Source organism: Pimephales promelas, chromosome 21, assembly GCF_988280905.1.
Source record: "Pimephales promelas chromosome 21, fPimPro1.hap1.1, whole genome shotgun sequence".
In the NCBI taxonomy this organism is placed as follows: Eukaryota; Metazoa; Chordata; class Actinopteri; order Cypriniformes; family Leuciscidae; genus Pimephales; species Pimephales promelas.
The window spans coordinates 9,452,080-10,008,064 of NC_142789.1; the positions used below are offsets into that span (position 1 = coordinate 9,452,080).

At 41.2% G+C, this 555,985-nt stretch overlaps 4 protein-coding genes, 6 long non-coding RNA genes and 3 pseudogenes across 12 annotated transcripts; 4 read left to right on the forward strand and 9 right to left on the reverse strand.

Annotated features, from left to right (window-relative positions):
- Window positions 1-8,120: 8,120 nt before the first annotated feature.
- On the reverse strand, window positions 8,121-190,924 carry LOC148970126 (uncharacterized). Its single transcript, XR_016148475.1, has 2 exons — window positions 190,870-190,924; window positions 8,121-8,676 (listed from the first exon to the last, which is right to left on the reverse strand). It is a non-coding gene; the product is annotated as an uncharacterized LOC148970126 (long non-coding RNA).
- Window positions 20,588-80,298, forward strand: rpn2 (ribophorin II). The gene is made up of 18 exons (XM_039653613.2): window positions 20,588-20,699; window positions 21,853-22,040; window positions 22,392-22,487; window positions 25,722-25,897; window positions 28,328-28,403; window positions 28,904-29,038; window positions 32,032-32,208; window positions 38,677-38,795; window positions 39,515-39,620; window positions 40,092-40,183; window positions 40,273-40,387; window positions 48,631-48,825; window positions 48,947-49,033; window positions 54,830-54,925; window positions 55,094-55,169; window positions 75,572-75,701; window positions 77,744-77,838; window positions 80,079-80,298. The coding sequence occupies exons 1-17, from the start codon at window positions 20,687-20,689 to the stop codon at window positions 77,793-77,795; spliced, it is 1,929 nt and encodes a 642-aa protein (XP_039509547.1). The 5' UTR covers window positions 20,588-20,686; the 3' UTR covers window positions 77,796-77,838; window positions 80,079-80,298.
- Window positions 90,884-169,882, reverse strand: ghrh (growth hormone releasing hormone). Its single transcript, XM_089125063.1, has 4 exons — window positions 169,800-169,882; window positions 136,835-136,939; window positions 94,984-95,088; window positions 90,884-92,388 (listed from the first exon to the last, which is right to left on the reverse strand). The coding sequence occupies exons 1-4, from the start codon at window positions 169,874-169,876 to the stop codon at window positions 92,247-92,249; spliced, it is 429 nt and encodes a 142-aa protein (XP_088981189.1). The 5' UTR covers window positions 169,877-169,882; the 3' UTR covers window positions 90,884-92,246.
- LOC120492366 (uncharacterized) lies at window positions 98,952-102,848 on the reverse strand. Its single transcript, XR_016148592.1, has 4 exons — window positions 102,501-102,848; window positions 102,134-102,176; window positions 100,772-100,911; window positions 98,952-99,190 (listed from the first exon to the last, which is right to left on the reverse strand). It is a non-coding gene; the product is annotated as an uncharacterized LOC120492366 (long non-coding RNA).
- LOC148970128 (uncharacterized) lies at window positions 124,914-128,039 on the reverse strand. Its single transcript, XR_016148552.1, has 4 exons — window positions 127,851-128,039; window positions 127,295-127,379; window positions 125,330-125,404; window positions 124,914-125,245 (listed from the first exon to the last, which is right to left on the reverse strand). It is a non-coding gene; the product is annotated as an uncharacterized LOC148970128 (long non-coding RNA).
- LOC148970129 (uncharacterized) lies at window positions 128,982-134,442 on the forward strand (annotated as a pseudogene).
- A 38,276-nt stretch (window positions 190,925-229,200) lies between the features above and the next one.
- On the reverse strand, window positions 229,201-230,353 carry LOC120464150 (uncharacterized). Of its 2 annotated transcripts, none has more exons than XR_016148655.1 (4): window positions 230,222-230,353; window positions 229,791-229,930; window positions 229,582-229,654; window positions 229,201-229,506 (listed from the first exon to the last, which is right to left on the reverse strand). It is a non-coding gene; the product is annotated as an uncharacterized LOC120464150 (long non-coding RNA). The 2 variants fall into 2 exon arrangements; XR_016148654.1 differs by having other exon boundaries at window positions 229,201-229,491; window positions 230,222-230,350.
- A 10,493-nt stretch (window positions 230,354-240,846) lies between these two features.
- Window positions 240,847-475,714, forward strand: gdf11 (growth differentiation factor 11). 2 transcript variants are annotated; one of them, XM_089125283.1, is made up of 3 exons: window positions 240,847-241,569; window positions 442,140-442,513; window positions 467,737-475,714. In XM_089125283.1, exons 1-3 carry the CDS (start codon window positions 241,152-241,154, stop codon window positions 468,115-468,117), a joined length of 1,173 nt encoding a protein of 390 aa, XP_088981409.1. In that variant the 5' UTR covers window positions 240,847-241,151; the 3' UTR covers window positions 468,118-475,714. The 2 variants fall into 2 exon arrangements, with proteins under 2 accessions (XP_088981409.1, XP_088981410.1); XM_089125284.1 differs by having other exon boundaries at window positions 467,740-475,714.
- Window positions 254,948-258,493, reverse strand: LOC148970130 (uncharacterized; annotated as a pseudogene).
- LOC148970131 (uncharacterized) lies at window positions 296,966-302,046 on the reverse strand. The gene is made up of 2 exons (XR_016148657.1): window positions 300,421-302,046; window positions 296,966-297,274 (listed from the first exon to the last, which is right to left on the reverse strand). It is a non-coding gene; the product is annotated as an uncharacterized LOC148970131 (long non-coding RNA).
- On the reverse strand, window positions 323,141-326,049 carry LOC120489683 (uncharacterized). Its single transcript, XR_016148658.1, has 2 exons — window positions 324,769-326,049; window positions 323,141-323,931 (listed from the first exon to the last, which is right to left on the reverse strand). It is a non-coding gene; the product is annotated as an uncharacterized LOC120489683 (long non-coding RNA).
- On the reverse strand, window positions 343,000-394,175 carry LOC120479219 (uncharacterized). Its single transcript, XM_089125285.1, has 3 exons — window positions 393,650-394,175; window positions 344,225-344,507; window positions 343,000-344,088 (listed from the first exon to the last, which is right to left on the reverse strand). Exons 2-3 carry the CDS (start codon window positions 344,495-344,497, stop codon window positions 343,420-343,422), a joined length of 942 nt encoding a protein of 313 aa, XP_088981411.1. The 5' UTR covers window positions 344,498-344,507; window positions 393,650-394,175; the 3' UTR covers window positions 343,000-343,419.
- Window positions 344,993-348,286, forward strand: LOC148970132 (uncharacterized; annotated as a pseudogene).
- Window positions 475,715-555,985: the final 80,271 nt, after the last annotated feature.

Below are 555,985 nucleotides of genomic sequence, written 5' to 3' on the forward strand. Positions count from 1 at the left end.
AGACGAAAACGCTGCAGTAGTAGATATAGATAAAGCAAACATGTTAGGTAAGGTTTTAGAAAGAGCACATAGAATAGAATTGGGGGAAGAATATGAGATAAGGAAAAAGGAAATTTTAGATAAAAACCCAGATATTATGAAGAAAAGAATGAGCAATAAGAGCTGTATGGATTTAGAGTTTTCACTTACTGAACTGAAAGTAGCGTTACAAAAATGTGCAAATACCACTCCTGGGATTGATAAAGTAAGTTATACAATGATAAAGCATTTGTCAGATTGTATGTTATTAAAGATACTTGAGTTGTATAACAAAATATGGACGGAAGGAATTATGCCAAAAATATGGAAGAAAGCTGTAGTAATCCCTATTGTTAAGCCAGGAAAAAATTCAACAAACCCAGGAAGTTATCGTCCAATTGCACTGACTTCAAATTTATGTAAATTAATGGAAAAGATTATTGTTCATAGATTAACATATGATCTAGAGAAAAGGGGTACATTTAGTAAGTTCCAAAGTGGATTTAGAGGCAAGAGATCAACAATGGATGCATTAATCAAGATCAGTAACGAAGTAGAGAAGACGATAACTATGAAAGAAATTATGGCAGTAGTGTATTTTGATATAGAAAAAGCGTATGATACTGTCACAGTCTGTCGTCTTCACCTGTTTGTCCCGTCATCTGCACTACACTTCCCCGGATCCTTTTGTTCCTCTCCCGGACTCACTCCCCAATCAGCCACCTGTTCCTCGTCCTGTCATTATCATTTTCACCTGTGTTCACCCCACTTAGCCTGATTCCTCTGTGTATTTAGTTCTGTTCAGTTTCATTCAGTCTTGTCGGTTGATGTCTATTGTGTTTATTGTGAACCCGTGTGGTTGCCTTATTCCTGTCTTCCTGCCTGTTTATATTTATTAAAAACCTGTTCTCTACCGATACTCCGGTCTCCTCGTCCTTCAGCCAGAGCCACACCGTGACAGATCGACCGACCAAACTGAAACATGAACGCAGTGAGTTTTCCGGTGAGTCACTACCCGATTCGGCGGCCCCGCTTGATTCTGGTTCCCCGAAAGCCTGCGTTCACCGTCAACCCTCCAAAGCTCGAGCTCTCCTCTCCGCTGGCTCCGTCCAGCCTCTCCGAGCCCGAGCTCTCTTCTTCGCTGGTCCTGTCCAGCCCCGTCCAGCCCGCGCCAGAGACCGTCCAGCCCGCGCCAGAGACCGTCCAGCCCGCGCCAGAGACCGTCCAGCCCGCGCCAGAGACCGTCCAGCCCGCGCCAGAGACCGTCCAGCCAGCGCCAGAGACCGTCCAGCCAGAGCCCGAGACCGTCCAGCCAGAGCCCGAGACCGTCCAGCCAGAGCCCGAGACCGTCCAGCCCGAGCCCGAGACCGTCCAGCCCGAGCCCGAGACCGTCCAGCCCGAGCCCGAGACCGTCCAGCCAGAGCCCGAGACCGTCCAGCCAGAGCCCGAGACCGTCCAGCCAGAGCCCGAGACCGTCCAGCCAGAGCCCGAGACCAGGATCCCACCCAGCCTCCCTCTCCCGCCTCCTCCCACCATTCACCCATCAGCCCTCCTGTCCCATAGCCATCCAGACCCAGCAGGGTCGTTGGATCCCCGGCCTTCGCCTCACACCTCCTCTATCTGGACACTTCCTCGGCCCCCGGTCCCATTGGCTCCCCCATGGCTCTTACCTCCCTCAGCTCCTCCATGGCCCCTCAGTTCACCACCTCGGCCAGGCTCCTTCGACCCTCCGGATTCCCTACGCTCCCTCGTCATCCTCCCTTCACCGTTGGACTTCCTTCCCTTGGCTCCGCCCTGTCATGTCACCCCTCCGGTTCTGTCGGACTCCTCACTCCCTCCAGTCACCCGTCAGCCCTCACTCGCTCTGGCCTCACCGTGTCCCTCTGTGCCCCTGTCGTCACTTCTGTCACCTGAGCCTACGGTGTCCCCATGGTCCCTCGGTCCCTCCTCAGCACCCGATGTCGTCTGTCCCTCTGCTTCACCCTGGTCTCCTCTCCCATCTGCTCCGCCCCTGTCAGTCGGCCCCCTGGTGTTGTCAGCCCCGCTTCCATCGGCTCCACCAGGGGTCCTCCCTCCATCTGCTCCGCCCTGGTCTCGCCCTCAGCCTGCTCCGCCCTGGTCTCGCCCTCAGCCTGCTCCGCCCTGGTCTCGCCCTCAGCCTGCCTTGCCCTGGGGACGCCCTCAGCCTGCTCCGCCCTGGGGACGCCCTCAGCCTGCTCCGCCCTGGCCACGCCCTCAACCTGCTCCGCCCTGGCCACGTCCTCAGCCTGCTCCGCCCTGGGGGGCTTCCTACTCCTGACCACGCCCTCCACAGCCTCCAGGGCGCCCACCCCCCCTCCCCATTGATGTTACGGCGTGAGGCCACGCCTACCGGGAGGGGGGAGTGATGTCACAGTCTGTCGTCTTCACCTGTTTGTCCCGTCATCTGCACTACACTTCCCCGGATCCTTTTGTTCCTCTCCCGGACTCACTCCCCAATCAGCCACCTGTTCCTCGTCCTGTCATTATCATTTTCACCTGTGTTCACCCCACTTAGCCTGATTCCTCTGTGTATTTAGTTCTGTTCAGTTTCATTCAGTCTTGTCGGTCGATGTCTATTGTGTTTATTGTGAACCCGTGTGGTTGCCTTATTCCTGTCTTCCTGCCTGTTTATATTTATTAAAAACCTGTTCTCTACCGATACTCCGGTCTCCTCGTCCTTCAGCCAGAGCCACACCGTGACAGATACGGTATGGAGAGAAGGGTTGTTAATTAAAGCATCAAGGATAGGAATAGATGGAAATATGTATAATTGGTTATGTCAATTTTTGTATGAAAGAACATTTGTAGTTCAAGTGGGAGCCTGTCAATCATTAAGTTATACGGCAGAAAATGGCATTCCTCAAGGGAGTGTTAAGTCCAATTCTTTTTAACATTATGATTAATGATATTTTTGATAATTTGGGATATGGTGTGGGATGTGCATTGTATGCTGATGATGGGGCTATTTGGAAGAGAGGAAGAAATACAAAACAAGTGATTTCAGGGATTCAAATGGCTATTAAAAAGGTGGAAGATTGGAGTATAGAATGGAGTTTTAAAATGTAGTAAATCATGTTTCATGATATTTAGCAGGAAAAAAGAATTTAAGGAAATTGAATTAGTTTTATATGGGAAACCTTTAGAACAAGTTAAAACATTTAAATATTTGGGAATGTGGTTAGATGGGAGATATACATGGAAAAAACATATTGAGGAAATTGATAAAAAATGCAGGAGGATCTTAAATGTGATGAGGGCAATAGCTGGGAAAGCATGGGGAGCAGAAAGAGACTCAATGCTAACAATATATCAAGCCTTGATCAGATCAACAATTGATTATGGTAGCATAATTTATGGATCAGCTTCATAAACATTTTAAAAAGTATAGAATTCAATATAGAGCTCTTAGAATATGTTTAGGAGCAATTAAAACAACACCGGTTAATGCATTATTAGTAGAAGCGAATGAAATGCCATTGAAATTAAGGAGAGAGAAATTGTCTTTGGTATTTTGGACATCTTTAAAGAGTTACACTGGAGAAAATATAGCTAAAGATATTTTAAATAATTGTTGGGAATACTGTAATACCGAGAGAGAAGGATTTGGATGGAAGATAAATAAGTTAACAGAGAAATATAAGATTGCAAATATTGAATATTGAATGGGGAGAGGTTCCGAAATGGATTATACCTGAGGTTAGAATTGATTTAGGAATATTAGATAAGAAACGGGAATGGGAGGAAATTGGTATGTTGGAATATAAAGTTAAAAAGTACATACAGGAAAGATTCTATGCAAGTATGCACATTTACACTGATGGATCTAAAGATCTAAGAACAGGAATTACGGGAATAGGAGTGTATATTTCAGAGTTTAAAATATCAATATCGAAACGACTAACATCTAAACTGTCAATATATACGGTGGAAATGGTTGCTATTATAATAGGATTAACATGGGTAGAGGAGGTAAGACCAGACAGAATAGTGATATGCCAACGCATTCTCATCCTTTGCTCTGATTCTGCTTCTGTATTAACATCACTAGTTACTCATTGTACGGCCAGAGAAGATTTGATGAGTGAAATATTATCATTATTATGGCGAATACAAAGAAAAGGGGTAGAAATTGGGTTCTGTTGGGTACCAGCACATGTAGGAGTAGCTGGTAATGAATTTGCTGATGAATTAGCAAAAAAATGCTTTAAAAAGGGAAGAAATAGATTTTAATATTCCATTAAGTAAAAGTGAAGTTAAAACTATTATTAAGGAAAATATTATCAAAGAGTGGCAGGAAAACTGGAATACAGATAATAAAGGGCGGTATTTATATAATATTAAAAATAATGGTAGAATCTAAGAAAAGTATAAATGGTAGAAATAGAAAAGAAGAAGTCATATTGACTAGGATGAGACTTGGTCACTCAAGATTGAACGCAACACTCTTTATAATTGGAGCTCATGAGACTGGTTTATGTGAGAATTGTGGGGAGAAAGAAACAGTGGAGCATGTGTTATATGATTGTAAAAGGTATGAAGAGGAAAGAAAGGATTTGATAACCTACTTAAATGGAAGAGGGAAAGTTAATAAGGATTTGGCATTTTTGTTGGGTTATGAGTTTAATAAAGATAGAGTAGGATATAGAATACTAATAGAATATATATAGTACTGGATTAAGTGAAAGGATTTAAATATAGAATAAGGATGCTTTGATCTATTCCAGATTTTATAGTCCTGTCTGTGGGAGCTGAACACGCAGCGACAGGTGGGCTATAGGAAATGGAATGAGATGAAGCATCAAATGATTAAATAAGGATGGATATTTGAGGAAGAAGTAAAGAAATAATAAAATAAGGAAAATCTAATCATAAGAAATCGTGACTGCATAACAGCAAAGGTAGGTGGCGATATGCACTAAGATTGCAACGCGCCAAAAAACGAAAGAAGAAGAAGAAGAAGAAGACGACAGCCGGTGTGGGTCCCCCTGAAGAGATGAGTCCCACCTTAGGACCCCATAGTATGCCAGTAGTATGCCTGATCAAAATATGTTCTCGCGATAACTTGATAAAAGCAGTTTGTTGCCCTCAAGTAATACGTTTATTTGTTTAGCGCTTTTCAAGTAAAACCTTTATTTGTTTAGCGCTTTTCATAGTAGGTTGCGTCAACAGCAGAGAAAGTCCGCGAAATTGTATAAATATTAATAAATATTACTGTTATTTTGTCATGAAATGTAATTTTAAGAGTTTAAAAGTCGATAAAATAGTTGTTTAAAGCTCAAATCTGTGGTTTATTTATAAAGATAGCGCCTTTTGAAAACATTGTTCTGATTTAGATTTGTTCTGTAGCCTGCTGACTTATTGACTGAATCTTTTAACTTGTTTTATTTCTTGACTTGTATGAGCTTATTTTACCTTTTAGGCTACTTATTAATAATGTCTATTATTGATCAATAAAACTGAAATTTAACAAAAAGTGACAGGATTGTGTCATATTATTTCATGTACCTTATATAAGAATTTTTAATAACACTTTAGAATACGGTTGGTTAATGAATAACTACACAAGAACTAATGAGTAACACAATATTAACAATCTAGTAACTATTATTAACTAACAAGAAACTCTGATTAACGAACTAATAAGTAATAGCGCACAGACGAAAGTGGTAGTTCACTATTAAGTAATCAATAACTACAATTTTTTTAATACTTCCCAGAGAACTACTGAAAAAGTTTATTAACAATCTAGTAACTACTATTAACTAAAAGAAACTCTTATTAACGAATTAGTAAGTAATAGCTCACAGATGAAAGTGTTACTAGATACTTCTGTGGGAATTACTAATTATTTGGATTCGTATTATAAAGTGAAGATCATTGGTACTAACTAGTAATTACTCAAGTGTTACTACATGATCTAGTCATGATTTGTGCAACCGTTTGAGATTTTTGGTGAACTTTAGTAACTTTTAGAAAATGTCTTTAGTAACACTTGAGTCATTACTAGTAGAATACTGAAGGATGGGATGTCACCACTTCTTTTTCTGTCTGTTGAGAAAAAGCAACACCAGTGACTGATCACATCTTCTTTTCATCAGTTAGGGTACATCAGTAACTGAACAGAAACTGTTTAGAAAAATAAGAACATGATACATGATAGAGACATGTACAGGAAAGAGCAAGACAATTATAATAATCATTAATAATATAAATATCAAATCTGTTTTCTGTATCATAGTTAGGATGGGATTCTGTGGCACTCATTTGTGTGGTTTCAGCAGTGGTGAATAGATGTAAATGTATTTTGATGATCCATTGTTTTTAATCTTTTTGTACATAGTTTATGCTATTTTATCAACTTAACGCTGTATCCTCCAATAAAGTGTTGTGTATTAAAGTATTGTAAACATGGTGTGAACGTGGTGTTCAGTTCTACAATGAATAAAATATTTTACTAGGCTCATACGAGTTTATTTCCTATAATAGACGAAAAAATCCTAGCCTATCTACTGCATTAAAAATGGAAGCATGCACATTACTGATGTCAGAAATGTAAGACACAAGAAGAGGGGGCGAAGATTAAATTTTGGCAAAAAAAAAAATCATCAAAGTTTGTTTTTCATGATGGACAGATATGCTGCACTTCCACAGAGGGACAGTAACACCCCTGGTTAGGATGCAACTGACAGGATACTTTCTCTTGCTGTGTTTACTAAATAATGTTGGACACAATTTTCAGACACTTATGTAAAAGTGGGAAAAACTTTTTTTTTTTCTTTTTAATTTTAAACCATACAAGTCCGACAAAACTGAAGAGATTTCGCTGTCTGTCCTAACACACCACACAGAGACAGATGCGCACAACCGTGGATATTCCACTGTCCATGAACCCACTATTTAGTACAATGGAATATGTGCTACGTGGGATGTCCATAGCTCAGGTCAGGAGAGGTGTAGAGAGCCAGGACTTGTCTCATTGCCCTCATCAGAATCAGACATTTTTCTGTCGCCATCCACAATGAATAGGCTCATCACGAATGGGGGTTAGGAAACGCTTAGAAAGCGGCTAGGGCCCTCAAACTCTGGGGCCTGACTCAAGGTCCCTAGACGACGGAACTCGCCAAGTTTCGGGGTCCTGTGACCTTCCGTGTCCTTATGGCAGCTCGTTTCGTTAGTTTGACCTTTTTGACCCCTGTCAGTTTTAAAATGTGCTTTTTTTCAGCCTGTTTCAACCTTTCGACCATTGAACGAGGTCCCAGGGCCACCAAACTTTCCCACCCGCACCAGGGGTCCGTGGCAAGATGAAAAATGTTGCCCCCCTAGTCGCAAGGCCATTGCGAAGCGGTGTCCACGAAACCACTATGGCAAATACAGTCATTTAATGGGCGAGTGGGATTTTGACAGAAAGGTCCCAGGGGCCCCAAATTCAGCAAGCTGACCCTTGGGCCCTACCCAAGCGACATACCGAAAGTGCTGGGCTCTAGGGCTAAGACAACACATTTTCACACTTTAACCCTAATCTCAGCCCTACAGTCTCTTTGACTCATGTACCTTAAGAGCCTTTTGAGGGAAAGTTGGTTAAAAGTGGCACACTTGCTACAGGAAGGTTCTAGGTTTTCACCCTTTGCCGTGCATCGGGGACCCATGGAGGGTACAAATCTCAAATCTCAATGTACCATGACCCTGCATCTGTGTACGGGGGCCGTCCCACGGGCCACTTATCGGCATAGCGATTTCGCAGACAAGTTTCCCTTTTTCGATCTTTCGACCACCACCAAACGTTTCCGCCCGCACCAGGGGGGCGGGGCGAGATGGAAAACGGCGCCCCCTAGTTGATCGGCCATTTCGAAGAGGTGCCCGTGAAACCACTATGGAAAAATACATTAATTTAATGGGCGAGTAGGATTTTTACAGAAATGTCCCAGGGGCTCCAAATTCAGCAAGCTGACCATTGGGCCCTCCCCGAGCGACATACTGAAAGCGCCAGGCTCTTGAGCGAAGTCAAAACATTGTCAGCCTCTAACCCTTACGCTAACCCTAACTCACGGCCGCTTCTTTAGGCGCTTTTCCACTGCATAGTACGGTACGGTTCGGCCCAGTACGCTTCGACTCGGCGCGGAACAGTTCGGCTCGCTTTGCGTTTCCACTGCAGTAGTACCCCTTCAAAGTGTGTGGGACTGATCGTTATTTGCGCGCGCCTCTACTGCCATGACATCATCTTAAAAGCGCCACATTTTCAAACCCACAACACAGGAACAATGGAGACTATCGAGGGGATGGTGTTCCTGATTCTCGGTATGTGGTTGTTTTTAACTGCTAGACGGAAAAATGTGTTTAAAATGAGGCTGATGGCAGCAAAACAAAAATACTGCTAAAAAAGTGTCTCGTGTCTCATGTCGCAAATCCAATGACGCTAGTAGTGACGCTGGTAGTGACGATTCTGTCTGACCAATCAGTGATCTGCAGTGTTTCACGTCACATTTTAGTACCGGTACGGTACGCTTGGAACCTCAACAGACCAGGTACCATTTAAAGCGACCTGAAGCGAACCGTACTGTACCGTACCATGCAGTGGAAAAGCACCACAAGTGAGCCGTACCGAACCGAACCGTACCGTACTATGCAGTGGAAAAGCGCCTTTTGACCTTGTGACCCCTGAACGAGGTCCTAGGGCCACCAAACTTTTCGTCCCGAGCGACATACCGAAAGCACCGGGCTCTAGAGCCAAGGCAAATGTTTTTTAGCCTCTGTGCAAAATTTCTCGCTCAAGGATGTTTCAATCCCACCCTGAAAGAGCCTTTCAGGCTCTTAAATGATTTGATGAAGGGGGAGGGGCGATTTTTAGCAAAGGTTCTAGAGTTCCATGCTTCGGGGCCCTGCGTCAGGGGCCCCTAGAGAGTTGGAATCTGATATCCCAAGTTACCACGACCCTGCGTCTGCATACAGGGGCTGTTCCACGGGCCATTAAAAAGGCATAGCGGTTTCGCAGATGGGCCTTTTTCGGCCTTTCGGCCCCTGAACGAGGTCCCAGGACCACCAAACTTTTCAAACCAAAAAAATCCTTGTAGCCTATATCTACTGCATTAAAAATGGACGCATACACAATAAAAAAAAATTTTTGTCCATAATGAAGTATGCCAGTGTTTCCCAACCCTGTTCCTGGCGGCACACCAACACTGCGCGTATTCTTTGTCTCCCTTATCAAACACACCTGATTCAACTCATCAGCTCATAATCAGATGGGTTAATGAGCTGATGAGTTGAATCAGGTGTGTTCGATTGAGGAGACAAAGAATACGCGCAGTGTTGGTGTGCCGCCAGGAACAGGGTTGGGAAACACTGAAGTATGCACTTCAAAATGGACAATATACTGCTCTTCCACAGGGGTCCAGGAACACCCCTGGTTAGGATACAATTGACAGGATACTTTCTCTTGCTGTGTTACAGCATGTTTGTGTGTTTTTCAGAGTTCCTCAGCCTCCACGTCTCATGACCTGACTGCATCATCGAGGCCTCAAGAAAAAAAATGTACTGCACATACAATATGAATCAATTACAGATTTAACTTTATATACAGCAAAAGACACGGCATCTATTTGAGTATAATTGGTTAATCCAGGATGGACCTAAAAAAAAAAACACTGTCTCTCAAAATATTTAACCTTACAGTTGTCACGGTGCGGTGCAGGCAGAAGGACAGGCTGAATCCAGATTCAATTAATATAACTTTTACTCACAAAAGGAACAGGCAAGGATAAAGATGAACAGGAGCAAACACAGGGTAACATCAACATTGACCGACAAAACTGAATCAAACTGGACTGAACTAAATACACAGAGGAATAAGGCTAATTGGGGTGAACACAGGTGAAAAAGATAATGACAGGACGAGGAACAGGTGGCTGATTGGGGAGTGAGTCCGGGAGAGGAACAAAAGGATCCGGGGAAGTGTGGTGCAGATGACGGGACAAAACAGGTGAAGACGACCGACTGTGACATTACTCCCCCCTCCCGGAAGGCGTGGCCTCACGCCATAACATCAATGGGGAGGGGGGGGTGGGCACCCTGGAGGCTGTGGAGGGCGTGGTCAGGAGGAGGAAGCCCCCCAGGGCGGAGCAGGATGAGGGCGAGGCCAGGGCGGAGCAGGCTGAGGGCGTGGCCAGGGCGGAGCAGACTGAGGGCGTGGCCAGGGCGGAGCAGGCTGAGGGCGTGGCCAGGGCGGAGCAGGCTGAGGGCGAGACCAGGGCGGCGCAGGATGAGGGCAAGACCAGGGCGGAGCAGATGGAGGGAGGACCCCTGGTGGAGCCGATGGAAGCGGGGCTGACAACACCAGGGGGCCGACTGACAGGGGCGGAGCAGATGGGAGAGGAGACCAGGGTGAAGCCGGGGGACTGATGACATGAGGTGCTGATGAGGAACCGTGGGAACCCCGCAGGCTCCGGTGACTGAAGTGACGACAGGGGTACAGAGGGACACGGTGAGGACAGCGGGAGTGAGGGCTGACGGGTGACTGGAGGGAGTGAGGAATCCAACTGAACCGGGGGGGTGACATGACGGTGCGGAGCAAAGGGAAGGAAGTCCAGAGGTGAAGGGAGGATGACGAGGGAGCGAAGGGAGTCCGGAGGGTCGAGGGAGCCTGGCCGAGCTGGTGGACTGAGGGGCCATGGAGGAGCTGAGGGAGGTAGGAGCCACGGGGGAGCTGATGGGACAGAGGGCCGAGGAAGTGTCCAAGTGGAGGCGGTGTGAGGCGAAAACCGGGGATCCACAGACCAAGCTGGTTTCGGGGAGCTGAAGGGCAGGAGAGAAGATGGAGGACAGATGAGAGGAGGCGGGAGAGGGAGGCTGGGTGGGATCCTGGTCTCTGGCGCCGGCTGGACGGTCTCTGGCGCCGGCTGGACGGTCTCTGGCGCCGGCTGGACGGTCTCTGGCGCCGGCTGGACGGTCTCTGGCGCCGGCTGGACGGTCTCTGGCGCCGGCTGGACGGTCTCTGGCGCTGGCTGGACGGTTTGGACGGGGCTGGTTGGAACCAGCAGTGTAGGGGATACAGTCTCTGGAGGGCTGGACGGAACCAGCAGTGAAGAGCATACAGTCTCTGGAGGGCTGGACGGAACCAGCAGCGAAGAGAATACAGTCTCTGGAGAGCTGGACGGAACCAGCAGCGAAGAGCATACAGTCTCTGGAGGGCTGGACGGAACCAGCAGCGAAGAGCATACAGTCTCTGGAGGGCTGGACGGAACCAGCAGTGAAGAGCATACAGTCTCTGGAGGGCTGGACGGAACCAGCAGTGAAGAGCATACAGTCTCTGGAGAGCTGGACGGAACCAGCAGTGAAGAGCATACAGTCTCTGGAGGGCTGGACGGAACCAGCAGTGAAGAGCATACAGTCTCTGGAGGGCTGGACGGAACCAGCAGTGAAGAGCATACAGACTCTGGAGGGCTGGACGGAACCAGCAGTGAAGAGCATTCAGTCTCTGGAGGGCTGGACGGAACCAGCAGTGAAGAGCATTCAGTCTCTGGAGGGCTGGACGGAACCAGCAGTGAAGAGCGTTCAGTCTCTGGAGGGCTGGACGGAACCAGCAGTGAAGAGCATACAGTCTCTGGAGGGCTGGACGGAACCAGCAGTGAAGAGCATACAGTCTCTGGAGGGCTGGACGGAACCAGCAGTGAAGAGCGTTCTGGCTCAAAAGGACTGACGGTGAGCGCGGGCTCGGCAGGGCTGACGGTGAGCGCGGGCTCGGCAGAGCTGACGGTGAGCGCGGACTCGGCAGGGCTGACGGTGAGCGCGGACTCGGCAGGGCTGACGGTGAGCGCAGACTCGGCAGGGCTGACGGTGAGCGCGGGCTCGGCAGGGCTGACGGTGAGCGCGGGCTCGGCAGGGCTGACGGTGAGCGCGGGCTCGGCAGGGCTGACGGTGAGCGCGGGCTCGGCAGGGCTGACGGTGAGCGCGGGCTCGGCAGGGCTGACGGTGAGCACGGGCTCGGCAGGGCTGACGGTGAGCGCGGGCTCGGCAGGGCTGACGGTGAGCGCGGGCTCGGCAGGGCTGACGGTGAGCGCGGGCTCGACAGGGCTGACGGTGAGCGCGGGCTCGGCAGGGCTGACGGTGAGCGCAGACTTCCGGGGAACGAGACGTAACCGGGGTCGCAGGACCGGGTAGAGGATCCCTCGGAAGATCACGGCGTCCATGTTGCTTTTGGGTCGGTCAATCTGTCACGGTGCGGTGCAGGCAGAAGGACAGGCTGAGTCCAGATTCAATTAATATAACTTTTACTCACAAAAGGAACAGGCAAGGATAAAGATGAACAGGAGCAAACACAGGGTAACATCAACATTGACCGACAAAACTGAATCAAACTGGACTGAACTAAATACACAGAGGAATAAGGCTAATTGGGGTGAACACAGGTGAAAAAGATAATGACAGGACGAGGAACAGGTGGCTGATTGGGGAGTGAGTCCGGGAGAGGAACAAAAGGATCCGGGGAAGTGTGGTGCAGATGACGGGACAAAACAGGTGAAGACGACCGACTGTGACAACAGTTCATTCAACATTGTTAACACACAGTATGAAGATATTTTCATTCGATCTTCACACTGTATAGCCAGAAGGATTATCACAAAAGTATTTGGGAAATGAAAGTTTCCTACAGTCTGTTTAAAGCTGTTCTGTATTGTTGTTTATTTTAAAAAGCTCCATAAATGTCCATGTAAATGTTCATTTTGCTTGTAGTTCTGTGTTAATAAAATATAATCCATTACATCTCATAATTCAATTGAAATCATTTAGTATTGTTTTGTGTAATTTAATCAGATGTCATTTTTATAGCCTGTAAGTTTTGGTTCACTAATTTTATTGCATTGAATGCTATTGTATTGTATGATGTTCTGTTTTAAGAAATAATTATGACAAATCATATGAATTAGAACAAAAAATGACATGAATGTAATTTTTAAAAATGTTGTTAAATAACAAATAACTTAACGTTGCAAAACATACCTGAAAATGCTATTTATTGCATTAATCAGGATAAAAAATAAAATTATGATATGAATAAAGTTTGATAATGATTACATTATACGATTTGTGATTCAGTAATTTTTATTACACTGTCCTATAATCAAGGCTAGACAAACAATTCATATTATATGAATTAGAACACAAAATGACATGAATGTAATTTAAAAAAAAATTATTATGCCTTATTGTTTAATAACAAATAACTTAACGTTGCAAAACATACCTGAAAATGCTATTTATTTCATTAATCAGGATAAAAAAGAAAATTATGATATGAATAAAGTTTGATAATGATTACATTACGATTTGTGATTCACAAATTTTTATTACACTGTCCTGTAATCAAGGCTAGACAAACAATTCAAATGATCAACATCGCACTGATTTTAAAGACAAAAACAGTGACAACTAGAAAAATTGCATTTCCTGTGGAATATGCGTGTGAATGCTTCAAAAGCTTAACTTAAATGCTTAAACAAATGCAAAATATTGCAGTTCAAACAACAGCAAAACAGAGCAAAAAAGAAAAAAAGCTTAATTCAAATGCATTTACAGTTTTTCTCAATTGCTTTGGCACATTTTTCGAAACGGTCTTAACATTCTCTAAACTGTGAGTGCAAATGTCACAACTGTTTGCAGGAACTTCAAAACTTTATAGCATGTCTGCAAAATGTAGTTACTCACCCAAAACATTTAATTCATGCTTCAAAACCTAGTTATTTTGTCAATAATTTGGCCAAGGCCACCAAAATCTAAAGTATTTTTGTCATTGTGTGAGCCACACTGGTCAAAATGTTTAGTTGTTTTTTCACCACAACAGTCAACCATGAAAAATTAAGGGTTTATTGTAAACAAATCTCATATTTGTTGAGAAAAGTCAATAGTAGGTAGGAAAAAAAAGGAAAAAACAGTGTTTACAGTGTTTATTTTTGTACTTCATGTGTATATACACAATACAAGTGCATTTACTGTACATGTAAAGTAATGTCACAGATTCAGAGGAGTCCAGAGGTTGCAGAAATCACTCAAAAACTTTAATAAGAAAATGAATCACCGCCTCACAGGCTGAATAACAGAAAATGTCTCTCCACAGAAGGGAACAGAAAGTAGTTCTGCAGATGGAGATAAGGGGCCTCAGCTGGCCACCCAGAGTGGTCGGGAGCTATGGAACTGGTACAGCGCTCTTGCAGTCAGACCCTCAGCTACTCTCCTCGGCGACTGCTGAGAGTAACACAGAAGCAGTATAGCACAGCGGTAGGCAATGATCCTCTCAGACACACAGGACCAGACAGGACAGGACAAAACAGGACTGGTGGAAAAATTACTCAAAGAAGTCAAACAACAGCGATCCAACATACGTTAGGGTCAAACAATAATCCGACAATTCAGACAAGAAAGAGAGGGCTAGAAGTAGCGTGGAGATGAGGAGAAGATAGAGAACAGGTGTGTAGTTGATGAGAATATGAGAATCAGCTGACGGTAATGAAAGGAGGAGAAAATAGAAGTGTAAGCGTGTGGAAAGAGAAGAAATTATGATGTCTAACCGGCAGAGGAAGACAAAGGAAAGAAAACAGAAAGAAAGAACCAGACTCATGACAAGTAACTGACAAGAGTAACAAAATTTCACTTTACATTTCATATTTGTGTATTACCACAAATACACAAACAACAAATAACATTCATGGAAAAAAAAAAAAGAAACAAATTATTCTTGGTGGACATCTTGTCGCTCACGTTGGTCAGGCCAAAGATTTTCATCAACATCACATCTGATGTTACCATTGCCACACACCATGGAAAAAATCTCCTTGAATGCTGCACCCATCCCCTGCAATGGTCAGATTTATGACATGATCCACAAGTGTGGCTCTGATTTCATCAGAGACTCTGACTCTTCTATTTCCACCTCTTCCTCGATTATTTCTTCCTCTACCGTATTCTAACACGCCTTCCAATTGCTCTTCCATGAGCATGTTGCTGCAGTTCAGGGTTGTGAATGTCCTCCATTCTATATATATATATATAATCTATATATATATATATATATATACACTCTCCCAAAGTTGATTGGTTAAATGGTTAAATGGTTGATTCATATTAGAGGTAATTTGCAATTCGATTGCGAATGCAATTAGAGGTCATGTGCCAATTTAGCAAACACTACAAACAATGTCAGATATATTTTAGAATAAACAGTACATTCATGTGTACTAATAATGATAATTGAATAGATCGTTTTGAATGTGATGGCTTACACAATAAAAAATGTCTGAGAAGTTCTGAAGTGTTTGATAGTATAAGTGAGAATCGGGTCATCAGTTTTGAACAACAAGCCATATGCAATTATTTGTTGTCCAAACTGCAGACAGTTGTATGTACTCTTTGCACACATGTGCCAAAGCATTTGCAATTTGCTCAAATCAATAAGAAATTCCAATCTGATGTGAAAAAGAAGCGAATTGTTCAGAGATCTGAACTTAATGTTTTGGGAAATAAAAAAAACATTTGAGAACTGAGCCAAAGCAATTGAGAAAAACTGTAATAAGCTGAAATGCAAAACAAGATCCAAAAAATTGTAGAAAACTAGAAGTTTACTTAGAGAGGTAAAGAGAGGTAGAGATGTAGACACAGAGGTAAAGGAATATAGGGGTAGAGAAAGAGACAGAGGTAGAGAAGTAAAGGAGTACAAAAAAGAAAGGTAGAGAAAGACAGGGGGTAGATAGATAGATAGATAGATAGATAGATAGATAGATAGATAGATAGATAGATAGATAGATAGATAGACCTCAATAGAGACAAAACTATAGGTTGTATTGGCGAAATGACCTGACCGTGAGCGAGACAAGGCCTTTGTGAATGATGTGATGTATTTTTTTTGTGGATAGAGTTAAAAAAAAGGGACCACTTTGGCAAGTTAAAAAACTGGTTCGTAATGCTCTGATCACAAAAGTTTGACCTGAATTTATAATTGCTGCCAATGGAGGACTGTCTGTCACTCTTGTCCTTTGGAAGGACACAGAGAAAAAACTATAAGTCCCAGGGATTTACTAAACACATGAGAGGAACCACAACAAAAATACCTACGTTTCAAGTATAATTTTATGCCCGAAGAGTGAAAATTGTGGCCAGGCCAGCAATTTAAAAATAATTTTTTAGCATTAGTTTTCAAGCTGGCTCACTCTAGCTTATGACATCACGTGCTCTAGCTCTGAACAGTCTCTCTCATTCACTCCCATTATAATTTCAGAAACGGGTTGAAAAACATCATGAGACTAAAGTAGAGATTGTGAAAAAAGTATAATAGATATTAAAAAGTTGAATACAACTTTAATAGCTGACAAATTTCTCAACATTTTAAAGTTTAAATGATAGAAATAGCTGAAAGTATGCAGAAGTAGTAGGGAATGAAAGCAGAAGGAGCATGAAGCAGAATTTGAAGAATTCTCCATTGACTTCCATGTTAAAAAAATGCACAAAAAGCTTAATAATTTAAAAAGTATAAAGGTTATAAACAAGAAAAGTAATAGCACACATGTCCTTGAAAAGCTGCACATTTTGATACTTGAATGGTTTTTGTAGCACAAAGTAGAGAGGAGAAGAAAGCGACCGAAAAACGTACGGAAGAATACGGAATAATAAGAAAGATTTGGATTTCAAGAGTGTGAATGCTTGAAGCATCCAAATGTTTCTTATTATTCTTATTATGAATTCATATTCATCAATTGGAATTAAATCAGTTAGATTGAAACAAAAGGTGTGCATGTAAACAATGAATGTCGACTGCAGAAAGCAAAAGCCGAATCCGATTCGGCTTTTGCTTTCTGCAGTCGCGAATCCTGGACATTTTGAACGATCTCGACGGCCGGTGTGGTGAAGAGATGAGTCCCCCTGAGTCCCACCTTAGGACCCAAGCGATCTGATTGGTTCAAAGCTAGTTTTATGGGTAAACGCTTTAGTGCCTGGTTACAAATTAGAGAAAATCAGTTTATTATAAGAGACGTTTGAAGTACGTTATAAGGAGTCATTAATGTATTTTAACTTATATGTTTCATATACTAGTATATAACCGAAGCTGTAGATTGTAAATTTTAACATTTCTTGTTCTTATTGTTTTTTAGTTAGCTTACATAGTAGCATAGCATTTATCCGCGGCAAACGTCAGAATGACTAGCCGAGTTAAGGGTGTTCCAGGCGGGCTAGTTAGATGTGCTGCTGATCCCTGGTTCTGAACTTCTGACAACTCCGAAAACGCCAGAACAATGTTTTAAAAAGGCACAATCTTTATAAATCAACCACAGATTTGAGCTTTAAACAACTATATTCTCGACTTAAAAACTTAAAATGACATTTCATGACACAATAATAGTAATATTTTTAAATTTCGCTGACTTTCTCCTCTGCTGTTGACACAACCTACTATGAAAAGCGCTAAACAAATAAACGTATTACTTGAAAAGCGCTAAACAAATAAACATATAACTTGATGGCAACAAACTGCTTTTATCAAGTTATCGTGAGAACATTAGATCAGGCATACTACTGGCATACTATGGGGTCCTAAGGTGGGACCCATCTCTTCAGGGGGACTCAACTCTTCACCACACCAGACATGTCCGGGAAAAACAGGATGAATGGTAGAGCTGGAAGGTAGAGCCTTCTAGAGTTTTTTTTGCATGTTTTCAACCCGCCCATAGAGGGTGGGATCTAACTCACAGAATGTACACATAGTGTCAGCCATCTTTTTTTGGAAGCTAAGCTAGCAGTCTCTTGTTCTGTGGAGAAAGCATAGTAACTTTAGGAGAAAGCTGAGTAGTAGGGGTTACCATTCATCCTCTTTTTCCCGGACATGTCCGGCAGTCGAGATCGTTCAAAATGTCCGGGATTCAGCTTTTGCTTTCTGCAGTTGACATTTATTGTTTACATGCACACCTTTTGTTTCAATCTAACTGAATTAATTCTGATTGGTGAATCTAGTGCAGCGAAGCAAGTGCATTCTGGGAGTTGTTGTCTTTCATCCACATTAACCAAAAGTACATTTTCTGGCTTTTCTGTCTAGAAAGCTCCAAATTCAAAAATAATTTCACATTTTTTCTACATAAATGACCCATTTTAAATACACATTCATCTTTCCAGAGGTCTCCCTTTAAGGAAATACTCTTTAATTTTGTTTTGCATTTTCAAAATGTATTTTTTGGATATTCAAAGTATGATAACAGTGTGATTAAGGACAGAGGCATTTGTAATTAATCTGTTAATTTTTTAGTCAAATTTCACATCCATAAGTCAAGTGTAAGTTTTCTAACAAAAGCCCCATCTCGCCTACTACATTTCAGGCAAGGCAAAGCGCATTTTAAACAAGCCACAATGTATCTGGTTGGCTCGGGTTGGCTGGAATCAGAGCCATGTATTGAGAGAGTTGCGACACGCTTTGATGTCGCTGCAAGGCTGTCACGTGGTTCATGGAAGCCCCAATAGTTCCAAAACAGACGCGGGCTGTCATGTTCTTCAATGGACAGACAGCAGCGATTGCATTATTAAATGGTAAATATAAAATAAAACACACACCAAAGTACTTTTTAAGCTTTTATTGCATTAGGTTAATGTCAGTGTTGCATTTTGAGAGGCAGGGTGTCAACTTAGTTACGTTTTTTAGGCTATATTTTTGGAGGGAAAAGCCTGTGTTCATGTTCGCATTGGTAGTTGCAGTGGCTTTAGCGGCTCTAACTTAACTTTTCCATGTCATTCATCTGATGATGGACATCTCATGATATTTATTTTAGTATTTTATTTATTTTATTAGGTTATTGATTCCCGTGATCTTGCTTATAAATTCCGATTCAGCCATTAGCCTACCGTGATTATGCAAGGCTGGTCTGCTGTGGTGGCCCATTCAGGATTACAAACATGACAACCAACATAAAATATAAATAATTACGCTGTGCATGTACAAATTAATGATTATGGGGGAAATAGACTGCTCCCATAATGTAGCAATGACCATATTTACAGTAATGTTCGGTAAATTTTAACTTCATAAAATGAAACCGGAGAGATAACTTTTTCTTATTATAGAGATGTAATTTTGACTGTGTAGTCATTTTTTTTATACATTTTTTTGTTGTTGTTTTTTTCTTCTTCTATTTTGAATGTACTTTATTTTGTATAGTGCTGTGGACCATTTTATATGTATGTCCTGAATAAAGATGATGATGAGTTAATGAGTGAATTATTTGTTCCTAAATACGATCCATAACTGTTGGGATTCAATTCAGTATGGCTAATGTACCCCTTCATCCTAATCATAGACAACCATTCATCAGAAAACACACACACACACACACACATTTATACGATGTACTGTGTATTGGTCTACACGTTTCAATCACACATAATAACTAACCCCCCCCCCCCCCCCATATATATATATATATATTGAAGAGTTCAGATGCAAAAGTCTCTAAGTGCCATTTGAAATTTTCTTCTAGAATGATCATTTTTATCAAGCCTGTATATTTAAGTTCAGTAATTTCACTTAAATTGCAATGAAGATTATTAATTGTCATTTAAGTGAAATTACTGAACTTAAATATACAAGCTTGATAAAAATGAACATTCTAGGAGAAGATTTCAAATGGCACTTAGAGGCTTTTGCATCTGAACTCTTTATATATATATATATATATATATATATATATATATACTATTATATATATATTTTTTAAATAATATGTTATATATTTATATGATGTTATAAAAAATATTATACACATCAGGTTACCATAAGTTAGCTAACAACGTTAGTGAAGTGTTGGTCACGTAAGCTATCACTGCAATTAACCTATTATCGTCCAATAAACATTTACTAGACCTGGCTACATAACATATAACTACAGACTAGATTCACGAGAGGTCGGCTAATGTGTGTAAAAGTAAAAAATACAGTAATTTCATTAATTTACCAGCAAGAGGACATCGGAAGCACCGAAAATGCATGGGGTTCAATGCTGGAACTATCAGTGGTTGGAACTAATGGGCGGGTCCACGACACGCGTTACTTCCGCATTCCTGAGTTACAATGGCGGTCTACGGGAGTGTCAGAACTCTCTCAATACATGGCTCTGGCTGGAATGAGAACTAGTACTGGAGTGGCCAATCACAAACAGACACAAAGCACAGCACACTTTCGGTCCTTCAGTGCGCGAGAGTCTCTTTTGATTTTCACAGAAACTAAACATCATCGTGATCATTTCTAAAAGATGTTGATTTTGACGTACACTATTATAAAAAGCTCTTTAAATGTACATGTATTAACCTCTCTCACGTTTCATTCATTATTTTGCATAAATTGGCTTACACCATATCTAGTCTGTAGGGGTGTTTACGCCTTACTGTAATGCCCGTTTCATATATTTTAAATATGTGCGAAGATTATTTTTTTATAAAACACATGTTTTACATCGTGTGTATATATATATATATAGTATATAATAATATATAGTAGATACTTTTAATGTTTGATTTTTTTTTTTATTAGATCACATGAATGCATACCCCACACCGGTAATATAGATTTCATCCGCGTGTCCCGGAAGTTCTTTGAGATTTTGGTGACGCTGACGCTGCATTAGGCGACATGGCTCATCTATGTAAGTGTCATTTTTGCACGTTTTTATGCTATATTTAATGTTTATTAAAACATATTATGAGTAAACAGTTATTTGTTACTGATATGATTAGGCAGTTTTATTAATGCATTTTATCAAAATGTATTCGAATAACGTTAGTTCTTCTTGCAGGCAGCTTTCGCCACGCAGTCAATCAGCATTGTCATTTATTCTGATATTAATACATATTACATATGATATTAGATCATTTTTAAAATAAGGTTGTGCGTATTATTTATCCAGAGTCTGTATACGTTTTATTAGAAGTGTATCGTTAACAGTAGCAACAACATAGTAATATAGCTTCTGAAAATAGTAACATTTATAGTAGACAGTGACACATGTCATTTCTGGTGTTTAATATTTAGGGACGGCTTCCCGGACAGAGAGTAAGTCTGGTCCAGGAATAAGATGGCTTTTTAAACCAGATTAACAGAAACAGTTTGTCTGTCATGGTTTTAAATAGTTCTCCTAGACTTGGTCTAGTCCTGAGTTCAATAAGCTTATTTCCTGGAGGAAGTACTAAAGCTACTCCAGGACTAAATTGAGGCTTAAATTAAACCTACCAGGAGGCAGGTTAATGTCAAAGAAGACACATCACCGCACTTGTACTATGTCAGTGAAAATCAGAGAGAATCATAGATGCATAGGCCTATGAATGTATGTATTTATGTGTGTGTAACAAAGGCAAGAAAGTGAGAGCTGTGCTGGTAAACTTCACATCCCTGGCCTCAATAGCAATTGATGCTAGAGAGTAGTGTCCTTGTTAGCATGTCTGCCTTCCATGCTGTAGACCCTGGTTAGAATCCTGGTTGGAGTGGGTAGAGATCGAAGCTGTTTGCTCAAATTATTTTTATAACACTTTTCAAGTTAGGCTCAGCTGTAAAATATTTAATCGTCTAGAAATTACTCTTTTTGAGGGCAGTCTCTATAAAAGTATAAAAACAAGTTGTGCTTTCAGACCTTCAATTTACATAATTTCCACTTTAAACAACCCAGGTCTTTCCACACCCTCAACATGCACCTTATGCTTTCCTAGCATCCAAACACTTTCCTTGCTTGTTGTCTCCCTAAAATGCTGATGTGTCATCATCAAATGAACTGCATTCCATTTTTTACTTGTACGCATTTGAAGGTTTCTTCAGCTTGCTGGTCCTGTCCCTGGTTTTTGAGACCCAGACCCTGACGCCGTCCCATCAACTGACCCCCACTGACGTGGCCAGACTCCAGGCTGTATTGAGCCAACCCCTCACTGACATCAAGTCTGCTTACTACTCTGTTGTTGGACTTCACAAATTGGGAATCTTTGTTGCTGATGCAGATGTAAGAAAAAACATCTTTCATATTGGTGAAATGTCAATTTTTCTTATACATATGTCCGGTTCCTCAGACAGGGCTTAGACTAAGCTAGATCTAGGCCTTAGTTTAATTAGAACATCTTAGTAGATTTTATAAACGTGCCTTAGAAAAAAAAAAAACATTACTGGTGTGCATCTTGAGACAAAACAATGGCACTGACATATTTTAAGATCTCAGTGCAAGTTGTTTTGAGTTAAAACTGCTCAGACATGCATTTTATTCCGGGACTAGCTTAAGCCCTGTCTGTGAATCCAGGGGTTAATGTTAGTTAGTGTTTATCACTGTCTCTAAATTTGTCTTTCCTCTCTACCTCAGGAGACATGCCGGTTTATCAAGTCAAACTTAGACCCCTCTAGTGTCGAGTCGCTGTTTTATGCTGCAGAAGCCAGCCAAGCTCTCTCTGGATGTGAGGTAAAATACATAGTGTCTCTCCTTTTTGTCTTAATCACAGTTTAGCTCCAGCTCCCAGTTAATTTTGACTGCCATTTTTTGTTTTACTCTTCAGACAAAACTACTTATTGTTTTTAGTCACATTTGAGTCATTGTCTTCATTAGTTTTAGTTGACGAAAAGTAATAGCATTTTTGTAAATTTTTAGTCATTACTTTGTCAAACTAATGTTACCAACATTAATTTTGGTAGCTATTTTTTATGTAGTCTTTAAACAAAAAATAGTCTTTATAGTTTGTCTTGCTTTAGACCAATTCAATTAAGTTTATGAGAAATTTGAATCAAGGTAAATAGGCTGTATTGACATTGCGCTCTTAGCAGTAGCACATGTGCATTTTTACATATCCCTTTTCCTAAGTTGGATATCAGCCTGCACTTTGATCGCAGATTTAGTTGCAGCAAACGTGACGGAACACAGATCGACTGAATAACACTTTTGCTAAGTAAAATATCTTGAAGATCGCTGAACTCCAGCTTACTACTTTGTCTGTGTTTTCACTGCGCTTCTTCTATGGAGTCTTTTTTTATTCAATCAAACATACTCTATTTGAGAGTACAGCTAATTATTTTGTAATTAAAAAAATTAAAAGATTGCAAAGTCTTAAGGCTCAAAAACAAAGAAGTTGATGACAAAATGATTTGCAGAGCGTGTAAATCTTTCAAAACCTTTATTTTTCTTTGTACATTTTATCACTTTCATCACAAACACAAATTTTGCTGTCTTTTTTGCGGGTCTAAATCTTTTGCTTGCAAGTTGAACAGTTTTGCTTGCGAATGAAGCTGTGTCTCAGTGGGCAGCCTCTATCAACCAGGATGAAAGGCCCTTTTCTATTGGTCACCCTGGATCGGCAGGTTGACCACGCCCACTACGTTTTCCCGCTGCTGCCGCGCTTTGTTTCGTAGTCATGGTAAAAATAGGTCGTCAACAATCATTTTTCGCCATAGATTTCGTTAAAGAAATTAACACGACTTAAATTTGTTTGGGCACTCACCAGGGAGTCAGCCAATGGTTGTCTCAATTGTATAGTCAACAAGACCTCACTACAAAATTATTCAGTTTATGCAGATACTTGGCACATAAGTAAATAATTGAACACTAAATATTAATTTGACATGTTTAGGGCTGTCATTAAAGGATTAGTTCACCCCAAAATGAAAATTCTGTCAGTATTTACTCGGCCTCAAGTTGTTCCAAACCTCTATGAGTTTATTTGTTCTGCTGAACACAAAGGAAGATATTTGGAAGAATGTTGTAATCAAACAGATCTCAATCCCCATTGACTACCATAGTAGGAAAAAATACATACTATGGTAGTCAATGGGGATTGAGATCTGTTTGATTAAAACATTCTTCCAAATATCTTCCTTTGTGTTCAGCATAAACACATAGAAGTTTGGAACAACATGACAATTTTCATTTTGGGTGAACTAACCCTTTAAATGTAAGTTGACTAGAAGAGGCTTAGTTGACCAAAATTTTATTAGTCAGATTATATGGCTACAATGGATGACTAACACATTATGCCCCCTATGAACTGCCTATGTAAATATTATGTAGATCTATTGTTTACATCGAATTCATGCTTTAATACTATACTAGGGTAATCGAAGTCTGTCCAGTCTGTCCATTTAATGGTTTGCAACCATAGATTTTGTTTTCAATTGTGGCATCTAAAGGCACAATAAAAATCTCGCCCGGTTTCCACCATTTGTTAGCACTGTACCATTTGCAACTAATAGAAATAAAGCCCAACCGTGCTAGTTTGCTTAAAGGGCATATTGCAGGTTAGAGGACCCAACGAGTCAATGCATAGAAAAACAATGTAGGAACTAGATTTTCTTTAAAAAAATACTTATAAATACACTACAGAAGCTTCTGGAGTCACTTTTGTGAGAATTTTTTACTTCCGCGTCTGAAAATGGGCGTGGCGGGCGTGACGCAATGAGCTGGAGACTGGGGAGAGCGGTCGATTCACACAACAGGAAAACAATGGATCGCAATGACATTTCAGACGCTGAGGAAATACTCGTATGGCTGATCAAGCCATAAAGTTATGAGCCTGCTATGCTAAAGAGAGCAGGGACAGGCCAGGATAATGTCAGACAGAACGGTCAGAGACAAATTGAGTTGTGGTGTGAGGAGAACAGGACAAGTGTCTTCTGGTGAGAGACGTGCTTATAGATATACACGCAACGATATACACTGTGCTCACAATACTGTACAGATTATTATGATCCTATAACAGGCCAGCAGACATTAGTATGTTTAGGTTAGATTTATACTATTAAATGTATAAAAACTTTACTAGAGTATATTTCTATTGTACTAAAAGCACTCAGGTAAAATTTTAATACATATTTTTCACCTTACATAAACGGTGAGTATTTAAGTTTGAGTATTTAAACAACCAATTTTGTTTTTCAATTACAAGTTGCCTCTATTTAGGGCAAGACAAGACTAAGTTACCTATATATCACACTATTTGATGCCATTGGTATAGTATATGACGATCAATATTCTTGCTTCGGCATCTCATGTTCATCGCCGGGATGATAATCATTTGATCTGAAGTGAACGCTACACACAACCGCGTTTTCCGAAGCCGATGCGGAAGAGAAATCTCGTCTCTTCACCTGGACAAACCGCACCAGGAACGAAAGATATAGGCTATAGCACCGTCCCTTTTCTTGTAATGTAAAAACTTGTGGACTCGACCTTGACGTATTGACAGGCCTGAGTTTATGCAACCTCCACAAACACAATAATTTACCATGACGATGATAAATTAAAATACAAAAAGTACCGAAAACACTGACAGACGACCGCGCTCACTGAATACCAGCCTATACTCTTCACTGAGCCGAGGCTGCGGCTCCCTGATATTACGTCAAATGACGCGATGTTGAAAAAAAAGCCGTTTTTACTGGCAGTCCAAGAAACGCTCACTTTATCTACTAAATTAGTGCCCTTATGTTGTTTTAAAACATTTTAAATCCTGCATTAACTTTTCATATGGTATTTTCATACAAAATTATCTATTCATTTCGATTTTTTTTTTAACCTGCAATATGCTCTTTAATGCACAAGAATCAATGAGGTTTGTTTTTGTGTCATGCTTGCACGCTTGTGAATACAAGTGACATGCTCTTACTGCACGGTCATGTAATAATTATTGCTGTATTTTGATCCTGACAGATTTCTTTGTCCAATGAAACGCGTGATTTGCTGTTGGCTACAGTTAGTGAGGACTCCACTGCATCTCAGATCCATCAGTCTGTGAGTGCTCTCAGCTCCCTTGGGTTACCTCTGGCCTCACAGGAAGTGGTCAGTGCCCTGAAAGCTCGCATCTCCAAAGAGGATAATGTCTTAGCGTAAGTACATTTCTTAACATTTTTTTGGCAACACTTTACAATAAGGTTCATTAGTTAACTACATTATGGCGATTTTCCACTAGGGATGTCCCGATCCGATACTCAGGATCGGTATCGGCTCCGATCCAGCCATTTTTGCGGGATCGGGTATCGATCAGATGAGGCCGATCCAAATCCGATATTTTGCGTATACTATTATGTTATTGTTAAGCCCCACAGAAGGCACAAAAACATTCTAAAGTACCATGACGTTTTCGTGCACTCTATTATAAGTGTTCTGAAGCCATTATGTCAGAGAGAAATTAATATATAAGTCATTAAATTCAGGATCACGTAAACGTTTTCCTCTCGCGGCTGTCAGTCATTCTCCATTCAGCACTCAAACAGCGCGTCGCGTTCGGTTACAGTAAATGATGAAACTATCTTCAAGATGATTCAATGTTTATACTATTATACTTTATCTGTAGATTAGGATCTATATTTTCGCATAAAACAACATTATCTTGCTGGACTTTATTGCTGTAACTTAATCGTGTTACTTTCTACCATTGTGTCGGATGCTGTCGGTTAGATCACAACACTAGAGTCAGAGCACTATTGTTCTTCACGCGCACAGTAACTGAAATTTAAAACTGTTTAAAGAAAAGGCTCAATAAACTATTGCATAGATAGATACTGTTTAATACACTGTCCATCAATATGTATTTCCTTTATGCTTTGAACTTTCGGACTCGACGCGCAGCATGCATACCATAGGGTGCATACTCGGCTGCGTGCTGTTACTCCACGTGGTTTCAAGCGCATCATTCTGCGCTCGGAATGCGCATAAGCGCTTTGTGCCGCACTGTGTTGGAGTCATTCATATCATAATGCAGTGACGCAATTAAAGTTTATTAACATTAATAATTATTAATGTTGCTGCCTCATTAAATAGCTGTGCTATACACTTAAAACATGTCTCAAATTTTTAGTAGTCTTTGGCTATATCTAAAATAGTTCTCTTTTTAATTTTTGTTACATTGTTTTTCATGAATGTATTTTACAATAATACAAAGAGCAATATTTATTATTCACTAATCTAGTTTATAAAAGCATTTTTTGTCATTGATCATGATCATATATTTTGGGGATTTATTGTTTATCTTTATTATGAAGCTGTCTGTAGATTGTGTTTAACACACACCAGAGTGATAATGAGTTTAACACACAATTATAGAAATTCTACTTGCTTTAAAAAAAACTGTACTGGTATTTACAATGTAGAATGCTGCTGATTAAATTATTTTAACTTTAAACCTGTTGGTAGCTATAGCTAGCTTTAAGTACTGAAGTATCTGCATATATATATATATATATATATATATATATACACATACACACACTGGAGGTATATTTTAAGGGGCTAATTGAGAATATTGCTATATTATTTATTAGTTTAAAAATAAAATAAAAATATCGGATTAATATCGGTATCGGCAAAAGCCAAAGCTGCTGCATCGGTATCGGAAGTGAAAAAGTGGTATCGGGACATCCCTATTTTCCACTGCTGGTACGGCTCAGTACGGTTCGGCGTGGCACGGTTCGGCTCACTTCGCTTTTCCACTGCGCGGTACGACTCGGCACGGCACGGCACTGCTCGGTTCGCTTTAGCTCAGTTTTCTTTTCCACTTTAGTTAGTACCGCTTCAAAGTGGGTGGGATTATAGTCTGACCGTTATAGTTTATCCGGCAACCAACAAGAGGACCGTCTGCACTTCTTCCACTGACCACGATTCAGCCATTTCTTTTTTGGAAGTTTTCTTTCTTTCTTTTTTCTTCAAGCAAGTCAAGCAAGTAGTTTTAAAACAGGTGCTACAGTGGTGGCTGTTACTGGCTATTTAAATCTAACGGGTTTGATAACGCGCAAATACAATGACGCTGGTAGTGACGATTCTTTCTGTCTGACTCTGACCAATCAGTGGTCTGCAGTGTGTTCATGGTATGGTACGGAGCCGAGCCGTTCCGTACCATGCAGTGGAAAAGCGCCAAAGCGTGCCGTACCGAACTGTGCCGTACCGTACCATGCAGTGGAAAAGCGCCATTAGTTAACGTTAACTAAGAATGAACAATACTTCTTCAGCATTTGTTAATCTTTGTTAATGTTAATTTCAACGTTTACTAATATTTTATTAAAATCTTGTTAACATTAGTTAAGACACTGTGAACATGAACAAACAATGAACAGCTGGATTTGTATTAATTAACGTTAACAAAGATTAACAAAAACAGTAACAAATGTATTGCTCAGGGTTAGTTTGTGGAAGTTAATACATTAACTAATGTTTAGTAAATGAACCTTATTGTAAAGCATTACCTTTTCTTTTCTTAAGTCTTTCTTTGGAATCTTTATTCGTTAATTTGAGACAACTCTGATTTTCTCTTTTCCTGACAGAATCGTTTTGGCACTGCAGACTGCGTCTCGTCTCTCTCAGCAAGCTGAACTTGGAGATATCCTCGAGGAGATTGAGGTGTGAGAGTTTAGCACATCTTTTCTGATTTATTAACTATAGAACAATCAGCTGTAAGCTGCAGAATAAACAATAGAAATACTAAAATTACACGAGTAACACTGGAACTGCCTTTATTTATAATGTAATTCAGTTAGTATAAAAAGCTGACTTGCATAAGTTAATTTAGAGAACTTAAGTAATTACATTAATAACAATTATTAATGTTGTGATTGTTGCTGTGGGTGAATCTGACAAAACATGTCACTTTTCATACTCTAAATTAAATTAATTAGAAATTAAATATGCTTCATTATTACAATTATAAGTGCACAATATAATAAATCTTAGTGGTCCTTGAATACTAGGCTTATTTTTTTCAAGAATTTGTACATTTTGGGATTAAATATGACCTGAAATGTTTTTAACAATCAGCCAAACACCAATCTAATTTGTTGCACTGTTTTTCAAATTTAAATTTGTCGCATGCTTTGTTCTACAAACTCCTTTCTTTATTGTAGGATCTGGCTGCCCGTTTAGATGATCTAGGAGGAGAGTATCTTCAGTTTGAGGAGGGGTTGGAGGCCACAGCACTGTTTGTTTCTGCTGCGTACGCCCTGTCTGATCATGTGGACATGGAGCCCCCCCTGAAAGAGGTTTGGAGTTCAAAATAAATATAGAATAAAAATTAAAAATAAAATAAATATTCTTACTCACCCCAAGCTTTTGAACGGTTGTGTTTAATTTTACAAAAGACGCTTTGATGTTATGATGACACGCGAAATTCAGATGGAGAGCAGGGAGTGAAGAGCGCAATGGATGAGATGGAGGAAAGTCCGTACTGTACCACGTTACACGCTATTAAAAGGGAAAGATATAAACAAAAAATCAAACATATGTTGGATGTGATCCTTATTTTATGAAGAGGAGCGATTTTTCAACTGAATTGAGATTTTCCTGCCATCGAGGCAGTAGATATCAGCACCTACCTCGTCTTGCAGACATACTTTGACTTTACATAGTTCGGAAACTGGTACGTTACACAAACATAGCCACTTAAATTTGTATTAACTCACCTTTGACGAAGTGATCACTGCAGTGCACACATGGGCATTTTCCATACGGCTCCCCCCGACCGCAGACGTAGGTTTACAGCCGTTTTTCCGGAGTTTTTCAGACAGTTTCTTGCCCTTTTCCCCCTTATGAACAACAACTTTTGGTACACGATTAAAAACTTGTGGTTTGATCGACCGAAGTAACCATAAACAATGCAAAACATAGGCATTTTTAGTTTGTTATAGTGCTTTCTAAGTACAGCAAATCACTTCCGGACCTCCATTTGCATTTTTTGTATTTATTTTTGACAAATAAATCTAATTACAAAATTCGGCATATAACAGGAATGCTTCACATGACAAATATCACATGTACTGAAACAAGTTCAAACAAATAAACAGGAACAACAACAATAGAAGAGAAGAAGGAAAAAAAAATACAAATAAAAAATGAAAATTAAAATAAAAAAACTCAATATTTCTTTGTTTTCCTATAGACACACTCAATGTTCATAGAATTTGGTAAACTAAGTGAGGGCATTAATTACAATATCAAGAATTCCTCCATAAAGTTTAACAACATTGCATTCTTTTGATTCAATCTCTATTAAGAATAGACTACCTTTTGGAATGCATTTTGCTGAAATAAAAATGTCCTGAAATAAATCTGTAAGAATCCTGAAATAAAAATGTAAAAAACTGTTTTCAACATTGATAATAATGAGAAATGTTTCTTAAGCAACAAATCATCATGTTAGAATGAATTCTGAAGAATCATGTATCTTTTTAAATTAGTTAAATTACACTTTACACTCACACAGTAAACAGCTGTTTTAAATTGTATTAATATTTTACAATATTACACAGTTTTTTTATCAAATAAATGCAGCATTGGTGAGCTGAAGAGACTTCTTTTAAAAACATAAAAACTACTGATCCAAAACTTTTGACTGGTAGTATATGTTACTGTTAGTATATGGTACTGAATTAATCAATTTGGCCAATAATGGCAGACAGGAAACAAGAAGCTGGCTGAAGTTCAGGAAGTTAGTGCAGCTGGGCATAAAGCCCATTTGGCTATTCTAATGGTGTGTGTTGACTGTCTATTTCATGCACACAACGAATATAAACTACAACAGGTAAAATGCCAGTGTGACACTAGTGCTGGATTAACTATTAATTTCTCGATTTTAATTGATATTGATATGCATTCTAAAATCTCAAGATCAATCTTGTAGCTGTTTTCAGTTAATTTGTTTACAAAACAAGTGCTCCTGGCATCAAATAATTGCAATAAGCTTTGTGCTTTACTTTTAATATGAAACAAATTCTTTCAAATCCTGTCAGTTTTATCTTGAAATTCAAATATTAAATGTTGTTTTGGCACAATATGTCATGACAGATCGCTGTAGCCCCTCAGTTCAAGTGGCAACATGAATCAAGCACATATGAACTGATCATCACCTCCTCCTTACTACTAATTACAGCATGAAATAAACATTAAATAACATCAGAAGGTATGTTAAAATAAACAGTACTACTTGTACTGAAATGAATCATGGGAAAAACATCAACAATTTTAACAGCTTGTATGTACAGTATATTGAAAGCTAGTCAAATACCCTTAACCCTTATGCTGCATTAGGGATATTTTTGGTCTTTTGCAGTTTAATTTATTTCACCATTTTGGCTGTTTTAATGCAAATGGTATGAAATTTGGCAAAATTGTGACTTTTTGGATACATGTAAAAAATGTGATCCCATTTTGCAAAATATGTATAACACACACTGTGTAGATCAAATAGTAACACTCAGCACCATAAAGACCAAAAATGGCCCATTGAAACCCATTAAAACGTTGTTTAAATCTGAGGCTGTCAGTAATACATGAAACATGATTTTTGCACAAACATCCTTTCATTTTGAAGCAAAAGCATTATATTTGCATTATATAGTGTATTCCACGAGATGACGTCACTACATATTTATTCCCTATGGGTGGAAATGCACTTTATTTTAGGCAATAGGCAATGTTTAATAGGTGGCCATTTTTGGTCTCTAACGCGCTAAGTGGGATTTTTTGCAAAGTGGGACTGTGATAATCCAAATCTAAAGTTTTCTCTTTGCATTTAGTTTATTGAAAATAATTGAATTTTTGTGTTTTTTCCTCTTATACAAATCGATGGTTTCGCAAACAAAACTGGTAATTAAAGGGTTAAAATCCTGAAATTGAATACATTTTTGGTAGTTATGATGAGGACTGATGCTGGTTAAAAGATTTAACTTGGTAAAAGTGGAAAATAATAATAATATATAATATTTTAGGCAATGTTTAATATGTGGCCATTTTTGGTCCTTAATTCACTCAACGGTGTTAAATCTAATGCAGCACAAGGGTTAAAACCATTAGTAAGCTAGACTAACTCTAGAGAGGAGCATTTTGATAAATATGCACGATATTACATATTCGTTATATTTTTACTTACCCTTTTAGTGATGTCTTAATTTTTTGAACAGGTTATTACAGTTTACTATTGTTTAAATGTTTATATTTTAAAAACAAATTTGAGTAAAAACACACTTGTCCATCACAGGATCAGGTAATCCAGCTGGTGAATTCCATCTTCAGTAAGAAGTCCTGGGACTCTCTCTCAGAGGCGTTCAGTGTGGCCAGTGCGGCTGCAGCTCTTTCCAACAATCACTTCCATGTGCCGGTTATTGTCAGTGCCCAGGGCCCTGCTGCCGTATCCCACAGCCAGCCCTTCCTCCAGGTAGGCCTCAATTTTAAGTGTGTACTCTGTACATATCTATGAAAGGAGTTTTGAAATGACTAATCAAAATGTACTTGATATTTATAAATAAGATGTTGCTCTAAAACTAACTTCCCAGTTTAAAGTTCTTTTCTACCTTTCTCAAATGTCCGGATTTGAAATCGTGACAAGTGTGATGTTACAATTCTCTACCACATGCACTTGTCAAACAAATGTCATTGCCATAAATATATCAAGAAGGTGTGTTTTGAACAGCTCATGTCTGTCCTTCAATCACAAGAGTGACACTGTAGTTAGATAAGATTGTCAAATAGCCTTTCTAAAGATCCAAGCTTCACAAATGCCAGGCTGAAGTTAAAATTAAAGACGTGCATCATTTGTTCTGCACATTTTACAACAGACTGTTTTGTGAATTATCTGGGTTTTTTAAAAATATACTTTATTTAAAGTTATGGCATTGGCAACGTTGGTAATTTAAACAATGTTTTAATCTCACAGAAAGACGTTCCAAATCCATTTGTCCTTTGTGTTAGAAGCCATGTGAATGCTTGGAGTACATGAGAAATAGAATGAGGCATCAGTTAACTGTCTGGGATTTTTCGTGTCGTGTTGCGCCACATTGAAGATAAAAGATATTAAAAATACTGAGAAAGTAATTCAAGTGTAGAGGAGATGGAGACATACTGGAGATGTCTGTTCAGCTCTTAAAGTGGCAGTTCTTCCAGAGGTCAAAAGCTTTAGTTAGTTTCAGTATGTGTCACTGAAGTTGGTTTGCTTTCCTTTGACTATGAGCTACAAAGTCAGGTTGATAATGACTTCAATGACAGTCATCTAAGCCTGTTTCTCTTGACCACAATGGTGCCAGCCACAATGTCACAGTCCAGCTGTGCTGAAAGAAGTGTGATGAATGCCGGTAAAAAGAAAGCGATGGAGAAGCTCTTGTTTAAGAACTTAGACAGTGTAGACGGCATCACTGATTGATGTAATGGGTTCCTTTTGTTTTTTATGACATCCTGTGTAGACAGTGTTTCTATGTGTTTTTAATAAACGTGAAACCAGTATTTAATACTATTAAAGTGTTAGTTCAGCCAAAAGTTAAAATGTCGTTCAAAACCCGTAAGACCTTCGTTTATCTTCAGAACACAAGTTAAGATATTTTTTATCAAATGTGAGAGCTTTCTGATCCCTCTATAGACAGCAACTTCATTGATACTTTTCAAGGCCCAGAAAGGTAGTATATCATCGTTAAAATAGTCCATGTGACCACAATGGTTCAAATGTAATGTTATGAAGCGATGAGAATACTTTTTGTGTGCAAAAAATTTAAATAATGACTTAATAATAATGAGTTAATTTATCTTCTGTGTCAGATCTCCTACGCTATTCGCTTAGTAAATGCAGTACAGCGCTACATCAGAAATTGATCATTTGATCATCACACTTCACAGAGTGAAAATGAGGAAGGAAAATTATAATTCTTACAAATATTGGATGTTTAAGATGGAGTGTGAAAACAACTCACTAGCATGCTGTGCACATACTCTGCTGCCAGTAGAAAGACTTGGGGTGTTCACACATGGCAGGTTTTGTTCGATTAAAACAAACACTGGTGCAAAACACTGGAAAGGTGGGTCTCGGTCCGCTTCTAGATGAACACTTCTAGGTGCGGTTCGACTGAAATATGAATGCAGCGTAGACATCTAAACAAACAAAAAAAAAAGGTTAAACATACATTTAAGCTCTTCATGAATGGTAAAAAAATGCCATCATATGTACTCAAATTCTATGAGCGCTTTTAGCCCAGCACACAGCATTGTTCTGGATGTTCTGTAAGTTCCGTCGCAACATATACATCATACATCATTGTTTTTTGTTGTTGTTTGTTCATTTGTTTTTCTATTTTTCAGTGTTCACTGTTAACGCTAACCACGCGAACCACGATTAAAAGCCCCGATATACTCTCTGTGAAGTTTTTCGCTTATACTCTTAAAATGAAGTTCGAAATATGTGACCAGCGGTATACCGTAAATAAAGCGTAATATAAATGAAAATGACTACTGTTAGCGAACATCTGATGCCACCCACATTGCTGAGTGTCTTTAAGGTAAATATGTGCTGTGCTTTCCTCTCAATAACAAAATCAACAACAAAATTGTGAAAACGGCAAGCATTCTTTTTATGAAGCAAAAGAAAAGCATCTGACGTGGATATGTTTGCTCTAGCTCTGCAATTCGGCATTGTCACATCATGTTTATTTATATTGTACGTAGGGTTGGGTATCGAGAATCAAGTATCGATTGGAACCGGGACTAATTTTTAGTTTTTCCCGGAATCGTTCAAAAGTTAAAATTTCGATTCCTAGTTTCGATATTCACAGTCCGCCGAACGGAAGAAGAAACCGCTGAACACCAACGAACGAAGAAGCGTCTACCGGAAGTGTTGCAGGGTCCCCGCGGGTCCTTAAAGTCTTAAAACGTCTTAAATAAAATTTTCGCTTTTTAAGGCCTGAAAATGTCTTAAAATCTGAAATTTCCGATAAGGAGGTCTAAAATATCACGTACGGACCTTACATTTCTTGTCCGACTCGTCATCCGTTTTTTTGTTTTGTTAACAGACTGTGTTTACGGGCATTCATGCTTGGTTGCCAGATTTAAATAATTAAATCCCCAGTCAGAGCTTTTCTGTTAAGTTTTTTACCCGGTCTTGTCAATAGTATCTGGCAACCATGCTCTACACTGCTGAAGAAGCGCCGATGATCTGAAAACAGACAAGTATCTGGAGTTCAGTGATATTCATTTGAGATTATCTACTTGAATTAATTAAAGTGTCATTCAGTTGGTCTTTATTCTGTCACGAGCTGTTTGTGCGACTAAATCTGTGATCAATACAGGCTAATATCCAGCAGTGTTTTTAATGTTGATCATATTATTGCATATTATTGCTGTTTTGCAACGAAAGCCACTGCAGAACTGCAGCAAACAGTGGTGATTCTAATTTGTAAGATTCAATGACCCGTTCATAAATACAGACACTTGCTTTGTTACCATGTTTGTTACTGATGAATGAATGACTCGATGATGGATGACTCGCTCATAAAGACAGTGACTTACCGCCACCTACTGGCGATTTTAATTTAATGTTTAAAAGTATCACCTCGTTTTTACCATCATTGGATATTTATTGAACATTGTTTTATTTAAAGCATTATTTATTTTACGAAAGTATTTATACAGGTAAAAAAATGAACTAGAAAAAATCGATTAAAGTGGGCAGATATTGTCCCTAAATGGAAAAGTTGTGACTGCAGTCTGAGTGCAAGAGGGCTATGGCATTCTAAAACATTGGAGAACCACTGAACTGAGGAACAGGGATATGTAGAATTGCACAAGTGCTACTGCTAAAGAGTGCATTCTCAATACAGCCTGTTTCCTTGATTCAAATGTCTCATAAGCTTAATTGAATTGGCCTAAAGTGAAAAATTATAATGTAATTTTTTTCTCTAAAGACTACATATAAAATAGCTACCAAAATTAATGTCGGTAACTGAAGTTTGACTAAAAGTAATTACTAAAAGTTGACAAAAAAAATGCAAAGGCTTTGTCAACTAAAACTAGATTAAATTACTGACTAAAATGTGACTAAGACCAATAAGAATTTTCATTTGAAGACTAAGACTAAAACAAAAAATGGCTGCCAAAATTATTAAATTGTTGTGTCGTGCTGATTATTTTCCTTTTTTTTGTTGTGGTAAAGTCTTAAATTTGCCTTTTAGAGGACTTAAAAAGGTCTTAAAAGTCATTAAATTTGCTGTTAAAAATGTGCAGATACCCTGTGTTGGCATAACTGCGCGAGTTGAACATGAGTTGCTTACGTTGGCGGTCCAAAGTGTGGCTTCACTTTTCTAAAAATAACGAAATCTCGGCAAAATGCAACATTTGTGACAAAAAGGAGTATTTGTGACAGAAGGAGTATTTCCTTCAGAAAGACCGTTGGTTAGCAAGGTTAGCTAAACTTTTTTGACCCTGCCTCTTAAAAGAATCGGAATCGAGAATCGTTAGGAACCGGAATTGAAACAAGGAATCGGAATCGGAATCAGAATCGTTCAAATTCAAACGATACCCAACCCTAATTGTACGTAATACAAGAGAGTGCTTAATTAAGCAGCTTTACTATATTAAACATGAAAAACAGTGTTAGTGTCATTTCATCAGAAGTCAAACTTAATTTTCTACTATAAAGTGACTCTCCATGTTTTTACTTGAGGTCGTCTGACCTCAACAGACTCATGAGGAGAAATAAACTGGAAAAGATTTCGGGATGAAAGAAGGTGGAGTATTAGCACACACCAATGTATCGTGGAGGACCAATGCTAGTACAAAGGTGTTTACCAGCCGTAGTGAACTTTTCTGGAAAGTTCGCTTTGGCAAGCTGTTCTGAATTCCCAAAACCAACATTTAAACAAAGTTTGTTTTGGTCGAAATGACTTCATCAGTTCATTCTTCAATTTCGCTTTAAAGGAACACTCCGACTTTTTGGGACTTTAGCCTATTCACCTTACCCCCCAGAGTTAGATAAGTCCATACATACCTTTTTCATCTCCGTGCGTGCTATAAGTCTGTTTGACGCACCTACCGCTAGCCTAGCTTAGCACAAAGACTGGATGTGAATGGTTGCAGCTTTCATACTAATCCAAATGAGTGACTAAATAACGCAAACGTTTTCCTATTTACATGTTGTGATTTGTATAGTCACAGAGTGTGCAAATATCAAGGCCATATGAGACACAGACATCTTTTAACCGTATAAATACTATATTTTCTGAAGGCGAAGCGCTGCTACTTGGGCAGAGTGATAACCATCACCTGAGACGCACCGTGACGAGGAGCAAAGAGTTCGCTCAGTGTTGGAGTAAAGAGTAAAGAGTCAGCAATTACTAACGTTAGATAGAAAAGCATAGTTTATCATGGGTGTTTGCTTTATTGTATGAGCTGTGACAATAAACAGGGGAGACCAGGTAATACAGTACCATGTTTCATTGATATCCAAAAATGCACCCAGATTTATAAATATCACAGAACATGAATAAATAATTATTATTACAGGAATCAATATATTTTAAATGCAATTTATTAGCTGAACCAAATGTATTCAACAGTATATAATATACAGTATAATTGCATTACTATAGGATAGAATAAGGGGAAAGTAATAGCACAAATTGTTTTTGCACAATGAACTCACAGCCTATCGTACCCTTTTGCACGCTCAAGTTCGTTATTTCCATGGTTATTTCAAATTTAGGCTACTAGGCGCACCGCGCGCAGGGTGCAAGTTCAACGCGGTGAACGCGCTCGTTTTTTTCCAAGCGCGTCCGCACCGCATCAAGATAAAAACATATTCATACCCTAATCATATAATAGTGTCACTAACGTTACATTAGATCTGGCTAATGGCACTGTTACAGTAGGTCATCTAAAAACATAACGGAACACTTACCTCAGCCGCAGGTGATCCACTTGTCCTGTCTGTGCTATCGATGGGATGGCCGTATCCTTCAGCACATTATGGTCCGTGTGGCAAATTGCATTTTTTCAAAATAGTCGTCCTCATTGAAATGTACCGAGCAAACAATGTCCCTTGATAATCTATTTAGTTGTGTTTGGATCAATATCCAGAGTAAGTAAGTTAGCCATTTCTTCATCCAGTCAGCGTTTTTAGTTGGAATTCTGTGAAACATGGTATTACCTCCCGTTTACAGTCGCAGCTATTTACAATAGAGCAAAAACCCATGACTGTAAACCACGCTTTTACTATTTATAAATTGCTGACTCTGTTACCCAAACTCTGAGCGAACTCTCCTCACCATGGCGTGTCTCAGGTGATGCGGTTATCACTCCGTCAAAGTAGCAGTGCTTCGCCTTCAGAGAATAGCTCCCAGGTTTCATACGGTTAAAAGATGTCTGTGTCTCATTTGACTTTGTTATTTGTACATTCTGTGACTATACAAATCACAACATGTAAATAGGAAAACGTTTGCGTTATTTTGCCACTCATTTGGATTAGTATGAAAGCTGCAACCATTCACATCCAGTCTTTGTGCTAAGCTAGGCTAGCGGTGGGTGCGTCAAACAGACTTATAGCACGGAGATGAAAAAGGTATGTATGGACTTATCTAACTCTGGGGGGTAAGGTGAATAGACTAAAGTCCCAAAAAGTCGGAGTGTTCCTTTAAGTAAATCAGGGCCATAAATGTATAGTTTTATTTTTTGGTCTGGGCCAAAAGAATCGAACTACAAGTGTGATCATCACACTCTTACTCTTTAAAGGGTATTTACCAAACTCGGACATCTTTCAGTTGTCTGGTCTTGTGATGAGTCTTGATTAGACTGAGATTTGTTTTTCACAGTTCCAAGGTAACTTTTTTTTTTGCCCTGAGATAATCTGTACTGTCTGTGTTTGTCAATGCAGCTTCAGGTGACGGATGTCTTGTGTCAGCCACTCAGTTCAGCCAGGGTGCTAGTGGAGTCCGCCAGTGCTGTGTCCTCAAAATCTGCCATCCTGAGTCAGGCACAATTCACCCTCAGAGAGTATGTGCATTGTAGATCATGGATATTGCTTGTTCTTGAGTTATAAAATACCAAAATGTTAGTAGTTGATACCAGTGAAATTTCTGGTATTTATACCAATACCAGTGATTGGCCATACATTTTTGAAACCACAGAAAAAAAATGCATTGAAAGAATTGGTGTACTTTGCCATAATTTACTCACCATCATGCCGTTCCAAATCAGTAAGACTTTCGTTCATCTTCAGAACTTAATCAAGATATTTTTAATATTCTCTCATCATTTTTGCCAATTTATTGAAAGTCTGTGGAGGTAAGCTTTGAAAAGTACATAAATGCTTTGTAAGTAATCAATTTGAATCAAGAGGTTTAATCAAATTCTTCTGAAGAGACACAATCCTTTATATGATAAACAGATTTAATTTTGATTATGGGATTTTTTTCCCCCATATAAACAGTGATCAACGCACATACATAGAGCTCATAAAACATTGTCAGCTCAGACGTGCGTGCTTGACGTACAAGAACCAATGAGGTTTGTTCTTGAGCGTATAGCAAGCACGGTTGGTCTTTATGTTTAGACTATATTTTAAACCATCTATTTAATTATACCATCTATTTATTATACCAGTATAATGTTTTGTATAATATTTCACAATTATGGATAATGGAATAATTAGCCTGACGCCTATAATTTTTTTACATTTTGAATGTTTTAAAAGTCTTTTCTCTGTTTCACAGTGGGGTTTTTGAGTTGAATTTCATGGCCAGCCAGCCAGCGAGTGGCTACTATCAGTTCTCTGTTGTCGTTGATGGTGACAGCCGATTTATTGCCAACCATGTTGAGGTACTTAACTGAATCTTTGGCACGTACTAGGGGGGAAAAAGTTGAGTTTTTTGTATGTGTTTAGCTTATGTGTCGTGTCTTCTCATGAGTACTCATAATTAACACATTCGGTCACAGAGTTGACCTCAGCGTTTATGTCTTAATTGTTGCAATGAACTGTGATTCATTTACATTCACTCAACATTCACGTTTAATTGGTCTAGTGAGCATTCATTCACATTGTACCTATGAAAAGAATAATTGCTCTGACTTTTCAGTGTACAATTATAAGGTCAAAAACATGTCACATTTGCTGTGGAGATTTTCAGAATTCAAGTAAAAAAAAAAAAAGACAATTACTGTAACTGCTGTATTTTTCATTTTTCCCAGCACATTTGCATTTACAAATGTCGATTTTAATGTATTACAATAATTTCTTAGTCATTTTAAAGCCTATGATTGAAACTTGTTTACTTTGATTTACTTTCTCAGCTAAAAGTAAAGGTCTCTACCCGGGTTGCAATCAACAACATGGATTTGTCTGTGGTGGACAAGGACCAGAGCATTGGCCCCAAAACCACAAGGCAAGATTTGCATTTATCAAGCTCCATTTATTTAATTTGAATTTTATAGTAAAACTGTGCCAACGTATATGCCAAATTCTGTGCTTCAGAGTGGAATATTCAACTAAAGCCAAAGCATCTTTTATGGCGGACAGCCATCAAAACTTTGTCATGATGTTCCAGTTGGTTGATGAGGCCACAGGAGTGGAACTCACCCCTCACCAGGTGATTATTACAACCAAAATTATTATTATTTTTTGAGCTTGTATTTACATCATAAAGCATAAATTGTGGCCTATTGTGTAGTCTTTCTATTTTTTTTGCCTTCATTATTATGATAATTGCGATAAGCATTTTCGTCCATTGCATGTCAATTTTGGAGTGCACAAATAAATACCAAGGTCAGTCTTAAAAATAATATGTATGGTTTATATTTAAAAGAATTTTATGCCAATTTGTTTTTTTTGTTTTTTTTAGTTCCTATTTGAATATTTTTCTGATTAATTAGGCACATTCTCCCAACTAATTTTGAGAAATTAATGGTTTAAATTGTATAATATTTATCAAGGTATTTATTTTAACTTAATCTATTTACAATTACTATAAAGTAGGGCTGGGCGATATATCGCACGATATTGTTATGCGCATCTAATCAGTAAAGCCAGTTCCTTGATTAGCAGTAAATCACCTTTACATGCTTTCAAATGGACGATATGAGTGTTAAATTAACACTCAAGAGTGTTAAATTAACACTCAAGAGTGTTAAAGTTAATGAGATAATTAAGTGATTAATTTAGTGATGATTGAGCATTATTGAAGACACCTGATGATCACAAGCTGAATCACTGAAGGAGAAATTCTCAAATTGTAAGCCACCGTTATGGCGATCAGTGTTTGCTTTAGTTGGGCTCTTGACACTTATACTTTCCCTAGTGGTGGAAATTTTGATTCTTTTCAGAGACTCGTTCATTTTTAGTTCGTTCACCAAAATGATTCGTTCAGACTCGTTCACTGATTCGTTCAGTTTTTTTTCCCCATATACATCAGCAGCAGGTGCGGCAAAATGTGTTAACAACGTATTTACTTGTTACAAAATAAAAACTGATTTGACTTTATTAAAAATTGTGCCCTAGGCTACTCATTAAATTGATAAAATAAGTCTAAATAAGCGATCAAAGTCTCAACACTCTTTTTATCTTTTAAATTACACTCTTTTCGGATGACCAAATCACAAGTGTTTTTTAATTTGTTTGCATACTAGGCAGGCTAGTTAACATTTTATTTGTTTGGTCAGAACGAGTTAAACGAGGAGTTATTTTCTGTATGTAAGTTATGAATTGCGCGTTCACAGTACGGATACCTGCACTTTGCATTCACTTTCTGCTGATTGATGAACTAGATTGACAGAATGGCCGACCTGGTACACGAACTGGGTATAGCAACCAGTTCGTTCAATTCGTTCAATTCGTTCACGAACGGGAGATCTCTCTCTCGTTCAGACTCATTCAGCAGAGTATCCAACCAATTACATGCCCCTTCTAAGCCCAAGCTGAAATGCTATTAGCTGACGTGAGTCACGTGACACAAATGAGCTGGAATGACGTGACGCAAATAATCAATACTCTATTTTTTTAATGTTTTACAGTTTTTAAACAAACAAAAGTGCATGACATGACATATATATTTATTTTTTAAAGTATAAAACTGTTGAAACATAAAACAACAATAATAAAAATAAATAATACAAAATGCACACAAAACAACACCAGTGCTAGTGGTGCCACTCATTTTGAAGTTAGCAGATTACCTGATGTAGTTTGTAGATTTTAGTAAAAACGAAAATTTTAAGCTGTCTTTTATTAAATTAAACCATCAGCTTGCACTGTTAACTTCGTCTTCATTATTATCTTGACGTTCAAACAACTGGTTCTTTCATTCACGAACGAGATGTATGTAACAGTTCATTGGACTCGTTCAAACTCAAAGCAACTCAATAAAGGACGTATTCGTTCACTAGATTCAACAAATCACATGCTCCGTCCTCGTATCATACTCGAAGGCTATTGGCTCGAGGTTTAGTCACTCTTTGTCTTGACAGATGAAACGGGCCACAGAGCTACACGGTTCATTGAGCTGCGCATGCGCGCAATAGCGGCGCGCAGTGGTAGAAGGGGGAATTTCAGTGAACGAGAAATATGAGTCAATGGATAACGTGAACGAGAATGATTCGTTCACCTAAAAGATTCGTTCAAAAAGAACGATTCGTTCACGAACGTAACATCACTAACTTTCCCTTTAAACTTTGTCTGCTGTTATTGATTTATAACAGTCAAATGAACAAAGAGAACTGTGATCTGATAGTGTTGGTTATGTTTTGACATAAGCCGCTTTCCGACCAAGTAGTTACAGGAACTTGGTTATAGGAACTGTCCACTTCTAAACAGTTCTAAAGTTCAAAGTTCAAAGTACCTTTATTGTCCCACAAGGGGAAATTGAATTCGCAGCAAATGCTCACATAAAAACACATAACATACAACGACACACAACAGCAGAACCAACCAGCAAGAAGCACAGAAGGCAGGAATTCACATTAGCGCCCAATACATAATATATAATAAATAAATAAATAAATAAATAATTTACAAAACCATCAAAGTGCAAAAATGCAACTTTTGCTAATTAATATAAAGTGCTAAGTGCCATTAAGATGCCTCACAGCTGCCGGAATGAAGGATATATGCAACCTCTTTGTTCTGCATCTAGGGACTCGGTAACGCCGCTCAGAGGGCAAAAGTTCAAACTCAGTTCTGAGGGGATGATCCTGTGCATGAGATATAACACTAACTTTCCTGTGGACCTGTTTTTTGTATAACTCCCCTGGTTGAGCCTGACCTAAGAACTAAGAACTACTCTCCCCCAAACTTGGTTTTGCTGCTTGCATGGTAGGAGGGGTAACGCAAGCACGGCGACGGTCTTGCGGCCACATACAACAACAATAAACCAGCATGGAGGAGGCTATTGCAATGATCCTGTTCTGCCTTGCCGGGACCTTAATAACGGAGAACGAGCGGCGGCGTTTAAAGATTATGCTTGAGTTCTGTACAGAGAAACACACAAGACGAAGGCTCCAGCATAATATGATATTAAATAATATGATGGAAGAAGATAAAAGAGCGGAGCGCAGGAGGCAAACAAAACGACGGGTAAGTTTAGCTAGCATTAGCAATTAGCTGTTTGAATGCGTTATATTTGCCTTAATCCTCATTGTAATGTTTTGCAAAAACACACAGCGTATGGCAGACAGCGTGCTACAAGTTCCGTGTTGACAGTGGGCAATGACTTAAGTTGAACCAATCAACGTAGACCTAGCGAAAGGGAACTAAAAAAGTCCTCGCTCTAGACTAGGTACTGAAAGAGTTATAGGAACTACGGTCTGAGGAACTAAAAAATCCCCAATTTAGTCCGGTCGGAACACGAGAAAAAAGGGTTATAGGAACGTTAGGTTCTGCAAAAGTCCCTCCGGTCGGAAAGCGGCTAAAATCATGCTGTGATCTGAAAAATGAAACTTATTCAGATGAATTATTTAACTTGTTGGCAACAGTTTTGTGGCTCTACTGCATATGTATTTTTTTATTTTTTATTTTTCTTATAACATAAAATATTTAATAAAAAATATTCTGATCTAATCACTATCATCTTTATTTAGAAACACAGACATCAATAATCAGCCTGTATCTCAACCGTGGTGACATTAATAATCCTTGTTGCCACCAATCACAACTCATTAATGGCTCCCATCATGCATTACGGTATGAATAAATTATGATCTGAATTGTCTATGTAATTTACTTTTCCTACTGGAATACTCGTCACCATTGTTGAGAAGCATTGACTGAATCTTGAGGTCTATGTGTGCCTAAAAGAAAGATCTTTTTTTTTTTTAAAAAAAGAAAGATTCTTTTTTAAACAACTTTTGAGAAATCCGTCATATCTAACATTTTGGATATTTATGCAGAATCTCAGTTATACACTAACCAACAAAATAAATTACAACACATAAATCTCAAATGATGAATGTCATTATATGACCAACACCATTATATAATTGTTTATCTTTGTTCATCTGACTGGTATATCTCAGATGAAACAGCAAATTAAAATATAAAATTTATAATATAAGGGTCAAGAGCCCAACTGTTTGCCCAGCAAACACTCATCTCCATAACGGTGCCTTACAATTTTAGATACGGTATTCTCCTTGTGATTCTGCTTCAGGTGTCTTCAATAATGCTCAATCATCACTCAATTAATCACTTGATTATCTCATTATCTTTAACACTCTTGAGAGTGGACTCATATACACTCCCAGGTGTGTTAGTTTAACACGAGAGATTTTGTCGTGACGAAGAGCCGTAGTTAACTGACAAGCTGAGCCATATCGCATTAATTATCGCTGGCGATACTTCCTCGATATTAACGCGATTTGGCTCAGCTTTTCAGTTAACTACGGCTCTTAGTAGTAAATGCCGCTCCATCTGAAAGCAGGTGAAGGTGATTTTCTACTAATCAAGGAACCGGCTTTACTGATTAGATGCGCATAACAATATCGTGCGTGATATCGCCCAGCCCTACTATAAAGTAAAATGATGTGTTATAGTAATGGAGGAAAATATGCTTAATTGTCATGAAAACAGTCACAGTGCAAAATATCTTAACATTCCTTAAAGCTGCAGCCCGTAGCTTTTTTGGGTTAAAAATTATCCAAAATACTTTTTGAAAAAAATACATAATGAGCCAGTGCTCAAAACTATCTGCTTGCCTTAGCTCGAATGGTAAGCTTGTAATAATGTTTTTAATTCCAGTGGTACTGGTGGATTACTGCGGGAGATTCGAGCATGTTTTTGCGTCATTACATCACATGTACACATAAAGGAGGAGTCTTGGCTAGTAGGCTATATTGCGTGTGAGGATGTTGGAGGTGGAGATTTACAGCCTTTTCTCACTGCACTTGATATAATTAAACTTATTAATTTGATAGCGGATCCAGAAAGGTTCAAATGACAATCACCAGTGACAACTGCAGATTCACCCGCTGTAAAATGCAAAAGACTTTGTTTGGACTTCGGAAGGAGAAAAAGAAACTGCAACCGGCCCATGCGAAAACAAGGATACATATCAGAAGGACATTACATGTAGTCACGCAATGCTGATGTTGTTAATATTAACAATTTGAGAACTAAGTAAAATTTGCACGGTTTTCCGTGATGCAAGCGATTGTTTATTCAGCGTGTTGGAACCAGAACAAAAGTGGATGTTACTTGTTCAGATGACATTTTCCGGTGAAAATTATGGTTGTCATACTTCCAAAAAAGAATAATCTGTGATTCTGAATGACAGTATCCACACCAGCGCGGTGACTGACAGCTGCACACTCTCCTCAAACATTGTGTTCATCCCCACTGTGCCGTGTCGAAGTACAACTTGCGTAAAGTTGATAATTCCTACAATAACTGCATTTGCAGATTTCGAACAGATGGTGACAAAGAGGAATAACTGTGGACTGCAGCTTTAAAAACACTTTTTTTTTAATTCAAAGTATAATTGCTTTAAATGTAAGAAATAACATAAAAATTCAGAGAAAACCAGTAATGTTAAATCAGGGTTACCAGCTTTTCAAGCTCTGTCTCAAGACATTTATTCATTTAGCTGATGCTTTTTTCCAAAGCGAATTACAATTGCTATTTATGTCAGAGGTCACATGCCTCTGGAGCAACTAGGGGTTAAATGTCTTGCTCAGGGACACATTGGTGTCTCAAGGCCTTGCCAGGATTTGCTAGCATACAGAATTCAGCACTGAACAAAAAGTCTGTTTTGAGTGGTGAGGGAAGTCCATCATAAATGCTTCTGATTGGCCATTGCGTTCAAGAAAACAACACAAATGTCTGTGATTGGCTACATCGCTCAACGATGCATTACCGCTCGCGCTCCCTCTTATGGCGTATACAAAAAAATCACAATAATTGAGAGAGAATTTTTTCCACAAGTCATTTCAAGTAAATAGGCACAAGTCCGAGTCTAGTCTGAAGTCACAAGGAGCAAGTCTAAAGTCAAGTCGAGTCTTTTTAGAGATCTAGTCAAGTAAGTCTTAAGTCCAGAAAACTGCGACTCGAGTCAAGTCATATGACTCAATTCTCCCACCTCTGCTGTACACTGATAACAACAGTTGAAGTTAGCTGAGATTAAATAGATTAAATAATTTTAACTTTATACACGTTTGTCTTGCACAAAATAGCATCGATCTAACTGGCTATATACACAAACAGCATTGGCATTGCTTTACGTTCTTGATCAAATCGAAAAATTACGTCATAAAGTGTATATATACATGAAAAATACATTTACAAAATTAGTACATATACAATTTCAGGTCCAAAATGTTTGTACGCATTTGTCGTAGACACGAAATAGCATAACTAAGTGGCTATATAGCTATATATAGCCAGCGCTGGCATTTGGTAAAACTAAAATATTACGTCTGAAATTATACATGCAAATACATTTAAAATTATTAAAGGGATACTCCACTTTTTTGACTTCCAAGTCAATGAGACCAGAGACTGTCTGGTTACTGATATTCTATCAGTAAATCGGCTGAATGGGTTTAAAAACGGTAAAACTCAACTGTTTAACTCTGGGGGAGTGGTAAAATGAGCCTATTTCCAAAAAAAGTGGAGTATCCACTTGTGAAGTCTTACTTGCAGGTTGTGGCCCAACAACTGCTGCCTCTGTTTTTAAAGTTGGAACTGCTTCATGTTTTAATACGTTTCTTGTCGAATCCAGCACTGAATTTGTAGAGATTCTGGAAGCTGTTTTTCGTAAAATGCACAGCACAGAGAGCTAAATTACGATTGTAATTTTCAGGAACATAATCAAACAAACAATGGGTCGCAGAAATATGGCCATGCCCTTTTTTGCTTATTCCGGAGAGAGGGTTGATGCAAATGGGTTAGTTACGTATAAAACCCGTTGTATTCCCATTCGAGTCGTTTTTGTAGGCATTAAACTTCCTGATTTTTAAAAGGCGATATATCTGCTTACATTGAACTTTCAGCGCTGCAACTTTGCAGATACTACTCATGCACCAACAGCAACATTACACAGGCACACCTTTAAAAAGTATTTGATAACGGAATGAGGTCAATAATTTGACAGAAAAATTAGGTATGTACAGTATTTTCATACATCATAAAATGTAAGCAAGAAATTATATTTTATAATAGTAATTGTAGTGAGAGTCCTTTACATTTAGTCCCTATAAAAACAATAAGTAACATGTTACTTTCTTCAGAGAACTGAATGTGTTCTTAAAGAATATTCACTTATATATATATATATATATATATATACTGTATATATACCACCAGCCTGAACCGTTGATACAAGGCAGGATGGATCCATGCTTTCATGTTGTAGACGCCAAATTCTGACCCTACCATCCGAATGTCGCAGCAAAAATCGAGACTCATCAGACCAGGCAACATTTTCCCAATCTTCTATTGTCCAATTTCGATGAGCTTGTGCAAATTGTAGCCTCAGTTTCCTGTTCTTAGCTGAAAGGAGTGGCACCCGGTGTGGTCTTCTGCTGCTGTAGCCCATCTGCCTCAAAGTTCGACGTACTGTGCGTTCAGAGATGCTCTTCTGCCCACCTTGGTTGCAACGGGTGGTTATTTGAGTCACTGTTGCCCTTCTATCAGCTCGAACCAGTCTGGCCATTCTCCTCTGACCTCTGGCATCAACAAGGGATTTCCGCCCACAGAACTGCCGCTCACTGGATGTTTTTTCTTTTTCGGACCATTCTCTGTAAACCCTAGAGATGGTTGTGCGTGAAAATCCCAGTAGATTAGCAGTTTCTGAAATACTCAGACCAGCCCTTCTGGCACCAACAATCATGCCACGTTCAAAGTCACTCAAATCACCTTTCTTCCCCATACTGATGCTCGGTTTGAACTGCAGGAGATTGTCTTGACCATGTCTACATGCCTAAATGCACTGAGTTGCCGCCATGTGATTGGCTGCTTAGAAATTAAGTGTTAACGAGCAGTTGGACAGGTGTACCTAATAAAGTGGCCGGTGAGTGTGTATATATATATATATATATATATATATATATATATATATATTATAATAAAGTGATCAGTAAGAGTTCTAACTGGCTGGTAAAATTAACAAGCTAGTTAATGACTGTATATGGCAGTTAATAAGGTCAGTTTTTTAAAGTGCATCTAGTACAACATTAGGCTGAAGTATTTGTAAAATGAATTGTTGGATCTGTAACCTCAAAATAGGAGTCATTTATTCCGTCCATGTTCTCCAAAATCTCACTCAGCCAGGCAAGCAAAGTTGGCAACCCTGATTAAATTTACTGTTCAAACATATTTGATTAAACTGATTCAAGTCATTTTTCTCAGACCTTTGTGAGGTTACACAACCAGAAAACAGGCCAGGAGGTTGTTTTTGTGGCTGAACCTGACAGTAAGAACTTGTATAAGTTTGAGCTGGACACAGCTGAGAGAAAGACAGAGTTTGACTCCATCTCTGGCACCTACGCTCTTTACCTGATGGTGGGAGATGCTACGCTGGACAACCCCATTTTGTGGAATGTGGTAAGGCAGTTGTTTTTACTGGAGAATGCTGGGATCTTGAAGTTAACTTTTGTAGGTTTCTTATGTTTGTCTTTTTTCTGACATGTTTGGAAATTGAAATTACTTTAAATTCTTTTCAAAGGCTGATGTCGTGCTGAAGTTTTTGGATGAAGAGGCACCTTCAGCAATTCAGGCTAAAACTTTGTACACACCCAAACCGGAAATCCAGGTAAGCACTCCGGTGACCATTACGATAAATGTTGTGCCTGTAGGGCTTGGTGATATATTGGATGTCTATGATTTAGAATAGTTTTTTTCTGATTATGTAATAGATCCATGATGTAGCTTTTATATAATTATTACAATGCATTATATTTCTGTGTGTCATGAGTTTTGCAATGTTTGTCTATGGGTTGTCTAGTTTTAATATTAATGTTGTAAAAAGTGCTTCGGTACTGAAAAAAATGCTAAGATACCAGTCTTTCTTCTGTACCAATTCATTTTGATACCTGCTTGATAGGTGGCTGTTTCAAACGCACATGTGCGCACTTTGAAAATAGAATCATTTGATGCTCCCAAGTACAACAAGAGTACGGAAAGTACAGAATGTCTTAGTGCATTGTCTCAGAGATTTAGCAGGTTAAATGAGGTCAAATGTTAAAACATGGTTAGCTTTATATATTCAGTTAAAAAATTTTCACCACACTCTTCACAATGCATTTTTTAAGCTTTTAGATTTGTAGCCAATCACAGACATGTCTGTTGAGTGGATGAGTGCAATGGCCAGTCAGACGTGTCAGCACTAGCTCACTGTTCCACACGCTTGAAAACTCTCATTATAACGAACACTTATTAACAAGAGATTTATTATGCAGCATAGACAGCTTTTGTTTTTATTAAAACAGGACTCACAAGAGTGCTCGGTTGGTGAGTTCACTCTGAACTGAAATGATTTATTAACTGAGCAATCACCTTCTGTATATATAATCCATTTACATTTTGAGTTGAGTACACACTGTAAAGATGTGGGATTAAATCCAAAATTGCGATGATCATACCAACTGGGACAAGAATTGGCTTTATGCCCAGCTGCACTACTTCCTGAACTTCAGCCAGCTCCTTGTTTCCTGTCTGCCATTATTGGCCAAATTGATTAATTCAGGTAGTGCAGCTGGGCATAAAGCCCATTAAATATGTCAAAATAGGTCTGTGCATTAAGTCTTGGAGTGTAACTGCAAATCTTGCACTTGTTCTGTTGTGTAATGTATCTTTGTTATTAATTTTATTAATGATTACTTGCCCTTTTTTAATGCAGTTTTCAACTCTGCAGTTTTCAACCCTCTTTGTTGAAAATAGTGTCGCTATTTTTAATGAGTTGTAATGCTTAAAGGTGCCATCTGGAACTAAAAATCAAAAAATATTCCATAACAGATGGGGGCAGTATACCTCCAGAAAATGTGTTGTGCCGCTGCCGCACGCACTCACGTCTTCAAACAACACAAACGAGCGCTGTTTTGCTCTCTTTCTCCGCATATTATTCAAATCATTTGACACGATAGTAAAAGGTCGGAAGACCGCAGTTTCACGTGGAGCATTTGGAGATTTTTAGAGATCAGAGACTAAATGAACAACATCTCAACACTAAATGATGAAGACCGACTCATAGACGCCTGTCTCAAAAACAAGCTGTTGCATTTCGACGATATGGGAAAATAAAAGCCTGCAGGCTATTATTTTAAGTTTACGGTATTCGTTTTGTTCATATTACACTTTTATTGTTAGTTTGAATTAATTTGACAGACAGCATTCGCTGCTGCCAGCTCTCACGAATTCACCGTGAGACACATGCAATTAACACTTAGCAAGCAGGTTAGTTAAGCTCTCAGATTCAGTCAATTTTATTATGCAATTCAAACAATAAATACCGTTTTGCCGCTTGTACATGTTACACCACAGATCCCTAGCGCACGTGAACCGATCATCTCTACTAGCTAATGGAAAAAGAACCCGAACACTGTTGAAAGATACAGTATGCTACAACTTACCAAAATGTATTCCTCATGCATAATATCGACCAATCATTTTTTGAACTCTTCCCTGAACTGAAATGTAGTAATGGGCTGTATTTCCACACGACTGACATCAGGTTTAAGTACACACACAAGTCGGCGCGAGCGCGACTCACTGGTGTTGTGCAGTTTGGCTGGTGGTAACGTTGCCCGGCCGCATACCGCCTCCCATGGCCGGAACTGGTATTACGACACCTGCCGGGCCGGGGCTAGTAATTTAGCATGCTAATTTAGGTTTATATCTCGGCAGCACTATAACTTGTCAGTTTTTTAATTACATCATTGCACTTATTTCTTCTCATTCTTTTGATGCGTGTAGCTCATTTTTTGGATATTTTTACCTCAATTATTACATATGGCACCTTTAATGCATTATTGTTGCATAGATATCCCTATTTTCAACAGAATACTTTTTTTCACACACAAAAAGTTGCAGTCTGACGTGTTTTTCCGCAACCTTTTGATTTGACAGGATATAATCGGCCCTGATCATCAGCTGATTCATCGATGCATCCCTATTATTTATTGGTGTGTTTATACAGTTTTACCCATTAGTAAAAAGGGTATGCAGTTGCAGTTCATAAAGGGTTTCCTCTCAATATGCTCTACATTTCCCTCTTCATGGACATTGAACATGTGAACTCAATTGGACAAAAGGCACAAAATGCTATTAGGAACATTATTGGTGGAGTTATGGTGGATAACGGTTTTGTTTTAAGCCCCGTTCACACTACAAGTGACTTTGTTGCTGCAGGTCGTCAGTGGCTGCGCTGGAGGGTGTTCCCACTACTGGTTGCCTAGTAATGTTTGTGAGTGACATTCACGGATGTTATTCTATGTGAGACAACAAAAACATTTTCTTGGCGCTACAAATAAACATTTTGGAAGGAAAAGTCTAAATATAAATGGAATCAGTACATAAAATGCATAATATTAAAGATGAACGAGAAACGGTGAGTGCTCTTTGCCATCACGGCTATTTAACTGCAGGAAACGGGCAAATATCGGTCTATCTGGGTTCCCAAAACCATTCAGTCATGGAGTCAGTAAGGTGAATACCACTGTAAGTACATGGAAATATATTGTAAATTATAGGACAGTTTCTGACCTCTAAAATGAGCTTCTCGTTCAACTTGCCTCGGTCAGACACAGCACTGAAGAGTGACGCGCTCTACTGACTTCACTCCAATTGGTTGTCGTTCCCGAAAGTCACTCTTTATTTGCATAAACTTAAACAGAGTTTAAGTTGACTTAATCTCCACTTTGTTGCGTCGCCAGACACGCCCCACCGGTCACCAACGTTCACTGTCAGGCGTGTCACCGGAAATCGCCCGCTCCCCATTGAAATGAATGGTATCGTGATGCTTGTAGTGTGAAAAGGGCTTAAGTCACCTTAAATGCTGCTGTTATTAAAGAAAAGAGGAACATACCAAATAATAAAAAAAAATTCTGGGATCTATGTACATTTTTATTAGTAATTTGAGTAATTAAGAAAGCATGGACACATTTTGTTGAACAAGAACAATGGAAAAAAGAAGCATTCACATTCGTAAGAAAATAATTGCTTTTTTTTTTTCTTGCATTACACTTTCCTTAGATTGAAATATTTTGAATTTAATTGATCATAATGATGGTTCCTCAAAGAATATCAGAGCACATATACATAAATATTGAGATATATGTGACCCTGCCTGTGAAAACCCAGCTAAAGTCATTTTTTTGTGATTCACTGTTTTCTACATACAATCATCCTACATAATGTAAAGAACATTCTGTGAAAATATAACCTTGATATCTTTAATATTGACTGAGTAAGGCTGTGTCAAAGATTTGCTAAATTCCGGGCTCAGAAAATCATGATTTGGAGAAATTCCATTTTTAAAAAAAGCTTATTTTTAAAACTGCAACACATTTGATCCATAATTATCCTCCATATGTGCCATATACCACATTAAAGCTGAGATTCTCCCTTTTTTAGTGATATATGACACATTTTGGGGAAAATTCTTAAAGTTTTATAAAACAGGCCTATTTATTATGATGTGCATGTCCAAAAAGCTAAAAACATTGAAACGAATGAGGCCATCACAAGAGCTTGATTGTAGCAACAATTATCATGTCAATTCAGTGGAATGATTTGTATAACTTTATTAGTAAAATGAAATATCAGTGCAAATATAATATCAATAATATATCAATATCAAATAATTAACATGTAACATTTCGGCAGAAAATATCATTCTCTTACTGGGCCACGGTGTAACATTGAGTAAATCTGTAGTAAAAAAAATGTTTTTAAAAAAAATTAAAAAAATAAGTGAAGGGATAGTTCACCCAAAAATTTTAATTCTGCCATTATTTACTCAGCCTCATGTTGTTCCAAACCAGTTTGAGTTTCTTTCTTCTGTTTAACACAAAATAAGATATTTTAAAGGATGCTGGTAACCAGACAGTTGGCACACTTTTCAGCATTGAAATACTTGCAGTTGCAAGAGAAACTTATTTTCAGTTTCACATCTGGAATTACAGCATTAGAAGCAAATTCTTCTTGTTGGTGTTCCCTCTTCAGATTCGCCAGTCTATATTAGGTTGAGGTTCAATCACCAAAACTGACTCGTCCTCATCATCATGTTGGTCACTGCCTGAAAAAACAAGGATATTTTTTTCAATTCAAAGCAAGAGACCTAAATGGAGAACTAAACATGGGGGGGGGGGGGATTTATCCATTTTAAATACACATTTAAAATGAATAATGAAGCATTTTATATGAAAATATTAGACTGGATCTGATTAATTGAGGGGAGGGCATAGGGACAAGAAACAGGTATGGCTACATGGCCCTGGCTTCAATTCAGAGTGTAGCCTAATCAAACAAATAAACATCATGTCATAAAAGTAATTAATTTAAACGGACTCAATTCCAACCAACAAATGTAATAAACATTTGTTAGCATTACATTGGCACTGACAGTATATTACATATTCAGCATTAAAAAAAATATAATGACAAAAACTTACCGTCAAATTCCTCTTCAGTTTCGTCAAAGAATGTGTCCTGTTCATCATCACCATTATCCTCCAGAAAATAATCCGCTATAAAACCGCTTAAATCATAATTTGGGCAATTCCACCGAGATTAATATCTAACAAGCTGTTTAAGCAATCAGACATTTTACGTTCTTGCACATGCTTCGGTGCTGCCATGTCAGATGTCAAAACGACGCAGTTAACAGTTAATCCAGCAAACGAATTATATTATTGACACTTATAAGACACAAATATAATATAATATAATAATATTATTGGCAGAATACAGAGCTACAAAACACATAAGCTGTTCTTAAGTTAAATGTTTGGCGATGACACGGAAACACCTCCTGAGATCTGAACCGGCCGGCTGAAGTGAAGTCGCTTTTTTTCCATTGTGTTGACCTGATTGCCACTCGTGCGGATTGATTTTAAGGTCTGTTTACTCTTTCTAATAGAAAATAAGTCAAAAAGAAGTTCCTGAACTGAATGATAGGAATCAGCAAGTGTTGTTGCGCTGAAAAATAAACCCGGATACGATTGAAATCAATGTTAAAGCCCGCGTCCGGTTTTTTTTTTTGCTGCGCAAAAGTATAACGTAGTGTCAATAAAATCATTAATTTTAGTATTTATCATGTTATAAATTAAAATTTGAGTATTGAATCTCAAAACCCTTGTAATAATCTATCATTTACAGCAATAAACACACATTACCTATTTTTGTCATTTTTATGGCTATGACTACTTTGACGCTCTTTTATTCATAATTAGATTCTGCGACTTTAGCCGGGGTTCCACAGGCGGGGTCACATATATCGAAAAGGCTAAAAAAATCACTGTATTGAACATAATCTGAGTCCTGTCTGTCACCTCATTATTGTTTTTTTTTGTTTGTTTTTTTTTTTTCATTAATTTTATTGTTTCTACAGCATCTGTTTAGAGAGCCGGAGAAGAAGCCACCTACAGTTGTATCCAATGCATTTACTGCCTTGGTCCTCTCTCCATTTCTGCTCCTGATTATACTGGTAAGGACCTTCTGACCCATTATTATGAGTACATCTAAAATGGACTTGCCATTCAAATTAAATCTATGTAAATTAATGTTGTAATGTCACACCATGTATTCAGTATATCATTCTCCTACTCTGTATGTGTCATGTTATTATTATTATTTTTTTTATTCTCCTATTCAGTGGTTTAAACTTGGAGCCAATATCTCAAACTTCACTCTGTCACCCAGCACTATTCTCTTCCACATAGGCCATGCAGGTAAGTTGGCTTTTTTTTTCTCCTTTTTTTTTTTTCACCCACCTCCACCCCCCCCTCTTCGAAGGACAACTTTATTTCTATATTTATTATTGGTGCTTGCAAAGAAACACTATTGTTCTCTTGCATACTTATTAAGTTGGCTTGAGAAAGCCAACTTACTGAAATCCTATTTAAACTTATTAGCGGTGCTTGCAAAGCAACACTATTGTTATTGTCCATACTTATTCTTTTTTTTTTATTATTCTGGACACTTTTTGACGCGCTGCTCCTGCCGCAGTTTTTGTCACTGACCCATGAATGAGGTGTCAAAACGTGCGGCTTGTTCGGGAATGGTGTGCTATGACTTTTCTAAGAGATCGGGGGTACGGTGGTCGCTCCAGGGGCGAAAAACGGCCAAAAAATCCCATAGACTTAACTTTGTGAAAAACTTTGACGAGTCATAGCTCAGAGCTCGGATTTTGCAGAAACCTGTAATTTACCACATTTGAAGAGGCTGACAGGCTCTGTAAGAACATACCTCACAATGGTTGCACCCCTGGGGGGCAAGAGGCCCCCAAAGTTTCCCCATTGACTTACTATGGTGAAGGCCGTCCCATCAAATGCATGTGTTTTTCCTACTATGGTAAATTGCATAGGGATTTTGTATTGAACATAGCTCTGGATCACAGTGTCATAGAGACAATGGGGTGGGCTCATTTTACTCAGATGACCAATCAGTCTCTCAAGATCATTGTGAAGCTATTAAGCCACACCCTAGCAACCATATAGAGCACCTTAGCAACAAGTCCCATAGACTTCCATTGAAAGAGTTCAAAGGAATATCTCCGGATAGAAGTGTCATAGAAACACGAGGGTGGTCTCGTTTAAATCATTAATCACATCAATACTTCTTAGCCATGCCCTAGCAACCATTGTTTAGCACCTTAGCAACCAAAATCCAAAGAGGAATGTCGTCCAATCTAAATGTCACAGAGGCATGGGAGTTGGTTTATATCATTCATACTGACAAGCAGCCTTTGGAGTTTCATGATTGGCAGCTACCAAGCCACTCCCTAGCAACCAAACAGAGTACCCTAGCAACCATTTAGAAAGACCTACATCTCTGCATCAGAACAAGGTATAGAGATGAGGGTTGGTTTATATCATTCATACTGACAAGCAGCCTTTGGAGTTTCATGATTGGCAGCATTCAAGACACTCTCTAATGACCAAACAGAGTACCCTAGCAACCATTTTGCAACAGCTATATCTCAGCATCAGAACATTGTATCGCGATGGGGGTTGGTTTTTTTTGGACTCATGTTAGCACACAGAACTTTCAACATGTTAAACATGCTAGCTGTGAATAGCTACATGCTAATATTGATTAGCTAAGTGTTAAATCATGCCATGAACATTATAAAAACTCTATAGTAACCATATGTAAACACTACCAACCACCCAGAATACCATAGCAACCACCTGAAACACCCAAGCAACCACCCAGAATATCCTAGAAACCACATAGCAACCACCCAAAACACCCTAGCAACCACCTAGCAACACCCTAGCAACCATCCAGAACATCTTAGCAACACCCTAGCAACCACTTAGCAATACCATATCAACCACCCAGAACACCGTAGCAACTGCCTAGCAAGACCCTAGCAACCACCCAGAACCACCTAGCAACACCCTAGCAACCACCCAGAACACCCTAGCAACCACCCAGAACACCTTAGCAACCACCCATAATACCCTAGCAACCGCATACCAACACCATAGGAACCACCCAGAATCCCCTAACAACCACTTAGCAACCACCCAGAACACCCTAGCAACCGGGTGGTGAGATTTGCCACTGCAAGCACCACTTCACATTTTTTTCTAGAAATGTACATTCTAGTTATTATTATTATTATTATTATCTTTTATTATTATCTATTTTCTTTTTATCTTTTTTTTAATAGTAAATACAGAAACTTATATTTTTTTTAAGTACATACACAATATGTTGTCTGGTTGTTGAATGCCAGACTGGTCCACAGCACTGATGGGCAGTAACGCGTTAGAAGTAACGCGTTACTGTAATCCAATTACTTTTTTCTAGTAACGAGTAAAGTAAGGGATTACAATTGAAAAAACAGTAGTTAGATCACCGTTACTTCCCCGTAAACAGCCTGCGTTACTGCGTTAGTTAACCGTGATTTTGTTTAGTCAGACCGTCTCATGACATGAGTCGTGCGGGAATAAAAAAAATGATCTATGAGCGCCGCGACATCAGTGAGAGACGACTAGAGCGCGGGAGAGAGCAGCCGAGCTGCCAACTCTCACACACGCTCACACGACACACCCCCGATTTCTCGCGCTGAAGTGTCAATCCCGTCGGTCAAATGCCTGAAAGTTGACTATATCTATAAATCTAACCGTTGAGCCACATTTGTAGCCTGGCATGCCAGACCTACATCAAGATGTTAGGTCTGGAAACTCTTCATTGACAGGGCTCAATCCGAGGGGCGGGATAAACGGTTGTCTTTCAAATTCTCTCTGCACGCAATTGGATAGCGCTACAGCCAATCAGAGCAACGAAGAAGGTGACCTACTCAGCAGAGCAAGTTGATATATTAAACTTTTACCGCATCCAGTCCAGCTGTCAACATTGAACATTGAAAATAAGGGAGATTTCCCAGAATCCATCCCCAAAATAAGGGATTTTTTTTGTTTTTTACACGACCCACAAACTTTAAAAATAAAACACTAATCATTAAAAGTCAAAAGAGTTTATAACTAGTCTACATATGTGTGAGAGAGAAAGAGACAGTATGTGTGTGTTTTTGTGTGTATGAGAGAGAAAGAGACAGTGTGTCATTAAAAAAAATAATATCATAGAGAATGTTTGAATACTAATATTAGCTTACGAGGGAAACAGAGCCGGAGTAGTGGTGCTTCGGGGTGCTGGGGATGATTCGGAAGAGGTCCGTGCACCTTACCGATCATAGCGCGCATTGACACAGAGTAAAGCCTTTATACTCGACGACACAGCACGAGTGGGCAAAAATGACAAGTTGATCGTTTCGCCACAGCTTTCTTGTAACAGCGCGCGCGGCGCCGGCCGCATCCGAGGATGAACGACTTCAAACCGAATATGTCCGAGCTTGCTCTGACCGGCTCAACTCTGTCGTCATTATGTTAAGCCCGCCCGACGACTCTATACACGATGTGATTGGCCCTACCAGAGTTGAGTTTTTACAGCTAAAATGTGTATGGAGAGTTGCTAGACCACACTTTGCTGCAAAATAATTTTTGCTGCAGCTAGGGTGCGTCTAGATTTCTAGGCTACCACATTTGTGATTGACTAGTTATACCACAAATTAGTTAAAATCTCCCGGAATCTAGAGCGAGCGCACATGCGAGACTGTGTTCCAAAGTCCAAACTTCGTATCGCGCACACGACGAGGAGAGCGAGAGAGAGACTTGCGTACTATGCAGAGAGCCTCCTGATCTGGAAACAGGACCCCCGTTGAAGAATGTCTAAATTCTACCTCAAATCTGAGCAAGCATGTCACGAGACAGCCTCACACGGTTAACTAAAGCAGCAAGCCGGTACAGGAATGTGAAACTTACTGAAAAAAACCCTGAACCCCCATCTGACATGACCGCTGCGGCTACATGCTGATGGGACATAACCACTGTTTAACTCCGAAAGAAAAAAAAAACAGAAAAAAACTTGAAGCCAAAATACGGCATGCAACAGCATTTTCTGTTTTGATTAAGCTAATTTTTGCTCCTCTCTGCACTTTACTGTTAAAAGACGTAAGTGTTAATAATTTGTAATATAGTCAGGAGCGACTTTCATGATTTTGTTGCTGTATTTTTACATCTATTCAAATGAAGGATTTTACAAAACATATTTATTTTATATGCTGGAATATGTAGAAATGTATATTAACAGAAGAAGGGCTGTCCTTATTTCATTAAAATATGGTGGAATGTGCAGAAAATAGGTTTAAATGTTCAACAATTTTCTTCTAGTCTGAGACTGTTGCATTTAATTTAATTTTTGCTTGATGCAATGTGCATAAAGTTAAAATATTGAAAGAAGTGAAACAAGTTTAAAAAAAAGAAAATGTTTAATTTGATTACATTTTATATGATGGAATATGCAGAAAGAATAGAATTAGGCTGAAAGGTCTATGATTTACAGTAGGTGGACAACCAGAATGTCGTTTACCGGCGCGGCAAGTGCCGCGGTAAATCTACCGCGGCAAAAATAAACCAGCCGTATTTCAAAGTCTGTGGCGAAATGACCACCAGGTGGCGCAAAGGGAAATTTAGCGAAAGCAAAACGTAATTATGTAAAAGTAGCCTACATTTTAAATAGAATATAGCTTTAACTAGAATAGAAACTTTTAGGCTGTAGGAGAACATTTTATTAATCAAAAGTTAAAATAGGCCTATCTCGCAGTCAGCGAAAATAAAGTGGTGCTTTCAATGACGCTATTGAGGAATGCGAAGACTGAAGAGCGCTTCTCTCGCGTGCGCACACTGACTGCTGAACAAACGAACTTCTAGGCTTTTGTCAGTGAGAAAAGTCGTGGTCGAGTGGTAGAACATTGGTACAATTATTTTGATGACACTGTTTCGAATCCCGCATAAACATGTATTAAAATTACCTTGCATTTCTATTTTACATTAAGGAACAAATCTCTTCCAACAGATTGACTTAATTTACATCTTCAAAAGCAGTTATGATAAAAAAAATTCCATGTAGATAAAAAACAAAACAAAAAACATAACCAAGCTAAGCAAGTTGCGATTTGCCGGTGGGGTATTTCCCCCTCCACAGTAATCAATGCTATAATTCGCCTAAATAGACAATATCAAATATGTGTATATATATTTTTAAATATGCAACACGCACGTTTAAACAACAAATAGCCTAATAAAATCTGAACCAGCGCTTCTGCGCCTGTATTGACAGATAACATGCAGCGTGCGTTTCAGTTTCAGTTGCCTTAATAACCTATTGTTCGACAAACGCGGCGGTGGTGACTTGAATTTATTTATAACTCATTAGACCGAACACATGGCTGAGTGATAGAGCATAGGCCTACGGTTTTACCATTACAAACACATGGGTCCGAAGCTTGCTCAAACATGGATTACTATAGTTATATTTTATATTTAGGCTATTGATGCAAGATTTGTTCTGAAACTCTGTTACACCATTTAGTTTTTTTTCTTATATTTATAAAATAAAATGACCATGCATTTCTATTTTAAACTAAGGAACAAATCTCTTCCAACAGATTGACTGAATTTACATCTTCAAAAGCAGTTATGCAAAAAATATAGAAAATAAAACTTAATGGGGTTCCATGTAGAATTAAAAAAAACACCCCCCCCCCCCTCCACAGTAATCAATGTTATAATTAGCCTAGACCATATCAAATATATTTATTTATTTATTTTTAAATATACAACACGCATGTTACAAATAATAAAATCTGAACCAGCGCTTCTGCTCCTGTATTTGAGAGATGTCAGTTTCAGTTTCAGTGGCCTTAATACATTGATTCAGGGCTTTTTAAAATGTCACGAATTGTTTTGAGGTGGTTTTGAACGAAATATTGAAGTATTTTTTTGACACACCGCGCCCAGTGTAGGCCTATTCTAAAATCAGGTTTTATTCTGGCATTAATTGTGTTCTGACAAACGCAGCGGTGTTCACTTGAATTTATTTTTCTCATAACAGCTAAAATAAAATCATCTTTTAAACTGTAAAAGGTGTACGTTTTCGTGTAAAGTAGGCTTACATTCACAATAGGTTAACGACAAAACGTTTTCCTGCTCATGAGCGAATACTCACTGGGGAAACATATGTTTGGGCATTTTCCCCTAAGTCAACACATAGCCGAGTGGTAGAACTTACGGTTAGAACATGATAATGACATGGGTTCGAAGCCCGATTCGACGTGGATAACTGTAGTTATATTTTTTTTATTTAGGTATTTATGCAGAAAGATTTGTCTAGTTCTAAAACTGTTACACCATTTCGTTTTTTTTTTTTTTTTGCTTGTATTTATAAAAAAATATATATGTTTCCATTTTACACTAAGGAAGGAACAAAATAGTATCCAACAGAATGACCTCTTTACGTCTATAATAATACCAATCGTAATTTCAAAAGCAGTTCCGTAAAAAAAAAAAAAAATACGAGGAGTTCTTTTCCAAAACGCTATAAATCCATTTCAATAGTTTTCAGGAAAACTAAATTTTTTACCTAGACCCACACATTTTGTGAATATTCAAATTAAATGTTTTATTGTTTCAGTCTGAACATGTTGAACAATGATTATTAAATCAAACAACAATATTGTTAATGATAAATTAAAAGTTTTTTTTTTTCAAAACGCTATATAAATCCATCAATTTTTGTAAAAATAAGGTTTGTCTTTAAAAGAAAAGAAGAAAAAAACAAGAGAACATGCAACATAATCAGGGGCTTATGCTATAAATTAATATAAATTAAATTTAGTAAAACAACCTGAAAAAAGTAATGATAGTAATGTTATGTAAAGTTATTTAGTAATAGCCTACATTGAGAGTCATTTTTAGTAAAGTGTCAAACCTGAAAAAAATAGTATAATTTCTGCATGAAAAAAAATAATTATTAAAAATGATCAATAATGATAACGATATTCAAAAGTAGGGATGGGCCCCCCTCCAGCACATGCACACACACACGTATAGGCTACATAGAATGTGAGCAAAGCGGAGCGGCGTGACGCTTAAATATAAGTAAAAAAAAAAAAAAAAAAAAAAAAAAACATAGGCTACGTTTCACATTTATGTTTAATAATATTATGTTACTTATTTTTATTATTTCGTCTATGTTGAGGCTATATAAAAAGTGAACCGCATGAGATGAGTAAGATAGGATCAAAAGCTACCCAATATATCGGAAAATATTTGAGTGGGTCATGATTTTGACCACCAATTAAGTTTTGTTTTGTAGAAAGCTTGTAAATTTCGTTTCGGATAAATTCTATCTTCATTGTAATACATGTTTCATCAACAAATTGACTGGATTAACACATTAGAAGTAAATATCAGACAATATAATCAGGACACAGAGGCGCGATATGAACTAGAAAGCTTTAAATGTCTACTTTTAAACAAAACGTTTAAAAACGAAAATAAATTGGCAACTCTCTGCGTAAGTAGGCTAATTCGAAGTAGCCTATGCGTTTAGGCCTATGCGCGTTCACTGTGAAGGCGATTCAGCATCATCAACTTTATCTTTGCTGCAGACACAGACAGATAACACTAGTTTACTAGAGTTTAGAGCAGCATGTTTGCAACAATAACACAATCAAACAGAATGTTAGCCCTGTGTGTGTGTGCATGTGCAGTTGTGTGTGTGTGCGTCACACGTTAAATGTTTTAGAATGTAACACAACATTCAAATGCAAATATGCGCCCCCCCCCCCCCCCCACACTTGAAAGCCTGTGTGTCCACCAAAGCGTTTTTCCACACGCCTGGCGTGTTTTCAATTGTTTTCAATGGGAGCGCCGCTTTTTTTAAACACCATGAGCATAATCAAAGCAGCTCCTGAGATTAAGCTGGCGTTTTTAGTATGTCCTTTTTTTCTTCGAACAATTCAAGAACAATATAGGCCAGGGGTTCTCAAACATTTTGGTGCCAGGGACCCCTTTCAGGGGAAAAAAAATTCCAAGGACCCCCCTCATATTTATAACAGTTATTGAGCACAAAGTTAATGTGTGAGCGGCAAATGAAATATTTTTGCACAAAATGAATGGTCTCCACCCAGGGTATTATGCAGGAATTTCTAAATAGCCTACTGAGGTAACGAAAGTGATCTTGCTAGGAATCACTTAGGATCCCTCACTTAGGAATTTTTGATGTTCTTGATCTACACATGTGCATTTTAAGGTGTTTTAAGGCCCCACAATTGGATAACTATAGATTTAGTAGAAGCATGTCAGTCAGTGGCATACTTTTTTTTTTTTTTTTTTTCAAGATGTCACGAAACACAATCACATATTCCAATCAGGAATGGCCTTAAAAGAGAAATGTTTCAATAATTAGGCCTATTCTGCACACAAATAAAGCCCATAAGCCTATAAATACAATGATAATGGCATTATGTTTAATAGGTGCGTGCGTTGTTAATTTGAGCTACTGTAATTAGCTAAAAAAACATACAGTATATGTTAAATATATGAATCCATAATGTTAATCTCATGGGCACATGCAGTATGTTTCTATTGACCTGCTTTTTCCTTTGTTAAAGTTGAGCATGATTAATACTTTGCAAACTGATTGTTTCAGTCGTTTTTTAAAACTTTTATCTAAAACAGCTGTTTAGTTTATGTTAATTAAGGCCTACATCTTATCTCGCACTTTATGACCGTTGACTAAAACGTCGTGCGGGGAACTTTGAGTTCACTCCGACTCAAACATTTTGACATTGACGAGCTATCGTTGTTAGTCTGCTGAAGCACCTCAGAGAGAAGGTCAGTATCATCGCGATGTGCATCCTTGCAACCTCAGTTGTGGGTACGGCCCTGTCACTATGCACTTTTATTTTGATAATGATCAGACTTCTAATGTCAAATCTACAGTAGCAGTGCTAGAACTGACTATTGTGCGCGCACGCGAGATGCCGGGGCGCAATTACATGGGAATTTTTCCTCAGCAGTGGAAACAGGAATACTCTTATTTATGGTCATAGATAAGACAAGAGTGCATCATCCGAAACGGTAAAGTGTCCATTTTTTTATTTGTGTATAGGCTACATTATAAATGACTACAAAATGTCATGCCTTTTAAAAATACAGAAAAGAACCGGATGCGGGTTCATGCCGTCTCTCTGTCTCCTTTCTGGCGCATGCACGTCCCGCAAAATCAACAGCAGCGAATAGTCTACTTGACGCAAAGACATAGATTATCTATCTATAGAAAACTTTAAGTGTCTACTTTGTATTGTTTTATGTTAAATGCTTTATATAAGTTACTTAGGAATAAACAGCATGTTTTCAGATGATAAAGAAAACATGACTCATAGCATGGAAAAAAACATTAGGTTGTAAATTATTTCGCGGACCCCCTGGCTTTAGCTCGCGGACCACCAGGGGTCCGCGGACCCCACTTTGAGAACCACTGATATAGGCTATAGGCTACAAATTGAACATGGTTTATTTTTTATTTTTTACTTTTCTTGACGATTCCTCGGCAGCTTTTGTTTGAAGGCATTCAGTTGCTCCAAAAAAACTAACGTTAGAAACATAACTGCACTTTATCACAACGGATTAATAAACCGTACCCACGAGTTCCTAATCCGTGCTCTTAGATTTGTAAACCGTGCCCTCAGTTGTTGCAATCTGTACCCACAAATTCATAAACCGTGCCCACGCTTTCGCAATCCGTATGGGTTTGTAATCCTTACTCACGGGTTTGTGGCTCGTCCCCCAGAGTGTGCCGCATGATTCAACTAGATGCGGGATGCATTGCATTGTTTTTAAAATACTTTTTTAAAATGGATAATTTCTTGCATTTAAAAAAATAAATACATTTAGGATACTTTTATCTTTAAAGTAAATTTTTAGAGGAAAAAGCTCAGTACTATAATAAGCGAAAATAATAATAATAATAATAACAGTTCAAAAACTGTAAAAGGTTTGGTTATAAGTTATAAATTATTTTATGTTAAATATATTACTGTCGTGAGGATGATGCGTTAACCACACAGCTATCGCTGGACTTCTAATGCGCTGTCGTCTTATACGATTGTAGAGCCTCATTGATGTAGCCTAATATGTTTTGACTGCAATGTTTTAAGGTTTCATTATTTTTTCAATTTAATTTCAGTATTGTGATTAATTGTGATTAATTAATTTAACTACGTTTCACTTGAATTAATCTGCTACCATCTTTCAATCGCTCTGAAAGAGCTGCGGCGCAGTTGAAGATTACACAAAAAACGGACACTTTTCAAAGTCTGTGATTTTTGCGCCTCTTAGCGGCCAAAGGCAGCAAATACACCTCAACTTTTACCGCCGCGGCAAACCTGCGGCGGTTAAAACCACATTCTGGTTGTCTACCTACTGTAGCGTATTCAGGTCGTGCATCATGTTTTTGAAAAGTAACTTAGTAAAGTAACTAGTAAAGTAACTAATTACTTTTGAAAATAAGTAATCAGTAAAGTAATTGGGTTACTTTATTGGAGAAGTAATCAGTAATCAGTAACTAATTACTATTTCCAAGTAACTTGACCAACACTGGTCCACAGATTGTGAGCTAGCTTGGGCTGATTGTCGGATATTGGACTGGTCTGTCGATTGTGACCTGACGTGCTGGTTGTTAAATGCCAGATTGGTCTACAGACCGTAAGCTGAATTGACTTGGGCTGGTTGTTGAATGCCAGACTCGACCACAGATCTTAAAGGCGCATTTCACCCATTGCAAAATAAATCTTTATTGAAAGTGGATCATATATGTAGTCAATGTAAAAGAATTTTTTAATTTGGTGCCCTCTTGACCGAGAAAAGACAGAAAATAACCAAGGGGTGCATATGTATGAATAGACTACAGGTCCAAGAATGCCTCACTTTTTACAGCTCCGCAAGCAACACCCTCTAATCCGGAACCGCGCAAACAGAGAATTCACTCTTTCGTCTACAAGGCTAACATTAGCTATCACCAAAGTTTGAAATTTATTTCACACAAAATGACGATTTTTACGTCACGATAAGCAGGAAGTAAAACACTTAAATCCTTGGCCGTTTCTCAATATGCCTTCTTGTCTGTACTTGTGTTCTTGTTAGGGATGTTCTTGTCAGCCATTTTTGCGGGATCGGGTATCGATCAGACGAGGCCGATCGAAATCCGATATTGTGCGTATAATTTTATTTTATTGTTAAGCCCCACAGAAGGAACAAAAACATTCTAAAGTACCATAACGTTTTGCACTCTATTATAAGTGTTCTGAAGCCATTATGTGTGAGAGAAATTTAATATTTAAGTCATTAAATTCAAAATCACGTAAACTTTTTCCTCTAGCGGCTGTCAGTCATTCTCCATTCAGCACTCAAACAGCGTGTCACGTTCGGTTACAGTAAATGATGAAACTATCTTCAAGATGATTCAATGTTAATACTATTATACTTTATCTGTAGATAAAGGTCTATGTTTCCGCATAAAACAACATTATCTTGCTGGACTTTATTGCTGTAACTTAATGGTGTTACTTTCTACCAGGTGTCGGACGCTGTCGGTTAGATCACAACACTAGAGTCAGCACTATTGTTCTTCACGCGCCCAGTTACTGAAATTTAAAACTGTTTAAAGAAAAGGCTCAATAAACTATTTTATAGATCGATAGGCTACTGTTTAATACACTGTCCATCATGCATACCATAGGGTGCATACCATAGGGCGCATACTCGGCTGCGTGCTGTAACTCCACGTGGTTTCAAGCTCATCATTCTACGCTCGGATTGCGCATAAGCGCTTTGTGCCGTACTGTGTTGGAGTCATTCATATCATAATGCAGTGACTCAATTAAAGCTTGTTAACATTAATAATTATTAATGTTGCTTGCTGCCTCATTAAATAGCTGTGCTATACACTTAAAACATGTCTCAATTTTTTAGAAGCCTTGGCTATATACCTAAAATAATTATCTTTTTCATTTTTGTTATATTGTTTTTTCATGAATGTATTTTACAACAATACAAAGAGCAATATGTATTATTCACTAATCTAGTTTATAAAAGCATTTTTTGTCATAGATTATGATCATATATTTTGGGGATTTGTTTATCTTTATAATGAAGCTGTCTGTATTAAGTAGATTGTGTTTAACACGCACAAGAATGATAATCAGTTTAACACACAGTTATAGAAATTCTACTTGCTTTAAAAAAACTGCACTGGTATTTAAAATGTAGAATACTGCTGTTTAAATTGTTTTAACTTTTTAAACCTGTTGGTAGCTAGCTAGCTTTAAGTGCATATATATATATATATATATATATATTGTAGTGTTTGAATAAAGGGTGGGTTGTGAACTATATATTGGAGGTATATTTAAAGGGGCTAATTGATTGCTATTATTTTTTATTAGTTTAAAAATAAAATATCGGATTAATATCGGTATCGGCAAAAGCCAAAGCAGTGGCATCGGTATCGGTATCGGAAGTGAAAAAGTGGTATCGGGACATCCCTAGTTCTTGTGGACTTGTAAAACGTCATCAGTCGCGGCCCAAGTACTGTCCCAATACACAAGTTTGCACTCCCATTTTACCGAGGATGCATCGGTTGGTAACTTGCGTGAACTTGACGGCAGAAATATCCCATAATTCATTTCGGCATTCGCGGAAGGAGCGGGAAGCAGAGAGAGGCAGGTCAAAAGTTACCTGAATATTACCGAATATTACCGGCGTTTTTTCCCGCCGTTGGCTATAGCGATGTACACAAACAAACAACAGAAGCAGAATTAATATGAGACTGGTGTTGCTTTATTGTTATGAATATACATAACATTACATTACATTGTAGTGTATGCAGAGTAATCCCTTAGGCTCGGGTGATAAAGCCTGGCTGTATAATAATTCTCATTATGTTTGGGCACTGCTGACGGCGTCTGTGCGGGGGTACTATTGCGCAATACCAGCAAGAACACATCGTCTCAAATTCTCAGCAGCGTTCTGTTTGCTCGTCACCTCGTGAGTTCGTTCTTCCGAGAACAACTAGCAAGAGCTTTCTTCCCAAGAACACAAGTCCGTTCTTTGCATTCTTGGTTTTGAGAAACGGCCCTTATTTCTCCCATCTCAGGTGAAAATAAGGGAATAAACCATGACCATTCAAAAATATGACTGGGTTTCTAAAGATGCAAAGCTTAATGCAAATGGGTGAAGTGACTCTTTAAGCTGACTTGGGCTGGTTGTTCGATGCCAGACTGGTCCACAGATTGTGAGCTCGCTTGGGCTGATTGTTTGATACTAGACTGGTCTGCCGATTGTAACCTGGCTTGTGCTGGTTGTTAAATGCCAGACCAGTCTACAGACCGTGAGCTGACTTGGGCTGAATGCTGGATGCCAGACTAAACCACAGATTGTGAACTGACTTGGGCTGGTTGTTGAATGCCAGACTGGGTCACAGATCGTAAGCTGACTTAGGCTGGTTGTTCGATGCCAGACTGATCCACAGATTGTGAGCTCCCTTGGGATGGTTGTTGGATACCAGACTGGACTGACAATTGTAACCTGGCATGTGCTAGTTGTTAAATGCCAGACTGGTCTACAGACCGTAAGCTGACTTGGGCTGGTTGCTGGATTTCAGACTAGTCCACAGATTGTGAACTGACTTGGGCTGGTTGTTGAATGCCAGACTGGGCCACAGATCGTAAGCTGACTTGGGCTGGCTGTTAGAAGCCAGGCTGGTCCACAGATTGTGAGCTCGCTTGAGCTGGTTGTTGGATGCCAGATTGGTTCACAGGTTGTGAGCTGACTTGGGCTATTTATTGGATGTCAAACTAGTCCATAGATTGTGAGCTGGCTGATTGTTGAGTGCCAGACAGATCCACCTACTGTGAGCTGGCTTAAGCTAGTCATTGAATGCCTGACTAGTCCCCAGTTTGCAAGCTCGCTTGGGCTGGTTGTTAGGTGCCAGACTGGTCCGCAAGCTGTAAGCTGACTTTGGTTGGCTGTTGGATGCCAGGCTGGTCCACAAATTGTGAGCTGATTTAGGCTGGTTGTTAAATGCCGGACTGGTCCACAAACTGTGAGCTGATTTAGTCTAGTTATTGGATACCAGATTGGACTACAGATTATGAGCTGACTTGTGCTGGTTGTTGGATGCCAGACTAGTCCACAGACTGTAAGCTGGCTTGAGATGGTTATTAGATGTTAGACTGGTCCATAGGCTGTGAGCTGACTTGGACTGGTTATTAGATACCAGACTACCAGTTGTGAGTCCACAGAGTGTGATCTGGTTGTTGGATGTCGGATTGGTCCACAGATTATGAAATAACCTGGGCTAGTTGTTGGATGCCATACTGTGAGCTGGTTTAGGCTGGTTGTTGAATGCCAGACTGGTCCACAGATTGTGTGTTGACTTAGGCTGGTTGTTGGATGCCACGTCGGTCCACAGATTGAGAGCTGGTTTAGGTTGATTGTTGAATACCAGACTGGTCCACGGAGTGTGATTTGACTTAGGCTGGTTGGATGCCAGACTGGTCTAAAGATTATGGATTGACTTAGGCTGGTTGTTGGATGCCAGACTGGTCCACAAACTGTGCTCTAACTTGAGCTGACAGCAGGCTATCTGACAGTTCAACAGACTGTGGGCTGACTTGTGCTGGTTTTAAGATGCCAGACTGGCCCACAGATTGTGAGCTGGCTTAGGCTGAATGTTGGATGTCGGACTGGTCCACAGACCAGTCCGACTGGTCCACAGACCAGTCCGACTGGTCCACAGCTAGCTTAGGCTAGTTGTTGGATGACAGATTGGTCCATAGACTAAGATGGCTTGGGCTTGTCGTTGTAAGCCACTGGACCAGTCCACGGCCTGGTAACGAACTTGTGCTAACTGCAGACTGCTGGGCATAGACTGGTCAGGGGCTTATGCTAACTGCATACTGCTGGGCAAGAGCACAAACTAGTTACGGGCTTGCGCTGATCGTACCGCAGATCCCCATATCCCCCAGTGGGGCGGAACACACAACCCTTCCCTCCCACATTCCCAAGCTGTCAAACAAGTGCTGATGTTAATGCTCTTAAAGCACTTATGAGATTTAATATTCGAGCTGAAATACGGTAGATTAGAAATTTCCAGATTGTCGCATAGTGCTTGCTCTATCTATATCCATTCATGTTTCATCTAATGCACTAGGTTTGAGCCATTTAGAAATATACTGTAACTTATTTGCTAAGAAATAATGATGGAAATTAGGTAAATCTAGTCCACCCCTGTCTTTAGTTTTCTGTAGAGTTTTCAGGCTGATTCGAGAGGGTTTATTCTTCCAGAGAAAGTGAGAAATGTGTGATTCTAGTGATCTAAACCACGTATAGGGAGGTTTCGTAGGAACCATGGAAAACAAAATTTTTATTGTGGCAATTCTACCCATGAGTGAGATGGGTAGAGATTTCCACCGGGCAAGATCGTCTTCTATGGTCTTCAGTAGTTGAGTATGATTTAACTTTATTAAATCTGACAGTCTGGAAGAGATGTTTATGCCAAGATATCTTATATTTCCTGATTGTAATGCTATACTAGATGGCCCTTGAAACCTACAGTTGATCGGTAGAACTGCGCTCTTTGACCAGTTAATAGAATTATCGGACAAAGATGAAAACTTATTAATTAATGTAATTGTTTCAGAGAAAGATGTACGTGAGTTCTGAAGGAATAATACAACATCGTAGGCATAAAGGCTTATCTTATGTTCATTCTTTAAGGACCAAATACCTTTAATATGCTGATTTTGCTGGATTGCCATTGCTTAAAGGTTCTATAAAGATGGCAAAAAGTGATGGGGAAAGAGGGCATCCCTGTCTAGTGCCTCTCTGCAGATTGAAACTAGGAGAGGTTTGATCATTTGTCCTAACTCTTGCATTAGGGGATTTATATAAGATCTTAATCCAGTTAATAAAGGTTGATCTAAAGCCGAATTTACTTAAAGTAGCGAAAAGAAATTTCCAATTAACTCTGTTAAAGGCTTTTTCCGCGTCCAGAGATACTATAATTGTTTCTAAATTATTAATGTTGGAATAATCTATTAAATTAATAAATCTGCGCATATTTGTAGAGGAGTGTTGAATCTCCAATTCCTAGAAGGTAAGGTAATTGATTTATTCCTCAGGTTGAAAGAAACTGGGGCATGGTCACTCATGGTGATCGGGTGAATTTGAATATCAGATAACTCACTCACTAAAGAGTTGCTAACTAGGAAGTAATCTAATCTAGATTATGAATTATGAACTGAGGAGGAAAAAGTATATTCTTTAAGATTAGGGTGGTAAGAACGCCAGACGTCACAATCCCAGGTCTTCCATATATTGTTTAACTGTATTAACAGATTGCCAGTTACGATGATTACCTGCATTACTAAGCCTATCAGCCGTGGGGTCCATTACCATGTTGAAGTCCCCTCCAATAATCAATACACTGTCTGTATACTCAGACAGTGAGGTGAAGAAGGAATTAAAAAAGGAAGGGTTATCAACATTTGGACCATATAAGTTGGCTAAGCACAGTTTCATATTCTGAACTGATAAATTAACTACTATAAATCTAATAATACTATAAATTTACTATAAATTAACTACTATAAATCTACTATAAATCCTTCAGGATCTGTAACTATGTTAAACTGTGAATTTGACCTTTCTAATAATCAAAATGGCAACCCCTCTCTGTTTAGAGTTATAACTGGAAGAAAAAATGTGCAGAAACTGTATTGTAGATAGGATATCAGCTGACTGATTTAACATGTGAGTCTCCTGTAAGAACAAAACATCAGCATTTAAGTCATTTAATCGATTATTAATTTTTAGCCTCTTCTCTATGGTCCCAGCCCTGTGTACATTCCATGTGATAAATCTGAATGTGTTCATGCTCATAGTGATGTTGTGTGTTGAATGTTATCTATAAATGTGTGTGTGTGTGCGTGTGTATGTATGCATATACGTGTAAACGAGTACATGTGTGTGTAATTGTGTATGTTTCTTTACATTCATGTGACTATCTGTATAATATGTCTGTATGTATGAATCGTATACAGATACCAGTATGTTTCTATATGTATATTCTTTGTATAAATGAAGTGTCCTGGGGAGTGTGCAAGAATAAAAAGAAAATAATACAAGAAAAGAAAAGGAAAAAAACTGAAAAAAAGAAGAAATCAAATACAAAAACCATTACAAAAATGGTTACTAACAAACTAGAGACTGGCAGTGTTATAATAAATAGATATCACCATCAATGGGCTCTATGCACGGTGGTATTTCCAGTGAAGGTGTAAGGATGCTTGATAACTTCTGCCGATCGTAGAGTGCAATGCAATATCTAGAATTTATATAGAATTTTATACTCCATGGTTGTACTAAAGAAACCCCTTGTTGTGTTTATGCTTCTTTTTAAAATTATATTAAATAAACATAACTATATATAAAATTACATCTAAACGTATGTACGTTTCATTTCAAAAACGGGAGGACAGTAAATTTTGAAGACTCTGCCATAATCCCATTTCCTCGGTTTTCCTCCGCTTTAATCTCCACAACCGGAAATGGACGAGCATCCTTGTGTCAAATACGGAATTTATGCGTGCATATAGCCCATTAGCAGATCTAATGTATTAAACCCAGTGAGTCTGACTAGCATATCTCTCTCATGTAAACTATATGAAGAAAAAGAATACACATATGATCCAGGATTGCAGAGTTTAATGTTTTAAATTACTTGCTTGACTTGATGTATTATTATTTTTATATTTTCGTTAACTATTAAGCATTTGTTGTTTGCTTGCTTCAGAAGCACGCCATGTAGATGCCAAGTCTCGCCGTGTCTTTACAGCATAACAGCGCCCCCTACAGCCCTATAAATTTTTTTTCCAAAGTTGGCTGACTTTGAGTAGTATGAAGCTGCAGACTCGGAGACCTGCATCTACAGTCCCTCTGCACCCAGAGTCCCGCATTCTCAGACCCCTCGTTTTTCGAACACCGTGCCTCCTATCAAATTGTATCGGAACTTAAGGCAAAACGTGAGTAGGCTATCTTCAATTTTATTTAGCGAATCGTAGTAGCCTACTCATTTGATTTATTTTTTAATAAAACTAATTTAGCTCATCGATACAACATATGAATAGTCCATTTAATATTTGTAAAGATAGTTTGTAACAAGATTTGAGCCGTTAATGTGTTTTTCGCCCTCTTCCCCCAAAAAATATTTAGATAGCTAACGTTAGCCTTTAAAGAGCCCCTATCATAGCATTTGAAATGTTCCTATTTTTGTTTTAGGAGTTCCCAAAAACAGTTTAACGTGCATGCAAGGATAAACACTTTATTTGTCTTATAACATGCATTTATTTTTACTCATGCATTTATTTTTAACTCATTTGCTCACCGACTCCCAAATGATTCGTACAACGACTCATTTTTCCAAACCACTCCATTGCGTGACGCTAATCGGCGGTTATTGGTCAGATGACCCAGTCAGTTATTGTTTGTTAGCATAACGCATAAACATATTGATAAAGCACTGCAGTACTACAAGACGCTCTATTCTTTATGACAACTCCAATAACAGCGACAAACATTTCACATATTTAAAAAAAATTGACATTAGAGACCTAGAAGCTGCGCTGAGCGTAACTTACACACACACGCGCACACACATACTTATTGTGCCTTCCCTCCTCACGCCCCGACGCTACAAAACCATTCAAAACCCATAAAATCAACAATTATTAATAATACTTACAGGTTGTGATTCATAGGAGGAAGCTGGTCTATATATGCTGGGTAAGTAAGTTACTGAGCCCTCCTTCAGGAACAACCGCTTGTGAATCCACATTTGAATTCATTTATGTTTTTGAATGATTCGTCATTAAAATGAGAACACAATCGGGGTATACTGTTGTGGTATCGTTGCAAATATGAACTCTAACCACCGATTCTTCACATGCTCGTCCCTGGTAAATGAAAACAAAGTGACTGAACTATCTTTGCATTGTAGAACACGGCATCTTCTCAACATGATGCTATGATGAAGTATTTGAATGTGTAGACTTCAAGTTTACACTTCCGTCTGCGCGCGCTGTAACTGGGTTTGGCCAATGACCTCTCTACGTCACGATGTAACAGCTAATGACTCGTTTCAAAAACAATTAATTTCATATGCTCAGAGTCGACTCACACTTTTGAAAGACAATAACTTTATATATGGTGCACTTTCAGATATAAATCTTTGCAGGATGTTTTCATTCCCTTAGAGCTATATTCCACACCATATGAACAGTCATTTTCAAAAATCCATGATAGGGGCTCCTTTAACCTTAGACTTTTTGTAGAAATGTCATAAATGCTGCTGTTATTTTCACTGCCCATTCTGTGCCCCCATATATTTCAAAGTTCAAAAACATCTCAAGGGACACTTCAACAGAGCAGTGCAACATGGTAGCTAACATTTGCAAACATCTTTTCTTTTTTTTTCTTTTTTTCTTCCTTTTTGAAACATCAAGACATGTGCTATCGGTCCTATGTTGTAGGCTATTCCAGGGTACACCATCGATGGAGTTGCCGCTGCCGAATGCAGCAACATATCATTTTATGATCATGCAAAGCGACTTATAAATTAGTTTTTTTTTAATGCAGTTGAAGATGAAAAGTAAAGTCACAAACACAGTTTTTTCTTCCATTTTTCTTTACAGCAAGAAGATGTTTAGGTGATCATTAAATAAAGTACAGAATTGTTTATTATTGGTGTTTTGTCTATTCTGATTTGTTTTGCTTCACATTCAAAATATCAAAAAACAGATATTGTAATGTTAGCATGGTAATGTTAGACCATTATAGGTTGAACTGAAAGAAAAATTGGAATTTGAATGAAAAATATAATAAAAAAAAACATTGTAGCAATATAATATCACATAGCCTACTATTTTTCTGAAGATAGTTCAATCTGTAATTGTATCCCTTCCATCAATAACAATTAGTTTTTTGGCACATGCATTAAGCAGGGAACGCAAATATTTATTGGATCATTTATTTGGAGACTGTAGTATTGCAAATATAGCATTTGGATAATCGTGCGCTGTACTCTGTGTGCGGGTGTTATTCGATCTTTTGAACAGCAGGAGGTGCTGTGTTCGAAAAACGAGAGGTCTGAGAATGCGGGACTCTGGGTGGGGGACTGTAGATGCAGGCTCCGAGTCTGCAGCTTCATAATATTGCTGACTTTTACAACATAGCACTCGGAAGTACTTAATAGGATCAATAGAGTCAACAGAGTGCAGCAGTAGGGTTCAGAAAGTACAAATCTCATTTTCTTCATAGAGAAATATAATTTTCTTTTTACATTGACATAGGTCAGTGTTTGTTTTTTCCTTCAGGACCCATATTTTACATTGGACATGAAGTCAAGATCTAACACAGTGCAAAAGCAGTTTAGTGTACAAATATAAATGAAAATTTCCTCAGAATCAAATATTGTAATTGTGGCAAATAATTGATTTTATACATAACTAATTCAACATATTTCATGTATTAATCATGCTGAAACTTATAACCATATTTACACATTAAATCTCTAAGTGAATTTATAACACATGTAATGTGACATGCTTCTGAGAGAATGTAATATTCTGGTAATTTCTTTTTCTATTCACTTGCAGCTATGTTGGGTTTGATGTATGTGTACTGGACCCACTTGGACATGTTCCAGACTCTGAAGTATCTGGCTATTATAGGTAGCCTCACATTCCTGGCTGGGAACCGCATGCTGGCACAGAAAGCTGTGAAAAGGTACAGTATCCATCCATATTTTAAACCTTTTCAAAAACACATTTGTCCATTATGAGAAACGTGAAGTTTTTCTTTCAAACTGATTTTGTCTCTACTGTCCTTTTTGTCAGCACCATTATAGTAAAGTTTTGTAGACTCTTAAAGTCCCAGTGCCTTGAAATGTACAGCGCTATTTAATGTGTAGACATTTTTTTGCGCTCTCAAACAAGATGTCGGGGTGGGACAAATTGAGTGGCTTATCCCCATTTATTTAAATAAATTGGACTCTGTCAGCCAGAAACTTCTTTCTCTCAAGATTGCATTTACACTTTCATAGTGACAAGGGTATGTAAATGCAGCATAAAATGAAGAAATATTTACCTACGTTCATGTTTCACAAAAATATTTAATTACATAAAAAAATGCCAAAAGTGACTTTGCAATAAGGTTTCGTTTGTTAACATTAATTGATTACTTTAGTTGTTCATGTAGTTTACATTAATTAAGAATGAACAATATTTCTATAGCATTTATTAATCTTTGTTAATTTCAACATGTACTAATACATTTTTAAAACCAAAAGTTGTGTTTTTTTACATTAGTTCATGCACTGTGAACTAACATGAACGACTGGATTTTTATTAACATTAACAAAGTTTATAAATACCGTAGAAAAATTTTTGCTCATTGTTAGCTCATGTTAGTTACATTAACTAATTAACGCCTTATTGTAAAGTGTTAGAGACGTCTGTGAACAAATGAGCCGGTTAGGAACTTGAAGCTAGTCCTTTTAGGAACCTTAAAGGCCAAATTGAATTTACATTAAAGTCATTGTGATATTAACAGTGTTCATTAATTATATATTGCAATTCGTGATCAATATCATTATGAATATATCAAAAATATTTGATATAGGGCCCAGCCCTATTTCTGATGCAGTAAAAGGCAGCTTCTAATTGCACTACTTGACAATTGAGAGGCTTTGATTCAGTTCAGCAAAATGTTCAGAGTGAAGACACCCAAGTGCAGCGAGACTGCCCCTGGGTGTCTTCACTCTGAACATTTTGCTGAACCTGTGGATGTGTCGCTGTCTCTGTAGTGTGTGCTTGGTTCACTCAGAAGTTTCCTCTCCTCATGTTCTGTCTTTTGGGACTAGATTAGATTCACAAATTTAGAATCCACCTCCATGAGTACGACCTGCTAATTAACAGTCGGTCACTTTCAATTAATCTGTAGTGCCTTCAGAGAGACCATGGGGAGAACGTAAGTGCCCATTCAGTGATTAGTTTTAAGCGTTTAGTGTATATTTTTTTTTCTAGGCACAATTCTGTACAGCGGGAATGCCTTTTAAGAAGGGTTTGACTTCTGCTTGTCTAGAGTTTCATCTCTTTCCTAAGGGACATTCATACAAGCAGCAATTGAAAAAGAGAGTCTGTGATTTCTGCTGGCATCAGGAGACAGTTGATGCAACAGAGTTGAGAAAAGTCAGAGAAGCTCTTCCATCTGTAGTCAAGTTTAGGTGTCTTATGTTTATTTACAATGCCATTCGTTGGCAGGTTTTCAAAAGTTATGGCCAGTCACACAGCCCCCCAATAATATTGAGGCATGTAGACTAGCAGTACAGTGACCTGGTAATTCAGCATTAAAGGCACTGTATGTGTAATGGGGCATTAAGAGCCTTTCACACCAAGCACAATTACCATAAAGTTTTAATAATCGTTCCAATTCTTTGAGACCAGGGAAATCCACACCACAGCTATAACAATAAAGAAACAAAGGAACAATGTCGTTGGAATCACTTTCAAAATACTTCTTCTTTTTAGCTGTTAAACCATAAAAACTTTGACAGTTAATCAGAATCCACCCAGCTTTAAATGGCTCGAGCATTTAAAGCAGCAGGTGATCTAACAACAGTGTACATTTATGATAACGTCTTCATCTGTTGGTATGGATTCTAATATAGTTATCATTCTTGGTGTTTGAACAGACCTTAATTCTCTGTGTTTGTTTCTTTAACCCTTCTGCGTTTTTCCATTCCTTCTCTTTCTTTACCATTCCTTTAGGATCGCTGCCGAACAAAGTAGTAGGTTGGCAAAGTATAGGAGTCTGCGGTAAATGCCTGTATGTTGCAAAACGAAATGCCAGTCTTCAGGCTGAAGTAAGGCTTGCTGTTGCCACCTGTGCATCCCATAATATTGCATCAACATAATTTCCATGCCAACACCTACTGCATGGCTATGTCAGTGTGTTTGTGAAGTGACGCTCACAACCTCCGCTGAAACATAATCGCCATTTGTGACTGTCAAGCCATATTTTTCATGTCATGCTATTTATTGATCAGATTGTTGATCGCTTGTTTTTGTGTATACGCTTGTTTCACTCCATTAGCGTGTGCAGTGACGGACTGCTAAACTACGGTTCAGGCCCTGTATGATAAATTGCTTGATTCCTTTTAAAAGTCTTTTTGTCACCTGTGAAAGTTACACGATTTCAATTGCCTAACTTTAATTGCCTAAAGTTCTGCTTGAGCAACTACTTTGTGAACTCCAAGGAGCGAATTCACTAAACTATTGTTTTCAGTGCAAACATGAATCGTTCTACAAAAATACCAAACAAAATGGGTTGATTTGCTTAAAATATTACTTAAATTTCATTATAAAGGAGAGTAAATGTTCAAATTAATTGTTATTTTTACCTGTTGGTATTTAATATTCTGTAATGTTGAAATTTTAAAGGGTTTCTGTTTTAGGGGTTTTCCATTCCACTGAAGAGTAAAGATTTCAGCAAGTTCAGCTAGACATTTCAGATGCACACTGTTCTCCAGGATGGTTTTAAATTGCTTGAAAGATGATTGAAATCACACATGGAAAATACAGTTAAATGCAATGTGCAGCAAAAGTCAAATAGGCTTAATTTTAGAGGTTTCTTTTTCAAAAACATTGCATTATTAATAATAACACTTTTATATTTTTCATTTATTTTCATTAACAACATGATATAATAATTTTTTTTTTATTGTTATCCGTGCGGAGGCTGTTCCAATTTATTTATCCATGGCACATGCATTGTGAGTCTTTATATGCAAGTAGATTTCAGGGAAATTAGATCAATGATTGGCTAAATTCCATTAAGACCATATTTTGCATTTTTTACAAAGCAATGGCTGTGCACACTTTAGCACAGTGACAGTCTTGTTGCTAATTACTGTAGTACATGCAAGTGTGTTTGTGCTATTGCTAACTAACTTTTAACCGTAAACAATTTAATTTAAATATCCAGATTTTAATGGTTTGATGCAATTTAATTAAGTTTTTGCTATTCATGAAGTATAGTTTAATTTAATTTTATGTGGACTCAAATGTAGCAAGTTTACAGTTCTCGTAAACATTCGTTTTTAAATTTAAATCGTTGAAGGCAATGGTCTTCCTCAAATGGTTTGTGTTCCTACTGGTTGAGTTTTACAGTGTATGGAAATAAGGGGCATCAGAATATTCTGGATTCACAAATGGCAGCAACATCAGTGCGAAGGTTCTCAACTGTTGTTACTTTGAACATGACAGCACACATTTCTTTGTTGTACAGAAGTAACAATCTGTTTGAAATTCAATTTAAAATAATGAATTTGCACAAAGTATCAGCCTTTAACATCAACAACAAAATGTATATGGAGTGTTTTCTCCATCTTTTTAAAAGTTCATAAGTCTATTTATTTAGCACAATTATATGCTTGGATTTGTGTATTATTAGCATTTAGCATGTGATGCTGTACACTTTCAGTAAAGTATGCTAGATCGGAGTAGCCTGCTTCATCATTCTCAATCTTACACAGAACTGGTCTGTAAAATGAGCTGCATTGCAAAAATGATAATTTGGCATAGGTTTTTGTATCTGGTGCTGCGTTATAGACGAGATGCATGCTAATAAATCATTTTCAATGCATGAAATGTATTTTCCCCCTCCTAAAGTTGTTTTGAATACTGATTAGATTGGTCATGATTTCATGGCCATGATAAAAATTGTACAATATTGCTCCATTTAAAATAATTTTCTTTTACAGTGCTTGCAATGCAGCACTATACTGACATTTTTCAAACGTTGTTTATAGTTTGAACATTTGAATTTAGCATTTGAAATACAAACCAACAGATGGTGTCATCTTGATATTTGCATACAGCGTAGTGGTCTTTTCCTGCATCTGTTTAACTTTATTTAAGGCAGTGTGATTGAGAGCAGGAAGATTTAATGGCATTGCAGAATATGAAGAACCAAAGTTTAAAACCTCAGCTCACCTTAAACTTCAACGTTTTTTTTGTGTTTTTTTTTTGCCTTGCAAGCACTACTATTCCTTCAAGAAGTACAAATCTAGTTTTAATCAGAACTTAATATTCTCTCTTTCAGACTCGAAAGAAAATGATGCTGGCAAAATCAAGAGAAGACGACTGTGGACGCTTCATATTCATTTTTTTTTTTTACTTTAAGAAATTTGGAAACAGAAATATTGGTGGTGGTTTAAAAGAGAAAAAAAGGTGTAAGCCAAAATGTTCTGAAATTGACAAAAATGAGAAACATGTTTGTTTTCGTTTGATCCTGAAAATAAAGCACTGCAAGATGAATGATACTTTGAGGATGTATATGATGATGGTTGTTGCTTGTACATTGAGTCTTTGGTGTTAATGCAAATGAAAACTTGTGATGTGGTGTTTTTGTTTTTTTTTTTGTTTTTTTTTTTTTGGGGGGGGGGGGGTCATTTGTTTGTTTCTTTAATACAAATCAGAGTTTTGTAATGAATAGTGAAGCATGTTCCTGTTGGGAGCAAGAAGTTTACTTTGTCATCAAGCGAACTGAATTGTCGAATCATTCTCCCAATAATCACCACACAGAAGGCTAACATGTGTTAGTTACGTGGGTTTTTTTTTATAAATAAAACCATTAAAACACACATGTTTATTCAGTGCTATTTTTTCTGGAGTCAATTTTTAGAGAGCAATGTGATGGATATAATGCTGATATATCTGCTACCAAGAAACCACAATTAGATCCAAATAACCTAGCAAATTACAGACCCATCTCAAATCTTCCATTTGTCAAAAATATTAGAAAAAGTTGTCCACTCAACTCGGCTCTTTCTTGCAAGAAAACGACATCTATGAAAAGTTTCAGTCTGGATTTAGGCCACATCATAGCACTGAAACTGCGCTTGTTAGAATCACAAATGATCTACTTCTAGCTTCAGACCAAGGCTGTATCTCAATACTAGTTTTACTTGATCTTACCTCTGCGTTCGATACTATAGAATAGATCACACAATACTCTTAGTTCGACTACAGAACTACACTGGTGTTCAAGGACAAGCATTAAGCTGGTTCAGGTCATACTTATCTGACCGCTAACATTTCGTCTACTTAAATGGAGAAAAATCGATCATAACTTCGGCAAACTATGGAGTGCCGCAGGGATCGGTGTTAGGCCCTCTATTATTCTCAATATATATGCTGCCACTTGGTAATATTATAAGGAAACATGGAATTAGTTTCTATTGTTATGCTGATGACACTCAAATATATATTTCATCACGGCCAGATGAATACGCTAAATTATCCAAATTGACAGATTGTGTTAAAGATATAAAAGATTGGATGACGCGTAATTTTCTTTTATTAAATCCAGACAAGACCGAGGTAATACTTATCGGTCCTAAAAACCACCCACAAAACCTTTCGCAGCACGACTTTAACATATTAGGATGCCCTGTTACTTTATCCGCTACAGTAAAAGACCTGGGTGTTACATTAGACTGCAACCTGTCTTTTGAAAAGCATATTTCATATGTTACAAAAACAGCCTTTTTCCACCTTAGAAACATTGCTAAGCTACGTAACATGCTATCTGTTTCTGATGCAGAAAAGTAAGTTAATGCATTCATGACGTTGAGACTAGATTACTGTAATGCTTTATTTGCCAGTTGTCCTGCATCCTCAATAAACAAGCTACAGTTAGTCCAAAATGCAGCTGCTAGAGTTCTTACTAGGTCAGGAAAATATGATCATATAACACCGATTCTATCATCACTTCATTGGTTACCTAAAAAAGTTCCGTATTAATTACAAGGTATTGCTTTTGACTTATAAAGCTCTAAATGATTTAGCTCCAGTCTATTTAACAGATCTTCTATCACCCTACAATCCATCGCGCTCTTTAAGATCATTAAATTCGAGGCTTCTGGTCATTCCTAGCATATCCAGATCCACCAAAGGAGGGAGAGCATTTTCACATTTAGCTACGAAGCTCTGGAATAGCCTTCCTGATATTGTTTGTTGCTCAGACTCGCTCTCCCAGTTTAAAACTAGACTAAAGACGCATTTATTTAGCCTGGCATTCATATAATTTTTTTATCTTACAGTTACTGTAAATTTGGCCTCTAGTTCATAAACGCCAGAGGAGAACTGGCCCACGACTGAGCCTGGGTTCTCCCAAGGTTTTTTTTTTCTCCATTGGGTGATCTGATGGAGTTTTAGGACACCATCAGGTCACTTGATGGAGTTTTTTGGTTCCTTGCCACTGTTGCCTTTGGCTTGCTCAGTTGGGGATATTCAAATTAAATGACCCATCATACCATTGATCAGCTCTACCAAACTTGATTGTCTTTTTTCATGAATAAACAAACACTGTTATGTTGTCTTGATGGATACTGTGAAGCAGCTTTGATACAATCTGTATTGTGAAAAGCGCTATATAAATATATTTGACTTGACTACCACAAAAGTCATTCTTTACTATTCTAAAATGTAGAACATAATAATTTAGGCAATCAAAAGTATGAAATGGAAGTAAGGGATTATTTGGTGAATAAAAGAATTCAGATTGTGACGGAAGTGCTATGGATGGCAAGTGCTGGTGAGATATGGGAATTCGTTTGGTGCAACTCTCACAGTGCATGGGCATTTAGCGGCTAGCTGTTTTGTACTGTACATTGAGGTGCATTATTTGATTGAATGAGTGCTGAAATGTGCACTATGATTTCAAACACCACTACAAATGACTGCCCTGCACATAACATTGGGGTTATTTCGGACCACAGCCCTGTATGGTGCTCACTCCATGGCCCCTGTTGCTCTAATTGGTGGTATTGTTGTTGCGTTCAATTGCACCTGGGAAACAATTTTTTTCAAGTCACCTTTATTTATAAAGTGCTTTATACAATGCAGATTTTTTCAAAGCAGCTTTACAATGATAACAGGAAAATGATTCAATGATGCAAACAGTTCAATTCGACTGCAAAGCAGCTCTAAAAAGAAAAGTGTCATTGTTCAGCTGAAGTAAGTTCAGTGTTGATTCAATCCTGTTATAAAGATCAATTAATAACTTTTTGTTTGTTTCATCTACACGGCAGTTCTGGAGAAAACCGTGATGTTATCATCCAGCTCAGTTTAGATCTCACCCTATATCGGCCTGATAAGAAATATGGCCGATATGTTAAAGCTGATAAATAATGGATTATTTCCTTCAGCTATGACAATTTAGAAGCACACTGTTCTCCATGATGGTTTTAAATTGCTTGAAATATGATTGAAATCACACAAGGAAAATACAGTTAAATGCAACGTGCAGCAAAAGTCTGTCAAATAGGCTTAATTTTAGATATTTCTTTTTCAAAAACATTGATGCATTATTAATAATAACAAGAACTTTTATATTTTTCAATTATTTTCATTAACAACATGATATAATTATTTTTTTTTTTCATTATTGTCCGTGCGGAGGCTATTCCAATTTATTTATCCATGGCACATGCATTGTGAGTCTTTATATGCAAGTAATGTTGTCATGTGACTTGTTTGCATATCCTGGGCATTCTTTTATTCATTTGTAAGGCTATAGATTTTATTTGATAAAGTTGACCTTAGGAGACTAAAATTTATTTTAAAACTTATACTGGTTCAAACTACTGTACTGTATATGTTTGTTGAAATGCTTGGGACATTTTGGGGCTTTTAATGGTGAGACTTTTGTTTTTGTAATCTGGCTCTCAAAAAAATTAGAGTCAGAGAGAGCACTTCGAGCCTTGGGAGCACTTCGACTCGGCGAGTCAAAGTGCTCCCAAGCACTTTCTGTGGTATTCCGCCATACAATATAGTTATCCACTTTACACGCTTAGAAAAGCGCACCATTTTATTTTGTGTCACCGTCCTAGGTTGAGTTACACTACTTGTGTAACTGTATTTAAATAGCGAAAATGTGGAGGTGTTTGGTTGCTTCTCTGCTTGGCCCATATTGAATGAACTGGGCTAGTTAATGCTATCAAAGTGTCTCGCGCGCCAGAGCGATTGAGTGCACGCACTGAGGCGAGAGAGGTATGCAGAGATGTATAAAGTACTAAAAACCTGGACTTGAGTAAAAGTACAAGTGCTCTATCAAAAAAGTGACTTGAGTAGAAGTTGAAGTGCTCTTTAAGCACCACACTTAAGTAGAAGTACTAAAGTATTCAACATTTTTTGTACTTAAGTATTGCAAGTAGTTTATTTAAAAATTCACTACTTAAGTACTAAAAGTAAAAGTACAAGTATTGTAATTATTAAAGAAAGCAGTCAAAAGTTTGAACAAGCAATCAAATAAGGTGCTTTGGCGGGATAAAAATTTGCTTTGGCGGCCGCCAAAAAATGTCATTGCAGGACAACCCCTGCATTAGTTGTCAATGTGTGTGTCAATCAATACCATCACCCTATAAAACTGGCGTGTGATTTAGGCAGCATGAAAGCCAACTTGCAACAAATGCTTCGTAAAATTTTTATAATTGTAACGAGTAACTAGCAGAACATAAAAAAATAGAAGTAAAAGTATTAAATTCATCGAAAATATCTACTGAAGTAAAAGTAGAAGTATGAGAAAAAAACAATACTCTAGTAGAGTACAGATACAGCATTTTAGTACTTAACCCTTATGTGCTGTTGTGGCTTTTTTCAGCCACTAAGGGGTATTTTTTAGTCTTAATTTGGCCGTAACTTTTTCTTTGTTTCAGCAAATGGAATGATTTTTGGTGACAAATCTTATTTTGACACATATTTTGGGAAAATGCTTTGAAATTTTTCAAAAACTCAACAGTACACTCTGGGCAAATTCACTACCCTTTCGTTATGTTCGTGGCTGAAAAAAGCCACTACTTTAAACTGCTGTAAAAATGTATCAGATAAATATTTTTTTCAAATTTTTTTGCATAAATCTATTAACCGACCTCAGTCCTGATCAAAACTACTAAATGTTTAAAAAAAAATCAGGATTTTAACTCTTTAATTGCCAAATTCATAAATGATGTCACTGATTTGGGAAAAAAAAACACAGAAAATGACTTATTTCAATATAAAATATGATTGTGGACTGTATTTTTTTTTCACCTTTTATCACAGTCTTGGACATGTCAAAGATTAGAAACAACATTGGTTTTGATGCATTGTTAGTTTTTGTGTAGCATCAGATTTTAACTTTTTCTCCCTCATTTACTGTTCGTGGCTGTTTTTGCCCCATTGACTTCCATTATAACCACATTTTTTGATTGCAAAGCCATGACACCATAAAATCATGCATTTTTGATTGTTGATGGTTTTCCCTGTTGGGAAGAGGTAAAATTTGTAATTTTTACTGTTGATAACCAGGTGGAACCATTTAACCCTTTAGACAGGCCTGTGCAAAAAAAAGCTTAGTTTCTGGCTTTTACATGCAGTTATATGGAGTATAATAGCATATTACAGTGTGTATATGTGTGTGTGGGTGTGCGTGAGTGTGTGAGAGAGTGTGAGAACTCACCTTGATGCGTCTGAGAAAATAAAAATATACACTTCAGCTCTCAAAACTACATGGAGTAAACAAAAACAAAGTAAGTGTATTTATGCATCTGCTGCCTTTTGATGGTGAGAAATGCAGACTAAACAAAAACAAAGCAAGTGGATATAAACGCTTGTCATTTGATGGTGAGAAGAGCAGCAAGCAACATGAGAGAGGGCTTGACTTGTAGTGAAGTTTTAGAGATGATTATGCAGTCTGACCCCTCCAGCGAGCTGCAGGAGGTATTGTCTTCTCACTCTGACCGCAGACTCAGGACAGTCAGATCCTGGTTTGGATGTGGCACCCTCATCATCATCTCAAGCTTCCACTGAAGGCGAGGAGGATTCGGAGGATCCTGGATCTGGGTGGACTGGGAGAATCTTGAGAGGGACATGGTGGCTCTGAAAATCGCATGACCACTGCGATCATCCCACAGGCAACGTGTGGACTCCCCTCTGGATCTGTAGACGCTGGCCAAAATCAGCAGCCCCATGTAGGCACAGAGATCTGTGGAGTCCACCCCAGTCCAGTTTCTCATTGTGCGGTGCCCATGGAGGTTGGTCATGCTGACAATGAGGTCAGTCGTCTCCTCCGTAAAAAACAGATTGAACACAGAATCCATGTTCTGAACCATTGCGATAGCATTGCGTGTCGGCCCTCGACTCACGCCTCTTGCAGGCTGAAGAAAGGGAATTGTCTCCGCATTGGTGGAAAACCATACTTCACCATTTCTCCCAATCCACCCAGATCCAGGATCCACAGAATCCTCCTGCTTTCAGTGGAAGCTAGAGCTCCACTGAAGGCGAGGAGGATTCAGAGGATCCTGGATCTGTGGACTCCACAGATCTCTGTGCATGGGGCTACTGATTTTGGCCAGCGTCTACAGATCCAGAGGGGAGTCCACACGTTGCCTGTGGGATGATCGCAGTGGTCGTGCGATTTTCAGAACCACCATGTCCCTCTGAAGATTCTCCCAGTCCATCCAGATCCAGGATCATCTGAATCCTCCTCGCCTTCAGTGGAAGCTTGAGATGATGATGAGGGTGCCACATCCAAACCAGGATCTGACTGTCCTGAGTCTGCGGTCAGAGTGAGAAGACAATACCTCCTGCAGCTCGCTGGAGGGGTCAGACTGCATAATCATCTCTAAAACTTCACTACAAGTCAAGCCCTCTCTCATGTTGCTTGCTGCTCTTCTCACCATCAAATGACAAGCGTTTATATCCACTTGCTTTGTTTTTGTTTAGTCTGCATTTCTCACCATCAAAAGGCAGCAGATGCATAAATACACTTACTTTGTTTTTGTTTACTCCATGTAGTTTTGAGAGCTGAAGTGTATATTTTTATTTTCTCAGACGCATCAAGGTGAGTTCTCACACTCTCTCACACACTCACGCACACCCACACACACATATACACACTGTAATATGCTATTATACTCCATATAACTGCATGTAAAAGCCAGAAACTAAGCTTTTTTTTGCACAGGCCTGTCTAAAGGGTTAAATGGTTCCACCTGGTTATCAACAGTAAAAATTACAAATTTTACCTCTTCCCAACAGGGAAAACCATCAACAATCAAAAATGCATGATTTTATGGTGTCATGGCTTTGCAATCAAAAAATGTGGTTATAATGGAAGTCAATGGGGCAAAAACAGCCACGAACAGTAAATGAGGGAGAAAAAGTTAAAATCTGATGCTACACAAAAACTAACAATGCATCAAAACCAATGTTGTTTCTAATCTTTGACATGTCCAAGACTGTGATAAAAGGTAAAAAAAAATCCAGTCCACAATCATATTTTATATTGAAAATAAGTCATTTTGTGTTTTTTTTCCCCCCAAATCAGTGACATCATTTATGAATTTGGCAATTAAAGAGTTAAAATCCTGAATTTTTTAAAAAAAATTAGTAGTTTTGATCAGGACTGAGGTCGGTTAATAGATTTATGCAAAAAAATGTGAAAAAAATATTTATCTGATACATTTTTACAGCAGTTTAAAGTAGTGGCTTTTTTCAGCCACGAACATAACGAAAGGGTAGTGAATTTGAACAATGCACAAGGGTTAAGTACAGTACTTAAGTAGTTCTACTTCGTTACTATACATCTCTGGATGTATGTACTATCAACTTGTCTTAGTCAAGGGAATAAGTTAGGAATAATTGACGACAGGCCGTTGAATTATTAGAAAAATGATGCACACCCGAGGTGGTAATGCGGTCACGCGTTATTAACCCGTTCAATCCCAAATTTTTTCTTGCAACTTGAGTACATGCATTTTACTCCTTAGACCTCCCTAACACTCAAACAATATGCCTTTTTTGATTTTATGTTGGTTAAGTTAGTGAAATATTAGATTTTATACTCAGTCACATAGTGACCGGTGGGAAACAACATAGTCAGATTTCATTCAAATTCTTCGAATTGACATATTGACACAATTCATTCCAAGACATCCAATAACTCGTTTTTCCATTTCGTGAAGAAGGCTTAGTGAGGTGAAAAGGTTGTCATGTGCAAAGTTACACCCTGGAGGAACTTCTGCTTGTTTTGCTAGACCCCTATGGGCTAGACATGGTCTACACTTGGGCCCTGTCCTAGACTTATAGGCCAGTTTCAGGAAGATGTGTGTTCACTCTTTCAGTGCACTGAAGATGGGCCGTATGCAGGGGCGGCTCGCCCATAGAGGGCGCTGGGGCGCCGCCCTCCCTCCGACCTGTTTGTCTGTTTTTTTAATATATATTATAATTTATCATTTTGAAAAATAATCTGTGTTAATTATATGCTAATAATGGTTTTACTTTTAAAAGTGTTTTGAACTCACCAGAATGATATTTGCATTCACTTTCGTTACTTTTATCATGTTGGTGTAGTAGTATAGCCAATAGGCTGTCTTCTCAGGGCGCCAGTTCGCTCAGCCCCACAGTGCTGGAATTTAAGCCAATGGTTCCCCGGTTGCTATGCAAAAAAGTTTATATTTCGCCAATCAGCGCCGTCAAATTTTATGGTTTGGGGGCGCTGAAAATATCGCCCACAGTATCAGATTAGGGGAGTGCACCGTGCACGCGCACCACGGGACATTTTTTTACCTCAGATGAGAGCAGAATGGCAGCGCCAGTGACGTCGAGTGGAAATAATGTAAAGTTAGTCGTGGGAATTGATCTGTCTGTCTCTGTCACTCACTCACTCACTCACTCACACACACATAAACACTGTTTCACACACATTTGATATTAAAATAGTTATAGGAATATTAATACCTGTGTGTTTGCTTTGTTTTTGATGTTTTTAAGTTCTGAGCTAGATTACTGTGTTTAATACTAGTTAAAATCAACTTTCTTCTCATACTTGGGTGTTACAATCAAGAACGTTGTCCCACCCTCTTTTCAGAGCCTTTTCTCTCTCTCTTTCTCTAGTATCAACACATTGTTATCCATTATCCAATTGTCAAAAATATATAGTCTACAGCTGGGGATTGATTAAACTAGATTGTTGTATTACCTATTATTTTTTGTATTACCTATATTATAATTTATCAATATTATGCGTTTGCACTTTTTCTGTCAGCACACAGAGCATAATAAACATTCAACTTGTTCATTATCATTAACTGTCAAACTGTTATTATTATGTATTATTTGACCATTGGTATTGACTGGTTTAAGTTATTTTATTGGTATAGGTAAGGGCATGGCCTAAGGCCTAAAATGCACCAGAATGCAGGAAATCACATCTACTAAATTCAAAATTTTGTGGGGGGGAACCCCCAGACCCCCCTCTTATTCAGCCCCCCCCCTACTATCATTTTCACCAGCCGCCACTGGCCGTACGTTGTAGAAAGGGTTATTTGTGGTCATGTGTGGGGCACACCAGTTGGTTCTCATGAACATTTGCCCAATCCTCCATATAGTTCACCTCTGCATCGCCATTCAATAGTCTACTTGGCAAATGGGCCCTTTCACCCTGGGACTCCCTATTTGAGCCATCACTATCACAGTCACTTTCAATTGGGGGTGGGGGTGGGGGGAAGGGAGTCATGCACATCAAGAAGGTCCAACACATTGAACGTTTCTGGGATACTGATAACTACACAGAACAAAATTATAAATGCAATACTTTCGTTTTTGCCCCCATTTTTCATGAGCTGAACTCAAAGATCTAAGTCTTTAGACTTTTTCTATGTACAAAAAAAGGCCTATTTCTCTAAAATATTGTTCACAAATCGGTCTAAAGCTGTGTTAGTGAACACTTCTCCTTTGCCAAGAACATCCATCCTCCTCACAGATGTGGCAAATTCAGTGTAGGATTGCCAATACCTGCCAATGCCAGCCAATACCTGTGTTTTCAATTGAAGCACTGTGTTATACTACCGGTCACAATTGTGACCGTAAACAAAATTACAAGTCTTACGAGCAAAATATATATGCAGGAGTATAATATATCAGTAGTAGACCCTTTGAAGAATATATGTACAAAATATGATAGTTCTATCTGTAAATTAAGATGTTTTATATACTACTTTTTTGTAGTCAGAGGAAGACATCTTCTTCTAGATGTGCAAGCAGGAAGTGAACTGATCTGGTCATGTGACCTTTCACACTAGTCGCATGACATTAATTGATTTTAATCAAGACAATCTATTTTGTCATTTAAAAGTTTAATTTCTTGCCCAAAGTCTATAACAACATTTTCAGAGCTTCCAAAAATAAGAAAAAAGCTGCGGTCACAATTGACCGGTGGGATTAAATGAGAGAGAGAGATAGAGAGAGAGAGAGAGAGAGAGAGAGAGAGAGAGAGAGAGAGAGAGAGAGAGAGAGAAGGACTATTATTTATATATATAGCCTATTCAGTTTAATTTTAATTTTCTATTTAGCCTATTAGTATATAAAGTATAGTCCCTAGATAGGACTATACTTTATGTGTTAAAATTAAACTATGTGTAAATTGATTGTGAAGTTAGACATCGAAAATTGCAGATCAAGTGCATGGGGCTGCTGTCTTAACTACACGCAGTGATATGGAACTGTAATGCGGTTCAAACTTGCCTGACTCTACTTTAGCCGTGCATTTCCCTGAAAATAATTGCACAGCTTTGGAACGTTCTCAACCAATCAGAATCAAGCATTCAACAGCCCTGTAGTATAACATAGTTTAATATGAAAAAGCGGTGAAGTATCCCTTTAAGTCCAATACAAAGGATCCTGGGAACTACATAATATCAGCAAAATGAATATTTGAATGGTTTATTAAATTAAATTATGTGGTTTTCACCCAACATAATTGAATCTAGTAGTGCACAAGGACCACATTAATCAAAGGTAAAGAAATCAAGTTTGGAGAGAAACACAATTTTGTTGTGTAGATAAATAATATTGAGTAAACTGGACAATCTGTTCTCATTTTTTAATTTATCTGGCAGTTATTTCCCATTTAAAAACATGATGCAGACATGCATACTCCAAATTTAGAAAGTTCTGGGGCCTCAGATATAAAATCTTGCTTAGAAATTTCTCAAATGTGCGTAGCGTGTGATTCAGAGAATGAAAGTTTACAAACGTGCATATGTCTCTCTTTCAGAAGTGACATTTATAAATTGCAAATGATCTTGAAATTGTGCACAGCTGAATGGTTTCAGATCTCTGCCTTGTAAACGGCCTCGTATTAATGTCATGAACATACAAAGATACCCAATCAATATCCAAATGCTTTACTTGAGATTTGCTTATGTTTTCCAAATACCTGCAGTAGGCCTACAGCCTTATGCACTTGCGTCAATGATCATTCACATTTGTTACTTTGAGTGTTTTACTTGTATTTTCAATAGGATGCGTCTGAAATTGCATACTCTCTGAGGAGGTTCTTATTTTGAGTAAGTAAATTCATGACCGCTCATGTGACCCATAGACATCATATAGATTGACGCCCTATCGACCGCTACTGCCTATTGGCACGGACGAGCTGTGGGGCCGCCATCTTAGACCGGTCATCTGCTCCACTCAGTGTAATCTGTTTGGCAGGTGATATGAGCTGTCAGCGCATTTAATTAATCATATCTCACTGAATACCGAACTGAATCTCCCGGGGAGGGGGGGTTGGGGGATGGTTCTGCAAAGGTCATACTTGTAGCTATGATACAGGACACATGGGATATTTTATTCACAAAATACAACCAATAGTAAAGTAATGTTATATCTTCCTTGTGAAAAGTAATTCCCGAGCGATAATCCGCCAGTTTGAGCATGAATATGGTGCACAGTGCTCTGGCATTTACTGCTGCTATGCAACACAATAGGAAAACGACCTGTTCAAGATGGCGGACAGATTTCTCAGTGCCCAGCGGCCAATAGGGCATCTAGTCTCTATATGATATCTATGATGTGACCTACCAGAGTCAGTTGCATCACTTCACTGCCATTCACAAATCCTCTCATCCTCATGGGATGGCAAAGTGTCCATCGCATGCTCACTTTAGAATCTCATGATACTGTTTATTTGGCAGAGATCCTAATGTAGGATTTTTTTCATCAGTGTTAGGAGGGGCTTAGGGAATGTTCAATTATACGACTATACAACCATATGTGCTTTTACTGTTTGGATGTAAAATACAGTGATTTAAACATTTGTGTATTTTAGTCAGGGACTCCTTATTTCCGAGGGGTGAACTGAGTTTTAGTAATCCATAGTGAAATGTGGCAAATGCAATTATTAAAGACAGTTCAGTTGTTGTTGTGGTTTTTAATGTTTTCATCAGTGTGTAGCTACTGAGAACTTAAGTCTTCGTGGTTCTCTGTAACTTTGGTCCCTCTCAATGACATCCATATCCACATCTTGCTTGTAGGTGTCTCCATATATGCTGGATTGGCGTTTTACATAGTTTTGAGTTTCTTGTCTGTTGACAAATGTAAAATTAATTATTAATTTGGTACATCATCACATGTATCCACATGTATGACATTTTTCTTTCATCTTTGAAAGAGACAGTTCGAGTCTTGAGGGGAGCAAGAGAGTCCAGGCTGAGAGACAGCGTTGTCTCTCAGCCTGGACTCTCTTGCTCCCCTCAAGACTCGAACTGTCTCTTTCTCCTGTAATGCCCCCTGGTTCACTACCCAACTTCGCTCCATGAAGGCCACTGGTCGCCAGCTGGAAAGGCTCTATAAAAAATCAGGCCTCACTGTCCACCTTGAGGCCTTTAAAGACCATGTGAGGTCTTACAAAGAAGCTCTCTACAAGGCCAAAACACACTAATACTCAACTCTCATTGGTAACCAGCAAAAGCAACCCAGAAAGCTCTTCTCCACCATAAACCAGCTGCTCCGTCCTCACGATGCCCCCTGCCCCTTTGACAATCCTAATATTGGTTCTAATTTTCTGGATTTCTTTCAGGCAAAAGTGGACTCTATCCACCAACACCTGCCGCCTCCTCATGATCCCCTACCCATAACCCACACTCATGATGACGCCAACTCCTCTGCTACATGTTTGCCACAGCACTGCCTCTCATCCTTTTCCCCTCTGGATGCAGCTCAAGTCATTAAGTTGGTCACCAGAGCCAATATCTCCACCTGTTCACTGGACCCCATGCCAACTACGTTGGTCAAGGCATGCCTCCCCACTCTCTGTCCCATCATGGTGGATATTATAAACAAGTCTGGTATCTGGCCTGGTACCCTATGGCTTCAAAACAGCTGTAGTTACCCCTATTCTCAAAAAGCCCAGTATGGACCCGGCTGACCTCAATAACTACCGTCCGATCTCCAACCTTCCCTTTATGAGTAAAATTCTGGAAAGAGCAGTTGCTGCCCAACTTCATCATCACATGTCTCATTATGATCTCTATGAACCCTTTCAATCTGGCTTCAGAGCCCATCACAGCACTGAGACTGCTCTTGTTAAAATCATCAATGACCTCCTCATCGCCGCTGACTCTGGACATATCAGCATCCTCATCCTTTTGGATCTCTCAGCAGCCTTTGACACAGTCTCCCATGCTATACTTCTTAAACGTTTATCTGAATGTGTTGGCCTCACCGGCTCAGCACTCTCCTGGCTCCGGTCATATCTCTCAAATAGGGAACAGTTTGTTACTTTTAGAGACTCCAGTTCACCCCCGGCCCCAGTCAAGCAGGGTGTGCCTCAGGGCTCTGTGCTTGGGCCCCTGCTTTTCACCATCTACATGATCCCTCTTGGCCAGATAATACGTCATCATGGTCTTAGTTTCCACTGTTATGCTGATGACACGCAGCTGTATATCAGCACCAAACCATCCACTCAGCTCCCTCCACCATTGCTTATTGACTGTCTGAATGAAATAAAAACATGGATGTCATCTAATTTACTCAAGCTAAACAGCAGCAAAACAGAGCTATTGGTGGTGGCTCCCAAGCCACTACTCTCGAGGGTAGGTGGTTTACTCCTCAAAGTGGATGGTTGCTCCATCTCTCCTTCCACGGAAGTCCGCAACCTTGGTGTCATCTTGGACTCCACCCTCTCCTTTCAGTCACACATCAAACTCGTTACTAAATCTGCCTTCTACCAGCTCAAAAACATTTCCAGACTTCGACCATCACTCTCAGACTCTGTGGCTGAGTCACTCATTCACGCCTTCATCACCTCTCGCTTGGACTACTGTAATGGTGTCCTGTATGGGGTGTCCAGTAAGATCCTGGAAAGCCTACAATATGTCCAGAACTCGGCTGCCAGGGTTCTAACTCACACTCGGTCCTGGCAGCACATTACACCAATTCTCATCCAGCTACACTGGCTCCCGGTCAATTTCCGAATCATCTACAAAATACTGCTCCTCACATATAAATCTCTTCATGCCACTGCTCCCTGGTATCTAATGGACCTTCTCCATCCCTATATCCCCTCACGGAAGCTGCGGTCCATTGACAAGGGCCTGCTCTCTGTCCCCCACACCAGACTGTGGACCTTTGGGGACAGAGCCTTCAGCGTTGCAGCCCCCACCCTCTGGAATTCCATTCCCGCGGACATCCGAAATGCTCCCTCTCTAGACATTTTCAAAAACCTTCTAAAAACCCACCTCGTTACAAAGGCATTTAGCCAGGACTGATTAATTATTATTCTTTTTTTTCCCTCTCTCCTTATTCTTTATTGTCTATGTACCTATATGTAAAGTGTCCTTGGGTCTCGTGAAAGGCGCTATATAAGTATAAGTTATTATTATTATTATTATTATCTTTGAAAATAAAATAATTAATTTAATTAATTATAATGTAATTATAATGTTGCATTCTTAAATCCTTGGAACCCAAGATTTTAATACATGATCGGTCATATTTAAACATCAATGATGCATGCCAATATATTGGGTGTTCACAAATCTTAAAAGCACAGAGGCATAATATCAAAGACATGTGTCAGTGAGGAAAATGGTATGCCTAAAACTAAATTATTTAAATAATAAAAAGATGAATTACCCTGTTTTAATAATATTTGTTCAAATAAACTAAAAAAAACATACCCAAGTCTTTTTCCAATAACAGTTTGAAGGAATTTTCTGGCAGATATTTGACCCAGAACTTTTCTGTAGCTGTTGGTAAAGATGGCGTCAGCATGTCTTCCAAACCTAAAAATAGTGTTTAAACATCATACAGTTATGACAGTAAGATGACTATATTTCAAGTCAGATTAAACAATTTCTGAATGGTGTTATGGTTCAGCAATTGGGATTGCCCAAAAGCCCAGAGCAGTGTGAGAGAGTTTCAGGTTAAAAGGCACCTATTTTGCAAAATTCACTTTTACATGGTGCTTGAACATAAATGTGAGTTGGCAGTGTGTGAGCAAAACCACCCTAGAATGATACTGTAAAAATCCACCCAGTGTTTTTTTTTTTTTTACAATCTTAATAAATAATATGCACTGTCTCAGAACGAGCTGTTCTAAGACTCAGCGCAATATGACATAGAATTGAGAAAGGGGTTTGATTGACAGTGTGGTTGTGGCATAGACCCCACCCTCGGTGATCTTGTCACGAACACACACAGGGAACAGGAAATCCAGTTGCAGTAGTTTTAATTAAGGGCAATCCATCTCGTAGTCATCCAGGCAAGGTTCAAAGTCCATGTTATCAATCCAAATACAAATAAACAAACAAAACAAGAAACCGGCAATGAACACAGAACTCCAAAGTGTGGTGACATAAAACAACAACTCCGTACACATACTAACACAGACAGGGAATATATACACATATTTAACAAGACTAACAAAGAACAGCTGGGAACAATGATTACGGGGAACAGCTGAGTGCAATGAACTGATGAGTGACAGTGACAGACAGAATGCTGGGAAATGAAGTGAAATATGAAGCCCCCCCCCCCACGGAGCGGCTACCAGACGGTCCACGACAACACACAAAAACATGACACAAGAGTTCAGGAGGGAGGTGGAACGGTGGAGGATCAGGGGGAGGGATGGTGGGCCAGGTCCGTGAAGGGAGACAGGAACAAGAGGTGAGGGCTTAACCGGGGACCAGAGCAAAACAGAGAGTCCATCGGGCGTCCAAGGTGAAACAAAGAGTCCATCGGGCGTCCAGGGCGAAACACAGAGTCCATCGGGCGTCCAGGGCGAAACACAGAGTCCATCGGGCGTCCAGGGCGAAACACAGAGTCCATCGGGTGGCCAGGGTGAAACACAGAGTCCATCGGGCGGCCAAGGAGAAACACAGAGTCCATCGGGGGGCCAGGGTGAAACACAGAGTCCATTGGGCGGCCAGGGCGGTGAAGACCCCTCGGGTGGCCAGGGCGGTGAAGACCCCTTTGGGCGGCCAGGGCGGTGAAGACCCCTCGGGGGGCCAGGGTGGTGAAGACCCCTGGGGCAGCCATGGCGGAGAAGACCCCTGGGGCAGCCAGGGCGGAGAAGACCCCTTGGGCGGCCAGGGCGGAGAAGACCCCTCGGCCGGCCAGGGCCGTGATGCCCTCTCAGGACCAGACAGCGGCTCAGGAACAGACACAATAACTGTAACAGCCACAAGAACAGACACAAACACAGGAACAAACACTGGCTCTGGTGCTGGAATAGGCACTGGCTCTGGAAAAGACATTGGCTCCAGCTCTGGAACAGGCTCTGGCTCTGCCTCTGGCTCTGGAACAGGCACTGGCACTGGCTCTGGAACAGGCACTGGCTCTGCCTCTGGCTCTGGAACAGGCACTGCCTCTGGCTCTGGAACAGGCACCGGCTCTGCCTCTGGCTCTGGAACAGGCACCGGCTCTGCCTCTGGCTCCGGCTGTGGAACAGGCACCGGCTCTGCCTCTGGCTCTGGAACAGGCACTGACTCTGCCTCTGGCTCCGGCTCTGGAACAGGCACCGGCTCTGCCTCTGGCTCCGGCTCTGGAACAGGCACCGGCTCTGTCTCTGGGTCTGGAAAGTCAGTGGCTCTGCCTCTGGCTCCGGCTCTGGAACAGGCACCGGCTCATGAACTGCAGACACCGGCTCAGGAACTGCAGAGACCGGCTAAGGAACTGCAGACACCGGCTCAGGAACAACCACTATAACAGAAATGCTCACAAGAACAGACACAAATACAGAAACAAACACTGGGTCTGGAACAGACATTGGCCCCAGCTCTGGAACAGGCACTGGCTCTGCCTCCGGCTCTGGAACAGGCACCGCCTCTGCCTCTGGCTCCAGCTCTGGAACAGGCACCGGCTCTGTCTCTGGGTCTGGAAAGTCAGTGGCTCTGCCTCTGGCTCCGGCTCTGGAACAGGCACTGGCTCTGCCTCTGGCTCCGGCTCTGGAACAAGCACCGGCTCAGGAACTGCAGACACCGGCACACCGGAACAACCACTATAACAGAAATGCTCACAAGGACAGACACAAATACAGAAACAAACACTGGGTCTGGAACAGACATTGGCCCCAGCTCTGGAACAGGCACTGGCTCTGCCTCCGGCTCTGGATCAGGCATTGGCTCTGCCTCTGGCTCTGGAACGGGCACTGGCTCTACCTCCTGCTCCGGCTCTGGAACGGGCACTGGCTCTGCCTCCGGCTCTGGAACAGGCACTGGAACGGGCACTGGCTCTGCCTCCGGCTCTGGAACAGCAGACAGTGGCTCTGGCTCTGGAACAGCAGACACTGGCTCTGGAATAGCAGACATGGGCATGTCCAGGATCCTAGCCAGATAGTCCAGGTCCATGAGGCTCAGGAACAGACACAATAACTGTAACAGCCACAAGAACAGACACAAACACTGGCTCTGGCGCTGGCATAGGCACTGGCTCTGGAACAGACATTGGCTCCAGCTCTGGAACAGGCACCGGATCACACAGCGGAAGACACGAGACAGGACCAGAGCTACCTCTCCGCCCCTCCTGGTCTTCGAGATCTCCCCTCGGAACCGCTTCTCCCCTCTTCGCGAGCCGGAACGCGACGACACCGTGATCATCGGCACATCCATGGTCCGTCATGTCCGCGCTACCTCGGGTAAAGGTAAGGTGCGCACTCACTGCTTTCCTGGTGCTCGTGTTCTTGATAACGCTGCACAGGTTCCCGAGATCCTGAACGGGGACGAGCGCGTCGGAGCTGTTGTGCTGCACGCGGGAGGAAACAACATTAGGCTGCGGCTGACGGAGGTTCTGAAGAAGGACTACAGGAGCCTGATCAAGACACAGCGCCTAAAGCAACGATCATCGTATCTGGACCGCTTCCCAGACAGCAAAAATCATGCGGGCCAGATCTGGCCCAGAACCTTCATAAGTTCTGGGCCAGATCTGTAAAACGGACCCGGGCCGGTGTCCTTTAGCACAACGGGCCAATGCCGGTGTGGATCCGGTTTTCACATCTGGGCCGGCACTGGGCCGGCACTGGCCCAGCTCCAGAACAGATGAGAATTATTTTAGTTATTTGGCCCAAAGGTGGGCCAGATCTGGACCAGTTCCATACTGGATCCGGGCCAGATCTGGACAGGCACTGGGCCAGCTCCATTTATTAGTTCTGGCCCGGAATCACACCACCTCTGGCATCTGTCATAACCTTGATCTATACCACAAAACAAACCATATACAAAAATACAGATTTTTTTCAGTTAAAGGGGTAGTTTAGTTTGTTTTAGATGTTGTGCATGATTCAGCTTGTACTATGGGTCCTAGTAATAGATATCAGTGAAGGTATACCATTTCTGTCTGCGAAGTGTAACAAATAATGACTTGTATATTTTCAAAGTACACTAAAGCTGATGATTCACAGAGCAACTTTTAGAGCAATTGTACTGGGCAATGTTGTCGTCAATTGTAATGAGTAAATATTACTACCGTAATCCCCTTCCCCCACCATCTTACGATTTCTTGTTTTACTTGCGTTTTCTTTTTCCTAGCATTTTAAACCCGATTACTTTTCTTTCTTGGAGCACAAAGCATGGATAGTCAAAGCTGTTACACAGACTGTTTCTATTTGTCCTGCATAGAATTTCAACAAAGAAAGTGATAGAACAGATGAGTGACACATTTAAAATTTTATTTAAAATACACATTTTAAAATTTTATTTTAAAATGTCTAAAATAAAAAAGACAGGACAGAAACTTAAAACAAAGTAGATAATTGCCAAACTAAAAATCAGTCTAATAAACACATTTCTACAGATAATTTCTGTCTTGAACAACTGTTGGAACAACCGTCACATAACGTCCAACAAACCATCATGTAAGAGTGTGGGATGGCTGATGCGTTCATTCCTGCAAAGTATAAAAAGAGTGTAAGAACTCAATTGATAATGGCAATCACAAATTACATGAAAATCCACTGAGATTGGTAATATTAAAGGGGACTAGGCTGGAAGATTTGACCTAAAATCAAAATCCAGATTAAGAGAACATTTTACCACAATTACAACTAATGAATGATTATCTTGTACCAACATGCTTAACTGTTGTAGTTGGGGTGTTTTTTGTAGTTAAAGGACAACTCCGGCGCAAAATGAACCTTTGGTCTAATTACACATTGCTACCTAGTCAACCGTTATCTGAGATTTGTTTTCATGATTGCCGAATGTAAATAGTTTTATCTCTAAAAACAGTTTAGCCTATAGTGCTAGTATAATGCTAGTATATAGGGCATAGAATAATGACAAGTAAAAATCGCTTGTTATTACCACTAACAAGGCTCAAAATAGCCCCACACTAACACGGTAGCATAACAAAGGTGCCTACATTCAAACCGAAGCATTGAGAACTTTGTCAGTGTCCATACAGTTTAATAAGAAGATATTTTATACACACAGTCAACTTCGTGAATACAGGAAGAAGCCATCTTTGAAAATTAGTCTCTACCAGTCGATCTAAGAACGCCGATCCATGTCCACCGGTGAGATGTGAATAAGGTGATAATGTGAGCGCGAACAGTTGGCTACGTGTACATATTGAAGAGAAGATTGTTTGTGTTTCTTCCGAAAACAACGGACCATATAAGATTCTGCACAGTTCAGCGCACTTGGATCGGCGTTCTTAGATTGACTGGTAGAGACTAATTTTCAAAGATGGCTTCTTCCTGTATTCGCGAAGTTGACTGTGTGTATAAAATATCTTCTTATTAAACTCTATGGACACTGACTAAGTTCTCAATGCTTCGGTTTGAATGTAGGGACCTTTGTTATGCTGTCGTGTTAGTGTGGGGCTATTTTGAGCCTTGTTAGTGGTAATAACAAGCGATTTTTATTTGTCATTACTCTATGCCCTATATACTAGCATTATACTAGCACTATAGGCTAAACTGTTTTCAGAGATAAAACTATTTACATTCGGCAATCATGAAAACAAATCTCAGATAACAGTTGACTAGGTAGCAATGTGTAATTAGACCAAAGGTTCATTTTGCGCCGGAGTTGTCCTTTAAATCTGTATCTGTATTGCATTTTCAAACTTCAAACAAAAATCATTAAAATTAACAAGTTAATAGATGTTTTCTCTGGAAGTATATTTGGTTTGAGGTGAAAAAAGTTAGTCTGGAGCCCTGGTGGTCACACACCCGTGTAACAGCGTGAGAAGATGGCCTCCATTGTAGTCAGCGCTCAGTTGGTTTAGTTTGTCATTTGCTAAGTAATCGTAATAAATAAACACATAGGCTTACACAATCCCTTTCGTCCTATAGATGCATCCTACAGAATATTTCTATCGTTCCCAGGACAGCCCTGAAAAAATATGTCACTGTTCCTACATACGTACTACGTAGCTGCAATGCTATTAACAACAATTTGCAAAGTTAAACACAAAACAAATGTTTCTACAAAAGACTAGCACAATGATTTATCTACAATTTACCATGGTTAATGCATCTCTGGCCATGGCACGTTCTTTGCGGCCACCTCCGCGGTCAGAGGCCGGGTTGAACCAGCGGATGGCGTGCTGGTTAATCTCGTTGTCCGATGCGCTGCTAGCAACTTGGTTCTTCCGTACAGCCTCTGTTAAGAGAGAAAGTCAATTGGTTGATGGGTACAAATTCTGAAAATTACCTCTAAGTCAAGCCAATAACCCACTGTTTTGAGAAAAGCTTTAGATGTTGCCCATGTTTACTATTGTTGGTGTGGCAGAATACCTAATTTTGTGTAGACTTTCATTTAGTAACTCAAAACAAATGAATAACTAATCACAACTAGATTGTATTGGATCATCCTTAAATCAACCTTTTCAAGAGGAAGTGATTATGTGAGTAACCAGTTCTGTCATGACTGCAATCTATTTCAGCACTGCTATCAAAGTATTTTTTTTTTGGCTTTAAAGTTGCATCCCTTATTATGCATTATTAGTAGTGTAAAACTAGTAAAATAAAAATTCTTACTAGTAACATTTGGAATAAATACTAGTATCTAGAATCTATTTAATAGGTACTAGTATCTAAAAAATAAGTACTAGTACCTAATGAAGAACTACTAGTATCTAATGTATATGTACTAGTCACAATTGGAATACATACTAGTCAGAACTGAATAGTTGATATCTGAATGACAGATCCCCATGGAAGTCAAGGGCAACAAAAGTCACAATATTTAGTCACAAAAGAATAGTCAGTCACTATCGCAATAAGTACTAGTACCTAATGAATAAGTACTAGTATCTAATAAAAAAGAACTAGTATCTAAGTACTAGTATCTTTAAAAAGGTTCTAGTACCTAAAGAATCAACACTAGTATCTAAAGAATGAACACTAGTATCTAAAGAATTACACTAGTAGCTATTGAATAAGTACTAGTACTTAATGAAATAGATACTAATATCTAAAAAATAAGTACTAGTAGCATGAAAATAGAGACTAGTAGGTTAAAATGATTAAATGTTAAGTGGCTTGCCATAACCCAAATAAATATCCAAATGAATCAGGCACTGCTCAACCATAATACCACGGCGGGATTTCATACAAAGTCAACGAAAAGAAACGGAGAGATGCGTTTTCCCGCCCATAGACCTTATATTTGTCATAATTTGACAGTGAACTTAGTAAACAATTAATTTACACCTATGAATTAACGTTAACTTATAATTAATGTCAGATGAAAATTCTAATTTCTTCTAGCTTTGATTTTTAATACTTTACCTATCATAACTTCATAATGTTGTGCTTTATCATAGCAGGATAAGGATTTAAAAAAAAAAAAAGTCGGAAAAAAAATACTTTAGTTAACTTACCCTATTAATCCGGGGCTCTCGCAGCCAGGGGTGAAGAAAATATCTAAAAAGGAAGACAGGTGCTGTTAATTAACGTTAGTGCTGTTCAAAACTACGTATACAACATCATTGTAAGTTAACTAACGTTAAACAGCATTAATGTTTAAGCTAGCTACACACAAAGTTGTTTATTAATGTTAGCTTAGCTATCAGTTCATTCAGCTAACCCAGCTAAAAAGAGTACGTTACGTTAGCCAATCTTCTTCAATAGCCATCGTAAGAAGTTAAAACCCGGTCAAAACTTTCCGAAATGTTGATAACAAACATTACACCGCTATTAAAAACAAGCACACTAAACTGTTTGACTGTTTGATATCGTTCAACTTACCGTTATAAACTCTTTCCACGGAGCTTGCAGTCCGAAGATCCAAATGACCAACAGTTCACGCGCTCGTTCCAACGGCCCCGGGCCAGAACAACAACGATTCCGCCGACTGACTTCTGATCTGGAATGAACCGGTTAAAAAAAAAAAAAAGGAAACAATTCGCGCGCTCGTTCCGACGAGTCCGGGCCAGAACTATTATGATTCCGCCGACTGATGGATGTTCACGCCTACTCCCGATGTACACAGACTACATGCGGGCCGTATCTGGAATGGGGCAGTAAAACGGGGGTGACTGTTACACGGATCTGCCGGTTTGGAGGCGGATCCGGCCCAGAGTCAGCTGCTATCTGGGTTCCCTCGTACTGACAAGGACAGGAAAGGTTCAGTAGACTATTTGGATTAAATAAATGGTTAATGTTGTGTAATGAACAGAAACTGCTCTTTGTAAATAATTGGAATCTGTTTTGGGAGAGACCCAGGCTGTATCGTGCTCATGGACTCCACCCCAGCAGAATCAGAGCGGCTGTTCTGTCGGACAACATCTCCAAGACGTGACGCACCAGATGACTAGTAAGTCAAAGTCCAAATCACAGCCTTTGTTGTCCAAACGTAACTAATATGCATAGTGTGGAACATTATATAAAAACTGTGTCTATTCCTCATTTAGTGAAGCCAAACAATACATCTAGTGTAGGATCTAGCAAAAATCTTATTGTAATTAAACCAGAAAATTTAAATATCAGTGAACAAAAACAATTTCTAAAGCTAGGTCTTCTAAACATTAGATCGCTCACACCTAAGGCGATTATTGTAAATGAAATGGTCACAGATAATAATTTCGATGTTCTGTGCCTTACTGTACCTGGCTTAAACCAAATGAGTATTTCAGTCTAATTGAATCTACTCCGCCAGGATACTATTATAAACATGAGCCTCGTCTGATTGGTCGTGGTGGCGGTGTTGCAACAATCTATAAAGATATTTTTAATGTTACTCAGAAAACAGGTCACAGGTTTAATTCATTTGAAGTACTTGTGCTAAATGTTACGCTCTTAGATGTAAGAAGGAAATCCATATTATTTCTAACCTTGGCTACTGTATATAGACCTCCAGGGCCATATGCTGAATTCCTAAAAGAGTTTGCAGACTTTCTCTCGGATCTATTGGTGAATGTCAAAGCAATAATTGTTGGAGATTTTAACATACACGTAGATAATACAAATGATGCTTTAGGGGCTGCGTTTACAGACTTATTAAACTCCTTTGGGGTCAAACAAAACGTCAGTGGTCCCACTCATCGTCTAAATCATACAATAGATTTAATTATATCATATGGAACCAATCCAACTGATATAGATATTATACCACAAAGCGATGATGTCACTGATCATTACATGGGGACTTACTGCTGAAATGTCATGTTGCGCCACGTTATAGACCAGGCAGAACAATCCTTCCTACCACTATAGATAGATTCTCAAATAGCTTACCTGATCTATCTAAGCTGCAAAGTGAACCCAAACAAATAGATGAATTAGAGGAAATGATTAGTAGTTTGAGCACCATTTTGACTAGTACATTAGATATTGTTGCACCAATTAGATTAAAAAAGGTTAGAGAGAAAACTAAAGCACCCTGGTACAACAGTGCTACGCATGCTATCAAGAGAGAAACTCGCAACGTAGAGCGTAAATGGAAACAAACTAATTTAGAGGTCTTTAGAATTGCGTGGAAAGACAGTAAGTCAAGTTATAAAAAGGCCCTAAAAACAGCCAGGGCTGAGCATCTCCGCAAACTAATCGAAAATAACCAAAATAATCCAAGACAATAAACATGAAGTTTATGAAAAATAAGACTTTAAAAACGAAAAACCACGAATAGATGTTATATTGCACCCCATAAACACAATCATGCAAAGAAAAAAAGCAGTCAACCCCCCCTTTAATATAGACGGATGTCCTGTTACTTTATCCACTACAGTAAAAGACCTGGGTGTTATACTAGACCGCAACTTGGCTTTCGAAAATCATATTTCATATGTTACAAGAACAGCCTTTTTCCACCTTAGAAACATTGCTAAGCTACGTAACATGCTATCTATCTCTGATGCAGAAAAATTAGTTCATGCATTCATGACCTCGAGACTAGATTACTGTAATGCTTTATTAGCTGGTTGCCCTGCATCCTCAATAAACAAGCTACAGTTAGTACAAAATGCAGCTGCTAGAGTTCTTACTAGGTCAAGAAAATATGATCATATAACACCGATTTTATCATCTCGACACTGGTTACAAGGGCATATTGCAGGTTAGAGGACCCAACGAGTCAATGCATAGAAAAACAATGTAGGAACTAGATTTTCTTTAAAATATACGTATAAACACGCTACAGAAGCTTCTGCAGTCGTTTTTGTGAGAGAATTTTACTTCCGCGTCTGAAAATGGGCGTGGCGGGCGTGACGCAATGAGCGGGAGAGCCGTCGATTCACACAACAGGAAAACAATGAATCGCATGACATTTCGGACGCTGAGGAAATACTCGTATGACGGATCAAGCCATAAAGTTATGAGCCTGCTATGCTAAAGAGATCAGGGACAGGCCAGGATAATGTCAGACAGAATGGTCAGAGAAAAATTGAGCTGTGATGTGAGGAGAACCAGTGGAGAACAGGACAGGTGCCTTTTAGGTGAGAGACGTGCTTATAGGCTATACACGTTCGCTAACGATATACACTGTGCTCACAATATTGTACAGATTATTATGATCCTATAACAGGCCAGCAGACATTATATGTGTAGGGTATATTTATATACTATTAAATGTATACAAACTTTACTTGAGTATATTTCTATACTAAAAGCATTGGCTATACTCAGGTAAATTTTTAATACATATTTTTCACCTAGGTTATAACATAAACAGAACATTAAAGATTTGAGTATTTAAACAACCAATTTTGTTTTTCAATTATAAGTTCTATTTAGGGCATGACATGACTAAGTTACCTATATACCACTATTTGATGCCATTGGTAGTATACGACGATCAATATTCTTGCTTCGGCATACCATGATGTTGAACTCCATCATATCGCCGGGATGCTATAGTCATTTGATCTGAAGTGAACGCGACACACGACCGCGTTTTCCGAGCCGATGCAGAAGAGAAATCACGTCTCTTCACCTGCTCAAACCGCACCAGGAACGAAAGATAGGCTATATAGCACCGTCACTTTTATTGTAATGGAAACTTGTGGACTCGATCTTGAAGTCCTGACAGGCTGGAGTTTTTGCAATCTCCACAAACATAATAATAGAGAGAGGATGTGCGGCATAACCCATCAAACTGACAGGTTTATTGCCCCCCATAAAATAAGCCCCGCCCCCTTTACCCCTCCCATTTATGAACTGTACGTACACTGTGGGAAATTCCCACGGTCTCCCCTCACCACTCCTCACTACCACCCCTCACCACTACCCTAATTCTGGACTGATCACGTGATCGTGGGAAAATTTTCCCACGAACCGGACCCCCATCCCATCCGACCCGGTACCGAACTGGACACCTGTTACGGGGGGCCCGTGTCACCACCCCTCACCACCTCTTCACTTTAGGGTGATCACGCGATCGTGGGGAATTTTCCCCACGATGGTGGAAAAACAATACATTTTCAAACTTTAAGGACGACATAAAACAAAGATAGGTTTAGTGATTTTTATTAAAAGAAAAATCTTTTACACAGACTTGAAGTTGTACAAACTATAACAAATATTACAAGTTTCAAATACAATAACGTTGTAATATATTTTAGTGTTCTATTAAAAAAGTTTTCTAAAATACATTTTTAGTGTTTCATTAAAAATACAAGGCTTCATATATATTTTATGTTAAAAACCTTTAAAACAGTTTAAAAATGCATTAAAAAGTCAAAGATCGACCATTTTACAGAAAAAAGTCAAACAAGTGGGTTTTTCATTACAGAAAACTGTTTTTCTAAACCCTTATTTTTTAAAAGACTTACGTTTACAAAACAGTTTTAAAACCCATTTTTAGTCAATTTATATCATTAAGACGCGGTAGGAGTCTTTTCCTTTACACGCTATTTAGTAAATTGCTCCATTTTATATAAAACGTCTATTTCGCAAAAATAACATATCTGAACAAAATCGCTCTTTTCACAATTACACGTTTAAAAAGTATTAAAATATTGTATAAAGTTAAAATACACGTATCTTTAGCGTGAGCATTAAATTGTGTTTTTTAAAACATCTAAAAGCGTATGTATTAAACTTATATCAAGTAAATAGTTATGTTTTCTTAATAAAGCATATAAAACCGGTTGTTCTATATCAAACAAAGACCTATTTCTATCATACATTTAAAAAAGTATTACTTTTCACATAACATGTATAATGTTTAAATCTATTAACCCATTTATAGATACAGTGCAAGTCTTTAACGTTACATCCATGCATTTTAAAAATAAGACAGTTGTTTTAGAGTCTTCAATAAGAATAATAATATATTTGAGCAAAAGTTATACAATTACATATCGTTTAAAAATATTAAAACACACATGTCTTTACTGTTTTATACATCTGTAAATGTTAAAACCTTTAAAGCAGTTTAAAAATGCAAAAAGTCAAAGACCGGTCATTTTACAGAAAAAGTCAAACAAGACTTTACATGAAAAGTTTTTCATTGCAGACTTACGTTTATCCTGTTTTAAAGATCCAACAGCAACGCTTTATCCAAAAGATATATGTCCAAAACTTTAGAGATATTACAAAAGTCCTCCGATTCAAACTTGTGTAAACGTAATTCCGGGGAGCCCAACGAAACACGTCCATTCACCTCGACGGGAGAAAACGATAGTGACTGTTTGAATGTGTGCACGGAACCACACGCAGACTCCTCCCACGACACTCCCACATCACGTGACCCCTTGTGCATGCGGTATCCTCATGTACAACACGCTCACCCCCAACGTCATATGGCGGACTGTTTTAAAAAACGTCCGTTTAGGACAGAGTATGAACTTAAATGAGAGAATTAATGCCTTGCAATGAGGCGCGCTAACCACGCCTCCTCACACGCCCCGTAGAAGACGCATGCACGACGCATTGGTCCTCGCTTCATAGAGACACACGTAAACTCCTCCCATACTCTGACAGAGGCTGTTTTAAAAGCCAGAAGCTCAATACTCACTTTTTGTGGTATATAAAACCGATTGTTTTATATCAAACAAATATTCCTATTTCTTATGAGCAGTTTGTCTGTGCTATATTTTATGTTATAAGTTATATTTTAAAATGTTTAGATCAGTGTTTTAAACATGCCATTACAGTCAGACCTGAGGTCTCACATAGTTTTTATATACTTTATTTGATTCTACATTACAAGTCGATTTCATTCGGAATCAAAACTTTGAATAATCCAACTGGTTAAAACAAAAGCAGAGTGTATTGTTATGGATCAATTAGAGTTCTAAGGGTACAGGGAAGATTGTCTTTTCCAGATAAACACACTGCCTACAGTTGGTGAGATTGAACAGTATACTTTGTCAATTGTTTGGACCAGTGTTTTCACACACACACACACACACACACACACACACACACACGCATCGATGTCTGACCCCTTGGTCCCCGACCCCATGCCATGTCCACATGGAGCCCAGTACCTGTTTTTTCCGTTTGTAGTGTGCGAATTATTTTATTAGAGGTGTTATCTGATGAGGCCTGCAGGGTTCCCCCATGTCTTTCGTAAGTCGTAAAATAAAATATCACAAGCCCCCCTACCACATGAGGAGTTGAAAGATATCCTTTGAAAAAAGGATGAGATGGCGGGAAAAGTCGGAATGTTTAAAAACATGACAAGTTCTTTCATTCGGGGCTTTCACTCTAATCACATTGCACCACGACTCGAGTCTCTACGAAAAAATGGCTGAAAACCAGTACGGTATGTTGATGATTTAATATTTAGCAACAAAACTATTATAAACTAATTGTATATATATATATATATATATATATATATATATATATATATATATACTTATATAAATATTTTTATCATCATGTACAGAGGATGCACTCCCGGATCTATATTTTGATGCTGATTTGGCAGAAGTTCTGGATTCTCTTTGTGAGTATTTCTTTGTCTTTTTAATGATTTTCCATTTTATATCTGTAATGAAATTATTAAAAGGGTATGTGATATATTTGTTTGCATGTGTTTTAGATGATGAAACGATATCAGACGGTTGTCCGCTTGATGAAATTTTACAAAACAGTGCAGAAAACACATCCGAATTCCCCGCGTTACGGACCTCTGTAACACAGCAACCTATGCGATCGTCAGAAGAAACAGTATGTGCAGTATGTGGACAACCCGATAGACGGTTACGAGGACGTCACACCCTGGAGTACTCTAGGAGCGGACAGTGAACAGTCAGACACTTCTCCGGACACCAGAACGAACGCATCTACTGCAACTGAGCCAAGTCGCAAACACCTCCGGAGGCCTTCTTCAGGGAAAGCTGTTAAGAGGCTTCGTGAAACTTATGGGGAATACGACCCTGACAATGGCCTGTGTTTAGCATACCCTGATAGTGGTGAGTAAAACAATACCCCTATTCATATATGTTTTAATATAATAATTTTAATATAACATATTTTAGTTTAATATAATATATTTTAATCTATTGTTATTTAAATTAATAAAAATAAATGTCATTATCCCCAGAGGAAAACTCAGTCGGGGGGGTTAAAAGGCTTCGCGAAACTTATGGACAATACGTTCCAGACCAGACCAAATTCCAAATACCAGACCATGGATGTCAAAATCAGTTAAAACAAGTTTGCTAAATAAGAAGCTAGCCTATAAACAGGGGGGTAACCTAGAAAAGATAACAGCTAGGAAAGAAGTCAGAATGGAGATCTTCAAAGCCAAACAAGCATATAAAGTTAGGTTAGAAAAAAACTTGGCAGAGAATAACTTAGGCTCTGCTTGGTCTGGTATGAAGAAAATTGCAGGAATACAGGACAATGTAAATAAGAACACTGTGTGTATTGGTGGTTTTAGATCAAATGATGACCTTTCAAATGCTCTTAATATGTTTTATGCAAGATTTGAAAGTTTTGGTTTTAAAAATGAAGTAGAAGAAATACGATGGCTGTGTAAGGATGATTCCCACATAGTCTTAGAACAGGCTGTAGTAGAGAAAATGTTTCTCTCCACTAGGGTGAATAAGAGTCCTGGTCCAGACTATATATGTGGGAGCATATTAAAGCACTGTGCAAGGCAACTAACTTCTATATTTTGTGATATTTTTAATCGGTCATTGCGTGAACAAAAGGTACCTAGTCTGTGGAAAAAGTCTTTTATTATTCCAGTTCCTAAATGCAATAAGCCTAAGGTGTTAAATGATCTGAGACCAGTAGCCCTAACCTCATTGGTAATTAAATCATTTGAGAAACTGGTGAAGTCTGAGTTATTAAGTAAGACTCGATCCCATGCAATTTGCATATAGAGCGAACAGAAGTGTTGAGGATGCTTCACTTATGCTGTTAAATTTATTGACTAAGCATCTAGAGGGGAAAAATACCCATGCAAGACTGTTGTTCATAGACTTCTCTTCCGCTTTTAACACTATACAACCCCACATCCTAGCCAGAAGATTGTTAGAGTATTATAAGTTGAACCACAATTTAGTGGGATGGCTTCTGGATTTTTTAACAAATAGAATGCAGAGGGTCAAAGTGAATGGCAGTTTTTCTGATGTATTATTTTTATCTACAGGAGCACCACAAGGTTGTGTTCTTTCGCCCTTACTATACATTTTGTATACTAATATGTGTCAAAGTGGATATGAAAATAGGATATTAATCAAGTTTGCCGATGATACAGTGATAGTTAGTCTGCTACAAGGGGACGAGTCGGGCCATGGTCCAGTTGTGGAGGATTTTGTGACCTGGTGCGATGATTCCTATCTAAAGTTAAACACTACCAAAACGAAAGACATGATAATTGATTTTAGAACGCGCACCGTTGATCACGTTACTACGATTATTAAAGGACAGACTGTGGAACAGGTGGAGAGTTTTAAATATCTGGGTACAATTATAGATTAAAAACTTTTATTTGAATCTAACTGTGACATGGTCTGTAAAAAGGGTCATCAACGTTTGAGATGCCTTAGGAAACTTGCAAAATTTTCCATAGTCTTTTTCCATAGTGGTGTGGTATGGAAGTCTGTCAGTGAAGAACAGAAACTCCCTAAACCAAATTGTAAGATGGGCGAGTAGAATAATTGGAGTAAATCAAAGGAACCTAGGAAATGTATACACAGATCAGCTGTATCGGAAAGCAAGTGCTGTCTTGAGTGATCAGTCGCATCCCCTAAGGAATGATTTTAAGTTACTTCCGTCTGGTCGCCGTTTTGCGGCTTTGAGATGGAAAACAAGACGATATAAGAATACTTTTGTTCCAGCTGCAATTGAATTGCTAAATGATAAGAGAGTAGTTTTTAGCACTTGACAGTTAATACGGATAACGTATGTGTCAAGGCGCAGTTTGTCATGAAGTCTAGTTGTCCATTTGTTCATTTGTACGTGAAATATTTGTATTGTATGTTTTATGTGGATGACCGAATACTTTTTTATCTGTAATACAATTTTACCTGCGGGTACGAAATAAAAACTACCTGTTATGTTTCCACTCTTATAACATATATATTAAACACTTAGGGTAAAGCACGTGTAATGATCACAGCCAACATTCAGGGATACGTTTCTTCTTCTGAGTTTTTATTATAGAGGAACACAACTAATAATTATAAGTGGCAGTGCCACCAACAGGCACAATGGGGAATATCAGTATTACATACATAACATTTCCTCCCCTCTTAAACAAGAACAAATAAAACATTACATTCTAAGTTAAACAAAAAATATACATTTATTTTATTTTTCTACTTTCCTAGAGGTAGAGGGTAGACTGCCTCTTGCCTCGAGCCAGTTCGGGGATTATTCTGCCCCATGTCAGAACGGGCTCACTAACATAACTAAATTGCAATTCAATCTAGCAGAGGTATCACGTGGCTCTATAAGGTCAGACGGTTGGGCGGTTTAATAACTCTGGCTGGGTAACGTCTGACCTGTTCTAATGGAATGCTGAGTTTGCCATAGTCCGCCCGAGACTCCACAGATGCGTCCTTGCTAAGATCCTGTTCCCCTGTGGGTGATGCCGAAGAAGCATCATCTGCAGAGGTCCGTACAGGAACACACACATCACTGATCTCAGGTGGTTGTGTCACCTGAGTTCCAGCTGTTGGCTTCGCAATGGACAAGAGCTGATCAGTATGGCGTCGCCAATCCTCAGAAGCTCCAACATCAACAGTATACGATACTGGACCACTTTGAGCCGTCACCACACCTGATGTCCATCTTTCTCTCCCTCTGTAATCACGAGCCAGCACAGCCTCACCAACTCCGAACTGTCTTGACTTTGAACGGCCAGCTCTACGGAGGACCTGGGAGGTCTGCGAGAGTCGCACGGCAGCTGTCATACTGGGTTTCAAGGCATCCAAACGTGTGCGCAGTTGTCGTCCCAAAAACAACAAGGCAGGAGACTCTCTTGTCGTTGGATGTGGTGTGTTGCGGTACGTCAGCAAGAATGTTTCCAGCCGTCTCTGAAGAGTAAAAGAGCCCTTAGACGTCTTCAGTGCTTGTTTTAGTGACTGGACAAACCTTTCAGCCTGCCCATTGGTTGCTGGATGATATGGGGCGGAACGGATATGTTTCACGTGGTTGGCCTTCAGGAAGGTTGCGAACTCTTGAGAAACAAATTGTGGTCCATTATCACTCACCAGGACTTCAGGCAGTCCATAATGGCTGAAGAGATTTCGTAAAACTTCAATTGTTCTTTCTGCAGTTGTTGATGTCATCAATTGTACCTCAGGCCACTTCGAATGAGCGTCAACCACAACTAGGTACATGTGACCTTCACATGGCCCAGCAAAATCTACATGTATGCGCTCCCATGGTTTGCTTGGCCACTCCCATGGGTGGAGGGGTGCCTGGGATGGCATTTTCTGTATTTGTTGACATGACTGACACATCTTTACACACAGTTCAATGTCAGCATCAATTCCAGGCCACCACACATAACTGCGAGCAATGGCTTTCATTCGGACAATTCCTGGATGACCAGTGTGCAATTCCTCCAAAACTCTTTTCCGCAGCTTGAGGGGAACAACAACTCTCATGCCTCGCATTAAGCACCCGTGTTGGACGGGCAGCTCGCTGCGTCTGGAGATGAAAGGAGAGATTTCGTTATTACCAGTCAGGTTGACAGCTGGAGTCCCTTTTATGACCATTTCGACGACTGTAGACAAGGCTGGATCACTCATAATCTCACGTCGGATATCAGTGGCACTGACAGGGAGTTTCTCCATCTGTCCGAGGTAAAACAGCTCCACGGCATCCTTTTTCTCACTGTGCTCTACTTGTAACGGCAGACGGGAAAGGCCATCAGCATTTGCATGAAGCTCAGCTCTCTTGTACTCAATTGAATAGTTTTAGGCAGACAAAAGTAATGCCCACCTTTGCATCCGCGCTGCCGCCATAGACGGAATCCCTTTTTGCGGCCCAAAAATTGTAGTAAGGGGGCGGTGGTCTGTGAAAAGTGTGAATTTCCGTCCATAGAGATACTGGTGGAATTTTCTGACCCCAAACACTATGGCCAGAGCCTCACGCTCAATCTGTGCGTAATTCTGTTCTGCCTTGCTTAGTGTGCGCGATGCAAAGGCTATTGGCTTTTCTTCACCGCCGGGTAACATGTGGGAAATGACGGCACCAATGCCATAGGGTGATGCATCGCATGCAAGCCGAATGGCATTTTGAGGATCATAGTGTGTCAAGACATTTTGTGACACCAGTTGTTCTTTTGCCTTTTTGAATGCAGCATCGCACTCTGCAGACCACTGCCAACGCTTCCCTTTACACAGCAAGGCGTTCAGAGGATTCGCTATGTATGCCAGATTGGGTATGAATCTCCCGTAATAGTTTAACAGGCCGAGAAATGATCTCAGCTGTGTGGTGTTAGATGGAATTGGCGCATTGACAATTGCACTTACTTTCTGAGGTGACTTGTGCAAACCTTCCGCATCAATTATGTGACCAAGGTATTCCAGTGAGTCCTTGAAGAAGTCACATTTCTCTTTTTCAGCATGCAAGCCGAACTGCTCCAGTCGTCCAAGGACTGCATCCAGGTTTTCCAGGTGTTCAGCTTCAGTCCGCCCGGTAACCAGAATGTCATCCAGGTAACAATGGACATTAGGCAGACCTTGTAATATTTGATCCATAGCTCTCTGGAATATGGCTGGAGCTGAAGCGATCCCGAACGGAAGGCGATTGTACTGGAATAGCCCTTTCTGTGTGGAAATTGTGAGGAACTTCCTGGACTCCTCCTCGACCCTCATTTGAAGGTAAGCATGTGACAAGTCCAATTTGCTGAAACATTGTCCTCCCGCTAAGGAAGCGAACAGGTCCTCAATGCGCGGTAATGGATAGTGTTCAATGTGCAAGACAGGGTTTACCGTCACCTTAAAGTCACCACAGATGCGCACATCTCCGTTTTTCTTAACGACAGGAACTATTGGAGTTGCCCATTCTCTGTACTGTACCGGTGTCAATACTCCAATTTCAGTGAGACGGTTCAGCTCCGCTTCGACTTTTGGACGAAGAGCATACGGAACGACTCTGGGCTGGCAAAACGTGGGTTTGTATTCCGGTTTCAAAGTTATTTTAGCTTTGATGTTCTTCATTTCTCCCAACTGTTTAGAGAAAATAGCTACATGTTTCTGCAGCACAGCTTCTAGTGTCTTCAATTTGACTGTTTTTATTTCTTTCCAGTTCAGTTTGATCTGACGCAACCACTCTCTGCCATAGAGTGGTGGATAGTCCCCCTGCACGACATATAAAGGAAGAACAGCTGTCTGCTTGCCCATTTTCACATGCACATCAATTACACCTTCAGGACGCAAAGCTTGCCCAGTGTATGTCCGAAGAACAATGTCTGTTGAGCATAGGGGCAGGTGTTTCAATATCTGATCATAAGTCTCTGATGAAATCAATGACACTGCTGCGCCCGTGTCCAGTTCCATTTCCAGTGGCATTCCTTCAATTTCTGGTTTCACAGTGATACTGGACTTTTCTCCTGGCTGTGACAGTTTATACAGAGCTAAATCAGAGTCTGTGTCATCATCATTGGACACTGCATCAGCATCAAGGCGGTGTACATTTCTTTTTTTTATTTGTCCTTTTTGTTTAAAAGATGCTTTCATTTGCCGTGCAGATTTTGCGATATTTCCACTCTTTGTTTTCCTGTCATCATTAACGTTACTTTTCCTGCAAACGCGACTGATATGGCCCTTTTTTCCACAAGCATTACAGTTTTTGTCTTTAAACCAACAGTCATCTTCACTGTGGTTATTCTTTCCACATCGTTTGCATTTGTTTGCAGTCTCACTCTGTGATAGAGACAGCGCATTTACCGTCAGTGATCCGCTGAGTTGGTGTGCTTCACGTGACGCCGTTTCCATGGAGACCGCTAACTCTACCGCTCTCTGAAACGTCAGCGCAGACTCCGTTAACAAGCGTTTTTGAGTAGCCTCGCTCTTCAGGCCACACACAAATCTATCGCGAAGTGCATCATCCAAATGTCCCCCAAATTCAGTGTTCAGACAATCCTCTTAGCACTGCAACATACTGTGTCACCGACTCGTTCTCCTGATTCCGCCGGTGGAAACGAAAACGCTCCGCGATGACCAGGGGCTTCGGAGAGAAGTGCTGCTGTAGCGTGTCAGTGATGCTTTTGAAGCTTTTCTCTCCCGGTTTGTCCGGCGCGATGAGACTTCGGAGTAGACCATAAGTTTTTCCTCCGATCACGCTGAGTAACACGGACACTTTCTTGTCGGCCTCAATACTGTTAGCTTCTATGAAGTGTTCAAATCGTTCAATGTAAGTGGTCCACGGTTCGACACTTTCATCAAAACTTTCCATGTGGCCAATGGTAGCAGCCATCCTCTTAGCTAACCTAGATCACTTTAGCTACGCAGAGAAAACAATATAAAAGTTGTACTAACCATACGCCTAACTACTCACGATTCACTGTAGTAGCTTCGTAGTACTTTTAATCCACCTCGTCGCCAATTATGTTATGTTTCCACTCTTATAACATATATATTAAACACTTAGGGTAAAGCACGTGTAATGATCACAGCCAACATTCTGGGATACGTTTCTTCTTCTGAGTTTTTATTATAGAGGAACACAACTAATAATTATAAGTGGCAGTGCCACTAACAGGCACAATGGGGAATATCAGTTTTACATACATAACATACCTACCTACTACCTACCTAGACAACGGTCTGCGTTTAGCATACCCGGATAGTGGTGAGTAAAGCAATACCCTATATATATATGATAATTTTAATATAACATAATTTAGTTTGATATAATATATTTTAATCTGTTGTTATTCAAATTAATAAAAAATGTCATTTATCCCCAGAGGAAAACTCAGTCGGGGGGATTAAAAGGCTTCGTGAAACTTATGGAGAATACGCTCCAGACAACGGTCTGCGTTTAGCATACCCTGATAGTGGTGAGTAAAAGCAATACCCTATACATATATGATCATTTTAATATAACATATTTTAGTTTAATATAATATATTTTAATCTATTGTTATTTAAATTAATAAAAAATGTCATTTATCCCCAGAGGAAAATCCGACCGATGAGTGCACCTCCAAAACGAAGTACGAAGAAACGAGGTGTACAACAGGTTCTTACAAGAAACGACTTTCTGCCTCGAAAGACTGTGAGGTCACCCCTAACGCATCCTCTTCGGAAGATAACGGTGAGATACTATACAGTCTATATCATATAAATAATACATAAATTGCTATTATAATAAACATTATTATTATTATTTTAGAACCAGATTATGCCGAAAGAGACTTGGAGATATTTTTAGAATCCCAGGCAGATGTGCTGGATGCCGTCGGATCTCAAGACTCATCACCCAGTACACACTCCAATGAAGATACCCACGATCCGTTCAGACCTTTATTCACGCCGCAAGATTTTCACAGACTGAGTTATGACACATTTCGCAGTGCCAACCGGAATTTTCTAATGGTTTTAGATGTCGCTTCACGACCCTTAACCTACCAAGAAACCGAGGACCTGCTCGTCGAATCACAAGCGCCGGTAGTTGATCTTCTACGCAGGATTATCGAACGGCAAAATCAACACGCCGGACAATTATCCAACACTGTAGAGTTTTTTGGAAACTGTCACGAACAAACACAGACTGAGAACAGGCGCCTGTGGGGAGTTGTTGATCAGGTAAGAGGAGATCAGCAGATACTCACCCTAGCAGTATCGCTATTTTCTGAACGCTTGAATATCATTCAACGTATTTTGAGAGATTTACACGAGACCCTAAGGAGGAGATGATGACCGCTCATTTTTTCAATGCTTGTTTTTAGTTTTTACTTTTTTTTTTAAGTTTTAAGCTTTTGTTTTTAACTTTTTATTTTATTTTACATGAAGTCTGTAATTGTATTAACATGATGTTTGAGTTTGTATGTATGTTACGTTTTTCATATCTGTAGACATTAGTTTTATGTATATTGTATGTTTTTGTCATACACTATTTTTAAATAAACCACTTTTACAAAAATGCTTTCTAAAAGAGCACTCTCGGATAATGACTCTGATGAAGACGACCGTGTCAACTCGAGGCGTCAAAGTATTAACGAGCAATTACAGCGTTTAATACGTGAGAAGGTAAGAGCTATTGATACTACGGGGTTATCAGCTAGGGAGAGATTGCGGAATGTTATAGCCGAACAGCGATCCTGGCTAGACATGGGTGATGATGAAACCATCCACTCCGATATGGGGTTTTCGAATCATCATCACCACATTCCTAATATCGACTCTGACGAACGTACCATGTCGAGAGATGATGGAAATAATGAACAATTGTGACGTTTAATACGTGAACAACTAAACGCACTGGACACTACAGGACTTTCAGTTAGGGAAAGATTGCAAAATCTTATCGTCGAACAACAAACATGGTTAGACGGAGATAATGATTATGATAATAATGATGATGATGATCATGATGATGATGATGAAATCATGCAGAATGGGGGAGGGGGTGGGGAGTTTAGTCGGGAAGAAAAAAATACACTAATATCTGAGGGTGGTAGTGTGGGTGACTTTGTAATAATACCAAGACCGTGTTTCAATGGGATAGAAATTAACAGAACATTGAATCTCCGCGAAATAGATACAAATGATTTGGCAGATTTGGCAGGGGGAGGACGGAGGAAAAAAATTACAGATCTTGCAATTAGCGACTCGGTAGAGAAAAACAAAATGCATTTATTCAGTCCTACTAACTTCACCAACAACATGTGTCTTAGTTATTGCCTTGCTCATTTTATTAATCCGTCTTACACTGATGCAGACCTACAAATCCCCGCGAAGGAAATCCACACAGCATGTGGTTTTACGCCTAATGAAAAAATAGGGTTTCAAAATCTGTCCATTTTTGAAAAATATTTAGAGTTAAAAATCATTGTTTTTTACAGAGACTGCTCCGGCAAATTACAGGTGTACAAAAACACTGATGAAATTCATCCAAAAACAGTACATCTCTTTAACCACGACCAGCATTATCATCTAATAAAAAATTTAAAGGGATTCATCGGAGGAAGTTACGTTTGTCCGTTCTGCTTCAAGGCGCTTAAAAACAAGAGAACACACAAATGCAAATACGTATGTAATATTTGCTGTACAAGCGAATGTCGCACGCATGCCACAAGCTATAAACATTGCCCAGACTGTCTCAGGTATTGTAGAAACACCTTCTGCTACAGAACGCATAAAGAATCGCTCGTAACCGGTGAACAATCTCAATGTCAGTCCTTTAATTATTGCTCAAAATGTCATACCCTTTATAATGTACCAAAAGGAGGTGATAAGTTAAAGTGTCACAAATGCACCCCGAAGCGATGCGTACATTGTCACGAAATTTTGACCAGTGAGGGAAGTCATGATTGTTACATCCAACCTCTAAAGTCTGAAACGTGTGATGAAAAATACATTTATTATGATTTTGAGACAATGTATCAGGATGATAAACATGTGGCTAATTTTGTATGCGCAATGACGCAGACAGACGAGACGTTTGAAGCTGGAGGAACAGATTGCGCGGCACGTCTGATTAAACATTTTAGAAGACCAAAATACAGTGATTACACATTCATAGCGCACAATAGCTCGGGGTTTGATTCTTATATTCTCGCAGACCATCTAACCAACGAGGGGATAACTCCAAAGGTTATCATGCAGGGTTGCCGCATTTTGTACATGTACGATGCGGCGTTTAGACAAAGATACGTGGACAGTTTCCAGTTTTTCCCATTTTCGCTCAAAGCGGCACCCGAGGCGTTAAACCTGAAGGTAAATGATAAGGGGCATTTTCCGCATCATTTCAACAGATTGGAGAATACCAATTATGTTGGCCCCTACCCCACAAAAGAGTTTTACGGTTACGAGACGATGAGTCAAGCCGAATGCACTAAATTTAATCACTGGTATGCGAGTGTATCGAACCGTGTCTTTGACTTCAAAAAAGAGCTTGCTTTTTACTGTCGGAATGACGTTGTGATCCTTCGAGAGGCATGTAAGAGATATTGAGAGGAGTTCCTTGAAATCACAAACATTGATCCGTTTAAATCCATTACACTAGTGGGAACATGCATGAAAACATTTAAAACTAATTTTCTCACCCGTGACACCTTGGCCTTGACACATAGTCACGCATACATTAATCAATACAAAACATACACAGGCGCATCAATTCAATGGTTACATTTTCATGCACGTAAGAACGGTGTACCTGTGCAGCATGCGTTAAACCACGGAGAACAAGCCTTTGGGCCTTATCATGTTGACGGTTATTATGAGTCTGTTGAAGGGGTAAAAACAGCTTTGGAATTCCTGGGGTGTTTTTACCACGGACATGATTGTCGATATAATTCGGAGGAAATTCAACCCCTGTCAAAAGTATCTTTTGGTACCCTCAGAAGGCAATCGGATGAAAAGATAGAAACACTACGTAAAGTGTATTCCTTACGAGTGATTACTATGTGGGAGTGCCGCTGGGAGCACATGAAACAAACAGATCCCACTGTGATTGAGTTTATGGCTTCTTACGAAGCACCTGAGAGACTTAGGCCACGAGATGCGTTATACGGAGGCCGCACAAACGCGTATAAACTATATCATGAAACAGCTGATGATGAGCGAGTGGATTATTATGATTTCACATCGCTCTATCCGTACGTACAGTCGAGTAAGACTTATCCTATCGGACATCCGAAGGTCGTTTTTGAGGGTTTTGAAGAAATAGATCGTTATTTCGGATTAATTAAAGCGACAGTTTTACCTCCACGAAAACTCTATCACCCGGTTCTGCCTTACAGATGTCACGGTAAACTAATGTTTCCTCTGTGTAGATCTTGCGTTGAAAATCGCAGCCAGACGCCGCAATGCATCCATACAGACAACAAGAGGTCTATTAACGGGACATGGGTCTCCGCGGAATTATAACGAGCTATCCATCATGGGTACCAGATATTGAAAATTGATGAGGTCTGGCATTTTGATAATACATCGGACACTTTGTTCAGTGGATATGTCAACACTTTTCTCAAATTCAAACAAGAAGCGTCGGGGTTCCCCTCTCATGTAGTGACAGATGCGGACAAACAGTCTTATGTCGATGATTATCTGGATAAACAAGGCGTTCAGTTAGACATAGCTAAAATAAAGCATAACCCCGCAAAACGAGCTATAACGAAGCTTATTATGAACAGTTTGTGGGGTCAGTTCTGTCTCAGGACTCATTTGCCGACCACAGAGTTTTTGTCAGATGGAGAGGAGTTCACACAGCGTCTATTTAGCAGAGCGCATGTGATAAAACATTTCTCATTTGTATCTGATTCAGTGGCATTGATTCAGTGGTCCACACCAGAGCAAGATCCGTGCCCAACACGTGACGTTAATGTGTTTATTGGTGCTTTCACCACAGCTTACGCGCGACTCGAGCTGTATAATCTTTTGGATAAATTAGGCGAACGTGTGTTGTACGCGGATACAGATTCTGTGATCTTTGTATCAAAAAACGGCTCGTGGATTCCCGAGACCGGACCTTATCTTGGTCAGCTCACGAGCGAATTAGAACCCAACGATACGATTTCCCTCTTTGTGTCTTCGGGTCCGAAGTCATACGGGATAAAAACGACAAATGGGCATACGTGTCTCAAAGCGAAAGGTATTACACTCAACTCAAATAATGCACAGATAGTCACACTACAAAGTCTGATAGGACTCGTGTGCGCGTATGTAGAGAATGGTGACACGCAGGAGCTGGCGCCACAATCGTCAACCATCACGCGTGATAAGATCCATTTTACGTTGCGTAATAGAATGATCGTGAAGAGGTTAAAGATTGTGTATGACAAAAGAATAATATTACCAGATTATAGGACACTACCCTACGGGTATTAGTGATATTTTGTGAAATATGCCTGAATCAAGTGTTTTGACTGCAGACTGCAGCATCCATTTTCAGGAATTGTTAGTGGTCCACAATGACATAAGACTTATTTGTAAAGAGTCTAATGTATAATTCAGACAAAAATGTGCTCTGTGAAGTTTGATAATTATGTGTACATTTATACATGTTTATACACTTTTTTATGTGATGTTCTGTTACATGCTTTTGATAATAAAATTCATTGAAAACACTTCAAAGAAATTGAACGATTCATTACCCACCAGGTAAAAGATCCTCTATTCATTTTTTCCACACTAAATCTATCAGAACAATAAGTCTTAAAGCATATTATTTAATAATATTAAAAACCCAAGATAAGCAACAGATAGGTGTTTTGGGTCGCCACATGTCCCCGTTTATTGAGACTTACCAGGATGCAAATAGTCTCCCTTTCAGCTTTCCTGTTAATAAAAACACAGACTCCTGAAAGATTTTGACTCAGAACAGATTTACTGTCTGACTATCCTATGGTCTACGTTCAGAAAGGAGTTTAAAATGAGACTTTCCAGAAATCTTTACCTTTTAAAGTTATTGTACAGGAGCACCCCCAAACAACGAAAGGCTATTTTGCATTCGTCAAAATAGATAAAAAGAAAAAAGATCAATATTGCGAGAAAAGACGTATGATTAACCAATGAATATCAGAAGTTTACAACTGTTAAATATCTCCACATATGCCTACGTCCTTTTAAAGTTGTATTAAATATTTCGACCATATTCACTTTTAAATCAGTGACTGTTGCAAGGTGATGTTTTTATTTTATTTTATTTTTTACCATCTGTTGAAAATCTTTATTGAAGAACCACCCTTATCTGTTTGTAACTTTGCAGGGATATGACACCTCTCTCAAAATAGACGTAAAAGTTTTAACCACAACAGACCTCGTTTTTTCCAAAGGTCTGGTCCATATGTAATTGCTGAACACATCAATAACCATAATAATAATATATTTTTAATACCATAGTTATATTTCCAAAACCCGTATCAACTAAGTCTGTTTGAAACTATTGATCTTCCCCCATAAACGACAGCGCTTATATTTTATTGACTGACCAGCCTTTCACTTTATCAGCTAATCTTACCACACGCTGCTGCAGCGTGGTGTTTTTAACCCCAGAGTTCGTGGGGTCATAGTAAATCTTTTTTTTTTTTTTCATGTCGATACAGTGATTTTTCAGAGAAGAATGAATCATGTTAAAAAAGTTGTTGAGATTTTTTATTTATTTATTTTACAAACATACATGATAAATATATTTTTTATTTCAAGAATATCAGTCTTAGATTGTATACTTTTTATTTCAGTTAATTAAAAACACAAGGAATAAAACCACAGAGGTTTTTACAAAACACAGACTTTTTATTTATTTTTTCGTATTCATACATACTTTTTATTTCAGTTAATTAAAAACACAAGGAATAAAACCACAGAGGTTTTTTACAAAACACACACTTTTTTATTTATTTTTTCGTATTCATACATACTTTTTATTTCAGTTAATTAAAAACACAAGGAACAAAATAAAAGCATAGAGGTTTTTACAAAACACACACTTTTTACTTATTTTTTCGTATTCATACATACTTTTTATTTCGGTTAATTAAAAACACAAGGAATAAAACCACAGAGGTTTTTTACAAAACACACACTTTTTATTTATTTTTTCGTATTCATACATACTTTTTATTTCAGTTAATTAAAAACACAAGGAATACAATAAAAGCATAGAGGTTTTTACAAAAACACACTTTTTAGTTTGACATATGATTTAAAGAAATGTTTGGCAATCCAGGAGCTGCAGCAGTTTCCCATCTTCAAACCGATGTTTCAGCATCAACGAGTTTCCACTTCTCGACAGCCGCGTAGATATTTTCCTCACAGCTTTCATCGACGAGTTTCTGTCTGATAGATGCCAGATGTTCCACAATGTACATCTCATCTTTGAGCTCAAACAAAATGGTCTCCACAGCTCCCTGGATTCTTTGCAGGTGTGGTGTAGCCCCGTACAGATTCAAAGCCTGAGCTAAGATAGTTTTCAGCTCAGGTTTTAGGAGTTTCAGACGGATCTCGTCAAAACAACCGTAAAAATAATACGGTGTAGGCTCAATCAGGCACGAATGTCTTGTTTGGGACGGATGGTCTACGGTACATCCAACGCAATCCTTCTTCATTTGCTTATCAATCAGATATTCCAGTATGATGACAACAGTTGCTTTAATAATCCTGTGTCCTACATCCCCTATACACACATCCGGTTTGTCCGCTGACGCGTCACCGCTCACGCAGGTTAAAGGGGGTGGATCCGGTCCGAATGCACCTGCTCCGTAACTTGTGAGGAATGCTAGATTGTGAAATCCAAAATCTGTACAGAATTTATTCAGCCAGTCGATGTTTCTTTGTGTACATCCGCTCGCTACATCCGATAATCCCAAACCCTGTGATAATCCATTTGACGGGTAACCATCAACAGGTCCGGGAGGGGAGAATGGTGAGATGATATCCTCTTGAAACATAGTGCGAGTATGAGCTGGACTGACGGAATGCGAGGTATTATTATTTGTAGAGCATGGGTGGTGCTATATGCATGCCCCTCCTAGTGGGTGTACACCATTCCGGGTGAAACAACTTCACTTTAATTCTCGTATCTGTCAAAAGCGTCGCACCATTGGAAAAGTTTATGTATTTCAGAAAAAATACCATCCAAATTTGCAATATCCTTCCATTGAAAAATGAATTTTAAATCATAAAATCTCAGATGTTCGCTCTCTTTGATAGGCCACGAGCATCCATCCCCATCCTTTCCGAAATCACTGCATAGAATGTAAATGTAGTCCTCGTCATACTTATTGATGTGGTCCGCAAGCAACCTGTATCTTGTCCCAAAACTCAGCCCCGACCATTCCGCTATAAATAGCGGATCACTTCCACCATCTTGCAAGTCCCTCCAGACTTTTGTATAAAAAAAATCCAATCTCGTTCGGTAAACAACAAATCGGGATCTTCTGTCATATTCGTTGTAAACCGTTCGTCCCCGTCCACATTACTCAGTCGGACTTCACGGTTATGGTTGTCGAAATTGTAAATGCATGCACGTCCATCTGACAGCTGAAAAAAATATTCCACACGGACCAATGGTTCGTGAAGAAACTTCGTTAATGACGGTCCTCGTTTTTTCCTAGGTGCTAGAGTCAGATCCGCCATAGCCTCATCAATGTTTCTTTCAGGAGTCTTGGGTTCGGGTGCAGTACACTGTAAAAAGAAAAGGTGCCTGGAGGAACCTTTTGGGGTTCTTCACTTTGCCACGCCGGCGGAACCGTCTGTAGATCCTCTAGGAACCCTTTAAAAAAGGGCCAGTTCTCTGAGGAACCACCCAGGTTTCCTGAGGAACTCTTATATTAGGCACTGCATGGAACCGCTTTGGGTGCTTCCAGGAACCATTTTTTATTTATTTATTATTATTTCATGTTGTTACTATGATTAGCGTTAACTTCTATTATTATAAACAAACTGAACCAAATACAAGGTAAGAATTGTTTATTAAATTTTAGATCCATTTTAATACATACACTTCCATGCACTCGGGAAAAAGAAGCTAGTAATAGATTAATATCAATGAATAGAATACACAAACAAATAGTATAATACATACTGTAAGCAACATGAATAATGAACAATGTACAGTATATACAATAGGGTATACAAGAAAAGGGTATACATCTCAACAAAATGCATGGAAACACATCACATTAATAATAATAATAAAAAAAAAACAATTAAGTTAAGTTGTGTCAATGGACTTTTTTTGCCTGTGTAATTTCACAAATTTGACCGCACCTTTACTTGCTGAAACATAAAATGCAATCACTAATAAAATCTCAACAAGGGACATGTGAGGTTAACGAATTAGAACAGTACAATTTTCCGTTTGTTTTTCCTCTTTACTGGTGGATGGTCCAGGCACTTCAATGATTTTCAGGTCTACAGGAGGATTATTTTTCTTGTTCAAACTTGTATTTCAGCTTACCGAGGTGCCTGCAAAGAACCAAAATTACTGTCAGCAGTGTTATTAAAGTGATAGTTGTGAACTGAAAATAATTTCCTTGTGACATTCCGAACCTGTTTGACTTTCTGTCTGTGGAACCCAAAAGCAGATCTCAGGCGTAATGCAACCACAGTCATCATTCAGTTACACTGCAGGAGACAAGCAGAACAAAACTGTGTAAATCATTCATGAAACCATTCTTATGTACACTTGTTTAGTTCAATTCAATGCAACAATTTATGTAAAAATTGTTAAATATTGTGTTAATCTCCAAAAATGTCACAGAAAAGATCATAAAAATATGAAAAATTAAATTGAAAAATTGGTCCACAACTCATGTGTTATGAGTTGTGTTGCAAGTCTTCTGAAGCCATATAATAGCCTTTGTTTTTTTGTCTAAAAAGACTACAGTTAAATTTTTTTTATATTTAAATGCAAATGATTAAAGGGGAAATGAAGCAGTGAATCAAGTTTACATCACCGATTTGGCACCAATAATTCTATATACATTTTTTCTTATACAGTTCCTTAAAGGGGAAATGAAGCAGTGAATCAAGTTTACATGATTTACTAGATGGATTTCCAATATAATCAACAATTATATAAGAAACATTACAAATGTAAACATTTAGAAGAAAAAAAGAAAACAACTTTGTATCTTTCGCCGCCAGGGCGCCGCCATTGTGCAGTTGACGTCACGGGGTTGGTTGGCTCAAGTTTAACTGGCTCTGGGCACTGAAAATCGCGACATCAAACTGTGTTTACACCAGTGTTTTGACCGCGAACGACTAATGTTAGGTACAGTCATTAGACAAAAAGACGACTTCTCATGTTATATGTTGACAAACTGCACATAGAAACATTGTTCGCGATGTTTGCCGTCAGATATTCCCGTCTCGTCAACATGTAAGTTAGCATGTAACGTCCATATTTTCGCAGTGGTAGTGCTAGTAGCTACAGCCTACATACTAGGAAAAAGTGTCTCCGCTCTGACATCCTTCAGGGAAAGCATCGCCGCTTCCACACGTCTACCTCCCGGCACAGCATGGTAAACGTGCGCGCCGGTGATGCAGAATTGACCACGCAATACATGCTCAAGATCAACCTCTTGACAACAGATGGACTCTGACACGGAGGGCATCGAAGTAACGCTACAACAGCCACACTGACACCTGGTAAGTTAGCGTTGCAAACCCGCTCTTCGCCCCAAACCACCACCGGCTGTTCTACATAGCAACGTAACTTAACATTACATGGTGATGACGAGACGGGAATAAGACATCGCAAACAATGTTTCTATGTGCAGTTTGTCAACATATAACATTAGAAGTCGTCTTTTTGTCTAATGACTGTACCTAACATTAGTTGTTTGCGGTCAAAACACTGGTGTAAACAAGTCAAGTCAAGTCAAGTCACATTTATTTATATAGCGCTTTTCACAATACAGATTGTATCAAAGCAGCTTCACAGTGATAACATGTAAGTAGCACAACACAGATCAACAACATTGCTAAACACTAAATAAATAAATAACCCCAACTGAGCAAGCTCAAAGCAAGCCAAAAGCAAGGCGACAGTGGCAAGGAACCAAGGAACCTGTTTATGACAGTGGCAACAACATAAACACAGTTTGATGTTGCGATTTTCAATGCCCAGAGCCTGTTAAACTTGAGCCAACCAACTCTGTGACGTCAACTGCACAATGGTGGCGCCCTGGCGGCGAAAGATGCAAGGTTTTTTCTTTTTTTCTTCTAAATGTTTACATTTGTAATGTTTCTTATATAATTGTTGATTATATTGGAAATCCATCTTGTAAATCATGTAAACTTGATTCACTGCTTCATTTCCCTTTAAGGAACTGTATAAGAAAAAATGTATATAGAATTATTGGTGCCAAATCGGTGATGTAATTTTTCTGAGTGACATGAATGAGATTTAAGAGCCTGAAGGAATATTTTTATAGAATAACTGATTTAAAAACACAAGTACACAGTCAAACAAAACAAATTCACACAGAAAAGTTCATAGTAATAAAGTACTTGTAGTGTGGTGCCGGTAACTTCCTCCTGTAATTCAATGTAGCCTCTGAAATGTTCAGATGATTTTAGAAATGCAGTGGTTCTTCTGAGGAAACAAAAGAACAAAGTTGATTATATCCATTCACAACATAATAATTATTGGCCAGTAAAAGGCTTTAAAATGGTTTTTGAAAGAATCAGGGCACCTGTAGTAGGCTAGCAGCTAAATAAACAAAAACAGACCAAACTAACGCCTATCCACTTGTTATTCATAACGCAAATGACGACAGTCGACAGCAGGAATTAGCTATTAATACGTTATATCAGCAATTTGAAGACACAGTTGTACAGAATACATTTAAGTGAATGACTAAAACAATCTAAGACAATAAGTCAATGATTTTCATTAATTCTTAGATTAGTTAGCGTCGCGGCTCAAACCTTCATACCACATAGGTAGGTAGCCTATGTGCAATAAACGAGTGGTAAACTCTGTAAGAACGCGTGTTTTAGTTTATGTGTTTGAATATATAGTGAATAGACTCAGTATTTATATTTCTTTGGCGAGTTTACTAACCTTGTAACGGAGAGCCGAACAAACAGCTGAAGCTTTGATGAGAGGAGCCGTTACTTTCAAATCCGACGACGATCAGCTGATCTGTGTTGCGCGCGACGCGCGAGCAGCGCGAGGTTCACTGAAGCGATAACAGCAGATGAATAGCAGCAGTTTCGTTACAGAATAAAACTGTTCTCTTCCTTCTTCTTCTTCTTCTTCTTCTTCTTCTTCTTCTCATATGATCATATTATCATTATAATTATTATTAGACATAGCTTACTATTTTTTTGTCGTTGTTTAAGTTTTAAATGAATCAATAAAATAGGCCAATACTAATTAAATGTAAGTATACTAGCTGCATCAGAAATATAATTTTCGATATATATATATATATATATATATATATTAGGTATAACAATACTTAAGTATAACAATAATATGATAATAATAGTATTATTTAATAGTATTATAATAGGATAATAATTGTATTCTGGACTCACAGAACCATTAGGTTCCTCCAGATGCTGACTTTAACATAAGAGATCTTCCAGGAACCATTTAAATGTTAAAAGATCTTACAATAACCCTATTATAGCATTCAAGTTCCTCTAATTTCCCCCAAAGCACTTCGAGGTCTCATGGTAGTGAAAAGGTACCTCCAGAACCTCTGAAATTAATACAAAGTGCTTCAAGGATCCCATAAGTTCCAGCAAGAACCGCTAAGATTGTCAATGCTCCTCCAGTAACCCCAACTCTATGAGAAAGAGCTTTGAGGCACTTAAATTGTGTTTTTAGGTTCCTTGAGTATCCGACAGGATATTTGAGGCACCTTTAGTTTTTACAGTGTAGCCATTATAGACGAATACGTTTTCTAGTTAAACCACAAAAAGTGAGTATTGAGCTTCTGGCTTTTAAAAACAGCCTCTGTCAGAGTATGGGAGGAGTTTACGTGTGTCTCTATGAAGCGAGTACCAATGCGTCGTGCATGCGTCTTCTACGGGGCATGCGTCTTCTTCTAGGCGTTGAATAGCGCGCCTCATTGCAAGGCATTAATTCTCTCATTTAAGTTCATACTCTGTCCTAAACGGACGTTTTTTAAAACAGTCCGCCGTATGACGTTGGGGGTGGGCGTGTTGTACATGTGGATACCGCATGCACAAGGGGTCACGTGATGTGGGAGTGTCGTGGGAGGAGTCTGTGTGTGGTTCCGTGCACACATTCAAACAGTCACTATCGTTTTCTCCCGTCGAGGTGAATGGACGTGTTTCGTTGGGCTCCCCGGAATTACGTTTACACAAGTTTGAATCGGAGGACTTTTGGAATATCTCTAAAGTTTTGGACACATATCTTTTGGATAAAGCGTTGCTGTTGGATCTTTAAAACAGGATAAACGTAAGTCTGCAATGAAAAACTTTTCATGTAAAGTCTTGTTTGACTTTTTCTGTAAAATGACCGGTCTTTGACTTTTTGCATTTTTAAACTGCTTTAAAGGTTGTAACATTTACAGATGTATAAAACAGTAAAGACACGTGTGTTTTAATATTTTTAAACGATATGTAATTGTATGACTTTTGTCCGTATATATTATTATTGTGATTGAAGACTCTAAAACAACTTATTTTAAAAATGCATGGATGTAACGTTAAAGACTTGCACTGTATCTATAAATGGGTTAATAGATTTAAACATTATACATGTTATGTGAAAAGTAATACTTTTTTAAATGTATGATAGAAATAGGTCTATTTGTTTGATATAGAACTTATAAGAATTTATATGCTTTATTAAGAAAACATAACTATTTACTTGATATAAGTTTAATACATACGCTTTTAGATGTTTTAAAAAACACAATTTAATGCTCACGCTAAAGATACGTGTATTTTAACTTTATACAATATTTTAATACTTTTTAAACGTGTAATTGTGAAAGGAGCGATTTTGTTCAGATATGTTATTTTTGCGAAATAGATGTTTTATATAAAATGGAGCAATTTACTAAATAGCGTGTAAAGGAAAAGACTCCTACCGCGTCTTAATGATATAAATTGACTAAAAACGGGTTTTAAACACTGTTTTGTAAACGTAAGTCTTTTAAAAAATAAGGGTTTAGAAAAACAGTTTTCGGTAACACTTTATAATAACTACACGCTAATAATCATTAGTTAAGCATGAGTAAACCATTAATTCATCATTCATAAAGCATTAATAGACATTAATAAGCAGTTCATTAATACAGCTATAAATGCTTTCTTCTTGATTTAAAAGCATATCTATAATTTGTTTAATAATTGTATTTTCATCCTTTATTAATGATCAATTTATCATTTATAAATGAAGAATTGCATTTTTTATGAACCAGTTATTTAAGAGTTTTCAGTGGTTCATACGATTACTTAGAGCGAGTAAGTAAATGATTAATAAACTATTTAAATGTACATTCATACATCTTATTATTCAGACATATAGTGATGGTTACTTAATGTGTTAATAAATGCTTTATTAACATTTATTAATGCTGTAATTAAGGGTTAATTTGGGTAGTTATAAAGCATTTAGTAGTGGTCAGTTAACTATGTTCGTGAGCTCATCTAAAGTGAGGACTATTCATGCCTTGTAAAGCATTTTTAAAGGCTGTGAAATATTTCTGTGTTCTTTATCACTGTGTTGTGTTTGTTACATTTTACTGTTTAGAAGATTGGCGAGTCTTTAAATCACCTTTATAAATGCTTTACAAGGCATGAATAGTCCTCACTTTAGATTAGGTCACAAAAATAGTTAACTGACCACTACTAAATGCTTTATAACTACCTGTATTTACTACATTTACTTACACTTTCTAAGTGATCTTATGAATGACTGACAACTCTTAAACAACTGGTTTGTAAATAATGTTATACTTCATTTAGAAATTATTAATTGATCATTAACAAAGTATGAAAATACAATCATTAAACGCATTATAGATATGCTTATAAATCAAGAAAAAAGCATGTATAGCTATATTTATAAACTGCATATTAATGTCTATTAATGTTTTATAAATGATGAATTAACTGTTTACTCATGCTTAACTAATGATTAATAGTGTGCAGTTATTATAAAGTGTTACCCAGTTTTTTGTAATGAAAAACCCACTTGTTTGACTTTTTTCTGTAAAATGGTCGATCTTTGACTTTTTAATGCATTTTTAAACTGTTTTAAAGGTTTTTAACATAAAATGTATATGAAGCCTTGTATTTTTAATGAAACACTAAAAATGTATTTTAGAAAACTTTTTTAATAGAACACTAAAATATATTACAACGTTATTGTATTTGAAACTTGTAATATTTGTTATAGTTTGTACAACTTCAAGTCTGTGTAAAAGATTTTTCTTTTAATAAAAATCACTAAAGCTATCTTTGTTTTATGTCGTCCTTAAAGTTTGAAAATGTATTGTTTTTCCACCATCGTGGGGAAAATTCCCCACGATGGCGTGATCACCCTAAAGTGAAGTGGTGACAAAATTTTCCCACGATCACGTGATCAGTCCAGAAGTAGGGTAGTGGTGAGGGGTGGTGGTGAGGAGTGGTGAGGGGAGACCGTGGGAATTTCCCACGGTGTACATACAGTTCATAAATGGGAGGGGTGGGCCATTATTTTATGGGGGGCAATAAACCTGTCAGTTTGATGGGTTATGCCGCACATCCTCTCTCTAATAATTTACCATGACGATGATAAATTAAAATCCAAAAACTAACGAAAGCACACTGACTGACGAGCGCTCTCACTGAACACCAGCCTGCTCTCCACTGAGCCGAGGCTGAGGCTCCCTGATATGACGTCAAATGACGCGATGTTGAAAAAAAAAAACGTTTTTACTAGCAGTCCAAGAAACGCTCACTTTATCTTCTAAATTAGTGCCCTTATGTTGTTTTAAAACATTTTAAATCCTGCATTAACTTTTCATATGGTATTTTCATACAAGGTTATCTATAAATTTCAATTTTTTTTTTTTTACCTGCAATATGCTCTTTAAGTTCCGTATCAACTACAAAGTACTACTACTGACCTATAAAGCCCTAAATGGTTTAGCTTCTTTATACTTAACGGACCTTCTTTCACCCTACAATCCTTACGATCACTAAATTCAAGGCTTCTGGTCATTCCAAGGATATCTAAGTCCACCAAAGGAGGGAGGGCGTTCTCGCATTTAGCTCCAAAACTCTGGAATAGCCTTCCCGATACGGTCCGAGGCTCTGACTCGCTGACACAGTTTAAAACTAGATTAAAGACGCATCTCTTTAGTCAAGCAATCACATAATGCTTACCTTTTAGTCCTCTGTTATGCCATACGGAACCGTTTGCCACTGAAACTGCTTAACGCACCAGTGGGGCTCGACAGCCTTTTAGACAAACGGGTCGGCGAGTATGGTTGGGTTGCGGAGAGTTTGGGTTGTGGAGAGTTTGTGAGATAGTGGTTTTCTAACACCAACTCCCGTATAATGGAAATCATTATGAACATCAGCTATGGTAATTATTTCCCATCTGCCTTTCTGCTGTTATCTCGGAACGCTTGTCCCGAGAAAAATGGCGTTTGTCAGGTCCAGTTTTGTATCCAGCCTCTCATGGGGATTTCGGATGCCCCAACGCCTGTGAGGAGACGACTCAACGCCGGTGATATGTTATGGCGCCGTTTTATATATAAACAATATTTATATTCAGTATTTATAAAACTTGTCCATGCTTTTGTATCATCAAGGCTGGACTACTGCAACTCTCTCCTCTTTGGGATTCCTGGCAAAAGCCTTCAAAAATTACAATACATTCAGAACAGTGCTGCAAGGATCTTAATGAGGAAAAGAAAAATTGAACATATCACTCCGATCCTTCACTCTCTTCACTGGCTTCCTGTCTCATACAGGATTAACTATAAAATCATCCTACTTACCCATCAATGCATCCATGGCAACGCTCCCCCCTACTTAAAGGAACTACTCACAAAGCAAAACTCTTCACGTAATCTCCGAAACAAGGTCCTTCTTCAACCACCGAGAACTAAGCTCCGTACTATGGGGGATCGAGCCTTCTGCTCAGCCGCACCGCGTCTTTGGAATTCCCTTCTAGAAAACCTAAGGGCTCCTCAAGCCATAGACTCTTTTAAGAAAGGACTAAAAACCCTGCTTTTTAAGCAAGCATTTTTTACCTCTCGCTAACTTTTTAATTTTTCTTCCTGGTTTTTATCTTTGTTTATACTCTGTAGCACTTTGGGATTGTTTTAACTATGAAAAGTGCTTTACAAATAAAATATATTATTATTATTATTATTATTATTATATAAACAATATGAATGTTAGCCAGAAGAGAACTGACTGAGCCTGGGTTCTCCCAAGGTTTTTTTCTCCATCCAATCTGATGGAGTTTTGGTTCCTTGCCACTGTTGCCTTGCTTTTCGCTTGCTTAGTTGGGGATATTTAATATTTAAAATTTAACAATATTATTGATCTGTGTTGTACGACTTTCATGTTATCACTGTGAAGCTGCTTTGATACAATCTGTATTGTGAAAAGCGCTATATAAATAAATGTGACTTGACTTGACTTGACCGGCTCTGCCTCTTGAACAGGCACCGGCTCTGGCTCCGCCTCTTGAACAGGCACCGGCTCTGCCTCTGGCTCCGCCTCTGGAACAGGCACCGGCTCTGCCTCTTGCTCCGGCTCTGGAACAGGCACCGGCTCTGCCTCTGGCTCCGGCTCTGGAACAGGCACCGGCTCCGGCTCTGGAACAGGCACCGGCTCTGTCTCTGGCTCTGGAACAGGCACTGGCTCTGCCTCTTGCTCCGGCTCTGGAACAGGCACCGGCTCAGGAACTGCAGACACCGGCTCAGAAACAGCCACTATAACAGAAATGCTCACAAAGACAGACACAAACACAGAAACAAACACTGGGTCTGGAACAGACATTGGCCCCAGCTCTGGAACAGGCACTGGCTCTGCCTCCAGCTCTGGATCAGGCATTGGCTCTGCCTCTGGCTCTGGAACAGGCACTGGCTCTGCCTCCAGCTCTGGATCAGGCATTGGCTCTGCCTCTGGCTCTGGAATGGGCACTGGCTCTGCCTCCAGCTCCGGCTCTGGAACGGGCACTGGAACGGGCACTGGCTCTGCCTCCGGCCCTGGAACAGCAGACGCTGGCTCCGGCTCTGGAACAGCAGACACTGGCTCTGGATCTGGAATAGCAGACATGGGCATGTCCAGGATCTGAGCCAGACGCTCTAGATAGTCTAGGTCCATGAAGGCAGATGGAACGTGAACAATCCCTGACTGGGCAGATGGGACGTGAACAGTCTCTGACTGGGCAGACGGGACGTGAACACTCTCTGACTGGGCAGACGGGACGTGAACACTCTCTGACTGGGCAGACGGGACGTGAACAGTCTCTGACTGGGCAGACCGAATGTGAACAGTCTCTGACTGGGCAGACGTGACGTGAACAATCTCTGACTGGGCAGACACGGGTCTCCTTCTCTTTCTCCTTCCTTTCAGACGGATTTCTGCCACCTCTGAACTGGACAAAACCATTGACGAAGTCCCAGCGCTTGATGAGACCAGTGGTGAAGCCTCAGCTGCCCTGATCTCCTCATGCCTTCGTGCACATCTCGAAAAATATTCCAGTAACGAGATGCCACTCTCTCTCTCTCAGTGGGAGAAAGCTCGCTGTACGGAATCCACATGGTGACTGGGGACGAGATCTTCCAAAAAAATAAAAAATACCGCTGGATTTAGGTGTGATGGAGTCGTTCTGTCATGAACACACACAGGGAACAGGAAATCCAGTTGCAGTAGTTTTAATTAAGGGCAATCCATCTCGTAGTCCAGGCAAGGTTCAAAGTCCATGTTATCAATCCAAATAAAAATAAAAAAACAAAACAAGAAACCGGCAATGAACACAGACCTCCAAAGTGTGGTAACATAAAACAACGACTCCGTACACATACTAACACAGACAGGGAATATATACACATATCTAACAAGACTAACACAGAACAGCTGGGAACAATGATTACGGGGAACAGCTGAGTGCAATGAACTGATGAGTGACAGTGACAGACAGAATGCTGGGAAATGATGTTAAATGTGAAGGACACCGTGAGAACGAGGACCTCTAGTGATAAACAAGGGAAACACAACCAGACACTGTGACAGATCTGTACACCATCCTCCATTGTTTCAACAACAGTCGGTAATGTCTAGAAACATAAGTGTTCTGTTGTGGGATGGGATGTAATAATGACATACATAGTAGTTTTCACTTACTTCCGACATCAGAGCCACTGAAAATACAGTGGATGTATTGTATTTTGGAAGTTTAAGGCCCTGTTTACACGAGAACGCTCGCGGATGAAAACGTAAATATATTTTATCGGATGTGCCTTTCGTTTACATGGCGATGGTGTTTTTGAGGCTTAAAAACGCAAAAAAGTGAAACCACCCTCCAGAGTGGAAATTGAAGACGCTCCACTGCCGCATTCCCGTGTAAACAGTAAAAACGCAAAAGTCTTCTTTGAGTTGAGTCTGCAGTGAAGGTTGTACGCAGGCGCGTGGACTTGGTGTTGTTGTAGTATCCACTCCTATAGCCGCCTGAAGTGCATAATACATTGAATTTCACACACTTTTGCGTCACCATTTGCACGCGGATTTCCCACACAAAACACTCATCTAAATGCAGAATAAGTGATGACGCAACACCACTTTTGCGTTTTCTCTTCAGAATCGTTTCCGTGTAAACATAGCCTCAGTGGCGCCTTTCCTTCGTAAATAAGTTTGTTTGAGCGAATCATTTTCTGACTGACTGTTTTGTGAACGAGGGTCAATTCAAAGCAGGTCTTGCTTCAAAGTTAATCCTCAAGTGTGAATTTTCCTTTGTGACGTTTGTGATCCAACGTCACCTCCAGTAAGTGTATTTTATGATTTGTGAGCAAATAGTCATTTCAGTCGATGTCAGCCAATTCAACAAATGCGTCTAAAGTTGTCGTCATCGTCGTAGGATGTCTGTGTATACAATTTAAACCTTGTTTGTATAGTGTGTAACCACACGTTTATATATTTTTAAAGATATTGTATTAAAAACTGCATATATTTTCTTGCCATCTTCTCACATTTGCCACAGAAGCACCTGTATGACAAGTAATGTAAACATGACACAACAGGTCCCTTGCATAAATGTAATTTCGCTTGTACGTAGCAAACTTTATCAGAGTATGTGTTTGTAGTTTCAAAAAATTGCGCCAACATTAGTGTTTGTGTGTCTGTGTGTGTTTTTTGCACATCCATAATTGCAAAGGGGACACGATTACAACTCTATAAATGTATCAAATAACCATACCGAGACGTACTGGTCCATTCTCATTTGTGTTTATTCTGCTGGAGTCTCTTCGTCTTCTGGGTCTGATCAGAGACTATTTATATGTTCCGATTCAAACATGTACGGCTGAATGACATACAAAACAGTGGGTCTCTCACTCTTTAGCCATTCTGCTTAGACCGAATGCCATAGTTATGCAAGTTACGCCCTCATCCAAAGGCAGGGCGGGAATATGTATTCGGTGCACACCAAAACAGCTCTTTTTAAAACCTGCCCCAAAAATGACATTTTAAAATGGTTATAATAAATTAACTGTGGGGTATTTTGTGCTGAAACTTCACAAATACATTCTGGGGACACCTGAGACCAATATTACATCTTGTAAAAAGGGGCATAATAGGTGGCCTTTAACAAAAATTGTACTTACTGTTGGGCCAATCCTGCTTCTAAATAGATAAATGGTTCTTTATTTATTTATTTATTTATTTATTTCATTGTTTTTAGTAGCTATGGCTAGTGAAAGTGTTAAACCAATGGTAAGCAAAAATTCAAACTATTAGAAAATAAAAACGTTTTTTATTGTTGAGCCATGGGTGAATGAATGAATGAATGAATGAATGAATGATTGAACGAATGAACAAACGAACAAACGAGCGACCAACCTAAGCTCAGCATCTGGTGTGTGCAGCAGTGAAGTGTCTGATGTCAGCTGCATTGGATCCTCAATAGAGGAGGTCATCAAGATCGCAGCCGCTCGCTGACCAAACCTAACAAACACACAAAGCACTGTGTTTATCACTGTTACATTCATAAGATGTGAAAATACTCTATAAGATTAGGTAGAACAAGTGTTCTTTAACATACAACCAAAATGCTGGATGCTTTGGAGACTTTTTTAGACAGGAGCTGTTTTAGGCATTCATGTGTCTGTGACAAAAAATGCAGGAGGAGTAGCGTGCCAAAGTTTTGTCTCGGTGAATAGTAATCACAACACTAGAATGTACATTTCCAGAAGAAAATGTGAAGTGGTGCTTGCAGTGGCAAAACTCACCACCCGGTTGCTAGGGTGTTCTGGGTGGTTGCTAGGGTGTTGCTAAGGTATTCTGGATGGTTGCCAGGCGGTTGCTAGGATGTTGCTCGGTGGTTGCCAGGGTGTTCTAGGTGGTTGTTAGGGTGTTGCTAGGTGGTTGCTAGGGTGTTCTGGGTGGTTGCTAGGGTGTTGCTAGGTGGTTGCTAGGGTATTCTGGGTGGTTGCTAGGGTGATGCTAAGGTGTTCTGGAGGGTTGCTAGGCAGTTGCTATGGTGTTGCTAGGTGGTTGCTAGGGTGTTCTGGGTGGTTGCTATGGTGTTGCTAGGTGGTTGCTAGGGTATTATGGGTGGTTTTTAGGGTGATTTAGGTGGTTGCTTTGGTTTTTTTGGTGGTTGCTATGGTGTTACTAGGTGGTTGGTAGTGTTCATATATGGGTACTATAGAGTTTTTATAATGTTCATGGCATGATTTAGCACTTAGCGAATCAATATTAGCATGTAGCTATTCACAGCTAGCATGTTTAGCATTTTGAAAGGTCTGTGTGCTAGCATGAGTGAAAAGAGCCAACCCCCATCTCTATATTATGTTTTGATGCAGAGATATAGGTCTTACAAAATGGTTGCTAGGGTACTCTTTTTGGCTGCTAGGGAGTGGCTTGGCAGCTGCCAATCATGAAGCTCCAAAGTCAATGTGAATGTATAAACCTACCCCCATTTCTATACGATGTTTTAATGCAGAGATATAGTTCTTACAAAATGGTTGCTAGGGTACTCTGTTTGGTTGCTAGGGAGTGGCTTGGCAGCTGCCAATCATGAATCTCCAAAGGCTGCTTGTCAGTTTGATTGATATAATACAACTCCCATGCCTCTCTGACATTCAGAATTGAAGATATCCCTATTTAGATTTTGGTTGCTAAGGTCCTCGATAATGGTTGCTAGGGCGTGGCCAGAATTTGTTGAGGTGATTCATGATTGGCTGTTTGCTACCCTGAGTCAAACGAGACCACCCTTGTGTTTCTATGACACTTCTATCCGGAGATATCCCTTTGATCTCTTTTAATGGAAGTCTATGGGAGTTGTTGCTAAGTGGCTAAATGGTTGCTAAGGCGTGGCTTAATAGCTTCACAATGATCCTGAGAGACTGATTGGTCGTCTGAGTAAAATGAGCCCGCCCCCTTGTCTCTATGACACTGTGATCCAGAGCTATGTTCAATACAAAATCCCTATGCAATTGACCCTTCGCTAAGCCCCGCCCTCCCTAGTTACTGTTGCTACGCCTGTCAAGCTTTCGCGGCTGGCCCATCTATTATAGAGTGGATGCACCCGGTATCAGACATTTAAATGAGATAATTAGTAATTTTCAGCGAACAAGTGAAATATCTGAGAGAGCAAGACAAAAGGGACAGTATGCATTCAAGGGATATATTCACGACATCCTATGCAACCGATTAGAGAATAATTTCTTAAAAATTGAAGTTAAAGCCTAACGTTATAGTCCCAGCGCAAGCAGCAGCGCCTCATATGCTGACCGTTCAAATAAAAAACACAAATTGAGGAACAGCTATGTTCATACACAGCAGGGTATGTGAAAATAATCTTAATAATTATAAATCAAACAGCTTATCAATAAATCTTGTGAAATAACACTAATACCGGGAGAGCCGCGATCGGATTGGATTAAGTAGTAAGGGGTAACGTTAGTAGAACGTTGATTAACAAAATGCTGAAATATATTTAAAGTATGTCAGTGAGCCTTTGTCTTGTCTCTTTAATCGTCTCATTTTACGTTATATCATTATGACCAAAGAACCGTCAATATTTCCAAGCAATAGTTTTTGTTAAGCATGTCGACATTTACCAGAATGGGTCTCGCACATAGATGCTAGATCACACCAATCATTTTTCAACTTGGCTTTTAGATTTTCTGGAAGGAAAACAATTCCTCTCCCCCGTCCAAACTTTAAGTATACCGGTGTCAGATTTGCACAATCCATACGCACAATGCTTCAGCATGTTCCCTCGTTCGAAAGCTTGCCAGACCTCCCGCGCATAGTTACGGTTGCTACGACATGATTGGCCAGTGGCGGTTTTCGGGCGTGGCTTAGCGAAGGGTCAATTTACCATAGTAGGAAAAACACATGCATTTGATGGGACGTCCCTCACCATAGTAAGTCAATGGGGAAAACTTTGGGCAGCTCCTGACCCCCAGGGGTGCAACTTTTACCCCATTGTGAGGTATTTTCTTAAAGAGCCTGCCAGCCTCTTCAAATGTGGCAAATCACACGTTTTTCCGAAATCGTTGTTCGGAGCTATGAGTCAAGTCAAGTCAAGTCAAGTCACATTTATTTATATAGCGCTTTTCACAATACAGATTGTATCAAAGCAGCTTCACACTGATAACATGAAAGTAGCACAACACAGATCAACAACATTGCTAAACACTAAATAATCCCAACTGAGAAGCTCAAAGAAAGCCAAAAGCAAGGCGACAGTGGCAAGGAACCAAACTCCATCAGATTGGATGGAGAAAAAACCTTGGGAGAACCCAGGCTCAGTCGGGGGCCAGTTCTCCTCTGGCTTACATTCATATTGTTTAAATATAAATATTAAATATAAATATTGTTTATGAATCAAACGGCGCCATAACATATCGCAGGCGTTGAGTCGTCTCTTCACAGGCGTTGAGTCGTCTCATCACAGGCGTTGGGGCATCCGAAATCCCCGTGAGAGGCTGGACACAAAACTGGACCTGACGAACGCCATTTTTCTCGGGACAAGCGTCCCGAGATAACAGCAGAAAGGCAGATGGGAAATAATTAGCATAGCTGATGTTCATAATGATTTTCGTTATAACTCACAAACGCTCCGTAACCTCAACTCTCCGCAACCCAACCATACGCGCCGACCCGTTTGTCTAAAAGGCTGTCGAGCCCCACTGGTGCGTTAAGCAGTTTCAGTGGCAAACGGTTCCGTATGGCATAACAGAGGACTAGAAGGTAAGCATTATGTGAATGCTTGACTAAAGAGAAGCGTCTTTAATCTAGTTTTAAACTGTGTCAGCGAGTCAGAGGCTCGGACCGTATCGGGAAGGCCATTCCAGAGTTTTGGAGCTAAATGCGAGAACGCCCTCCCTCCTTTACTGGACTTCGATATCCTAGGAATGACCAGAAGCCTTGAATTTAGTGATCTTAAGGAACGCGGTGGATTGTAGGGCGAAAGAAGGTCCGTTAAGTACATAGGTGCTAAACCATTTAGGGCTTTATAGGTCAGTAGTAGTATTTTGTAGTTGATGCGGAACTTAATAGGTAACCAGTGTAGAGATGATAAAATCGGTGTTATACGATCATATTTTCTTGACCTAGTAAGAACTCTAGCAGCTGCATTTTGTACTAACTGTAGCTTGTTTATTGAGGATGCAGGACAACCAGCTAATAAAGCATTACAGTAATCTAGTCTCAAGGTCATGAATGCATGAACTGAGTCGTCAAAGTTTGTCTCAATGTTAAGTCTATGGGATTTTTTTGAAATTTGTTCGCCCCCGATCTCTTATAAAAGTCATAGGACACTTCTCCTCAATAGGCCGCACGATTTGATGCCTCATTTATGTGTCTGTGAAAAAAACTGTGGATGTAGGAGTGCGCCAAACTTTTTCCTGGAATAGTATAATACTATACTAGTTATACTAGTAATACTTTTTAATTTTTGGGGAGCTCCTGCCCCCCAGGGGTGCAACTTTTACCCCATTGTGAGGTATTTTCTTAAAGAGCCTGTCAGCCTCTTCAAATGTGGTAAATCACAGGTTTCTGCGAAATCCTCGCTCAGAGCTATGAGTCGCCAGAATTTGTCGTAATGTTAAATCTATGGGATTTTTTGGGCCGTTTTTCGCCCCTGGGGCGACCATCGTACCCCCGATCTCTTAGAAAAGTCATAGCACACCATTCCCGAATAGGCCGCACGTTTTGACACCTCATTCATGGGTCTGTGACAAAAACTGTGGGAGGAGTAGCGCGTCAAACTTTTTGGCCGACTTAAAAAACACAATAGTAATAGTGTTGCCTTGCTTTCAGCAAGCACCACTAATAAATAACATTGGGGTCAATGGGGAAAATTTGGGCAGCTCCTGCTCCCCAGGGGTGCAACTTTTACCCCATTGTGAGGTATGTTCTTACAGAGCCTGTCAGCCTCTTCAAATGTGGTAAATCGCAGGCTTCTGTGAAATCCTCGCTTGGAGCTATGAATCGTCAAAGTTTGTCGCAATGTTAAGTCTATGGGATTATTGGGAAATTTGTTCGCCCTTCGGGCGAACATCGTACCCCCGATCACTTAGAAAAGTCATAGCACACCATTCCCGAATATTCCGCACGATTTGAGACGTCATTCATGGGTCTGTGACAAAAACTGCGGGAGGAGTAGCGCGTCAAACTTTTGGGCCGACTTAAAAAACACAATAGTAATAGTGTTGCCTTGCTTTCAGCAAGCACCACTAATAAATAACATTGGGGTCAATGGGGAAAATTTGGGCAGCTCCTGCCCCCCAGGGGTGCAACTTTTACCTCATTGTGAGGTATGTTCTTACTGTCACGGTGCGGGTTCAGGCAGAAGAACAGGCGGAGATCAGAATCTCGATAAGAGACATTTAATTCCAGAAACAGGCAGGAAGACGGGATATACAACGCAACATTCAACATTGACCGACAAGGACAGAATGAAACAGAGGAAACTAAATACACAGAGGAATCAGGGTTGATTGGGGTGAACACAGGTGAAAATGATCATGACAGGACGAGGAACAGGTGGCTGATTGGGGAAGTGAGTCCGGGAGAGGAACAAAAGGATCCGGGGAAGTGTGGTGCAGATGACGGGACCAAACAGGTGAGGACGACAGACTGTGACATTACTCCCCCCTCCCGGAAGGCGTGGCCTCACGCCATAACATCAATGGGGAGGGGGGGGGCACCCTGGAGGCTGTGGAGGGCGTCGTCAGGAGGAGACAGCCCCCCAGGGCGGAGCAGGATGAGGGCGAGGCCAGGGCGGAGCAGACTGAGGGCGTGGCCAGGGCGGAGCAGGCTGAGGGCTTCCCCAGGGCAAAGCAGGCTGAGGGCGTGGCCAGGGCGGAGCAGGCTGAGGGCGAGACCAGGGCGGAGCAGGCTGAGGGTGAGACCAGGGCGGAGCAGGCTGAGGGCTTCCCCAGGGCAAAGCAGGCTGAGGGCGTGGCCAGGGCGGAGCAGGCTGAGGGCGAGACCAGGGCGGAGCAGGCTGAGGGCTTCCCCAGGGCAAAGCAGGCTGAGGGCGTGGCCAGGGCGGAGCAGGCTGAGGGCGAGACCAGGGCGGAGCAGGCTGAGGGCGAGACCAGGGCGGAGCATGATGAGGGCGAGACCAGGGCGGAGCAGCTGGAGGGAGGACCCCTGGTGGAGCCGATGGTAGTGGGGCTGACAACACCAGGGGGCCGACTGACAGGGGTGGAGCGGATGGGAGAGGAGACCAGGGTGTAGCTGAGGGACAGACGACGATGGGTGCTGAGGAGGGACCGAGGGAGCAAGGGGACACCGCAGGCTCAGGTGACAGAAGTGACGACAGGGGCACAGAGGGCTGACGGGTGACTGGAGGGAGTGAGAAGTCCGACAGAACCGGGGGGGTGACCTGACGGTGCAGAGCAAAGGGAAGGAAGTCCAAAGGTGAAGGGAGGATGACGAGGGAACGAAGGGAGTCCGGAGGGTCGAGGGAGCCTGGTCGAGCTGGTGGACTGAGGGGCCATGGAGGAGCTGAGGGAGGTAGGAGCCACGGGGGAGCTGATGGGACAGAGGGCCGAGGAAGTGTCTCAGAGGAGGAGGTGTGAAGCGAAGACCGGGGATCCAAGGACCAGGCTGGGTCAGGGGAGCTGGAGGGCAGGAGAGCAGAGGGAGGACAGATGAGAGGAGGCGGGAGAGGGAGGCTGGGTGGGATCCTGGTCTCGGGCTCTGGCTGGACGGTCTCGGGCTCTGGCTCTGGCTGGACGGTCTCGGGCTCTGGCTCTGGCTGGACGGTCTCGGGCTCTGGCTGGACGGTCTCGGGCTCTGGCTCTGGCTGGACGGTCTCGGGCTCTGGCTCTGGCTGGACGGTCTCGGGCTCTGGCTCTGGCTGGACGGTCTCGGGCTCTGGCTCTGGCTGGACGGTCTCGGGCTCTGGCTCTGGCTGGACGGTCTCGGGCTCTGGCTCTGGCTGGACGGTCTCGGGCTCTGGCTGAACGGTCTCGGGCTCTGGCTCTGGCTGGACGGTCTCGGGCTCTGGCTGGACGGTCTCGGGCTCTGGCTCTGGCTGGACGGTCTCGGGCTCTGGCTCTGGCTGGAGGGTCTCGGGCTCTGGCTCTGGCTGGACGGTCTCGGGCTCTGGCTGGACGGGGCTGGACGGAACCAGCGAAGAGATCTCGGGCTCGGCGAGGCTGGGCGGAACCAGCGGAGAGGAGAGCTCGAGCTTTGGAGGGGTGCTGGTGACTTCCTCCACCGTGAATGGAGACTCACAGCACACCAGCACCCACTCCACACAGGCGGCGAAATCATCTGGACCGTTCCCTGGGAGGCGTGCCCGGGACCGCTCGCTGAGGCTGGCGATGTAGAACTCACTCAGCGAGTGGTCAGAATAGTGAGTGAGGCACGCCAACTCCAGAAAATCCCTAGTATGGGATTCCAGGGAACGGTCTTCCTGATCAAGGCAGAGCAGAGCCACTGCGGGAATGTCCATTTTTCTTCTTCTTTTTTTTCTTTTTGGGTCGGTCAATCTGTCACGGTGCGGGTTCAGGCAGAAGAACAGGCGGAGATCAGAATCTCGATAAGAGACATTTAATTCCAGAAACAGGCAGGAAGACGGGATATACAACGCAACATTCAACATTGACCGACAAGGACAGAATGAAACAGAGGAAACTAAATACACAGAGGAATCAGGGTTGATTGGGGTGAACACAGGTGAAAATGATCATGACAGGACGAGGAACAGGTGGCTGATTGGGGAAGTGAGTCCGGGAGAGGAACAAAAGGATCCGGGGAAGTGTGGTGCAGATGACGGGACCAAACAGGTGAGGACGACAGACTGTGACACTTACAGAGCCTGTCAGCCTCTTCAAATGTGGTAAATCGCAGGCTTCTATGAAATCCTCGCTCGGAGCTATGAATCGTCAAAGTTTGTCGCAATGTTAAGTCTATGGGATTTTTGGGAAATTTGTTCATCGTACATCATATAGAAAAGTCATAGCACACCATTCCCGAATAATCCGCACGTTTTGAGACATCATTCATGGGTCTGTGACAAAAACTGCGGGAGGAGTAGCGCGTCAAACTTTTTGGCCGACTTAAAAAACACAATAGTAATAGTGTTGCCTTGCTTTCAGCAAGCACCACTAATAAGTATCTAGGATTACAATAGTGTTGCTTTGCAAGCACCACTAATAAGTATGGAGGATAACAATAGTGTTGCTTTGCAAGCACCACTAATAAAGATTTGAATTTCAAGAGTGTGAATGCTTGAAGCATTCACACTAATAATAAGTATGGAGGATAACAATAGTGTTGCTTTGCAAGCACCACTAAAAAGTATGGACAATAACAATAGTGTTGCTTTGCAAGCACCACTAATAAATAACATTGTGGTCAATGGGGAAAATTTGGGCAGCTCCTGCCCCCCAGGGGAGCAACTTTTACCCCATTTGGGAGGTATGGTCTTACAGAGCCTGTCAGCCTCTTCAAATGTGGTAAATCGCAGACTTCTGTGAAATCCTCGCTCGGAGCTATGAATCGTCAAAGTTTGTCGCAATGTTAAGTCTTTGGGATTTTTTGGAAATTTGTTCGCCCCTGTAACTTTCGTTACAGTACTTGAGTAGATTTTTCATTTTTTCTACTTTCTTGAGTATAATTAAATTGTGGTACTTTTACTCTTACTTGAGTAAAATAAAAATAAAGTATTCAACTTCTCTACATTTATATTTCATAAAAAGTACAAAGTACTTTGACAAAGGTGCCGACCTATTTTTTACAGTCTATGGTGCCGACGGAGCAACAGCGCAAGCTGACATTTGACAGACACATTTCAAAACCACTGCGGTGGAGCTGCGCTTCAGCCAATAACAGACATATCTGAAGCAGTTCAGCCAATAACAGACAGGTCTGACTCAGGTGCAAAACCAATCAAAACCTCCAGTTCGGCTGGGGGGCGGGGCGTTCAAACCGCGCTTTGATATTCAATCACTGGCGCTCGTGTTTGAATCAGCAGCGGTAACATTTCAATTTTTCAGTGAATGTAAGTGAGTATTCTGCTCATATTTAATTATGGCAACTACTGAAATGGGTCACATCATTGATAATACCAGAGCACTGAGCAGCTGAAGTAAATAAAAAAGCTCGGCTCATAACATGGACGCGGTTTGCAATGGACGGAGCAAGAATGTAAGTGTCTAAAATACATGCACATAGTTCAATTGGTAAAGCTCTCCCTGTTTAACAATACATTTAAACTAAATATACGAAGCAAACTTTGTAGCTGAAAAAAACAGTGAAATATGATCGCATGATTAATCTGTCAATCAGATGCATGTAAAAGTGTAGTTCGTTCCTATAGCAACAGTGGGCTGCAACATCGAGATACAGAGTTAATTTTTAAAACCTTTAATAACTGGTTGGACCCCATTTGAAACGAATTAATTTATAGAAATAAAACGCAGTGATAAGTACAGAGCAGTTAAAGTAGGCACATTTCCATCACCCTTCAAACTGAAATTGCCAATTGAAAATAGCCTACGCAAACAAGTCCATTTCGCAAAAACTCCGTGTCCGCAAATAAATATTTATGATCATCATCATTATTGTAACATTTTATTAGGCTGCATATGTAGCCTAGAATACACTATCTATACACTGTCTATACATAGTGTAGAATACACTCGATACAGATACACTGTAGCGGCTGTAGACCAGGCAAAATTATATTTGCACCCGCGAGAGACTAAACACTGGGAGAATGAATGCACTGCGACGCGCAGAAACAGTTTCACACAGCGATCCACTCATTTATTGCTTCTTGCACATAAAATACAACTGGTAGCCAGTTATCAATTCATAAGTGCAGTGTGAGTGCATAAAGTGCGGTCAACAGAAAGTGTTCGCTCCCAGGCTCACTCCCTCTCTGTCCAAGCCCCCATGCTCAGGTGCACAGGTGTAGCAAACAAATACATGCAAGAACCACATCACTTCCGCCCCAGCCCGGTAGACACGCCCACCACCTACAATCTGAGTGCAGTACTGAATGAATGAGACCATAAAACCATAGGAGACTTACAGTTGGCTCTTACAATATCATTTAAACTTTTAATGATTATACTATGAAGTAAGATTAACACTAATCAAACATATGGAATGTCTCCGCTGAACCGACAAACACAATGCATGCCTTTAAAGCGAGGGGGATCACTTGTGGGAGATCTTAGTAAGACATTTACTTTTGAAATGAACGATAAAATAATTTAATTTATATACTTTTAAATGAACAATGTTGTTCAACTTCAACTCAGTTAGTGTGAAATGTTATATTTGTAAATTAATAATTGCACATTTATTACCATTTCATTTATATACTTTTGAAGATCAAAGTTTTTCAACTCTAGTCAGTGTTAAATAATAATAATTTTGTAAAATACTAGATGTAAATTTATAACTATTTTCATTTCAGAGAGGTCTAAAGTAATTTATTGCCATTTCTTACACATAGACAAACACACGCACACACACACACACACACCACTCCGGCCATGCATGGGGGAGAGAGAATCACAGGGAGATCTTCACAACTTTAAACTCATCTTTTGTAAACCACATAAAGTATTGTATGGACATCTTAGGAACTACTTTGTCGACCAGTTGGAATAGTAAGATGGCTTTATTTTTGATAGACTGTTAGTCAACTTATAATCTATAAAACATGTTGTATTATTTTACAATGAATGATAAAGCATTTTATTGATATTCTTTTTAAATGAACCGTGGTTTTAACTTTAGTTAGTGAGAAAAAGTTTTAACTTTTTTCTGTTTCAGCAGAGGATGCAGGAATGTAATGCAGTCACAGACGCACACACACAGACAGAAAAACACAGGCTCACAGATGCTGCTGTTGATGAGAGGGAGAGAGGTTTTTCACATCTTGATGGAAATGACTGATAAAGTAAGATGCTTTTTTCACATTTAAATCTAAATGTTTTTTCCTTATAATCTATAAAACACGGTTTCATTTTTTAGCTCATGTAAGATTTTTCTCTGGGTGAAGGAATGTTCAGCCATCTCATAGCCTCACACCCCGACTGTCACAGAGGCCGAAGGCCGGTGAGAGAATCAGAGGGGGATCATCAGCACTCAAGTAACATACGGGGATACGGGGATTATTAGAAAATTATTCCATCAATGCAACGGCAGGATGGGATGGGGAATTCTGTAGAACAGAGACCACCCATTTTATAGACGGGTTTCTGGTATGGGAGGGGGTATCACAGCTACATAAATGATAAAACCAGACAACTGTCAACCGGGGTCAACCTGTCCATTTTGATCGATCGCTTCCTGGGGTCACTAAGGGGGTAAAACCACAGATGTTCACACACATGTTTTTTTGGATTAGAAAAGGTCAAAGGTTAATCGATATCCCAGACATGGAATGTCAAAGGTCAAAGGTTTATGACTACTTCAAAGATGGAATCTGGAAGGTCAAAGGTCAGCTCCGCCCCCTGTCCATCAAAAAAGCAATAAATCATTTTGACACAAGCTGTAGGGTTAACTACTTATGTTCCCCGCGATGCTGCCAGGGCTAGACTCTGGCTCTGGACGGTTGGTTTGCCATCAAACACGGACACGTCTAAACCTGATCCAAACTAGTGTGTGCCGCGAACATTTTCGCGAGAGAGAGCAAGTAGAGAATGATGGACTTCGCCTTGTTGACAACTAATCCAAGTTGCGTCTTGCGAGTGATGCAGTATCCCAAGGACTTTCTATCCCTTCAGAGGTGTGTGTGTGTGTGTGTGTGTGTGTGTGTGTGTGTGTGTGTGTAAAATGAGAAGTCATTTATTATGAGGGTTCAGAGGGCGCGTAGACTATGCACTTTCTTTTACTGTCTATGACTATGCACGGAACGATTTTTTTAAGCGGAAAATTAATATTTTTTTTCTGAAATGTATTTATAGTGTCTATATAAACCACTATATATTTTATAATGACATTATAAATATACATGTAGCCTACATTAATATGTTTTAATTATAATTACGATAATAAAGTGTCATAAGTACTTCATAAGACTTTAACTTTGCCAGCTATATAAAAATCTAGCATTTCCTCACGTTTTACCATTGCTTTTTAGTGACAGTCGAAATGCATGGGACAGTGACAGTGATGGTCATACAACACCCACTCCCTCCCTTCTTCTCACAGCTAGCCACGCCCATTTCAGTTGCATTTTTCAAAAAGATTTTGAGCTAGACTTGAGCTGAAAGAGGGGGGTTTCATGACCCTTTAACAAAGCCGTTTTCATCATTTTAGGCACATGAGTAATAATGAATGTACACATATTGAGAATATAATACAAATTGTAGCCTTTAGTACAAAGCTAAGCCTTCGGAGGAGAAGAGAAAGTGATGAAGAGACTGAGGAAAAAAGAAAGAGTGATGGAGATGAAGAGAGATTTTGACAAATAATCTACTGCCCACTGACATGGTTTTAAAGCAATTTCCTATCCTTTTTTTTTGGTCTTCAAACATCTTGAAAATGCAAATATCAGATAACTAAAAAATGTGAAGCCCCTACCAACCTCAAATTTAGGACATCTTTGATTATAAAGCCCTGTCTACGGCCCTGTATTAGGCATACAAACAATAATAAATGTGTAGCCTATACATATTGTAATGCATTTAATAAGCTTTAGCTTTCAGTAAATAAACGCATCTGAGAAAAATTATTCATAGGCAAAATCAACCTCTATCAGTTGACCCTATGTTTACTTTCTTAACTGACAGAAAAATGAAAAGCCTATATCAGTCAAAGCTCAGTTAGGAGTTAAATTTAAACTTAAATTTAGCTTATCCTTATAATTTTTTTGTTTTTGGGGGCGTGTTAGAGTGGGATTTTGTTAGGTGGTCCTCAGAAAAAAAATGGAAGATAAAGTGGTCCTTGGGCTGAAAAAGTTTGAGAAACACTGCACTAAACTGTCTTAAACTGTCACTAAGGGAATCTGTGGTTTGTTGACAAACACACAAGAAGAATAACATTTTTAAAAATATATAAAATAGGCAGCATATTACTTTGTATTTAAAGTGGTGAGAAATAATCCACCACATGTATTTAAGTTGACAAATCACAAAACTCATTATGAGATTCAATAACATTTCTTGACAGCAATATTTAAATAAATTACTGAAATGCTATTTACTGTAAAATTAATATTATTATTATGAGACAAAAAATTCTGACTTCTCCTAGAGCTTTAAAGCTAGAACCACCAAACTCAGACTAGACATATCTATCTATCTATCTATCTATCTATCTATCTATCTATCTATCTATCTATCTATCTATCTATCTATCTATCTATCTATCTATCTATCTATCTATCTGAGTACCTTTGCAACTGCATAGCAATACCATAGTAACCACATATCAACCAGCCTGAGTACCTTAGCAACCGCATAGCAACACCATAGCAACCACCCAAGTACCTTAACACCCCCCCCCCCCCACACACACACACACACACACATAATTTATTTAATTATGTCCCTTATGTAGCAAGGGACATAATTAAATAAGATGAAGCCCTGACCCTTTCACTTCAGGCTTTGTCAATTCATGTGACCTGTGACAGTTTCTAAACATAGCCTATGTTCAAACGTAGCACACAGGCTTTCCAGTTCACTCACTGTTCTCATTCTTTGTTAGTATTATTCACACCCTACTCCCTGTCCATGGGTTTGCATAGAGGTGTGTGTCTACATTTGTGTAAAAATGAGTCACACACTGTTAAAGGTGCTGTATGCGATTTTTAGCGACCTCTAGCGGTGATGTTTCAGAATGCAACAAGAGCGCTCGTGCTTGTGCTCAATCTCAAGAGCAAGCAATCATTCACTACCAGCCACACGGAGACTTTCAACGCAACGGCGAAATTATCACACATGCTGGAAACTAATGTAAACTCCCACTGCAGGTACAATAATAGCCTACTTTTATCAGCTTGACGTTGAACTAATGCTCTGTGCTCGTACCATGATCAAAATGTTACAATAAACTGCATTTAGCCGACATGTGATGTTATATAGCATAAGCCATTTCTCTAACTATTCGTGTATCTTTCACAATCAGCAATGTCAACATAGGTGAATGTATAATATAACGAAAACGGTTAGTGAACTAAACTGAACAGTTTCAGTGTATCAGTAAGATCGTAGGAAGTAACAATACTGCAATGAACTTGTCTGGAAATGTGTATAAACAATATGGTAGTGGGGTGACGACGTTAGTCAGTAGATCTAGTAAATTAAATAAGTTACATACTAAATGCTATATGTCTCGGTTACGGATGTAACCCTCGTTCCCTGAGTAGGGAACGGAGACGTTACGTCAGAAGTGACGGAGATTGGGGGTTTCGCATAGAAAGCCAATCCTCTTCGAGTATTTAAAAACGAGCCAATGGCATGCAATGCCTTGGGGCTGCGGAAATTTGCATAGCGTACTCCGCCCTACTCCGTGAGTATAAAAGGAGAAAGTGAACGCAACCGCAGTATGTCTTCGTTGAGGAGCCAAGACTGAACTCGGCGTCTACCCAGTGGTACAGCAGAAGTGGCAGGGAGACGTAACGTCTCCGTTCCCTACTCAGGGAACGAGGGTTACATCCGTAACCGAGACGTTCCCTTTCGTAGTCACTTCGAGTTATGTCAGAAGTGACGGAGATTGGGGGTCTGTGCCATCACGCCATCTTCAAGCTGTCTTCCAGTGCCCTGCGAAAGTCTGGACCCCTGAGCCTTACCTTCTCTTTTTTTTTTTTTTTTTTTTACAGGGATCCCACTTTGACACAGGATTACCAAGGTACACTGGGAAACATATCCCGGGAGGGACATGCTATAGATGCCTACCGAAGGAGGACTTACAATACACATATATGTATGTATGTATATGTATGGCCCCGTATCACTCAACAATACAACACAATACCTAACCTAGCAAAATTAGATTTAGTCACTAATATTCACATGAGTGCAAATGTACGGTTCATGTACCTGAAAGGGAGCAGGTTTATCAGTAAACAGTCAGACGAGATGCTTCATTAACTGCAATGTTCTTCCGGGTTTCTCTCTCTTTTTTTAAGGATGTAATGTTTGGCATTTTTTTTAATATACAGAAAGCTCAAACGAATGAATACTTTATTATTATTCTATTATTGCAATTAAATTCTCTTTTCAAATTCACCGTTTTTAGGAGAGAGGTCCAACAGTACATCCAAATATTTCATCATCTGAGAATCTTAAAGCTCAGTAACCTTGTTTCAACTTTTTAACTCATTTCATCACCACTACGGCTCACTAGGCGTGCGCGAGCGATCGGTTGTTTGTGTTTGTAGCTCCGGAGAATTTCTTCACAAATCCTTGATTTTCTTCTTTACCACTTATTTATAAACAAGCACTTTCTATTTTTATATTATGTGAACTTATCCTCGATAGTATTCCTTATAAAAAACAATTGGATTGCTTTGATATCGCTACTTTTATCCAACCTCCCTAAATCCTGGCTACTAGCCTTTAGCCCGCTAGCATTCCACGCGTGCCCTCTCGCCTATTGATCGTCTCATTTTACACCCGTTTCACTGAATCCTGGTTATTTCCGACATTTCAATCCTAAATTAGTAGTGATAGTTGTAGTATCACTACTAATTTACTGATCATCCGTTATAATGGCGAACATATCAGATGCGTGTCTAACATTACCTTTGAGTGCAGATGAAGACACATTCGAGCTCTTCACGGTGAAGCAGGAGCTGGAACACGTCGAGAAACAGATCCGCGGTCTGCTGGTGAAGCAAGCCGAGCTGCTGGATCGGCGCTCAACGCTTGAAGCATCACGCACCGACGCTAACAAATCAAATCACTCTTTGACTCCGAGTTCATCTACGCCGTACGTTACTCTGCCGAGGAAGATGCGATCATCTAAGGCTTCATTCACTCCGGCACCGAAACAACATGGACCATGGATCACACAGCGGAAGACTCGAGCCAGAGCTGCCTCTCCGCCCCTCCCGGTCTTCGAGATCTCCACCCGGAACCGCTTCTCCCCTCTTCGCGAGCCGGAACGCGATGACGCCGTGATCATCGGCACATCCATAGTCCGCCATGTCCGCGCTAATTCGGATAAAGGTAAAGTGCGCACTCACTGCTTTCCTGGTGCTCGTGTTCTTGATGTTGCTGCACAGGTTCCCGAGATCCTGAACGGGGACGAGCGCGTCGGAGCTGTTGTGCTGCACGCGGGAGCGAACGACATCAGGCTGCGGCAGACGGAGGTTCTGAAGAAGGACTACAGGAGCCTGATCGAGACGGTACGCAGCACAGCGCCTAAAGCAGCGATCATCGTGTCTGGACCGCTTCCCACGTACAGACAAGGACAGGAAAGGTTCAGTAGACTTTTTGCATTAAATGAATGGTTAATGTCATTGTGTAATGAACAGGGGCTGCACTTTGTAAATAACTGGCATCTGTTTTGGGAAAGACCGAGGCTGTACAGCACAGATGGTCTCCATCCCAGCCGAATCGGAGCGGCTGTGCTGTCCGACAACATTTCCAAGACATTACGCACCAGATGACTAATGAGTCAAAGTCCAAATTACAGCCTTTGCTGTCCAAACTTAACTAATAAGCATAGTGCGGAACATTATATAGAAACTGTGTCTATTCCTCGTTTAGTGAAGCCAAACAATAAATCTAGTGTAGGATCTAGCAAAAATCTTATTGTAATTAAACCAGAAAATCTAAATATCAGTCAACAAAAACAATTTCTAAAGCTAGGTCTCCTAAACATTAGATCGCTCACACCTAAGGCGGTTATCGTAAATGAAATGGTCACAGACAATAACTTCGATGTTCTGTGCCTTACTGAAACCTGGCTTAAACCAAATGAGTATTTCGGTCTAAACGAATCTACTCCGCCAGGATACTGTTATAAACATGAGCCTCGTCTGATCGGTCGTGGCGGCGGTGTTGCAACAATCTATAAAGATATTTTTAATATTACTCAGAAAACAGGTCACAGGTTTAATTCATTTGAAGTACTTGTGCTAAATGTTACGCTCTTAGATGTAAGAAGGAAATCTATATTATCTCTAGCCCTGGCTACTGTATATAGACCTCCAGGGCCATATGCTGAATTCCTAAAAGAGTTCGCAGACTTTCTCTCGGATCTATTGGTAAATGTCGATAAAGCAATAATTGCTGGAGATTTTAACATACACGTAGATAATACAAATGATGCTTTAGGGGCTGCGTTTACAGATTTATTAAACTCCTTTGGGGTCAAACAAAACGTCAGTGGTCCCACTCATCGTCTAAATCATACACTAGATTTAATTATATCATATGGAACCGATCCAACTGATATAGATATTATACCGCAAAGCGATGATGTCACTGATCATTACATGGTGACTTGCATAATACGTACTGCTGAAATATGTCATGTTGCGCCACGTTATAGACCAGGCAGAACAATCCTTCCAACCACTATAGATGGATTTTCAAATAGCTTACCTGATCTATCTAAGCTGCTAAGTGAACCCAAACAAACAGATGAATTAGAGGAAATGACTAGCAGTTTAAGCACCATTCTTACTAGTACATTAGATATTGTTGCGCCAATTAGATTAAAAAAGGTTCGAGAGAAAATTAAAGCACCGTGGTACAACAGTGCTACACATGCTATCAAGAGAGAAACTCGCAACTTAGAGCGTAAATGGAAACAAACTAATTTAGAGGTCTTTAGAATCGCGTGGAAAGACAGTATGTCACGTTATAAAAAGACACTAAAAACAGCCAGGGCTGAGCATCTCCGCAAACTAATCGAAAATAACCAAAATAATCCAAGGTTTTTATTTAACACCGTGGCTAGACTAACAAATAAACAGACATCACCAGAGCAAAATATACCTTTACAGTTTAGTAGTAATGATTTTATGAATTACTTCAATGCGAAAATAGAAAGCATCCGAAACAAAATTATAAATGTACAATCCGCTATGGTGTCTTATGATTCAGCTTCAATTATGGACCCTCTAGAACAACTAAACCGCTTTACAACGATAGGACAGGAGGAGCTAAATAAACTCATCATTGCATCTAAACCAACAACTTGTTTATTAGATCCAATACCCACTAAACTACTGAAAGAACTATTACCTGTAGTGGAAGAGCCTCTCCTCAATATTATTAACTCGTCTTTATCTTTAGGTCATGTCCCAAAAATATACAAGCTGGCTGTAATAAAACCGCTCATTAAGAAACCGCAATTAGATCCAAATAACTTGGCAAATTACAGACCCATTTCAAATCTTCCATTTATGTCCAAAATACTTGAAAAAGTAGTGTCCGCTCAATTGTGCTCTTTTTTGCAAGAAAATGATATCTATGAAAAATTCCAGTCAGGATTCAGACCGCATCATAGTACAGAAACTGCGCTAGTTAAAATTACAAATGATTTACTTTTAGCTTCTGACCAAGGCTGTATCTCAATACTAGTCCTACTTGATCTTAGCGCTGCGTTCGACACTATAGATCATATAATACTCTTGGATCGACTACAAAACTTCACCGGTGTCCAGGGACAGGCATTAAGCTGGTTTAGATCGTACTTATCGGACCGTTCTCATTTTGTCTGTTTAAATGGGAAAAAATCAAAGATAACGTCAGTAGACTATGGAGTACCGCAAGGATCAGTTTTAGGCCCTCTGCTATTCTCAATATATATGCTGCCACTTGGTAATATTATAAGAAAACATGGAATTAATTTCCACTGTTACGCTGACGACACTCAATTATATATTTCATCACGACCAGATGAAAACACTAACTCATCTAAAATGACAGAGTGTCTCAAAGATATAAAATGCTGGATGACGCGTAATTTCCTGCTATTAAATTCAGATAAAACGGAGGTATTACTTATTGGTCCAAAAAACTACTCACAAAACCTCTCACAATACAACTTTAATATAGACGGATGTCCTGTTACTTTATCCACAACAGTAAAAGACCTGGGTGTTATACTAGACCGCAACTTGTCGTTCGAAAATCATATTTCATATGTTACAAGAACAGCCTTTTTCCACCTTAGAAACATTGCTAAGCTACGTAACATGCTATCTATTTCTGATGCAGAAAAATTAGTTCACGCATTCATGACCTCGAGACTAGATTACTGTAATGCTTTATTAGCTGGTTGTCCTGCATCCTCAATAAACAAGCTACAGTTAGTACAAAATGCAGCTGCTAGAGTTCTTACTAGGTCAAGAAAATATGATCATATAACACCGATTTTATCATCTCTACACTGGTTACCTATTAAGTTCCGCATCAACTACAAAATACTACTACTGACCTATAAAGCCCTAAATGGTTTAGCTCCTATGTACTTAACGGACCTTCTTTCGCCCTACAATCCACCGCGTTCCTTAAGATCACTAAATTCAAGGCTTCTGGTCATTCCTAGGATATCGAAGTCCAGTAAAGGAGGGAGGGCGTTCTCGCATTTAGCTCCAAAACTCTGGAATGGCCTTCCCGATACGGTCCGAGCCTCTGACTCGCTGACACAGTTCAAAACTAGATTAAAGACGCATCTCTTTAGTCAAGCATTCACATAATGCTTACCTTCTACTCCTCTGTTATGCCATACGGAACCGTTTGCCACTGAAACTGCTTAACGCACCAGTGGGGCTCGACAGCCTTTTAGACAAACGGGTCGGCGCGTATGGTTGGGTTGCGGAGAGTTCGGGTTACGGAGAGTTTGTGAGTTATAACGGAAATTATTATGAACATCAGCTATGCTAATTATTTCCCATCTGCCTTTCTGCTGTTATCTCGGGACGCTTGTCCCGAGAAAAATGGCGTTCGTCAGGTCCAGTTTTGTGTCCAGCCTCTCACGGGGATTTCGGATGCCCCAACGCCTGTGATGAGACGACTCAACGCCTGTGATGAGACGACTCAACGCCTGCGATATGTTATGGCGCCGTTTGATTCATAAACAATATTTATATTTAATATTTATATTTAAACAATATGAATGTAAGCCAGAGGAGAACTGGCCCCCGACTGAGCCTGGGTTCTCCCAAGGTTTTTTCTCCATCCAATCTGATGGAGTTTTGGTTCCTTGCCACTGTCGCCTTGCTTTTGGCTTGCTTTGAGCTTGCTCAGTTGGGGTTATTTATTTAGTGTTTAGCAATGTTGTTGATCTGTGTTGTGCTACTTACATGTTATCACTGTGAAGCTGCTTTGATACAATCTGTATTGTGAAAAGCGCTATATAAATAAATGTGACTTGACTTGACTTGACATATGGCCCTATAGGAACGCATATGGAGATCACTGGAGCACCAACCGTAGGTGGCTACTAGAATTTAACTCCAGGGGTGGCAGATGGCTTGCCAAGGGAAGACACATGCTCAGAGAGGCTTACAGTGGATAATACACATGAGACGGTTACCGTGGGGAACCGTGCACATGGAGGCACCTAGCCAGCATCCAGAGCAACAGCAGTGGTGCCCGCATCGTCGGTGCTGGAGGACTCAAGGCTTCAATGGAAGAACTGAGGAGATATCGCACTTATCCAGTCCGGGGAGTGGAATGGCGAGCAAGCGAAGACACCTAAGCGGGTCCAGTACTGGCGGAAGCGAGTACGTGAGAGGACACCGGCTCAATTCGCAGATTATAGAATCTGGCGAAGGTGTTGTGTGTCGCCCAGCCTGCAGCTCTGCAGGTGTCTGTTAGCGAGGCGCCGCGCGCTAGAGCCCAAGAGGAGGCCACACTCCGAGTGGAATGGGCCGTCACACCAAGGGGGCACGGACGGCCTTGCTGCTGGTAAGACAAAGCAATGGCGTCCACTATCCAGTGGGACAGCCGTTGCTTTGAGAGAGCCCTTCCCTTCTGGCTCCCCCCATGACAGACAAAGAGCTGGTCTGAGGTCCTGAAACACCGCGTTCTGTCGACGTAGGTGCGGAGAGCACGTACCGGACAGAGCAGTGCCAAGACTGGGTCTGCCTCCTCCAGGGACAGCGCTTGCAGGTTCACCACCAGGTCCCAGAAGGGAGTGGTAGGAACCTTGGGCATATATCCAGGCCGGGGTCTCAGGAATACGTGAGAGTAAGCCGGCCCGAACTCCAGGCACACTTCGTCAACGGAGAGTGCGTGCAGGTCCCTTACTCTCCTGATGGAGACCAATGCAATCAGGAGTGCTGTCACATAGGACAGGGCAAAAACTCTACCGACTGCAAAGGCTCCAGGGGAGGCCTCTGCAGAGCACTTAGATCTACTGAGAGGTCCCCAGAGGGCACGAGGGGAGGGAGGCGGATTTAGCCCCCTCGCTCCCCTCAGGAACCTGATGACCAGGTCATGCTTCCCATAGACTTACCTTTCACTGCATCATGAGACGCGGCAATGGCCGCGACATAAACCCAAGGGTGGAGGGCGACAGCCTACGCTCCAACTCTTCTTGCAGGAAGGAAAGCACGACTCCGATCGAGCATCTCCGGGGGTCTTCTCCGCGAGAAGAGCACCAGTTGACGAAGAGGTTCCACTTCAACGCATAAGGTGTCTCGTGGACGACGCTCTAGCGGAAGTGATGGTCGCCGCCACCGCAGGTGGCAGCGAACTCAAACCTGCCTCGTCCCGTCCAGGAGCCACACGTGCAGCCTCCAGAGATCGGGACGAGGGTGCCACAGAGTGCCCCGTCTCTGAGTGAGTAGATCTTGTCTCAGAGGAATAGGCCTCTGGAATAGGCGTCCTCCTTGATCTTGCAGGTGCTGTCGCGAGGAGCATGAATTCGGAGAACCACGTCTTGGTGGGCCAATAGGGGGCTACCAGCAAGACCTGCTCCTCGTCCTCCTTGATCTTGCACAACACCCGTGCAAGAAGGCTCACTGGGGGAAACGCATACTTGCGTGGGCCCCGCGGCCAGCTGTGCGCCAGTACATCTGAGCCGAGCGTACCCTCGGTCAGGGAATAAAACTGGGCGCAGTGGGATGAGTCCCGGGAGGCGAACAGATCTATCTGTGCCTCCCCGAACTGGTCCCAATCAGCTGGACCGTCTGGGTATGGAGTCGCCATTCGCCGGAGATAGGGCGGACCCGTGACACCTCGTCGGCTGCCAGGTTCCGGACTCCTGGAATGTAAACTGCACGAAGGGACCTCAGGTGCTTCTGACTCCATAACAAGAGGTGGCGGGCGAGCTGCGACAACCGGCGTTAGCGTAGACCCCCCTGGTGGTTGATATATGCTACTGCCGTGGTGTTGTCTGAGCGGACAAGCACATGTTGACCCCTGAGCAACGCTCGAAAGCGGTGCAGGGCCAGGCGTACTACCAGCAGCTCGAGGCAATTGATGTGCATGAGGCGCTGGGGTCCTGTCCAGGAACCCGCGGCTGCATGCCCATTGCACATGGCACCCCAACCCGTGGTAGATGCATCCGTGGAGACAACGAGATGCCTGGAAACCTGCTGAATAGGGACACCGGTCCGTAAAAAACTGAGGTTCGACCACGGGAAGAAGGTTCGGCGGCACGCTGGAGTCACTGGAACTCGGAGCGAGCCGCGATGCCATGCCCACCTCGGGACTCGATCGCGAAGCCACAGCTGAAGCGGTCTCATATGAAGCAAACCGAGCGGCGTTGCGGCCGCGGATGCCATATGACCCAGGAGCCTCTGAAATAGTTTCAGTGGAGCCGCACTCTTGCCCTCGAACTGTCGAAGACAAGTCAGCAGTGAGTGTGCACGCTCGTTCGTGAGCTGCACGGACATGGCGACCGAGTCTATCTCCATGCCGAGAAAAGAGATCCTCTGCACGGGGCAAAGTCTGCTCTTTTCCCGGTTGACCCGAAGGCCCAGACGGGCTAGGTGCCGGAGCACCAGGTCTCTGTGTTCGCAAACCTGTTCTCGAGAGTGTGCCAGTAACAGCCAGTCGTCGAGATAAATCAGGATGCGAACCCCGTGTTCGCGAAGGGGAACCAGGGCTGCCTCGACGATCTTCGTGAAGACGAGAGGTGACAGAGCTAACCCGAAAGGGAGAACCGTGTACTGATATGCCTGGCCTCGAGGCAACCGAGAACGGTCTGTGTCGAGGCAATATGGAGACATGAAGTACGCGTCCTTCAGGTCGATCGCTGCAAACCAATCCTGAGGCCGAACGCATTCGAAAATGCGTTTGGCTGTGAGCATTTTGAACGGTAGTCGATGGAGAGTACGGTTCAAAATGCGCAGATCCAGGATCGGCCGTAACCCACCGGTCTTCTGGGGACAGTGAAGTATGGGCTGTAGACCCGGACCTCACCTCGGCTGGAGGGACCGTCTCGATTGCACCCTTCGCCAGCAGGGTCGCAATCTCCGCTCTCATGACCGGGGCATAGCCACCGACCACCGTGGAGCGAACTCCCCTAAAGCGGGGAGGAGACCTCGCGAACTGAGTCGCGTAGCCGAATCTGATCGTTCTGATGACGCAGCGGGACAGGTCGGGGAGCCCTAGCCGGGCTCCCAGGAACTGAATCAGCGGAGTCATGCGAACCACAGACGTCCCCCCGGAGGGCCAGCGGTACAGGGAGACCGGCATGCGCACAGGAGTTACCCTGTGCGGATGCACAGTCGAGCCCCGTTCCCCGACAGAAGAGACCAGGGAAGGACCAGCGTTCCACGGGGGTCTGTTCTGCCAGGGGTCTGGCGATAGAGGGGGAGGGGAGTAGTGTAGTCGGGGGACGACACATGCTCCCATCCGCACCCTCAGAGACAGAGGGGAATGAACGGGGCGACGCACTGGACGTCATGCGCGCTCATTCCAGTCTGTGTGCTCAATGATAGTGTCAGCTTTTCCTCAACCAGCTCAAGGAGCTAGCTTGAACAAAAAAGATTCTCCACCGGGGTAAGGAGGGGCCCTGCTACCGCCTCCTGAGAAAAGCCATGACACTATCACTGAGCAGCCCACCTCAGGAACATCGCTTCGCCTGGCGTTAGCGGGGCACACGGCCTGAGGGGGCTGCGACGCTTACCTGTGGCCTCCTCCGCGACGCGAACCGGCTGAAGGCTGCTGCTGGGGCTGCGTGGGAGGGAAGGGAGCCGCAGGGGGGCGTCCTCGGCGGCAAGCGGGCGAAGGCGTCAGAGACAACGGCTGGGTGAAGGCAGCAGCTGGCCGTCGGGGAAGAGAGTAAACCCGCCTTCGTCTGCTCCTAGGCGGTCGAGAAGTGCTGGGCAAAGTCCTGGACCGCACCGCCGAAACATTTAGATGATACTCCTGGACCACATCGGTGGGCATCACCTGACCAAGGGAGCGAGCGACCGCTTCCGTGACCCGTTTTATAATAATAAGAATAATAAATTTTATTTGTAATGCACCTTACATTTAGAGCAAATCTCAAAGTGCTACAGTTTAAGAATAAAAAAGCATAAAAATCATAAAAGCCAAAAGTTAAAAGTCAAAAGTTCTGCTAAAAAGAAAAGTTTTTAGTCCTTTTTTAAAAGTCTCAATAGTTTGAGGTGCCCTCAGATGATCAGGGAGGGCATTCCAGTTAAGAAGGGAGACTTTATATTCAATCCTAGCGGAGACAGGAAGCCAGTGAAGTGAATGGAGGATGGGTGTGATGTGGTCGTATTTTCGCACTCTCAGCAGGATCCTTGCAGCACTATTTTGAACATACTGTAGTCTCTGCAGGCTTTTGTTTGGGATCCCGATGAAAAGTGCATTACAATAGTCCAGTCTGGAGGAGACAAATGCGTGGACCAGTTTTTCGGCATCAGCTAGGGTGAGTGTGGAACGTAGTTTTGCGATATTTCTGAGATGGTAGAAAGAAATCTTGCAGACGTTTTTGATATGTGATTCGAATGTGAGTTGTGGGTCCAATTTTACACCAAGATTGGTGACAGTTGTGGAGAGGGGAATGTCATGACCAGAGATAGTAATGCCAGTTATGGGGGAGGACTGGATTTGATGTGGAGTGCCAACAAGAATTGCCTCTGTTTTGGAGCTGTTTAACTAGAGGAAGTTGTGTTTCATCCACACCTTTATCTCCTCCAAACAGGCGGTAAGTGTTGCAGATGGAAGGGATGTCGATGAGTTGGCAGTGGTGTTTGTTTCCGTTTTCAAATACAGTTGTGTATCATCCGCATAGCAGTGAAATAAGACTCAATAACGGCTGATGACGTGACCAAGAGGAATGATGTAAGTGATGAAGAGGATAGGGCCAAGAACTGACCCCTGGGGGACCCCGCAGGTGACTGTGTTGCCGGGACCTAGCACTTCCAAGTGAAATGTACTCTGTTCTGTTAGTGAGGTATGATTTAAACCAGTTAAGAGCAGTGTCAGTAATTCCAGTGGTTTGGTGTAGACGATTTAGGAGTATGCCATGGTCAACTGTATCAAAAGCTGCCGACAGATCGAGTAGTATGAGGAGTGATGGTGAACCCGCATCAGCTGTCATTCGTAGGTCGTTTGTGACTCTTACCAGGGCTGTTTCCGTGCTATGGGCATGGCGGAAACCAGACTGGAATTTTTCGAAAAGATTGTTGTGTTTAAGATGTTCATTTAGATGGGCGGCAACAGCCTTTTCCAGTACTTTGGAGAGGAATGGGAGATTGGAAATGGGCCTGTAATTTGAAAAAACATCTGGATCGAGGGTGGGTTTTTTGAGAAGTGGTCTGATCATGGCGGTTTTTAGGGCAGGTGGAACTCTGCCGGACCGGAGGGAGTCATTTATCACAGTGGTGATAAGAGGGCTTAGGACAGATATGTTTATTTTCAGTAGAGATGTAGGAAAAGGATCGAGGGCACAGGTAGTAGATTTCATCCTTTTGATTATCTTCTCAACCTCTTGCTGTGTGATTTCTGGGAAGCAGTGCAGGGGCTCGGGGATTGCAGACTGTGAGGGAAAATTCAGGGTGGATAGTGTTGAGGATCCAGGAAAGGTAGAATGAATTGAGTCTATTTTTGTTTTGAAAAAGTCCAGAAAATCATTACAGTGCTCTTCTGTAGTTTCTATAAGTGAGGGGGTTTGTGGTTTAAGCAGATGATTTATGGTAGAGAAAAGTTGTTTGGAATTTCCGGGACTATTCTTGATGACGCTTGAGTAGAAATGAGACCGTGCCTTTGTAAGTGACTTTGAGTAGACCTTTTGGTGTTCCCTAAAAGCAAGCTTGTGCACAGAGAGACCTGTGGCTTTGTATCTCCTCTCAATGACACGGCCAGCCGCCTTCATTTTCCGTAACTCATCAGTGTACCAGGGGGCTGAACGGGCAAAAGTGACCGTTCTGGTTTTGACCGGGGCATGGAGATCCATAATGCTTCTGAGGGTGTTATTGTAATAGTCCACTAGATCTGTGGGTTGTGAGCAGTTTGCAGAGAGGAGATGCTGAAGGTCGGATGTCATAGTCTCATGGTTGATATTTTTCAAGTTTCTGTATCCCGTTTAAGAGCAAGGTAGGCAGCAGGCTCGCAGCTCGCTTGGTCCGTCCTCTCCTCGTGCACATTCCTGAGCAGCTAGCAGGTGCTCATCATATTCAGGGCGGAGGCTGCCTGTCCCGCCGCTCTACAGAATCGCGCCGCCATAGACGACGAGAAACCATAGGCTTTGGAGGGGCATCTGAGAGCACCGCAGGTGGACGCGCCCTGCGGACGCAGCTGCATCACAACAGAGCGTTCCACCGGGGGAGCCCCAGCGTACCCACAGACAGCCGCATCGCCGAGGGGAGGAAGGGCGGGGAACTGAAGCACGCTCTTTTTTTTTTTTTATTTATTTTTTTAGTGCTTGTCAGTTCCGCATGCAACTCGGGGAAAAAAGGAAATTGGGGTTGGCCGTGGCCGTAAGGCGGCAGCCTTACCCAAAAACCAATTATCCAGCCGCGAGAGATCGGGATAGGGCGGAGTTCCACCCCCACCCGATGCTCACGGAGGCCCGAGATAGCACGGCCATCATCGCGGGATCAGACACGGCGACGCTGATGCTCCCGAGGGAGGCAACGCGGTCGCATCCTCACTTCCCGAGGAGTCAAGCCCGCCTTGTGATGCTGCGATCGTCATCGCATCATTCTCTGGAGCGCCGAACGAAACAGACGGTACCTCAGAGAGGCAGACGTCTGAAGCGATACAGCGCTCACTGGCTCTAACACTGAGCGGTGGATGTGACCCGAGGAACTAACGTCGGGGGGAGTGTCACACATTCACCGTCATATCACCCTATCCGCGAGTCGAAGAGCTTCTATTTTAAGAAGCAGAACGAGTAACGGACACGGGGACTCTCACTATCAGATCATTGAGTCTCGATCACAGTGTAGAGATGCTCATGTTCCCATTCAGAAGGAACATGAGACATCCGCGAATGCTGCTCTGCATGCTGAAGCCCAGGCACACACAGAGCAGCGATCGCGACCATCAGAAAATGACATGAAACGAACGCACCCAGAAGAACACGGGCGAGTCGTCTTTAAAAAGACGTGCCGCGTGCAGCTCTTTCACTTAGAGAGGAGGAAATTCACTCTTTCAGCGCTGAGGCGACCAGGGAGAAGCGCAAAGTCTGGCAGACCACTGCTCAGATCGCAGGCAATGCAGAGTCTCGCTGGGTACCGCCGTCACACCAACACTGAAGAGGACGCTCGTCTCGAAAAGTCTTGAAACAGTGAGAATGGCTTTCAGGAGTGAAGAGTTCTCTTGGCTCCGAAGCGAAAACATACTGCGGTTGCGTTCACTTCCTCCTTTTATACTCACGGAGTAGGGCGGAGTACGCTATGCAAATTTCCGCAGCCCCAAGGCATTGCATGCCATTGGCTCGTTTTTAAATACTCGAAGAGGATTGGCTTTCTATGCGAAACCCCCAATCTCTGTCACTTCTGACGTAACTCGAAGTGACTACGAAAGGGAACTAATGTTATCCTGGAACATTATTTTGTATTCATGTCATGTTTCATGTAGTTTACCTTGCTATTTCACTTGAGTTTACTATGTTGATCCGCGTTTTCGTCCGAAGTCGATCAGATTCTCGTTTTGCCTGACGAGCTTGAGCAGATAAAACTTTTTTTGTTTTTTATATTTATGTGGAGTTTGTGTTGGAGTCTGTGTTGTGCTGGAGGCAGGACGTTTTGGGGGGTTATCAGACTCCACGTCGTCAGCTGAAGTGCCGTTGTCCGCATGATAGACTGTAGGATAGAGAGGCTCGGGACTCGGGAGCGCGCATGCATGTCACTTCTGATGGATTTCGCAGGAAATATAAATAAGCATATAAATAAGATTATTGGCTTTCAGAGGTAATGGAAAAACCCGAAAAGTGGATCGTTGCAATGTGTGATTATAACCCCTTCAAACACAGGCAATAAAAAAGGATTCATTTTATAAAAATAGTTACATATACAACCTTTAATTAGTTGTATCCCAACAAGGGCTGCAAATGCCATGTTCTGAGAAAATCTGAACGCAATGAGAATGGTTGGCTGTTATATAATATTGTTGACAATTTAAGTAGCCTTAAATTTAAAAGGATTTGTAATTATAATTTATGGGTACTTTTCTTGTCCCTGAATGAAATAATAAAATATAAAAAACATTTCTTCTTTTTTGTTTTTTTCAGACTTACTTCACCCTAAGGGGAACTTATAAAAAATGTATCGTGGCTCAATCATTCTTTTTATTAATATGAGGCCTTTTATGCATGATTTTTACTGTTTTCCCCCTGTCCCTAAGCCAGACTTTGTACCTTCAAACTCGATTAATTCTAAATTAAATATTTAAATAATGTAGGTTTTAATGTAGATTATACATATTATATATTGCAATATTTATTCACATTTTCTTATATTTTTCATAAGTAGAACGCTTGTCCCTTGGATTCACTGTCATTTCCACCACACTGTACAAAATAGAATCCTGGGAACATTGTTTTAGGTTTGAATACTTAGTAACCATAGCAATAGAAACTCCACAGTGAGCACATGGCTGGGTGAAAGGGTGACCTCTTTAGGGGGTAATGAAAAGAAGAAAAATCAAGGTAAATATGATTAAAACTGAGAATATGTTTATTGGCCGTCATTTCCAAACGGCTCATATTTCACATGGGCGTAAAAATAACTGGATAAAATTAATTTAATAATGTGTAATTTGTGTATATTTAATGCTAACTGTAAAACTAATATTAACAGGCTAACATAGCATGATATTTTAAAGGAAAAGGGGGAAATGTCATTTCCAACACAGTCATTTCCACCACGGTGTTCATTGTGGTGGTAAAGACAGGTTGTGGTGGAAATGACATTGTTCGTGCTAAACAGCAAATTACTTTGGGCTATAATACTAAAATGTTAATGTAAACACAAAAAACATACAATTAATTAAGTTAAGATAGTAAGAAATATTTTATTATTTATTATTGTCATGATGTGGTTTTGTATTTTTGTCTTTGTGTTATCAGCGGTTCCCTGTCTATTGATTTTTCCAGGTGTTTCCTATTTTCCACGCCCCCTTGTTACCTTGTTAAGTTTGCTTGTCTGATTATTTAAGCCCTGTGTTTCTGTCTTAGTTTGTGAGTTGTTGAACGTGTGATGTCGACGTTAATCGCTCCTGCTTCTGAGTCTTGGTCTAAGTATGTAGTTTGTCTAAATAAAGCCTGTACACTGCGTTTGGATCCAGCCTCCTTCCCATGTTTCTGCCACATCACAGTACCGGCGTCACAGAACAACTCACCACGAAATGGATCCAGCAGTCATCAGCAACCGGGCTCTGATAGAATACCTGTCATTCTTGCAAGAGGGCCAGTCTGTCCAAAGGTACGCAAAGGATTTCCTGTTCATTTGCCATCTGGGAGCGCTAGATGATATCCAGCTCATGGGCCTGTTTCGGAATGGGCTGGATTATGAGATCGCTCGATGGATGCCGCGGGACCTTACCAACTGGACTCTTGACAGGTATATCGCTCAGGCTTGTTCCTTGGAAGACCTCTTCTCTACTACGCGCTTATTCTACTCGACACCTGCCGAGTGTACTTTACCCGCGAAGCCCTCGTCACCTTCTTCGCCGCTGGTCCAATTCAGCCAGGACGAACCAGATCTGCTTCCTGACGAGTCCGTGCTTCACGTGTACATTAATGTGCCTGGGACTCACGTCGGCCCAGCCGAGCCCACGCTGCACATGAGCCCCAACGAGCATGCACTTCACTCAAGTCCCGCGAGTGAATCTCCAGTTCAAGTGAGCGAATTTATTTTCCAGTTCAAATGAACGAATCTTCTCCAGTTCAAGTGAGCGAGTCTTCTCCAGTTGTGAGCTCTTCTCCAAGTGAGCGAGTCTTCTCCAGTTCAAGTGAGCGAATTTTCTCCAGTTCAAATGAGCGAGTCTTCTCCAGTTCAAGTGAGCGAGTCTACTTCAGGCCCAGCGAGCGAGTCTACTTCAGGCCCAGCGAGTGAATCTTCAGGTCCAGCGAGTGAATCAATCAAGTCAATTGAGACGCCGCCGCAGAATGGGAAGGAGGACTCAGCGAGTGAATCTTCAGGCCCAGCGAGTGAACCAATCAAGTCAATTGAGACGCCGCCGCAGAAGGGGAAGGAGGACTCCTTTAGTTCGCCAGGCTCCGGTGAGCATACCTCTGCGCCTCACTCTGCCGGCCCCGCCTCTGCGCCTCGCTCTGCCGGCCCCGCCTCTGCGCCTCGCCCTGCCGGCCCCGTCTCTTAGAGCCCTGCACGGGCCTCAAATCTAGGCCCTAGCCCGGCCCTGGCCCGAGACGTCCAGGCCCTAGCCCGGCCCGTGTCCGACAGCTCATTAGAATGATCAGCCCGAGTCCGACCCGAGCCCGTTATTTAAAAAAATAAAAATAAAAAAATAAAAAAACACCTTACACAGCCTGCCCTGTTGCAGCAGTCATTTAAACAAATATGTTTTGTCCTCAATGGCAAAGTAGTTACCGTTTAGATTATTTTCATTTCTTTATAAAGTTAATTAAGACAAATGTTTCTTTTTATTTTTTTATGACGACCAAGCACCTGACAGTTAAACATGTTTGATACATTTATAGCCTCTCAAATCAACACTTTACTTGGCTACAATAAAATCCATAGATATAAAACAACTTAAACTTCACACAGACCGTTAACTTTAGTTTAAACGTTTGTTAATTTTTCATTTTTTCATTTTTGTTTATTGTCATTTTTGAAAAGCTGAGGCAAACTGCTCTGCTGCTCGCAACAGCGCTCGTAAATGCATTTACAATAGGCCTACAATACAATAGCCTACAATAGAGAGAATGCAATCTAAACAAATCAAATAAATTACATTAAAAACAAACATGCAGGTTATCTTACCTCAAAAATCAAGCCTTCACTACAGAACATGGCCATTTGTATTTCCAAAAGTTTCCAACAGACTCATGAAACTAAAGTCCAATCAAACAAAAAACAACAAGACAACCTCCTAAACAGTCTCTTACAGAGCATCGTGCAGAAAAAGCACCATCCACCGTGGAAAGTTTTAATCCAGTCGTACTTTTTCCAGCTGCGCTGAAGTCACGCTCACTAAACACAGAACGAGCCGGTCGCGCGGATCGCGTTGCCGGGAAACCTGTGTGCGCGCGTGTGTGCCGTGAGCAGACTGTCAGTCATATATGTCAGTATATATGTTTGCTTTTCAATAGTCATCTTCTCATATTTTAAGTAATATCTAAAATAGGCTATAAAAAAGATAAGCCTAAAACAGGCCCGAGGCCCGGCCCGCGTGTGAACTACAGTATGACGTTAAAATTGGCCCGAAGCCCGGCCTGAGGAGTGTAAATAAGTCGGGGCCCGTCGGGCTCGGGCTGAAATGCAGGCCTCTACCGTCTCTGCGCCTCGCCCTGCCGGCCCCGCCTCTGCGCCTCGCTCTGCCGGCCCCGCCTCTGCGCCTCGCTCTGCCGGCCCCGCCTCTGCGCCTCGCCCTGCCGGCCCCGCCTCTGTGCCTCGCCTTTCCTGCAGCCTTCAAGCTCCGGTGGATTCCCGTGGATTTCCCCAAGTATTTTTTTTTGGGGGGGGGGGGGGGGGGCAGTGGATACCCTGTGAGGCCCATAGAGGCGATGCAGACATGGACTTCGCCTCGTCCTGCTCCGACCTGGCCTTCACCTCGTCCTGCTCCGCCTTGGACTTCAGCTCATCCTGCTCCGCCTTGGCCTTCACCTTGTCCTGCTCCGCCTTGGCCTTCGCCTCGTCCTGATCCGCCTTGGCCTTCGCCTCGTCCTGCTCCGCCCTGGCCTTCGCCTCGTCCTGCTCCGCCCTGGCCTTCGCCTCGTCCTGCTCCGCCCAGGCCTTCGCCTCGTCCTGCTCCGCCCTGGCCGTCACCTCGTCCTGCTCCGGCCACGCTCTGCGGCCCAGGCTCGCCTTGGCTACCTCCTGGTCCCGTTCCCCTGCACGGGCCTGGCCCTCCGTCCCTCCCCCAGACCGCCTCCGCTTCACCGCCCACCTGAACTTTTTGTTGTTTTTATGGGCGTCAGGAGCCGCCCATAGGGGAGGGGCTATGTCATAATGTGGTTTTGTATTTTTGTCTTTGTGTTATCAGCGGTTCCCTGTCTATTGATTTTTCCAGGTGTTTCCTATTTTCCACGCCCCCTTGTTACCTTGTTAAGTTTGCTTGTCTGATTATTTAAGCCCTGTGTTTCTGTCTTAGTTTGTGAGTTGTTGAACGTGTGATGTCGACGTTAATCGCTCCTGCTTTTGAGTCCTGTATCTGAGTCTTGGTCTAAGTATGTAGTTTGTCTAAATAAAGCCTGTACACTGCGTTTGGATCCAGCCTCCTTCCCGTGTTTCTGCCACATCACAGTACCGGCGTCACAATTATTGCTACAATATTGTTGGTAAATAAGAGAACTTGGGCGTTTTCTTGGGCTGTCAGATAAAAATGCCAATATATATATATATATATATATATATATATATATATATATATATATATATTATTCAATACATATCATTGCACCCAACTTAAGGGAATGTTTCTAGACAGATTGAGAAACCAACTGATGCTAAAAAAATTGTTTGTAGAAATGTTTTAATTTTCTGAAACTGTCTAGTGGCTATATATATATATATATATATATATATATATTAAACTATTATTTTATAAATTACAACTATACAACACTTGTATAATATTAATTTATGTATTTATTTAAAAATAGCTAAGCCATGTAATCCATAGCATTGCATTCTAAACCAACTTGCACATTAACGAATGAATGAAGAAATAAGTGAATTCACACTATTGACCAGAGCTATAGTGTAAGAGTAAGAATATGTAACAAACAGTTAATTACATCAATTAAGACTTTAAAAATATTTTTGAATGAAATACACGCATGGTGGAACAGTTGGTGTGTATCTCACCTCAGTGCTGGATAGACTGGGGAAGATGTAGCTGACAGTAACAGGCAGCAGAGTGCTAGAGCAGTTTTCGGCACCATTCTCACTAGAATCACAGTTCACATTACAATTCATATCCACTAAAATACATTTCATTAATACATTTCATTTCACTGCATTGGAGTCTGCAATTGATTTCTTATGTTACTCTGTTTTGTTACATTCAAATGATTCATTATTTTGTTAATTATCAATATTTTTTTGTAAATTAATTGTATTATTATTATTATTAATAAAACATTCTTATTTATGTATAACCAAAAAGTGTTTTACTGCCTCATATTTAGAGAACTACAATCTAAAGAATTCAAAAAAACTGATGAACAGATAGACCTTGAAAACCTGTAATCTGACATCAAGAAACTTTTAGTTTCCCATGGAGCCAAAAAAGGTTCTTGATGCTGTATCCATGCTGCAAACAACCATGCAAGTACCGTTGTTATTTTATTTTTATTTATTTTTTTCAAAATTCTTAAAATAATTCTTAATTACTAAGTTGAATAGCCTTTCAAAATAATTTACCTTGCAGGGTCGTGATGTGCTCCTTGAAGGTCTTTAATGAATGTGACAGAATTGAAATGTTGGTTATTCTCTCTCAGGGTTTGGTTTCATTCTCAGCTTCTTTTATCAAGTGAAAAATAGAGTTTAAAGAGAGCAGTTAGGAATCACCTCACCTCCCTCTGCCCCCCTCCCTCTTGTCCACAACCCCCCCCCCCCCCTCCCTCTCTCTCTCTCTCTCTCTCTCTCTCTCTCTCTCTCTCTCTCTAATGCATGCTCATTTTTTATTTTTACAATGTATGCTATGGAACATACGCATGTGCAACAATGATGTGCTTAAGGAATAGTCCACTACAATTTGAAGTGTTTTCTGTAGATTATACTGAAGATTTTTGTAAAGAACAGATACAAATTCAGAATTTTTAAATGTATACTAAATTTTGTTCAATGGTTCCATCTCTGCAGCTACATTTTTCTTTATCATTGTAATTCTCTTTTCTTTCTTTGTTATTGTAATTTCCACTTTCCCATGAATGTCATGAAAGGTCTTTTGTGGCTTCTTTTTAATATCTTTGGTAAGCTGTGTCTCATCATCCTGTGGTGCTAGAACAGTTTCATTATAAAGATTTCTCTTGCTGGAGCTGGTATAGTTTCTGAAGAGTTAAAAAGAGTTAACCTGTAATAATTTGTTTAGGTTCCAGCTGAAATAATTCATAAATATAGCTGCAAGCATCAATACGGGGCCAAGCCCTGGAAGGGACCACAAGCAGAACAAGTACAGCAAGCACATGTCCTTTCTCAGATAGACTCTCTCTCTAGAACTGAAACAACTTTTCCACCACTTAAGGCCAACAGTACCTTTTGATAGGAAAAGATAAAAAAAAAGATAAAGATAGCCTTCCTCCTGGTGATTTTTTAGGCACCAGACCCAAAAAGGACAACAGAGTACCGAGGCGAAGAGGCGTAAGACCAGACGAGGACGAAGACGAGGCAATCCATCCAAAAGGCAGGAGCATGAGGAAGATAAACAAGAAGTAATCAATATCTCCGGTATATCACTTTCAAACAGCCAGATTTCAGTTCTATCAAAAGGCCTTACCTGTCTGAGGTACGGGACAATTCTTTATTGCCTGGATTCTTTGAACTTGAGGTTTAATCACTCCATGTCCGATCACATACCCCAAGTACTCCGTTTCTGCTTTTGCCATGGAACACTTGGAAGGATTAATGGTGAGCCCAGCCAATCTAATGTGGTTAATAACATCTCCCAGATGTTGCAGGTGCTCTTCCCAAGTCGAACTGTAAATGACAATGTCATCCAAGTAAGCAGATGTGAATCCAGTCAAATTTGAAAGTACCTGATCGATGAGCCGTTGGAAGGTCGCAGCAGCTCCATGAAGGCCAAAGGGCATCTTGCAGAAATGATAAAGGCCCCAAGGGGTCCGGAATGCTGTCAGTTCCCGGGACCTCGCACTCAACGGGACCTGCCAATAACCTTTAGCCAAATCAATTGTGGTCAAATAATTGGCTTTACCCAAACGGTCAATGAGATCTTCGATTCTGGGAGCCGGATAAGAATCAAACTTTGACACGGAGTTGAGATATCTGAAGTCGATGCAAAACCGTAGGCTGCCATCTTTGTTGGGCACCAAAACAACTGGGCTGCACCATTTACTTTTTGATGGTTCCACAATCTTCATTGCTAACATTTCATCCAACTCCACCCGCAAAGCTTCCAGGAGCCGCTCAGGTATTCTCTAGCTCATACGTTTTGGGCAAGCTCCTTCCCTGAGCACTATGTCATGCTCAACTAAGTTGGTATGTCCTGGTCCTTTCTGAAAAACCAGGGGATCACACAACCTCTGAATTTCAAGTTGTTGACTTTGAGACAGGTGACTCAGTGATAGGTTGGAAGGAGCTGAAACTGGAAGATATTGGGACTCTACCTCTTCCTCATCCTCCACCTTCCGAATCATGAATGCCCCTGTATCCCTTGATCTGGGAAACCACTCTTTTAGCAAGTTAACATGCAAAGTCCATTTCGACCGTTTCTGACCCAGAGTGGCAACTTCATATGTAACCGGCTCCAACTTCCTCAGAACTTCAAAGGGACCCTGCCATTTGGCAGTCAGCTTACTCGCATCTGTGGGAAACATCACCAATACCCGAGTACCTGGTTCAAAGTTTCTCATCCTGACTTTCTGGTCATACCAGGTCTTCTGCAGTTTTTGTGCTTCAGCCATATGCTTTTGAGCCAATATACCCATGGCTTCCAGCTTCTCACGCATCTGAACCACATAGTCAACAATCGGAGTGGCACTTACACTGTCTTGTTCTCCTTTCCACATGTCCTTCAGCAGTACCAGCGGTCCCCGCACTTCCCGTCCGTATAGTAACTCAAACGGGGAAAATCCAGTCGAGGCCTGGGGAACTTCTCTATAGGCAAAAAGCAGATATGGGAGCCACTGATCCCAATCGTCACTTTTGTCCACAACAAACTTGCGTAGCATTTGTTTCAGAGTTTGATTGAAGCGTTCTGTTAACCCATCAGTTTGTGGGTGATAAGGGGTGGTTCTTACTCCTGTTATCCCCAACAATTTATACACTTGTTTTAATAGCTCAGACATAAAGTTAGATCCTTGATCTGTGACTATACTGTTAGGGAAACCTACTCTAGAGAACAGTTGTATAAGGGAGGCAGCTACCGCTCTAGCCTTAATGGACTTTAGGGGGAAAACCTCGGGATACCTTGTGGCATAGTCTGTAATGACCAACATATAGCGGTTCCCTGCCTTGGTCTTCTCTAATGGCCCAACAATGTCCATACCTAACTGATCAAAAGGTACACCAACAATGGGCATAGACTTGAGAGGTGCCCTAGGAGGAACCCGTAGAGAAGTCTGTTGACACTGTGGATGGAAGTTCTACAGTACGTGGCTATGTCCTTCCTCATACCTGGCCAATAAAAGTAGCGCATGATTCGTGCTGTTGACTTATGTCTACCTAAATGACCCGCCCAGGGTATCGAATGACCCAAGGAAAGGACTAATTCTCAACCTTCCCTGGGGACTACCAACTGTGGCTCAGGACTCCTTTTACGCAACAAGACCCCATTACGGATGCAAAAGACTCCCTGTCTTCCTTCCACTTCTGGCTGACCTGCTAGTGACCTCTCCTCCACCCACTTATACAATGGACCAACAACTTTGTCATTTTTCTGCAGTTCTACTATGTCTCTAGGTATTTTATAACCCAATGTGTTCTCAGGGACAGGTTCCCCTTCACTCACCACTGCATGGCGGAACTTTTCACGCTTCCTCTGACTCCTGGACTTCCGCGTCTTTCCTGGCTCTGCCTCAAAAAAAGGTAAAGCTCCCAGTAATCCTACCTCCTCTTCACTACTCTTGGCCATGGCCCGGGTTATAGCTGCATTGCAACTCTGCAAAGGAAGAAGATCAAACAAAACAGGCAGATCTTGACCCAACACCATAGGGTATGGCAACTCCGGTGAAAGGCCTACTTCCAACAGAAAAGATTGTCCCTGCACCTCTACGTAAACACTAGCTGTAGGATAATACCTTTCGTCACCATGGACACATTTAATTGCCACTGGAGATCTTAGGTTCCACAGATGGACTGGAACTAACTCGGCTTTAACCAATGTTTGCATACTTCCTGTGTCCACCATTGCACTTATTTCCTGTCCATTCAACCCCACCGTCACATGATGCAAGGAACTCTTAACTCTACAAGTAGGCCCATCAGGTCTAGATAGTCCACACACATTTGCCAGTGTGGAAGATCTATTAGGACATCTAGGCTTAGTATGCCCCTCTTGTCCACACTGATAGCACACAATCGTTCTAATGTTAGCACTCAGTTTCCCGCTAAGACCACCATTATCACCCACAAACTTACCACCCGTCATACTTGTCTTTGGGGGTGTGACTGATCTCTTACTGGGTCTTTTTGGGTCTTTGAATGTCTTCCATTGATTGTAAGACCAGGGTTGATCTCGTCTTCGTGCTGCGACAAACACATCTGCAAGCTCTGCAGCTTGTGCTGCTGTCTCTGGGTTATGTTCTTTTACCCATGTTTGAAGCTCTGGAGAAAGCACCCGAAGATATTGTTCCAAGATAATCACCTCCGCAACCTCCTCCTTACTCCGATTCTGTGGCTGAATCCACTTATTAAAAGTGTCCTTTAGACGCCCATAAAGCTCCTTAGGGGTCTCATCCGCTCTTACATCTGTGGACCGAAACCTCAAACGATAGGACTCAGGATTATTTCCTTATTCCTTATTATTTATTACGTATTTCCTTAAAACTGCCACTTTCACTTCATCATAGACAAGAGATTCATTAATATCCATGTTCACATAAGCACTACGAGCTTTGCCTGTAAGTAATGGCACTAACCTCACTGCCCAGTCAGTTCTTGGCCATCGGCATGCAGTGGCTATCCGCTCAAAAGTTGTAAGAAAATGCTCCACATCCTCGTCTTCATTAAGTGGCTGTAGACGCGGTCATAGCCCTTGGCTGTTCTACGACTTGACCAACAACAGATGGTGAGCCCCGAGCATCTACCTGTTCAGTACCTTGATTCGAAGGGTTATATTGAAGCCCAGACGGATGAACATTAGTCGGTGTAATTCTCGTATGTACCTCATCCTGAAGGAGCGTGAACTGATGTTGAAGAGCCTTCCATCTATTCTCCTGCCGCACTGACTCCTGGTCAAGTCGTCTATCTCTCTCTTGCTGCATTTTCATATTGTTACGATCTCTTCTGAGTCGCAACAAAGTAAGGGAGTCACCACACGCAAGTTGTCGTAATTCATGAGTTTATTTATCCATGAAAGACAAAAAAACGTTAATGATCAGTGTAAATGACAATCAGGGTTTTAGCAGATGCGTAGGTGTACTTATGCACAACAGCAGTCCAGCCCATCTCAGTCCATGAAACGTTCAGCGACAACAGATATCCCACATGAAGTGGCGCAAGCGACGGTGGTGATCTCCCATACTCCAAAACCTCTCAACGAGTCCTCCTCATCCTCGTGACAGGAACCCCAAAGTACCCCCAAGCGAACAAATGAGCACAAGTTCAATCGACTCTCCCTTGCTCTCATCTCAGTCCCAGTCTTTTATTGAGCAGCATGATGACCTTCAGGTGTATGACCACGCCCTTCAGCCAAATCACCTGTAACTCAGAAATGACGAGTTACTCACTGAAACCGTCACAATATGTGCCCCGAACATGTCCCGTAACTCTTCGACTGTCAAATAAGAGTAAAAAAAAATGTCAAAAAAGAGTCACCGGTAACTGGTGGATCCTCAGCCGCAGCTCCTCCTGTAGCTGACGTCACCATCTCATCACCCTTTATCGCTCTCTTCGGTCCCATTTTGACCAATGAAGTAAAAAAAAAAAAACGTTCACTGCTGCCCCCTACTGGCACTATCCCACCGCGGCCACCAATTGTGATAGATGTGACCAGTAGAAGATAAATGAACACGGAGGCAGCAGGCTACTGCAAACGTTTAGGGGTTTATTACCATAGGATGGGGTTAAAAAAATAAAGCCAATGCTAACCCAATGGTGGTAAACCAAACATAACAAAAATCAAATAAAAAAAACCAAAAGAAAAGAAAAGATACAATAACGATGGGTTACTGCATTGCCTCTCAAATATTTACTGAGATCCAGGCCAGGGCCCACAGAACCTGTTCTCTCATGGAACACTCCCACATACTTCTTCTTCTTCTTCTTTTTGTTTCATGGCCGTTCACTCCTTTGGAGTATTACCGCCACCTACTGTATACCTTACGCACATGATTAATGGATCTGATTAAGAAGGAGGAGAAAAAAAAAAAAAAAAAAAAAAAAAAAACATCCCATAGTATCAGAGCTCGTGTATCAGCTGACGCTGCGTGTTCAGCTCCTCCAGCTTCTACACTGAGCTCCTCAAACCTCAGGATGATCAGAAACTTGTTCTCCTCCTCAGGCTAGATCCTGTGATCTAGTCCTGTAAGCTCTAAAAAGGTTATCACTTCCTTAAACCTTTCTCTATCACTCAAACCCTTTCCCAATAGGTCCATAATGCTCACTGGCCTGTTCTTTATATTTCTAAAAAGAGTCCTACGCTGATCTTCATATTTACTACACTTAAAAAACACATGTTCTACTGTTTCAAGTATGCCACATTCATCACACATACCATTTCCATGCTTTCCCATTAATGCCAGTGTTGATTTTAAACCTGTATGACCCATCCTTAATCTAGAAATCATGACTTCTTCCTTTCTATGTCTTCCATAGCACGAATATTTTATCCCTACTGATTTTACAATATTATAATGCCACCTACCTGTACTGCTACTTTCCCATCTTTGTTGCCATATTCTTATTATTTCTCTATTAATTATTGATCGGACTTCATTTCTTCCTAAAGGTATCTTAATATCTATCAAGTCTTTCCTTAATGCTTCTTTTGCTAATTTATCCGCTATTTCGTTTCCTACTATCCCAATGTGTGCCGGTACCCAACAAAAGTATACAAGTATCCCCTCTATGTTCAGCCTATATAATAATGTATAAATTTCTACCATCAAGTCTTCTCTGTCTGTTTTTGTTGATAGTATACTTTTAAGTGCTGCTGCAGAATCTGAACAAATTACAGTCGCCATCCTATTTGGCTTAGTCTGCTCTAACCACTGCAATCCTACAATTATAGCAGTTAATTCTGATGAATATACAGATATTTTGTCACTCAACCTTAAACTTATTTTAGTCTCAAATTTTGGAATATATACTCCTGCTCCCACTTTTTGTTCTACTGGGTCTTTAGATCCATCTGTATAGATCTGTATACAAGAATAAAAAACTTCTCTCATAAAAGCATTAATTTCATGCCTATTAGTATATCTTCCTTCCGCTTTCTCCCTATCCTCCAGCAATCTCATTTCAACATTAGGCTCAGGTATATTCCACACTGATACCCCTTTTAATGGAATATTGGGACAAATATCTACATTTTCCAGCCCACATTCCTCAACCCACTGTTTATACTTCCATCCAAAACTATTCCCATTATTCTTTTTATATTCCCAACAGTCATTTAAAATTGCTTGTGTACAATGGCTCTTACTACAACCCTGCAAGTTAACCCAGTACATCATTGTAAGCTTTTCCCTTCTTAAATCTAGTGGCATCTCCCCCATTTCAACCCTGATGGCATCTAGAGGAGTTGATCTTATTGCTCCACAGCAGATCCTAAGTGCCCTAGCTTGTATGTTGTCCAACTTCTTTAGCTCTGACTTTGATGCACCACCATACACTGCACACCCATAATCTAAACTAGACCGTATCAATGCTTGATATACATGTAGTAGTGCACTTTTCCTTGCTCCCCACTCATATCTGGCTACAGAAGTCATACAATTTATTACTCTTTTGCACTTGTTCTCAATTTTCTTAATATGTCTATTCCATGTTAATTTTTCATCAAATATAAGCCCAAGGTATTTAAACTCTGTCACTCTTTGTAATAATTCACCATATAATTTCAAAGTAATTTGTTCCATTTTCCTTTTCTTGGTAAAAACCATATATTGGGTCTTCAATACTGAAAACTTCAATCCCCATTCTACCGACCATCTCTCTACTTCATTTATTGATTCTTGTATTCCTTTAACTACATTCCCTAAGTTCCTACCTCTTCTCCACACAGCACCATCATCTGCATATAGTGCCTTCCCTATACTTGGTTTCACTCTTTCATAAATATCATTAATCATTATGTTAAATAAAATTGGACTGATTACACTTCCTTGAGGAGTCCCATTCAGAATATCATGCATTGTTGAAATTTCTTCCCCTATTCTAACTTGAAATGTACGTTTAAACAAGAAATCCAATATCCAGTTGTACATTCTCCCCCCTACTCCAATTTTATCGAGCTTAATTAAAAGTCCCTCTCTCCATAAAGTGTCATATGCCTTTTCAATATCGAAGAAGACAGCAACAAGAAATTCTTTCATTGTTAAAGCTTTTTTAACCTCATTTTCAAATAATAACAAAGCATCCATTGTAGATCTTTTCTTCCTAAACCCACTTTGAGCTGAAGACAAAATCTCATTTTTCTCCAAGAAATAATTTAATCTTCTTACTATCATTTTTTCCATCACCTTACATAATGTAGATGTAAGAGCAATTGGCCTATAACTACTTGATTTTGTTGCATCTTTACCTGGTTTTGCTACTGGTATCACTACTGCGTTTTTCCACTCTTTGGGTAAGGTACCTTCATTCCATATTTGGTTGTACACATCCAGTATTGCTTTAATGGCTACGTCTGGTAAGTTTTTTAACATACTATAACTTATCATGTCTCTCCCTGGTGTTGTATCCTTTGAATTGCTGATAGCAATCTTTAGTTCAAAGAGATTAAAATCATCATCCATATTACAATCAACTTCTTGTTTTTTCCTACAAACATTCATACACATTTTATTTAACTCTTGTCTCCTTTTTAAAAACCTATCACTCAAGTTTTCAATGCTATGGACCTTAGCAAATGTTTTAGCCAATATTTCGACCTTTTCTTTATCTGTTCTGGCCACCTTTCCATCTTCCTCAATTGCAGGAACTTGTTTATGAATATTAATACCGTTCATTTTCCTTATCATTCTCCATACCACATGCATTCCAGTCTCTCTCCCAATTGTGTTACAGAACTCCTGCCAGGCTTTCCTCTTTGCATTTTTAATTACCCTTCTTGCAGCTGCCCTTTTTTTCTGATAATCTATTACTGTATCTTGAGTAATAAACTTTTTTAAAACCCGGAATGCCTTGTTCCTTTCTTTAATTGCCACTGTGCATTCTTCAGACCACCATGGGACATTTTTCTTTCTTTTTCCATTGCCTTTTATTAATGGTATAGACAGATTCGCTGCTAAAATAATTTCACTTACTACTCTTTTATATCTCTCCTCAATATTCCCTTCCATCTTCATATTTTTGAAATTTTTTTCACACAACACAAAAAACTCGTCCCATCTTGCCTGTCTAAATCCCCACCTTGCACACTGGTTAAAACTTTGCTTTTGTACTGCACTCTGAATTTCACATACTATTGGCCAGTGATCACTGCCCAAATTATTCTCTTGTACGTTCCAAGTGCACTTACCTGCTAATGCAGCTGATATTATTGTGAGATCCAAACAGGACAAGCCGCCTTTAACTGTATCCATTCTTGTTGATTTCCCATCATTTAAACATACTAATGAGTGTTCTTCTATAAACTCTTCTACAACTAATCCGTTACTGTCTGTACTCTTACTACCCCATAAACCATTATGTGCATTAAAATCCCCACATATAATAACTCTACCCTGTGCCTCGCCCATCACATTTTCCAGAATACTATTATTTATTTCTTTGCATGGATTATAAAAGTTTGAAATTCTAATTTCTTCATACCTTCCCATTATTCCTATACTTACACATTCTACATTATTACTTGTGTTTATTCTCTTATATATTATATCATCTTTGATAAATGTTGCACACCCTCCCCCTCTTCCTGTTACTCTGTCTTTCCTCTCTACTACATATCCATTTATCTTAAAGTCCAAAGAATAGTTTAACCATGTCTCTTGAATGCATATTATGTCTGGTGCCTTATCCATTTCGGATATATGTTTTTTAAATTCTTGCCCATTTGCTATTAAACTCCTAGCATTCCAATGTAGTAGTAGGAAAGACATTTTACAGCTAAGAGTTATTACTCTGAGTCATATCCGTGGCAGTTCCCTCCTCCGCTTTCAAAATCCCATGCACCTCCTCTGCTGAAACTCCTGTTAACTTGAGAAATTTATTAGCACATCCTACAATAATCCTTAATTTGTCAGATCTCTTTTCCACTTGTGAGGTACCATTCACGACCGCACAGATGAATGCCACAAAGTCGATTTTGTTTACTGTGATATGAAGTTCTGCCTCATTCCTCTCATGATTTACTTCTCTCTGAGAATAGGATTCTATCCTATTTCCTGGTGCATTAGTTACCTTCGGTTCACCTTTACTTTTTCCTTTTACCTTACGCACAGCTTCTGCATATGTTAGATTTTGCCCAGATTTCACTTTCTGAACTTCACGGGCTTCTTGTTGTACAGGACATCCTGCGTATGCTGCGCTATGTCCACCGCCACAGTTACAGCATTTAATCACTACGCCCTCCTCACACTTGTCATATTCATGTTCCCCCCCACACTTTGCACACCGCATTCTCCCTTTACAAAAATTTGCAGTATGTCCCATCCGTTGGCAGTTAAAGCATCTCAAAGGTGGGGGTATGAACTCTCGCACCAAGAAGCTAACAAACCCTATCTTCACTCTTGTGGGCAGATTACTACCTTCAAACAGAATCATCACACTCATGCTTTCACACTTTTTGTTGTCTTTCCACATCTGCAGTCTTCGAGTGGAGATTACTGTGCCTCCACTTAGATTTGCTTTGATATCATCCATACTTACATTAAGAGGTACTCCTGAGATAACCCCCCTGATTCCATTACCTATTTCTGTACATGATATCTTTCCTCCTGCCAGCGTTTTCATTTTCAGAATTTTTTGTTTTTGTTTTTCATCCTTACATTTAATCATTATTCTTCCATTGTTTAGACAAGCTACAGCTTTCACTACTCCTATCTCTTTCTCGATTGCTTTCGATAGTTTAACAGGATGAGTTTGTTGTTCTGACTGCTTAGCAAAAGTAATTAGAACCTTGATTTCTCTTTCCTCTTCTTTATCAGCTTCACTTCTCGTTTGTTTTACTTTATTAATTGTTCGTTCACAATCAGATCCATCATCCATGCTGCTCTTTTTCTTCCTTTTATTATACCTTACTTCCTGATAATCCATTTCTTGTTCATTATCATCATCCGATGATTCTCCCCATGCTTTCCTCCCTTCCGCCGCCATTTCCCGCGCTCTCCCGCCAAAACGCCTCTGACGTGGAACCTCGGCGCACGTTCTCACCTCTGGCGCCCCCTAGTGATTCAAATGTTAATCCACTCACTCCCACATACAGAAACAATTCACAAATTTATACCTTGGTGGCTAGCACCAATCAACACACAAAGGGGGATACACAGACACATAATGGCCATTACACACAATAACGCATATGAAAAACACCCAATATACATAAACAAACACCTCAAATAATACTGTCAAATTAATTAACTTAATAAATGTACTTCTTATAAACAAACAAGAGAAAAGCAAGCAAAGTAGTCTTTGGAGTTCCCCCGCAGCGGAAACCGGAATGGTTGTGGCCCGATCGTCGGCCGGAACCATATATATGTCCGCTGTTTCCACTCGAACCCCTTTTGACGGTGCACGGTTTTTGGATTTACACTTTAAAAGCTAATCAATACCCAGGTCTAAACTTGGAATTGGATTTTTCTCCTTTCTTGTAACTGGCTATATGCATAAGTTTATGTTTTGCTTTATGTATCAGTCTATATAGATATTTAGAATTGCATCTTGATGTGAAAAGAGGTAAAATATAGAAATTGTAAAGGTATTTAACATCTGAGACTGTACATATTCCTATTAGAGTATGAAAATAAATATTTTTATTTATTTATTTTTACTATGTACTCTTTTTTTCTGTAATTTGTCATATAAAGTAACCTCTTGTTATATGTATCCATTTATATTGATATTTTAAACTATCCTGATATGTAAATGTGACCTGTCTTATCTAGAGTAAGTTGTCCCTATTGCTCTTGGTCAGGTGATATGTGCAGATGAGCACCTGTGACTTTAGGTCATGTGACTACATGCAGATATATAGCTTGCAGTCTACTGACTGCCATTTTGAATTTGCCCTAAAGAAGGCCAATGAGGCCGACACATGTTGGCATATGTTTTTAATGGATAGCCAAGTTTAAATAAAGGCTTTTATTTATTTTTATTTATTTTCCTTTTGAGTGCCTCAGAATTACTGTTTATCTGGGAAACACTTTGGATCTCCAAACTGAAGAGCACCAAAGGAACACACCTCGTAACACCCAAGTAGCACTCCTAGTAATTCATTTGTAAAAAAATAACTTTTTTGCCTAACTCATGATTTTTCAACTCCTGAAATTTTCTGTGTAGGCTTCTAAAGGACTGTGTTCGCCATGACGTTGTTCAAGTTCAACTGTCTGTAGCCACAACTCGCGAGATGTCCCAACAGTCTCTCTCGCTCTCGCTTTTTTTTAAAAATCAATTTGATAAAGATAATAAAGTAGTGTTCCATTTTTTATTGTTGTTGTTTAAATTCAAAATTGTTTTAAAATATTATTTTTCACTTAATCTTATGTTTGTTCCCACAAATCGCTGCACAAGTTAAGGACACGTATGATGATGTAAGCACGTTAGTACGTTAGTGCGAGCCCTCCCGGAACCCTAGAGAATGCATTGCAGTGCCTGCAGTTCGAAAAAAAAACATCTTTGAATGTAAGTCTATGGCAGTAATTCTCAAAGTGTGGTCCGCCATCGCCCCCTAGTGGTCCGCGAAAAGATGACCTAAACTAGGCAAGTGTTTACAAAATTGTCACTTTTTCGCACGTACCAGTGTGATCAGTCTTCCTGGCTGATCCCTGGAGCGTACGATTACACCAGTGTGATTAGAACGGTCAGTGCATCACATGATCAACTGCTAAATTCAAATGTGCTTCCCCGCATTGGCTGGCGCTGAGCCAGAGACGGGCGCACTCAGTGCTGCTGTCATATTCACAGATGCAATATTTCCTATGGCGGGGGTCGGCCGGCCCCCTAAACTTCTGCCTAGCCTTAATGTAGGCTAGGAATTCACGTTCGCTTCAGTCTTGTTATAATCAGATTCGGCGCATTCTTCATCCTCAATCCGCAGCGGTGCAGAGCAGAGAGCATGTCAGAAACAGAGGACAGTGTGTGTGTGTGTGTGTGTGTGTGTGTGTGTGTGTGTTCATCTCGACGCGCACAGTCAAATGCGATGTAAGATGTAGCTAAACTTAACATTTCATATTTGACATTTTTTAGGTCATAAATGTTAAACGAATGACAAAAAATAATCAGGCAAACTAATATAGTTTTGTCTAATTTCGCCATTTTGAACTGAAAATTAGTAAATAAAAAATAGTAACGTGACATGTAATGTAATAATTAGTTTACTGTCATTGTTGTGAGGGGACAAGAAACATTAACAAAGCCGTTTTCATCATTTTAGGCACATGAGTAATGTATACATATTGGAATACAAATTGTAGACTTTAGTACAAAGCTAAGCCTTCAGAGGGGAAGAGAAAGTGATGAAGAGACTGAGGAAAAAAGAAAGAGTGATAGAGATGAGGAGAGATTTTGACAAATAATCTACTGCCCACTGACATGGTTTTAAAGCAATTTCCTATCCTTTTTTTTGGTCTTCAAACGTCTTGAAAATGCAAATATCACATAACTAAAAAATGTGAAGCCCCTACCAACCTCAAATTATAATAAATGTGTAGCCTATACATATTGTGAATGCATTTAATAAGCTTAATTACCAAGTTTTAGCTTTCAGTAAAAAAAAAGCGTCTGAGAAAAATTATTCATAGGCAAAATCAACCTATATCAGTTGACCCTATGTTTACTTTCTTCACTGACAGAAAAATGAAAAGCCTATATCAGTCAAAGCTTTTTGTTTTTTCGGGGCGCGTTAGAGTGGGATTTTGTTAGGTGGTCCTCAGAAAAAAAATGGAAGATAAAGTGGTCCTTGGGCTGAAAAAGTTTGAGATACACTGGTCTATGCACTCAAAAAATGATTCATTGGATGAACTCAATTAAGTTGTGGGCAGGATTTCCATCCAATAAATATATGTAGTCCCAACTCAAACTGACTACATCCATTCAACAGAATGTAAATGAGTTAGCCTAACTTAATTTTATCAAATACTTACAACAGTATGTAATTGAGTTCACCTAACTAACTTTTACCAAATACAGCTGAAATAAAATAATTACATTAACTAAATGAAATTGATTTTCATTTGACCAACTCAAACTTACTTAATTATTGGAAATTATCATCAATTAAACATATAAATCATTTTTCAGTTGATCCATTAACATACACGTGAGACAAAACTGTTTTTTTATTTTTATTTTATTTTTTATTGAAATACATTGCTTTCCCGTGCATTTCGAATCTACAACTGATTCATTTGTGCACTGACGAGAAAACATGATCGGTCAGTTTACAATGCCTAAAATTACTAGCCCATTCCATTGTTCAAATAACATTTGTGCATTCGCATACAACTACAACTAACTACTACCACTAACTTATTCAGAAATAACTGAAGGGAAATCATTGCATTTAAATGTTGCATTCGTGTGATAAAGAGAAATCGTTGCAATAGCTGTTGCACAATGCACGCAATAACTAACTCATTCCGATGTGCATAGAAAAGCTATTACATTGCAAGAAATAAATAAATTATATGCAATGAAAACAGATAACGTGCTTTTTGAATTGCAATGGCACACTAAACTAGTCGTTTTTATATTAGCCTATTTTATAATTTAATAATTATAATTACACGTTTAATAATTGCAATAGCGATTCTACTATAATGCACGCAATAAATAACATTTTCCTTTGAGCAATGAAAAGAAAACACCTAATTTGTGTTTCATTGCATTGCATTAACTATCTAACTTGTTCCTCTTTTCAATGAAAAGAACATTACATGTGTTTTCTCATGCATTTCTATTCTACAACTAATTTATTTGTACACAGACGAGAAAAAATCCTATGAGCTGTCTTTACAATGCATACAATACCAATCTCGTTCCTTTGTGCAACGAGGAGAAGCATGTGCTATTTGGATTTATTGCACATACGATAAAATGTTGTGCAATACTATAATAGAATAACAATACTGCACGTGCTCTTTCATGCTTTTCCACACAGCAACTAACTTATTCAGTTGTGTAACTGGAGACATCATTGCATTTAGATTTTGCATTTGTGTGATGAAGATAAATCGTTGCATTAGCTGTTGCTTTACAATGCAATAACTCATTCCAATGTGCATAGACAGATAGTTGCATAGCAAGAAAGAAATAACTTCTATGCAATGAAAACAGATAACGTGCATTTCCCATACATTTCCAATCTACAGCTAATTTTTGTTCAGACGAGAAAACACCATATGAGCTGTCGTTTTACAATGCAATAACTCATTCCGACGTGCATAGAGCACATGTGCATAGTTGCATTGCAAGAAAGAACTAACTTCTGTGCAATGAAAACAGATAACGTGCTTTTCCCATTGCATTATATATTGTGCTTTCGCATTACAATTGCACATTAAAATAATCCTTTTTATATTGAAGGGAAATTATTGCAATAGCCATTCCTACTATTAATGCACGTAGGAACTAACTTTTTCCTCTGTGCAATGAAAAGACAATGTGCTTTCCCGTGCATTTCCAATCTACAACTATTTCATTTGTTCACTGACGAGAAAACATCAAATGAGCAGTTTATAATGCCTAAAATTAATAACTCATTCCATTGTTCAAATAACACTTGTGCCTTCGCATACAATTACAACTAACTGCATACTACAGCTAACTTAGAAATAACTGAAGGGAAATCATTGCATTTAGATATTGCATTCGTGTGATGAAGAAAAATTGTTGCATTAGCTGTTGCTTTACAATGCATGCAATAACCATCTCATTCCGATGTGCATAGAAAAGATAGTTACATTGCAAGAAAGAACTAAATTATATGCTATGAAAACAGATAACATTGAAATTGCACACTAAATGTCCTTTTTATATTGAAGGGAAATTATTGCAATTGCAATCTTCTATAATGCACTCAATAACGTTTGTTGTTTCATTGCAATGCATAAACTATATAACTTGCTCCTCTTTGCAATGAAAATAAATGACATAACACATGTGCTTTCCCATGCATATCCATTCTACAACTAATTCGTTTGAAGAGAAAATATTATATGGTCGCTTTACAATGCACACAATGACTAACTCGTTCCTTTGTGCAACGAAGAGATGTGCAGTGCATGTGCTTTTGGATTGCATTCCACATACGATCACCTAATAAGTGTTCCATTGCATTGCATAAATTGCATAAACTTGTTCCTCTTTGCAATGAAAAGATATTACATGTGCTTTCGCATGCATTTCTAAACTAAAACTAATTCATGTGTGCACAGACGACAAAACCTCATATGTGCCATGCATTTGCTGTTGCATCTTGAATAACAGATACTAACATATTACTTAATATGCACTTTCTTGCAGTTCAGTGCATTCAAGAACTAGCCCAGTCCATAGTGCTAGATAACGTGTGTTGTTTCATTGCAATGCATACAACATCTAACTTCCTCTCTGCAATAAAAAGAAAAGACATAACATATCTGCTTTCCCATGCATTTCCCTTCTACAACTAATTCATTTGTGCACTGACGAGAAAACATCACATGAGCTTTAGAGCTGTCGCTTTACAGCATAGGCTACAATAACTAACTCATTCCTCATTTGTGCGACGAAGAGATGTGCAATGCATGTGATTTTGGATTCATTGCACATACGATCAAACGTTGTTTTGACGAGAAAACGTCAAATGAGCATGCCTAAAATGACTGTACTAAATCGGTCCTGGAGTACTAAAATGGCCGTCGAGTACTAAATCTTGAACTTTCTAAACATACTCATGTATGGTGACTCATGTTGATGTTACTTCAAGCATTCAAAAGTCTTTATTTACATATCTTTTAGGTCAGGTTAAAAGTCAGGTTAAAAGTTTGGGTGTCATCATGGATGGCACATTATCCTTTCAAGCACAAATTAATAATATCACACGAATTGCATATTTCCATTTACGCAATATTAACCGTCTCCGTCCCTTTCTCTCAAATCGTAATATTGCAGTCCTTATCCATGCACTAGTCACTTCACGTATAGACTACTGCAATGCTCTTCTTACAGGTATTCCTTCCAAATTGCTGCATAAGCTTCAGTTGGTGCAGAACTCTGCAGCTCGTGTTCTATCTAAAACACCCTATACTGAACACATTTCTCCAGTTCTTCAGCAGTTGCACTGGCTACCAGTAAAATATAGAGTTGAATTTAAAATATTGCTACTGACTTATAAGGCACTTCATAATCTTGCACCACAATACCTTACTCAACTTCTCCATGTTTACACCCCTTCACGTGCACTCAGATCTTCTTCTTCAATATCTCTTTTGGTACCTCGGATTCGACTTACCACCATGGGTGCAAGATCTTTTAGTTATGCTGCCCCCCGCCTATGGAACTCTCTTCCTCTTGATATTCGCAATAGTGAGTGTCTGCTGACTTTTAAAAAGCGCCTTAAGACATATCTTTTTATACAGGCTTTTTTATAACATGTTTTAGAGTTATTTAACTGTACTTTAAATGTATGCTGTTTGATTATTGTGTGTTTTGATTTGTGTAGTGACCTGTATATTTCTTGTGAGGTGACCTTGGGTGTTCTGAAAGGCGCCACGAAATAAAATGCATTATTATTATTATTATTATCTTTCTGACCAAAGAATTCTTGAAAATTGTTACTATACAGGATGACCTCTTATCATATTTTAGCCAGACAGACATTTGACCTACTTCTGGCCCAAGAGTACTTGATCTTGAACATACTCATAGATTCCTTTTGATCTTCTTATTTGATTATTCTTATTCTATATAGCTATATAGAATGTCCATATCTGACCTATTGAACTCATTTCTGGTCAAAGGGTCATCAAAAGGTTTTAAACAATAGAAACATTCAGACTCCTTCTGATGTTTTATAAGCTATAGATTGGTTCCTTTTTGACCAACTGAACATTGCTCTGGCCCACGAATACTAGATCTTGAACTTTCTAAACATACTCATTGGCTGCTTTTGATATAAGTCAGCCATACAAGAATCCTTATTTTACCTACTTATATTTATGGCAAAAGAGTTCTTGAACATCATTAAGTTACTGTAAAGAAATACCTCTTAATATGTTCTATTGGCAAGACAGATATTTGACCTACTGAACATATTTCTATCCCAAGAGTAGTTGATCTTGAACATTCTATATATGAAGAGTTCAGATGCAAAAGCCTCTAAGTGCCATTTGAAATTTTCTTCAAATGAAAATTTCAAAAAGCTTGTATATTTAAGTTCAGTAATTTCACTTAAATGGCAATTCATGGGTAATCTTCATTGTCATTTAAGTGAAATTACTGAACTTAAATAAATAGCTTGATAAAAATCATAATTTTAGAAGAAAATTTCAAATGGCACTTAGAGGCTTTTGCATCTGATCTCTTCATATACTTATCATTAGACTCCTTCTAATGCTTCCAACAGTAAGCTATGTCTATATCTGACCTTTTGAACTCTGGTCAAAGTTTCCTCAAAAGCATTTAAAAAATAGAAACATTTAGACTCCTGATGTCATATAAGCTATATGTTCCTTTTTGACCTACTGAACACAGTTCTGGCCCATGAATCTTGAATCTTTAAGAGACTGACTGTTTTTGATATTACTTCTGCCATACAGGAGTCCTTATTTTCCCTACTAAAAATTCTGACCAAAGAGTTCTTGAAAGTTAAGTTACTATACAGAAAGACCTCTTAATATGTGCTATTGGTAGGACAGATATTTGACCTACTGAACATATTTCAGCCATACATCGGTACCTTTGTATCTACTGTGCATATTTCTAGCCAAAGAGTTTTGATTGTTAGGTTACTAATACAAAGAGATTTACTTATGATGTTTTATTGGCCAGGCAGATATTTGACCTCCTGAACATATTTTTGGCCTAAGAAAACTTGATCTTGAACTTTCTATACATACTCATAAGGCGCTTTTCCACTGCATAGTACGGTACGGTTCGGTTCGGTACGTCTCACTTGTGGTGCTTTTCCACTGCATGGTACGGTACAGTACGGTTCGCTTCGGGACGCTTTAAATGGTACCTGGTCTGTTGAGGTTCCAAGCGTACCGTACCGGTACTAAAATGTGACGTGAAACACTGCAGATCACTGATTGGTCAGACAGAATCGTAACTACCAGCGTCACTACTAGCGTCATTGGATTTGCGACACGAGACACGAGACACTTTTTTATCAGTATTTTTGTTTTGCTGCCATCAGCCTCATTTTAAACATATTTTTCCGTCTAGCAGTTAAAAACAACCACATACCGAGAATCAGGAACACCATCCCCTCGATAGTCTCCATTGTTCCTGTGTTGTGGGTTTGAAAACGTGGCGCTTTTTTTTTTTTTTTTTTTTTTTTTTTTATTTTATTTAACAGTCAGACATACATACAAACAAACCAACATAGTGCAGTAGTGAGCAATCTTGTAAATCCATAATTCCAGCAGTGGCAAGAGTGATTAAGTGTTTGATCTAAGTGTGTAAGTGAGCGTGTATGAGCGTGGGTATGTGTATGCGTGTGTACACAAAGTAACCATTTATTATTTATTACCATTGTCATTACCATCACTCCCCACTACCACCATACTGCCCATATTGTTTTTGTAGATTTTTATTTCCATCCTTCCTCCTATGTAACGATTGCCATTGTCAATCCTGTACAAAATATGATAATATAATAATATAATATAATAATATAATATAATATAATATAATATAAGACAACCTTCCCCCACATCTCATCAGTCCCTATCTTTTCTATATTTTTCTTTTTTTTTGTGTGTGTGTGTGTTATGTGCAATGTCTAAAGTGCATTAAAAGAGGGAGTACAGTGCGAGAATGTCTCAAATTGGGCCAGAGATGCTGTCCCGTTGACGTGGCGCTTTTAAGATGAGGTCATGGCAGTAGAGGCGCGCGCAAATAACGATCAGCTCCACACACTTTGAAGGGGTACTACTGCAGTGGAAACGTAAAGCGATCCGAACTGTTCCGCGCCGAGTCGAATGGCGCTTTTCCACTGCATAGTACGGTACGGTTCGGCGCAGTACGCTTCGACTCGGAGCGGAACAGTTCGGTTCGCTTTGCGTTTCCACTGCAGTAATACCCCTTCAAAGTGTGTGGGACTGATCGTTATTTGCGTGCGCCTCTACTGCCATGACATCATCTTAAAAGCGCCACATTTTCAAACCCACAACACAGGAACAATGGAGACTATCGAGGGGATGGTGTTCCTGATTCTCAGTATGTGGTTGTTTTTAACTGCTAGACGGAAAAAATGTGTTTAAAATGAGGCTGATGGCAGCAAAACAAAAATACTGCTAAAAAAGTGTCTCGTGTCTCGTGTCGCAAATCCAATGACGCTAGTAGTGACGCTAGTAGTGACGATTCTGTCTGACCAATCAGTGATCTGCAGTGTTTCACGTCACATTTTAGTACCGGTACGGTACGCTTGGAACCTCAACAGACCAGGTACCATTTAAAGCGTCCTGAAGCGAACCGTACTGTACCGTACCATGCAGTGGAAAAGCACCACAAGTGAGCCGTACCGAACCGAACCGTACGTTACTATGCAGTGGAAAAGCGCCTGAAGTGTACTGAGCCGAACCGTACCGTACTATGCAGTGGAAAAGCGCCAATAGACTCCTTCTGATGCTTCCTAAGCCATATAGAATGTCCATATCAGACCTTTTGAAGTAATTTCTGGTCAAAGGGTAAGCCATAGAGAAGTCTCTGGTCGAAGGGACTCAAAACGTTCTAAACAATATAAACTTGTAGACTCCTTCTAATGGAGTATATATTGTTGTGTGAAATATGCAACTTGTTCAGTTATTCCCAATGTAAATTGCTTTTATAAGACTTTATAGGTAGTCTTTTATTTTACAGTTTTTTATATATATAACTGTTAATAAGACTTTATAGGTAGTCTTTTTTATGTATTACAGTTTTTTATAGTATGTAAAACTCTTTATAAGGCTTTATAGGTAGTCTTTTATTACAAAGCATGAAAGCAGAAGAGTTATAATGAATGACACAGAAACATGTTGTAATAAAAATGTTTATTGAGTTTATAAAGAATACACAGAAACATGATGTGATAAAAATGTTTGTTGGGTTTATAAAAAATACACAGAAACAAGTTGTGATAAAATGTTTTATTGATGTAATGTACAAGTAAATGTAAATGTAATCAGTATTTAAAAACAAATTAATGCATGCTTATAAGTAAGGGAAAATCAAGTATTACCTTAGTGTTGTGTTCCAGACCAAAAGGAGGAGGTTGCTGAGAGGCCGTGCACTGAAAAGGAAGACCAGGAGGAATAAAGCCTCTTATAGGAAAATTGTGAAAGGGACTGAACGAGTTAAACATGTTTCAAGATCTAGGATTGGACAAATTGTGCATATCAAATGATGTATGTAAGAAAGAGGTGTGACATGTAATATGCATTATAAAAAGTACAGTAATTTGAATGGAAGTTATACGCTGGAAGCTGGACCAGTGTCTCCATTGTTTGATGATCCAAGCCTGACACCTGCTGGTGTCACTTGTGTACTGCTTTTATTGAACTACAACTTATTAACTTGTTTGGAAACTTTGAAAAACGTATAATAAAATTAAATTTAATAATCATAAAAAGATTGCCTGCCACGAGTCTCTGCTTGCTATAAAGAACTTAGGCATAAAGGGGTCTTTACTAGACTGTAAGTATGAATCTGAATGCTTATTAGCTAGCCTAATTGTAGAATTTGACCAACTTTACCTTACCTGAGAGAATAAATAAAATAAGGTAGAAGGTGAATGATATAAGGTAGATCTGAAACCATGGTGATAGGGTAGATCTGAAACCATAAAACACGACGCCCAACCTTGGGGCACGTTGATTATTGATTTCTAGCCAAAATCAATAATCAAGTGTTCAAGAATGAAGATAATTATTGTGTAGGTTACATAATAAGAGAAGTAGCGAAATAGTAAAAACCTTATGAAAAGGTTAAACAAATAGGAGTGTTAAAATCTCAAAAGTGAGAGGAAGTCTAAAAAAGAAGTAATCTTATAAACGAACAATATTCACAGTAGAATAATTAAGATAACCTGGGGTTATAGCAGAGTGCATGCACGACACTACTAAAATCTCTATTATGAAATAGGAAAACGGAAGAATGTTAGGCCTGTTAAAATAAGAGAGCTATTCTAACAAGAGATTAGAAAAAATTCATTAAATAGACATAATAGAGATTGAGCTAAATCTGATACGAAAAGATTTAGTGTATGTAGACTGCAGAAACTATCCAGCGAAGTGCACATGTTGGATGGAGACTGCAGTACAAAATCAAACCCATATTAGGATATACCATGGATACGTATACAAACATCAGAAGTCAGACGTTGTTCATGAGGGATAATGCATTGGTACGTTGTGCGTGATGTCAGCCTTATTTCGTGATTTTATGAAATGCCAAAGCTGACTTAATTAAAAATAAATAAATGCATAAATAAATATACGAAGAAATGTAAAAAAGCAAAAATACATAAATAAATACAGAAATAAATATACAAAGAAATGTAAAAAAGTACAAATAAATGAGTATTTATACTTCTATTTCCTTATTGATGTATAATTGTATTTTTTCACACATTTATTTATTTATTTCTACATTTATTTATTTATTTCCACATTTATTTATTTACATTCATTTATGTATTTATGTTTTTATGTCTACATTTATTTATTTTCACATTTATTTATTTCCACATTAATTTATTTCCACATTTATTTATTTCCACATTTAATTATTCCAACATTTCTTTGTCCATATACTAATGAGGGGGGCGTGTTTTAACTCAGACATGAGAAATCGAGTGGCAGTGCTGAAGCTTTGAGGCCACAGTGACACCTTGTGGAATGTGACCAAACGAAACCAATATTATGTAGCTGCAGACTCGGAGCCTGCATCTACAGTCCCCCACCCAGAGTCCCGCATTCTCAGACCCCTCATTTTTCGAACACAGCACCTCCTGCTGTTCAAAAGATCGAATAACACCCGCACACAGAGTACAGCGCACGATTATCCAAATGCAATATTTGCAATATTACAGTCTCCAAATAAATGATCCAATAAATATTTGCGTTCCCTGCTTAATGCATGTGCCAAAAAACTAATTGTTACTGATGGAAGGGATACAATTACAGATTGAACTATCTTCAGAAAAATAGTAGGCTATGTGATATTATATTGCTACAATGTTTTTTTTTTATTATATTTTTTATTCAAATTCCAATTTTTCTTTCAGTTCAACCTATAATGGTCTAACATTACCATGCTAACATTACAATATCTGAAGAGTTCAGATGCAAAAGCCTCTAAATGCCATTTAAAATTTTCTTCTTTAATGATGATTTTTATCAAACTTGTATATTTAAGTTCAGTAATTTCACTTAAATAACAATTAATAGGTAATTATAATTGCCATTTAAGTGAAATTACTGAACTTAAATATACAAGTTTGATAAAAATCATTATTAAAGAAGAAATTTTCAAATGGCATTTAGAGGCTTTTGCATCTGAACTCTTCATCTGTTTTTTGATATTTTGAATGTGAAGCAAAACAAATCAGAATAGACAAAACACCAATAATAAACAATTCTGTACTTTATTTAATGATCACCTAAACATCTTCTTGCTGTAAAGAAAAATGGAAGAAAAAACTGTGTTTGTGACTTTACTTTTCATCTTCAACTGCATTAAAAAAAAACTAATTTATAAGTCGCTTTGCATGATCATAAAATGATATGTTGCTGCATTCGGCAGCGGCAACTCCATCGATGGTGTATCCTGGAATAGCCTACAACATAGGACCGATAGCACATGTCTTGATGTTTCAAAAAGGAAGAAAAAAAAAGAAAAAAGATGTTTGCAAATGTTAGCTACCATGTTGCTGTCACGGGTGTGGGTGCAGGCAGAAGAACAGGCTGAGTCCAAGAAGCTCCAATATACAGATTTACTAATAATTAGATACAAATACAGGCAGGAAGACGGGATACACCGGGTAACAATCAACATTGACCGACAAAGACAGACTGAAGGAGGGAGAACTAAATACACAGAAGAATCAAACATAATGAGGTGCAAACAGGTGAGAATGATGATGACAGGACGAGGAACAGGTGGCTGATTGGGGAGTGAGTCCGGGAGTAGAAAGAAAAGGATCCGGGGAAGTGTGGTGCAGATGACGGGACACACTGGTGAGGACGACAGACTGTGACATCACTCCCCCCTCCCGGAAGGCGTGGCCTCACGCCGTAACATCAATGGGGAGGCTGTGGAGGGCGTGGTCAGGAGGGAGAAGCCCCCCAGGGCGGAGCAGGCTGAGGGCGAGACCAGGGCGGAGAAGGCTGAGGGCGTGGCCAGGGCGAAACAGGCTGAGGGCGTGACCAGGGCGGAGCAGGCTGAGGGCGTGGCCAGGGCGGAGCAGGCTGAGGGCGTGGCCAGGGCGGAGCAGGCTGAGGGCGAGACCAGGGCGGAGCAGATGGAGGGAGGACCCCTGGTGGAGCCGATGGAACTGGGGCTGACGACACCAGGGGGCCGACTGACAGGGGCGGAGCAGATGGGAGAGGAGACCAGGGTGAAGCTGAGGGACAGATGACATATGGTGCTGAGGAGGGACCGAGGGACCATGGTGACACCGCAGGCTCAGGTGACGGAAGTGACGACAGGGGCACAGAGGGACACGGTGAGGTCAGAGGGAGTGAGGGCTGACGGGTGACTGGAGGGAGTGAGGAGTCCGACAGAACTGGGGGGGTGACATGACGGGGCGGAGCCAGAGGAAGGAAGTCCCAAGGTGAAGGGAGGATGACGAGGGAGCGAAGGGAGTCCGGAGGGTCGAGGGAGCCTGGCCGAGCTGGTGGACTGAGGGGCCATGGAGGAGCTGAGGGAGGTAGGAGCCACGGGGGAGCCGATGGGACAGAGGGCCGAGGGAGTGTCCATGTGGAGGAGGTGTGAGGCGAAGACCGGGGATACACGGACCAGGCTGGTTTCGGGGAGCTGAAGGGCAGGAGAGCAGAGGGAGGACAGATGAGAGGAGGCGGGAGAGGGAGGCTGGGCGGGATCCTGGTCTCTGGCTGGACGGTCTGGACGGTCTCCGGCTGGACGGTCTGGACGGTCTCCGGCTGGACGGTCTGGACGGTCTCTGGCTGGACGGTCTGGACGGTCTCTGGCTGGACGGTCTGGACGGTCTCTGGCGCAGGCTGGACGGTCTCTGGCGCAGGCTGGACGCTCTCTGGCGCAGGCTGGACGGTCTCTGGCGCTGGCTGGACGGGGCTGGTCGGAACCAGCGAAGAGGAGAGCTTGGGCTCGGCGGGGCTGGACGGAACCAGCGGAGAGTAGAGCGCGGGCTCGGCGAGGCTGGATGGAGCCAGCGGAGAGGAGAGCTCGGCCTCCACGAGGCTGGACGGAGCCAGCGGAGAGGACAGCTCGAGCTCGGCGAGGCTGGACGGAACCAGCGGAGAGGAGAGCTCGAGCTCGGCGAGGCTGGGCGGGACCAGCGGAGAGGAGAGCTCGAGCTTTGCAGGGTTGACGGTGAACGCAGGTTTCCTGGTGACGAGAATTAACCGGGGTCGCAGAACCGGGTAGATTCTCCCCTGGAAACATATGGCGTTCATTTTTGCAGTTTTGGGTCGGTCAATCTGTCACGGGTGTGGGTGCAGGCAGAAGAACAGGCTGAGTCCAAGAAGCTCCAATATACAGATTTACTAATAATTAGATACAAATACAGGCAGGAAGACGGGATACACCGGGTAACAATCAACATTGACCGACAAAGACAGACTGAAGGAGGGAGAACTAAATACACAGAAGAATCAAACATAATGAGGTGCAAACAGGTAAGAATGATGATGACAGGACGAGGAACAGGTGGCTGATTGGGGAGTGAGTCCGGAAGTAGAAACAAAAGGATCCGGGGAAGTGTGGTGCAGATGACGGGACACACTGGTGAGGACGACAGACTGTGACAGTTGCACTGCTCTGTTGAAGTGTCCCTTGAGATGTTTTTGAACTTTGAAATATATGGGGGCACAGAATGGGCAGTGAAAATAACAGCAGCATTTATGACATTTCTACAAAAAGTCCAAGGTTAAAGAGCCCCTATCATGGATTTTTGAAAATGACTGTTCATATGGTGTGGAATATAGCTCTAAGGGAATGAAAACATCCTGCAAAGATTTATATCTGAAAGTGCACCATATATAAAGTTATTGTCTTTCAAAAGTGTGAGTCGACTCTGAGCGTATGAAATGAATTGTTTTTGAAACGAGTCATTAGCTGTTACATCGTGACGTAAAGAGGTCATTGGCCGAGCCCAGTTACAGCGCGCACAGACGGAAGTGTAAACTTGAAGTCTACACATTCAAATACTTCATCATAGCATCATGTCGAGAAGACGCCGTGTTCTACAATGCAAAGATAGTTCAGCCACTTTGTTTTCATTTACCAGGGACGAGCATGTGAAGAATCGGTGGTTAGAGTTCATATTTGCAACGATACCACAACAGTATACCCCGATTGTGTTCTCATTTTAATGACGAATCATTCGAAAACATAAATGAATTCAAATGTGGATTCACAAGCGGTTGTTCCTGAAGGAGGGCTCAGTAACTTACTTACCCAGCATATATAGACCAGCTTCCTCCTATGAATCACAACCTGTAAGTATTATTAATAATTGTTAATTTTATGGGTTTTGAATGGTTTTGTAGCGTCGGGGCGTGAGGAGGGAAGGCACAATAAGTATGTGTGTGCGCGTGTGTGTGTAAGTTACGCTCAGCGCAGCTTCTAGGTCTCTAATGTCAATTTTTTTTTAATATGTGAAATGTTTGTCGCTGTTATTGGAGTTGTCATAAAGAATAGAGCGTCTTGTAGTACTGCAGTGCTTTATCAATATGTTTATGCGTTATGCTAACAAACAATAACTGACTGGGTCATCTGACCAATCACCGCCGATTAGCGTCACGCAAAGGAGTGGTTTGGAAAAATGAGTCGTTGTACGAATCATTTGGGAGTCGGTGAGCTAATGAGTTAAAAATAAATGCATATTATAAGACAAATAAAGTGTTTATCCTTGCATGCACGTTAAACTGTTTTTGGGAACTTTTAAAACAAAAATAGGAACATTTCAAATGCTATTTTTTCTAAACACTAGATTTAATTATATCATATGGAACCGATCCAACTGATATAGATATTATACCGCAAAGCGATGATGTCACTGATCATTACATGGTGACTTGCATAATACGTACTGATGAAATATGTCATGTTGCACCACGTTATAGACCAGGCAGAACAATCCTTCCAACCACTATAGATGGATTCTCAAATAGCTTACCTGGGGGGTATTGCACAAAAGTAGAATTAAGAAAGCCAGGATAACGGAACAGTCGCGGTTTGACCTAGCTTAATCAGTGCATCCTAGCTTAATCTGTTGCACGTTTGCTGAGCCAGGATGAGAACGCGCGGATATGTCAAGCCAGCTGTATATAGTTTGGATAAATGCGCGTTCACGGCATTCTTTAAAAGAGCGCGAAATCGATCACAGAATCACCGATTCAAAAATGGACAAAACCCGTGCGGCATTCTTTTCACATAATGAACAACAGCTTCTTATAGAAACCTATGAAGAAGTGAAACACATCATATGTAAAAAAGGCAATACAGCTGCTGTTATAAAACAAAGGGAGAATGCCTGGCAAACAATAGCAGACCGATTGAACGCGTAAGTAGTTCATAAATAAATAACCAGTGCTCCACTGTAACCCCCATAATTACAATTCAAGGAGTTATTTAAAAAAATTTATATTTTGCCTTAAATGTGACCAGTGGACATACATTTAACATGAAGAATAATTGCAAACACTTACCCACAATGTGTATATTTGATATCTATTTAGTTTCTTTTATGTCTATTATCTCTTTAATCTTTATACTCTTATCTATTTATAAGTAGGTTTTGTTTCTAATTGATTTGATGTAATCTATAATCAGATAGTTTGCTCTATTTTTATCCATCTAATTTATTTTATCATTTGTATCTATTCCTTTTAAAGAACAAACATGTCTGGCCAAAAAAGGACTTGGCAGCAAGTCAAGATTAAATATAAAAATATTTTGCAGTCTGGTAAGTGACTTTTCTACGGAGGACATGTTTGCTAGGTGACATAATTGCTGATATTTTATTGTCTGTGCTGATTTTAGCAATAAAAAAAAACCTCATATATCTGGTACGGGGGGTGGCCCTTCAGCCCAAGACTTCACCCCAGCAGAGGAGCTGGCGCTGGACTTAAATAAAGGGAAGCCAGTGATTGAAGGGATCCAGGGAGGGACATCCACTGACTCTGGCCCAGCAAGCGATACTGGCCTCTTCATACAAAGTACATTATTGCCATACTACTGCACATGGAAAATATTGAAATCCATATATATTTTGTTATGTGGACTGTATGACTTTGCCTTGCCTTCCAGCGGCTGGTAGCACCCTTACACTTTTGGAGCCACCAGACTATGATTTGCCGGTGAGTACTCTTTATTAACTGATAGGCTTTACATGCCCTGTCAAAAATATCAATACAAGTATTGAATATGGCAGAGGGAAGCCGCAGTGGATTGCACTTCTGCCGATGAGGAGACCGTGTCGCTGGACTCCAGAAGGCTTGAGGTATTTTGTGAAAAGAGACAAATTATTTTTATAAGCTCATTATAGATAAGAAGTCAGGGAAGTGTTACTAATAGAAAATATCATTTGTTACAGGATCCTGACATTGGGCAGCCTGATAAGCAGCCTGGTAACATAGTGAGTATTTCCTAAAGTACATTTACATTATGCAAAAATTCTGTTATGCTAACTAAAAGGTGTTCACAGAATTCACAAACTGTCAGATATCTCTACACAACGCATCTAAAGACACAGATTGAGCTGTCAGAAGTCAAGATTGATGTGAACAAAAGAAAGCTGCAGGACATGGACCTTGAGATGCAAATTAAACGCAAGACAATGAGGAAACTAGAACTGGAAATCCAGAAACTAGAAAGAGAAGTAAGTGACTTCAGTTCATACTGTAACCATGACTAACACAATGTATTAATCATCATATTTTTTTTTCTCTCCAAAGCTCCAAGCTGACAAGTGATAAAACCAAAATAATAAAATATTTAAAAACCATTCTGGTCTTGTAACGTTTATGAATGGCAAGTCCACTTTATAGTCAGTGAAGTGGAACTAGAATTTGGGAAGATAACCACAGTGTGTGTTACTGATGCCAAATAAAATGCATGTACACATGAAAGTTATATAGGCCATACATTATCCTTTATTAAGGGATGGGGTAAATCAAAACTAAATTAACTGAAATAATTTGCAATGTATTGTTCTCTAACAAGTCTACCATTTCTGTTATCTGGGAATATGGCAGCATTGTCCCAATCAACATCCAAAGCAACTCTGGGAGCCCTTTCTTTTCTTAGGCAGGCAATATTGTGCAGCACTGTGCAGGCACATGCTCTGACATGCTCTCACATGATCACGTCACATGCTCTGTCTGGGGAGACCCTCAGCTGGTGCAAGCACTGAAATCGTGATTTCAGGAGGCCGAAGGTCATTTCAATTCGAGCCCTGGTTTTGGCATGGGCATGGTTGTAAGCTTGCTGTGCTGGGGTTTGGGGGTCTGTAAGGGGAGTCATCAGAAATGTCTCACAGGCATAGCCTTTGTCCCCCAGGAGCACACCAGAGAACTCGCCTATGAAATACAAAACGTAAACTTACAAGCACTGTAATGTTCAAGGTTCTTAAAAAAATAAAATGGGGTGGCTTACCTCGAGAGAGTCTCTGGTAAATTCTACTGGCCCGAAAGATTCTGGAGTCATGGACTGAGCCAGGCCACTTTGCCTCTAAATTTGTGATAAGGCAGTCAGCATCACAGATCATCTGTAAATATATATAGCCTATTAAGGTCATTTGATGCACAAAATAATTATGTAGCTAACAGTAAGCATAACTCATTCTTACCTGAACATTGACACTGTGGAAGGATTTCCTGTTAACATAATCTCCCTCATGTGCCCCTGAGGGGCGTTGGATACGAATATGGGTGCAATCCACAGTACCAATTACATTAGGAAAAGCTGTAACACAAAATAATGAGTGTCATACTGTGACTGTGTTAATGTAAGATTTTGTAGTAATCTGTTATTCGTGTTACCTGCAATCTTGTAGAACTCCTCTTTGATGTGGATGAATCTTCTGTGACCAGGGAAGGTGATAAATATGTGCACAAGAGATTTCAATGCCAGACTTACATTTCTTATTGTGCGGCAAATAGTGGCTTTATTGAGGTTTTCTGCATCACCGACAGAATACAGAAACAATGGCGCCACCAGGGGGTGGCCAGGGGTGGCCATGGCCACCCCTGGCCGACTCCTGGCCACCCCATTGGCCACCCCAATGGCCAGTATTAATTTTTGTAGCATCAGTTATGCATTTTATAAATAAGTCAAAAATATTCTTAAGTAAAAGAAGACGGGGAATTTATGTGTCGTGACGTGCTTTTTAAGTGCCAAATGGTACAGCAGCTTTTAGGTGTGTTTTTGCCACGTTTGGACAGGCAGGGATGCAAACAGCGCGCTTTTCGGCGCCTCCCGCTTTTTTCACGTCAGTTTGGGTGACAAAGTCATCTGAAGTCATTCCATAGCTTAATGTGAGGGACAGAAGTATATTTACATCGTTAAAGTATAAACTCGTTTTCCCTCCTCTGCGACTGTCATCATTCTCCATTCATATTCAAACAGCACGCGCGCCTCTTGGATGCACGGTAAAACTCTCTCCAATACGATATATTCACGTTATAAATGCATGATCTGTAGATAAAAGTCTGTATATTCGCATAAAATTACTTTATTTTCTTGGAGTTTGTTGCTGTTTTTAAGCGACTCACTACCGATCACACATACATATCACAAGGATTATGAATCGGCATCAAACGCACAATAACTGTGAAGGAACAAATCGCACTTGGATTTGTGCGCTCAACATTTCTTCGATTTGTGACATGAGCTTTTAAATGCACATTTATGAAGCGCAGTGCTGCTGCACACTGTGACTCCATGTTGCTTTGAGCACATCATTCTGCACCCGCGATGTTTTTCATCATGCAAGAACGGGCTCAATCATGGGTTTGCGCACTGAAATATTAAAAGCCAATATATTTTGTTATACCTAGCCTGCTCAATACATTTTAAATAAGCATAATTTAATTGTATATAATTTATTTGTAGTTTAGGCTATGCACTTCTGAATTCTTGACATTAATATATAAATATAAAATTGTGACATGATTGCCTGATTGAATTTTAAAAGAGAACTAATAGTAATTTGTTTTTATTAACATATTTAGATTTTATAAAATTACTGTGCAGATTTTTTCAAGAATTACTTTTTGCTGCTGATGTATACATTAAGTGTATTAAAAATTCATAATACATTTATGTAATATTTAAAGGTGTTAACTGTAATCTTACACTGCAAACTAATAACTTAAAAATGATTAAATTCATCACAATTATGTAAGTATCTGGAAATTTGCTGTGGGGCAAGGACCCTTATATATCATATAATATATATCATTATATACAATGTAATATATATTAGTTGGGCCCTACTAATATCATAACATTAAATATTACACAATAAACCAAAGTATATCAGTAGGAGTTTCCTTAAGTCTTTCTGATAGTTTTCTACAGGCTGGTTTATTACAATTACATTATGGTTTATACTGTAGTTTTGGTGTGCCACCCCAAGATTTTAACTGGCCCCATCTGGCCACCCCTACGAAAAATTTCTGGAGGCGCCACTGTACAGAAACATGCCACTTGCAAAGAATCGCAGTGCTACACAGACCATCTGTGGGACAGTGAGAGCATGACTCCGTGCCGTCCTGTGCTGTATGTTTGGACCCAGCAGCCTACACAAATATCTGATGCCATCACCTGAGAATCTGTACCTCTCAGTCAGATATTCATCTGAAAATGCCAATGGGTCTGCCCTATCTCGGAAGACTCTTTTTATGCCTGAATGCTCGTCTGAGTTTTTAAACTTCCTCATCAACTACATCATCCAACAAAGGGCAAGCCATTGTGAATAGGAAAAACACATTTTTTAGTCTATATATACTACATATTGACCTCATTACAGACTTAATTGAAACCACATTTACAACTTAATGAGCCATTTCTTATTATCTCATCAACTGCAATAAAATAGCCTATAATATATTGATATTTTTTCTCATTCAACTGTACATTTCTACTCTATTGCATAGATAGACAGTCTGAATTCGATTTATCATATTGTATAGTTCTTTTGCATTGTGTTGGCATTTAATGTGGACAGCAAAGTTATAATTGCTCAGGAAAATCTGCATTCCTCACTGCAGGTGTATGCCAATAAACACTTTAAATATCAATATATATATATATATATATATATATATATTAATCAAACCTCAGACAGTGAAATGAACAGCAGTTTTTAAGAATAACTTAAATAGCAGTACGCATACTTAGATGAATGACAGCATATCTACTATTTTAATGCAGGACCATGAAGTAACTAAAACATTTATATCTAGTAGGATTTAGGGAGGAACTAGCCGATAAATTACCAGGATTAATCTTAGCCTGGTTGTTAGCCTGCTCTAGAGCAGGCTAGCTGCAAAGTGTAAATCTCCATAGTAACTTAATGAAGATTAATTTAGCCTCCATTTGTGCAACCGAGTCAGGGCTAAATTCAGCCAGGATAACTGGAAAATCCCAGCTTAATCCCTTATCTTGCTTTTGTGCAATACCCCCCTGATCTATCTAAGCTGCAAAGTGAACCCAAACAAACAGATTAATTAGAGGAAATGACTAGCAGTTTAAGCACCATTCTTACTAGTACATTAGATATTGTTGCTCCAATTAGATTAAAAAAGGTTCGAGAGAAAATTAAAGCACCATGGTACAACAGTGCTACGCATGCTATCAAGAGAGAAACTCGCAACTTAGAGCGTAAATGGAAACAAACTAATTTAGAGGTCTTTAGAATCGCGTGGAAAGTAAACTAACTCCGCAAACTAATCGAAAATAACCAAAATAATCCAAGGTTTTTATTTAACACCGTGGCGAGACTAACAAATAAACAGACATCACCAGAGCAAAATATACCGTTACAGTTTAGTAGTAATGATTTTATGAATTACTTCAATGCGAAAATAGAAAGCATCCGAAACAAAATTATAAATGTACAATCCGCTATGGTGTCTTATGATTCAGCTTCAATTATGGCCCCTCTAGAACAACTACACCGCTTTACAACGATAGGACAGGAGGAGCTAAATAAACTTATCATTGCATCTAAACCAACAACATGTTTATTAGATCCAATACCCACTAAACTACTGAAAGAACTATTACCTGCAGTGGAAGAGCCTCTCCTCAATATTATTAACTCGTCTTTATCTTTAGGTCATGTCCCAAAAATATACAAGCTGGCTGTAATAAAACCGCTCATTAAGAAACCACAATTAGATCCAAATAACTTGGCAAATTACAGACCCATTTCAAATCTTCCATTTATGTCCAAAATACTTAAAAAAGTAGTGTCCGCTCAATTGTGCTCTTTTTTGCAAGAAAATGATATCTATGAAAAATTCCAGTCAGGATTTAGACCGCATCATAGTACAGAAACTGCGCTAGTTAAAATTACAAATGATTTACTTTTAGCTTCTGACCAAGGCTGTATCTCAATACTAGTCCTACTTGATCTTAGCGCTGCGTTCGACACTATAGACAAGTTTCCCGGGCACTTCCGGTTTACTTCCTGTTTCTGCCAAGAACATCCGGCGCAGGCTGAGTAGTGGTGTAAACACGGCTTTGGAATGGCAATATTCGACCGAAAATCTTGTTTAAAAATGGTGTTTTGACCATTCCGAATCCGAGTAAGGTAACATTGTGGGCGGACAACATGTCGATATGGCCCAGCATCACAACATCTAAGATCTTTTCTTATTTTATTGATTCCATGGCGGTGGACGGGAATGCATTTAATAACCTGAACGGCTCAGAGGCGTTTCAGTACCTCCATTCCGTCAAAGTGGGCTGTGTACTTTTACACTTGGACAGTTTAATTTACCTAAAGGCCGATGTTCAATCAAGCCAGTCCGTTAACAATTCAGCGCCTAACGCCTGGGTTTGGTTACCAAGACGGAAGATGTGTACCTGTATCGCCGATTCGCCGGATCTGGACGTTCCTGTACCCATGCAGCCGTTGTGCTTTGGAAGGTACGTTAGCCCATTTTATGCTTGTATTAAGATGTTTGTATGTATCAGTGTGTTTATCTATAACAGAACACGAAGAGTAAAAAGTTATCCTCTAGCCTGCCTGCACGAAAAGCATGCTTTAACCCTTAAGTCGACTGACGCTCTAGAGCGCGCACCCCTGACATATCTATTAATAGCGTCGGAACTTACTTTTTTTTAACTTACTTTTTTTCTATGAAAAAGCTGACATTCGTCTGCGTAATAACGAGTAGACTGTGTTGACTTCCGCGAATAATAAGCCGCGAATGATATTTGATTGCAAATTTATAGCATTTTACCGCAAAACAGAGAAATGTTACTTCAGCCTATGTAATGATATATAATGCGGTTGGTGTGTGAACCAAAATAAAACAAACACTAGGAACGATTCTTTTAAACAGACCAACAAAATAAAAGAAAACTGTGTAATCCGCCTATGAAATAGGCAAATTTGCAACAAACCCTTTCTGGCTTTTGTTTATTTTATTTATTTTTATCAAACTGATTTATTTTATTTATCTATATTATCTATTTGCTTTTACTCATTTTTATATTACTCACTTATCACTTTATTAAATGTTATCTATTTATTTAATATTTAATTGTATTAAACATACAATTGATGTTAAACTTTTGTAAAACATTGATGTTGATGGCTGCAGGCCCAGATCATTAATTGATTTGAAAAGTAACAAAAACACTCTACCTTCATCATACCCTTGTTATTTTGATTTACAAAATGTTGTTTCTAAAAGAAGTCAATTGTGCTGTGATGCTCAAACCATTTTTTAAAAACCATTAACCATTATTTGAAAACCATTTTATTTTATCTGTCTGCAGGTAGAAAATGCTGTCAAGGGAAGACTGATGTGCAGAATTGCTGAATGCCGGGACAAAAAGCAATACTGGGCAGCAAAAAAATCAGAGATGTGTCTTTCCGAAGACACAGCAGAAATAATCTACTCAAATTGTCCATTTGTTATGAAAAAAGGATTAATAAAAATTAATCCATTTCTTCTCAAAAAACAAATTGTTTATTGTCATGTGTCAATATTTACAATGTAAGAAAAAGAATAACACTCACAAGTTTTTCTTAGTTAAAACTCTGTTTTGGCTTATCAATAATCATAACACCAGAAAGGGTACAATAACAATACATTTAAAGTGAGCAATCACCTTACTTGCTACACCTTTAGACACTTTAAAGTGCTTTGCCACATCCCCTACAAGGTTCAGTTTCAGTATGGGAACAGGAATACTTGTTGCGAAAACGAATGGCAACATCGTTTTCACTAAAGTAAAAAAAATATTAGCCTATAGACGCAGTCTACAGCCGTGAGGCATCATCATCCAGGAGCATATCAGCCACAGTCTGACCCAGAGCCTGCGTCGATTTGTCCATATGGTCCAACTTTGCCGCATAGCTGTGGTCAGTTTTTGTTAGGTCCTCCCATTGTGTTGCAGCATCTTTAAACTTCGGCTCGATGCACACTTCTAAAAGACAAACAGCATAAACTATAAATGTAACGTATATACCCCCAGGACAGAGACACATATCAACAGTCGAACTTATGCTGCAAACTTTTGCTAACCATAAAATATCAAGATACACTTACCATCCGATTGCGTGTCACTTGTGTTTCTGTTCTGTTTTGCTGGGGAGGTTTGCTCATCCCAACTAAAGAACCAATGAAGTGATTAGAACAAACAAACAGTCTTTTGAGCGGATTCTTCAACGTCAAAGCCGCTAGCCACTTCCGAGATAATGATTAAACATTTGTTTTTGGTTTCTCATACAACGTATACGGGGGAGCACATCCACATTGGCGTCTTGTGTGGTTGATTCATTCTCCTTCCGACCAAACATTCAGCAATCGCCACGAGTTGTTACAACCACGAACAGCACAATATGTCCCAAAGCCGTGTCGACGTGTAACACCATCCATAGTTTACTTTTTCTGCACGCTAACCAAAAAAAAGACGCTAACTCGCTAAGCGGAAGTGCTTGGCAGATACAACCGGAAGTCGTTGGCAGAGTGAAAGGCTAATGGCGGCCCGCCTATTTCACTCAGGAAACTTGTCTATAGATCATATAATACTCTTGGATCGACTACAAAACTTCACCGGTGTCCAGGGACAGGCATTAAGCTGGTTTAGATCGTACTTATCGGACCGTTCTCATTTTGTCTGTTTAAATGGGAAAAAAATCAAAGATAACGTCAGTAGACTATGGAGTACCGCAAGGATCGGTTTTAGGCCCTCTGCTATTCTCAATATACAGTATATGCTGCCACTTGGTAATATTATAAGAAAACATGGAATTAATTTCCACTGTTACGCTGACGACACTCAATTATATATTTCATCACGACCAGATGAAAACACTAACTCATCTAAAATGATGAGTCGCCGATGAGTCGGCTACGTCGCCCGTGACCTTTTGAACGTAATTACGTAATATGTGACGTTGCAAACGCGCCTCACAGAATATAGCAAGGCTAGCATTTGTCCTTATAAAAGTTACATTTTTGGAATAAGTTTTGAAATAACCGATCGTTTCGCATGATAAGACCCTTATTCATCGTCTGATATCATTTAAAGACATTTGAAGCTGCATCTGAAACTGTTATTAACACTATCTTTTGGACCTATACCATCTGGTTCCCATTGAAGTCCATTATATGGAGAAAAAGTCTGGAATGTTTTCATCAAAAACCTAAATTTCTTTTCGACTGAGGAAAGAAAGACATGGACATCTTGGATGACATGGGGGTGAGTAAATTATCAGCAAAAGTTTTTTCAAAAGTGAACTAATCCTTTAAGTTCCGATACAATTTGATAGGAGGCGCTGTGTTCGAAAAACGAGGGGTCTGAGAATGCGGGACTCTGGGTGCAGGGGGACTGTAGATGCAGGTCTCCGAGTCTGCAGCTTCATACTACTCCTCAGATGTGTGCGCACACAGACGCGTGCAGACAAGGATTTCTGTCACGCGCAGGTCAGCTTCTGTTTTCGGTTAAACTGTGTTGCTTTTACAAGCATTGATTCAATTGTTTTATTAATGCGTTGCAAATAGATCATTAATATAATTACCCTATAATAAAATTTAATTAAATACACTGAAATATAAAATAAATTGTTAAACTCAAACTTTTACACAGATTTACTGGGGCACAGCAGATTAGTGTACAGACACATTCACTGTGTTGCACATTCTCATTTCTTAATTTTCTGCCATTCTAAAACATTTTTATGTTAATATTTAAACTTTCATTGAAATATAAAGACAGTGCTGCAAGTCTGATCAGTAAGGACATTAAAGTATGGACATGACTGTTCAAAAGTTACTGGAAACATTTTGTTGCAGTTATTGCTGATGTAATCAGCGTTGACAGCCTGTTTTTTTTTGTAATGTAATGTTTTTGTTATTTCTTTTGAGGTAAAAAAAACCTTGTAAAATCTTCTTACCTTAGGGCTTAACAAATATTCTGCAGCCATCGATTGTACATCCAATGGCTTTGAAAGCATAATATGCAGCACTAACGTTATACCAGAGTCACGTTAGAAGAAGAAAAATCAATGAATAAATAGAAACCTGGACCGGAATAAATATGTTAGCAACAGTAGTTTATTACAGCTATTTAATATCATGCCTATCCAGACATCACCAGTCACGTTTAATGAACGCATTGTTTGGCTCAATACAGTTGGTAATATAGGTTAACCTAAGAACTTATTGTGTGTGCAGAGTTGTTACTGTTAGCGCTATATTATATAAGTATATGAAATGTGGTTCCCTTTCGTAGTCACTTCGAGTTACGTCAGAAGTGACGGAGATTGGGGGATTTCGCATAGAAAGCCAATCCTCTTCGAGTATTTAGACACGGGGCTGCGGAAATTTGCATAGCGTACTCCGCCCTACTCCGTGAGTATAAAAGGAGGAAGTGAACGCAACCGCAGTATGTTTGCACTTCTCCCTGGTAGCTTCAGCGCTGAAAGAGTGAATTTCTCCTTTCTCTCAAAAGTGAAAGTGAAAGAGCTGCACGCGGCACGTCTTTTTAAAGATGGTTCGCCCGTGCCCTTCTGGATGTGGTAGATTTCTGTCATCATCTGATGGTCACGAACGCTGCTTTGTATGCCTGGGCATTCAGCATGCAGCAGCAGCGTTCGTGGATGACTCATGTTCCTTCTGTGGGAGCATGACCATCTCCACACTGAGGTCGAGGCTCAATGATCTCACTAGAGTGAGAGCCCCGGTCCCCCCTACTCGATCGGCTTCCTTCACGAAAGGGGGCCCGTCGACCCGGGGACCCGGCGATCTAACGGTGACGGTGTGGGATAAAGCCCCGACGATTCCTCGGGCCACACCTCCCGCCTCAGTGCGTGAGCCAGCGAGCGCTAGCTCGACTCGGTCGGTTGTCTCTTCGGCGGCACCGGCTGCTTCGAGCAGTGCTCCAGATGATGATGCGATGTCTATCACAGCATCACTAGGCGGGCTTGAGTCCTCGGGAGAGGAAGATACGGCTGCGTTGCCCCCTTCGGGAGTGCCAGCGTTGCCCGTGTCAGATCCCGAGCTGACGGCCATGCTGTCTCGAGCCGCTGGGAGTATCGGGCTAGAATGGAAACCTCCATCCTGCCCCGATCCCTCGCGGATGGATAACTGGTATCTGGACAAAGCTGCCGCCGCAAGGCCACGGCCAACTCCAATACCTTTTTTCCCCGAGCTGCATGTGGAGTTATCGCGCTCTTGGGGGGCTCCTTTGTCCACTCGAGAGCGCGATCTCTCCCCCGCCTTTCCCCCCCTCGACGGTGGGGCCGCCCGTGGGTACACTGGGATGCCCCCGGTGGAGCGCTCTGTTGCGATGCAGCTGTGTCCACAGAGCGCCTCCACCCGTGGTCCTCCTAAGCACCCATCCAAAGCCTGTGGGTTCTCGTCTGCTATGGCGGCGCGATCCTATAGAGCGGCGGGACAGGCGGCTTCCGCTTTGCATGCCATGAGCACTTTGCAGGTCTTCCAAGCGAAGATGCTCAGAGACATGCACGAGGGCGGGACTGACTCGACGGCATTTAAAGATTTGCGGTCCGCCACTGACCTTGCTCTCCGGGCAACGAAAGTGGCCGCTCGCGCCGTCGGTCAGGTGATGGCCACCTCGGTGGTTCAGGAGCGCCATCTCTGGCTCAACCTGGCAGACACGCGGAGCGCTGAGCGGACTCGTCTGCTCGACGCTCCGCTCTCTCAGGTTGGCCTTTTCGGCGGTGCGGTCGAGGACTTCGCCCAGCAGTTCTCCACCGCCCAGAAGCAGACGGAGGCCATTAAACACATCCTGCCCCGGCGACCAGCTGCTGCCTCCACCCAGTCACCGGCGCAGGTGCCTTCCTCTGCTCGCCGCCGAGGACGCCCCCCTGCGGCTCCCCTCCCTCCCGCCCGGCCCCAGCAGCAGCCTTCACCCGGGCCCCGGCGTCGAGGAGGCCGCAGGCCGGCGTCACAGCCCCCTCAGGCCGCTCGCCCCGCTAAACGCCAGGCCAAGCGAAGATCCTGACACGGGCCGCTCAGTGACGATCTCGAGTCTTTCCCAGGAGGCGGTAGCAGGCCCCCTCCTTCCCCCGGTGGAGGGCCGGGGGAGAATCTTTTGTTCTCAGCTCCCCGCTGCTCACCCACGGGTGGGCAGCACCCTGAACTGGTTAAAGAAAGACTTGACATCCTCACTGAGCTCACAGACTGGAGTGGGTGCGCTCGATGCCCCCGTGCGTCAGCCCACACACTCCTCTCTGTCTCTGAGGGCGCGGAAGGGTGCGTGTGTCGTCCCTGGGCTACACCAATCCCTTCCCCCTCTGTCGCCAGACCCCCGGCAGAACAGACCCCCGTGGAACGCTCCGCTTTCCCTGGTCCCTTCTGTCGGGGAGCGGGCTTCGACGCATCCGAGCGGGGTAACTCCTGCACGCGTGCCAGTCGACCCGCACCGCTGCCCCTCCGGGGGGACGTCTGTGGTTCGCATGACCCCATTGGCTCATTTCCTGGAAGCCTGGCTAGCGCTTCCCGGGATATCCCGCTGGGTCATCAGAACGATCAGATTCGGCTACGCGATTCAGTTCGCACGGTCTCCTCCCCGCTTCAGGGGAGTTCGCTCCACGATAGTCGGTGGCAATGCCCCAGTCCTGAGAGCGGAGATTGCGACCCTGCTGGCGAAGGGTGCAATCGAGACGGTCCCTCCAGCCGAGGTGAAGTCCGGGTTTTACAGCCCCTACTTCATTGTCCCCAAGAAGACCGGTGGGTTACGACCGATCCTGGACCTGCGCATTTTGAACCGTTCTCTCCATCGACTACCGTTCAAGATGCTCACGGCCAAACGCATTTTCGAATGTGTTCGGTATCAGGATTGGTTTGCAGCGATCGACCTGAAGGACGCGTACTTCCATGTGTCCATCTTACCTCGACACAGACCGTTTCTTCGGTTTGCCTTCGAGGGCCAGGCATATCAGTACGCCGTTCTCCCATTCGGGTTAGCTCTGTCCCCTCGCGTCTTCACGAAGATCGTCGAGGCAGCCCTTGTTCCCCTTCGCGAACACGGGGTTCGCATCCTGAATTATCTCGACGACTGGCTGATACTAGCACACTCTCGAGCTCAGCTTTGCGAACACAGAGACTTGGTGCTCCGGCACCTAGCCCGTTTGGGCCTTCGGGTCAACCGGGAAAAGAGCAAACTTTGCCCCGTGCAGAGGATCTCTTTTCTCGGCATGGAGATAGACTCGGTCGCCATGTCCGCGCAGCTCACGAACGAGCGCGCGCACTCACTGCTGGCTTGCCTTCGTCAGTTCGAGGGCAAGAGTGCGGTTCCACTGAAACTTTTTCAGAGGCTCCTGGGGCATATGGCATCCGCGGCCGCGGCAACGCCGCTCGGTTTGCTTCATATGAGACCGCTTCAGCTGTGGCTTCGCGATCGAGTCCCGAGGTGGGCATGGCATAGGGCTCGCTCCGAGTCCCAGTGACTCCGGCATGCCGGCGAACCTTCTTCCCGTGGTCGAACCTCAGCTTTTTACGGACAGGTGTCCCTATTCAGCGAGTTTCCAGACATCTCGTCGTCTCCACGGATGCATCTACCACGGGTTGGGGTGCCATGTGCAATGGGCATGCAGCCGCCGGTTCCTGGACAGGAGCCCAGCGCCTCATGCACATCAATTGCCTCGAGCTGTTGGCAGTACGGCTCGCCCTACACCGCTTCCGAGCGTTGCTCAAGGGCCAGCATGTGCTTGTCCGCTCAGACAACACTACGGCAGTAGCGTACATCAACCACCAGGGGGGTCTACGCTCACGCCAGTTGTCGCAGCTCGCCCGCCACCTCTTGATATGGAGTCAGAAGCACCTGAGGTCCCTTCGTGCAGTTTACATTCCTGGAGACTGGAACTTGGGCAGCCGACGAGCTGTCCCGGGTCCGTCCTCTCTCCGGCGAATGGCGACTCCATCCCCAGTCGGTCCAGCTGATTTGGGACGAGTTCGGGGAGGCACAGATAGACCTGTTCGCCTCTCGGGACTCGTCCCACTGCGCCCAGTTTTATTCTCTGACCCGCGGCACTCTCGGCTCGGATGCGCTGGCGCACAGCTGGCCACGGGGCCCACGCAAGTATGCGTTTCCCCCAGTGAGCCTCCTTGCACGGGTGTTGTGCAAGATCAAGGAGGACGAGGAGCAGGTCTTGCTGGTAGCCCCCTACTGGCCCACCAAGACGTGGTTCTCCGATCTCATGCTCCTCGCGACAGCACCTCCTTGGCCTATTCCTCTGAGACAAGACCTACTCTCTCAGAGACGGGGCACTCTGTGGCACCCTCGTCCCGATCTTTGGAGGCTGCACGTGTGGCTCCTGGACGGGACGAGGTAGGTTTGAGTTCGCTGCCACTTGCGGTGGCGGCAACCATCACTTCCGCAAGAGCGTCGTCCACGAGACACCTTTATGCGTTGAAGTGGAACCTCTTCGTCAATTGGTGCTCTTCTCGCGGAGAAGACCCCCGGAGATGTTCGATCAGTGTCGTGCTTTCCTTCCTGCAAGAAGGGTTGGAGTGCAGGCTGTCGCCCTCCACCCTTAAGGTTACGTCGCGGCCATTGCCGCTTCTCATGAAGCAGTGGAAGGTAAGTCCTTAGGGAAGCACGACCTGGTCATCAGGTTCCTGAGGGGAGCGAGGAGGCTGCATCCGCCTCGTCCTCCCCTCGTACCCTCTTGGGACCTCTCGGTAGTTTTAAGTGCTCTGCAGAGGCATCCCTTTGAGCCTTTGCAATCGGTAGAGTTAAAGTTTCTGTCCATGAAGACAGCACTCCTGGTTGCATTGGCCTCCATCAAGAGGGTGGGGGACCTGCACGCATTCTCCGTTGACGAAGCGTGCCTGGAGTTCGGGCCGGCTTACTCTCACGTGATCCTGAGACCCCGGCCTGGATATGTGCCCAAGGTTCCCACCACTCCCTTCCGGGACCAGGTGGTGAACCTTCAAGCGCTGCCCCCGGAGGAGGCAGACCCAGCCTTGGCACTGCTCTGTCCGGTACGTGCTCTCCGCACCTATGTCGACAGAACGCAGTGTTTCAGGACCTCAGACCAGCTCTTTGTCTGTCATGGAGGGAGCCAGAAGGGAAGGGCTCTCTCAAAGCAACGGCTGTCCCACTGGATAGTGGATGCCATTGCTTTGTCTTACCAGCAGCAAGGCCTTCCGTGCCCCCTTGGTGTGACGGCCCATTCCACTCGGAGTGTAGCCTCCTCTTGGGCTTTAGCGCACGGCGCCTCGCTAACAGACATCTGCAGAGCTGCAGGGTGGGCGACACCCAACACCTTCGCCAGATTCTATAATCTGCGAATTGAGCCGGTATCCTCTCACGTACTCGTTTCGGCCAGTTCTGGATCCGCTCAGGTGTCTTCGCTTGCTCGCCACTCCACTCCCCGGACTGGATAAGTGCGATATTTCCTCAGTTCTTCCATTGAAGTCTTGAGTCCTCCAGCACCGACGATGCGGGCACCACTGCGTTGCTCTGGATGCTAGCTAGGTGCCTCCATGCGCACGGTTCCCCATGGTAACCGTCTCATGTGTATTATCCACTGTAAGCCTCTCTGAGCATGTGTCTTCCCTTGGCAAGCCATCTGCCACCCCTGGAGTTTAAATTAGTAGCCACCTGCGGTTAGTACTCCAGTGTTCCATATGCGTTCCTATGTGGCCATATGTGTATTCATAAGTCCTCCTTTCGGTAGGCAGCTGGTAGCATGTCCCCTTCGGGATATGTTTCCCAGTGTACCTTTGGTAATCCTGTGTCAAAGTCGGATCCCCAAAAAAAAAAAAAAAAAAAAGAGGTAAGGCTCGGGGGTTCAGTCTTTCGCAGGGCACTGGAAGACAGCTTGAAGATGGCGTGATGGCACAGACCCCCAATCTCCGTCACTTCTGACGTAACTCGAAGTGACTACGAAAGGGAACGTCTCGGTTACGTATGTAACCCTCGTTCCCTGAGTAGGGAACGGAGACGTTACGTCTCCCTGCCACTTCTGCTGTATCGCTGGGTAGATGCCGAGTTCAGTCTTGGCTCCTCAGCGAAGACATACTGCGGTTGCGTTCACTTCCTCCTTTTATACTCACGGAGTAGGGCGGAGTACGCTATGCAAATTTCCGCAGCCCCAAGGCATTGCATGCCATTGGCTCGTGTCTAAATACTCGAAGAGGATTGGCTTTCTATGCAAAATCCCCCAATCTCCGTCACTTCTGACGTAACGTCTCCGTTCCCTACTCAGGGAACGAGGGTTACATACGTAACCGAGACGTTTCCCACCGTAATGGACCGCTGCTTCCCCTTTCTACCAGCAGGTGGCAGTATTTAAATGACTGACTGTATGGTGTCTTTGGTAACTGTTTTAAATCAAGACTACTGATACAGATATATTTATTGTTGTTCCTTTTATTTGGTTTTTGATTTTATTTGCCTAGTTATCATCATCAACATTCATCCAGCCCAGAGTTAAACCTGCTTCTGTTTTAACCTGATTCTAACTATGATGTCATCTACACAGATGCATTTTAATTTTTGCAAATGATACATTATTATAAGAAAAAAATATATAAACATGAGGGAAATCATTGTTGTGTCCATGACGATGGGAAAAATAGGAATAAAGATTACACATTTACCCAAGTTATAGGCTATGCATGTTTAACCGAAGCTAATTTGGGTGGGTTTGTCCCATCCCCAATGTCCCTTCTCTTACTTTTACGGCCCTGACGAGAACGATCTCCTCGGCTGTGAACCGATTGTGAAGTGCGTCTGGTAAATGCGCCGTTAAAATAGAATTGCGCCATGGAACAAGCGCACCTCGTTCTTCATGAGGGAATGTGATGACGCTCTTATTGGTTTATTTCTGTTACGCCCAAACCACACCTATGAATAATGAAGCTACCCCAGAACAACCCCTTTTAGATTTGCGCCAGGCGCAAGAGGCATTTATCCCACCGGGAAAATAGCAACAGCGCCGGGATCTGCCAACCCGATCTCACGACCAAGTCGTAGCCTACTAATTCGACGAATGATTAAAAAGTGGCTAATTCGTAACAATTAGTACGAGTGAGGTCGTACGAATTAGTACGAATTAGCCACTTTTTAATCATGCGTCGAATTCGTACGAGAGATAGTGTTGGATCTGCCCACAAAGTTACTTGCGCTTTGACACTTGCGTTTTAGATCTTTAATATAGGGCCCATAATCTCTATTATCTATGTATTAGTAAGTCTATGATGACAACCAGCCCTCTGAGGGAGGGAGAGAGAAAGAGAGCGTGAGCGAACACATCGGAACTGTCATTCATTCCTCACTCATTAACTATATATTTTTGACAATCACGTCTTTTCGAACAAAGATATAAATGAATGATCAGACCCCTATTAATCAATATTCCATCTAGCTAGTATTGATAGAAGTTTAAAAAACATGGTCACCTTTTGTTAATAAAATAATAACGTTTATACTATGATATCGAACAAGATAACGTTAGTGAACTGCATATGAAGCTACTTTCTCCAGCTCTATTTAGAAGTTAGAACAAATTTTAATTTACATCATAGCTACTATACATGACAGCTAGCCCGTCTGCGTTTCACACATGACATAATTTCAAAAAATACGGATAGATATAGTTAACTTCAGCTCCACTAGGGGGCTCACAGCTGAAAATGACATACCTGGATAAAAATAAATACAACTCATGAGAACAGTGTACCACAGGCACAATTAAAGTATCTTTGGAAAGAAGACAGTTGGGACTCTACTAACAATCAATCAGAGTTGATAATGCTCAAACACAAAAAAAGTTATAAAAGCTGAAGTCCCTCAAAAATAATGTGCGCTACAAATAATGTTTTATTATTTCATGTACAAATATATAAAAATAGACCTGGAATAATTCATATAGCTAAAGGATTGAAAGCCACAAGTCTCATCAGCTTAAATTTTAAATTTGAGGAAGATATAATGAACAATGGGGTTCCTGCAAACTTTTTTCCAAGACTATGTCAGTTCCCTTTCTCCCTGCCACTGCCTGAGGCACATCCCCAGAAATGACATGCCCAAACTAAAATATTTGCAGTTGCTGAACTATTTGCACTATATGCATAATTTAGACATATTTAAAAAGAAGACACTTTAGAGTGTATTACCCAACTGTTAAAGTTGAAAAAACTTACACAGACAAAAAGTTATAGAATGTAAAGTGTCTTGAAGATAATTTATACTGCATGTAATATTTTACAATTTCATATAAAAATAAATGAAAACAAACCTGGAGGAATCCAGTTAGGTAATTGATTGAAAGACATAAGTCTCATCAGTTTATATTTCAAATTTGAGGAAGATATTATGAAAAATGAGATTCCTACAATATTTTTTCCAAGACTATGTCCAGGTACCAAGAAACCTCCTTGGATACATCAAAAAACCTAATGACCAAATGCTATGAAGGGCACTGCAAGCTATTTCTGTCAATTCATAAAATAATGCAATTATAAAATAATACACACAACCATTAGACTTTATGCAAGTGATTTATTTGCACAACAGAACAAAAATATATACGTAAAATGCATATATATAGTAAAATATTATGAAATATAAAAAAAACTGAGCTTCTTTGCAATAGAAAATACAAATGATATAAATACTGTATTTGTTGGCTTGGCCTTCATATATTGCTTTAGTCCATTCCTAGCTTTTGATGCCACCATCCTCGTGTCAATGGCAATGTTCTGAAAAGGATGGAAAAAATGAGGAAACGGAGCTTGCATCTCTTTTCTGCTAGTTGGCTGGTGCTTGGATGCCATTCTTCATCTGAAGATTCAACTTGATGGCTGATGCCCCAACGCCTGTGATGAGACGACTCAACCCTGTGAAGAGACGACTCAACGCCTGCGATATGTTATGGCGCCGTTTTATTCATAAACAATATTTATATTTAATATTTATATTTAAACAATATGAATGTAAGCCAGAGGAGAACTGGCCCCCGACTGAGCCTGGGTTCTCCCAAGGTTTTTTCTCCATCCAATCTGATGGAGTTTTGGTTCCTTGCCACTGTCGCCTTGCTTTTGGCTTGCTTTGGGCTTGCTCAGTTGGGATTATTTAGTGTTTAGCAATGTTGTTGATCCTGTGTTGTGCTACTTTCATGTTATCAGTGTGAAGCTGCTTTGATACAATCTGTATTGTGAAAAGCGCTATATAAATAAATGTGACTTGACTTGACTTGACTTGTTGCATGGGAAAGAATGGAAAGATAATTAGCACTGCATGTGAAGTAAATAATTCTTTTTAGTTTTTAAATAGTTGGCCATTCATGAAACAATCAAACTGATGGGCAGTCGTTTAGACAGCATTCGTACTAAAGTGACCAGTGATATAGACAGCATTCATATGGATGACCAGACATAGAACCAACAATCACACTGATGGCCGGCCATCAGACAGGAATATGCCATTTTGATAGCATACAACTCCTTCATATTTATCTCTAAGCACATATTTTCTGCAATTCTTTCCACCAATTTCTGCATTATATAAATATATGTACACAACGTATACAATTTTACAATATAACACATCATATTTACAGTACAAATATTTGCATTTGTACTAACTTATACATATTATGTATATTAGACTGTAAAAAAATACAGTATATGTGCTAGGAAAAAACAAAGGAAATGTAAGTCTATTCACATCTATGAACAGGTGTCCAGCTGCCTACATCTTTTTTCCCAGCACACATACTCAAATGAGATCGACTCAAACGTCAATAAATGGAGGCGCAAATTATAATCACTAATACAAAATAAAACAAAAATGTCTTTCATACACAAAAATGTCTCTATTTGTACAAATTGCAACACATTCGTTGAATTCTGAATTTTGTATGCATTTGAAAGCAATTTGTTTGTGGATAGCCTAAATACTATATCTGCAACATTTACCAAGTTTAAGGATAATTGTACGTTAATTTCTTAATCAATATGACAGCCTACTAAAATCATAATAAAATATAGCCTACTACAAAAAATCTGATAAGTCCAGAATATGAACGCAAAGCGTTCATTATTATTAAATAATATTATTTATTAATAATAATAATAATAATAATAAATAATTATTTAAAAATTATAATAATAAGTATTTTTATGAATAATAATAATAATAATAATAATAATAATTTAGCTATCTTTGTTGTTGCAGTGCATTCGTTTTATTCTTAAGTTTGCACACATAATTGAAAGCATGTTTGTGGATAGTAGCCTAAAACATATCTTCAACATTTATCAAGCTCACGGATAATTGTGCGTGCATTTCTTAATTAATATGATTCTAAACTCATAATAAAGTATAGCAAAACCCAGACAAGTCCAGAATTTGAATGCAAATGTAATAGTGAGTCCTATAGGCCTTTCTTTGCTTGTTAATTTTCTAATACTGTTAAGTATGGTTACAATGTTTATCTGTGCTTTATGCTTAAAAAGGAGTGTGTTTTATGGGCATTTATTCATATAAATAATTCCACTTGGCATACCAGCGTGATGACGTCATCGCGTGCGTCGCATAGTAACCCGCGCACGCGCCAGTGATGCTCCATTAGTAGTAAATGCAGAGACGAGAAGCACAAATGCGTCCTTCTCTTCATTGTCTTGTCTTTAACAGGTAACTGCAAATAACACCTCCGATTTAAGCATGAACACACTGTTAATAATATTGAACGAGTTGTGCGTGTGTTTAACGCAGCTTTTTTGCTATAGGAATAATGAGTTAAATGAGTTTGTCATGTCGAGCACATGGTTAGCATAAATGCCCCGCGATTAGCGTCAAAAGTCCGCCAAATAACTGATTTAAGTATAAAAACTGTTCTAATCCATCAGGGGTAATATTGTCTAGTGTTATAAATCATTCTTAGTTTATAAACGTGGTCGTTAATCGGCGGTTATGTCTGTAAACTGTGTAATGTGTTACATTTTAGTGACTGTAGTTGAGTGAATTTCACGTGTCTTGTCATTCCATGTAACATGCAGACAACAGACTTGTATGTGTTCTAAATTGAGAAAAGGGAGTGGATTCGTAATGTATTTTGCATCATCACTTATATTGTTTAGATAAAAGGGATATGTGCTAAAGTTAAAGTGTTTGTATATAAAAATTATCTATTAGGGTGTCACTTTGGCAATTGTAAACCCTAATTATGCAAAATGTTTACAGCTGTAATATGCATACTTTTATCCATTAGTAGTAAATGCAGAGACGAGAAGCAATCACAAATGCGTCCTTCTCGTCATTGTCTTGTCTTTAACAGGAGTACTACAAATTTGGAGGCCCCGCTGGGATGAATGTTCGGTGGAGTGACTCCCTGACCGGCAGAGCCCACTAAGCAACATCATTCCCATTACAGTGATCCAGACGAGCGACTGTGTGAGACGTTCAGGACGGGTGGTGAAAAAAAAAAGTTATCTGATTGAGCAGTGCGTGCGCTGGAGTGATCTGATGATGCCAGCGGCGGTCAAGTCAAGTCAGTAGCCGCGTTTCCACTGCCGGGCCAGGGCCGGGCCGTGCTAGTGCGTGCCAGGGCCAGTCGCGTTTCCACTGTCACTTCCGGGGCTTGATCGGGGCTTCCTCAGGGCCAACGGCCAGGATTTCTGGCCCGTCGAATACCTTGGGCCAGCTCGGGCTAGAGGCGTGCTCAAGGTAAAAGGCGGAGTTTATCGGTGTTATGGAACGTTATCTGAAGCAAGATGCACATAGGGGTGTCCATGTTTAACCGATTAACCGTTTAAAATTGCATAACATTTTAATTTGAACTGTAGGCCTATGCCAAATGCTGCGCAACAATATATAGGCTATATATAGCTACATATCGACGAATTTTCAGATATTTGTTTGATTTTTTTGCCCCTTAAACATTTAAAATATTTGACAAATTAATATGAAAAAAATATATATTTTACTGGTTTTCTGAGGCCAAATTAGAACCTGGAAATGATATTTTCCCCGCAGTGCTGAATGAGAAGAGCCGTAACCACAGCCTACAGAAAGGGGATTTATGGGTGATTTATAGGCTATAATAAATGTGTCTGATAATAAAATAATATAAAATAACGAGGTATTAATTGTTTATTAATAAACTATTGTTTTCTAAATGATTTTCGGCTAAAAACATATCTCCATCTCCGGATGCACATTTAGAGAGAAAAAGCTACATAAACATAGAAGATATTGGCTTTCGATTCGAATTTGTTCGTTTTAAATTGGACATTTAAAGCTTTAATCTACAAAGGATATAACCCCTGTAGACTAAAGCTTTAAATGTCCAATTTAAAACGAACAAATTCGAATGCGGTGGCTGTTTCAGGTCTCACGCTTCAGTTCACGGAGATCATGAAGCGCGCCTTGATTAATTGTTAAAGCACAACGTTTTCTTGTTATAAATAAATTTATTTGCGAATAATGTATTATTATTTTCTGTATGACCAGAAATTAAAGAGTATTTTAAGTTGTTTCCACTGAAAGAAATGCAATGAAACTGTTCACATGGGCGTCTCGCAGCCATCAGTGCGTGCTCCACACACACTGGATATGCGCTGATATTTGTCAAAAATATTGTGTTTATTTGTGCTCTGTTCCTTTTTTGGATAAAGGCGTCTTCTACATATGCAGCCTAATAAAATGTTACAATAATGATGATGATGGTTATTATTATTATTATTATTTGCAGACACGGAGTTTTTGTGAAATGGACGTTTTGCTTATTTTCAATTGGCAATTTCAGTTTGAAGGGTGATGGAAATGGGGCTTTAACTGCTCCGTACTTGCTGCGTTTTATTTCTATAAATTAATTTCGTTTCAAATGGGGTCCAATCAGTTATTAAAGGTGTTAAAAATTTACTCTGTATCTCGAGGTTGCCGTGCGCACACTATGCACCGAGTATTAACCGATGGGCCTCGGTTAACGATTAATGAATAACTTGAAAACGTGCCCGCAGCCCTACTTGTTATATCGCGCAAAAAATCGCTGCTTGAAATGAATCGCCTGTACTGGTCTCGGGATACTATTGCAGCCACTACGGCAGTTGAGTTAATATACATGCTATCTTCCTAATTTAAAAAAATAAATTAATTCATAATACCCGCTGAAATGGGTTGGGTTTTATGACGTTTGATCCTGAAAGGCGTGTTAGGGGTGGGGTCTGGGGCAGCGCTGTGGGGCTACTGGCCCGGCAGTGGAAACGCAAGCCCGGTGCTTGAGGCCCGAGGCCACTAGCTCGGCCCGGCTCGCTGTTAGCTCTGGCCCAGCCCTAGCCCGGCAGTGGAAACGCGGCTAGTAAGTGAAACACCACTCTCATTGGCCGGCCCACATAGCAGCAGAAATGGAGGAGTTTAAACATCTTCAAGAGGAAATTTGTGAGAAAATATGCACACTATCACGGGAAAAACTGACAAAACTCAGTGTCTTTCTTCACCTAACACGAGAAGATGAGACAAACGTGACTCGTTTATTCCTGTTGCGCCTCCTTAGTAACCATTTACTAAGAGCTGAGCTAGAGGATTTAGAAGATGGCAGTATGGCTGAACTGTTAGCGATAAATGACAAACTGATCCAGCTCACTGGAATGACAAGTAATGCTCCTGAAAAAGTTACAGAGAGGGAGGAAATTGAACTTGGAGATGTTAACACAGCCCACCGAAAAATAGAAGAAAGTGGAGAGAGTACAGCTGAATTGTTTTCTACCATGCATATTAGCCCCACAGCATTACAAAATACAGCAGACAGACAGAAATATGCAGTGCAGAACCCAGCTTACTCTTCACCCACATATCAGAGACAAGTGAACGCGACATGGCAGAAAGACTTCAAAATCTCTGGTCTAATAGGAGATCTAGGGCAGAAGGACCGCCTCTCATTCTCCAGTCTGGCACGGCAGATAGAAAGTGGACTTAAGAAGGGCTATGCAGAACAGGAAATAGTAGATTCTGTCATCAGGGCTATCACACCAGGGCTCCAGCTGCGGAGCTATCTTGAGGGGAAGGCGGGGCTGACACTCCCGACGCTAAGGCGGATACTTCGTTCTCATTATCAGGAGAAAAATGCGACTGAATTATATAAACAGCTCACCAAAGAAGTTCAGCATGCTAGAGAAACCCCACAAAGCTTCCTAATTCGAGCTCTTGACCTGAGACAGAAAATTCTGTTCGCTTCTCAGGAGGATGACTCCGGGTTGAAATATGATCCCGCCCTAGTTCAGAATATGTTCTTGCACACCGTCCTGACTGGGCTACAAAATGACAACATCCAAAGCCACCTTTAACCATACCTTTCAGATCCCGCTGTTCCAGACGAATTGTTGTTGGAGAAACTCAATGTAGCTTGTTCCAATGAATCTGAAAGACAAAATAAGCGAAAATTTAAAAAAAGTGGTACTGTTCATGCTGTACAGTTGAATGAGCCTGCCCCTGAACAAAAGCTTCAGTCCAAACAGTCAAAGTTCGATTTAATGTCACAACTAAAAAGCCTGAGTGATGATATCAGAGTGATTAAAGAGTCTATCCAGCAACCCTTACCTGTCCCTCAGCAGTATTTTGCAGTTTACGACAAAGACCCAGCATCAGCAGTGTCCCAACAGACATCAGGATAGACACAAGTCCGAGAGCATCAGACCTGGAAACCCAAGACGACTACATACCAACGGCAGGGAAGCCCATACATGTCTCCACACCAGTTTTCACAAAGCCCACAACAGGTGAGGGAACAGAAAATACCTCCCCCACCTGCCAACCCAGTTCAGTTGTCCACTGTTCCACCAGAACATCCTCTCCAGTCACGTCAACACTATTCAATGATAGAGACGCACCATGGACAGCTGTATATGTATCCTTCTCAGCAGCACCCCATGTCCGTCAACTATGTAACTCAGCCGTCAAACTTTGCAGCACCACAGTATTATCCACAGCAGTATGTGGAATCACCCCCATAGCACCCCCAGCAGTATGTGGAGCCACCCCGACAGCATCCTTATCCGTTCCGCCAGTCCCGTCCTTCACGAGCCAGACAATGTTTCCATTGCCAGCAGCGCAATGCAGAGGAACCTTGCACCCATTGTTACCATTGTGGAAGCAGCGAGCACTTCTCAGCTGGCTGTGAGACTAAAGGTGCCAGACCTCAGCGTGGAGCTCCGTTAAACAGGAGCGGGTTACCCCCAAGGGACAGGGTGTGACCCGAGCGGCAGAGAAGTCCCCAAAACATGAGCAATGTAGCACTGGCCATCAGAGACAGTTTGAGTCCCAGTCACTTGATAGTACGCTTAATAGTATTTTAACTGCCCCTTGTCAAGTAAACCAGCATTCTGCCATCACGTCCTTAGTGGGAAAACAGTGCCTTGTTACTTGTTATCTACAGGAAAAAAAAAAACTGAAGCATTATGGGATACAGGCTCCCAAGTATTCATCATAGACGAGAAGTGGAAAACCAAACATGCACCCGAAGTGACATTGAGAAATATTTCCGAGGCGACTGAAGCACCAGACAGTCTGCGCCTGGTGGCAGCAAATGGAACAAACATGCCATACAGTGGATGGGTGGAGTTGACTTTCAAACTGGCATCCCCTGTAACCAATGAGAAAGAGTTAAACATTCCTGTGCTTGTTTTGAAGGGCCAAGAATTGCCCAGACCTATCGTCGGGTATAACGTGATAGAACAAATAATGAGACAAAGCGGAAGTGGATCCCTTGATGTGACTAATGCTTGTCAAGTCAAGTCAAGTCACATTTATTTATATAGCGCTTTTCACAATACAGATTGTATCAAAGCAGCTTCACACTGATAACATGAAAGTAGCACAACACAGGATCAACAACATTGCTAAACACTAAATAATCCCAACTGAGCAAGCCCAAAGCAAGCCAAAAGCAAGGCGACAGTGGCAAGGAACCAAAACTCCATCAGATTGGATGGAGAAAAAACCTTGGGAGAACCCAAGGCTCAGTCGGGGGCCAGTTCTCCTCTGGCTTACATTCATATTGTTTAAATATAAATATTGTTTATGAATAAAACGGCGCCATAACATATCGCAGGCGTTGAGTCGTCTCATCACAGGCGTTGGGGCATCCGAAATCCCCGTGAGAGGCTGGACACAAAACTGGACCTGACGAACGCCATTTTTCTCAGGACAAGCGTCCCGAGATAACAGCAGAAAGGCAGATGGGAAATAATTAGCATAGCTGATGTTCATAATGATTTCCGTTATATGGGAGTCGGTGTTAGAAAACCACTATCTCACAAACTCTCCGCAACCCAACCATACGCACCGACCCGTTTGTCTGAAAGGCTGTCGAGCCCCACTGGTGCGTTAAGCAGTTTCAGTGGCAAACGGTTCCGTATGGCATAACAGACGACTAAAAGGTAAGCATTATGTGAATGCTTGACTAAAGAGAAGCGTCTTTAATCTAGTTTTAAACTGTGTCAGCGAGTCAGAGGCTCGGACCGTATCGGGAAGGCCATTCCAGAGTTTTGGAGCTAAATGTGAGAACGCCCTCCCTCCTTTACTGGACTTCGATATCCTAGGAATGACCAGAAGCCTTGAATTTAGTGATCTTAAGGAACGCGGTGGATTGTAGGGCGAAAGAAGGTCCGTTAAGTACATAGGTGCTAAACCATTTAGGGCTTTATAGGTCAGTAGTAGTATTTTGTAGTTGATGCGGAACTTAATAGGTAACCAGTGTAGAGATGATAAAATCGGTGTTATATGATCATATTTTCTTGACCTAGTAAGAACTCTAGCAGCTGCATTTTGTACTAACTGTAGCTTGTTTATTGAGGATGCAGGACAACCAGCTAATAAAGCATTACAGTAATCTAGTCTGGAGGTCATGAATGCGTGAACTAATTTTTCAGCATCAGAAATAGATAGCATGTTACGTAGCTTAGCAATGTTTCTAAGGTGGAAAAAGGCTGTTCTTGTAACATATGAAATATGATTTTCGAACGACAAGTTGCGGTCTAGTATAAAACCCGCTTGTCTGTACAAAACTGTCAGAAGTGCTTTCCCTAGCATAAAGAAGAAAAGTGTACATACCTTCATCAATTTGGTAACTGCTGAGAGGCTCAGCGAGTACGTAGTAAGAACCAGGAAGGAACCTGTGAACATAGAGAAGCACACCATTATGCAAATTCAGTGTCTGGTAAAAATGCCTCACATGAAACAAGATACAGAGCTACAGTTTGAGCCACACGTTAACCCGATGTATCCAGATGGCCTTGAACTCTTCGACACTCTCTTCCTTCTGGAAAAAGGGGCCCGCCCAATAATTACTATGAATGTGCAGAATGGAACAGATCACGACATCACGCTCGGGGGTAGAACAGAGCTAGGAATTCTGCAGCCAGTTAAATCTGTTTTACCAATATCAAATGCACAGTGTGAAGCCACAGCATCTGTTACACAGATCCTACCAGAGATCACTGAGGCATCTCCCAATACAGATCGATGGGACCCTCCAGTGGATGTGAGCCATTTAACTCCGCCCCAACAACAAGAAGTCAAGAGTATGCTACGTGAAGAGTGTCACGCCTTTTCGAGGTCAGATGACGATATTGGCTGTGTCCCAGGTTTGCATTTGAGTATTGTACTAAATGATAACACCCCTGTTGCCCGCACATACACATTAGTCCCCAAACCGTTATATCAAGAGATGAAGGACTACTTACATGACCTGATTGCTCAAGGGTGGGTGGCCAAGTCTCATTCCCCTTACTCGTCCCCGATTGTCTGCGTCCGTAAGAAGGATGGCAGCCTCAGGCTATGTATCGATTACAGAGACCTGAACAGCAAAACAATCCCTGATCGCCAGCCAATACCCAGGGTGCAGGATATCCTGGATGGGCTGGGAGGTAATGCGTGGTTCTCACTGCTAGATCAAGGGAAGGCCTACCACCAAGGTTTCATGTCCCCAGAAAGCCAGTACCTGACTGCATTCGCCACCCCGTGGGGACTATACGAATGGATTCGTATTCCTTTCAGCCTTATGAATGCGCCTGCAGCGTTCCAACGGTTTATGGAAGAGAGCCTGGAGGGGTTAAGAGACAAAATTTGAATACCGTACTTAGACGACATCCTAGTCTTCACTGAGTCCTTCGATGAACAAGTGGAAGCGGTGAGGAAAGTACTGCAGAGGTTGCAGTCCCGTGGAGTCAAGTTAAAACGAAGAAAATGTGAGCTCTTTAAGAAAGAGGTGCGATATCTGGGGAGAATTGTGTCAGCTGAAGGCAGTCGTATTGATCCCGCAGACACCGTCGTTGTAACGGCACTGAAGGAACAGACACCAAGCACGGTGGGGGAACTACACAAGATTTTGGGCCTGCTCAGCTATTATTGGCAATACATTAAAGACTTTTCCAGAATTGCCAGTCCCCTCTATGACCTGCTTAAAAGTAACACGGAAGGTGCTGGACCTCAGAGGAAGGAGAGACACAAAGCAAGAAATAACAAACGAAATCATGTGGTGCCATCGAGTAAATTAATTGAGTGGACAGAAGAACATCAGGAGATACTAGAAAAGTTGGTTGACTGCTTGACTCAACCTCCGATCCTTGGATTCCCAGACTTCTCTCAACCGTTCATCCTTCATACGGATGTGTCCAACCAAGGGTTGGGAGCTGTTTTATACCAGCAGCAGAATGGCAAGTTGAGAGTAATTGCCTATGGTTCTCGGACTTTGACGGCAGCTGAGAAAAATTACCATCTGCACAGTGGGAAGTTGGAATTCTTAGCTCTGAAATGGGCTATCACTGAAAAGTTCAGAGACTACCTGTACTATGCACCAACCTTCACAGTTTTCAGTGATAATAATCCATTGACCTATGTCTTGACCACTGCAAAGTTGAACGCCGGTGTAGGTGGGTGTCAGAGCTTGCAGATTTTCACTTCACTATCCGCTACCGTCCAGGTAAAGAAAACATAGATGCTGACCACTCTCCAGGATGCCAGCGGACCTGGAAATGACGATGAGAGAATGTACTGAGCAGTTTTCACCTGACTGTGTGGGAGCCGTGATCCAAGCTGTGGAGTCCCAAGGGAATCCAGATGTGAATTTCGTAGTAGTCTGTCAAAGTGTACTGGCAAGTGTGAAAAAAAAATGAGGGACACCTCGAACCCCTGTCAAAAGAGGAAATCACACAAGCACAAAAGGATGACAAGGACATCAGAGTAATAAGTGAACACTTACAAGCAGGATCTAGACCTCCTCAGCAGTGGCGTTCAGTTAACTCGCCAGCCAAAGTTTTTCTGAGAGAGTGGGAAAAGCTGAAGTTAGACGAACATGGCATCCTATTCCGCCAGACATCACAAAGAAAACAGCTGGTGTTACCAACACAATTCAAAAGAACTGTTCTGAGAGAGATGCATGATGAGATGGGTCATCAAGGACTTGATCGTAGGGGTGCACGATATATCGAATCAATATCGTTATCGCGATATCACGTTGCTCGATATCCATATCGAAAGTGTCGCGATATTTACGCAATATTTTGTTTATGATGCGTCTGGTCCGACATGCACCGTTGCATTTCCCCCCGACTCATTTCTTGATTCTCCTTCTCCAACAATATTAAATCAAGAGAGGTTTAACTTTTCATGCTACAGATTTCCCACAGTGGTCAGAAAGAACAGGGGAGACTCTTTGTTTTTCGCAATATAAAGTCGCTACTCGCTCCAAAGCTAACCGCCGTCACTCTCTCACTTCTCCCTTGCTCTCCAACCACACAGTCCCACACACACACACACTTGCCCCGGCTCGACGCGGCAAGCGCACAAGTATAAACATCAGGCCACGGTCCACCTGGCAACTTCATGCGTTTTCACTGATCGGATAGCTATCTGATTTATCAAAAAAAATACGATCTTCAATTCCCGCACTATATGCAGATTTAATGAAGTGCACGTCACCGAAAGGAACAGTTATGAGCTGCGTTTTATGATCATCAGGTAAAATAAGGTCAGTTCGTTTATTTACTTTTAATGAAGATAACTGTGAAAAGCGTCTGCGACTTACTTTCACTTTGATAGTTTGCGCGTTGGCTTGATGAAAAGTAAATGTTCAGCAGCTGCTCATCTGCGGTGATGCGTGTTGCAGTCGCGCGCGTCGTCATATCTAGCCATAACATGACAAGCCTGTAACGTTCTCATTTTTTAGCGTTTTTGGAAGGAGTACATTTTACATATGTGGTTTATTCAATAACGAGATGAATAAACCACATTTGTCCAGTTTCATTTGTCCAGTTTCGACTGAAATGCGGCCCAGACCACCTCCTGAAGTGGGTTGAGCGATTAGATTCAAATACGTCACAAATGCGTTTCACAGGGCATTACAGCTGGTCTTTTCACGATCAGATAGCTATCAAAGAAAACGCATATAGTGGGGTTTTTGTTGCATAGTGTGTTCTGTAGACTTGCTATTTATTTATTTATTATCTTTTACACTGTAGTGTACACAATAACATGTCCTGTTCTGTTGACATATTATTTAGGCCTATTTATTAATGCTGTACCAGTCCAATATGACTGTCAGTTGAAATAAATCTTATGTTGTAAGAAAACTTGTTTTATTTATTAATCTTTTTGATGCGTTTTCCAATAACTTTTGTAGTTTTACATCCGTTTAAAAATATCGAAATTAATATCGATATCGCAATATTCATTATCGATATCGCAATATCACATTTTTGTCAATATCGTGCACCCCTACTTGATCGCACCACAAGCCTCATTAGGGATCGTTTTTTTTGGCCCTACATGCAGAAAGACATTGAAAATTATGTTCTGAGAACCTGCTGCTGTATCAAACTGAAAAAACCCTGTCGTGAGACAAGAGCGCCTCTTAAAAATATCAAAACGACCCACCCATTTGAATTGGTGTCCATTGATTTTCTCTATCTGGACAAATGCAAAGGGGGCTATGAGTACATTTTGGTAATCGTCGACCACTTCACTCGATTTGCCCAGGCATATGCCACCACCTCAAAATCAGCAAAGACAGTGGCTGACCGGTTATTCAATGATTTCGCCCTGAAGTTTGGGTTTTCATCTAGAATTCACCACGATCAAGGGGGAGAATTTGAAAATCAGCTACTCACCCAACTCAAAAAGTACAGCGGCGTTGCCGGCTTAAGGACCACCCCCTACCACCCCCAGGGGAATGGGCAGGTGGAACGGTTTAACCGGACATTATTGCAGATGCTGAAAACCCTGACTGAAAGACAAAAAGCTAATTGGAAAGATGCATTAAACAAATTGATCTTTGCCTATAACTGTACTAGATGTGACGTGACTGGTTTCTCACCTTTCCAATTGCTGTTCGGACGCTCACCAAAGTTGCCCATCGATGCTCTCTTCGGGCTTGAATCCGACAATAACTGCCAAAGTTACAGTGAGTACATGGAGAGATGGACAAAAGGAATGCAGGAAGCTTGTGAGATTACGAGAGAACAGGCAAACCAGTGTGCAGAAAGAAACAAAAGGAATTATGACCAACGAGTGAGGTGTACTGACCTGTTCCCAGGAAGCAGGGTCCTCGTAAAAAACCTGACTCTCAAGAGGTGGGACCGGGAAACTGAGAAATTTCTGGGAGGATGAGGTTCATGTTGTTACATGCCAGGTGGCAGATGGCGCTCCAGTCTACGAAGTAAAACCTGAACAGAGTAAAGGTAGATCACGAGTTTTACATCGCAATCTTCTCCTTCCATGTGACCATCTACCTCTAGAGATCACACCAGCCCCAAGTACTAAACCAAAACAAGGACAGCAACCAAGAAACGGAGGAACTCGGCTGAAGCCCGCCCGGGGAAGAGAATGTGAGTCAGAGGACGATAATGAAAGCGAAGAGGACGAATACTACTTTCAAGTGGAGCCCTTCTGGATGAGACCACAGGAAAGCAGTGATTGCCTAGAAAAAAGAAATGCGTTATTACCACAGTTAGTACCTTCTGAGCCTCGATCTAACTCTCCAGTGGTGGGACCAAGGCCACAGTCACTCCCAGCTGAGTCAGAGATGGATCTCCCACAGTCTGTACCTGAAATAAGAAAAGGACCGAATGAAAATGAACCAACTGCTGACCTAATGCAACAAGACTCACCTGGTAGGGAAACAGCTGCAGTGCCTGGGCCCAGAGACAGGACCTCCGAGGGGGAAAACGGGTACCAGCTTACCAGGAGGAAACGACGACCGCCTAAAAAGTTTACCTATGACAATCTTGGGTCCCCATCATGCTACACTGTGCAGATAGTGGGCAACAACCACTACCCACACTTTGCATCTAGTGGATTGACCGCTGTGACACCCTGGTCAACACCCCTTTGTCGCCCCCAGCAGTCATATGTGTGCTATTAACTTTAAATTGCACTCACATGAATTTCACCCCCATAACTAGTCCCTGTGTCTAAGGCGTGAAATGCCACTTTACAGGACATTACCCAGAGACTGTTATTGCCCATAGTGAGAAACTATTGCAAAAATGGACTAAAATGGACTGTTGTGCAGGTTTGAAAATGTGGACACTTGGGATCACTTTGAGACTTTCTTTTTGACCCTTTTTGAATCCCTTTCTTCCTTGAATATCTCTTTACATTTTTTTTTTGTGCGAGGACAAATAACATGGACTGTTTTAGGGCTCTGAACACAGCCATGTTAAGCCGCTCTACGCTTCAAATGGACTGTTACACCATTTTCTATCCCATTGATATGGACTGAGAAAAAGAATGTAAAAAAAAAAATAAAATAAATGAAAAAAATGACAATGTATACAGAAATCAGATATTTGTTTAGTAACGCTACTAATTAGTACTGCATAATAAGTATCTATGGAAATATAAAGGGATTGTGAAATTGGAAAGTGTTTACATGTTGGGACGACATTTTATCCTGTAGGGGGGAGTGTAATAGTGAGTCCTATAGGCCTTTCTTTGCTTGTTAATTTTCTAATACTGTTAAGTATGGTTACAATGTTTATCTGTGCTTTATGCTTAAAAAGGAGTGTGTTTTATGGGCATTTATTCATATAAATAATTCCGCTTGGCATACCAGCGTGATGACGTCATCGCGTGCGTCGCATAGTAACCCGCGCACGCGCCAGTGATGCTCCATTAGTAGTAAATGCAGAGACGAGAAGCAATCACAAATGCGTCCTTCTCTTCATTGTCTTGTCTTTAACAGGTAACTGCAAATAACACCTCCGATTTAAGCATGAACACACTGTTAATAATATTGAACGAGTTGTGCGTGTGTTTAACGCAGCTGTTTTGCTATAGGAATAATGAGTTATATGAGTTTGTCATGTCGAGCACATGGTTAGCATAAATGCCCCGCGATTAGCGTCAAAAGTCCGCCAAATAACTGATTTAAGTATAAAAACTGTTCTAATCCATCAGGGGTAATATTGTCTAGTGTTATAAATCATTCTTAGTTTATAAACGTGGTCGTTAATCGGCGGTTATGTCTGTAAACTGTGTAATGTGACTTTTTGCATTAAATGAATGGTTAATGTCATTGTGTAATGAACAGAGGCTGCACTTTGTAAATAACTGGCATCTGTTTTGGGAAAGACCGAGGCTGTACAGCACAGATGGTCTCCATCCCAGCCGAATCGGAGCGGCTGTGCTGTCGGACAACATTTCCAAGACATTACGCACCAGATGACTAATGAGTCAAAGTCCAAATTACAGCCTTTGCCGTCCAAACTTAACTAATAAGCATAGTGTGGAACATTATATAGAAACTGTGTCTATTCCTCGTTTAGTGAAGCCAAACAATAAATCTAGTGTAGGATCTAGCAAAAATCTTATTGTAATTAAACCAGAAAATCTAAATATCAGTCAACAAAAACAATTTCTAAAGCTAGGTCTCCTAAACATTAGATCGCTCACACCTAAGGCGGTTATTGTAAATGAAATGGTCACAGACAATAACTTCGATGTTCTGTGCCTTACTGAAACCTGGCTTAAACCAAATGAGTATTTCGGTCTAAACGAATCTACTCCGCCAGGATACTGTTATAAACATGAGCCTCGTCTGATCGGTCGTGGCGGCGGTGTTGCAACAATCTATAAAGATATTTTTAATATTACTCAGAAAACAGGTCACAGGTTTAATTCATTTGAAGTACTTGTGCTAAATGTTACGCTCTTAGATGTAAGAAGGAAATCTATATTATCTCTAGCCCTGGCTACTGTATATAGACCTCCAGGGACATATGCTGAATTCCTAAAAGAGTTCGCAGACTTTCTCTCGGATCTATTGGTAAATGTCGATAAAGCAATAATTGCTGGAGATTTTAACATACACGTAGATAATACAAATGATGCGTTAGGGGCTGCGTTTACAGATTTATTAAACTCCTTTGGGGTCAAACAAAACGTCAGTGGTCCCACTCATCGTCTAAATCATACACTAGATTTAATTATATCATATGGAACCGATCCAACTGATATAGATATTATACCGCAAAGCGATGATGTCACTGATCATTACATGGTGACTTGCATAATACGTACTGCTGAAATAGGTCATGTTGCGCCACGTTATAGACCAGGCAGAACAATCCTTCCAACCACTATAGTTGGATTTTCAAATAGCTTACCTGATCTATCTAAGCTGCAAAGTGAACCCAAACAAACAGATGAATTAGAGGAAATGACTAGCAGTTTAAGCACCATTCTTACTAGTACATTAGATATTGTTGCGCCAATTAGATTAAAAAAGGTTCGAGAGAAAATTAAAGCACCATGCTATCAAGAGAGAAACTCGCAACTTAGAGCGTAAATGGAAACAAACTAATTTAGAGGTCTTTAGAATCGCGTGGAAAGACAGTATGTCACGTTATAAAAAGACACTAAAAACAGCCAGGGCTGAGCATCTCCGCAAACTAATCGAAAATAACCAAAATAATCCAAGGTTTTTATTTAACACCGTGGCTAGACTAACAAATAAACAGACATCACCAGAGCAAAATATACTTTTACAGTTTAGTAGTAATGATTTTATGAATTACTTCAATGCGAAAATAGAAAGCATCCGAAACAAAATTATAAATGTACAATCCGCTATGGTGTCTTATGATTCAGCTTCAATTATGGACCCTCTAGAACAACTAAACCGCTTTACAGCGATAGGACAGGAGGAGCTAAATAATCTTATCATTGCATCTAAACCAACAACTTGTTTATTAGATCCAATACCCACTAAACTACTGAAAGAACTATTACCTGTAGTGGAAGAGCCTCTCCTCAATATTATTAACTCGTCTTTATCTTTAGGTCATGTCCCAAAAATATACAAGCTGGCTGTAATAAAACCGCTCATTAAGAAACCGCAATTAGATCCAAATAACTTGGCAAATTACAGACCCATTTCAAATCTTCCATTTATGTCCAAAATACTTGAAAAAGTAGTGTCCGCTCAATTGTGCTCTTTTTTGCAAGAAAATGATATCTATGAAAAATTCCAGTCAGGATTCAGACCGCATCATAGTACAGAAACTGCGCTAGTTAAAATTACAAATGATTTACTTTTAGCTTCTGACCAAGGCTGTATCTCAATACTAGTCCTACTTGATCTTAGCGCCGGTGTCCAGGGACAGGCATTAAGCTGGTTTAGATCGTACTTATCGGACCGTTCTCATTTTGTCTGTTTAAATGGGAAAAAAACAAAGATAACGTCAGTAGACTATGGAGTACCGCAAGGATCGGTTTTAGGCCCTCTGCTATTCTCAATATATATGCTGCCACTTGGTAATATTATAAGAAAACATGGAATTAATTTCCACTGTTACGCTGACGACACTCAATTATATATTTTATCACGACCAGATGAAAACACTAACTCATCTAAAATGACAGAGTGTCTCAAAGATATAAAATGCTGGATGACGCGTAATTTCCTGCTATTAAATTCAGATAAAACGGAGGTATTACTTATTGGTCCAAAAAACTACTCACAAAACCTCTCACAATACAACTTTAATATAGACGGATGTCCTGTTACTTTATCCACTACAGTAAAAGACCTGGGTGTTAAACTAGACCGCAACTTGTCTTTCGAAGATCATATTTCATATGTTACAAGAACAGCCTTTTTCCACCTTAGAAACATTGCTAAGCTACGTAACATGCTATCTGTTTCTGATGCTGAAAAATTAATTCATGCATTCATGACCTCGAGACTAGATTACTGTAATGCTTTATTAGCCGGTTGTCCTGCATCCTCAATAAACAAGCTACAGTTAGTACAAAATGCAGCTGCTAGAGTTCTTACTAGGTCAAGAAAATATGATCATATAACACCGATTTTATCATCTCTACACTGGTTACCTATTAAGTTCCGCATCAACTACAAAATACTACTACTGACCTATAAAGCCCTAAATGGTTTAGCACCTATGTACTTAACGGACCTTCTTTCGCCCTACAATCCACCGCGTTCCTTAAGATCACTAAATTCAAGGCTTCTGGTCATTCCTAGGATATCGAAGTCCAGTAAAGGAGGGAGGGCGTTCTCGCATTTAGCTCCAAAACTCTGGAATGGCCTTCCCGATACGGTCCGAGCCTCTGACTCGCTGACACAGTTTAAAACTAGATTAAAGACGCTTCTCTTTAGTCAAGCATTCACATAATGCTTACCTTCTAGTCCTCTGTTATGCCATACGGAACCGTTTGCCACTGAAACTGCTTAACGCACCAGTGGGGCTCGACAGCCTTTTAGACAAACGGGTCGGCGCGTATGGTTGGGTTGCGGAGAGTTCAGGTTACGGAGAGTTTGTGAGTTATAACGGAAATCATTATGAACATCAGCTATGCTAATTATTTCCCATCTGCCTTTCTGCTGTTATCTCGGGACACTTGTCCCGAGAAAAATGGCGTTCGTCAGGTCCAGTTTTGTGTCCAGCCTCTCACTGGGATTTCGGATTCCCCAACGCCTGTGATGAGACGACTCAACGCCTGTGAAGAGACGACTCAACGCCTGCGATATGTTATGGCGCCGTTTGATTCATAAACAATATTTATATTTAATATTTATATTTAAACAATATGAATGTAAGCCAGAGGAGAACTGGCCCCTGACTGAGCCTGGGTTTTCCCAAGGTTTTTTCTCCATCCAATCTGATGGAGTTTGGTTCCTTGCCACTGTCGCCTTGCTTTTGGCTTGCTTTGAGCTTGCTCAGTTGGGGTTATTTAGTGTTTAGCAATGTTGTTGATTTGTGTTGTACTACTTTCATGTTATCAGTGTGAAGCTGCTTTGATACAATCTGTATTGTGAAAAGCGCTATATAAATAAATGTGACTTGACTTGACTATCCCTCTGTGTATACATTATAGGTAGATTTGCATCAGTTGAAACATTCCTTTCCTTGTAAAAAACGTACAAACAAAAATCATCATCATTGGAATATCTCTGCTCAGTGAACGTTGCATTGCACACATATCTCTAAGCAAAATATATAACTCTCTCAACTCAAGAGTCTAAAATATTAAATGAAATATGAATATGTTTTCAATGCAATAGTCTAATTCATGCATTTTAAAATTCATAAGATAATACTAATGAATTCTAATAAAGAATACAGATACATAATTTTAAATAATGAAATTATATTATAAGATGAAATTGTATAGTCTTCAGTATGTTTTGTAAAGTTATTGTGTGTCAAAAAGAACAATAATTGACTATCTTTTTCTTGTGTGTGACGTAATGAATTTAGCAAATGCTAGTAATGAGGAAGTAGGTTTTTTTGTCAGTCAAGAGAAAACTTTTGATAAAGTTGATCATCTTTATTTATTTGAAATTCTTAAAGCATTTGGTTTTGGTGAGAATTGTCTTGGATCAAACTGTTATACACTGGAGCTTCTGCATTCTTAGGTGGGCTATGTTATCCAATGTTAGTTCATTGAGGTATAAGACTGTCCTTTAACAGGACAGTTATACTCTTTGGCAATTGAATATTTACTATACAAACTCAGGGATAAATTGCAAGGGGTTCTTTGTGAAAATAGGCCAATCACTCTTTCGGCCTATGCTGATGATATAAATGTTTTTAAAAGAAGCGATACAGATGTAATGAACTTAAAAAATGCTTTAAACATTTAAGAAAAGGCTCCAAGTAAATTGGGAAAAGAGTAAAGGATATTTATTAGGAGCTTGGCAAGGGAGGGCCCCCCTTATGCTTCCAGGGGGAATTAAATGGAGAAGAGGGGGTTTGAAGATGCATTTTTAGGAAAAGAGCAATAGGCAGAAAAAAAAGGAAGGTATGGTGGAGAAAATGTGTGACCGGTTGTCTGATGGCCATGGGGTACTACCTCAGCTATATTATAAGGGCAGGGTATTTGTCACAAATACTCTGCTGAACCGTGCTGGGCTAATACAGCGCGTGCTGTGTTGAGAAAAATGAATGTCTTCTCAATCTTAATTTATTTATAATGCACAATGAAATCAACGGTGGTTGACCATTGTGCTGAACAATATAATTTAAAAGAACAAACCTAATTTGAAACTCAGTGATTATAAGCCTTTTAAAAAAAGTAATTCTGATGTTATTAATCTAATAGAAAGTGTCAGGCTGTTCCACAAGTCACCTGGGCTTTTTTCTTCAGACTAGATAGGGACCACTAATGACCTTAAACATCTAGCTGGAGTGTTTATACTCAAAATGTCAGAGAGATAAGAAGGATCCAGTCTATTTAAAACTTTAAAAACAAAGAGTAAAGTTTTGAAACTTTATTCTAAAACAGACTGGCAGCCAATACAAAGAGAGTAAGACGGGGGTGATATATTTGTATTTGTGAGTGCCAGTCAGAAGTCTAGCAGCTGCGTTTTAGAATCTTTGTAAACGATTAATATAGGATTGGCTAATACCTGTACATTGAGTTGCAGTAGTATATCGCTATGAGATAAAAGCATGTATAACTCTCTCTATACATCAAGTTATCTCTCGAGTTAACTCTCTAAAAAGACCTTAATGTCACGGGGTGTTGCAGGCAGGAGAGAAGACAGAGTCCAGAATTCACACAAAGCGAACTTTAATTCCAACGGAACAGGCAAGGATACAGACAGGAGCAACACTGGGTAACATTCACATCGACCGACACAGACACACTGAATGAGAATCAACTAAATACACAGAAGAATCAAACTAAACGAGGTGCAAACAGGTGAAAACGATGATGACGGGACGAGGAACAGGTGGCTGATTGGGAAGTGAGTCCGGGAGTGGAAACAAAAGGATCCGGGGAGGTGTAATGCAGATGACGAGACAAACAGGTGAAGACGAAGACTGTGACATCACTCCCCCCTCCCGGTAGGCGTGACCTCACGCCGAAACATCAGCGGGGAGGGGGGGTGGGCGCCCTGGAGGCTGTGGAGGACGTGGTCAAGAGCAGGGAGTCCCCCAGGGCGGAGCAGGATGAGGGTGTGGCCAGGGCGGAGCAGGGTGAGGGCGTGGCCAGGGCGAAGCAGGATGAGGGCGTGGCCAGGGCGGAGCAGGATGAGGGCGTGGCCAGGGCGGAGCAGGATGAGGGCGAGGCCAGGGCGGAGCAGGATGAGGGCGTGGCCAGGGCGGAGCAGGATGAGGGCGTGGCCAGGGCGGAACAGGCTGAGGGCGTGGCCAGGGCGGAGCAGGCTGAGGGCGTGGCCAGCGCGGAGCAGATGGAGGGAGGACCCCTGGTGGAGCCGATGGAACTGGGGCTGACGACACCAGGGGGCCGACTGACCGGGGCGGAGCAGATGGGAGAGGAGACCAGGGTGAAGCTGAGGGACAGACGACATAGGGTGCTGAGGAGGGACCGAGGGACCATGGGGACACCGCAGGCTCTGGTGACTGAAGTGATGACAGAGGTACAGAGGGACACGGTGAGATCAGCGGGAGTGAGGGCTGACGGGTGACTGGAGGGAGTGAGGAGTCCAACTGAACCGAAGGGGTGACATGACAGGGCGGAGCCAGAGGAAGGAAGTCCATAGGTGAGGGGAGGATGACGAGGGAGTGAAGGGAATCCGGAGGACCGAGGGAGCCTGGTCGAGCTGGTGGACTGAGGGGCCATGGAGGAGCTGAGGGAGGTAGGAGCCACGGGGGAGCTGATGGGACAGAGGGCCGAGGAAGTGTCCATGTGGAGGAGGTGTGAGGCGAAAACCGGGGATACACGGACCAGGCTGGTTTCGGGGAGCTGAAGGGCAGTAGAGCAGAGCGGGGACAGATGAGAGGAGGCGGGAGAGGGAGGCTGGGCGGGATCCTGGTCTTTGGCTGGACGGTCTGGACGGTCTCCGGCTGGACGGTCTGGACGGTCTCCGGCTGGACGGTCTGGACGGTTTCCGGCTGGCCTGTCTGGACGGTCTCTGGCCGGACGGTCTGGACGGTCTCCGGCCGGACGGTCTGGACGGTCTCCGGCCGGACGGTCTGGACGGTCTCTGGCCGGACGGTCTGGACGGTCTCTGGCCGGACGGTCTGGACGGTCTCTGGCTGGACGGTCTGGACGGTCTCTAGCTGGACGGTCTGGACGGTCTCTGGCGCCGGCTGGACGGTCTCTGGCGCTGGCTGGACGGTCTCTGGCGCTGGCTGGACGGTCTCTGGCGCTGGCTGGACGGTCACTGGCGCTGGCTGGACGGTCTCTGGCGCTGGCTGGACGGTCTCTGGCGCTGGCTGGACGGTCTCTGGCGCTGGCTGGACGGTCTCTGGCGCTGGCTGGACGGTCTCTGGGGCAGGCTGGACGGTCTGGACGGGGCTGGTCGGAACCAGCGAAGAGGGGAGCTCGGGCTCGGAGAGGCTGGGCGGGACCAGCGGAGAAGAGAGCTTGGGCTCGGCGAGGCTGGACGGGACCAGCGGAGAGGAGAGCTCGAGCTTGGCAGGGCTGACGTGGAGCGCAGGCTTTCTGGGGATAAGGATCAGACGAGGGCGCCGAATCGGCGGGAGAATCCCCTGCATAGTGGCAGGGTTCATGTTGATGCGGTCGGTCGATCTGTCACCGGGTGTTGCAGGCAGGAGAGAAGACAGAGTCCAGAATTCACACAAAGCGAACTTTAATTCCAACGGAACAGGCAAGGATACAGACAGGAGCAACACTGGGTAACATTCACATCGACCGACACAGACACACTGAATGAGAATCAACTAAATACACAGAAGAATCAAACTAAACGAGGTGCAAACAGGTGAAAACGATGATGACGGGACGAGGAACAGGTGGCTGATTGGGAAGTGAGTCCGGGAGTGGAAACAAAAGGATCCGGGGAGGTGTAGTGCAGATGACGAGACAAACAGGTGAAGACGAAGACTGTGACACTTAACCTTAGCTGAAAGAAACTAGATTTAACTACTGCATTTACCTGCTTATCAAATGTCAAAGCTGAATCAAAAACAACACCCAAATTTTTGATAGAGGGGTTGACGTTGCCTATATTTGGTATGTGTACCAAATATATTTGGTACCAAATTTGGTACCAAATATAGACGTTGCCTATATTTGGTCTGTGTTGCCAGAAACAGCCAAAGGGCCGAACACAATTGCCTGAGACTACTCTCATTTAAATTTAAGAAATGTAAGGACATCAAAGCTTTAATATCTGACATCTGTTAAAGTGCTCAAACTCTGGCCATCATTTAGCTTAAAAGGCACATACATTTGAGTGTTGTCAGCATAGTAATGAAACGACACTGTGTTTATTAAAAATGTACCCCAATGGGAGCATATATAAAGAGAATGAAATGGGAGCAAGGATAAATCCTTGAGGAACCCCAAAAGTCAAAACTGATTTAGAGGATGAGGATGATAAAGCAGTCTTTAGTAAAATGAAGGGACTATAGCAAAGGTTTGGGATTATACTGCTGTGATAAAAGTGATAAAGATGAGTTTTAACCTCAAATTCTTCACTGCCTCATCCTTTGGAAATGAAAATAAAACAAATTTATTTTCACAGCAGAGAGGACAGCATCTTGACAACATGATATCCATACAAATGAGCTACAACAAGATGTCCTGTCCACGCAGAACAGGCTGGCATTATGCATATGTAGTAAGTTGTGACGTTAACGAAAGGAGATTTGAACTCCAAACGACTCCAAATAGGGACATTTTAAACTGACGAATAATCTGTAGAGATTTATTGAAATTTGGGCTTTGAATGATCTTTTGTGCACAGTGGATCATGAAAATGAGTTGCTATAAAATTTATGATGAGTTTTTGCCACCGTTAAAAAAAGTTTATATGAGGATTGTAAAATTGTATTCAATAATTTGCTAAATTTATGATGGATTTTGTGTTGGTAGTATGTACTTTTGGAAAATACATATGTGTATGAGATTTGTATTTATTTATTTATTTATTCATATATTTTATATATATATATATATATATATATATATATATTTCTAATTAATTATTTATTTTGTAAATATAAACATAAGTTTGTTATGGTTAAATATTGGTCTATACAGTGTTATTATAAATAAAGGTGTGCTAAAGGTCAACCCCCCATCACCCCCCCCCCCCCCCCTTCTAGATTTAGTGACAAACCTGTGAGCCTTTTGTTGAAATGTTAGCCAATACAGACGGATTACGCCACTAGGCAGCAGTGATATATAAAGGGGGCTGTTAGTTGCATTTGTACAGTTGAAAAAGACATGCTTAGGTATCAACATAGAAGCAGGTAGCTGGTAAAAAGATTTGAAAACACAAATAGAAATGCATTAAGGAACGTTCTTGCATTTTTAATAGCCGTCGCTTTGTCCGTAAAATGGAATACATCATCTCCTGAAAAGCGTCTTTATTCCTGTTTTAGATAGCTAATTCGTTGCTCGAATAAAAAATCTCAAGATAAAAACAACAGTGTCTCGCAAAGCCACGAGGAAAACCTTTGGTCCTGACCATTTAAAATCATGACAAGGTATAACTTTTTATTGTGCTTAACGGTGCTTATTTCTTTGGGACTGTCCGGGAGCGACGAGCCGGACCTCTTTCTGCCCCCCGAGAGCGAGATGTCCTCGGATTCTGGAGTCTCTCTTTTTGATGTAGAGGATGTGGACTCTCCTGAGTGTTCCGCGTGCGTTTGGAGAGAACAGAGCAAAGTCCTACGGCTGGAAACAATCAAATCACAAATCCTTAGCAAACTGCGCTTAAAACAAGCGCCCAATATTAGCAGAGAGGTGGTTAATCAGCTTCTTCCCAAAGCACCTCCGCTGCAACAGCTCCTGGACCATCATGACTTCCAGGGGGACGCATCCTCCCTAGATGATTTCTTGGACGCCGATGAGTATCACGCCACCACCGAGTCTGTCATCACCATGGCCTCAGAGCGTGAGTTACAAAACTTATTTCACGCTCAGTGTTTTTTGCTTCCTTTAAATTAATTTATAACCTACGCTACTATTTAAAAGTAGTGTAAAATTGCATTTTATTTATTTGAATATGGTAGCCTATATGTGACAGTTGCGTATGGGTGGTCATGAATGACATTGATTCATAAAAAATACTTGCAAAAAATTGCCAATGTCTAAATATTTTTTAAAGTTTTTTTATTATTATTATTTAGCCTATACAAAGATATTTACACATATATCCTACAAATTTATTTTGCAGCCTAATCTATGAGTGATCATTTTGAAAGCCGTCTTCACTTGGTTATGTCCGTGTAATAATTCAATAATGACAATGTAATTTAAGCCATGACAGGCAGATGGGCTGAATAGCCACGTTCGAACACATTATAGCCTACTAGATTGTGTTCAAAATAAACAGCAGTAGCCTATTGCAGCAGATTATTAATTAGAGAGTTGCATTATAAATGATGCGCTTTAAAAGCAGTTGTGTCACAACCGTAGCATATTGCACAAGTTCTCCTGTCGTTAGACTCTGCTAGACAAAGTGCCCCAAAAATACTATTGTTCACCCTAAATAAGCAGCAGTGCCATACGACAGCACTTGCCTTTTAAATGTGAAGTTTATAGGCATAGCCCGTTTTTTCACCTCAGTGGAGACACAATGCCCGTGGAGGAGTTTTGGGTCGAGGGGAGTGTGTGACCTTTCCGCTGAGAATAGCCGGGGTTCAACAACATTTACACACATAATGTATTCCGCACAAGGCAGATGAAAAGCCAAGCAAATAATCCGTTTTTTTTTCCTGACCAGACTGAACAAAGATAGGTTTGTGTTCCCCTAACTAACCTCTGCGTTGATTGTCACACAGCCCACGTTCCCGCTGGCACAATGAACACGTTTGACATTCAGGGGACGAATCACATATATGATCATTTAACGGCTGCAGAGCTCATAGATGCCTTTTATAAATAACGTTTTGTTGTCAGAGATTATTGTTGTAGCGGTGCAGTATAAGAGCAGCATGGAAAAACTGATTTATTAGTCATTTATACCAGGATGGTTCAACGAGTGCATTTGCCGATGTATTTACAAACAAGCACTATCACTTTTTTAAATTTGAACTTAGATTTTAAAGTCTTATAAGTTATATTGCAGTTCCAATCATCTTTCTGATCTTTTTAAATTTAGAGGATTCTTGTTGGTTCTTAATCTAAAAGTTCTATTGGATATTGTAGTGTAATCTTTAACAGAAAGCCTTGGTGTGTTGGAAAAATGTATACTGATGAATTCAAGGAAATCTCAATAGGAACAATTAGAGATTTAAAGTCTTTTAAATTCATTTAACCTTTCAGCTTCTTTAGATGTCCTACAGGGATTATACATGTCTAATATTTCGATTTAGAATTAGTTCATTTTATACCTATAAAATACCAAAATATTTGTTTTCATTTAAAGGTTAAATCAAATATCATACAAATTAAACAATCTTCCCAGTCTTTTTTGATTTGAACATTTTCATACTTTGTAATTTTTACAGTATATCATTATTTTTTATCATTATTCATTATTCATTATTTTTCAGCAATCCTTGAAAATGTGTTGTTTCTTCTATTTCCCAACTCTGTATTCTTGATCGTATCCCAATCACTTTAAAAAAAAAAAAAAACATATGCACTCAAACCACCAAAAATAAGTGACAAATAAAATAGTACATATCAAATTTACGATATTCAATTGTGAAATAGACACGTTACTCGACACACTGCTGCAAGTAAGTGCAGTGGAAAGTGCCAAGTACTAAAATAAGATTTCCCCACTGTTACCGGCTTATATTTTGGATGTCAGATATTGTGGTGGATATTGTGTTTAGATGCACTGGTAGGTTTTGCTCTGTCTCTGTTCTGAATTTGAATGTGTAGAAGATGTGTAGAAGGCAAGAGTAGAAAATCGACCCTTGGAACTCATTTGTCACCTGTCTATTTAGAACATATCTTCCTCCTTTGTCAGTGTGCTTTCATAACAGTCAGTGTTTTTTTTTTTTTGTCAGTAATTTGTCGGCTTACACCCTCAACCCCCCTCCCACACAATCACCTACCAATCTCCCTTCTACATCGATTTCACTGACTTGTTTAACTAATTTGTGCTAAAATACATTTCCAAATGGTGGTCACTATGCTCTGCTAACGGCCTGAAAGTTATAAGAGGATGAATTACCACATAAATAAAATTTAAATTGCCATAACTTCTCTTTTTGTTCCCCAAATATTTTACTCTGTAGTATACTCCCAAAGAAACACATTCATCAAGTCAGAGAGGAAAAGGCCTCCTATTGACAAGGAGGGTCAGAGAGTTCACAGCAATGTGATATATTGGATGAGGAGCCAATTAACCTCTTCAGGTCTTTTTCTTTGACCGCAAAAGAGAAGTAGATTAAACACTACTACCCCCACCTAAAATGTCAAAAAAGACGGGTAGGAGATTAAACAACACTACCAAATGCTGCCTCCCCCACCTAAAATGTCTCTTTCTCTCTCACACACAAAGTCACATGCAGACTTATATACACACACATTCACAAACACTAACCCACTAACCACTCCCAACTAGAAAAAAAACCCAAAGGTCTTTTATTGTGTTGACCCTATAAAAGGGTAATTTCCTGAAGGTGCAGGAACCATAAACATTAGGAGAGAGAATGCTAAAAAGACAAGACGGTTGTCCGTCCATCCTCTGATCAATGGGAAGTGTGTGGGAAGTTTTTTTTTTTTTTTTTTTTTTTTTTTACTATTAATTAACCTTGTGAACACCTGTGTCTGAGACTACTTTCATTCTTTCCTGTTCAAGAGGGATATAATAAAGGAAGAAAGCAAGCTCATGTTGAAAACTTTTCCTTTACTGTTTTGTAATCATAAAATAAAAAGTGAGGAAGTTAAAGTGCTGTAGAAATAACACTAAATGTAGTCCATTTTTTTGGGTGGGGTGGTGTGTGTGTGTGTGGGGTGGGGGGGGGGGGTGGAGGTGGTGCTAATAAACGTTCAATGGAACTGAAGTCTATTATACCCTGGGTACAATTTCACTGCTCTCTCAAGAATGCCTCTCTTTCTTTCATTCATTCTCTTTCCTCTTCCCACGGTTCAGTGCTTCTCCTCCACTACTGGAGCAATTCCAGTCCCAGACAAGCAGGTACTGAAGTCATCATTTGCAACAAATAAAACTGTATATTTGCACATAATAAATACAGTTCTTTACAGTAAAAAATAATATACATATATACTGACAACTCAAAAGTTGTGTAGTATTTTGTAGCAAACTTTAAATATTTAAAGACTATGTTATAAAGCTACATAAAACTATATAAAGCTCCTTCAAACTACATTTAAAGACAAAATTTAAAAGTTGCACAAAGAACATAATACATCTGAACGTGAGATATATAATTTGATGGTGATGAAATTGAGGCACTATTATTATTAACAATTGGAGAAATGCTTTTGCTGTATATTGCACTTTACATTTCTCTTGCATTGGGATTGTTGAGGAAGAGGGCATTTTGGGTATTGTCTGGTAATTTGCAACCATCAGAGAGTATATGCGGTTAAATGAAACGCTAAAAATACAAATTTCAGTTCTTTCTCTCATTACAGTTGGTAACAGTCTTGTTGTCCAATAAAACAAGGCAGACTATTTGACCAATTTTCAAAGATGGATCACAACATTACAAACTTTCATTTCAAGCACAGAAATGTATATATATATATATATATATATATATATAATTATTTTAGCTTGGTTAATGGATAATGGTTTATAACACGTTAACAAATATTTAAATAATCCCTATGGGAGAAAACTGTTGAACTGAACTGAATTGAACTGAAGAAGAGAGAAGACGAGGCTAACGGCTTTAAACAGGCTGTTTGCTTTGTTCATTCAGTCAATGATACTGACATGCATAGACATATGCAAATGCATTATCTCATGAGTTTTTGTGAGTATTTTTATATAAAGTGTAAAAAGTAGGTAACATACATTATCGACAAATTGGCAGATAAAATCCTCTACATTCAATTTATTTTAATTTCCTACCGTAGTATGTTGATCTGCCAGTTGTGGGTCTTTCATGCAGAGAACTCTCCTCATGTGTTTGCAATCTGCATTATAATGCATTTAAAATCTAATGGTAATCTCACAATGCTGTTTCAGATAAAATATAATTTAGATAACATTGAATAAATGTGTTTTCGCTGCAGGTTAGATGCTGATAATTAATCATTCAAACCTCCTTATCTAATGGTGCAAGTCCTCCTGAGAAGTCGTGTTTACGACATCAGGTCACTTGTTGGAGCAAGATGGTGGTGTAACTTATTTAACTACACAAAAATACAGCACGTTTTTTTAAAACTCTACTTTTAGAAAATTAAGAACAAAGAATCTGTATCAGGTGTGTTTTGCTTTTTAATGTTTTTAATTAATTTATGAAGCCACTGTAAACTTATTGTTAGATATTATATTTTTTTATGACAATGCTATTATATTTTGTGCAGGAATTAGTTTATTTTGTTGTAAATAAAAAAGCTTGACAATGTCACTGCTATTTACCCAATACTGTGGTATTCCACCACGTTTCTCATTGATATACCTCCAAATCGGAAAGATCAGGGCTTAAAGAAAATCCAGAGCTTCCCACTCATATTTATTACTTTGTGGTGGTGTTCATGTGCGTTCAACTAGTAAATATGATCTTTTCGATATGACTTAAGATACGAATGCACCATAAACCTCTCTACTTAACTGAGACTCGCACATTCACCATGTTTGTAGTTTTTTAACAGTTCACCACCTTGGAATTATAAGGTTCTACATTCTGAGCAGTTTTGACACTAGCTTCAAAGTTCGTTTCACTAAATGTACACAACTTAAAAAAAACACCTATTGTAAAAAAAAATGTCACAGAATAAGATTATGTGAATAACTCAATTTTGACATAAATGACAGATAGAACTTCATAATTCCAAGGTGACAAGTTTGTATCCATGCTTGTAGTTCTAATCTATAATCCTTGTCCAACACACAATGTGTTGTGTATTAGCCATTAGAGTGTGCATGGATCTGCACTTTGGATTCTAACCGGGAAAAGTAGAATAACCGGGTATCTTTGGAATACTGATTTCAACATATTATGATTTGGGACACACTAATTCTAATTTTCAATACTATTTAGGTCAGATAGTATGCGAATTGGGATGCAGCACATCATTGGATTGCAACAGGCAGTGTTTTGGGTGATGTGCATTTGAATGATAAACTTCACAGAGTGAATGGGGATACAATTTTCACCCATTACTTAAATTCTGCTCTGTACTGCATACAAAACTATTTAATTCCACCAGAATGGACTGCGATCGCAACACATTATCATCAACTGGTACCACTTTTGACATTCTGATTCCACTTGTCTGTTAGGCCATTTCTAAATATTTTTAAGAACTGGTTATGGGTAAGTTTAGAGGTAGGAGTGGGATTAGCTGCTCAAAATATCTTTTTAATGCCATATTGTTACCAAAATTGTCAATTTCCTACACGTTTCTGTCCACTTAATATATCCTTTTTTTATATAAAATGGTTGTTTGGTTTTCTGTGGTAGGGTTAAGGGATCTACAATTTATCTATAAAATGGAAAAAGGTAAATTATACAACTATCTTTGATATAAAAGATTTGTGAATATTTTACCTTTCTTTAAATGTTGTCAATATTGTACATTTCAGCATACAAAAATGTATGTTTTGCACCTGAAAATGTTACATATTGATACCTACGTATTAACAATGAGACCAGGCTGGCAAATAAGAGCATTATGCCAGATGCATTAAGCAAACTCTGGACAAACCAAGGATTTACAATGAGCTGTGGAAAACCATTTTAAGTGTGAAAAACAAGTTTCGCCTTTTTCACCTTTCTTCGCCTTTGTCGCCATTGGCTTTTGACTTGCTTAGTAGGGAAGATTTAGTTTTATATTTAACAATATTATTACAACATTATTTTCCTCTTATTTCTATAAAGCTGCTTTGAAACAATCTGTATTGTAAAAAGCGCTAGGTAAACAAATGTGACTTGACTTGATTTAACTAAACAGCCGCCAGAGAAATGTGAATTGCAGCTATTATTTATTTATTTATTAATAATAATACAAAACACTTTAGGGTTGGAGTAATTCAAGAATGCCGAGCATCTCTGTTGAGTAATATCAGGAAAATATGCACCATCACATATGGGATATACAGAGAGAAAACAAGGAGCACAGAGGTCAGAAGATGCCCCCTTTTTCATTGTCAGTCATCTCATTTTTGGTGCCAAAAAGAAAAATAATGTCAGCAAAACATGAATATGAATTAATTCATTTCATGAATTATTTATTTGGACAGATTGCCATTTAAAATTAGGCCACAACAATGAAATGTGAGCCAAAGGGGAACCACCAAAAAAAAAAGAAAAGGTTATGGCTCAGATGTTATTTTTTTAAATTGAAAAATGAAATGGAGGCACACATGCATATATCAAGCTTTAGTCTTATTAGCAGTCTTTAGATAGCTTTGGAATCATCATATTCTTTTAATAGTATTTAGAGTTATACATACAACATTTATTAATGTCCTGACCAAAAAAAGTAAATGTAAATGTCGAACAAACTACATTTTTGAGTAAACAAAATTGTCAGTATTTAATAGAGTGTAAGTGTTTGTATAAATACATCTGGGTTATTGTATGGCACCATATTGCTCAGATGGCCCAGTTTAATAAATCAGTCAAATAAATCTGAGTTAGCGTGTGAAACTATAGCTTTTTTATACAAGTGCAAAGATAGTTTTCATTTTTCTGCTTTTAGTAGACAGGGAAAGGTACTGTACAAAATAAAATGAACTACTGTTTTATGTATTGGTAAACCTTTAAAACACACATTATTGCATAACATTTTAATTAGGTTTACAGTTTAAGGAAACTATAGTCAGTTCTCTTATCATTCTTATTGTGACAAATCTGCAAGATTTGCATAGAATTTTGGAGCCTATGGATCAGCCATCTGTCAAGATATTGTCTGTTTATACTGCTGTTGTGGACTTGATATTTATTTTCAGAAATAGTCCTGTATCAAGACAATTTTTGTGTGTGTATATTTCTAAATATAGTTTTAGTTTCTTGTTTCTCAACTGAACTCAACTCAACTGTAAGATTGTGCTCTTAATTACCTTAATCACTGTTTTTTGATCCTGGTGGTTCCAATGTGTCCCTAAATACATGGTGAGTCTGCATGAGCATGCTCATAACCACACTCATATCTGCACTTTTGTATATGTATTATTTTTGCTCTTTTTTAATGTATGCAATGGGCACTTTTACACTTTTAGTACACTAGCTAAATACCCTATTATTATGGGGAGCATGTATGACATGCTTTTGTTGAGCGTGGGGGGCTGCGCTGCTAAAACTGTGATAGGAGTCTTGTGCCTGGCTCTGTCCCCCAGGAGTATTCTGAATGAGGGTGTCACTTGCGGTCTGTACCCCCCATTTTCCCAACACACACCATTCCTCTGTCCCGTGTCCTCCCCCACTTATGCTCTCCGATCTCCTGGGATAAAGGGGCCAAACAAAGAATGAGTGAGGCGGCACAGGCTGGGATGATGGGGTGGGGAGCTCTGTGGCCCCTGTCTTATTAGAAGGGTCGTGAATGTGTCAGAATGATTAATTTGCAGAGGTGCACAGGGATAGCCTTGAGCCACATTTACCCAGAGTCTGAGCTCTCTGGCACACACATCCCCTGATGTGTTTAGTTGATATTTGGAAATTTAAGAAAAGAAAATATGAATCAAATGCATGCAAATAAAATTATTAATTGTATAGAAGTTTTGACCAAGCTATATCACTCAAAAACTACAACAACAGGTAATAACATTACTAAATCTTTAACAAAATTCTGACATTTAAGTGTGTTATTGTTTTATCCCCTCCCCCATCCACGCATCATTCAGTAGCAGAGAACTAAATGTCATTATTTATAATGTTTTTTTGTTTGTTTTTAAAAGCATATTCTTTTCACCACTGAACATCACCCTTTACCATCAAACTATCTTTAATCAACATCAAAATACTGCTCATCAACTATGATTGGAGCTTTAATAGATCAGAAGACAATGTAGATATCATTAATGGAATAGCAATCTTCAGGGCTTAAAGGGTTAGTTCACCCAAAAATGAAAACTCTTACGGGCTTGAAACAACATGAGGGTGAGTAAATAATTTTCATTCTTGGGTGAACTATCCCTTTAACTTTAACCCCCTGAACACTGGGGTGCGTGTGAATAATCTAAAGAGACAGGCAGCATGGTACGTTTGCTATGGTCTCTGTCACTCTGTTGACACAATCTCTGAACTTGTTGCTAAGACCTTAAAGCAAGACCTGTGGAAAGTATGATGTTGCAAGAAGTTGCCAGAATCATTGAAGACTACAAATACATTGAGATAAATATAACACATTGAATTGACTGAAGCTGAATGACAATAAAAATAACTATTGTCTGTAGAGTTTCTTATCCTAACTTAACTTGGTTCAAAATTTAACTTTACACAGTTATTAAACTGAACTGAACCAACACTGAAATTACTTGAGTTGAGTAATGACACTATTGTCGTTTTAGCACTGCTTAATTTGAATTTCTTGTTTAATGAAGTTCTCACAATACCTCAACATTTTTTTGCAAGTAGAATGTAGAAATTTATTTTCTTCTTTTTGACAGAGGAAAATGCATCAGTTTCTCAAACTAGATTCTTTGTTGTATTATCTAGATGTTGTTGTAATCTGTGTCATTCATTTTATTTCTTTATCTTGGTTAGATCATGATTTGTTTCTTCTTTCGAGGCGGCAGGAAATGAAATAGCTTTCATCTCGCAAAAGAACAATAGACTAAATCTGATTTTCTATATAGATATTTTTGGTCTTGAATTTGACTTGAAACTGTGCAAGAAAATTCAACGGCCTTAAAAATATCATAATGTTACAATGGTTTCTTAAGGATTATGTAACACGATTTTTTTTGGAGACTGAAATACTGGCAGCATTTTTAGCATATTTTTGACAAACTAAATGCTACTTCAGTTTTCTTTAAAAAAAAAAAAATGTAGTTCCAAACCTTTGTTTGGAATATTGTCTTAATTTAAAATAGGAGAGACTGCATGGGAGCAATTGTGACACTGTTCAGTAACAGTAACACTCAGGGAACCAAGACGTTACCTTTCAGTTGGTCACGTTTGACGTAACGTCGGCATCACCAACGTATTGGGATCACTAACAAAGTGCCACGCTTCCAGCACGCTACGTAAGCCTCCTAATCCCCCCGCAACACTTGGAGCGGAGGATGGGACAGGGCGCAGAAAGTGTCTATCACTGCTGTTCCGCATGACCTACTCAGTGAGACTACTGGATAACACTGGGAAAGCGTGCCCTTTTCAGGGGAAAGGGAGCTCTGTGGTAGATGCCCGTAGGTAGGTATCATGAGGAATAACACTTATGGACTAGCCAAATAGGGCTGTGCTAGTGTGCAACATATGGAATGTCTCTGAGGTGGCTCCGGCCCAGATAGGAGGGAATCAACACCGGCAGGGATGGCAATAGAAAGACACTGGCTCAAAGTAGGGAGCCGTACCGTGGAAGAATACACATATGGGATCGCCGTAGGGATCACAACATATGTTAGGTGTTGTGTTAGGTGGAACAGAGGGTGTGGGATACGGCTTCACAGCGGCCTCGGAATACACACTGCTGTCCGCTGGCAATAAGAAAGGTGGTCATGAGTGGCAAGGCATTGCGTGTGTGGCATGAGTGGCATACACTTGAGTGGCATACACTTGCGTTACCACAAGTGTAGACATCGGCTGACCCAGAGTACACTCAATGACTTTTGTCACCCGTAGGGTGAGTTCCATTGCAGTGCGCACCTCCTGCAATAGCTCTGGATCAGTTCTACCCTCGTGTGCCTGCTTTAGTGCCTTGGCCTGGTGGACCTGTAGGAGATCCATGGCGTGCAGGGAGGAGAACGGACGAGAACTTACAGGCCCTGAATGGATCACCTGGAACACCCTGCCAGGAAGTGCTTTTAGGACACAAATGCATTGCAACAGCGTGCTCCACTGGGGAATGTCCCTTTGGCCGCTCTTCCATTGAGGGTAGTAAGGGTGGATGAGGTACCAGATCGGTTTTGGGCATAACCATCAGCTCCGGGTCAGGCTTGGGCAACGGTACTTTCCCCAAAGGGGGCAACGCAGCCAAGTCTTCATCCCCAGAGGACATCAGCTCACCCTCCGATGCAGCAATCGACATCTGGTCGTCAGGGGGAGCCCCGATTGAAACGACCGCCCCAAGGGATAAGCACACAGGGCATAACCACGGCACAACTGCAGGGAAAAGTGCAAGTAGTATGAGCTCACTCTCATTGAACCGCCGCGCAACAGGCTGTATAAACAGCAACTCTAGCTGTAAAAACAGCTGTTGTGACAGACTTGGTCTGTAGAGATTGCGTCACCCACTGTCTTGGCTTAACACCAACACCAGGACAAAGGGCTTCTTCCTGAAGAACGCTCGTCGTTAGTAGCACACTCTCAGGAGACTGGAACAAAAAATGAAAGCACTGCTCGGCTCCGAAGTGAAAGCCAAATGTGCATTACATCAGCTTCCATATTTATAAGCAGCAGGACCTGCGGGGTGGAACACAAGATGCAAATCTTGCACACCAATGTTCATTGGCTGGTTTAGTTTACACTTGAAGGTAATTGGGCTCTTAAGCGAGATCCCAATATGTCGGTAACGTTACGTTGAATGTGACTGACTGAAAGGAAACAGCAGTTTTAAGGAGAAAATACTCAGCAATGGAGTGGACTGATTAATTTGCCCATGGTTTGTCTTAAAGCAGAATATAAACACCACATAGACATATAAACCATATTGAAATTAAAATCTTGATTTTCACCACAGGGAGTCTTTAATTGTTATTTCACTGATTGCAAAGTGTTTAGGTCTGAAGGCAGTAAAGTAGAGCTAAACCATGATGCTCCTTCCACCTTGCTTTACAGATGGGACGAGGTTTGGTGTGTTGTGGTATTTTCCTTTAAACAAAGCACTGTGCAACTTTTGTCTTAACTAATATTCTTTTTGGCAGCAGTGCTTTCTAACTTATTGTTCTTTAATGAACATCATTTGTGTTTCTTTTTCAGATAGTAGTACAAAAAAAACATTCTAAGTTTCTAGAGCTTTTTGGGGGTTACATGCATTTTCTGTAAAGCTGCTTTGAAACGATTTGTATTGTAAAAAGCGCTATACAAATACATGAGAAGTGAATTGAATTGAATTGAGTCTTTTTCTGTTATCCTTGTGAGATTTCTCACCTCTTTCAAGATTGTTTATTGTGTTCTTAGAGTGATCTTTCCAGAATGTCTTCTTTTAGAGAGGTGCAACAGTCTATAATTTTCCACATTTGTAGACAGGGTTTTATAAAATGGATAGTTTTGGTTTTTGGTTATAAATGACTGAGCTGTTTTTGAAGCTGTTGAAGCAAGATTTCTTTGATTGTGTCTTTTGTCCCATAGTTGAAAAGCACTATGTCTGGTAGCTATATGTCCGCGCTACAGTCGTGCTCAGAATTAATGGCACCCCTGGTAAATATGATGAAAACTGGCTGTAAAAAATAATTCTGCATTGTTTATCCTTTTGATCTTCCATTCAAAAAATTTGGCAAAATTCTAACTTTTCATTGAAGCTAAAGAATTGAAAGTGGGGGTAAATCACACTATGAAATAAATGTTTTTCTCCAAAACACTCTGGCCATAATTGTTGGCACCCCTAGAATTTAAAAATATCTCTGAAGTACATTCCCATTAATATTTAATTTTTTAAGCAAATCAGGGTGACTAGGAACATGAAATTGTCCAGCTATGACTTCTTGTTTCAAGGAGTTTAAATATGAGGAAGCACAAAGGTCAAATTCCCTGAATCATCCATCACAATGAATAAAACCAAAGAACATGGTTCTGATGTGCATCAAAAGATTGTTGAGCTTCACAAAATAGAAAGTAGATGTAAGAAAAATCCTCATTTTGACCATCAGGACAATAATTAAGAAGTTATAATCAACTAAAGATGTTATGATTCTGCCAGGAAGAGGACGTGTGTCTATTTTGCCTTAATTTTGCCTTAAACTTTCATCCTCACCTAAAACGGTGAGGATGAAAGTTTGAGTGTCCAAAGACTCTTCAAGGATCAGAGATGGAGAATTGCAGAGATTAGTTGAGTCTTGGGGTCAGAAAACCTAAAAAAAAATAAATAAAAAAAATCAGACAACCCCTACATCCCCACATGTTGTTTGAGAGGGTTTCAAGAAAAATGCTCCTCGCTCATCTAAAAACAAACTCCAGCATATTCAGGTGTCAGACACGACTGGATCTTCAAACGGCACAGGGTTCTGTGGTCAGGTGAAACTAAAAAAGGGGCTTTTTGGCAGCAAACCCAGCAGATGTGTTTGGTGCAAACAGGGATGAAGAGTACCCCATATGCCTACGGTTAAATATACTGCTGGATCTTGTATGTTGTGGGCCTATTTATTTGCTGGAGGTCCTGGACATCTTGTTCCGATACATGGTATTATGGATTCTATCAAATACAAAAAGATAAAAAATAAAAACCTGACGCCTTCTGCTAGAAATCTTATAATGGGCCGTGGTTGGATCTTCCATCAGGACAACGATCCAAAACAAAAATCAAAAATCAACACAAAAATTAGTTACGGAGCACAAAATGAAGCTTCTGCCATGACCGTCCCAGACCCTGACCTGATGAGTGGAGTGAACTGAAGAGATGAAGCACCAACATGTATCTGGGAATCTGCAGGATCTGGAGAGAGTCTGTATGGAGGAATGGTCTCTGATCTCTGGTCAGGTGTTCTCCAAACTCATCAGGCATTATAGGAGAAGACTCAGATCTGTTATCTTGGCAAAAGTTTACAGATCTGAGGTTGCAAAAAGTTTAGTAACAGGGTGCCAATAATTATGGCCAGAGTGTTTTGGAGAAAAACATTTATTTCATAGTGTGATTTACCCCCACTTTCAATTCTTTTGCTTCAATGAAAGGTTATAATTTTGCCAATTTTTTGAATGGAAGATCAAAAGGATAAACAATGCAGAATTATTTTTTACAGCCAGTTTTCATCATATTTACCAGGGGTGCCATTAATTCTGAGCACGACTGTATATTGGCGCTATTAGTGAGTGTGATAAGCTGCTGCTCAGAGTGTTGTGCTCGCGGCTTGCCGTGTTTGATCAAATAAGCTCGCAAGCCTCGTGGTTTAGGAATTTTCCCAGCATCTTCGGCATCTTCCCGGTCCTCGTCTGAAGATTCAGATGTTCTCCCGCCATGTGCAGGAGCCCGCGATGCTGCTTCTTCCCGCGAGGTGGAGGAACAGATGCGTGTCCACTTTTGAGGAATCGGATGTTCTAAACATCGGAGTGGGTGATGTGGAGCACAATCAAAATGAAACTCTGCTTCACGCACCTGCTCAAGAAGAGCTGGTGGAGGTTCTGACCCGCGCTGTGGCCCAGTTAAAGGGGTCATGAACTGGCTTTTTAAATTTTATTATATTGTTGTCTGAGGTCAACTTATGACGTTCGCTTGGTTTTTGCATTCAAAAACATCAAAATGAATAAGTAATAGGCTATTTTCTACCCTAGTTTTGAGCCTAGCTCAAAACCGCTCGGTTTTTATGGGCGTCTCGCACTGAAGACTTGGACGTAAACGCCCACTGCAGTGAGTGGATAACAGTTTTGCATAGTATAATGAGTTTCAACTCACCCGTCGGTGCACTTGGAGGAAATTGTTTTGAAAACGTCCAATGTTGGCAAAATGGCAACCGGAATGATTCGCCCATACATGTTCGACCCAGAGTCCATGTGTTGCACAATTCCTGTCAGATCCAATATAGACGGCTCAGCACTGTTCTTTGATCTTAATCGGTCTGCAAATCCAGTCTTGTTTACAAAAAAGTGAAATGAAGTGAATGGACGGACAATGTTTACCTCATCAGCTGAAACGTCATTAAAAATAAAGTTTATCCATGCAGTCCATTTGGAATCCAGAGGAAGCATATGCAGCGACTGTCTTCTTCCACAACCAGGCACTGCACAATATTCTGTATTGCTCAATAGCTCGATCCGGTTTGTCATCACAAGGTAGGCCTATGTTATTTAGCTATGCATGAATGCGCTAATCGGTGAGCGGCGGGGCTAAACCGGCCCCGTTGATCTTCTTCTTCTGCGGGGGTGGTGTTTTATCGTCTTTTACGTCATAGTTCCCCACTTTGAAAAACGAGTCATTTGCTAAGGCCTGTGTCAATAAAAGCTTTTATTGGACTAACAAGGACATTTTGATTTCTCAGTCCTTTAAATTTGATTTTCACCACTCCTTTAAATTTAGATTCAGGCCCTCAGGCCACAAGAAGAACCAGAAATCCAGCTGCCCAGTAAGTTGGATGAACGTTTTTTTAAGTGCCGGTCTCAGCCTCCACGCCGGGGCCTTCTGTTTTTCCCTAACTGCAAGTAATGAGTTCAGACTGCATGATTTTAGCCACAATTTTGGCTCGCCGACAGGTTTTGAGAAATCACCGACAAATGCCCGAAATCACAGGCAAATCGGCGCTCGTTCACGCGAGTGACAATCACGCAGTGTGAATGAGCAAAGACGTGATCTGAGAGAATCACCGACGAGTCGCCGACGCCCGTGAGATATTTGGCATGCTATATATCTGGACCTGTCGGCGATTCAAAATCCTGCTGTGTGAAAAGTGTTTTGACTGAAAACTACATCGGCGATCACCGGCAGCCAGTGAGAGAGCAAGATACAGAGTTATAGATCACATATCAACATGATATGGCATTATATGGCGGCTGGGAGAGCTGGTAGTTGCCTGCACACTTTGGCGGTCTTGCAGGCCTATCAGGCTGACCTCCTCAAGGAGCTTGATGAGGGCCTCTGGGTCTGATCTCCAGGGCCTGGCTATAATGCCAACTTGATTGGAGTTTGCCCCTGGCCGTGTTAAGTCAAGTCAGTCACCTTTATTTATATAGCGCTTTTTACAATACAGATTGTATCAAAGCAGCTTCAGTGATAACATGAAAATAATACAACACAGATCAATAATATTGTTGAATATTAAATGCCCCCAACTAAGCAAGCCAAAAGCCAAGGCAACAGTGGGAAGGAACCAAAATTCCATCAGGTGATTGAATGGAGAAAAAAAGCTTGGGAGAACCCAGGCTCAGTCGGGGGCCAGTTCTCCTCTGGCCAACGAAGGAACAGTGATTACAAAACTAATTGTATCGAAACATTAAGAGTATTTGTCCATTTCCATCTGTTTGTAAGTCGAAGTAATCACGCCGGTTTGGAGACGAGATGTTGAGGATCAGTGCCGATGGCTGTCGTGTCGATGAGGCCGGCACTTAAGGATGATTCGGGATGGGTCCAGGCACAGGTCCACCAGAGGGTCCATCGGGATAAACAGAGAAACTAATATTAGCGTAGACGCCATCCTTCTTTTGATGTACCAAGTACATCAGGATGTACGGGACGTGTTCCCGGTTCCGGCTGATCTAAACTATGCAGCCTAATTTTGAGTTTAGGAAGTCTATAGTGTGTTATGTGTATGCTAGGCCAATGAGATGTGTTTTTAGTCTAGATTTGAACTGACAGGGTGTGTCTGCTTCCCGGACAATGTTAGGAAGGTTGTTCCAGAGTTTTGGTGCTAAATAGGAAAAGGATCTACCACCAGCAGTCGATTTTGATATTTTAGGTATTATCAACTGACCGGAGTTTTGAGATCGCAATAGACGTGAAGGACTATAATGCGTTCAGAGCTCGCTCAAGTACTGCGGAGCTAAACCATTTAGTGCTTTGTAAGTAATCAGCAATATTTTAAAATTGATACAATGTTTAATAGGCAGCCAATGCAGGGTTGACAGAACCAGGCTAATATGGTCATATATTTAAGTGAGGACAGTCTACTGACTATCTCATCACTCCTGCGAACAGGAAGGGGGCCAGAGCAAATTACAGTGCCTGACTTGCGAGTTCACACACCTTTTAATATTAATTTTGGTGATCTCTGACTGGCGAAGTTGAACATCATTTGTGCCGACATGAATAATGATCTTAGAGGATTTACGATTAGCATTAGCCAGCACTTTTAAATTTGCTGTGATGTCAGGCGCTCTGGCTCCCGGCAAACATGTGACTATGGTTGCTGGAAGTCGAACATTATTTGTGCCGACATGAATAATGATTTTAGAGAATTTACGATTAGCATTAGCCATCACTTTTAAATTTGCTGTGATGTCATGCGCTCTGGCTCCCGGCAAACATGTGACTATGGTTGCCGGTGTCTCTATTTTCACGTTCCGTATGATCTAATCACCAATTACCAGGGCACAATCAACAGGATTCTCAGTGGGTGTTTCACTGAGTGGGGCAAATTGATTTGTTATGGGAAGCAGAACGGAAGAGTGGTTCTTTGATCCGCGACTACAGTGGCGATCCCTAATCGTCACCCATCTGCCCTTCTGCACGGGCTCTGCTTCAGCTGGAACCGAAACATGTGAAGAGTTCACTATGCTAGGCGTCTCCAAAACACTATTTAAAGATCTAGCATTCTTACTATCCTCAATTAAAATTTGGATGCGTGTCTCTAATTCTGAAATCTTCTCTGTGAGCCTGGCTGTCTCCTTGCATTTATCACATACAAATCCTATATTGCCATTGGAGAAGCCCATACTAAATATGTAACATGTGACACAGGTGATAATAACAGGAAAAGACATTACTCACCGTGTTTATTGATTCTTACTTACTGCGTTTGTTGACTGGTATTTCTGACAGGGCTTTTTCTGAACTCAAAGGTGCAGGCCCTAAGGGTTTACTTGGAGAAGTCTTCCCAGTGGAGGAAGTCAGACCAGTTGTTGGTGTGCTTTTGTTCACCCAAGAAAGGGCTGTCTGCATCCAAACAGACAATCAGTAATAGGATTGTCCAGGCTAAAGCCGGGTGCGCAATTTGCCTAGCGCCTGGCGCCAGAGTGCTCGCGTCCTAGGTGTGCCTGGTCTCCCAGCTTCACATTAGGGCAGGCGTGATGACGGTGTGGTATAGTGGGTATTTCGTTCTCCAAAGTGTCATCAGGACGATGACGCAGTGCAAGTTCCCTCGAAAGGGGAACGTCTTGGGTTACGACTGTAACCCTTGTTCCCTGAGAAGGGAACGAGACACTGGGTCTCGTCGCCACACCTATCATGGGCAGAGCGCTTGCTTCATCGCAAAAGAGCTGATGTGTGTGTGCTCTGGGCGTCCCTTTGTAGCTTCTGGTAATGCCGTCATCTACTCTGCCATGACGCAGCACCAATCAGAATTGGACGAATTTCATTCAAAAGTGCCCCTAAAGGGCCATCATGACGCAGTGTCTCGTTCCCTTCTCGGGGAACAGGGTTACAGTCATAACACGAGACGCTAGTTTTAATAGGTCAAGTGTTTAATGAAAGAGATGTCTTTAGCTGTTGATGTTATATGAAATGGCTTAAGACACCACTGCCCAGGCGGAATTAGGCAGGTCATTCCACCAGTGGGGAACAGCAAGATAAAGGTCTATGATAGTGACTTTATTCCTCTTTGGAATGCCTCTACTCGAAGTAATCCATTACTGTCAAGGACAGGAGATAGTTTCCTCAACAAAATCTTTTGAGGAAGGTTTTGAGCTGCAATCATGCTTTTAACCCTTAATCAAATAAAATATATTTCCATATTTATAATCAATATTAAATTTAAGTATACTGAAAAATATATAGAATAATATATTGTGTTAATATATTACAATAATACAAAAGGAATTGCAGTAACACTTTATAATAACTGCACGCTAATAATCATTAGTTAAGCATGAGTAAACAGTTAATTCATCATTCATAAAGCATTAATAGACATTAATAAGCAGTTTATAATTACAGCTATATGCTTTCATCTTGATTTAAAAGCATATCTATAATTTGTTTAATAATTGTATTTTCATACTTTATTAATGATCAATTTATCATTTCTAAATGAAGAATTGCATTTTTTATAAACCAGTTATTTAAGAGTTGTCAGTTACTTAGAGCGTGTAAGTAAATAATTAATAAACTATTTAAATGTACATTTATACGTCTTATTATTCAGACATATAGTGATGGTTACTAAGTGTGTTAATAAATGCTTTATTAACATGTATTTATGTTGTAATTCAGGGTTAATTCGGGTAGTTATAAAGCATTTAGTAGTGGTCAGTTAACTATGTTTGTGAGCTCATCTAAAGTGAGGACTACTCATGCCTTATAAAGCATTTATAAAGGTGATTTAAAGGCTGTAAATATTTATATGTTCTGTATCACTGTGTTGTGTTGTTACATTTTACTGTTTAGAAGATTGATGATTTAAAAATCTCCTTTATAAACTAATGATTATTAGTGTGCAGTAATTATAAAGTGTTACCAGAATTGCTTCTTTTCGGTTTCTGGTTTTCTGTTAGAATGTGTAGTGTAAGCGGCCCCCAAGTAAATAACTAATGATCTTTGCAATAGAAGTGAATCAATCAAAACTAACTTTAGCTGAATAATAACTTTATTCTAGAGCTGCTGTAAAGCCAAAACAATCTCTGTTACTTTAATTTCATATTATCACTGCAAAGCTGCTTTGAAACAATCTATATTGTTAAAAGCGCTATATAAATGAAGGTGAACTTGACGACTTTTCATTTATTGAAAAATATGTTACAATATATTTATACTAATGTGAATTTCTTTGAATTTCCCAAGCATGTGTTCCTCAAAGTTATAAGTTGTAGTACATACAAAAGACATACAAAAGAGTGTTGGTACAACAGCAGACTGTTTTGTTAGAAGTCATCATTATGGTGATCAGGCTTTGCTTTAGTTAGGCACTTGACTTTTTAATGTTAGCTTCTCTCTGGCTGCTGTAACTGTGTGTCTTTAAGGCACATTTGCCAGATAAAAGAAAGCCATGGAAATGTTTGGGGATGATCTGTTGGTTATTTACTGATGGTGACATCATCAGGTGGTGGTCTGATTCACAAATCTCATCCCAAGTTTTATCATTGATCAAAAGTGTAGATTATTGAATAATTTTAATACTTCACTACCAACCCTGTGATAATCCTGTGTGTTAAAGCCAGCAGTCAAAAAACAAAAACAACAAAAAAACAAAACAAAAAAAAGAAGATATACTGTGGATAATCTTGTGCAGTCTGAAGTTAGACAGGGCAAGCACCTCTTGTGTATGAGAGGGCTGATCACCTCTGCCTCAGTAGCGCATGATTTCAGCATGTCAAAAACAATGGAACATGTGCTGTATATCAGCAATAATAGGCACATGGTCTTTACAGAATCTCATCAGGACCCCTAACAGGCTGTTAATTAAATCAGCCCTTACAAAAAGTATACTTCAAGTATACTGAAATAAAGTTCAAGTATATTTTTAAGAATACTTTATGTAGTAAGAATGCTAATACCAATGTACTAGAAGTATACTTGTAAGTGTACTGTTTCAGTACTACTTGGGACTAAATTGGCCCAGTTTTTAATGTATAAAAATCCAGCGTACCATTAGTTCAGGCAGGTCACGTTAGTCAAGATCACATCAGCTGGGGATATGATCCAGATGATTACTCAGTCAAGTCAAGTCATGACTCAGCTGATCCAGATCTACCTAGAAATAGCCTAATAACAGCCTCCATTTATAAGCTCTTCAGTAGGTGAAAATAAAAGCTGTGTCCCAAAGTGTAGGCTGCGTCCTTCGAAGGACCCAGCCTACCCAGCCTTCGGAGGACACTCTGAGGCCGTTTCTCAATATGCGTACTTGTCTGTACTTGTGTTCTTGTGGACTTGTGAAACGTCATCAGTCGCTGCCGAAGTACTTTTTCCAATTCAAAGTTCGCATCTAGCCAAGTCCACTTCAAATCCCCGGATGTGTTCTTGATCCGCCCCGTTTACCGAGGATGCATCGAGAGGTGACTTGTGTGGACTTGAGATAGCCAGGTAACCCAGAATGCACCTCGCACCAACCAGCAAGCGTAAATGGGAGAGGAGAAAATCCGCGAAATATCAAAATATTGAGTCATGAAATGTAATTTTAAGAGTGTTTCAGGCGAGAATGTGGTTGTTTAAATCTCAAATCTGTAGTTTATTTATAAAGATAGCGCCTATTGTAAAATGCATCTGACGTTTTCGGAGTTCTGACATCCAAGCCTTCAGCGGACACTCAGCGAGATCAACCCCGACTGGAACAGCTTATCCTCGGCTAGTGCTTCTGACGTTTGCCGTCGGCTCTGATCTCTCTAGTGGATAAACCTTGACGTATAACTCGTCTTGTGTATAAGTCTATCTTTGGTCTCATTAAACTATAATTTGTTCCATGGCGCAAAAAAAAAAAAAAAAAGTTAAGGTTTCATGGCTATTTTTTTTTATATTGTCTTCACTATATGAACAATAAAATAAAATGACATAACCCTGTCTCTGTTTGATAAATGTCAATAAAAAATCCAATGTTTCATATTTTTAAAATGAAAACAAAAAGATCATGTTCATTTTGTTATAAATATATGCAGTGAAGAGAATCGCGTTGCCTGAACCACATGGCCATTAGGCTATTATAGGCTATGTTGTTTTTTGTTAATGAAGAGTCAGAGGGGTGTTTTATAACATATTTCATCTTATTGTTGACGAAAAGATGCAGAGTTGTAGCAAATTTCGTTTTATTGTTGCCTAAAATATAGAGTAGAGCGTGCTGAGTGACGCGATCAAGTACGCTCTGTTCCATTTGCAGAAGAACCGGACTTGCGTCCTCGCATCCTCGGGAGTTCGTTCTCCGGAGTCGAACTTGCAAGTCTGAACTACCAAGGACGCAAGTCCGAAGTCTGCGTACTTGGTAGGCTATTGAGAAACGGCCTGAGTGTAGCCTTCGTGGGATTCCTAATTGCGCAACCAGGTGTTCCCTATTGCCACTCCTGGCGCGGCACCAAGCAGCAGTGCGAGAGTAGGCAACAGCTACCACCCTGATCATTCATTTAATAAAATTGAGTAAACAGCTATGGAGACAGAATTGGCTATTGTCATTTTTGTTTTGTTTTATAGGCTATATTTAATGGATGTTTTATGTTTTATATTTTCATGTCTTATATATATATATATATATATATATATATATATATATATATATATATATATATATATATATATATACTGTATATATCCCTCAGGTGCTCTTCGTTTCGGAGTCACACTTGTTATCTTCCCGGTCAAAAGTGACCGGACACCTAAAAATGGAGAGGCATGTGAATTCCCCAGCTGTTTATGAACACATTTTTTATTGTTGTTGTTGGTGGATTTGAATATATAGTTGAAACAATCTCAAAAACTATTTCTTATAAAAAAATTGACAAAAAACAAAAATTCACATTTTTTTTTCCATTTTTTTTTTTTTTTACAATTTCCCATTCATTTTCTATGGGGGTCATTTTTGACCAAAGACCACAAGTCTATTTTTTTTAAGACCACTTAGCATGCTCAGATCATGACCTCAATTTTTTGGTGTGTTCACATACATAATGCCATAAAAGTCACCAAGTTTCGTAACATTGCGATGAAGCTGTGATTTTTAAAAATTCAAAACATACTTTTTGTAATCAAAATTTATTGGTGTGTATGTGTATAAAAGTGTGTTTGTGTCACGGGGTAGACCAAGGAAGACGAGGAGGAAGGTATAATAAACATATAACTTTAATGAATGGAGCACAGGAACAGGTTGACAGCGTGTAGACACGAACAATACCGGACCAGGGAGTGAAGACAGGCAGGAACTTAAATACACAGTGACGGTGATTAACAAATGACAATCAGCTGTGCGGGAGGTGATGAGTGTCCATGGCAACAGATGAGGGCGGAGAACTCAGACGAGGGGAACACGTGGTGAATCAAAACACAGACAGTCCAAGGGTGGTGACAGATCGCCCCCCTCCGGCAAGGCGGAGAACTCGCGCCGTAGCAAAATGACGGAGGGGGGACCGGGGGAGGTTCAGGTGGAGGACGAGACGAAGGTGCAACACAGACGAGAGGCTGGAGTGACGGGACGGTGAGGGGACGATGACGATTCCCTGGCGGCCTGGATGGAGATGGCGCGGTGGCGCAGACCCAGAGCCTCCCAGTACCGACAGCCGATGGCAGAGAAGACTGAGGGAAGAAACCAGATGGCGAGGGGACTGACGGTAGCTGGGGGATGACCGACGGAGACTCGGTGGCAGGATCTCTCGGCGCAGACGGAGAGCCGGTGGACTCAAGCGACGTCACCGGTATGGGAGACCCCGGTGACGTAGCGGCGACGAGCGCTGGAGCCGTAGCCAGAGTGCCCGAGAGCTGAGGTGGAGGTGGAGTGATGGAGGACAGAGGAGACGCCACAGGGAAGGAGGAGCCCGCTGAAGCCGAAGGGGTGGAGGGAACAAGCGTAGCAGACTGACCGCAAGTCCGTGGCGCAGGCAGAGTGACGACTGACCAAGGGGGAGCCGGCAGGACGAGGGAACCCGCTGCAGCCGATGTCTCGATGGTCTCAGGCGGAGGCGCAGGTGGGAGGAGCCGAGACGGAGCTGGCAGGTCGACTGGCCGAGATGGAGTGTCGAGGACCGAGGCTGGAGGCGAAGCCGTGGGATCCTCGAACACAGGCGCTGCGGATGGTGGGCTGACCTGCCGCTCGACGTCGGGGACTCCCCACGGAGATGGTGCAGGGCTGCGCACATCCAGCAGCGGCGAGGCTGGAGGACTGACTGGGAACGGAGATGGAGTGGAGTGAATAAGACAGACGGCAGGACAGAAGTCGTCACAGGACGGTTCAAAATGAGAAAGAGATGCAGATGACGGGTGGGATAGGGCGGGAACGACATCCGAGTCCTGGGTTTCATCAGCCAGTCCTCCAGTTCCAGGAAATTAGTCCCCTCGTCCGCAGATGTTGTGGGCTCACACCCCTGGTCAGACTCCTGTTGGAGCTCCTCCTCCGGGGCGAGGGTCAACTCTGTCCTCTTCGTCTTGGGCACTGGTTGACGCGTCGCGGCGGGTGGTAGCTCTCCGTCTGCGGGGGGCACGCACGAGATCTCCGCGGTCGAGGGTGGTAATTCCGGCTCTGGGTCTGGCAGTGTTCTGGATCGGGCTTCGACGCTCTCCAGACACCGGGAAACGGCCTCCTTCCAGTCCAGGTCAGAGGTGTCTGGGAGGTCGAAGTGCTGGTGGTAGGTGGCCCCGATCCAGAACAGGGTCTTCAGGGTTTCGTCATCGAGGGGACTGGAAAGGGCCAGTGCAACAAAGTCTCTGGAAAACGAAACAAAATCTGGTGAGAATTCAGCGAGGGTGATAAAATCGACGTTCATCTTGAAGTTTGGTCCGGTATTCTGTCACGGGGTAGACCAAGGAAGACGAGGAGGAAGGTATAATAAACATATAACTTTAATGAATGGAGCACAGGAACAGGTTGACAGCGTGTAGACACGAACAATACCGGACCAGGGAGTGAAGACAGGCAGGAACTTAAATACACAGTGACGGTGATTAACAAATGACAATCAGCTGTGCGGGAGGTGATGAGTGTCCATGGCAACAGATGAGGGCGGAGAACTCAGACGAGGGGAACACGTGGTGAATCAAAACACAGACAGTCCAAGGGTGGTGACAGTTTGTATGTGTGTGTGTGTTGGTGGGTGTGTCTGTTTTGCACTCTAGATGTTGTAGAGTGTCACCCCTTTCCTGCGGTGTAATTTTTTTTTTTTTTTTTTGAATTGTGGCCAATTTGTAGATTGTACATACAAAAATTCAGAGAATTTTTTTTGTCAATTTCCCATTCATTTCCTATGGGTCGGTCATTTTTGACAGAAGAGCAAAAGTGTGACTCATTTTTTACGACCACTTAAATTGCTCGAATCATGACCTCAATTTTTTTTTGTGTGTTCACATACCCAATGCCATAAAAGTCACCAAGTTTCGTAATTTTCTGAAGAAGCTGTGACTTTTAAATATTCAAAACAGATTTCTTTAATCACAATTTATTGGTGTTTTTGTGTATAAAAATGTGTGTGTGTGTGTGTGTGTATGGGTATGTCTGTTTTGCACTCTTGATGTTTTAGAGTGTTACCCCTTCAATGCTGAGTACTTTTTTTCTGCATCATGGCCGATTTGTAGATTGTACACACAAAAATTGTCAAAGTTTTTGTGTTTTTGTCAATTTCCCATTCATTTCCTATGGTCGGTCATTTTTGACCGAAGAGCACAAGTTTGACTATTTTTTTTACGACTACTTAGCCTGCTCGGAACATGACTTCAATTTTTTTTTGTGTTCACATACCCAATGCCATAAAAGTCACCAAGTTTCGTAACATTCCGATGAAGCTGTGGTTTTTAAAATTTCAAAACAGAAAATTTTTCGGTCTGAAATGACCAAAGAGCACCAGAGGGGTAATATATATAGATATAGACTTAAGAGTTGGTCAGAGCTGGTTTACTGCGTAGTTAGAGGCTGCGTCCTGAATAGCCAGATTATACTCTAAACTGTTAAAATATTGGGTGTTAACTTACGTAAATAATGCAGTGAAATAGCCTAAAAATATTAATAATGATAAAAAAAACATAGACACATAGCCTATATTCAAATGTTCATCGTACCTTGATGCGATTTTGTAGGCGATTTTGTAGGGTATTCTTTTTATTGTCTACAGAAATGGATCATGATCAATATATTTATACAGGCTGTCAATCCTATTTGAATATTTTAAAGCAGATGGATATAAAAAGTCCAGTGCAAACGTCCTTACTCCCGCTCGTCGTCGTCAGCTGTCAGTCACAGTTGCTAGGCGACAAGAACAACAATCCTCCGCAGACAGTTGTAGTTAGCAACAATTTGTTAATATTGTACGGTGGCCGAGAGCGCTCACCGCGCTGCAACCTGATGAAGACGAATGCAAATACAAAAAAACGTGTGCAACTATAAAAACGCGTGCAAATACAAAAAAACATCCGCAAATTAAGAAAAACATCTTCATCAGTTCCACAACACACGTGTGCTTCAAGTACTCAAAACACAACCAAATACAGAAACGCGCTGCAAACTTTCACAACACAGACTTGCAAATAACACGGTCCACAACGGAAATGTTTCCTGGGAACCAAATAAGTGACGGACCCAACTGGGACTTGCTTATTGCTCGTGAGCTTCCCCATGCCCTACTCCCTTCAAAGGGCAGACGGCAAAGCTCTTCAAGTGGGAATTTGGCGTGAGCATGACACCTAGTGTGTCATTTATGTAGCCGTTTGGAACTTGATGAAGGGAGCAACAACAGACAACGTAATGTAATTATTTTTACCTTGGATGTTCCTATGACAACACAGCACTTTGTCCATCAGCTGTATAGCTGTTCTGACGACAGAAATATAATGATTAACATAACGGTTGCAAATAAATTATTTATTTTTTATTTTTACTTTATAAAAATCTGTTAAAATATCAGTTTTATATATCTGTATGACAGTGCCATACATTACCTAACATTTTCAGGAAACTTTTCTTATGAAAATTTAAACATAAAATGAAACTATTTGTATAGTGTAACTGATGTATAGATTAATATCTTGCCTTCATGTTCTTCTAGATCTTTTTTTTTATTTAGTTTAGTTTTCAGATCATTGTTCTTTTCTCATTTGTATTGTGATGACATTGAACATATTGTTAACACATGTTGTATATTGTACACAAGTCGTACTGTATGTCATAATAATTTCAACCTCGGTGTTTTGCGGGGAAAAGTCAAAAGAAATTAAATAAAACAAAGTAGAATTTTGAGTAAGCAAGGAGTATAGACGAACTATAAAAAATATAATAGTATAATATTATTTATAAATACAATATTATTTTAATAGTATAGTTTATTTATAAAAAAAATATAGGCTTTGACTTCTTGTCAATACATGTTTTTTGCTGTAAGCACGTCCTGTGGTTCCAGTCGGGTCCGTCACTTAATTGGTTCCCCGGAAACATTTCCGTTGTGGACCGTGTTATTTGCAGCGCGTTTCTGTATTTGGTGGTGTTGTGAACGTTTGCAGCGCGTTTCTGTATTTGGTTGTGTTGTGAGTACTTGGAGCACACGTGTGTTGTGGAACTGATGTAGATCATTTTCTTAATTTGCCGATGTTTTTTTGTATTTGCATGCGTTTTTATAGTTGCACATGTTTTTTTGTATTTGCATTCGTCTTCATCAGGTTGCAGCGCGGTGAGCTCTCTCGGCCACCGTAATATTGTGACAATGGACCAACATTTTGTTACTTTAATTTTTAAAATAACCAGTGGGAGAATGTAAGGAACTTCATACTGCGTTCGTATTCGTGTACAAATGTGAAGTAGGCCTAGCCTACTTTTTCCCTCACAGGACAGTAACATTTTACTTTAAACTACACAAAAGTATATCGTTTAAATGCATCAACCTTGCAAACACTCAGAGACCCTTACAAAAATAATCAAATATCCAGACCCATGAATTCTCTTTTATGTACACATTTAAAGTTGCATAAAATATTGAAATAATGAATAGGCCTAATAAAGAAATCATATAGCTACAATGTAGGCTATAATGTCGTTTTCGCGTTTCCACATAACAAATGAAGTACACAATGGTATGCCTAAATGAGTTAAGATGAATAAGAAAAAAAATATAGCTGCGAGCAGCAATTGCGAGACAAAGCCGGTGGCACGGCAACCCCGGTGCCTTTAGGTAACTGCCGGCGATACCGCCGGCTTTGGCCCTTCATCGCTGCTCGCAGCTACATATATATATATATATATATATATATATATATAAAAGCCGGTGGCACCGCCACCTTGGTGCCTTTAGGGTTATTCTGCACGGTGTGCAAAAACGTAACCCCCGCTTTGACTGTCGAAAAGAAGTGTGCTGAAGAGCTTGCATCAGTGAGGGCTCTGCAAAAGTGCGCATCGAGGGCACATATCAACCACAAAGTATGCATGAGCAACCTTCTGAAAGGTCAGGTGTATATCAAGGTCTACATCTGCCGTGTGTAACTACATTAGTTAGGGATGCACCGATCCGATACTCAGGATCTGTATCGGCTCCGATACTGCCATCTTTGCCGGATCGGGTATTGATCAGACGAGGCTGATTCAAATCCTATAGTGTGCATATACTATTCTATGTTATTGTTAATCCCCACAAAAGGCACAAAAACTTTCTAAAGCACCATAAAGTTTTCGTGTACTGTATTATAAGTGTTATGAAGCCATTATGTGATATAGAAATTCATATTTAAGACATTAAATTCAAGAACACATAAACTTTTCCCTCTCTGCGGCTGTCAGTCATTCTCCATTTAGCATTCAAACAGCGCGTCGCATTCGGTTACAGTCAATGATGAAACGATCTTCAAGATGATTCAATGTTATTAATCTTATTATACTTGATCTTTAAGATAAAGGTCTAAAGGTCTATGGTTTCGAATGAAGAAACTTTTTCTTGCTGGACTTTATTGCTGTAACTTAATCGTGTTACTTTCTACCGGGTGTCGGACGCTGTCGGTTAGATCACAACACTAGAGTCAGAGCACTATAATTGTTCTTCACGCACACAGTAACTGAAATTTTAAAAAGAAAAAAAAGAAAAGAAAGAAAAGGCTCAATAAACTATTGCATAGATAGATAATGTATAATACACTGTCCATAAATATGTATTCCCTTTGTGCTTTGAACTTTTCAATGCGGTCTTGGAGCCTTTAATATCATAATGCAGTGACGCAATGACAGATTATTAATTGCCTTTCTTGTTCTGTCCTATCAATTATATGTTGCTGCCTCATTAAACATCTGTGCTATACATTTAAAACATGTTTTAAAACATGGCTTAATTTTATGGTATCGATGGCAATATCTAAAATAATTGATCTTTTTGATATTTGTTATCTTGTTTTTCATGAATGTATTTTTCAACAATACAAAGAGCAATGTGTATTATGCACTACTAATATAGTTTATAATAGCATTTTTGTCATAGATTATGACAAAATAATCATATCGAGGAACCAGCAGAACAGAGTGAACATTCATTCTGTTTAGTTCAATCCTACTTAATAGGAATTTATTTAAAATGCTCGCTCTACTCCACACCATTAATGTCTTGTGCCGACATCCGTATTTTGACTTTCGGTTTTAAGTAAGCGATTTAAAAGCTCCCGAGTCCCAGCGGAGTCACACGTTGATTATCCGGTGGGTATATACACAATAGGCCTACCTGATATTGAACACAAGAGGGCAGTATAGCACTACGTATGACTCAGATTATTTATTTTTTTTTCTGAATTTTACAACCATTCTGGCTGTTTTTGAACATAAACATGATTCTTAAATGGAAAAAAGGGAAAAATTGGTTTAGTTATGATATTTGTATAATTTAATTTAGAAACAAATGATGTATAATTACATTTTTAGATATGAAGCTTTTAGTGTTTACTTTTTTGACATTACTTTAATCTTTTGCCATAGTTGCACATGTCTACTGGCTAATAAATGTGATGTAACTGTCAAGTTTCAAGCAATTTCAAGGATTCTAAGAGTCCCAAAACCATCAAAAAAGAATGTTAAAGTTTGATGCGTTGCCACGGCAACAGTATCAAAGATATCAAGAATCCACTCACAGGTCTACATCTGCCGTGAATTTACATTACACAGATGAAGTTTGAAGCAAATTGGTTAAAAATAAGAGGGTGATTTCAAAGCATTTTGAAAGTGACACACTTCCTGCTACCAGTTGGTGGCCCTATAACTTTGATTCACAATAGTCACATCCATGTGATCGTCCTCTTACAGCGAACACACTGCTGAAGTTTCATCAAGATCAGTTAATGTATGCTGAAGTTATGACACACTTCCTGTTTCACGTTTCTCGCCATAATTTCATTTCCTCGCCACGGCCAAACCGTTCGAGATATCAAAAATCCCCTCGCAAACTTTATCCTCAATGCCTTGACTTCATGCTGACCGAGTTTCGTGCCGTGTGTTTGAATTCTCTAGGAGGAGTATTTCAAATTCCATTGCGAGTGTTTTATGAACAACCCTAAATAACCGACTTCCTGTTGGGCTGGGGTAAAAAGTACTAGTATGAGGTATATATGAACGATGAGATCTATGTGCACCGAGTTTCATATTATTACATGCAAGCGTGTTTGATTTATGGACCAAGTTTTCGGACCCCGTTCCAGGGGGCGCTGTCTAGCCCCCCTGCCACGCCCGGGTACCATCTTCAGCCCGGCCCTGATGGCCGCGGGTTCTGACCCGTGTGCAAAGTTTCAAGAGTTTTTGAGCATGTTAAGGGCCCCAAAAGTGCCCGAATAGTCGTACAAATAATAATAATAATAAATATAGCTGCGAGCAGCGATTGCGGGCCCAAGCCGGTGGCACCGCAACCCCGATGCCTTTAGTTACCTAAAGGCACCGGGATGGTGGTACCGCCGGCTTTGGCCCTTTATCGCTGCTCACAGCTATATTAATATTTAATATAAAGCCGGTGGCACCGCCACCTTGGTGCCTTTAGGGTTATTCTGTACGACGTGCAAAAACGTAACCCCCGCTTTGACTGTCGAAAAGAAGTGTATTGTAGAGCTTGCATCAATGCGGACTCGATGCGCTGTGCGCTGAAACTCCATGTGGCTTTAAGCGCATCATTCTCCACTCGGGATGCGCATAAGCGTTTTGTGCCACACTGTACTGAGCCTTTCATGTCATAATACAGTGACACAATGACAGATTATTAATTGCCTTTCTTGTTCTGTTCTATCTATTATATGTTGATAATAGATAGGACAGAGCACTAAAAACCTCAAAGCACTAAAAACTTAAGCTGTTTGCTGTGTAGTCTGAGAATGAGCTGTTTGATTTGCACCCTCTTCCTCTTCACTGTCCTCCATAAAAACCAGCTATTGTAGTTGTTCTAGAAAGTTTGTATGTTGCTGCCTCATTTAACATCTCTGCTATACATTTAAAACATGTTGTCTCAATTTTATAGCAGCCATGGCCCATGGCTCTATCTAAAATAATTTATCTTTTTGATTTTTGTTATCTTGTTTTTCATGAATGTATTTTACAACAATACAAAGAGCAATGTGTATTTACCACTAATATAGTTTGTAATGGCTTTTTTTGTCATAGATTATAATCATATATTTTTTTGGATTTGTTATTTATCTTTATAATGAAGTTGTCTGTATTAAGTAGATTGTGTTTAACACACACAAGAGTGATTTATTAGTTCAACACATAGTTATAGAAATTCTACTTTAGCTAAAAAAACTCTGCACTTTATACACACACACACACACACACACACACACACACACACACACACACACACATACATAAATACATGTAAATAAAAATACAAAAAGAAACATCAAATGTGTTTTTAGTCAGAGTATTATTTTATACAGAAACAAATATTTGTAATTCAGATAAGAATGAAGTTAGTGTTTTAAAATCTTAAGGAAAACAAATATATTGAAATATAGCACAAGAATTTTAAATTCATTCAGCTTCAATCACAAATACAATCTTACTTTTATTTAAAGCAAACTATACATTTAAAAGATGGGGGTTATATGCCTATTTTGTCATTTAAAAAAAAATACAAAATTGTTATGCAAAAAGACAAGGACTTAGAGACAAGGACTTATAGGAAAAATCGCAGCCAGCCACACTGTGTGGCACACACATACATAAACACAGACAACAGCCCTCCCCTCCCCACACACACACACACACACACACATACATAAACACAGACAACAGCCCTCCCCTTCCCACACAGACACACACACCCACACACACAGAGAGAGAGAGAGAGAGAGAGAGTGAATCGCAGGGGAAATAAATCCATTCAAACTACAATATCTGACTTTCTGTTGCTCAGAGCGAATGACTTTAAATTGGAAAGTTGATCGGCTTGACGAGAACAATATATGTGGAAAGTTTTGTAACTGTAGGTAAAATGAGCAAAGTTATAATACACTTTATGTGTCCTTTTTTAGTCATAAAATTAATTTCCTCGCCACAGCCAGACCGTTCGAGATATCAAAACTCCGTCCGGAATTGAGCATCCTCAATGTCTTGACTTCATGCACACCGAGTTTGGTTGTGATTGGTAAACACATGCGTTGTAATTTGATGTATTTCTCCTAGGAGAATTATTCAAACAACCCATAATTCCCAATTTCCATTTGAACTGTCGTAAAACTTAGAGCACGAAAGTTGTTTGGCCTGATGTGATCTTTAATTGTACCGATTTTCATATTAATTCATACAAGTGTGTTTGATTTATGGACAAATGTTCGAATCCCAGTCCAGGGGGCGCTGTCGAGCCGCCCTGCCACGCCCGGTTACCAGCTTCAGCCCGGCCCTGATGGCCATGGGTTCTGACCCGTGTGCAAAGTTTCAAGAGTTTTAGAGGATGTTAAGGCCCCCGAAAATGCCAGAGAAGTCGCACACAGCAAATAAAGGGTTAAAATTAACCTGACAGGCGCCCCTCCTCTCACTCCCACAGAGAGACACTGAGAGACTGGCAAAATTCTGAGATTTTCTCTACATTCAAACAAACATATCTGACTTTCTGTGGGTCCTAGCTAATGAGTATCAATTAGAAAGTTGTCCGGCTAGAGGAGTACAATATACATACCGATTTTTGTAACTCTAGTTAAAACTAACAACCCCACTTTTGTCAAAAGGTGGCGCTACTGAGCCCTCACCACGCCCGTTTCTGAAACTTTGCACGTGTCTACTGGCTAATAAATGTGATGAGTCTGTCGAGTTTCATGTGATTTGAAGCATGCTAAGGGTCTCAAAAGCATCCTAAAAGAATGGTAAAGTTTGATGCGTTGCCACGGAAACAGTTATCAAAAGATATCAAGAATCCATTCACAGGTCTACATCTACCGTATGTTTATATTATACAGATGAAGTTTGAAGCAAATCGGGTAAAAATAAAAGGGTGATTTCAAAGCATTTTGAAAATGACACACTTCCTGCTGCCAGTTGGTGGCGCTATAACTTTGACTCACAATAGTCACATCCATGTGATCATCCTCTTACAGCGAACACACTGCTGAAGTTTCATCAAGATCAGTTAATGTATGCTGAAGTTATAACACACTTCCTGTTTCACGTTTCTCGCCATGATTTCGTTTCCTCGCCACGGACAAACCGTTCAAGATATCAAAAAACCCCACACAAGCTTTCATCCTCAATGTCTTGACTTCACGCTGACTGAGTTTCGTCGAATTTGGATCAAAGCTCTAGGAGGAGTATTTCAAATACCATTGCGAGCGTTTTACAAACAAACCTCAATAGCCGACTTAATAAATCTGATGGCCGCGGGTTCTGACCCGTGTGCAAAGTTTCAAGAGTTTTTGAGCATGTTAAGGGCTCCAAAAGTGCCAAAAAGGTAGTAAAATAATAATAAATATAGCTGCGAGCAGCGATGGCGGGCCCAAGCCGGTGGCACCGCAACCCCGGTTCCTTTAGTTACCTAAAGGCACCGGGGTGGCGGTGCCGCAGGCTTTGGCCCTTTCATGATTAAATGATTAAATGTTAAAACGGCTTGCCATACTCTATCTGTCGTTTCGACTAGTCACAATTACATTACAGATATTTTAAATGATAATACAAACTATCCAAAATGTAATTAAGACTAGTCACTTTTGTCAAAAGTTGGCGTGTTGATATCTACAATGCTAATTCCGGATAGGCAAACTTAGCTTTTAAATGTTAAAAGGGCTTGCCATACAGGGACGTAGGCTCAGAGAGAGTCTCACCATATTCAAACCAAAATATCTGACTTCCTCTTGATCCAAACTAATGACTATGAATTAGAAAGTTCTATGGCTTGAGGAGTACAATGTATATAGCGATTTTTGTAACTGTAGATAAAACTAACAACCCATATCAATCAACCACAAAGTATGCGTGAGCAACCTTCTGAAAGCTCAGGTGTACATCCAGGTCTACATCTGCCGTGTGTTTACATTTTAGTAGTTAGGGATGCGCCGATTAGATACTCAGGATCGGTATCGGCTCTGACACTGCCATCTTTGCCGGATCGGGTATTGATCAGACGAGGCTGATTCAAATTCTATATTGTGCATATACTATTCTATGTTATTGTTAATCCCCACAAAAGGCACAAAAACTTTCTAAAGTACCATAAAGTTTTTGTGTACTGTATTATAAGTGTTCTGAAGCTATTATGTGATATAGAAATTAATATTTAAGTCATTAAATTCAAGAACACGTATTCACGTAAACCTTTCCCTCTCTGCGCCTGTCAGTCATTCTCCATTCAGCATTCAAACAGCACGTCGCATTCGGTTACAATCAATGATGAAACGATCTTCAAGATGATTCAATGTTAATCCTATTATACTGGGTCTTTAAGATAAAGGTCTAAAGGTCTATATTTTCGAATGAAGAAACTTTTTCTTACTTTTTCAAATATGGCGCTTCAGCGTCACCATACGCCTTCCTGCAACCTTGTAATCTGACAGCGGACACACATCAGTGAGATCCTTCTGTTCCACAAAAACTACAAGCTCGGTGCTCTCAATCTCAAATGCTCGAAAGTGCTCATCATACCAGGAAATTAATACTTTAGCAATGAAATGGACCTTGTCTTTTAGAATTACAATCTGAAGAACTTCAATAAAGTCTGGGAGTCCCGCAATAGACCCATAGGCCAAAATCATGCCTTTAGAGTACGTAGTTCCATAAACTGACACAGTGTTGGAAAGATGTACAGTAGTCTGACCTGGAGAAACTCTTGTTATTGCATCATGTACACTTGTATGCAAAACAGCTATGGGCACTTCGGATACTCTGGCAGTACTGAACGTGGGAACTGTTGTAGTTGCATGCAGATGGTGTGCAATCATCAACTGATGCTTGGTTGCGAGTGAAAAAAGTACATTTTTGAAATTCCCTGTATGTCTTACAACTTGTTTGAAATAACTATGTTTTCCTTCGAATCGCATCGTCCAAAATGCAATGACAGGTCCAAACACTTTAATGAGCGTTGGATAGTGCTCCAGGAAGTGGTGTTTGGGGATCAACTTAACCTGAGGAAACGCAGCAAGTAATCTAAGTCGATGCTCTGAAATCTTTGTGTCAAGATATGACAAACTTGCTTCAGTTTGGGTTGGTGCTACCACAAGTTCAACTATGTCTTTAAGACACATGATTACATTCCATGCAGGATCATTCAGGGTTATCTTGTTTCCTATCATTAGTGAGAGCAGTCTGATGAGGGTCCAGTTTTCGTGGGCATTTCCTCCGATACTTTTTCGAGTGTGGAATGCAGTGGTAATGGGCTGTGGACTGTCTGTCTTATCTCCCCACTTGTAAGGAAATGATTTGATTGTGTTGTTAAGCTCGTCAAGTGTGATGTACTTTTTGGCTATGAAATCACTAAAGCACAGAGCTAATTCCATGGGAATAATCCCCTCAAAAAGGTCGTGCAAAATATCAGGCGGATAGCCCTCAACCATGTGAAAATGGCTTAGTTTCTCTGTCAGTGGGCAAGGCCTTTTCACACCAAAACAGTGGGATAGTGAAGGGTTTGCTTGTAAAGTCTTTACATGAACGGAATAATCCTCCTTTGTCCGGTTTTGAAAAGCATCTGATCTCACTTCCTTTTCTTGAAAGTCAACGTGCGCTCCTAGACAGAACCTGCAAATGTATGGACCTGAGAAGCTTTCAACAAGACCAGCAACTGAATGTGCGCCAAGGTTGTCAGCAACTACACAGTAAACAGTCCCTTTGACAATTTTTCCAAGGACAGGAACCAGAATACCATCTTGTTCCAGTTTAGCTATGTCATCCAAGAGTGGCTTGAGAACCTCTGCATGGCAAATCTTTTAATATCAGTAGCTTTGCACAAAAGTGCAAGATACACTGAAGTTAGTGTGGACCGAAAACAGGATTGGATATTTCCCAATATCCAGTACACGCCTGTTATTTTATGTTTCCTTCTAGATGTTCCTAAGGGATTGCATACCTCAAAATCATCTATATAAAGGAATATATAAAATTCTCTGCTCTTCAGAATAAAAATCACTCTCTCTATAAATGGCACCATCATGGAATGATCTGTACTGTCCAGGAATACTTGTGTGTCCATTATCTGCGAGGAACTTCTCTCTGATATCTTCATTGTTTAGAATTTGTTTCAATGATTCAAGGATCGGAACATACTGAAAACTGGTATTTTCATTTGGATCGAGAATATATTCAACTGGCTGTACAACGTTAAACCTTTGTAGAAAGTACATTCTCCTTTTGAAAGCTGACGATAGTGGACCAGCCTTATCAAAAGCCAAGCTTATGGGGCTGGATTCATTTAACTCCTCAAATAAGGATGTGATAACGGTGCTATCAATCACACAATTATTCTTCTTCAAGTGTGATTCAACAATGTCTCTGATAATTGGTATGGATGCTGATGACAAAAACTGCATTTCATCTATTAACTCAATACACCTGTTTGAGACATTATGCACACTTTCCAGTTTGAGCAGAAAGGAAGCTATATGGTCCACAATTAAGTGTCTGTCATCCTTTTCTACAGAATGTGCACCTGAGCTGGTTCCTTCTCCACTTCCTTCATCCATATCCTCATCAAGGGTGACTACAGTGTTATCGGGTTCTAAAATTGGTTCCTCAATTGGCTTTTCCAAAAGAACACCTCTTTTAAAATCACTCAGAATATGAGGAGTGTGCTTCCTGTGTTTGTGTGCTGTAAATGTTCCATAAATATTGGTTTGAAAATCACACCCTTCAAATGCACACTCAACAGTCTCATTACTTTTAAGGTGATGGCCAACATGTGCAAAATATTCTCTCTCTGTTGGAAACCCTTGTGTCCTACACACCAGGCATTTAAAGGACAGGACAACCTCAGGTCTTTGTGTCTGACTTTCCACATGGCATCGAGACAAATGTGAATGCAAACTACTCCAAGTTTTGAAAGAACATGGACATTCAAAGTATATGCATGGTAATGAATGACTATGGCTGAAGGTTCCATGATGGAGTCTATAATGTTTCAAAATGTCACTTCTGGTAGGCAAGTTGTCACTGCATCTTTTGCATTGCCAACTCATTTTTACCTGTGCCAACATCAATTAGAGAGGAAATGAAAGGCAAATTAAAGACATCTTAGGTCAACTTTGCAGTTACAATAGTGAAGGCACACCATTTGTTTCCAAATGTTAAGGATAAGAATGATACAAGGATAAGACCCCTCAGGTTCATGCCAAGACTATTAACCAAAATAAATAATTTAAAGCAATGTTTAACTTTTTGTATTAAAAGGTATACAAAAAACAGTTATATAATTTTAGTTGTGTAATTAAATTATTCCAAATGTTTTCAACCAGATCAAATTTGAAAGAAATCTGTAATTTTGTTAAATGCAATGATGCATTACATTTTGTTCACCTGTCAATTATAGCATCCCATATGTGCAGGGGATTGTGGTTGTCTGGTTGTGGTTGTCTGCTGAAGCCACGTTTAATTGACTTTTTCTACAATTGGCTATATGCACGCATAAGTTCCGCATTTGACGCAAGAATGCTCTTCCATTTCCGGTTGTGGATATTTAAGCGGAGGAAAACCGAGGAAAACGGGATTATGGCAGAGTCTTCAAAATTTACTGTCCTCCCGTCTTTGAAACGAAACGTACATACGTTTAGATGTAATTTTATATATAGTTATGTTTATGTAATATAATTAAAAAAAAGCATAAACACAACAAGGGGTGTCTGTTTTATCTGTTTTTGTGACTAACGTTTCTTTCGTATAACCATGGAGTATAAAATTCAATATAAATTCTCCGTATTGCATTGGACTCTACGATCAGTGGAAGTTATCGAGCATCCTTACACCTTCACCGGAAATATCACCGTGCATAGAGCCCATTTAGTTTTTATGATACACTTTTTAAAGCCTGGCAGTTTTTAGTTCCTTTTCAGTCAAGAATGTCAGACATGGGCTGCATACGACGTTCTACAGTATATATAACTAGATTAAGGATTTTAGTCATCACATGTCAGGATCTTAAATGATCACAGACAAAAGTTGAGTAAATGTTAGTGGAAACTGACAGCTTACCAAACTGCCTCAGAGAAATACTGATTGATAATAAGAAACTGCTCTATTTTGGTGATTTTTACTGTATGTTGTGGGGAGGAGACAGAAAGGTGATCTGCCTTCTATTGGTGGTATAAAAACGTAGAAAAAAATGTAATTGTATGGAGCCCACACTATTGTTTGCAATTTTACATAATGTTTTACTTACCTGTGAATAGTCATAGCTGTAATATAACTTCTTAAAGTTTTCTTACCTGTATGTGAAACTTGACGACCCCAGGTTTGTTAGCACTTGGTTATCTAAAGACCAGGAAAATGCATGTTAGAATAAGGTTAAAAATCTGTGGTAAAATGTAGTTTAAGTAATGTTAATAGGTTAGAAATAATTTTTAGGTTTTTTCCAACCAAAACTCTGTCATTAATTGACTATGCAGTATTAAAAAAACGTTGATAAAATCTCTAAAATCAGACAGACTACTAAACATACATCTCTGCAGTGTAATCTGTGCATCTACTTTATTAATGCTAATTAAACAACATATCTCTGACTCGAGTCCAGTCAAAGACCGTGTCAAACAACTTGTTTTGCCTGCTGTCCAAAAAACATAATTTTACTTTCCCTTATATTTGCCCGTTCTATTAACGTTACCTGAAGGCTTGAAAATGTCGACCGTTTCGATGGGATATGATCCCGAAATTTAATGTTGGCAATCTAAAAATATTAATGTTGGCAATCTAAAACTTTTTTTGTCATTTGTGCAAATAATTATTGCCTAGCCTAATGTACATATCTGCGTTTTTAAACACGTCCATGCTAAAATGTTGTTACAGTGGCGATGATGTTAGCAGGTGCTGCTAGAAATAAGCATTAAAACAACGAGAACAGCACTTATTTAATGTAGCCTACACTCCACTGTGAAGCAGCTTGCGCTGTGCAGGATAGCTACAATCTGCAAACTTAACCTCAGCTCCATGAGTAAGCAATTTTGCGTGACTTTACCCCTACTATGATTTTACATCACCAGTCATTTTGCTAAATTTTAGACATTTAAAACAACGGTTTTAAAGATGAATTTCAAATGAAGCCGCGACCGCGAACACGAACCACAGTCGTCGAAATGGCGAGGAGACTGATACTGCATCTGGCCTGGGAAAGTCCGCGCCAATGAAAAAGTGGGATGCCAACTTATATATTTTTAAAATATTTACGTTTGATGAACGCACCTGCCACATCGACAACTGCTCAAATAAATAGTGTGTATCAACTCACTTTTATAACATTTCTTGTACGCAGTAACCACATTCAAATAACTACCGAAATAAAGTGCATTGGGTTTATTTAAAAAAAATATGGTTATATAAAAAATTCTATATTTTAAGTAAAAAGGAAGTATTTTGATACTCTTTAGAATAAAACTAATTAAATAAACTATATTACAACTATTTAAAGTATGTAAAACCTACTTTGTGGGTGTAGCACTTTTTACAGTGTAGTTTTCCTGAAAACTATTGAAATGGATTTATATTTTTCTTTTTTCTTTTTTCTTTTTTTTTACGGAACTGCTTTTGAAATTACGATTGGTATTATTATAGATGTAAAGAAGTCATTCTGTTGGATACTATTTTGTTCCTTCCTTAGTGTAAAATGGAAATATATATATTATATATATATATATATAGCCTATATATATTTTTTTTTTTATAAATAAAAGCAAAAAACAAAAACTAAAAACTAAATGGTGTAACAGTTTTAGAACTAGACATCTTCCCAGCAAACAAATTTAGGTTTTGGGAACGTTAGTTTTTGGTTCCCAGAACGTTCCTAGAACTTTCCCTTAAGGTTAAGGAAACGTTCCCGGAACATTCTCCTTACGTTATAAAAATGGAACCTAAAAATAACCGACATGGAACGTTCCTATAACGTTCTTGTTTGGTTCCCAAAATATAACCTCATGGGACCATTCGGGAACATTAGAGGAACGTTCTGTGTTTGCTGGGTTTCTGCATAAATACCTAAATATAAAATTTATAGTTATCCATGTTTAATCGGGCTACGTTCTACCACTCGGCCATGTGTTACGGAGATATGCCCATGTTTCTGCAGTGAGTATTCGCTCAAATGAGCAGGAAAACGTTTTGTCGTTAACCTATTGTGAGTGTAAGCTTACTTTACATGAAAACGTACACATTTTACAGTTTTAAAAGATGATTTTATTTTAGCTGTTATGAGAAATTCAATTGAGCACCGCCGCGTTTGTCGAACACAATTAATGCCAGAATAAAACCTGATTTTAGAATAGGCCTACACTGGGCGTGGTGTCAAAAAATACTCAATTATAAACTTCAATATTTCAATATTTCGTCTAAAACCACCTCAAAACAATTCGTGACATTTTAAAAAGCCGTGAATCAATGTATTAAGGCCACTGCTGAAATCTCTCAATACAGGAGCAGAAGCGCTGGTTCAGATTTTATTTGTTTAAACATGCGTGTTGCATATTTAAAAATAAATAAATATATAGGCTATATATATATATATATATTTGATATGGTCTATTTAGGCTATTTATAGCATTGATTACTGTGGAGGGAGGATTTTTTTTTTTTTTTTAATTCTACATGGAACCCCATTAAGTTTTATTTTCTATATTTTTTACATAACTGCTTTTGAAGATGCAAATTCAGTCAATCTGTTGGAAGAGATTTGTTCCTTAGTGTAAACTAGAAATGCATTGTAATTTTATTTTATAAATAAAGCAAAATATAAGCAAAAAACTAAATGGTGTAACAGAGTTTTAGAACAAATCTTTCTGCATTAATAGCCTACATATAAAATACAACTAATCCATGTTTGATCAAGCTTCGAACCCATGTGTAGGCTAATGGTAGAACCGTAGGCCTATGTGCTACCACTAAGCGATGTGTTCGCTCTAATGAACTAGAAAACGTTTTTTCGTTATGCCTAATTGTGAATGTAGGCCTGGGCTACTTTACATGAAAAAGGAGACCTCTTAGTTTTAAAATATGACTTTATTATAGCTGTGATGAGAAAAATAAATTCAAGTGAGCACCGCCGCGTTTGTCGAACAATATTAAGGCCACTGAAACTGAAACGCGCGCTGCATTATGTCTCAATACAGGTGCAGAAGCGCTGGTTCAGATTAGGCTATTTGTTGTTTAAACGTGCGTCACGGTGCGTGTTGCATATTTAAAAAAAAAAAAATGTATATATATATATATATATATATATATATATATATATATAGGGTGATATCAGGTAAAATGGGCCATCAGGTAAAATGGGCCATTTAAGGTTTGGGGGTCCCAGCTTCTCTGGAATTTAAAGCCAATGACTGCAAAGGATTTCAAACTGTTGTCATAACTGTGCTTGACAAATAACAGGTGATAAGATTGGTTTATGGTTGCTATGGTGGGCGGGGGAATAATTCAAATCGAGACTACACCAAAAAGCTGCATGGTAAGTAGCCTGGCATACCAAATTGCACTGAACTATTATAAGGATGATACATCAATAAAAAAACAAACATGCTCATAAAAAAACTATGCATACTGTCTGTCTCGATGGCATTAATCAGAAATAATGTTGTTAGTTTGGTATATAAACATATTTTTTGTAAAAGTGATGTTTTTCTTGGCGGCCCAATTTACCTTAACCCACTAAGGTAAAATGGGCAACATGGTTTCAGCTAAAATGGGCCATCATCTTTGACACACAGACACACACACACACACACACACACAAATAGACACAGACTCAGACACAGATACACACAGATAGAAACTCAGACACACAGACTGACACACAGACACAGAGACTCAGACAGGCTCAATTTTAATTTTCAAATTGAAATCAGACTGAGACAGACACACAGATACAGACACACAGACTCAGACACACTCAGACACACAGACTCAGACAGACACAGAGACTCAGACACACAGACTTAGACAGAGACAGACACACAGACTCAGACACAGACAGACACACAGACTCAGACACACAGACTCAGACACAGACTCAGACACAGGAACTCAGACTCAGACATACCGACTCAGACACAAAGACTCAGACACACGGACTCAGACACACAGACTCAGACACAGACTCAGACAGACACAGAGACTCAGACACAGAGACAGACACAGAGACTCAGACACAGAGACTCAGACACAGAGACTCAGACACACAGACTTAGACAGAGACAGACACACAGACTCATACACACAGACTCAGACACAGGAACTCAGACTCAGACATACCAACTCAGACACAGGAACTCAGACTCAGACATACCGACTCAGACACACAGACTCAGACACACAGACTCAGACAGACACAGAGACTCAGACACAGAGACTCAGACACACAGACTCAGCCACACAGACTTAGACAGAGACAGACACACAGACTCAGACACACAGACTCAGACACAGGAACTCAGACTCAGACATACCGACTCAGACACAGAAACTCAGACTCAGACATACCGACTCAGACACAGGAACTCAGACTCAGACACACAGACTCAGACAGACACAGAGACTCAGACACACAGACTCAGCCACACAGACTTAGACAGAGACAGACACACAGACTCAGACACAGGAACTCAGACTCAGACATACCGACTCAGACACAGGAACTCAGACTCAGACATACCGACTCAGACACACAGACTCAGCCACACAGACTTAGACAGAGACAGACACACAGACTCAGACACAGGAACTCAGACTCAGACATACCGACTCAGACACAGGAACTCAGACTCAGACATACCGACACAGACACACAGACTCAGACACAGACACACAGACTCAGACACATACACACAGACTCAGACACAGACACACCTGTGTCTGTGTGTCTGTGTCTGAGTCTGTGTGTATGTGTCTGTGACACACAGACTCAGACACACAGACTCAGACACAGACTCAGACACACAGACAGACACAAACAACGCACGCACACACTGACAGACACACAGACAGACACACACACACACACGCACAAATTTTTGTTTTTAAATGGCACATATGAACTATGTTTGTTTAATTTGGCTGTATAAGAAATTGTGTTTAAATATAATTGATGATAAATTGCTATTTCCCTTTGCAATTTGACTGGCCCATTTTACCTGAACAGCTGGCCCATTTTACCTGAAAGGGCTCATGCAAAAAAACTCGGCACTTCTGATGTTTCAGGAACTGTAGGGCCTAAATAATTTTATTTTATTACAAAATTTCAACACAAATGTATCAAAAACAGTCATAATTAATCATAAAAACACATGGATACTGCATATATGGTATTGTATTATTGTCCCAAACAATTTACCAAAAAGTGGCCCAATTTAGCTGATATCACCCTATATATATATATATATATATATACACATATTTGATATTGTCTGTTTAGGCGAATTAGCATGCTTGGTTATGTTTTTTTTTTTTTTTTTTAAATCTACATGTAATTTTGTTTTAACATAACTGCTTTTGAAGATGTAAATTCAGTCAATCTGTTGGAAGAGATTTGTTCCTTAATGTAAAATAGAAATGCAAGGTAATTTTAATACATGCGGGATTTGAAACAGTGTCATCAAAATGATAGTAGGCTACCAAAGTTCTACCACTCGACCACGACTTTTCTCACCGACAAAAGCCCAGAAGTTCTTGTTCAGCAGTCAGTGTGCGCACGTGAGAGAAGCGCTCTCAGTCTTCGCATTCCTCAATAGCGTCATTGAAAGCAGCAGTTTATTTTCGCTGACTGCGAGATACATTGATGTGATTTCATAGGCTACTGCTTTTTATTGTGTACAGAAATGGACCATGGTGAATATATTTATACAGGTTTTCAACCCTATTTGAATATTTAAAACCAGTTGAATATAAAAAGTCCAGTGCAAGGTAACGTACTCCGCTCGTCATCGGCAGTTGGCAACAAGAAAGAACAACTCTCCGTGGACCGGTCCGATCGCTTCAGATGCGCACTTATGGGGGAACGCAGCTGTAGTTAACAACAATTTGTTAATATTGTGACAGTAGACCAACATTTTGTTCCTTTAATTTTCAAAATAACCAGTGGTGGAATGAACTTCACAGCCTACTTCATAGGCTATTCACGTAATGTGAAGTAGCCTACTTTTTCCCCTCACGGATTACAAAAATAAACAACGTCCAGAGTCATGAATTATTTTATTTAACACATTTAAAGTTGCATAAAATAATAAATTATGAATAATAATGTACATAAATGTTTTTTTTTCGTTTTCGCGTTTCCACAAGACAAATAGTCTAAAGCCACACAATGGTGACGAATGAGTTGATGAAAAAGAAGAAGAAAAAACTTTTGGCTGTTAACACTGGTTTCTCTGGCTATTTGATTAAAGGGGGGGGTTGACTGCGATTTCATTTTAAATAGTGTGTAATGTTGCTGTTGGTGCATGAACAGTATCTGCAAAGTTGCAGCGCTGAAGTTTCAGTGGCAGAGATGGTCTTTTAAAAATCAGGAAGTATATTGCCTACAAAAACGACTCGATTGGGACTACAGCTGGGTTATGGTACGTCACTAACCCACACATTTGCATCGTAATCTAGCTCTCTGTACTGCGCATTTTACGGAAGACAGCTTCCAGAATCTCCACGAGTTCAAAACCGGATTCAACAAGAAAATGTTACTAAAACATGAAGCAGTTCCGACTTTAAAACAAGAGGCAGCAGTGTTGGGCCACAATCTGTAAGTAGGCTAAGACTTCATCATTTTAAATGTATATGTATAATTCCAGATGTAGCCTTGTGTTTTATTTTTTTCAAATGCCAACGCTGGCTTTATAGCCATTACTAGTTAGCCTATGCTATTTTGTGTCTACGACAAATGCGTACAAACATTATGGACCTGAATTTTCTATAAGTACTAATGTTTTAAACGTATTTTTCATGTATATATGCTTTATGACGTTCTTTTCGATTTGATCAACAACGTAAACATGCCAACGCTGTTTGAGTATAACATTAGTAGCCGTCAGTTGCTATTGTTGCCAGTCAGATGCTATTGTGTAAAATAAACGTGTATAAAGTTAAAAAAAATGTAGCAAATTATCATTCAGAAACGTTTAGTAAGAGCTGTAGTTAGGGCTGCAACTAACGACTATTTTAATAGTCGACTAGTCACCGACTATTGAAACGATTAGTCGACTAATCGGATAATTATTACATTTTTCTAAAATTTAGCATGAATTGCTTTAATTCTGTGGAAAATGATAGTAAACACAAGAAAGAAGGGGGTACTTCAATGAAAAATGCATATTTTATTGAACTTTGCTGCTGATAGGCCGATTCATACTAAAAGTAAATAAAAAATGCCCTGTCTAAAACCAATTAGGCAGAGTGCTTGGTCAGTATAGACATAAATATATAAATAGAGAAACTCTATCATTTTTATAAAGGCCAGGCACATTTGTTTTACAAGAAAAAATAAATTAATATCAAGTAAACATTTTCTTCCTGTAGCTAAACCAGGGGCAGGCACATTAGCAGCAATAAAACAGTAAAAAAAATATTAAGTGCATTTTGTGAGATACATTCAGTGGTCAATCTGTTGCAAAATAACTTTACTACTCGTGATCCAAAACAAAACGTATTGACTTCCATGTTATTTGCCCTTTTTTCCGCACTTTAAGGCGCACCTTCAATGAATGACCTATTTTAGAACATTTTTCATATATAGGGCGCACCGGATTATGAGGCGCATAAGATACTGCAGTCACACGTTTGCGACTTTGCGTTATGCATCAACTAGATGTGCTAAAGGGAATGTAGTGCGCGGCGCCGGAGCTGGTGAGGCGTTTATTAGCTAGTGTGAGCGCGCTGGGGCGTCCACGTAACTTTCGCAGCCTGGACTCATATATATTGCTATATATTGCTATGCGGTTACTATGAACGGGGAGCGCTTTATGAACGTTCTGTGATGCCCGAGTAGCGCCGGGGACAGTGTGTCTGTTAAGAGTGAGCGCTCGTGAGCGGGAGACACACATGACCTGATTTATACGAGGTTGAACTGGCCGTGTGACAAAGCAGGCATAAGATGGACACGAGCGCGAGTTCGCGAGCGAATTTAATAACGCTTACATATTATTCCATATATAAGAAGATCTGGATTATAAGGCACACTGTCATTTTTTGAGGAGATTGAAGGCTTTTAAATTCGCCTTATATTGCGGAAAATACAGTAAGTCTTACCGAGGCGAGTCAAACTCCGTTTTATTCAACTGTCCGACGTGCTTTCTTTTTAAATCATCATTTTACATCACAGAGGTGCTGCCGTGATAGCAAGGACTGCTTTTCATGATACAGGCAACCTTTTTATTCACCGTATCCAGGCTAAAATACTCTCAAACTTTAGATGTTTTGGTATGTGCAGCTGCTGCGTTGGACACTGCCATTTCTGTATGTTATCGCTCAGCAGAGAAGCGAATGTGCTCGGTCGGAAAAAAAAACATGTCTGGCGACAATTCGACAATGAACTTCATTGTCGACTATTTCTATTATCGATTTTTGTCGACAACGTCGACGAATCGTTGCAGCCCTAGCTGTAGTATGTGGTGAGGTTCTGCTTGACTCTCATTGCGGCTTTCTCAGTCTGATTATGCCTGAAACTGATACTGCAGTTCGACACATATTTACATCTGGACCGGAGCTAATGACGTGCACGTTTCGCCCAAAGGTAATGGGCGTTAATCTTCCGGACAACGTGAGCGACAGTTTAGCCAATCACAAACACACCGGGCCAAACTAACCAATCTGAGCCCACTACGTGTTTCTGAGGGAGTGTTTTCATAGAATCAGGTAGGGCTGTCGCGGTTATGGAATTTCCCTTGCGGTAATGTTGAGTGGCTCAATAGCGCGATATGCGGTATTACCGCCATTTATTTATTTATTTAATTTATAAGTATTTGTTGCTATATAAATAAAGTTTACGATGTGGACAAAAAGGAGGTCATTTACCCAATAACCGAAACTAAACAGCGTCTATATGCGCATTGAAAGCATGATTGAAAGGCTTTCACTCAGCGCGCATATTGTTATGACAACGGACTTTGAACCGTTCATTCAACGAACACGTTCAAAGAAGCTGATTCGTTAAAAGAGATGTAATGAAACAAGATGTTAATTATTTTTAACTTTGAGTTCCACTTTTCAAGGCTCAGCTGATCAGCAATGCGTCGCATGGGTAACGCGGAAGCTGATGCTTCACTTATTAGAGACCAATATGGCATTGATTCAATGCGTGACTCTGTGATATTATTTTCTGCGGCTTCCTCGCGCTGTTGCTGACTAGGGCTGGGTATCGATTCACATTTCAATTTCGATTCGATTTCGATTCTCGATTAATGCTATATTCTGTTGTTATGACAACAGAATTAATGACTGACACAAATGGCTGCGTTCACTTTAAGAACTAGTGCGCGAATCCATTACTGTTTCATTAACTTTCTGTCACACGCGTTTAATTCTAATTTAAGACATTACCGACTGTCTTTACGAGGTTACTCACCAAGACCAGAATTTTGACATAATGTCGCGTGTTTTAACTGTTAAAGTGATATAATCCAGGGACAAAACTTTTGTTTCTGGCGAGCTGTTTGTGAGGCAGATTTAGGCTGTACTGTGCACGCAGTGAAAGACATCTCTGAGAGTGCGCGAGCATGGGATGGTTTAACATTGTTTGTAAAACACAAAAAGACGTGAAAATGATAAACGTTAGTTACGATCATAGGTTACGATGCAATGCTGGCCCGATTGTTAGGTGAATATTCCGTCATGTCCCGACTCCTGAACGCGTGTGTGATCGACAGCTGCAGCGCTTGGCGCTTGCCTAGTGCAGAGAGACGAGAAGATGCAGCACCGCGTCCGCGAGCCCTTTATATGGAAAAAATCGATTCGTGGCCGTTGAGAATCGATTTTGAATCGAACACATTTTAAAAAACGATTAATCGAAAAATCAATTTTTTTGCCCAGCCCTACTGCTGACGCGCATTTGTGGAAAATACCCGTGACGTGAAGCTTAAAATGATGATACGACAAACATTTCGCTTTCCTTTGACACGGCAACCTTTTCACGACTTCAAAGACAGACGCAGGTAATCGCACGCGCTCTGCAGATCTCTCTCATTCACTGTCTGTGTGAAGCCTCTGTAGGCTACACATCACCAAGATAAACAGTCTTGTTGTTATCATTATGAACTTGTTTAACATTCAATACACATGCATGAAGTTCAAAACAAGCCTTATAAAAAAACGTGAATATCGCGGTTGCGTGCAATCCTCTGCGGTTTACTTGTCAGAAGCGCGGTACTGCAATATTGCGGTTATCGCGACAGCCCTAGAATCAGGAAGTGAACCGCTCGTTCAGGGGACAGAGGAGAGCACGGCTGACAATAAAGGTGAAGTTTATGAAAAATAAGACTTTTAAAGGTGCCTTCTGGGATAAAAAATCAAATCATACACCATATTCCATACCAGATGGGGGCAGTATACCTCCAGAAAAATACCTCCGCGGCCGCGCGCACTCATGTCTTCAAACAACACGGGCGAGCGGGTCTCCCTCGCGCATATTAATCAGTAAAACTAATAGTAAAAGGTTGGAAGACCGCAGTTTCACGTGGATCATTTGGAGATTTTCAGAGATTAGAGACCAAATGAACAACATCTCAATACTAAATTATAAAGGCCGTCTCATTGACAAGCCAGTGCATTTCGACGATATGGGAAAATTAATTTAAAACTAATCAATTTTTAGTTTATGGTATTCGTTTTGTTCATGTTACATTTTTTATCATTAGTTTGAATTAATTTGACAGGCAGCATTCCCTGATGTGGACCAAGCTAGCGCCTTTCAGAGCTGCCAACTCTCACAAATTGACCGTGAGACACACAACTTTTCACACACTCTCACGCCACATCCATTTTGTCATGCACAGAAAAGGACACAGAGACCGATCTCAGCTCTCAGATTCTGTTAATTTTATTACACAATTCAATCAATAAATGCAGTTTTGGCGCTTGTAAATGTTAGACGGCAGATCCCTAGCGCACGTGAACCGATCATCTCTACTAGCTCAACATGACATCATGACTTTTGCGTAAACATACACGCCACTTTCGAGTCAGGTGGCGTGTTATCTCTACGCATTGGAACAGTCATAAATGCCATTAACCCCAGTGACGGTTAGGTTTAGGGACGGGGTTGAGGTAAGTCATATGTTTATATAACGTTAAGTCAACGGCGTTCATAAACACGCTGAAAGGCAATTATGCGTCTTGATAGCACACCAAAAATGGAAATACGAATTGGCGTGGCATACACATGCTACTTCATGAGATCAGTCTGACTAGCTAATGGTAAAAGAACACAAACACTGTTGAAAGATATGTTACAACTTACCAAAATGTATTCCTCATGCATAATATCGACCAATCATTTATTTAACTCATCCCTGAACTGAAATTTTAGTAGTGGGTTGTATTTCCTCACGACATGACATCAGGTTCAAGTGCACACAAGCCGGCGCGACTTACTCGTGTTACTGCAGTTTGGCTGATGGTAACTTTGCCCGCCCGCATACTGCCTCCCATGGCCGAAACTGGTATTACGACACCTGCCGGGCCTAATAATTTAGCATGCTAATTTAGGTTATATCTCGGCAGCACTATAACTTGCCAGTTTTTGAATGACATCATTGCACTTATTTCTTCACATTCTTTTGATGTGTGTAGCTAATTTTTGGGATATTTTTACCTCAATTATTCCATATGGCACCTTTAAAAAAAGAAAAACCACGAATACATGTTATATTGCACCCCATAAATACAATCATGCAAAGAAAAAAAGCAGTCAACCCCCCTTTAATGAAAACAATACTTTTACGTTTAAATGTGAATTTGCCGTCCACCACCGAACTCTCGGCCGCTTAAAAAAAAAATAAAATAAAAAATGCTGTCGTCACCAGTGCAATGACTTATGGGGTAGGATAGGCCACGTAGGATCGGGTAGGATCCATTTATGTATCCTCTCTTTCTCGGCGAAATGAAGGGTGCATTTGGCCGTCGCATTTGAATCAGGGTAGCCTTCGTCGCGCCGCGATGACGCAACCAGCCTTCGAATACAGCCTTCGGAGGATGCATTAAGCCTAGTTCACACTACATGATTTTTAAACGTCGGGCTGAACTGTGCGGTTCACACTACATGACTTGCTCTCAGTGAAATCAGGAGTGTTCAAGTTGTTTAGCTGTTCACACCACACAACACAACGTGATTGATCCACAACAGGAGGTAACTCACTACACGAGTTGACAATGCACTACAATGAGATATATCCACAATCGGATGATAAGAGCAAATAATTTTTGACTCTAATGAGAGCTTTTCAGTACTATGGTACGGTCTGAATCATGAAAATAATCAAATAAATAACGAGTTCACAACAACTCTGTCACCCAACGATTCTATCTTGTCTACAAACCACGTTTTGTCATGAAAAACCGTGAAAAACCAGCAATAAAACGAACCAGAAATGACGCGAAACAGCACGTGCGAAGAGAACACAACACGTGAATATGGACGTCAGACAGAAACACTGTTGCTGCACACTGCGCAACGATCTGCTCTGAGAAAAAATGCAAAAAAATAAAAAATAAATAAAAACTAAGATTTACCTGGTGTCCTCAACCCATGCGTTGCTATGATTGGCTGTACTCATGAAATCACTGAGATTGAGTCGCGCAACCGCTCTGGATATCTAGCAGGCTAGATATTTTTCTGGGCTCGGCAACGCATCTGTGAGCGTTTTCGCTGCGTTGTTGGCTCTTTCATACTAACAGATTGGCAAGCGTTCATCGTCCGCTAATCCCCCGCGATTTGCACGCGATAACACCCTGACCTGTCGGCGAGCTCAACGATTTGCAAATCGGGCATAAATCGGACTTAAAATCCTGTAGTGTGAACTTGGCTTAACTGAATTGGGACAGCCTTCATCGCGCTGCGGTGACGCAATCCAATATTAACCAAATGCAGAACCGTAGAACCATACTTCATAGCAGTGTGAGAACGACAGCCTGACAGTCTGATGCCGGAAGTGGGCCATATAAGGCGGATGCACCTTTATAGAGAAAAACACAACTTTCATACGGATTATTACATAATCAGAAGATATTAGTTTTCAATTCTAATTTGATCGTTTTAAGTCAAGTCACATTTATTTATATAGCGCTTTTCACAATACAGATTGTATCAAAGCAGCTTCACAATGATAACATGAAAGTAGTACAACACAGATCAATAATATTGTTAAATATTAAATATTAAATATCCCCAACTAAGCAAGCCAAAAGCAAGGCAACAGTGGCAAGGAACCAAAACTCCATCAGATTGGATGGAGAAAAAACCTTGGGAGAACCCAGGCTCAGTCGGGGGCCAGTTCTCCTCTGGGTAACATTCATATTGTTTATATATAAATATTAAATATAAATATTGTTTATATATAAAACGGTGCCATAACATATCCCCGGTGCTGAGTCTTCTCTTCACAGGCGTTGGTCTTCTCATCACAGGCGTTGGGGCATCCGAAATCCCCGTGAGAGGCTGGATACAAAACTGAACCTGACGAACGCCATTTTTCTCGGGACAAACGTCCCGAGATAACAGCAGAAAGGCAGATGGGAAATAATTAGCATAGCTGATGTTCATAATGATTTCAATTATACGGGAGTCGGTGTTAGAAAACCACTATCTCACAAACTCTCCGCAACCCAACCATACGCGCTGACCCGTTTGTCTAAAAGGCTGTCGACCCCCACTGGTGTGTTAAGCAGTTTCAGTGGTAAACGGTTCCGTATGGCATAACAGAGGACTAAAAGGTAAGCATTATGTGAATGCTTGACTAAAGAGATGCGTCTTTAATCTAGTTTTAAACTGTGTCAGCGAGTCAGAGCCTCGGACCGTATCGGGAAGTCTATTCCAGAGTTTTGGAGCTAAATACAAGAACGCCCTCCTTCCTTTAGTGGACTTAGATATCCTAGGAATGACCAGAAGCCTCAAATTTAGTGATCTTAAGGAACGCGGTGGATTGTAGGGCGAAAAAAGGTCCGTTAAGTACATAGGAGCTAAACCATTTAGGGCTTTATAGGTCAGTAGTAGTATTTTGTAGTTTATACGGAACTTAATAGGTAACCAGTGTAGAGATGATAAAATCGGTGTTAAATGATCATATTTTCTTGACCTAGTAAGAACTCTAGCAGCTGCATTTTGTACTAACTGTAGCTTGTTTATTGAGGATGCAGGACAACCAGCTAATAAAGCATTACAGTAATCTAGTCTCGAGGTCATGAATGCATGAACTAATTTTTCTGCATCAGAAATAGATAGCATGTTACGTAGCTTAGCAATGTTTCTAAGGTGGAAAAAGACTGTTCTTGTAACATATGAAATATGATTTTCGAAAGACAAGTTGCGGTCTAGTATAACACCCAGGTCTTTTACTGTAGTGGATAAAGTAACAGGACATCCGTCTATATTAAAGTTGTATTGTAAGAGGTTTTGTTTTTTGGACCAATAAGTAATACCTCCATTTTATCTGAATATAATAGCAGGAAATTACGCGTCATCCAGCATTTTATATCTTTGAGACAATCTGTCAATTTAGATGAGTTAGTGTTTTCGTCTGGTTGTGATGAAATATATAATTGAGTGTCGTCAGCGTAACATTGGAAGTTAATTCCATGTTTTCTTATAATATTACCAAGTGGCAGCATATATATTGAGAATAGCAGAGGGCCTAACACCGATCCTTGCGGTACTCCATAGTCTACTGACGTTATCTTTGATTTTTCCCCATTTAAACAGACAAAATGATAACGGTCCGATAAGTACGATCTAAACCAGCTTAATGCCTGTCCCTGAACACCACTGTAGTTTTGTAGTCATTCCAAGAGTATTTTATGCTCTATAGTGTTGAACGCAGCGCTAAGATTAAGTAGGACTAGTATTGAGATACAGCCTTGGTCAGAAGCTAAAAGTAAATCATTTGTAATTTTAACTAGCGCAGTTTCTGTACTATGATGCGGTCTGAATCCTGACTGGAATTTTTCATAGATATCATTTTCTTGCAAAAAAGAGCACAATTGAGCGGACACTACTTTTTCTAGTATTTTGGACATAAATGGAAGATTTGAAATGGGTCTGTAATTTGCTAAGTTATTTGGATCTAATTGCGGTTTCTTAATTGCGGTTTCTTAATAAGAGGTTTTATTAATGCCAGCTTGAATATTTTTGGAACATGACCTAAAGATAAAGACGAGTTAATAATATTGAGGAGAGGCTCTTCCACTGCAGGTAATAGTTCTTTCAGTAGTTTAGTGGGTATTGGATCTAATAAACATGTTGTTGGTTTAGATGCAATGATAAGTTTATTTAGCTCTTCCTGTCCTATTGTTGTAAAGCAGTGTAGTTGTTCTAGAGGGGCCGTAATTGAGGCTGAATCATAAGACAGCATACATTAATAATTGTGTTTTGGATGCTTTCTATTTTCTGATTGAAGTAATTCATAAAATCATTACTACTAAATTGTAACAGTATATTTTGCCCTGGTGATGTCTGTTTATTAGTCTAGCCACAGTGTTAATTAAAAACCTTGGATTATTTTGGTTATTTTCGATTAGTTTGCGGAGATGCTCAGCCCTGGCTGTTTTTAGGGCCTTTTTATACGTGACATACTGTCTTTCCACGCGATTCTAAAGACCTCTAAATTAGTTTGTTTCCATTTACTCTCTTGAAAGTTGCGAGTTTCTCTCTTGATAGCATGCGTAGCACTGTTGTACCATGGTGCTTTAGTTTTCTCTCTAACCTTTTTTAATCTAATTGGTGCAACAATATCTAATGTACTAGTGAAAATGGTGCTCGAACTGCTAGTCATTTCCTCTAATTCATATGTTTGTTTGGGTTCACTTAGCAGCTTAGATAGATCAGGTAAGCTATTTGAGAATCTATCTATAGTGGTTGGAAGGATTGTTCTGCCTGGTCTATAACGTGGCGCAACCAGTGGTGTAGTCTACGTGATACGCAGGTACGCCTTATACCCACTACAAAATGTCAAGGATTTCCGTATACCGACTAGGAAATGTAAAAGATCTCCGTATGCTCACTTTAAAAAGCGTGAGGATTCGTAACAACATCATTTTGTGAAATAAATTTCCTACGGTTTCAGCCACCCTAAATGTAGGTGACAGAATTTCATGTTCCCTTAAGTTCTGTTATAATCAGATTCAGCGCGCAAGCCGCGAGGCGCGAGCAGAGAGCACGTCAAAACCTATGGTCAAAACAGAGGACAGGGTGTATGTGTGTTCGTGTTCATCTGAGCTCATTGGTCTGTCACTGCTCGTCAATGTCAGAATATGACGCCGCGCAACATGACATATTTCAGCAGTACGTATTATGTAAGTCACCATGTAATGATCAGTGACATCATCGCTTTGTGGTATAATATCTATATCAGTTGGATTGGTTCCATATGATAATTAAATCCGGGGCGGCAGTGGCTCAGTGGTTCATGTGGGTTGTCTATGAACCGAAAGGTTGGTGGTTCAGTCCTCGGTTCCACCTGACCAAGTGTCGAGGTGTCCATGAGCAAGACACCTAACCCCAGCTGCTCCCGACGAGCTGGATGGCGCCTTGCATGGCTGACACTGCCGTCGGTGTGTGAATGAGTGTATGAATGGGTGAATGTGAGGCAAATGTAAAGCGCTTTGGTGGCCATTAGGTCAATAAAGGCGCTATATAAATGCAGTCCATTTACCATTTTATTTATTTTTAAACTAGTGTATAATTTAGATGATGAGTGGGACCACTGACATTTTGTTTGACCCCAAAGGAGTTTAATAAGTCTGTAAACGCAGCCCCTAAAGCATCATTTGTATTATCTACGTGTATGTTAAAATCTCCAACAATTATTGCTTTATCGACATTCGCCAATAGATCCAAGAGAAAGTCTGCAAACTCTTTTAGGAAATCAGCATATGGCCCTGGAGGTCACAGTAGCCAAGGCTAGAGATAATATGGATTTCCTTCTTACATTTAAGAGCGTAACATTTAGCACAAGTACTTCAAATGAATTAAACCTGTGACCTGTTTTCTGAGTAATATTAAAAATATCTTTATAGATTGTTGCAACACCGCCGCCACGACCGAACAGATGAGGCTCGTGTTTATAATAGTATCCTGGCGGAGTAGATTCATTTAGACCGAAATACTCATTTGGTGGGTTGGCTAGGTTTCAGTAAGGCACAGAACATCGAAATTATTATCTGTGACCATTTCATTTACAATAATCGCCTTAGGTGTGAGCGATCTAATGTTTAGAAGACTTAGCTTTAGAAATTGTTTTTGTTCACTGATATTTAGATTTTCTGGTTTAGAGATTTTTGCTAGATCCTACACTAGATTTATTGTTTGGCTTCACTAAACGAGGAATAGACACAGTTTCTATATGAAGAGTTCAGATGCAAAAGCCTCTAAATGCAATTTGAAATTTTCTTCTTTAATGATGATTTTTATCAAACTTGTATATTTAAGTTCAGTAATTTCACTTAAATAACAATTCACGAGTTCACACTTACATATAATTTTGAGTGAGTAAGATTCAATGCGTATTTGGCGTGCTGTCCGGAGGGAGGGCTCCGTGCTCGGAATTCTGCCCGAACCCAGAGTACTCCCCCCGTATGCAAGTGATTTTTTAGAAAGAGGAGTGTGCAGGACTAGGAGTGTGGAGAAGGGGTGGAGGAGGGATGCTGCAAACTGCCAATGGATCGAGGTAAGACTGCTGAGTCTATATATACCCTCTTATCATTGGTTGCTGATTGCTGATTGCCGTCCACTCGTGTTAATTATCTGAACGTGCTCCTCCCGAACTTAGTTATTAACAAAACTTCATTTCACGAGTTCACACTTACATATAATTTTGAGTGAGTAAGATTCAATGCGTATTTGGCGTGCTGTCCGGAGGGAGGGCTCCGTGCTCGGAATTCTGCCCGAACCCAGAGTACTCCCCCCAAAAGGCTAAAGAGCAGAGGACAGCCGCCGGACTAAAGACCCCCCAAAGAGTGCCAAGAAATGGCGGGCTGGCATCTCGAGAAGGGGCCTGGATGCTTGGTCAGGGAGGCCCGTGATGTTGGCTCACTGCCTGGACTGATGGCCCTTGTTGACTGCGAACAAGGTGTGGTTGTTGTATACTTGTCCAGGAGGTTTTCGCGCTGCATCCACTGTAAGACCAAATATTCGCTGAAATGAAAGAGAAAACATGAGTGCTCTACCTGGAACTTTCTCGCTCCGTCCGATGTGAGACCAATGCTCGCTGGACGGAAAGAGGAAACCTGAAAAGAGGAAAATGAGTGCTTATCCAGGAGATTTTCTCGTACTCTCGTCCACGGTGAGACCGAATGCTCACCGGATGAAAGAGAGAAAATTTAAGTGCTCTAATGGGAAAGCTCTCACTCCGTCCGCTGTGAGACCAATGCTCGCTGGACGGAAAGAGGAAACCTGACAAGAGGGGAAAATGAGTGTTTGCCCAGGAGATTTCTCGTATTCCATCCGCTGTGAGACCAGCTGCTCGCTGGATGAAAGAGAAAATTTTAAGTGCTCTACTGGGAAAGCTCTCACTCCGTCCGCTGTGAGACTAATGCTCGCTGGACGGAAAGAGGAAACCTGACAAGAGGGGAAAATGAGTGTTTGCCCAGGAAATTTTCTCATGTCCGTCCGCTGTGAGACCAACTGCTCGCTGGATGGAAGAGAAAATTTTAAGTGCTCTACTGGGAAAGCTCTCACTCCATCCGCTGTGAGACCGATGCTCGCTGGATGGAAGAAGGAAAACTGAAAAGTGGAAAAATTGAGTGCTTGCCCAGGAGATTTTTCTCACACTGCATCCGCTGTGAGACCAACTGCTCGCTGGATGAAGGAGAAAAATGTAAGGGCTCCTCTGGGAAAGCACTCACTCTGCTCATAAAGTGATGGCGGTTTTTTGAGTGTCTAAGAAAAACGAAAAAGGGTAATTTAAACATGGCATTGAGTGTGTGAGTGGAACTGAAGGGCTGGTAGCTTATGCGGAAAGCCGAATACATTTAATGAGAATTTCCAGTGTTATGGGGTGTCCGGAGTCGGGGGCGGGTGGGCTGGGATCTTTGGATCCCTTTAATCAGGGTTTGTGAATTGTTTAACTCCACAGAAGTAGTGCCGTACGACAGTTTATGGGAAAAACTGGATTGCCGCTCAAATAACCTTTAATAGGAGATAAAAGATTTGATTGGAAAGAAAAAAAAAAAAATCGGGGGAAGGCAAGTTATAAGAGACGTTATATTTATCGTTTCCTTTCTTTATGTTACCTCCAAGCGGTAATATAGGATTGAAGGGTCCTGGGAGATACCGCTTGGAGGATAAATTTTGATGCGTGCGACGTTAGCTTGGAGACCAAGCTTGCTGGACAGAGGAAATAATCAATTAAGGGTTTTAGCAGGAATAATAATTCTAAATGGTGATGTACTGGAGAGAAAACATCATTGTTATAGCAGTGTAGAAAATAAGCCAGAGGAACAGAGCTCCTGCGGGAGCAGAGAAGAGGTCACTGCTTGAGCAGTGTAGAAAATTATCCAGAGAAACAGAGCATCTGTGGGAGCAGAGGAGAACGTCACTGCTGTGGCGGTGTAGTAAATTAGCCAGAGAAACGGAGCTCCTGTGGGAGCAGAGTAGACATCATTGCTGTGACGGTGAAGAAAATTAGCCAGAGAAAAGAGTTTCAGATGGAGCAGAGGAGACGACACTGCTGTGGCAGTGTAGAAAGTTAGCCAGAGAAACAGGGCTCCAGTGGGAGCAGAGGGGACGTCACTGTTATAGCAGTGTAGAAAATAAGCCAGGGTAAGAGAGCTCCAGTGGGAGCAGAGTAGACATCACTGCTGGGGCCGAGTAAAAATTAGTCAGAGAAAGAGAGCTCCAGTGGGAGCAGAGTAGACATCACTGCTGTGTCAGTGTAGAAAAAATAGCTAGAGAAACAGAGCTCATGTGAGAATTATTCAGAGAATCAGAGCTCCTGTAGGAGCAGATGAGACATCACTGCTGGGGCCGAGTAGAAAAATTAGCCAGAGAAACAGAGCTCCTGTGGGAGCAGATGAGACATCACTGCTGGGGCAGAGTAGAAAAATTAGCCAGAGAAACAGAGCTTCAGTGGGAGCAGATGAGACGTCACTGCTGGGGTAGAGTAGAAAAATTAGCCGAAAGAAACACGGCTCCTGTGGGAGCAGAGTAGACATCACTGCTGGGGCAGAGTAGAAAAGATTAGCCAGAGAAACAGAGCTCCTGTGGGAGCAGATGAGACATCACTGCTGGGGCAGAGTAGAAAATTAGCCGAAAAAAACACGGCTCTTGTGGGAGCAGATGAGACATCACTGCTGGGGCAGAGTATAAAAGATTGGCCAGAGAAACGGAGCTCCTGTGGGAGCAGAGTAGACATCACTGCTGGGGCAGAGTAGAAAAGATTAGCCAGAGAAACAGAGCTCCTGTGGGAGCAGATGAGACATCACTGCTGGGGCAGAGTAGAAAATTAGCCGAAAGAAACACGGCTCTTGTGGGAGCAGATGAGACATCACTGCTGGGGCAGAGTATAAAAGATTGGCCAGAGAAACAGAGCTCCTGTGGGGGCAGAGGAAACATCACTGCTGGGGCGGTGGAGAAAATTAGCCAGAGAAACAGAGCTCCAGTGGGAGCAGAGGAGACATCACTGCTGGGGCGGAGTAGAAAAATTAGCCGAAAGAAACACGGCTCCTGTGGGAGCAGAGTAGACATCACTGCTGGGGCAGAGTAGAAAAGATTAGCCAGAGAAACGGAGCTCCTGTGGGAGCAGAGTAGACATCACTGCTGGGGCAGAGTAGAAAAATTTGTCAGAGAAACAGAGCTCCTGTGGGAGCAGAGTAGAAAAATTAGTCAGAGAAACGGAGCTCCTGTGGGAGCAGAGTAGACATCACTGCTGGGGCAGAGTAGAAAAATTAGTCAGAGAAACAGAGCTCTTGTGGGAGCAGATGAGAAATCACTGTTGGGGCAAAGTAGAAAAATTAGTCAGAGAAACAGAGCTTCTGTGGGAGCAGATGAGACATCACTGTTGGGGCAAAGTAGAAAAATTAGTCAGAGAAACAGAGCTCCTGTGGGAGCAGATGAGACACCACTGCTGGGGCAGAGTAGAAAAATTAGTCAGAGAAACGGAGCTCCTTTGGGAGCAGAGGAGACGTCACTGCTGGGGCGGTGGAGAAAATTAGCCAGAGAAACAGAGCTCCAGTGGGAGCAGAGGAGACGTCACTGCTGGGGCAGTATAGAAAATTAGCCGGAGAAACAGAGCTTCAGTGGGAGCAGAGTAGACGTCACTGCTGGGCAGTGGAGAAACGTACCTGTGCAAATGAGCTGTGGTGTGAAGCCGAGCAAAAGCGGGAAGTAGATTGGGGCCTGGCTGGCCAATTATCATCTTCTTGAGCGCAAACAAAGATGCGAAAAAGAGGGGAGATTTAATCTTTGCAGGATTATGCACATCTTTATTAACGTTTCAAAATGGCTTAGGGAACTTTCACCCTGGCAGTTAAGTCCGTAACGGGGAATGGTTCGCATGAAAAATCGCTAATGTGAACGCCATTATGGGAACCGGGTGCGCACTGGGGTACCGGACCCGAGACTACCTGGAGGAGGTGGTGGTAGTACTGACTACCCAGCACGGACTCGGGTGCGCCCTTGTTCAGGAAATAAGGTATCCTGTGTATGCGTTTTAGCTTATTGTGATGTATTCAGTTAAATAAGTAAGGGGTGATAGTGTTGAGGAATTACCCTGGATACGAGCGAGAGTGAGCCTGCAGTGTATTCGAGCATTGTATGTGGAATCAGAGCAACATATTTGTAAATCCACTGTATTCTTAAGGGTCCGTTTGCAAGCAGCAGAAAACCACCTTATGCGACACACGTACAATAAACCTGTATTGTTCACTTAACTGCGCATAATAGAAGCAATTTTACTAAAAATAAATAAGTAAATACACAATATTTACCCACGTTCTGCTTTCCATCGAGCGCCGTGCACGTTTGCAATGACATAAGATGCACGCGAACGCACCAAGGTTCGATAGAATTAAATTGGGTGTGGAACCGGACCCACGCTGCGGGGGGCGTCGGGGACAAATGCGCTCGGACCGCTGCAAATACAGGATACAAACCATATATGGCATTTCACCGTAACAAGCCTAGTGTAAAAGCTCCGTTGTTTCTCATTTATTTATTTGTCATTTCTAAGGGTGGTTCCCTGCCGATTTGTTCGTTCTGGATTAGTAAACCAAATGGTGAAGCTGCGGGTTAGAATTGGTCTGAACTTCTGAAATCTTAAAAAGAGGAGTCGATTCCTGTTAATGGAATCGATTCCTAGCTTTGGAATCGACTCTATATTCCTAACGCCTCGGATCGAGGAATCGATTCTTTTTGGGATCGAGGAATCAATTCTTTTAGAATCGATTCCCAGCCCTACTGTTTACGTGTGAGTTTTACGCCATAAAGAAGCATCGCGTTTAAGGAACGCAAATCATTGTACAGAAACTATTTATATCGATCACAATTAGTATCCGGATAGCGTAAATGCTCGACATTCAACGATTGAAGCGATGCGAAGTTCAATCAGGGACGCGAAAGTTTTCAGCTAAGCACTCACAGAGTTGACCCGGCAGATGTTTGAGAGTGTGGATCAGCCGGGACTGGATCTGCAGCGTGGCTTAACTTACTTACTGCCTGTTGCGACGGCCGACGCTGGAGGAATGTCCATTCCTTTGCGTTAAGATGGCAGCATTGCCTTGTCCATATCTCTATGGCAGGAATTATTGAATGGTCCGGTTTAAAGATACCGCGGAAGTAGATTGCGGATGTTTCGCCCGGGGTGGCGATGACCCGTTTGTTTGGCCTGACGCCCATGGGATGATACCGGGTTGCGGAAAAGATTCCTAATTCTGGACGAAAGATTCTCTATCGAAAACAGGAAGAGCTAGATTCGGCCATGGCCAAATGCTGCAAACTGCCAATGGATCGAGGTAAGACTGCTGAGTCTATATATACCCTCTTATCATTGGTTGCTGATTGCTGATTGCCGTCCACTCGTGTTAATTATCTGAACGTGCTCCTCCCGAACTTAGTTATTAACAAAACTTCATTTAATAGGTAATTGTCATTGCCATTTAAGTGAAATCACTGAACTTAAATATACAAGCTTGATAAAAATGATCATTCTAGAAGAAAATTTCAAATGGCACTTAGAGGCTTTTGCATCTGAACTCTTCATATAATGTTCCGCACTATGCATATTAGTTAAGTTTGGACAACAAAGGCTGTGATTTGGACTTTGACTTACTAGTCATCTGGTGCATTTAAAGTGGACATTTCAAGCTTTTGCCTACATAGGCTATATTTTGTTTCAGTTCTCGCGCTTCAGTTCACGGAGATCATGAAAGCGCGCCTGATTTGTTTTTGTTTATTTTACAAAAGCACAACGTTTTCTTGTTATTGTGAGTTTACACAAATACAAGTAGTAGCGAATAATGTATTAATATTTTCTGTATGACCAGAAATGATAGAGTAAAGTTGTTTCCACTTTTGATAGGAAAATGCGAGTATCCGTGCCCTCGATTCCCTGCTGCCATCCAGTGATCGCTCCACACTCCGCACAAACACTGGGATATGCGTCAAAATTTTGTGTTTATTTGTGATAATCTTAGCCCTGTATTACGCATGCAAATACAAAAAAATGTGTGCAAATATAAAAACACATGCAAATACAAAAAAAAAAAAACATCCGCAAATTAAGAAAAACATCTTCATCAGTTCCACAACACATGTGTGCTCCAAATACTCACAACACAACCAAATACAGCAACGCGCTGCAAGTGTTCACAACACCACCAAATACAGAAACGCGCTGCAAATAACACGGTCCACAACGGAAATGTTTCCTGGGCACCAAATAAGTGACGAACCCGACTGGGACGTGGTAGCATAGACAGTAGCATACATAGGACATGCTTACAGCAAAAAACCTTTATTGACAAGATGTCAAAGCCTATTTTTTTTTTTTTATAAATAAACTATACTATTAAAATAATATTATATATATAAATAATATTACAATAGTATAATTTTTTATAGTTCGTCTATTCCTACTCCTTGCTCACTCAAAATTCTACTTTATTTTATTTAATTTCATTTGACTTTTCCCCCCACAAAACACAGAGGTACAAATTATCATGACATACAACTTGTGTACAATATACAACATGATATGTTCAATATCATCACAATACAAATGAGAAAAGAACAATGATCTGAAAACTAAACTAAATAAATAAAAACAGATCTAGAAGAACATGAAGGCAAGATATTAATCTATACATCAGTTACACTATACAAATAGTTTCATTTTATGTTTAAATTTTCATAAGAAAAGTTTCCTAAAAATGTTGGGTAATGTATGGCACTGACATACAGATATACAAAACGGATATTTTAACAGATTTTTATAAAGTAAGAATAAATAATTTATTTGCAACCAAATTTATTTGGGCATAGGGAAGCTCACGAGCAATAAGCAAGTCCCAGTTGGGTCCGTCACTTATTTGGTTCCCCGGAAACATTTCCGTTGTGCTCTGTGTGTTACTTGCAGCGTTTCTGTATTTGGTTGTGTTGTGAGGTTTTGCAGCGCGTTTTGTGTATGGTTGTGTTGTGAGTACTTGGAGCAAATGTGTGTTGTGGAACTGATGAAGATGTTTTTCTTAATTTGCTGATTTTTTTTTTTTTTTTTTTTTGTATTTGCATGCATTTTTATATTTGCACACGTTTTTTTGTATTTGCATGCATCTTCTTTAGGTTGCAACAAGATGAACTCTCTCGGCCACCGTACTATAGGCCTAGATTAATTACCTGAAATAACTTTTTTACAACAGAAATGAATCAACACTGAAATTACTTGGATTATAACACTATTTTGTTTTAGATCTGCACAGACAAACTTTGTTGAATTATTTTCCTATCCCTGTAAACTTGCTTTGAATGAAACAATCCATATTGTAAAAAGTACTATATAATAAATGTGACTAAGTGAGAATTGTGACAAAGGCACTTGGATCGTATCACTTTGTTAGGTTACTGTACATCATGGTTTGTGATTTAAGTTGTTATTGGCGTAGTAGCCTATCACACAGCATTTGTTAAATTTTCTGACCATGAGAATTGAAATATATATTGCTCCTATAGGAGCACACAACGATCTTTTGATATCTTTTTTGATATATATTTTGATATATTTTTCAGTCTATCATATAATTATTGTGTATGGTCTATGAAAAAAAAATGTTGGTTGAGTATTAAAATTATGTTCAATTAAATCATAAGTTCAAATGCTCAAGCTTTGTTTTCCTTTTTTTTTTTTTTTTTTAGCTGTTCAATTTATATTGTTAATCTTTTAACTCAACTAAATGGATAAAGTGTCATAATAACTTTTGAAAAAACTATTAACATTTGTTAATAGTAATATTGTCTTTTGTTAATAGGACAATTCATAATTCTTATCTTGTATAGCCTACTATTTAATTAAATATATCTTTTCAATTAAATCGTTTAAAAAAAGTCTTTATAATAACGTTGTTTTAAACTTTAAAACATTCCAAAACATGGAAATAGCGCAATGACTTGCCGCGCCCACTTCTGGCATCAGACTGTCAGGCTGGCGCAGTCGTCCTCACACTGCTATATGACGTATGGTTCTGAGGTTCTGCAGTTAGACCTATCTCACGCAATCGGCCTTCAAATGCGCCCTTCGGAGGGTGCAGCCTTTGAATTGGGACAGCCTTCGTCACGCGGCTGTGACGCAATTGGCCTTCAAATACGGCCAAGCGTCCTTCAAATATGGCCTTCGGAGGATGCAGCCTTCACATTGGGACACAGCGCTTGTGTACTTGACTGCACTAAAAAACACTTAAATACAAGAACGTACATTTGTAGTACATTCTTACTTTTTGTGCTAAAAAACCTGTAAAAATGATACACTGTAAATACACTAATTAAAAGTATATTTTACTTAAGTAGTACTTAAAGGAGCATTTCACCCATTGCAACATTAATCTTTATTGAAATTGGATCATATATGTAGTCGAAATGTAAAAGAATTTTTTAATTTGGTGCCCTTTTGACCGAGAAAAGACAGAAAATAACCAAGGGGCACCTATAGACTACATGTAGCACAATGCCCCATATTGCACAGATCCGCAAGCCACACCCACTAATCCGGGACAGTGCAAACAGAGAATTCACTCTTCCATCTACAAGGCTAACATTAGCTGTCACCGGAGTTTAAAATTCATTTCACACAAAATGTCTAGTTGGCTGTGGCGAGCAGGACGATCGAGGGCGAGGGATGTAAGAGGACGGCGCTCTGCGCGAGGCCGGTGGCCTGAGTTATAACAGAGAATGATAATGAAAGACACCTTTGAGGCGCGCGTCGGTCTTGCGTCTCTCACGGAGAAGCGAAAGCATAAAACGGGGAGGGACGACGGCAGATCGAGAGAGAAACAGGCCTGATTTTATGTTATGTTTTGTTTCTGTTGTGTGTAACGTTACAGCAGTCGTCAATGAGGGGCTGCTGGCTTATACTTTCGTTTTGTATTTGTTCATTTTCCTATTAAAATGTTTAAATGTTCGCCAGTTCCTGCCTCCTTCTTCCCACAACAAACACGTTAACGTTACATTGGCAAACTCATTAGTGAATTACTCCTCGTTTGTATTTCTTTCTATGTGGTGAATTACTGCATGTTACCTGGATGTTTAGTCAGGCGAAACTATCACAACACAAACGTCCGTGTGCTCGTCTGATTCAGAGATTTCCTCCAGGAGAAATTGCCATCGTTGAAATTCTCTGCAGCAGACGAACTCCGTGTCCGTAGGCCGTAGAACGCAGCGAGAGCACAGGGACCAGCAAGCCGCCCAGCGCCAGAGTCAGTCCGGGGTCCTCGACCAACAGGCAGCCGTCTCCTGCTCCTCCATGAGCCACAGCTGCTCTAAACTATACTGCGACTCGTAAAGATAGCCACGAACATCGGATTCGAGCAGCAGAATCTCAAAATCCTCTTCTTCCATATTTAGTTTCTTCCGTCATTGTCATAACTTACTATCTCCACAGCGCTTGTTAGCTTAGCTTCCAAACAAGATGGCGGATATTGATTTCAGTTTCTACAAGTGAAGTCCCACCCACTGATCTGTAATAGGTCTGTAGGGTGAGTGGGTGAGTGGGTTTAAGTGTAATTGCGAAAGTTTACTAAATACCATTGATATTTAAAAGGCTGTTCGGAAACTCTAGCCACTTATTTGCTGATTTTCACTTTTCTTGTCGCATGTTTTCTCAACGAGCTCCACCTACAGCTGTGGTGTGAATATTTCACATTCACAACACTGACGTAAATTCACTTGCGGAGCCCACTTCCCCTTTCGCCTCATGTGCTTTTGTTATTGTCGGATCCGGTGTGTTAAACAAATGAGTCTCTGACACTCCAACTTTATCATGTGGAGATATGTCTACCGAGGTGGGTAATACATCAAACACAGCATCTGACATGTACATTTTGTATTCTGTTATCAACTATAATTTGTAACAGGGGGTGGCTGGATGAATCTAGCAAACATTACCGCTTATTCTTATCTTAGTTATAGATTAATCTACCCCCAAAAGGAATTGTTATAAAGTTTATCTTATAATTGTACAAAGCTCACAATGCAGTCTTTTCTAATGTAGACAGGATACATTATTGGTTACAATCAATGTTTTACATGTTATTAAAGAACAATTAAAGATCATAACCATAGACTGTAAAAAAATATGGACGTAGTGTCCGTGACGTCACCCATAGGTTTCTGAAGAGCATTTTTGAAGCCTAAAGTGGGCGGGGCCGAGCGTCGCCATCTTGGCAGTGCGTCACCTCTCGTCACTACCGGATCAATTAAAATGGGCAAAGAGGCGGGACGCGGGTGGAGCTGAGGTGCTAATGCTATGCTACTGCCCTGTGCCCTCACGCTGAATGACAGCTGATTGAAAAAGTAAAGCCAATGGTTAAAGTTCATGTTTTGCCCTTCGAAATATTATAATAGTTAAGACGTAACTAAAAGTGAGACTATTTACTTTACTTGTTTATGAACTTTATTAATCTCACAAGGGGCAATTAAGAGTATACAAGTACATTAACACGGATCACACACATTTTTCACAACATAACGATACAAGCAGTCAACTAAGTGCATTGTGATGCATTATTATTAGGGATGCACCGATCCACATTTTTTCACTTCCGATCCAGATACCTGACTTTGGATATCGACCGATACTTTTCCGATACCAGAGCTATGTTTGCTTTAACATTATTTATCATTATTGTTGATTTTATATGATGCTGAAATAAACTCCTCTCTACAAGCAAGGATGATATGTTCATGAACATATCATCCTTGCTTGTAGAGAGGAGTTTATTATATATGAATATGTATGTCAATATATATATATATATATATATATATATACTGTATATATATATATACTGTATATATATATATATTAAACAATAGATATATTAAACAATAGATAGACAATTAAACAAAGATACGCATTATACAGGCCTACACAGTGCTTTAATTTCAGGAAGGTCTACTAACATTATTCAGGTATGGTCTAAAAAGAATTATAATAAAGTAATCAAAATAAAATAGCACTGCAAAGTTTATCATAGATAGATTTATGCTTATTAAAGCTGAAGTTATTCATTCAAGAGCTGTGAGTGATTTTCTCTTTGCCTTTGGTTGTTTTATTCTCAGTAATGTCGCGATCGTCACATTTATACTGCTGCCGCTTTAAGAACAGTGCAGATTTTTTTCCTACTGATGCCCCATTATTTCTAAAATAATCATGTAAAACCCAGGAAACCCTGAGATTATTACTTGTGTGACATTACAAAAAAATATATATGGGAACATGTATGTATAGAACTAAATGCTCTCTTAAATATTTTCTACATTCACTAAACATGTTTTGTTAAGTTTCATGTACATTTGTATTAATCATGGACCTTTGTTCATTTAAAAAGGCTTTTTATGCTATTGTATGCTAAATTTTTAAAATGTAAGAAACTAATTTAGACGTGCAAAGGGTGCTGGTGTGATGAGAAGAAGTTTGCACTCGGCTTTGTTTTTGAGAGAACATTTAATTTTAAAACCTTTCTGCAGGCCATTAGATTATTATTTAATGTACACATGAGTGGGGTCAAAAACATTTTAGTTTGAATTTTATTTTATACTGTGCATTGTGCTAAATAAGTATTTGCATAATTTGTAATTTATTTATTTATATTAATTTATGCAATTGCAATGCCTTGATTTTAGTAACGTTTGTACACAGTCATAGCCATAAATGCAATGATACTGATAATTGGCATAATTTCAACAAGTGCTTTGGTCCACTGCCTACTGTCAATACTATTTTATTCACTTTAAGGATGAAGTGTTCCCTTTCGTAGTCACTCCGGAGTTACGTCGGAATGACGGAGAATGGGGGTTTCGCATTGAAAGCCAATCCTCTTCGAGTATTTAATAACGAGCCAATGGCATGAAATGCCTTGGGGCTGCGGAAATTTGCATAGCGTAACTCCGCCCCACCCCATGGGTATAAAAGGAGGAAGTGAACGCAACCGCAGTATGTTTTCGCTTCGGAGCCAAGAGACTTCTTCACTCCTAAAGCCAGTTTCACTGAGTACAACTCTTCGAGACGAGCGTCCTCTTCAGTGTTGGTGTGACGGCGGTACCCAGCGAGATTCTGCATTGCCTGCAATCTGAGCAGTGATCTGCCAGACTTTGCGCTTCTCCCTGGACGCCTCAGCGCTGAAAGAGTGAATTTCCTCCTCTCTACTGAAAGAGCTGCACGTGGCACGTCTTTTTAAAGATGGTTCGCCCGTGTTCTTCTGGGTGCGGTCGATTCATGTCATCTTCTGATGGTCACGATCGCTGCTTTGTGTGTCTGGGCATTCAGCACTCAGCAGCAGCGTTCGTGGATGACTCGTGTTCCTTCTGTGGGAACATGACCATCTCTACACTGCGATCTAGACTCAATGATCTGACAAAAGTTAGAGTCCCCGCGTCCGCTACTCGTTCGGCTTCTTCTTCTAGAAGGGAAGTGAGGATGCGGCTGCGTTGCCTCCTTCGGGAGCGCCAGCGTTGCCCGTGTCTGATCCCGAGATGACGGCCATGCTATCTCGGGCCGCCGTGAGTATCGGGTTAGAGTGGAACCCTCCGCCCTGTCCCGATCTCTCGCGGATGGATAATTGGTTTTTGGGTAAGGCTGCCACCGCAAGGCCACAGCCGACCCCAATTCCTTTTTTCCTCGAGCTGCATGCGGAACTGACGCGCACTTGGAAGGCTCCTTTGACCTCCCGAGAGTGCGCTTCAGTTTCCCCCGCCTTTCCTCCCCTCGACGGCGCGGTTGCCTGTGGGTACGCTGGGATTCCCCCGGTGGAACGCTCTGTTGCGATGCAACTGTGTCCACAGAGCGCGTCCTCCCGCGGCACTCCTAAGCACCCATCCAAAGCCTGTAGGTTCTCGTCGTCTATGGCGGCGCGATCCTATAGAGCGGCGGGACAGGCAGCCTCCGCCCTGCATGCTATGAGCACTTTGCAGGTTTTTCAAGCCAAACTGCTCAGGGATATGCACGAGGGGGGGACTGACCAAGCGGCTTTTAACGAGCTGCGAGCTGCCACCGACCTCGCTCTCCGGGCGACGAAAGTGGCTGCTCGCTCCCTTGGTCAGGTGATGGCCACTAGCGTGGTCCAGGAGCGTCTTCTGTGGCTCAACCTGGCAGACAGGTTGAGCCACAGATGACTCAGTTGAGCGGTAGCAGGCCCCCTCCTCCCCCCGAATCTTTTGTTCTCAGCTCCCCGCTGCTCACCCACGGGTGGGCAGCACCCTGAGTTGGTTAAAGAAAGACTTGACATCATCACTGAGCACACAGACAGGAATGAGTGCGCACGACGTCTCAGTGCGTCGCCCCACTCATTCCTCTCTGTCTCTGAGGGTGCGGAAGGGAGCATGTGTCGTCCCTCGACTACACCACTCCCCTCCCCCTCTATCGCCAGGCCCCCGGCAGAACAGACCCCCGTGGAACGCTGGTCCTTCCCTGGTCTCTTCTGTTGGGAAACGGGGCTCGACTCTGTACCCGCACGGGGTAACTCCTGTGCGCATGCCGGTCTCCCTGCCTCGCTGCCCCTCCGGGGGGACGTCTGTGGTTCGCATGACCCGGCTGGATCAGTTCCTGGGAGCCTGGCTAGAGCTCCCCGGCCTGTCCCGCTGGGTCATCAGAACGATTAGATTCGGCTACACGATTCAATTCGCACGGTCTCCTCCCCATTTCAGGGGAGTTCGCTTCACAGTGATCGGTGGCAATGCCCCGGTCATGAGAGCGGAAATTGCAACCCTGCTGGCGAAGGGTGCAATCGAGACAGTCCCTCCAGCCAAGATGAGGTCAGGGTTTTACAGCCCCTACTTCATCGTCCCCAAGAAGACCGGTGGGTTACGACCGATCCTGGATCCCGCACTCTTCATCGATTGCCGTTCAAAGCCAAACGCATTTTCGAATGCGTCCGGCCTCAGGATTGGTTTGGTTACTTTCATGTCTCCATTTTGCCTCGACACAGACCGTTTCTTCGGTTTGCTTTCGAGGGCCAGGCATATCAATACACGGTTCTCCCATTCAGGTTAGCTCTGTCACCTCGCGTCTTCACGAAGATCGTCGAGGCAGCCCTTGTTCCCCTTCGCGAACACGGGGTTCGCATCCTGAACTATCTCGACGATTGGCTGATCCTAGCACACTCTCGAGAACAGGTTTGCGAACACAGAGACCTGGTGTCCGGCACCTAGCCCGTCTGGGCCTTCGGGTCAACCGAGAGAAGAGCAAACTTTGACTCGGTCGCCATGTCCGCGCAGCTCACGAACGAGGCCGCGCACTCACTGCTGACTTGTCTTCGACAGTTCGAGGGCAAGAGTGCGGTTCCACTGAAACTTTTTTAGAGGCTCCTGGGGCATATGGCATCCGCAGCCGCGGCAACACCGCTCGGATTGCTTCATATGAGACTGCTTCAGCTGTGGCTTCGCGATCGAGTCCCGAGGTGGGCATGGCATCGCGGCTCGCTCCGAGTTCCAGTGACTCCAGTGTGCCGCCAGACCTTCTTCCCGTGGTCGAACCTCAGCTTTTTACGGGCCGGAGTCCCTCAGCTGCGGGTTTCCAGGCATGTCGTTGTCTCCACGGATGCCTCTACCACGGGTTGGGGTGCCATGTGCAATGGGCATGCAGCCGCGGGTTCCTGGACAGGACCCCAGCGCCTCATGCACATCAATTGCCTTGAGCGGTTGGCAGTACGCCTGGCCCTGCACCGCTTTCGAGCACTGCTCCGGGGTCAACACGTACTTGTCCGTTCAGACAATACCGCTACGGTAGCGTATATCAACCACCAGGGGGGTATACGCTCACGTCGGTTGTCGCAGCTCGCTCGCCACCTCCTGTTATGGAGTCAGAAGCACCTGAGGTCCCTTCGTGCAGTGTACATTCCAGGAGACCGGAACCTGGCAGCCGACGAGCTGTCACGGGTCCGCCCTATCTCCGGCGAATGGCGACTCCATCCCCAGACGGTCCAGCTGATTTTTGGACCAGTTCGGGGAGGCACAGATAGACCTGTTCGCCTCTCGGGACTCATTCCACTGCGCCCAAATTTATTCCCTGTCCGAGGGCACGCTCGGCACAGACGCACTGGCGCAGAGCTGGCCGCGGGGCCCACGCAAGTATGCGTTCCCCAAGTGAGCCTTCTTGCACGGGTGTGCAAGATCAAGGAGGACGAGAGCAGGTCATGCTGGTAGCCCCTTATTGGCCCACCAAGACGTGGTTCTCCGAACTCATGCTCCTCGCGACAGCACCTCCTTGGCCTATTCCTCTGAGACAAGACCTACTCACTCAGAGACGGGGCACCCTGTGGCACCCTCGTCCCGATCTCTGGAGGCTACACGTGTGGCTCCTGGATGGGACGAGGCAGGTTTGAGTTCACTGCCACCTGCGGTGGCGGCAACCATCACTTCCGCTAGAGCGGCGTCCACGAGACACCTCTACACGTTGAAGTGGAACCTCTTCGTGAACTGGTGTTCTTCCCGCGGAGAAGACCCCCGGAGATGTTTGATCGGTGTCGTGCTTTCCTTCCTGCAAGAAGGGTTGGAGCGCAGGCTGTCGCCCTCCACCCTTAAGGTTTATGTCTCATGATGCAGTAGAAGGTAAGTCCGTCGGAAAGCACGACCTGGTCATCAGGTTCCTGAGGGGAGCGAGGAGGCTAAATCCGCCTCGCCCTCCCCTCGTGCCCTCTTGGGACCTCTCAGTAGTTCTAAGTACTCTGCAGAGGCCTCCCTTTGAGCCTTTGCAATCGGTAGAGTTAAAGTTTCTGTCCATTAAGACAGCACTCCTGGTTGCATTGGCCTCCATCAAGAGGGTAGGGGACCTCCACGCATTCTCCGTTGACGAAGCGTACCTGGAGTTCGGGCCGGCTTACTCTCACGTGATCTTGAGACCCCGGCCTGGATATGTGCCCAAGGTTCCTACCACTCCCTTCCGGGACCAGGTGGTGAACCTGCAAGCGCTGCCCCTGGAGGAGGCAGACCCAGCCTTGGCACTGCTCTGTCCGGTACGTGCGCTCCGCGCCTACGTTGACAGAACGCGGTGTTTCAGGACCTCAGACCAGCTCTTTGTCTGTTATGGGGGGAGCCAGAAGGGAAGGGCTCTCTCAAAGCAACGGCTCTCTCACTGGAAAGTGGATGCCATCGCTTTGGCTTACCAACAGCAAGCTCGACCGTGCCCCCTTGGTGTGACGGCCCACTCCACTCGGAGTGTGGCCTCCTCTTGGGCTTTAGTGCATGGCGCCTCGCTAACAGACATTTGCAGAGCTGCAGGCTGGGCGACACCAAACACCTTCGCAAGATTTTATAATCTGCGAAAAGAGCCGGTGTCCTCTCGCGTACTCTCTCCCGCCAGTACTGGACACGCTTAGGTGTCTTCGCTTGCTCGCCATTCCACTCCTTAGATTGGATAAGTGCGATATTCCTCAGTTGAGACTTCCGTTGAAGCCCTGAGTCCTCCAGCACTTCTGATGCGGGCACCACTGCTCTGCTCTGGTGCCGGCTAGGTGCCTCCGTGTGCACTGTTCCCTATGGTAACTGTCACATGTGTATTATACACTGTAAGCCTCTCTGAGCATGTGTCTTCCCTTGGCAAGGTTAAGGTTAAGGTTAAGGTTACTTTATTGTCCCCGGAGGGCAATTATTTGTACAACCAGCAGAAAAAAACACACAAGGCACAACACGCAACATTACCACAAGGCATAAAACACACAGTCCCCAAAAATACATAAAAAAATAAATAAATTAAATAGAAGTACATTAAAACAGTTCTGGTAGTTTATTTAAAATTGAGATTGAAGTCGGGATAAAAGAGTTTCTATATCTATTTGACCTGCATTTGGACATGGAGTACCTACGACCTGAGGGGAGTAGCTTAAACTGGCAGGACAAAGGATGGCTGGGGTCAGCTGCAATAGCTAGAGCCTTCTTGGCTACTCTGTTGGAGTAGATGTGGGAGAGGGGAGGAAAGTTAATACCTGCAATCTTGCCACATGTTCTGACAATGCTCTCTAGTCGGTTTTTGTTCCTTGCAGACAAGGAACCAAACCAACAGATAAAACAAAAAGTTAAAACAGACTCAAGAAAACAGGAATAAAACATTTTCATCAAGGTGCGGTCAATGTTAAAATTCCTCAATCTACGAAGAAAATACATTCGTTGCTGGGCTTTAGCACAAACAGCATCAATGTGAGAATCAAAACATAGCTTACTGTCAATTGTTGTACCAAGGTACTTGTATTCCTGTACCACCTCGATGGGCTGGCCGTCAATAATAGTAAGGGGGAGACATGGCCTCTGTTTCCTAAAATCTATAATTAGTTCTTTCGTTTTGGACACATTTATATTTAAAAAGGAACACTTACACCACTCATTAAAATCCTTCAATATTGGTCCATGATCAATCACATTTTCATTTAAAAGAGACACAATGACAGAATCATCTGCAAATTTTAAAATCTGTCTATCATCATAGTGCGACCGGCATTCGTTTGTGTATAACACAAAAAGAAGAGGAGAGAGGACACATCCTTGGGGGGAACCAGTAGAAGATAAAAGTTTATCAGATAAGACACCATTAACCTTAACTTTTTGAGATCTTAAAGTTAAAAAGTCAACTAACCAGGCTGTTAGACCTGGGTTAATGTTGTAGTTCTTTAAAAGTCTATCTGCTAAAATGTGGGGTTGAATGCAGTTAAAAGCTGATGAAAAATCAATAAATAATAATCGCACAAATTTGTTCGCCCCTTCCAAATGATTAAAGACTGTATTTAGCAGGCTGCCTAATGCATCCTCAACTCCTCTACCTGCTCTATAGGCAAATTGTAAGGGATCAAGTTGAGACTTTGTCATTGCTATAATCTCCTGTTTAATAATTTTCTCAAAGGATTTCATAATAAGAGAGGTAAGAGCCACTGGCCTAAAATCGTTGAGTGATTTGGGTACATTTATCTTTGGCACCGGCACAATCACTGACTCTTTCCATAGGTGAGGGACCCGATGTAACTGAAGTGACTTATTAAATATAAAGGCAAGTATGTCCGACAGTGGCTCTGCACAGCTTTTAATAAGGCGGCCACCAATATTGTCTGGGCCAGGGCTCTTTCTTTCCTTCACCCCCCTAAGAATTTTTTTAACTCTATCCTTATCTATTTTTATAGCCACATTTTGTTCTACCCATGGTTCCTTGAACACGGATAATTCTTTAGTAAAATCATAAATATTGAAACGATTATAAAAAATATTCAACACATCTGCCAGATCAGACTCTGTCTTGCCATCAAAGGAGAGGGTTTTATATTTATTGGATTGCAAGCCCATCATTGACTTCACCCCATCCCATGCAGGGTGAGACTGGCCACTGCTCAAATGGGATTCAACTTTATCCTTATATTTAAGTTTAGCTTGTTTTAGCTCCCTCTTAACTTGCTTCTGCAGATTATTATAGGCTATGGCATCCCCCTGCATAAAACTAATATTTCTCTGGTTAATAAGATGCTTAACAGATTTAGACACCCATGGTTTGTTATTTGGAAAAATTGAAATAGCTTTTTTAGGAATTATTTCATTTTCACAGAACTTTATATAAGCAGAAACAGTATTGGCAAGCCATCTGCCACACCTGGAGCTAAGTTTCTAGCCACCCTTAGGTTGGTGCTCCAGTGATCTCCATATGTAGTCCCTAACACGGCCATATGTGTATTCGTAAGTCCTCCTTACAGTAGGCATTTGGTAGCATGTCCCTCCCGGGATATGCTTCCCAGTGTACCTTGGTATTCCTGTGTTAAAGTAGGATCTCCTGGTTATAAGTCAAGTTCAGGAGTCCAGACTTTCGCAGGGCACTGGAAGACAGCTGTAAAGATGGCGTGATGGCACAGACCCCCATTCTCCGTCATTCCGACGTAACTCGGAGTGACTACGAAAGGGAACGTCTCGGTTACAGATGTAACCCTCGTTCCCTGAGTAGGGAACGGAGACGTTACGTCTCCTTGCCACTTCTGCTGTACCGCTGGGTAGACGCCTGAGTTCAGTCTCGGCTCCTCAGCGAAGACATACTGCGGTTGCATTCACTTTCTCCTTTTATACCCACGGGGTGGGGCGGAGTTACGCTATGCAAATTTCCGCAGCCCCAAGGCATTTCATGCCATTGGCTCGTTATTAAATACTCGAAGAGGATTGGCTTTCTATGCGAAACCCCCATTCTCCGTCATTCCGTCGTAACGTCTCCGTTCCCTATTCAGGGAACGAGGGTTACATCCGTAACCGAGACGATTCTTGTCATTAATAAATTAGTCATGACAAAAAATATTGCTAATTGACATTTTTCCACGAGTTAGATGTTCGCTATTATAAGGTTACCTAGTTTGTTTGGTAGCTTGTTTAAAGAGCTCCTATCATAGCATTTGAAATGTTCCTATTTTTGTTTTGGGAGTTCCCAAAAACAGTTTTATGTGCATGCAAGGATAAAAAACACTTTATTTGTCTTATAATATGCATTTATTTTTACCTGATTTGCTCATCGACTCCCAAATGATTAGTTCGATAATTCATTTTCACAAACACCTCCTGTGACGCGAATCTGCGACGATTGGTCAAATGACCCCCAGTCAGTTGTTATTGGTAAACCGTAGGCAGAGACAGTCGGAAACGGAAAGGAAATGGATTATAGCTTGTCAAGTGTTAAAAATTGTATACAGTGTATGAACAAACCATAGGGAACAAACGTGTCAGTAGAAGTGCACTTTCCACATGGTCCCTTACTCACGTCTCCATCAAGAGCGAGCTTTCCCGGCGAAACTCACATTGCGGCAGCTTTTGTGGGGCAGTGCTTATTATATAGAGCGAAAATACGTAAAATTAAGCTTGTGAAACATTGTTAGCCTTGCCTTTTTAGCGGCAATGGGGTTTAAATAACTTTTTGGCTAAGTCGTTTAGGAGGTAATTGCCATTTTTCAGTGGATGTCTGTGGGGAATATCAAAAACAAAACTAACTTTACCCTGCTTAGAAGCTGCGCGGAGTGTACACAACACACGCAACTAAATATAACTATTTTGCAAATGCTACAGAAAACATAACATCAAACATTATTAATAATACTTACAGATTCGATATACAGATATACACTGGATACTGAGCCCTCCTTCGGGAACAACCGGCTTGCGAATCCACATTTGAATTCACTTATTTGCAGATTTGTTTTGAATGATTTGAATGATTCGTTTTGATGTTTTGAATGATTCGTCATTAAAATGATAAGAACACAAGGTTCGGGCTATACTGTTGTGGTATCGTTGCAAATATGAACTCTAACCACGGATTCTTCACATGCTAGTCCCTGGGCAATGAAAACCAGTGGCTGAACTGTCTTTGCAATGTAGAACACAGTGTCTTCTCGACAAGATGCTATCCAGCTGAAGTATTTGAATGTGTTCATGAGTTTACACTTCCGTCTGTGCGCGCAGTAACTGGGCGCCGTCAATATGCCAATGTTTCGTATCTACGTCACTACGAAACAACTAATGACTCGTTTCAAAAACAATTGATTTCATAAACTTACAGTCGACTCTCACTTTGAAAGTCAGTAACTTTATATACGGTGCACTTTCAGATATAAATTTTTGCAGGATGTTTTCATTCTTTTAGAGCTATATTACACACTACATGAACAGCCATTTTCAAAAATCCATGATAGGGGCTCTTTAATACCCTAGCCTGTTGGATAGTAAGTCACTCACTAACTAACATGGCTTGATGCATCTGGATATCTAAGTAAGAGTCATGTACACATATCCTTACATGGACAATTTTGGCTGTGTTATTTGTGTCCCCTTCAAAAATTGCTCTTGAGAAATTTTGTTTGTACAAGTCACAAAGTAAGAAACTCGTATTCTCACATTTTTGCTACAGTTGCTGGAGTGAACATGGTTCACACAAATTCACACACCCGCATCAACAATGTGAAGTCACCGAGAAATTTTGCTCATCTGCAAATCTGTATATGAATTCAAGCAATGAGAGTTGTATTCTTGTAGAATATTTTCTCACAAATATGTTGTATATTTTTCTAGCATAAACGCAAGTACATAAGGTAAGGTATATGTATTTCATGCCCGTAGGTACATTTGTTACCCAGATAAAGAAAAAATTATTTGGTCATCCAAAAAAGAAACATATGACATAAAAAGAAACATAAAAAATATTTCACATGCAAATTTACAAGTAAAACAAATAAAACATCATGACAAACTGCACCATGACACATACATATCCTCTGCACCATGCACTAACTGCACCATGATGACACATACATATGACACATACAGGTATGTGTATTTCATGTCCGTAGGTACATTTGTTATCCAGATAAAGAAAAAATAATTCGGTCATCCAAAAAAGAAAGATATGACATAAAAAGAAACATAAAAAAAATATTTCACATGCAAATTTACAAGTAAAACAAATAAAACATCATGACAAACTGCACCATGACACGTACATATCCTCTGCACCATGCACTAACTGCACCATGACACATACATTTGACACATACAGGTATGTGTATTTCATGCCCGTAGGTACATTTGTTATCCAGATAAAGAAAAAATAATTCGGTCATCCAAAAAAGAAAGATATGACATGAAAAGAAACATAAAAAAATATTTCACATGCAAATTTACAAGTAAAACAAATAAAACATCATGGCAAACTGCACCATGACACATACATATCCTCTGTCCAAATTAACGTCTCTGTTGCGTATGTAACCCTCGTTCCTTGAGTGCAGGGTGCGGCTCAATCGTATCAGGGGCGCAGCTCAATTGCAGCTGACCCGCAGTAGGTGTCTGTCTGTTTGTTTGTCCGGAGCTTTTACGTTTTTGCTTAAACTACTAAGTCTTTTACTTATTTATTTTACTTTTGTGCGCGAGCGGATTTGTTCACCGGACATCGAGCTGTTGTCGGTGTCTGTTAGACCATTCTACCTGCCTAGGGAATTCCCCCAAATATTTCTGACAGTAGTATACATCCACCCAAGAGCAGATATAAAATCCGCTTCTGATGTCATTTTTTCAGTAGCTCAAAAACTATAATCTATCTCTCCTGATGCCCCGTGCTTCTTTTTTGGTGATTTTAATCATGTCAACTGTAAAAGGACGCTGAGCAGTTTCTACCAGTATGTCAACTGTCCCACTCGGGGAAACAAACTATTGGATCTCTGCTATGGCTCTATCAAGGGAGCCTATAAGTCTGTTGCAGGTCCTCCTTTAGGTTTTTCTGACCATAATATTGTGCGTCTTTTGCCCACATACAGACCTGTTTTACATCGAGACAAAGTGCAAGCACAGGTGGTATAGGTATGGAACGAGGAGAGCACTATGGCCCTACAGGGCTGTTTTGACTGTACCGACTGGTCTGTTTTTCAAGATTCATCCAAACAACATTGATGAATTGACTGATTCAGTATGCAGCTACATCTCTTTCTGTGTGCATTGTGTGTTCCCAACTAAGACAGTTGTTTCTTATCCTAATAATAAGCCTTGGATATCTAAAGAACTGAATCACCTGTTAAGGGAAAAGAGGACTGCTTTTAGAAGTGGGGACAAAGATGCATATGCTGAAATTAGGAAGGAGCTAAACTTCAGTATAAAAAGAAAATTGAGTCTAAATTCGGTGAGTCTGATCTCAGATCTGTGTGGAATGGAATGAAATTAATGACAGGTCTACACAAAGGCACTACCACTGTGTCATTAAACGGTTTTGATTCTAATGAGCAGCTAGCAAATGAATTAAATAGTTTTTATATGAGATTTTCCAACAGTGATTTTAGTGGAAAAAACCAGTCGCATGGGTGATGATCTGTTTAGTGATTGTATTCTTGATTTTGATATTGATGCGTGTGAGGTCAAATCATTATTTAAACAAACTAATGTTAGGAAAAGTCCTGGCCCAGACAACATCAGTGGTCGAATCCTTAAATCTTGTGCTGCTCAGTTATGTGAGATTTTTAAAGTGATTTTCACTCAGACGCAAATAGTACCTAAAATCTGGAAACATTCTACAATTATTCCTGTAGCCAAGTGTAAGAACCCTAAGGTCTTAAATGACTTTCGACCTGTAGTTCTTACCTCATTGGTGATGAAGACTTTTGAGAAGTTAGATAGATAAAGATAGATAAATACTTTATTCATCCGTTAAGGAAATTCAAGTTTCCAGTAGCAACAATTAAAGGTTCTCTAAGCGATGTGGGGCCATGTTACGACCCTTGGCTCAAGGGAAGCAACAAAAACAAGGGACACACGCAAACCAAATTATAGGCTCAAAAATAATGTTTATTTAACTACAAATAATAAGACAAAACAGAATAATGAAATGAAAACAATTAAAGAAAATAAAAGTGTTTCTGTAGTAATCAGCAAAATCAGTGTGTAGAGCACGGTGCATGGTTGAAAGTGTAATGCAATGTTGAGGTTTGAAATGTGAATGCAAAAAGCAACAAAATACAACGCAAGCCAAACACCAAAGCAAAGTCCGAAACCAAAGAGCCCTCCTCCCTTGGCTCAGATGGTGATCTTTTAAGCGTCTAAGGTCACAGGTGTTTCCATTGAGGCAATTAGGCCATTTGATGCAATTAGCGGGCTCAGGTACCAACAGCAACACTCAAGACCAACAGCAGGGGTCGTCACACCCCTCCCCATAAAGACAGGGACTCCCACAAAGATCCCTGTAACAGAACAAACAAATCTCAATAAATAGGCATAATATATTACTCAAGTTCAGGACCAAAGACAGCTCCCAATAACGCCAAAAGGAATGATACATTTAAATCCAATAGATTAAAATGCATCAGGAGCGCGTGACAGCGCATCAGCCACCACATTTTCCAACCCTCTTATGTGTCGAATATCCAGACAGAAGGATTGCAAAAACAAGGACCAGCGAACCAACCTCTGGTTAGGACACTGCAAAGAATTGAGAAAGATTAATGGATTATGATCGGTGTATATCACAATAGGTGCACAGGCGTTAAGGTAAACCGCAAAATGCTGCAAGGCCCAAATCAGGGCTAACGCTTCCTTTTCGACCACAGAATAGTTACGTTGGTATGAGTTAAACTTTCTCGAAAAGAAACTAACTGGATGGTCTACTCCGTCCACATTCGACTGCTGAAGAACAGCTCCAGCCCCAACATTACTGGCATCAACGTGCAACGTGAAGGGTTTATCAAAGCACGGAGCCATAAGCACGGGCGCTGAACACAGCAGGGATTTTACGTTCTCAAAAGCTAATTCGCAACTGTTAGACCATAAAAACTTTGTCTTACCCTTTAACAAGTCTGTCAGTGGTGCTACCACAGTAGAGAAATTGCAACAGAAAGATCGATAATATCCTACCAACCCTAAAAACCTCATAAGCTCTTTCTTGGTCGTTGGGGAAGGAAAATTCTGGATGGCTTGCACTTTAGCCTGTATCGGACGCACTTCTCCATTCCCCACTACCTTCCCAAGATACGTGATGGTCGCTTTCGCAAACTCGCATTTGGCCAAATTCACGGTAAGTCGAGCATCAGACAAACGTCTCAACACCGAACGCAACCGTGTTAAATGAGACTCCCAACTGTCACTAAAAACGACTAAGTCGTCCAAATAGACGGCACAACCCTCAAGACCACAGATTACACGATTCATGAGGCGTTGAAAAGTCGCCGGAGCATTTCGTAGACCAAAACTCATGACCCGGTAAGAATGTAACCCTGACGGGGTGACAAAAGATGAAATTTCTTGTGCTCTCTTGGTTAAAGGCACTTGCCAATAGCCCTTCAGCAAGTCAAACTTGCTGACGAACTTGGCTGAACCAACTTGGTCCACACAATCCTCGACTCGGGGCAAAGGAAAACAGTCCGGCTTTGTTAAGGCGTTAACTTTACGGAAATCCGTACAAAATCTTACAGTACCGTCTGACTTTCCAACTAAGATACACGGAGAAGCCCAATCAGAAAAAGAAGGTACTGCAATATCGTGATCCTGCATATACTTAATTTCCCTCTCCATCAGTTCTCGTTTCTCAGGCGCAACACGATAAAAACGCTGTTTAATAGGCTTTGCGTCCCCAACATCGATATCATGTTCTACCCAATCGGTACGCGATGGCACATCTCCAAACAATTCAGGAAAACTACGCAATATTCTACATAATTCCTGACATTTTTCAGGCGATAAATGACAGAGACTAAACTCCAAATTGTGCAATGACTCGGAATTATTCAAACGGCCACGAAAGACACAATCATCGGGTGAGAGAGTCTCCTCTTCCTCACCCACCAAACTCTCAACATTACCCCCCCCGATAGAAACGGTGGGAAGTGCTGAATGTAAAGAAATCACATTTGCTACAGGTTTGGTTTCTTTTTCATAATAGGGTTTTAATAGATTTACATGGCACCGTTTAACTGACTTTTTACGCGATGGCATCGAGACGTCATAATTTTCATCAGTCAATTTTCGTTGTACAACAAATGGGCCATCAAATTTAGCTTCAAAAGGAGAGGATACGATCGGCCGTAAGACAAGAACTTGATCGCCTGGTTCAAACACTCGATGTTCAACCGTACGGTCATACAATTGCTTCATATCTTTCTGATGTTTTCCTAGATTTAATTTAGCTAATTCTCTAGCCTGGATGAGTCGATTTTTAAACCCCAAAACATATGACGCCAAGTTTTTAGGAGGTTCTACAGCTTCACCAACCTGCTGAAAGACAGACAACAATCCAGGAACATTATGGCCAAAGACCAAGTCATTAGGGCTGAAACCCGTACTTTCCTGCACTACTTCACGGGCAGCCAACATCATCCACGGCAAACCCTCCTCCCAATCTCTATCCAGTTGCACACAGTACGCACGGAGAAGTGACTTTAACGACTGGTGGAATCTCTCCAATGCACCCTGACTTTGTGCATGATACGCCGTCGATTGATTATGCTTAATGTGCAGCTGTTTTAACACCTGCTGGAAGAGATGCGAAGTGAGATTTGAACCTTGATCACTTTGAATGATTTTTGGAATCCCAAAAACAGATATAAACTGGGTCAAAGCTTTCACAATAGAACGGGACGTAATGGTACGTAGTGGATATGCCGCAGGAAAGCGCGTGTTCAAACACATCACAGTGAATAAATAACTGCTACCTGACTTCGAACGGGGAAGTGGCCCTACGCAATCAACAATAAGATGTTCGAAAGGTTCACCAGTAGCCTGAATTGGTTTCAGTGGAGCTGGTTTCAACACCTGGTTTGGTTTACTCGTTAATTGGCAGGTTTTACATGTCTTAATATAAGCAGAGATGTCTCGTTTTAAACGCGGCCAAAAAAAATATCGCAACAAGCGATCATAAGTCTTACGCACCCCCTGGTGACCAGATTGATCATGCGCAATTTCGATCATCATTTGTTGAAATTTAGTAGGAACAACAACCTGAAAGACAGGATCTCCCACAAAATTTTTGTGAGGACTCCATTTTCTCAACAACACTCCATCTTGAACAAAATATCCACGGGAAACGTTACACTCCTCTACTGGAGGCACTGCACTCCGGAAGAGTTCATCCAAAGAGGAGTCATTCCGCTGTTCCTTCCCTAATTCCTCTGCAGAAACAGGAAAAGACAAAGCAGACAAATCAGGCATAAACAACTTCATGCCGACTTTATCAGATTTAACCTCTTTTTGACCACATACTACATCCCTATTGGCACCTTTCATTGCACGAGTGACGACACACGCTGAATCCTGACACAAAGAACTCAGTTCAGATTCAACTTTCTTATCAGTGATCACTATGGGAAACACTGAAGTATCAGCCCACACTCTTTCACCCACCAGTCCATTCCCCAGAATTATATGGACTCCCTCCACTGGCAAAGCTGGTCGTACTCCCATTACAACCTCACCTTGAATCAAATCAGACTGAAGCCTTACCTTATGAAGAGGCACAGACAGAGTATTCAGTCCTATTCCACGAATTAACACACTCTCACCAGTATGAGACTGTGAGGAAAAAGGCAATACTGATTCCAAAATAAATGAATCCATTGCGCCAGTATCCCGCAAGATTTTAACAGGGATTTCCTCTTTCTCTCCAACCAGGGATACACGCCCCTCTGTAATAAAAGGCGAGTAAGAAGATAAAGCAACATCAAATTTTTGATTTTCAAAAATTTCACTCCCTGAAGACAGGACTGGTGCCGCGAGAGCAGAAGGTTTAACATGTGAGCTCTGTGCATTATGTTTGGACTTCTTTTTAAGGACCGGACAATCTGCTTTCCAGTGTCCTTTCTCATGACAGTAATTGCAAATCTTGTTTGGATCAAAAGTTCCTGTGGAAACGCGGTTACCGTTAGACGGAGACTTTATGTACTGAACATCACGAGCATGCCAATCGACAAAAGTGGTTTTGTGCGTCAGTACAAAATCATCGGCCAACCTAGCCGCTTCCTCTGGTGTTTTAACATTATGCTCACCAATGTACACAGCTATACGGCTTGGGACTGAATTTTTAAATTGTTCCAACACCATCAAATGCGTTAAATCCTCCAGTGTTTTAATGTCTAATGATGAACACCAATGATTAAAGTGTTTTCTCAGATCACGCACAAATTCTAAGTTTGTTTGTAACTGGTCTTTTTTCTGCCCTCGAAAGCGCTGTCTGTATGCTTCGGGTACACATTCATACGCCTTTAAAATTAAAGATTTAACTCGTTCATAATCTTTACAATCGTCAAGCGACAATGAAGAAAAGACTACTTGTGCTTTCCCCGTTAACACACACTGTAGTAGAGCAACACGATTATCATCGGACCAGTTCCTTAATTCTGCCATGCGTTCAAATAGAGTAAAGAAAGTATCAGGATCTTCCTCGTTGAATTTAGGAATGAGTTTTAAGTTTGAATTGATCGAAAAAAACACATTCTGTTCCTGACCAGAACCAGAAAGCTTACCTTCTTTCACTAGGTTGAGCTTGAGAAATTCCAAATCCAACTTTGCCTTTTCTAATTCCCTTTTACCTTGTTCAGCACGCAGTTTTATGTTCTCATGGTCCATCTGTAGAAGTAGCAGCTCTTTTTGCTGTTCAAAAGACAAATTACTTTTTAAGTCAGGTGCAATCGGTACATCTTTTTCCTCCATCTCGATATCTAAGATACCTTGTTTAATTAACTCAATTTTCAAAGCTGTCTTAACATTTTCTTTGAGCCTTTTATCTTTTATCACAATTTCATAATGTTCAGCAATACTCAATAATTGCTCTTTAGTACACCCGTTCAAAAGTTCATGAGAAGGTGAACTAACAAACTCATCAATATCAGCCATGCTGAAATCACCAGAACAAATATAATCAGCACAGTGCAATCAAATAACGAGAGTTTTCCCTCTACCTTTCCAATACTCTACCTAACTCAACCCTAGTCTTCATGCGATTACCGGTGGGGGGTATTTATGCACTGTAGCCCGCTGGGTGAAAAACGCAACTGGTCAAACCAGCGACGCCTTCAACACCACGGATGTGCTCCCGAGATAATTACTACTACCCACTTTCACCGCAACACTACACAAAAATAACAAACCCGACACATCTCAAAAGAAACATGCCGCTATGCCTATCAGAGAAAACTCACGTTCAAAAAACAATATTGCACATTCACTTACCAACTGGTGATTTCACACGGTGAACAAATTGACTTTGGCAAAAAACATTTTCGTGTGTCCAACAAATAATCAATTATCAAATTAAGCATCCAAAAATGTAAGCAATCAAATTATCAAAGGACGGACGAGCCCCCAATTTGTTACGACCCTTGGCTCAAGGGAAGCAACAAAAACAAGGGACACACGCAAACCAAATTATAGGCTCAAAAATAATGTTTATTTAACTACAAATAATAAGACAAAACAGAATAATGAAATGAAAACAATTAAAGAAAATAAAAGTGTTTCTGTAGTAATCAGCAAAATCAGTGTGTAGAGCACGGTGCATGGTTGAAAGTGTAATGCAATGTTGAGGTTTGAAATGTGAATGCAAAAAGCAACAAAATACAACGCAAGCCAAACACCAAAGCAAAGTCCGAAACCAAAGAGCCCTCCTCCCTTGGCTCAGATGGTGATCTTTTAAGCGTCTAAGGTCACAGGTGTTTCCATTGAGGCAATTAGGCCATTTGATGCAATTAGCGGGCTCAGGTACCAACAGCAACACTCAAGACCAACAGCAGGGGTCGTCACAGGCCAAAACATTTTTTGTCACATACATCAAACGTCTCCTCACTGTCGGCTAACTGCCTGTCCCCTAAACACACTGTAAAAAAACGAGGTCTCTGTAGACACCACAGGCTCCATAAACGGCAACAAAAACAATCATGTCTCACCCGGACCACGAAACCTAACAAACACTGTTCCAGCCAATCACTGGCAAGAAGTATTTGAGGGTGGGTCTGGGGGGTTAGTGCGCGTGCACATGAAGGGGGTGTGTGTGTGAAGGAGATAGAAGCATCAGAGGGAAGTTTGAAAAATGGCCGACACACGACCAAATAGACGTCGTTCTGAAGAACAAATTAAAAAGAAGAAGGAGTCGGATAAAGAACGCGCGAAGTTCTGAATTTACATCGGTAGCAAAGCTTTTGAACGATGGCGAGAACTCCGGCGGCAGAAGGGCTTCCAGTCCGACATTCAGGTTGCTCTGTTTTTGCTGGACAGGTGGGTAACGTTAAATTGTTTTTTTTTTCTTCTAAATTGACGCTTATGTTCGCCAAACCCACACAAGGATATAATTAGCTAGAACTATGCACGTTCACAATTATTTCAGGAAGCACGGAAGGGAGGGGGAGGAGATGAGATGCGGAGGAGGGAGGGTCTAGCTAGCCTCCGATTTGTTTGAAAATATTCCGAACGTCAACACCCAGGATCGCTTAGAGAACCTTTAATTAAAAAAACAAACAAACAGGACAAAAATATAAAAATATATAAAAAATTAAATTACGCCCTGCTCACAGGGATTAAGAAGGAGTTACTGAGGCAGGTGGAGGAACAGTTAGACCCTCTCTAGTTTGCTTACAGGGCTGGCAGAGGTGTTGAGGATGCAATACTCAGATTGTTAAATTCTATTTATCAACATCTGGAATCCTCAAAAACTCATGCAAGGCTCCTTTTTATCGACTTCTCCTCAGCATTTAATACCATTCAGCCCTTCTTGTTTGCTGAGAAACTTCAGTCTATTTTTAATTTGAATTCCAACTTAATTGGCTGGATACTGGATTTTTTGTCAAATAGGTCGCAGTGTGTTAGGGTAAATGGTGTCTTATCTTCAAAAGCCCTTACCTCCACAGGCTCTCCTCAGGGCTGTGTCCTTTCACCTCTGCTTTTTATTTATACAAATGACTGTAGGAGTAAGTATGATAATAGGCACTATGTAAAATTTGCAGATGATACCGTTATATTGAGTCTTCTAAATAATGAGGAGGATGGGCATGGCCCTGTAGTTGATGATTTTATTGCATTGTGTGAAACCTTTTACCTGTCTATTAATGTCTCCAAGACAAAGGATATGATAATCGATTTTTGTAGATCACAGAACAATGTCTCACAAACTGTTATCCAGAACATGAATGTTGAGACAGTAGATGAATACAAATATTTAGGAAACATCATTGACAACAAACTATCTTTTGAGAGCAACACAGTTGCTGTCTGTAAAAAGGTTCAACAGAGACTTTTCTTCCTGAGGAAGATGAAGACATTCAGTGTATGTAAGACTCTGATGACTTTGTTTTGCCAGTGCTTTATTCAATCAGTCTTGACGCTGTGTATTGTGGTGTGGTATGGTGGCCTTTCAACGATCAATAAGCATAAGCTAGCAAGGCTGGTTAATGTTGCGTCTAAGGTGGTTGGGGTACAGCTACCACAGCTGCAACAGTTATACAAAAAACGGGTCCGGGTAAGGCTAATCAAATTTTAAATTGCTCCGATCACCCACTTTTTGGGGAGTTTAATTTGCTCCCCTCAGGTCGCCGTTTTAGGTTACCCATGCTAAGAACCAGACGTGCTAGGGATTCTTTTATTCCTGTGGCTATAAGGAACCTGAACTCACTTGGGTGATATCTTATGATTTTTTTATAGTACATGCTTATTTATCAGTATTTATTTTTGTCATTATTTATTAGATATACTGATCTGTGTATTGCATTGTTTTTGTTTTGGTCATTTGATTCTGGAGAAGGAGTGTCTCTATTGATTGATTGATTGACTGATTTGATGTGTGGATGTCTTGTGTTGTGTTTTTAATGTTGTTGGCATCTACTGGTGCTTTTATTTCTTGTTTTTTTTAGATCCTGCTGCAGAGTAAATTTCCTTTCTAAGGATAAATAAAGTGAAACTTGAACTTGATACAGGGAATGGAGACCTATCGTCGGGGAGTTCCCTGACGAATTGGGATCACGCTAGGGAGCCTATTGCCTTCGAGAGAATTAAAAACAAGCCAATAAATATTAGCATGCAAGATTTGCATTCCGCGAGACGACTACCAGCGCGGGTATAAAAGGCGGAAGTAAACATTGCATGGCGCTTTTCGCGGCGGAGCTGAACAGAGTCCAGTCCTCCGCGAAGGTACAGCAACACGGCGATGGGACGACACATCTCCGTTCCCTGTACTCAGAAACATGCATGGAGCAGAAACACGCACGTATCCGGCCGAGGCATGGAGTGACGTAGCAGGCCGACACAACCTATGCCCTTACACCACTGGCCGTAGCGAGTACTTGGGAGGAAACAGGTTCTACACGTAGGCTATAGAATCTAGCGAACGTGTTCGGTGTTGCCAGGGGCGCAACTACCCAGTTTCAGAGGGGTATGCAGCAACAATTTTAGCGCCCCCCCCCCCCCCCCCCAATAAAAAAAAAGGAAAAATAAATGTAATGTAAGTGTGCTGTGTAGTAAGAAAGGAAGAAATGAGAGCTAACAGAAAAAAATAAGTGCAAAATTGTTGTTTATTAACACAGTTAAACTATAGCTACTCCACCTTGATGAACCCCCCTAAGAAAACTATAAGCTCCATTGGAACAGCAATACCAGTGTTTCTCACAGGATTTTAGGTAAAACTGTGGTAGGTGGACCTCTATTTCTCTAGGGGGGTTCGGGGGCATGCTCCCCCGTAAGAAAATTGTGTGTTCTGTAATGTTAAATTCAGCAGTCTGGTGCACTTTGAGAGTTCAAAATTGAAAGCTCCAACCCATATTCAGGGTGCAAATTAAACAAAGAAAAAGTTGAACCTCTTTTAGTTAGTGTCTGTCTACATTACACTACTACATTATAATAGTTATAATATTAATCCCATGATAGTAATAACCATAAAGGCTATTGTAAAACAAATACACAGAAAAATAAAGGAAACTTTCATAATTAGTTTTGCACTAATTTCTGTACTTGAAAGATATAAGCTCATAATGACATGTTTCATGGGCCAGTGTGTCAGAAAAAAAAAACTAAAGCTGACTTTTTTTGACCAATGCATTACACCAGCACAGCGCCGCCAATTAAGCAAAAAACAAACAACAAACAAATGGGCCGCCGATGTATGAGTTTTGTGGGCCGTTAAGACAAATATATTAAAAAAGGATGAAATGTATTGGCTGAAAAGCACGTCGGCCCAGCGGGAATCTCCCGGTAGTCCCGATGGCCACAGAGATATATAGCCTACATGCCTATGTCACATTTTAAATCCTACCTGTTGGCTTTCAGCAATGCATGCAGTTATTAGGCTGCTGTCGCATCAATTGACATGCCATCTCCTTTTCTCTCTTTCTTTTTCTATTTTTAGCCCCACAGCATTTTGTTTTATCCATCTTTTTCGACGACAACTCACTACTTGTACCTGCTCGCTCAGCGCTCACGGCGCCCCCGCCTGCTCGCGATATTACCTGCCCCCCTTCTCCATGAGGGCGCCTACTCTAGCCTGGCTATTAGTCCTCTAAAATTTTAAATAACATTGAAGGAATGCAGAAATGATTTAGAAACGCACAACGGCAGCTACATATAGAAATACAATATAGCCAATATATATATATTTTTTTTTTTTTACCATCGCTTTGGCGCCCCCCATTGTGCTGCGCCCCTATGCGCCGCATATAGCGCATACCCACTTTTTGCGCCACTGGGTGTTGCCCAACAAGGCAGCTCTACAAATGTCTGTCAGCAAGAAGCCTTGAGCCAGCGCCCAGGAGGTGGCAACACCTCTAGTAGAGTGAGCACGCAACCTGGGAGGACAAGGCTCATATGCTCGGGTGATCGCATCCACTAACCAATGAGCTAACCTCTGCTGGGAGACAGCCTTCCCCTTCTGCTGGCCTCCGTAACAGACAAAGAGCTGATCTGAGGTCCTGAAGCTTTGTGTTCTGTCAATGTAAACCCGCAGGGACGGTACAGAGAAAAGCCAGGGCTGGGTCTGCCTCCTTCTGGGGCAGCGCTTGCAGGTTCACTACCTGATCCACGAAGGGAGTGGTAGGAACCTTGGGCACATATCTGAGCCGGGGTCTCAATATCACATAAGAAAGGCCCAGCCTAAACTCTAGACAAGATTCGTCAACCGAAAAAGCCTGCAGATCCTTGGCCATCTTAAAAGAGGCCAATGCCAAAAGGAGCACTGTCTTAATGGACAGGATATTTAGCTCCACTGTCACCAAAGGCTCAAAGGGAGGACTTTGGTACAGAGTGCAAAACACAAGGTGGATTTAACCTCCTCCCCTTTTAACCTTCCCCACGGACTTACCTTCTACTACATTGTGATGTTCGGCTACTGCGGCAACATACACTTTGAGGGTGGAGGGAGACAGCGTTCGCTCCAACCCATCTTGTAGGAAGGAAAGCACGACTCTGATCGGGCAAGTTCAGGGGTCCTCCAGGGCAGAGGAACACCACTGGACGAATAGGTTCCACTTCAACGCATAGAGGCGCCTCGTAGAGGGGGCTCTAGCAGAAGTGATGGTGATTACTACTGCCTGTGGTAGATCACCTAGAACCTCTGTGTCCCATCCAGGGACCAGACATGGAGTTTCCAGAGGTCTGGACGCACACGGGTGCCATAGAGTGCCCCGTCTCTGAGAAAGGAGGTCCTTCCTCAGAGGAATCGGCCAAGGCGGGGCTGTCGCGAGCAGCATGAGTTCCGTGAAGCAAGTCCTAGTGGGCCAATACGGTGCCACTAATAGGACCTGCTTCTTGTACTCCTTGACCTTGAGTCTGTGCAAGAAGGCTTACTGGGGGAAACGCATACTTGCGCAGGTCCCGGGGCCAGCTGTGAGCCAGGGCGTCCGTGCCGCCTCGGACAGAGAGTGAAACAACTGACAATGAGTCGTGTCCGGAGAGGAAAACAGGTCCACCTGTGTGACTCCGATAACACTCCAAATCAGCTGAACCGCCTGGGGATGGAGTCGCCATTCTCCTGGCAGGGGAGGCAATCGTGAAAGCTCGTCTGTCACACGGTTGAGCTCCCCTGAAACATCAGATGCTTCTGACTCCATAGGAGGAGGTGGGAGTTACTTTTGGCTAGGGTTGGGTACCGAAACTCGGTGCCAATAGGGAACCGGTTCTGACATAAACGGTAGTAACCAGACCGAATTAGAATGAACATTTCGGTGCCTGATTTCGATTCCTGAGTTTGTGGCATGAGGCGCACACACGCAGTCTCTCGCTGTCTCCCTCTCCCTCTCTGACGTGCGTGCACTATAAGGTTTATTGAAGCACTGACTGATCTGTCTTGCACGCGCGCTCTTGCTCGCTTGCTCTAGATTCCGGGAGATTTTAACTAATTTGCGATTGTTGTGGCAGATTTCCAGTTCCAACTCAAATCATCAAAGTCTGGTTCAGGTCTTGAAGAAATTACGCAGAGTCGAGGTTTCAGGTCTCAGAAGAAGTAACTTTATTGAGCAGTTCAACAAAGTGAGATGCCAGCTGGCCATCTGATCTTACAATGCTCTGCACGCATTTCTTACACCTTGTGGTAGCCAATTAGCAATTAAATCGTTATCTTTTCTCTTTTCTCCTCCTTACTTACTCCTCCCAGATTACAAACACCTGCATCATTATTTTATTTTTTATTGGGGCAAACTTCTTTGCGCATGCGTATCTCCTTCCAGATTAAAAACTCCTGCTTCATTTATTTTATTTTTAATTGGGACAACCTTCTGACGCATGCGTATCTTTTTAAAAATGGCTTTATACATGATTTTCTGGTACTTTTCCATGCCCTTTCACCCAGTTTCTTCTCCTGTCCTTACTTGACTTGCCTTTGCTCGGCATTACCTCATTCAGACACATGCACACTTCTCTCACATGTACATTGGACAATACAAGCAGAATTCTCCAACATAGCCCCCCTTTGGGACTTTCTCTAGTCCCACACTCAATAATTGTGCCCAGGATGCATCTTTATGAGTCGGTCTTCTCTCCTTCTACCAATATGGTCAATATAGACCATTCACCTTTTACCAATCTAACCCACATCACATAGGTGCACCCTGGAGGAGAAGCAGGACCAAACATCTCCACCCTCCATTGACTAGAGTGGAGTAAAAGATCCTACCCTCCTGTCAGATCATCATTTTAAAGGGATGCATTACTTCAGGACATTAAACATTCAATATATTCAACAAATCACATTGTATGAAATTGAACTTTAGCAGCTGTCCCACGGTGCCAGAGGTTCTGGGTATCTGGGTTGCTCCATCATTGCCAGACGTGCTCAAGTTGCCTTGGAGCGCTATCTGGTGTTGGAGCAGACAGCGGGTTTTTAAACCACCAGTTGAGTCTGCCCTTGCCTTCTTTGACAATCGGTGACCGCACTTCACGTATAGTTCCTCTATCTACTACACACATGTACATGTTCCATCCATGTAAAAAATCACCATTCTCTTTTTTCTTTTTTGTTATACACTTCTACACAGTACTTTCAGGAGTATAAATTGTATATATATGAAGAGTTCAGATGCATAAGCCTCTAAATGCCATTTGAAATTTTCTTCTTTAATGATGATTTTTATCAAACTTGTATATTTAAGTTCAGTAATTTCACTTAAATGGCAATGATAATTACCTATTAATTGTTATTTAAGTGAAATTACTGAGTAATTTTCAGTTCAGTAATTCAGTTAATTTCAGTTAAAGTTCAGTAATTTCACTTAAATAACAATTAATAGGTAATTATCATTGCCATTTAAGTGAAATTACTGAACTTAAATATACAAGTTTGATAAAAATCATCATTAAAGAAGAAAATTTCAAATGGCATTTAGAGGCTTATGCATCTGAACTCTTCATATATATATATATATATATATATATATATATATATAAAACAAATGACAATGAAAACATTTTCATCTCAATCCCTCATACTGCATCATTTCTTTAAAGTAAGAACTTAGTTTTAATCTCTTCTTACATTCCTTCTAATCCTTTTCCTTCATTCTTTCATTTTCATAACACAGTTTTTATGAATGTACTCAAAAGTGGTATACCGTGACATAAAGTGAGTAGTAATAAAACATTCTTGACTTTTCATTTTTTTTCTGGTTGCATTATCTCGTACCACGGACAATGACCTGTTTCAGACCTTCTAACATCCCCTTACATTCACATATTTATAGTTGTGACCAGTGGTGTGATTATAGTTAAAATAGTTCTTGTGGATTACACAAGCATGCTATATAGAAACATATTATATGAGTGTAAATATTCCCGGAAAGACAGCCCTTATAAAATCAAAGAAATGTAGAAAAACCCCTCTAACTAACTGCCTACTCTACCCATGCACTAAATGTTCTAACTAATTTTATCCCCAAAATAAAAATACACAGTGGGGCTATCTCCCTCTCTAACCATAAACGGAGTAAAATGTTAAAATCAAAAAGTAATAAGGTACCGTCTTTCCATATGGTCTCATTTTGTTACTTTACAGAAACTCGTCCAGCTCGTCCAGGTCTGGGGCACTTGGGTGAATCTCTGCGTTGGCACATCCAATGTCAACTCCTGATGGTCTCACTGATACATTGATCATTTGTTTGGCAGCGGCACTGGCCAGCATTGATCTGAGAAAAGGCACAACACAACAAAACAACAGAAAGAAAACACCAACTGATACTGCTAATATTATTCCCACCTCAATGAGCCAGTCTTTCCAGGATGCGAATATTGAGTCAAGCCAATACCCAAAGCTCCTGTCTCTCCCCGCATTGGTAGCAACTTCCGGTCTTAATTCTTTTATCTTCTTCATGGCCCTAGTAAATGATCCATCCGGGGCTGTGCCCGCTTGGGAATAAAGGTAAAACAGTCAGTTTTAAACATTTCGCACACACCTCCGTTTTCTGCCAGGAGCCAATTCAGAGCTTGTCTATTCTGCCAGGTCATTTTGCTTGTGTCTTTTAGTTGTTCTCCTAGAGCTTTGAGTGCTTCATCCGTGTAATTAATAAATCTCTGCTGATTGTAATATATGTAATGAATCCATTCCATATTCTTATTTGGCATTATCTATACAAATATTAATTCAAGTCCTGCTGCTGCCTCGTCTCTAGCTTTAAACCCATATGGCATCCATCTTGGCTGGAACAATCCATCACTAGATGCTTGAAAGGTCCTTCTGGAATAGAGTCTATTGGGGTTGCTGTTCCTTTTCCTTGACATTATTTTTGCACAAATTTCATATTCTTTTAAAAATTCATCTACCCTTGTCTGTAAGTATGGGGACCAAAATCCCTGTCTTTTTATCTTTCTCAACATTTCCCCCCTTGCACAGTGATCAAAACTGTCTGTGCGCATCAGGAATCAGGATGTTTAGTAGTGGTAATGGAGCTATCATAAGCCCTTCCATGGCAATCAAATCTATTCTAACACCAATTCTGACATTGTTTAGAAATATTGCATTTGGCAATCATCAATCTTCTATTAAAATCATCTATCATCAACTTTCTTTCTTTTTCTTTTTTTCCCCTTTTTTTTCTCACTTCCCCCCTTTGTGCGATGGTCAAAAAACCACGCACATCTTAAATTAAAAAGGTTTGCCAGTGTAATTATTTTAATTCCTTTAATACTTCATTTGTCCAATCTAAATGTGAATAACACAGCTGGCCGACATCAGTTGCCATTTGATTGTGTTAAACACCTCTGTCATAAACCTCACATTTTTATAATATAACAAATTATCTGTCTGGACATGCTGCTGTTTAAAAGAACGATTATCAGTTTATCTAATCTAATTTGTCATTCATCTGTTAATTAAATTTTTCCTCATAATCTTTTAAATTACTTTAGATCTTATCATAATCTCAAATTCATGACCCACAATATCAACATTGTACAATCCCCGGTAATATCAAAATTTGTGATATCACGTGCATTATAATTTGTGTAGTAACTATTTTACTTCTCAAAAAATGACTATTGACCAATATAGAGTGACCAGCATCATAGCTCTATCATCCACATTTTTGTTGTTGGACACATTATGCCCCCCCCCCCCCTTTTTAAATAGAGAACTCACAATCGCTCAAGCTTATATCAGCTTCCTTGAAAGCAGAGCCCAAACATTCTCTGTTTAATGAACAAAATCTTAAATAATCTAATTATGCATTTACTCTTGTTGTTATTATTATTATTAATCCAATATTCTCTCACTCTGCTAAGTCCAGTCTCAGTTTTAATTAATTATTTAGTCATGCAAGCACTTGACTTCTTTTCTTTTAATTATATTATTAGCATTATTAAATGCTTACAGCTGGACTGACGTCTATTGAAAGAAAGCAAATAGAGTGTTAGCCTAACAGAACATAGAGAACTGCTGCTGTACCAGTGTATAAACAAAATACAATTAATATGGCCAATCAATGAAATTATAAGCGGTCTCTGTAGTGATCATTGAAGACGTATCACCTGTGCCCGGTTAGGAAAGCATGAAGTCCTTCTGCTTGGATCAGTTGAACTGGTTGGGCTGCTGTCATGTTTCTCTCCTCATCCGATGCAACCCGGTCTCATCCCAAATCGTCATATAACTGACGTTTTGGGACGTCTTTTGACCATACGTCAATATTCGCCTTTTTAGGGCCCCCTTAAACGTCGGTAGATGAGGTTATGGGATCCTAACTCTACCCCATACCTAAACTTAACCCTAAACCTAACCCGTCACCTAACTGACGTTAAAGGTAAAGCGTCAGTTGTATGACGGCCCGGGATCGCCATCTACCGACGTTTAAGGGGGCCCTAAAAAGGCGGATATTGACGTATGGTCAAAATACGTCCCAAGACGTCAGTTATATGACGATTTGGGATGAGACTGTGTTATCCGATGCATTTGATCTGTCAGTCCTCATTCAAGGGTCTGGCGTCATGTTCTGACACAGTGGTGGTTGGACTGGATGCTGTAGTCTCTCTGCCTCTGCTCAGCCTGGCTTTTGGCCAAGCAACGGAGAAGGCACATTTGCAGAATGGCAGGGTGTTTTTTCTTGGTTGTTTCTCCATCAACACAGTCTTTGTCCATCCCAGCTCCTGAGAAGTTTCAACTTCATATTTTCAGGGAGGATGAAGACCCACCAACCAAATGCCCCTTCTTTTCTCTGCAGCCGTGTTCTTACGTTTCTTGCTCTCACTTGTTGCACAGTCTAGTTGCTGTTGTTCATGTCGAGGCAGATGCCCCAAAAGCTGGCTGGTGTCATCTGGAAAATGCACACTCAGAGATCCGCATGAATCAAGTTCATACTTTATAAAACCATCTCTTTCAATTGTCCCTTAATTTCAGAAGTCTCATCTGGTTGATAACAGCAGTTTCCCTGTGCGGTTTTAATAAAGCAAATTCTTCTTTGCAGAAAAGAGCAAGCATGTTCTTCTTTGCAGAATGCAGAAAATAGCAGCCTATCAGTCCGTCTGAGTTGCCTTATTTTCAGTCACATATATAGCATTTTTATCACTTGCTATTTCGATCCCTACTCCCTCAAGCATTTTAGGATTAAATTAATTACTCTCATTACTGTAAAATGCATATATTACAATACAGTACACGTCTGTTAAAAGTGTTTTTTTAAGCTTGGTCACCCAATCCTGCTCATTTAACACAATCAATGTATTATTTAAAATAACGCAATTCAAAAATCTAAATTTCTACAATATATCAAATTTCAAACTGTCTCCCAGGGATAACAAGATACAAACATCATAGGCCATGTGTTTATACAGTATAACAGGTCAATAATACTCACATCTAACATGTCTCTCTCTTTTTCTGTATATACTGTATATATCTCTAAATGTCAGATGCTTCTATAATCCTTTTTTTTCACTTATTCTTTTGGGAACTGCACAAACCACTTATACAAAGTAGAATACTCCAGTATTTTTGATGGCCACCAGTTTGCACAATCCACCATATCAATCCCTGTTAGGCCTGCTTATTAATTTAATTTCCCTATAGACCGGTCAACTAACATTTATTCAATTTTAGTAGTTTCTTTCATGTTAATTTCTTATCAATTATTTTTATTGGTGTTTTCTCTGTAATTCTGAAACTAGCCTATTTTAATTCTGACTGGATTAGCAGAATTCACCAATCCTACTTGATCTGTTTGTAAACTGTTTTTGAACACTCGACTGTTGTCACAATTGATACAATTAAATTCATAAAAACCCAATTAGGGCAATTGAAAAATGTATGTGACCAATCATTAGAAATTTTTGATTTTTCAGTTAACCTTTGATTGTCTGTCTTTTGCTTTCAGAAATACATCTTTGTCAGCTCTTTTCTCAGGGCTTCCCTTTCTTTATCCATTCATCAGTCCCTGTGTCTTACTCTAAATCCTTCATTATATTTGCCAAACTTTCATTGGATGTCTCTCTTCTCTTTAGGCTTTCTTCATATGGCCTTGGTGTTGCAAAACTAATATTTTTATCCTGGTATATCTACAGGTGTCGACCCCATTTATAATCTTAATTATTATCAGTGTTTTTCACACCTTTTTACCTTACAAACCCCAGCTTGCATCTATTCTTAACTAGTTTTCACCAAGATGGTCAGACATTTATTAAGGTATTTGATTAGTCTTTCTCGGGTATTTTAAAAATGCAGTTCCTCTATTACAGGTCCACTGGTGGGGATGACAGTTACAAATAAGATCTCTGAAAGTTTATGTTGTAATGGTACTCACTTTCTGGGCCCGGTTCCCCAAAAAGTTCTTATCTCTAAGTTGTTCTTAACCTATTCCTTAACCTCTCTCTTAACCTTATGGCACGGTTCCCGAAACGTTCGTACGCTAAGTATATCTTCTGTAAGTCACACTTTCGTAAGGTTGGTCTGGACCATTCGTAAGCTCTCTCTTAGTGTTGTTTGAGCTCAAGACACTACATGCCGCCACTGTGCAGCAGTCTTTAGAAACTTTCACACATTTTCAAAACTATTTCACCTTTTTTCAAAACTCTACACACAATTCCCAAAACTTCACACACAAAATGCCTCACATCTCCTTCAAAAATGTAAATGCCATAAAGACATGTCAGAATGAAGCATTTCCATCAAATGGCAAACACTTATTAGTGCATTTTTTGATACACCATGTAAACATTGTTTTTTTTGTTTTTTTGTTTTTCTAAATCTAAAGCTCTTTGGTCTTCCATACGCTTATATCAACACAATGTTCTACAGTGAAAGTAGTCTTCTGAGATCGGTAACAAGTACACTGACAGTATTCACCAATGCAATTTAGAAACAGAAAATATTCATTAGGCCAAACATTACTGTTGTATACATTATACAACAAAACCATAAACATATGTAAACCAAAAGTATATTCTTTATAATACAGTAAAGGACACAATTGAGTCTGTGGGGTCTCTGTCCATTGTTGGCATCTATTGTTCAAAACAGGTAACCTGACCTTTGACCTATTATAGGCTTATACTACAGTAAAGCAGTGATTGGTTAGTGATCAGTAAAACAATTAGTGTTTGCACATATAAGGAGTGTTTGTGTGACCTGGTGAATAATTGTAGCATGTTGATTGGTGTGTTTGGAAAAGAAAAGTAAATTCCTGCTAGATGTTTTGTGTTTTAGTCAAAGGCTGAGATATAGATTATGGATTTGGTGTGTAGGTTTGCACTTTGAGTGAGAGGTTTCAGGGCTGGAGTGAGACTCATTTTACCCACATGCCCACTTTAGTTCCCCATTTTATATTACAGTAAAATAATATAATTAAAAAAAAATCAGTATATAAGTCTGCAATAGTGCACACAGGGTTTTATAAATACAGAGGTCCCAAAAGTGATCTTGGGTTCGGGGGCATATAATTTTTCCACAGTAATTGTCAAAGAACTTGGGATATGTATATTTGTGTTAAATAGGAATCCATTGCAATAAAGTTATTCTCATTCTGGGCACAGTATGCAATAGGCTATTGCTTTACCTCTCCTCTCTTATCTCCATCTTCTTCTCTCGTTCTTCTTCTCTCAGTCTTTTGACCTGAAGCTGAGCTTTGATAGATGTTTAGTTTTGCCACTTGCATCCTATCTCGTGAAGCTTCACATTGGGATTCCCGCGTGGCTCGCGCTTCTGTGAACATTCTGCTTTGATCGTCATTTCAAACATTTTGACATATCACAATTTGGTAATTTAATTAATAGTCTCTATTTTACTGATAACTTAAACAATGTTAAAATAAATGTTACTCGAATAATTTGAAGAAATTTTTAATTTGCATAGAACGTTATCTTTCTTAACTCCGTAATAAACCTTCGCGTGAAGTGGAAAATCGATTCCTGAGCAATCGATGCCAACTAATTCAGCACCTTACTTGGGACAGCGCCTTTGTAACGTTGAATGTAAGAGGAGCGAGTTAAGAAGCTTCCTAAGTGACACTTCGGGGAACACACTTAGGAACATATACAACTTAGGTAAGATGTATCTTTTTGAGTCTTCTTAGCGCGCTAAGAGTGAGCGTTATCGGGGAACCGGGCCCTGATTTATAAGCTAGTCAGAAATAGAAAAGGTGAATTATTTCTCTGTCTCCCTCCTTTCCTTCATCTCTCTCACACACACACACACAGTCTCACTATCTTTTTGCAGCCCCTCCTCTCTCTGTCAGAGGCAGCCCCTCCTTTCTGCCTCTCTTTCTCAGATCACAGTCACCGTTTACTTGTGCTATATGAGAGGGAAACAAGTGTTCTTTCATAATTTTAGTTTCTCTTTATGAATGAATATCATAAATTAATATCATTATTTTTCAAACAGTCCTAATCTGTGCATTTGATGCGCACACACATACTTTTACACTTTATTTTTCCTTGTAACAATGAATAGAGAAAGCCGAATTATTGTTCAGAATAGGCTGTTTTTCTCAGTGTATTTTTCCCTTCTATTTGTCCATCATTACATTTTTTTTTTCTTCTAGAATTTCTACCCACTGGTATGGTTGGGGTTGCTTCTCAAAACTAGTCAAATTATCCACCAGTGCTGGTCTGATTTCTCCTCCCTGTCCGACTTTAACGATTTTGTCATTTTCCTGCTGTACTGGCCCCGGAATCACTATGTACATGTTCCTCAAAATCGTGGCTCCTCCCAAACCCAGAGACCAAGTGTACCACGCATTTTTTTTTCAGGTATGTTATATATAATAGATTTATCTTTATTTCTAATGTAGTTAACTGTGAATCCAAAAGGGTGTTTTTTGGAAGGTTAAATTTGTTCAGGTGTGGTCTGAGTATTCTGTTTTATTTTTATTATGTATATATTTTTTAATCACATCACGCCAATCCATTAAGGGCCATTCTTGCTCAAGATGATTCAAATTTGTGATCTTTGTCAATTTTTAAAGAGCTATTTTTTCCTTGGTCTGTTTACTCCTGTCTCTGCCCTTCGTCATCTATAAACTCATTTTCAAACCAGAAGTGATCCTTAATGGTTAGTTTTAATGCCGGTTTAAAGTTGTCTTCGTCCTCTCTTTCTCTCTGTACTCTCCTATCGTCTGCCTCGTAATGATCTCTCACTCTGGTCCACATGTGTTCTTATCTTCAGTCGTCAAAAGATTAAAAATAAAAAGATATCCCTCCTTAGTTCTTTATCTCAATCCAAACACACTTAGTTTGTTAGTATATTCATTCACACACCCGGGTTTTCATTCACACACTTTCACCACACTCATTCAACAATTTGATACCTTCTTATCTTTCTGCCTAACAGAGGCTGTGTCTCTCTCTCAGGGTCACAGCACTCACACTCTGGTGAGTGTCCAAGCCAACAACAAAGCCAGTTTTTTGAATATTCTTTGCCTTCCAATATTTGCTTTTCTGTATTTTTTTCTTCACTGTCTTGACTTTTGTCTTTCATCTGTTTTCCAATTTTAGCTCATATATATATTTCTAGTTCTCTGCAGTTTTTTCTACTCTGTGCACTTTTCCAGCTGGCGCGCTTCTACAGCAGCTGCAGCATAATTCACACACTCTTCTCAATGGCAACAATGGCAGGCGAAAGCCCATTGCCCCTCAATTGGTACCCATCAGGGGCCAAATATTACCGTTTTTCTCAAATGCTAAAACACATTTCACAAACGTTTCGTCCATGTTCTCCAATGTCTAAACACAACGCCCTTTACTAAAGCTACATAAACACAACCACACCTTCTCCCTTCAAAATTCAAACTTTCACACCAAAAGAGCAGCTCGAAGCTTTCAAAAATGTAAACACTATACACATCATTACACACTACAGCAAAACAATTGAAAACACAATGCTCAATTTGTGAGAAGGTTCGTCGTTTCATAACTGCCAATGAATATTTTTAGAAACTTTACAGTAATGGAGCTTCTTAGATCTCTGCGTAGGTTTAGGGCATTTAGATTTGTGAGTTTCAAATGAAAAGTATAAATCTATAGTAAATTCGGTAACACTTTAGAATACTGTATCTTACTTACTGCAGAATTAATAAGGAATTATTGACGAACTAATAGGTAATTCTTCATTAACTACTTCTTCACTACTGTTAACTACTAAGGAAGATGTGTTAACTAATCAGTATGTAATATAATTTTATGATTGTGTTAAGTATCAGTTAGTTAATCAATAACTAATGAATTCTGTCATACCTCCTGAAGAACTACTACTAATTATCTACTAATTAAGGTTCAAGAAAAATAACTAAGAAGTAACTACTGAACAGTCATACAAAACTAACCTCAGATTATTTGTATATTTTATATACAGTACTGTGTGTGTCTGTTTTCCTCAGCATAGAATGCCACTGAGTAAATTCATGTATTTGAGGCACCGACTGAGGGAAACTGAAAATATAGAGAACTTATTAGTAATTAATAAATAAGTATCAAATAATTCTGCAGGAATTACTTAGAAGCTGGAACAGTATTCTAAAGTGAAAATATAGGGAACCCATTAGTAATTAATAAAGAATTATCAAATAATTATCTAGGAATTAGGCTACTTATAATCTGAAACAGTCTTCTAAAGTGAAAATATAAGGAACTTATTAGTAATTAATAAATAATTTTTAAATAGTTCTTCAGGAATTACTTAAAACCTGGAACAGTATTCTAAAGTGACAATACAGGGAACCCATTAGTAATTAATAAATAATTATCAAATTAATTATCTAGGAATTAGGCTACTTATAACCTGAAACAGTCTTCTAAAGTAAAAATATAAGGAACTTATTAGTAATTAATAAATAATTATTAGATAGTCCTTCAGGAATTACTTAGAACCTGAAACAGTATTCTAAAGTGACAATATAGGGAACCCATTAGTAATTAATAAAGAATTAACACATACTTCAGACTCAAATCAAACTTACTGTAAATAAAAAAAATATTAGCATATATATATTAACGTAATCATCTAAATCTTTGTAAAATACACGACAGTTACTTGCGACAAAGGCGAAGAGAAGTGAAAAAGGCAACAGTGGCAAGGAACCAAAACTCCATCAGGTGACAGAATGGAGAAAAAAACCTTGGGAGAACCCAGGCTCAGTGTATGTGGCTACCGCCATATTGCCGGAACTTGAATGGTGCAAAAGAAGTTTAAAATGTATAAGAACTAAGTATAATAATAAGGTGTTATATACATGAGATGTTTTTGCTTATTTGCAAATCATAGCCTAAGGTAAATGTCTGCACTTATTTTTCTTATCAGTGCTGAAGAATGACAAACTGAATACTGTGTATGACTGTTAATTAGTAGTTACTTCATAGTTATTTTTCTTGAACCTTAATTAATAGATAATTAATAGTAGTTCTTCGGGAGGTATGACAGAATTCATTAGCTATTGATTAACTAACTGATACTTAACACAATCATAAAATTATATTACATACTGATTAGTTAACACATCTTCCTTAGTAGTTAACAGTAGTGACTTAAGTGTTAATAAAGAATTACCTATTAGTTCTTTATTAATTCCTTATTAGTTATGCAGTAAGTAAGATACAGTATTCTAAAGTGTTACCGTAAATTCTGTACACTACCGTAACACAACTACAATAAATGCAAAAACAGAATCTATTGCACACAACAGTACTCTTGAAAACATGATCAGGGTGTGAAGTTTTTTTAATTTATTTTATTTACACCACAATCACTGTGCGGCATCATGTTGCTGAGCTGCATCGGGCCACATCACCTCATCCACATCGCAGGCTATATTGTCTCTTGCCAGGCACCGCGGGAAAAACGCCCTGGAATGGCGGATCCATCCTTGGAAGTTCTCCACTGGGATGTCAACACACGCCAGCTCCATTGCCCTTAGGAGGTTCTCTCTAGTGTATGGTTGTTTGTCATAAACCTTCCATCTCCACGATGAGAAGAACTCCTCTATAAGGTTCAGGAAAGGGGAGTAGGGTGGCAGACAGACGTTTAAAAAGTGGTTACTGTTGGTGGTGAACCACTCTCTGATTTGGTTTGTTCTGTGGAAGGGTACATTGTCCCAAATGATCACATAAATGGTATGTTCAGGCCCAGGATGGTGTTGTTGGCGGTCCAGGAGGATATCTTTGAGCTCCTCTAGGAAGGTTAGGAGACGTTGGGTGTTGTAAGACCCAAGGACAGCCTGCCGGTGGACAAGCCCCTCCAAACCCATGGCCGCACAAAGAGTAATATCACCCCCCCGTTGGCCAGGAACCTCAGTGATGGCTCTTTGGCCAATGATGTTACGGCCTCTTTGCCTTCGTTTCTGCAGGTTGAAGCCAGCCACATCCAGGAAGAGGTACTCATGAGGTCTAGCCATCGCGTCCAACTGTAATATCCTCTGTGAAAATGTGAAAGTGCACAGGTGTTCAGAACAACAGTCAATAAGGTAGCATAGTATTGTCCAGAAGTAATCTAGGCCACTGAGCAACACAGTATGTTCACTAACTGTACTGTGAACATGGATGTATACTTACTTGCACATACTCGTAACGTAGGTCTTTGTGTTGCGGAGAGTTTCGCTCAAAGGGAACCCTATAGACTTGTTTCATCCGCATCTTTTGGCGCAGGAGAACTTGGTCTATTGTGGCCAAGCTGACATCATCAATGCCCTCAAAGTTGACATTATCGGCAATGACTTTGTCTTTGATCTCCCGGAGTCTGATGAGGTTGTTCTCACGAACCATATCCACAATGAGGGTTTCTTGTGCCGCTGTAAATATGGCAACCCTCCCACCTCTATGTGGCATTCTTTCAACTCTAAAGAAAGAAACGTGTTGTCAATTGACATGTTTTACAATGCAGTAACAACTGATTTGAAGCCAATAGACTACTTTCACAGGCTTGTAAAATTGTATTGTGACAAAGAAAGCAATAGAGTACAATACTGCCCTACAAAGCAAAAAGGCAGTAACTGCATTTTTTGTCAAAAATGAGTTATTATCATTTTCATGACATTCAAGGCATCCTTTGTTATGTGACATAACATCTTATCTCAAATGTGTGTCATTTTGGAGAAAAATGTGAGTCGTTTGTACAGTAACTGCAAAAAGCCCTAATAAAACAAAGCAAGAGTACAGTAACATCCATTACTGTATTATTGCTATGATTTACCAAACAAAAAATAACCGTATTGCTGCGCAGTAGTAGTTACTGTTGCCATGGTGAACACGCAGCTGATTTTACGGCATCCTCACAGGACGGTTTTAACATTTACTTATAACTTCACACAAATTTTGTTTGAGATGGCACAAAGCCGGGGAAAGAAGATGGTCGAACTGGCGTTGAAGAGAAAATACCAGAAGAATGGTAAGTAACAGTGACAGATTAAACATTTAGAGGCTAGGCTATCACAATATAAACGTCAGCCGCCAGGACGGGACATCCTCTCAGCGGTCCATTCAGATAGCGTTATGCTAATAGACAGGCGATGTTTTAAATAGCTTTGCTTACCTGCCCCTGACTGATCCTCCCTGCTCCTAAGCAGTAACTTTCATTGCCGATGCATGTCAACGTGTTATTGTTCATGCCACAAAGTTATAATCCATTGAAATTGAAAAAAGAATCAATAACAAGAAAAGCAATCGGCTAAGCCATTAACGTTACATCCAAGCAGTCCGCTTGATCTTCTTTTCTCTTATCAGCCTACATGAACGGCGTCTTCTTTTTTCATAGGCTAATCATTCACGGCGTTGTTGTCCAGCAGGAGAATAAATACAGCTATCAGTGTGACCGTTATTCTTTAACTTAGCGTTACGTGACAGGTGTCTGTTCAACTTAAAACACACTCTCTTCGCGGCCACTGTTTAGATAAGTTAGTGAGTAGTGAGCAATACTGACATCTTTCTCTTTACTGTTGTAAGCATCCATGCTTTCAACAAAAACAAACTTTTGCAGAGCGAGCCGGCAGGTATTTACGCCCCCCTTAGCGCTTAGACTCAAACACATTGGTTCCTGTTCCTAAGCATTTATTTATTGCACAGTTTCTTCTTCTGAATATAAAAGTATGTATTTAATTTGGAACCCCCTTAATTATATTAAACTATAAAAATGTGTTTCTCTGCATGACTGCAAGCTTTTATCCTAATGTAACTTATGATGCCAGGCTGCATTTTTGTGTGTTGGCTTTCCTTTCTTAATTTTCATTAAGGGTGCAAAATTATTAATGTACTGTGTTAGCCTAATTCATGCATTATTTTGCCATGGACCTAATTGAAGTTCTTTCCTGTACAATTGAATATTATAATATACAGACATTAATATACATGTATTGATCAGAGTGAAGATATTGTCCTGTAGGTCCATATAATAATAATAATAATAATAATTTGTTGTAGTACACAGACAGACAGACACAAACAGATGTGGATTTACATTCATGCCACTAATTTTTTTCTATTTTTCATTTAAGATGCACATGTTGGTATTCCATCAAAGAGGCAGCAAGTCCTGCCCGCTGCTGAAGAAATGGAGTTGACTATCCTGAACACTTTAGATACCACCAGCATGGACAGTTTATATAATGATATTACAGACATTATAGATTATGTCCCATCCCCTACAATGACACTGACTGAAGTGGTATTTGGAGACCCAGGGGAACAAGTTCAAGAGGCAGAGCCAGAGCCACAGCCAGAGCCCCAGCCAGAGCCCCAGCCACAGACAGAGCCCCAGCCACAGCCACAGCCAGAGCCCCAGCCAGGGCCAGAGCCCCAGCCACAGCCAGGGCCACAGCCAGAGCCCCAGCCAGAGCCACAGCCAGAGCCCCAGCCACAGCCAGAGCCCCAGCCAGGGCCACAGCCAGAGCCCCAGCCACAGCCAGGGCCACAGCCAGAGCCCCAGCCACAGCCAGGGCCACAGCCAGAGCCCCAGACCGAGCCACAGCCAGGGCCACAGCCTGATGTGGAATCACGTCGACCACCAATGAGAGAGCCATGTGGTGCCAAATGTCGAAAAAGGTGTACAGACCATATTTCAGAGGAAAGACGAAGGGAGATATGGAGTCAATACTGGGAGATGACCTACACAGAAAGACGATCATGGATGTTTTACTCAGTTATCCCAATGCCAACCAAAAGAGCAACAACCGGCCCAGAAAGTCGCCGTGGCCGCTCATTCATCTACCGGCTGCAAAACCTGAAAGGAGAGCCAAGACAAGTCTGCAAAATGTTTTTCGTGTCATCATTGGGCTATCATCCTAAAAATGACAGTCTAGTCATTACCATGATGGGGAAGTTGAACACCAGGCCACTGGTTCCATCCAAGGACCAGAGAGGCAGGCAGGCTGCAGTCAACAAGATGGACGTGAAGACCCTTGATGACCACATTGAATCCTTCCATCCTTGTGTGAGCCATTACAGACGGGAGCATGCCCCAAATCGACGGTACCTGCCAAGTGACATCACAATAAAGATGATGCATTCAGACTACCTGGATAAAGGAAACGCCTGCTCCTATGAAGCATACAGGAAGATTTTAAAAGACAAAAAAATCAGCTTTGCCAAACTTGGGGAGGAGCAATGTGAGGACTGTTTGGAACATGCTGAACATGTGAACTGCCACAAAGGGGAGACTGAAAGCTCAGATTGCCCAGAGTGCCAAAGGTGGAACAAACATAAGCAGTCTGCCCTAGAGAGCCGCCAAAGCTACCAGGCAGATGCAGAGAGGGACTGGCCGGACATGACATCAGTTCGAAGCGTGGACCTCCAGAAGGTGATAATGCTGCCACGCATGCCAGGAGTGAAGTCATCTGTATTTACTCGTCGCATAGTTGCATACCACGAAACATTTGCCTCAGTGGGGGAAAAAAACCCAAAAAAAACACCATCTCTGTATTGTGGCACGAGGGAATGGCTGGGCGAAGTGCAGCGGAAATTACATCAGCATACACAACTGCATTGGAGAAGGAGCGGGATGTACGCCACAGCATATTCTGGGTGGACAACTGCAGTGCACAGAATAAGAACTGGTGCCATCTATCCTCACTCGTCACTCTTGTGAACAGTGACACCATTTCACAGGAGGACATCACATTAAAGTTTTTTGAGAGGGGACATACGTTCATGAGCGCAGACAGTTTCCACCATGGTGTCGAGCAGCAAATGAGGAGCCGTCCAGGTGGTGTGGTCTACGACTTCGAGGACTTTGTGAGTGTTGTGGCAAGCTCCAACTCCAGGAAGGTGGATGTTGTCAAATTGGAGAATGCCAATGTGCTAGATTGGAGGGATGGCCACTCCACCGTCAAGGTCAAGAAAGCACGAGCACCAAAGCTTAGAGATATGGCGGAGATTCAGGTGCGGCGTGGCTCCAAGAGCCTCTTTTACAAACTATCCCATACAGAGAATGAATTTAAGGAATTGGACTTCCTCATGAAGAAATTCTCGCAGAAGGTGCCCACTGTTTTGAGACCACAGAATAGAGGGGTTAAGGAGGTCAAGAAGAGAGACCTCATCAGTAATCTTTGTCCTCTCATGCCACCAAACAGGAGGGTGTTCTGGTATTCCCTGCCTGTGAGCAATGTTGTGTGTAATGAGGAGTAATAACCATATGAAATGTGGTGTTCATCAATTATTATTTTTATTATATATAAAATAATAATTGTATAATAATAATTTATACATATAAAATCTATAATCTACAATCTATTAATAAATGTATGTTTACTAATTGGAAATATCTGTCCCATGTATTCATTATCATTCGTTTCATAAATCTGAATATTTTTTGGCGTACATGCCATTTTTGGCTTTCAGGCGCACGTACACTTTTAGTAAGGATCCTACGCACAGTTTTATAAATGAGACCCCAGAACAGCTTCCGGGTCGAAAATATTGACCTAAAATGGTTCAATTAGTTTGGGTTTGCTATATCCATGATCAGGAAAACAAATGGTTACAATTATTTCAAATACAGTGTATCTAACACACCCAAAGCCCAAGTTGTGGCAAAATGGTTTTTTTTTAGAATCTGTAGATACTGTCTTTTTCCTTGTGTATGGAGCCACGTTTTTGGAAAGTAATACAAAGCAAGAATACAGTAACTGCAAAATAGGGGTAAAATATCAAATTAAATATGAGATTGATATGTACAAAGAATAAGCTCATTTAGAGTAAAAAAACAGCCACATGTCCAATAATCTACCTACAACTACTTGGGCTGGATGACAGGATAACTTTAAAGTCATTTTTCTCAGTTCTGCACTCAGCGTAGTTACTGCCTTTTTGCTTTGTAGGGCAGAATACCTGTTGTGTTGTCTGAATGCTCTGATAATGGTGGCCACGGTGAACCTACTAAGGTTTGGACGGACTCTTAGTCCTGCTTCAGCCATTGTCATGCCATGGACAATGACATGGTCAATGACTGTTGCTCGCATCTCGTCCGTAATGATGGTGCGAGGTTGTCTTGCTCTCCCTCCTGGACCTTCTCCTCTCCCTTGTTGGCCTCCACCTCTTCCTCCGTGGCCTGCTTCTTTTCCTCCTTGGCCTGCTACTCTTCCTCCTTGGCCTGCTCCTCTTCCTCCCTGGCCTGCTCCTCTTCCTCCCTGGCCTGCTCCTCTTCCTCCTTGGCCTGCTCCTCTTCCTCCCTGGCCTGCTCCTCTTCCTCCCTGGCCTGCTCCTCTTCCTCCTCTGACTCGAATTCCTCTTCCTCCTCTGACTCGAATACCTCTTCCCCTGACTCTGCCTTCATCCATTGTGTTTGTTTGGAATCTTCAGCAAACTGTGCACTTTGAACTTGCTTTTATACATGTGGTCAAAGCATTAGCAAGAGGTGTTTTCAATTTTGAGTCGTTGTGTTTAATGAATGACGCCAGGTGTGTTCATTTTGTTCAAATATTGCTGACTGTGGCAAGCATTTTGCATCACATGAGCTTTCATGTCAGCAGTTTCTGTCTGGAGAGTAAATCTACTCCCACATTCTGATGCCCAGGGATGTACACTGCCCTGAATGACAGGAACTTCTCCTATGCCCAGAGGAAAATCTGCCTTGCTATTCTGTTCAAATTGTGTGAGCGCAGACCTCCCTGGTGATTTATATATGAGACTGCCTCTGTGTTGTCCACCCGCACTAAGACATGACAGCCTCTCAACTGAGGGAGAAAGTATCTCAGGGCCAGAAATACAGCCATCAGCTTGAGGCAGTTCATGTGCCAACCGAGCTGATGACTCTCCCATTCCCCTTGAGCTGGACGACCACTTAAGACAGCACCCCAGCCTGACATGGAGGCATCTGTTGTTAGCAATCTGCGATGACACGGTGCCCCTAGAGCGAGGAACCGGGGTCTGAGCCACAGAGATAGTGTACGAAGCCCGTGGCGCGTCACATTTATCTGCCTTTGAGGATTGGCCCTTGAATAAAATCCTCTGGCTTTTAGCCACAACTGAAATGGTCTCATGTGCAACAACCCCAAAGGGATCACCGTGGATGCTGAAGCCATGTAACCTAATATTTTTTGGTACTGACGAACAGTCCGATCTTAACCTCACCTGACTTTTCTCATAGTTAACCGAATGGTCTCGATTCGAGTGGGGGACAATTGTGCCCGCATCGTGATCGAATCCCAAACAATTCCGAGATAAGTTGTTCTCTGGGCAGGACACAGAACACTTTTCTTGATGTTGAGTCTCAACCCTAGAGAAACTAGATGAGCCAACATGATGTCTCTGTGTTGAAGCGCCATCTCCTGCGATTGTGCTAGTATTCGTCGATGTAATTCAAAATGCGAATGCCCTGGAGTCGCAATGGAGCCAGTGCTGCATCCATGCATTTTTTTGTACACGCGGGGTGACAAGGCTAGGCCGAATGGAAGAACCCGAAATTGGTAAGCTTGGAAATTGGTATCCTATCTGTACTATGCTTAATACTCAGGCAGAAATACCTGGCAGAAGTTGCCACACTGTCAGACTTTCTGAGAGTGGTATCAATTTTAACACTTCCTCTTGAGGGGGTGTTAGATGTTCCATGCCCTGAATGAAAGCAGGGAACAACGGAACATCTAACACTTCGCTGGAAACCGCTGCCCCCGGAAACACCAGAGGTGGCGGGTATGGAGAGGTTTTGTAGGGGTAGCGAGATGGAGCGGTCAGATGTAATACGCGCCCCATCTCGCCATCCCACCAGACTGGGCGCCAGACCATCAGGACTTCCTCTTCTTATTAATGACAGTCCTGAGGTCTGGCTTGGGAGGTTGCTGAGCCTGACAAGCCTGCCTCCAGTTCTTACTTGGAGGGGCACGACTCACCACGATCAGCTTCTTAACCTCCCTGGGTCTTGAAGGACCAAGGAGGGGTTGGGTGGACGATGGCCCCTCGCCTTGAGTGCGGCGAGGAAGGAATTGAACAAACGCCTCCTCATGCTTCTTGACCTCCCTGAACCTGTTGAAAACAGTGTTGACCAAGTCGCCAAACAGGCCAGAGGGTGAGACTGGAGAATCAAGAAGAAAGACACGTTCTTTGTCTTTGATGCCCGTGAGGTTGAGCCACAGATCCCTCTCCGTGCTTTAGTGGCACGGAGAGACAGATCTGTGGCCCGGCGCAGTTCAGAAAACGCTTCCTCATCTATCGAATTGCCCACACTCAGGTCCTTCAAGAGGTCAGCCTGGTACGCCAGTAACACAGCCATTGTGTGTAGCGCAGCACCAGCCTGACCTGCAGCTGGATAAGCTTTACCCACAAGTGAAGATGTTACTCTACATGGCTTGGAGGGGAAGGTAGGTTTTTTAAGTGAAGATGCAGACCCAGGTGAGAGATAGCTGGCAAGCGTCACTTCAACCTGGGGCATCTCCGCATATCCTTGCGCCTTTGCACCCACGATAGTCGATAGAGACTGATGTTGAGGTCCCTCCCATTTGCCACTGGACAAAAACCTATCCTCAAGCTTACTGCGTTTGGGAATCTCTTGTTCACGAGGCCAGTCAAGCTGCTACCTGGCCACCGCGTGTGTAACCACCTCGAGAAGATCCTCGACAGATTTATCGTCGCGTGAGGAATGCTCAGAGGATGACTGCTCGAAGTCCGCAGACCCAAGAGATTCATCATCGCCCCCCGCGCGAGCCGAAGAAGATGCGCTTTGAGATCGCGCGAGGGAACGAATGGATCTGGCCAACCAGCAAGTGAAAGGGAAGGTCCCGTCTCTTGCTCGTCAGCCAAATCCATCCGGGAGCCCCACAATGATAATGCGGGTGCGGAAAGAAGCCAAGGCGAGCGCGAAGCATTTTGACCGTGAAAAGCTCACAATGCTCGCAGTCTCCTGGCTCCAATGCAGCTCCTCCCCCAAACACACAAAGCAGAAAGCGTGTGTATCCAGTTCTGACATCAGACGAGAACATGGAGGTACACAATGCTTAGCTTGCTGACTCATTTCTCTTTTTACTTTTTGAAACTCTTTTAAAGACTTTAAGAGATGAGACAGCCCGTTCTCAGCCTTTAACGTCATATAGAACGCTATATGCAAAAACGGCGCTATACTACGCACATGGCACCCTTTATCGTTAATATAACACGCGAGACGTATATAACACCCAAGACGTTATAAATCCTTTAGCGTAAATATGACACGCAGACCCTACCCCACACCTAAACTTAGCCCTCACAGCACGTTATATTAACGATAACGGGTGCCATGTGCGTAGTGTAGCGCCGTTTTTGCATATAGCGTTCTATATGACGTTAAAGGATGAGAATGCGTTGGATGAGAAAGGGTGAAATTTCTGCACACTGTCACTATAAAGCTAAATAACTCCTAGCAAAAGATCTGTACCAGGGAGAGTAGAAAATAATGCTTCTTGCACACACCAATACAGTGAGATCTCTGAAGACAAAAAAACCTGACGATGCACCTGCGGCTCATCTATTTATAGCCTCCTGTTGTGGGTGCGCGCCGATGACGTCACCAACCGAGGCTATATTACTTCCGGTCGATTCCATCGACGTGTTTACACACTATATTCACAGCAGGTCACGATTAAAGACGTTCCCAATGCGCTGAGCAGCGCAGCATCGATTGTAGCTTTGTACAAATGTACATTTTTTTTAATCCAAATTGTAAGAAGTATTAAAGCAACACATTCATGCTTGTGTGTGGTCTTAAATGATTTGGCTTATTTAAATGAACAAGAATTTAAGAACAATCACACCAGAATATGTGGTAACACTTTAGAATACTGTATCTTACTTACTGCATAACTAATAAGGAATTAATGAAGAACTAATAGGTAATTCTTTATTAACACTTAAGTCACTACTGTTAACTACTAAGGAAGATGTGTTAACTAATCAGTATGTAATATAATTTTATGATTGTGTTAAGTATCAGTTAGTTAATCAATAGCTAATGAATTCTGTCATACCTCCCGAAGAACTACTATTAATTATCTATTAATTAAGGTTCAAGAAATATAACTATGAAGTAACTACTAATTAACACTCATACACAGTAGTCAGTTTGTCATTCTTCAGCACTAATAAGAAAAATAAGTGCAGACATTTACCTATAGGCTATGATCTGCAAATAAGCAAAAACATCTCATGTATATTACACCTTATTATACTTAGTTCTTATACATTTTAAACTTCTTTTGCACCATTCAAGTTCCGGCAATATGGCGGTAGCCACGTACACTGAGCCTGGGTTCTCCCAAGGTTTTTTTCTCCATTCCATTCTGTCAGCTGATGGAGTTTTGTTTCCTTGCCACTGTTGCCTTTTTCACTTCTCTTCGCTTTTGTCGCAAGTAACTGTCGTGTATTTTACAAAGGTTTAGATGATTACGTTAATATATATATAGGCTAATATTTTTTTATTTACAGTAAGTTTGATTTGAGTCAGAAGTATGTGGTAATTCTTTATTAATTACTAATGGGTTCCCTATATTGTCACTTTAGAATACTGTTCCAGGTTCTAAGTAATTCCTGAAGGACTATCTAATAATTATTTATTAATTACTAATAAGTTCCTTATATTTTTACTTTAGAAGACTGTTTCAGGTTATAAGTAGCCTAATTCCTAGATAATTAATTTGATAATTATTTATTAATTACTAATGGGTTCCCTGTATTTTCACTTTAGAATACTGTTCCAGGTTCTAAGTAATTCCTGAAGAACTATTTAAAAGTTAATTATTAATTACTAATAAGTTCCTTATATTTTCACTTTAGAAGACTGTTTCAGATTATAAGTAGCCTAATTCCTAGATAATTATTTGATAATTCTTTATTAATTACTAATGGGTTCCCTATATTTTCACTTTAGAATACTGTTCCAGCTTCTAAGTAATTCCTGCAGAATTATTTGATACTTATTTATTAATTACTAATAAGTTCTCTATATTTTCAGTTTCCCTCAGTCGTTGCCTCAAATACATGAATTTACCCAGTGGCATTCTATGCTGAGGAAAACAGACACACACAGTACTGTATATAAAATATACAAATAATCTGAGGTTAGTTTTGTATGACTGTTCAGTAGTTACTTCTTAGTTATTTTTCTTGAACCTTAATTAGTAGATAATTAATAGTAGTTCTTCAGGAGGTATGACAGAATTCATTAGTTATTGATTAACTAACTGATACTTAACACAATCATAAAATTATATTACATACTGATTAGTTAACACATCTTCCTTAGTAGTTAACAGTAGTGAAGAAGTAGTTAATGAAGAATTACCTATTAGTTCGTCAATAATTCCTTATTAATTCTGCAGTAAGTAAGATACAGTATTCTAAAGTGTTACCGAATATGTTTGTAAAAAAAAGTGTTAGACCACAGATAAATTTAATGTATATATTTATTTATTTAATAATTTGTTAGTAATATTTATTAGTAATATAATTTATTTATTTTGTTAATTTAATTTTAATGCAATCAACAAATGATAACAATTAGTAAAAGATTTATTAAAATTAGATTAGAATTTCTTTAAAATTAGATTTAAAGCCTCGCAAGGTGCAATTTATACGATGAGTTGAATATTGCTGTGCTTTATTTACGCCTACATGAAGTGAATGCCTGTAATCATTCAGTCATTGACGAATGCACAAAATGGTGCAAATTAATAAAAACATATTGCCTTTTACGAAACAATACACAATTGTAGTTTAAATTCGCACTGAAACTATATTTACTTTTTTGGAAATAATCCATTAAACCTGCTGAGAAACGAGAAGCATGAACTAAAATGAGCAATTCCACGCGCATGCCCGGGAAACTCATGAATATTCATGTTTTCATTTTCATTTATTTTTGCAAATCATACATTATAACAAGGAAAAATATTAACAAATGAGGGAAATCATTGTGGTTTACATGAAGATGAAAAAACCTTATTACCCATTTTAATTGTAGCTAATTGTAGTACTGAAGGATCAGACCTGTTTGCCCAATAGTGGCAAGAAATATACGTATATAATGTTTAACCGACGCTGATGTGCGAGGGTTTCTCCCATCCCCATACAACGTCACTTCTCTGTCTTTCACTGTCCTGATGAGAGCGTCGGTCTCATCGGCTGTGAACGCTCCTGGCGCGCACCTGGTAAATCCGCCGTTATGATAACAATCCGTCATGCAACACCTGCGCACCTGATCTTAAAGGGTATGTTGGATGGCGCTCTGATTGGTTTATTTCACGTTACGCCCAAACCACACCTATGAATAATGAAGCTACTTCAGACCAACCCCTTTTAAATTTGCGCCAGGCGCAAGAGTCATTTATCCCGCCGGGAAAATAGCAACAGTGCCGGGACCCGCCCACAAAGTTACTTGTGTCATGCGGTTTGACACTTGCGTTTCAGATCGTTAAAATAGGGCCCATAATCTTTATTGTTATGATTCTGTGTTTTTTTCCATTCTGCTTGTTGATGGATTGCTATATCTTCTTCCCATTTCCTCTAGCCTCTTTAGTAGTATCAATGAAAAAGTTGTCTTTAGTTTGTCTTAGCCTTTTTATTACTTTATTTTTTAATTTTTTACTTTATTTCTTAACATTTTTGTCAATCTGTTGTAAGACCTGATTTTAATGTCCCTGTAAAAGTCCCTGTAAAAAAAATCTAAACACAATATAAATGTTTAAAATGTATTGTTAAAACATATTACAAAGACTGAGAACTGTGATGTACTGATTTTTGGAGTTTAAACAGTTTTTCACCATTGCTATTTTCCGGATTTTTGGGGCGGGGCTAAAACAGGGCTCGATCACGCACTGGAGCCCCTGAGCTCATAGACACACCCTACTTGATGACGCACTGAGGCCACTGAGGCTGCCCTAGGTCTTAGTAATTGTTTCTGGTCTAATTGTGAACAATACATCTATTTTAGTTTCAGACCGATCAGTTATTCTTGTAGGTTGTTCAATTAACTGTGTAAGACAAAAATAGTCTGTAATATTTTTAAGCTTTTTTCTTCCACCCTTATCACTCCAATTGACATTAAAGTCCCCAATATCAATATAACCTCTTTGTTAAAATCCAAACTATGAAGGAGGTTTTTTAACTAATCATAGAAATCAAGCTTTGCTGAGGGTTTTCGATATAAAGAGATTAAACTACATGCCATTTCAGCTGAAAGTGAAATTTTGACACCAACACATTCAATATTAGTTTCCTTATGCCATTTAATTTGTTTATATTTAATAGTACTTCCACTAAATATTTATGTATATACATTTACATTTAATAATTTAGCAGATGCTTTCATCCAAATGGCAACAATATGCAAATGTTGTGACCAATCTCAGTTAGACCGCAGTGCAGCACACGTAGCAAAGATTTTTTTTAAATCATAGACAGAATAGTAAGTGTTATCATTATTGAGTCAAATGTTGGCAAAAGAGATTTATTTAGTAGATTCTTGAAGATGGCTCAGCAGCTTGGTTTGAGATAAGTAGGTCATTCCACCAGCTTGAAAAAAGGACAGTGAAAGTGATTTTGTGCCGTTCACTTGCAGAATGCAAGTTTCTTGATGGCATGTTGGTCATGAAGTAATGAGTTAAGATATAGGGGTGCAGAGCCAGTGGTTGTTTTGAAGGCAGACATAAGTGCCTTTAATTTTATGTGAGCAGCAATTGGCAACAAGTGCAATTTTATGAGAAGAAGTGTGATGTATGCTCATTTCAGCTCATTAAAGATCAGTCTTGCAACAGCATTCTGGATCAGTTGCAGAGATTTGACAGTTAATGCTGGAAGGCCTGCCGAGAGATCACTACAAAAGTCCAATCTGGATAGAAGAGGAACTTGGACAAGGAGTTGTGTAGCACACTACGAAAGGAAGGGCTTGATCCTCCTAATGTTGTGATAAGGCAAATCTGCAAGACTGGGAACTCCGATGGAGTTATGGTTGATGAACCCAGCTGAATTGAGAAGTTGTGATGAAGTGCTGCGTTGGTCCAGACCACAAGCCTTTGTAAGGTTGAGTTGAAGTTGGTGGTCTTTCATCCAGCAAGAAATGTCTGTCAGGCAAGCCAAGATGTGAACATCCACAGTCGGATCATCTGGTTGAAATGAGGGGTAGATCACAACACTTTCTACCGGGTGATCACAACACTAGAGTAGAGTCAGAGCTGTATAATTGTTCTTCACACGCACAGTAACTGAAATTTAAAACTGTTAAAAGAAAAGGCTCAATAAACTATTGCATAGATAGACAATGTATAATCCACTGTCCATCAATATGTATTTCCTTTGTGCTTTGAACCTTTCAATGCGGACTCGACACGCTGCGCGCTGTAACTCCACGTGGCTTCAAGCGCATCATTCTCCGCTCGGTATGCAAACAAGCACTTTGTGCCACACTGTACTGAGCCTTTCATCATAATGCAGTGACGCAATTACAGATTATTAATTGCCTTTCTTGTTCTGTCCTATCTATCATATGTGTAACGAGAAGGCAGTGTCTTGAGAATCCATATGCAGCTTTATTAGAACAGAATGCAAGTCAAACAGGCAAGGGTAAATCACAGGCTTCAATAACAATGTAGATAAGGCAGAATCAAAGTCAGAGTTCAGGCTGAAGATCAGGGCTGGCAGCAAACACACAGGGTAATCGAATAACAAGGCAGATGCAATCAGAATGGGCAGGTAGCAAAGATTCAAGGTCCAGTAAACAGTCCAGGTCATACACAGCTAATCACACACGGAATAAACACTCAGAAATGTTTGCATGGCAAGACAAGACTTCGCAAGGATGAAGCTGAGAGAACAGTTTAAATAGAGAGAGTCAATGGGAAACTCCTGTGAGACAAATCAGCCACAGGTACGGGGATTATGGAATTTGCAGTCCAAGGAGTTAGTACTCAGGAGATGGTGACCTCTGGTGGTGAGTGGAGGGAGCCACAGAGGCTGTATTCATGACAATATGTTGCTACCTCATTAAACATCGGTACTATACATTTAAAACAGTTTGTCTCAATTTTATAGTAGCCATGACTATCTAAAATAATTTAACTTTTTGATTTGTTATCTTGTTTTTCATTAATGTATTTTAGAACAATATAAAGAGCAATGTGTATTATCCACTAATCTAGTTTATAATAGCATTTTTTGTCATAGATTAATGATCATATATTTTTTGGAATTGTCGTTTATCTTTATAATAAAGTTGTCACTATTAAGTAGATTGTGTTTAACACACAAGAGTGATTATTAGTTTAACACACAGAGTGTGTTACCCCCCCCCCCCCCCCAAAAAAAAAAAAAAATTGCACTGGTATCAGATCGGTATCTACATTTTTGGTATCGGATCGATTCTGAAAAAGATGGTATCAGTGCGTCCCTAGTAGTGATGTTTGAACCAAATCAGGTAAAAAAAAAAAGAGGGTTATTTAAAAGTATTTTGAAAGTGACACACTTCTTGCAGTCAGTTGGTGGCGCTATAACCAGGGTCGTAATCGCTGCTTGTAACTATATATATATATATATATATTATATATATATATATATATATATATCCACACACTAGGGGTGTAACGGTACACAAAAATCACGGTTCGGTACGTACCTCGGTTTTAAAGTCACGGTTCGGTACGTTTTCGATACAGCAAAAAGAAAGAAATGCCAGAGAAATTTTCTATTTGCTTAAAGAAAAAATATTTTTAAATAAGTGTGAGTTTTCCTAGATCTTGAAACTTTCAGGTTTATAAATGGGGGTCATCTTTGAAGGATGAACAAATAATGTTTTGGTCATCACATTAAAAATAATATTTAAATATATATTTATTTATAATATTTGAATTTTGAAGTGCTGGAAAAAGATGTGTGAAGTACTTGAAAGCATTTCACCATTCCAGCCAAACTGGTTCCAGTTAGTGTTACTATATTAAATCCATGGTGAATGTTGCTGGTCTGTGGACGAAAGTATTACTAGTTCATTCACGGCACAATGTTTCTCCTGGTTTCCATGACAGCGCTGTTTGATCTAATAGAGATCTATGGTTAATAACGGAGCAATGTTAATGCTTCTCACTAGATCTCGCGCAATGTTATTACCTCAGTGGCGAATTCAAATGTTTTCTTTACCGGATCTCTTAGCGCTGTATGGTAACAGTGTTGCTTGGTCGAGATCGGCTCGAGCTGCACAGATGTTGCTGGTCCGAACTGATAAACGATCCATGAAGCACATAACGAGTAGCGCAGTTTCGTTCTGCTTTCATTACGCTTGCCATTTGATGTTGCGCAACGTTGTGTTGGCCGCGTCAGCACAAATTTTGCCGGCAGGAAAAATGGTCCAAGCAATCGTTCGGTTTGTATGCGTACCGAACCGGAAGCCTCGAACCGAAACGGTTCAATACGAATACATGTACCGTTACACCCCTACCACACACACACACACACACATATAAACAGAGACACCAGCCCCCACCCTTCCCTCCCCTCCCCTCCCCTCCCCACACACAGAATGGCTGGGAGAACTCTCTCTGTCTCTCTCTGAGACAAAATCCACTTTCAAACTACAATATCTGACTTTCTGTTGGTTTGAGCTTATTATTGTTAATTAGAAAGTTGTTTGGCTTGAATAGAACAATATACACGGGAAGTTTTGTAACTGTCAGTAAAACTAACTAAGTTATAACTTTGTTAGTCATAAAATTCATTTCCTCGCCACGGCCAAACCGTTCGAGATATCAAAAATCCGTCTGGAATTTAGCATCCTCAATGTCTTGACTTCATGCATCCCGAGTTTGGTGGTGATGGGTAACAGCATGGGTTGTAATTTGATGTTTTCCTCCCAGGACATTTATTCAAACAACCCATAATTCCCGACTTCCATTTGAACTGTCGTAAAACTTAGAGCACGAAAGTTGTTTGGCCTGATGTGATCTATGAGTTTACCAAGTTTCATATTAATTCATGCACGTGTGTTTGATTTATGGACAAATGTTCGAATCCCAGTCCAGGGGGCGCTGTCGAGCCGCCCTGCCACGCCCGGTTACCAGCTTCAGTCCGGCCCTGATGGCAATGGGTTCTGACCCGTGTGCAAAGTTTCAAGAGTTTTAGGGTGTATTCACACCAGGAAAGTCCGATAGTTCACTTGCTTTGGTCCGGACCAAATAAATTATTATAATTTTTTTTTTGGTACGGTTCGCTTTCACACTGCTCTTTTTGCAAGTGAACCAAAATTTGTAAACCAAACCACACGTGTGCTAAGGTCGTCCATTCATTGGACAAGGATTCTCAAGGGAAATCAGGAAGTGCAATAAAGGCTCAGCATGGAGATATTTCCATATATTTCATACTGCAATATTTGTTCTTTTACTAATTTTGTGTTAATTCTGTACAAACGCAATATGAAGAAACTAATGAGTATCATATGATACAATGTCATCTATACGAAGTTGTAATTCGGATTTTGAGAAGACGACGAGTGTAACGTTTGAGTGGCTCTATAAACGCGGGGAAATACGACAACTCTCGTCTCTCGTGCATCTTTTCATTCGACCACCTTCTGTTTTTTTTTATCTCTGGGCAACATCTCAACTTTGCGTTACAAGTGGCACTGCACAGAAGACGGAGAAGGTATAAAGTTTTCATTCATAGAGAGGGGCTATGTTCACTCATTCAAATAATGAGATTCTTATTGTGTACTAACAAGTGCTGTCAATGTTAACGCTTGCGATTAAGTTTGTCCAGTTTAACGTAAATTAACGCATCATCATCCTTGTATTGTAACTATCCTTACATTAATAATAATAATAATAATTCATTACATTTATATTGAAATTTTCTCGGCACTCGCTTTAAGGGGGAAACTCGTCAACCACCACCAAAAGATGGTGAATTGCAAATGCTTTATGAACTGCAAATGATATTTTTTTTGCATCTTTGCACGATTAGACATTCACACACGCCGCGCAGAAAGACGTGCAGAAAGACGCGCAATATTCTCTTTCGACGCAGTGCTTTCTTGCAATTGGGTCGGTTCATGTTCACACCGTAAACGAACCGTACCAGAGTTCGTTTGGAACCGTACCGAGACCACCTCTTCAGCTGGGTCTCGGTTCGGTTGTTTGGTCTGCACCCGAGTTCGATTGCTGTATTCACACCTGCCCAAAACGTCCGCACCAAGGGGGCAAACGAACTAGAGTTCGATTCAATCAAACCAAACAAGGCAGGTGTGAATACACCCTTAGAGTATGTTAAGGCCCCCCCAAAATGCCAGAGAAGTTGCACACAGCAAATAAAGGGTTAAAATTAACCTGACAGGCCCCCCTCCTCTCACTCACACACAGAGACACTGAGAGACTGGCCAAATTCTGAGATTTTCTCCACATTCAAACAAAAATATCTGACTTCCTCTTGGTCCGAGCTGATGACTATGAATTAGAAAGTTGTCCGGCTGGAGGAGTATAATGTACATACAGTATTTTTGTAAATGTAGATTAAACTAACAACCCCACTTTTGTCAAAAGGTGGTGCTATTTAGTCCCTGCACAACGCCCGTTTCTGAAACTTTGCACATGTCTACTGGCTAATAAATGTGATGTGTCTGTTGAGTTTTGTGCAATTTCAAGCATGCTAAGAGTCTCAAAATCATCCTAAAAGAATTTCAAAGTTTGATGCGTTGCCACGGCAACAGTATCAAAGATATCAAGAATCCATTCACAGTTCTACATCTGCCGTGTATTTACATTATACAGATGAAGTTTGAAGCAAATCGGGTAAAAATAAGAGGTTGATTTCAAAGCATTTTGAAAGTGACTCACTTCCTGCTGCCAGTTGGTGGCGCTATAACTTTGACTCACAATAGTCACATCCATGTGATCAGCCCCTTACAACGAATACACTGCTGAAGTTTTATCAAGATCAGTTAATGTATAACGAAGATATAACACACTTCCTGTTTCACTTTTCTTGCCATAAATTAATTTCCTCGCCACGGCCAAACCGTTTGAGATATTAAAAATCCCCACACAAGCTTTCATCCTCATCCTCATCCATTCTGAAACATCACCGCTAGAGGCTGCTAAAAATCGTATACAGCACCTTTAAGAAGTCAGTAAATGAAGCACATTTTTGGTTATCTGATATTTTTTTCCAGTGCTGTTAACTGTACAGTCTTTACCAATAAATACTATGAAAAATTATTTACAAAATCTTTTGCAGGACAGTTCAATTGTTTACAATAAAAGAATATAGTAAGAAAGAAAAGTAAGCTGTTACACTGAGATGGTTTGGGAAAACCATAAAGTGTTTTTGTACAGTCAATGAATTGTGTACAGGAAGCATTAAACCATCAAAGTTAAAGGATTAGTTCACTTTTGAAAAAACTTTTGCTGATAATTTACTCACCCCCATGTCATCCAAGATGTCCATGTCTTTCTTTCCTCAGTCGAAAAGAAATTTAGGTTTTTGATGAAAACATTCCAGGATTTTTCTCCATATAATGGACTTCAATGGGAACCAGATGGTTCAAGGTCCAAAAGACAGTTAATAACTGTTTCAGATGCAGCTTCAAATGTCTTTAAACGATATCAGACGATGAATAAGGGTCTTATCATGTGAAACGATCGGTTATTTCAAAACTTATTGCAAAAATGTAACTTTTCTGAGGACAAATGCTAGCCTTGCTCTATTCTGTGAGGCGCGTTTGCAACGTCACGTATTACGTAATTACGTTCAAAAGGTCACGGGCGACGTAGCCGAAAGTACAGAGTCAGTGTTTACAAGTTGAACGCATAGGTTGAACGTGCAAACTAACTCAAACGCTGTTTACAAAAAAAGGAATTAAAAGGAAAAACAACGATGTCGGACGATTTTGATTCTGTACTTCCGGCTACGTCGCCCGTGACCTTTTGAACGTAATTACGTATTACGTGACGTTACAAACGCGCCTCGGAGAATATAGCAAGGCTAGCATTTGTCCTTAGAAAAGTTACATTTTTGGAATAAGTTTTGAAATAACCGATCGTTTCGCATGATAAGACCCTTATTCATCGTCTGGTGTCGTTTAAAGACATTTGAAGCTGCATCTGAAACTGTTATTAACACTATCTTTTGGACCTTGAACCATCCGGTTCCCATTGAAGTCCATTATATGGAGAAAAATCCTGGAATGTTTTCATCAAAAACCTAAATTTCTTTTCGACTGAGGAAAGAAAGACATGGACATCTTGGATGACATGGGGGTGAGTAAATTATCAGCAAAAGTTTTTTCAAAAGTGAACTAATCCTTTAAATGATTGTTTGTTGCTTATGAATTTCCAATATTTTCTTTAGCAAGGGGTTTCAAACTTTTAATGTCAATGAGCCCTAAACAATACCCTTGTGAGGTTCTTTATTTAGCCTTAAAATATAACAAAATATAGGCCTAATTCAACCTAAACAATACCTTTGTTAGATTTATTTATTTAGGCTCATAATATAATACAAAAGAGGCCTAATATAATATAATATAAAAAACGAATTGAAGTATTTGAAGTGATATAATATATCAGTTTAAATGCTTCAATTTGTGCATATTATATTATTATAATATGAAAACAAACTGAAGCTTTTAAATAGATCTAATAGCTAAATATTTTCAAGAAAAGTGAATTGCGAACACTTTAATAGTAATATAACCATACCTAAAACTCCTCCACACACAAAAACATATTAAACTAATGATGTATTTTGACTTCACGTGGGTGGGTGTGTAATTTTTACTGTTCTGAGTCCATCAACTGTTATTTCCACCACTTTAATCAAACCACTCTTCTTTAATCATTATGTTGTAAATCATTATGTTATGCTTTAATCATTATCTTTTTGTTTCTCGTTGCCTCTCGTATTGAGCTATTTTGTCCGCACACAGGACTCACTGCCAATCACACGTTCTCACATCATTCTCTTTCTATGAAAGCTTTAAACTGCATTCACCAGTTTTCACTCTACAGCGGTTAACCAGAGCACTGATATTATTTCTCACTTAAACTACAATCAAATGGATTTCCACACATTTTGCGTCGGTCCTCTGCGTGGCATTTCCTTATTTTCTGCGCGGCAGTGGCTTCAGAAGTGCACACGCTCAGAGGGAACTTTAACACACACACACACGCTCAGTTCAATCGCGCCTCCCCCCTCCCTCTCTCTCTTTCTCTCTCACACACACAAACACACACACACACACTTCGACGTGCGCGCCTCTCTCAAGCCGGAGTGTGTGTGTGTGAACAGGGGAAACAGGAAAAATAATCCGTTATTTTGTTCATACAGGACAACATTCAGACTGTAAACTGTCTACCTATATTTGTGTACACTCGCAATAAAACAACATCCTCTGTCACATACGTAATAAATATAGAAAAATAATGACACAAGAGGGCATTATAGCCCTATTTATGATTTTGGGTTTAAACTATCGCCCGAAGTGATTTTGAAAGAATGGTAAAGTTTGATTGTGTTGCCACGGCAACAGTATCAAAGATATCAAGAATCCATTCACATCTGCAATGTATTGTGTACAGGTCTACATCTGCAATGTATTGTTTCTCGGCATAATTTTGTTTCCTCGCCACGGCCAAACCGTTCGAGGTATCAAAAATCCCCTGGCAATTTTTTATCCTCAATGTCTTGACTTCACGCTGATCGAGTTTTGTGGCATTTATTTGAATTCTCTGGAGAAGTACTTTAAATTATTCCATTGCATGTTTTTTACAAACAACCCTAAATAGCCGACTTCCTGCTGGGCTGGGGTAAAAAGTAAGAGTGTGAAGTATATATGAACCGATGAGATCTATATGTTTACCGAGTTTCATATTATTACATGCAAGTGTGTTTGATTTATGAACCAAATTTTCAGACCAAGTTTATTGACCAAGTTTAATTAATAAACTAATTATATAAAACTATTGTCAATGCACTACAATTAAACTAGTTATATGCCTTTACTTATAAAAAATAAAAATAAAAACTTATTTAAAAAATACCAGGCTTAAGAAATGTATTTTCTTTTATGCAGGCCATACACACAGCAGTGAAATGGTTAAGCCCCCTCCCCCTGCACACACACACACACACAGACAGGCAAAGACACAGAGACACAGAGACACGTAGAGAGAAAGAGCATGGCTCAGAGAGAGCATGACCACATTCAAACAAAAATATCTGACTTTCTGTGGGTTATAGCTAATAAGTGTAGATTAGAAAGTTGTCCGGCTCGAGGAGTACAATATTAGGGCTGCAACAACTAATCGATAAAATCGATTATAATCGATTATGAATATCGTTGTCAACGAATGTCATTATCGATTAGTTGGTCTGATTACGTCACGGGGATTGTTTACATGGAACATGCGCTTCATGAGGCGCACATGCAGTCTCTCTCCCTCGCTGCTCTACCCTGCCTCGCGCGCGCAACACGGACGGTTTGGAGCACATTATCTTCTGTCTCGCATGCGCGCTCTTGATTCCATGAGTTTGAACTAATTTGCGGGCATCAGGAAACCGCTATCAATATGCAGCATACACGAAAATCATTCACCTTTCGGTAAATTCGCCGTTTTGAAACCAAAATAGGTGACCTATGTTAATCGTGTATACTTTATGAAGCCATACTATAGTATAATGTGAGATAGAAATGTAAATTTAAGTCATTAAATTCAAGTTAACCTAAGCTTTTCCCTCCACTGCGGCTGTCAGTCATTTTCTATTCGGTGTTCAAACAGCGCGTCGCGTTACAACAGTTAACATGATGATCTCCTTCCAAGATGATTCAATGTTATTATTATAATTGATCCGTAGATAAAGGTCTATGATGGTTTTTCTATCTTGCTAGACTTTTATTGCTGTAACTTAATCACTTTCTACTGAGTGTCTGTTAGATCACAACACTATTAGAGTCGGCGCAGTATAATTGTTCTTCACGTGCACAGTAGCCTAACTGAAATTTAAAACTGTTAAAAGAAAAGGCTTAATAAACTATTGCATAGATACAGTATAATACACAGTCAATATGTCTTTCTCTTTCCTTGGTGCTTTTAACTTCAATGCGGCGGACACTGAAGAGCTGCGCGCCGCCCTGTGACTCCGTGTTGCTTCAAGCGCATCATTCAGCACTCGCGATGCGCATAAGCACTTTGTGCAGCTCTTTCATGATCATGTCATAATACTTTTGCGCAATGAAAGCTTATTAATAGCCTTTCTTGTTGTCCTATCTATTATATTTTGCTTCCTCACTAAACAGCTGTGCTTTACATTTAAAACAGCTGTGCATCTGATTTTTACAATGTTTTTCATGAATGTATAACAACAATTCAAAGAGCAATGTGTACGTTTTACCAGAGTTAGTGCTACACTTATTGTCTCTTATTTGTTCCCCACTAAGGAATTTTTTTTTCACTAAATGTTCAGATTTTATAAAATTATTGTGCACTTGTGATATTTCTAGGCTAAGTTTTGCTGAGTTATTCACTAATCTAGTTTACAATAGCATTTTTGTCATAGGTTATGGTCATATATATTTTTTTATTTGTTGTTTTTCTTTATAATGAAGTTGTCTGTATTAAGTAGATTGTTTAACACACAAAAGAGTGTGGTTTTTAGGGTTTTATTTTGTTATAATAAACAAAAAAATGGAATATAATTTTTTTATCTGATTAATCGAAAAAATAATCGTCCGATTAATCGATTATCAAAATAATCGTTAGTTGCAGCCCTATACAATATACATACTGATTTTTGTAACTCTAGATGAAACTAACAACCCCACTTTTGTCAAAAGGTGGCGTTACTGAGCCCTCACCACGCCCGTTTCTGAAGCTTTGCACATGTCTACTGGTTATAAATGTGATGTGTCTGAGTTTCATGGAATTTGAAGCATGCTAAGGGTCTCAAAAGCATCCTAAAAGAATGGTAAAGTTTGATGCGTTGCCATGGCAACAGTTTCAAAGATATCAAGAACCCATTCACAGGTCTACATCTGCCGTATGTTTACATTATACAGATGAAGTTTGAAGCAAATCGGGTAAACATAAAAGGGTGATTTCAAAGCATTTTGAAAGTGACACACTTCCTGCTGCCAGTTGGTGGCGCTATAACTTTGACTCACAATAGTCACATCCAGGTGATCGTCCTTTTACAGCGAACACACTGCTGAAGTTTCATCAAGATCAGTTAATGTATGCTGAAGTTATAACACACTTCCTGTTTCACATTTCTCGCCATAATTTCGTTTCCTCGCCACGGCCAAACCGTTCGAGATATCAAAAATCACCTTGCAAACTTTCATCCTCAATGTCTTGACTTCACACTGATTGAGTCTTGTCGAATTTGGATCTGAGCTCTAGGAGGAGTATTTCACATTCCATTGCGAGCGTTTTACAATCAAACCTCAATAGCCGACTTCCTGTTGGGCTGGGTTAAAAAGTAAGAGTGTGAGGTATAGATAAAACGATGAGAGCAACATGTGTACCGAGTTTCATATTATTACATACAAGCGTGTTTGAGTTATGGACCAAGTGTTCGGACCCCATTCCAGGGGGCGCTGACGAGCCGCCCTGCCACGCCCGGGTACCATCTTCAGCCCGGCTCTGATGGCCGCGGGTTCTGACCCGTGTGCAAAGTTTCAAGAGTTTTCGAGCATGTTAAGGGCCCCAAAAGTGCCCGAATAGTCGTTAGAAAAAAAAAAAAAGAAAAAAAAAATATAGCTGCGAGCAGCGATGGCGGGCCCAAGCCGGTGGCACCGCAACCCCGGTTCCTTTAGTTACCTAAAGGCACCGGGTTGGTGGTGCCGCAGGCTCTGGCCCTTTCACGATTAAATGATTAAATGTCAAAACGGCTTGCCATACTCTATCTGTCATTTCGACTAGTCACAATTATGTTACAGATATCTATTAAATGATAATACAAACTATCCAAAATGTAATTACGACTAGTCAGAAAGATGTTGTTGATATCTACAATGTTAATTCCGGATAGGCAAACTTACCTTTTAAATGTTAAAAGGGCTTGCCATACAGTGACGTAGGCTCAGAGAGAGGCTCACCATATTCAAACCAAAATATCTGACTTCCCCTTGGTCCGAGCTAATGACTATGAATTAGAAAGTTGTCCGGCTTGAGGAGTAAAATGTGTATACTGATTTTTGTAACTGTAGATAAAACTAATAACCCCACTTTTGTCAAAAGGTGGCGCTATTTAGTCCCTGCACTATGCCCGTTTCTGAAACTTTGCACATGTCCACTGGCTAATAAATGTTATATGTCTGTTGAGTTTCATGCAATTTCAAGCATGTTAAGAGTCTCCAAAGCATCCTAAAATAATTTCAAAGTTTGATGCGTTGCTACGGCAACAGTATCAGAGATATCAAGAATCCATTCGCAGGTCTTCATCTGCCATTTACATTATACAGATGAAGTTTGAAGCAAATCGGGTAAAAATAAAAGGATGATTTTAAAGCATTTGGAAAATGACACACTTCCTGCTGCCAGTTGGTGGCGCTATAAATTTGACTCACAATAGTTACATCTATGTGATCAGCCTCTTACAGCGAACACACTGCTGAAGTTTCATCAAGATCAGTTAATGTATGCTGAAGTTATAACACACTTCCTGTTTCAGGTTTCTCGCCATATTTTGTTTCCTCGCCACGGCCAAACCGTTTGAGATATCAAAAATCCCCTCGCAAACTTTCATCCTCAATGTCTTGACTTCATGCTGACCGAGTTTCATCGAATTTGGATCAGAGCTCTAGGAGGAGTATTTCAAATTTCATTGCATGTGTTTTACAAACAACCGTCAATAGCCGACGACTTCTTGGCTGGGGTAAAAAGTAAGAGTGTGAAGTATATATGAAACGATGAGATCAACATGTGTACCGAGTTTCATATTATTACATGCAAGCGTGTTTGATTTATGGACCCCGTTCCAGGGAGCGCTATCTAGCCCCCCTGCCACGCCCAGGTACCATCTTCAGCCCGGGCCTGATGGCTGTGGGATCTGACCTGTGTGCAAAGTTTCAAGAGTTTTCAAACCCGTTAAGAGCTCCAAAAGCCGCTAAGAGTCTCAAAATCATCAAAAAAAAAAAAGAATTTTAAAGTTTAATGCGTTGCCACGGCAACAGTATCAAAGATATCAAGAATCCATTCACAGGTCTTCATCTGCTATGTATTTACATTATACAGATGAAGTTTGAAGCAAATTGGGTAAAAATAAGAGGGTGATTTCAAAGCATTTTGAAACTGACACACTTCCTGCTGCCAGTTGGTGGCGCTATAAATTTGACTCACAATAGTCACATCCATGTGATCGGCCTCTTACAGCGAACACACTGCTGATGTTTCATCAAGATCAGTTAATGTATGCTGAAGTTATAACACACTTCCTGTTTCACGTTTCTCGCCATAATTTTGTTTCCTCGTCACGGCCAAACCGTTCGAGATATCAAAAATCCCCACACAAGCTTTCATCCTCAATGTCTTGACTTCATGCTGACCGAGTTTCGTGCCATGTGTTTGAATTCTCTAGGAGGAGTATTTCAAATTCCATTGCGAGTGTTTTACAAACAAACTTCAAAAGCCAACTTCCTGTTGGGCTGGGGTAAAAAGTAAGAGTGCGAGGTATAGATGAAACGATGAGATCTTCATGTGTAGCGAGTTTCATATTATTACATGCAAGCGTGTTTGAGTTATGGACTGAGTGTTCGGACCCCGTTCCAGGGGGCGCTGACAAGGCCCCCTGCCACGCCCGGGTACCAGCTTCAGCCCGGCTCTGATGGCCGCGGGTTCTGACCCGTGTGCAAAGTTTCAAGAGTTTTTGAGCATGTTAAGGGCTCCAAAAGTGCCAAAAAGGTAGTAAAATAATAATAAGAAATATAGCTGCGAGCAGCGATGGCGGGCCCAAGCCGGTGGCACCGCAACCCCGGTTCCTTTAGTTACCTAAAGGCACCCGGGTGGCGGTGCCGAAGGCTTTGGCCCTTTCATGATTAAATGTTAAAACGGCTTGCCATACTCTGTCATTTCGACTAGTCAAAATTATGTTACAGATATCTTAAATGATAATACAAACTATCCAAAATGTAATTAGGACTAGACAGAAAGACGTTGTTGATATCTACAATGTTAATTCCGGATAGGCAAACTTAGCTTTTAAATGTTAAAAGGGCTTGCCATACAAGGACGTAGGCTCAGAGAGAGGCTCACCATATTCAAACCAAAATATCGGACTTCCTCTTGGTCCGAGCTAATGACTATGTAATAGAAAGTTGTCCGGCTTGAGGAGTAAAATGTATATACCGATTTTTGTAACTGTAGATAAAACTAACAACCCCACTTTTGTCAAAAGGTGGCGCTATTTAGTCCTTGCACCATGCCCGTTTCTGAAACTTTGCACGTCTACTGGCTAATAAATGTGATGTATCTGTTGAGTTTCAAGCAATTTCAATTTCAATTTGACTGTTGAAAAGAAGTGCGCCGATTAGATACTCGGGATCGGTATCGGCTCTGACACTGCCATCTTTGACGAGGCTGATTCAAATTCTATATTGTGCATATACTATTCTATGTAAGGCACAAAGGCACAAAAACTTTCTAAAGTACCATAAAGTTTTTGTGTACTGTATTATAAGTGTTCTGAAGCTATTATGTGATATAGAAATTAATATTTAAGTCATTAAATTCAAGAACACGTAAACTTTTCCCTCTCTGCGCCTGTCAGTCATTCTCCATTCAGCATTCAAACAGCACGTCGCATTCGGTTACAGTCAATGATGAAACGATCTTCAAGATGATTCAATGTTAATCCTATTATACTGGGTCTTTAAGATAAAGGTCTAAAGGTCTATATTTTCGAATGAAGAAATTTTTTCTTGCTGGACTTTATTGCTGTAACTTAATCGTGTTACTTTCTACCGGGTGTCAGACGCTGTCGGTTAGATCACAACACTAGAGTCAGAGCACTATAATTGTTCTTCACGCACACAGTAACTGAAATTTAAAACCTTTAAAAGAAAAGGCTCAATAAACTATTGCATAGATATATAATGTATAATACACTGTTCATAAATATGTATTTCCTTTGTGCTTTGAACTTTTCAATACGGACTCAATGCGCTGTAACTTCATGTGGCTTCAAGCACATCATTCTCCGCTCGGGATGCACATAAGTGCTTTGTGCTGCACTGTATTAGAGCCGTAATATGATAATGCAGTGACGTAATGACAGATTATTAATTGCCTTTCAATTATATGTTGCTGCGTCATTAAACATCTGTCCTATGCATTTCAAACATTTATAGCAGCCATGGCTATATCTTTTTATGATTTTTGTTATCTTGTTTTTCATGAATGTATTTTTTAAAAATAAGAGCAATGTGTATTATCTATTATTAATATAGTTTATAATAGCATTTTTGTCATAGATTATGACAAAGTAATCATATGATCCACCAGCGAGGAACCAGCAGAACAGAGTGAACATTCTTTCTGTTTAGTTCAATCCTACTTAATAGGAATTTATTTAAAATGCTCGCTCTACTCCACACCATTAATGTCTTGTGCGGACATCCGTATTTTGACTTTCGGTTTTAAGTAAGCGATTTAAAAGCTCCCAAGTCCCAGCTGAGTCACACGTTGATTAACCGGTGGGAATATACACAATAGGCCTACCTGATATTGAACACAAGAGGGCAGTATAGCACTACGTATGACTCAGATTATTATTTTTTTCTGAATTTTACAACAATTCTGGCTGTTTTTGAACGTAAACATAATTCTTAAATGAAAAAAGGGAAAAATTGGGGAAGTTATAATATTTGTATAATTTAATTTAGAAACAAATGATGTATAATTACATTTTTAGAAGATATGAGGCTTTTAGTGTTTACTTTTTTCACATTACTTTAATCTTTTGCCATAGTTGCACATGTCTACTGGCTAATAAATGTGATGTATCTGTTGAGTTTTAAGCAATTTCAAGCATGCTAAGAGTCCCAAAAGCATCAAAAAAGAATGTTAAAGTTTGTTTCGTTGCCACGGCAACAGTATCAAAGATATCAAAAATTCATTCACAGGTCTACATCTGCCGTGTATTTACATTATACAGATGAAGTTTGAAGCAAATCGGTTAAAAATAAGAGAGTGATTTCAAAGCATTTTGAAAGTGACACACTTCCTGCTGCCAGTTGGTGGCGCTATAACTTTGACTCACAATAGTCACATCCATGTGATCGGTCTCTTACAGCGAAAACACTGCTGAAGTTTCATCAAGATCAGTTAATGTATGCTGAAGTTATAACACACATCCTGTTTCATGTTTCTCGCCATAATTTCGTTTCCTCGCCACGGCCAAACCGTTCGAGGTATCAAAAATCCCGTGGCACTTTTTCATCCTTAATGTCTTGACTTCACGCTGATCGAGTTTCGTCGAATTTGGTTCAGTGCTCTAGGAGCAATAATTTAAATTCCATTGCATGTGTTTTAAACACAACCCTAAATAGCCGACTTCCTGTTGGGCTGGGGTAAAAAGTAAGAGTGTGAAGTATATATGAAACGATGAGATCTATATGTGTACCAAGTTTCATATTATTACATGCAAGTGTGTTTGATTTATGGACCAAATTTTCAGACCAAGTTTATTGACCAAGTTAATCTGATTAATAAACTAATTATATAAAACTATTGTCAATTCACTACAATTAAACTAGTTATATGCCTTTACTTATAAAAAATAAAAATAAAAACGTATTTAAAAAATACCAGGCTTGAGAAATGTATTTTCTTTATGCAGGTCATACACACAGCAGTGAAATGGTTAAGCCCCCTCCCCCTGCACACACACACACACACACACACACAGACAGCCAGCCAGTCAGCCAGCCAGCCAAAGACACAGAGACATGTAGGCTCAGAGTGGCCATATTCAAACAAAAATATCTGACTTTCTGTGGGTCCTAGCTAATAAGTGTCAATTAGAAAGTTGTCCGGCTCGAGGAGTACAATATACATACCAATTTTTGTAACTCTAGTTAAAACTAACAACCCCACTTTTGTCAAAAGGTGTCGCTACTGAGCCCTCACCACGCCCGTTTCTGAAACTTTGCACATGTCTACTGGCTAATAAATGTGATGTGTCTGTCGAGTTTCATGCAATTTGAAGCATGCTAAGGGTCTCAAAAGCATCCAAAAAGCATCCTAAAAGAAGGGTAAAGTTTGATGCGTCGCCACGGCAACAGTTTCAAAGATATCAAGAATCCATTCACAGGTCTACATCTGCCGTATGTTTACATTATACATATGAAGTTTGAAGCAAATCGGGTAAAAATAAAAGGGTGATATCAAAGCATTTTGAAAGTGACACACTTCCTGCTGCCAGTTGGTGGCGCTATAACTTTGACTCACAATAGTCACATCCATGTGATCGTCCTCTTACAGCGAACACACTGCTGAAGTTTCATCAAGATCAGTTAATGTATGCTGAAGTTATAACACACTTCCTGTTTCACGTTTCTCGCCATGATTTCGTTTCCTCGCCACGGACAAACCGTTCGAGATATAAAAAATCCCCTCGCAAACTTTCATCCTCAATGTCTTGACTTCACGCTGATCGAGTTTCGTCGAATTTGGATCAAAGCTCTAGGAGGAGTATATGACATTCCATTGCGAGCGTTTTACAAACAAACCTCAATAGCCGACTTCCTGTTGGGCTGGGGTAAAAAGTAAGAGTGTGAGGTATAGATGAAACGATGAGATCAACATGTGTACCGAGTTTCATATTATTACATACAAGCGTGTTTGAGTTATGGACCAAGTGTTCGGACCCCGTTCCAGGGGGCGCTGACGAGCCGCCCTACCACGCCCGGGTACCAGCTTCAGCCCGGCTCTGATGGCCGCGGGTTCTGACCCGTGTGCAAAGTTTCAAGAGTTTTCGAGCACGTTAAGGGCCCCAAAAGTGCCCAAAAGGTAGTAAAATAATAATTATTATAATAATAATAATAATAGTAAAGAAAAATAATCCCAAGGAAAACAATAGGGCCTTCGCCCTTTCAGGGCTTGGGCCCTAATAAATAATCCCTAGGAAAACAATAGGGCCTTCGCCCTTTCAGGGCTTGGGCCCTAATAATCGGAAGGAAAACAATAGGGCCTTCGCCCTTTCAGGGCTTGGGCCCTAATGATCCTAAGGAAAACAATAGGGCCTTCGCCCTTTCAGGGCTTGGGCCCTAAATATAGCTGCGAGCAGGGATTGCGGGCCCAAGCCGGTGGCGGTACCGCCGCCTTTGGCCCTTCATCGCTGCTCGCAGCTATATTTATATATATATATATATACAGCCGGTGGCACCGCCACCCTGGTACCTTTAGGGTTATTGTGCACAAACGTAACACTGCTTTGACTGTCGAAAAGAAGTGTGCCGTAGAGCTTGCAACAGTGTGGGCTCTGCAAAAGTGCGCATCGAGGGCACATATCAACCAAAATGTATGCGTGAGCAACCTTCTGAAAACTAAAATGAAAAATGAGACACCCTACAGACAGTCATGGATTTAACGGACGCATTACATAAGTACACAACACTGAAAATTCATATGAAGTGTGCCATTTGGGACAGGGCCTATAATCGTGAACACAGTTCAATGTTCCCTCTAATTTTTTTCAATTTTTTCACCACCTGAGCAAAAATATTCTTTATACCTGACCTGTACATCATATTTAGAAACGATGTGTAGTACGGTTCAAGGAGGGTGATGGAAGAAGACAAGGGGTCGGCGAATACTGGAGCTCGTGTGCTTTATTGAATACACAAATAATACTCTTTTCACGGCGCCTCAGCGCACTTCACAATACTCAGTCACAACAGAATAAACTCTTCCCCGCTGATTCACAGCTTCCTTCGACGTCGCACTCTTCCCACTCTTTACAGCTTTCTTTTATATTCCAATCGGGATCCACGGACAGCTCCGGCTCAAGAGAAGTACTTTAAATTATTCCATTGCATGTTTTTTACAAACAACCCTAAATAGCCGACTTCCTGTTGGGCTGGGGTAAAAAGTAATAGTATGAGGTATATATGAACGATGAGATCTATATGTGCACCGAGTTTCATATTATTACATGCAAGCGTGTTTGATTTATGGACCAAGTTTTCGGACCCCGTTCCAGGGGGCGCTGTCTAGCCCCCCTGCCACGCCTGGGTACCATCTTCAGCCCGGCCCTGATGGCCGCGGGTTCTGACCTGTGTGCAAAGTTTCAAGAGTTTTTGAGCATGTTAAGGGCCCCAAAAGTGCCCGAATAGTCGTATAAATAATAATAATAATAATAATCCTAAGGAAAACAATAGGGCCTTCGCCCTTTCAGGGCTTGGGCCCTAAAAATAATCGGAAGGAAAACAATAGGGCCATCGCCCTTTCAGGGCTTGGGCCCTAATAATCCTAAGGAAAACAATAGGGCCTTCGCCCTTTCAGGGCTTGGGCCCTAATAATAATCCTAAGGAAAACAATAGGGCCTTCGCCCTTTCAGGGCTTGGGCCCTAAATATAGCTGCGAGCAGCGATGGCGGTACCGCCAGCTTTGGCCCTTCATCGCTATATTTAAGTATATATATATGGTGCCTTTAGTGTTATTCTGCACGACGTGCAAAAACTTAACCCCCGCTTTTATATATATATATATATATATATATATGTATATATAAAGAGGGTTATTCTGCACGACGTGCAAAAACTTAACCCCCGCTTTGACTGTTGAAGAGAAGTGTGCTGAAGAGCTTGTGTCAGTGAGGGCTTTTCAAAATATATATACATACAAACACACACACACACACACACACTCACACACACGCATATATATAAAGACAGAGAATATTACTTGCTTTACCTGATTAGAATGCTACCTTGAAAAACAAAAATTTTAAATAAATCTCACCCAACAGAGAAATCCCCCTGCCCACTCCCCACACAGGATTGTCTTCTTTTTTTTTTCTTCTTTTTTTCTGCAAAGTAAGCGCCATTTTCGAGGCCGCAACATGCTCAAAAACTCACCAAAACTCAGCACTAATCTGTTTATTTTTAAGTTACACATTCTGCATTGACTAAAATACGTTTGATGTTTCTTTTTTAATCAGAGTATTATTTTATATAGAAAAAAAAACATTTGCAATTCAGATGAGAATGAGGTTAGTGTTTTACAATATTAAGGAAAGCAAATATATTGAAATATAGCACATGAATTTTAAATTCATTCAGCTTTAATTACGAATTTGTAGTTTACCAATTTATCTTACTTTAATTTAAAGCAAACTATACATTTAAAAGATTAGGGTTATATGCATATTTTGTCATTTAAAAAAAAAGTACAAAATTGTTATGCAAAAAGACAAGGACTTGCAGGACAAATCTACAGTCAGCCACACACACACAAACAAACACAGACACCAGCAACCCCCCTCCTCCCCACACAGACACTGATAGAGACAAGATACACATCCAAACTGCAATATCTGACTTTCTTTTTGTCTGAGCTTCTTACTGTTAATTAGAAAGTTGATCGGCTTGACAAGAACAATATACGTGGCAAGTTTTGTAACTGTAGGTAAAACGAGCAAAGTTATAACACATTTTATGTGTCCTTTTTTAGTCATAAAATTCATTTCCTCGCCATGGCCAAACCGTTTGAGATATCAAAAATCCGTCCAGAATTGAGCATCCTCAATGTCTTGAGTTCATGCACGCCGAGTTTGGTGGTGATTGGTAACAGCATGGGTTGTAATTTGATGTATTTCTCCTAGGAGATTTATTCAAACAACCCATAATTCCCGACTTCCATTTGAACTGTCCTAAAACTTAGAGCACGAAAGTTGTTTGGCCTGATGTGATCTATAAGTGTACCGAGTTTCATATTATTACATGCAAGTGTGTTTGATTTATGGACCAAATTTTCAGATCAAGTTTATGGACCAAGTTAATTTAATTAATAAACTAATTATATAAAACTATTGTCAATGTACTACAATTAAACTGGTTATATTATGCCTTTACTTATAAAAAATTAAAATAAAAACTTATTTAAAACATACCAGGCTTAAGAAATATATTTTCTTTTTCTGCAGGCCAGACAAACAGCAGTGAAATGGTTAAGCCCCCTCCCCCTACAAACACACACACAAACACACACACACACACACACACACACACAGACAGGCAAAGACAGAGACAGAGACGTAGGCTCAGAGCGAGGTCCTAGCTAAAGAGTGTCAATTAGAAAGTTGTCCGGCTCGAGGAGTACAATATACATACCGATTTTTGAAACTGTAGATAAAACTAACAACCCCACTTTTGTCAAAAGGTGGCGCTACTGAGCCCGTTTCTGAAACTTTGCACATGTCTACTGGCTAATAAATGTGATGTGTCTATCGAGTTTCATGCGATTTGAAGCATGCTAAGGGTCTCGAAAGCATCCTAAAAGAATGGTAAAGTTTGATGCGTTGTCATGGCAACAGTTTCAAAGATATCAAGAATCCATTCACAGGTCTACATCTGCCGTATGTTTACATTATACAGATGAAGTTTGAAGCAAATCGGGTTAAATTAAGAGGGTGATTTCAAAGCATTTTGAAAGTGACACACTTCCTGCTGCCAGTTGGTGGCGCTATAACTTTGACTCACAATAGTCACATGCATGTGATCATCCTCTTACAGCGAACAAACTGCTAAAGTTTCATCAAGATCAGTTGATGTATGCTGAAGTTATAACACACTTCCCGTTTCACGTTTCTCACCATAATTTCGTTTCCTCGCCACGGCCAAACCGTTCGAGATATCAAAAAATCCCCTCGCAATTTTTCATCCTCAATGTCTTGACTTCAAGCTGACCGAGTTTCGTTCCATGTGGATGAATGCTCTAGGAGGAGTATATTAAATTCCATTGCATGTGTTTTAGAAACAATCGTAAATATCTGACTTCCTGTTGGGCTGGGGTAAAAAGTAAGAGTGTGAGGTATATATGAAACAATGAGATCTACATGTGTACCGAGTTTCATATTATTACATGCAAGGGGGAAGATGGCGCCGGTGTGTGTGGCTAGCCGTCTCCTGCTCCCGGTTGTATGGATGTTTGTCTTGTTTTTATTGTCTATTTTAAATACTACAAATTCTCTACTAGTGTACGATCGCCAAACGCTTCTTAGCATTAGATCGGCTTTGGATAATACACCGATCTATAGCGTGAACCCAGGTGGAAGAAACAGTTCACCCCCCCCCTCCGCGCCTATGTGGATTACCTGCCTATCTCCGCCGAACCCCATGCTTTCTCAGGAAGAGGAAGCGGTCCAGACGCCGTGGCAAACGAGGTGGTCTGTTAGTAAAAATAAAAACTTTAACGACCTTGTTCCCGAATGCCGATCCTCGCTGGATTTTTGGAGATCTTGGCGTGGACTGTCGGCGGTACGAGCTTCGGCGGTCTGGGGATCTCACGTATAGGTGGCTGGTACCTGCGACTGATGTGGATGATGGGGATTATGAGCCTCCTGCTAGAATCTATCGGGCATTCCATTCTAAAAGAGGTGTGGACTCAACTCTCCATCGGTCTCTGGCCTGTGAATCTCCGTCACTGAAAGACTCGACGCAAGTGAGGTTAGCCTTGGTGAATGCCAGATCACTAGCTAACAAATCCTTCATTTTGAATGACTTTTTTACATCCAAGGACTTGGACATGTTGTGTGTGACTGAGACCTGGATTGGTGTTGGTGAGTCAAGTGTCTTTTCTGAAGTTTTACCTCTGAACTGTACCTATTTTAACTCTCCAAGACTCACGGGACGAGGAGGCGGAGTAGCAACTATTTTTAAAGAACATTTAAACTGTAGGCGTCTGCCATCGCCCTCCTACTCCAGTTTTGAACTTAGTGTTTTTGAATTAAGCCTGAGTTACCCTGTGTTGTGCACGGTTGTTTATCGTCCACCTAAACATAATAAGGACTTTATCGATGATTTTTCGGATTTCTTAGCCGGAATCATGACGAAATATGACCGGGTTTTAATTGTGGGGGATTTTAATATCCATGTTTGTTGTCCCGCCAGGCCTTTGGCCAAAGCTTTTTTAAATCTTATGGAGTCTTTTAACTTAACCCAGTTTGTTGCAAGTCCCACACATATAGGTGGACACATTTTAGATTTGGTTCTGACATAAGGCTTACCTATCAGTAACATTGATGTCAGTGATGCTACGTTTTCTGATCATTTGCCTGTTTTATTCGAGATATGTATTTCTCGTGATTCCAAACGGACTATTCCACAACGTCGCTGTCGGGCGATTAACCCCTCAACGGCTCAATTATTTTCTGAAGCCTTCAATGCGAATGAAGTAGATTATTCACTGCCCCTATGCGGGTTTAATACTGAAGATCTAACTTCATCGTTTTTCTTAACCTGTCAAAATATTTTGGATGCAGTTGCCCCTATCAGGACGACTCGTGAAAAAATTAGAGTTCAACCGTGGCTGAACGCTACTACTCGAGCTATACGGCTGGAATGCAGAAGGGCTGAACGCCGCTGGAAGAAGGATAAATTACAGATCTCATTTGATGTTTTACAGTACAATTTGTCTAAATATCAAAAAACTGTTAGATCAGAGAAATCTAAGTATCTCTCCAACGTTATCGGTAACAATTCCCATAAGCCAGCGGTGCTGTTCAGTACTATTAACGCTATTTTGAACGCTCCCCAAGCTACTCGTTTAGAGCCTTCTGTCGAATTATGTGAACATTTCTTGCACTTTTTTATTGATAAGATCGAAGCTATTAGATCTAATATATCCCCCCCTCTGTCTTTTTTATCTGTTTCCTCTGAGTGCTCTGCTGTTTTCGAACAGTTTGTGCCGGTGTCTCTTGTCTCACTGAGGGAGATCTTTGGCGAAATGAAATTGTCTTCTTGTTGTTTGGACATTGTTCCTCCACGTCTTTTAAAAGACTCGTTCGATGCTATTGGTCCTATTATACTTACAATTATTAATAGCAGCTTGGCCTCGGGAGTTGTACCCAAGTCTTTTAAACATGCATCAGTGGAACCAGTAATTAAGAGATCTAACCTGGATCCCACAGTTTTTGCTAATTTTAGACCTATCTCGAAACTTCCGTTTCTGTCTAAATTACTGGAGAAGGTTGTACTTGGACAATTGAATGCTTTCCTGGATCTACATGGCATCCATGAAGTGTTTCAATCTGGTTTTAAGTCCAAGCATAGTACTGAAACTGCACTGTTGAAAGTATCTAACGATTTGTTACTTGCTAATGACTCAGGGAACTGTGCGATACTAATCTTATTAGATCTCTCCGCGGCATTTGATACCATAGACCATAAGATCTTGGTTACACGCTTAGAGAAAAGTGTTGGTATTGAGGGTACTGCATTGACATGGTTTAAATCATATCTGTCTGAAAGAACTATTTCAGTTCGCCTTGGAGAATTTGCCTCCGCAACGGCTTCTGTTACGTGCGGGGTCCCTCAGGGTTCCATTTTAGGGCCTATTTTATTTGCCTTATATTTGCTCCCTCTCGGACAGATTTTTAGGAAGTTTGGTATCTCTTTTCATTGTTATGCGGATGATACGCAAATTTATATGCCTTTGAAAAGAGGAGACACTTCTTCGTTAGCTCCTTTATTACAGTGTCTTGAGGAAATTAAGCACTGGATGGCACTAAATTTCCTAAGCTTTAATAAAAGTAAAACAGAAGTCATGTTGTTCACGCCAGGTGGCACTTGTGAATCCTTACAGTTGGATCTTGGGGAATTGAATCCACTAGTGAAGCCATATGTAAATAATTTAGGTGTTATTTTGGACTGGGATTTTAAGATGGATAAACAGATTAACCAAGTAGTTAAGTCAAGTTTTTTCCAGTTGAGACAACTCACCAAGGTCAAATCTTTCCTGTCTTATATAGACTTCCAAAGACTCCTTCATATTTTTATTTCATCGCGTCTGGACTATTGTAATGGCCTCTATGTTGGCATTAGCCAGGCCTCTCTCTCCAGACTGCAGAGGGTCCAAAATGCAGCAGCTCGCCTGTTGACGGGTACACGGAAGCGTGAACACATTACTCCTGTTCTCTCCTCTCTTCATTGGTTGCCTGTCCATTTTAGGATTAATTTTAAAATTTTGATGTTTGTTTTCAAATCTCTTAATGGTCTTGCACCGAAGTATCTGTCAGACATGATTACGCTGTATGCTCCATCAAGAGCGCTTAGGTCTGCTGACCATTTGCTCTTAGTTGTCCCTCGGGTGAAGTTGAAAAGCAGAGGCGAAAGAGCATTTGCAGTAACAGGACCAAAGCTCTGGAACAATCTGCCCCTGTATATCAGACAGGCTCAAACTCTTGCTGCTTTTAAATCTAGTCTTAAAACCTATTACCACTGTTTGGCTTTTGAAGCTAGGTGAGTGTTTGTATTGTCGATTATTTGTTTTTGGCTTTTTATTTTTGTTTTGTGTCGTTGACGGTTTGTAGTTGTGAAATAGGATACAAGTGTACAGCACTTTGTCAAACACTTGTTGTTTTTAAAAGTGCTTTATAAATAAACTTTGACTTTGACTTTGAAGCGTGTTTGATTTATGGTTGAGACCCTGTTCCTGTACATTTTAAGTGTTCAGACCCTGTTCCAGGGGGCACTGTCGAGCCCCCCTGCCACGCCCGGGTACCATCTTAAGCCCGACCCTGATGGCCGCGGGTTCTGACATATGTGCAAAATTTCACGAGTTTTCGAGCATGTTAAGGGCCCCAAAAGTGCCCGAATAGTCGTAAGAAAAATAATAGAAAAAAATAATCCCAAGGAAAACAATAGGGCCTTCGCCCTTTCAGGGCTTGGACCCTAATAATCCCAAGGAAAATAATAGGGCCTTCACCCTTTCAGGGCTTGGACCCTAATAATCCCAAGGAAAACAATAGGGCCTTCGCCCTTTCAGGGCTTGGGCCCTAATAATCCCAAGGAAAACAATAGGGCCTTCGCCCTTTCAGGGCTTGGGCCCTTTAATCCCAAGGAAAACAATAGGGCCTTCGCCCTTTCAGGGCTTGGGCCCTAATAATAATAATAATCCTAAGGAAAACAATAGGGCCTTCGCCCTTTCAGGGCTTGGGCCCTAAAAAAATAATCGGAAGGAAAACAATAGGGCCTTCGCCCTTTCAGGGCTTGGGCCCTAATAAGAATCCTAAGGAAAACAATAGGGCCTTCGCCCTTTCAGGGCTTGGGCCCTAAAAATAACCCCAAGGAAAACAATAGGGCCTTCGCCCTTTCAGGGCTTGGGCCTTAAATAACCCTAACAGTTCCAATAGGGTCCTCGCACTGTTAGTGCTCGGGCCCTAAAAAAAAAAAAAGAACCCTAACAGTTTCAATAGGGTCCTCGCACTGTTAGTGCTCGGGCCCTAATAATAGATTATTTGCAGCTACTTTTATTTGTGTAAACTCACAATAACAAGAAAATGTTGTGTATTTGTAAAATAAAATAAAACAATCAGGTACGCTTTCATGATCTCCGGAGCGCGTCTCATAAGTGAGCTGAGACAAAAGCTAAATGAATCTAAAGCTTGGAATGTCCACTTTTAAACAAACAAATTCGAATCGAAAGCAAATACCGTCTCATTATACAATCCGAAAGGTGCATTTCTCTCTAAAGGTGCATTCGCTTTACAGATGGAGATACTGTATGTTTAGCCCGTCACTAGAAAACTGTTTATTTAAACAATAAAAATCCACTGTTATTTTTCAGATACATTTATTATGATTAGCCCATAAATCAGCTATAAATCATCTCTCTGTATGGTTCCAGAGACATGCTTTTCTCATTTAGCACTGTGGGCAAAATATAGTTTTTGTTCTAATTTGATTTTAGAAAGTAAAATCTATTTTTTTTTATATTAATTTGCGAATATTTTAAATGTTTAAGAAAGGCAAAAAGTCAATGTTATTTATTTTTTGTGCACAAACACTTGGATATGCGTCAAAATCTTGTGTTTATTTTGATAATCTCAGCCCTGTATTATTATTGTCTAACCTGCATTATGTTTAGCCCTGACATTTGACAAATTGCTTTGTTTCTTTTTTTGATAAAAGAGTCTCATATCTAAATATGTAGCCTAAATGTAATAATAATAGCCATTATTATTAGGCCTATTATTTGCATTTATAACTTTAAATGAGTTCACTTAAGACAGGAATATGTTAATCATAAAACAATTTATGAATGTTTTATTTTAATAGGCCTATAACTTTGTGTTTGTGTTATATATATATATTTTTATGTGAAGTCCTTTTAAAAACAATGCAGGAGGCCTGGTTGAATCATGCGGCACACTCTGGGGGACGAGCCACAAATCCGTGAGTACGGATCACAAACCTGTGAGTACGGATTGTGAAAGTGTGGGCACGGTTTATAAATTTGTGGGTACAAATTGCAAAAACTGAGGGCACGGTTTACAAATCTGAGAGCACGAATTAGGATCCCGTGGGTATGATTTATTAATCCGTTGGCATGAATTGGTAAACCGAGGGAACAGTTTAAGAATTTGTGAATACAGTTTATAAACTGAGGGGACGGATTGCAAAACCGTCGCCTCGGATTATTTTTTTTTCCGCCACAGGTGACTTCCCGGCTCTGTAGCTGCTAGAGTTCCTTGACCCATTTATTGACGGTGGTCCTATGTCTGTTATGGTGTGTGCAGGCAAGCAGATGAAGACACAGAATAGTAAGGTTCCAACACAAAGTTTACTTACTTACCATACACCAAACGGGTAGTGATCCAAGCAGGTATCAGAATAACAGAAGGTACCATATAAATAACATACTCAAACAAGACAGTTAAGCTCTAGTGGGCATGACAAATTGAGCACAATATTATATATAGGCTATAGTTATATAAATATATAAAGCACTAATAAAACAAGGTAATGTTTTTTTCATCTTTATTTAATAAGAAATATAATTTACAGACCAAAATCTACAGAAATTCGACATGCTTATACATTCATCCTGACATTCATACCCCAGAACATACATGAGAAAAGGAAAACACACTTTTACTAAATATATTACGACAGAAGAATAAATATGATATGAAAAAGATAAGAAAAACTACAAGATTGCATATAATTATAATACACATTCCATTTTTATTATATTCATCCAATCTAGTTTTGCTTTCTGCTATTATCTTTTCTAAACAAAGATGAGACCTTATAACATTCTTAAAGTGACCTAAACACAAGCTTGATGATATTTTTTTTTAAAAAATAAACATTTTCCCTATTAATAAAATTAATATTTAACAAAAGAAAACTACCTGTAAAATGACCAAGTACAATAGTTTGTGGTGTTATGGTAAGTTCTATTCTAGCCATCTTTAACCAAACTTGGACACTTAACCAGAATTTATATACAAATGGACAAAAGTAAAATAAATGCCTTAGGTCTTCTTCTTCCTCACAAAATCTGCAATGTGGATTATTTTCAATGTGGTATAAATATAAAAATTTTTTAGTTGCAATCATCTTGTTAAAAATTATCAATTGAAATATTCTTGAATATGAATCTGCTTTAGTGTTATAAATTGATCTAAAATATTATTTTCATGGAATTGGTGCATTAATTTCTTCTTCCCAGTATTGGCAGACTTTGGGAGGAAAAAGTGCAAATCCTGCAGAATATAACTTCCAATTATAAATTATTTTATTTATTTTTGTATTATGTAACCATTTTTTTACATCGTACTTTTGGGAGACAAACCAATTGCTTGTGTTTATTATGTATTTTTTGTTTCCAGCCAATTGGAATTGCTGAAACAATCTGATTGAATCGATACAAATCCAAACATTCATTAAAGACCCTATTCTCAATATATGGCACTTCTCAAAATATGGTTTCAAACCTGATATTTTGAAAACATATTTAGATCTGCAATCAAGGACAAGGTAATGTTTATTTTATTCCAATGTGTGTATATATAATTGACATACCAATTTTTCAACAGGACGGTTTTTATGCTATACGTATTTCTATATGATTTTACCTTTCAAGCAATATGGAAGTACAATGACTAAACATAAAAAAAACCCACAAACAATATGGTTCTTACACACAGTGATTAAATATTATTAAAAATTAATGCACAACCACCAAATAGGTGGCGATATTCATGTAAATCAGCATTAAACAAAAGAAGAAGAATGAAGTAGTATGGCACGTTTTTTCTTAGCGTCCGTTTCCATGGTGACTTGTTGATTCATTGCTCTGTTGAGAATGTCTTGTGTGTTGACCATGAAAATACTCTGGGTTGGCTGAACTTACTCCAGGATGCGTAATACCCTGGGGGATATTTCAGAGAGCAAAACATACACTGAACTCTAGGTTGATTAACCCAAACCTTCCTTACTTGAGGTATACTGATTCTAAAAACGCCACTGGGGGTAGGTTCAGCTAGTCACCATGGAAACTGATGCTAACAAAAAGTGCCCTATACTAATTATTTCATCTTCTTTTGTTTAATAGGCCTACTGATTTATATCTACGTGAATATTGCCATCTGTTTGACTTTGGTGGTTGTGCAATCATTATTTCATTAAATAACCTTTAATCTCTGTGAATAAATACTATATGGTTTGTTTGATGCTATTACATAATAAAAAGTAATACTGATTAAACTCTGTGCCTTTAAAGATTACATGGCTATAAAATATTATTTTGTTCAGTCATTTTGCTTCTACTGTATTAATACTAAGTCACCAGCCCAGTCAACAGAACTACACTTACCACACAACGCCAAGAAGAGTGTTCCCTCTCCTGCCCACAGGGTAACGTGCTTGGGGGCACATCTGTCTCCCCTCGTGTCAAGACCATTTTAAACACCCTAAGCAGCATCTGGCTAGGTCAGGACATTACATAGGTCTCATGGCAGCTGCGTCCACAGTGATCCCTCTGAGCCTTTTGCACGAGACCAGTTCAGTTGTGACTCAAAACCGGGGAATTTCATCTATATAATCCCTAAAGTAGAGGCCTGCATTTCAGCCCGAGCCCGACGGGCCCAGACTTATTTACACTACTAGGGCCGGGCTTCGGGCCAATTTTCACGTCATAGTTCACACGCGATCCGGGCCTTGGGCCTGTTTTAGGCTTATCTTTTTCATAGCCTATTTTATTTTAGATATTAATTAAAATAAAATATGAGAAGATGACTATTGAAAAGCAAACATAGAAGGACGTTTAATAACCTATCACACTGACATATATGACTGACGCACACGCGCACACAGGTGGCTCGTTCTGTGTTTAGTGCCCCGCCAGCAGCAGAAGTAGTGAGCGTAACTTCAGTGCAGCTGGAAAAAGTACGACTGGATTAAAACTTTCCACAGTGGATACTGTGCTTTTTCATCACGATGCTCTGTAAGTGACTGTTTTTAGCCATGTTAGGACGTTGTCTTTTTGTTTTTTGTTTGATTGGACTTTAGTTTCATGAGTCGGTTGGAAACTATTGAAAATACAAATGAATGGCCATGTTCTGTAGTGAAGACTTGATTTTTGAGGTAAGATAACCTGCAATGTTTATTTTTAATGTAATTTATTTGATTTGTTGATTTGCAGCTGGAAAAAGTAAGACTGGATTAAAACTTTCCACCGTGGATGCTGTGCTTTTTCATTATGATGCTCTGTAAGAGACTGTTTTTAGCCATGTTAGGACGTTGTCTTTTTGTTTTTTGTTTGATTGGACTTTAGTTTCATGAGTCTATTGGAAACTATTGAAAATACTCAACTCTAAAACTCATTTACGAGCGCAAAACAAAAACAAAAACAAAAACATTTGCCTTCAAGGGACACTATGCAGTTATTTTAGATTAATTTAACAGCTTCAGAGTTATTGAAATGGTTATATGACTTCTTTCGGGTTGAATGGGGGGGCGTCTCGATCCCCCCTGGTGCCTGTGAGCGGAAAAATCTCACTTGCAGTTTCAGGCGAGCCGCCGGCTCAGCATCAGGAAGTATCGCGTGATGAGCTTTTGCGATATAACATATTCCTTGCGGCAACACTGCACATATCCAGGAACAAGATCGAGAAGGATGGAGTTTGTCACACTATCGTCATGGCGGAGCCGGCATATAAGATATAGAAAGCAAGGAAAGCATTGTCGGAGGAACAGAGAAAGAGGAAACAGCAGACTGACCGAGCAAGGAGTCAGACACGAGAATAGCCGTAATTTGCGTGTGTATGAATAGCCGTAATTTGCGTGTGCATGTCCCCATTGAAACATCTCACAGCACGGATGTAACAATACAAACAAATAAAACATCTCCAGGTAACTCTAGTAGATTAATTTATTTCGTTTGTTAAATAAGAGGCGATCTGAAATGTGTTGTTTTTGAAATCATGTGACCAAAGTGCTCGTTGCCGCTGCGATCAGTTTCAGTGGATTCAGTGTTCTGTTGTGATATTCAAACGGACGCGCGCTCATTGCTCAATCCGTTTGTAAGGATGAGGCTGAGGCAGCATTAGAATCCATTTGCGGTTGTTTATTAACAGCAAGTTGTAGGGGAAGGAATGTTAAGCCAGACAATAGGTCAGTATCACAATAGCAGTCCGATCTAGCAATATACACAAGGATGATCCAAAAAGCAGATATGAGAAAACCGGCAGAAGGTCCAAACACAGTCATCAGTCCAAAAACCAGGCAACCAGATCAGAAGGATAATCCAAAGGGTGTGAATCAGATAAACAGGCAGAATCATACACAGGGTCAGAATGCAGAGAACAAAGGTAACGCTTGGTAAGGCAGATGAACTGGCAATGCTTCGCAATGTGCAAACACACAAACTCCTCTGAAATACCATCCAAACAGGAAATGAAAGTAGAAGCAGAGGGAGCGGTAACCAGTCAATATTCAGGAGAGGGCTCCCTCTGCTGGCGTGGCGTTACAGAATCCCCTCCCTTAGGAGCGCCTCCTGCCTTTGACGTGGACGTCCCCGTGGTCGTGGCGCTGGTCGATCAGGTCTAGCACGATGAAAATCCTCGATGAGAGAAGGGTCCAGAATATCACGACCAGCTACCCATGATCTCTCCTCAGGTCCATAGCCCTCCCAGTCCACAAGGTATTGGAGCTGACCCCCTCTCCGTCTAGAGTCCAGTAGCTCATTCACCTTGTAAGCTGGAGTTCCATCAACATCCAGTGGAGGTGGCGGCTCTCGAGCCTCAGCATTGGGGTCAGACCCCGGGTGGACCGGTTTGAGGAGGGAAACATGAAAGGATGGAGAGATACGATAATTAGCAGGAAGCTCTAATTGGTATGTGACCTCATTTATTCTTTTTAGAATTTTAAAAGGACCAACATACCTAGGGCTGAGCTTCCTGCTCGGTAGCCGCAGCTTGAGGTCCCTCGTAGAAAGCCAGACCCGCTGTCCTGGTTGGTAGGGAGGATGTGGGCGACGTCGCTTGTTGACCTGGAGTTCTTGAACTCTTACAGCTCTCTGAAGACGGACATGTGCACTGTCCCACACCCTCTCACTACGCCGAATCCAATCGTCCACTGCAGGGACCGATGAGGGTTCGCCAGACCACAGGAACAAAGGAGGTTGATACCCAAGGACGCACTGGAAGGGGGTCAAGCCAGTTGAGGAGTGTGTTAAAGAATTTTGAGCATATTCTGCCCATGGGAGGAATTCCGACCAGCGGTGTTGTTCTCGGCTGCAGTAGGATCGAAGATATCTGCCTATTTCTTGGTTTAATCTGTCCACTTGTCCATTAGACTGAGGGTGGTACCCTGACGTGAGACTGATGTTGATGTCCAGATGCTTACAAAAAGCTCTCCAAACTTGGGAAGTAAATTGAGTTCCTCTATCGCTGACAATATCCTCAGGTATACCATAAATTCGGAAGACATGATTAAATAATGCTTGAGCAGTGTCCATGGCAGTGGGGAGAGCAGTGTCCATGGCAGTGGGGAGACCTTTCAGTGGAACCAACCGACAGGACTTGGAAAAGCGGTCAATTATGACAAGGATAGCAGTGAAGCTATTGGAGAGCGGTAGGTCGGTCACAAAGTCAATGGAAAGATGGGACCAAGGACGGTGTGGGATGGGTAGTGGTTGGAGGAGACCAGAAGGTAACTCTTTGGGGGTTTTAGATTGGGCGCAGACTTGGCAGGCTTTGACGTAAGCAGCTACATCCTTGGTCATCGAAGGCCACCAAAATGAGTTCCTTAGTAGTCGTAGAGTGCGATATATAGCCGGATGGCCAGAGCTGACAGAAGAATGGACCCATTGCGTTACTCTGTGACGTAGATCATGTGGTACATACTGTTTGTCAGGGGGGCAATTATTAGGTGCAGGCTCTTGTAGTTGTTCTCTTTGTATTTCCTCCATTATGTCCCAGGTGACTGGGGCGATGACAATAGAAGGTTGGAGAATGCATTCTGGTGTGATGTTTTCTGGGGGAAGGTCATATCGCCTAGATAAGGCATCTGCCTTGCTATTCTTACTGCCTGGTCGATGTTACAGTAAACTGAAACCGTGTGAAAAATAGAGACCAGCGAGCTTGGCGTGAGTTGAGTCGTTTGGCACACTTGATGTATTCTGATTCTTATGGTCGGTTATTACTTGGAAGGGATGGATTGCTCCTTCAAGCCAGTGTCTCCACTCTTCGATGGCTGCTTTCATGGCCAAAAATTCTTTGTTCCCCACATCATAATTCCTTTCTGCTGCTCTTAACTTTCTTGAGAAAAACGCACATGGGTATAGTTTACCAGGCTGGCCGTGACGTTGGGAAAGTACAGCTCCATTTCCACAGTCCAAAGCGTCTACCTCCACCACAAACGGGAGTTCAGGATCGGGATGTTTTAAGATGGGGGCTGATGTAAACCTTTCCTTCAAGGCCTTGTATGCTTGGTTGGCCTCTTCATTCCATTTTTGTTTAGAAGGTTTTCCTTTTAGAAGGGATGTTAAGGGGGAAGCAATCATACTGTAATTTCTGATAAAGCGGCGATAGAAGTTGGCAAACCCCAGAAACCTTTGTAGCTCCTTTACGGTGGATGGTTGTGGCCATTCTGTGACTGCCTTGATTTTGGATTCATCCATTTTAACTCCTTGGTGGCCGATCTTGTAACCCAGGAATGTAGTTTCTCTGACGTGAAATTCACACTTCTCTGCCTTGACGTAGAGACGGTTTGCAAGTAGACGAGAAAGGACTGTCTTGACATGGTTGATATGTTCATCTTCATTTTTTGAGTAGATTAAGATATCATCAATATAAGCTATTACACATTGGTTCAGAAGATCTCGGAAGATCTCATTAATGAATGACTGAAAGACAGCTGGAGAGTTAGCCAGACCATATGGAATCACCAGGTATTCATAGTGCCCTCTAGTGGTGAAGAAGACAGTTTTCCATTCATCGCCCTCTTTGATTCTGATCAAGTTATAGGCACTCCGTAGGTCAAGTTTGGTGTAGATGGTGGCTTCTCTGAGCTGTTCCAGGGCTGAGGGAACCAATGGAAGGGGGTAGCAGAATTTCACTGTGACATTGTTCAGACCTCTATAATCAATACACGGCCTTAATCCGCCATCTTTTTTCTCAACAAAGAAGAAACCAGCTGCCGCTGGAGATGTGGAGGGTCGGATGAAACCTGAGCTTAATGCTTCTTCGATGTACTCCTCCATGGCTTGGGTCTCTTTCCTGGACAGGGGATAAACTTTACTTTTAGGGGGCATGGCATTGGGGAGTAAATTAATAGAACAATCCCAGGGGCGATGGGGTGGCAATTGCATAGCTTTGGTTTTACTAAAAACTTTGGCCAGATCATGATAACACTTGGGAATGTTCACAGCTCTGTCAGTTTCAGGGCTTTCAATGGTAGTAGTGAAACATGGTTGGGGAACTTTGGAAAAGCAATGGTTTTTACAGAAATTAGACCAATGGGTCAGCTCACCATAATGCCAGGTAATAACGGGGTCATGAATGGATAGCCATGGAAATCTGAGGATCACTTCGTTTTTAGGAGAGTCAACGATATAGAGAGAGATTAATTCTTTATGAAACAAGCCTACTTGGAGTGTTAGGGGTATGGTCTGATGAGTAATCCCTGTTCCAATGGTGTTGTCATCTATGGCTTTGATCTGGATAGGAGGATTACATGGTTGAATGGGAATATCATACTTCGTGATAAGTTCCTTATGGATGAGGTTCAAAGCTGCTCCAGAATCGATCATCGCTGTTAATGAGACATATGCATTTCAGTCTTTAGTTGAATGGGAAGCTTGAATGATTTGTTAGTTAGAAGTGAAAAATGTTCAAGATTTACCCGAGAGGTGGTGTGGATTTTATGTGGACATCCTTGGCTGCGATGGCCGGCTTCACCGCAGTAGAAACACAGATTGAAATGTCGTCTTCTCATACGTTCCTCCTCAGATAATCTTGATAGACCGAGTTGCATAGGTTCGTCACTAGGCTTGATAGTAAATGTAGTCATTGTCTGTGAAGTTGCAGGCTTAGAGTGTTGAAATTTCCCCACACTCCTACGTTTGGGTGCTTGTCTCATCAGATTATCAATCTTGATAGCCAGGGTCACAAAGTCAGAAAATGATAAATCCTCTCCTTTACAAGCCAGCTCAGTTTGTAGATCAGGGTTGAGACTCCGTTGAAATACAGCTTTCAGTGAAATGTCATTCCATCCACTTTGAGCAGCGAGCTTTTTGAAAATGATGGCATAATCAGCAGCAGTACGGTCACCTTGTGATATTTGAAGAATTTGTGCTGATATATCCTTGCCCCCAGCGGGATATTCAAACACTTCTTGCAATTGTTGGATGAAATAATTGAAAGATGTTTTAAATCGCACATCCGTTTCCCAAACTGCCGCAGCCCAGTCCAGGGGCCTCATTTATAAACGTTGCGTATGCACAAAAGAAGGTGTACGCCGCTCTCTACGCAATAGTTGGTATTTATAAAAAACAAACTTGACGGTAAATTGTGCGGTCCTTCACACAAGCTCTGACCTAGGCGTAAGCACAAAAACGGGTGAAATGTGAAATGGCGACACCGTGAAACTGTAGACGTTTGTGTAAAATAAATTGCAATACTGCCTCTAATAAATAACACGAAGACTTCACAAAGCAAGTCTTAACAGCTTAACAGACGAACACCCGTTTGATCGATCTGTAACAGAAATGCAAATTAACACATATTTCCAAAAAGAAAGTGAAATATTTTCTGCTATTTGTATGCAAATTCATCCTAAATAAAATGGTAAACAGAACGAAATAATGTACAAAACTGATATTCTCGCCAATATGTCCGTCTAATATAGCAATTAGATAGTCAGTCAGATAGATAGATAATTAGGGAGATATATAGATAGATCGATAAATATTATTTGTCCACTGGGGAAAGTTGTTTTCATAGTAAAAATGTCTTCATCAGCTATGGAATCATGGTAGGCTATTCATGCATATGCTTTTAGTTTGTTTTATTTTTGATAAAATAACCTATGACGTGTCTCAACCATTCAGAAAGCTGCAAGAAATGACATTTGCGCTGAACTATTTCCCATTTGCAAGTAAATTATAACCAACATCCGTAGCTTGTCAGAAGCAGAATTAAATGGATATAAATAAAATGCCCCTTCACAATGCCTATAATGATGCACAGTGGCTGATCTTGCGCTCTTGGAAGATGTGGCGATTAGATGGAAGGATTCGGAGTGAACGCATCATCTTCACAACAAAAGGTGTAGAAAAATATATTATTTATTCAAGAATTCCCTCATTGTGCAGTTTATTTCAGTTAGGACAGTCTTGATTTCGCTCAACTCCTTGGCCACCTCTCTGATTGAATTAATGACAAGACGATTTTTTGCCTCGACTTTGATATCCGACCATTTCTTTTTTATTTCGGCCACAGTCTGAGGTTGTGAGGCTACAGCATTTACGGCGTCTGCAACCTTTTGCCACTCAAGTGCCTTTTTGGCATTAGTAATGCCCACACTGTGCCCTCCAAACAACATTTCTCTCCTCTTTTCCACCTCGCCAACGATAACTTCTTCTTCACATTGAGTGAAGGTACATTTTTTTTTTATTTCCTCTCTGTGTTTAACATGATTTCGCAATTCATGAATATTAACTTTTGGGCGTTTCACGGACTATTTATGGGCAACTATGGGCGTGACATGAAGCCGCAAAAGCTGCGCTACATTTAGAACTGATTGTGATTTATTAAGGGAAAAATGCGTAGGATGTGCGTGCGCACGGTTTTATAAATCCGAATATATCTGTGCGTACGCACGTCCTATGTTTCATCCGTACGCCACTTCTGACGCAAATCCTACGCAAAGTTTTATAAATGAGGCCCCAGAGCTCTGCCTGATAACAACGTCATCATAAAAGCACATTTCTTTCCATCTGATACAAATTTGTCTTCTTGGTTATCAAAGTAAATCTTTACTTGACGAATAAAGCCTTTACATTGATCAGCACATCCATCAAATTTGTCTGGTAAAGCAAAGCTTACCGTTTTGGGTGTGGTCGATGGGAGAGACTGGATGTAATGAGTCAGGTGTTCATTTACAGACTGAAGCTTCGTAAGTTGCTCTTGGTATCCCTTCAACACTTCACTTTGATAAGCAAAAGCTGCTTGCAGGTTGGAAACTTCCGCTGGATTCAGTTGAGGCGAAGTATTCTGTAAGGATGAGGCTGAGGCAGCATTAGAATCCATTTGCGGTTGTTTATTAACAGCAAGTTGTAGGGGAAGGAATGTTAAGCCAGGCAATAGGTCAGTATCACAATAGCAGTCCGATCTAGCAATATACACAAGGGTGATCCAAAAAGCAGATATGAGAAAACAGGCAGAAGGTCCAAACACAGTCATCAGTCCAAAAACCAGGCAACCAGATCAGAAGGATAATCCAAAGGGCGTGAATCAGATAAACAGGCAGAATCATACACAGGGTCAGAATGCAGAGAACAAAGGTAACGCTTGGTAAGGCAGATGAACTGACAATACTTCGCAATGTGGAAACACACAAACTCCTCTGAAATACCATCCAAACAGGAAATGAAAGTAGAAGCAGAGGGAGCGGTAACCAGTCAATATTCAGGAGAGGGCTCCCTCTGCTGGCGTGGCGTTACACCGTTGCGGGGACTGAGAGACTCATTACGGTGAAATCACAAAACCCAGTGCACAAAAAACATGTCCCTGCTTGAAATACAGCCACTAATTAACAATCGGTGTTGATGAGGAAAATAAACTATACTATTAGGATTAGAACCCAGAACCTGTGACACACATGGCAAACGTTCTTCCTCTGGACCATTAAAGTTCATTGGGATATGTATTTAATCACGTGAAAATTCTCACCACTAACAACATATATTAGATCTCATTAAATGACAAATTAAACATAATGTACTATTGTATACTATGTAACACGTCATGCCCTCCGTGAGTGGTATTTATGACGAGTTACTCTAGGGGTCGCTGTTTGACAAAAACAGCATTCTTGCCTGGTGTGGCTTTAATTAACTTTATAAAGAAATGAAAATAAACTTACTGGTAAATACTCAGCCATTGAGAACAAAACATATCTGTTTAAATGACTGCAACATAGGGCAGGCTGTGGATTCGGGCTCGGGTCGGACTCGGGCTGATCATTCTGATGAGCTGTTGGACACGGGCCGGGCTAGGGCCTGAGCGTCTCGGGCCAGGACCGGGCTAGGGCCTAGATTTGAGGCCCGTGCAGGGCTCTACCCTAAAGGTAACCCCAAGGGCACCCAATGAATGCTTCGTGTCCCTTCTAAAAATCTATGTTTATGGTAAGGGTGACGCGATGTGGCCTCGTTCCCTTTCTACGTGGTTCAGACCCTGTTCCTTGACTTGGGTCCCACTCTAGGATCATCTTGCCGTCGTAGAATGCTAATGACAGACACCACCTTGTCAGGCTGGGAAGTGGTCTTATGTGGTCGTCCAGCCCAAGGGATCTGGGGAGGCATCATCTTGATTGGTACATCAATTGCCTCGAATGGATGGCTGTATTTTTGGCCCTGTAATACATCTTCCAGCAGTTTAGGGACTATCATGTTCTGGCGCAGGTGGACAAAACTATCGTAGTTACTTACAAAAATCGTCAGGTGGACTGTGTTCGCGCCTTCTAACAGGCAAGCGCTGCAGGCTCTGTTTTAGGGTCAGGACAAGTTCCTGTCCCTTAGGATGATTTACACCCTTAAGAGTCCTGGCCAAGGTTCATCATCGAGGGTCCTTGCCTCTCACTGATAGTGCCTTGTTGGCTGAACAGTTTGGTTCTCAGAAATAATATCTCTCCTCGATGGCTCGCACTGGGGTGTCTTTGAAAGGTGGTGCACTGCACGTAATGCAGATCCAGTTAACTGCCAGATTGCCTCAGTTCTGGACTTCCTGCAAAGAAAAAATTATCAGCTGGCGCATGCCCCACCACTCTCAGGGTTTGTGACTGCTTTATCGGCTTGCCACGCCTTGATTGACGGGGTGCCACTTGAGGAACATCCTCTGCTTGCCCACTTTGTTCCTGGCGCCTGGCGGCTGAGGCCTCCAGCCCGTTCTCATCCTTTAGCGTTACATAAAACGCTATATGACAAAACGGCGCTATACTACGCACATGGCACCCTTTATCGTTAGTATAACACGCGAACCCAAGACGTCATAAATCCTTGAATATGACACGCAGACCCTACCCCACACCTAAACTTAGCCCTCACAGCGCGTGTTATATTAACGATAACGGGTGCCATGTGCATAGTATAGCGCTGTTTTGTCATATAGCGTTTTATGTGACGCTAAAGGATGAGAATGCGTTGGAAAGAAATGGAGTTTTGTGCAAAGAAATGGAGAATTGAGGCTTACCTGATATGTGAAAAACTGCAAGGTTAAAAGCATATACTTTGCATTGTTGTATCAACATGTATTAGGGCATTTAGCATTTACATTACTGTTAATCAGTCATGTACTGATTAACTTAAATAAATGGTTGATTTGATTTCCATTAACTATAAAATACTATAAAATAAAATCAATCTATCCCTTGTGGGAAGGTTGCTTGGTGGCTAAAAGTAGGTCTAGCAATTATATTTCAAGTTTTTCACACAGATCAAACACAAATATGCTGACTGAATAGATTGCTAGTTTATTTTGAGTAGCCAGCTAGCAGTTCTCTTGGCAGTTTGCTGATAATCCGGTGTCTGAAATAAATGCTCAAAACATCTCCTGAGAAAAATACCAACAAAGTCTTGGTTATTTATTTTTGGTTTAGTCTTATTTTCCTTACCTTGTCATTCAAGGCCAGGGCACTTTGTACATTTCTGGAACTTTTGCGCGCTTCCACATCCCGTGCAACTACAGATCTCCCAGGAACATATTGATGCGTACATTTATCCGTGTCACCTAGATGCGCATGCGCGAGCGGTGCGCGATGCTGCGATCATGGTCGACTGACGACAGCTGAAAATCACCGGTCGTTTTTCAAAATTGAATTATGTGTTTAAAAGTTGCAGAATGGATTAATTGGGAGACCAATCCAATCCAAAAGAAAGCCAATCCTCTTCGAGTATTTAACAACGAGCCAATGGCATGAAAATGCCTTGGGGCTGCGGAATTTGCATAGCGTATCTCCGCCCCACGCAGTGGGTATAAAAGGAGGAAGTGAACGCAACCGCAGTATGTCTTCGCTGAGGAGCCTAGGCTGAACTCCGGCGTCTACCCAGCGATACAGCTGAAGTGGCAGGGAGACGTAACGTCTCCGTTCCCTACTCAGGGAACAAGGGTTACATCCGTAACCGAGACGTTCCCTTTCGTAGTCACTTCGAGTTACGTCAGAAGTGACGGAGAATGGGGGTCAGTGCCATCACGCCATCTTCAAGCTGTCGTCCAGTGCCCTGCGAAAGTCTGGACCCCTGAACCTTACCTTTTTTTTTTTTTTTTTTACAGGGATCCCACTTTGACACAGGATTACCAAGGTACACAGGGAAACATATCCCGGGAGGGACATGCTACCAGATGCCTACCGAAGGAGGACTTACAAATACACATATGGCCGCATAGGAACGCATATGGAGATCACTGGAGCACCAACCGCAGGTGGATACTAGAATTTAACTCCAGGGGTGGCAGATGGCTTTCCAAGGGAAGACACATGCTCAGAGAGGCTTACAGTGGATAATACACATGAGACAGTTACCACAGGGAACCGTGCACATGGAGGCACCTAGCCAGCATCCAGAGTAACAGCAGTGGTGCCCGCATCATCGGTGCTGGAGGACTCAAGGCTTCAACGGAAGACACTGAGGAAATATCGCACTTATCCAATCCGAGGAGTGGAATGGCGAGCAAGCGAAGACACCTAAGCATGTCCAGTACTGGCGGAAGCGAGTACGTGAGAGGACACCGGCTCAATTCGCAGATTATAGAATCTGGTGAAGGTGTTTGGTGTCGCCCAGCCTGCAGCTCTGCAAATGTCTGTTAGCGAGGCGCCGTGCGCTAGAGCCCAAGAGGAGGCCACACTCCGAGTGGAATGGGCCGTCACACCAAGGGGGCATGGACGGCCTTGCTGCTGGTAAGACAAAGCAATGGCGTCCACTATCCAGTGAGACAGCCGTTGCTTTGAGAGAGCCCTTCCCTTCTGGCTCCCCCCATGACAGACAAAGAGCTGGTCTGAGGTCCTGCAACACCGCGTTCTGTCGACGTAGGTGTGGAGAGCACGTACCGGACAGAGCAGTTCCAAGGCTGGGTCTGCCTCCCCTAGGGGCAGCGCTTGCAGGTTCACCACCTGGTCCCGAAAGGGAGTGGTGGGAACCTTGGGCACGTATCCAGGCCGGGGTCTCAGGATCACGTGAGAGTAAGCCGGCCCGAACTCCAGGCACGCTTCGTCAACGGAGAATGCGTGCAGGTCCCCCACCCTCTTGATGGAGGCCAATGCAACCAGGAGTGCTGTCTTCATGGACAGAAACTTTAACTCTACCGATTGCAAAGGCTCAAAGGGAGGCCTCTGCAGAGCACTTAGAACTACTGAGAGGTCCCAAGAGGGTACGAGGGGAGGACGAGGCGGATGTAGCCTCCTCGCTCCCCTCAGGAACCTGATGACTAGGTCGTGCTTCCCTAAGGACTTACCTTCCACTGCTTCATGAGAGGCGGCAATGGCCGCGACGTAAACCTTAAGGGTGGAGGGCGACAGCCTGCGCTCCAACCCTTCTTGCAGGAAGGAAAGCACGACACTGATCGAACATCTCCAGGGGTCTTCTCCGCGAGAAGAGCACCAGCTGACGAAGAGGTTCCACTTCAACGCATAAAGGTGCCACCGCAGGTGGCAGCAAACTCAAACCTGCCTCGTCCCGTCCAGGAGCCACACGTGCAGCCTCCAGAGATCGGGACGAGGGTGCCACAGAGTGCCCCGTCTCTGAGTGAGTAGATCTTGTCTCAGAGGAATAGGCCAAGGAGGTGCTGTTGCAAGGAGCATGAGTTCGGAGAACCACGTCTTGGTGGGCCAATAGGGGGCTACCAGCAAGATCTGCTCCTCGTCCTCCTTGATCTTGCACAACACCCGTGCAAGAAGGCTCACTGGGGGAAACGCATACTTGCGTGGACCCTGCGGCCAGCTCTGCGCCAGTGCATCTGTGCCGAGCGTACCCTCGGTCAGGGAATAAAACTGGGAGCAGTGGGATGAGTCCCGGGAGGCGAACAGATCTATCAGTGCCTCCCCGAACTAGTCCTAAATCAGCTGGACCGTCTGGGGATGGAGTCGCCATTCGCCGGAGATGGGGCGGACCCGTGACAGCTCGTCGGCTGCCAGGTTCCGGTCTCCTGGAATGTATACTGCACGAAGGGACCTCAGGTGCTTCTGACTCCCTAACAAGAGGTGGCGGGCGAGCTGCGACAACCGGCGTGAGCTTAGACCTCCCTGGTGGTTGATGTACGCTACTGCAGTGGTGTTGTCTGAACGGGCAAGTACGTGTTGACCCCTGAGCAACGCTCGAAAGCGGTGCAGGGCCAGGCGTACTGCCAGCAGCTCGAGGCAATTGATGTGCATGAGGCGCTGGGTTCCTGTCCAGGAACCCGCGGCTGCATGCCCATTGCACATGGCACCCCATCCCGTGGTAGGTGCATCCGTGGAGACAACGAGATGCCTGGAAACTCGCTGAAGAGGGACACCGGCCCGTAAAAAGCTGAGGTTCGACCACGGGAAGAAGGTTCGGCGGCACGCTGGAGTCACTGGAACTCGGAGCGAGCCGCGATGCCATGCCCACCTCGGGACTCGATCGCGAAGCCACAGCTGAAGCGGTCTCATATGAAGCAAACCGAGCGCCGTTGCCGCGGCTGCGGATGCCATATGCCCCAGGAGCCTCTGAAACAGTTTCAGTGGAACCGCACTCTTGCCCTCGAACTGTCGAAGACAAGTCAGCAGTGAGTGTGCGCGCTCGCTCGTGAGCTGCGCGGACATGGCGACCGAGTCTATGTCCATGCCGAGAAAAGAGATCCTCTGCACGGGGCAAAGTTTGCTCTTTTCCCGGTTGACCCGAAGGCCCAGACGGGCTAGGTGCCGGAGCACCAGGTCTCTGTGTTCGCAAACCTGTTCTCGAGAGTGTGCCAGTATCAGCCAGTCATCGAGATAGTTCAGGATGCGAACCCCGTGTTCGCGAAGGGGAACAAGGGCTGCCTTGACGATCTTCGTGAAGACGTGAGGGGACAGAGCTAACCCGAATGGGAGAACCATGTACTGATATGCCTGGCCCTCGAAAGCAAACCGAAGAAACGCTCTCTGTCAAGGCAAAATGGAGACATGAAAGTACGCGTCCTTCAGGTCGATCGCTGCAAACCAATCCTGAAGCCGAACGCATTCGAAAATGCGTTTGGCTGTGAGCATTTTGAACGGTAGTCGATGGAGAGTACGGTTCAAAATGCGCAGATCCAGGATCGGTCGTAACCCACCGGTCTTCTTTGGGACAATGAAGTAGGGGCTGTAAAACCCGGACCTCATCTCGGCTGGAGGGACCGTCTTGATTGCACCCTTCGCCAGCAGGGTTGCAATCTCCGCTCTCATGACCGGGACATTGCCACCGACCATCGTGGAGCAAACTCCCCTGAAACGGGGAGGAGACCGTGCGAACTGAATCGCATAGCCGAATCTGATCGTTCTGATGACCCAGCGGGACAGCCCGGGAAGCTCTAGCCAAGCTTACAGGAAGTGTACCAGCGGGGTCATGCGAACCACAGACGTCCCCCCGGAGGGGCAGCGAGGCGGGTCGACTGGCATGCGCACAGGAGTTACCCCGCCCGGATGCACAGTGGAAGCCCGCTCCCCGACAGAAGAGACCAGGGAAGGACCAGCGTTCCACGGGGGTCTGTTCTGCCAGGGGTCTGGCGACAGAGGGGGAGGGGAGTGGCGTAGTCGAGGGACGACACACGCTCCCTTCCACACCCTCAGAGACAGAGAGGAATGAGTGGGCTGACGCACTGGGACGTCGAGCGCACTCATTCCTGTCTGTGTGCTCAGTGATGATGTCAAGTCTTTCTTTAACCAACTCAGGGTGCTGCCCACCCGTGGGTGAGCAGCGGGGAGCTGAGAACAAAAGATTCTCCCCCGGCCTCGGGGGAGAAGGAGGGGAAGGAGGGGGCCTGCTACCGCCTCCTGGGAAAAACTCGACTTCACCACTGAGCAGCCCGTCTCAGGAACGTCGCTTTGCCTGGTGTTTAGCGGGGCGTGCGGCCTGAGGGGGCTGTGACGCCTGCCTGCGGCCTCCTCCACGCCGCGGCCCGGGTGAAGGCTGCTGCTGGGGCCGCGTGGGAGGGAGGGGAGCCGCAGGGCGACGAGCAAAAGGAGGCGTCTGCACCGACGGCTGGGTGGAGGCAGCAGCTGGCCGTCGGGGCAGAATATGTTTGATCGCCTCCGTCTGCATCTGGGCAGTTGAGAACTGCTGGGCAAAGTCCTCGACTGCACCGCCGAAAAGGCCAACCTGGGATAGCGGGGCGTCGAGCAGATGAGTCCGTTTGGCATCCTGTGTATCTGCCAGGTTAAGCCAGAGATGGCGCTCCTGGACCACGCTAGTGGCCATCACCTGGCCAACAAAAGCGAGCAGCCACCTTCGTTGCCCTGAGAGCAAGGTCTGTGGCCGCTCGCAGTTCGTTAAAGGCCGTTTGGTCAGTCCCCCCCTCGTGCATATCTCTGAGCAGTTTGGCTTGGAAAACCTCCAAAGTGCTCATCGCATGCAGGGTGGAGGCCGCCTGTCCCGCCGCTCTATAGGAACGCGCCGCCATAGCAGACGAGAACCTACAGGCTTTGGATGGGTGCTTAGGAGGACCACGGGAGGAGGCGCTCTGTGGACACAGTTGCATCGCAACAGAGCGCTCCACCGGGGGCATCCCAGTGTACCCACGGGCAGCCCCACCATCGAGGGGAGGAAAGGCGGGGGAGGCTAGAGTGCGCTCTCAGGAGGACAAAGGAGCCTTCCAAGTGCGCGTCAGCTCCGCATGCAGCTCGGGGAAAAAAGGTATTGGGGTCGGCTGTGGCCTTGCGGCGGCAGCCTTGCCCAAAAACCAATTATCCATCAGTGAGAGATCGGGGCAGGGCGGAGGGTTAGCCCGATCTAGCCCGATACTCATGGCGGCCCGAGATAGCATGGCCGTTAACTCGGGATCAGACACGGGCAACGCTGGCACTCCCGAGGGAGGCAATGCAACCGCATCCTCATCTCCCGAGGAATCAAGCCCGCCTTGTGGTGCTGCGATCGACATCGCATCATCCTCTGGAGCGCCGAACGAAACAGACGGTACCTGCGAAGAGGCAGATGGCTGATTCGAACTGACGCTCGCTGGCTCTACCACTGGAGCGGGGGGTGTGGCCCGAGGAACTATCGTCGGGGCTTTGTTCCACACCGTCACCGTCAGATCACCCTGGCCGCGAGTCGAAGAGCTTCTCGTTGAAGAAGCAGATCGAGTAGCGGGGACGAGGACTCTCACTTTAGTCAGATCATTGAGTCTAGATCTCAGTGTAGAGATGGTCATGTTCCCACAGAAGGAACATGAGTCATCCACGAACGCTGCTGCTGCATGCTGAATGCCCAGGCACACAGAGCAGCGATCGTGACCATCAGAAGATGACATGAATCGACCGCACCCAGAAGAACACGGGCGAGACATCTTTGAAAAGACGTACCACGTGCAGCTCTTTCAATGAGAGGAGGAAATTCACTCTTTCAGCGCTGAGGCGACCAGGGAGAAGCGCAAAGTCTGGCAGACCACTGCTCAGATCGCAGGCGATGCAGAATCTCGCTGGGTACCGCCGTCACACCAACACTGAAGAGGACGCTCGTCTCGAAGAGTCTTTGGATCAGTGAGAATGGCTTTCAGGAGTGAAGAGGTCTCTTGGCTCCGAAGCGAAAACATACTGCGGTTGCGTTCACTTCCTCCTTTTATACCCACTGCGTGGGGCGGAGATACGCTATGCAAATTCCGCAGCCCCAAGGCATTTTCATGCCATTGGCTCGTTGTTAAATACTCGAAGAGGATTGGCTTTCTATGCGAAACCCCCATTCTCCGTCACTTCTGACTTAACTCGAAGTGACTACGAAAGGGAACTCTGAGTTTCAAAGTGGGTTTTAATGTTGATAAATCTAAACAGGTATAAGTTTTCTGTCAACTCAGCTTTGATCCAGAGTTTGAAATTAACTCTAAAGCATGTTATGTGACATCTCAGTTAAAGGTTGTATCAGCGATTTCAGGCCCAAACAAAAATTATCACATTAATCTAATCTTTCCTAACGATCTGCCCACCCCATAAGCAGGCTGTCAAAAAAAGCATCTCTGTAGGCAGCCTAGGCTCTGAGATCTGCACACAAAAACAAATGGGTACAACCATAGATATCATATAGATAGACGCCCTTTCGACCGCTACAGCCTATTGGCACAGACGAGCCATGGAGCCGCCATCTTAAACTCATCTCTGCCCAGTTTCTGTTTGGCAGGTGATATGAACTGTCAGTGCATTTAATTAATCATATCTCACTGAATACCAAACTGATTTTCACACAGTTTTTTTTGCTGCAAAAGTCATACATGTAGCTATGATACAGGACACATGGGATATTTTATTCACAAAATACAGCCAATAGTACGGTTATGTTAAATCTTAAATATTACTTGTGAAAAGTAATTCCCAAAGCGACAGTCCGCCGATTTGAGCAGAAATATGCTGCTCAGTGCTCTGGCATCTCCTGCTGTAGCTATGCAACACAATAGGAATACGACTAGGATTTCTCAGTGCCCAACAACCAATAGGGCATCTAGTCTCTATATGATATCTATGGGTACAACCACCAATCAAAATCAAAATAAACAGTGTTCTAACCAACCACCGACAGGGGCAGCTGTGGTAGGCTATAGCTCTTGGGAAGCAGCCTGACCACGACCTCTCCCTCTCCCTTGTACAGAAATGTACAAGGTAAATAAATGATAATAGGCAACGTTCTGACAACTTGCTAGAAACCATTTATATTACAAATAACTATTCTGTTAGCTGGGAGAAAAGCTGGTAGCTACAGTAGCAATGTAGTTGATAACAATGTTCATGCATACAAAGTAAAAACAAATAGAAACGTTTTCTGCATTAGCCTATTTTAAAATAAACAATATTGAAAGTGTAAGTAACAGATATTATATTTACTTGGTTATAAAATTATGTTTGAAAAACAACTATAATGACTTATCCAGCAGAATGAGCCATCATTGAGGTAGACCGTCAATCTGAATATAGTAAGGGGAGCTACTTGGTTTGTTTGAGATCTCACTTTAAACACAAACAGAAGTGATGTCACCCACAATTATAACAATTATAAAATTGATAATAAATATGTAACACGCGTGCTTGCCGTCACCGTTTTGACATGTTTTTGAAGTTTACATGGAGATAACAACATCATCTTCAAATCCCGTTTTCAAAAACTTGTACTTTGAAACCTATTTCAAAGTTTGCATTGTCGGGCCACAAAATGCCGCTGTTGTGTAAACGAACAGCTAGAACACAAAGTATTATTAAAGTAAAATTAATAACTGATTTTTACAGTGGAAAGGAACTTTCTTCAACTGGACAACGACTTTATTCTAGAGCACAGTACAGTAATGCAATAATTTCCTGTTATCTCTTCCTGTTAAAGCTGCTTTGAAACAATCTGTATTATAAAAAGTGCCATATAAATAAAGTTGGCTTGACTTGAATTAAAAGCCAAGTTAATATTAATTGTCAATTATAATAGCTATATGAATTCACTATATTATTCACTAATAATACATCATTATAATTCATATAATAAATATCAGCAAAAGATGAACAACTTTGTCTCATAAATTCTTTCACTTTAAACAATCAATGTAGATTGTTTCAAAGCAGCTTTACAGAGATAAACATATTTAAGGTAGCAGAGATTGGTTTGGTTTTAAAGCAGTTCTTGAATAATGTTATTTTCCAACTAAAGTTAGTTTTGATTGATTTACTTCCGTCGATATGATCATATGTTATTAAATCAGGGGCCGCTAAGACGACACCGTTCTCTTTAAACAAACTTTAAATGCGAACCTGTGATAAATGCTGATGGCGTTCACATGCGCGTTAAGAATTGATTCTATAGTTATAGTGACACAATGTGTGTTTATATGTGTTTGAATATTATCTCACCTAAAGGATTATTAGGAACATCATACTAAAATTGTGTTTGACCCACTTTGCGCCTTCAGAACTGGCCTAATTCTATGAGGCATTGATTCAACAAGGTGCTGAAAGCATTCTTTAGAAATGTTGGCTCATACTGATAGGATAGCATCCTGCAGTTGATGGAGATTTGTGGGATGCACACCAAGGGCACAAAGCTCACGTTCCACCACATCCCAAAGACGCTCTATTGGGTTGAGGTCTGGTGACTGTGGGCACCATTTTAGTTCAGTGAACTCATTGTCATGTTCAAGAAACCAATTTGAAATGATTCGAGCTTTGTGATATGGTGCATTATCCTGCTGGAAGTAGCCATCAGAGGATGGGTATGGTGGCCATAAAGGGATGGACATGGTCAGAAACAATGCTCAGGTAGGCCTTGGCATTAAGACGATGCCCAATTGGCACTAAGGGGCCTAAAGTGTGCCAAGAAAACATCCCCCACACCATTACACCAACACCACCAGCCTGCACAGTGGTAACAAGGCATGATGGATCTATGTTCTCATTCTGTTTACACTAAATTCTGACTCATCAGACCAGGCAACATATTTCCAGTCTTCAACTGTCCAATATTGGTGAGCTCTTGCAAATTGTAGCCTCTTTTTCCTATTTGTAGTGGAGATGAGTGGTACCCGGTGGGGTCTTCTGTTGTCGCCCATCCGCCTCAATGTTGTGGCTTCACAAATTCTTTGCTGCATACCTTGGTTGTAACATGTGGTTATTTCAGTCAAAGTTGCTCTTCTGTCAGCTTGAATCAGTCTGCCCATTCTCCTCTGACCTGTGGCATCTACGAGGCATTTTTGCCCACAGGACTGCCACATACTGGATGTTTTTTCCTTTTCACACCATTCTTTGTAAACCCTAGAAATGGTTGTGCATGAAAATCCCAGTATCTGAGCAGACTGGGAAATACTCAGATCGGCCCGTCTGGCACCAACAACCATGCCATGCTCAAAATTGCTTAAATCACCTTTCTTTCCCATTCTGACATTCAGTTTGGAGTTCAGGATATTGTCTTGTCCAGGACCACACCCGTAAGCAACTGCCATGTGATCGGTTGATTAGATAATTGCATTAATGAGAATATGTGCTAAGGTTTGTAATTTGTAAGGGACTTGTATATGAGCCAGAGACAGAATCAATAAATGAATAATGAATTTAATAATGGAAGACTATGTATACGGTTACTAACATTACAAGGAATAAAATGTATTTACAACAAAATACAACGACAATGAAAGAGAATGAATGAACAAAGAGACAGAGAATGAGAGAGAGAGAGAGAGAGAGAGAGAGAGATAGAAAAACAAAAACGAAAAAACTCCATTTCCAAAAACACAGGGAAAAAAAACAACTAAATTAGCATGCTTTAACTCAAAAGAGTCCCAAAACACAAAACATTCTCCACAACAGAACATAAAACATTCTTTAAACACCAAATATTAATGAACTCCTCTACATTATTTGTAGTACTGTAAAATTCAAAATCAACTTTCAATCTAGAATCTTTCACCATTCTGACAAAAACTGTGTTTACATCAAAATCTAAAGACTCTTCAATCTTATTCCTTCTACTGAGGTAGATAGCCATTTTTGCTTGACCAAATATAAAATTAAACAGTTGAAATTTAACTCTCCATTTCTGACTGTAACTAAAACCAAGAATAAATAAACTCTTAGAAAAATTCTCTCCAAACAACATAAACATTTGTTGTAACATCTGGAAAAAAGAGCACAGTCTATTACAATCCAAAAAACAATGATAAACTGTTTCCCTCTGCAAACAAAAAGGACAATCCTCTCTTACATTAGGATTGATAACAGAAATAAAAGCATTGACAGCCACAATACCATGTAGGATTCTCCACTGTAGGTCCCCTACCCTTTTTGTCAACGGTGGTTTGTATATTGCTCTCCACACCGGTCTGACCTCATTGTCAAGCCCTAAATGAGCTCTCCAAGGAGTGTCAGTCCGCCCACTTAGTTTATCTTTATTTACAATTTTTACAAACATTTTATACATCATTTTTCCATCCAAGTCATCAAATACGAAAGAGTCTCTAAAGAGTTGTAAGAGTCTCTCTGGACTCTAACAGTTGACCAGTACAGTTTTTAAAATCAGGAAAAAGAGTCAATGCTGGAAAAGAATCATCAACAATTGGTTGATAGTGTCCATTACTGTAGTCCTTTAGCAAAGATAATTCAGCCTTTGTAAGTTCGTGCTTCCAAGTGTTGATTAATTGATTTATGAACCTGAAAGATCTAACTCCCACATGAGAAGCTAGACCTGCAGTGTCAGTCAAATTAGGTCTGCACAGATCAACCACGTGTCCCAGTGTAACAACTCCTGCTGAAACGAACAACTGCATCCCAAAGGGTCCTGCTGTGTGTTCTATGTTGAAACGAGTGCCATGCACAACTGGCTCCTTCAACAGCCATGACAAGGATTCACAGTTTGCCACTCTCTTTTTCTGGAACATCCCCGACACAGTAAACAGTCCTTGGTAAAACTTTGGGAGGTTGCACAGTCTTTTATTACACAAGTTCATTAAAAACAAAGGCTCAGCAAGACCCAAATTCCCGCCTCGGTTCAATATTGTTCTGGCTAAGGATCTCCAGACAAGGTCTGTGGGCCAGACGAACTGGAGTTGGAAAGCAGCACCCCTACTGGCGAGATGAATAAGTCCCTGCCCTCCTTCCTCTTTTGGCAAGAAAAGTACACTCTGTGGGACCCAATGCAGGCGGTCCCAGAAAAAATCCACCAACACTGCCTGTATCTTGGCCAACAGTTGTGCGGGAGGATCCACACATGATAAACGGTGCCACAGCATAGAGGAGACTAGGTTGTTAATCACTAGTGTACGACCCCTAAAAGACATATGTGGCAAGATCCATTTCCATTTTTTAGATGTCCTTCAACTTTTTCTAAAACATTATCCCAATTCTTGCACAAAAAAGTGTCATTTCCAAGATATACACCAAGATACAGTATTTAAACCCACCCTTGTTCCAAATTAACCCGGCAGGTAAAACAAGTTTTCTGCTTAACTCACCGGTGACTGTTATAGCCTCACTTTTTCCCCAGTTAATCTTAGCCGAGGACAGTTCACCAAAAACATTAATATTCTCTACAAGAGTGTCAATGTCATCTTGTTTTTTGACAAAAACAACAACATCATCAGCATAAGCAGATAACTTAAAAACTGTTTCACATCCAGGAAGCGTTATACCAGAAAGAGAATTTCTTAATTTGTGCAGCAGGGGCTCTATGGCCAACGAGTACAGCATACCAGATAAAGAACATCCTTGTCTGACTCCCCTATGAACCTTAAAAGGTGCATTCAAACCACCGTTGATCTTTAAAATACTCTCAATGTCACTGTACAGGACTCTAATCATGTTTATAAGGCCAGAGCTGAACCCAAACGCATTCAACGTTTGCCACAAATACTTATGTTCAACTCTGTCGAATGCCTTCTCCTGATCAATTGAAATCAAACAAATTTCACAACCCAATGAATTGGAGAGGTCCAAAACATCACGAATTAGAAAAATATTGTCAGATATCAATCTATTTGGAATGCAGTAAGTTTGATCAACATGAATAATATTCTCCATAACTTTTTTCAGTCTCATGGCCAATACCTTTGACAAAAGTTTGTAGTCACTGCAAAGTAGAGACACCGGCTGCCAGTTCTTTATCTCTTGTAAATCCCCTTTTTTGGGGAGAAGAGTGAGGACTGCTCTCCTGCAGCTCAATGGTAAAAATCCTTTATTCAAACTGTCTCTCAGAACAAGCAACAAGTCTTTGCCAATCACAGGCCAAAAAGCTTTATAAAAGTACACAGGAAGACCATCGATACCTGGAGCTTTACCACTTTTTAGACTCTGCAACGGTCAGGCCAGGGTAATCTATTTGCAGCTTTTTATTAAGAAGTCAAGTCAAGGAAGAGGTCAAGACAGGAACGTTGAGGAATGGCAAACAGGGCAGAACAGAAAAGGCAGAGACAAACCAGGTTGAAAGGGCCGAGGCAGGCAGCAAGAATCAGAGTCCAATAAACAATCCAGATCGGGGCAGGCAGAAAGTCAGCAACGGTAAACAATCCGTTTCAATCCAATTCAAATGCAGAAATCAAACATGGGAAATGATGGCCGGGCAAAATCCAAGTGGCTATTGTGGTCGCTGCTCGCAGCTATATTTATTATTATTTTTCTAAAGACTATTCGGGCACTTTTGGGCCTCTCACCCTGCTCGAAAACTCTTGAAACTTTGCACAAGAGTCAGAACCCGCAGCCATCAGGGCCGGGCTGAAGCTGGTACCCGGGAGTGGCAGGGGGGCTCAACAGCGCCCTCTTGAATGGGGTCCGAAAACTTGGTCCATAAATCAAACACGCTTGCATGCAGAGGTGGAAAGTAACGAATTACATTTACTCGCGTTACATAATTGAGTAGTTTTTTTTGTGTACTTCTACTTTTTTAAGTAGTTTTTAAAATCTGTACTTTTACTTTAGTACATTTTGTTTGAAGTATTGTACTTCGCTACATTTTAAATCATATCCGTTACTGACTAAAAAATAATAGTACACGGGAGGAAAAAAAAAAATCACACTCCGGAAACTACTGCATTGGTTCAAAGGCGGGAGAACAAACACGCAAGAAAGGCGAGGCAGACCCATAGACAGACCCAGCTGAAGCTGAAAACGGATCACGCTCGAATTCTTATGAAACGAATTATGGCGCCCGTATGAAAACACTTTGAAGGAAAAAAGCGTGGTTGTCCTCGAGGATAGATGTTTATTTGCAAAAAATGTGGACGCAAACTCCTGCAGATAAAGGTATGTACCGATTATAACTTTAGGGCGAGTGACTTACGTGATGCAGAGGGAATCCCGAAATCCAGTCATGAAAGTGGAACTATTCACTTAACGCAGATATCACGTAAAACATGCAAAATAATGGATAGATACATGGAAAGTAGAACTGTGCAATAAATCCAATCGCAACCTGGTCTATGAATATTTAAGCACAAAAATACATCATGTAAATGTATAACCCTATTTGTTCTGGCGAGCTGCGCCGCTTTTTGTCTAAGTTAACTTAGTACATACTCAAGAATGCGTGACATTCATGGTGTTTTCAGCGTCTCGCAAACAATTTGAGAATATGAACATTTCCAGAGCTGCTCTGAGAGAACGCCTAATGGACATTTTCATAATTTTATTTGAGAAAAAAACGTTTTTTACACTTTTCTTCACTACAACAAAATAAAAGTTGGGTTTTACCATGAGAAATTATGACAGAAATATATTACTATTGTAGGCATACAGGAGAACGTAGCCTACCTCTCATAATAATAATAATAATAACAACAATAGTCAAGTCAAGTCACATTTATTTATGTAGCGCTTTTCACAATACAGATTGTATCAAAGCAGCTTCACAGTGATAACATGAAAGTAGTACAACACAGATCAATAATATTGTTAAATATTAAATACTAAATAACCACCTAAGCAAACCAAAAGCAAGCCAAAAGCAAGGCGACAGTGGCAAGGAACCAAAACTCCATCAGATTGGATGGAGAAAAAACCTTGGGAGAACCCAGGCTCAGTCGGGGGCCAGTTCTCCTCTGGCTTACATTCATATTGTTTATATATAAATATTAAATATAAATATTGTTTATATATAAAACGGCGCCATAACATATCGCCGGCATTGAGTCGTCTCTTCACAGGCGCTGGTCTTCTCAACACAGGCGTTGGGGCATCCGAAATCCCAGTGAGAGGCTGGATACAAAACTGGACCTGATGAACGGCATTTTTCTCGGGACAAGCGTCCCGAGATAACAGCAGAAAGGCAGATGGGAGATACATAATTAGCAGAGCTGATGTTCATAATGATTTCCATTATACGGGAGTCGGTGTTAGAAAACCACTATCTCACAAACTCACTGCAACCCAAAGATACGCGCCGACCCGTTTGACTAAGGCTGTCGAGCCCCACTGTCGCGGAAATGCGTTTCAGTGGCAAACAGTTCCGTATGGCATAACAGAGGAAAGCATTATGTGAATGCTTGACTAAAGAGATGCGTCTTTAATCTAGTTTTAAACTGTGTCAGCGAGTCAGAGCCTCGGACCGTATCGGGAAGGTTATTCCAGAGTTTTGGAGCTAAATGCGAGAACGCCCTCCCTCCTTTACTGGACTTCGATATCCTAGGAATGACCAGAAGCCTTGAATTTAGTGATCTTAAGGAATGCGGTGGATTGTAGGGTGAAAGAAGGTCCGTTAAGTACATAGGAGCTAAACCATTTAGGGCTTTATAGGTCAGTAGTAGTACTTTGTAGTTGATACGGAACTTAATAGGTAACCAGTGTAGAGATGATAAAATTGGTGTTATATGATCATATTTTCTTGACCTAGTAAGAACTCTAGCAGCTGCATTTTGTACTAACTGTAGCTTGTATATTGACGATGCAGGGCAACCGGCTAATAAAGCATTACAGTGGTCTAGTCTCGATGTCATGAATGCATGAACTAACTTTTCTGCATCAGAAACAGATAGCATGTTATGTAGCTTAGCAATGTTTCTAAGGTGGAAAAAGGCTGTTCTTGTAACATATGAAATATGATTTTCGAAAGACAAGTTGCGGTCTAGTACAACACCCAGGTCTTTTACTGTAGTGGATAAAGTAACAGGACATCCGTCTATATATAAGTTGTATTGTGAGAGGTTTTGTGAGTAGTTTTTTGGACCAATAAGTAATACCTCCGTTTTATCTGAATTTAATAACAGGAAATTACGCGTCATCCAGCATTTTATATCTTTGAGACACTCTGTCAATTTAGATGAGTTAGTGTTTTCATCTGGTCGTGATGAAATATATAATTGAGTGTCGTCAGCATAACAGTGGAAGTTAATTCCGTGTTTTCTTATAATATTACCAAGTGGCAGCATATATTGAGAATAGCAGAGGGCCTAAAACCGATCCTTGCGGTACTCCATAGTCTACAGACATTATCTTTGATTTTTCCCCATTTAAACAGACAAAATGAGAACGGTCCGATAAGTACGATCTAAACCAGCTTAATGCCTGTCCCAGAACACCAGTGTAGTTTTGTAGTCGATCCAAGAGTATTTTATGATCTATAGTGTCGAACGCAGCGCTAAGATCAAGTAGAACTAGTATTGAGATACAGCCTTGGTCAGAAGCTAAAAGTAAATCATTTGTAATTTTAACTAGCGCAGTTTCTGTACTATGATGCGGTCTGAATCCTGACTGGAATTTTTTATAGATATCATTTTCTTGCAAAAAAGAGCACAATTGAGCGGACACAACTTTTTCTAGTATTTTGAATAGAAATGGAAGATTTGAAATGGGTCTGTAATTTGCTAAGTTATTTGGATCTAATTGCGGTTTCTTAATGAGAGGTTTTATTACGGCCAGCTTGAATATTTTTGGAACATGACCTAAAGATAAAGACGAGTTAATAATATTGAGGAGAGGCTCTTCCACTACAGGTAATTGTTCTTTCAGTAGTTTAGTGGGTATTGGATCTAATAAACATGTTGTTGGTTTAGATACAATGATAAGTTTATTTAGCTCTTCCTGTCCTATCGTTGTAAAGCGGTTTAGTTGATCTCGGGATGGACATGCAACCAAATGCCGTAGGGAGGACTTAAGAATACACATATGGCCGAGTTAGGGACTACATATGGAGATCACTGGAGCACCAACCTAAGGGTGGTTAGAAACTTAGCTCCAGGTGTGGCAGATGGCTTGCCAAGGGAAGACACATGCTCAGAGAGGCTTACAGTGGATAATACACATTTGACAGTTACCGGAGGGAACCGTGCACATGGAGGCACCTAGCCGGCACCAGAGCAAGCGCAGTGGTGCCCGCATCATGAGTGCTGGAGGACTCAGGGCTTCAACGGAAGACTCAACTGAGGAATATCGCACTTATCCAGTCCGAGTGGAATGGTGAGCAAGCGAAGACACCTAAGCGGGTCCAGTACTGGCAGGAGCGAGTACGCGAGAGGACACCTCTATTCGCAGATTATAGAATCTTGCGAAGGTGTTTGGTGTCGTCCAGCCTGCAGCTCCGCAGATGTCTGTTAGCGAGGCGCCATGCGCTAAAGCCCAAGAGGAAGCCACACTCGGTCGACCTTGCTGTTGGTAAGCCAAAGCAATGGCGTCCACTAACCAGTGAGACAGCCGTTGCTTTGAGAGAGCCCTTTCCTTCTGGCTCCCCCCATAACAGACAAAGAGCTGGTCTGAGGTCCTGAAACACTGCGTTCTGTCGACGTAGGCACGGAGCGCATGTACCGGACAGAGCAGTGCCAAGGCTGGGTCTGCCTCCTCAAGGGGCAGCACTTGCAGGTTCACCACCTGGTCCCGGAAGGGAGTGGTAGGAACCTTGGGCACATATCCAGGCTGGGGTCTCAAGATCACGTGAGAGTAAGCCGGCCCAAACTCCAGGCACGCTTCGTCAACGGAGAATGCGTGCAGGTCCCCTACCCTCTTGATGGAGGCCAATGCAACCAGGAGTGCTGTCTTCATGGACAGAAACTTTAACTCTACCGATTGCAAAGGCTCAAAGGGATGCCTCTGCAGAGCACTTAGAACTACTGAGAGGTCCCAAGAGGGCACGAGGGGAGGATAAGGCGGATTTAGCCTCCTCGCTCCCCTCAGGAACCTGATGACCAGGTCGTGCTTTCCGACGGACTTACCTTCTACTGCATCATGAGACGCAGTAATGGCCGCGACGTAAACCTTAAGGGTGGAGGGCGACAGCCTGCGCTCCAACCCTTCTTGTAGGAAGGAAAGCACGACACCGATCGAACATCTCCGGGGGTCTTCTCCGCGGGAAGAACACCAGTTGACGAAGAGGTTCCACTTCAACGCGTAGATGTGTCTCGTGGATGACGCCCTGTAATGGTTGCCACCACCGCAGGTGGCAGCGAACTCAAACCTGCCTCGTCCCTTCCAGGAGCCACACGTGTAGCCTCCAGAGATCGGGACGAGGGTGCCACAGGGTGCCCCGTCTCTGAGTGAGTAGATCTTGTCTCAGAGGAATAGGCCAAGGAGGTGCTGTCGCGAGGAGCATGAGTTCGGAGAACCACGTCTTGGTGGGCCAGTAAGGGGCTACCAGCAAGACCTGCTCCTCGTCCTCCTTGATCTTGCACAACACCCGTGCAAGAAGGCTCACTCTGGGAAACGCATACTTGCGTGGGCCCCGCGGCCAGCTCTGCGCCAGTGCGTCTGTGCCGAGCGTGCCCTCGGACAGGGAATAAAACTGGGCGCAGTGGGATGAGTCCCGAGAGGCGAACAGGTCTATCTGTGCCTCCCCGAACTGGTCCCAAATCAGCTGGACCGTCTGGGGATGGAGTCGCCATTCGCCGGAGATAGGGCGGACCCAAGACAGCTCGTCGGCCGCCAGGTTCCGGTCTCCTGGAATGTACACTGCACGAAGGGACCTCAGGTGCTTCTGACACCATAACAGGAGGTGGCGAGCGAGCTGCGACAACCAACGTGAGCGTATACCCCCCTGGTGGTTGATATATGCTACCGTAGCGGTATTGGCTGAACGGACAAGTACGTGTTGACCCCTGAGCAGTGCTCGAAAGCGGTGCAGGGCCAGGCGTACCTCCAACAGCTCGAGGCAATTGATGTGCATGAGGCGCTGGGGTCCTGTCCAGGAACCCGCGGCTGCATGCCCATTGCACATGGCACCCCAACCCGTGGTAGAGGCATCCGTGGAGACAACGAAATGCCTGGAAACTCGCAGCAGAGGGACACCGGCCCGTAAAAAGCTGAGGTTCGACCACGGGAAGAAGGTCTGGCGGAACGCTGGAGTCACTGGAACTCGGAGCGAGCCGCAATGCCATGCCCACCTCGGGACTCGATCGCGAAGCCACAGCTGAAGCGGTCTCATATGAAGCAATCCGAGCGGCGTTGCCATGGCTGCGGATGCCATATGCCCCAGGAGCCTCTGAAAAAGTTTCAGTGGAACCGCACTCTTGCCCTCGAACTGTCGAAGACAAGTCAGCAGTGAGTGCGCGCGCTCGTTCGTGAGCTGCGCGGACATGGCGACCGAGTCTATCTCCATACCGAGAAAAGAGATCCTCTGCACGGGACAAAGTTTGCTCTTCTCCCGGTTGACCCGAAGGCCCAGACGGGCTAGGTGCCGGAGCACCAGGTCTCTGTGTTTGCAAACCTGTTCTCGAGAGTGTGCTAGGATCAGCCAGTTGTCGAGATAGTTCAGGATGCGAACCCCAAGTTCGCAAAGGGGAACAAGGGCTGCCTCGACGATCTTCGTAAAACGATCTTCCCCCTGCGAGGGGACAGAGCTAACCCGAATGGGAGAACCGTATACTGATATGCCTGGCCCTCGAAAGCAAACCGAAGAAACGGTCTGTGTCTAGGCAAAATGGACACATGAAAGTACGCGTCCTTCAGGTCTATCGCTGCAAACCAATCCTGGGGCCGGACGCATTCGAAAATGCGTTTGGCTGTGAGCATTTTGAACGGCAATCGATTAAGAGTACGGTTCAAAATGCGCAGATCCAGGATCGGTCGTAACCCACCGGTCTTCTTGGGGACGATGAAGTAGGGGCTGTAAAACCCTGACCTCATCTCGGCTGGAGGGACCGTCTCGATTGCACCCTTCGCCAGCAGGGTCGCAATTTTCCGCTCTCATGACCGGGGCATTGCCACCGATCACTGTGAAGCGAACTCCCCTGAAACGGGGAGGAGACCGTGAGAACTGAATCATGTAGCCGAATCTGATCGTTCTGATGACCCAGCGGGACAGGCCGGGGAGCTCTAGCCAGGCTCCCAGGAACTGAACCAGCAGGGTCATGCGAACCACAGACGTCCCCCCCGGAGGGGCAGCGAGGCGGGGAGACCGGCATGCGCACAGGAGTTACCCCGTGCGGGTGCACAGTCGAGCCCCGTTCCCTGACAGAAGAGACCAGGGAAGGACCAGCGTTCCACGGGGGTCTGTTCTGCCGGGGGTCTGGCAATAGAGGGGGAGGGGAGTGGTGTGGTGTAGTCGAGGGATGACACATGCTCCCTTCCGCACCCTCAGAGACAGAGAGGAATGAGTGAGGCGACGCGCTGTGACGTTGCGTACACTCATTCCTGCCTGTGTGTTCAGTGATGATGTCAAGTCTTTCTTTAACGAACTCAGGGTGCTGCCCACCCGTGGGTGAGCCGAAAAGGCTAACCTGGGAGAGGGGGGCATCGAGCAGACGAGTCCGCTCGGCGTCCCGCGTGTCTGCCAGGTTGAGCCATAGGTGACGCTCCTGGACCACGCTAGTGGCCATCACCTGACCAAGGGAGCGAGCGGCCACTTTCGTCGCCCGGAGAGCGAGATTGGTGGCAGCTCGCAACTCGTTAAAAGCCGCTTGGTCAGTTCCCCCCCCTTCATGCATATCTCTGAGCAGTTTGGCTTCAAAAACTTGCAAAGTGCTCATTGCATGCAGGGCGGAAGCTGCCTGTCCTGCCGCTCTATAGGAGCGCGCCGCCATAGACGACGAGAACCTACAGGCTTTGGAAGGGTGCTTAGGAGTACCACGGGAGGACTCGCTCTGTGGACACAGTTGCATCGCAACAGAGCGCTCCACCGGGGGAATCCCAGCGTACCCAGGGGCAACCGCACCGTTGGGGGGAGGAAAGGCGGGGGAGGCTGAAGCGCGCTCTCGGGAGGTCAAAGGAGCCTTCCAAGTGTGCGTCAGCTCCGCATGCAGCTCGGGGAAAAAAGGTATTGGGGTCGGCTGTGGCCTTGCGGCGGCAGCCTTACCCAAAAACCAATTATCCATCCGCGAGAGATTGGGAAAGGGCGGAGGGTTCCACTCTAACCCGTTGCTCACGGCGGCCTGAGAGAGCATTGCCGTCATCTCGGGATCAGACACGGGCAACGCTGGCGCTCCCGAAGGAGGCAACGCAGCCGCATCCTCACTTCCCGAGGAGTCAAGCCCGCCTTGTGATGCTGCGATCGACATCGCATCATCCTCTGGAGTGCCGAACGAAACAGACGGTACCTGCGAAGAGGCAGACGCCTGAAGTGATTCGGCGCTCGCTGGCTCTAACACTGGGACAGTGAGTGTGGCCTGAGGAGCTAGCGTCGGGGGTTTGTTCCACACAGTCACCGATAAATCACCCTGTCCGCGAATCGAAGAGCTTCTAGAAGAAGAAGCAGAATGAGTAGCGGACGCGGGGACTCTCACTTTTGTCAGATCATTGAGTCTAGATCGCAGTGTAGAGATGGTCATGTTCCCACAGAAGGATCATGAGTCATCCACGAATGCTGCTGCTGCATGCTGAATGCCCAGACACACAGAGCAGCGATCGTGACCATCAGAAAATGACATGAATCAACTGCACCCAGAAGAACACGGGCGAACCATCTTTAAAAAGACGTGCCACGTGCAGCTCTTTCAATGGAGAGGAGGAAATTCAATCTTTCAGTGCTGAGGCGTCCAGGGAGAAGCGCAAAGTCTGGCAGACCACTGCTCAGATCGCAGGCAATGCAGAATCTGGGAACCGACGTCACACCAACACTGAAGAGGACGCTCGTCTCGAAGAGTTGTCTCAGTGAAACTGGCTTTAGGAGTGAAGAAGTCTCTTGGCTCCGAAGCGAAAACATACTGCGGTTGCGTTCACTTCCTCCTTTTATACCTACGGGGTGGGGCGGAGTTACGCTATGCAAATTTCCGCAGCCCCAAGGCATTGCATGCCATTGGCTCGTTTTTAAATACTCGAAGATGATTGGCTTTCTATGTGAAACCCCCATTCTCCGTCATTCTGACGTAAATCGGAGTGACTACGAAAGGGAAACCCTGTTTTCATAATCATTTTAACTGATGATAATAATAATAATAATAATAATAATAATTTATTTAATAATTGATTAATACCATGGTATTTTCTGAGACGTTATCATACTGTGAAAATCTCATACCATTACAACCCCACACGGGGATTCCCCCACCCCGGTGTTAAAAAAGTAACTTAGTAACTTTTACTCTGAGTAAATTTTAAATGAGCTACTTTTTACTTTTACTTGAGTAGATTTTTAGACCAGTACTTTTACTTAAGTAAAATGTTATTGAAGTAGTAGTACTTTTACTTGAGTAGCATATTTTATTACTCATTCCACCTCTGCTTGCATGTTATAAAATGAAACTCGGTACACATATAGACAGGGACGTGCACAGACATTTAGAGGGCAGGGAACTACACTGCGACCAAAATGGTCGCATATGCGACCTTTTGAAATCCCATTGCGACCCTAATTTTTAGTGGGGGCGCAAATGTATCACTGACTATTTTGATGGGTCTGTTTTTTTAGTTTCTTTCGGATTGTATTTAATCTTCTAAAACCTGTCGGATTCTCCGCTTTTTGACCCGCTAAAGCCTTTTTTGATCGGCAAGTGTTGTAGAGTAGAATGACTGATGCGTTTGACAGGGCGCAAATGAGCTGAGAGAGAGAGAGAGAGAGAGAGAGAGAGAGAGAGAGAGAGAGAGAGAGAGAGAGAGAGAGGCCGCGCGCGCACTCTTACGTCTTCACACAACACAAGCGCTGTCCTGCTCTCTCTCTCTCTCTCTCTCTCTCTCTCTCTCTCTCTCTCTCCTCGCGCATATTATTCAAAATCAATGGACATGATAGTAAAAGGTTTCTGTCTTTATAATAGGCATGCTAATCACAATCATATAGGCTACATTCTGGGCCTGCATGGTGGCAGGAAAAAGACGCAGAGATGTTAGACACTGTGTCTCTACCTTACGATTTAACCTTATGATTTTGGTACACCAAAGCTAGATTTGCACTCTGGAGTTCGGCTGATGAACTCTGCCATGAGCTAACTAATTATATTGCTAGCACTGATATTGACATCGTCTAACGTTATGATCACTATAGCAGTTTTTTAGACTAGTTTTTTTTTTTGTGCTGTGTAGGCTGAATCGTAATCGCGTGATTCGCGTCAAGACACCTGATTGGCTAATACTACACACTGAAGATAAATTAAATAATGTTTTATTAAATAATTGCTAAAAATATCCCTCTCTTCATCCCACACCCCAAACATGACATACAAAATATTGTGGAACAGAAACAACAGCCAGAGATATGTTTATAAGCTATCATTTTATTGTCATCACAGTTTTTTATTTATTTTTTATCCTTTATTTAACCAGGTAAAAACCCATTGAGATTAAAAATCTCTTTTGCAAGGGAGACCTGGCCAAGATACATCACATCATTACTTATACTTTACATTACTATATCATGGCATCAAGACACACTAAAGGCCGATTATGCACTTACAATGAAATCTCAACGAAAACATTGACATGTGAGGGAGTCCAACTCAAAACTTCTCATTCTCAACTTAAAAACACTTAAAGGAATCAATTTACTAAGTTTTAAGTTGTTCTGCAGCAAATTCCATGTAGAGGGAGCAGAATAAACAAAGGCCTTACCCAGCACAGTACTGACATGTGGGACAGAAAACAAGACAACATCTTGAGAACGGAGAGAGTAATTACCAACACCTTTTTTCATAAGAAGTGAACATAAATAAGATGGTAGCAAACCAAGAATAGCCTTATATATAAATGTATACCAATGACAAAGCCTCCGTGTTGTCAGATCAGACCACCCTACACGAGAATACAGCTCACAGTGGTGGGTGCGAGCTTTACAATTAGTAATAAATCTCAACGATGCATGATAGGCTGCGTCAATCATGTGAAGGCATTTTGCAGATGAATGCATATATAATATATCACCATAATCCAACACAGATAAAAAAAGTGGATGCCACTAAACATTTTTTAACATTAAAAGAAAAGCACAACTTATTTCGAAAGTAAAAACCCAATTTTAGCCTCAACTTTCTCAATAGACAGTGAACATGAGGCTTAAATGATAGGCAATCATCAATAACAATACCAAGATACTTATAAGTTGTAACAGTCTGTATTTCACGTCCATCAAGAGTAATCACTGAGGGAATATTCAGTGATCTATTCCGATGACCTGTGAAAAGCATACATTTGGTTTTGTCTGCATTGAGCACAAGTTTCAACTGTAGCAAGGTGTGTTGGACCATATTGAAGGCATTCTGTAAATGTGCAATAGCTTGTGTAAGAGAGGGTGCACAGCAGTAAATAACTGTGTCATCTGCATAAAAATGAAAGTTTGCATAAGGCACATGCCGATTAAGATTATTTATATAAATAGTAAATAAAATAATGCCTAATACAGAGCCTTGTGGAACCCCTTTAAGGATTGGTAAAAAATCAGATTGAACACCATCATGCTTAATGCACTGAGTTCAGTCACTAAGATAGTTTGAGAACCAAGAGACAGTTTTCTTTGAAAACCCCGAATTAAGAAGCCTAATCTTTAAAACATCATGATCAACCGTGTCAAAAGCTTTTGACAAATCAATAAAAAGTGATGCACAGTGCTGCTTCTTGTCACGAGCAACAGAGATGTCATTTATCACCTTCATTGCAGCTGTGATGGTACTATGTTTTTTCTAAAACCTGACTGAACTGGGGATAAAATGTCCTGTGAATGCAAGAAGTCTTTCATCTGATCACTCACCAGGGATTCAAGCGTTTTGGCCAAAACAGACAAATTAGAAATTGGCCTGTAATTATTTAAGTTTGACGGATCAACCCCTTTCAATAATAGACAAACGAATGCAGATTTCCATATTTTGGGAATAGTGTTGGTCTCCAAAGTAAGGTTAAAAAGGTACGTTAAAGGCTCTATAAGATCAGGACCTGGGGTTTTTTCAGGAGCCAGTCCTTTTAGGGCTTTTTGAACGTCGGCCACTAAGAATGGAGTGAGATTGAAGACACTTGTAGAGACTGGTACATCTCTACAAGGTGTCTCAGTATATGGACAAGCAGTGTCAAACAAAAAACCAGACTGAATAAAATGCTAATTAAAATGGTTCAATATCTCCATCTTGTCATGAACTACTACAGAGTCTTTCAAAATAGAAGAAGGAACATTAATATTATCTTTGTTTGGAGAAAGTAATTTAATAGCCTTCCAGAATTTTCTGGGATCATTTAAAGGGTACATATCATGCTTTTAAATCATTCATTTTTACATATAAATCATACCATTGTGGTCTATATAAAACATAACTGCAATGCTTGGGTCTGAATTTCTCATTATTATAGCTCCACAAGCCCCTTTTCTACCCCTTTTCTGATGTGCGTCTTTGAGCGACCCGTTTCAAACGCGGCCCCTTTAAATAAAAAGGAGATGCGTCATACCCCGCCCGCTCTCCAGGTCGATGAGTTCACGGTCAGTTCAACTCCCCACATTCGGCCATTTTTGTAGTTTGATTAGAGATATACGATTATATACGATACCTTCAAAGAACATTTTTATTCACACGTTAAAAATAAAATGTCAACAACAGAAGACTTGTCCATCAAGTCTTACTTATTCGAGCCAGAGCGAGCGAGTTGATAAAGACGACGACGAACCTGCATATGTACCTGCCGAACCATATGGATATTGGTATGTGAGTTAACTGTTTTGTGTTATTAGTGAAAGTCGACTATTTCTCTTGTTAAAACAAGCACAGTGACAAGATAAATGACTACGGTCTAATCTTACCACAAAAAAAATCTGTATTGACTATATGATACGTTTAGAAAAGCATCAGAAAACAACGCAGCTAAATGACCATTGATGAAACTCAAGAACAATAATACTGCAGACGTGTAACCTTACTTCAAAACAAAAACAAAGAAAGACAAAGGTACTGCTAAACCATGACCACCATGTGTTTTAAGAAAGTACTTTATTTTTATTAACGATATTTACAGCTTATCGAAATGCTCTGTTCGTCGTCTCCAAAGATAGAAGGAATTTACCTCTCATTCAGACGAAGTCAATCGGCAAACCCTTCTTAGTGGGAATCCTTGAAGTGCTTCAGGTCACTAACGTACAGTACATCCAACAACCGAACATTTTGACTTGCCCTCTCGTAACTTCTGCATCATTGAGCTCGGACTACAAAATCGGAGCGAGAAATAATAATGGCGGATTGCTGGAAGTGTTGGGTCGGTAGTCAATGTCCTTATTTGGAAGTTCCGCTGCAAATACGGTGACGCACTTGCTCAAAAAACGGCATAGAAAACAGAAAAATCTGAACAGGTTGAAAAATATGACCAAAACAGAATATAAAGATATAAACGAAGCACCTGAAGAGAATAATTTAATCTTTTCTGTACTTATAAACACTCCAAATATACAACAAAATGCATTTAAGGGCTAAAAACGTGGATTTTGCATGATATGTCCCCTTTAAGGTGTTAGTAGTGGCTGACAGATAAAAATCAGATTTTGCTTTCTTAATAAGAGAAGAATATTTATTTCTTAACTGCCTAAAAACAAGCCAATCAGACGAAGAGCCCGTTTTTCTTGCTTTGGCCCACGCTAAATTGCGGTCATGAAGAATACCAGGGATTATCCCGCCCCTTAACTCTGAATCTCTTTAGTGGGGCGTGTCTAGTGGGGCGTGTCTATTTACTACTTGCAAAAAACTATCCCGGAAAAAGATCCAGGCTGACTCCACATCGGGAATCAACTCTATTCTACTCCAATCACAATTAAACAAATCATGGCAAAAGCCCTGTTCATTAAATTTTTTGAGATTCCTCTTACAGTTTGCCAACAGTCCTGTGTCCATGATTATACATTGTTTAAAAAAGAAAATCAAATGTGTTTTAATGGTAATTATTTTATATGGAAATCATTTAAATTTAAATGTAATAATTAATTAAATAATTAAAATTTTTAAATTAAAACTAAGGAAAACAAATATATTGATCTGAAATATAGCAAATTAATTTTAAATTCAAGTACAATCACCAAACATATATCAAGGTCATTTTGTCTTTTTATTAATTTAATTAATAAACTAATTATATAAAACTATTATCAGTGCACTACGAATTTTTAAAAATAAATTTTTATTTATTATTATCAGTGCACTACATTTTTGTTTTGCTTGACTCCATTGTACCGAAATCGTACCGAACCGTCTGAATGTCTGAACCAAGGTATGAACCCAACCGTGACTTCTGTGCTGTTCCACCCCTAATGCAGTACAGTTTCATTATTATTCATACTATCCCAAGAGCGGCTTACTATAAATAATTTGTGCGACCAAATCATGTTTTGCGCCAGTAACTGAAAAAGTTAGTAGCGCAAGTGCCACCAGTGGAAAAGGTTAGTGTAGTTCCCAGGATGGGCAGGGGCTCAAGTGAAAAAAAGGGCACTTCTCATAATTAAGGTTTTTTTTTTTAACTCTCGTTATCAATATCGAGTTTGATAAATGTTCGATAATGTTTGTGCTAAAAGGGGAACGAAAGTCATTTGAACCGCACACGCCTCATGGATTGTTTATCGGCTCGGGTCAAAGTCTAAACGGCAGCGAAGCACGAGCTCTCTAGGGCAGACGTGTTTACTCTGATCGGCGCTTCAGAACTCCTGACCTGATATTTAGATACATTATTCAATAAACAGGGAAGCTTTGTGCAAACAGGAATATATATTATTTTTCAAAAATTAAAAAAAGCACCCCAGAATAAAAGGACATTTTCTCTCCAGGAAAAAAAGGGCAGGTGCTCAAGCCCCTTTTGATTTCTATGTGTGCACGTGCTTGCATATAGATCTCATCCGGACGAACAACTTTTGTACTCTTACTTTTTACCCCAGCCAACAGACAGTCGTCTATTAAGGGTTTTTTGGAAAATGCATGCAATGGAAATTAAAGTACTCCTCCTAGAGAATTAATCCAAATGCCATGAAACTCGGTCAGCGTGAAGTCCAGACATTGAGGATGAATAATTACCAGCGGATTTTTGATAGCTCGAACGGTTTGGCCATGGCGAAGAAACAAAATTATGGTGAGAAATGTGAAACAGCAAGTGTTATAACTTCTGCATACATTAACTGATCTTGATGAAACTTCAGCAGTGTGTTCACTGTAAAAGGACGATCACATGGATGTGATTATTGTGAGTCAAAGTTATAGCGCCACCAACTGACAAAAGGAAGTGTGTCACTTTCAAAATGCTTTGAAATCACCCTCTTATTTTACCCGATTTGCTTCAAACTTCATCTGTATAATGTAAACATATGCCAGATGTAGACCTGTGAAAGGATTATTTAATACCTAAGATAATGTTGCCATGGCAACAGATCGAACTGTAATATTCTTGTTTGATGCTTTTGAGACTCTTAGCATGATTGAAATTGCATGAAACGTGACAGACACAGTTTTATCTACAGTAACAAAACCCGGTATGTATATTGTACTCGAGCCGGACCACTTTCTAATTTACAGTCATTAGCTAAGACAATTATAATATATTTATTTTGATATTTTGGTATTGAATATGGTAGATTAACCACCATATGCTTGGGAACCTAATAATAAAAAGTTATTATAAATTAATATTTTATTCCCACCAAACTTTTTTCAACATGATGAAAATACATTAAAGACTCTACATCTCAAACTCTTATGGTGAGGGATTAAAGTGTAACTAAACTGTAACTGTAGTGTAACTAAAGGCACCAGTGTGGCGGTGCCACCAGCTTGGGCCCGCAATCACTGCAAGCAGCTATATATATATATATATATATATATATATATTTGGGGTGTAACGATACTCATATTCATATTGAACCTTTCGGTAAGAGGCTTTCGGTTCGGTTTTCGGTATGCAAGTTTGAACCGAACGGTTCGTTGGACCATTTATCCTGGCCACCCATTTCGTTATTTCAAATGTAGGCGTGTTGCACGTGGCAAGCGCGCTTATAATGTAAGAAATTCTGGCGTGACCACAACATTGCCCAACATCAAATGGCAAATGTAATGGAACAAAACTGAGCTACTCATTATTTTGTGGTTGACGGACCGTTTATCGGTTTGGACCAATGCAGCGCAAGCCGATCTTAATCACGCAGCAATTTTACTACACAGCGTACCGAACCGTATCGAACCGAACCGTGACACAAGTGTATCGTATTGAACTGAACCGTGAATTTTGTGTTATTATTTTATATATATATATATATATATATATATATATATACATACATGCATACATATATAAATTGTTTATAAATATATATACATACATATATACATTTTATATATATATATATATATATATATATATATAATCTTTTTATTATTATTATTATTATTAAAAGGCGAAAGCCCTATTGTTTTCCTTAGGATTATTAGTAGGGCCCAAGCCTAAAAAAGTTGAAGGCCCTATTGTTTTCCTTAGAATTATTAGTAGGGCCCAAGCCTTAAAAAGTCGAAGGCTCTATTGTTTTCCTTAGGATTATTAGTAGGGCCCAAGCCTTGAAAAGGCAAAGGCCATAATGTTTTCCTTTGGATTAATTTTTTTAGGGCCCGAGCACCGATGGTGTGAGGACCATCTTGGAATTGCTCTGTTTATTATTATTAGGGCCCAAGCCTTGAAAAGGCGAAGGCCCTATTGTTTCCCCTTGGATTATTAGGGCCCAAGCCTTGAAAAGGCGAAGGCCCTTTTGTTTTTAAAGGATTATTATTATTATTATTAGACTTAGACTTAGACTTATCTTTATTAATCCTTAGGGATGACTCCCAAAAGGAAATTGAAAATTCCAGCAGCAGTTTTAGCAAGAAAAGAGAAGGAGAATAGTGAATAAAAAGAAGACAGTACAAAGAACAAAATAACAATAATAATAATTATAATAATAATAAAAATAATAATAATAATAGTCAAAAATATCAACAAAAGAAGAAAGACCATAAAAAAGTGTAAGTATTGAGTCCAGTATTAAAGTGCTAGAGCGATAAAGTGACCAGGCATTAATGCAAGTCCAGATATATATGTATTTATATATATTGTCCTATCGTCCTCTCTACCCTATTTTCTCCTCCCCCCCAATGAGGAGTTGTAGAGTCTGATGGCATGAGGAACAAAAGAGTCCTTCAGTCTGTTCGTCCGGCACTTGAGAAGGAGCAGCCTTCCACTGAACCGGCTCCTCTGGTTGCTGATGATGGTGTGCAGGGGGTGGCTGGCATTATTAATAATGTCCAGCAGTTTGTCCAGTGTCCTTCTCTCTGCCATCATCACCAGTGAATCCAGCTTCATGCCGATCACAGAGCCGGCCCGCCTGATCAGTTTATCCAGCCTATTGGTGTCCTTCTTGGATATGCTGCCCCCCCAGCACACCACAGTGTAGAAGAGGACACTGGTAACCACAGACTGATAAAACATACACAGCAATTTGCTGAAGATGTTAAAAGAGCGCAGTCTCCTCAGGAAATACAGCCTGCTCTGTGTCTTCCTGTACAGATGGCTTGTGTGTGTTGTCCAGTCCAGTTTGTTATCCAGCCACAATCCGAGGTATTTGTATGATTTGACTGCCTCCACCTCAACTCCTTCCAGCAGGACCGGTTGCGGACTTGATCTGGACCTCCCAAAGTCAACGACCAGCTCCTTTGTCTTAGTGGTGTTGAGCTGTAGGCAGTTAGTGCGACACCAGAGAGCAAAGTCCCCCACCAGACTCCTATACTCCTCCTCCCTATCACCCTTAATGCACCCAACAATGGCTGTGTCATCTGCATACCTCTGTATATGACACAGCTCCGAGTTGTAACAAAAGTCCGAGGTGTACAGGGTGAAGAGAAGAGGGGCCAGCACTGTGCCCTGAGGGGCTCCAGTGCTACTGACCACGGTGTCAGACATGATGTCCTTCAGCCTGACATACTGTGGCCTGTCTGTGAGGTAATCTCTGATCCAGTCTACCAGAAAGTGGTCCACTCCCATCCTGATCAGTTTGTCCCGAAGTATGGGGGGCTGGATGGTATTGAAGGCACTGGAGAAGTCCAAAAAAAGTATCCTCCCTGTGCCGTCCCCCTTATCCAGATGGGAGTGGATCCGATGTAACATGTAAAGGATGGCATCCTCCACACCAACCTTTGGCTGGTATGCAAACTGCAGGCGATCCTCGGCGTGCTGCACCTGGGGTCTGAGGAGGCTGAGGAGGAGCCGCTCCAACGTCTTCATCAGGTGTGAAGTGAGTTGTCTTTGTGTTATGACCCGTGATAGTCCTCACGCCATCCCAGACCTCCCTCATGTTGTTCTCCCTCAGTTTCTCCTCCACTGTCCTCCTGTAGTTGTCCTTAGCTTCCTTCACACAATGTTTCACCTCCCGCTGTGCTGTCCTCATGGCCTCCCTGTCCCCGCTCCTAAAGGCAGCCTTCTTCCTGTTAAGGACAGCCTTGACCTCTCGTGTTACCCATGGCTTGTTATTAGGGTAACAACAGACAGTCTTGATGGGCGAGACCACGTCTGCACAGAAGTTCAGGTAGTCCGTCAGACAATGTGTCATCCCCTCTATGTCCTCACCATGTGAGTCGATCAGCACATCCCAGTCTGTAATGTTGTAGCAGTCTCTCAGGGCACTTTCAATCTCAGGGGTCCACCTCCTGCTAGTACGAGTTGTCACTGGTTGTTTTTGGACCATGGGAGTGTATAGTGGCTGTAGATAAACCAGGTTGTGATCAGACTTCCCCAATGGGGGAAGGGGGGTCGCTCTGTATGCATTCCTCACATTAGCATACATGAGATCAATAGTCCTGTTGTTTCTTGTTGGACAATCTACAACCTGGTGAAAAAAAGCCAAAGTAGAGTCCAAAGTTACGTGATTAAAATCCCCTGAGATGATCATAAAGGCCTCAGGGTGCTGTGTCTGCAGCACCGCTGTGACGGAGTGGATCTTCTCACAAGCAGCGTCTGCGTCCGCTCTCGGAGGGATGTAAACACAGAGCGTGATGACATGACTGAACTCCCTCGGCAGATAATATGGCCTCAGGCTAACGGCTAGCAGCTCGAGGTCCCGGCAACATGAGGATGTTTTTACGGAAATATGTCCTGGGTTACACCAGCGGTTGTTAACATACATAATGAGTCCTCCACCTTTGCTTTTTCCACTTGCCTGTGTGTCTTTATCAGCTCTCACAGCAGTGAATCCAAGCAGGTCCACATTAGCATCTGGTACAAGATGGTTTAGCCATGTCTCCATGAAGATGAACAAGCTGATCTCACGGTAAATCCGCTGATTGTTTAACGCGGACAGCTCGTCGATTTTATTTGGCAGCGAGTTCACGTTCCCCATGATTACGGAGGGAATTGATGGCTTATAGCGCTTCCGATTCTCCACTTGCTCGGCCTTTAGCTTAGCCCCGGCCTTGCAGCCCCTGGGTCTCCTCCTCAGTTCCGCTGGTATAAAGTGCCATATCCCGGCTCGTCCTTTCGTGCGCAGAGCCAGCAATTCCTCCCTTGAGTGAGTGAGAAAGCTAACTCCTGGTTGCATTTTAAGATCGGAAATATCCATAGGATAAATAGAGCACTTTCTTCGCGAGAAAATTAAAAATGAATAAATAAATAAATAAGAAAAAAGAGGTTTAGGTAAATATAAAGCACTAAAAAGAGCTAAAAAGAGCTAAAAGAGCTAAAAACTGAGGAGCTACTGGAGAGGCAGCCGTCTGCCACAGCGCCACCACATTGGTTTATATGTGATTAGGGCCCAAACCTTGAAAAGGTGAAGGTCCAATTGTTTTCCTTAGGATTCTTCTTCTTTTTATTATTAGGGCCCAAGCATTGAAAAGGCGAAGGCCCTATTGTTTTCCTTAGGATTATTATTATTATATATATTTTTTTATTATTATTATTATTATTATTGTCCTACCTTTTGGGCACGTGCCCTTAACATGCTGGAAAACTCTTGAAACTTCGCACACGGGTCAGAACCCGCAGCCAACAGGGCCGGGCTGAAGATGGTACCCAGGCATGGCCGGGGGGCTCGACAGCGTGTGTGTGTGTGACAGAGAGAGAGAGAGAGAGAAAGAGAGAGAGAGGGCGGCACGGGCGTGATCTAACTGTGTGTGTGTGTGTGTGTGTGTATCTCGACAACTGGCTGGTCCTAGCTCACTCTTGAGACCAGGTTTGCGAACACAGGGACCTAGTGCTCCGGCACTTAGCCTGTCTGGGCCTTCGGGTCAACTGGGAAAAGAGCAAACTTTGCCCCGTGAAGAGGATCTCTTTTCTCGGTATGGATATCGACTCGGTCGCCATGTCAGCACAGCTTACGAGCGAGCGCTCGGATTGCTTCATATGAGACCGCTTCAGCTTTGGCATGAGGTGGGCATGGCAACATGGCACTCTCCGAGTACCAGTTACTCCGACCTGCCATCAGACCTTCACCCCGTGGTCCAACCTAATTTTCCTACGGGCCGGAGTGCACCTGGGACGAGCTTCCAGGCGAGTTGTCGTAACGACAGATGCGTCCACCACGGGCTAGGATGCCATGTGCAATGGACGTCCTGCTGCGGCCTCCTGGACAGGACCCCTGCGCCTATGGCACGTCAATTGCCTCATCACTGGCTGCACAGCTCGCCCTGCGCCGCTTCCGAGCTGTGCTCAAGGGTCAGCATGTACTAGTCCATTCAGACAATACCGCGACAGTAGCGTAAATCAACCGTCAAGGTGGTCAAGGCGTACGTTGCAACTCGCCCGCCACCTCCTCATATGGAGTCAAAAGCCACTTATATTCCCGGAGCCCTGAACTGTGCAGCCAACGAGCTCTCATGGCTTCAGCCCCTCCCTGGAGAATGGCGACTCCATCCCCAGTCAGTTCAGCTGATTTGGGACCAGTTCGGGGACGCACAGATAGATCTGTTTGTCTCTCATGACTCCACCCATTGTGCCACCCAATATTATTCCCTGAAAGAGGGCACACTCGGCATGGATGCACTGGCGCACATCGCGTTTCGGAACGAGTAAACAAGGCGAACTCCAAGCACTTGTGCTCGGAACAGTAAACTCATTTTCCAGTAGATATTTTACTTCAGACTCGAGAACTTTACGTTTCACTGGATTAACTCGATAAGCAATGGCATGTTGCTTAATGGGTGGATGATCATTTACTTCTATGTCATGCTGAATAACATTCGTCTGCGTAGGCACATCCGAAAATAGTCCTGGAAAAGACTGGATCAAATTCATAATATCAGATCGTTGGTTTACGGTTAGATGACATAAGTAAGAATCAAGATCTGACAAAATTTCAGAATTGTTCAATCAGACATTAGACACTGGCATACTCCGTAAATTTAACCCATCCTCATCGCCACAGAAAGGTGGTACAACAGACAGTGAGGCAACTGGAACAGGAGCAGGAGTCTTTAACTCCTTGTTTTCACCACGAACAACATAACGCTTCAACATGTTGATGTGACACACTCGGGTTTTTCTCTGTCAATCGTGGGTACAGATGATATAGTCAGTATCACTGAGCTTTCGCTGCACAACATAAGGACCGGAAAGTTTTGCTTGCAACGAAGAGACAGGAAGTGGTAACAAAACGAGAACCTTGTCACCTTTCACAAAGGAACGAACCACTGCCTTCTTGTCAAAACTCTCTTTCATCTTAATTTGAGTCTTTAACAAAGATGACAGAGCCAGATCTCGAGCTTTATGCAGACGTTCTCGAAACAAGCTCACATAATCCAGAAGATTGCAAGATGGCTTTGTTTTAGACAGCCAGTTATCTTTAAGCAGTTTAAGGGGACCTCGCATCGTATGCCCAAAAACTAGCTCTGCGGGACTAAACCCAAAAGATTGCTGTACGGTCTCACGTACTGAAAATAACAGGAACGGTAATCCATCGTCCCATTCTTTTTCTGAATCAACACAGTAACTGCGTAACATGGTTTTCAAAGTTTGGTGAAATCGTTTAAGTGCTCCCTAAGACTCGGGATGATAAGCACTGGAGACGATGTGTTTAACCTTCAACTGAGACAAAATTTGATTAAACAACCGGGACATGAAATTTGTTCCTTGGTCCGTCTGAACAATTTTCGGAAGACCAAACGTAGAAAAGAACACAATTAAAGCTTTCACAATGGCTTTAGCTCTCAACGAACGAAGTGGTATCGCCTCTGGATAACGAGTTGCTGTGCACATAAGCGTAGGCAAGTAAGTGTGACCTGCTTTAGTTTTTGGCAACGGCCCGACACAATCTAGGACGATGCACTCAAATGGTTCTCCGATGGCAGGAATTGGCCTAAGGGGTGCTGGAGAAATTACCTGATTAGGCTTCCCAACCATTTGACAAACGTGACATGATCTACAATATGTTGTAACATCTGACTTAATCTTAGGCCAAAAGAAATAACGCAAAACTCGATACAGTGTTTTAGCCACACCTAAATATCCAGCCACACCATCATGTGCCACACTTAACACTTGTTCTCGAAAACATTTAGGAACTACTAGCTGATACAATGTGTCCCAGCCTGAATTATCAGACACGGAAGGTGTCCATTTCCGCAATAATGCTCCATCCATGAAGTAATAACCGACTTGTTTCGTCACAATTTCCTTTGAACTTACAGCAGAATCTTGGCAAACTTCGAGCGACGGGTCTTGTTTTTGCTCGGCCACTAATAATGTACGATCTACTGAAAGCAACAGATCAGCGGAAACCCTCTTCAGAACCACTACTAGTGGACAGCGGTTTAGACGCGGACTCAGACGGTAATGAATCAGAATCTGTCACGTTTTCATCAACAAGAAAGGTGTCAGAAAGATCAACTACAGTGGGAAATTTTTTTGATTGAGCCCGAATAATCACACAAGCAGGAAACACAGACAAATCGACCACATCTTGCTTACCCACGACGAATGTTTTATCTAACGGATTCTCAATGACTTCAGGGAGAGGGAAAACTTTTCCACCTGCCAAGTCATTTCCAATTATCAGAGTAACGCCATTTATAGGTAATTGAGCACGAACAGCCACCTTTACGAAACCAGTTACCCACTCAGATCGAATATATATTTTATGCAAGGGAACCTTTTCCACCTGCATTGCAATTCCCTGCACTAATACATCCGAACCACAATAAGTTCCCTATCGAGGGAACTCAACACTGCGTCGATAAAATCGACTCTTTGGGGGACGCTCCCTAAGCGTGCGCCTCTGAAGTATGAATGAAACTAATCCAATCCTGATTGGTGTTGCGTCGTGACGTAACATGTGACGGCATACCCGGAAGTATAAAAGTGACGCTGTCACAACACACACTAGCTTTCGCTCTTCAGCAAGCGCTTTATGTTGAAACTGTCTGTCTTATTTGGTGTTGTTTGTCTTATTATTGAAAGAAAGTATGGCCAGTGAACAATTCAAGAGGTGTGTGCATCCCTGCCCTCGTTTCATCACGGGTGGGGACGCACACTCTCTCTGTGTGTATTGTTTGGGAGTGCAGCACGCACGGGCAGCTCTCGAGGGGGCTGCTTGTGAAATGTGTGAGGCTTTGCCTATTAGAGTGCTGCGCTCCCGGCTGGCGTGCTTTGACGAGCACGGTCAGGCTCGCGTTCCCCAGGGTTCCGGTCCCGCATATGTCGAGGCGATGCGGCGACTGAGATCCTGGGGTTCGCAGCGGGATCTGGCGGAGGAGAGTGAGAATGCTGAGGCATTTTCTCGCTCGCCATCGGCTGATCCCGCAGCCTCTGGGAGTGGTGTGGGAGCCCGCGCTGCGGTTTCTCCTACCCGCGATCAGGTCCCGGTGCTTGAGCTGTCTACTTCTGAGGAAGGGGACGTGCTCAGCATCGATGCGGACGACCGTGATCTCAGCACGCCATCACGCGGCCAGGGTTATGAGGAGCTGGTGGAGGTTGTGACACGCGCTGTGGCCAGACTAAACATCAGCTGGCCACAACATGAGCAGGAAACGCAAGTCACCAGTAAAATGGACGAGCGTTACCTGCAGCGCAGGTCACAGCCTCACCGCCGGGGTCTGCCGTTTTTCCCTGATCTCCATAAAGAGATCTCGAGAACGTGGGAAAGACCGCATTCGTCCCGTATTTCGAGTCCCAATGTAATAGATTACAGCAATGTTATGGGGGCTCGAGATATGGGATATGGGAAGATGCCGAAGGTGGAGGAGGCTTTAGCGAGCTATCTCTCTCCCGAATCGGCGTCTTCCCTAAAGACCCCGGTGTTGCCTAGTAAGCCCTGCAGAGAGACATCTGCATTGGTGGGCAGGGCTTACATGGCGGCGGGTCGGGCTGGTTCGTGTCTGCACTCAATGGCGATTTTGCAGGCATACCAGGCCGACCTCCTGAAAGATTTGGATGAGGGGGAGGGGCCTACTCCTGAAGATGTCGCGGAGTTGAGGAAGGCCGCAGATTTGTCTCTCCGGGCCACTAGGGAAGCGGCCAGCGCTATTGGCCGCTCTATGGCGGCCATGGTGGCCACGGAGAGGCATCTGTGGCTGAACTTATCCGGTATTAAAGAAAAGGATAGGTCCTTCCTGCTGGATGCGCCGCTTTCGGCTTCTGGCCTGTTCGGCGACGCCGTTAATTCGGTTGTCGACAGGTTTCAGGAGTCGAGAAAACAATCTGCGGCGTTCCAGCAGTACCTCCCCCGGAAAGCGAAGGCCAAATCTAGTAGGGGGGGGCAAAGCAATCAGCCCCAGCCATCAGCCAGCTCCTCCCACAGGGCAGAGCAGAAGGAGAGCGTTTCCTCTAGAGCCCCCCCTCCGGGGTCTTGGCAACAGAGGAAACGCTCCCAAAAACCGAAGTCCTCCAGCCAGAGGGGCGACCTGAGGGACGTCATTCAGGCTAAGAGGACTTCGGAAAAGAGGTCCTAGCCAAGGCAGGACTTCAGAGGGCTGCCCCCTCCGCAGTGAGACAACCGAGGTTGTTCTCACAACGGGGCCCTCTAGGAAAAGATGCAGGTCCGCCGTTAACAGCGCTTCGGGCCGCATCAATTTCCAGCGAAAAGACACCAGAGGCCAGCCTCGAGAGGCTGGTACCCTTAGCAGATTTTGTAGAGGGATGGTATCATCTTCCCAACATATCTCCATGGGTCCTGCAGATAATACGAGTTGGGTACAGACTGCAGTTCGCGCACCGCCCCCCCAAGTTCTCTGGGGTGGTGCTCACTGCGGTGGTCCCAGAGCAGGCTCAGGTGTTGGAACAAGAAGTACAGACTCTGCTGTCGAAAGGAGCCATAGAACGTGTTCTTCCGGTAGACAGGGAGTCCGGGTTTTACAGCCGGTACTTTATAGTTCCAAAGAAGGATGGGGGGTTAAGGCCAATTTTGGATCTCAGGGTGTTGAACCGGTCTCTGAGAAGGTTCAAATTCAGAATGTTGACCATTCCAACAATCGTGAGTCAAATCAGATCCGAGGACTGGTTTGTCACGATAGATCTGAAAGACGCCTATTTTCACATCTCCATCCTTCCTTGTCACAGGAGGTACCTGAGGTTCGCTTTCGGGGGCGTAGCATACCAATATTGGGTTCTTCCGTTCGGCCTAGCACTCTCTCCCCGCACATTTACCAAGTGTATGGACGTGGCCCTTGCTCCACTGAGACTTCAGGGGATTCGCGTATTGAATTATCTCGACGACTGGCTTATTTTGGCCCAGTCTCGGGAGATGGCAGTTCGGCATCGAGATGTCGTTCTTGGCCATATTCAAAAATTGGGGTTAAGACTCAATTTGAAGAAGAGTGTGCTAGAACCGTCCCAGGGCACGACCTTTTTGGGAGTCGTGTGGAACTCGATTACAATGCAGGCACGTATGTCTCCCGCACGTATCGAGTCAATTCTGGCAATGGTGTCCAGGGTGAGGCTAGGTCAGGCCGTCACTGTGAAACACTTTCAAAGGATGCTGGGCCTCATGGCAGCGGCATCCAACATTATTCCTCTGGGCCTCCTTCACATGAGGCCCCTCCAGTGGTGGTTGAAGACCAAGGGGTTCTCACCCAAAGGAAATACGTTCCGTATGATCAGAGTAACGCGCAAGTGCCTTCAGTCTCTGCAAATATGGAAGAAGCCTTGGTTCCTATCCCAAGGGCCAGTGTTGGGGGTGTCATGTCGCCGGGAAACCGTTTCGACAGACGCCTCCCTTACGGGCTGGGGCGCGGTCATGGACGGCCGCTTTACCAGGGGTCTGTGGCAGGACCATCATAGCACTTGGCATATAAATTGCCTGGAGATGATGGCGGTATTCAAGGCTTTGAGGAGCTTCCTCCCAGACATCGAGGGTCGCCACGTCCTTATACGGACGGACAATACGTCAGTGGTGGCCTATCTGAACCGACAGGGGGGACTCAGATCGCGCCCTCTGTGCAAACTGGCGCATCAGATTATCTTTTGGTCCCAGGGAAAGATATTGTCAATAAGGGCAATGTATATCCCAGGGGTTCAGAATCGGGGAGCAGACATCCTGTCGAGGCAGGGGCTGAGGCCCGGGGAATGGAGACTTCATCCGGATGTGGTTGAAGTCGATATGGGAGAGGTTCGGACCGATGGAAGTGGATCTGTTTGCGTCTCGAGAGACGTCCCACTGTCCACTTTGGTTCTCCCTCTCACATCCAGCCCCGCTGGGGTTGGATGCCATGGTACAGGCTTGGCCGAGGCTTCGCCTGTATGCTTTCCCCCCGATCGCTCTGCTCCCAGGGGTCCTGGAGAGGGTCCGTCAAGAGGGCATCAGTCTACTTCTGGTTGCCCCGAGATGGCCGACACGAGTATGGTTCTCGGATATAATATCACTCCTCATAGCTCCGCCATGGCCGATTCCTCTGAGGAGGGATCTATTGTCTCAGGCGGAGGGCACAATCTTCCACCCTCACCCAGAGTTGTGGAAGCTGTGGGTCTGGCCTCTGAGGGGGTTCAGTACCTAAATGCTGGCTTATCAGCTGAGGTGGTTGAAACCATACTTAGCTCTAGGGCCCCATCTACCAGGAGATTATATGGCCTCAAGTGGAAGGTGTTTCACACTTGGTGTGGAGAACGAAGGTTGGATCCAGTAAACTGCCCAGTGGCTTCAGTTCTGGAATTCCTTCAGGATCGTTTCTCTGCGGGTCTCTCCCCGTCCACTCTTAAGGTGTACGTGGCTGCCGTTTCGGCTTTCCACGCGCCAGTAGATGGTGGACCTCTGGGGAGGCACCAATTGGTCATTAGGTTTCTCCGTGGTGCTTGGAGGATGAGGCCGGCGATCAGGTCCAGGGTGCCTGCCTGGGATCTGGCAATAGTTCTGGAAGGGTTGTCCCTCGCTCCCTTCGAACCTTTAGAGTCGGCTTCGCCTAAGGACTTAACGCTGAAAATGGTCTTTCTCAGCGATTACCTCTCTTAAGAGGGTGGGAGATCTCCAGGCCCTGGCGGTAACGCCAGCTTGCTTGGAGTTTGCCCCTGGCAAAGTAAAGGCCTTTTTGCACCCGAGTCCGGGCTACGTGCCTAAAGTTCCTTCGAGTACGGCTCGCTCTGTAGTCCTTCAGGCATTCCATCCTCCACCTCATGTGTCGGCGGGAGAAGAGAGGCTTCACTTGCTCTGCCCCGTCAGAGCTTTGAGTGTATACTTGGAAAAGTCTGCTTCTTGGAGAAGATCTGACCAGTTGTTAGTATGCTTTGGGTCACCTAAGAGGGGGCTCCCGGCGACCAAACAAACTATAAGTAACTGGATTGTCCAGGCTATTACTGAGGCTTACAAGGTGCGTGGGGTTCCTTCACCTTTGGCCTTAAGGGCTCACTCGACTAGAGGCATGGCTTCCTCTAGGGCCCTTCTGTCGGGAGTACCTCTGCAGGAGATTTGTGAGGCAGCCGGCTGGGCTACCCCGCATACTTCCATCAGGTTTTACAGTCTCAGCCTTCCCAGTACGCCCGGTGCACACGTACTCGGCCCTTGCTGAGTGCCTAATCAGTTTCACTCTGGGGCGGGTCTGTTCCGTGCGTGGCCTAGTGGGTACTCGTTCCCCAAAGAGTCGATTTTATCGACGAAGTGTTGAGTTCCCTCGATAGGGAACGTCCCGGGTTATGACTGTAACCCTTGTTCCCTGAGAAGGGAACGAGACACTGCGTCGTGTTGCCACGCCCCCTTTTCAGACCCTTGAGCGTCTTGCTTCATCACGAGGCTAGTGTGTGTTGTGACAGCGTCACTTTTATACTTCCGGGTATGCCGTCACATGTTACGTCACGACGCAACACCAATCAGGATTGGATTAGTTTCATTCATACTTCAGAGGCGCACGCTTAGGGAGCGTCCCCCAAAGAGTCGATTTTATCGACGCAGTGTCTCGTTCCCTTCTCAGGGAACAAGGGTTACAGTCATAACCAGAGACGTTTTCTCCGAAAATGGCAACGAATTTCTCAAAACAAACGACTGCGCTGTCCCTGTATCATGCAACATAGTAACAGGCACTTGATCATTTTCCTGGTCACTTAAGGAAATCCTTCCTCGACCAAGAAAAGGTTCAAAAATTGCATCAATTTCTGGTTTCGACGGTTTAGTAATGGTTCGCACAAAACCAACTACTTTATAGGGTTGAGCCTTATTTTTCTTCTTCAAAACGGGGCATACAGCAATCAAATGACCCGCTTTGTGACAATAAAAACACTCACGATCGTCAGGTTGCACTACTGGATTCAAGGGTTTCGAGGGGTTTAAAAATTCTCTCAGGACTCACGAAATTTGACTTTTCTCGACGAGCAGATGCAACAAATACGTTCTTGTGCGTTAATACAAATTCATCAGCACACACAGCGGCCGCCGCAAGAGTCATAACTTTTTGCTCATTCAAATACACAACAATTTTATCGGGTAACGAATTTTTAAACTCTTCAATCAAAACGAGTTCACGAAGCTGTTCAAAATCTGTCGTTTTGCTGGCCTGACACCGTTTATCAAAAAGTGCGCTTTTCTCACGCGCATACTCAACGAACGTTTGATTGGCAGTTTTCACATACAAAAGGAACTTTTGGTGATAAGCCTCGGGGACAAGCTCATATACTCTCAAGCGGTTTTCACTTTTTCATAATCTAAACTGTCGTTAAGGGACAAAGCGGAACAGACTTCCTGAGCCTTTCCAGTTAAACGACATTGCAACAAGAGAGGCCAAACTTCTTTCGGCCATTTCAAAGCAGCAACAACACGTTCAAACGCACAAAAGTATGAATCAACCTCGGCCTCCCGAAACAGTGGTACGAGGTTAATTTGTCTACTAATGTCAAAATCTGAAGCTGCAGAAGGAGTAGGCAACGATGAATCAGACACATGTAAACTCCGACTAGTTCGAACACCAGCAGGTAGCCCTGGATTAGACTCACCAAGCGGTCGAGCTTGTCGATCCAATTCACCTCGTCTAAAACGCAAGAGTTGGGTACTATGTTCTTGACGTTTTATTTCCAAATCAAGTTGTTTCAACTAGATAGCGAGTTTTAAATGTTCTGTATCTACCCCACTAAGTGAATGAAGCAGTTTTCTGCTTAAATCCTGCTCTTCATCACTTGCATTTTCCCTTGTCTCCTCACCATCAGGATTTTGAACTAAGACACCCTGTTGAATCAATGCCGCCTGTATTACGTCCAGCACCTCTTTTTTACGAGCTGATTTTACTACAGAAATTTCATAAAAGTCCGCAATCGAATACAAATCTGCTTTACGACATAATTCTAATCCTTCACATTAAGGTTTTTGTCGAAACGTCTCAATACTAAAATCCATCCTATTTCCCCGATTTCCAAACAAAAACTGCCAATAAAACGTTTGCACCAGCAAGAAGAGAAAAAAGAGATGTATACATACCCTTATATATCCAAATTCGTTACAAACGGACGAGCCCCCATTTGTTATGTCCCGTATTATACGGAACGGTTGGACGTGGAGTTTTAAAACGCTGTTAAAAAGGAAACCGGCCCCGGCCGACAGATCACCAAAAAAAAAAAAAAAAAAAAGACAAAAGCTAAGTTCTACAAAAATAATTTATTTTTGTTTTTGTAGTGGAAATGGAAATAAGTTAAATGAAAATGACAAAATAATAAACAAAATAAACAAAACAATACTAAGTTACCTAAATGGAGTCAACCAAAAATACAAAATAACTTCCCGAACTCCCTGAAAATAAACAGATTACAAAGGAAGTCAAATCAAATGGCAGGACACCCCTACACTCCTTAAATCATATAAACAAAGTCAAAGTAACTCATCACCACATAAACAATAAAAAAAAATCTAAGGTCTTCCATAGGGTGTCTCATTTTTCATTTTAGGTTTAAGAAGGTTGCTCACGCATAATTTGTGCATGATATGTGCTCTCGATGCACACTTTTGCAGAGCCCACACTGATGCAAGCTCTACAGCACACTTCTTTTCAACAGTCAAAGCAGGGTTACGTTTTTGCACGTCGTGCACAATAACCCTAAAGGCACCAAGGTAACTAAAGGAACCAGGGTTGTGGTGCCACCAGCTTGGACTCGTAATCGCTGCTTGCAGCTATATTTATTATTCTTTTACCACCTTTTGGGCACTTGTGGGGCCCTTAACTTGCTCGAAAACTCTTGAAACTTTGCACCCGGGTCAGAACCCACGGCCATCAGGGCCCGACTGAAACTGGTTTGGCAGGGGGGTTCGACAGCGTCCCCTTGAACGGGGTCCGTAAACTTGGTCCATAAGTCAAAAACGCTTGCATTTTTGATATGAAACTCAGTACGCTTATAGATCTCATTGCGTTGAACAACTTTCTGTGCTGTAAGTTTTACGCCAGCCCAACAGGAAGTCGGCTAATCATGGTTTGTTTGGAAACGAATACCACTGGAATTCGATATACTCCTCTGAAAAAAAGTCCTGGAATTTGATAACTGCCCCTGGAATTCGATAACTCATTCGAAAGAATTCAATTAAAGTCCTCCGGACTAGAGGCAAAAGCAAAAGGTTGAGGGGCTGCAGGCTGGGGTTAGGGTGCGGCACTCCTTCATGAGTAGGAAACTGATTTGGTCTCTTCTGGCTGCTTCTTTTACTCAGCGCAATTTGAACTTGGGCATTGAGACAGCAGCCAGTAGCACTTCTTTTGAGTTAATTGTTGCGGTAAATCGAGTTTCGATTGCTCCCACAATAAATTCAGGCTGCCCAGTGGTCATTTGCGATATGCCATTTTTGTTGCTAAAGTTTTTTTCCATGAGAACTTCTAGCGTTAATTGAAGTTTTCCATTAATACAAGTGTCCTCTCACTGTAGGATGTCCAGTGCATCAGTGAGAGGCTTTCCTGTGATCAGAGCATAGGCGTTACAGAATGAGTCCACCGTGTTACTGTGGGGACAATCAAGCTTCTATCACTGACCTCTTACAGGCACCCTTTTGCAACTGTGGAGAGACTGGACTTTGTCTACAGCGGCAAACATTTGGCTGTAACATTACGATACACAGCCCTCAATTCTGGATTAGATGCTAGACATGTATAAACCTCATCGTTCGCAGTTAGATTAAGTGTGTGGGCAGCGCATCTATGGTGGGGAGGCAATACACATAGGCCTACCCTGTGCTGAGCTTCATCACCATCACCAGTGTAAAGTCCATCTTGCTATCACCCTCCACCACCATTAGAATAATAAGACACTAGGGCTATTCAATCAATAGGACTAATCAAATTAACTGATTTAAATAAGGTTATGAGATTGTTTTAAATATTTTTTGAATATACAAATAAGAAATTTTGGAAAGAATGATACTTTAAATGAAACCACCATTAAGTGGAGGCAGTTGTTTATGGATGGATCATTAAATCTTTTAAATCCAAAATGCTGAATCATTCAGTAATAAAAACACAGTTGAGTGTTGCTGTGTGATGCGCTATGATTCTGCTGAAATCTTTGTTGAACTCCAGACAAGCGGACAAGTGTTAATGTCTAACCCTGCTGTATATGAACCAAAGCAATGTTAGCTTACCTTGTCATTGCTGGTGTTGACGGGGAATTTGCCAACAAGCTTTCTAAAAGCCGGCGATTCTACTATTTACAGAGGCTGCATATCTTCCACAACATACTCAGCCACAAGTCTCTTCACTTTTCAAGCAGGAGTTCAAGCAGAATGGCAGACAGAAAGAACTTAATTTCTGTAGCTCTGTTTTGCCTGCGCTCTCATCTGTCACAATCTCTCTCTCGATGTAGAGAGTTACCTCACTGTCGCACATACATTGCACTTGACTATTATGTTCTTGTCCTTTTCTCTGATGAACTGAAAACAATGGAAGTATGTCAATCTCACAAATGTAGAATGTGTCTCTGTATGCAGCTCAACCATTGAATTGAATTTCTAGCAACAGCAAACAGACAGTATTTTACCCACAGAATTCATTTTCTCTGCTGCTGGAATATTTGTTTCGTTAAAAAAAAAATAAACCACTTAATTTCGGGTTAAAATGCACATTGTAATGCACGTTACTGAGATAGGACCTAATATTACTAAAATGTTATTAGTAATCCTTTTTATTACTGCTTTACAGCAAAATGCTTCACAGTAATGTATTACCGTAATATGATTACTTTTATAATGCATTACTCCCAACACTGTTAACAAATTACTGTTGGAATGGATGCGGTCCATATCTACTACAGTATATATTCATATTATCCATATCTATGGCACTTTTTAAATTAAAGTACTGTTAAGGCCCGTTCACACCAACAATAATAACTATAAAGATAACTATATTAGTGTCCACACCAGCAGACAATATCATTCTGTTTATTCTAAGTAGGTGCTTGTCTGACTCTTTAAATGTTTGAACTTGTTACAGCAGGATGGATTCTGATTGGCTGTCAATGTTTTATCGTTCATCAGCTGAATAAAATAGTTCTAAAAGTGATTCCAATGATATTGTTTCTCTGTGCCATTATCATTATAGCTGTGGTGTGAATATTCTTTAATGTTTAGAACAACTATATCTTCATCGTTATATTTATAGTTATTGACCTTGGTGTGAATGGGCCTTAGAGTTGAATGAGCAGTTGTTTAACAAATGAGACCTTCTTGTAAATTGTTACCATTATATTTAATCTTAAATTTCGAGTTGTTTTCCCTGATCCCTTTTTCCTCCATCTAAAAAGTGTGCTTTTGAATGACAACGATAAAGGCCAACTGTAAGGCAAACGTGTCCTCAGTAGATGGACAATTTCTGAAATGGACGAGATACTTTGTGCCAAGATCCTGTTAAATGTGCAGATTTCATTACATGCCTTTGATGGACATAACTTGGCCTAGCTGTTCAAATTTTATTCTATTCTATGTTTTATTCTATTTTCATTTTTTTTTTTTTTTTTTTTTTGGTATCATGCTGTTTGACAGTGATTAATGGTATTTTTATTTGTTTCCTTCAGCTGAACCTCTGGTGCAGGTGGATGGGAAACCCAGCTGTTGTTTCTTCAAGTTCAGTCCAAAACTGATGTTTACCAAGGTCCTGAAAGCCCAGCTGTGGGTTTATCTGCGGCCACTACAGCAAACTTCCACTGTTTACCTTCAGATCCTTCGCCTTAAACCTATCACTGAGCAAGGAAGCAGACACATCCGCATCCGGTCACTCAAGATTGAGCTAAATTCTCAGGCGGGTCATTGGCAGAGCATTGATTTCAAACATGTATTGCAGAACTGGTTCAAGCAGCCCCATACAAACTGGGGCATTGATATAAACGCCTTTGACGAGAATGGCAACGACCTGGCTGTGACGTCTCTGCGGCCTAGAGAAGAAGGACTGGTAAGGACCCTTAGACCTGCTAGACTATTAAAAATAGAGTTCCCTTTCAAGGGAACTCGAGCTATGTTAGAGACACGGTGGGAACGCCCTGTGTGATTGCGTCGTGAAGCACAAGTAAAATCAGTCCAATGGAAAGCCGAGACATCATAGGTGACGTCATAGACAAGGAAACTATAAAGCACCCCTGAAATTAGACCGCAACAGCTTCTGTGCCTTTAAGTCAAGTCAAGTCAAGTCAAGTCACATTTATTTATATAGCGCTTTTCACAATACAGATTGTATCAAAGCAGCTTCACAGTGATAACATGAAAGTAGCACAACACAGATCAACAACATTGCTAAACACTAAATAACCCCAACTGAGCAAGCTCAAAGCAAGCCAAAAGCAAGGCGACAGTGGCAAGGAACCAAACTCCATCAGATTGGATGGAGAAAAAACCTTGGGAGAACCCAGGCTCAGTCGGGGGCCAGTTCTCCTCTGGCTTACATTCATATTGTTTAAATATAAATATTAAATATAAATATTGTTTATGAATCAAACGGCGCCATAACATATCGCAGGCGTTGAGTCGTCTCTTCACAGGCGTTGAGTCGTCTCATCACAGGCGTTGGGGCATCCGAAATCCCTGTGAGAGGCTGGACACAAAACTGGATCTGACAAACGCCATTTTTCTCGGGACAAGCGTCCCGAGATAACAGCAGAAAGGCAGATGGGAAATAATTAGCATAGCTGATGTTCATAATGATTTCCGTTATAACTCACAAACTCTCCGTAACCTGAACTCTCCGCAACCCAACCCAACCATACGAGCCGACCCGTTTGTCTAAAAGGCTGTCGAGCCCCACTGGTGCGTTAAGCAGTTTCAGTGGCAAACGGTTCCGTATGGCATAACAGAGGACTAGAAGGTAAGCATTATGTGAATGCTTGACTAAAGAGAAGCGTCTTTAATCTAGTTTTAAACTGTGTCAGCGAGTCAGAGGCTCGGACCGTATCGGGAAGGCCATTCCAGAGTTTTGGAGCTAAATGCGAGAACGCCCTCCCTCCTTTACTGGACTTCGATATCCTAGGAATGACCAGAAGCCTTGAATTTAGTGATCTTAAGGAACGCGGTGGATTGTAGGGCGAAAGAAGGTCCGTTAAGTACATAGGTGCTAAACCATTTAGGGCTTTATAGGTCAGTAGTAGTATTTTGTAGTTGATGCGGAACTTAATAGGTAACCAGTGTAGAGATGATAAAATCGGTTTTATATGATCATATTTTCTTGAACTAGTAAGAACTCTAGCAGCTGCATTTTGTACTAACTGTAGCTTGTTTATTGAGGATGCAGGACAACTGGCTAATAAAGCATTACAGTAATCTAGTCTCGAGGTCATGAATGCGTGAACTAATTTTTCAGCATCAGAAACAGATAGCATGTTACGTAGCTTAGCAATGTTTCTAAGGTGGAAAAAGGCTGTTCTTGTAACATATGAAATATGATCTTCGAAAGACAAGTTGCGGTCTAGTATAACACCCAGGTCTTTTACTGTAGTGGATAAAGTAACAGGACATCCGTCTATATTAAAGTTGTATTGTGAGAGGTTTTGTGAGTAGTTTTTTGGACCAATAAGTAATACCTCCGTTTTATCTGAATTTAATAGCAGGAAATTACGCGTCATCCAGCATTTTATATCTTTGAGACACTCTGTCATTTTAGATGAGTTAGTGTTTTCATCTGGTCGTGATGAAATATATAATTGAGTGTCGTCAGCGTAACAGTGGAAATTAATTCCATGTTTTCTTATAATATTACCAAGTGGCAGCATATATATTGAGAATAGCAGAGGGCCTAAAACCGATCCTTGCGGTACTCCATAGTCTACTGACGTTATCTTTGATTTTTTCCCATTTAAACAGACAAAAAGAGAACGGTCCGATAAGTACGATCTAAACCAGCTTAATGCCTGTCCCTGGACACCGGTGAAGTTTTGTAGTCGATCCAAGAGTATTATATGATCTATAGTGTCGAACGCAGCGCTAAGATCAAGTAGGACTAGTATTGAGATACAGCCTTGGTCAGAAGCTAAAAGTAAATCATTTGTAATTTTAACTAGCGCAGTTTCTGTACTATGATGCGGTCTGAATCCTGACTGGAATTTTTCATAGATATCATTTTCTTGCAAAAAAGAGCACAATTGAGCGGACACTACTTTTTCAAGTATTTTGGACATAAATGGAAGATTTGAAATGGGTCTGTAATTTGCCAAGTTATTTGGATCTAATTGCGGTTTCTTAATGAGCGGTTTTATTACAGCCAGCTTGTATATTTTTGGGACATGACCTAAAGATAAAGACGAGTTAATAATATTGAGGAGAGGCTCTTCCACTACAGGTAATAGTTCTTTCAGTAGTTTAGTGGGTATTGGATCTAATAAACATGTTGTTGGTTTAGATGCAATGATAAGTTTATTTAGCTCCTCCTGTCCTATCGTTGTAAAGCGGTTTAGTTGTTCTAGAGGGTCCATAATTGAAGCTGAATCATAAGACACCATAGCGGATTGTACATTTATAATTTTGTTTCGGATGCTTTCTATTTTCGCATTGAAGTAATTCATAAAATCATTACTACTAAACTGTAACGGTATATTTTGCTCTGGTGATGTCTGTTTATTTGTTAGTCTAGCCACGGTGTTAAATAAAAACCTTGGATTATTTTGGTTATTTTCGATTAGTTTGCGGAGATGCTCAGCCCTGGCTGTTTTTAGTGTCTTTTTATAATGTGACATACTGTCTTTCCACGCGATTCTGAAGACCTCTAAATTAGTTTGTTTCCATTTACGCTCGAAGTTGCGAGTTTCTCTCTTGATAGCATGCGTAGCACTGTTGTACCATGGTGCTTTAATTTTCTCTCTAACCTTTTTTAATCTAATTGGCGCAACAATATCTAATGTACTAGTAAGAATGGTGCTTAAACTGCTAGTCATTTCCTCTAATTCATCTGTTTGTTTGGGTTCACTTTGCAGCTTAGATAGATCAGGTAAGCTATTTGAAAATCCATCTATAGTGGTTGGAAGGACTGTTCTGCCTGGTCTATAACGTGGCGCAACATGACATATTTCATCAGTACGTATTATGCAAGTCACCATGTAATGATCGGTGACATCATCGCTTTGCGGTATAATATCTATATCAGTTGGATCGGTTCCATATGATATAATTAAATCTAGTGTATGATTTAGACGATGAGTGGGACCACTGACGTTTTGTTTGACCCCAAAGGAGTTTAATAAGTCTGTAAACGCAGCCCCTAAAGCATCATTTGTATTATCTACGTGTATGTTAAAATCTCCAGCAATTATTGCTTTATCGACATTTACCAATAGATCCGAGAGAAAGTCTGCAAACTCTTTTAGGAATTCAGCATATGGCCCTGGAGGTCTATATACAGTAGCCAGGGCTAGAGATAATATGGATTTCCTTCTTACATCTAAGAGCGTAACATTTAGCACAAGTACTTCAAATGAATTAAACCTGTGACTTGTTTTCTGAGTAATATTAAAAATATCTTTATAGATTGTTGCAACACCGCCGCCACGACCGATCAGACGAGGCTCATGTTTATAACAGTATCCTGGCGGAGTAGATTCGTTTAGACCGAAATACTCATTTGGTTTAAGCCAGGTTTCAGTAAGGCACAGAACATCGAAGTTATTGTCTGTGACCATTTCATTTACAATAACCGCCTTAGGTGTGAGCGATCTAATGTTTAGGAGACCTAGCTTTAGCAAGCGCTCTCTGTATATCTGTCCTTGTCATATTTATTGTTGTCTGTCAAGCTCATTCATTCATATTATGGCAAGCAAGATTTTAGACCTTATGTTGTTCCCTGCCCTCATTACATCACGGGTGGGGACAAACATCAGCTTTGTGTTGCTTGTTTGGGAGTGGAGCATGCAGAGCCAGTCCCAGACGGGGCTGACTATGAGCATTGCGAAAGGCTGTCCGTGAGGACACTCCTCTCACGCCGGGCATTCTTTGAGGAGGACGGTTCGGTTTGCGTTCCCTGAGGTGCGGGTCCCGCTGCTGCCAAGGCATAGCGGCGGCTTTCATCTTGGGGTTCGCAGATGGATCTAGTAGCAGGGTTTGAGACGGCCCCACCCTTTCTCAGCTCTTACCTGCTGGATCTGGTGCCTCTGCGGTTTCTCCTCCCCAGGTTAAGGCACCAATGTTGCGGCTATCCAGTTCAGAACTGTATGTAGTGGATATAGGGGATTATGAGTTTTCGCCAGCTCATACCCATGCTGATGAGGAGCTTATGGAGGTTTTGACTTGTGCTGTTGCTAAATTAAATATTGACTGGCCAGCTGATGATGTTGATGTTGAGTCTAGAAAAAGTCTTTTAAATGGACGATTTTTGCTATCTAGACCACCACGTATAAAGGGAACTCCCATTTTTTCCCGATCTCCACACCGAGGTGTCGAATTCGTGGAATAAACCGGCATCTTTCAGAGATAACCCGCAAACGAGTAATTATAGTAACGTTAAGGGTATTGCACACTATGGTTACCTAACAATGCCTCGTACAGAAGAGACGCTCTCTCCCAAATCAGCGCCAAGCCCCGACGTTACCCACCAAGCCTTTGAAAAAAATATCTTTGTTGGTGGGTAAAGTGTATTCGGCAGCAGGTCAAGCCGCAATGATGATTTCGTCAGTGATGACGATAACGAAACGATTTCATTGACGCACCGTTTTTTTATGACGATAATGCGACGATGACTAGCTAAAAATAGGTAACTAAAACATGACGACACGTTTTCGAGTTTTCGTTGACGAGACAAGATGTAACGAAAATTATTATAAGTCTGACGTTAACAATGCATGTAATTTCTGCCTGTTTTACGTGAAATCTGTCTGTATTGAGCTAAAAAAAAAAGTATCGATGTTTGTGTGAGCATATCAGTGAACACCCCTGACCACTCGGTGAGTTTCAGGTCTTTGTAAACCAAAGTTTAATGCGTTTTATGAATGATTGTTCTAGGTGGGGGTGCTAACAAAAACTAAAATAAAATTCTCGGGACAGCAGCATTTGTCCAAATTTCAATCTTAACCATTCTATTTCATCAGAAACGATCTTAAAACAGGGCGTTAAATGTAAAATACCGAACTAACAAAGACCAAATACACTGTTTACAGGGATTGTCTTATTAATTTTTATGTTCAACACACTCCAAGTTTCATGTTTGTTTCATAATATATTCAAGTATCCATTCCTAACAACTTACATTCAATGCACCTCAGTATTAGATATTTAGGGCCCGAGCACTAACTGTTAGAGGCCCTATTGAAACTGTTGGGATTATTCTTTTTAGGGCCCGAGCACTAACAGTGCGAGGACCCTATTGAAACTGTTAGGGTTATTAGGGCCCGAGCACTAACAGTGCGAGGACATTATTGAAACTGTTGGGATTATTAGGGCCCGAGCACTAACAGTGCGAGGACCCTATTGAAACTGTTAGGGTTATTAGGGCCCGAGCACTAACAGTGCGAGGACCCTATTGAAACTGTTAGGGTTATTTTATTTTTTTTTATTTTATTTTTTTTCTTTTTTCTGCAAAGTAAGCGCCATTTTCGGGGCCGCAACATGCTCAAAAACTCACCAAATTTGGCACGCATGTCAGGACTGGTGAAAAATTTCGTATTTTGTGGGTTTCGCAGATGGGCGGGGCAAAATGGCACGCTAGCGCCACCTAGAAAATTGGAAAAAATTAGCCCCTCGTCCACGTTCAACCTACATGCACGAAATTTGGTGGGGACGTGTATCATATCAAGACGCACAAAAAAGCCTCAAGAACCCATACCATAAACTCGACAGGAGGTCCGCCATTTTGAATTTGGCGGCCATTTTTGGACGATTTACAGACTCCGTACTTTAACGAACTCCTCCTAGGGATTTAGTCGGATCGACTTAAAATTTCTGCTGTGCCTTCTAAAGGCATTGACGATGTAAAGTTGTGCTATCTGCGCGTTTTCGTCGATGGGCGTGTCCGTGGCGTCGAAGATTCGCCATGAAACAGGAAGTTGTACTAACTTGGCTGTAAATGCCCAGATCTGCACGAAATTTTACACATTTGACAAGAGTCACGCCCTGAACAAATCTACATGCCGACATTCACCCACAGTCATAGCGCCACCTGCTGGCAACAGGAAGTGACCTTTAACGAAGCAGCCCCCGCTGCTTGTTTGACCGACATGTACGAAATTTCTGTGGTACATCTACCATGACCAGACGCACAAAAAAGCCTCAAGAACCCATACCCTAAACTCGACAGGAAGTCCGCCATTTTGAATTCGGCGACCGATTTGGGACGATTTACACACTCCGTACTTTAACGAACTCCTCCTAGGGAATTAGTCAGATCAACTTCAAATTTCTGCTGTACCTTCTAAAGGCATTGACGATGTAAAGTTGTGCTATCTGCGCGTTTTCGTCGATGGGCGTGTCCGTGGCGTCGATGATTCGCCATGAAACAGGAAGTTGTAGTAACTTGGCTGTAAATGCCCAGATCTACACGAAATTTTACACATTTGACAAGAGTCCCGTCCTGAACAAATCTACATGCCGACATTCACCCACATTCATAGCGCCACCTAGTGGCAAGAGGAAGTGACATTTAACGAAGCAGCCCCCGTCGCATGTTTGACCGACATGTACGAAATTTCTGTGGTACATCTACCATGTCCAGACGCACAGAAAAGTCTCTTGGAGCGATGCCCTAAACTCAACAGGAAGTCGGCCATTTCTAATTTTACCGCCATTTTTGGATGATTTACTCATTACGTACTTTAACTAACTCCTCCTAGGGCTTTAGTCGGATCGCCTTCAAATTTCTGCTGTGCCTTCTAAAGGCATTGACGATGAAAAGTTGTGCTATCTGCGCGTTTTCGTCGATGGGCGTGTCCGTGGCGTCGATGATTCGCCATGAAACAGGAAGTTGTAGTAACTTGGCTGTAAATGCCCAGATCTGCACGAAATTTAACACATTTGACAAGAGTCCCGCCCTGATCAAATCTACATGCCGACATTCACCCACAGTCATAGCGCCACCTGCTGGCAACAGGAAGTGGCCTTTAACGAAGCAGTGTGGCAAATGCACAGCCGCACTGGCTGAGCTGCAGAAAATGAAACGCGGCCGCCTCACACCCCGACATGCTACAGGTGCGAGGGCCCGCCCATCGCTGCTTGCAGCTTTAATTTTTTATTTTTATTTTTTTCTGCAAAGTAAGCTCGATTTTCACGGCCACAACATGCTCAAAAACTCACCAAATTTGGCATGCATGTCAGGTCTGGTGAAAAATTTCGTATTTTGTGGGTTTCGCGGATGGGCGTGGCAAAATGGCTCGCTAGCGCCACCTAGAAAATTGGAAAAAATTAGCCCCTCGTCCACGTTCAACCTACATGCACAAAATTTGGTGGGGACGTGTATCATATCAAAACGCACAAAAAAGCCTCAAGAACCCATAGCCTAAACTCGACAGGAAGTCCGCCATTTTGAATTTGGCAGCCATTTTGGGACGATTAACACACTTTGTACTTTAACGAACTCCTCCTAGGGATTTAGTCGGATCGACTTCAAATTTCTGCTGTGCCTTCTAAAGGCATTGATGATGTAAAGTTGTGCTATCTGCGCATTTTCGTCGATGGGCTTGTCCGTGGCGTTGATGATTCGCCATGAAGGAGGAAGCTATAGTAACTTGACTGTAAATGCCCAGATCTGCACAAAATTTTACACATTTGACAAGAGTCCCGCCCTGAACAAATCTACATGCCGACATTCACCCACAGTCATAGCGCCACCTAGTGGCAACAGGAAGTGTCCTTTAACGAAGCAGCCCCCGCCGCATGTTTGAGCGACATATACGAAATTACTGTGGTACATCTAACATGTCCAGACACACAAAAAAGTATCTTGGAGCAATGCCCTAAACTCAACAGGAAGTCGGCCATTTCGAATTTTACCGCCGTTTTTCGATGATCTACTCATTACGTACTTTAACTAACTCCTCCTAGGGATTTAGTCATATCGATTTCAAAGTTCTGCTGTGCCTTTTAAAGGCATTGACGATGTAAAGTTGTGCTATCTGTGTGTTTTCGTCGATGGGCGTGTCCGTGGCATCAATGATTCGCCAGGAAACAGGAAGTTGTAGTAACTTGGCTGTAAATGCCCAGATCTGCACAAAATTTTACACATTTGACAAGAGTTCCGCCCTGAACAAATCTACATGCCGACATTCACCCACAGTCATAGCGCCACCTGCTGGCAACAGGAAGTGACTTTTAACGTAGCAGCCCCCACCGCATGTTTGACCGACATGTACGAAATTTCTGTGGTACATCTACCATGTCCAGACGCACAGAAAAGTCTCTTGGAGCGATGCCCTAAACTCAACAGGATATCGGCCATTTCTAATTTTACCGCCATTTTTGGATGATTTACTCATTACGTACTTAAACTAACTCCTCCTAGGGATTTAGTCGGATCGACTTCAAATTTCTGCTGTGCCTTCTAAAGGCATTGACGATGAAAAGTTGTGCAATCTGCGCGTTTTCCTCAATGGGCGTGTCCGTGGTGTCGATGATTCGCCATGAAACAGGAAATTGTAGTAACTTGGCTGTAAATGCCCAGATCTGCACCAAATTGTACACATTTGACAAGAGTCCCACCCTGAACAAATCTACATGCCGACATTCACCCACAGTCATAGCGCCACCTGCTGGCAACAGGAAGTGACCTTTAATGAAGCAGCGTAGCAAATTCACAGCCACAACAGCTGAGCTGCAAAATATGCAACGCGGCCACCTCACACCCCGACGCGCTACAGGTGCGAGGGCCCGCCCATCGCTGCTTGCAGCTTTAATTATTAATTATTTTTTTTATTTTTTAGGGCCCAAGCACTAACTGTGCGAGGCCCTATTGAAACAGTTGGGATTATTTTTAGGGCCCGAGCACTAACAGTGCGAGGACCCTATTGAAACTGTTAGGGTTACGAGCACTAACTGTGCGAGGCCTTATTGAAACTGTTGGGATTATTTAGGGCCCAAGCACTAACAGTGCGAGGACCCTATTGAAACTAATAGGGTTATTTTTTTTCTTTTTTCTGCAAAGTAAGCGCCATTTTCGAGGCCGCAACATGCTCAAAAACTCACCAAATTTGGCACGTGTGTCAGGACTGGTGAAAAATTTCGTATTTTGTGGGTTTCGTGGATGGGCGTGGCAAAATGTCTCGCAAGTGCCATCTAGAAAATTGGAAAAAAATAGCCCCTCGTCCATGTTCAACCTACATACACGAATTTGGTTGGGACGTGCATCATATCTAGACGCACAAAAAAAGACTCAGGAACCCATACCCTAAACTCGACAGGAAGTCCGCCATTTTGAATTTGGCGGCCATTTTGGGACGATTTACACACTCCGTACTTTAACGAACTCGTCCTAGAGATTTAGTCTGATCGACTTCAAATTTCTGCTGTGCCTTCTAAAGGCATTGACGATGTAAAGTTGTGCTATCTGCTCGTTTTCGTCGATGGGCGTGTCCGTGGCATCGATGATTCGCCATGAAACAGGAAGTTGTAGTAACTTGGCTGTAAACGCCCAGATCTGCACGAAATTTTACACATTTGACAAGAGTCCCGTCCTGAACAAATCTACATGCCGACTTTCACCCACAGTCATAGCACCACCTGCTGGCAACAGGAAGTGACCTTTAACGAAGCAGCCCCCGCCGCATGTTTGACCGACATGTACAAAATTTCTGTTTTACATCTACCATGTCCAGACGCACAGAAAAGTCTCTTGGAGCGATGCCCTAAACTCAACAGGAAGTCGGCAATTTCTAATTTTACCGCCATATTTGGATGATTTACTCATTACGTACTTTAACAAACTCCTCCAAAGGATTTAGTCGGATCGACTTCAAATTTCTGCTGTGCCTTCTAAAGGCATTGACGATGTAAAGTTGTGCTCTCTGCACGTTTTCATCGATGGGTGTGTCCGTGGCGTTGATGATTCGCCATGAAAGAGGAAGTTGTAGTAACTTGGCTGTAAATGCCCAGATCTGCAGAAAATTTTACACATTTGACAAGAGTCCTGCCCTGAACAAATCTACATGCAGACATTCACCCACAGTCATAGCGCCACCTGCTGGCAACAGGAAGTGACCTTTAATGAAGCAGCGAACCAAATTCACAGCCGCACCGGCTGAGCTGCAGAATATGCAATGCAGCCGCCTCACACTCCAACGCGCTACAGGTGCGAGGGCCCGCCCATCGCTGCTTGCAGCTTTAATTAGGGCCCGAGCACTAACAGTGCGAGGACCCTATTGAAACTGTTAGGGTTATTTTTTTTTTCTTTTTTCTTTTTTCTGCAAAGTAAGCGCTAGGGCTGTGCCATATCATACCGTCCACGATAATACCGGTATAAAATTTTACATGATAAAAAATTGTCATATCGCGATATTGATGATATGATGACGTATGGCGTATTTACGTTACTTAGCGCGCGCACAACAACACAGCAGCATGTCAGCCTCCGGATCAGATCAAGATTTAGTTCCTAAAAAGGGAGCTACTTCAATAGTATGGAAGTTGTTTGAGTACAAGAGGTCAGATCTCCAACAACACAATTTATTTTTTTTGTCAAACATGCATGAAAACTCGTTTCACCACTTCCCTACTAGCGTACATTTTGCATTCGCCTAATCTTCCTTCAGAGTTTCCGCAGTTCGGGTACAACAGTCAACACGATTAAACTCTTTCTAAGATGATTCAATGTTACTATTATTATATTTGATCTGTAAATTAAAGGTCTATGGTTTCGCATAAAACAACTTTATCTTGCTGGACTTTATTGCTGTAACTAAATCATCATGTTACTTTCTACCGGCCGGGTGTCTGTCACTAGAGTCAGAGCACTATTGTTCATCACGCGCACAGTAACTGAAATGTAAAACTGTTAAAAGAAAGGACTCAATAAACGATTGCATAGCTAGATACTGTATATTATACACGATGCTACGCATCAGTATTTATTTCCTTTGTGCTTTGAACTGTTCAGTGCGGAGTACTCGACGCGCTGCGCGTGCGCGCTGTGACTCCGTGTTGCTTCAAGCGCATCATTCAGCGCTCGAATGCGCATAAGCGCTGTGCGATGTATTGGAGCCTTTCATATCATAATACTTTTGCGCAATGAAAGATTATTAATAGCCTTTGTTCTGTCCTATCGATCATATGTTGCTGCCTCATTAAACAGCTGTGCTATACATTTTAAACATGTCTCAATTTTATAGTAGACTAGGATATAATAATTAATCCTTTTGATTTTTGTTACCTTGTTTTTTCATGAATGTACAATAGAAAGAGCAATGTGTAAAGTTTTACCAGATTTAGTGTTACAATTGTCTCTTATTTATTCCCCACTAAATGTTTTTTTCCCTAAATGTTCAGATTTTATGCAATTATTGTATAAATTAGGTATTGTATACCTCATTTGATGCTAACCCAAAAAAGATGCAAGGCAACTGTTACATTTTGAAGGTTTGTTTGGATTGCCGCTGTTTGTTTAAATTTTTTGTACTTCAAAGTTTAGGTAAATTTTATTAGGTGACAATATTGTTCAGGCTTCTGAAGTTATTGTTAATATTGTTAATTTATTACTGTAGTTATTGTTAAAATAAAATGATAAGGAGTTATGTTATACTTTTTTTTGCACTAATGCTGCTGCCAGCCAGCTGCAATCACCAATAAAACATTGTTTCATATATATTTTTTCTATATCGTGATAAATATCATTATCGCAAATATTCTTGAAATATCGTGATATAATTTTTAGGCTATATCGCCCACCCCTAGTAAGCGCCATTTTCGGGGCCGCAACATGCTCAAAAAGTCACCAAATTTGGCATGCATGTCAGGACTGGTGAAAAATTTCGTATTTTGTGGGTTTTGCGGATGGGCGTGGAAAAATGGCTCGCTAGCGCCACCTACAAAATTGGAAAAAATTATCCCCTCGTCCACGTTCAACCTACATGCACGAAATTTGGTGGGGATGTGTATCATTTCAAGACGCACAAAAAAGCCTCAAGAACCCATACCCTAAACTCGACAGGAAGTCTGCCATTTTGAATTTGGCGACCGATTTGGGACGATTTACACACTCCGTACTTTAACGAACTCCTCCTAGGGATTTAGTCGGATCAACTTAAAATTTCTGCTCTACCTTCTAAAGACATTGACGATGTAAAGTTGTGCTATCTGCGCGTTTTCGTCGATGGGCGTGTCCGTGGTGTCGATGATTCGCCATGAAACAGGAAGTTGTAGTAACTTGGCTGTAAATGCCCAGATCTGCATGAAATTTTACACATTTGACAAGAGTCCCGCCCTGAACAAATCTGCATGCCGATATTCACCCACAGTCATAGCGCCACCTGCTGGCAACAGGAAGTGACCTTTAACGAAGCAGTCCCCGCCGCTTGTTTGACCGACATGTACGAAATTTCTGTGGTACATCTACCATGTCCAGACACACAAAAAAGCCTCTTGGAGCGATGCCCTAAACTTGTCAGGAAGTCCGCCATTTTGAATTTGGGGGCCATTTTTGGGACGATTTACACACTCCATACTTTAACAACCTCCTCCTGGGGATTTAGACGGATCGACTTCAAATTTCTGCTGTCCTTTCTAAAGGCATTGACAATGTAAAGTTGTGCTATCTGCGCGTTTTCGTCGATGGGCGTGTCCGTGACGTCGATGATTCGCCATGGAACAGGAAGTTGTAGTAACTTGGCTGTAAATGCCCAGATCTGCAACAAAATTTTACACATTTGACAAGAGTCCCGCCCTGAACAAATCTACATGCCGACATTCACCCACAGTCATAGCGCCACCTGCTGGACACAGAAAGTGATGTTTAATGAAGCAGCCCCCCACTGCACGTTCAACCTACACGCACGAAATTTGGTGGGGACGTCTATCATATCAAGACGCACAAAAAAGCCTCAAGAATCCTTACCCTAAACTCGACAGGAAGTCCGCCATTTTGAGTTTGGTGGCCATTTTGGGACGATTTACACACTCTGTACTTTAACAAACTCCTCCTAGGGATTTAGTCGGATCAACTTAAAATTTCTGCTGTACCTTCTAAAGACATTGACAATGTAAAGTTGTGCTATCTGCGCGTTTTCATCGATGGGCGTGTCCGTGGTGTCGATGATTCGCCATGAAACAGGAAGTTGTAGTAACTTGGCTGTAAATGCCCAGATCTGCATGAAATTTTACACATTTGACAAGAGTCCCGCCCTGAACAAATCTGCATGCCGATATTCACCCACAGTCATAGCGCCACCTGCTGGCAACAGGAAGTGACCTTTAACGAAGCAGTCCCCGCCGCTTGTTTGACCGACATGTACGAAATTTCTGTGGTACATCTACCATGTCCAGACACACAAAAAAGCCTCTTGGAGCGATGCCCTAAACTTGTCAGGAAGTCCGCCATTTTGAATTTGGGGGCCATTTTTGGGACGATTTACACACTCCATACTTTAACAACCTCCTCCTGGGGATTTAGACGGATCGACTTCAAATTTCTGCTGTCCTTTCTAAAGGCATTGACGATGTAAAGTTGTGCTATCTGCGCGTTTTCGTCGATGGGCGTGTCCGTGACGTCGATGATTCGCCATGGAACAGGAAGTTGTAGTAACTTGGCTGTAAATGCCCAGATCTGCACAAAATTTTACACATTTGACAAGAGTCCCGCCCTGAACAAATCTACATGCCGACATTCACCCACAGTCATAGCGCCACCTGCTGGACACAGAAAGTGATGTTTAATGAAGCAGCCCCCCACTGCACGTTCAACCTACACGCACGAAATTTGGTGGGGACGTCTATCATATCAAGACGCACAAAAAAGCCTCAAGAATCCTTACCCTAAACTCGACAGGAAGTCCGCCATTTTGAGTTTGGTGGCCATTTTGGGACGATTTACACACTCTGTACTTTAACAAACTCCTCCTAGGAATTTAGTCGGATCGACTTCACATTTCTGCTGTGCCTTCTAAAGGCATTGACAATGTAAATTTGTGCTATCTGCGCATTTTCGTCAATGGGCGTGTCTGTGGCGTCGATGATTCGCCATGAAACAGGAAGTTGTAGTAACTTGCCTGTAAATGCTCAGATCTGCACAAAATTTCACAAATTTGACAAGAGTCTCGCCCTGAACAAATCTACATGCCGTCATTCACCCACAGTCATAGTTCCATCTGCTGGCAACAGGAAGTGACCTTTAACGAAGCAGCCCCCGCTGCATGTTTGACCGACGTGTACGAAATTTCTGTGGTACATCTACCATGTCCAGACGCACAAAAAAGTCTCTTGAAGCGATGCCCTAAACTCAACAGGAAGTTGGCCATTTCTAATTTTACCGCCATTTTTGGATGATTTACTCATTACGTACTTTAACTGCCTCCTCCTAAAGATTTTGTCGGATTGACTTCAAATTTCTGATGTGACTTCTAAAGGCATTTCCGATGTAAAGTTGTGCTATCTGCACGTTTTCGTCAATGGGCGTGTCCGTGGCGTCGATGATTCGCCATGAAACATGAAGTTGTAGTAACTTGGCTGTAAATGCCCAGATCTGCACGAAATTTTACACATTTGACAAGAGTTCCGCCCTGAACAAATCTACATGCCGACTTCATCCAAAGTCATAGCACCACCTGCTGGCAACAGGAAGTGACGAAGCAGCCACCGCCACACGTTTGACCTACATGTACGGAATTTCTGTGACACATGGATCATGTCCAGACATACAAAAAAGCCTCTTGGAGCAATGCCCTAAACCCAACAGGAAGTCGGCCATTTTGAATCTTACGTTAATTTTTTTGGTGAATTGGATGCGTAGCAAATTCAGAGCCGCACCGGCTGAGCTCCAGAATATGCAACGTGGCTGCCTCACACCCCGACGCGCTACAGGTGCGAGGGCCCGCCCATCGCTGCTTGCAGTTTTAATTATGGCCCGAGCACTAATGTTGCGAGGCCCCTATTGAAACTGTTAGGATTATTTATTTATTTTTTTGTATTATTTTTTTTGCAAAGTAAGCACCATTTTCGCGGCCACAACATGCTCAAAAACGTACCAAATTTGGCACGCATGTCAGAACTGGTGAACAATTTCATATTTTGGGGGTTTCGCGGATGGGCGTGGCAAAATGGCTCGCTAGCGACACCTAGAAAATTGGAAAAAAATAGCCCCTCGTCCACGTTCAACCTACATGCACGAAATTTAGCGGGGACGTGTATCATATCAAGACTCACAAAAAAGCCTCAAGAACCCATACCCTTAAACTCGACAGGAAGTCGACAGGACAATGGGCGTGTCCGTGGCGTTGATGATTTGCCATGAAACAGGAAGTTGTAGTAACTTGGCTGTAAATGCCCAGATCTGCACGAAATTTTACACATTTGACAGTCCCGCCCTAAACAAATCTACATGCCGACATTCACCCACAGTCATGGTGCCACCTGCTGGAAACAGGAAGTGACCTTTAACAAAGCAGCCTAGGCTATAGCAGCGAAGGCTATACTCAAGACATACAGGTGAAACGCAAGAAACAACAAGGCATCCAAAATAGAGGCAAAAGCATAATGTTAACGTTACCGGTCACAGTCAAAAAATGAACCACCGCATTTCCTACTAATCGAGACGGAGACTGGGACTAACAATATCAGGGAGCAACACTGTTCATTCAAAGCTGGGTAGGTCTCTATTCACTTCTATAATCGCTATTACAAAGCAAACGGACTACACGAGTATAACGTTGTATTTATTAGCGTGTGCTATCTAGCGTATCAACAACCGGTATGAGTACCGAAATCATAACCTAAAACATTATAAAACGGTCTAACTAGTATAACTTCAAACTCACAGTAAGGTTAGAAGTAAAAAAAAACGATGTGCTTGTTGATCTTTGCGGGGTTTAGCTGACTGAGGACATCCACACAGTTTAATCCAAAGATTAAACTGGTTTTGGGAAGAGAAAAAATGGACACCCCCCTCCAACCTCTCTGGGAAACGCGTATCTGTGTTACAAATGCCCGAGGCACAATGTTTAACCATATTTTGGATAAAACTAAAATAGACCAAAAATATGAGACGCCTGTGTTGAAAGTCAATGGAGCGCTGTGAAAAAGTGTCCGACCTCTGGGGGAGCTCGTTCTTTGCTGCGCTGTGATTGGTCAATCTACATTCTAGGGCGTGGCTTTGCCAAAGTTGAATTGTGTCGCACAAACAGATCTATCTCTCCAGGCCACCAAGGAGACGACCAAATCTGTGGGCCGTTCTATGGCAGCCCTGGTGGCCACAGAACGTCATTTGTCGTTAAATCTTTACAATATTAAAGGCAAAGGGATGCGTGGATGCAGCACTGGTTCCTTTGAGACTCCAGGGCATTCACATATTAAATTATTTCGACGATTGGTTGATTTTAGCTCAATACGAGCAATTGGCAGTTCGGCAATTAGATTTCGTTCTGTCCCACATAAAGAGGTTGGGGTTGCGGCTCAACACCGAAAGAGTGTACTCTTACCCGCTAAGAGGACCACTTTTCTACAGTAGGTGGACAACCAGAATGTCGTTTACCGCCGCGGCAAGTGCCGCGGTAAATCTACCGCGGCAAAAATAAACCAGCAGTATTTCAAAGTCGGTGGAGAAATGACCACCAGGTGGCGCAAAGGGACATTAAGCGAAAGCAAAACGTATGTAGCCTACATTTTAAATGGAATATAGCTTTAACTAGAATATAAACTTTTAGGCTATAGGAGAACATTTTATTAATCAAAAGTTAAAATAGGCCTATCTCGCAGTCAGCGAAAATAATTAAAGTGCTGCCCAATGACGCTATTGAGGAATGCAAAGACTGAAGAGCGCTTCTCTCGCGTGCGCACCGCACACACTGACTGCTGAACGGCTTTTGTCAGTGAGAAAAGTCGTGGTCGAGTGGTAGAACTTTGGTACACTTATTTTGATGACACTGTTTCAAATCCCGCGTAAACATAAAATTACCTTGCATTTCTATTTTACATTTAAGGAACAAATCTCTTCCAATAGATTGACTGAATTTACATCTTCAAAAGCAGTTATGTAAAAAAAAAAAAAAATTCCATGTAGATTTAAAAAAAACAAACAAAAAAAAAAAACAAAAAAAAAAACATAACCAAGCTAAGCAAGTTGCGAATTGCCGGTGGGTATTTCCCCCTCTAAGACAATATCAAATATGTGTATATATACATATAGCCTACATATACATATATATATATATATATATTAAATATGCAACACGCACGTTTAAACAACAAATAGCCTAATAAAATCTGAACCAGCGCTTCTGCGCCTGTATTGAGACATAACATGCAGCGCGCGTTTCAGTTTCAGTGGCCTTAATATTCTTCGACAAACGCGGCGGTGCTCACTTGAATTTATTTTTCTCATCACAGCTATAATAAAATCATATTTTAAAACTGTAAGAGGTCTCCTTTTTCATGTAGCCTAAAGTAGCCCAGGCCTACATTCACAATAGGCATAACAACAAACCTTTTTCTTTCTCATGAGAGCGAACATATGGCTGAATGGTAGAACATAGGCCTACGGTTCTACCATTCCAAACACATGGTTTCGAAGCTTGATCAAACTTACAGTAGTTGTATTTTATATTTAGGCTATTAATGCAGAAAGATTTGTTCTAAAACTCCATTTAGTTTTTTTTTTTTTTTGCTTATATTTATAAAATGAAATAACCATGCATTTCTATTTTACACTAAGGAACAAATCTCTTCCAACAGATTGACTGAATATACATCTTCAAAAGCAGTTATGCAAAAAATATAGAAAATAAAACTTAATGGGGTTCCATCATGTAGAATTAAAAAAATATCCCCCCTCCACAGTAATCAATGCTATAATTAGCCTAGACCAATATATAGCATATATATATATTTATTTTTAAATATGCAACACGCATGTTTAAACAACAAATAATAAAATCAGAACCAGCGCTTCTGCTCCTGTATTGAGAGATGTCAGTTTCAGTTTCAGTGGCCTTAATACATTGATTCACGACTATTTAAAATGTCACGAATTGTTTTGAGGTGGTTTTGAACGAAATATTGAAGTTTATAATTGAGTATTTTTTGACACACCACGCCCAGTGTAGCCCTATATTCTAAAATCAGGTTTTATTCTGGCATTAATTGTGTTCGACAAACGCGGCGGTTTGAATTTATTTTTCTCATAACAGCTAAAATAAAATCATCTTTTAAACTTTAAAAGGTGTACGTTTTCGTGTAAAGTCGGCTTACACTTACAATAGGTTAACCACAAAACTTTTTCCTGCTCATCTGAGCGAATACTCACTGGAGAAACATTGGGCATTTTCCCGTGAGTGAACACATGGCCGAGTGGTAGAACTTACGGTTAGAACATGATAATGACATGGGTTCGAAGTCCGATTCAACATGGATAATTGTAGTTAAACTTTATATTTAGGTATGCAGAAAGATTTGTCTAGTTCTAAAACTGTTACAGTAGCCTACACCATTTAGTTGTTTTTTTTTTTTGCTTGTATTCCAAAACACTATAAATCCATTTCAATAGTTTTTAGGAAAACTACATTTTTTACCTAGACCCACACATTTTGTGAATATTCAAATTAAATGTTTTATTGGTTCAGTCTGAACATGTTGAACAATGATTATTAAGTCAAACAACAATATTGTTAATGATAAATTAAAAGTTTTTTTTTTCTTTTTTTTTTTCAAAACGCTAAATAAACGCATTTATGTTTAATAATATTATGTTACTTATTTTTATTATTTCGTCTATGTTGAGTAGGCTATATGAAAAGTGAACCGCATGAGATGAGTAAGATAGGATCTAAAGCTACCCAATATATCGGAAAATATTTGTGGGTCAGACATGATTTTGACCACCAATTAAGTTTTGTTTTGTAGAAAGCTTGTAAATTTCGTTTCAGATAAATTCTATCTTCATGTTAATTAATGTTTCATCAACAAATTGACTGGATTAACACATTATAAGTAAATATCAGACAATAGGCTATAATCAGGACACAGAGGCGCGTGTGTGAACTGGAGCGTGTCTCATAACCGAAACACCGCGATTCTTGCCTGCGAGAACTAGAAAGCTTTAAATGTCTACTTTAAAACAAAACATTTAAAAACGAAAATAAATTGGCAACTCTCTGCGTAAGTAGGCTAATTCGAAGTAGCCTATGCGTTTAGGCCTATGCGCGTTCACTGTGAAGGCGAGTCAGCATCATCAACTTTATCTTTGCTGCTGACACCGACAAAAAAACACTAGTATATTAGAGTTTAGAGCAGCATGTTTGCAACAATAACACAGTCAAACAGAATGTAAGCCCTGTGTGTGTGTGTGTGCATGTGCAGTTGTGTGTGTGCGTCACACGTTAAATGTTTTAGAATGTAACACAACATTCAAATGCAAATATGCACCCTCCCCCACTTGAAAGGCCGTGTATCCACCAAAGTGTTTTTCCACACGCCTGGCGTATATGTTTTCAATTGTTTTCAATGGGAGCACCGCGTTTTTTTAAACGCTATGAGCGTACCTAATCAAAGCAGCTCCTGAGATGGCTGGCGTTTCTAGTATGTCGTTTTTTCTTCGAACAATTCAAGAACAATGTAGGCTATAGGCTACAAATTGAACATGGTTCATTTTTTGTGAAACTTTAAAACTGGCCTTTACTTTTCTTGACGATTCCTCGGTAGCTTTTGTTTGAAGGCATTCAATTGCTCCAAAACACGTTAGAAACATAACTGCACTTTATCACAACGGATTAATAAACTGTACCCACGAGTTCCTAATCCGTGCTCTTAGATTTTTAAACCGTGCCCTCAGTTTTTGCAATCTGTGCCCAAAAATTCATAAACCGTGCCCACGCTTTCGCAATCCGGACTCGGATTTGTGGCTCGTCCCCCAGAGTGTGCCGCATGATTCAACCAGGCCTCCTGTTTAGATGCGGGATGCATTGCATTGTTTTTAAAATCCTTTTTTAAAATGGATAATTTCTTGTATTTAAAAAAAAAAATACATTTAGGATACTTTTATCTTTAAAGTAAATTTTTAGAGGAAAAAGCTCAGTAGCCTACTATAATAAGCGAAAAAATAAAAATAAAATAGGCTAATAATAACACACAGTTCAAAAACTGCAAAAGGTTTGTTTATAAGTTTAAAATTATTTTATGTTAAATATATTACTGTCTTCGGTGAACTCATTCATAGTAATAAACGTAAATAATAATTAGCTAACAAATCAAAATGCATTTAGGCTACCCTATTTAGAAGACGCTTTTTAATCCACAAAAAAAGAACAAAGCAATTCGTCAAATGTCAGTCTTAGACAATAATAATGGGCTAAGATTCTAACAAACAAACAGGTTTTTAAGCATATCCAACTGTTTGTGTGAAGCGCGCACATGCATGTCACTGCCGCGGCCGCAAACACTTGCATGTTATCAACAGTGGAACAATTTAAAATAATCTAGCGGGAAAAAAATACGTAATTATTTGCAACTACTTTTATTTGTGTAAACTCACAATAACAAGAAAACGTCGTTATTTTTCAGACACATTTATTATGATTAGCCTATAAATCACCTATAAATCATCTCACTCTATGCTTCCCGAGACATGCTCTTCTCATTTAGCACTGCAAAATATAGTTTTTAGAAAGTAAAATCTATTTTTTTTTCATATTAATTTGCGAATATTTTAAATGTTTAATAAAGGCAAAAAGTCAATGTTATTTATTTTTTTGTGCACAAACATTTGGATAGCCTATGCGTCAAAATCTTGTGTTTAGGCCTATTTGTGATAATCTCAGCCCTGTTTTATTATTGTCTAACCTGTATTATGACTGACATTTGACGAATTGCTTTGTTTCTTTTTTTCTTTTTTCTTTTTTTGATAAAAGCGTCTTATAGGCCTATCTAAATGCAGTAGGCCTATGTAGCCTAAATGTAATAATAATAGCATATTATTATTAGGCCTATTATTTGCGTTTATAACTTTAAATGAGTTCACTTAAAAAAGGAATATGTTAATCATAAAACAATTTATGAATGTTTTATTTGTATAGGCCTATAACTTTGTGTTTGTGTTAGGCTATATTTATTTATTTATTTTTTTGTAAGTAAGAGTCCTTTTAAAAACAATGCATCCCGCATCTAAACAGGAGGCCTGTTTGAATCATGCGGCACATTCTCGGGGACGAGCCACAAACCCGCGAGTACGGATTGCGAAAGCGTGGGCACAGTTTATGAATTTGTGGGTACAGATTTACAAACGGTTTACAAATCTGAGAACACGGATTAGGAACTCGTGGGTATGGTTTATGAATCCGTAGGCACGAATTGTTAAACCGAGGGAACAGTTTAAGAATCCGTGAGTAGCCTACAGTTTATAAACTGAGGGGACGGATTGATTTGTGATTTCACCGGAACGAATGAAACCTCCACAACTGATTGCAGCGTGCGTCCGATTGAAGACAACACATTGCAGCGCTAGATGAATGAAACGAATGCGGTTAGCTTTCAAAAGTGGTGGGGACAATATCGACACTGTCAAAAAGGGACATGTCCCACCCCTTACAGGCTAGAGTGTTAACCTTGAATTTATCTGCTACCTCAGCTCTCAATGAGAAGTGGCAAATTAAGTCGGACACTATAAGTAGGCCTAAATAAACAGTTAATAAACTCGCTAATAAACAGCTATCTATTTAAGCTTCAAGAACGGTAGGCTAAAACATAAAAGCTGTCGGCCAACAGCATGTAACGAGGTTCGATCTCGCGTCGTTTGGAAGTCGATGAGGTTGAGGATGATGCGTTAACCAGACAGCTATCGCAAGGTTGAGGATGATGTGTTAACCACACAGCTATCGCAATGTTGTCTTAAACGATTGTAAAGCCTCATTGATGTACCTAATATGTTTCGACTGCAATGTTTTAAGGTTTCATTATCTTTTCAATTTAATTTCAGTATTGTGATTAATTAATTAATTTAACAACGTTTCACTTGAATTAATCTGCTATCATCTTTCAATCGCTCTGAAAGAGCCGCAGCGCAGCTGAAGATTACACAAAAAACGGACACTTTTCAAAGTCTGTGATTGTAGCGCCTCTTAGCGGCCAAAGGCAGCAAATACACCTCAACTTTTACCGCCGCGGCAAACCTGCGGCGGTAAAAACCACATTCTGGTTGTCTACCTACTGTAGGTGTAATATGGGATTTGACCACAATGCAAGCTCATCTGTCTCCTGCACGTATTTCTGCGATTCTCACAGCCATAAAGAATGTAAAACTAGACCAGTCACTCACTGTAAAACAGTTTCAACGTAATCACTTTGTGGCTCAGAACCAAGGGGTTTTCTCCAAGGGGAAATCCATTCCGCAAGATCAAGGTCACGCGGCAATGACTAAGTGCCTTGCTCATGTGGAAGAAACCTTGGTTCCTCGCCCAAGGTTGGGGGCCCAGTGCTGGGGGCTTCTTGTCGTCGCGTCATGGTATCGACGGATACTTCCCTCACGGGATTGGGGGGGGGGGGGGGGGGTCATGAGTGGCCGCTCGGTGCAAGGTCTTTGGCAGGACCATCAATGTTCCTGGCACATAAATCATTTGGAGATGATGGCGGTATTTCGAGCTCTCAAATCCTTCCTGCCAGACCTGAGGGGCCGTTCATGTGTTGGTCCGCTCAGACAACACATCGGTGGTTTCCTATATAAACCATCATGGGGGTCTGAGGTCACGTCACCTTTGCAAGCAGGCCCATGGGAAATTGCTGTCACTCAGGGCAGTATATATTCCGGGACATCAGAATGTGGTAGCGGATATCCCGTCGAGACAGGGGCTGAGGCTTGGGGAATGAAGACTTCACCCGGAGGTTGTGGAGCTCCTTTGGGAGAAGTTTGGTCAAGCTCAAGTCGACCTTTTCGTATCATCAGATTCAACCCATTGTACCATGTGGTTCTCCCTGATGCACCCAGCTCCTCTTGAGCAAGGTGCTATGGTGCAGGTGTGGCTAAGGCTGCATCTGTACGTTCTATATATACATGCTTCCGGGGGTTCTGGTGAGGGTTCGGCGGGTAGGGGCCCGTCTGCTACTACCTTTACTGTCCGACCCGAGTTTGGTTCTCGGACTTAGTGCCCCTTCTGGACGGCTCTCCCATGGAGATTCCGCTCAGGAGGGACCTGCTGTCCCAAGCAGGGGGCATGATATTTCACCCTCGTCCAGATTTGTAGAAACTCTGGGCCTGGCCTCTGAGGGGACCCGGCTCACAGAATCCGGTCTCTCAACTGAGGTCTTTGAGACCATTCTCCAATCCAGAGCTCCTTCCATGAGAAAACTATATGCATTGAAATGGATATTATTCTCCACCTGGTGTGGTGAACGTCACCTAGATCCTGTTAACTGCCCTGTTGGTACAGTTCTTGATTTCTTTTTAAGACCGTTTCTCTGCTGGTTATCTCCTTCTACCTTAAAGGTTGATGTGGCGGCTATATCGGCCTACCACACCCCTCTGGGGGGTAATTCTATTGGGAGACATCCTCTAATTACTTGTTTTCTCCTTGGTACATTGAGGTTGAGACCTGCACTGCACTCTAGACCACCGGTTTGGGATTTGGCCATTGTACTTGAGGGTCTGGCTTTGGCTCCCTTTGAGCCAAACAACTTAATCTGTTATGTCCAGTTCAGCCATTGGACGCCTACGTTCACAGAGCTGCCCTGTGGCGTAAGTCTGAGCAGTTATTTGTCTGCTTTGGGTCACTCAAGAGAGGGTGCCCTGCATCTAAATAGGTAATGAGCAAATGGATAGTTGAGGCTATCTCATTGGCTCATGAAGCGGCCGGACAGCCTTCACATATGGCTCTGCGGGCCTATTCTACGAGGAGTATGGTGGGCTCTATGGCTTTAATTTCAGGTGTTTCCCTTCTTGACATTTGTAATGCGGCAGACTGCTCCTCTCCGCATCCATTTGTCAGGTTTTATGACCTAGACCTCTCCACTCCAGGGGCTAGGTTGCTTGCTAAGAAGTGTGCGCAAGAACTTCACACAGAACAGACATTGGTCACTATAGCATAGTGGGTATGGGGTTCCTACCACGTCTCAAACGCAGCTCGAGTTCCCTTGAAAGGAAGCAGAAGTAGTTCCCATACTTTTTGAATGCCCTGATCGACTTGCTTCAGGCCTTCCAAAAGCTGTCGCAGTCTGATTTCAGGGATGCTTTATAGTTTCCTGGTCCATGACCTCACCTATTTGGCATTCCCACCACTTCTCAAACGCAGCGTCTCGTTCCAAGGTTACAAAGGTCTGAGACGATTTCTGTTACAGAGAAAATGTTGTAATCTTAACATTTTTGTTCATCAGAGAATCACCCATGAAAATAAATGACAGCTTTGGCATTCCTAATCATTCTTCTAGTTTTCTTATTTCAGAAGTTAAATTTTTTTTTTTTTTGGAAGAATACTCGTTTGTGCCTGTATCAATCAAATTGTTAAATAAGGACAAGTGATTTTTCCCTATAAGGGTGTTCTGTGTCTGTATTGTGGTGTAATGTATTTTAGGATTATTTTAAGAGTAACAGGTGATGTTAAAACATTAAATACGGAATCCACACCAAATTTTCCCACTAGGGACAATAAAGTATGTTTAATTTCATTCATTTCTATTTTCCATAACAAGGATGCAAGAGGAGATGATGGTGATTTATAACTAAACTCTAAAAAAGACAATAACCACAATAAAATTTGTCCATACATCTGCTCATTTTTTCTAATTATTCTGAAGCTATATAAATCCATTTTGTGAGGAAAATACTGAAATGTAATAGTTCAGTGATAGTTCGTAAATATCATCACACGTTCTGATCAAAAGCAGTCATTGACATACATTTAAGTCTCCTGTTTATACAAGGTGCAAAGTACTGATTCAAATGCTGAAGAGGCTGAAGTGCTGATAAAACCTGATTCGAATTTAAATGGACTAAATCGTTTCAAAAAAGTTTTGGAGTTACAACCATTCATGTAAAACTTTCCATTTTTTTGTCCCAGCGGCTTGACTCATTTCTGCATGTCTTCTTCCTCCCCTAATCTCCAGCAGCCGTTCCTGGAGGTCAAGGTTCTTGAAACCACCAAGCGATCACGAAGGAATCTGGGTCTTGACTGTGATGAACACTCCACAGAATCCCGCTGTTGTCGCTACCCGCTCACAGTTGACTTTGAAGCTTTTGGCTGGGACTGGATCATTGCACCTAAACGGTACAAGGCAAACTACTGCTCAGGCCAGTGTGAGTACATGTTCATGCAGAAGTACCCACATACTCATCTGGTGCAGCATGCTAATCCCAGAGGCTCAGCAGGGCCATGCTGCACACCCACAAAGATGTCGCCAATAAACATGCTCTACTTCAATGACAAACAGCAGATAATCCATGGCAAAATCCCAGGAATGGTGGTGGACCGTTGTGGCTGTTCATAGAATTGTTCGTTATGGTTATGGTTTAGCTAAGGGAAAGTGATGGAGGGAGGGTGTCAGGGATGCATAAAATCTGCATGTCTCTACAATTTCCTTATATTTTCCTTACATACTTTGGAAAGAATACTACAAAATGTACAGAAAACAAAAACATTTGTAGTTTCTTTCGCAAATCCAGCAGAACAGTCCTGGATAAATCCTAATACGATTTCTCAATTTAAATCTAAATTTTTATTTTACAAACAATCCGCTCTGCACAAATATATTCTCAAATAGAAATATATTTGTGCAGTATTACACATTTAGAGAGAACAGAAAAAATACTTGATGCTGGAAACTTGTTGAATTACAGCTGGTTGGGACACACTGGAAGATGACACACACGCACATGCGTGCACGCACACACACACACACACACACACACACACACACACACACAATCTTCTTTCAGTTGTGAAAAATATTTTACATTTTGAGCCAGCATACTAAGACTTATTCTAGGTTTCCTCCTTGTCTTTTTAATGTACTTCAAAGCAAATGTTATCCATTGAAAAAATGACAGCAGACACATGCGACCCCTCCACTAACACTGCTACCACTATGGTGCGACATTTTCAGTAATCTAGGTACACATTCACAACTAGTTTGATCCTCTTTTTTTTTTTGTAAAAAGCAAAATAAAAAAGGGAAGTGAAAGGAAGATTTTTTATTAGGAATTATTATACAAGAAAAAAAGGAACATATCTAATAGTGCTTGTAGCAATATTAATGTGTTTCATCATATGCGATGGACAAAATCATCTTAACGAAAATAACAAAAATAGCTTATTTAAAAAGATAATGTCACACATATCTAATGTGTCACACACGGTAATTAAATAGTAATTTGTGTAAAGATAATGTTTCCCATGAACTATAATTTTACATGAATGCTATTTTTAGAAATGTCATCTCTGCTTATATAAACTGCCTTAAAAGTCTAGTATCAATAAATCAGTGTCAAGGTAAAACAAAATAATACATGTTCATGGCTATATTCACTTGTACTGAATACAGCTGAGGTTTCAGCTATGATGAATACAGCTGAGTATAGGTTCCTATGCTGGCAAAGGTATTTACAATTACATAAAAGAACAGATGTCACTGTGGATCACAACTATAATGCTCTATCCTGTGTAGATAAGACACTTATTAAATCGGTGTCTGCAATTTAGAGAAAATCATTTCATTAATTTTTTTTCTGTATTTAATCAAATATCATTCCTGCCCCTTACCAACCTTTAATGGTACAGTCAACTTATTTAGGAGTGCTGAAAAAGTAAAGGATGGAGAAGGGGAAAGGTAGAATAGAAAACGCCACAGGTTACTCATGTAACCATGGTTCTCTGTGAAAGGGGACGAGACACTGCGTCCTCTAGAGAACACAATGGGAAATGCTTCCGACATGACTGGTGGCAAAAGCACGTGGTATCTAAATGCGACAATTGACAGCGACAGCCTATGATTTCATTACCAGTGTGACATGAGTATAAAAGGGCACCTGGTTTTGCCTAAGCAGAATCTCTAGATTTAGTACTAACACAGAGGCCCCCAACGAGAAGGGATTTCATTATTAGAGACAATACCACTTCACACCAGAATCCAGAGACAACAATCCTGGAAAGTAAAGACTCTACACGGGGTCCCAAGATCTCCCAAGAGGGCTATCCAGGATCTATACATCAATATAGGCTCAGGCTCTCAGAGCCTGACAACTTGTTAATGTAAGTGCACTGAGCTCTTGGGTGCATAGTTCTCTGCCTAACAACCCTCTAAAGCAGCGGTTGGGAACCTATGGCTCGCAAGCCACACCTGGCGCATTGGCAAAAATCATGTGGCTCCCAAGGTCTCTCACCCTTTACCAACAAACGAGCGATAAAAAAATAAGACACATCAATAGAGGCTCAATCGGCTCTCTGCAGAAAATCTGCCAGTCACAATTCCCTTGTAGTACAGTCTACCGAAATTAATGAAAAGTTTATGATAATAATTATATTCATGTTGCACTGGCAAAAGTGCATATTCAGTGCTGTTCGCACTCGCGAGTCATTAGAGCAATCAACTAACCACTTATCTCTGATAACCCACAGCTCCTGCACTGGGATTCAAGTAGCTGCAGCTTGTTTAGCCTAATGGCGAAAAGCAGCAACAATGTAAAAGAAGGCTATAAAGTTTAAAGGTGGAATACCTAAGATTTTTGCATTAAAATATCCCAAAATCACAAGGCCAGTGTTATATATTTAGTTAAGATGATGACTTACAATATTCCAAATGTCGCCAGTCAATCGCGTCATATCCGCATTACCTCGGTTTCCGCTCGTACTGCGTGTAGTCCTGGACAAATGTGGAAGTTGTAGTTGTGCGGTATCAAGCAACAAACGTCAGCTTGTTTCGCGCATTTGTTATGGAATGGAGCACAATTATTCTTTAGCGATTGCACCTGGTTCTGTCGACAAAGACAAGTCTCATAAACGCAAACGTCAACGAACGGGTCAACCAAATCCCGTTACAACTCCAGGTATCGCACACCGGACGTGCACTTTCTCATCAGTGTATGGCCAGCAATATTGTTATGTTTAATGACATGAAAGGAAGATAATGTCTGTTCTATGTTATGATTGTACTGTACAATTAAATACAATCGTTGCTGAGTCTGCATTCTGAAAACTTTACCTCAGAGCATCCGTTAACTGAATGAATTGAGAATCTCACATGAAAAATCTAATAACATCAGTAATTGTCATTCAAGCAGCTGATTTCAGTAAATTAATCCAAAACTAAATGCATATTGCAGCATAGGGCGAAGTCAGGATCCATTAGCAACGATTTGAGACAAAAATAATTACAATTTTATATAAAACTATGTAAATGGCGCTCTGTGGCGCAGCAGGATTTTGAACACAGTCCTGAGCCGTTGCTGGGTGCTGCGGACAGACGGCGAATGGCGCCGCCGGTATGTGTACACTTATAGAGAATAATATGTTCGAATTTTAAAGATGTGGCGCGAAGCGGCGCTGAGCTTCTCGTCCAGTGTGCAACCACCTTAACATTAATTTTGTGAAACTGTAGCTGTGGTTGAATACTTACACGACATGAAAAGATGTGTCAAATGTACATTAAATAGATTTTTTTATTTTTATAAAGTTATCAAAAAGGAGGACCAGCCACGTCAACTTCTTGCAAGAGACCTGAATGCCCCTTCAAACCCTCTCCACCATACCATAGTTATCTGTGATAACTAATTTACTTTTAAACCTTACTTTTCTTGCGGTTATTTCAGTTTAATGAAAAACAAGCATGTCATTAAACGCAACATTTATAGAAATCGAACTTTACCTCATCCATGACAACTAATTTTCGATTCCCGTCTGACTGATTTATCCACGGTGGAGTTGAAAACAACAGTTCCCATCATTCCGCGTTCCTCCACGTCGTCATCAAGCAAAGCCGTTGTTGTTTTGAATGTAGCGACCTCTAGCGCATAAAATCTTAGGTATTGTAGCTTTAATACTTTCACTTTTGCTGCAGAGACCCTTTATGACACATGATAAATGTGTAGCATTTTTGATAATCCACGCAGATTTCAGTTGACGTTTTTGTTTAAAGTTATTAATAACAAAAAATGAAGGAATGAGAAAAAAAGAGCAGGATGTGCTTTATAATGAAAATAAATATTAAAAGCGCAATCGCGAAGTACTGAATTACTGGCATGATGCTGTGCGCGTGCTCCGAGCACAACACAAAAAAGCATGGTAGCCTTTGTTTTCGGTTGCGCACCTAAATGGCCAAATAAATACAGAAATATATCAAAATGCCAAGTCGAGTATTCACGTTAACACAGTAGATGTAAGTGCTGTATAAGTACTGTAAGTACTCTCTCTCTCTCTCTCTCTCTCTTTCTCTCTCTCTCTCTCTCTCTCATATATGGACAGAGAGGATTTATGCTCATCAGTTGATAACTCAACCTCACAGTGAAATCAATTAATATTGAAACTTTGTTTGCTAAATATTTGTTTGTTTTTAGTTGTCTATGAACATAATAATTAGCCTAATGTTTTTGAATTTTTTTTTTTTTCTAATGAAAAAAAAAAACATCTTTAATAATAATATTATATATTTCTTTTACTGTGGCTCTTTTGGAAAATGCATTAACCAAAAATGAAAAAAATGGCTCTTTGGTCAAAAAAGGTTCCTGACCCCTGCTCTAAAGCAAGGAGAGTACTAGCCAGACTCTACCTTGAGAAAAGCTCATCAAGGAGGCTCACGGAGTCATTCAGCTTGATATAACTATCAAGGAAGCAAAGTACTCTGCATTACAGGGTTAGGGTTAGGGTTAGGGTTAAAAGCAAGGGGAGTACTACAGCACTAACCAGACAAGGTAAACAGAGCTCAAAGAGCAGAAGCCTCAGCAAAAACTACTCTCTAAACCGAAAGGAGGCCTAACCACACTGCCAGAGACAGTCTTATCAAAGAGCCTCATTTCCAAAGAGCCATACACTTTGACAATACTGTCTGTGTGCAACCCTGGGGAGCTAAGGCCTCAGCAGGACGACTCTCTAGAATGAGAGACAACACTCTCATTGTTGTCACTCAGACCAAGAAGGCTTCTCAAAAGCTTATTGCTACTGTCTTTACAGAGCTCTAGGAGAGGAGGCCTCACCAAAAAGCCTCTGTAAAATAAGAGGAGGCCAAACAACACTTTACACCAGAGACAGTCTCATCCAAGAGGGCAACATACTGATGCGTAGCTCAGAAGAATGACTCTCTCAAACGAGAGGAGGCCTAATGACACTCAGCCCTAAACACAGTTAACTGAAGAGGCACTCAAAGAGCCTACAACTTCAGTACTGCTGTCTGTAAGTAGCTCTCTCTAAGAGAGTGGAGGCCTCCGAAAAATGACCCTCTAAAACAAGTGGAAGCCTAACTACACTCTACGGCAGAAATTCTCACAAAAGAGGTTCTAAGAGCCATACTGTCTGTATGATAATACTGTCTAAGCAGAGCTCTGGAGAGCTAGGGCCTACCAAAATTACTCTTTATAACAAGAAGAGACATAACTTCAGACACTTAACTCTGAAGACAGTACGGACTTTCCTGTGTTATTATCTGTGCAGAGCTCTAAGAATGGAAGCCTAAAAAATGACTCATTAATGAGAAGAGGGCTAACTTCACTCTACACTGAAGACGATCTACCAAGGAAGCTCATAAAAAGCCCCACATCTTGAAAAACTACCTATGAAGAGCTGCAGGGAGCAGGGGCCTCAACAGAACGACTCCTACACAACTCGAGAGGAAGCCTACACAACTCGACACACCTACACCAAAAGAACAACCTCTGAGGGTCTCAAGAGAACTCTAACACATTAAGCTCTAGGCTAAAGACAGTTTCACCAAGGATGCTCACCTACTTCTTGATAGTCCTCTCTATACGGAGCTCTAGGGGGAGGGGGCATATGTCCTGCCGTTCAGGAGTGATGTAGTATCATAAAAATGTAACTGGCAGGATCAGAGCCTTCAATGAGGCCTCAACCAATGAAAAACAGTATGGGGGCATTGACATCTCCATGCTCATGCAATCCCTTTTCATTTACTTATTCTATTGTGATAAAAGGATAAATGTGGGCCGACTATGGTTTCTCTTATGATTTCTTTGCCTCACCGTAGAGATAAAATGTGAAACAGAAGGCTCAAACCAGATCACAATCTCTATGTGGCACAGGCCATAACTTCCCACAACCCCATTATTGATATTATATTGACTACTACACTCTTTCTGCCTCTAACTAGAAACAACACATTGAGCAGTAGCTATATTTGAGCCAACAATAGGAGCCCAAAGAGGAAAAGTTCTTGTGTGACTCCTCCCATGAATGCATACGTATACCTAGTCAAATACATTCCACACAAATGCAACTGCCTGAAAAGATCGGTCACCTCTAGTACGGTAGCGAGTGCGTGGAACCGTCAGCAGGTTCTGATTCACAGACCTCAGAGCACGCACAGGGGCATAACACTGAATTAGGTCACTAATGTAGGGGGGAGCCTGGCCATGTAAAGCTCTGAAAACTAAAACCAAAATTTTAAAATTTATCCTATAAGACACTGGTAACCAATGAAGTTCTTTTAGGATTGGGGATATGTGAGACCCACTATTTGTATGTGTTAAAATTCTGTCTGCAGAGTTTTGTACTAATTGCAGTCAAGAGAGCTCCTTCTGGTTTAGGCATAAAAATAAAAAACTATTATAATAAACTCAGTCTCCCTTGAGAACAAAACATGCATGCTCCTTCATGCACGTAGGGGCCTACTTCAAACAAACGGATCCTGAAGACAAAGAGGAGGATAACGTGTTCCTCAGGCGCCCTTTGATACTCACGGTCACACCAGTAATGACGTCATAGGTTGTTGCCGGCCAATTCAGTTGTCCCTTTTAGATATGTGATTCAGACACCGGATTCACACATGCCGGATGCATTCCCCCTAGGATGCAGTACTAGAACCCAATCAAAAGGGAACTTTTTCTATTCTTCAAAGATGTTCCTTTGTTGAAAACAAAAGCACTATTATGTTGGATAAAGGAGGAGCCTTCTTACAATAAATCAAAGTAATATATGTATGTAACAGAGAAGAATAAAGGGGGTGGGGTGGGATGGTGCTGAAGGGTAAAAGATTAGTTTGGGCACTCCACTTCCCAACAATAAATTTTGCACTATGTGAAGTAAATGGCAAGAGGAATCATGTTTTTGTCTCCATTTGTATTTGACCTTGTCAAGAACAAGAATTTGTAGATGGATTTTAATAACTGAAAATGTCTAAGGAGTTTAGGATCCATCCATAATACTGTATCTGTTTTTATCATCTTTGAAATCATTCTGCTAAAAGCAGCGACTAATGGTTCCCCGCTCTAAGACAAACCATATCTAAAATGTCAAAACTGGTCTAAGCCTGTTGTTTAAATAGGTTCTTTTTTTTTAATCTTATGAAATCCATAAAACTGAATTCTAAAGCCTTAGCACACTAGATGACACCTCATTAAGTTCTAAAGTTTCAGCTATTGTTTGTGGCTCAAATAAAAGTGCCCATGCATCATGAGAATGCAGGTTACAAAAGTAATGATCAGTTAGTCATTTTCAGTAACTATCTCTACTGAAAACTAAATCAATCACAAAATAATTAAAAACTACCTCATCAAACAGTTTTAAGTCTTGCTATGAAATGAAAATTGACAAATTTTATAATATCTCAAGAGCCAAAATCCTCTATTTTAATGGTCAAAATACAAATGCATGTAATCACATCATCATTTTTTTACTCTTGCCATTTCAGTTTTGTCAATGTTGTTTAAAACATTATGACTACTCTGTCAATGTTTTTTAGAACAATATTATTTGAACAATGTACAAGTCTTCTAAAATACCACAGGGTCTCTATATTAAAGTCCTTTAAGGACACAAAGAAAGTATGGTAAGTATATGAAGAGTTCAGATGCAAAAGCCTCTAAATGCCATTTTAAATGTTCTTCTTTAATGATGATTTTTATCTAACTTGTATATTTAAGTTCAGTAATTTCACTTAAATGGCAATGATAATTACCTATTAATTGTTATTTAAGTGAAATTACTGAACTTAAATATACAAGTTTGATAAAAAATCATCATTAAAGAAGAAAATTTCAAATGGCATTTAGAGGCTTTTGCATCTGAACTCTTCATATGGAGATCACAAGCCATCACCCTAAGTTTTACGATTTGAAACCTCTGTATAATATAATGTTCTCAAAGTTTTTTGTCATAAAATATGTGGGGGGAAATATAATTTTGATCTGTAAATGTGAGAAAAAAAATCAAAATGAAAACATTTTACATTACACAGTGTTGAAAGACTCTCTGCTTTGAAGATTTACTTACTCTTTTCAGTCATGTTCAGCCACTCTTTATATTGTGTAGAGAAATGAATTATAGTAGTTTGGTTTTCATTGCAAAGAAGAAAATTTGTTCATCATTATTTCTGTCCTTGTTTGTTGTTTGATCACTTTTTTGTACAATAAATACTTTATTTAGCTTACAAAAGGAATGCTCCTTTTTTACATACTATACCAACATTTATGGTGCATCTGACAAGCTAGGAAAAGACCTCCAGAGGATTATGGCTCACTTCAATGGGCAATTCTTTTGTATTTATTAATCTATTTAATGTTTTTTTTTTTAATAAAAATACAACTGTTCATTGTTTGTTAATCTCATGTCCATTAAATAATGTTAACAAATACAACTTTTAATTGTAGTAATGTATTAGTAAATGCTGAAATTAATGTTAACCATGATTAATAAATGTGTTAGTTCATGAACTAATGCAGTGATCTAATGTTAACAAATGAAAGCTTGTTGTAAATGTTAACACTGTTTAACATTTACAAACTTAACACTGTTAAAAAAAACTTAACAAATGTTAACACTGTTTAAACTTTAACAAACTTTATTTGTTTGTCACACCACATCAACCCCCTGGGGACCAAGGTGTATTTGGGGTCCTTGATGTTCTGACATGCCCTGACATTTGTACTGTTTTCAGTTGCTTATAAACATATTAATGGCACAGATGAAATTACACTATATTTAGCACAAACAGGGCTACCATAATATGTGAGCAACATTTATGTACATGTTTGTATTTTTGAGAGAATATTGGGTCCCTCTTTATATTAAGTGTCTTTAAGTACTATGTACTTACATTGAAATTAATAATTTGATACAATGGACTTATTGTGTATATACATGTTTTTACATTGTACTTATATTTTAAAAACACCAGCTTGTAATTACAGCTGTAATTAATTTATGTAATTACATTTGTAATTACAAAGTTGACCCTCCCCTCACACCTTAACCTGCCCTTAAACCCACCCATACCACCACACCTGACCCTAACCTTACCCATATCACACTAGCCTGACTTCGTCATACTCATTTTCTAATAAGAAAATGATTCTGATACCGCTCCGTTGGGCTTTGATTATGAGGCGTGTCTTAACCGAACAAGGGAAAAAAAAAACCCTCTGCACTCAATTGGATAGTCGGTAAACCTACAACCAATCAGAGCAACGCAGTAAGTCAACTCCTTTGCATAGCGCAGTTTTCAACTACAGAACTTACTTATTTTAGAAGTTAAATAACGATTGTTGCTTCTTTTACTTACTTCTCAATGAGTGCGACCAAAGGAGTAACCACAACGACCACAGGCTTTTCATTATGTCCCATCTTCTTAGCGACCGTCAGAGCCAGCTGATAAGTTACACTTTTCCCGAATCATGTTGGAAGGACGCCAAAAATATCTTTCCGATCGACAAATGCCGTGATTGCAGTTCTCTGTTTGTCTATTAAAATTAATGCACTGTCGGTTTATTTTACAACAGACGCGACAGCGGAATCTATACATCTCTATTCTCCAGCTGCAGTCATCTCTGAGAGAAATCAGTTAAGCGCTCTTTGATAACGTGATGATTACGTCCTTGCAGATCATCTGTCAATCATCGTATATAAAGCCCGCCCTGGCAATTTGATTGGCTCGTTCATTTCTTGCCTGATCATACTGTAATAGAGAGCCTAAGTCCCGCCCCTTCCGGTCGACCACCATGGGACCTTATTTCGGAAAAATATTGAATGGTAGTCAGTGGCGAGAGACAACAAATATTTTGATCTCGTTTGAATTGTGCCCTGAATTACACATATGATGTTTGTTAATTTAAAAGATACATTTTAAAGTAAAGAAAGTCGCAATTTGATGTAAAACCGTTGAGGTATAAGACTGTGAAAATACGTAATTACAAAGACTACAATCCCCAAAGGCGCACATTTTCTCCCAATGAATGAAGCTAACTTTACTGAGGCTGTCTGTCATTGTTTCTACAGTCTTACGTTATAATCGTAACGTTACGCCGTCCTGCCTGAGTGTTTTGTACCAGACTGCACACACACGAGCAGCGGATCTCGTTTCTCTTCCAGGGAGATGTAGTTCATAGAGCGATTTTCACATAAAACTAAATGTTACTCTTCTGTTGTATGACTAACTGCGACGTTTTTGACTTTCAGAATTATCTTTTAAATTGAAAAACATCATATGTGTAATTGAGGTCACAGTTCAGACGGAATAAAAAGATAATTTGTCTCTCGCCATTGACTACCATTCATATTTTTTTCCGAAATAAGGTCCCATGAGCCGGAAGCGGAGGGGCGGGACTTAGGCTCTCTATTTCTCCTCAATGGATCAGTCCAGACCGAACTTCCCCACCAAAAAATGCTGTGGGCGGAGTTCGGGCTGGCATCCAGGCTAGTATCACACCTCTATAGACGAATCCGGCGAAACTACCGGAAGTAAGCGGGGCGCCATTACTGAGCTGTTGCTGGGTAGCGTTGCGCCATTGCCTCCTATTGTTTTAGTTGCAACTTGCGTCCACTGGAATAAACAGCCCGCGATTTACGACTGTCACTAACGTTACAACGTTACCCCTTGTATAATGTCGAGTGGGTAAACAGTTTCCGTTTTGTTTCAATGGTGGCAGTAAAATTTACATTTTGAAGAGAAAACATTGTGAATACCCCGGGTTGACTGCCCCTGTCTGGTGCCGTACGGTTTACAGATTTCCTGGGCGAGTACAAGACGTGGACATTCGCGTATAATAACAATTATTTAATGACATGAGTAAAAAAAAAAATATAATAAATATGTGATATAGTGATCAGCAAAATCTCCTCTCTTGCTATTTTTTCTATTCAATTAACATGCTATGGTCATTAAATGGCTTTCTTGAGCTAAATGTAACGTTATGTGACATAATTGTTTTCCTGCTGTTATATTGATCTCTTTCCATGGTTTAAAAACACTAATTGGTCGATATTATGTATACTTTCTAGCTGTAACGTTACCTTACTCTTGCCTGTTGCAATGTGAAAATGAGATAAATAATGGACACAAATGAAAAACATGAATTTGTTTATTTGATTTCATTCATTTATTTATTTATTGTTGCCAAATGGACAGATCTTTTTATAGTTTCCTCGTTAGCAAACGTTAGCCTAGCTAGCTTGCCAAGCTATTTTCATAAATAACGTTAATCTGTAAGATCGTTTGTACCTTCATCTGTGAAGGCCACTGCAGTCACAGATCAAACCAACAAGTCATTCTGCCTGGCTGTAGCTGTCATCGAGGGTGAGTTCGCGTTATCACAGAGGTTTGTTTACATACCGGTGCATATGTCTATGCCTGTGTAACAGCTCAGTAATGGCGTCGCCACAAGATGGCAGCCTACACAGAACGCTCGTCGGATTCGTCTATAGCGGCGAAAGTGTTTTACAATACAACATCCACACAATAATACATTGTATTTATTTTTCGATGCAAGTACATAGTACTTAAAGCCACTTAATATAAAGTGGGACCGAATATTGTTTATGCATGGTTATTGAAAAAACTAAAAATTAAAGTTTCTGAAATAAGGCCACAAAACACATATACGAAATATGCGTCCACAATGCTTTTGACTAATGGATGTTGTGGCCTAGAGTTTTTTCTTCACAATGATCTGAAAATCATCCTCCTAATTGTTCACATAAAACTGTGAATTGGGTTATATTGTGAAAAACTTTTTTTTTTTTGCCAATTAAGGCAATATGTGAATGAGTGTGAACAGGCCAGCCCTCATCATGAATAATTAGGTGATTCTTACCTGAGAGAGACAAAGGCGCATGATGATAATAATGAGCCTTTCATTCAGATGAGTCAGACAAGAAAAAATTGAAATGAAAACATACATACTGTCAGCGTCTGCACCATCCTGTCTGCGTCTCCTGCACTACACTTCCCATGATCCTCTCGTCTGCACACCTGAACTCACTCCCTCATCAGCCTCCCGTTCAGCGTCCTGTTTCATCTGTTTCACCTGTTTGCACCTCGTTACGTTTGATTCATCTGTGTATTTAATTCCCTTTGTTTGCTTCAGTCTTTGTCGGTCGTTGTCTATGTTAGCCTGTGTTGCACCTGTGTTCCTGTCTGCCTGCCTGTTTTGTATATTAAAAGTGATCAACGCTATTTGGACTCCTCTGGTTCCTCTACCAGCACCACACCCTGACACACAAATAAAAGTCTCCCCGTCTCACGGTTCGACGCATGCGCAATGTAGCCTCGTGCCCGTATGTGACGTGCGTTTTCTTTTCGCGCGACATAAGCTTGTTCGACTTGAACCGGCGCTGCACAGAGCGATCGGTGAAACTAGCGCGAGAGCAACGGCTCTGTATGCTTTTCAATTACTTTCACGGTATTTGATGTCATTACCAATCGCTCTGTGCAGCGCCGGTTCAAGTTAGTAAACATGCCAGAAAAAGTGGAGTATGGAGCGCTGCAGGTCACGGCACGCAGAGAAATGTCAAGTGGGAGAGATGAGGGAGTTGAAGGATGCTCCAGGGTTGTATAAGTCTATGGTATAAGTCCATTGTATGGGAGCATTTTGAATTTCATGTTATGATATTTAAATATAACGCTACAGTGGGACTTATGTTTAGATAACAGCTTCAGTCATATGTTTCCAAGTCCTGCACTTTAATTTCAAGTGAAAAAAGTACCCTCACTCTTAGGAAATAGATGCATTGTTGATACTGTTTTTGTGTTGAGGTTGAACTTATGTTTCACTTTATGTTTATGGCCTTTGCTATTGCTATAGCCTAATTATAGGCAATGGTTCATGTATATTGACTGATTTATAAAAGACAGTGTTCAAGAGTTCCTCTCTTTTTCTTTTAAAAGATAGAATTTTTGTAAGAGCTACAAAAGTTGGCAGTTGATAAATGCAAGTTAATTTCTTTGTGTAAATAAGATTTGTGTGATAAAAATGCACAAGTTCTTGTAGAGATAGTGAAACACATTCTCCTTTTTTTGCCAAATAAATGAAAAGCATGTCAATGTCTTCTCTCTTGCTGTATCAAAATCTCACCTAGCTTTCCTCTGAGATAGTCCCAAAATGTGCTTAAAATCAAGTGAAATTCAGTTTGTGTATGATTGCATGAATATATACAAGAATGTATACAAGAACCGTATACATGAATGTATACAAGAACCGTACAGAACCGAAAACCGTGACTCTAAAACCGTGATACAAACCGAACCGTCAGTTTTGTGAACCGTGCCACCCCTAATATATATATGTGTGTGTGTGTGTGTGTGTGTGTGTGTGTGTGTTTGACTTTCATTTATATTTTGATATATATATATATATATATATATATATATATATATATATCAAAATATAAATGAAAGTCAAAAACCCATTTTTAGTTATAACTGGAAACAAATCCTGGTCAAATAGGTTATATTTGTGTAGAATTGGTTCAAATTGGTTGTTTTGAACCATCTTGAAAAGAAAACATCTTGAAAAGAAAATTCTTTTTCCATATAAAGTATTATTTTTAAAGTAGGCCATTTACATTTTATAATACATATTTCAAAGTTAAGGATTCATTATTTTGATATGTGCATTGCATTAGCTTGCATTGGATAACAGTTGATTAGTTTATTTTTGACAAAACATACTATATATTTAACGTATGAGTAGAAACTGTCTAACCAAATCTTATTTGATGTCTATTTTATACTAAAAACTTTATAATCTATTTCATCTGTAACAGTAGGCTATGCATCTGTGTGTACGTTCGTTCCCACACCAATTCATATTTAAACAGTCTTTTTGGTTTTACAGATCAGTATAGAACAAATCTCAGTAGTCTATTAAGTCTTACTAATGTAGGAGTGAAAGTGAATGAACACAGCGCGCAAGCGTCTGTCTGTGCGCGCATTTAATATTTAAACAGTCTTTGTGCAGTTTAACGATACTATTCAATAACGTGATAAGAACAAAGCATTTAGGAATAAATATCTTACATCAGCTGCATCCGTGTGCTCCTCCACGAAATGAAACAAGTAGTATTAAGCTGCAGACTCGGAACCTGCATCTACAACACAGTCTCATGAAAGTGCGTATCTATATCACGATTGTCATTTCTCGTGGCATGAATATGCCAAAAATGGTTTTTGCGTGCATATGCTACGCAATGAAAACCCCCTGTCACAGTCTGTCGTCCTCACCTGTTTTGTCCCGTCATCTGCACCACACTTCCCCGGATCCTTTTGTTCCTCTCCCGGACGCACTCCCCAATCAGCCACCTGTTCCTCGTCCTGTCATGATCATTTTCACCTGTGTTCACCCCAATTAGCCTTATTCCTCTGTGTATTTAGTTCAGTTCTGTTTGATTCTGTTTTGTCGGTCAATGTTTAATGTTACGTGGTGAATCCCGTCTTCCTGCCTGTATTTATTTAATAAATTCTATGTTCTTCGAGATTTTGGACTCAGCCTGTCCTTCTGCCTGAACCCGCACCGTGACAGATTGACCGACCTAAAAAACTACATGGACGGCGTGATCTTCCGGGGGATCCACTACCCGGTCCTGCGACCCCGGTTACGGCTTGTTCCCCGGAAGTCTGCGCTCACCGTCAGCCCTGCTGAGCCCGCACTCACCGTCAGCCCTGTCGAGTCTGCGCCCACCGTCAGCCCTGCTGAGTCAGCGCTCACCGACAGCCCTGTCGAGCCCGCGCTCACCGTCAGCCCTGCCGAGCCCGCGCTCACCGTCCGTCCTTTTGAGCCTGAATGCTCTTCACCGCTGGTTCCGTCCAGCTCTCCAGAGACTGTATGCTCTTCACTGCTGGTTACGCCCAGCCCTCCAGAGACTGTATGCTCTTCACTGCTGGTTACGCCCAGCCCTCCAGAGACTGTATGCTCTTCACTGCTGGTTCCGTCCAGCCCTCCAGAGACTGTATGCTCTTCACCGCTGGTTCCGTCCAGCCCTCCAGACAACAGGGACGTCGTGATCTTCCGGGGGATCCCCTACCCGGTCCTACGACCCCGGTTACGTCTCGTTCCCCGGAAGTCTGCGCTCACCGTCCGCCCTGTCGAGCCCGCGCTCACCGTCAGCCCTGCCGAGCCCGCGCTCACCGTCAGTCCTTTTGAGCCCGAACGCTCTTCACTGCTGGTTCCGTCCAGCCCTCCAGAGACTGTATGCTCTTCACTGCTGGTTCCGTCCAGCTCTCCAGTGACCGTCCAGCCAGCGCCAGAGACCGTCCAGCCAGCGCCAGAGACCGTCCAGCCTGCGCCAGAGACCATCCAGCCAGCGCCAGGGACCGTCCAGCCAGCGCCAGAGACCGTCCAGCCTGCGCCAGGGACCGTCCAGCCAGCGCCAGAGACCGTCCAGCCAGCGCCAGAGACCGTCCAGCCAGCGCCAGAGACCGTCCAGCCAGCGCCAGAGACCGTCCAGACCGTCCGGCCAGAGACCGTCCAGACCGTCCGGCCAGAGACCGTCCAGACCGTCCGGCCAGAGACCGTCCAACCAGAGACCGGGATCCCACCCAGCCTCCCTCTCCCGCCTCCTCTCATCTGTCCTCCCTCTGCTCTCCTGCCCTTCAGCTCCCCGAAACCAGCCTGGTCTGTGTATCCCCGGTCTTCGCCTCACACCTCCTCCTCTGAGACACTTCCTCGGCCCCCGGTCCCATCGGCTCCCCCGTGGCTGCTACCTCCCTCAGCTCCTCCATGGTCCCACAGTCCACCAGCTCGGCCAGGCTCCCTCGTCCCTCCGAATTCCCTGCACTCCCTCGTCATCCTCCCCTCACCTATGGACTTCCTTACTTTGGCTCCGCCCCGTTTTGTCACCCCTTCGGTTCAGTTGGACTCCTCACTCCCTCCAGTCACCCGTCAGCCCTCACGCCCTCTGACCTCACCGTGTCCCTCTGTGCCCCTGTCAGCACTTCAGTCACCAGAGCCTGCGGTGTCCCCATGTTCCCTCGGTCCCTCCTCAGCACCCATTGTCGTCTGTCCCTCAGCTGCACCCTGGTCTCCTCTCCCATCTGCTCCGCCCCTGTCAGTCGGCCCCCTGGTGTTGTCAGCCCCACTACCATCGGCTCCACCAGGGGTCCTCCCTCCAGCTGCTCCGCCCTGGTCTCGCCCTCAGCCTGCTCCGCCCTGGTCTCGCCCTCAGCCTGCGCCACCCTGGTCTCGCCCTCAGTCTGCTCCGCCCTGGCCACGCCCTCAGTCTGCTCCGCCCTGGCCACGCCCTCAGCCTGCTCCGCCCTGGCCTCGCCCTCATCCTGCTCCGCCCTGGGGGGGCTGCCTCCTCCTGACCACGCCCTCCACAGCCTCCAGGGTGCCCAACCCCCCCTCCCCATTGATGTTATGGCGTGAGGCCACGCCTTCCGGGAGGGGGGAGTAATGTCACAGTCTGTCGTCCTCACCTCTTTTGTCCCGTCATCTGCACCACACTTCCCCGGATCCTTTTGTTCCTCTCCCGGACGCACTCCCCAATCAGCCACCTGTTCCTCGTCCTGTCATGATCATTTTCACCTGTGTTCACCCCAATTAGCCTTATTCCTCTGTGTATTTAGTTCAGTTCTGTTTGATTCTGTTTTGTCGGTCAATGTTTAATGTTACGTGGTGAATCCCGTCTTCCTGCCTGTATTTATTTAATAAATTCTATGTTCTTCGAGATTTTGGACTCAGCCTGTCCTTCTGCCTGAACCCGCACCGTGACACCCCCTGGGTAGTTTTAGGGGGAAGGGGGGTGGGGAGTTCGTACTTATTATACGCCAAAAAGTGTGTATCATATCCACGCGAAAAACGCGTACCATATACAAGCAAAAACTAGTTCTACCAGAAAGACTCAGGAGAATAAATACTGTAACAATAAATACATTTATTGATAGCCCAGCAAGCAATTAAGTTCTTTGGTGCAGGCCCCATCCATAGCTCGCAATCCGAGGGCCGGACTCTGCATTTCCTGCCTGAAGATCTTGGAGGTGGTAGGATGGGAGGGAAGGAACATAGAATGAGGCTGCAAGAGCCGTGATATCGTAAGCCCACACTGAGACGAGGTTACACAGGGACACCGGCCGCTAGGCCACACAGAACCAAGACCATAAGGGCCACGAGACCATATAGGCCACACATAGGACAAAGCAACATTATTCCACAAGGCCTTGAGACCCGCACAGAGACAAGGCCCGCTGGGCCACAGGCTGCTAATGCCACACGGATACAAGGCCAATGAGACACAGCCACTAGGCCACACAGAACCATGCCGTAACAGGCCACAAGACCACGGGACAAGGCCACATTAGGCTACACGGTCACAGTAGACCACACAGAACATATATATCATGTTTTTTTTGTTGTTTTTTTTTTTTTTTTCATGAGGCAACCTGGGACGAGACCACAACGGCTACTAATGCCACATAAAGACAAGGGCCACATTAAGACAAGGCCACTAGGCCACATATAGACGATGACTTATGACCATGAAAGCAAGCTGATTTAAAGACCATTATAATGGCACCACCACCAGTAGTTGCAAAGGTTATTTACCTGAACTGTTTAGTGAAGAGCTTGCTTAAAAAAAAAAAAATTATAATAATAACTTTTAACTCAATTGACTCAAATTCTCCCGTCTATTCCTATTGCTTTTACAAATTTTATAATAGCACTAAATATCTTATCTTGATCTTTATGTACTTTCAAAATGCTTTCCATATTAAAATATTCAACACCCAATTTCCTTACTTCCTTCATAAATTCTAACCTTTCTGTTTCATATTTTTCACATTTAATTAAAACATGTTCAATTGTTTCATCCTGATCACAATAATTACATTTACCCGTTTTATGTTTTCTTATTTTAAACAAAGAATGATTTAATCTAGTGTGTCCTATTCGAATGCAAGAAATAATTGTATCTTCTCTTCTATTCCTAAACACTCTTCTTCCATTTCCTACTTCATTCTGTAATCTATACATATGTCTTCCCTTGTTACCACCGTTCCATGCTTCTTGCCATTTGTTGTTAATAAATTCTTTAATTATACTTTTAACCTCTTTTTTACTCAAATTCAATTTAATATTTATATCTATGAATTTTACAGCTTGCTTAGCTAATTTATCCACCTCTTCATTAGCCTCCACTCACACATGTGCAGGAACCCACAAGAACACTATTAAACTAACTTTGCTAATTCTTAATATATTAGTAAGAATCTCATATACTACATCTTGTTTTGCTGATGTATTTCCACTTACAAGGCTTGTTATTGCTGCATAAGAATCAGAACATATAACTACCAATCTTGGCTTTTTACCTCCTCTACCCACTGAAGTGCTATCATCATGGCAACTAACTCTGCAGCAAACACAGATACATGATCAGAAATTCTTTTCTTAATTCTTATTTGAAATTGTGGAATATATACAGCAGCTGCTGTTCTTCCAGATATGGGATCCTTAGAACCATCAGTATATATATGCAACCATGACGAGTAAGTCCGATCTAAATATTTCTGTACAATAATGTTTTTGGGGTATCTCTCTCATTCTTTATTTTATTTTGAATTTGTGCATCAATTATTGGCATGGGAAATATCTATGGTGGGATATTAGGTAATATAACAGTTGGGCTAACATCACAATCTGCAATACCAGCTTCTAGTGCTTCTCTGTAAGCAATCCATCCCCAGCTTTTAATGTTCTTGTTACCATGTTCCCAGCATTGTTCTATAACTCCCTTTACTGGATAATTCTCTTTATGCCCTTTTAAGTTAACCCAATAATTTAGTCTGATTTTTTCCCTACGAAGGTTTAAAGGAGCTTCTCCAACTCCTACCTCTAATGCTGCAATGGGAGATGTTCTGACTGCACCACAGCATATTCTTAAAGCTTGGTTTTGAATTACTTTAATCTTTTTGATAATGGTTTCTGTTGCAAATCCATAAATTAAACTTCCATAATCCAAACTTGATCTAATTAAAATTCTATATATTCGTTTCAATGATATTCTACAAGCTCCCCATTCAACCCCTGAAAAACATCTTAAAATATTTACTCCTAATTTACATTTCTTGACCAATTTTTTAGCATGTATTGCAAATGTCAACCTAGATTCCATCCATACTCCTAGATATTTGACTACTTCAACTTGTTCCAGTTCCTGCTTATATAATTTTAATTTAACCTCTGGTATATTTTTCCTTTTAGTAAAACATATTACTTGAGTTTTAGCCACAGATAGCTTAAAGCTCCAGTTATTTGCCCAACCCTCTACTTCATCTACTGCTTTTTGAATATTTTGAACTACATTTAAAACATTGCGTCCCCTTTTCCATATTGCCCCGTCATCTGCAAATAAAGCTCTTCCTATATAATCTTTTAAATTACTAAAAATATCATTAATCATAATATTAAAAAATACTGGGCTGCATACACTTCCTTGCGGAGTTCCATTATCTATCTTATATGTCTTCGAATTCTCTACCCCAACCCTAACTTGAATTGTTCTTTCTTGAAGGAAGTCCATAATCCAATTGTACATTTTTCCTCCAATACCCATACATTTAATTTTTATTAAAAGTCCCTCTTTCCAAAGCATATCATAGGCTTTCTCAATATCAAATATCACCCCTACCAATACCTCTCTATTTACTTGAGCTTTCCTGATATCAGCTTCTAGGCTTAAAATTGCGTCCATTGTATTCCGACCTGCCCTAAATCCACTCTGGTATGGCGATAAAAGTCCTTTAAATTCCAATATATAATTTAATCTACGTATAATCATTTTTTCCATCAGTTTACAAACATTTGATGTTAATGCAATGGGCTTATAATTAATTGGATTGGATTTGTTATTTCCAGGTTTTCCTATTGGTATTATTATTCCATGTTTCCATGAAGAAGGAAGCTTTCCTTCATTCCATATCTTGTTAAACATATTTAAAATAACTTTCAATGATCTATGTGATAAATGTTGAATCATTGTATAACATACGTCATCTTTCCCAGGAGATGTATGTTTAACTCCCCCTAGAGCCATCTTTAATTCAAATATATTAAAATCTGCATCTAAAGTGTCTCCAGTAGGATTCATTTTCCTCATTACATCTGGATGCTGACTCTTATTCAGATTTCTATACTTTTTAATATCCTCTGAAACATTATCATCACTATGAACTTTTACAAATACTTCAGCCAGCATTTCAGCCTTTTCTTTATCTACCACTGCCATTTTTCCTACTTCATTTTTTAAAACAGGTAAAGTTTGATTTCTATATAATCCTCCCATTTTTTTAATTGCTCCCCATACTTCACTTATGGCAATATCCTCTCCTATAGAATTACACCATTCTCTCCAGTACTTCTTTTTAGCTGCTCTTATTGTTCTTCTTACTTCAGCTTGTGCTTTCTTGTAATTAATGAAGTCTTCAAATAATTTAGATTTTTTTAATTTTCCTAAATGCTTTATTCCTATTTTTAACAGCATCACTACATTTTCCTGTCCACCAAGGAACTGCTTTCCTCTTTTTACATGATCCCTTTTTTCCTATAACTTTATCTGTTACTTCATACAAAACTTTACATATTTTCTCATTACATTCATCTATGTCCTCCATCAAATTTATTTCTAATGCTGTCATTTGTACCTCACTTAGATATTCATAAGCTTCCCAATTTGCTTTATTAAATCTCCATCTTGGAACTAAAATCGTATTATTAACCCTACCTTACATACAATTATATAGTGATCACTACTCATTATTATCTTCCCAAACATCCCATATACATTTACTTGCTATCACTTCAGAAACCAATGTTAAATCTATTGCAGATCCAACTCCACGTACCAAATCTATCCTTGTATTTCTACCATCATTTAAACATAGTAACCCATTATTATCTATTATTTCTTCTATTACACTCCCATTAATCATCATTACCATTTCCCCATAAAGTGCTGTGTGCATTAAAATCTCCACACCAAATTAATTTATGATTTCCTGATCCAATTACCTTTTTTAATTCCTTACTTAGGAAGGATTATAATAATTGTTTTATTCTGATAATTTGTTTCTCTGCATATATCTCTATAATGACCATTTCATATTCTTAAGTCTCATTAATTACTGAATATTCTATATATCATTCTTTATAAATGTGGCCACCACCCCCCTCCATTTCCTACCCCTCTATCTCTCCTTTCTATTTTATACCCTTGCAAAACAAAGTTTAATTGTGGTTTATATTCAATATATTCAGTTTCTGATCCAATTGATCAATATATTTTTTGAATTCTGGTCCATTTGCAATAATACTTCTGGCATTCCATTGCAAAACTGTTAAAACCATAATTATTATTATGTAGTTCCACATACTGTTTGAGTGCTCACTTTCGTCTTTAGCATGTCATTGACATTTTCCAAAGTTACTCCTCCTACATTCAGGTACCTCTCTGCTGCCCTTATTATGATCTTAATTCTTTCCGTTCTGCTTTCTGACTGAGCAGAGCAATTAATCACTTCAGCCATAAATGACACAAATTCCATTTTTCCTATCACCAATTTGTCCTCATTTGTCTTTTCTTGAACCAAATCAATTTCATTGCATTCCTGAGTAATTGAATCTCTCTGCGTCTGCTCATGTTGTTTTACTTTTCGGGCTGCTTCAGCATAAGTCAACCTCTCCGCTATTCTCACATTTTGGACTTTCACAGCATTTTTGTGAGTGATGCAACCCCCAAATCCAGCACTATGTTCACCACCACAATTGCAGCATTTTGCCTTCGCTCCTTCGTCACATTTACCATATTCGTGTTCACCCCCACATCTCGCACATCGTAAATTTCCTCTACAAACCGCACTAACATGCCCATATTTCTGACATTTGAAACATCTTAGTGGTGGAGGTACATAAGGTCTTACTGGATAACTTACATAGCCTATTTTTATCCTCTCTGGTAATCTTTCTTCATCAAACTGAATCATAACCGATAGACTATCCATCCTTTCTTTATTTTGAAGCCGTTTTGCTCCAATAACCTTTCCCCCTTCAATGCAGCTTATGATTTTATCAGTAGCAATCTCAGTTGGGATTCCAAAAATTACTCCTCTTAACCAAGGTTTCCTAGTCATCACTGTGCATGTTACCGAGCATCCTATCATTGAATTAATACTTGGAGCCTTTTTTTGTTGTTTTTCGTCTTTACACATAATGATTACATTCCCATCTCTCAGAGTCTTTGCATTTTTAATGTCTCCTAATGCTTTTTTTAGGGCTTTGGTCAATTTTATTGGGTTTACCGTCATTCCAGGTTCTGCGAATTTCATCATTACTTTATATTCTTCTATTTTATTACTCACGTGATCCTCATTTCCACTATCCGTAAATGATCCTTGACTATTAGTTTTCTTTCTTTTCCGATTAACTATTTTACTCCATCCACTCCCTCCAACACTCCCGCTGCACAATTCATCCTCCATTTCCGGATCGCTACCAGAGTTACCGTCATTTCCTGCCATCAGTGCTCCAGTCACAGTCCAGTGTTGCCAACCACCTGATCTCCGCTCATGCCAACCTTGGATAGTTTTACATGGTATGTTATGTTTTCGTGCGAGTTCACTTTAATACCTTGTGCTTTATATAGGCTACATGTTGCTGCTGATTGGATTGCAGTTCTGACACACCCACCAAACATGACGTTCAACTAGGAAACCGTACCAAAACATTGCGTTTTGAACTTGAACATGTATCGGGTGTGATTTATGAACTTTTTCGCGATCGCTATGAGGTGTGATTTCTGCATTTACTTTGCAAACTAAGCAATCATCGTGTCGATCGTCACGTACAATGCTGTGACCAATGACGTGTGATAACCTACGTGTGGATAACGTACGTGTGGATAAGAGTGTGGATAACCTGTGGATAATTATGGAAAGCCAAAAGGGTCAAATTTCGCCACTATCCAAACACGTTTCATTCTCAAAACGCCGGTGTTTACGGCTATTGTTGTACAATCGGCGTAAATTACGGCGTTTACAAAGCAAATTCGCCATCATTTTCGGCGTTTTTTTAATCCAGCCAATGACACTGTTTCTTTTTTTTCTTTTCTTTTTTTTAATATATTTTATTTAAAGTTTTTTACATTTTTACAACCCCCCACCCCATGCCAGCATATAAGTAGCAAGAAAATAAAGTACATAAATAATAATAAAAAATAATAAAAATAATAAAAATAAATAAAATAAATAAGTAAATAAACAATAATGATAAATGCCAATATATACATATGTAAAAGTACATACACACACAAACATATAATGCACATTCCTACATATGTACATACAAATACACATTACAGACCTCTAGATACACGTATATTAAAAGTAAAATGTTTAAAATAAAATGCCAATACCAATGATTACCCAATTATGTAAAAGTGAGTTATTGTACCCTGCAAGACGCTATATAAGCTACAGTACCACACTTCTTACAACATATGTCTAACATATTAAATTCCATTATCCCCTTCCAAAACTTCTATAAAGGACTTCCAAATCTGTAAAAAAAATTTCGGTTGACCAGCAATTTCGTATCTGATTTTTTCCATATGTAACACACTGCTAACCTCTGCAATCCACGTCTCAAATTTAGGTACACACACTTTGTTCCACATCAACAAAATTGCTTTCTTCGCTATTGTCATCCCATATTGTATAGTCTGAAATTGATTAAGGTTATAAGAAGGGGCCCAGCCAAATATTGCAATATTGGGATCATGAGGAAAATCAGTCTTAAGTATCTTTGAGTAAAAAAAAAAAAGACCTCAGTCCAGAATTTACATATTTTTGGGCAGAACCAGAATAAATGAGCCAATGTACCCTCATTGGACTTGCACTTAATACATAAAGCCGAGACAGAGGGATATATAGACTGTAATTTTGTATGGGAGTAGTGCAATCTATGCACCACTTTGTATTGTATCAGCTGAAAATTAGAACTGATGGAGCGAGACCTAATACCCCGAAGGGCCTCGGCCCAGGAGTCTTCCGAAATATCTATACCCAAGTCTTTTTCCCAGGACATCTTTAAATACCGTGAAGTAGGAACTCTGGGGTCATTTAAGTATTCAACAAATTTGGAAACCAAACCCTTCATATCAAGTTCAAAGGTCATACAGTAATAAAGATGCTCAGGGGGTTATAGATTTCAAAGTTAGGTATATTACTTTTAACGTAACTTCGTACTTGTAAATACCTAAAAAAAAATGAGAGGGGGGTAGCCCAAACTTTTGCCTAAGCTGGGTGAAGGAAGCAAATACATTGTTGATGTATAAATCACCTATCAATATAATTCCTTTTTCTTTCCATGATAAGAAAGTTTGATCAGTCTGCGAGGGAAGGAATGTGTGATTATAGGCTATAGGAGTAAGAGAGCACGTTTGAGGGAGTTTAAAGACCTTTCTAAGCTGATACCACACCTTGAGAGAATTTACAATGATGGGGTTACATTTCTTAAATGATCTAATAGGTTTATTTTCTGCAAAGAGTAGCGCAGGGAGGGAGGAATCCTTAATATCCCGTTTAATAATAAGCCATGCAGGAGTGGTGGTAGTAGTCAATACTTTGGGATATGGATTACACCAATACATTAAGGCCCTTAGGTTGGCTGCCCAATAATAGTGTTGAAAACAAGGAAGGCCTAAACCTCCCAAATCTTTCGTTTTACAGATATGAGCTTTAGATATACGATGGGTTTTATATCCCCAAATAAATGGCATAATCACAGAGTCAAGTATCTTAAAAAATGACTTGGTTAGAAAGATTGGTACATTTTGAAACAAATAGAGAAACATAGAGGAGTACCAAAAGTTATTATAAGAATCTTAGTCTTCTGGTATGCACACCAGTCCATGCAGGTCAAATGGGGAGGCTTTGTATCAGAACCTTTCACTGTTGGTAATGGAGTTCGTCAGGGTGGTATTTTGTCACCTTTCCTTTTTAATGTCTATATGGATGACTTGTCTCAACAGTTAAATAAATGTAATACAGGATGCATGATAGGAAATACTCTCACTAATCACCTTATGTATGCAGATGATTTGGTAATCATCTGCCCATATAGTGCTGGGTTGCAGCAACTGTTAAAGGTTTGCTCTCAGTACGGTGCAGATTTTAATATCAAATATAATGCAAGTAAGAGCAATGTTATGATAGTCAGAACAAAAGAAGTCCCAGTTTTCTTTCTATCTGGTACTGCCCTTAAAGTGTGTGAAGAGATAAAATATCTTGGCCATCATATTGCAAATGATTTATCGGATGATAAGGACATCAATAGACAGTGTCGCAAGATATATGGTCAGGCTAATGTGCTGGTACGTAAATTTGGCATGTGTTCTGCTTATGTTAAGGTAGCTTTATTCAAAGCATTCTGTACACCTCTATATACTGCCCACTTGTGGCGGTCTTACAGCAAAAAGAACATGCAGAGACTGATTGTTGCGTATAACGATGGTATGAGACTGCTTTTAAAACAACCAAGATGGAGTAGTGCCAGTCAGATGTTTGTAAATGTTGGTGTGCCTACCTGTACTGCCTTAATAAGAAATTTTATTTTTCGATACATGTGTAGAATTTCTGTCTCTGAAAACAGGATTATACAAGCTTTAGCCCATAGTGATTTTAGCTCTGTTTTACATCTAGACTGTGGAGACATTGGCGCACCTGTTTGTACATTGCAAATGAAAGGTAATGAACTTTTATATTTTATATTTATTTATTGCTTGTTGTAACTGGTGTTATGTTTTTGTTTTTTTGTTTTTTGTACTATGTACCTTTCTTTTTGAGTCCTGAATAAAGTAATATCATATCATTATCATTATATCCAGAAAGGGTACCAAACTCCCTGATTAGATCGAACAAGAAAGGCAGAGATCTCTCAGGTTCTGAAAGAAAAAGAAGAACATCATCCGCATATAACGAAATCTGGTGTTTTATACCTCCCATCAGGCATGTACTGGCCATCGGGACTACCGGGACATTCCCGGTGGGCCGCGGTCTGGTTGGGCCGGCGGCCCGGCGCGTTATGTATTTTGTTTTTAAATCATTATTAATTGTAAATATATTCTATCGTAAGTATATTGTTATATTGTCCAATTCCGGGCATGTGTCTCTCTCATGAAGCCGCATGAAGCTGACGCGAGCTGCGAGACTAACAGGTCTGATGGCCAATCGGGAATCAAGTTCAAATCTGGACTTGAAAAGCGGCCGCTTTACAACAACTGCAGTAATGCGATGTGATGATGTGCAACGAAATTCATGTCAAAGGAGTATCTCTAAACGTAAAGGGGGACCGAGAAGTCGAGAGAGAAAAAACGACAAGACAACGACAATAACTTGAGGCAGATGCCACCAAATGTGTTAAAATAAATGAATTATTTGCTGGACTTTAGTGAAGATGTCAGCAGGGCGCGCCTGACTGCTGAGGTGAGACATTTAGAATGATAGGCTACACGTAGCCTTCTGCATTGTTTTGTTTAAGCATGTTACGATATTCCAGGTGTAATAGGCCTCCACTCACTGATCGATATAAATGACATTTAAAATTCTCAGCTCTCTGGTTCTGTCCATTTTATTACGAAATTCAGACAATACCGTTTTGCCGCTAGAAAATATAACGTGACAGGTCGCTTTAGCGCCTCAGTTCAAGTAAACCGATCATCTGTTACTTTTTATTTAAAGATAAGATACAATAGCCTACAACTTATCAAACGGTATAGGCTATATGCCTCATAAATAATATCAATCAGTGCTTTTCAACAACGGAAAGAGATTAATAAAACAGCAGGAGAACAATTATGTCACAGAACGTTACAGTTACCTCAGGAAAGCCATTTAATGACAATAGCGCATAGTTGACTTGAAAAATAGCTATAGAAAGGAGTATTTTGCATACTTGCATACCTTTCAAATAGCTATAGAAAGGAGTATTTTGCATACTTGCATACCTTTCAAATAGCTATAGAAAGGAGTATTTTGCATATAAATATGCACATATATATATATTTTTTCAATTTGTATCCCTGAAAGTGCCTGGCAGAAGCCTTATGTGTCATAGGCTAAATGTGAACAAAAGACAAAGATAAATAACTCACTGCTCTTGACTAATAGCTTTAACAATGATTTATATATATATATATATATATATATATATACACTATATAAATGAAATATAGGTATACTATATAAACTATATTTCATGAGGTGAAACATCACTGCCAGAACCTACAGGTCCTGGCAGTGATGTTGCACCTCATGAAATATTGTTTATAGTATAGCCTAAGAATATTCTATTAGAATAATAAGCGGCACATAAATTAAGACCAGTTATTTACAATAAAGCCTTATAAAATAATTTCCATTTTATTTGTTTATTATTTTAATATTTTTTTCTTGGTTCTGATAGTAAGTAAAATCTAATCAGTAATTTTACATGCAGATTAATGCACGTATAGATGTGTGTGTGTTTGTGTGTGTGTGTGTGTGTGTGTGTGCATAGTGGGCCGGTCTGGATGAAGTGTCCAGGGCTGATTTTTTGTCCCAGTCCAGCCCTGCCTCCCATCATAACAGGTGATATATGTGGATGATTTCTTATACTTATCGCTAAAGGTTCCATCGCAATAGCAAAAAGTAAAGGGCTCAGTGGGCAGCCCTGGCGGGTCAATGACGCTGTTTCTGACGCCGCAGGCCATCCACATTGCGGCGTCAATTGCGGCGCTTCCGTCTTACAAAGACGACGTAAAAAGTGGCGTTTTGTTTAATATTATAATCAGCCCCACCCTTTTCTTCAAAGTTAAGCCCATCTAATGAAGTAACGTTTGGTGGAAAGACATATGTAGTAGATTGTCCATTGTTTTTGGAATGTTATCCTGTCATATTTTTATTTCTTCATTGGGCACGTGTAGGCTATCGCTTTTTTCCTTTATCGTATGTAAATATATAGTATGATTTTAGCCTCTGTTTACATTTATGTCTGTGAAATACATTAGATTACCCAGCAAATTTAACATCTTGAGTAGGGCAGTGGTCTGCGTGCCAGCATACAGTGTCGTTTTGCTCTTAGTGACAGAGGTTCGACTCCCATGTCTGACCCTATTTTTATCTGCTTCGTTTCTTTTGTATTGGTCTGTTGTATGTCTTTTAAATTTTGGAAGACTACCCGATAGCTGACAACAGATTGAGTAAATGACAGCAGAGGCTGTTTTAAGCCCGCTTACAGTGGCTGTTGATGTGGGTCTCTTTGCTGATAATGATGTAGATGGGCAGATGCTTCACGATATAGTCCATTTCGTTTTTTAAGATCATAAGACTCTGGAGTTTTAGCAGTTCCCAGGATACACGAAAGGAGGTAGAGCCTTCCTAAACGATACAACTATTAAAACAAGAGATGACGCTACAGCCCAAGTGCGGACTATACCGCTGCTCTCGTCTCGACCATACAAGATAGGCTATTTCACATAAAAATTATTTATTATCACGCTGCCCTTGCCTTAAAATAGATATTCATATTTGCTAACGGTGAATAATAGGCTATATTTTTAACTACCATTCATTCTGATGTATATTATAACGATTATATGACGGGTTTTTACAAGTATATTTTTATTTTACTCTTTGCTGCCATAGGCCTACATATTATTTTCTCGCAATAAGTAAATCTTATTTTGTTAAAACTATTTTTTTTTCGCGTAATAACAAGATGTTATGTGTTGAAACTTCATATTTTCTTGGCCTTATAAGGACATGTGTCATGGCTACAAAATATGCCTTATCCACATGTTTTTAATTATCCACATAAAATGTAGCCTATAGCAGAGGTGGGCACAAATACATCAAAAACTATTTTGTTACAAAATACAAATACTGGCTCATGAAATGTATTTAAATAAAATACAAAATACTGATGTGAAAAATGTATTTAAATAAAATACAAGTAATTAGTATTTTGAAAATACAAAAATACTTCCACAATAATCTTATTATTAATAATAAATAATAATAATCACAATAGTCTTTTTTTATTACTCTAAGGTCAATAACACAAATAGTAGCAATAACACAAATATTATAAATGTATAAATTCAAAATGGCAAAGTAGCTAAATAAAAAAGTTTGGGCATTTCACTAAATCTCTACAGGGACTGAAATAGCACCCTCTGACATAACTGGCATGTATATAGCTAAGTTCACATCAATGGTGTGTTAGTTTTATACAAAATCGATATTTCTCATATGTAATACATTTATATTGTGTGAACGCTTGCTTATCATGGAGATTTCAGTAAAGTTGTGACAGACGCACCGTTTCATAATAGGTAGTGCCTATGAAGGGTTAGGGTTAGGGACGACTTCGCGTGCAGCCGTGCACGAGCGCAAAACCTCACAACACCCATCGCGTCGGTGATTGGTAACTTGGAACACTGTTTATTTAGGTTTTAGTGGTTGGTGAACCCATTGTTTTTGTGTGCAGATCTCAGAGTCTTGGTAGCCTACAGAGACAAGGTTTTTCAAAACATTCCCATCCCAAGGCGGCATATACAACGCTTTTGCCAAAACGTACACATCCAACGCACATGGCACCCTTTAGCGTCTATATAACATGCACATAGTATGGGTAGGTTTAGGTCTGGGGTAGGGATAGGGTTAGACCACTAGGAGGCGCCTTCTGCCTATATATCTGCGTCTCATATTGACGCTAAAGGGTGCCATGTGAATTGGATGTCTACGCTTTGGCAAAAGCTTCGTATATAATGATGCCTTGGGATGAGAACGGGCTGGGTTTTAGACGGCATGCTTCTGGGAAGGGCAGCTAGCGGATTGCTAACAAAAATGAGATGAATATGATAACTTTTGTTTCTGCCTTTTTTGGGTCTGAAATCACAGCAAATATAAAATCAGAACTCTCTCTAGATAATAATCTTGACAAGATACTCACAAGGCTCAACAAAGTAAGGTAACACGCAGGTAAGAATCACAATGAACCAACAAAGGACAGCAAACACAAGGGATGATATATAGGGAGACACTAATGACAAGAACAGGTGAAGCTGACAATGACAAGACGTGGAAAACAAGGGTACGGGATACGTAACGAGACAACACAAGCACATGGCCCAAAAAAAGGCTATGTGCTTGCACACAAAACATGGGTCTGTCATGATCCTGCCTCAAGACTATAATCAAGGACACGAGGGCAGAATCATGACATTACTATGGTGATTTTTCTAAAGTATTTAAGTATTTGAAATACTCAAATACACTCCGTCAAAATATTTTGTTACAAACTACATTTTATTTTTTCCACACCTGCAAAATACAAATGACAAAATACACTAAAGTAATTAAATACGTATTTCAAATACATTTAATTGAAATACTGCCCATGTCTGGCCTATAGCCTATCACGCCTCTATGATCAATCACACTTCTACGTTCAAAAAGGTTAAGCAAATAGTAGCAGCCCCCAATTAGAGGCGAACACTGAATAGGGGCCCAAGGCAAAATTAATAAATGAGGCGCCTTTTAAAAATATAGATTTTATATAGGCTATTTACGATCAACTTAGGCTTTTTGATGCGGGAAACCCAGCCCAGGGCCAGGTTTCCCAATGGGCTATATGCACGCATAAATTCCGCATTTGATGCAAGAATGCTCGTCCATTTCCGGTTGTGGAGATTAAAGCGGAGGAACACTGAGGAAAACGGGATTATGGCAGAGTCTTCAAAATTTACTGTCCTCCCGTCTTTGAAATGAAATGTACATACGTTTAGATGTAATTTTATATATAGTTATGTTTATTTAATATAATTTTAAAAAGAAGCATAAACACAACGAGTGTTGTCTGTTTTATATGTTTTTGTGACTAACGTTTCTTTAGTATAACCATGGAGTATAAAATTCAATATAAATTCTCGGTACTGCATTGGACTCTACGATCGGCGGAAGTTATCGAGCATTGTTGTGGCAGATTTCCAGTCCCAACTCAAATAATCAAAGTCTGGTACAGCTCTCAGTGAAAATCTTTCAGAGTCGAGGTTTCAGGTCTCAGAAGAATAACTTTATTGAGCAGTTCAACAAAGTGAGATGTCGGCCAGGCATCTGATATTAAAATGGTCTGCACTCATTTCTTATACGTTGTGGTACCCAATTAGCGATCAAATTGTTATCTTTCTCTCTTTGCTCCTCCTTATTACTCCTCCCAAATTGAAACACCTGCATCATCATTTTATTGGGACAGCCTTCTATGCACATGCGTATCATTTCTTTAAAAAAATGGACATCTGTATTAGTGTCTTTTTACACAATGGGCTCCTTGTTTCAGTACGCTTTTCCCAGTGGCACATTGTTACATTGTATACAATTTGTTTCTCTCCCAGCGCCTTCCAATACCTGCATCTGTGCTACAAGTGTTTTTGGGTACTTTTCCACTCTCTTGTCCCTGTCCTCATGTGCCCTAAGACCCTAGTTTTTTCTGCTTGGTATTACATCACATGCACGCTTCTTTCACATGTACAGCACTCTTTTGTCACATGTACAGCACTCTTCTTTCACATGTACATAGGACAAGCAGAATTCTCCAACATAGCCCCCCTTTGGGACTTTCTCTAGTCCCACACTCAATAATTGTGCCCAGGATGCATCTTTATGAGTCGGTCTTCTTTCCTTCTACCAATATGGTCAATATAGACCATTCACCTTTTACCAATCTAACCCACATCACATAGGTGCACCCTGGAAGAGAAGCAGGACCAAACATCTCCACTCTCCATTGACTAGAGTGGAGTAAAAGATCCTACCCTCCTTTTTACATCATCAGCTTAAGGGGCATGTTTCTTTCTATTTTCCTGCATTTGTGAATCTTTATCTTGTCCCACGGTGCCAGAGGAACTTCGCAGGCGCTTTCGGTGGCCTGGAGTGCTATCTGGGTTGCTCCATCGTTGCCAGAGGAACTTCACAGGCGCTTCCGGTGGCCTGGAGTGCTATCTGGGTTGCTCCATCGCTGCCAGAGGTGCTCAAGTTGCCTTGGAGCGCTATCTGGTGTTGGAGCAGACAGCGGGTTTTTAAACCACCAGTTGAGTCTGCCCTTGCCTTCTTTGACAATCGGTGACCGCACTTCACGTATAGTTCCTCTGTCTACTACACACATGTACATGTTCCATCCATGTAAAATATCACCATTCTCTTTATTTTTCTCTTTTTTTCTTTTAAATGCACTTCTACATACTACTTTCAGGAGTATAAATTGTATGTAAAAAAACAATGACAATGAAAACATTTTCATCTCAATCCCTCATACTGCATCATTTCTTTAAAGTAAGAACTTACTTTTAACCTCTTCTTACATTCCTTCTAATCCTTTTCCTTCATTCTTTTAGTTTCATAACACATTATATATGAATATACTCAAAAGGTGGTATATGCCGTGACATAAAGTGAGTAGTAATAATAAAACATTCTTGACTTTTTATTTTTTCTGGTTGCATTATCTCGTACCACGGACAATGACCTGTTTCAGACCTTCTAACATCCCCTTACATTCACATATTTATAGTTGTGACAGTTGTGTGATTATAGTAAAAATATTTCTTGTGGATTACATAAGCATGCTATATAGAAACAGATTATATGAGTGTAAATATTCCCGGAAAGACAGCCCTTATATAAAATCAAAGGAATGTAGAAAAACCCCTCTAACTAACTGCCTACTCTACCCATGCACTAAATGTTCTAACTAATTTTATCCCCAAAATCAAAATACACAGTGGGGCTATCTCCCTCTCTAACCATAAACAGAGTAAAATGTTAAAATCAAAAAGAACTTTTTTTCGTTACTTTACAGAAACTCGTCCAGGTCTGGGGCACTTGGGTGAATCTCTTCATTGACACATCCAATATCAATTCCTGATGGTCTCACTGATACATTGATCATTTGTTTGGCAGCTGCACTGGCCAGCATTGATCTAAGGAAAGGCACAACACAACAAAACAACAGAAAGAAGACACCAACTGATATTGCTAATATTATTCGCACCTGAATGAGCCAGTCTTTCCAGGATGTAAATATTGAGTCAAGCCAATACCCAAAGCTCCCGTCTCTCCCACGCATTGGTAGCAACTTCCGGTCTTAATTCTTTTATCTTCTTCTAGGCCCTAGTAAATGATCCATCCGGGGCTGTGCCCGCTTAGGAATAAAGGTACAACAGTCAGTTTCAAACATTACGCACACACCCCCTGTGTCTGCCATGAGCCAATTCAGAGCTTGTCTATTCTGCCACGTCATTTTGCTTGTGGCTTTTAGTTGTTCTTCTAGAGCTTGGAGTGCTTCATCCGTGTAATTAATAAATCTCTGCTGATTGTAATATATGTAATTAATCAATTCCATATTCTTTTTTGGCGTTATCTATACAAATATTAATTCTAATCCTGTTGCTGCCTCGTCTCTAGCAAATTAGGCTAATGACAATGCCCCCGAATTTTTGAGATACCCCTACCGGAGGTAGAACTAAACGAAGCAATGTTTTTCCTCATCTCTAAGGCCTCCCATATATGAAATGGATTCTTGGCTAAAAATGAAGAGTTCAGATGCAAAAGCCTCTAAATGCCATTTGAAATTTTCTTCTTTAATGATGATTTTTATCAAACTTGTATATTTAAGTTCAGTAATTTCACTTAAATAACAATTAATAGGTAATTATCATTGCCATTTAAGTGAAATCACTGAACTTAATTATACAAGCTTGATAAAAATGATCATTCTAGAAGAAAATTTCAAATGGCACTTAGAGGCTTTTGCATCTGAACTCTTCAAATATTTTACTGCTAAGATTGTTAAATTAACAGATATTGTATGCACGCCAAAACCAAAAAAAGGACTAAAATATAGCCTGTCCGTATGGGAGTTAAGGTGTAAAAACTAGTGCAAATCAATGACACAAGCTCTGAGAGCTTTAAAACTTGACTTGTTTGTAGTCAGCAAGTTGCTTTAACTACCAGAAAAGACTGAATGTGAATATCTTGATGTATGGAATAAATACAGACATATAAACACCTACCTCAAATAAGCGGACATGAACAAATTTTATATTTATGCAGAATGTTTTAATTTACTTTGTAGTTGCTTTGCCAGAGATTATCATAGAAACACATATGATGGCTTGTTGGAAAGCTGGGGTTGATCTTTATATAGATCAGCATTTTATACATTAAATAATAATACATTTCATAAAGCACAGTATACTTTACAATTCATATGAAACACAGATCCAATTGAATCAAGTAAACATTGGAACGGAACATTTTTTATTAAAATATGTATATCACTTTAAATTTTGTAATGGTCAAGTCATTACTGAATAATGGAAAATAATATTGTTAGCTTTTGTTTGTCCAGACCAGTAGGGGGCAGTAGAGCCTACACTGCTTACTTCTTCCCATTGGTGTTATCTTTGATAAGATAAGAATAAGATAGTAGATATTTTTCATTTGATAAGCGTATTGTTGTCTAGTGAGTTGGCTACTGTTAGGCTTAGGGTTGGATCCAGTTGTAGCTAGCTTGATTGTCTTTATTGATATCTTCCTAAAGAGACAGGTAAATAATTACAAATATTATGTCATATGAAAAGGCTGACCTAACCTAATACAAGTAGCTAGGGCTGGGCGATATGGCCAAAAAAATTATCACAATGTATTTTTTTTTATATCAGTTGATCTAGATAATTATCACGATAAATATCAAATTTTTATTTCTTTCAATTTTAAAGGCAGATTTTTGCTCCTAAGTGCGAGAAGTGTAGCTCCTAAAACCTCCTAAGGTTTAGGATGCAGATTTACCAAGTTAAATTTATGTTCATTAACAAAAACAGTAACATCTGTTAAAAAAAATGAACAATCATCCAGTAACATGCATTTAGATCTTGAGAACCACAGATAAAACCGGGCCGGCATAGCCTATATCACCTCACTATAATGGCAAAATGTAACTTTATAGTTTTTGGTATTTGTATGAAAAACAGTAGCCTAAATACATTATTAAATAATGTAATTATATTCCATCAGTCCTTTAATACATTGTCTACATTAATCATATAATACAATTCAATATGTATATCCCACATTTCATGGTGCAGTTGATATTAGTAGGATAACGTTACAGTTCCGTAGTAAATGAGGGGAATTTGTAGACAGAAAAGCCTTCTGACTGTATAGTTGCACACAGTGTTTCTCCTGTTTGTCCGCACTGTTCCCTCTGCCTTTAAACTGGTTTAAATCACTGAGACATTAGTGTTCTTCACTGAATTCAAGCACTTCTCACTGGATATCGTGAGTGACTTTGAGCCGAGCGGATAAATCATCTGTGTATTGCGCGCGGTACAAATTAGTTTCGTTACGTTTTTTTGCACATAAACATTATCGAACATTTATCGAACTCTTGATAACGATAATTATCGTTATCATTTTATCGCCCAGCCCTACAAGTAGCTAAATAGCTAGTTGAAGAAACTACTTAGCCTAGCTAAGTTACTAAGAAATTACTTAGAAATTTCAATGAAAATTCTGAAATGCATTTTTCCTTTTCACTAGTCTTTTGAATTATGGAGAATGTCTTACAGACATTGGATCCAAAGCTTTGTATAATTTGTGGGAAACATTTTGAAAAGGGCAAGAAAAAAGATCCCTATGTCCAAAACCCCACAGTAGAAGGTCTCCAACACATACTAACCCTTGCACAGTAGAGAGATAATGATGTCCATAAAACTATAGCTCCATATACAGATGACATACTTTCCTCCAAAATCAAAGTTTCGTATCATGTATCATGTAGAGCAAATTACTGCAGCAAGACAAAAATCAGTGAGCAGCAGCAAGTTGAAAATGTTGAGAGTGAGAGCACATCTGCACCAAGAAGGCTGAGTAGGGCTGATACAACATCATTTAAAATACGAAGAGATTGTTTCATTTGTGGGAAGGCCAGCTCTAGACCAGAACCTCTGACAGCCATTTCGACTGGTACAGGCGCAAGTACCAGAGACAAGGTCCTTCGGGCAGCTTCTGAAAGGCTTGATGAAGATGTACATCTTCGAATTCTTTCATGCCCAGATCTCTTTGCATATGATGCAAAATACCATAAAATGTGCCTTGCACACTACATCTCTGAACGAAATATAGCAGCTGCCAGACGAAGAAAAGAATCAGAAAAGCAGACCAATGTCTATGACATATGACACCTTTATTAAGCTCACTGAAGACATTGATGAAACGGTATTGTCCAAATATATGAAAGTGAGGACTCTCAACTCTTTGACTGATAGGTATGACAACATACTAAAGACGATTGCTGAGGAAGAAAGTGTGTCTATAGTTCAACACAAGAAATATAGATCCTGGAAACTGAAGGAAAGGCTGATTGTCACAGTCTGCGTCTGCACCATCCTGTCTGCGTCTCCTGCACTACACTTCCCATGATCCTCTCGTCTGCACACCTGAACTCACTCCCTCATCAGCCTCCCGTTCAGCGTCCTGTTTCATCTGTTTCACCTGTTTGCACCTAATTATGTTTGATTCTTCCATGTATTTAGTTCCATTCAGTCTTTGTCGGTCAATGTTGATGTTACCCTGTGTTTGCTCCTGTTCATCTTTATCCTTGCCTGTTCCTTTTGTGAGTAAAAGTTATATTAATTGAATCTGGACTCAGCCTGTCCTTCTGCCTGCACCGCACCGTGACAGATCGACCGACCCCAAAAATGGATTCCTTTGCAGCAGTAGCACTGCTTTGTTTGGAGCAAGGAGATCGTTCCTTGGAGGACCATCTGGAGGATTTCCTCAACCTCGTCCCCTCTACCACCTTCCCGGACGACAGCCTCTGCAGCTTTTTATATGCTGGCCTCAACACCGCCACCAGAGAGCAGTTGTCCGGGGAGGGCTCCCAGTTGAGCTTCGCGGCTTATGTGGAGTGGGTGCTGGTAAGCTGTGGATCATCTTTCACCGTCGATGACGTCACCAGCCCCACTCCAACACCAGAGCCCGTGACCGTCCAGCCAGCGCGAGAGACCGTCCAGCCAGCGCGAGAGACCGTCCAGCCAGCGCCCGAGACCGTCCAGCCAGAGCCCGAGACCGTCCAGCCAGAGCCGAGACCGTCCAGCCAGAGCCCGAGACCGTCCAGCCAGAGCCCGAGACCGTCCAGCCAGAGCCCGAGACCGTCCAGCCAGAGCCCGAGACCGTCCAGCCAGAGCCCGAGACCGTCCAGCCAGAGCCAGAGCCCGAGACCGTCCAGCCAGAGCCCGAGACCGTCCAGCCAGAGCCCGAGACCGTCCAGCCAGAGCCCGAGACCGTCCAGCCAGAGCCAGAGCCCGAGACCGTCCAGCCAGAGCCAGAGCCCGAGACCGTCCAGCCAGAGCCAGAGCCCGAGACCGTCCAGCCAGAGCCCGAGACCGTCCAGCCAGAGCCAGAGCCCGAGACCGTCCAGCCAGAGCCAGAGCCCGAGACCGTCCAGCCAGAGCCAGAGACCGTCCAGCCAGAGCCAGAGCCCGAGACCGAGCCAGAGCCCGAGACCGTCCAGCCAGAGCCAGAGCCCGAGACCGTCCAGCCAGAGCCCGAGACCGTCCAGCCAGAGCCCGAGACCGTCCAGCCAGAGCCCGAGACCGTCCAGCCAGAGCCCGAGACCGTCCAGCCAGAGCCCGAGACCGTCCAGCCAGAGCCCGAGACCAGGATCCCACCCAGCCTCCTTTTCCCACCTCCTCCCGTCATGCATCCGTCAGCCCTTCTGTCTACTAGCTCCCCTGACCTAGCCTGGTCATGGGATCCCCGGGTTTCGCCTCCCACCTCCTCCACATGGACACTTCCTCGGCCCCCGGTCCCATTGGCTCCCCCGTGGCTCTTACCTCCCTCAGCTCCGCCCCGTCAGCAGTGACCATCTATCACGTCTCCAATGCAGCAAGTATGTACCCAACATCCTGTATGACTTTGTCAACTGGTGTGTTGATTCACATGCCCACAGAGATTACAAAACATGTGATGATGACCCAGCTTCAAAGGACAACCTGTGTGTTATCGCAATCTGTCATGATCTCATTGGACAGAGCTGTCACATCCATACGCCAATCACACTGGGACTTGCCATTTTGATTCATCATGAGTTTGGTAGTAAGACACTCATCAATGAGCTCAGTGCAATGGGGCACTGTGTTTCCTATACTGAGGTTAGGCACTTCCTTACATCTGTGGCAGCAGACCAAATAAAAAGGACAGAGAGTGGTGTCTACATCCCAACTGGCCTCACTGGAGTCGCTGAACATGGAATTGTTGATGCAGCCATTGACAACTTTGACCAAAATGAAGACACCCTGGATGGGAAGCGTACAACTCATGCCCTGGCGTCTGTTGTGTTCCGAAGAGGCCAAGTCTCCACAGCAGATAAATGCCTAGCACGGGTTCCACAGAGGTCACTCACCACCTTAAGCACGTTTGATATGAATGAAGATAAACTTCACAGGTACAATATTTTGTCTGAAATCTATTTTTGTGTTGTTTTTGTTTTCGTTTTATGGTTTTCACTTAGTCACATGAACTGCTAAAGATTAATACAAAGTAATGTTCAATATGAATGTATGTTGTGAGGTTTTAAATTGATTTGATATTTAATGGATATGATCATAAGCTTATCCTCTCATTTCAATTGTGATTACAGATACATCAAATCTACAAAGCGACCCGAACCACCTGAACTTGCCCAATCTGAGTTACTGCACACAAACACAACAATCTCTAAAGCAGCTGAAGACAGAGATCTGGTATGGAAGCTGTCCCGAAATGTAATTGAAAATCAGCAGCATGTACCTGCTTGGTCTGCATTTAATGCCTTCACGTCAGACAATGCTTGTTCAGTAGCCAGTGTACTCTACCTGCCCTTCATAAGAGAATCACTCTCAGAATTGTCCACCATCTACACATCTATGATACGACTTGTACAGCTTGCTGCAAAACTGGGACAGCACCATATTCTTGTGACAGCAGACCTTGCTATTTATAGTAAAGCACGACAGACCTTGTGGAGCAAACCATCCACCTTACATGGAAAGATCCCAATGAGACTAGGCGGTATGCATATCACAATGGCTTACCTAGCAAGCATCGGAAAGCTCTATGGCGATGGTGGACTCTTTGACATACTAACTGAGTCAGATGTGTATGCAGAGGGAACAGCTCGACAGTTGCTTCAAGGGAAACATCTGACAAGAGGAGTAAGAAGCATAAAGCTAGCCTCTGAGGCTCTTTTCAGGCTCTTCTGGCAAGGCATGGAATCATGGCTTGAAAAACAAGGCCAATGTGCAATGACTGCAGCACAAAAGCCAATCCTACGAGATGTACAGCATGCATTTCATGGTAATGACAAGGCCACTGCTCAACAGCTCATCAGTGAGGTGGAGACTGAACTTCCTGAGATCCAGAAGAAAATCCAGATGTTCATAAATGAGGGAGTTAAGCAATCCACAACCTTTGGATACTGGTTAATGTTCCTCAATGGTGCTGATCTATTGCTAAGGATTCTTCGTTCAGAGCGTGAAGCTGACTTTCAACTTCACCTGAATTGCATGTGTGAAGTGATGCCTTGGTTCAGAGCTGCTGGCAGGACCAATTATGGAAAGTACATGCCAATCTATGTTGCAGAAATGAAAGCACTTGAACATGAACAACCAGAAGCATACACATTCATGCAGCAAGGCGGGTTTGTTGTTCGCCGGTCTGCGCATCAAAGCTTCAACTGTGTGGCTACTGATCAGGCACTGGAGCAAACCATTAATCGAGAAGGCAAGAGTCAGGGTGGAGTTGTTGGCTTCACATTAAGAAAAGGAGCTCTCACAAGATGGTTGATGACAAGACATGTGACCACAGCATATGTGGATGCCATGAAAGAACTTTGTGACACTGATGATCAGAGCCCGAAAGCACACAAGGAGCATGGAGCATCCAGAATGGACCGAGACGAAAGAGACATACAGAAGATAATGGAAGCTGTGGAGCAAAAGCAGAATCCCTTTGATCTTGATAGCATTCCTGAGGAACTAATCAACATTGCAAGTGGCCAGGTTGCATCTGAGAAAGTTGAAAAAGAGCTCTCAAGCTTCCTCCAAGATGGTGCGAAGCAGAATGCCATCTTTATTGAACAACGTCTGGCAAAATCAAAAAGAGCAAAGAGCTTCTGGGAGCCAGAGAAAAGAAACCAGTGTGCAACCTTCAAGGACATGAAAACATCAGTTGGAGTCAGCATATCTAGAAAGGTTCACATGGACTCAGATGTGCTCTTTCGAAGATTACTGGCTGTCTCCAAGCAAAGAGAGGTGTCCATGGAGACTGTGTGATGTCTCACGAACTCACAGCTGTCCCACCCTCTTTGTTTTATGATGATGGAAGCATGAGGAAGACAACAAAAGCTGATCTGGCCAAGAAACTTGAGGCTGTTGTTGAAGAGTCACAGCAGCTACCAAATGTTAAAGATCCATCAGCATATATCATTGATGGCATGGCTCTTCTACAGAGTCTCAATGATTCAGCGTTTCAAACATTCAATGACCTGGGTGAGTGTGTATGGAAAAAGATCACAACTTTAATGGAAAAGGAAGGTAACAGCTGTGTCGTAATAGTGTTTGATAGATATGACCACCAACACTCAGTCAAAGATCTTGAAAGACAAAGAAGAGGCACCATTCACACCAGCAGAAGAACACATGTCATCACAGGACAAACAAATGTTCCAAACTACAGAAAATACCTCAGAATCAGCGGAAACAAGGCTGCTCTATGTAGCTTTGTCAGCACCTACATCGCCAGTACTGGGCCAACAAGAATTTCTTCAGGGAACACTGTCATCTTGGCAGGTGGCTTTGAAAATGGGCAAGAGGTTGAGAGGGTCAGCAAGTCAGGCATTGACTGCTTGAAAGATCTTTACAGTGACCAGGAGAAGGCTGACACGAGGATGGTGTTACATGCAATACACCTTGCACAGTCACATTCTCGTCTAATTGTCAAATGTGATGATACAGATGTACTTGTTTTGCTTCTGTACTATTCAAGCAAAGGGATGTTTGGATCCTCAGCAGTGTTTATGCTCTCTGGACATGGCCTTAAGGAAAGATACGTCCCTATCTGTTTGATCGCTCAGAAGCTTGGATCAGTGCTTTGTGAGTGTTTACCTGCATGCCACGCCCTCACAGGTTGTGACACCACAAGCAGTTTGTACAGAATTGGGAAGGCCACTGCCCTCACAAGACTGAAGACTCATCTTTGTGAGTTACAGGAACTGACCAAATTTGGACTCTCTGGTAGCCTGGAAGAGGCTTTGCCTGTGGCAAGAAGGTATGTCCTCTTCCTGTATGGCCCAAAAAAAGGTGGATGGGCATCCTTGCACCAAACTGGATGAGCTTAGGTACACACTAGCATCTACCACAGATTTGTCAGCAGCAAATCTACCCCCAACAGAAGATGCCTTCCAGCAACATGTGCTGAGAGCCTTGTACCAAACAGCAGTGTGGCGTCACAGCCACCTGGCCAAACCTCTTCTCTGGAACCCGGTTGGTAGAGGATGGAGGCTCAGAGAAGATGGATGCCTTGAACCTGTGATGTTCCAGAAGGCACCAGCACCAAAATAAGTTAGAGACATTACCCACCTCTACTATAAAGACGGAAACTGCAACGATTCCACCAAATGCCAGTGTCTTTCAGTGGGCTTGACCTGCACAGAGTTTTGCTCTTGCCCCTTCCCAGACTGTCCAAATATGACCCACTTTGTCACTGATGACAATGTGGATGAGTGACAGTAGTGTGTTGCAGTTGTAACATCATGGGGGGCTGACCTCAGAATGGCTACCAAAATCAGTTCATGTTCCAAATGGTTGCTGCTAGAAAAATAAATAAATAAATAAACAAGGCAAGGCAAGGCAAGGCAAGTTTATTTATATAGCACATTTCATACACAGTGGCAATTCAAAGTGCTTTACATGGAAGAAATTAAAGAAGTCAGAATAATTAAAACAGCCCGAGAAGAGAGGGCTCATTCCCCCTCAGAGTTTTTGTTTTGACAAATTGCCATTTGTTTGATTTTAGGCAGTAATTTAATTTGTATTGTGTGAAGTTAAGTTATAGTTTTATTAAAAGACTCATTAAGGTCAAACTTAATCTTCTGGTCAAACAAAACATCTTTTTTCAAACGACCCGACCGACCGCGACCCGAATATCATTAAAAACATTTTTGAATGACCCGTAACTGCGGGTAACCGCGGGTGACCCCATTAACTGACATCATTAACTGCCCTCAATTCATGCACTAGTCTCCATTTTGATTTGTTCGCTTTTTCAACTGGCAAAATAGGGGTATTGCACTCTTGGTTTCAATCAGCACTCCTGAACTCTAATAGGATTTGCTGATTTTACAAGCCCTACGTCAGTGTCATGTGTTGACCATAAATTTGATGGTACCTATTTTTCCATTTCTAGCATCAATTCTTTTGTTCTAGACATAAGGTTGTCTTCTTCTGTTTCTTCAATTATCAATTGTGGGATTCCTACCATTTCTGTTGTACACAGGATTTTTAGATACAGCATGTCATCTGTTTTTTAAAGATGTAGGGGTTCTCAGTGGCTCTCCACTGTTTTTCTACAGCCTCTTTTAGCATGGGGCCTAAGTGCCTGACTACCTTCATTCACATACAAGGTGACATGAGGAACTGAGTTTTCTACCTTAAACCATGTTTTTGTGAAGTCATTGCTCTCAACATGTAAGGCTGCTCCTGCTGGGCCTAAAATAATTGATTTTGATGTTAATTTCACCTTTTGTTCCCTTGTTCTTTCTAACCATTCTTGTTCTATTCTGCTATCTCTTGAAGGGTCATATCTCATTGTGCAGTGAAATTCAATTTCGGGGGCAGCTGATTTGTCAAACTGTTCTCTGATATATCTGCCCCATTTTCCCAATGTAAGTTCCACTCCCTCCTGTATGTTTCCTACCCAATGTTTGTCTTCAGGTTTTCTGTTTTTGCCTCTCCTACCATTACCATTTGCTTAAGCCCTGCCTTTTCTATGTATATTCCCTCAGGTGAGCACCATATTTGCAACTTCAATCCACACATAGCATCCCTACCCAATAGATAGACTGGTGTTTGATATGATATCAGCATTATGATCTTGATCTCAGAGTCTTTGACTTTGATGCGGACAGGGGCTGTCATTGGTACCATTTGCGTTAGTCCCGAGAATCCTACTGTCTTGACGTATTTTCCAGACTTGGGGAGGTGTGATGCATAGCTTGGACTTAAAGATGTGTAAGTTGCCCCTGTGTCCAGCATAATTGGGACCATTCTGTTCTCTATTTCAATCTTCATCATTGGTTCTTGGTCAGCATTCGTTGATATCATAGGCAGCTGACTCCTTCCCTGTCAGATTCTCTGGGCACCCCTAGTATCTTTGGTCTAGGCCACGCCATGGATTGACTGGTCCAGATACTGGTCCTGGTGCTTGGTATTGCTGGCTCATGGGTCTCTGTGACCAAGGCTGTTGCATCTGTAGTTCGTCTCTGGGCCATGGGTTAACTGGACAGTTTCTTTTGATGTGTCCAGATTCATTGCATCCCCAGCATATGTTAGACTGGTTCATGTTTCTCTGCTGGTTGCTGTAGGCTCGTCCTCTCCCTCTTCCTCTTCCTGGTGCAGGCATTGCTTGGTTTCTATTGCCTTGCTGCTCAGATACATAGATCACTATGGGCGCATTATATTGCTGTGGATGGCTGACATTATGTAGGGTATTCTGACCCATGTGGACTGGTGCTTGCTGTATGACCTGTAGTGTCTGCTGCACCACTTGTGGCTGACCCATGTGGACTGGTGCTTGCTGTATGAACTGTGGCATCTGCTGCACTGCTTGTGGCTGTGGTATCTGGCTTGGTATGTTTACAGCAGCCATTACTGCAGATGGGTCTTCAGACTCCTTCATGGCAGCTTGAACTTTCTTCTTCTTAGTTATCAGTTTGTCCAGCTGCAGTTGGGTCAGTCTTCTCTGAAGCTCTCGTTCCTGATTTTTCAATTTCTGCTCATTTTTCCGGTATTGTTCCACAGCATGAGCCACATGGTCACTAAATTCCCTTGATGTTTTTGAGCTTAGTCCAACCACATCTTCCAGTTTGGTTTTTACTGCAGGAGGCATATCATCTATTACGGCAGATCTGAAAAGTGCTTTTATGACTTCGTCTCTTTCTGGGTCTCTTTCCATCTTTCCAGTTCCTGCTTCCACCTCCGTGCCTGCTTCTGGACATAGGAGATAGGATTTTCTTCATCTCCTATAGGCTCCCCTTTTAGCATCTTTGGGTCTAGTTGGGTTGGATAGCGCTGTCGAAGGGCATGCCACATATTGGTCCTGTAGGTGTTCAGGGGTATATGATCCATGTTTACTGAATCAACTGCACCACCAATTCCAGTAGCTTTCAGTATTTCGTTCATCTTGGTGCTTCCAGTACATTTTGCAAGCAGGGCCTTGATATCTCCTACAGCTAGGATTTTTCCCATTGTTTCTTCTTCCAGTATCTTGATCCATTTCCCTGCTTCCTCATGTAAGTCTGGTAGGCGGGAGATCAGCCCCTCCAGGTCTTGACCTGCCCATGGAATGTACTGTCCTTGTTGTCCTTTAATCAAGATGGGGCACTGTCTTGATTTCTCGATGAAGTCCCCTTCCTCATAGTCTAAGTTGAATCTTGAGACAGGTCTTTCCCTCAGGTCACGCCCTCGAATCCAACGAGGTTCACTGTGAGGCATATCTTCCAGCCGGAGGGTTCCTGACACACGTTTGAATTCTCCACCAGGGCTGACAGAGCGGGGCCTTGAGCAGTGCTCTTGTGATCTTCTGTAGTTTTCTTGTCTCTCCTGCTGTTTCAGCTGTTGTATTTCATGGTCAATCTCAGCTTCCGCTTTGCTAAGTCGCTGCCCCAATTCCGCGAGACTGGGGCTGGTGGGCTGAATACCTTTTTCCTTTTTTCTCCTTGATATCTTTTCCATTTCTTGGGAGTAGCAGCTTTCCGGCTCTAGCATCCGTCCTCCCGTCTTTCCGAATTCCTCCAATACTCTGGACAGATCAGGATATCTAATTGTCTCTGTGGGATTCCTCTGTTGGTTGGTAGGCAGCCCCCAGCTGTCTACCCACTCTAAGTTTTTGTTCACACCTGTAGCTCCTTTCTCTCCATGTGGCTCCTGTCTGTCTGCAAGTACTGCTTTCTCAAAAGTGTTCTGCAGGCCTGCAACCTCTGCCCTTTCTGATTCAGATTTGACTTCTTCTTCTGTGTCACTCTTTCTTTCGTCGTCATCAAACTCAACATGGCCCTGTATTTGCACTGTTCCACTCATCATGGGCAACTGCTTGCCAGTCACATCAAAGGGCGGTGCATACGGGGGTGGGGTATCTAGTTCACCTTTTTTACTTCCTACTTTATCTCTCAGTTCTTTTGCCAGCCGTATGCCCACATCTCTAAATAAGTTTAATATCTCCTGTTCGTGTTCACGCTTTGCCTGTCTTTTCTTGCTTTTATCTTGGGGTTTGTGGTTTTTTATAAGGGCTCCCATTTCTCTACACATTGCCAAATCAAATGTTCCCTCTGCTGGCCATTTAGTATTCAATTTTTTTGTTCTCTTCTCCCACTTTTTTGATAAGTCTTTAATGACATCTTTGCATATTGGATACTGCGTTGCCAATTAGAGGTTCCGCTTGAGGTGACCCCGAAGCCATTACCACAGCACTTGTCTCTATACTTTTAATTGCTCAAAGTCACTGAGGTTATTACCAATAACTGTCTGTTTTGTTTTTTCAAAATATTTCAAAAGGACTTGTATTAGTACCTTAGATAATAGCCCCGATGTCACCTCTCCCTTTCCTATTCTGCTACTGCTCTGCCAAATGATGTCTTCCCACAGGCTAATCAACTCGAAGTCCCAGGCTCGTTTGTCTCCAAACCAGCGACCCCGTACAGCCATTTCTCCTACCCTGTGATGATAAGTGAGAGATGGAGAGAGTTTCACCTCATGACCTGCCAGCATGGTTATATTTATGTTTAATTCCTCTTTAGTACAAAGTGGAAGTCTTAATGGTTTAAATAAATCAATTATTAAATTTCGTTCTCTTTTGGTTAATATCTTCCTTCCCCTGTGCCCCCTTTTGTTTAGCTTATCTGACCTGCGTAGAATTTTATACTATAATTGGCACCTCTTCCAAATCTTCCCTTACCGTGGTATATTTCTATTAACAAGTGGTGGATTTGATCAGGATTATTTCTCAGTACTACCATCACCGCTATCTTGTCCAGAGTCCAATTGTCCCTCAATGCTGGTTTAACTTCTCCTGATCTTTCTATTTGGAAAATTGTGTTGCTTTCCCACTTTACCGCTCTTGCACATGAGCCTATTACCATGTAAAGGTTCCAAATGTGGCCCAAGTTGCTTTTCAGATAAGGAACACACACTGTATCCAATCTTATCTCTGAGGTGACTGGCAATGCTTCTCGAAGAAGGGATCTGGGCAGCCCAAATTTGTCCAGGTGCAGCCGCAAGGCCTCAAAAGTTATGTGACGTTTAATTATTTTAAACCAATTCATATAAGGCCACTTTCAAGCTGATCAAGGTTTGTTATTTGTGTCAAATTTTACAAAAATGCATCTCTCATTTGTTCGGTCAACTCTTCTCTTTGTCCCTCTGCATTAATAAACTCTCTTTTTCAACCAAAAATGATTTTTTATTCCCTTGGTTAACTCCGCTGTTCGTCTCAAATCATCATCTTCCCTTCGCCTTCACATCCACCTTCTATGCTTCTCTTTCTCACTTTCAACATATGCATTCCACATCTGAACTGCCTCCAATCTTCCTCCTCACTGGGATGTTATCACCCCTCCCTCCGCTCTCTCACTCCGAGTCTTCTCTCTCTCTCTCTCACACACACACACACACACACACCCACACACACACACACACACTGTCTCACTATCTTTTTGCAGCCCCTCCTCTCTCTGTCAGAGGCAGCCCCTCCTTTCTGCCTCTCTTTCTCAGATCACAGTCACCGTTTACTTGTGCTATGTGAGAGGGAAACAAGTGTTCTTTCATAATTTTAGTTTCTCTTTATGAATGAATATAATAAATGAATATCATTATTTTTCAAACAGTCCTAATCTGTGCATTTGATGCGCGCACACATACTTTTACTTTTTTTTTTTAACCATGAATAGACAAAGCCAAATTATTGTTCAGAATAGGCTGTTTTTCTCAGTCTATTTTTCCCTTCTATTTGTCCATCATTACAATTTCTACCCACTGGTATGGTTGGGGTTGCTTCTCAAAACTAGTCAAATTATCCACCAGTGCTGGTCTGATTTCTCCTCCCTGTCCGTCTTTAACGATTGTGTCATTTTCCTGCTGTAGTGACCCCGGAATCACTATATACACGTTCCTCAAAATCGTGGCTCCTCCCAAACCCAGAGACCAAGTGTATCACGCATTTCTTTTCAGGTATGTTATATATAATGGATTTATCTTTATTTCTAATGTTTTTTGGAAGGTTAATTTTGTTCAGGTGTGGTCTGAGTATTCTGTTTTATTTTTATTTTTATTATATATATATATATATATATATATATATATATATATTTTTTTTTTTTTTTATCACATCACGCCAATCCATTCTTGCTCAAGATGATTCAAATTTGTGATCTTTTTCAATTTTTTAAAGAGCTATTTTTTTTCTTGGTCTGTTAACTCCTGTCTCTCCCCTTCGTCATCTATAAACTCATTTTCAAACCAGAAGTGATCCTTAATGGCTTTGGTTAGCTTTAATGCCTGTTTAAAATCATCCTTGTCCTTTCTTTCTCTCTGTATTCTCTTCTCCTCTGCCTCATAATGATCTCTCACTCTCCTCCTTTTTTTTTTATCTCAACTCAGATACACTTAGTTTGTTAGTATATTCATTCACACACCCGGGACTTCATTCACACACACATACACATACATTCACTCGTTATTTGATATCTTATATGTTATGTTACTCAGTTCTTGACCAGCAAAAACTGTGTTTCTCTGTTTGGATCGCAAGTGACCAAACAGTTGACAAAACCAATTTCTCTTCTCAGAATGTTTCTTGTTCTCTGATTACATATTTTTAAGCCCAGAATTTTGACAAGTGATTTACTGATTGGCTATACGCCCGGACTTGTTTTGCAGTATATCTCAAAGGCACCTCTTCTCTGTGTCTTCCCCTGAAGCATAATATTATTCTTGTACTTTTAATCAGTTTATATTTTTTCATCTCAGTTATTTTATTCTGTTTCCTCAATCTATTAATAATCCTTTTATTAAGTTAATGCACATCTTACATATATATGCTTATATTTAATTAGCCTCGCTCTACACTGCCCTCCTCACCACTCAGTCTTGGTAAAAATAACCGAACACTCAGTGCACTTACATTTAAGACAAACAAAACACCCGGAACAAACACACAAATAATAGACTTCTTACGTTTAATGTAAATGCACTTCTTACATTTACAGCGTGCTTCTCACGCTTTAAAAACAAACAAACATATAATGTAAATGCACTTCTTACATTTACAGCGTGCTTCTCACGCTTTAAAACAAACAAACATATAATGTAAATGAAGAGTTCAGATGCAAAAAGCCTCTAAGTGCCATTTGAAATTTTCTTCTAAAATGATCATTTTTATCAAGCTTGTATATTTAAGTTCAGTAATTTCACTTAAATGGCAATGAAGATTCCCTATTAATTGTCATTTCAGTGAAATTACTGAGCTTAAATATACAAGCTTGATAAAAATGGTCATTTTACAAGAAAATTTCAAATGGCATTTGGGCTTTTGCATCTGAACTCTTCAAATGCACTTCTTACATTTACAGCGTGCTTCTCACGCTTTAAAACAAACAAACATATAATGTAAATGCACTTCTTACATTTACAGCGTGCTTCTCACGCTTTAAAACAAACAAAACATATAATGTAAATGCACTTCTTACATTTACAGCGTGCTTCTCACGCTTTAAAACAAACAAACATATAATGTAAATGCACTTCTTACATTTACAGCGTGCTTCTCATGCTTTTAAGACAAACAAACATAAAAATGCAGCACTTCTTTGCATTAAAAGCGTACTTCTTTACGCCAAATGCGTTTTCTTGTGCTGGAATAGTTACGCTACAGCGCTCACACACACAAACACACACATGCTTTTCACGTTGCAATACTCACACGCACACTCGCACGTACTCACGTTACAACACTCACAACACACACACAAGCATTTCTACAGGACCCGAAAGCCCGACTCTCTTTTCCCTTTTTCTCAATTAAATTTTAGTCTTTTTAGGTTCTTTTTACAGTGGAGTCTAATATTTTAAAACAATTACTAACCAGGGTGACAGCTTACCAGTAGTGACCACACAAAACAAAATCATAAGCAAAAGCTGCTTACCTCTTTATGCCGGCCGGCTGTTTTTGTTTTGTGAGATCTCCACCAGGGCCCTCACCACGGCTGCTTGACCCCTGCCCGCTCCTGGCTGGCAACGCCAATTATGTTGTGGCAGATTTCCAGTCCCAACTCAAATCATCAAAGTCTGGTACAGCTCTCAGTGAAAATCTTTCAGAGTCGAGGTTTCAGGTCTCAGAAGAATAACTTTATTGAGCAGTTCAACAAAGTGAGATGTCGGCCAGGCATCTGATCTTACAATGGTCTGCACTCATTTCTTATACCTTGTGGTACCCAATTAGCGATCAAATTGTTATCTTTCTCTCTTTGCTCTTCCTTATTACTCCTCCCAAATTGAAACACCTGCATCATCATTTTATTGGGACAGCCTTCTATGCGCATGCGTATCATTTCTTTAAAAAAATGGACATCTGTATTAGTGTCTTTTTACACAATGGGCTCCTTGTTTCAGTACGCTTTTCCCAGTGGCACATTGTTACATTGTATACAATTTGTTTCTCTCCCAGTGCCTTCCAATACCTGCATCTGTGCTACAAGTGTTTTTGGGTACTTTTCCACTCTCTTGTCCCTGTCCTCATGTGCCCTAAGACTTTTTAACAGATTTAAGAACACCATAGCCTACAAATAAGGAAAAACAAAACATCTGGAAGGACATTGTAACATTGCAAACTAACTGCAACCGCGTTCAAAGATCAGGAAGGAGGTCCGCAAGAAATGCCCAATACATGGCTGGTTTTCGTGCATGTCAGAAGTTATTGACAGATTTTTTTTTAAATTCATCCCTATTTTGCCTATTTTTTTTTGTTCATTAATTTGTTTAATTTAAATGTGTAGGCTATTTCTATTTTTTCTTCTTTTTTAATTACTTAATTTATTCATTTAAACAAAACACGAGTACAACAAAGTGTACAATATAGTACAATCAAAACCTATAGGCCTAGCCCTAGGCTATATTATACTTGCGTTGCAGTGTAATCTATTACAGTTTTTTTCAATTGCTTACACACTAAAATTAAAACTTTCCCACTATTAGCAAAACCTACACTCAAGGACCAAAACACCAGCCTAGATTTGCACAATTGTAAGCACGTTGTCACTTTCACCCTTTTTGCAAAACATTATACACAGTTATTTGTAAAACTCTACACACATCTTCACACCTTAGACACATAAGGATTGTGAGGTTACTTCCTTGTCATTACAAAGCCCCAGTTTGCCATTGACCCCAGTTTGCCATTGAGTTTGCCATTTGTGAATTGGATATGCACATCTACCAGGTGTGGAAGCACACATGTGCAAATTTGTAAACGCAGCACTCAGGTCTGCTATAAAAGGCAGCAGGTGAGTTAACCTGTCAACAAAAATGGAAGGATCTAGAAGAAGAAGAGTGAGAATATGTTAGAGGGGGAGCTCAAAGAGGAGATGAAGGAGGTAGAGGAAGAGGAGAAGGAGGTAGAGGAGGAGGCCCAGGTAAAAGAAGAGGAGAAGGAGCTAGAGGAGGAGGAGAAGGAGGTAGAGAAGGTCCTGAAGTGTTGATAGAACCTGAACAAAGAAGATGAGGACCAAACTCAACTCAAGAAATCCGTGCAACATTTATTGACCATGTTATCAACCATGGACTAACACTGATGGAAGCTGGACAAAGAGATCAACCAAATCTCAGGAAAAAATCACAAATCACACTCTTAGAAGAAAAGGTTCTATATAGAACCTTAAAAGGGTATATCAGTGCTACGTATTTGGAACACCTAAAAGGTTCTATACACTCTTAAAAAGGGTTCCTCTGGGTTCTATATAGAACCCTGGGGTTCCATACTTGGCCAATAGAACCTTTTACCAAAAAAATAGTTCTATATAGAGCCATTTTGGAGTTCCATATATGAAGCGGGGGATGGAACCATTTTTGGTTCTAAATAGAACCGTTTTTCTAAGAGTATTCTTGTTGCTTTTACATTAGTTTTTCTTCAGAGTCAAACTGTATGTACAGTACTTCATGCAGTAATTTTTATTTGTCTACAGATTTTATTTTTGTCATTGATTTCATTGTTGGTTGATTACTGTAACAGATTATGGTTAGAGATACTGTAAATACATTTGAAATATAAGTCTGCAGAAATCACTATATTTTTTTTCATCTAAATTATCCCTTACATAAAGATGTCTGGTCAAAAATCTAGCTCATGATATTTCCTAAAAATAGCTTTTATACAAATGTGTTTTTTATTTATCACAGCAGTGAGAAACTGGCTGCAATAGTGCCTGATCATTGAGGACTGTGTTGGTCAAATGAAAACTGATAGCATTTTTACATATATGTCTATATCTTTTGACTGAAGTGTGTATGTTTTGACAGAGGTGTGTCATTTTGCAAACAATCTAGGAATTATGCAAATTAAGTGTGGTGTTTGGATAATTGTCATTATATTTTGAAAAAAAAGAACCCGATTTTCAAAATTGTGTGTAAACAATTGAAAAAAACCTGTAAATCTAGATAAAAGTGTCACCTGCGGTTGTCTTCTTACGATGTACTTGGGGATTTACGATTACTCCAGAGCATTTCTACGAAGATTTTCAAGTGTTACGATGCTTTTGGGAAACAGACCATAATATTAAGATCAGTCATACTATCGCTGTTACGATCAGTCATACTATCACTTTTACGATACGAAACGCAGCACAGAGCATTTTTACTAGGCCTATTTTATTTTTTAAGGCTTGAACGAGACGTCCCCATCCCGCTGCTAGCTATTATTCTAAGTGTTTGTAGGGAGTATGGAGCGAGCACTTGAGGCGCCGGTGCCATCACTCACATTTCCCTATCAACAGTGGAAACAACCTAAAATCTCCATCATTTATTAAAAATAATAATACATCAGTCGCAACTTATTTGTGTAAACTCACAACAACAAGAAAACTTGTAAAATAACTTGTGCTTTTGTAAAATAAAATATTTTAAGTATTTCATGGTCTCTGTGAATTGGAGCGAGTCTAAAAAATGAACGGGAAAACAGTGTATAATCCTCACAATCATGCGAAATAGTCTTCATACAAATATAATGAAAATGTGTCCACGAAAAACAATAACCTGTCCGTATAAGGCGCAATTACAGCGGATATGGAGATGTTTGCAGGCAGCCTACACTGAATGATTTAGAAAAGACTAGTTTATTAATAAACAATTAAAATCCTTCGTTATTTTTTTCAAGACATTTAGTTTAGCCTACTTTTGCCGGTGTTTTTTGCGTTTTTTCCATGCTTAAGCGCGGAATATTCTATAGCCTGCACCCATGATTGATAATTGCTTAAATTAATGACTACTAATCTAGTCAAGTCAAGTCAAGTCACATTTATTTATATAGCGCTTTTCACAATACAGATTGTATCAAAGCAGCTTCACACTGATAACATGAAAGTAGCACAACACAGATCAACAACATTGCTAAACACTAAATAACCCCAACTGAGCAAGCTCAAAGCAAGCCAAAAGCAAGGCGACAGTGGCAAGGAACCAAACTCCATCAGATTGGATGGAGAAAAAACCTTGGGAGAACCCAGGCTCAGTCGGGGGCCAGTTCTCCTCTGGCTTACATTCATATTGTTTAAATATAAATATTAAATATAAATATTGTTTATGAATCAAACGGCGCCATAACATATCGCAGGCGTTGAGTCGTCTCTTCACAGGCGTTGAGTCGTCTCATCACAGGCGTTGGGGCATCCGAAATCCCCGTGAGAGGCTGGACACAAAACTGGACCTGACGAACGCCATTTTTCTCAGGACAAGCGTCCCGAGATAACAGCAGAAAGGCAGATGGGAAATAATTAGCATAGCTGATGTTCATAATGATTTCCGTTATAACTCACAAACTCTCCGTAACCTGAACTCTCCGCAACCCAACCATACGCGCCGACCCGTTTGTCTAAAAGGCTGTCGAGCCCCACTGGTGCGTTAAGCAGTTTCAGTGGCAAACGGTTCCGTATGGCATAACAGAAGACTAGAAGGTCCCTCCCTCCTTTACTGGACTTCGATATCCTAGGAATGACCAGAAGCCTTGAATTTAGTGATCTTAAGTAACGCGGTGGATTGTAGGGTGAAAGAAGGTCCGTTAAGTACATAGGTGCTAAACCATTTAGGGCTTTATAGGTCAGTAGTAGTATTTTGTAGTTGATGCGGAACTTAATAGGTAACCAGTGTAGAGATGATAAAATTGGTGTTATATGATCATATTTTCTTGACCTATTAAGAACTCTAGCAGCTGCATTTTGTACTAACTGTAGCTTGTTTATTGAGGATGCAGGACAACCGGCTAATAAAGCATTACAGTAATCTAGTCTCGAGGTCATGAATGCGTGAACTAATTTTTCAGCATCAGAAATAGATAGCATGTTACGTAGCTTAGCAATGTTTCTAAGGTGGAAAAAGGCTGTTCTTGTAACATATGAAATATGATCTTCGAAAGACAAGTTGCGGTCTAGTATAACACCCAGGTCTTTTACTGTAGTGGATAAAGTAACAGGACATCCGTCTATATATAAGTTGTATTGTGAGAGGTTTTGTGAGTAGTTTTTTGGACCAATAAGTAATACCTCCGTTTTATCTGAATTTAATAGCAGGAAATTACGCGTCATCCAGCATTTTATATCTTTGAGACACTCTGTCATTTTAGATGAGTTAGTGTTTTCATCTGGTCGTGATGAAATATATAATTGAGTGTCGTGAGCGTAACAGTGGAAATTAATTCCATGTTTTCTTATAATATTACCAAGTGGCAGCATATATATTGAGAATAACAGAGGGCCTAAAACCGATCCTTGCGGTACTCCATAGTCTACTGACGTTATCTTTGATTTTTTTCCCATTTAAACAGACAAAATGAGAACGGTCCGATAAGTACGATCTAAACCAGCTTAATGCCTGTCCCTGGACACCGGTGAAGTTTTGTAGTCGATCCAAGAGTATTTTATGATCTATAGTGTCGAACGCAGCGCTAAGATCAAGTAGGACTAGTATTGAGATACAGCCTTGGTCAGAAGCTAAAAGTAAATCATTTGTAATTTTAACTAGCTTTAAAATTTAACTAGCTTTAAAATTAACTAGCTTTAAAATTAATTTTAACTAATTTTAATTTTAACTAATCTAGTAAAATCTTTAGTCTGGCAACTCTAATTAATATCCTAAATTTAGTATTTGACATTATTAAGTAATTTCCAGCTCTTTACATTAAAGTTGACTTAGCATTATTAGTTAATTAACTAATAAAATAAAGTCTAAATTAAGATACTACCATATATTTCTATTGCTTATTCCACCACACAAATGACTGTTTATAAGGCAACAATTCTTTACATGTAAGATTGTAGGCTGCATGTATCTTTAAGATTTTTGTATTGAATTAGATTGTATCCTATTCTCTTATAAATACGAAGACTGACATTTAAACAAAATAAGAACGCAATGTTGTAAAAAATAAACAACTCAGGCTATGTGTGTTTTGACTATAGGCCTACTTTTTGTTTAATTATATGTCTAGGTAATGAAGATAGTCTATTAACAAAAATAAAACTTATATATAGGCTAATATATATATATATATATATATGCCTAAAAACTTATATAGCCTATGTAAAATATATATTTTTTAATAACCTCAATTATTAATTTTGCCTGGGGTTCAGTGTTTCAGTGTTCGCCTCTGATTGGGGGCTGCTACTATTTGCTTAAAGGGCACCTATTATGGAAAATTCACTTTTACATGGTGTTTGAACATAAATGTGTGTTGGCAGTGTGTGAGCAAAACCACCCTAGAATGATAAAAATCCATCCAGTAGTTTTTTTACAATCTCAATAAATCATATGCACTGCCTCAGAACGAGCTGTTCTGAGATCCAGGTCTTTGTGACGTAGAACGGGAGACAGGGGGTTGATTGACAGTGTGGCCGTGGGCCCTAGACCCCGCCCTCGGTGATCTGTACACACCATCCTTCATTGTTTCAACGACGACAGCCGGTAATGTCTCTTGGAAACGTAAATTTATGTTCTGTCGTGGACTCGTGGGTTAATCCTGTTGTTGTGGCTTAAAAGTTAATCCTCAAGTGTGGATTGTCGTCTACTGTTTGCGATCCACCGTCACCTCCAGTAACAGTACGTGTATTTTATGATTTTTGAGCAAATAGTCTTTTCAGTCAATGTCAGCCAATTCAATAACAAATGCGTCTAAAGTTATTGCCGTCATAGGATGTCTGTGTATATAATTTAAAACCTTGTTTGTATAGTGTGTAACCACACGTTTATAAATATATATATTTTTAAAGATATTGTATTAAAAACTGCATATATGTTGGTGTTCTGTAAGTTAGCCATCTTCTCACATTTGCCACAGAAGCACCTATGACAAGTAGCTAAACATGACGCCACAGGTCCCTCGCATAAATGTAATTTCGCTCGTACGTTGCAAACTTTATCACAGAATGTATATGTAGTTTCAAAAAATTGCGCTAGTGTCTGTGTGTGTGTGTTGGACATCCATCATTTCAAATGGGACGCGATTACAACTCTAAAGTACATAAAAGTATCAAATAACCATACCGAGACGTACTGGTCCATTCTCATTTGTTTATTCTGCCGGAGTCTCTTCATACTATTTAAATATTCCGATTCAAACGTACTCTGAATGACATTCAATACGGCGCGTCTCTTCACTCTCTCAGTACCGACTGCCTGCCATAGGTATCAAGTTACGCCCTCATCCAATGGCAGGGCGGGGATATGCAGCTCATTTGCATTTAAGGTGGAATACCCCCTGAAACCGCTCATTTTTAAGCAGGCCCCAAAATGACATTTTCAAATGGTTATAATAAATTAACTGTGGGGTATTTTGAGCTGAAACTTCACAAATACATTCTGGGGACACCAGAGACCAATATTACATCTTGTAAAAAGGGGCATAATAGGTGCCCTTTAAGCTTTTTGAACATAGAAGCAGTGCGAATTCCCCCCCAAAGGGACAGAAATATCAGTTTTGGGGGGGTCAGATAATTTTTCTGATATTGTGAAAAAAATATAAACAGTTACATGTCCTATTTTCACTGTACACTGTAAAAAATATTGATGGTTTAACTTAAAAAAGTAAGTAACCTGGTTGCCTTAAAATTTTAAGTTCATTGAACTGGAAAAAGTGAGTTAATACAATGAAGAAGATTAATTTAACCATCAGAAACTCAAAATTATATGTTATCTGAACTAAATAAATTAATTTAAGTTGATTTGACAAAAGAAAAAATGTTCAACTTAAAAAAGTAAGTATGGATTGCCTTAAAATTTAAAGTTGATTGAACTGGAAAAGTGAGTTAATACAATGAAGTAGATTAATTTAACCATCAGAAACTCAAAATAATAAGTTATCTCAACTAAAAAATATATTATAAAGTTGATTTGACAAAATAAAATATGTTGTGATAACAAATCTTGAAAATATGTTTTACAGTGCTTGGTAACTGTTTTAAATCAAGATTACTGATACAGATATATTTATTGTAGGAGCCAAATTTGTATTTGTGCATTATGATATTGGGTGCTGTTTCTTGTTTGTACATTGGGTGTCACTCTATTATCACCTGGGGCATGTATAAAAGAAGGACCCAAACTACCAAGAGGGTAGCCTAGAAATCTAGACGCACCCTAGCGGCAGCAAAAATTATTTTGCAGCAAAGTGTGGTCTAGCAACTCTCCATAGACGTTTGAGCTGGAAAACCCCAACTCTGGTAGGGCCAGTCACATCGTGTATAGAGTCGGAGGGCGGGCTTAACATAATGATGACAGAGTTGCGACGGTCAGAGCAAGCTCGGACATATTCGGTTTGAAGTTGTTCATCCTCGGATGCGGCCGGCGCCGCGCGCGCTGTTACAAAAAAAAGCTGTGGCGAAATGATCAACTTGTCATATTTGCCGCGCTCGTGCTGTCATGTCAAGTATAAAGGCTTTACTCCATGTCAGCGCGCGCTCTGATCGATATAGGTGCACGGACCTCTCCTGAATCATCTCCACCACCCCGAAGCACCACTACTCCGGCTCAGTTTCCCTCGTAAGCTGATATTAGTATTTAAGCATTCTCTATGTTATTATTTTTTTAATGACACACTGTCTCTTTCTCTCTCATACATATGTTGGCTAGTTATAAACTCTTAGACTTTTAATGATTAGTGTTTTATTTTTAAAGTTTATGGGTCGTGTAAAAAAAAATCCCTTATTTTGGGGATGGATTCCGGGAAATCTCCCTTATTTTCAATGTTCAATGTTGACAGCTGGACTGGATACGGTAAAAGTTTATCAACTTGCTCTGCTGAGTCCGTCACTGTCTTTGTTGCTCTGATTGGCTTTAGCGCTATCCAATTGTGTGCAGAGAAAATTTGAAAGACAACCGTTTATCCCGCCCCTCGGATTGAGCCCTGTCAATGAAGAGTTTCCAGACCTAACATCTTGATGTAGGTCTGGCATGCCAGGCTACCAAGAGGGAGGTTTTGTCCCGGAAGGGCAAAAGGTTTTTGACCGCTGTGGCGCGATGGCGCTAAAACGTATTGTTGATATTCTATTGGGTATGATGGATATGGTTAGCTACCATTGAAATGGATAATGGAAATTCGCTCCGTGCACAAGATGGCGACCGTTGACGTTCGAAACTTGAGTGTGTGGGCCAGTACTTCCGGTGAATACTTCCGGTTTTCTGACGGAGAGTGGGCCGAGTTAAATTACCACAGAGATTTTTTTTAGAATGAGTGTTTTTAAAATTCAAAAGAGGCGAGTTCCCTTTCAGAGGGTGACAGCCACATCACTTCATTGTTGTGTGCCATTATGTACCGTTTCATCGACTTACAACAAAGAAGTGAGCTTTCATGCATTCCCCGTTGATGCCGCGCGGCGAGCTGAGTGGATGCAGAAGATCCGGAGGGATGACTTCAATCCGACCACAAACACTCGGGTCTGTAGTCGGCATTTTAAGCAAACGGATTTGAATGTTACTGCCGGGGGGTTGAGGAGGTTGAAGAAGGGAGCCGTACCGGTGTACTTCTCATGGAATAGGTACAAACTACCCGCGATTAGACAGAGCGTCTGGGAAAGGCGTCCGCGGGCCGAGAGTCCTGCACCAGAGTCAGACTCGGAGATGGAGACCGAATTGGCTCCAGATCATGACTACTGTGTACTCCCTCAAACAGGAGCAAGGGCGAGTAATTTGGCCGACAAGAACGAAGCTCTACGTTGCCATATTAGGGAGCTGCAACAGCAGTTGGAAGTCCTCAAACTTCGCCAGCGTTTTGGGATAGAGCGCCTGTCTGCATCAGATGAGGATGTGCGCTTTTATACCAGGTTTGCGTCCTACAAGAGTTTCATGGCTTTTTGGAGTTTAATTGAACCTGCTGTGATCAACAAGATGGTGCGCATAACCAGCGCTAAGACAGCCTCTGCCAGCATCAGCACAGTCCATCACCCAACAACGGTAGGTAACAAATATGATAACATGACATGCATAGAGTTGTAGGCCTAATGTAACTCTGAAATTGGATACAAACCGTTTCATTCCGTAATTGCCCCTGTTGGCTTGTGAAGTTAACTAACATCTAACTAAAAAGTAAAAGACAACAAGCTGATGTTGGTATTATTTTCTATTTACATACTAGTACACACACGAGAGAAACCTAAGTGTCCGAGAATTAGTTATTAATTGCTACACAGTAATATATAATTACTATATAAGAGGCATGGAAGTCTGATTTATGGACAACAATAATCAGTAGGTTAAAAACGTCTTGTTTTGAGCTATTGTATAATAAATATAAATAATTTGACCACATAAAGTTTCATGGAGGATTAAATAAGATTGAATTTATGTAGTAAGATTTTATAACTTATCACTGTACCACAACCGGGTTTTAAATATTATTTTCTGATTTATTCTTTGTAATAACAATATCAATGTCAAGGTAACTAAACAGAGGCTTTTATTTTTTTATATCTCAGAAACTTAGACCCATTGACGAGTTTCTGCTGTTCCTGATGTACCTGTCAGTGGGTTTTCCTCTCAGGTTGCAGAAAGGTTCAGCATTCACCGCACTACTGCAAGTCGGATCATCTCCACATGGACTCATTTCCTGTACTGCCTGCTGGGGAGCCAGCGCCTTGAATTCCTCCAGAGATAGTGAGAGCTCACCTGCCACCTGAGTTTGCAGCTTTTTCTGATACACAGGTGGTCCTTGATTGTATAGAGATATTCTGTCAGACGCCATTCTCACTGCTCCTTCAGAGTGAGGTTTTCTCAACCTACAAATCACACACTACATTCAAGGCCATGATTAGCATGGCACCCCACGCTGCAGTCACCTTTGTGTCTGGACTGTATGCACAGTGTTGCCAGATGTACGATAATTATCGTATTTGTACGATGTACGATCAATAATGAAAAAAATCCCATAATGTACGATAATTTCAGATTTTTGTGATCGGGGGTCATAATCATAGTGCTTCTATACTCATTGATCTAGCTGTTGATTTACGTCATGCTTGTGAGGAGAAAATTAAGGCGAGAGAGCACGGTATGAGGGAGAGACTGCGTGTGTGCGTCTCCCCCGCTCCCGTCATCAATCCAGTCGACTCTCTGGGCAACGCGTCATAGTTGGGGGGCGTGGTCGGCGTGGGGGAAAGCAGCGTATGTATTTGAATGAGAAAAATGTCATATTGCGAGTCATTGACGGCTGCCGACCGGCAACGGTACATTGCAAAATGAACTGTAATAGGTTATGATTGCCTTTATTTAATTAAAAACTGGGTCAATGACCCACCAAATGGCCGGAGGTGTCGTTTCCAGACTATTATCTGGTTGAATCTCCAAGACATCGCGGTAGCTACTGGTAACATAAGCCTAACTCAATCAACTAAGTTGATATAAGTTATTGTAAGTCCACAAAACCTTGTCACTTAACAACTGTACGTAACCTTTACTCCAAACTATTAATCCTTTTGTAAAACGGTGATCAGTAGTAACCTCGAAATTGCCGAGGGGTTTTGCTGACAGAATCCGAATTCTCACAGACTGCACTCTCACTCTGTATTGAGCTGATAACCTTAAGCTGATAACACTAATGTGAATGAGACATCCCTTAGGAAAAACGAATCTTGTAGTATTTTAGGACAAAATATTATACAATATTATACAAAATATTACGTAATTCCTTTTATAAAAATACTATAGTTTTTTACAGAGGAAGCTATTACAGAACATCAGAGAAGTATTATAGAATATTATAGATATATAATATTCTATCTATAATATTTAATATTATAGATATTATAATATAGATTATATATATTGTTATAATTAGATTATAATCTAATATAGATTATATATTATATTACCCATCCCCCCCCCCCCCTTTTTTTTTTGACGTGTGTACGATCATTTTCTTCCAAATACGATAATTTTGAGCTTCTGGTACGATACTTTGATATTTTCAATCTGGCAACACTGTGTATGCAGGCTCTATGAGTGATCGTGAGATCTTCAAGCAGTCCAGGATTGTGAAGCTTCTGAAGCCAGGTATGGCGATCATGGTGGACAAAGGTTTTGTTGTGGACAACCTTGTTCCTTGTAAGCTGTACCGCCCTGCTTTTCTCAGCAACAACCAGCAAATGAGTCGAGAGGATGTCAGACAGACACAGTCAATTGCACGTCTGAGATTGCATGTGGAGAGGTGCATAAGGAGAGTGAAAGAGAACAAACTGTTCGACAAGGACATACCACTGTCTATATGCGGGAACATTGACGAACTGTTCAGTGTGGCCTGCTTCCTGGTCAATTATCAGAATGGGCCATTAGTGAAGGCATGGGCAACTTAGTAATGAATTAAACATCTTGCTTCTTAAAAACAGTCTTTGTGTCATTGTTGTCATTACATTAGCTTTGTTTTTACTGACTTGAAATTAAAATAAAAATGCACCAGAGATGTCATTAGACTATGTAGAATTTAATAAGGAAATACCGAACAACACATATTCAATCATACAATATCAACAATCCACATTTTACAATCGGGCTCTCATTGCAATCAGTAAAAAAGGTATGGTCTCAGGTCAATTATGGAAAGAAACTATATGAGGATATATGCGCATATATGAAACCTATATGCAGTTTATATGCACATATATGCTGCATATACAGCATATACGTGTCAGAGATCAGCCAGGTTCCATCACCACATCATCACAGAGATCACCTTCACCTGAGTATTAATTATTCACACACCTGCACGACATCAGACACTCTTCACAGGATGTATTTAAGCACTCGTTAGCCACAGTCACTTTGTCTGGTCTCGTTTGTAGATGTACAGACTCACGTCGTTGCTATCTTACCCGCTATCCAGCATTATCTCCATTATCTCCAGCATCTCCAGCGATATCCCTGATCTCCAGCGATTACTCCATTCATCACTCCAAGCTCCTGCGATCTCCGTACGATCTCCAGCGATCTCTCCGTTCCTCTCCTAAAGCATCAAGAGATCCTTCTATTACCTACACCATTCTTCCACATCACCAGTAAGGACAGTCGATTGGCATATCCATCTTCCGCCATCCAGCACTGTCATCCATTCCCTCTGTGACTTACCTTCTGTTATACCAATAAAGCTGGTTATCATCAATTCCCCTGTGTACTCTGGAGTCTGTTCCGTAACAGAAGACCAGACCTAATTATATAAGAACAGCTGTAAAATGAGTTCCCCTGAATCATTCGAAGAGTTGGTGGACGTCTTCAAACATGCACTGTCGTCAGCCGCTTCCGCATCATCCGACATCGATCCTTCTTCGCCACACGCCACCGTCAGTCCCATAGCCACTCCAGCGCCCTTCTCTGGCGTGGCGGAGGAGTGCGAGGGATTTCTACTACAGTGCTCACTGGCTTTGGAGATGCAGTCTCCGCGTTATCCCACAGAACGCGCGAAAATCGCATATGTCATTTCCTTATTGAGGGGGCGAGCTCTGCATTGGGCTCAAACTATCTGGAATCAAGAGACTGCAGTCACACGTACATTCAACAACTTTATTGATCATTTCCGAGAGGTCTTCGGAATTCCAGATGGTGATTCAACCACGGGTGAGAAATTATATCATCTCAAACAAAATGCTGATTCAGTCTCCGATTACACTCTTAAGTTTCGAACCCTAGCAACAGCCAGTGGGTGGAACGAGCGTTCTCTCCTTACTACCTATCGGCAAGGTTTAAATCCAGGGCTACGACTACATCTCGCCGCCTACGACGACGCCATTGGTCTGGAAAGGTTCATGCATCTCGCCATCCGCACCGATCGTCGTATGCAACCATGCCTAGGAGATATGCAGAGTCAGTTTTCACCTCTTCCATCTCGTCAACCCGAACTAGCCAGTTCTCAAGAACTAGTCCCCATGCAAGTTGACAGTACCCGTCTTTCACGTTCTGAGCGACAGAGGAGGATGACCCACGGTCTCTGTTTGTATTGTGGCGATGCAGGACACCTCATTTCCGTCTGCCCCATTCGTCCACCACGTCCATGGGTGAGTGTAATCCAGAGCTTCCCCAGCAGTATGAAACCGCTTACTACTCAAGTAACCATTTCTACTTCCCATCTCTCGATTCCAGTCTACGCTCTTCTCGACTCCGGGTCAGCTGGCAACTTCATCTCCGGCTCCCTCTGCCGCCAGCTCAACCTCCCGAAGAGGCGCAATCCGGTCCAATACCAGGTTCAATCAATAATCGGTAAGCCACTCAACAAACATAATGTACGTTACACCATAGGACCCCTCCAATTACAGGTTGGACTCCTGCACAGCGAATCCATTTCTCTCCTGGTTCTGGAGAACTCCACTGTTGATATCGTTTTGGGACTTCCATGGCTGGTACAACACAATCCATCACTTTCCTGGACCACCGGAGAAATTCTGAAGTGGGGTGATAACTGTTTTCCAAACTGTTTTACGTGTCTGCCTCGACCCATCACTCCTCTCTCCGTCCACTCCACATCCATCGAGAGTCCAGTAGAGAAACAGTCTCTTGAAATTCCCACCTGTTATGCTCACTTCAGCGATGTCTTCTGTCCTAGAAAAGCTTCATCTCTACCACCACACCGACCGTGGGATTGCGCCATAGATCTCCTGCCAGATGAACCAGTGCCCCACGGTAAAATCTATCCACTCTCTCTTCCGGAACAGAAGGCTATGGAAGAATACATTGCAGAAGCACTCCAACAAGGCTACATCCGCCCTTCCACTTCCCCTGCTGCGTCTAGTTTTTTCTTTGTAGCTAAGAAGGACGGAGGCTTACGGCCCTGCATAGATTACAGAGCACTCAATAACATCACTGTCAAGTTCAGGTACCCACTTCCTCTGGTTCCAACAGCTCTTGAGCAACTTCGTGGGGCCACCGTGTTTACCAAATTGGACCTCCGCAGCGCTTATAACCTCGTCCGGATACGGGAGGGAGACGAGTGGAAGACCGCCTTTGTGACACCTACTGGCCACTATGAGTACTTGGTCATGCCGTATGGTTTAGTAAACGCCCCCTCCGTATTCCAGGATTTCATGCACGAGGTGCTCCGAGATTTCCTTCATCACTCCGTTATCGTTTACATAGATGATATTCTGATATACTCCCGGAGCCTGGCCAAACATTGCCATCACGTTGCGGAGGTCCTCCAACGTCTCCGAAAACACCAACTCTTCCTCAAAGCTGAGAAATGTACTTTCCATCAACCATCCGTAAAGTTTCTCGGTTACTGGATTAGTAAGCATGGTATTCAGATGGATGAGGAGAAGGTAAATGCAGTCCGGGACTGGCCAACACCTACCACCATCAAGGAGTTACAACGCTTTCTGGGATTTTCTAACTTCTACCGCCGATTTATCCCCAACTACAGTACCATCACGTCACCCCTAACAAACCTGCTCCGAAAGAAACCCAAGTCTCTGTCTTGGACACCTGCAGCCACCTTAGCTTTCCAAAGCTTAAAGGACTCCTTCACACAAGCACCACTCCTTACCCATCCAGATCCTACCAAGCCTTTCATCGTAGAGGTAGATGCCTCTACTACAGGGGTGGGAGCGGTGCTCTCACAGCAGCAGGGAAACCCGGCCCGTCTTCATCCATGCGCTTACTTCTCAAAGAAACTTTCCCCAGCAGAGATGAATTACGACATTGGCAATAGAGAACTACTAGCCATTAAGCTTGCTCTGGAAGAATGGAGACACTGGTTAGAGGGGGCCAAGGAAAGATTCACAGTTCTCACTGATCATAAAAATCTGCAATATCTCCGAGAGGCCAAACGTCTTAATCCCCGGCAGGCGAGATGGGCTTTGTTCTTCACTCGTTTTAACTTTGACATTTCATATCGTCCTGGTACAAAGAACCTCAAAGCAGATGCTTTATCTCGTCTCTACAATCCCGAGGAAAACACAGAGGATCCTGAACCCATCTTGCCCCAAAAGATTCTTCTGAGTCCCATTAAATGGTCTCTACATCAACAGATCACCTCCTCCAGTGTCGCTAACCCATCTCCGCCAGGATGTCCACCCAATCACCTCTTTGTTCCTCGGTCACAACGCAATAACCTTATACACTCTACACATTCGTCCGTGGGCACTGGTCATCCTGGGGCAAATCGCACCCTCTCACTGCTACAAGATCGTTTCTGGTGGCCCAACATGGCAAGGGATGTGAGAAGATTCGTCCAGGGATGCTCAGACTGTGCTATCACCAAAAACCCACGTCATCTTCCATCCGGCAAGCTCCTTCCACTACCCATTCCCCGACGCCCCTGGTCACATCTAGGAGTTGATTTCGCTACTGACCTACCACCCTCAGAAGGTAATACCTGCATCTTTGTAATTGTTGATCGCTTTTCCAAGTCCTGCCGTCTCATCCCATTAAGAGGACTTCCTACTGCCCTGGAAACAGCCGAGTTGCTGTTCAACCACGTGTTCCGATATTACGGAATTCCAAAGGATATTGTTTCAGACAGAGGGCCGCAGTTCATTTCCCAGGTCTGGAAAGCTTTCTTCAAACTCCTGGGGGTGGCCGTTAGCTTGTCGTCAGGTTACCATCCTCAGACCAATGGGCAAACGGAGAGAAAGATTCAGGAAATTGGACGCTTCCTGAGAACCTTCTGTCATGGTCATCAGAACTCCTGGCACCAATTCTTAGGCTGGGCCGAGTACGCCCAGAACTCACTACGTCAGTCTGTTACTGGTCTCACTCCCTTCCAGTGCGTACTCGGTTACCAGCCTCCATTGTTTCCGTGGTCAGGAGAACCCTCTGATGTTCCGTCGGTTGACTATTGGTTCCGAGAGAGTGAGAGAGTCTGGGACGACGCCCATCATCACATCCAGAGGGCGGTGCGCAGACAAAGGGTCCAGGCAGACACCCGAAGAGCTGAACCACCCACTTACCAGCCTGGACAGAAGGTATGGCTCTCTACAAGGGATATCAAGCTACGCCTGCCTTGCAAGAAGCTGAGTCCCAGATACATTGGTCCCTTCATCATCACACGGCAAATTAATCCAGTTTCTTACCAACTACAGTTACCCCCACACTACAGAATTCATCCTACCTTTCATGTATCACTTCTCAAGCCCTATTACTCACCTGTTCCTATTCCCTCAACAGAACCTGAACCTGTGGAAGAACCCCCCCTGCCATTGGTACTTGAGGATGGAACAGTCTACACTGTCAAGGAAATTTTGGACTCCCGACGTCGTGGCGGTCGTCTAGAGTATTTAGTGGACTGGGAAGGCTATGGACCTGAGGAACGTTCATGGACACCCAGGGAGGATATACTAGATCCGACCCTCCTCACCACTTTCCACGATACTCACCCAGACCGCCCAGCACCCCGAGGAAGAGGTCGACCACCACGACGTCGGGGTCCACGGCCCTCGGGAGCGGGCCGTGGAGGGGGGGGTACTGTCAGAGATCAGCCAGGTTCCATCACCACATCATCACAGAGATCACCTTCACCTGAGTATTAATTATTCACACACCTGCACGACATCAGACACTCTTCACAGGATGTATTTAAGCACTCGTTAGCCACAGTCACTTTGTCTGGTCTCGTTTGTAGATGTACAGACTCACGTCGTTGCTATCTTACCCGCTATCCAGCATTATCTCCATTATCTCCAGCATCTCCAGCGATATCCCTGATCTCCAGCGATTACTCCATTCATCACTCCAAGCTCCTGCGATCTCCGTACGATCTCCAGCGATCTCTCCGTTCCTCTCCTAAAGCATCAAGAGATCCTTCTATTACCTACACCATTCTTCCACATCACCAGTAAGGACAGTCGATTGGCATATCCATCTTCCGCCATCCAGCACTGTCATCCATTCCCTCTGTGACTTACCTTCTGTTATACCAATAAAGCTGGTTATCATCAATTCCCCTGTGTACTCTGGAGTCTGTTCCGTAACAATACGCACATATATGATAATATATATGCTGCATATGTGTGTATATATGACACATATAGGCAATTTTAGGTGCATATATGCACATATATGATAAGATATATGCTGCATATGTGTGTATATATGACACATATAGGCAATTTTAGGTGCATATATGTGCATATACAGGCCATATACTGTAGGTCTCCTGCATTGCTTCTTTATATCCACACATAAGTGCTATATACAAGAGTATCCTATACTGTAGCTCATGGCAGGATCTGGTCATTTGTAGCTCATCCACTCTAAACAATGCTGGGTTGTTTGAACCCAAATTTGGGTGAAATATGGACAAACCCAAATGTTTGGTTAAAAATGTAATTTCAAATTTTAACCCAAATTCAACTTTCACTTTCACTTTTTCAACTGTACATTTTTTTAATTGCATTTTTAACCCAACATTTGGGTTTGTCCATGTTTGACCCAAAGCATTTTTAGAGTGTATATGTCACTATATTGCTCAAATAAATAAATAAATATTTATATACATATCAGAATGACTTAGTGGAAAAGAAGGAAATGTATAACAAAAGGGTTTGTTGTTTTTTCATTTTACCAAAAAGCCCTTTTTCCAATTTCAAGTCACTTTCCCATACACATCCACACATTCACCGATACATCCACCAAATGCAATGCAAATTGCAATGTTTTCTGTATTGTCTGAATGCAGTTTTTTTTGTAAGGTCATTACAGTCAAAAAAAAAAAAAAAAAAAGTGAATAGAACGAACATTCAAATAATAATCATCATCCCACCATCTATCTGAGCAATTCACAGTGGTTAATAAATTCGAATGCTGCTGCACTGCCGATTGGCCGCTACAGCGCCCCGTAGTTGATGACGTCACCTGCCTAACGCTTGACGTTATCCGTATCCGATGAGATGAAGTCAAGTTTCGCGCCGGAAGATAACGGCTGGGAGTAAAAATTGCGATTTCAGCATTGGAGATCCTCTAAGTCCTACTTATCACCAATCGTAAGTATTCCTAATTTTATATTTATTTGCAGGGTGGAAATTGCGGTGGCAGAGAAGTATAAACTTAGCATTTATTTTTTGCCAAACACACCTGTTTCAGCCCATACACTTCCTATGTTGTTAGCTGGTGAGGTAACGTAACGTTACTGTGGGTGCTAAAATAACTTAGCCGTTGATAAGATTCAATTTAGAATTAACGTGTATTTATTTGTTTCTTTCTGGAGGAATTCGTAGAGGGTTATCAAAAGTCATGGCCTAGAGAACATAACGTCATGAGAATAAATGATACTTCTCTGCCAACGGCTCAAGAAGGCAATCGGCTCCAGAAAAAAAAATACCTGTGGAGTTTGAATTTGGTCGAAATTGGTGAAAGAAAGAGCCGTATCAATGGGCTTGCCTTTACAGTTGCAGGAAATGTCTTTCAAATAGTAAACATTAACGTTAGGGCATTACTATTTTGATTAAGTGATTGTAATTGTTTTTTTTTTCTTTATATAACCTCTTTCTAGAATTACCTCAAATGAAAAGTTACCTCGCCATTATTGCTCAAAAAGGTAAGTTCCTCTGATTTTGCTTTTTAAAATTGTTTCTCTAGCAGAGATGTAGAGACTTGTGATGTTGGGCTGATTGATAGTGTTAATTATTTGATTTAAGTTATTTGCACTTTAATTTATTGAAGAGAATAACTTTTATTTTTCTTCTATGAACAAGACTGGAAGGAGTCCTGTTGAGGATTTAGATTCCTCCTCTTTTGAAAAGTGCAACCGGTGAGTAACCCCCTTGAATTTTTATTTATTTATTAATAAATATCCCCATCCCCACCCCGACACCCTATCCTCCTCCTCCTCTCCTTTAAGAACATTTAGGGCAATTATTAATTTGTTTCATATTATTATTTTGTGTAATATTATTATTTTGTTTCTTTATCATTAATCTGCATTCATACATAAAACATATAAACTATTGGGAAGCTAAGCATAAGAATCAATATGAAACAATGCCAATAAATGAATAAATTATTTTTCAGATTGAAGTTATAAAGGGCTCTGGGGTGTTTTGCCAGGCAGAAGTGTGGAAAGCAGCCCTCCTTGCCACCTCTGCTACTGCCATGGTGTGGAATCTGCTGCTGGGCACATTTGATCTGGAGACTTTGCTGAAAAACAACCTGAATGGTACAAAACATTCTCCTAATCTCTTCTGTCCGTAAAAAAACAATTAATATTCTGTGGAATAAATTATGTTTGTGTGCGGGCATACCATCGCTTTTTTACTTGCCATTTTTGTATTTCCTTGCACCTCAAGAAAATGTGATGTGTATATAAAAAAAGTATTGCTTTCACAAGCTTCATTTTAACCCCCTTTTATAATAATTTTGAAATTTTACTTTAAGGTGGGAAGCCAACCAGAGGGGATGGGGAGCAGCTGGTCGCCCTTGACCAAATTAAAAAGGCATCATTATTGGTGAGTAAATGTATAAAAGTTTTGTTTTCCCTTCTCAACGCATTAGGATTTTATAAGTTCACCACTTTAACCATAGCCTACTTGTATCAATGTTTATTAGGCATCAATTGAGACTGTATAAGGGATTATTGTTACTATATCTACTTGGAACCTATAATACTAATTCATCGCTTGCTCAGTTCTTGATCCTAACTTTCCTTTTCTTAAGCCACGTTTCAGATTTTTCAGAATCTTCCAATTGACATGTTTACATGACGCATTTTTTAAAATGATCAACCTTTTATCAAAAAATATGTGTCCGATCACATCTGTACTGTAAGCACTTTGGGTTCCTGATGAAGTACTATATTATTCTTCTTCTTATTATTATTATTATTATTATTATAGTGTCTTATTATTTTTGTCTTCTCTAGATGCTACATTGAAGAAGTGGCCGTCAGCCAGCCGAGGGGAGATGGGCACGTCTATCAATTCAAAGCTCATGGAGCTGAGAAGATCAAAAAGATTTTTTTTCTATCCAGTTTTTTTGTCTTATTTTTGTTTTTGTACTATTTGATCTTAAGTAAATAAATAATCTAAATGCATACATTTTGGACTATTATTTATGTTGCCTAGTAGCTATGGATTTTAATAATTATTCTAATATAGGTAAACATGTTGGTGCATGTATAAATGCACCTATATGTGCACATATATGCGTACATACATGTACATATATAGGTACATGTATGCATGTATATATGCACCTATATGTGTACATATATGCATGCATACATGTACATATATAGGTTCATATATGCACAAATATATGCACCTATATGTGTACATATATGCGTGCATACATGTCCATATATGAACCTATATGTGTACATATGTGTGCATACATGTACCTATATAGGTGCGTATATATGTGTACATATATGCACGTATATATGTACATATATGTGCATATATGTACATATAATATAGGAAAACGGCCAATTTTATATATGTCACATATATTAAAAACATATATCAAAACCTATATTAAAACATATATGTTTATATAGGTTTTTTCCATGTGGGGTAGGCCTGCATTAGTGACATTAGCTCTAGTTTTATAGACCATTTTGCAAGATGTAAACAACACGGGTCCAGAAACACTTCCTGTTTCAGTTTGTAACTGTTTACTTTATTTCACATGTAAAAAAACATCTTAAAGATGTTTGTTTAACTTTTTGATTCATTTTATATGTTCTATTGGTTGTATTTTATCCCAGCTTTTAGTGTTAAAAAACTGAAACAGGAAGTGCTTCTGGACCAGTGTTGTTTACATCTTGCAAAATGGTCTTGTTTATCGGAGTTGAGATGTCATTGTTCAGGATTTTAGGTTAAAGATAAAAAATAAAAACCTAATACTTAGTTTGTACAGATTTGAAAAGATTAAACATAATACCTAATATTAGATCAGGCATTGTAAAGATGAACAAGAAAACATTTAAGAAACATTTATCAACCGACTGAAAAATAACTGATTGAATGAATCATTGATTTTTAAAAGATCAGATCAAGTAATGATAAAAAAAGAAATAATCCCCTCTCTCCCTTATAACCCTAGTGACTTCCGCATCCTTGTAAATTCTTTGTACAAGAAGGTCTTCCTCTGCAAAAACCACAAAATCACACCACTGCATTCCGGTGATAAGCAGCTGCCCCTGCACCTGCCAATAGTAGCTGTGACTTGACTTCAGGCGCAAGGCGCCACAAAATTACCCCAAAATCTGACTTGAACTGGTTTAACACATTTTTTTCCACCCTACTCTGAGGTCGTGACTGAGGCTTCTCATGCTTCCTCATGGACCTATAACATACAGCCCTGACGGTCACCCTCCCAGCAGGATCTTTGTTTGACACTGTGGGAATTCAACATCATTCATGCAATGTTAGGCAAAACTGGGCTTCTTTTCAACATTGTACAGATATTTTTTGTAATTTTACACAAAAAAATTACATTGTACACATTGCCAAATAAACAGACAATACTGTAGTTTATTAAGGTTAAATATAGGTAACTACTCTTCCTAAAAATGGTGGTAAGCACACTTACATTATTATTTTAAGTAAATGTGGTTTGATTTGTTTACATTAGTTAATTGATTAGGCTAACTAACATGAGCCATGAGCAATACTTTTGTTACTGTGTATTTATCTTTATTAATCTTAGTTCTTAAAAATACAGCCGTTCATTGTGTTTCCATGTTACTTCACAGTGCATTAAATAATGCTAACAAATACAACTTTTGATTTCAATAATGTAGGCAACTAGTAAATGGTAAAATTAAAATAAAGATTAATTAATGCGGTAGAAGTACAGTTTATTAATATTTAATGTTAACTAAGTAGTTAAAGGGTTAGTTCACCCAAAAATAAAAATTAAGTCATTAATTACTCACCCCCATGCTGTACCAACCCCGTAAGACCTTCGTTCGTCTTCGGAACACAAATAAAGATATTTTTGATTAAATTTGAGAGCTGTATAACTACCACATAGGCTCCTAAGGGACTGCCTCTTGACGGCCCAGAAAGTCAATGAAGAAAATGTTTAAATATCCCAAGTGACTACCGTGGCTCAACTATATGTTTATCAAGCGACGAGAATACTTTTTGTGCGAAAAAACAAACAAAAATAACGAGTTTATTCGACTATTCATTTTCTTCCTTGTAGGCCAGAAACGAGACTTCCTTAGATTTCCACGACGCATGCGCGAGAACTGAACTGAAGTAGTGTAAGGAGATCGCAATTCTTGCGCATGCGTCGTGGAAATCTAAGGAAGTCTCGTTTCTGGCCTACAAGGAAGAAAAGGAATAGTCGAATAAACTCGTTATTTTTGTTTGTTTTTTCGCACAAAAAGTATTCTCGTCGCTTGATAAACATATAGTTGAGCCACGGTAGTCACTTGGGATATTTAAACATTTTCTTCATTGACTTTCTGGGCCGTCAAGAGGCAGTCCCTTAGGAGCCTATTTGGTAGTTATACAGCTCTCAAATTTAATCAAAAATATCTTCATTTGTGTTCCGAAGATGAACGAAGGTCTTACGGGGTTGGTACAGCATGGGGGTGAGTAATTAATGACTTAATTTTAATTGTTGGGTGAACTAACCCTTTAACTAGAGTTTGATAAATGGAACCTCATTGTAAAGTGTTACATATGTGTTATTCAGCAATTCGGTTCTGGACAGATCAGTTATTTTAACCATTCATTAAATGGAATCGGTTCAAAGGAGTCATTAGTTTGCAAATCAGACGTGCAATTAGCGGATTACGGCAGGAGGTGAAACACAGAATCGTGTAATTCTCCATTGATGTTGGTTAATATGCGCGAGGCATCAAGAGAGAGCAAGACAGTTTGAAGAGTGCGCTCTCCCTCTCTGCTCGTTCTCAGTAACATGCACGCTTTTTCAGGGTGCTGAGTTTTTGTTTTAACTAAAAAACGTTAAAAAATCAAGTGTTAATTCTACAAAATCTAAGATCTCTACTACAGGAAAACTGACCTAAATGTTAGCTACATAACTCCTGCTAGCTAATTCACGATACCACAATATGAATGTGTTTTGCTGTCAATTTCAAACATACCTTCATAGTTGTCAATAAAACTTGACATGTACATCTTGTACCCTTTTTCACGTTTACTCCGGGGTGCAGAGCATTCATTTAGGACAAGTCTATGGACATCTGATATGGTCAGCTTGGGCAGATCTTGGAGACATCTGCTGTAAAACATCGCCATCTTACCGTAAGTATTGACCCACACACTCGGGGATGCGGAAGTAGAACGGAAGTAGAGTCTTGCACCAAACGAATTTACCTCTGCACGGACAAACAAATAAACTTTATACTAAGCAACACAACAAAGTCTGGAGATTCAATGATACAAAGAATAACATAGGTACAGCGCGTCAGCCAGAGCACTCCTGGGCTAAATCACCACAGTAGCCGTCAGAATTAGATTGAGCGTCTACATTTAGTCAAAAACCTGGCTCATTTAGAACTTTGTGTGAAACGCAACGAGACGGATTAAGAGGATAAGCTGCCTTGTTGGATTGGGGATTCAAGTTACGTCGGCGGATGCAGTAAGCTGTTGGTTAAAGGATGCGGAGCTACGAGGCTAAAGCCGGCTGTCGGGATCACAGATCATCGCAAGGCGCCCAACGCAAGAGGTATGTGTAGCGCTATACATTTTTGGCAATTTAAATTGTGTGCACACATAAAAGGGGCATAAATCCAATGCATTGGTTGCCAGATACGGCGGACAATAGACTTTTCAAGGTCTGTTATTGCGAACTTTGAGTTACTGTTTGTTGTTATGGAGACTCGTGACGCAACGTCGGACATTAGCGGGACTGGTGTGCTTAAAGTTACAGCTGGTGAATCCAGTAGTGTGACTAGCAGTGTTCAAGCACAAACTGGAAAGTGGGTAGTGAAGCTTACTGCAAAAGCACTTGCTGAAAAATTGGACAGGTTGCAAAATGACAGAAAGGCTAAGCTCAACAAGGCCAGTGTGTTAAGGAAATCAATTGAAGCTCTGATATTAAAGGGTGATAAAACACAGGTACTGAATGCTCTTGGAGAATTGATTGAGGTATGTGATGAATCGAAATGCATACATGAATCATTGTTGGGTTTACTGCCATATGAGGAAAATGAAAAACATAAAATATGGTTTAAAGCAAAAATGCTGTTTAATGATGAGTGTATTGCTGATACAAAAAAGTGGGTTTCAAGCAATGCAGGAAATGACTTGGAAAATGTAAATGTTGATGGTACTGATATTAATCCTGATGACAGCGTTTCCCAGGTTAGTAAACGCTGTAATCAGAGGAGTGTTAACAGTAGTAAATTAAGTACCACGTCATCTGCAAGGATTAAAGCGTAGGCAAATAGAGCTGCACTGGAAGCTCGTGTGGCAGCTTTAAAGGGGCAACATGCTTTAGAGGAACAGGAGCAGCAACTGAGGAGGAAAAGAGAGCAGCTTGGTTTGGAAGCTGAATTGGCTGCATCCAATGCTATGCTGGCAGTATTTCAGGCCGCTGACATGTAAGGTTCTTCTCAGGCATTGTCAAATGGTATGAATTCCTACCTAGAAAAGGAGAAGAGGAATAAAACAACTGCTAATCTCCTAAATCCTATGGCAAAGGAATATCAGCCTGGAGCAGCAAAATCAAACCCACAAATTGACAAGACAAAGTTGTAATTTCTACCGCAAACACAACCATCAGTGGATGTGCGACGAAAGGAAACCCATCAATGGGTCGAAAGCAATACGCTGGGGCCAGTGTATTATTCCCAATGCCAACCAACAACTGCTCAAACGAGGAATATGGAAGGAACGCAATCCCAATCTCAGATTCGTCCAAATACGCCTGGAGACATAATCAACATCATGCACAGGGAAAATGAAATATCAGCAACTTTAGTTCAACAGCAGCGCTCATTGTCTCTACCACCACGAGCTATTCCCAACTTTGAAGGTGACCCTCTCCAATACAGAGCATTTATTAAGGCTTTTGAGCAAGGAGTGGAGGTAAAAGCAGGAAAAGCAGATTGTTTGTACTATTTGGAACAATTTACAAGAGGACCGCCACAAGAACTGGTGCGTAGCTGCCAACATATGGAGCCTGGGCGTGAGTTTGTAGTGGCAAAGGGTCTTCTACAAGAGCACTTTGGCAATCAATATAAAATTGCAACAGCTTATATTGAAAGGGCTTTGACCTGGCGACCGATACGAGCCGAGGATGTAAAGGCACTTCAAAACTACTCCTTATTCTTGCGTGGCTGCTGTAATGTAAATGGAGGAGCTCCAGTATAAGCAGGAACTGGATATGCCAGTGAACATGAGAGCCATTATTGCAAAGCTGCCATTCAAAATGAGAGAGCAATGGAGGACCAAGGCTCACAACATAATGGAAAGCACTAACGATAGAGCTAATTTTGCGGATTTGGTCACATTCATTGAGTGTCGTGTTAGTATTCTTTCTGACCCCCTGTTTTTTAACATACAGGATTCTCCACCAGGTGTAGCTGGTATGAAGAATGTTACCAGGTCTAAATCCCAGCCCTGGAACAAAGTAACTGGAAATATTGTTGCCACCACAGTAACATCAAGGAACTTGTCGGAGGGGGTTAAGGAGCCAATATTGCCTCCAGGGAAGGAAAAGAAAGTTGGGTGCCTTTGCTGTGCTCGTAGTCACCTGTTGGAAGAGTGCAAACAGTTCAGTGAAAGGAAGCAGAAGGAAAAGATTGGGTGGGATCTCTGCCGAAAGGACCTCATTGACATCTACCCTCCTCCCGGTAAGGCTCCGATGGTCAACTCACCTCCACGATTGTCGGGCACTACTGGACTCAGGGGCGAGGGTAATTTCATGGACCATTCATTTGCACTAAGATTTCAAATTCCCCTCAAACCCCTTTCACACCAGATCGACGTTCACGCCCTCAATGGACAGAGACTCCCCACGATTTCACTGGTCACCGAAGACATCACACTCATCACATCCGGCAATCATTCTGAGACTATTTCCTTTTACATTCTGGACACTCCACTAGCACTTATCGTTCTTGGTCACCCATGGCTCACCCGTCACAACCCCAAAATAGACTGGCAACTCCAATCGGTGGCATCATGGAGCAGTTTTTGTCATAAGTCCTGTCTTGTGTCTGCCTGTTCGTCTGTTTCTGTTCATGTGTTACAGGAGGAGACAGTGGATTTGTCAAACGTGCCCACGGAGTATCGGGATCTGAAGGAGGTGTTCAGTAAGTCTCGGGCTGATTCTCTTCCTCCACATCGTCCCTATGACTGTGCTGTAGACTTACTGCCAGGTACGTCTCCGCCTAGGGGCAAGTTATATTCACTCTCTGTCCTAGAGAGAGAGGTCATGGAGAAATACATTTCTGATTCTCTAGCAATGGGATTCATCCGCCCTTCCTCTTCTCCAGCGGGGGCGGGGTTCTTTTTTGTGGGGAAGAAAGATGGATCATTGCGACCTTGTATTGACTACCGGGGGTTGAACAACATCACGGTAAAGAATACTTATCCTTTGCCGTTGATGTCTTCAGCTTTCGAGAGGTTGCAAGGAGCATCTATCTTCACAAAACTGGATTTAAGGAATGCTTATCATTTGGTCCGCATCAGGGAGGGGGATGAATGGAAGACCGCTTTTAACACCCCTAGGGTGCACTTTGAATATTTGGTTATGCCCTTCGGCCTTTCCAATAGCCCAGCGGTCTTCCAAGCACTTGTCAATGACGTGTTGCGAGACATGATCAATTCATATATGTCTACCTGGATGATATATTGATTTTTTCTTCGTCTCTCCAGGAACATGTGCAACACGTTCGACAAGTGCTTCAGAGGTTGTTAGAGAATGGGCTTTTTGTCAAGGCGGAGAAATGCGTTTTTCATGCACAGTCTGTTCCTTTTCTAGGTCACATCATCTCGGTTGAGGGAATGCGCATGGATCCTGACAAGGTTAAGGCTGTGGTGAATTGGCCAAGTCCAGATTCCCGTAAGGCCCTACTGAGGTTTCTGGGGTTTGCCAATTTTTACCGGCGTTTTATTCGCAATTTCAGCCGACTAGCTGCGCCTCTGACTGCCTTGACCTCCCCCAGAACGACGTTCAGGTGGTCAGACGCAGCGGAAGCTGCGTTTGCCAAACTGAAGGGTTGCTTTGTTTCAGCCCCCATCCTGATAACCCCTGATCCATCACGTCAGTTCGTGGTGGAGGTCGATGCGTCAGAGGTGGTGGTAGGTGCAGTATTATCTCAGCGCTCTCCTTCAGACGACAAGATGCACCGTTGCGCGTTTTTTCGCATCGTTTATCCCCTGCTGAAAGCAATTATGACATTGGCAACAGAGAGTTGTTGGCGGTCAAGTTAGCATTGGAGGAGTGGCGCCACTGGTTAGAAGGGTCAGGGGTACCTTTTATTGTCTGGACCGACCACAAGAATCTGGAATATATTCCTACTGCTAAAAGACTTAATTCCAGGCAGGCTCGATGGGCTCTTTTTTTTCGGACGTTTTGACTTTACTCTCTCGTACCGCCCGGGTTCCAAAAACATCAAACCCGATTCTTTATCGCGCATTTTTGAATGTTCCGATCGCCCGTCTACGCCCGAGTGCATTTTACCAGAGAATCTATTCATCTCTACACTCACATGGGAGGTCGAATCGAAGGTCAAGAGGGCCTTAGAAGGGGTAACGCCTCCGACTCGTTGCCCACCGAACCGTTTGTTCGTGCCGGAAAGTTTGCGGTCCAGCGTCATTCAGTGGGGCCATTGTTCCAATGTGGCTTGTCATCCAGGAGTCAATCGTACTATGTTTTTGGTTAAGCAATGATTCTGGTGGCCTCTCATGGCTCGTGACGTTCGCAGTTTTGTATTGGCTTGCTCAGTTTGTGCCACGGGTAAGACTTCCAATCAACCTCCAGATGGGTTACTTCAACCGCTGCCGGTGCCTTCGAGACCCTGGTCCCACATCGCACTAGATTTTATCACCGCCCTCCCACCCTCCCAGGGTCACACGGTAGTTTTGACCGTGGTGGACCGGTTCTCGAAGGCGGCCCATTTCATTCCCTTGCCCAAATTACCTTCAGCCAAGGAGACAGCAGTGAGTGTCGTTGACCACGTCTTTCGGCTTCATGGCCTCCCGACAGATGTGGTTTCTGACAGAGGACCCCAATTTGTGTCAAAAATTTTGGCGAGAGTTTTGTAAACTTCTGGGGGCAACTGTCAGTTTGTCCTCTGGGTTCCATCCCCAGAGCAATGGTCAAACTGAGCGAGCCAACCAGGATTTGGAGAGAACGTTGCGATGTTTAGTGTCCAAGAATCCTTCCTCCTGGAGCCAGCAATTGTCTATGGTGGAGTACGCCCACAACACGTTGCCAGTGTCATCCACGGGCCTATCACCATTTGAGTGTAGTGTAGGTTACCAGCCACCTATTTTTCCTAGTCTGGAATCCGAAGTCGCGGTCCCCTCCGCCCACGCCTTCGTCCAGGGTGTCACCGCACTTGGACTAGAGCCCGTGAGACTCTACTCCAAGTGGGGGCGCGCACCAAGGTCAAAGCCGATCGCCACCGGCGGAGACCTCCCGTATACGTCGTCGGTTCTAAAGTGTGCCTTTCTACCAAGGACATTCCTCTCCGTTCCGTTTCGAATAAACTTGCACCTAAATTCATTGGCCCGTTTGCTGTCACCAAAATCATTAGTCCGGTGACAGTCCGCCTGAATCTTCCTCCAGTGTACAGGAGGATTCATCCCATATTTCACGTTTCCAAAATTAAGCCTGTCTTTTATGCTCGCATTAATCCGCCAGTCCCGGTTCCCCCCCGCCGCGTCTCGTAGACGGGGAACCCACTTATTCGGTCAATCGTGTGCTGGACTCGAGACGGAGGGGGCGCGGATTCCAGTACCTGGTGGACTGGGAAGGTTACGGTCCGGAGGAGAGAAGTTGGGTACCGGCTAGAGACATCCTGGATCACTCCCTTATCGATGATTACAATCGGCAGGTAAGGGAGCCTGGGAACGCCAGGAGGCGTTCCTAGGGATAGGGGGTACTGTCACGGTTGGTAAATCCTATGTCTACTTCTTGTCTCGTGTTTCTGTTATTGTTGCATGTGTGTGCTGATGAGAGGGGCGTGGCCGCTCAATCAGCACTCACCAGCAATCACCCATCACCAGCTGCAGTCTATCATTCAGTGTATATATTCTCATCAACTTCTCATCTCCTTTGTCAGATCGTTTTTTGTGGTTCCCGGTGTGTGTGTTCTCAGTCTCGTTCAGTCGTGTGCTTCTCTTGTTTCGGTTCTTGTTCGTGGGATGTTGGATTACTGTTCGTCGTTGGATTTCACCACCACCACCACCACTGCACGCTGCACTATCTTCTGACCATTGGAGCCCCTGCGCTGCTAACCTGTGTGCCTGGATATTGGGACTGTCTATGTATACCATCATTCCAATAAATAGTTAACTGCAATTGCTTCCGTCTGATCTATCATGACAATGTTGATCTCTTAATTGGGACCAATGCTCCCAAGGTATTAAAACCTTGGGAGGTCATTAACAGCTGCGGAAATGGCCCATATGCTGTTAGGACGGTACTGGGATGGGTCGTTAGTGGTCCGCTGAATGGTAACAGTGCTGAATGGTTCCCACTGCTATGGTGAACAGGATATCTGTGTGTAAACTGGAAGAGATGCTGACCATTCAATACAATCAAGATTTCAATGAAAGGAATATGGAAAAGAAGGAAATGTCCTGAGAAGATTGTAAGTTTCTTGAAATTATGGAGCACTCGGCAGTACTTCAAGAGGGTAAATATTGTTTGAAATTGCCCTTCAGGAATAAGGAAGTTTACCTCCCCAACAATCTTGCAGTGGCTAAGCAGAGGATGAAAGGTCTGAAGAAAAGGTTTCTTAAAGATAGACACTTGCACCAGGAGTATACAGATTATATGGAAAAACTCATTGATAATGCCTATGCAGAGCAAGTACCTCAGAAGCAACTGCATTGTGAGAGAGGAAAGGTATGGTATATTCCTCACCATGGTGTCCACCATTCGAGAAAGGGTTCCCTTCGTGTGGTGTTCGACTGTGGAGCCACTTGTAAAGGGGTCTCGCTAAATAGTGAGCTCTTGCAGGGTCCTAACTTCACCAGCTCGCTGCTAGGAGTTCTAACCCGTTTTAGACGGGAACCCGTGGCTTTCATGGGTGATATCCAAGCCATGTTCCACCAGGTGAGGGTTGCTGAGGAAGACAGAGACTTTCTGCGCTTTCTCTGGTGGCCAGATGGGGATATCAATAAGGAATTTGTGGAGTTTAGAATGACTGTACACCTGTTTGCCGCTGTTTCGTCCCCCAGTTGTGCAAGCTACGAACATTGCATAGCAAACAAAACATTGAACATTAACAATTAGGGGCCAGTGTGTAGGAGCCAAATTTGTATTTGTGCATTATGATATTGGGTGCTGTTCCTTGTTTGTACATTGGGTGTCACTCTATTATCACCTGGGGCATGTATAAAGGAAGGACCCAAACTACCAAGAGGGAGGTTTTGTCCCGGAAGGGCAAAAGGTTTTTGACCGCTGTGGCGCGATGGCGCTAAAATGTATTGTTGATATTCAATTGGGTATGATGGATATGGTTAGCTACCGTTGAAATGGATAATGGAAATTTACCTCTGCACGGACAAACAAATAAACTTCATACTAAGCAACACAACAAAGTCTGGAGATTCAATGATACAAAGAATAACATAGGTACAGCGCGTCAGCCAGAGCACTCTTGGGCTAAATCACCACAGTAGCCGTCAGTATTAGATTGAGCGTCTACATTTATTATTGTTCATTTTATTTGGTTTTTGATTTTATTTGCCTATAGTTATCATCATCATCATTCATCCAGTTAAACCTGCTTCTGTTTTAACCTGATTCTAACTATGATTCTAACACTGCTATCAGCTTCTTAGCAGCTCAAACAAAACAAACTCACATCAGAAATGTCCAAATGTAGGCCATCTGGCCAAAATAATGATTTACCAGTGTGCTGTGTGAATCCTTCTTCTCTATACACATTCCAGTGTGTATAAAATACAAAACTCTGATAGTGTCATCCAAGTCTTAAAACTTCATATAGCACATTCATGCTTTCAAAGGCATTGGATGTACAGAATATTTGTTAAGCCCTAAGGTAAGAAGATTTTACAAGGTCCTCAAAAGAAATAACAAAAACATAATTACATTACAAAAAAAAAAACAGGCTGTCAACGCTGATTACCAATAATCAGCAATAACTGATCAGCAATAACTGCAACAAAATGTTTCCAGTAACTTTTGAACAGTTCTGTCCATACTTTGAATGTCCTTACTTATGATCAGACTTGCAGCACTGTCTTTATATTTCAATGAAAGCTTAAATATTAACATAAAAATGTTTTAGAATGGCATAAAATTAAGAAATGAGAATGTGTCTGTACACCTAGCCCTATGTGTCTGAATCGGCATAAGCATTAAACTTCTGTTTGCTTACAGTCCCTCTGACTGCAGCTCAGTATATCATTTGGACTGTGCAATGACAGATATAACAATAGATGATGGAGAAGTGAACTGTGCATCACTACGCTGCATGAACTTTATCTGAAAAAAGTAGGCTATTTTAAAGTAGAATTCCATAAATTATATTCAATAAATATTAACTTTAGGTGTTCTCAAGTGGTCTTGTATGGCAGTTGTTAAGTATAGGTTACTCTGCTCATTACCAATATGCCTAGTAATTGCTGACAACATATGGCCTTTATAATCAATCTGGAATGTAAAATATTTAAAGGTACACATTTCAAAGAAGACTATTATACAATGAATATGAGGTGCTAGAAAAGCAAAATTCATCAGGTGGTATCCAATGATAGTCCCACCATGGGCCCAAACTTTTCTGTAGATTTTTCCATAGACAGCTTTTCAAAGCTGCCTCTGTATAATAGCCTACCACGGTCACGCAATCTGTTCTTCGGAGAAGCGCGTTCGCGCCCATGGTCGCGCCATTTACGCTTAAACATAGCTATTGCGCGTCTATGTCAGCTTAAACGCGAATGCATGTTTAAAATACATAAATGTAAAGAATGATTTTCATGGCAACTAAATATTTTAGCTTTGGTATATTAAAGAATCCTCTGTGCAAAACTATTTAATTATTATTTACCGCATATAACTACCGCATCTAACATTATCTGATACGGTCAGGAATTTACGTCAATTTAAAAAAAAAAAATATATATATATATATATATATATATATACAGTATATATATATACAAAGTATATATATATATATATATATATTTTTTTTTTTTTCATGTTATTATTGCTTATTAAACCATCCTTGATGTAACCTAAGCCGAGTCATTTCCAGAAGTGGTCTAGATCATACAGCCGGAGCCGGTTTTTATGGTGAACATGAATCGGCCCAGTGTTTCACAGCCATAACAAAAATGCATGTTCCAGAGCGAGCTGCGGGCCACAATCGGCCCGGTTAACACGTAGCCGCAGACGCCGTGGGGCAGCCGAGCTCAGGCTGATTGTTCATGCTAGCTGGGACACGAAGTTGCGTAGGCTCAAGGTGTATGCGCTTGGTGTCGGCAGACTTAAAAAAACATAATAAAATCTTTTTTTTTTTTTTTTGAAAAATCCACCAGATTCTTGTTCTAAATATCACAGACTACCACTGCGGTGATTTGATCTACAGTTTTATTATTTAATAATTGCCAAATCATGACCATACTGTATAGGCTACATGATCAAATATGCCAAACATGAGGAGAAAGAGCTTATTTTGGTGAGTAGGCTAATGCCTTAAGCAGCAGTGCTAAGAAACATGATTTGTGAAAGCACAGTTATAATGGAAAGTTTTTATTACAGAACATAAATCAATATTTCCATAACAGTAGCTCGCACACAGCAGCAGAGCAGACACAGTGCGACACCTACTTGTATGTTTTTGTAATCGTTTTGAACTGCCCTAGGTTTTAAACTTCGTTGGATTATTAGTGGACTGAGAACCTTCACATATGTCGTTTTTGATTGTATTATTAACAAACTACTATCACTATTAGTCTATTACCTAACTAGCCTGTTCAATACATTTCTATGAACACTGTAGCCTATAACGTGAGCAACGCTGTCCATTACGGTGAAAACCACATCAAATTTAAATTTAATTATATAATGTCGTAGCGCTAACAACTCTGCACACATAATAAGTTCTTAGGTTAACCTATACCGTTCTGTATCTGTATTAACCTATACTGTCAACTGTATTGAGCCAAACAATGCGCTCATTAAACGTGACTAGTGATGGCTGGATAGGCATGATATTAAATAGCTGTAATAAAGTACTGTTGCTAACATATTTACTCCGGTCCAGGTTTCTATTTATTCATTGATTTTTCTTCTTCTGACGTTACTCTGGTATAACATTAGTGCTGCATATTATGATAGACAGTATGATTATGACCGTTCTAAACGCTTGGCTTTTATTTTGATAGGCCATATTTACTATTACTTCCGGGTCACGTGGCCAACCTGTCCTTGTTTTAATGTAGATCTTCAAACGGAAAAATGGAAAAAGGAATTTCAAAAAAACAAAATCGGACCGTTATTTGATTTTGTTTTTTTTTTCTGAATCCAAATACGTTTTTCGTTTTTGGATTCAGAACCAAAAACAGGAAAACGGCTCTTTTTTACGGTTTCTTTGTTTTTGGTTTGAAACGACAAACGAAAAAAGGGTGGTTTCTCGTTATTTTGTTTCAAACGAAAAAACAAACTATCAAAACGTACACGGACCTTTATGCTCCTTACACACAGGCCTGGTGCACTGGGAACACCAGCTGCTGACTTTTCTGTCTTTGGCAGCTGGGCATCATTTCAATCATAGAATGATTTCAGCATAAGAATCATTTCAGCATATTAATGATTATGAACTGTTAGGCCTACTAAATGTAAATAAGCTTTAAAAAACAATTTTTTTAGTGTAGTTAACATTAGCTAGCTAGAATATGTCAACAGCTAGCTAGCTAATAGTAGGCTATTGGACATGTTTCTCCTTCTCACAAGTAATTTCTCACTAGGATTACAAGGTCAAGGTAACTATAGCCTAATATTCAAATATTATGTTGTTATCTTTTACAATATATAAAAAAATGTATGTGGTTAAAATAAAATAAGATTAATAGCCTAATAATTTTTGACCCATGTATGTAAAATTTATGTAGAAATAAATAAAAAAAAACTCACATAATGATTTGTGGAAATTAAAAACGAGATATTTAATGAATACCCGGAATAAGAAATGATTAAAAAAAACATCCCCCTCCTTGAACTGCCACCTTAACGTGGTGGAGGGGTTTGAGTACCCGAATGACCCTAGGAGCTATGTTGTCTGGGGCTATATGCCCCTGGTAGGGTCTCCCAAGGCAAACAGGTCCTAGGCGACGGGTCAGACTAAGAGCGGTTCAAAAACCCCTTATGATAGAATTATATACAAGGACCGTGACGTCACCCGGTATGGTGCAGCCGGGGCCCCACCCTGGAGCCAGGCCCGGGGTTGGGGCTCGTATGCGAGCGCCTGGTGGCCGGGCCTCTCCCCACGGGGTCCGGCCGGGCTCAGCCCGAAGAAGTGACGTGGGACCGTCTTCCCGTGGGCTCACCATCTGCAGGAGGAGCCGTAAGGGGCCGGTGCAGAGAGGATCAGGCGGCAGTCGAAGGCAGGGGCCTCGGCGACCCGATCCCTGGACACGGAATCTAGCCTTAGGGACGTGGAACGTCACCTCACTGGCGGGGAAGGAGCCCGAGATTGTGCGTGAGGTTGAGAGGTTCCGACTAGAGATAGTCGGGATCACCTCTACGCATGGCTTGGGCTCTGGAACCACACTCCTTGAGAGAGGATGGACTCTTCACCACTTTGGAGTTGCCCATGGTGAGAGGCGGTGGGCTGGTGTGGGTTTGCTTATAGTCCCCCAGCTCAGCCGCCATGTGTTGGAGTTTACCCCGGTGAACGAGAGGGTCGTTTCCCTGCGCCTACGGGTCGGGGATAGGTCTCTCACTGTCGTGTGTGCCTACGGGCCAAACGGCAGTGTAGAGTACCCGGCCTTCTTGGGGTCTCTGGGAGGAGTGCTGGAAAGTGCCCCGACTGGGGACTCTGTTGTTCTACTGGGGGACTTCAACGCTCATGTGGGTAACGACAGTAACACCTGGAGGGGCGTGATTGGGAGGAACGGCCCCCCTGACCTGAACCCGAGTGGTGTTCAGTTATTAGACTTCTGTGCTAGTTACAGTTTGTCCATAACGAACACCATGTTCAAGCACAAGGGTGTCCACCAGTGCACGTGGCACCAGGACACCCTAGGTCGTAGGTCGATGATCGGCTTTGTGGTCGTTTCATCTGACCTGCGGCCTTATGTCTTGGACACTCAGGTGAAGAGAGGGGCGGAGCTATCAACTGATCACCACCTGGTGGTGAGTTGGATCCGATGGCGGGGGAGGAGGCTGGACAGACTCGGCAGACCCAAGCATACTGTAAGGGTTTGCTGGGAACGTTTGGCCGAATCTCCTGTCAGAAAGATCTTCAACTCTCACCTCTGGCAGAGCTACGACCAGATCCCGAGGGAGGCTGGAGATATTGAGTCTGAGTGGACCATGTTCTCCACCTCCATTGTCGAAGCGGCTGCTCGGAGCTGTGGCCGTAAGGTCTCCAGTGCCTGTCGAGGCGGCAATCCTCGAACCCGGTGGTGGACACCGGAAGTAAAGGATGCCGTCAAGCTGAAGAAGGAGTCCTATCGGGCCTGGTTGGCTCGTGGGACTCCGGAGGCAGCTGACAGGTACCGGCAGGCCAAGCGGACTGCGGCCCGGGTGGTCGTGGAGGCAAAAACTCGGGCCTGGGAGGAGTTCGGTGAGGTCATGGAGAAGGACTATCGGCTGGCCTCGAAGAGATTATGGCAAACTGTCCGGCTCCTCAGAAGGAGGAAACAGTCCCGTACCAATGCTGTTTACAGTAGGGGTGGGCGGTTGTTGACCTCGACTGGGGATGTCGTCGGACGGTGGAAGGAATACTTCGAGGACCTCAATCCCGCCGTCACTTCTTCCATTGAGGAAGCAGAGGCTGAGGGCTCAGGGGTGGACTCGTACATCACCCTAGCTGAGGTCACCGAGGTAGTCAAGAAACTCCTCGGTGGCAAGGCACCGGGGGTGGATGAGATTAGCCCCGAATACCTCAAGTCTCTGGATGTTGTGGGGCTGTCTTGGTTGACACGCCTCTGCAGCGTCGTGTGGCGGTCGGGGACAGTGCCTCTGGGATGGCAGACCGGGGTGGTGGTTCCTCTTTTTAAGAAGGGGGACCGGAGGGTGTATTCCAACTATAGGGGGATCACACTTCTCAGCCTCCCTGGGAAAGTCTATGCCAGGGTACTGGAGAGGAGAATACGGCCGATAATGGAACCTCGGATTCAGGAGGAACAGTGTGGTTTTCGTCCGGGCCGTGGAACACTGGACCAGCTCTATACTCTCTACAGGGTGCTGGAGGGTTCATGGGAGTTTGCCCAACCAGTCCACATGTGTTTTGTGGATTTGGAGAAGGCATTCCACTGTGTCCCCCGAGGCGAGGCCGAGGCTCCGGGAATATGGGGTCCGGGGTCCTTTGCTAAGGGCTGTCCGGTCCCTGTATGACCGAAGCAGGAGCTTGGTTCCCATTGCCGGTAGTAAGTCAGACTTCTTCCCGGTGCATGTTGGACTCCGGCAGGGCTGCCCTTTGTCGCCGGTTCTGTTAATAATTTTTATGGATAGAATTTCTAGGCGCAGCCATGGGCCAGAGGGTGTCAGGTTTGGGGACCACACGATTTCATCTCTGCTCTTTGCGGATGATGTTGTCGTGTTGGCCCCTTCATACCAGGACCTTCAGCATGCACTGGGACGGTTTGCAGCCGAGTGTGAAGCGGCTGGGGAAGGGAAGGATGAAACGGTAGATTGACAGACGGATCGGTGCAGCTTCAGCAGTAATGCGGTCGATATACCGGTCTGTTGTGGTGAAGAAGGAGCTGAGCCGTAAGGCAAAGCTCTCGATTTACCGGTCAATCTACGTTCCTACTCTCACCTATGGTTATGAGCTTTGGGACAAGATCCCGGATACAGGCAGCCGAAATGAGCTTTCTCCGCAAGGTGGCTGGGCGATCCCTTAGAGATAGGTTGAGAAGCTCAGTCACTCGGGAGGAGCTCAGAGTAGAGCCGCTGCTCCCCCACATCGAGAGGGGTCAGCTGAGGTGGCTCGGGCATCTGTTCCGGATGCCTCCTGGACGCCCCTGGGGAGGTGTTCCGGGCACGTCCCACTGGGCGGAGGCCCCGGGGAAGACCTAGGACACGCTGGAGAGACTATGTCTCCCGGCTGGCCTGGGAACGCCTCGGTATCCCCCCAGAAGAGCTGGAGGAAGTCTCTAGGGAGAGGGAAGTCTGGGCATCTCTGCTTAGACTGCTGCCCCCGCGACCCGGCCCCGGATTAGCGGAAGAAGATGGTATGGTATGGTATGGTAAAAAAAAAAACATATTTTAAATTAAAGATTCAGCAAAGAAACACTCAGCCATCACTGAAATAACATAGCAAATGAATATGAGTCATTTTAGACCCATCATGTATGTAAAATTGATGTAGAAATACAAAAACTGTTTGTTTATAAAGTAAGAAAGGAAACATAAACATAATGATTTGTGGAAATCAAAAACAAGATATTTAATGAATAACTGGAATAAGAAATGCTAAAAAAAATATATTTTAAAGATTCAGCAAAGAAAACACTCAGCCATCACTGAAATAACATGAATACGGGTCTTTTTAGACCCAGGTT

What these genes read in the sequence shown, in the direction of transcription:
- gdf11 (XM_089125283.1), top strand. Translation starts at nt 241,152, where the DNA reads ATGACAAGGTATAACTTTTTATTGTGCTTAACGGTGCTTATTTCTTTG. An exon ending in CATCACCATGGCCTCAGAGC is followed by an intron (nt 241,570 to 442,139) that starts GTGAGTTACAAA and finishes TGTTTCCTTCAG; the next exon opens with CTGAACCTCTGGTGCAGGTG. An exon ending in GGCCTAGAGAAGAAGGACTG is followed by an intron (nt 442,514 to 467,736) that starts GTAAGGACCCTT and finishes CCTAATCTCCAG; the next exon opens with CAGCCGTTCCTGGAGGTCAA.
- rpn2 (XM_039653613.2), top strand. An exon ending in ACAGCCAGCCCTTCCTCCAG is followed by an intron (nt 32,209 to 38,676) that starts GTAGGCCTCAAT and finishes TTGTCAATGCAG; the next exon opens with CTTCAGGTGACGGATGTCTT. An exon ending in GCACAGAAAGCTGTGAAAAG is followed by an intron (nt 75,702 to 77,743) that starts GTACAGTATCCA and finishes CCATTCCTTTAG; the next exon opens with GATCGCTGCCGAACAAAGTA.
- LOC120479219 (XM_089125285.1), bottom strand. Translation starts at nt 344,497, where the DNA reads ATGCCACATAGAGGTGGGAGGGTTGCCATATTTACAGCGGCACAAGAA. An exon ending in TACGTTACGAGTATGTGCAA is followed by an intron (nt 344,089 to 344,224) that starts GTAAGTATACAT and finishes ACATTTTCACAG; the next exon opens with AGGATATTACAGTTGGACGC.
- ghrh (XM_089125063.1), bottom strand. Translation starts at nt 169,876, where the DNA reads ATGGTGCCGAAAACTGCTCTAGCACTCTGCTGCCTGTTACTGTCAGCT. An exon ending in CCAGTCTATCCAGCACTGAG is followed by an intron (nt 136,940 to 169,799) that starts GTGAGATACACA and finishes TGTGTTTGTTAG; the next exon opens with GTTTGGTCAGCGAGCGGCTG. An exon ending in ACACCAGATGCTGAGCTTAG is followed by an intron (nt 95,089 to 136,834) that starts GTTGGTCGCTCG and finishes CACTATTTTTAG; the next exon opens with GTTTGGAAGACATGCTGACG.